Below are 448,508 nucleotides of genomic sequence, written 5' to 3' on the forward strand. Positions count from 1 at the left end.
ACAATAAATCTCATTTCTTTAGAGTTTCATCTGGGTTTTTACTAAAAATGATCCAAACCTGCTGGACCCTACCTGAATTTCTAGACCTGACTCTGGCTTTTGATGGGTCCTCTTTGTAAACAGAAGGTTCTGCAAAGGATAAAGATTTACTAGCTTCACAGACTTGCAAACAAAAGTGCTGTGGGTTCTTGTGGTGATTATAAAAGAATCTTTCAAGTGATGATAACAATCAGGTAGTGTAGAGTCTCAATAGCTTTGAAGAGGCCAACATTTATGAGATTCTTTGTTCAGTTGAGTACGTTTGGGTTTTTATGAAATTTTAGTAACACCCCAAAACTTCCATTAAGCTGTACAGAGGCTTCTCAACTTACAATGGGGTTATAGCTCCATAAACCCATAGTGAGCTGAAAGCATCATGTTTCAAAATCCCTCACCTACAAAGCTCAGCCACAGGGCACACTGCAGCATATCAACTGTCTCCCCTCATGATTGGGGGCTGCAACTTCTTGTTCATGAGAGGCTCCTACCACATAGGCTAGCCCAGGGAAAGATCAAAATTTAAAACTTGAAGAATGGTTTCCAATGAATGCATGTGGTTTTTGCACTGTCATAAAATGAAAAAAAAAATGATTAGGCCATTGAAAGTAGAGCACCATCTGTAGTGGCATGTATCAGGCTGGGCTAGGTGCAAAAACAAACAACCCCTGAAACCTGGCCAGGATGGCTACAGTGTGGGAAGGGTTGTGGTCATTCCAGCTCCAGCTGGTAAAGCCCCTGCCCAGACACCCTGCCCCTTTGCTTGCATCCCATTGGCCAAAGTGGGCCATGCTTAACTTAAGAGGGCGGAGAAGCACGATGCTATTGTGGAAACATTCTGTGAACAGCACTGATGACTACACCTCACTTTCACATACTCAGTCTTTTAATGGGACTAATATGTGCAGAACACACAGAGGAGGCAAAATTTTACACCTTCTTAATCCTCACCTGGGCCTGAGATAAAACTTACTTAGGAGAGATGAACAGGAGAAAACTATAAAAACTTATAAAAGCTTTGCATGCCATGGAAGCCCTCATGAGGAAATGAAGACCCAAAGAAATGGCAAAACCTTCCAGGATGAACAAAAAGAGGCGATGATGGGAAAGTAACTAGACTGTGCAGGAGTCTAAGGGAAGACAAGCACTGCCTTACCTAGGCCGGTCTGCACACAACTCCCTCAATTATGACTTCCTACTGAAGGAGGGTCCCTTCTTTCTGGTATAGGGAGGACATCTGTCATATGGGAAAGATCTCCTCTTCTCAGGAAGAAAAGAGTTTTGAATTCCCTTCTTGCTTCTGCTGGAAGAAATGATCTGTAAGCCAAAGCAGCCTATTTTGGAGTGGCATATACTGCCACCCTTCTATACCTACCATGTACCAGGTACTTAAGATGCACAGAGAGTGAGAAACAAGAGTGGCACAACCCCAACACTCTCATTGTAGCACACTGATGACTGGGTTTCCCCGTGAATAGCTTCAGAACGATACTGCTCATGAAGCATGAGCATTTTTGCTGTGCCCGAACACCTGTATTTGATTTTGGAATAATAATGCCAACACTTGCTGAGCGTTACCAGGACCTAGGCACTGTGTGTGCTATGTGCTTCACAGGGGCTATTTCCTGTATCCTCATGAAGTTCGCTGAGGACAGTACCAACCATCTCCATCTCACACATGAGGAAGTGGTAACTCAGGGAGGCTGTGATTCAAGAAAGTCTGCATAGCCAACACGTGGAGAGCTGCATAGCCAACACGTGGAGAGCTGAGGTCTGCAGCAGGAGACTGACTCCTAAGTCCCTCTGGTGTCTGTCCCTGCTCCCGTTAGCCCCTGCACATGCTGCCCAGAATCACGGAAGTGTAAGTGAAGGAGGAAACATGAAGTGATCACATAAGCTGGACTGTGTTCTTTAAAGGCCACTCACCACTTGTATGACCTTGGGAAGTCACTTCTCTTTCCTAGGTTCTGCGGACATACAGACAGATCAGACATTATCTTTGACCTCAAGAAGTCAACATTCTATTTTATTAAAATGAACAGTCCTTGTGCAGAGGAGTAGTTATACTATGCTTTAAAACAACTTACCTTTTTGGAATGCAAAAGCAACAAGTGCCCAATGCACCATGAAATGCAGCCCAGTAGTAAAGAGCCGGGTTGGAGATCAGAGGAGCACACCGTAGCTCTGTGATTTATGTTGAGCTATGGATCTGAAAAGATCCTGGCAGGAAGCAGCACACTCAGAGGGGGTTGCTACAGTTTGGAAATTACGTGCTAAAAACTTGGACCCAAGTACAGCCGTGTTGGGACTACAGAATTTTAAAGTGATGGAGCCTGGTAAATAGAAATTAGGTCATGGGGCTCCAGCCTCATGAATGAATTTATGCTGGTCTGGAGGAGTTGGTCAGGTCTCGTGGAAGTGGATTAATTCCCTGATAGCATATCACCATAAAAAATTATGAGCCTGCCCCTTCATCGCTCTGGCTTCCTGTCTCTTTTTGAGAGCTCTCTAACACAGGCTTCCTCCATTGTGATGCTACCTGCCATGAGCCCTCACCAGAGCTGAGCCTATTCCAGGGCCAGTGCTCTGCTCTTGAATCCCCAGAACCATGAATAAACCTCTTCTCTTTATAAAGTTCCCATCCTTTAGCATTTTGTTATTGCCACACAAAACAAAGATAGCATTATTAAAGAGAATTTAATGAAGAAACCATTTGAAGATATGAGCTGGATTAAAGAAACATCCAGGGACTAAAAACAACCAAAGGTTATCTCTACCTCTGAGCCTAGGTGGACAGGGGGAGGAAGTCTTTGCAGAACCTTCAGTAGAGGAACACTGCACTAATAACCCACAGCCCAGCAGGGAGAAAGCCAGAGGAGGAAGAACCGCAACCCTTACTCCAGCCACTTGTCAGAGCCTCCCACTGGACAATGCAACAGAAGCCAGGTGACAAAGGAATCCAATCAGTGTTGTCCATAGAGGTCCGCATCCAGGGCACAAAGAAGGGTAGAGAAAGGTCCCTCATCCTCACCCACTGAGACTCCACTTCATCTATATATACCAGACATAATTACCCACTGGGTCATGAGAAGAGGCTTCGCACAGTGCTTGGCCCAGAGTAAGTGCTCAGTAAATGTTACTGGAGAGGCTGCTGTGGTTAGTTACAGAGGAGGAAATTAAGGAGTTGCTCCAGATGGCACAGCTGGTAAATAGAACAGCCAAGACTTAAAGACAAAGAGGCTCTAGAGTTCACGGAGGTTCCTATCAGGACCTCACATGTTCAACCAACCCATCTGCCAGCACCTGCAGCTGCCTTCCTTAGGGCTCACTCCGGCTGCCAGGACCCACCTGACCATAACATGGGGGACAAGATGCTGGGGATGGATGTCCCCTGGAAGCACCTCTCGAATGATGATTGGCAAGCGTTGGTGGATAAACATCCAGCTACCTCACCCCTGGGGGACAACTCTGGAGTGCATGTTACACACTGGATCCTGAGCTGCAGGTGGCCACGTGGGTGACTGTCTTGCTAATGTGACCTTCATCGACGTCCCTACTGTCCCTGGCTCATTTCCACTTTCCTCTATAATGTTTTCTGGCATCATCTTCCAAATAAACCACAGCACAAATCATTGTCTCAGGGTCTCCTTCTGGAAGAAGCCCAACCAACATATCCATTCTCGTCTCCTGGACTCCACCGTCTCCCATGTTGATTAAGCAGATGAATGGATCGTCCAAATGTGGCCCATCTGCATGATGGGATTCATATTCAGCTATTAAAAAGGAAGCACTGATGTATGCTGCAATAAAAATGAACCTTGAACATGCCTGAGGAAAGAAGCCAGACACAAAAGGCCACATATTGCATGATCTCATCTGTAGGAGCCATCTCCAACAGGCAACTTTATAAAGGCAGAAAGCACGGAAGACCAGGGCCCAGGGGAGGAAAATGCAGGTAGTTTACTGGAGTAGAAATTGCAAGGATGGGCTGTGGCTGTGGCTCAGTAGCAAAGCACTTGCCTGGCATGTGTGAGGCACTGAGTTCAATCCTCAGCACCATATATAAATAAATAAGTAATAAAGGTACATCAACAACTAAAAAATACATAAAAAAAAAAGAAAGAAATTTCAAGGAATCATAGTAAGGATGTGGAGAAATGGGCAACTGGGGTTCAGTCTCGTTAAATACTCTCTGAAAAGTCACACAGATAGGTCTCAGAATTGATCCACCAAGGGACAAGGCATCTGGGGTAGTGATTTTCCAGCTCCCATCTCCTGCAGATTGAGGGTTGTCTTCAGAACATTATGACATCTCCTCTCCTCTTGTATCGCCCTGTGGACAGGCTGAGCAAGCTCCTCAGCCCTGGAGAGATCCCTCAAGCAAAGAGGCTTAGAGATGCATATGCTCAAAGGTCAGGAGGTAGCATGGATGGCACCGTCCACCACAACCTCCAGAGGACCAAGGGATGGGCGAGAGGGATATGGCATGCAGCACTGTTACTGGACAAAACTTTATCAGCAATGTTTTATTTTCCTTCTTTAAATATCTGAAGTAAATATGATAAAATAATAGTTGTTAATTCTATCCAATAACGCCTGGGTGGTTGTTATGTCATTCTTTATTCCTCTCTGTGATTTCTTCTTTAAACTTGCTTCATTCACAGTGTTGTGTATCCACCACTGTTTCCAACACTTTCAACCACCCTAAAGAGAAGCTAAGCAAGAGCCCCTTATTCCCCTCTCCTCAGCCCATGGTAATCTCTAATCTTCCTTCTGAATCCATGAATGTGCTTATTCTAGATATTTTATATATAAGAATACAAAATCTGTCCCTCCATTGGCTTTGTACAAAGTTCTCAAGTCCATGTATGTTGTAAACTATATCAGAAACTCATCCTCATTCACGGCTGAGTACTGGATGATTTCACCACTCTGAGGAACACCTGGATTCTTCCCATCTTTAGCTATTGTGGATAATGCTGCAATAAACATTGGTATACAGTAACTATTGGAGTCCCTGTTTCCAATTCTTTGATATATACCTGAGAATGGAATTACCTGGCTGTGTGGTGATCTATGTTCAGTTTCTGAGAAACTTCTATGCAGTTCTCCATAGCATCTGCACAATTTTTCATTCACACCAACAATGTGTGAGGGTCCCAATTTCTCCCCCTCCCTCCCAACACGTACTTCCCTCCTTCCTTCTCCCTTGTTGTAACTGTCCCAGTAGCCTAGCGGATCTCCTATCTCATTGTGGTTCCTTTTGCACTTCCCTAAGGATGCTACTGAGCATCTTTGGATGTGATTATTTGCCAGTTGTATATCTTCTTTGAAAAAAAATATCGATTCAAGTTTTCTCACTTTTCAAAATAAAAACATAAGGTCTTACAGCTTAAAGTGGAGCCTACTACTTGAACAAAATGTCTACTTTTTTCCAGGGAAGTTGTTTTCTTTTTTTCTTTTTGACAATCTTTCTACCACATCTCTCAGCACATTTCAGCCCCGACTGTATCATTCATTCTCTCTGTCAGCTTTTAGCTGAGTGAGCTTTTCACAAAGTTTCTTGGCACCATCTGAAGTGACAGGCAAATCCATCTTTGGGCAAAGGTCCAAAGAGTCACACTCCAGGAGGCAGAAACAAGGGTAAAATCAAGTTGTCATCCATTGTCAGCTTGTCCTTCATTCTGGACTAAGGGGATTTGGACTTTTTCTTTGGATTTTAAGTAGGAAAACAGTCTTTTCTCATGACCAAAACATGGAATGAGGAATGAAGAGAAGAAGGTATTCCCTCAAAAAAAAAAAAAAAAATACAAAACCACCAACTTCAGTTCGTGTCAAAATTCAGGTCCTGTGAAGTTGATCAGACAAAGTATAGTTTCTCTCCACTGAGAGTTGAGTCAAGCAATTCCACGCCCCCCCGTGGGCATGTTGATATCCTGAGTTCTATGAAAATACCAAGCCTCATTCAATATTCTCCAATATCCTGTTTCCCTAATGGTAAGTCATTACCATTCCCTTCCTCCCCTGCCAAACTCCCAGGCGTTTCTACATAATATTCAGTGGGAGACAACACTCCTGAGCTGGACACAGGGCCTGTGTGTGGACTGCAGAGTCAGCAGGCAATGCTAAGACTCAGCTTTCTCATTCAGCATCACTGTTGTTGCTGCTGCTGCTGTTGTTATTAACTTCTCTCAACTTCAGTTTTTTTAACTGAAAACTTCAGTTTTTTCTGTTATATAAAAGAAATAAAATTATGGCAGGTAATGCCAACTTTATCTCCCTTGAATAATACAGACATATTTTAATGTATCTTATTTAACATAAAGACCAGGGCTCAAGTGGGATTCGGGACTGGTTGATTCAACCACTCATTAATATCATCAAGGATCTGGGTTCTTCCCATTTTGCTGATTTGCCGGACAAGGCATGAAAGCTATCCTAAGGCCATTTCCTTTCTAATAGTCAGAAAGCTATCAACTACAGACATCTCTAGAATATCCCCCAGAAGGCAGCAAGATTCTCCTCCAATTTGATAATCAGTAGAGATGTTTCTCCATTAGACCGATTGAGAAGAATTGACAAAAATCTTCTGAAACCTATAAGTGTTTATAGTAATGTTTCAGGATATAAGGTTAATACAATAAAAGTTAGTCACTTTCCTATAAATAAGCAAAGAAAAAATTAAATTTAAAATTTAAAATGAACTGCCATTTTCATTAGTATGCCTAAAATAAACACTTAGACATAAATCATACATATACAAGTGTAGGTGTAGAAAATTACAAAACTCTGATGAAAGATATCCAAGAAGAGTCAGGTAAATGGAGAGATATCCCATGTTCATAAATAGGAAGACTTAATTTGGTCATAATGTCAATCTTCACAATTTCACTTATGAAAATCTATGCAATCTCAATCAAAATTCCAGCAAGTAACTTTGTACACATTAACAACCAGATTTTACAGTTTATATGGAGAAACAAAAGACTCAGGATATTCAACACAATGTTGACAAAGAAGAAAAAAAAATTGGAGAACTGACACTACTTGATTGTAAGTTTTACTCTTTGGAGAATAGAATACTGGTCACTAGAAGCTGAGGAGTGTAGAGTGTAGGGAACACGGGAAAAGGCTGGTCAGTGGGGACTAAGTTAGATGGAGACAGAAGTTCTAGGGTCCTTCTACCCAGTGGGGTGACTGCAGATAATGATAATGTAGGCATATCCCAAACAAGCTGGAAGAAAGGGTCGTGTTTTGTTTTGTTGCAGTGCAGTGCAGTGCTGGGGTCAAACCCAGGACCACATATGCTAAGCAAGTGCTCCACCATTGAGCGACCCTCCAACCCCAGAAGCAAGGATGTTGAATGTCTTCTCCACAAAGAAATGATAAATGTAAGGAGATAGATATAATTATCCTTATTTGAAAAAATAAATGCACAATGTATCAAAATGCATGATATCCCATAAATAGGTACAATTTTTACATGTCAATTAAAAACAAATTTAAACATTTTTAAACTTACTAAAAGACACAATAATCAAAAGAGCATTGTATTGGCAAAAGAATAGACAAAAAGATCACTGGAACAGGATAGAAAACACAGAACTAGACCCACATAAAGTCTACTGATCTTTAACAAAAGAGCAAGAGCTCTTTTGGACAAGTCACCATACGTGAACCAACGCCTGTGCTAAGGAGGTGTTGTGCTGGGTAGCCTGGTCTTGGTTATGGGATCATTCTGGTGCCAATGGATAGAGACGACCTTTTCAGTATAACACCAAAAGGTGTAATCATGACCCTCTTCTCTTCCTCTTCTCTATGGATTAGGTCATCTCTATCCATTGGCAACAGAATGATCCCATAACCAAGACCAGGCTACGCAGCACAACTCCTCGTTAGTACAGGTATTGGTTCATGTGTAGTCAATTGTCCAAAGCTATTTGAATGATGAAGCCTGTAACCCCAAGCTCCTGTGGAACACTCATTTCTCTGGCATTACTTAGCAAGTAGAATGGAAGACTGGAGGATGTATGGGTCATCGCATGGAGATACCCTGTCTAGGAAAAAAAGCCTTTGTGGAGACAAGAGAGAGAGAGAAAGGAGAGAGAGAGAGATAGGAATGAAACTCTAATAACACCATTTGAGTTCCTGGATCCAACAGTTCTTGAAGGCAAACTATGGATCCCTTGAATTTATCTATTATATACAAAAATGAATCACATATATGCACTATTTTTAATTAATCCAAGTTGAATTGAGTTTCTGTCAGTTGCAACCAAAAGAACCCTAACTAATAAGGGGGTGAAGGAACACAGAAGAGCTCAAATCACAGAGGGCAAGAGTAGCAGGTTGCAAGCCAAGAACCTATAAAAAATCTTGATATCCTTGGAGTTTAGGATAGGAGTAAATAAACCCAGTGAAGTAGCAAGAAAAACAGGTCATAGAGGGCCTTGAGACTGTTGCCACAGTCGAAATGACTCTTAAAATTCTTATTCAAAAGTCTCTACAATCGAGCAAAATCAGTGACATTCTGCTAGAGATGAGATGCTCATGACAGGAAACAGTGACTCACCCAGAATTTCCAATCCAGTAAGTGAAATAAATACAATGCCTCGCCCTGGTTGATGTTGCTGTTTGGCTGTTTTGGTTGTGTGCTTTTGGTTTATTCTGGCTGCAGTGGTTTTTAAGAAAATCCTCATCCAAAAGCCTCCAGGCTCCTTAGAAAGCACTGAACCCTCAGGGCATCGGACACCTAAGGGGCTCCTCTTTCTGCATCTGTAACACACAAAGAAGAGTTGCTCAAGGGGAAAGCCAGTCCTGATGGCATCTCCTTCTCTACAATTCAGAGGACTCAGGAATCCCAGGCTGCACTAATGGGGATGCTGACTTGAGCAGAGATAAGGACGTGGTTCTCATTTGTTGAAATTAAGAAGACTGGAGGTCTGACCTTCCAGAGTGACTGGATGTAGGAATCAGATAATAATCAAGCTGAAGGGAAAATGCAGTCAAGGCCCAGGAAGATGAGAGGAAGCGAACCACAGCCTTGAGCAGATCTCCTCTTCTCCTGGCATCCTTCACCTGGCCTTAGTACAAATGACAGAATAGCCTGGCATCTATGTGACCCTTGGTCCCGTAGAAACCTGTACTGCAGCATGTTAATACCAAAATGCAGACACGGAGTGAATGAGCAGCTGAAGCAAGCCCAGGTAGGCAAGCTTTCCTGTTCCTCCTCAGGCCTGCTTCCTTCCCACCTTCATCTTGGTTCTAAAAGTCAGTCCTCTGTCCTGGAGTGAGGTAAAACCCTTGGAAAACTCAGTAATATTTATGCATGTGGAATAAAATGACTGTGTCTTGTTAATATAGATTGTAAAGCAAATATGGATGAGAGCAGTGGCTTTCTATTTGTGTGGTGGTCCAAGAAGCCCGGGTTCCTGCTGACCTGGTTTCCAGTGCAGGCATTGGAGTGCCATCTTGTGGTGAGATGGAAGAAGGACACAGCTTTCCCAGATGGAAGCCCCTGTCACTCCACCTGTGCACAACTTTGTGCAGTCCAGAAGGAAAAGAACAGCAAACACTTCAGTCTAAGTTTCCTCACTAAATTTAGGCCATGCCTTAAAAACTCCCACCACAGCTACCTAACAGAGTTTTCGCAGCTAATCTTTCTTGTTCTCCACTGCAGGAAAGGTTGTAGCTTAGAAAATCCTCCTTCGGCACGTTCACCAAAACTGTTTGGGGACAGCAATCAGTGATTTGACCCAGAAGTTAAAGGACTTATATTTCCAAATTGAACTTTATTGGTCAAGCTTTTTCAGTGCTTGGACTCTGCCCTCTGAAATTGCAGCCTTCCTGGAGTAACAGAGGGCATATAACAAACACCAAGACACATATGGTGCGCAGTCTTGGGAAATGTTCCTGGCTCTCCTGGGCCTGTCTCATTATGTCACTGTGCACATCCACAAAACAAGAGCAAGGCTTTGCAAAGCCCCACACGGCCCAAAGTCTTGATCTTTTTTCAATATGGCACCAAACTTGTAGCGGGTTCAAGACTCTGCTTCATTGTATCAGCCAGCCTAAGCAGCAAGGGGTTGTCACTAGGAGAACTGTTGTATGATCAAGGAAATTGGTACAAAATAAGTGGCAGGGAAACAGCTGGCACATGGTAAGACTGTTACAACACATGGTAAGTGTTGGCCACTCTCACTTTAGTAATATTACCATTATGTATGCTTTAGGGTTGTCTTCAGAAATCCCAGTCCTTGTAGGACATGGATATACAACAATCTGCATCAGCAGCATGGTAGTTGAAACCCTCAACAACTGTTAATAAGAACTGGAGTTTGATGGAATTTTCCTCCACTGGGGGAAGTTGTGCCCTCCAAGGAACATTTATTCATGTCTAGAGACATTTTGAGGGTTGTTAAAAGTAGGGAAGGGATCCTACTGGCATTTAGCAGGTAGAGGCTGGGGAAGTGACAAGCAACCCAGCACACACAGCACAGCACCACCAAGACCAAGAATTACCAGCCCAATGTCCAGAGCACCCAAGTTGAGCAGCCTTGCCCTTCTTGCTTTACAACATGGTCTCCTTCAACATTCTTAACAGTCTGTATACAATAAGTATTATTACTAACTCCGTTCTACAGAGAGGAGACTGAGGCATAGAGAAGTTCCCCAACACGCTCAAGATCACACAGCTGTGAAACAGACATGGGGGTGGAAGACAGGCTTTTCTGGCTCCAGACAGAGCCTAGGGTTTTTAACATCTGCACTGAGGCACTTCCAGCATCCTGGTGTTGGAGACATGCCCTAAAAACCCCCTAAAGAATATTTAGCAAATACTCAATGACATGTATCCAATGCAGAAAATGCAGGAAGGGTGAATTCCACCTCTCATTCCACCCCAGATGCTGCAGGAGAACTGAAAGTGTTCTGAGCCAATTAGAAAGGCATCTGCCCTTATCCAGCCCTAACCATGTCACCGGTTCTGAGGATTTGAGAACACAGATTGGCAAGATACCATCCCTAAGCTAAATCCAGCCCCCTGATTGGTTCTGTAAATAAAGTTTTATTGGAACACAGTAATGTCCATTCCGTTACATAGTGTCTGGCTGCTTTCCTGATCCAAGAGCAGCACTGAGCACTTGCAACAGAGCCCATCTGCTTGATAAAAGCTAAAATGTTTTCATTATTGGGCATTTCACAAAAAGTATTTATGAGTCTCTGCTAGAAAGGAACACAGGCAACTGGCTCATCTGGTTTGAGACACTTATTGCCAAATTTGTCTTTTTGTGTTTCATGCCTAATTGAGCATCCCTTTCTCCCATGGAAACTCCTCAACACAAATCCAGGATAGAGATCAGGAAACCTTGTTCCATCTAAATTATCTGTGCTCTGACCTTTCTGACTACTGATTACATTATCTGTCTATAAATAAACCAGGGACTCAGGCATGCCCTGAACCACGCTAACACACAGCTTCCAGACATCCTCCTGTGTACATAGTGTGTCCCAAACAGGGGACATTGTAGTCACCAATGCCATTGATAAAAGTATTAATTTAAAAAAAAAAAAAACTTGAGTCATTTATCAAGCATTTCGCAGATGAGGTATTCTCTCATTATAAGTATTGACCTCAAGACAACCCACATAGCATGTGGTAATATTGTGCCCATTTTACAGATGAAGATTACCTCAAAGATGTCTCAACCAAATTTAGGAATGCAATCTGCCTTTGTCAAAAAAAGAAAGGAAGGAAGGAAGGAAGAAAGGAAGGAAGAAAGAAAACTTTGTATTCACCATATTCACCAGTCTAGTGGGCCTATAAACCGATTCTCTTGCTCAGCAAGCATTGAGCCGGCAAGGCCCAAGTATTTGCTAGTTCATGAGACACTCTGTCCTCACAGAGCTCAACTACCTAGGGGAGGCTGACTGTGGACAGGTAATAATAAAATGATACCATTAAGCGCTCTCGTACAGACAAGCCTGGTACAGTGGGAATGGAAACAAAGGGTGTTGATCCCTGTATGGGGCTTCCTAAGGAAAGGACACGGCAAATTCGTCTGTTTTTTTGTTTTGTGGTGCTAGTAATGGAACCCAGGACCTCACACAGGTTAGGCAAGTGGTCTACCACCGAGCTACATCTGCAGCCCTCAAGTGATTCTTGAAACGTAAGTAGCAGAGGAGGGCACAGCCTGAGAAAAGGCAGAGTGACAAGAGAACTAAAATCAACTTGCTTAACAACAACCCCTAATACAATACAGCTGCATTCACTTTGAGATGACAGATTTGCTCATCTGCTTCATTATGGCGATCACTTTGTTATCTCTGCGTGTTTTATTCAGCTACTCAACTGTGACCAAAATACATAACAAGAACAACTTAGAGAGGGAAAAGTTTATTTGGGCTCATGGTATGACAGGTCCAGTCCATGGTGGGCCAACTCCATTGCTCTGGGCCCAAGATGAGGCAGGACATCACAGCAGAAGGGCCCCGTGGAAGAAGACTGTTCAACTCATGGCAGGGTCAAGAAAAAGCGGGGAGGGCCACAGGGAAGTTCACCCTTCCAGTCACACCTCAGAGACTACCTCCTCCAGCCACATCCCCTCTGCCCGCAGTTAGCACCCAGTCAGTAAATCAAACTAGGATGGGCTGATTAGGTTACAGCTCTCACAATCTAATCATTTCACCTCTGAATAGTCCTTCATTGACACAGAGCTTGGGATGACACCTTATATCCAAACCATAGTAATATATATCTCATAACATCATGTTGTAATTCTCGAATATATTCAATAAAGTTTACTTAAAAAGAAAAGACAAGACAGGGTGACAGTGAATAGTGAGTACAGGGCTCAGGACCCTAAGATCTAAACAGCAAATACATGATTTGTCCCTCCACCCACCTCAGGGACACAATCACTCTGTTGGCGCTCAACCAGTGGCACCATCATCCCCCTCAGAAGGTCTCAAACTTGTGGCCCTAGGTTGATTCCAGCCCATAGACATATTTTATTGGGTCTACACAATATTGAAACCCATGATATTCTTTTATTTTGAATAGCAGCAAGTGTTCTGCATTAGCAGTTTCCTCATAAAAATCTAGATTTTTCAGCTTCTGACAAAAAATTGAAAGGCTGAGCATCCTGGAGCTGGGTTTCCTGGGCCCATATTGGCTGAGTGGGGACAAGAGGGACTTGTCATTTTCCACCACGTTTCTGCCAAGAGTTCTCTGATGCCCCAGGCAGCTTCGTGAGTACTACACAGGCGCTTGAGTACTCAGCCCAGGTCTTGCCTTAAAATCTAGATCTGTGAGCCTGGCTCTTCATCTCGGGCCTCTGTTTACCTTTCCAGGCTCTTCCCTCACAGTGGCACGTACACACACACACACACACACACACACGTTTTTCTTGAACACAAACTTCCGGAACTCTCTTGACCTCCAACAACGTCTTCCTAAACTTTCCTATATCCCCTTGACTTCTGTCTTTATTGGTCCAAACAACACAGCCTGGCATGCAGAGCACCCTCCTATGCAGAACGCTAACTCTCCCCCTCTATTATATGCTCCTTATGAATGTTGTCATTGTCTCCAGGAACCCCACTGCCCTTAGCACTCGGCCTACTGAATTTTTAGTTCTTAACACTAAAAATTAAAATTGTTTAGTGCTTAACACAGTTTCTGGAAGGGGAAGGGACTGTCAATTACTAAAGGACTGAGCACCCAGCACCTACTAGATGGCAGGCCCCTCCCAGGCAGATTCCAATCCCCCTGGCTATAACCTTATTTATTCCAGAAGGAAGGAAATGAAGAAACCTCAAATGGGGACATTTTCTCCAACACATCTACAACCTGGCTAGAGATGTCTGGAATCTGCCCACCACCACTTTCTCCCATCACAATTAGGACCTAGATACCACCCATCCTTCTGGATTCAAAAAAAGAATTTTGTAAGGTTGTAATAAGCTCCCATATCAAAAGAAAACCAGAGAGTGTGCTTCAAACACTATTCAATGTCCATAATACTACTTCCTCCAGTAGTATTCTTCTTGTTATTCTACTTTAATGAAATAATCAGAGGTGTAGTCAAAGGTTCATGTTCAAAGATGTTCACTGCAGCATCATTTATTAATGTGGAAAAATATAGAAACAAAATTAATCAAAAGAATGGATTATGATACATCTATGCAGTAGAATATTATGTGGTTAGTTTCTAAATGGTTTTGAAAAATAGTTGAGAATATAGGAAACTTTTCACATTGTGCTAAGTGAAGAAGCATGATAAATGTTATATGTATAGGTGTTTGGCGGAAATGCTGGTGTTTACTGCTGTCTGCATCTTATTTTGAAAAGTATTACAAAAATGGATGGATGGATAGATGGACGACGAGATGGACAGATGAACAGAGGGATGGATGGGAAGAAAGAGGAGAAAGAGGAATAGATGAGACATGGGAAGGGAGTTGGAAGGAGGACTGGATACTGATAAAGCAAGTCAAGTAACATTTAATCGTAGAAGCTACATGGTCAATTCCTGAGTGTCCATTATGTAATTCTTCCAATTATCCATATGTATAAATTTTAACAGCAAAATGTTGAAAAACTATGTGCAAAATATAAATGTTTTATAGCATACATTTGTAAACATAATCAAATGACTATATTCATATGAACATTCATACATGGATGCTCACTGAGATGATATGGAAAGAAAATAAACCCAAATGCTATTAGTGACATCTTGTAGTAGCATTATTGGTGATTCGGGTTTTTCTCTTTAACACTTTCATTCATATTTCCCAATCTTCCAACAGTGAGTCCATATTACTCTAATAATTAGTTGTGGGGAAGGTATTTGAGAAGAAAGATCACCAAAAAAGAATGCTCAGTGCCCCTATCCTCTTGTCTGGGATTTAAAAGCTGAGAACATCTCTGAAAATAATAAACTGTAAAGAACAGAAAATCCCACTGAGGATCACTCCCGTGCTATGACCCTCTCGGGCAGTTGGAGGGAATCAAAACTGGACTGTTTTCTTGGAGCAGAGCCACAGGCCAGGTCTGCAGCTAGGACTTGGGCACCGTGCTGCTGAGCACAAGCAGGTTGGGTGATTCGTCCCTAGGAGAGATTTGGGGCGAGGTGAGGGAGCCAATTGGGTGTCAGTTATGAGGGTCCCAGGAGCCCGCTTGGCCACAGACCCTGAGCAGAAGGCTGTGAGTCAAAACATCAATCCTGTTCTCTCTGCTCCTTTCAGACACAGAACAGCATTTCTGGGAGCATCTTTCATCCAGGACCAGGTAGAGGGAGAAGTGACTATGTGTGGGAGAGGTTTGGTCCCCAGGATCCCAGAGCCCCAGCCCATCTTTGTCCTCAGAACAGAATTCTCCACCCAAACTTGCCAGCTTTGAGCCACAATTCACTTTTGGACCATATAACCCTTTATAATGCCAAAGTGTATGCAAGTCACAATGTTTTAAACTTTGAGAGTATGCTGAGAGTTCACATTTTCATTGATAACAAGAACCTAAAGGAAATCAGGAAATTGTAAGCCCTAAGCAACACAGACCCTCTGGGAAGAAATGATGATGGTGATGATGTTTGCCAATTAATTGTGTTGGTTTTCCCAGTCAAAGGGCTCTAGTTATAAACACACTCTTTGAGTTATTTTGGACTTGTGTTGCTCATTTACATAGGGCAGATTTCAAAGTAAGCCTTCATGTTTCAAATTACTTTATTGGTAAGTGAGGTATTAACTGAGGTGTCTGTAAAGACGGAAAAGAGGAACACAGAGAAGGGATTGGTCATATCAGGCAGAGCTTCGTAATTCCTGTGAGACTTTTGGTTTCTATACTCAGTAAAATGACCCAGTGAGTGTTCTGAGCAGAGAGAAGACGTGTTCTGAATCTCACTTAAAAGGCTAATTATAGGGAACACAAGACAGAAGCCAGGCTCCCAGTAGAGACTGTCATGGTGGCCAGGTGAGAGGTCTGGGTCTCGGGCCAGGATAGAGAGGAACAGGAGGCGCTCAGGTCCTGAAGATGTTTTGAAGATAAAACAAACAAGATTTCTGACTTTTCTTTCTTTGATGTTTTAAAGAACAAAGAGAAGAATAAACCTTCAAATAGTCAGCAAACTTCAACCTGTTGAATTCTTTCTGCCCACAGGTTTTGGAACAGGTATGAAAACTCCCCGCTTCCATCATCTCCTACTGCCCACACACACACAGTCCTCCAGGGCTTAATTTCATTTCATGACCATTGCATCTGTCCCCATGATTCTCCCAATAAGCTGAGAATGTGTGTGTGTGTGTGTGTGTGTGTGTGTGCGCATGTGTGTGTGTAGAAGAATGATTACACAACTAATGTGAAAAGATATCCAAGATACGTTAATTGACAAAAATAATATGCTATCACTTTATGGGGGAGAAGACGATACTTTATATTTGTATTTTTCTACACAAAGATCATCCCTAGAAGAATAAACAGGAAATTCCTGGAAGGGGAAGTTGGTAAATGAGAGAGAAGGAAGGAATAGAGACCCTCTCCAGAGAAGGCCCATCATGCATGTACTTATTACCTACACAGAATAATGGACTGTTATAAAAGAATAGCCCCAAAGATATTTCAGCTGTGATTTAATGTGCATGAGATATTATTAATACATGAATAGCCCTCTGTGGTAGTAGTTATAGGAACCACATAGATCTTTTTACATTAATTATGTTTTAAACATTGTCTTATGAATGAATAATTTTGAACAGAAATAGGTAGAATAATGTACATCACCCTCCTACAAATTCTTCCTATAATGGGCCAGAGAGTAAATATTTTAGGCTCTGCACACACCATGGTTTCTGTTGCAGCAGCTCAACTCTACTGTTGCAAAACTCAACCAGAGAAAGTACGTGCACAAAAGGACGTGGAGGCGTTCTGACCAACTCGGAAAACAGGCACTGGGCAGCATTTGATCACCCAGTTTTCTAATCCCTGTTATAAATAAGCCCCTCTGTACCTATCTCCCACCCCAAATACCATTAACTCAAGGCCAATCTGCCCCATCACCCACCCACGCCCAAATTACCTGGATGAGAATCTTAGACATAGTATCATTTCCTCTTCAAAGTTTTCAGATAAGGACTTACTACATTATTAATAATATTTATAATTACTTTATTAACATTATCAAAATCATTATCAATATTATCAAAGGTTAGTCACTACTTAAATTTCTAGGTATCTTATAAATGAAATATGTTTTTACTGTTTTTTTTTTAAGAATTTAACCTTTATTTTATTTATTTGTTTTTATTTGTTTGTATGTGGTACTTGTTTGTATGATTGAACCCAGAGCCTCACCTGTTCTAAGCAAGTGCTCTACCGCTGAACCACAACCCTAGCCCCTTTACCGTTTATTTTTAATTCAGATACAATTAAGGCCTGCACAATGCTTTTGGGTATCCTCTCTATTTTTCACATTGATTCTACTTCTTTGTCTTTAGCTTGTTCGATTGGGTTTTCCTGGAAAAATGAAGTCTGACATGTAATGTAAGATGCCCTGTGCTTCCTCCAAAGTATTTTGATTGCAATTTAAGAAGTGGACATAAAATAGTAATGCCAAAATCATAGACTTGAGACCTGAATAGCAAGTCATCTGTTAATTACTGGTTAAGCAAGTTAAGACCCACCACACAAAGGTTTCGCCCACTTCCTCCCATCTCTTCAAGGCTCCAGGCATTTCAAAAAGGAAAATTCCTCTGCGTGGTGCCAGTCATCTCACTCCTAGGAATTCATCCTAATAAAATATTCAGAGATCCAGGCAAAGATGCTGATGGAGAATTTCGTGACCACATTATTTATAGCACCACCCTATTAAACACAACCAAAGCACCAACAGTGAAGAGACGATAGCACTGATTACAATACTGGTTCATTTACCTGTGGAATATCACACAAGGAATGAAAATCACACTTTTACATATTCCCGTTGTTGGAAGTCAATATTCTTGACATAATTTTAAGTGAAAAAGGCAGAACATAAAACTGCATACAGACATTTATGACCACACAAATCGTGACTCTCTGGGATAGGAAGCAATAAAAGAGTATATTGCTATCTCTAGAGAGGCGGCTATTCACTCCATACTTACTTACTTTTACGTTTTCTTTAATGTGTATGCTTTGCTGTTTTGACTCAGAACAACAACAACATTATTAATTCTTTCACGATCACTGCTCTTCCCTTGCAGACCTCCTCTGGGAGGTCTCTGTTGGCTCTTGACCTCCCTGGCTCACCCTGCTGGCTCCCCTTCTCCACCTTTGTCAGGCACTAAAACACTCTATTGTTGATTTTACTCAGGAACCCAGTATCCACCCTACCCAAACCCAAAATAAATGGAAGCTAAATAAATAAAATCGAGTGCCTATTTCCCACCATCTGCTTTCCTTCCTGGAACAGGGCACCCAGGAAGTGACAACCACACAGCATACCCTCAGCTGCCACCAGAAAATGACACACTCATGCGTCCGCACTCTTCCCATCCCTGGCCCGGGTTGTGTCTTCTCTGTAATGCTTGTTCTTTGGCACGTAACTCACTTTGATTATTTAATTTGTTTATTACCCATCTGCCTCAGCCCACTTGGAAAGCAAGCTCCATGCAGGCAGGGGTTTTGTCATTGCCACATCCCGGTGCCAAGAAAAGCTCCTGACGTGTAGTTTTCCTCAGCAGATATCATTACATGAATTGATAAATAATGGATTCTTTATTTTTTTAGTTGTTTTTGTCTTCTTTCTAAGTTTTAAATGTTTTATCAGTGCATCACAGTTGTTCATTTTGACAGAATCATTCATGCATGGAATATTATTTGCTCCATGTCAGTCCCCAGTGCTTCCTCTTTCCCTCCCCTCTTCCTTCACCCTGTTCCCCTTTCTCTAATCTCCTGGTCTTCCTCCTGTTTATTTTTTTTTAATTAGTACTTATAGACATACATAAAGGTGAAATTCACTGTGATATATTCATATATATGTGTGTGTGTGTGTGTGTGTGTGTGTGTGTGTGTGTACACACAGCACAACGTATTCTTGAGTTAAAAAAAGAATAGGTTCAAATCTCTGTGTGTGTGCTTGTGTGTGTATAAGTAAGACTGAAATAATACATGACAAAGGGTGACACTGGGGACCTGTACATGCTAGGAGAGTAGATGAATCTGGGATTTCTTTTCTCTCGTTCGGGATTCCTTAACTCTGCTGTAATGAGCAGGCTCTACTTTCACAGCAGAGTGTCTGGTGCACTCTGTTTCAGTAAGAGGATTTGGATTGTTCCTCCTGCCAGGTAGACACAGGAGCCTCATAGAGTCCTCTTGACCTCTTCTGCAACCCCCAAGTGGTGATTTTCAGGGTTACAGCCAACTGCCAGCCTGGGATCCTTGTGGCCTGGCAAGTACCACCCCTTCCTATACCTTTGATCCAGCATCTGGGGAGGACATGGGCAAATGTGTTGAAAGGACTGGTGGCATTTTGGAAAGAGGAATAAAGACCTACTACTCTTGCACCGATGGTGCTCACTGATGGTGACTCCCACTAGAATCCCCAGGAAACACTGAGACTGTGAGTTTTCAAACACCCAGGCAGCAGAGGGGCTGCCCACCACTCAGCAGCGACGGGGTCCCAACACCAGGCCCGGGGGAAGGAGATGAAAGTCTGGTTAGTCTGGCTTACAAGTGATCACTGATTGGGGGCAGAGCTGAGGAGACTCCTGGGGGCCCTCACTGCAGGCCAGACAGGATTCTCAGCTGTAACAAAACATGTGCCACTCCAGGTAAACTAGTTTCCTTGTCACTAATTGTCTCTTTGCCTGTATTTGGAAGCCAACATTTCACCCTTAAACTGAGATTAAAGCCACACCCTGGGGCTCATATATAATTCGCAGAGGGGTCAAGGTCTAGAGAGGAAAGACATTGGACTTGTTGACATTAGTATGAGGGACGACTCATGAGAACAATTAAAAGACCAGGGCGATTTTTTATCCCAACCTGGGGAGTAACTCCTCCCATTCATACATTTTAAACAAATAATAAAATATAAATATTAAACATATGTATGTCAGAGACAAATGAACAAATATTTTCGGAGATGAATAAATAAATTAAATAACGAAGCAAGTCAATATACTGTTTAAAAGAGAAGAAGGAAGCCTGCCCTTCACGGCTCTGAGGCATGGGCTTGCGCATGGGCTTTGATTCATGGGAGTTCTGCTCTCTGGAATGCTAAGCCTGAGTTCACATCATGAATAAAGAGTTGGCATCCACCCTGTAGTGAGGAGACAGAGCTTCATCCTGCTGCTGCTGCATCCATCAGCACCCTTAATCACCCTCCCTGAATGAAGGTTTATCATCTTCCAGTTATTCTATTACTCACTCTGCTATTAGGAGGGCAAGAACCATTTCATTTTTTTGTTGTTGTTGCCTGATCATATCTTTCAGCTAGAAACCATCATTAAGGAGCCACAGCATAAAAGCCAGGGATCCACAACTCAACCACTCCCTCCCCCACGTTGGTGGGAGGCTGCCATTCTCATTGGGTCCATGTCTAATGCTATAACTCCAGATACCTTGTTTCTGTGGAGATTTTAATTACAATCCCAAAGATGTCACACGAAAGCACTGCACGCATGTTTATAGCCTATCTGGCCAAGCCAGCACAGGACTGTGTATACATGTGGAAATGCAGCTGAACTGGGGCACTTTGGGAGAAGACAGTAGAAGGGAATGGTGGACAAGGGATAGGTGCAGAGTTCTGCATGGAAAAGGATGAATCCAGGTATCATGGTGCACACCTGCATTCCCAGTTACTCCAGAGGCTGAAGCAGGAGGATCACAAATTCAAGTCAGCCTGGCAATTCAGTGAAACCCTGTCTTGAAACTTAAAACCAAAACAATGAGAACAGGGAGGATATAGCTCAATGGTAGAGCACTTATCAATGTCTAATATTAATATCACAAAAAAAAAGGAAAGAAAGAAAAGGGATGATACCCATTATCTAGACTCCTGCAGAACAAAGTGTTCATTTAGAATTCAACTGGGAAATTGCTCTTTCTGTCAACAGAAGAAATGTTAATTCACTTAAAATGCAAGGCACATAAAATGATGGCCACCATCATTAGTCATCAAGGGGATGCAAATTAAACCACAATGAGATATTGACACCCACCTTCCAGAATGGCTCAGATAAAAAGGACAGATCGTTCTAAGTGCTGGTGAGGCAGAGCAACTGAAAATCACAGAATGCAAAATAAGTCCACCCTGGAATCAGTTTAGCAGTTCACTGACCTTATGATCCAGCAATTCCACTCCTAAAGAGTGTTACAAAAACAAATGAAAACATATGTCAACGTTTATGCTAAGTGAAATACTCCAGGCACAGAAAGACAAACACTGCATGGTCTCTCTCATGTGCAAGCTAAAATCCCTGCCTCATGGAAGTAGAGAGTAGAATCCTGGTTAGGGTCTGGAGGGTGGTAGGGTGTGGAATAGAGGAGGGTTGGTTAATTGGTAGAAAGACACAGTTGCATAGGAGATTGAGTTTCCAGTGTTGTATAGCACCACACATTTAAATTTGTGCATTTTGCTCTCTGTAATTACACATCACTAAAAATTTCCTGAAGTGCAAACCCAATATCGGTAAGGGACTAAGAGATGTAGAAAAGAGCAAAAGGAAAAACAGCTTTCAGTTTTAAAAGCCTTCCTGGGCAAACATAGTAGGCATTTTGCAAAATGAATTAGAGGGAAGCTACATCCCTGGGAATATAGCTAATAAAGTGATCCTTGTTAGAAATCTGAACTTTAACAAACTGCCAAAGCAGAGATGTGAGAACAAGGTCCAGAAACAAGCAAATGCTAAGCACCTCCCACAACAGACAGGAAGTCCAAGGACAGTGGGAGGAAAGTAAATGAAATCAGCAGACAGCGTTGGGTGCAGGGAAAGTAAACTCCAGGCCAACGAGGGTAAACTCTGCTCTCTTAGCCATGTCTGACTAATTGTCTTGGTAATCCCTCTGCACTTCCTCTCATGATTATTGTAAATATTTGACTTGAACTTCTACAGCAAACTCTATTGAGTCCTCATTCCTTTGGACGGTTTCAGTCATTCTTGGCTACTCTTAATGTTGTCTTCATTAAGTGCTGAGTTAAACAGAACCAACAGCTTTCATTATCAAGGGCTCACTAGGTGCCGGACACTGCAAAATACTCAGCACGCAGCAATACACTTAATCTTACTGCACCAGTAAAGTAGATGTGGAAAACAGAACTCCCACTTTACAGGTGACATGACTGAGACTCACCAGGGTTTAAAACCCATTTAAAGTTACTGGACTGGAAGTGTGAGAAGCAAGATTTAAAGCCAAGCCCTAGGATCTCAGAGGTGACTGACTAACCACAGAAACCTGAGGCCTTCCTCCAGGCATGTTTTCAAACTGAATGGAGTTAAGCAACTACTAGAAAATCAAGGAGATTCCTGAAGCCCTACATCACACCTAAATGTCCAGGCAACAGAAAAAGAAGTAGTGACCAGTCAGGGCCAAGAGAGCGGTGCATACTACCCAAGGACCTGGTCATCTATTCAGGCAGCAACACTTAAGAGTCTCCTCTGTGTTTCATTTATCAATACAATGGATAGGCTCATCTGCATCCTCTCATGTTAATTTGACCTCATTTTCTATTTGTATATCTTTTTAAAAGATAATTCACTCTGTTGTCTGCTTTCTTTGCTTTTGGGTTACATTTTTTTCTGGTTATCTTTGTAACTACAAATTTAGATACTAAATGTATTTTTTTTTTAATTTTGGGGCAAAAAAAAAAAATAGTCTACCCTGTGTTTGGTATTGCTTGCCAACTGCAAAAGTAGAACTGAGAGCCAAAAGCTATTGCACCCCATTTTCCAACACGCTACCCAAATGCACTCATACGCAACAAACCAGAAACTGCCACCTCAAGGCAACATTTCTTTGAGAAGTCTGGAAATAGTAGTGGCAGTGCAGAACAAGCCAAAAACGTGCAGAGGGGCAGCCACAGATAGTCTGGTGTAGGGCTGAATTCCCATACCTGCTCAAGAGGCCACCTCTGCTTCCTGAACAGTTCCATCAGGCTGTATGATTGCCTTGTAATGTAGAAATTGATCATTAATCAGTGTTGCCTAAGCAACATGTTTAGAATAATAAATCAAGACAGGCTCCTCAACAACAAAGCTCTGGGAAATGGCTGGCCTATTAACATTGACCGATGGCTGAGACACTGCTCTCCTGGGCTGAAGGGGACTGCAGGATGGATGACATGAGATACAAAAGCCAATACCACAGGATGAGCAGAATTGATGAGCCTGCACAAAGGGAATGGAGAATAAACGCCCCAGAGCAGCAGGGTCTCACGCTGAAGTGGAGAGGGCCGGCTTAAGCTCTGGCAATGCCACCACCGCTGTGTGAGTCTGACTTTGGCATCAGTTTGCCCTCTTCATGCCGGGCCCTCATCTGTAAAATGGGGTTGAAGGCAGTCTGTCCTCCATATCCATGGTTTTCACATTCACAAATTCAACCTTGAAAATACCTGAGAAGAGGTTGCATATGGGCTGAACACGTGTATACGTTTTTTCCTTGTCATTATTTCCTAAACAATTCATGATAATAGCTATTTACCTGGCATTTCTATTGATGTGTGTAGGTTTCATGCAAATACTATGTCATTTTAAATAAGGAATTTGAACATTCATGAACTTTGGTATCTTCAGGAGGTCCTGGAACCAGTCCTCCAAGGATACTGAGGGATGACTCTAATTCCCAGAATGCCAAATGCATAAACTTATTAGTATATGTATGTGAAATTGTCATTTGAACTGAAAAATGCACAAAAATTAAGTCATTTGGATTTGGAATGTTCTTCTCTATCCAAACTCCTGACCCAATTAACAACTATGAGATAGAATCTATCAGAACACCAGCTGGACCTGGTCTCTGTTTGCATCTGAGCTTTCTGCCTTGGATTGCCTTTGCCTAACCAAAGCAGCAGGAAAACAGCAGGAGGGACAAGAGGGGAAGGATAAAGGAAGCCAACCACACTCAGGGAAAGCACCTTTCCTTCACTCTCAGCAAACAGGTAAGCCACTTCTCCTCTCCCTCCCTAAGGGAGGGGCTCTGGAGCAAGGACCAAAATAAGGCAATCTTCCTCCTCAGAATGTTCCCCAGGGGCCTGAGGAATTGGCAGAATTCCTCCTTTTACATCAAAAGCCAAAGGATTGACCAACCCAATAGGTTTTTCCAATTTATTTCTAGCTCCTGTCATCTCCCCTCTGGAGCCTGGAAAAGCCAACTGTTTCACTTCCCAGACTCCCTTACAGCTAAGAGAGGTCATGTGACACAGTGCAGGCCTAGGATCTTCTGGGAAATCTTTCATTTTTATGATTTAAAAGTATACAAGTCCAGGTGCCGTGGCACACACCTATAATCCCAGCAGCTCGGGAGGCTGAGGCAGGATGATCGTGAGTTCAAAGTCAGCCTCAGCAAGAGTGAAGCACTAAGCAACTCAGTGAGACCCTGTCTCTAAATAAAATACAAAATAGGGCTGGGGTTGTGGCTCTGAGTGGTTGAGTGACCCTGAGTTCAATCCCTGGTACCCCCCTAAAAAAAACTATACAAGAAGCTGACCTTGAGACAGACAAGGTGGCTAGTTTAGAATCACCTCATGATCACAAAGGAAAAGAATCATAAAGATGTCAGTTCTGACATGATCAAGCCATGGAACCAGTAACTACTTGACAGAGGGAATATAATCTTGCTAGTTGGCAAACTGAAGATACATGACTGATTTAATTCTTTCTTTCTCCTTCCTGTTCAAGTTCGTAGTAATTTTCAAAAAGAAATATACATTCTAAGAGATGGATTGTCCCCATAATTTTTAAGAAATAATTTGTCATATTTGAAACATTAAGTTAGATTTTTTTTTTATCTGCCCAGTTCTCACCAAAATCTTCATGGAATAAAGTGATGTTTATGTAGGATTGTTGAAAGATAAGGTAGATCATCATTTCTCCTAAATAAAAGGATTCAAACCAAACTTGCAAACTAGTCAATGAAGAAAAAACAATTCCATTCTCAAAGATAGTTGGGAAATGTGTGTTTCAGTCATCTCTTGCTATGAAACAAACACCACCACAATCTCTTGCTGTTCATAAAGCCTGAACTTGAACTTCCCCTGGTATTTTCACATAAGTGAGGATTTTCACATAATGCTCGGCTTTTATTTTAAGTTGGTCAGACTGGATTTCTATCCTTTGCCATGGGTCAGCTCAGGCACTGCTATATTCAGCTTACTCTTATCTTCTCTGGGTCTTATTTTCTTCTATTTTGGCTTCACTCTCAAATGATAATAATTTTTAAAAGTGTAGTAGATAAGCCATTCTTTAGAACTCTTTATGCTGTTTCTATATTGGCACTGTATGTTCAACACCCTCTGTCATGATCATACCTCCCACAAGAGTAGGTAGAACATTTTCCCATACTACTGACTTGGTTTGGCCATGTGACCTGCTTTGGCCAATAGAATGGAGCCTAAGTGACAATGAGCCAATTCCTAGAAGAGATGTCAAGAGGAATCAGTTGTTTTTGCTCACTGTCTTGCACATTCGCCACTCATCATGAGAAGACCATGACCTAGGCAGCATCTGGTCCAAGGATGTGAGATGCAGGAAATAAACCCAAGCCCAGCCTTGTTTCTTGACAATCAAAGTTACAACTACCCCTGTGTTCCAGACTTCCTCTTGGGGGCTGCTAAGCTACAGAAACCATTTACAAACATTTCCATGTACATATGCCCAAGCTATAAGACTTCAGCTCCCAAGAAATCTGCAAACTTCAGTTTGCCAATTAGCAAGATTATAAACCCTCTGTGAAGTAGTTACTGGTGTGTTTGATGAACCAAGGAAATATCAGTGTCTGGGTGTGTGATTCTGTTAATTCAAGCCATGATCACTGTATTGCTCATCTTCGAAAATGGTATGCTAGCATACAGGTACTATGCACCAGGCACTATGCTAGGCACAGAGGACAGAGGGCAAGGCAGGTGCAGTTCCCACCCTGATAGAGTTAATATTTCTAGTGTGTGTGATTGGAAGTGGGGGAGAGACAATAAATACATGAACAAATAAAATAAGTATTAAGTACCATGCAAAAAAAAATTAAACCTTAGAAGAGGACATGTGGGGTAAGAAAGGCAATAGTTACACAAATGGTCATGGAAGTCAACATTTCTGATGAGCAGACATTTGAGCAAAGAATTCGTGAAGCCAGGGAAAGAGCCATGGGACTATTGGAGAGAAGAGCATCCCAGACAGGAAGAAGAACAGAGGCAAAAGCTTCAGGCAAGTCCAGATCTTTGGAAGTAAGGGAAAGGCAGAAGAGGAGGGCAGAGCTAAGAGGCAGATCCCATAGGATCAGCAAGGCATGGCAAAAATTTGAGAATTCACAATATTTGACTATAGACCTTAGCCATATACATTTAAAGGGAGGAGAGGGAAATATATGTGTAGTGTGTGTCTCTCTGTGTAATGTCTTTACATTTAAACACACCCTATGCTTATTGCTGTTCATAAAGCCTGAACTTGAATTTCCCCAAGAGTAATCAGCTTTTCTAGAAACCGAGACCCGTTTTATATTCAAATCAATAGTAAGTTCAGAGAGGAAGAGGTGTATATTCAAACCTCTTGATCTTTCCTTAGTTCAAGAGGAGATCAATGCCTAACTTCACAGGAGAAATATGTAGATCATATAAACAGTGCTTAGAACTCAATCACACACATAATAGTCTGTTTTCTATTCTACCTGGTAGGTTAAAAATTCAACATTATTTTCTAAACATGTCTTATGCAATCATCACAATTATCATTCTATTCAATTGCAGAGGTTATTTAAACTGCAGGTCACTTCTCTGTCAAACAGTCTGTTTGTGATGTGCAATGCTGGCTTGCTTCCAAGAATAAATGTTATCCTATAACAAATTTAAGTTGAAGGCAATTTACAAGTAATGATATGCAAAGAAAATAAACTGCAGACAATACAGTTGAAAACCAAGAGAATTCACTGAAGAAATGCTGGAATTAATAAGAATTCAAAAAGATGGCTGGATATAAGATAAATACACAAAAATCCATAGCTCTCCCTTAAACCAACAATGTGTAAAGATCCCTCTCACTCACAGTAGTGCATATCTGTATGAGGATGTATGCATAACATGTTTGTGTCTAAGAATAACTTGTACAAAAGAGGTTTGGTTTTTGCATGAAGGAACTACAAACCTGCTTGAGCATGCCAGACTCAGTGGAGCCCACCTGTAATCCCAGAGACTCAGGAAGCTGAGACAGGAGGATGGCAAGTTCAAGGCCTGCCTGGGAAACTTAGCAAGACCTTGTCTCAAAATAAAATAAAAAGGGCTTTGGTGTAACTTAGTAGTAGAGCATCCCTGGAGATGCACCCCCAAAAAAACTACCTACTTACAAATGTTTATGGTGTACTAGACACTAGGATAAGTATTTTACAGGTATTAATTACCTCACGTGGTATTACTTCTCAAACCCTATTATAATTATGGGGTTTTTTTTTTTGGGGGGGGGGGTTCTTCATCCTTTTTTTTTTTTTTTTTTTGTAATTTATAGATGTGGAAACCTAAGCATAGAGGATCAAGATAATTTCCCCATGAAGAGAAAGTCAGTGTAGGATCATTGAGACATAAAATCTGGTGGTACCACTGCTGAAAGCCTTTTACCAGCCTTTGTTTTTAAAATGAAATAATTTTTTTGCAAAGTTTTGTCTGAGGGTCCCATTCTCCCCTCTAGGGTTCACTTCAAGTCACTGGTTCTCCCGAACTGGATTTAAACCCAGACTGTGTCCTGCGTGGTCCAAGATAGGAAAACCCAACAGTAATGAAGTCAATGTTTTCCAAACTAGTTTACAGAGGAAATACATTTCCAAGTTCAGAAGCAAAGGGGAAAAGATGAAAATAGTCTTCAAGAGGGCTTATGTGTATTTTCATGAAACTTAAAAGATAGCACAACAGGGGCTGGCGATGTGGCTCAAGCAGTAACACGCTCGTCTGGCAAGCACAGGGCGCTGGGTTCAATCCTCAGCACCACATAAAATTAAAGATGTTGTGTCCATCAAAAACTAAAAAAATAAATATTAAAAAAAATTCTCTCTCTCTCTCTCTCTCTCTTTAAAAAAAAGATAGCACAACATAGAATAAAATGTAGATCATCTCTTTCATGTGTAAAAGAATCTTTACATGAATATTCATGTAAAGATTCTAATAAAAACCAGCAAACAGAATCCAACAACACTTCATACCATAACCAAGAGGAGTTTCTCCCAGTAATTCAAGAATAACTCACCTATTAAGAGTTTTTTAAAATAAAATAAGCAAAATATCATTTGCATTGATAATAAAAGGCATTGATATGATTCAACATCCCTTGTTTTTAAAAGAAAAAATTTTAAATGTAAATATTTTCTTAACATGATAAAATATCTCCATTTTGTTCACCAAATTAGCATGCTGTTTAACTAGGAAACACAAGAAACCTCCCCTGAAAGTCCAAACACACAACAGTGTCTATGGTTCTCACCACACCCTCCTCCAGGTGCCCATTCTCCACCGCTCCTCCCTGCTTCACATCCCAGCAGGCCACTCCATCATAGGCATCCCGCCCCTAGTGACTTCTGATTGTGTTCTTTCAAAACACAGCATCAATGTGGCAGGAGGTCAGAGAGCAGCAAATGGAGGGGTCAAGGTCAACAGTCACCCAGCTGCCTCCCCATCTAGATGAGGTTAGCAGGGCGGGTTCCTCTTCCTAAGACACATCTCCAACCCTGCTCGGATGCAGCTGTGATCACCCACCCTTTCTCTACTGGCTCCTTTGTGTTAGGATCTCATTAGAGATGCCCAGTGTAGCCCTGCTGGTGTCATCATCTATTGTTCGGTCCTTTAGCCCTGCCACTTCTTGGAAACAGCCACCCCCTCCCTGTTAAACTCTCCCCTCTGCCTCTTATCCTGAGCATAACCAAATCACCTATTGTCACCACCACTGTTCAACCTAGGTCAGCAGGCAGTGGTTGATGAACTTAGACAAGAGAAAGAAATGGAGTATAAAAATCAGTAAGGTGTGTCAAAGAAAAATGACCCTGGACAAGTTAAGTAGGCAAGGAAGGCGCCCAGAGGAGGGACTGAACGATTACCATAGAATCAAGACGATTACAATAGAGGAAAAAGAGGAGCCCAGCTCTGCATGCAAGTGGGGGCAGGGGCAACTGGGATGACCAATAATGGGCAGGGTGAGGGACCTATTGAATGGGAAATTATTCAGAGGAACTGGCCTGGGTATTAGGTAGGGGCATTCTTGCTAAACTGGCTTGGCAGAATTTTCATTGAACTAAGCTCAGCAAGCCAAGGATGGCTGGCCAAGAATGAGACCAAGGTGAGGTTAAGGGACAAAGAGGGAGACAATGAGGGAACACTTGTCAATCAATATGATTTGTATACATTAAAAATCCAAGTTTTCAGGATAACTGGAAAAAAAATTATAAGCAAAAGAATGAAAGATAACTCATTAAAAATATAACTTCAATGTCCCAAAGCCCATAATTTTCTCATATACTAGGGATCTGCGAACTATAGCACGTTGACCAGCCAAATCTAGCCTGCCACCTGGCTTAACAAAGTTTTATTGGAATACAGCCATGTCCATTTGTTTACTGGTGGTCTATAGCTGGTTTCACACAACAACAGCAGAGTAGAGTAGTTAAAACAGAGACTGTGTTCAACTCCTCCCTGATGCAAATACTCACTATCTGATCCTTTACAGAAAAAGTTTACAAACCAAAGCTGTTTTCAAAAAAAAGTTTAGCAGATTTTTTTTTAAATGGGGGGGAGGGAGGGAGGGAGAGAGAGAGAATTTTTTAATATTTATTTTCAGTTTTCAGTGGACACAACATTTTTATTTTATTTTTATGTGGTGATGAGGATCGAACCCAGCGCCCCACGCATGCCAGGAGAGCGCGTTACCACTTGAGCCACATCCCCAGCCCCAAGTAGATTTAAAAAAAAAAAAAAAAAAAACTGCATCTAAATTAGCATGCTACACAATGAAGACAGAGTTCAATTTCAAATAAGGTTAACGTGGCAAAAATCTGAAAAAAATATGTGCAAAATCTGTATTTGAAAACAAAGAGATGGAGAATGTAAGTTATCTGAAAATGTGCGGGTATCTTGAGAAGGGCTTTGGACTCTGAGGGGTTGTAAATCAAGCTGATGTGCTCTGGATCTTAAGGAGGTCAGGAGATCCCAGCTGATACTTGGGTAACATAAATAATAAAATCTCTGAAACAAGCACCATAGCAGAGAGAGTGCCAAGAGCCCCAGGAACACAGTTAACCAGATGCAGTATTGTTGGAGCTGATTTACAGGCAGACAGAGCTAGGAAAGGCATCCGAGCTGAGCCAAAGACCTGGAAAATGGATGAGAAGGAAAGTGGTGAGACAAAAAAGTCAGAGGCTAGAAAACTGCTGGTACCTGCAGCCTGACTGAAGAAGTGGCCCTGAAGGACAGCAATAAAGGAGAATCCTCCAGCACTCAGAACTCTGAATAGGACATTCGGTTATCCACTTTGCATGGACCCAGAGATTCTGTACTACACCACTTCTTGGGCAGTTGCTAACGCTTTGGATGGTTAGGTTCTTATAAAGAACAGACATGGCTGGTGACAAGGCCAATACAAGGGGTATGTGGATAGACATCTTGGAATAGGCCCAGAATGATACAGGTGGGACATGAATCCATAGCAGAGAAGGTTGTCAATAAGCTGGATGTCAGCCAGCCTCTTTCCCACCTATCCCAGTGCTTGTTCAATGGTTCCAAGTGCAAACTGATCAAGGTACAGGTGTGAAAACCACATATGGGTTCAACAATGGGGCTAACTGGATGCCTAATCAGCCAAGAGCTGACACCAAGACTGAAGCTCAGTATTGCCCCATTCCCCAGAGAAACCAGTCAGCCACCTAGTGGCAGGATGATTACCTTGGGCTCTTCTGTCACAGAGGGGCAGATTCAACCTCACTGTAGCAGATACAGGTTCTGGGTGGGAATCTGTTTTCTCCACAATGCTCCTGCCAGCACCACCATCCAAAGGCTCATAGAATGCTTTACTCAATGCCATAGCATTTCCCTGGTCCAGAAATGCATCTCATCACCAAAATCCATCCTGGCTCATGTCCATGGAATTTATTGGCCTTGCCATGAACCCTATCCACCAGAAGTAGATGGCCTAAGAGAATGGAGGAATGGTCTGCTTAAGACTTAGTTACAAATCCTTTGAGGTGACAGCACCCAAAAGGATGGGCTTCTGTCTACAGGATGTAATATGCTTTCACTCAGCAACCAACTTACGAAGCTGTTTACCCCACAGCCAGAATACCTGGGGTCAGGAATAGAAGGGTGCAGTGGGTGAAGTTCCTCTCAATGTTCCTCCAGTGACCCATTTGTGATACTCTGGCTTCCCATTCCAGCAACCTTGAGCTCTCCTGCATCAAAAGTCTTGGTCCCAAGTAGGGAACATTTCCACCAGGGGATGCAAGGGTTCCGTTGAGCTGAAAGATGAGACTATCCCCTGGAGATATATATATATATTTTTTTTATATATTTTATATATATATATATATATATATATATATATATATATATATATATATATATATATATATATATTTTGGCTCCTTATGCCACTGAACTAACAAGAAAGAAGGAAGTTTCTCTACTTCCTCCAGCTGAGATCCAAGAAAACACAGAATGGTGGTAGAAGAAGCAACATGAGACATACACACATTCTTGATCAGTTAGAAGCAAGGATTGTAGCAGCTATGAATATCACCTTCTTTGATGTGTGTGTGTGTGTGTGTGTGTGTGTGTGTGTGTGTGTTCTGTTCTGTTCTGTTCTAATATCTGCCTCTCTTTTCTTCTTCCTCTAATATCTTAAACAAATCTTGTTAGTACCCCTTAAATTTACAGTTTAATCTTCAAGAAACAGAATATTCTAATGGGACGGAAATGGATTTTGGAGAGTAATTAGCATAACCCAAACATGGATACCAGGACTGGATCTTCTCATTTGGAGCATGATGAGAATGTCTTTGCTTGAATGAAGGACAGCTATATATTGCTACGTGGAAGCATAGAGTTGTATTCTTGGTGGATGTTCAAAAAATGCACAGAAGAGCATGGATGAGTGCTGACTAGCCAAAGTGCATTCTGCCAGTTTCAAAGCTATTGTATTTCAACCTCGAGCCCCTACTTCAATGCTCAGCTTTGATATGCTGATGCCACCCTCTTCCTTCATGGCTGCTCCCTGTTACATTCTGCTACCAAGGAAACCAGAGGGCCGGAGGGAGAAGAAGGCTCTGCTCCTGCTTCTCGTTGTGTCCTGCTCCTGTCAGGGTCACCCAGCAAAGCCTTTATGGCTCAGCACGGGTGGCTCCTTCAATGAATGCCAGTTGGTCATGGTTTGCAGGTTTTTTCAATACTCACAGAACCAGCTCATGGTTCTCTTTCAATGACAAAACCAGGACCACATCATTCCTCCCTGGAAGTCTGAAGTTTCAACTCCAGAGGCCTCTTCTCCAAATTTCTAAGTTTTAATAATTCCAATCATTCCCTTTGTTCCTTCCACCCTTGAGGTAGCCGCTTCCTGCAGTCTTGCCCCAGGATATCTTACTACATTTTCTTCCCTACTCAGGGATCAACATGTTGCCATCACTATTATATTTCAGAGGAGTCAGTAAGCTTTTTCTGGAAAGGGATAGATGGTAAAGATTTTAGCCTGCTGCCCAGTCTCTGTTGTGACTACTCCACTCTGCCATTGACAGTATTTGAAGGTATGGACGCAGCTGTGTTCCAATAAAACTTTATTATTAAAAAAAAGACAATAGACTGGATTTCACCCACTTGTATTCAATTATTTCTGTAAAAATAACTGGTGTGGTATTCTGGATCCTGACTGACCAGCAATAATAAGTTCTAAGTCCTGGTCGACTACTGTCACATTCTAATGAAGTGTTCTCACACCAAGTCAAACCAATCAGAGCCAATAAGACTCAAATGAGGAATGGTGTTGCTGGTACCTGAAAAGCTGTTCTTACCCACTGGACTCAAAGATAAAAAGACGATTTTTAATGAAGGTACTATCAGAGAGTCTATCTGAGAGGAAAGTTCAATGGAGAGAACACAAGACCATGTTCTGATGAGATCATCAAACCCCTACATCCAGCTATACCTGAAGCTCATGGTTTAAATAAAAGCCAATGTGTGAAGCCCTGGCTTTGATTCCAGGAATAGCAAAAATATATATATATATATGAACCAATAAATTATTTTTTCCCTTCAGTACGTTGACTTCAATTTCTATTACTTTGAACTGAAGGAATCCTAACAAATACAGAGGCAGACAAATAGACATGAAAACACAGAGACAAAAATCTCTCAGATTGTTATCCTTTATTTAAGAAACATACATGGAGTACAAGTTTGTCAGACACTCTCAGAAAACAATAGATCATTTTAGAAAAATGCCATTTAAGTCTTCCATCATGTTAAATTTTTACTACAATTAATCAAGATATGCTGTTTAATTTTTAAGCATTTTAATCAAAGCTTGAGTTCTTAGATAGCCTAATGATTACAAATCTAAATCCATAAATTCTGGTGTTTATGAAACTAAAATTTTTGCATTTTATTTCATTCTGCTGCGTTTCTTTTCCAAGCCCCATTGCTGTGGCCCAGAGGATGCAGGTGCTACCTGACCCTCCCAGGACTGGGGAGGTTCTACTGGTTTTGCACTGGGGTGGTACATTGAGAAGCACGGGGCACCTGGCCTCTGCCCACAGCCATTGATCCACACTGAAGCTGGTTTGGCATCCATCCCCTATTCTCTCCAGACTGGGTCAGGCACTGCCGTTTGCTTTCCAAATGCCCATTTCCATTTCCCCTCTTCCTTAGTAACAGAACTCCACTACAAAGTGCTAAATTTCTCAGTCTCTCTCTCTCAGCTAGATATGGCATGTGACTAGTTCTGTCTAGTGAGTTATAAATACACAAATTATGTGTGATTTCTGGGCTAGATCTTTCAAAAGATGCTACTTGGGCTGGGAGAAACACCCTTTCAACTGTCCTGATGTCCAGAATACAGATGAAGTGGCTGGTCTGAGACTAAGAGGCCACCTGGAGAATGGAAGCCATAAAGTGAGACAGAGACCTGAAGAAATGGAAGTCCCTGGTAACTTTAAGTTGGTGGACATGGGTTCTAGATTGCTTCCTCTTGGGCTTCATGGTTCCTTCGGTTACTTGAGCCACTGTTACTGGCAGTCAAATGCAATTCCTGTTTCAAAATCTGCCAGCCCCTCTGTGCTTCGTTGCTATCCCAGAAGTTCAGATATCTTTTTAAAGCCCCTATTCTAAGTCTGGAGAAAAGGTCTCTTTGTCCAAACCCTAGTCTCATCAGCAAGCATAAGCTTTTGAAGCAGGAAGAAGGGAAAAGAGATAGGTCTACCACAAACCCTGCCTGAGGCATGGAGCACAGAGCCAAGTTTCTGATTGATGGAGGTGAGGAGTGAGAAAACCTGGGAGACAACAAAAGGAAAAGAAAATTTTTAAAAAGTGCATGTCTCAAAAAACGCAAGTCAGCACACGGTTATTTAGTAGGTTTAGCAAACTATTCTCCTGAAAATACTGGCATTTTCTTCTCTTTCAAAAATAAAAAATAAAAACCCTAGCAATAATTTCTGCAAGATAATACTTCTTCAAGGAGTTGGAAGTTTCCATATAATAAACACTGCCAATTGAGAAATTCATAATACATGAAAGCAACCCTGAAGGCCATGAAATCAGACGGATTTGGAATAATACCATAAGCCTTGTTGTGAAGAAAAATAGTTGTCAAGTTGATCTTTGAAGTAAAGAAAATAATGAAAGCAAGGGAACACAGTCTAAGAAAATTAAAATGGATTATCTTCCCCAAAATGGGATGATTAAGTATGCTAACACACACAGAATTCTGTTCTCTGCCCCAAGGCCTGTGCACATAATAATTTGTTCTTTGTTTTAGAAAACTTGTGATTGTTTAGAAGTGTTTTCAGTGATTAAGAAGCAGAGATGTGTTGGATAACAAATGAGGCAACTGAAGCTTCATATTTTAGTGTGAATTGGGCCTGACTTAAAAGTCAGACTGAGCTTCTCATCAACATATGAAATGGGGAGAAAGCTTGGAAATAATATTAATCATTAATACGGGAGGACTTAAGGTTATAAATTCTTCAACGGTTTCAGAAAATCTGCAGGAATTTTCCAGAGCACACTGAGAAGCTGCATTCTTTTTTTTAATTTTTCTTCCCCTTCGGTCATTTTAAGGAAACATTTAAAATAATCTCAGGGTTAAAATCATGTAAAGGAAGGAACATGGAGTAGAGTTACTACTTTATAAACCATTTCAGAAAACAAATATTAATTGATTTGGTTTTAAGTCACTAAGGATAGCATGGTAAGTTTTGACCTGCGGTTTTATTCAATGCCGGGTCACTGGAAGCTGTCATAGTGGCTCAGAAGTTCATTTTACCAGTTGCTATTTAAGTCTTAAAAATGAATGGCCTCTGCAGTGAGGCCCTACGGTCCATTCCCCCTTTGTATGTTAATTCTCAAATCAATAGTCAACCAAGTCCAGATTTTTGCTTTAGCACATTTCAGATTTTTTTTTAAGAAGCAAAAAAGGAAGAATCAAGTTTGAATCAACACCATGGAAACCTTCTCAAGAAGAAAAGAGGAAATTCAGATTTCCAAGGGAATATATGAATCCACATTGTTTCATCTGTCAATCTCCTCCTTTTAAGTAACTACACCAGCTGTATGTCTAAGGTAGGAATTAGTTATTAAGATTTCTCAGATGAAGATACTAAGACCAAAATACTCACATGAAGGCACAAGGCCACCTCAGCTATAATGGAACAGAGTACAGATCAATCTGCCAGGCTGCAAACACCATGTCCTTTCCAAAGCCCAGGGCTTTCCTAAGTCCTACTGTCACACTCCTTTGTGCCTAGTTCAGGGATGTTCAAAGCAGTGGAGAGAGGGAGGGAGGGAGAGAGGGAGGGAGGGAGAGAGGGAGGGAGGGAGGGAAAGTAGGTTTAGAAGTTCATTTTTGTACTTCAGAAAGTGAAATGAAGATTTGACAACTATCAAATTAATTTAATCTGGGTGAACAACTCAAATGGATCTTTTTCATCTAAAAATAACTCTACTCTGGGAAACTTGGTGTTTCTCAAAATGTGGTCCACAGACCAGCAGCACCTAGGAAAATGTGTTAGAAATGCAGACTCTGGGCATCACTCTGATACCAGTCTTGAAAATCAGGATTGGGTCCTTATTCCCCAGTGTTGAAGATTAAACACCCAAGTAACACTGAGGCGGGAGTAAAAAGTAAATTTTATTTAAGAAACAGAACAGAGAGAGAGAGAAGAGAGAGAGAGAGAGAGATTCATTCCTCCAGAGAGGAGGGGGCCCAGAGCTGGTGCCCATGGGAATGGGGGCATCTTGCTTTTTATAGACTTTGGATTTCCTTTCTTCTCATGCTCCCTCCTCCTCTTATCTTGACCACATGACCCAAAGCAAGAAAAAGTGCCATCCAGTGGGTAGTTGCTTGTGTTGAAAAGTGCAACCCCTCCGCTTGCCCAGAGGTGTTAGTAACTGGTTGATGGGGAAGTGCTATCTACCCATGTCCTTTTCTTTGATAATTAGCTACCTGTCCTTTGCCCAGTCCCATTCCCATCTCTGATTAAGGGAGCCCTTACTGCTGTAAGGGGAAATGGGCTATGACCACTCTGGCTGCTTCAGGCTGAGAGGGGGTGATGTGGGGAAAGCAGTTTGGGTTTCACTTTTTAGGAATGTTTTGGGTCAGTTGAGGGGTCCATGGTAAAAGTCTGGTTCAGAAAGAACAGGCTGTAAAGTCATTTGGGAGGTGGGCATTTCTATGAGAGAAACAAGAAGACATGAGTACTGGGTTTTAAATTTAATGTTTATAACTTTGTAGTTATTTGCCCCTTCTATTTAATTGGGTTCAGTATTAGTATTGGAAATCAGGCTTACATCTTGTCTGTCCTATAGGTGATGGCCTATAATCTCAAATTAACTCAGTTTGTTATATTAGAAGTTGTACTTCTGTAAGGCACTAACAGACAATAGTTATAAAGTTTACAAGAAAAATATAAAATCAAATTAACATGAGTAAAAACATATTTAGATGAAAAACATAATAGCTATGAACCAAGAAACATAATTTTTATAATCCCAAATTCTTACTTCAACTTTAGTTTGAAGAATATCAGCTTGGTAAAATGCTTTTATTTTAAAGAATTGTATACTTGGAAGATATGAATACATCTAGTATGCAAAGAATTCAGTAACAGCACCAAAATTACACTGATGTTCTTATAGTAACCAAGTTTGACTTTTAAAGAAAAATTTAGAATCTGTAGTGTAGTGAAATATTCTAAAATAACAGTTGTTTAACCAGAGTTATACAAATCCTAATTCCTTTAAGACTAGTTTCTCTAAATAATAAAATTTAATAGGTGCAAGAAATTATCTTAGTAAATAAGATTAATGTTTTCAGAAACCCTTATTACTTTAACACAGAAATTAACTTTAGTTTATATCAGTACATTAATATTTCACCTTAGGAAAAAGCCTTAAATAACTTTAGCTGATTGTGCTAATTATATCCAACTTAGTTACACACAAACTTTTTGAGATATACCACAAACCTTATGTAACTTATTTAGACATTCTACAGCTTTTTACTTTACCATATAAAAAAATTCTCTCATCCAGAAACATTTCTTTTTCCTTCTAGCTTTTATACTAAAATATACGTCCATACCTATAACCTTCTTATATTTCTTTCCTAGCTGTTGATCCCTTTTTAATTTTTACATTTTGGAACAATTCTTTAAAATTTCTAAATTTAGATAAATTACTCCATTTTAATAAGATGAAATTCTTTGTTTTTTAGTACTTAAATTAAAACCCAGCTGAAACATTTTGTACTTTTTTGTACATAAAATCTTAACTTTTAGTAACCTTGTTTTTAGTGAAGACACAGAAACAAAGTATTCTTAAAACTTCTTTTCATTTACCAATTTATAAAAACACATTTAATGTTTAAGTATATTTCCTATGGAATTTAAAACTTAAGAGTACTTGATTTTATATTTAGCAGTTGATGTTTTAGCACTTTGACTTTGAAAATTAATCAGATGTCTCCTCTAACAAACACATTTGTAAAGATTAATCTCATTGATGTTAAATCTACTCATCGTAACTGTAAAAACCAAGATATCAGACAAATGTAGTTAACAGTATTAGCCATCTCTTCCCTGTTGAAGAAAAATCCTAGAAACAATGAATATCATATTCTAGACATTTTAAAGAAGCAAACCCTCTGTTATTTGTCTGACCGCCTAGAAAAACGTGTGAGTTAGTAGTTTAGAAAACATCTTTACTCTCATCTGTTTACCCAGTTTACTCTGAGCCTTTTTTTAAGTCACATGAACTAAAAGCTATTTAGATCCATTCCTCATTTGAATTTTGACTTATGAGCACTTGTTTATCTTTATGCCAATTTTGATACCATGTACATGATATATGGACACAAGCACATAAGTAGACACAACAGTACAATCCACAGGTATGTATACCTACATAAGACAGAAAGGAAACAAGGACTTTGTAGCTTTTTATAGGTAGGTCTGCACAGGGAGGAGGAAACACCACAGATATTTATGAAAGCTTCTATTAGATTTAACCTGTTAAAATTCAAATAGAGACTATGAGGGCTGGGGTTATGGTGGCTCAGTGGTAGAGTGCTCACCTTGCACATGCGAGACCCTGGGTTCAATCCTCAGCACTACATAAAAAATAAACCAAACAAAGGTATTGTGTCTAACTATGACTAAAAAATAAATATTTAAAAAATAAAGCCTATCAGACTTTTACGTCATGACTTAAATATAGGGCAGTCCTGTACAGTAGGAAATGCTAGGTGTAAAGTCTGACAGCCATGAAGGACACTGAAATCAAAGGTTCAGGTGGCCACTTGTCCTCAATGCTATCACCGCCATGTCCTAACATCACCATGTCTATGTCCTTCTTAGGATTTTGTAAAAAAAGATTCTCCGATGTATTTGAGAGCTAACCCTTGACAAATTGGCCTCTTCGCAAAGACACAGTGTAAAAACCTCTGTGGCCATGAAAAAGTCAAACCTCCAGATTACCCACCCTTACCATGTGACTTGTAACCCTGGGAGATCACACTTAGGTTCTTTCTTGTAATGAATCCTGATTCATCTGTGCTGAACCTACCAGTAGTTAGTGAATTGGGAAGTGGGGGTCTCAGAACAGAGGATCATAATTGAATCTAATTTACATGTTTAGCGCAATTCGGGTTTTTTAAACAAGATCTGAGAAGTCCTTAGACCTGCATATAAGAAACTTCATACGATTTCTTTCCTTTTGCAAAACAGGCTAAGCTGTAGAATGATATTAAATTTTGTATTTCCCTCTGATGGCCATGATTCTCTACCAGAGATTTTGTATTGAGGCCATGCTTGGCTGCAGAAGAACACAAAGGGTAAAGGCTAGAATAGAGTTTATGCTCACTGTGGACCAAAGGCCTCTCCAGAGGGCGAGGAGGACATCTAGTGGTTGTTGAATGCTTAACGCCCTTTTCCCCCAGGAATCTAAGCCAAAGGTGAATTGAAAGGCTGTGGGTAAGAGTTTCCCTTTTTTGCAGCCAAAGAAGTTCAGAGAGCACACAGGAGCACAGAAACAACAATGAGGAGAGTCCCTACAGGTTTTTTAGGGCTTACTATGTGAACAAAGGGAACCAGGCACTTCCTTATGAACCACTCCATGTAAAATGTCCCTCTCTTAACAGCTAGAATCTGGTCAGCTGGAGTCTGATTGGCAAAGGGCAGGGAGTACTTGGGAGGAGAAAGCACCAGACACTACAGTGGGCTCATATGGATGGCCGTGTCACTGGGGCATTAGCTCAGCACCCCATGATCAACCACTCACCATAAGATACCCTATTAGGGTCAGAAAAAAGAAAAAAAAAAAAAAAAAAAAAAACCTTTAAGATTCACCAGGGAGAAAGGCAGCAGAATACAACAGACACTAGTATGGCAGTATGTAAAAACGTGGATGTGTAACCAATGTGATTCTGCAATCTGTATACGAGGTAAAAATGGGAGTTCATAACCCACTTGATTCAAATGTATGAAATATGATATGTCAAGAGCTTTGTAATGTTTTGAACAACTAATAAAAAAAAAGATTCACCAGGGAGTAGCTCTGGCCAGAATCTCACAGTTGTTGTATCCTTGGTTCATCTCTCTGTGCATCTAAAGGCAAACTGGGATTATTGATGCTGTCAACTGAGGCCACACGTGCTATGACCCTGAATAGGACAGTAAGAAATGGCTTAGGCAGAACCCAACATCCCTGGCCCACAGGACAGGTGATTAGGAGCCACTGAGATGGTGAATCCTCTCACCTAAGTGAGAACAGCAGCTTGCACTAACCATGTTTAATTAGCCAACGGATCCCCATTATGTTCTACAGAAAAAAAGAAAAGAGACAGAAAGGTGCACCTCAGAAGATGTGGGGTGAGGAGGACCTTCCTAGGTGAAGATCCTGAACAAGCTCCCAGCTGATACTGGTCTTAAAAATAGGATCAGGTCCTCATTCCCCTGGTGTTGAAGATTAAACACCAGAGAAACTCCAAGATAGGAGTAGAAAGTAAATATTTTTAAGAAGCAAGAGAGAGAGAGAGAGAGAGAGAGAGAGAGAGGAGGGAACCCAAAACTGGTGCCAAAGGGATTGGGGTGTCTTGCTTTTTTTTTAGACTTTAGGTTTCCTTTCTTCTCATGCCATCTCCTCCTCTTATCTTGCCTAAAAGGCAGAAAAAAAAAGAGCTGTTCAGGGGGTGATTGCTTGTGTTGGAAAGTGTGTTCCTTCCCTTGCCTGAAGGTGTTAGCAACTGGTTGATGGGGAAGTGCTATGTACCCATTTGGCTTTCTTTGAAAATCAGTTACCTGTCCTTTTCCCCATCTCAACTCCAGCAGGACAGAATGGGATGCAGGAGGTGCAGGGGGCAGAGGGGAGGAGCAAGGAGGGTTCTAGCACTCTGAGTCCTCCCAAGACCTCCTGGTGATTTCAATGCGGCTGCAGACTGAGCTCACTTGCAACTGGCTGAGCCGAAATCCAGAGCACCTCTGTGACCTGGCTGAACTATGCACAAATTTCACCTCCCGAGGCTGAATTTCTAGATCAGAGAGAATAAAGAAAACAAGTCCTCTGCCAGACTGTCAAGGATACAGAAAAACAAAGAAGACTGAGACAGAGATCAGAGGAGACTGGAGAATGTGAGGATGCATGCAGAGCGCCGTGGGTGCCATCTTGAATCCCAAAGAGAATATTAATGGAAAAAACTGGTGAAATCTGAATAAAGTCTCAGATTTGGTTAACAGCAACTCATAATGCCAGTTGCTTAGTTTAGACTGACGCCCCATGGTGATGGAAGATGATGACCATGGGGAAACCAGACTCAGGCATGCTAGAGTCTGCTAGAGTCTCTCCACACCCCCATGCACATCTTTGTTCATCTAAATCTATTCTAAAATAAAAAGCTATGTAGGAAATAGGAACTATTTTAGCTAACATTCATAGATACTGTTGTGATTAAAGATACTACCATCATAAAGAGCTCCGCACATAACACCCATCCAGGGAAGAAGATCTGGAACTGCGTTGGCCTCATCTTAGGCTGCAGACATCGTGTCTCCCATTGGTGCCTTTCAACAAAACTACCGTAGGGAGTACAGTCCACACAGCAGCTTTGTACCTATTCCTTCTTCCTTTCCACGGTTCTGCTGCCTCCTCCAGAACAGAGAACTGCAGATGCCTTCCCATATCACCATGGTGACTTTCTAGTGGCTTGGACCCAGATTTATTGTCAACAGCCCAGTCAGTAACAGCTGTTTGCATTTCTTATCCCACCTCTGCCTCTTGAATGTCAAGTCTCTTCACTGAAAGAGCATCCTTCATTGGCAATGCTTGCTTTAAGAATTAATATTGCACAGTATTCTCTCTTCGGCCACCCCTCTTCCACTTCCAGCCTTCCTTTGCAGGGAACAGATGGAAAGGAATGCCAGGTGAAAGCCAAAAACTACCTAGTTGGAGCCAGTTCCTTTTGTTCCCATCTGATTGTCCATAATTGCGATGCAGGAAGAGTCTTCCCCTGCTTCTTTGCTGATGGCCTTTGGCCTTGTTTTGTAAATATGTGGTAATGGGAATTGAATGTGTCTCCTTTTGCTCCCTTTTGGAGCCTGGCTGGGGAGACACTACACCAACATCATTCTCAAGGCACTTTTTTCCGGGTGTACAAGTGTGTTTCATAGATCTAACCCTTGTTCCTCATTTGTAATCCTTCCTAGGCGGACCAGCTGAATAAATTCAATGCCCAGGAGGTGCACATTTGTCACTGAAAGGTGACAGCAAAAGCACCGTCTGAGTGAAAAAGCAGGAGGAGGAAGAGAGGGAAAGGCGACCTGAGGGCACTTCATTCCCCACTGCAGAGTAAGAAGGACACCGCACCTTGGAGAACGCCATGTTAGGACGAGGTGCAGAGGCAAGGTTCACAAGGTCGCCAGGTTGTTGTTTCTGCTGCTGTTTGTTTGGTTTTTAGCACATCTGTTCGGATGAGGGCACCATGAAGTGAAAATTTACACCCACAGCAGACACTGATTTATAGATAAGCCAGACTACATATGACCTCTGGTACCTATCTTTCCAGACATCACCCCTCCCCGCCCCTGCCCACTGGGCTCTCTTTTAAAGGAATGAAAAAGTGTCCAATGCGACCAAGGACGTCAGTGTGGCTGTCCCAGAGCCTATGTGCCCATGCGTCTGCCCACTCAGCATGAAGTTCCCAGCAAAGCTCAGCCAGGACTGATGTTTCTGAACTGAGGGTGAGACTCAGGGCTGGTGATAGGGCATTTCCTTCTAAAGCAAATATAAAAGAGCAAGGGATTTCCAAAACAAAAACGTTCTCCTTTCCAGCCTTCCTTACACCTTTCACCAAAAGCCCAGCTCCTCACAGCCTAGGAAGGACTGCATGGCCCTGTTGCCCCTCAACCGCACAAGCCAGGCACGAGGAGCATCCCTAATAACAACCCACATGCCCCAAGAGCTGGGTCCCAGCCCTCCCACCAAGTGAGTTTCATGTGATAACTCATGCCCACTAACTCTAGAACTCGGGGGCTACTATTGTTTCCAATAGCAGCCCAAGAAGTGAAGGTAGTGCCCCAGAAACACAGCTGGGATGCTAGAGGTAGGGGTCTGCGCTGTGCCATGCTCCAGCACAGGAGGAGTGCCGGGCTACAGGCAAACCAAGGGAAGGGCGAGAAAGGTGAATCCCCCGACAAGCTGGGAAAAAAAACAAATCAATGTCTATACAAAGCAAGCATCAGACAGCAGCTAAATGCTGACTCAAAAAAGAGCCTTTTTAAAAGTCTTTTTGTTTGATCCATATAACACAAGGGAAATTAAAACGACCAAAAACTCAGGCTGTGTACCATCACCATTCACTACTGGAAACCCATTGTTTTTCCTTTGATATCAGGCAAACTAATAGATTCAGACTATGACAAGCTCCACAAGCATCACACAGGGAAGGGAGTGGTATCCTGAGTCCCAAACCCGTCACCCTGTGCACGTGCTACCCATCTATCAGAATGGTACCCATCTCTCTTCTCCCCTGCCTGTTCAGAAAGGTCTCCTCTCACCCTGAAGACCCAGTTGATGAAGTTTCCCCAACTCCCTCCTACTGCTTCCAAAAGGCTCTGATTGTAGCTCCTGTGTTGTGTTCTTATGGCTCATGGTACAGGGGCCACGGATCAATCATGAGTAAACAAAGTGGGCAAGCCACATGGTAGGGATTGGTGGGGAGTAGGGATGGGAAAGGGCCGGCCTTACCAAAGGGAGGAGCCACGGCTTCTCCACCCAAACAGTGCCATACTGAGTGCTGGCCCAATATTGCTGAATCTGATATTTTTCAAGGAAAACTGGCAATCTATTGTTATGTTGGGAAGTACCTTAATTTTTAAATTTGGCATCTGAGTTTTTTAAATGTTTAAAAACTGCACAAGCCACATATTAAACTCTGTCACTGGTTACACACTCATGTGCCTGCTTCTGAAACTGTCAAGCCTCTTAGAGGTTTGATAGTAGTTAAGAACATAGATAGTTTGATAGTAGTTAAGAACATGCAAATCATGGCTTTGCCATTTGCCAGGCTGAGAGATATTCAGTGCATTACTTAACCTTTCTGTGCTTCAAGGTTCACATCCTTCATAAATTTGGGGAAAAATGATGATTACTCCCTAGAGCTGTTATGAGAAGTCTATTAGTTAATATGTGTGACATACTTACAATGGTGCTCAATATATGGCAAATGCTCAATAAGTACTAACCATCAACATTGTCATCATGGTCACCATCATCACCATTATCATTACCATCATCACCATCATCATCGCCATCATCATCTCCATCATCACAATCATCACCATCATCATCATAACAACCATCATCACCATCATCACCCTCACCATTATCATCACCATTATCACCATCCTCATCACTATCACCATCATTACAATCATCACCATCATCATCACCATTATCATCTCCATCATCATCACCATCATTACCATCATCACCATCATCATCACCATCAACACCATCACCATCCTCATAACTATCATCATCATTACCATCATCACCATCATCATCACCTTCATCACCATCACCATTATCATCACCACCATCACCATCCTCATCGCCATCATCACCATCACCACCATCATCATCACCACCATCATCATAACCATCATTATCACCATCACCATCACTATCATTATCACCATCATCACCATCACCATCATCATCACCATCACCATCATCACCATCACCATTTTCATCACCATCACCATCACCATTATCACCATCATTACAATCATTATCACCACCATCACCATCACCATTACCACCATCAACATCACCATTATCATCACCATCACCATTATTATCACCATCACCATCATCACCATCACCATTATCACCATCAACACCATTATCACTGTTGACATCACTGTTACCATCCTCATCATTGTTACCATTCCCATCCCTGTTATCGCCACCATCCATGTCAACAACAGCAGTTGTCATCAGTAGCATCAATACCATCAACATCATCGCCATCATCATCTTTATGTCTCCAGTACCCAGGACAATGCCTGGCTCACAACTGTTGGATAAGCAAAGTTTATTAAACTGAAGAGTGATATTCATATTCCCATGAAGGACAAAATTACAATATTGAAACACTTAGGCAGTTAGCAAATTTCAAATCTGATAGCTGTCTTTCAGTCTCTTTAAAGCTTCCAAGGCAGGTTAGCTCTATAGTCAGGTGTATTTCCTGATAATTGAGAGGGAACACATTTGTTAAACAAAACTATCGCTAGAACATGGACCTGTTATAGATGTGTCTGGCAGAAAGAAGAAATCCAGGTTTCTCACATCCGGCCATCGCCTCTTCCCTGCCAGCAGCTCCCTCCGCCTCGCTCCCAGCCCCTCTGCCTTCCCCACCTGCCAGCTAATCCAGACAGGAATGAGGAGCATCCAACATGGCCCCTGACTGCGCAAATGAAGGGGGTTATTCTTCAAGAGGCAGAGTCCCCGCTGCTCAGGAAAGCCTCGATGGCTTCAGAGACACCAGGGAGACAGAAGGAAGGAAGGCACCTGCGAGCCCAGCAGAGCAGATGGCCAGAGTCCTGGAGAAACAAAGCCTGACTAGTCTCCAAGAGGAACGAGGGGAACAAGGGAGGTCAAGGCAGCCTCCCTCCTGATGTGGCTCCCAGAGCAGCATGCAGAGAGGAGGTGGGGAGGGACAAGCTCATTCCGGAGAATGGAGAGGGGATGGACAGGTTTGCCTCGTCCTCAGCCCTGCATGTGGCCTCTGGTCTGATACACATGGTCTCCCTGGGGGCAGAGTGGCAGGAGCCTGAACTTCACAGAGACCATGCCCCAGAGCTGTGCAGGGCTTGGAGCCAACTCAGCTGCTGGGTGCCCTGCCCTGGAGCCCACTCTTAGAATTCTTCTTGGGAGCTGGAGAACAGGGAGGGAGCGGGGCAGGAGACACCCACACCACCTAACATCTGTGAGTGACTGCAGAATGACCAGCCAAGTGGTCAATAAAAACTGTAAAGTAGTCCTTGGGGAAGGAGCCCAACCCAAAGGTTTTAAGTGATCCAAATTCTTGACTGCAGTAATGGAAAATCAGTGACTAAAGTTTCAAATGTATTTCGAAAAGTCAAAAAGCAAAATCATCATCAAACACACATTATTTAGATGCGTGGAAGAAAGAAGGACATTCATACAAGCAGTCTTTTAGCCTATCTGCTGACCTCAAGGTCAAGGACAGCCCCCTCTTGAGGACCCTTCTCCAGTGGTACACCTGCAGACCCCCCCATGAACCGCACCCCCTGCAGCAACTGCATTTGGTGTCTACCATTTTCCTCATATTTGGATGCTCCTTCCCTCCCTGCTTCCCCCTACAGCAAACCCTAGGCTCCCCAGGCACAGTTAATCACTTCACCTCTGGTTTCCACACAGGGGTGCTCAATCCCCAACCTAGCACTTGGTGACACCTCTGGAATATCAGCTCTTTCCACTAGAGCTGCTGACAGAAGACAGCGCAGACCTGATCTGCTCACAGCGTTCTGTCCCAGTGACAGAAACCCAGCTGGGAGGCCACTAGAGAAGACAGCCTACTGGGGGACAGAGACATTCAAGTGTCAAGTATCATGGCCTTTAATGCCATCACCATGTCATGCCACCACCGCCACCACCGCCTGGTTCCAGCCCACTTTCACCACCCCAGAGAAAGCCTACCAAGCATCACAGAGTAACTCCCCATTCTGCCCCTCCCACCGGCCCTGGGGAGCCTCTCACTGACCATCTCCATGAGTTGGCCTCTTCTCAATATCTCACAAACCAGGAATCACACGACCTTTGCCTTTTGTTGGCTTTTTCACTCATCATCCTGTTTTTAAGGACTGTTATGATCTGGATCTGAAGTGTCCCCCAAAGGCTGGTTACTGAAGGTGTCATCCCAGTGCAGCAGTGTCCAGAGACAGGGTTTGGGGGAAACAGTTGGGTCGTGAGGGCTCTGATCTCACCAAAGGATCCACCCACTGATGGATTCACAATCTGATGGCATTATCAGGAGGTGGGGACACTGCGGGAGGTAGAACCCATTGAAGGGAGCAGGTTCTTGGGACAGGGGTGATCTCTTGGGACTACACCTTGTCCCTGGCCTTTCCCCTGTGTGTGTTGTGTATGTTCTCTCTCCCCCACCCTCTCCCTCTCCTTCTTCCTCCCCTCTCCCTGCCTCCCTCTCCTTCTCTCTCCCCCGCCCTCTCTCTCTCCTTCTTCCTCCTCTCTCCCTCTCCTTCTCTCTCCCCCACCCTCTCTCTCTCCTTCTCCTCCCCTCTCCCTCTCTCCCTCTCCTTCTCTCTCCCCCACCCTCTCTCTCTCCTTCTTCCTCCTCTCTCCCTCTCTCCCTCTCCTTTCTGGCGGCCATGAGGTGAGCAGCTTTCCTCTACCATGCTCTTCTACCATGATGCTCTGCTCCACCCCAAGCCAAATGAATTCAGTCAACCACAGATTGAAACTTCTGAAACCATAGCAAAACTAAATCTTTCCTCCTTCCAGTTGGTTTTTCTCGGGTGTTTTGTCTGAGTGATGAAAAGCTGACCAACACAAGGACCATCCATGTTGTAGCCAGTATCAGAACTTCATTCCTTTTTATGGCTAAATAATATTCCATTGTATGTCCATAAGAAGTCATGTTTATCCCTTCACCTGGATAGACACTTGGGTCACTTCTACCTTTTGGCTATGAATAGTGGTATATGAGTATCTGTAGGACTCCCTGTTTTCAATTCCTCAGGGTATATATCTACAGTAAAATTTGTGGTTCATATGGAAATTCTGTTTAGCTTTTGAGAAGCCACCCATCTGTCCTCCACAACCACTAGTGTATTTCACATTCCCATCAACACTGCACAGTAATTCCCAGTTCTTCGCAATCTCACCATGTTTTCTATCTGCTGTTGTTGTGGTAGTCCTAGTAGGTGTGCAGTTGTTTCACTGTGGTCTTGATTTGCATTTCCTATTGACTGATGACACTGACCATCTTTTCATGTGCTTAATGGCTATTTGGATATCTTATCTGAAGAAACATCTCTTCAGGGGTTTTGCCCATTTTTCTAACTAGGTGTTTGGAGACCCACATTCTGAGCTCCCAGATCCAGCTGTACCCCAAGGTCTTCCCTTTTAGGTTAGAGGAGTTAATAAATTTCGTTTTCTGAATCAACCATGTTCAATGGGTCTCTATCACTCACAAGCAACTCAGCCAAATCTGGGGCAACAAACCTGGTTTCAAACCCAAGACTGGCCCTGCTAGTGGCCCCTAGGATGAATGGCACCTAAAATGCGTTTGCTTCAGTCGGGACATTGTCATTGCTGATGTTTAATCAATGGCCGGCTTCTATAAAACTGGGCATTTCAACTAAAATCTGATGAATGACAATGAACAGGGCAGAGTGGGAGTGGCCTCACATGAGGTCCAGACTCCTCCATTCATTAGAATCTTGCCTGTCCTGTCTCATCTGGAGACATTCCCTGCTGGTCCCTGCAGGCTCTGAAGTCTGCCATCCCTGACTCTAAAGATGTGTGGATTTCTCCAAACCCCTGGCCTCCCATAGTCTTCTCCAGGGTTAAAGTGAGAATGATAATACTAATCCACACTTTGAAGGCTGCCCTGTGGTTTAGGTACCAAATACTAATCATTATGATTGTGCTATTTTTATTACTATTGTTATTGAGGACTGTCGTTGTGGAAGACAAATTCTTAGGGTGGACCCATTTTCCCACTTCCCAAATGTCACACCTCTGTGTGTTCCCTCCCCTTAAGTATGGGTGTGACCTGCAACTTGCCTCTAACCAACAGAATGCCCCTAAAGCTGATAGGGTACACCTGATTCACTGACGGCATCACTCAAGAGGCTGCACGCCCCCTGCTGGAGTTTCTTTGTTGGTTTGGGAAAAACAAATGGTCATGCTGAGAGCTCTACCCCAAATGGAGCTGCAGGTGGCCTCTGGAAACAGGCTAGACTCAGAAGCCTTAGTTCCCACAGCAGGAACATGATTCTGCCAATGGCCCCTGCTCTTAGAAACAGACCCTTCCCCAGTAGAGCCTCGGATGAAACAGCCCCAGCTGGCACCTGACTGCAGCCTAGCAGAGGAGCCAGACACACACGTCCAGACTCCTGACCCAGAAAAACTGTGAGATAACAAGGGCACGCTGCTTTGAGCCGCTGAGTTCATGGTGAAGTCTCTATGTAGCAAGAAGTTAGTACAGTCATGAACGTGTTAAGTAGCAGGAAGAATATAGATAAGAGACGGCCTAGACGAGAAGGCAGAAAAAAGTAGGGTGACTAGAAGTTGATTCCTACGAATACTGAATGGCAATCAGTCACACAGCCAAAGCCACAAAAGCCTTCATTTTCCCATTTTTCAAGGACAATTCACCTCCTCTCTGCTTCCACCCAAACAAAGGCTGCTTTTGACTCAAAGTTTTATGCAACTGGGTCATCCCACTACCAAGGATAGATGATCCCAGGACAGGAGGCCAAGAAGACCCGTTGGAGCCTAATCGAGGTGCTTATGCAACCAGTACTCCAGGGACTGACTTCAATAAAACGCCCCCGAGAGTGAAGTGCTGGAGAAAGGAACCAGGGAGGAGGAGGCCCCGACTTGCAGCTGCTGTAGAAACACGTGTGGGGCTCTATGTGCAGAGATTAATGGCTCCTTGCAGCCATAAATACATTTTTTTCTCTTCAATGAGTCCTGGGGGATGAGACTCTGGTTATAATTGGATGTGCTGCAATATTGCTTTTCATTTACAATTACAGCACCAAGAAAATTAAAAGGAATAGCACAAGGCTCGCATGCAGGGGTGACTGGAAAGGGTGCTCATCAGTACGCCTGTGACAGCAGCTCCTCCCAGCCTCCTGCCCCTCCTCCAAGTGGCCCTTACAATGCGGGGAATGGACACCCTGAAACCAGGAGGACACTGGGGATCAGAGCTACCATCCTCCTTCGGCCGACTTTCAAAACAGGACAAATTCATTCCGATTCTGCCCTGTGCCTTGCCTGTCTCCAACAGTTTTCGACATTATTCTCCAAGTTTGGAAATGAAGAGAAAAATGAAACTCAAACTTCTCCTCCCCAATCTCTTCCGCCTCACCTCTCAGTTCCCTCTCAGTTCTGGGGGAGAAACCGCCCTTGTTTGTTATCACGGCATAATCTCTGTCAATGCATTTACGAAAGAGAAAGGTGTTAAACGATGCATGGCTACAGGGCTATGCACTACATGATGGCAATGAGCCACAGGTACCACGGTGGTCCGGCAAGATTATAATGAAGTGGGAAACTCCCGCCTTCCAGGGATGTGGCTGTCATAATGTCACAGCAAGACTCCTTACTTACAAGCTCGCAGTGATGCTGCTACAAACAAACCCACCCAGCTGCCAGTTACCCACGAGGGCAACACATTGCAACTGCAGGCCACACTGTACATAATGATAACAATAAGTGACCGTGCTTACTCGCGTACCTGTGCTATGCATGTGCCACGTGATTCTGCAGCAGGCTCTCATGTCTCAGGTCTACAATGTCTCTTGATTGTATTATTTTCTTTGTGCTTAATTTCATAATGTTTTATCATGGCCCTAGGAGTAAGCTGCTACATGAAGTGTGTGTGCACATGCACACCCATGTGTAGTAGGCTGCACCAGCCAGGTTTGTGTAAGTACACTCCGGGATGACTGCACAATGACAAAACCACCTACCAATGTGTTTCTCAGAACACAACCCTATCATTGAGTGACGTGTGACTGTACATAAAATGCATTGCAATTAACATCCGGTGCACAGTAGGTGCATAGTAAGTGGGACACTTTCTTCACTCCTTCATCAGCCTTCATTTTGTTCCCTTCCTTCCATTCCTGGCCTCATTTACTCCCAAAAGTGCTTCAGGATGGGTCCCAGGCTGGTCCAGCAGCTCCCCAAGTGGAGTGTGGTCCCCAGTCCCGCAGCAGCAGCAGCAGCAGCACCACGGAGATGGCCCCGCCCCAGAGCTGCTGAATCTGAACTCCCAGGGTGGGGACCAGCACTCGGAGCTCAGGCCCAGGGGATGCTGACGCAGGCTTGAGCATGATAACCTCCATTCTAATCCCTTCTGCGCATCCTCTAGTGCCTGAAAGATGGCACACATCAATTTCCCTTACCACAAATCTGGACTCATTGAAATTATTTTTGAAAAAACAGATAACCCGTTGCCGGAGCTCAGAAATCGATTGCGGAGATTTCTCTTGCTTTGTGGGCACTGTAAGAGGATTAGCAAATTTCAGATATAACTGATTGATGAATTACTCTTCAGCTCTGCTCTGGATCCTTCCTGTCTATACATACCTGATCTTCAGAGATGTCCTGGCAGATGTTCAACAGCTGGCTTGAGCCACTCTAGCTGGCTCCAGCTCTCCCCTGCTGCTTCCTAACAGGGACCCACATTCCTCAGGGTGGTGGAACCCTCTCTTCTTCTTTTGCACACCTCTTCTAGCCACTCCCTACTTCCTGGAGAAGGGGGAAGGTTCCCCCCGCCCCAAGCCTTAGGGGAGTGGATCAGCTGACTCTCCCAACAGTTCTGCGCCTCTGTTTAGGCCACGCCCTTGACAGAGGACCTACTGGTGGGGCTGGGAAGAGCCTGGCTGGCGGCTGCTATGATAAAGACAGGTCCAGCTAGACTCTGCCTGTTCTCCCACGCCCACGCACAGGGCCCTTCTCACTTCCACTTCTTCTGCATCATGAATAAGGAGACAGCAGCATGGAGTTCCTCTTCCAGGGCTATGAGATGGTGGAGCCGGTGGGGCTCTTACACCCGGCCATCCTGAATTGTAGGGAGGACGGTGCAGGAGGCCCTCCAGGACTTGCAGACCCAGAAACACACACAAAAGGAACCCAGCTCTGTGGGGACAGAGGGAAGCAGGCACCAGGCACTCTGTCCACCACTTCTCTTCCTAACAATCGCCATCTGTGTGCAAGGTGACCTCCCATAACCTGTAGCCCCTTCTCCTAAGACACTGCTCCGAAAAGCTGAGGCATGCAGCACTCTATGCCCTGAGGGCCTGGCTGGGATTCAGAAAGTCCTAGGTTCAAATGCCACAACCACTTAGGGCCAAGTGCTCAAAAACAACTGCTTTGCCTCTCTGAACTTCAGCTGATTCATCTATAAAATGAGAGCTACTCTCAAAAAGATTCAGAATGAATAAGATGATGTACCTAAGACTTCCTCTCTGATGCTTACGAGATAGTAGGTGATCAATAAACGAGGTGCCATGCATCTTATTCCAGATGTCTTAAGCCCAAAGGCCCAAGTTCAGCCCTGGTTCTCAAGCCAGCCCTTGAAGAGCTCCTGAGCCCCTAGAAGCCCTGTACATCTCCCCTTCCAATCACCCCCTGCTCCCCACCCTAGTCCAGAGCAGCAATGCTGCAGGGTTGGGTGTGCCCCATGACAGCCAGCCCAGCCCTGCATGGTGACTCTGATATGGCTTCTGCTGGCACACCCTGGAGCATTCAGGCCGACTTTTCTCCCATGCAAGGTACTTGGCAGTCAGGGGGCCATTCTCCCTCCCTGCAGCCCTCCTTGGCAGAACAAGGGCTGATCCAAGCTCGACCTTCACTTCTGGAATCAGAAGTGTCCCATAACAACAGCCAGTATCGCTTCCCCATGGAGAAAAGTACAAAATCAATAATCCCTGCCCTTGTGTTGCTCTGGTTAGGGCTTAAACACATTTGTTCATCTGACTATTCACTGATCACATTCTTTGACTATAGCATACTTTAATGACATTTATCTTTTCTGAACGAATAATATTTTAAGGCCATAAAATTTTGTGATAAATAGTGACTCCTCCAGTAAACCAATGCATCAGGGAGTCCTTTGAAGAATGTCTAGAAACCGACTTCTCAACAATGCTATGATGTGGCTTTGTCTAGTGACATCAATTACATCTGAGGTAGGACAGTTTTGTCTACGCTGAGTATTCACATACCTTTGAAGACAGGCATTAAGAAAAAAGAATTCTGGTGACTGAATTTTCACTTGACATTGAGCTCATGGCAAGTAAAGCCTGCCAAATTATCCTTCATTGATGAATGTGAAAACTTATATTTAATTTATAAACATTACTGAGCACCCTATTAACCCAAAGCCCATGCAATCCCACACCAAAGATAAGAAGAAACCAGTGAAGCCAGGAAGCATCCAAAATCCCAAGGAAGGGACGGGGCTCTTTAGTCTAATTAGTGGCAGCCACAAAAGGAATCCAGAGCAGAGCTGGAAAGAGGAGGCCAAAATGCTCGGAGGCAGTTCACATGTCTGAGAGAATAATTCCCTGGGGTTTAAGCGAAACTGAGCCAAGTCTGTTGTAATGTGCACCAAATTTAAAAAGCAGAGCTGATTATTTGAGAGATCAGGACCCCACTGTAAGGGAACCCCAGATATATCAGTCTGCTCTTGCCACAATAATGCTGCATAACAAATTTCCCTTGACGTTTCAGTGGCTTAACCACAACTAGCATGCTCAAAAGACTGCAGATGGGCCATGGTATGATTGACCCAGGGGAAAAATGTGAAAGATGCTCTGCTCCAATTAGGAATCCTGTGGGCACCTCCACTCCAGGCCATGGGTTCAGGTCAAGTTCTTGCCACAGCCCAAGTTCAGGATCCAGTGACCTCATGGTCACTAGAACATGGGAGAACAAGCCCAGCTCCACAGGCACAATGAAAGCCTCTGCTCACAGCACAAACTCTGATGTTCCACTGGCCAGAGCCAAGAACATGGGCAAACTCAAAATGCAGTCGGGGGAAGAACTGGAGCCAACTGAGTCATCTGCACCTCAGATGTCCCAGGAGATCCCAGCTGTGATTCATTACCACCCATCCAAGCAGCCTTTTAAGACTTATTTCCTAATCTCCTCTCCATCACAAAAATGTTATTGCCACAAATGTACTTTAAATAATTGTTTTACTGTATTTTTATCTGTGCTTTATAAATATTAAAGGGTAAGGCTGCTTGGTTTTGTTTTTCACACGCGCCCCCAGACCTGAATGTTGCCCTCTGAGACAGCACCAACCATATAACGCACACAGGAGGTGCAGCAGGTCTACTGGTCTTTTGGGCCCAATATTTCTGCTTTGTGGGAAGAATCGGCTGGATCCCAGAGGTCGGACATGATTCCCCCATCACCTGTTTATTCCCAGTGACTTTGGTCAGGGGTTCCTGTGGCTGGGTCCTCACACTGATGTGCACCTCTTCAGTTTAAAGAAATGATCTTATTTTGTGCACAGAATGCAGCCTCAGTGGTGACAACTTCACCCAAGTTTTGCTCAAACAACCAGCAAATCGAGCAGCATGGATCCTACAGCAGCCAACCAGGTCCTCTGCAGCAGGAGTGTCATATCCTATTAGAGAGATGACAGTCCGCAGCTATCTTTACAGCATCCTACAAATGCCTGTTGTTAATATGACTAGCTTAATGCTGCAGCTTAATTCCTCCTTAATGAAAACACGGCAGTTTTTCCCATCAATTACCATAGTGATTAATGATTACCTTTTGTCTACATGCACATCACAGTTCTAAATAGTGAAAGATGTCTCTGCTTCAATTAGGAATTGTGTTCGTCAGCGGGTGACAAATCCCTAAAAGATAATAGAGGCTTAAACAAATTAAAGACATGTTTTTCTCACATATGAAAAAAAAAGTCCAGTAATATAGACAGACGGAGGCTAGAAGTAGATGCTCATCATCAAATTAAGTGCTGTTGTCTCTCTACACTGCTTTTCTCCACAGAAGGCCTCCATTCAATCTTGCCTCATGGCCACAAAGCCGCTGTTAGAGTTGCAAATATCACACCCAAGTATCAGACAGGAAAAAGAAGAAAGGGTAGGATAGCAAAACAGTATGCTTCTCAGCAGATTCAGTTTAGTTATTTACACCTCTTTATGCAATTAATGTTATTTCTATATTGCATCTAAAATTATCTCATGTACCATAAGCGGTACATATTGCACATTTTCACAAGTACATGGGTACATCATGGTTGCCCAGGAATCCGTGTGTACTGAAACACTTCTCTTCCCTTCTCGCACATCCTCCATTCTCCCTAAGGCCACCAACACAAAGTTTGCAGGTACTATTGTGACAGAAGAATGGATCACTCAGTGTTAGAGAGAAAAGTTTAAAGTCCTTACAGCCAGGACTTTTCTTCAAGTTGGAAAAGGAAAAGCATCTGAAGACATCAGCCCCGTACAAGAAGCAAAATCTTTCCTGTGTCCTCCTCCCTGCTCATAATTTGGCTTGCACAACCAGATTATGGTTTGGGGGCTGCATTCCTCCCCAAAAAACCCTTCCCTGAATCTCTGTTTAAATCTTCCCACCCCCCGGGAGAAAAGGAAGATGAGTCCCCATCTTCCTAAAAGGAAAGATCTCCCCTCCCTGGACACGTCGCCTCTCCCCGGCTTGCAAAGCTTTAAGTCTCTTGAGTCTGTTTGCAACTATAGAAAAGACGTATAAACCACCTACTAACTTCCTCTTCCTCTGTTCTCTACCATAAGAACTCCAATTTTAAACCACGGGACAACGTGATGTAAATAAAGGAGTGTATCCTGGCCTCACTTATGTACAACCAGAGATAGTCAATGTTATGTGAGCAAAAGTTGTTTGGTGGATTTTCCAGGGAATTTCCTTAAGAAAGTCTGACTCAGCTACAAGAAGTGCCTTTTTTTTCCTATTCCCTTGCCTCCTAATTCCTGTCTGGAAAAACTAAGGTGATTGCAGGAACTCCAACAGCCATGACACACCACGAAGCACTTTGACCATGAAAGCTGACATTTTACTGGGGTAAAACTGTATGAAGCCTGAATTTCTAATGATCACCAAGCCACCCTAACCAGTTTTAAACTCTTACTTCTATATGTATGCTGTACATAAGAAGAATAAACATTGCCTTATTTAATCTACTGTTATTTGTTTTCTTTTGTATACAACTGAAAATTATCCCAACCAATACAGCAATCCCTACTTTAAAGTTGTGTTCTGATTGTGAATGAATTCACTAACACCTTGCTTTTCAAACTTTAGGATGCATTAGAGTCACCTGCAACACTCAGTCCACTGCAGACTGCTGGGCCCAATCCTCAGAGTTCCTGATGTGGTAATCCTGAGGTGAAGCCTGCACCCCACATTTCCAAGTCCCAGGGACCCTGAAGCTGGTGCTCTGGGAAACACCCTTTGAGAATCACTACACTGGCTTCTTCCTAATCTATTTGGATAATTCACTTCTTAGACACTAAAGAAAACAAACCTCTGGAAGCTGAGTCATTCTTGTTTTTCCTTTTCTGAGCCAAAAATTCCTAATTCCTTTCCCAGACATATCGAACTTTGTTTTCTTTTTCCTTTCTTCCCTTTTTTAACAGCACACCCCTCCATGTCGGCCATTCTAAGAAACTTTGCTAAGTTGCTAACATAGACTATGGTCTGTGGGTCCTGGCAAAGATCCACATAATTCATGTGAACCTACGATTACTTGCAAGCACTTCATCTTGTGCATTTTCTATTTTCCCTTGATCTTTAACAGCTAGAATTTTCACAGACAGGAGCTCAAAGTTGCATTGCGCAGAAGGTTTGTGGCTCACTGAGGCTTTGGGCCTTGCTATTTTGTTTTGCATCTGAAGGTAGCACACTTGTTTTTTCCCTCTAATGTGCTGTTTGATTCCTTCTCTCTCCAGCAGGTCAGTTCACCCCCACCACCCAACACAAGTTTTTCCTTCACAAGTCTCTCCTGTCGGCCCACACATTCTCTTGTTCTGTAAGACACAATGCAGTGGTCATGTCACTGGACATCTTTTTCCCACCCAGCATCCATTCTACCACATCTTGGTGGAAACATCCTGGTTTCTACTTGAAAACAACCTCCCCTCGCTCAACCCTGAAAGTCATGGGTTGAAGCCCTGTGAATTCCAGAGAACTTCAGGATGTGACTATGGGGTCATTAAGCAAGTAACCAAGTCCAGTGTGGTCTGATGTTGGGCTGAACCCAACAACTAGTGTCTTTATAGAAAGAAATGAAGACACAAACATACACAGAAGGAAGACCACCCAGAAACACAGGGAGGAGACACCTCCTGGAGCCAGAGGTCTCAGAGGAAACCAACCTTGCTGGCACCCTGGTCTTAGATTTCTAGCCCCCAGAATTGGAAGAAAATTAATTTCTCTTGTTTAATCCACTTGTTCTGTGGTTCCTTATGACAGCCCCAGCAAACTCATATACCGCTGGCTCTGGGAGTGACAAACTTTTTCCCAAAAAGGGCCATAGAGTAAATAGTTCACATTTTGTGGGTCATGTGGTCTCTGTTTCAACCACTCAGCTCGTACTGTGGCACCAAAGCAGCCATAGACAATGTTCTAAGTGAATGGGTGTGGTGTGTCTCAATAATGCTTTTATTAATAAAAATGGGCAGGTTGCCCATGGACCATGCTTTGCTGACTTCTGCCCCAGAGGATAGGTTCAAGAGTAAGCGTGTGTCTCAGGCCTGGCCAACAACAATGATTCTCTTCTTCGAGCCAGAAGTTTCAGTGTAGGTATCCAGCACCCAGGTAGGTTCAGGTGACTCAGAACTCCTTCAAACAAACAACAAAAGGCACTGTACCTTCTTTCCAGTGGCCTGCACTTAGGAGAATGTGAGGATGCAGCTACTGTCTTCAAAAAGAAACCTGAAATGCTCTGCGGGGCTTCAAGGCCTCCTGAAATCCAGGCACATCTGCCCTCATTCATATCTCTTTTTACCAGGGACCAGTATTCAGTAGCTGCACCATAAAGACTTTAAGAACAAATGAGTAATAATCAACTATTTATTTTTTAAAATATGCAAATGAATGAACTTGGCTGTTTGCTCAGATCAAGTTAACTAGAGAGCTGTCAATGGCACTGTGTGAACACAACCAAAAATAACGAATCATGCTGTATTTACCGGCACCTCATGGAACAGGAGCTTTAAAGAACGAGACCCTGGGGGGAAATGTAAGAGTGAATCATTTATCTAGATTCTCCAAGAATGCCCAGAAACAAAGAAGCCTGAAAAACACATCAGATCAAATAATAAAGGGAATTCCAGGCCATCTGAATTTTTATCCTCCAACTAATTCGTGAGATTTTAATTCAGATCTTTAACAAGTGAAAGGAAGTTCAAGAGAATCAGAGTTGAAATGCAAAATTTTAAATTGAGAATTGCTTTCTTTTCAGTTTGATATTTATTTCTATGTAGTAATTATTAAAATCGGATGCCAGTCTTCTCCAATTGGGTGCTGCCATTGGTCAGAGCAGACCAAGTTAAGCTGCAGGGACAGGCAAGGCCAAAATCTTGGAGCTTTACCTAAATTCACCTCTTGCTCCTGCAAAGACCTCTGGGAGACTGGGTGGGCAGCATTCCAGAGAAGCTGCGCTCCGTGTGGTGACTGCCTTCATCTGTGGCACCTCCATGTCAGCAGATGCTCCTTTACAAGGGAGCGGGAAGGAATGTGGGGAGAATCACACACCACGGATGAACTATAACATTTCTGCTCCCAGCCCATTGGCTGGAACCAGTCACATGGTTACATCAACAGCAGAAGCTGGGAAATGTAGTCTTGTAGGAACCCAGGAAGAAGAGGAAGATGGAAAACAGTGACTGCCACAGCAGGAATCCCTCCAGAGGGAAGAAAGGGCAACAGGTCTCTTACAGACCAACAAGGAGAAAGCAGAGAAATAGTGGGTTCAATTGCTACTTGGTTCAACTTGGTGCTCAAAATGCCCCTGAGAACAATGTCTGCTAGTGAGACTGGCAGCTGTCCTGCTGTATAAGACAGAAAGTAAGAAATACTAGTGGTTATTGGAAAGCTAAATGGGCAGGATGCTTCTTCATTATTGATAGACTGACAATCATGAAGAGTCTTCCAACATTTTCAGTGTAAAAATGTCATCTCTTTTATGAAGTGCTGGTAATCATAGTTAGTAGTCGTCTATCTAATGTCCAAATTTGACAAAACAAGAATTTGGCAAGCCACCCATGATTTTATACTTTTTTTTTTTTTTTAAGTTACTGTGTCAATCTGTAGAACCAAATTCCAGGAGCCGCTGTAGTCTTTTGCCTAGAACATGACTCAAGTGCATGAAGAAAGTGACTTTTGCAGGGATCTTACCCTCTTCCCCAACCCCATGTCCTCCTGACCCTCCATCTGCTTTGCCCATCTGGTGCACTGCCGTTCCTCTTGCCTCAGGTGCCACCAGAGTTTGAGAACACTGGATTTGGGACAATGCAGGACAATGGTCTTCAGATGGTAAATAAGCAAGGTGAGCCCCCTGGTGGCTCCACTTACTAACTGGAGTTTCCAGGGCCTGCCATGGGGATGGGGAGCCCTGGGTCCAGGAAATGAAGGGAAAGATTACAAGAGGCGGAAGAAAACATTTGGAGCTTAATGCATAGGCTCATTAGCTAGGATGATGGTTTCAAGGTATAAACATACATAAAAACAGATCAGATGGCACACCTTAAATTAGAACAGTTTATTATATGTTGACTAAGCAGTTAAAAATAGTCACTCAGTAAAGAAACATGGCAACCGTCCACTGCGGAGCCCAACTTAGGAACATTAATGCCACCCCAGCACATCAGAGTTTCCACAAATTATGTTTTAAACTAACCACACTTGCAAACATTTGGTGGACTGGACTTGAGCAAGCATAGATTTTAGAGGCTGGAAAGAAAAAAAAAAATAAAAAACAACGAATTGTCCATCACAGACAGAGGCTGAGTAGAGGTGGGAAGCAAACTGATCCCAAATTAGAAGAGCGAGCAGAAGCACACAGCAGGAAAGCCTGCCATGGAGGAGACTGGACTTGTGGAGTCTGCCACCAGAGGGTTTTTTCATCCACAAGGGCCGCCAACGCCCATTCCCCTGGGGAGACAGAAGCACAGACTGACTGAGCAAATCCATGCACACAGCCAGCTAAGATGACAGGCCAGTGCTTGCTCTCTGGATCTGAGCCGGCTCCTCGGCTGAGAAAATGCCATCATGCAGAATTAAGCCACCTGGCAGAGCCACACCACCAGGTCAAAAGTCCAAAGTTTTGCCATTCAGGTGTTCTTGCCGACTGCAGACCCTGCGTTGTTGGTGCTCAGATAACACAGGCAAAACAGATCGCAGCTCACCACCCAGAGAAACTGAAAGGTCTTGGTCAAGCCACAGAAGACCTTCAAAGCCCAACAGATTACACAGTTTCTTCAAGTGCACATGAAATATTTATCCCAAAATGACCTGGTATTTGAACCACAAAGGATGTCTCAACACCCTTTGTAATAACTGATCTCACACTGATGGTAGTACAATAAGTATAACTAATCAAAAATCAACTATAAAAGATAATTCCCAGAGTCCATATATTTAGAAACCTAGATACTTTAGTTAAAGGGTTAAATAAGAAATTTAAGTAGCAACTGTAAAATATTTAGAACCAAATGAACTGGAATGCATGTGATATGGTCCAAATGGTATTTGGAGAGACACAACCATGTAAATTCATTTACCAGAATTGCAAACTTAAAAACTAGGAAAGTATAAACTAAAAATTCAACTGATGATCTGAGAAAAGCACAAGAAAATAGAATCAAAGGTTATTGAGAAAAAATAAATAAAAACAGAAATAAACAGAAAAAAATACTAGAATTGACTTACAATGTCACAAGCTGGACCTTTGAAAAGACCCATAACATAGGAAAATCTCCAGCAAGTCTGGTTCAGAAAAACAAAGACAGACATCACAATAACATTAGTAGTGGAAAGGAGGCTATAACAACAGGTATCACAATGATTTAAAATCAAAATGGACAACTTCATGTGCTATGAAATTTTCAATTCTAGATGACATGTAGTTTTTCAGATACATTATCAAATGTGGCTGAGATGAAATTTTAAAATTAGAAACCAATTACCTTAAAAGAAATTCCAACACTAATGATCTGCCACAAGACAGAGCTGGGGTTGTGAATCAGTGGCAGAGCACTTGCCTCACACATGTGAGGCACTGGGTTCGATCCTTTATAAAAATAAACTAACAAAATAAAGATATTGTGTCCATCTATAACTAAAAAAAAAAAAATATCTGCCACAAGAGGAAGGAAGAAGGGGAGGTCAGGAAGGAAGGAAGGAAGGAAGGAAGGAAAAGAGAGAAAGGGGAAAGGAGAGAGAGAGAGAGAGAAGGAGGGATAGAAGGAGAACAAAGGCCCCAGGTCCATAAAGCTGGACAAATTCTTCCTAATCTTTAGACAATAAATCTTCTCTTCAGTAGTAAAAATAAAATGCTACCTGACTTATGCTACAAAATTATCATAAGCTTGACATCAAATCCAAATAAACATAACACATGTGAGAAAACTGAAATCCTACCTCACTTAGGAAACAAATGTCAAAAATCCTTTATAAAATCCTAGCAAGTCAAATCCAGCAGTGTATCCAGGGTAGTAAATGAATAACTGAAGACTATCTGCAGAGGAAGAACAATTTGAACAGAGTCCTGGACTGGAAGCCTGAGTCCTGACTCACTGGGTAAATGCTATCAGATTAATCCATGCCTCTGAGCCTCAGTTTCCCCATATCACAGTAAGAGCGGCCACTCATTGAGCACTTCCTGTTCATCAAGAACCGAGCTGAGTGCTTTATGTGGATTATGTCAGTCAAATTCCATGATGACCAAAAGAGATAAGGGTTACCAATCTCAACTTTTAGATGGTAACAGGTACAGGGAGGGGACCTGGTTGCTGCCTGCCGGAGGGTGGAGACACATCAAGTCTGCCTGAGCTCGGACCTGTGCTCCCCACACTGGCCACTGTTCCTCTCCTTCATAAAATGGAAACAAAGATATTCGTCTACCTACATTTTGGGTGTTCTGAGCTTCAAATGAGGAAATATGTAAAAATATGATATAAACTGACAAAAGCTATACAAATGAAAGTGTGGTCATTAAATTTTAAATCCTAAGAAGAAAACAGAGGAAATGCTTCATGACATTGATCTTGGCAAGAATTTTTTGGATAAGACCTCAAAAGTGAAAACAGATAAAAGGCAAAAATGACATCAAACTAAAAAGCTTCCACTCAGCAAAGGAAGCAATTAACAGACCTATGGAATGGGAGAAAACATTTGAAAACTATACATCTGGCAAGAGGTTAATACCCAAAATATACAAAGAAGTCAAGTATGTTTGCACAGACACACACACACACACACACACTCACACTCACACACATATATATACTATTTGCATATGCTACATTATATGATATTTTATAGGAAATATATATGTATATATGAAATTGGGATTATACATGTTACATTTTCATGTGTATATTCCAACCATCTCCTATGATTATGTATGCTCATAACCCTATAATAACTTGTTATTCTGTATTGCACCTTGTGGATCTTCTTTTCTGATTGAACTCTGGCTGATACGCACAGAGCCCTCATCTCAGGGTCTGATGGAAGGCAAATTGCTTAATACATGATGGGCTCTGTGACTTACCAAGCCCACACAGCTAACTAAAGTGGCACTGGGCCTTAGCCTAGGTCTGTGTGACTAAAGGTCTGTCCTCCAGAGCATTAGCCTCTGTAGTGCCGAGCAGAGAATGAAGATGGACATCCGGGTCACCTTCACTTGGTGCATACTGGCAGAATTCCTCCAGATGTGTCCAAACAGTCCACCCCTCCCGCCCTCCAGCAATGAGAGAACCGCGCAGCAGGGAGTCTGAGGGCAGCAACTGACTAATTCGCAGCACAGGTGTTCTTGTCGGATATTGATAGCGGGTCTGAAGTCAAAATAGAGTATCTCTGGCTCTTTCTACACCAGCAGGTGTTTCACGCTCCCAGCACCCGAAATGTGTGTGCCTTCTAAGTCTGTAAAAATAGGCATCTCCCATATTTCTCTATAGGAACACTTGGAAGTAAACAACATTTGGAAAGCTGCATATATCTTATATGAAATTGTTCCACTTTCACAAGAGGCTTGCTAAGTCGGATGCGTGAGCATAGATATTTGTATATTCATAAATTTCTGGTGTCGATACACTTAGAATTCACTGTTCCTGAGAAAGGCAGGAAGAGGCAGGTCAACTGTGAACACGCATTGCTTTTTTTAAGAGTTCTTTGCTAAATGAACTTGTAAATTTCTAAATTGCTTTAGGTTGTTAAAATCTTAAATGTTATGCATTCATATTATCAAACTCTAAATAGGATATTGGGAAAACCTCAAATAAAATTTAATCATTCTAATTTGATTACTACCCCACTTAGGCAATTTTTATACCAAATATTTCTCATCTACCTGAATTTCCAATAATTGCCCTTACACTTGAACTTTCTTCTCAGTAGAGGAAAATAAATTCTATAGATAACAAGTTATTTTAAAACTGCTTTTATTCTAGACTTCAAAGCTCAGAGAGAATGCACTTTTTGTATTCTATAACTTGGGATCAACAATCCATTGTCATGAAAATCACATATCTTATTATTCACAAGTAATATCTTGGTGGAATAGTTAACTAAATGATGCAAGGATTTGCTTCATTTAAAATTATGTCCATTCAATGCCTTTAAAAAGGTACTAAAACGCAAGGAAAAAGAACATTACCCTAAATCCCAGAGAAAAAGCTTAAATTAAAAGTGATTGTCCAAATTAAATGAACTAATTTTTTTTAATTCTTGTCCATAAATCATGAAGATATATCTATACATTTATGTCTCTGTTTATATTTTATTATGTGTAGATCTACATTTATCTATACATAGAGACAGATATAAATACTTGGTAAATCACAACATATATCTATATGTTCATTCACATCTAGGCAGACACAGATGTAGATGAATTCAGGAAGTCTCTAAGAAACGAAAGTGGAGAGCCATTGGAGAAGAAGGCATAAAAGCAAAAGAGCCTAATTAAAGAAGAAAATAGGTCAAGGAAATCTAAATTATACTAAAAGTATTAAAATTCACACTGGAGATAGTTTAAAACTAAGCAAGAAGGTCTCTGTAGAAAACTGTAAGTGACACAGGAGATAAACTCGAAAAATCCTCCTCAAAAATTCAGAGGAGGGGAAAAAAGCAATGAAAATCAATTTTGATGACAAAATATTAGATGTAAAATCAAGCATGTTTGCTGTGAGAAGAAACATAAAAAAGCCATTGCCCTGTCAATTACTGTAACCATGAAACAAGAGATCGAACGTGTTTATTGTGACAATAAACATAAACAGATAAAGTTCTCTGTCAAATGACGATAAATTTCAAAGGTTTTAAAAAAAACAAAACTATATATTGCTTAACTTACATATATGGAAGAAGAAGATTAAAATAGATAATAAACTGGGCATGGTGGCCCACACCTGTAATCCCAGAGAGTCAGGAGGCTGAGGTAGGAGGATTGCAAGTTCAAGGCCCACCTTAGCACCTTAGCAAGACCTTGTCTCAAAATTAAAAAATAAAATAAAAGGACAGGGGATGTGGCTCAGGTGGTTAAGCAGCCCTGAGTTCAATCCTTGGTATCAAGAGATAAAATTAAATAATTGAGAAAGATATGTAGGGCAAATGAAAAAAAAAAAAAAAAAAAGAAACACAATGAGAGGTAAATGTGAGGATTCATTCAGCCTAGAGTTCGCACAGGTGAACGGCGTGCACTGGAGCAGCCTCTTCCCAACCTTCCTTGGGCAACCCCATGTTGGGCTTGAAGTCAGCCATTACAGAACACTTACACCATTAAAATCAGCAAGTGCTACAAATTGGAGAAGGGTTTTTGTCTGATTTTGCTGGGGGGACACTATAGTTTAGATATTAAGCATCCCCCAAAGGTCCAAGTGTCATAGGTGCGGTCCCCAGTGTGGTGCCACTGAGAGCCGTGGGGCCTAGTGGGAGACCTTCCAGTTATGGAGGGCAAGCTCTTCAAGGGGACAGTGGGACTCCTGCCCCTTCCTTTTCCTCTCTTTCACTTCCTGGACATCAGGTGCGTGGTTTTGCTCTGTCATGTGCACCCACTATAATATGCTGTCCACACCGCCACAGGCTCAAAGAAATGGAGCCAGTCAATCATGGACTAAAACCTCTGAAACCACAAGCCAAAACAAACCTTCTCTGTATGTAAGTCCCCATCGTGTCAGGTGTTTGTTATAGTAATGGAAAGCTGACCGGCACAGGGAGTGGTATGTTTTGGTTTTGGAGAGTTGGCTTACTAGCACACCACTATATGTACTTCTTTCCTTCTCTCTTCTCAACTTTCTCCAGTTTTGTGGATGTTATCTGACCTTTGAGATCACAGTACATACGATTAAAATACTTTTATTTGTTGTGATGGTTAATTTTAGGTGTCAACTTGACTGGTCCATGGGATATCCAGATCAAACATCATTTTAGGTGTTTCTGCAAGGGTGTTTTTAGATAATGTTAACATTTCAATCATTAGAATAGAGCAGATTGTCCTACACAATGTGGGTGGGCCTCATCCAGTCAGTTGAAGACCTGAATATAAGGGAAAGTTGGATTCACCCCAAGTAAGAGGGAATTCTCTAGTGGACTGCCTTTGGACTTCACCTGCACCATCAGCTCTCCAGGGTCTTGAACCTGCTCTCCCACACATGAATTTAGATTTGCCACTCTCCATTATCCCATGAGCCAATTCCTTAAAGTCAATCTCTTTCTATGATACATTGTATACACATCATTTTGGCTCTGTTTTTAGAGAACCTCAACATTTGCATATTATATGCTTTTGAAGATTTTGTGAATGTTTTTATTTTTCCCTAGGCATTCTAGTAGTAACTATTTAGATTTAATGTATTACTCACTTAGTGACTTACAACTAGTTATTTTACAACATGAATTTAACATTGTTAATTTTTTAATTTGATTCACTTCTCAGCTGTCTGGAATGTGATGATCAGTAATTATTTTCAGGAAGAGAATGTTAAAGATATGTGTCCCAAGAAGGCCTTTCTGTTGAATTCCCACATGAGCAGCAGAGGAGCTGGGTATCAAAATCTCCATGCACTATGTTCCTCTCCACTTTCTGTATAGTTATTTCATTAGCTTTGATCATTTGATGTTTCAAATTAATCTTTTTTTTAATCTTTTGTTTTTTCCCTTGTGAAATAGTCTTTTATCCCAAGTGCTCATAATAGGTTCTCATTTTTCTTAAGAGTCAAGCATTTCATCTGCATAGCCTATATCATTGATTTGAAGATGAAATTCTTTCACATTTTTTTCACTGAAATCATGATACACCACACAGTCATATCTGCCACATGGTAACAGCATGGAGGTTCTGCAAATCCTTTAAAGTGACATTTCTGAGACACCAAGCATAAAACCTTCAACTTGTTGCTATGTGTGTTAACTATTTGTTTCTCTCTTTCCATTAATCTAATCTCTTTTTATTCTTAGTTAACTACAAATCTGACATCTACATCCTCCTTTGGCCAAAACTATCTTCAGTCACCCCTCTGAATTATTCCTTCTTACTATGCCACTTCTTTCGACTTCTTTCTTGAGAAATTCTTATTCACCCTTTGTTCTTCTCTTCTGTCTTTTCTGAAGTCGGCATTCATGTCTTTGTCCTCTTCCACTGAATGTTGCAAGAAATGTATCACGTCTCCCACTTCATTTGATCCTGTTTTATGTATTAAACAACCCACAAAATAGATAGCTTTTGTGTCCATTACAGATTTTAATTTATCAATCACATATTTTCTCTCCATACAATTCTTTCCAATCTCTACCTCTTTACCTTTTAAAAGTACAAGTGTAATGTTTACAAGGGAAATGTTCCCCCAAAATCGTGTTAAAGCATGACATAGAAATACAGTGAACATGTGCCCTTCTCCTGTGGCTCCTCTAGCTCACAGGTGGTATCTGCTCTGGGTTCTGGGTTTCATCCTGCTCTGAAGCCTGGTACCCTTACCTATGTAGTTAGTTTTTCTCATGCACTTGCTCCTCTATGGTCATGAGCAGTGATGCTAAAGCCACTGCATCTGGACCTAGCAGTGTCCCTCAAACTCAGAGTGTAAGTACAGTAGGATTCACTCCCTCCTCATTCAACCTGAGGAAGCTCTTCCCCACTTCTCTCCTAGTCCTCACCCTACAAGGGAAACTCACCCAGAGAATTAAGCCATCCAGTCTTGCTCCACCAGAGCACAAACTAGCACATCTCCTGATCTCTCCCACTCTGTCCCTAATATCTGGCCCTTTCCTCCTGGTGACCATCTTATCTCCAAAAAAGCCACCTCTCCAGAGTCCAGCCCATGATTCTGATGTGAGTCACATGTTTCTTTTTGAAGAATTTGCTACTTACATAAATAGCCATTCCCTAAATCCCCATCTGTCATCATTCCTACGGAGGCAAAGTACAACCCAGAGGGACATTTTTGTTTTTATTAAAATGATGCAAGATAAGTAAGATGTTATTAACCAGTTTTGAATCATTCAGGAGTCTTTTTAATTCTTTATTTAATGAGATTAGAAACTCACACTAATTAGTATGGGAAAGAAATTTATTTCCTTCATCCAAATAAATAAGCAATTTCTCACACCCCCTACATTTGTGGAGTTGTATTTGGGTGCAAGATGTAAAAAGATGAAAGAGACTTCAGGATTTATTGCTGATTCCATCAAGGCAGAACTTTATATTTATGCAAGTCAATTAGAACAAAATAACAAAGCACACTAATTATTATGTGCATACAAATAAGGTTAAGCTTCATAGCTATATTCACACAGTCTATGTGCTATACATTGCAAACCACAAAAATATACTGTGCATGTGTATGTATATACACTAAAAATCCACCTATATTTAAGCCTAATTGAAACCCTATTTATCTATTTTTTATTCCTTCCCTTGGATTTGCTGTCAACTCAAAATAAATTCCCCAAACAGTTAATATTCAATTTCCATTTATTTCATTTCAATCTCCTTTCTTTGGAACCATAGTCATTTTGCTGGAAAAAAAAATGAGGTAAAGTTTCATCCAAATATATTTTTACTCTACTCTAATAATATATTTTAATATACAACCTAGTATGAGGAACAAGGTGTGTAGTGAAGGAAAAAAAACAGAGGAGGAATATGTACTTTCTCAGGGACTGAAAATTTACTATGAAATACAGTCCTTTGAAGCTACAACTCAAACTAACAAAATTATCTGTGTGATGTGTTTTCAAATCTGTGTTACCAAATTGTTCTGCTCCTGCAAGAGTCTACTTAATTCAAAATATCCTTTTCTTGATATTTACTGATTTCCGACTCTGCATCAGGGAAATTCAGTTGATTGTTGAGACATTCCTGTGAGGTACCATCCATTACTGTTCTCCCATTTTATAGGCAAAAAGTCTGAGACTTGGGGCTGGGGTTATGGCTCAGGGGTAGAGCACTTGCCTAGCACATGTGAGGCACTGGGTTCGATCCTCCAGTGCCACATAAGAGTAAATAAATAAAGGTACTGTGTCCAATAAATTTTTTTTTTAAAGTCCAAGACTCAAGAGACTTGTTTGCGGTCACACCTCTAATAAGATACACAGGAAGAACTTACTGACATGCCTCTCTGGTTCCAGAACCTATGTTTTTCCAAAAGACTGGACTCCTTGAAAGGAAGCTCCTGTTTGCCTACTGTGGTTACACCTCACACATACACTTCGATGGGCCTTCAAAAAATGGCATTACCTGATTGAATAAAATGCCCATGGAAATCAAGAATGGACTAATATTAAGAAATTTAAAATCCAGCCCATAGCTACAAAAGAGAAAGATTTGTGAGATTATAAGATTTGACATACATTCCCAATTTTAAATAAATTCCTTGAAAAAGAGAAATACAGTGTGTGAAGAAACATTTCAAGTGGAAACAAGCAGATTTCCCCAAAGACAGAGGAAGCAGGGCCTTGCTAAACTTTGTTCTTCAGGAACATGTTGGCCAAGTTCCGGAGCTCTGGAAGCCAAACTCAAACATCCCCCAGTAGAACACTGGTGTATTTTTCTTCCAACATTGGTTTGTTTCTTTGGAGAAACAAATAGGAAAGACATAGCAATGGTAAATTCTAGAAATCCCTCAGTGAAGCCAGGACATTTACAGGCTTCACCCCCACACACTGAGCTACCCACCAACCTTTTTTGCCCAATTCTTTTTTTTATTTTTTTAATCGTACATTATTGAGGTTGGGTTTTTATTAACTGTTTACCTTTATATAATTGCAGATTCATCTGTACTTATTAGAAATTATAGAAAAGAACACGATGTGCCCTTTGTCCTTTCTTTAATATTAATAGAAAGCCAAGAATGATCAGCAGGCATATAGGGCAGAACTCATGGACAAGAAACCAAAGGAAAGAGACTTCCCTGAAGCAGAAAAGTGCTGTTACACTCCTTTCCAGGCCCTCCTGCTCAGGGGCAGCTGGGGTATTCAGACACTTTCTGTTGTGTAGGGGGTTCAGACCCAGGAAGCAAGGTTCAGGGCTCCTCGGCAGGCGGAAGAAGATGGAAGACACAGTTAGGATAGTCGACATGACATACGTTATCCAAAGGTTCTCAGCTTCAGCCCCAGCCAGTTCCATTTAGCCTCCTTTTTATATACAAACAAAGAAGGCACACTGCCGACAGGTTACATCAGTGGGCACATGCTCACAAGCAAATCAGTGTGTTTCTGACCTTGACTACACACTAACCATAACATAGCCAATACACAGCCTTGGCTACATACTAAAAATTTAACATAAATCATAACAGAGCCCACTAGAAGATTCAGCAAGGGAGCCTAACTATAGTCATCTGGGGCCTGCCCTAACACCTCGATTCTGGGGATTGAATCTGAAACAAGAGATGCCAAGAGATGGAGGAGAACACATCCACCATCCAGTGGGCCATTCTTCCTGGAGGTAGAGAGGACGGTAGATCTGCCTATAATCTTGGTCCCTAACTTTCTTAGTTCCTGCCTTTTCTAATAACTGATTCTCCAGTCTTCCTGGAAATCACGTGAATTGTGCAGTAGCTTTCCACAAATTCCTTTGATTTTTAATAAGCCAGAATCAATTTCGATTGCTAGCCACATAGTACCTGTCTCCACTGATCCCCACATTGCAATAGAATAAGTGTGGTATCCTTTAAATAAATAGCTACCCACAAAATAATGATTGTGGCTAATGTTTATTTTCTTTCTTTTTATTGTTCTGTTTTTTCCAACTTTTGTATGCTATCCATGTGTATAATGATGTTAAAATATGCCTAATAATTGATAAATGCACTGCACGGCTGTCACAAGCCAAATTCTCCCAGAAACAGACTCTGAGGAAAGAGATTGGCACACAGAGAACTCATTAGGGAATTCTCAACACCTTGGAGGAAGTAGAGGACACAGGATTGGCCCGAAGAAGGTGAACTGTGATGCAGCCACAACCAAGGGCTCTGCGGATCCCAGGAGGAGCTCGCTGAGCTATTCTAGAAACCATTCTAGATTCCCCATGCCCACAGTGAGCACCTCTGCTTGATAAAATGGAACCACTCAGACCCTTATTCCCAAAGGATCTAAGCACTTGGTCACTTGTGCTTCTCAGGCATGGGGACCTACACTTTTTGGCTACTACCTTTTGCCATCCAGAGCGAGCCAACTAATATCAAAACATGCCCAGGGAACTCACTCCTGTGTCAATGGCATTCTCACCTGCCATTTCTGCAAAACAGAGTCCAACACGCTCCTAAAGATGGGGGACAACTGCACTTGTCAGAATGGCGACTCCTCATCACTTACTCTCTGCTCTTGGCACCAGGAGGCTGGGGTGACAGAGAACAGCCATAGATTCAAGTATAAATAACTTTCGTTGAACCTTCTGGTGTGAGCATTCCCTCTCTAGGAATCAGGAGTTTTAAACCTATAGATCCAAATTTGTGGGGACAAGAAGCACAAATTCTCCCTATAGGTCATTGGAACCACCCCTTAGTTCCCAGACCTGTCCTACCTCATGGGGAGACGCCACCATACACTGGTGATTCGTGTAGGGGTAGACTGTGTCCTAAAAGATGGTATCCCTTCCAAGCTCTGCCCATCTGCACCTTCCACAGGTCACATTATTGTTCTATCAAGCCACCAATTTCCTGTCCTTAGGACATAGTGAGCCTGGCAGAAGCCAGCTTATGACAGACAGTTCTGGCCACATGGTCACTTGCTATCCTGAGTGGGATACTCTTTTTCTGCCACACCTGAGTCGTACACTAGGAGCTACTTTTCAAAATGGGTGTAATTCTCCAATGCAGGTAGCATGGCCTTGCTCTAAAATCACAGAGGTCTGCATTGTGGGTCTCCTATAGGGACTTGCCATAAATCCATATGGTGTCCATCAGCATCACAGACATCTTTAATACGCAGCATCTGCATAGGTCATACAGCCCAAGATGGAGGGTTATCTGAGCCATGAAATGGATCTCCTATAGAGGCTCATTTCTTGCCTCGTTCCCTCACAAAGCTCATACCCTTTCAAGACATTTATATATGGGTCAGAGCAGAATTCCAAAGTGTGGAATATGCTGCTCATCTGGAATGTCAATGATGTCACCAGTATAGTAGACCAATGGGATGTCCACAGGATCCAGGACCTTTGGATCTGTATTTTGGCAGAGAGCAGAAAAGTTAAGCTATGCCTGGGACTAGACAGTAAATGTGTACTCTTGCCCATGCTTGTAAATGGAAACTGTTTCTGGTCCTCCTCTCCAAAGGGGGTGAAATTCAACATATTTGCTAGATCAGTGGCCACACCCCATGTTTCTAAGGAGATACTGATCTGCTCTAGCAAAAGATACAAAACTTGGCAAACAGCTGTATTCCAGTGCTGGTTGGTAACAAACAAAAACAGTGACTTAAGGGCCAGCGCTGTGGCTCAGTGGGAGAGCACTTGCCTAGCACGTGTGAGGCACTGGGTTTGATTCTCAGCACCACATATAAATAAATAAAATAAAGGTCCATCAACAACTAAAAATATATATGTATAAAAAAAACAGTGACTTAAAACAACAATAATAGCAATCACTTTGCTCCAATTCTGGAGGTCAGCTGGGGTCAGCTAGACAAATCTCACTGAGGTGTCTTGTGACATTACAATGAGACACTAGGTGGGATGGGGACCATCACAAAGGTTTTTTCATTCACATGTCTGGTTGCAGGGCTGAGAACACACAATCAACTAGAGAGCTAATACTTCTAAGGTCCCTTGGGCATGTCTCAGTCTCTCCACTTTTTCTCCCCCCACCCCCATTCAGCCAGCCATCCCTCTCTTCCTTTCTCTCTCTTTTAATAGTGGTTTCGGGGTAGCCAGATACATTACATGGCAGCTAAAGTATCTCAGAGTGCATATCCCAAGGGAAACTGGCATGGTCCTTTGTGAATCAACCTTGGAAGTCACACGGCATCACATCTGCCACACTCTGTTCATGGAGGTAGTCACAAAGGTCACCCAGATCCAAGGATACAGAGAGCACCTTTTGATAAGACTAGTGTCCAGGAATTTATAAATAGGTCTGCTGTTTGACTGCTATGATAGTTTATACCCCATAGGAAACCACTGTGGGGTGCTGCTGGTTATCAGTGTGTCTATTCAAATTGTATCTGGCAGCCCAGGAAGAAGTATTCTTGGGTAAGGTGGCTTTGTTCATTGGAGCAAGTCTTAGAGACTCAGAGGAGAAGACCTGCCCTCCAACGTTTCAAGCAGATGGAGGCTGAATGCCTGTTTTGACTTGAGGGGCAGGAGGGTTCTGAGTGGCAGACCACAGCATCCACTCAATGACTGATCGTTACGGTCTCTGGTAAGAATTTATGGTTAAACTGCAAGAATCTGTCTGGAAGTAGAATAGATTTTTTTCAAGATTGGATAAAGAACCATGAGCCAGCCTTTTGATTTATTAGTCTTAAAGGGCAATTCTCATGAATAAGCTATTCTACAAGCTTATCTCTCCTACTGAAATGATCCACAAACTATCAGCCCATTTCCTCCTTTTAACTACTTGCTTGGCTTCCAAACATCATTCTCACTGTAAATGTCAATGCTGTTTATCATATATTTCTGTGTAAGTAGAAATGGGCAATGATTAGATCTATTGCCCACCTTTGAGATGAGCCAACTTTAATTTCCGAAACCTATTTTTTTGTAATTGAGAAATAACCTTCACTCAGTGGTATTTCTTAGAAAAATATAAGAAAACACTCCAAATCAAGAATTTCAGGGGTCAAGAAAGGACCAGGCCATGAAGAAATGACAAAACAGAATTTCTTTCAAATGAGCTATAACTTAGATCCATTTATTTATTTACCAAACTTTTATTTCTTTTTTTTCCTGCATTGTCACTGGTGCATCAGAGTTGTACATAATGATGGCATGTGTTGCTACATATCCAAACATGCACACAATATAATAATATAATTTAGCCAGTATCACTCCCCAGTGCCTCCCCTCTTCCTCTGCCTCCCACCCCTTCGTCCCTTTCCTACTGGGCTCCCTTTGAATTTTTATGATGGTCTCCAGTTCCATCCATTTTCCTGCCAGTGCCATGTCATTTCATTTTCTTTTTATGGCTGAATAAAATTCCATGGTGTGTGTGTGTGTGTGTGTGTGTGTGTGTCACTTTTCTTTATCAAAACTCATGCTTTTAACCCCAAATTTAGTGCGACATACAAAAATTAATGAATTAAAAGATAAACAATGAAAAAATTCTCCCTCTCATCTTCATTCCCATGTCTCCAATTTCCTCCAACAGAAAACCAGCACTGTTAGTTGTTACATGCCCTGCCAGATTCTATGTATAAGCAACATAAATCAATCAAATATTTCTTATTCAAGCATGGTCTATAAAATGTATATGTGGTGTGTGTGTGTGTGTGTGTGTGTGTGTGTGTTTGTGTGTATGTGTGTGTGTGTGTGTGTGTGTGTGTGTGTGTATATATATATATATATATATATATATATATATATATACCTTATCCACAAAAGGCAGTAAATTATAACACCATTATGCACCTTTCCTTTTTCATTTATGAAAATCAATTGTAAGAAACTGTAGTCTTGGGGGTTTTGCTGTAAAACATTGTCACTTGGAATTTTTTGATTATCAAAGTATTATTATTATTACATGTGTCCTTGGAATAATAACTATGTTTTGCTTATAATTTACAGACTTGATTCTATTTCACATGTTCCACCTCAATAGCAAAGTCTAAAATAAAAATGCATGATTTATTTACTTTTTAACATTAACTTGCAGGTCACTGTAAGTAACATGGCTCAATAATCAGATGCAATTTAATGTCTTCTACCAACCCTGCACTTCTATAAGACTGTAAGGAAGGGAATCATCTTTGGAAAAGCATCTGAAGTCTAAATCAAAGTCCCCTTATGAAAGAGTTGCCTGGGGAATGGCATTAGTCATTACCCCAATGCAAGAGGCTCAAACTCCAAATCAGGCAAATGTGTTTCAACAACATCATCAGTATCTGCAGAAAAAAGACAACTCTTAGCACAACCCTTCTCAAGGTCAAAGCTCTTTCTCAGGTCTGGCTTCCAGGCCTGAGAGTCAGATTGGGCCCCATGCTCAGAAAGCCCTTGTCTGGCTGATTGCTCTGCTGTTGCCATCATGAAAATCTCAATGATTTCCTAACAAGGCACCCCACATTTTCATTTTGCACTGTGCCCCACAAATTGTGTAGCTGGTCCTGCCCCTTAAAATATATGCTAAAAGGGACAATGCAGTAAGTAATGTTTCCAAAAATAAGAAAAAAAAAATACTTTGCAAAGCTTGCCGTGTGTAGGTATTATTTTCTCCACAGAAAAGCTTCTCAGGGCTCCACATCAATCCCTACAGAAGGTTAATTGCCTGATCCATATGAACCACTATCATTTTTAGAAAAAACTACTTGCTCCAAAGAGGAACAGGTAATTAGTTTTCACATTCAACTTCATTCTTACCTTTTTTCCTCCCTTTTTCCATTAATGATGAATGGCTTGTCAAACAGTAAAAATGTTTTTAATTTAATTGCAGAGTCATCAAAAGTCCTTATTTCCAAGAGAAAAGATTCACTTAATGATTAAATTCCTTCTGCCTCTATGAGTAATAATTAGTTAACCAAATAGAAAATCTTTCTTCAGTGAACCTCATACAGCATTAGAATTCAGGTGACATCATCTTCAGAGAATTAACATAACTGATATGCACTACTGGGTCCTCTATTTTCAGAGAATCAATGTGAGTGAAACCCACCAGTGGGGGCCCCTATGGATCTCAGGTCCTGGGCAGACCTCCAGAGGTCTTGCAATTTATATTCATTTTATGGGTCAACTTGACTAGGACATGGTGCACCCATATGTTTGCTCAAGCATTATTCTGGGTGTTTCTGTGGAGATGTTTTTGGATGAGTTTAACATTGAAATCAATGGGCTGACTAAATATATTACCCTCCCCAACTCGTGTTTTTCCCTGCCTTTCAACTTGAACTGAAACATCAGTTCTTCCTGGGTTTTGAGTCTGCTGGCCTTTGAAGCAGAATGATACCATCAGGTCTCCTGAGATTCCAGTCTGCCAATTCACCCCTTAGACCTTGGGTCTTGTCAGCCTCCATTACTTTGTGAGACAATTCCTTATAATAAATATCTCTATGGATAGCTATATCTTATGGATTCTATTTCTCTGGAGAACCCCAAATAATATACATTGCTTCTACAGATCCACGTGTACCAAGCATTGTCTGAAAATGGAATCAGTAGCAGGCTTTTTAAAGACAGACACTGGAAAAAAATTCCTTGTTTTTGATACAAGGAATTGAACCCAAGGGCACTTTACCCCTTTTTATTTTGAGACATGTTCTCACTGAGTTGCATGGGCTGGCCTCAAACTTGTTATCCTCCTACCTGGGCCTCCTGAGTCACTGTGAGTGCAGGCATAAATTTTTTTTTTATTTTTTATTTTATTTTATTTATTTTTTTTTTTTAGTGTTTGTAGAAATTTTTGCATTGATAAGACAATGTATGTGCAAGTGTTGCCGAATTGATAGGAACTTTTTAAAAAGTATTATCTCAATCCTAGATATAAAAATTCTACTCTCATCATGAGGCAGTGATCCAAAAACATTTTGCGTTTATGCTAAAAGCACGCTTAAACACAGAAGGATGGGAATCATCTGAGCCACAAGTTCAAATTTAAATGACTGGGGTGGCATGTAAGGCCTTTAGACATCTGAAGGAGCCAGAAGCCAGAAAGTGATTAACATATTTAGAAGTCTGTTAGCCTGGGCTCCGCCCCAGGCATAGTTAGGTGGCCTTGGACAAGTTACTCAACACCTCTGAGTCTTAGACTCCTCATTTGAAAAACAAAGAGAATACTAGCACTTGCCTCAGAGAGTTGCAGAATAAAGTGAGAAAACTGCTTAATCTCCCCGAAAGAATAGTGAGCACTTCACCGAACCTAGGAACTACTTTTGCAATGGTGGTTACCTGTTTGCGCCTGGCCCAGATTTATTTCCCAGCCTCAGCCCCCAGCACTTGTCAATTCCACCCCAAGCTCCATCCGAGCCCTTAAACTATCACAGCAAATTCTAAGAAGCTCCCTGGTGACCAGCCCTAGGAGAGGCGCTCAGCCCAGGGATCACTTCCGCATTATGGGCTCCTTCACTTACAGCTTCTTCTGCCTAAAACAAGCTTCTCTTCTTTTCCCCCTAGTTAGCCAGGCTTCAGAGCTGTGCTCCTCAAGAAAGCCTTTCTGGACAGCCAAACTAGAAGTTCCCTTATCATAATCTCAGGACCCCTGGATTTTTCCTTCATAGCACCTGATCACTAAACACAGGCTCTTTGATCAGTGGCTTCCTTTTGAGAGAGAACTCCAAGAAAAGGGAGGCCTTGGGGTACTTCCCATCCCTGAATCCTCAGCAACCAGCCAAGTGTATGGAGCTCTCTGTAACTGTGGGCTCCACAACCACGGATTCAACCAACTTCAGACTGGCAATACTCACAAGTACCACATCAGTATTGAACATGAACAAACTTTTCCCTGTCATCATTCCCCAAACAATGCAGTAAGGAAATCTAGTATCATGGCATTTAGAAATTATTCAAAGAGTACAGGGTAAGGGAGGTGACATGCAAATAGCATACCATTTTGTACAAGGAATTTGAGCAGCTGCATGAAATGGCATCTGCAGGGATCCTGCAACCAAACCCCTACAGATACCAAGGGATGATCCGGGATATGTAGAAAGACTCACCTCAGGGAATGAAATTGCTTGGAGTGATGATGATGACAGTGGTCTAAGTGTGGCATTTGAGCCAAAGTTAACTGAGGGGTGCTGAGTTCTCACTCAAGGCAGGAAGGAAGTGATGCTTAATCTCATTCCCAGTCTCATGCCAAAGGGTAAGTGAATGCCCAGTACACACTTGGGCAAAACTGAAAACTGCAGAGTGGCCTAGAGAGGAAAAAAATGGTTTCAGTGACCATAACAGTCTGGGGGGGGGGGGGACAGTCTAAGATACAAAAAATAAAAGATTTGGAAATTTTTTGTGACAGTAATTTTTTGGCAGGGGGCTCATGGAATCTCTTCACTTTCAGGTGAAAACTTTTACCCAGAAACAAAATTAAATCTATAGACATAATCTGTTACGTTTTAGGAAAGTCTGCCTCTGTAGATAACAACACTTAACTGTTGCCCACCACACATACTAAATCTAGAACTCACAAGGTATATCTTAGTGCTGATGAAATATTTAAACAATCACTGTGAAATTTTTCTTTCTGCTTTTATTATAAAAGCAATATAAGTTCATGATAAGAAAAACCAAACAGAACAGGAGGGAAGAAACTGAAATCTAAATTTTTAATGCTGGTGCCAACCATTCAGTTCAACTCCCCAATGGCCACTGCTAGTGTTGAGATTTTGTATCATTCCAGAGTTTTCCATGCCGTCCATATGAAGATCCAATTTGCTTTTCTGATGTTTTTAGACAAATGGGATTTTACTACATGTTATTGGTTTACAACTGCTCTTTTCTATACATAACAGGCACTGGGTTTCTTTTCCACATTTGACTTTTAATAGCTGCAGGACAGTTCACTTAATAGAGGTGCATGAAAAGTTGACTAGTCTCCTATGATTGGAGATTTAGTAGAAATGTCCAAGAAGGAACAATGGTTCACACAATGATGACGAATGAACACCCTCCTGCACAAGCTCCCCACTAGAACACAAGCCCCATGGTTTGCCTAGTTTGTTTACTCTCAGCAATTAGTATATACACATGGGGCGCCCACCGAACACACCAAGCGCCCAGTGAACATTCGCTGGGTATATGTATCTTCACATGTGCATCCATCTACACAGGAATTTAAAACTTATGTAAATATTTTTTGACCAATCACACTCCAAAATGACTGCTTCACTGTATATTCCTATCAGTGGTTTTGTTGTTGCTTTGTTCTGTTTTGATAGCTAGGGACTTTGCATTTAAAGTTCAGTGCAGTAGAAATAATGAAAGCTGTTTATTCACTTCCAACTGCTTCACTATAACAAGATAACCGGTTACCTGAAACTGAGTGGCTTAACCAACACAAATTCATTAGCTTCCAGTTCTAGAGGTAAAAAATCCAAAATGGGTCATCGGGGTTGATCCTTCTGGAATCTCTCAGGTGAATCCTTTATTTATTTATTTATTTATTATTATTATTTATTTTTTTTGTCATTTTCAACTCCTAACAGCTGTATTTCTTGGCTTAGGGACCCTTCCACATCACCCCAACCTCGGTTTCCCCTGTCACATCTCCTCTGGTGCTGACCCTTTTACCCCTCTTTTTTGTTTAGATGAACCCTTGTGATGACATTGGCCTCACCTGGATAACCCGGGATAATCTCCCATCTCAAGGTCCTCAGCTTAACCATGTTAGCAAAACCCCTTTTGTCATGGACAATAATATGCAGATTAGGATGGCATCTTTCAGGAGCCATCTGCCTACCACAGCTGGGCAATCGGGCTAACACATCAGCATTATCAGTTCCAAAACACATTCCCTAAACATGGGCTGAATTCCCATTACCCAATCCTGAACTGAATCTGAGAAACACACTAACGAGCTCCTCCACGTTGCCCAAATTCCATAACCTCCCTGGGCCTCCATTATTCTCACTTGTGGAACTGCAGAGATTAACATCTGTTGCCCAGGAAATGATGCAGTTGTGTCTACAGCCATGTCTTTCCACTTAAGCAGAATTCAGGAATTACTATCTGCTGTTTCCATCATGACAAAATGTAAACCAAAAAAAAAAATAGAATATTAAGAAGGTAAAGAGACAGATCCTCTTGGAATCTGTCAGTGTGAATGTCAATGGGAGCAGATATTCTAGGGTGCAGTGTGTCAATGCAAATGTCATGAAAACCCTTTCAGATATTGGTTCTCTTTGTTCCAGTGATTATCCATTTCCAGAAGTGTATTTTAAGGACACAGTTAAATTTCTACACAAAGATATGTAATGAAAGATTACTTATAATATGGGGGGAGGGCAGAAACAGACTTTTATTAAGTGTTCTCTAATAAAGGATTAGATTAAAAAAAAGAAAAAAGTATGGTACACCCATATAACAGACACCTTAACAGTCATATCAAAGGACTTTGTGAAAGCACATTAATATCATATTTAAAAGTTTGCTAACATTAGTGACAAACTAGGGGTTTAAATTAGGATCATTTATTGTGTCACAGAGGTAAAAGAACTCTGTGTGAGTGAGTGTGTGTGTGTGTGTGTGTGTGTGTGCACATGCACAGAGTTTGGGGGGAGAAAGGACTAAAAACAGATTTATGAAGCAACAGTGGTTATTTCTGGGTAGCTGGAATATCAAGTCATTTTTATTTTTGCTTAATTGTATTTTCTATTTTCTGGCGATGAAAGTGGAGTTGTGGAGAGGGACAGGGGATTCCTGCACAGGACCAGCCCCCAGTTGGGTTCACAGGCCTCTCTGGGTGTGGAACAAATGCGACGCACGGGGTCCCTCTAGTGGAAGGCGGGACGCAGCTGCTGCGGAGACGCTCGGGTGCGACTTTTAAAACAGCTTATTGTATTCAAGGCTTTTAGAAGCAAAGTGGCTGATATTCTGTTTGATTTTTTAAAAAAGAAAAATTAAGAGGGAGGAGGTAAGTTTCAAAACTAAAGACTAACCCTCATCCTGAGGAAAAAAATCTAGGCGCACCTGAAATACTAACAATTCACTTTTTCTAACTGTCGATGTTTGGAGATTAAATACCTGAGACTTCCCTCTCTCCTGGGACTTTTGTAGCCTGCGTTCTAAGTCTAGGGTACCCAGAAGCGTCAGGATGGAGCCTGAGGCCTGGAAATGACGCCACTCCCGAGCACTAACACCTCAGAATCTTCGGTTCCACTCGGCTCCTCTCCGGCACGGTTTGACCAGGACTTGCCCTGGGGTTCGGCTTCCTTCGGCTACCTTCGGGCGACTCTAGTCTCTGCCTCGGTTCCTCTTCAGCTACCTTCGGCTTGCACTCGACTTGCATTCGGCTCTCTTCGGCTACCTTCGTCCCGCACTCGTCCCAGCCTCGGCTTTCCTCGCCTTCTCCTCGGCTGCGTTCGGCCAGCGCTCGTCCTCGCGGGCTCGTCTCTCTTCGGCAGCGTTCGGCGAACGCTCGTCTCCGTTCGGCTCTTTCCGCCTTCATTCGGCCGCGGCCCGGGAAGGGCGCCCATGGAGCCGGGATTGCCGGCTCGACGGATAGCCATGGCGCCGCTGTTGGAGTATGAGAGGCAGCTGGTATTGGAACTGCTCGACACTGACGGGCTGGTCGTGTGCGCCCGCGGGCTCGGCGCAGATCGGCTCCTCTACCATTTCCTCCGGCTGCACTGCCACCCGGCCTGCTTGGTGCTGGTGCTCAACACGCAGCCGGCCGAGGAGGTGCGGCGGCCAGTGAGGGGACCCCGGGGCGCCGAGGGCCCCTGAGCGCTTGCAGGCCCTGGCGCGGATGTAGGCTTGCGACAGGGATGGCGGGGCTCGGAGCAGAGGCAGGTCCGAGCACCGAGGGAGGGCGTTGAGTGGGATCCTTGTCACTGCGCGAGGACCCTACTAGAGGAGGTGCTCTGAGCCGAGCGGGGAAATGACAGGAGGAGGAGGATGGGGTGGGGGTGGGATGGAGGACCCTGCAAAGAGGCGCCGAAGTCTGCAGCGGAATCTAGACCTGACAATGGGGGGTGTCCCAAAGCTGGATATTACGGGTGTTTCTGGGGGTGTCAGAGGGTGATGGAGAAGATGCTGAGGCTGGAAACCCCTGTAGTGAAGAAGGAGGCCTGGAGAAATAGCACAGCCCCCAGGAGGGCTAGGGGAAGAGGGCCATGATGTCAGAGGGGAGGGAGCTGGAAGCTGGGGATCCTGGGAAGGTTAACTGAGGTTAGAAGGGCTGACAGTGAGGAAGATGGAAGGGGGACACAACTGGGCTGGGGACTGTTGATCCTGAACACAGCCTGGAAAGACAAGTCTGATCACCCCCTAGATAGAGCAGGTGGCCAGGGGAGAAATGTCAGCAGATATAAGTAACCACAAACTCCTTCTGGGTAAGGGATCCCATTTACTTCATCTACATATCCCCAGTGCTTGTAGAGTAAACTGGAGGGGTAATGAGCTGAGGGACCTGTTGACATTCTAAAGTCCCTCTAGGATGGTTCATGGTAGAACCAATATCCTAAAACACCATATGGAGAAAGGATTCCCTTGTTATCTTCTGGCTTGAGTGGAAAGCATTTCTAGGTAGCAGAAATCTTTTTTAATCCAGAGTTTAAAAGTTATTTTGTTGTGACTGTTAAAGTGCTAATAATGACGAAGTACATTTATTCCATAGTGTGACCCCAAAAACAAAACAACAACAACAAAAAATAACCTGGTTAAGTGTAGATGGGTTGATTGGTCAGCATAAAGTAATAGCCTAGCTTGTGTATTCACTGTTAAATTTATTATCTCTGAAAAAGGCAGAAATTTATTTTAAATACCTGCAGTCTATTAAAAACTGCCCAATAGCTGTGGTGCACATCCTTTAGGATGTGCTGATGCACTCCTGTAATCCGAAGGACTTGGGAAGTCAGTGCAGGAGGATGGCAAATTGGAGACCAGCCTCAGCAATTTAGGAAGGCCCTAAGCAATTTAGCAAGATCCTGTTTCAAACAGTTAAAAAAAACTAGGGATGTAACTCAGTGGTAAAGCACCCAAGGGTTCAGTCCCCAGTTTAAAAAAAAAAAAAAAAAAACCAGAACCTTTGTTATACAACCTACTAATGAGTTTGATTTGATTTAGGAGTATTTTATCAGTCAGCTGAAGATAGAAGGAGTTGAACACCTCCCTTGCCGAGTGACAAATGAAATCGCAAGTAACAATCGCTATGAGGTTTATACAAGAGGCGGTGTCATATTTGCAACAAGTCGAATACTGGTGGTTGATTTCTTAACTGACAGAATACCTTCGGATTTAATAACTGGTAAGAATTTGAAATCTCATTATGTCTACATCCATGTGTACTTTTTTATCTTTGTCTGCCTGCTCTGCCCAACTATACTCTAGATCCTTCTTGTGAGTAGCACAGTAGCACTAGGTCCTTCTTGACTAACCTCACCACAAACAAATGAGCAATGGTTGTGTTATGACCTGACAGGAGCTCATGCGGCATAGGACTTTTTCAGCTCCATCACAATCTTATGGAACTATCATTGTATACATGGTCCATCACTGATGGAAACATTATTAAGTGGTGCATGACTATATGTATAAAGCTTGACTTTGCCTTTTATGTTCAATAAATACTTGTAGTCAACTGGCTTTTGCTTTTACAACTTAACCAGATTTTGAAATGTTTGTAAATTTTTTTTTTTTTTGGGTACCAAGGATTGAACCCAGGGGCACTCAACCACTGAGCCACATCCCCAGCCCTATTTTGTATTTTATTTAGAGACAGGGTATCACTGAATTGCTTAGCACCCTGCTTTTGCTGAGGTTGGCTTTGAACTGGAGATCCTCCTGCCTCAGCCTCCCAAGCCTCTGGGATTATAGGCATGTGCCACCACCCGCAGCTTGTAAATAATCTTTGAATAGTTCCATTAATGCTGTTTTTTCTTAAGAGTAATTATTTCTATGATATTAAATTAGGCCAATTATTTGCTTAATTAATTTTAGAACAATGTTTTTATTTTGGCCAGAATGTATAGAAAAGAATTCGTACATGTAGGAATTCATATCATATAGCTAATTTAGGGACCTTGCTTCTGTGCCCCCTCAGTTTACTATGTGCTTCTCTCCCATCATAGCACCAAAACACTACTTTATATCTTCCTGTTTATTAGTCTGCCGTGCTTGGGAGATAAGTTTCTTAAGCACTAGGAAGACCTTGTTCATCCCAGGCATGTGACTGGTGCATGGCAGATACTAAACACAGTTGTTGGATGCATGATGGACAGAGGCAGTGATATTTACAGTGGCATGGGCCTTGCAGCCAGACTCACCTGACTTTGAATGCTAACATGTTGCTTACAAACAAGTTCCTTAATTGTTAGAACCTTAGTTTTCTCATTTTTTTTTTTTTTTAACCAGAGATGAACCCAGGATCACTTAAATCACTGAGCCACACATCCCCAGCCCCTTTTATGTCTTATTTTGAGACAGGATCTTGCTAAGTTGCTAAGGGCCTTGCTAAGTCGCTGAGGCTGGCTTTTGAACTTTCAATCCTCCTGCCCAAATCAAGAAAATAGTGCCTCTTAGAATTAAAAGGATTAAATGAGATAAAATAAAATGCTCAGCATAGTGCCCGGTACATAGTAAACTCTTAATAAATGGTAGCCTAAAAATGGCTTTTTTGAACCAGAAATCTTTCTGAGTCATGAAGTTTCTTACTGTTGGCTACTTTATCCTAAGCTTGGTTTTATTTATTTATTTATTTATTTATTTATTTATTGACAGAATGAAAGACACATAGAAACTGCCACTAGATGTCACTATTACTCTGTCCGTTCCTCCTCAGCTAGTTAAGGCAGAAAGCTGTTGGAATCCAGGCCACCCTCAGGTCCAGCTTGTAGGTGGTTCCTAATTAAAAGTGCCAGATTCCCTCCCCTTTCTCATCAAGTCTCAACCAGTATTGAAGGTGGGACTGCCCTTGCTTGGCTGAGTGGAATGCAAATTAATGCCAGGAATGAATTCTTTCCAGTTCCTCTTCCCTTGGGATTCTCCCCCAGGATCCCTGTAAGAATCTCATCAGAACTTCTACAGACTCAAGGGCCTTCCCTGGAGCGTGTGACCCCCTGAAAAGTACTGACTCCCCCCCAGCTCCAACCCTTTTCTCTGCTCCCACCTATTGTCACAGCCATTCTTTCCCAGGTCTCCCTGACAACTAGAACTCCTAAATAGAGAGAGAACTTTACAATTATCTACCCAGATTGTACTTTCCAAAGAATGTAAGACAGGACAATGCATCGTTTATTGCTAAAACTGATCCTGCTATCTCCATAGAGAATTCAGAACATCTTTTAAAAAAAAAAAAAATTTTTTTTTTTTTAAAAGAAAGTTCCATGTTAGAGTTTTTTTGTAAACCCAGTGCTGGAATTCAGTTTTATATTCATTCAAGAAACATTTCACTTATTAAGGAGTCCTGTGTTTTGCAGAAAGGTGCTAAAGCTATGAAGGTAAGCAAGCAGTATGGTGAACTTAAGTTCAAATATGGCGGTCTGTGAGCTCACCTTCACTGTGCACCAGCTCTGTGTCTCTAGGCAGGTTCCTTAACTTCTCTGTGCCTTGGTCTTTTTTACCTGTAAATCAGGAATGCAGTAGTGCCTCCCATTGAGGCATAGAGTACCTGAGCTGCAAAATGGGTTCTCCTTCCTTCTGGGTTCTGGAAGAATGACAACCCTTCTGCACACCATATTTTCTAAAATTGAGGTTCACTTTTTCTTCAGTAGTATATTTTTGTTATCTTTAACTTTATATAATATTTCAACCCAAGCTAACTAGACTATGGCCCATTCATAGAATCCTTGGGGAAGACCCATCTACTACATATTCTAAAACTGAGGTTTACCTTTCCTTTAGAAGTCCATTTTTATTATTATTAACTTTATGTAATATTTTAACCAGGCTAATAAAAAGTTGCTTATACATAGAGAGAGTTCTTGGAAAAACAGCCTACTCAGTACAGAATATTTTCTGGGTAGTAAAGTAGCATGTATACATATTGGAAGTTATTAGAAAATATTTTATCTATAGATTTCTAAGTTAATTTTTATCACATTGGAAACATAATTTGATTAGAGTAAATTTTAGTTCCATCCACATAGATCTAACAGGGGTTGAATCCAGGGGTGCTTAACCACTGAGCAACATCCCCAGCCCTTTTAATTTTTTTGCTTTGAGACAGGGTCTTGTTAAATTGCTGAGGCTGATTTTGAATTTGCAATCCTCCTGCCTTAGCCTTCCGAGCCACTGGGATTACAGGTGTGCACCACTGCGCCCTGTTAGATCCAATATTTAAACGACAAAATAGCGGACTAAGATTTGAGTTTATTGAACTATGACAAGGGCTCCAAACTCATCATTAGTATCATTTTTCAAACCCTGTGAGTGATAAAAACTGGTACTGAAAATACACACGTATATGTATGGCAAATGTATGTACATGTGTGTGCGTTTGTAGCACATGTATATAGACACAAATGCGCTTACATAGGGCTTTATTTATCTCTCCAGCTGTCTGTGTATATGTGGTTACCAGCTTGATTTAGGCCTGATATTCTGAGAATCATCGTAGAGTAACTGAGTTTTTGATCCAGAAAATGACATCTGTTTACCCTCATATCATCTTGTGTCTCTCCCTGTCATCACTAATCACATTGCATGAAAAATGGCATGTGTATAAGAAAGAACTTCTGGCCCAAAAGTCTCATTTTATAAATGAGAAAACATGTATTAAGTATATTCATTAAAGGTTCTTACTCTATAATAGACTAGTTTAAATAGACTCAAACTGAAGATACTCTGATTCTGAAAATTCATTCAATCTCATAGGCGATGCAGGCGTTGCCTGAACTTCCAAACTTAAACTATTTTGTTCCCATTGGATTCATATACAAAAAGAATTCACTGCCCACTTGCTTCCTTCAGCAGGCCAGCAACCCTATTCCAGGGCCTGGAGGCTTATTGTTCCCTTAGCTGGGACCATTCTTGGCCCAGATGACTCTGGAGGTACTCTTCCTGTTCTCCATCCCACATCTTTTAAAGCATCACTTTGGTGAAGCCATCCTGTCTAAAAATCCCAAACCACCACCACCGGGCCTCATTCTTCCTCTCTTCTCATTCATTCTTTCTCCTTACCACTTGAAACGTGCTAACTATTTTTATTTACTTATATTGTGTACCCCACGTTCCACAGGGGTGGGGGCTCACATCTCTTTTGCTCGTGGCTGTATCCCCAGCCCAGAACAGGGCCTGCCCCTTCTCAAGTAGGCATTCCAGAAAAGGTAGAAGGAATATGTGGATGAGCAGGTGTGTGTGTGTGTGTGAAAACTGCACGTCTGTTCTGTAGCTTAAACTGTCCCTCCCCCCTTAGGCATCTTGGTGTACAGAGCCCACAGGATAATTGAGTCTTGTCAGGAAGCATTCATCCTGCGTCTCTTTCGTCAAAAAAACAAACGTGGTTTCATCAAAGCTTTCACAGACAACGCCGTGGCCTTTGATACTGGTTTCTGTCACGTGGAAAGAGTGATGAGAAATCTTTTTGTGAAGAAGCTCCACCTATGGCCAAGGTAAATCATGTGTAATACATTTTTGTAACAAGGTCTGCTGTGATTTAATTGCACCTTAAAAATAGAACATAAATATAATACGATGTCAAAGTGACGAATTGTACTAGAGAGATGCCCTATCATGTTCCTAACAAATGCATCCAGATATAAGTATATGTGGTCACCCCATTTGTGAATCTTTGGAAAGTAGAAAGAGATTTGAGAGTTCTTTTTCTGATAGTTACTCAGATCCACTCAAAGACAGCTACTTTACTCCTTCTCAAACATTTAGTGAAGCCCCCAGCAGTTAGAGGCCCACAGACACAACACCTTTCACTGAAATGCAGATTTTATTGGCCAGTTCAGCCACTTCGGGTTTGAGGATTACTCACTGGGGAACTGATGCAGAAAGATTTTTGAAGAATTTATGTAAATTTCCAGGGAAAACAAAGTTTCAATTTTCAAACATTTTTGCAACCTTTGCTAGCAAGTATTTTGTTCATACAGTATGTTAAGAGTAGTAGTTGGGGTTGGGGACATAGCTCAGTTGGTTGAGTGCTTGCTTTGCATGCACTAAGACCCTGGGTTTGATCCCCAGCACCACACACACACACACAAAAAAAAGAGTAGGAGTTGTAATACTTTTCCTTTTTTGATTGTACCTTATTTCAGAGATCAGCAAACTTTTCCTATAAACGACCAGAGAGTAGATATTTTGGGGTTTTCAGGCTATATGGTCTGTCACAATAACTCAGCTCTGTTGTTGAAAAATCAAAAGTAGCCGAAGACAATGGGAAACAGCGGGTGGACTGTGTTTCATAAGCCTAATGAAAACAGGCCTTGAACTTGGCCCAGACCAGAGTCTGCTGACCCTGCCTTATTTGATTTACTTCTACTGATGGAGGTCCAAAGTCATCTTAAAAACATTACCATTTTGCTTTCCATTTTGTTCATTCCATAATTGCATTTGCAAAAACTATCACAGTATTAAAAACTGGAACCAGGAAAACATAGCTCTGTTGAAACTCCAGAAACTATTTGTCTCTTCAGGTTCCATGTGTCCGTCCACTCATTCTTAGAGCAGCACAAGCCTGAGGTGGTGGAGATCCATGTGTCCATGACACCTGCCATGCTCGCCATCCAGACGGCCATCCTGGACATCTTAAATGCATGTCTCAAGGAGCTGAAGAGCCACAACCCAACTCTTGAAGTGGAAGATTTATCTTTAGAAAACGCTATTGGGAAACCTTTCGACAAGGTGCTCTTTTTTTCTTTTCTACTTTAAGTATGATTTGTTGTCATTTTAAAGAATGCAAGTTCTTTTAATATTTGCAGTGTTCTTAATAGAAATTTGCTGTTATCTTAGAATTCAGTTGGAAATGATTTAAGGTATACCTGCTTTGGTTTATCCCTAAGTCTTTGTAGTAAAATAGGGCGGCTCAGCGTGTGAGCATAACTCAATTTTGCAGCTCTTTTGTAAGTAGTCATCTCTTATTTTAACTATAGTCAAGAGGAGTATAAATAACTTTGCTCTGAAATGGCAACATTTGGATATCTACAGGTAGAAGAGTTTTACATAAGAATGCTTCATAATTATGCATGAATTTATCATCTCTTTTTTGGAATAAAAAATAACTTGGATGATAAATGTGAAACTCTCTGTGTCTTAAAATTACATTCCAAATTGAGAAAATGGTATGACATTAGTTCAGGGAGGTTTTTTTTCACCATATGTTAATATTAATAGTGGTATATAAATGTCTAATGCTATAATGAATTATAGATCCAGAAAATGCTGGCTTTTAAAATTTCCAAGCAACTTTTTGTTATACTTTGGTAGAAGATGTTAATGTCTTTTTAAAGCTCTGAATCAATTTCTGTGTTACTGATGATTATCAAAAAGAACAAGTTTAACTTCTCATTTCTCTGATTCTTTCAGAGAATCACTTTTATAACTTTTATATTAACACATAAAACTAATTTCATGTATTCTGTTTCTCCATCCTAAAGTGTGTTATAATTTAATGAGTGCTGATAATTTGTATATATGTTATAAATGGCATATATCATATATATTATACATACACATATATACTATATATGACACTAAACACTAGAAAAATAAAAATAGCCCATATATTTTACACAGGATATCTGTTTATCATCCACTGGCTAATAAAAGTCAAAGCATTGTTTTAGATGTTCTTTTAGTAGTCACATTTAAACATAGACATAGCTTGTATCTTGTTAAAAAAAAAAATTAACCTTTTGTAGATCTTTTTACAAAAGAGGCATGTCGTTAGTTTTATGTCCCGACTTGTCTAGGACAGTCTTGGCATCTTCCTGTGGTCCTGGCGTAATTATTAATAGTAACTCATTTCATTTTTATTAGAGTCCTGGTTCGGCCAATAGATTACATGGTCATCCAAATAACTATCTGCTCGGTATTCAGTTTGTTAGATGAGATGCTGTGCAATGACACTGCTTCTGTTCATTAAAACAAATACTGATTTTCTGATGTTTATTAGGCTTTTTCCTTCCTTGACAATAATATAGATATACATAATAATAGGTTGACTATTATCTGATCATAAATATTGTACCAATAAGATACTCGACTTTGTATTTGAAAAATTAGATTTATTATTAGAATTTTATGAACTGCAATTTTCTAGTCACTTCCTTGGGGAATAATGTTTTGGGGTCCTAATTGTAGTAAAGTATATATCATGTGAAAATTTACTGTTCTAACCATTTTTAGGGAACAAGGAGCAATCCTCATTGAAGGTACAGTTTGTGTTTAGAAAGCTGTATTGAATATATTTAGCAATACTCAGTATTATTCTTGTTTTAGACAATCCGCCATTATCTGGACCCCTTGTGGCACCAGCTTGGAGCCAAAACCAAATCCTTGGTTCAGGATTTAAAGATACTGAGAACTTTGCTACAGTATCTCTCCCAGTACGACTGTGTCACATTTCTTAACCTTCTGGAATCTCTGAGAGCAACGGAGAAGGCTTTTGGTCAGAATTCAGGTGTGATATAACACTATTAATATTATTCTAGGAGTTGATTTGAATGAAGTGTTAGATTTGGGGGGGCCAGATATGGGACGTGCTATATTCAACTACATGTTATATACTAAGATCTCAAATTACATTTTATGTTCACTGCACAAGGATGTAGGTTTTATTGATAGCTAATGTTTCCGCCTACATAACTTCTGTTCTGTGTAATAATAAATATTCATATCCATTCCAGGCAATTTTATTTCTAGAAAAGACCACGTATAGTACAGGCAGTCTCCAACTTAGAAATAGGTTGTGTTCTGGAAGTTTAGTTGTTAGGCATTTAAAATTCATTTTCCCCAAAGAGACAGCAAGGGGTGGATTTCATCAGCTAGTATTGAGGACTGAAAAGAAGAGATTTGCAGGAAATAACACATATACACAACTGGCTGCCATCTTATTTTCCTGCCAGCTACACCCTTCCCCCATTCCAGGACCCTCGGCACAAAGGGTCAAGATTTAATACAATTAATAATTTATACTCCTTCAGAATCATTCTTAAGTCATAACCTATAAACGTAAGGCCGTAAAGAATGAATTTACTGCTAGTACACTTTCCTACCGCTGCCTTGGTTTACACAAATGCATCAACAAAAGTGACCCACCACAGGACTTTTATACCTTTATTGGAAATATCAACACAGTGATAAAAGAAAAGCCAAATAATGTCTTTTATTTTGAGAAGAGTTTGGGCATTACAGACTACCTAAAAACATCTTGGGAACACCCAGGAGTCCATGGACCATACTTCAAAAATCACTAGTCTAGCCAAACAGTGGTAGAGGCCATAAATATGAGGGAAGTCCTGGTAGGTAAGAAAAGAAGATGGCGGCCAACTGGGTATGGTCATTTGACCGTCAAGAGACTATTTTAAATTAACCATGAATTGAAGCCTTTTTTTTTTTTTTTAACTTTTCGCACTAGGTTGGCTGTTTCTTGACTCCAGCACCTCAATGTTCGTAAATGCTCGAGCAAGGGTTTATCATGTTCCAGATGCCAAAATGAGTAAAAAAGGCAAAATGCCTGAAAAAACGGAGATGAAAGAAGGGCAAGGTAATTAAGTCATTAAGAGTGTCTTTTATTTAAGTATTTGGCGTGGAAACACCAAGTTAAAAATGTAAATTACATTCTTCAGCAACATGTTAAATATATATGTGCATGTTATTTGTTCATAAATTGAAGGTATTGAGCATGACAAATCTCAGATTGCCAAAGGATTCCAAATAACAATGATCCAATACCAATCAAGAGTATTCTTACTGCTATGTAAAAACTATAAATTGATTTTTTTAATAAAACTCCAAAGTAACTACTATCTTGGCACTTAAAGTCTTGTGTAACTTTTTTTTTTCTTTTTGGTAGTGGGGATTGAACCCAGGCGTGCCTTACCTCTGAACTACATCCCATCCCTTTTTACTTTTTATTTTGAGACAGGGTCTTGCTGAATGGCTGAGGCTACCCTGAAACTTTCAATCCTCTTGCCTCAGCCTCCCCAGTTACTGGGATTACAGGTGTGCCCCACCATGCCTGCCCCCTTTTAACCTTTAAAGAATGTAAGTAGACTAGAATGAGGAACCTGCGGATTTGATTTCAACATCTAAATATAGTATCAAATATCACTAGTTTTCTTAAAGGGATGGGATAGAATTAATACTTACTTTCTGTCTAGTTTAAAGGTCTGTCTCGAGATTAATTAGTACATATTAATGCTGTCTTTGAGTATTTGTAGAAATAAATGTTTGATTGTTTTCTTCTTTTCTCCATGTTCAGGATTATAAAAATTGGGGGGATTTTGGAAATAATACTATCACTCTATACCAGTTCCCCGTACAAAGCATCACAGTAGACAGCTAACATAGAACCATCTCCTTTTAGCACCATGCATGTAACTTTCTGTTAAGGCTTCATACCACCTGTGTTAGTGCTGGTTTGAAGTATCTGTCATTTAGACCTTAAGTAGGCCCTTTTTAGGAAAGCAGGTTCTATCTAGCATCATTCCATCAATTGATAACTGGAAGGGTGCTGGTGTAAACTTATGAGATGGTGCTGGTGAACTAAAAGCCTTCGGAATACCTGAGGAGTAGATAATTTCACATAGAATGAGGTTATCTTTTATGTCTACGCAGAATCAAAAAAGGAACTGGTCCTAGAAAGCAACCCCAAGTGGGAGGCACTGACTGAAGTACTGAAAGAAATTGAGGCCGAAAATAAGGAGAGCGAAGCCCTTGGTGGCCCAGGTAGGAATAAAGGACATGATGACATTGCTTTCAGAGGCTTTCAAATGAGCCTTAATTTGACAAGCTCTTTAACTATTTTGTTTATAAACTGTAGCTGAATAAATGCCAGTAGAATGCAGATCCTACAGCAGTTTCCATTCTATTCCTTTGATGTGATTTTTCTCCAGGTTAAATCATTGTACATTCATGAAGCAGGTTTTTCACTGATTGGGTTATCAGGACTTCTATTTAAAGATTCAGCTAATCTCTGCATATGTATTCACCAGGCCTTCAATCTGGAATCCCTAAGGAATAAGCCAATGGGTTTGTGTTATAACTCAGCAAAAGAGGCTTAACTCCTGTGGAGTGACATTGGGCTAACCCTAGAAAAAAATACAAATTTTAGGCCTGCTGTCTTCAAACATGGGTGTTCTAGTAGATTGGCACAATAGACCAAACATGAACTATAAATTTAAAAATAAGACCAGATCAAAAAGAAAAGTATCTATTGAGTCTGTGAACTCCTACAAAGCAACCAAGGAGCACCCAGTCCTTGTGTTAGTAAATACACTGATAATAATATCCCAGAACTTACCTGCTATGATTTATGACTCAGGGTCATAGGTGCTCACTGCAGAAAAGTGAAAAAGATAAAGAAATGGAGAAGGAGAAATTGCCTCTAGCAACTGATGTTAACATTGGTGTGTTTCCAGGTTTTCTTTTAAGAGTTTTCTATTTCACACTGTTAAAGTCATAGCATAGTTAACAATTTTTGGATATAGAATTAATGGGTCAAATGGAATTAACATTTTTAAAGTTCTTTAGACTTATTATCACACCAATTTCTATCAAGTTCTCATTTCTTTTAGCAACATAAGAGCTTATCTCTTTTTTAACCTAGCTGTTTGTTATGAGTACTCACGTATTGTACATATAGTTTATATACATCTAACAGTTTTATTAAAATTAATAAAATTTAAGAAAATGTTGAAGAAGATGTTTTAAATTTTGATATCTGATAAGCTCCATAGTTTCTGAAATGCATTTTTTTCTTCTGTGAATCGTATTTATTTCCTTGGCCAATTTAGACTATGTCCACAGTTTGTATTAGCTCTTCATACAGTAACAATTACTAATGTTTGTCATAGTTATTAAAAGTTTTGTGACTTCACCTTTCTTAAATACAACTTTCTATATTATAAAGTAAAGACAGAGGTCTCTGGGGGGAGGTTGTTGTTTTGCAGTGCCTGCCAGGCTAGGCAACTCCTCTGCCACACCTTTACCACAGAGCTACACCCAACCTCTTACACTGCTTTTAAATCTAGATCATCATCTCCATCAAGAGATGGATAGTCACTTATTTTTTTATTTTATTTATTTAATTTTTTAGTCATAGTTGGACACAATATCTTTATTTTATGTATTTACTTTTATGTGGGGCTGAGGATCGAACCCATCACCTCCCGCGTGCTAGGCCAGAGCTCTGCTAAGCCACATCCCCAGCCCACTTCTTTTTCTTCTTGAGTTAATTTTTAACATTTGACTTTATAATCCATTTGGAATTTATTTGGGCATAAAAGATCCTCTGCAAAGTTATTAATTAAAAAGAGCTTCCTTAAAGCCACTGTTCTGCTGCGGCTGTACTTTCCATGAGACTCTAAATAGCTCTGGCTTCAACTTGACACAAAAGATTTAAGAAACCCTGCCAAAGAGGGAAGGGAAGGCACGCAATGAGCACCCAAGACCCTTTTTAGACGATTTGTAACTTGTGGCTCCTTTAGAGGAGGCTGAGATGCCTTTGCTTTGGAGGAAGCAGTGGGGGACGTGGGAAGGGACCGGCGCAATCCCCAGGTAACGCTCTTCCCTGCTTCTAGGCCAGGTGCTCATCTGTGCCAGCGATGAGCGCACGTGCGCCCAGCTGCGGGACTACCTCACTGCGGGCGCCGAGGCCTTCTTGCTGAGGCTCTACCGGAAGACCTTTGAGAAGGACAGCAAAGCTGAAGAGGTGTGGATGAGATTCAGAAAGGAGGACGGGTCCAAGAGAGCCATGAAATCCAACAAAAGACCCAAAGAGCCCCAGAACAAAGACCGGGCCTCGGCCAAAGACCGGAGTCTCAAGAAGAAGAAGCGAAAGTTGACGCTGACTCAGATGATAGGAAAGTCAGAGGAACTGGAAGAGGCCGCGGACGTGGAGGAAGGTTACCGCCGAGAAGCGGGCAGCAGCCCGGAGAGTGGCGAGGAGGAGGTGAAGCACGAAGCCTTCGATGTCAATCTGTCCTCGGATGCCGCCTACGGGATCCTCAAGGAGCCGCTCACCATCATCCACCCACTGCTGGGCTGCAGTGACCCGTATGCGCTGACCAGGGTGCTGCACGAAGTGGAGCCGCGGTACGTGGTGCTCTACGACGCAGAGCTCACCTTTGTCCGGCAGCTGGAAATCTACAGGGCAAGCAGGCCCGGGAAACCTCTGAGGCAAGTCACAAAGAACATGGGCAGTTTATTACCTCCCACATTCCAGTGTGACCACGCAGGTTGGGCTTATGGAACCTTATTTTGCTTTTTGATGAATCTGAGCAGCCTGGGACGAATGTCAGATGCAGTAGCTGAGCATCAGACCTAAGGGACTACCCCTGTTCTTGTTGCGCTGCACAGTGTTCTTTCTGTGATAGTTTCCAACTTATGGGGTGCAGTATCTGAAAAAGATTAGGGAATGTTTTAGCATTCTAAGTTCTACCAGAAGTTATAACTATGACTTGGCTGAATCATTTTAATCTTATAAAATGTCTTTCTTATAAATTTTAATAAGTGACTCTCTAAATTACATCCACATAAAATGAAAGCATTTGGGGGAGGATTGCTATACCCAGTTTTCTTGAGTTTCAAGAAGGATCAAATGAAAAAATCTACAGAAATACCACATGAGAAAATGATGCCTCCCAAGGAATATAGTATTCTAGCTCTCCACTTATCTGAGGGGAAATAAACAGCAAAATTAATATCCTGAACTCAGCCTGAACCAAAAGCAGAGCCAAAAGAAACCTTTCTCGCAGTCTAACTAATGCAGCCTTTCAGAGTGGAGATGAATGGAGGAGCTGGATCAGAAATAATGCAAAGATAAAGAGATTAGATGAAGCTGGTAAAATCACTACAGGCTGGTAAATTTTTCATACTTTACTATCGATCAACTTTGTAGCTAGTGTGTGTGTAGAAGTTTCTTTCTTGTCTGAGCACAGAATAGCATATTATTTGGAGCAGAAGAGACCCCAGGGTACAGCTACCAGCTCTGTCAGTGGGAAACTAAGGCCCAGAAGTGGCGAGGGACTTGGCCTCAGCCACAGGATGCATCCACAGGAGAGCCAAGGCCCCTTAACTCTTTGCCCACTGATTTCCCTGTCTGTTCGTCAGAGAAACATAATCCAGGAAGATGAAGGCTAAAAGAAAAACCAAGGCTGAAAAGGGAGAGTACCTCTGATAAAGAAAACCACTGAGGAGCAGAGGTGCTTAATTCAGCTTTTAGCTGCAAACAAGATATATTAAAAGCAGGCCTTTTTAAGAGAAAATATATCAAATTATTTTTTGAGATGCCTAATAGAATCCATATGTCCTTTCCATCCATGTACTTATATAAAATGTGTGAAGGCTCTGTTCTGTTAATATGTGAATAAAAGAAAACCAAGAAAGTATTGTGAAGGTAAAGGTCATATAGATTCATCTGTTTATTTTTCACCATCATGACCTTTTATAAGCCGGTTTTTATAACTCTTCTCCAGCTTAAGTTTGGCAGAGATGCAGAGAAAAAATTAAAAAAAGAGAAGCCTCTAAAATTCTGTTTTATGTTTATGAGGAAAGAATTATTCTATCCCTCCAGATAGATTTCAGTATTATCCTTCACTCTGTTCCCCCATTTGATGAAAGAATTAAAAAAACAAAACAAAACAAAACAAAAAAAACCTCTTTGGGTATTGAGACCTTTGACAGGTGGGGTTTAGGCAGCTGAATTTGACTAAGTACGTAAAGAATGGTAACTTTGATTCTTAGTCAAACATTTATTATTTGAGCAGCCTGGGTTGCTGGTTTCAGATGCTCTGCTGCTCCTTTCATGGATTAAAAAGTACGTTCCTGCAGCCTAAAGGAGTTCTGTCTTGACTTGCAGGGTTTACTTTCTCATATATGGAGGTTCCACAGAAGAGCAACGCTATCTCACCGCTCTGAGGAAAGAAAAGGAAGCTTTTGAAAAACTCATCAGGTACTCCCTCAATGATCAGCATGGATGTCTCGAGAACACCAAAGGCCTTTTACAGGCCAGGGGCCTCTCGGGTGGGGGAAGATGCTCCAGCCCTGGACAAAAGGGGAGGGGGAGGATGGGGAGTGGGGTCCAGCCAGGGTGTCCCCAGACTGTGCCTCCTGCATACTTGCCTTTTCTTCCTCCCCTTCTCTCCCACCATCTCCACTGATTTTCAGCAGTTTAGTTAATAGAGCACAGTTGTGTCCCCTACGTGGAATGCTTCAGACTAGAAGTTTTGTTTCTTTTTTCTTTTTTTATTTTGGAATATTGGCACATACATAATGAGATTCGTTAAGATAGGATCCAAGTCTAAAAACAAAGTTCATTATGTTTCAAATGTACCTTGTACACATGGCCTGAAGGTCATTTGAGACAGCTTTTGTAGCACACCTGCATTTCGACTGCACCCCACGACAGAAGTCAGCCGGGGGATGTTTCATTTGTACTATCATGTCAGCACTTAGACAGTTTTGGAACATTGTGGATTTCAGATTTTTCAGATTAGGGATGCTGGACCTATATTGGGAAAAATGTTAAAGAAAACTTCTGCTTCTAAAAAACTATAATAGGAAACATCCAAAATCTTACTAAAACATTGCTTCTTTAAGAAATGTCTTCTTAAGTCTCCCTCCTCCCCACCTTCTGCACAAGATTCCTCCTTTTCCACTGAATTGTGATTTTTTTTCCCCTCCTTGTAAAATCTCCATTGTCCGTAGGTGGGTGGCTACTTTACCATTTACTGGGAAATACTTTTATAACCCATCCAGTTCTGATCCCCATCAGTAGAAACATTCCAGGGAGAAAAAAATTAAGATGTTGTTTATCTGAACATATTTGTATGCTTTTAATAATGGAGATCTGTAACAATCCAAATTCCAGTAAAAAATTTTTTTCAGCTTAACATAAGGAAAATGTTTATGAGATACTTACAAACTGGTTGGCTACCTCTTGCCCTTGAAAGCTTTCTAGAAATCTGATGATCCTCCACCAGGGATCTTGTCAATGATCTTGTCATTGGAAATTGCAGTTAGGTATGGGAAGATGATCTCTAAGGGGCCTCAGAAGCCAGGGCCAAGGCTGGATCAGGCATCATTGAGCTAAGCCACAGAGAGGCTAGACCTTCAGAGACCACGGCCTGCATGAGTGTGGCAGGTCCACACCAGGCTTCCACCCCTCAGACACTGGCGAGGTACCAGTGGCAACAAGAGGGCAAAAATTATTTTTTAGTGGCAGTCAGCCTGCCAGGGCACTAGACAGGATTTCAAAAATGGACAGCCATCCTGCCACACTGCCTCTATGTTCTGGGTGGGAATAGTCTATGCCTTCTTGGAGTTTGTCCTCCCGTGCAAAAGACCTAGACTCTAAATGACCATAAAGAGCATAATAAATAGGGTTGAGAGCACTGCCAACAGCAAAGGTAAAAGAAAAGATTTAGCAGGAGAGCGGGTGGAGGGATCAACCTAGGCCAGAAGCCGGTCGGGAGCAGCTGCAGGAGGCAGGGGTGTTCAAGCTGGTTCTGGAAAAAGCTGTGGGATTTTCCAGACAGATGGGGTGGAAAGCGGTCACGCTGAACAAAGGGCTCGGGAGTGCTAGAGGCCCACTGAGGGTTTGGGACTTTAGGGCCCAGGACAGCACTGCAGTGCTCTGAGTGGGAATGTGACTTAGGTGAATTAGTAAAGGTTTTCTCTGACATGAAACTGAGAAATGAATCAGCGTGGAAACTAGTCAGAAGGCTGATGGGATTGTCGGGTGAGAGAAGGTGGCCTGCATCACTGGGTTAATGGAGAGGACGGGACAGATTTAAGAGATATTTAAGGAGCTAGAATCAAAGAATGGTGATGTGGGCCAGTACCTCCTACCCATTTTTTTACTCTTTCTTAAAAAACATCCTTTCCCTATATTGTCTCTAATTAAAGTAATTGTCACCAAATCACAAATGAACACCGAGAGCTAAAATATTCAGATTAGGGTATTAGTGTTCCCCTCAAGGGTCCCCAAGGCCACTCTGAGACTCACTGGTTCTCTAGAAGGGTTCACGTGACTCAGAAAGACTGTTATGTTCACAGTTGGGTTTATTACAGCAAAAGGATACAGATTAAATCAAGGGAAAAGACAGGCAGGTGACATCCAGGGAAACCAGGATTATGCTTCCAGGTGTCCTGCCCTAGAGTCACAGAGATGTGCTTAACTCTCCCGGCAGCCATGTGCGAACGCACAGGCAAGGATTGGCCGCAGAGAAACTCATAGAGCCTTGGCCTCCAGGGTTTTCACGGGGGCCCAGCCACGCAGACCCCAAACCTCAGAGCAAAACCTGGCATTCACCACGAGCCACATTTTTAGCATAACTGTCTAATCAAACGGGGACAAGGGGACATGGGCCCAAGGCCTCAGGCAAACAAAGCCCTCTTACCAAGAAGAATATTCCAGGGCTCATCACTCATGAGCCAAAGGCCATTCCCAAGGAGACAGGCCTGTCTGGGAAGTGGGCAGTTTGAACATCTCCTGTCAAGTGAATTAACCCTTTCCCTGCAGGGCACGGTGGCCAGAGGAGCTTAGACCGCCAGGCAGGAATCGTCTGAGGGGGTGGGTTTTCTGTACCAGCCTTTAGCTGTGTGGCTGCCTCTTCTTTGGTACATCAGGAACCTAATTGAGCAAGTGGTACTTTTAGTAGGTAGTGGTCAGGTACAGGGGACCCCATGTCACTCTGGTTTATGCTCAGTGACATGTAAGTGAACCCCCACACCTAGACCTCACCCAGCAGAACCTGGAACATGGAGTCCCCCACTTCAATGGTACAATGTTTCCACATCAGGTTTTACTCTAATTTTATTTAAGATCCACCATAACTTTTTCTAAACTCTCAATGGCAATTGCCTACTTGCCATAAATGAGATCTCTCGTATTACACAACAGTCAGATGGTTCTGCTATCTAGAATCCTAAGATATTTGCCTTCCCAGAAAACCTGGGGAATTTGAGAGGTGTTTGTTTAGAAAACAGCATTTGAGGTGTCTCTCTGCTGAAAGAGCATTTCCCCCGCTCTGTACTTAGAAGAAAATTGAACATGAGAATAAGATAATGTGCTTTTGCCAAGGCCTCCATGGGTGGTGTAAGAACAAAAGCAACACTCCTATTTAACCAGAAGGGAATGAATCAGGCAAACTGGCAGGGGAAGAATTGTTGGGCTGTGTTAAAGATGAGTAGATTACAAATGATAAGAGAAAAGAGACCACACTGCTAGGTATTGATAATAAAATGTTCCCCGGGTAGAAAACTGTAAGATCCTCAGCATGCAAAGTCTTGAGGAGGTCACGGCTTTTCAAAGGAAGTGGTGAGACTATTGGAAATTTTACTGTTAGAAGATACAGTCACAAGATAGGTTCGCTGGAGGGCTTGAGTAAGTGCCCATTTGAAGAGAGACTTCTAATACAGCACCTCCTTCCTATATTAAAATATTGTGCAAGCTGTTCATATGTCACTGAAAATATCAAAGCAAAAGCAGGAGCCCTCAGTACCTTAGATTAAGCAGAAGCAGGATGCTGAATTTCCAAAATTATTTTGTGTCTATCTCGCAGACTAACTCTGATAGTTATGCTAAATGGGAGGACAAGGAATAAAAGGTTTACGATGATGGCAAGTTCCTATTAAGTGAATTTGAGAGACTGGTTAGAAAGGCTTATCTTCCTCAGAGTCCAGGTTTCATTTCTGGGGTCTATTTTTTTCTCACAAATGGAAACAGTCATGGAATCATTTGAAATCATTTTTGGTCTTTTAGTGTAACCCTGGATGTTTCGGGGATGCGGTTACCACATTCTAAGGACAGTACAGCAGTCCTAACAGCCACACGGATGCTGCAGTTATTCTGGGCCAAGCGCTGTTCAGAGCAGCTTACGTGTCTAACGCAGTCCTCAGAGCAGTCTTTTGAAGTGAGTTTTATTATTAGCCCCATTTTACAGATGAAGAAATTGAGGCAAAAATCCATTAAATGACTTGCCTAAAGTCACACAGCCAGTAAGTGGTTCAGATTCTCAGGACATGGAACAGGATCTGCACTCTCACTGCCCCCCGACAGGTGACAGACCAATCAGGAAAGGGGATGCCGGCCCACGTGTGATATGTAGCTTAGCTACTCAAATAAGCAGAAATAAAGAGGGGGAAAAAAGAACAAAAACAATGAATTTGTTAATTCCAAATGTTCAAGGAAAAAAAAATTATAGGAGCAAAAATTTTCTTGCCTGATTAGCCTTTTGTCCTAACCAGCGAGTGGCTGTGGTGGAGCAGCAAGGCATGGCCTCCCCAGCCATTGCCAAGGTGAGGACGGTCCAGCGGGGAGAATGAGGAAGAAAGCACAGCTAGAACCTTGTCTGCCCCCTCACCATCTATTTATGCTGAACTGAGAATAACTTTGCATCTGTAGATGCTTTCAAATAGTCTAGAATTTAAAATTATCATTTCTGTTCTTTAGTGGTATTTTTAAGTGGTATTCTGCTCTAAAACATCATTTATCCAGAGTGGCTGAAGAATTGGTCCATTTGATTTCATTTCCTTTAATCAGAAAATCTCAGTTGCTCCGACCCTTGCTGAGGTTGGTTAGCACTGACCAAGCCCCTTCTGCCTCGCTTACTCTGGCCCGTTCTGCTGCAGTTCCTCAGTTCTGCAAGTGTTTTCCAGGGCTTTCTTTGTTTCCTCAACTCGGCTATAAGCCCCTGGAGGGAAGAGGCCCAGCGACTCTGTCTCTCCTGTCATACCTGGCACAGATGAGACACTCAGTACTTGCTGTTTCATGAGTTAATTATAGCATCCTTTACTGGTTTTGAAAAATGAGTACAGCAAACCTAGGATACTCTGGCGGTGACTGCTGAGGAACGTGTCATGCCATAGCTTTGAATTGCAAGCCTTAGTTAGAATTGTGATCTGCAATCACAGACACAGACCGAGCCACCTTGAAGTTAGGGGTCCCTGCACGGTGGTGTCTGCATCCCCAGGGCCTAGCCCAGCACAAGGGGCACTGCACAGTGTCCTTCAGTGGATACCCGAGTGATGGTTGAACACTACTGCTGAGATGTTGATTTTCTCTTTCCATCTCTGGTAGAAATTTGGTTCATGCATGAACCTGCATTTCCCTTTAAAATTGAGGGTGCTTAAGGGAGCCACCCACCTGGAGATTTTTAAATCAAAGTGCTATCGTATGTGTGTTTTCATTTTCTTAATCATTGATTTTCTAACCTCTAGTTAATGAGTACCCTGAAAATATATATGTAAATGATTCATTTTAAGTACCAATAACACGTTAGCTTTACACACAGCTTCACATCAACTCTAACATTTTTTACATGCATGTTTATTGTCTCAAAATACTTGAATATAGAAAAAATATATAAATAGCTGGGTTTTTTTTTTTAACTCTAGAGGATCAAGAAGTAGCACCCAACCAAGAAATTCTTCCCGCTCCCTTCACCCATCACGTGCACCTGTGTGTTCCCTTCTGATGTATTTCTCATACTCTCTTTTACAGTGACAGTCACGTAGATCACATCAGATATGAAAATTCTCAAAAGATTAAAATCTAGAATTTCGAAATCAATTCAAAAAAATGTGTCGATGTTTCCTCCCCCAGGGAAAAGGCAAGCATGGTCATCCCTGAAGAAAGAGAAGGCCGAGACGACACCAACCTGGACCTTGCAAGAGGCGCAGCATCAACTAATGCGTCCACAGACACCCGCAAAGCCGGTGAGTCCTGCCCTCTGCCAAGAACCTCTGTTGCCGGGAAGGAACTTGGCTTTTCTCCAAAAACTCCTAAAAACAGAGATGGGGCCACGGAGAAGACATCAGCGCCCACACTCCAGCCTGGGTTCTGCCATTTAATAGCCACACATCTTCCCCAGAACAAAGCCACTGGGTCACCTGTAAAACACATCAGGTTGAATCCCGGGCTCGTAAGCTTAGAAGTGGTTGTATCCAGTATTAGATCTAGAACAGTTGATTGAGACTCAGAATGCTCTTTTCCAAAGAAACTTTGGTGGATGCTGATTAGGTTTTGGTCTTAAATCAAAAAAGCCAATGTGACCTCCAGCTGAGAGGATTTCTCCCTCCTTCCTCTGCCTCTCCCTTCAGGTGTACACCTAGGGGAATTATTCTGGGCACATACATCCCAGGTGTCTGGCAATCTCGTTTCTGTGCAGTGTTTGCACTGGCATGCCAACAAGTTCTGCCGAAGGCCAAGTACACCATGAACCAGAAGTAGCCATTTCCCACTCCCAAGTCCCCATTTTCCTGTGACAGCAGCTGGTGGGGCTGAAAGTCCAGCTCAGTGGTAGTGATTACCTAGCGTGCACCAAGGCCCTGGGTTCCATCCCCAGCACAACAAAAATAAAAAATAAAAATGTAACCCATGAAAACAGCTGGGATTGGCCAAGCAACATGAAAAAAACAATAAAATTGAGTTGATTTAATACTGGTGAGGTCAGGGCCACTGAGACCACTGGGTCTCAGAATTTAGTAGACTCCAGAGTAACCTCAAGTGCTTCTAGAACTATAGATTCACTGGCTTCCATCTATAGAAACTCTGATTCAGTGGGTGTGGAATGGACTCTGCATCTCCTCTGATGGAAGTGGTCCTTGGACCATGCTTTGGGAAACACTGCCTTAGAACATCTGTGTCTTTTTTGATAAGATTCTTAACAACTCATCAAGGTTGGTGACATTTCATGAAGGACTGCAGAGTGGAAGACACTATGAGAAGGATATATAAGAGCATGTAGGTACCACACAGAAGTCTCTTAATGGAAGTCTGCCCTTTTGAGTTCCATCCTTGAAGCCTCCATATGAGTTTCCTATTGATGCTGTAACAAATTCCCATAGACTTGGTGGCTTGAAATAGCCCACATTTATTGTCTTGCAGTTCTGCAGGAAGGTCAGAATTCCAAATTGGTTTCAGTAGGCTAGGATAAAGATCCAGCAGGGCTGTGTCCCTGCCAGAGGCTCCAGAAGAGAATCCCTTTCCCTGTTTTTGTTTTTGTTTTTTTTTCCAGTGCTAGAAGCTATCTGCATTCCTTAGCTCATAGCCTCTTCCTCCACCTTCAAAGCCAGTACTACAATGTCTTCTCTCCTCTCTGACCCTCCTCCTTCCCTCTTTCACTTCTAAGGACACCTGGGCCTACCCAGACAGTCCAGAATAATCTCCCAATCTCCAGATGCTTAACTTAATCACATGTGCAAAGTCCCTCTGACCATGTCAAGTGTTTACACCTTGCAGAGATTGGGGTTTGGGCATCTTTGGGGGGCCATAGCTCTGCAATACCCTCCATAGCTGTAAGTGTAGTCCCTAATAGCAGCATTAGCATCTCCTAGAGTTTTGTTAGAAATGGGGAGTCTTAGGACCCTAAGTCCCAGCCCTACTCTTTACACCATCCCTGGTGATATGTGTGTACATGAGAGCATCAGAAGCTGTGTTCCTGTTTTTCTTGCAGTGTCCTCTTTTCCCATGGACCCTCTTTTCTCTGGACTCACTGAAATCATTGCAGCAGCTCTAAGGCAACTGACTCAGTGAGCATGCTAAAGTGTCTAGTGTGTAGCTGGCTCTGTCCTAGGACTTGGGAGTGCATGCCCAGCGCCATGTAGTGGGCACAGTGAGGGCCCTTGGAGGGAACAAACCAGCGCAAACCAGAACAGACATGCCTGTACCCGTGAGTCATTGCAAGTTAGGAACGACCCATAGAGGCCTCTCGGTTCTGTTTAGTTTTAAGGGAATTCACCTCTGCCTTCTCTATAAATAAACGTTGTAGAAAAGAGAGAAAAATGTGGAATAATGCCACGTGGCATTATGTAACCATCCATCAGAGGATAACAACAGAAACACGATATCAAACTCTATCAGAGCTCCTCCAAGGGTGTCTCCCCAGTGACATTACTGAAAAGGCTCCCTTTTTTTTGTAGGTGGCCAAGAACAGAACGGAGTGCAGCAGAGCATAGTAGTGGACATGCGCGAGTTTCGCAGTGAGCTGCCATCCTTGATCCACCGCCGGGGCATCGACATTGAGCCGGTGACTCTGGAGGTGGGCGACTACATCCTGACCCCGGAGATGTGCGTGGAGCGCAAGAGCATCAGCGACCTGATCGGCTCCTTGAACAACGGCCGCCTCTACAGCCAGTGCGTCTCCATGTCCCGCTACTACAAGCGCCCGGTGCTGCTCATCGAGTTCGACCCGAGCAAGCCCTTCTCCCTCGCGTCCCGCGGTGCCTTGTTCCAGGAGATCTCCAGCAACGACGTCAGCTCCAAACTCACCCTGCTCACGCTTCACTTCCCCAGGCTGCGGCTTCTCTGGTGCCCGTCCCCCCATGCCACCGCCGAGTTGTTCGAGGAACTGAAACAAAATAAGCCGCAGCCCGATGCGGCCACGGCCCTGGCGGTCACGGCCGACTCCGAAACCCTCCCCGAGTCGGAGAAGTATAACCCTGGCCCCCAAGACTTCTTGTTAAAAATGCCCGGAGTGAACGCCAAAAACTGCCACTCCTTGATGAACCACGTCAAGAACATCGCAGAACTGGCCAGCCTGTCCCTGGACAAGCTCACGGGCCTCCTGGGCCACGCTGCCAACGCCAAGCAGCTGTACGAGTTCCTTCACACCCCCTACGCGGAAGTCGTGTCTCAAGGGAAGGTGAAAAAGTGAGCAGTCTTGTCCTCCCTCGACCGGCGCAGCCCTCCCTGCCAGCCGCACGGGGTCATTACTAACCCTCCGCTCAGTGATTCCTTCTTTTCCAGTGCTTTCAAGGATTGTGCGTTCTGTCTCCAAGGTCGGTGGACCAGAAGCCAAGCTTCCTGTGCACGTTGGGCTTAGGTGTCTCTCTAACTGTCCCTGGCCTCTCTCTCTTCCCCTACCCGCTGCACTGTCCAGGTCAGGCCTAGTATATTCCATCTCTAAATGAGGAGTGTCAGGACCAGACAGAGGTTCTGCGAGTGTTCATAGAAGGCTGCTGGGAAGCAAGCAGGAATTTGTGTCTCCTACACGAACTGATGAGACACACAATCATGTTCTTACCCGCTCTCTACCCAGGGCCCTCTGGAACCCTGAGGAGGAGCCTCTCTGCCATTCCTCACCAGTTCTTTCCACCACATTTCCTTCAATTTCATACTCCTTGGGGACTTCCTACTGCTGATTTAAGAGAGCCGCTTCTAAAGCTGGCTGACGAAGTCTCCTAACCACCCAAATATATGCAGCACCTACTATAACTTGGTTATCGGAAACCAGTACTTTTAAGACATAAAATGAATTACCTGTTCACAGAATCGAGTGGTACAGGTGCAGGAGCCCTTAGAATTCTCACTTCTTGCACATGGTCAGTCTCCTAAATCCCAAAGATCTCTAAGCCCAAATGAATATTCACAGTCTTGTAAAGACTCCCACTTTTCCCACCTGTCTTCACTAGACTAAGAAACTCATACCACATCCTCCGGAAACACCTGGTCCTCTGAGTCCCCATGCCTCCTGTTCCTGTACCAGGCACCTCCTCCTTTTCCTGGGTGAGCTCTCCAACATGAGCAACCCTCAAAGCTTTTAAGATTGAGTTTTCTTTCTTTCCTGTTGAGATAAAAGGATTATAGATAAATGGAAGATCAAAGCATAGAATATATAAAAGCTCAAATGAAATGTATAAAGAGACTAATTCCTTCTAAATCTCCTCCTGATTGACTTAGGTCTGCTTTTTACTGGGGTGTGCATGCAAGGTCTCCATAGCATCTCTGCAGTTTTTAAACTTTGATATTTAAACATTATTAACTTAGCTATCATTATTCACTGTTTAGTAACGAGCAGTCAATTTTCTACCTCAAGAGCTGCTATAGGCATCAGTTCTGCTGTCCCTATCATCCGGTATAACCTTTGCTCAGTGTCAGCTCTTTCTTGGTTGGTCATGACGAACTAGGACAGTGACCCTTGTAACAGAAATGTGTCTTCTCTTTTAACAAAAGCACTTACTGAACCTCTCATTGGCATCTTGATTTGTTGGTACTTAAAAGTATGTTGGTCCCTCATTGTCCGTGGAGGCTGGTTCCAGAACCCTCCTGTGGCACCAAATCTATGGATGCTCAGGTCCCTCCTATAAAACAGTGTAGTCTTTGCACACGACCTGTGCACATCCTGCTGTGTATTTTAAACCATCTCAGATTATCTAAGTATTTAATACAGTGTAAACGCTGAGTAAGTAGCTGTTAGACTGTTCTGTTTAGAGAATAATGACAAAGGGGAGGTTCTATATATATTCAGCACAAATGCAGTTTTATTTTGTTTCCAAAATCTTTTAGATTCTCAGTTAAATCCACGATACAGAACCCTTGGATGCAGACTGTGGGTTTGGAACTCCCTACAGGGCACTTCAGGAAAGAATTGAGGGGTATCAAGAGCCAGTTTGATGACCATGAACTCCGTAAGGTGATGTAGAGAACAGAGAAGGAAACAGGTGGAATAAAGATTTGAGCTACCAGTTTTGTCCCAGGGATAAAACTATACCCTCCAGGGTAAGAAACAAACCCACTGAATGATGACAACATTAATTGTTGGCATTCACTTCTGTATTTATTATTTTATGGAAGAGTTCAATCATAGTGTATTAACCACTAAAATAGACATACCACTTCAAATGACAATGGTCATTATCACATTTCTTTACCCTAGCCTAGCACTTCAGCTTCGGGTATATAATTTCTATTTTTTTCTTGTATAATTCCACCTTCCTTTTATTGTTGTGTCATTACATAAAACAAAAATCTTCACATAGTGTGTTCCATGATGGGGGTTTCATTCCAAGCGTTCAAAACTTAAGTCCTTCTGAGAGCTACCATATTAAGCAACCCGTGTCATCTGATACAATGTGGATAACAGTCTCAACTGTATTTATTTCCAGTGTCCCTCAACTCTCAAAATCTGCTGCCTGCTCTTGTACCTACGGGGACATGAAGACAGGTACTCCGTCTCTTGTATGTTTGAATTTCGACCAGTAATTTCTAATGAACTTTAATTGGTCATTATAGGTGAAAGACTCTCCCTGTTACTTCCTCTCCCAACTAAATGAGTGTATTTTAATGTATTTCCAGTTATGGAAAACTTTCAATATATTCATCAAATATTTACTTTTCTCAAATTTTTTTATGAATTTTTACAATCAAAGAGTCTTTGATAAAGGAACTACAGATGCATGCCGTTGCAAAATTAAAGTATTACTTTATTTTCTAGCAACATTTTACTAACTTTGCCTTTTTCCTTCCAACTAGCAAATATCCAATTTACTGGTGAACTCATGTGTAGCTTTTTCAAAGCCTTTTTTAAAAGCCAGATAGATCATCATTGCTGTTCTGATTTTACAAGTTTTTTTGCCTAAAAACTTGAAAACACATGAAATATTGTAAGAAATCATTTTGAGTTTTGTTTATTTAAATCATAGTACCTCCCTTGATATTCCTTAAAATTACACAGGAAGAAATCATTTTTCATAGTGGCCGTAAATACTGTAAGTCACTGTTTCTTTAGTCTGAGGTTTAGTAGACTGGGTGTTTACTAAGAATGCAGTTCCCCAGCTCAGCAGGACCTGAAGATAATTGTCTCTCGTTCATCAACCCATCAGGACACAAAGGAGTAAATATAGGTTTGGTGGTGGTGAGGTGACAGTACAAGACTAAGCCTGGGCCTTCAGCAGGAAAACCTTCCCTGAAGCAAATCTGGGGAAAGTAGCCAGGGGAGGGAGACAGGCATTATTGACCTTCGTTCTTGGTTTTGAAGCATAATTTGATCTTTTTTTTTTTTGACTCAGAGAACTTTAGGGAAAGTCTCCTTTGTCTTCAGTTTAACCTAGAAATGGCCCCTGAAAAACCAACACATTAGGAAGATTCTTTTCTCAGCCTAGAGTATATTCACATGTCACCAGGCTCCGAAATGAGTTGTCACTGTGCTTTATTATTTTGCCTCATAGCTATTTCCTTTCCGATCCTGAACTTGAACACTTCATGACCCATCTTTTTAGCAGCCTTCACCACTGTGCTAGTGTTTTTTTTAAATTTATGGTTGTGTAAGTCAAGAGTTGGATGGGAGGAAGAAGAAACTGAAATATATCTATCTGTCACCAATGTGTGTGTGTGCGCGTGCGTGTGTGTGGTAAAATGTATATTTATTCAACATCCTCCTCAGTATGTTACAGACAAAGCAAAAATAAAATGTATAGTGAAAGGGCATATATTGCCAACAACGTGTTAGTAAGTATTTAAAATTCAGAGTATCTTTTCTTTTTCATTACGCAGAATAAATTATTAAAGCTTAACATTGGTGAACCACTCACTGCCTGTGCTGTCTGACTTGCTAGTGATCCACTTTCTACAACATTAACATACTATCCACTTTTTTTGCCATAAATACACTTTTCTGTGGGTTATTTTCACTCTGCAACAATCTATTTAACCAAGGGAAGGAGGAAGTATCCTCCTTTTGAAAATACTCAATTCTCTGGTACACAATGATTGCACAGTAAACACAGTTCCTGGGACATCTTAAGGAAGGTTAATTTTCCAGGTATGCCCACCACATGGATACTTGTTCCTTTGACATCAAAATTGGAAGAGAATTGTCCCCTTTGACACACCTGGAGTTTACTGTAATTTTTTAAGCAAGTTTAATTATTAGTTTACAAATTGACTTATCTCAATGATTTAATTATTCTTGCTTTGGCTTTAAAATGTAGCTCCATATCCCTTTTTAATGAGACATGGGATAGTTTATTACTCAAAATGCTGTAATATCTGAATAAAAATTTCGGCAGCCTAATGAACCTTTTCTTAGTAGTAATATGACTTGCATTTGTTGAGGCTTTATGCATTCTCATTTAATCCTCAACAAAACCATAAAGATACTCAATCCTGTTTTACAAGATTAAAGCTGAAATAGAGAGGTTAAGTAATTTGACCACAGTCACCCATAGTAAATGGTCGAACTGTGATCAGAAATCAAGTAGTCTGATTCTAGAGCCCCAGAATGAAACACTGTGGACAGGTTTGGGGAAGGAGTAGTTTGTGAGACTGGTTTGTGTCCACTTTCCTATATCTAATTATAAATATGCTCTAGAAAAAGCAAATTGTTTTGCATTTCTTGGCAAATTTATTTCTGCATGTCTTTGACCAACTCTAAACCTCCAGGTCCTTGACTTTCTCCTAAACCAGTCTTAACATCTTCCTGATTTCCTCATTAATTCAGTCAAATAGAATCTTTGACTTCTGTTTTTTTTCTTTTTAATGAGACTTTTAACTTTTTGAAAATTGTACTTTGCAAGAGTATTGCCAACATGAGCTCATATAACTCCCATATAATGATAAGACCTACTTCCAACCTCATGCATCCTTAAGTTAAACTGGTCAAGTAGAAGAGAATAACACACACCCATACATATATGCTGTGTAAGATATATATAATTTCCTAAATATAAAGAGAAGTATAATTGGGTACTATGATATTAATATATTAAAAACTGCAAGTTGATATTAATTTTAAGAACTACAGACAATTTAAAGAGACTGGCCTGTTGCTCAAAGAACTCTCATTCTATTTGCAAAAGCCCAGTGTTTGATCTGAGTTCCTGCCTTGTGAAGTCATGGATAACCTATGGGTGTTAAAGATTCGTGGATGATAAAAGAAGAATTTTAAATATTCTCAGGGATCTCTCTGAGTGACCAAGATATCTCTACACTGAGAAGAATGTGACTCTCTGAGGACTGAAAGGTAAACAAAACTTGTGATTTCAAAGGGGTTTCCTGGGATTAGTGAAAATAGTCAATAAAGCAGGCCTAATGAAACAGTGGCATAGCACATTTGAAAGGAACCCTCTCCTATGATTTTCAGCTCTGGAATGTGGTGTCAATTAGAGACTGCCTTTGCCTGAGTGAGAGAGTTGCATCCCCGTGCAACTTTATTTCTGGCAAGGGCGACACCCGACAGCTTAGGAGAGAAGACAATTTAGTAAAGAAGCGTGACTGGGCAGGTCTGTCCAGCGTCAGCCATTCATTGCATAAGGTGCAGAACTGTCTGGGTTTGATGCTGTAACAGTCTCTGCCATCAGGGATGCACAGCCTTGTCATAAAGAGGCATCAAAGCTAGAACATGAGCAAGCAGAATGAAATTGACCCAGGAGAGATGTAAGTGCTCTGGAGGTCAGAGGAGGAGGGCAAATCCACAGAAGGACTAGGAGGGGCCTTGGAGCAGTGGTGGAAGTCCAGAGGGGTCTGAAAGAACAGCTAGGATTTCCACAGACAGATGTGAGTGAGGCCCTTCGGTAGAGTCCACCAGCTCAGCAAAGATGCGTGGAAATGGAACAATGGTGTTTAAAGACTTGTGAACAGTGAGGCAGGAGCAACATAGTGGGCCCACCATGTACCAGGCTCCCAAGGGATAGGATAAGAGGATTGTTCTCCATTCAGTAGAAAAGCAGAAGGAAAAGATGTGACCAAGAAGTCCATTTGAGTTTGAAATGGAAAGGAACTACTATTAATTGAGCACCTACAGTGTGCCGGGGACTTGATAGTTATTATCATAACCTTACAGCCAGGAAACTGAGACTCTGGAGAGATTAGGAAATTAAAACCACAGTGGAAATAACTGCAAATTCAAATCACAAAGCTCACTTTCTTTCTCCCACTCCTTGCTGGCTGGCAGGGAGGAATGGTGGGGAGATCACTGCAGAAGCTGCTGTACCCAAGCCAAGCAATAGGTAATGAGGGCCAGAAAGAGGAAGATGGCTTTGGAAATGGAAAGAAGGACATAAAGTAATATCCAAGTAGGCCGATCAATGGGGCAAAGGAAATATATGCCTAAGAGGAGTCCAAAGCCAGTTTTGAAGCCTGGACTCGGGAAATAATGGGAGTGTTTAACAGGAAAAAAAAGCAAGTCTGGAGAGGGCCTGGTTTAGAGGAAGAAGGATAAGCTCAGTTTGATAGTTGTTACTGTGAGACAGGTCAGGCTCCATTTCAGATGTAGGAGACATCTGCACAGAAGTGAGAGGTGAAGGCTTCGCATAAATGGCTAAAGGTGAAGAAACACGGAAGGACCAGCAGACAGCTTTAGACAGTGCCCACCTTTAGGTGGAGGATAGAGACACAGAACTAGGGGAGGAAAGGAAGACGGAACTGAATCATAGTAACCAGCCTGAAAGGCAGGAGAGAATTTCAAGGCACTGACCCCAAAGGTTAGGAGTGCCGCAGCCCTAGTGCTGGTGGCCTCAAGATGTACCACAGAGCACACTGGTCATCCTGGGTCATGGGGCAGGGCCTGGGACACACTCCAGCCTGAGAGGCTGAGGAGCCACGGGGAAGGTGAAGATGGGGAAAGAGAATGACGGGGGCGAGGCCCAGGTCAAAGGTGACTCTGTTCATGGGAGATGGGGATGCCGGAGCCGAGCAGACTGGGAGAAGGAAAAACGCCCCAGAGAAGAACAGACAATTAAACAGCTCTGGCTAAAGCTCAGAGCTGGAGGTAGAGGGGAAAAAAAATAAAGGTGGCCTTGCTTTTCTTCCTTTCACACCTACAGAAACCTGTTTTTGTATTGATTTGCCTCTTCTTAAAGACCAGCATTTATGTTACCAGGCGTACCTCCAACTTGGCACAGAACGGCAAGTCACAGTGAATAACGGCCAGGGCTTTTCTGAAGCTTCTATTTTAACAAAGCAGTGGAGCAGTTTGGCCGCCAGGGCTGCCCATATGTACACTGGCTGGGGAAAGGCCTAGAATCCCAACTGTTTGTAAGCCAAGTTTTCAGCTTTGTTATTATTGAAAGCATCCCTTTCAGCAAGTTACAAAGTCAAACCGCCAGCCGGCTAATGGCACCTGAAGCGGCAAGCAGAGGTTCAGTGGCTCTCCCCAGCCAATCCCAAGACTTGGTAAGGATTTTTATTTTGGTTGTGCTGAGCTTACTGTAACTGGGGCGGCCGCGTTGCTATGGTGATTTGTTCTCAAAACAAAGCGCTTTGCTTCCATGCATTGAAACAGCGGATAAATCTACTTCATGTTGACTTGATCATGACATTAATTCTAGTTAAGACAGCACCCCACCCCCGACCCCACCCCCGCTCCCATTAGGACTTGGGTATAGGAATCCGAAGTAGGCCAAGAAGGCATTGGCTAAAAAAAATAATAATAATGCAACTTGGCTTTTTAAACCTGGGGCTTTACAATTGACAGAGTTGAAGGCTGTTGGCTTGCAGCCTGGAGAGCTGTACCCTGGGGGCGGCCTGCAGCTGGGGGAAGGTTCGTCCTGAAGCAATTATGTAGTTGATTGCTCCAGTGTGGGCCTAGGTTGAAGGTTGTGACTCACACTTGGAGCTCACCCCTCCATGCAGGTGGGGCGGACAGGATGCAGGATGCAAGGACCTCAGCTGCTGCTTCCCGTTCCTCTGGTACATCTGCAAGCCGTCGCCCCCGTCTGCCCTTGAGGTGTGGGAAAGGCAGATCTTAGCTCCTCCGCACGGCCCCTCTTGGTCCCACCAGTAGGGGTCCCCGTTGAGTCACGCGTCCTAAACTGCTGAGGCTGGAGTCACTGGACACTTTAAGGATGACTACGCTTTGACTGGGGTGTCTCTGCCTCTGATTTCTTGCCTAACCCGTAACATGGGAGAGAAAAAAAGGAGATGCCTGACTTCCAGCGTGACTCATTCATTATAAACAAAACGGAGGACAGATTCACTGCCTCTTATCGGAACCGAGTATGTGCCCCAGGACATGCATGAGTCAGAAGAGAAGTCCTGAGCCTTGTTGATCAGAGCATTCCCCCTGCAGCCCCACCTCCCCAGGAAGAAGTGCACTGGGGGTGCAGCGCTGTGGGTTTCTTAAATCCTATCAGAGACCCCACATTAAACCCTGGGCTTCTAAGTGAGTCAAATCCCCTCAAAACCAAGAAGCCTTCCAAGTTAAAGATAAAAATTGGCTATATCTACAAAGAAACTCATTTGGAGTGGACAGAAATGTTTGTAATCTTAGCAGTGATGATTTCTCAGCATAGGTCAAAAATCAACAAAGGACACTTTAAATATGTACAGTTTACTGTATGTAAATTATACTTAAATGTGTGGTTGTTTTTTTTTTTTTTTTTAAGAAGAAATAGCGGGGGCTGGGGTTGTAGCTCAGTGGTGGAGCGCTTGCTGAGCAGGCATGAGACACTGGGTTCCATCCTCAGAACCACATATAAAAATAAATAAATAAAACCAAGATATCATGTCCACCTACAACTTAAAAACTACTCGCAGACTGGCGGAGGTAAAAACACCTAGCCACAACCCATCTTCAGCGTGCTGTATCTTGAAGCTCCAGGTGGCTCTTCTCTTTCCATCCATACCCATGTCTGCTTGTGTGTGGGTGCAAACCCATAAAAGACACGGGCCTGCAGGGATCCCGATGTTGTATTGTGGAACACTGATCCCAGTCTCCCAGAGCATGTGTTACTTATTTTTTCACTTAAGACCCCACTCTCCAAAGGGAATTGTAGCAGCAAGAAGGGGTGAAGCCCAGGTTGGCAACCAATTTGGAGTGGTGGTGGTGGGGAGATGTTAGGTAGCCAAGAAAAAGAAGCACCTTCTGTGGATTCTGCCCCACCCGACCTCAGGCAGCCACGGGGTGGAGAGCGCTGTTTGTGCCTTCGTGTTCCAGTGGAGGCAAGTCGGGTCAAGTCGGTCGACAGCATGACTGCACTCAAGAGCTGACTGTCAGCGGTGCCTGCAAAACACGCACATGAGAAATGACTTCACGCTTGGAGACCAGCTTACCAGCAAGCATATTAATTTAGGGGAAAACGAACACAGGACTTAGATGGAAAGCAAAACAGTAACAAAAAAATGAAGTAGTTTGGCAAGTGGAGTCACTCAAAGAATGAGCAGTCACTAGCAGAGGGACGGGGGTTCAGATTTTTTTTTTTTTAATAAAAATAACCTCAATTGGGAAAATATGAACATGTGTCTATGCATGAACCTCCTATGACTTCCTGAAAAGTATATGGGATTTTTCTCCATTTGGATAAAATGTCCTTAGGGGACAGGAAAAGGGACTTTTCCTTTCTCCTTCTAGAGGTATGCTCTTGCGAATATCTGCTTTTGGTGGCTAATCTTATGGGAAAGGTCTGTATTTCTTTCATTTTGATGGCTAACTTCATCCCAAAGGACTTAATTATGTCTTTCATTTTCTCCTTTGGTTTCTAATATGACCAGCATTAGACACTGCTGCTGTCTTTTGGCAAAGAAATTCAAGGTTCGTGTCCAAGCCATCTGGAGAATTTGTCGTTTTAACAAGGGGGCCATCTATGTGGGAGGGCTTTGTTAGTCTCCTAATTGCTCAATCAGTGTGTGTGTGGGGGGGTGCACACGCACATATGCTGCCTCTCCAGATTCTGTACACTCTTTGAAGGTATGTCCTTGCCATGTGGATGTCCTCAAGCGCAATGCCTATCAGCGTCCGTAATTCCCAAAGATAGTCTCAGATTACAACTTCTTTTGACATATGCCATAAATACATTCATACTTTTTAGATCCATCTTTTTGCTATAGAAAACACTGTCCAGAGAAAGTATGTTCTCTACTAGTCTTTCTCTTGAAATCCAAAAATTAGTATTTGGAAAATCATGCCTGTTTATTCAACAAGCATTCTGAAGTGCCTACTCTGTGCCAGAACAGCAGAGCCCGTCCCATAGATCAGAGTTAACAGGTTGTTGTTTTCTCCAGATCCTGAAGAATCCAAAAAACAGAGCAAGCTTCTGTATTTGTAATAGTGGAATTGCAGTAACAGGTTATTTATTTAAAACAATGACAACTAACTCATTGCCTGGAAGTAGCCTGTGTTCGCAGCACTCCGATATGCATTACAGAGCTCCGCGGTGCTATAAGCATGGGTTACAGAAGTTGCAAAAGGATACTTGGTGGCAAACTGCCAAGCAAGGCCTTATTTCACATTTAATGCCTCGTAGGAAGAAGAGAACACGAGAGGAGTCTTTGGAGCAGACAGGAGAGTTCAGTTGTTGTGAAAAGCAAGGAATCCATGTCCTCTGTTGCTGGCAATCTCCAAGTCACTTGCTGGTTTTGCTGAGCCGGGTCCGGGTGCCGTCCGGAAATGGAAGAGAATATTTACAAAAGAAAATACATTCTTCAGGTGGGTGTTTTGTAAAGTACTCCTGAGAGCTGTTGTGGAGATAAGTTTCATAATGGGGCCTTTTAGAACAAGCTCTGAACCTTCCATCTGACACTTTGAATTGAATTAGTCAATCTGTGGTCCAGACTCAAACCTCCAGTGTTTCTTATAATTAATAACCTTATTTCCCTCATCTCAGTCTAACTTCTGTTAGATGCTTTTATAATTGGCCCCCTGGTACTTAATAGTCCACAAAACATGCATTGATCCATGCATGAACTTCTTTGTTATTTTCAATGAAGATAAAACTCCCGAAACTTCCCCTACCCCTGTTGCCAAAAAACAAAAAACACAAGGACCTTGACAAGAAATTAAAACATATATCAACCCTATATATCCATATTCATTTGATTTCCCTCCTTCTCCCAAGCCAAAGTGAACCCTCATCCTGAGTTATGTGATTAATATTCCCTGACATTCTTTTCTATAGGATCTTATCAAGTCTTCTTTGTGGGGGCTGGGGATGTAGCTCAGTTGGTAGAGTGCTTGCCTCACATGCACAAGGCCCTGGGTTCAATTCCCAGCACCACAAAAAAATAAAAATAAAAGTCTTCTTTGTGTTATATGTATTAAGTATGTGTATGTATGCATACATGTTGTTTTAACTTTATAAAAAAAAAAAAGTGTAATTGTAGGGCTTACTGATATTGGTAAGATCCACCCTGGTGATGCATGTGGCAGGCATTCGGTTTGGCCTTTCTATACTATTTCATTATATGAATATATCAGAATTTATTCACCAACACTCCCTTTCCTAGTTGTCTGGGTTACTCATAGGTTCCTGATATTATGAACTGTACTTTTATGAACATTCTTAACATCTATCCAGTCTTATCCATGTGCAATCTAGGAGTGAAATAATAGTTAGATTAAGGGTTACATTCAACTTTAGGGGACAGTGTCAAACTGGGTTTTTCTGTGTGCTTTTATTGGTGCATTATAGTTTTATATAACAGATATATAATCATATGTACATGGCTTATAGTTTCCCCATTTCATTCCCCAGTACTTCCTCTTTCCTCCCCCTCCTCCCTCACCTGTTCTCCTCCCTCTACTCTCCCGGTCTGCCTTCTCTTTACTTATTGCTTCTTTTTAAATTGGTGCTATATAGCTATACACAAAGGTGGAATTCACTGTGGCATTCATATGTGTTCATAGCATAATTTGGTCAATTTCATTCACAGCTCTTCCCTTTTCCTGTGCCTCCTCCCTCCCCCGCTATCCACTGATCTATTTTCCTGGGATCCACCCTCCTTTTAATTTTTTTTTTCTTATTTTGCTCTAGCTTTCACATATGAGAAAAAAAACATTTGGCCCTTGACTTTCTGAGCCTGGCTTATTTCACTTAGCGGGATGTTCTCCAGTTCCACCCACTCATTCACTTACCAGTAAATGCCATCGTTTCGTTCTTCTTTATAGCGGAGTGAAACTCCCTTGCGTAGATATACCATATTTTCTTCATTCATTCATGTGTTGATGGGCACCTGGGCTGGTTCCATAACTAAATTATTGTGAATTGTGTGCTATAAATGTTGATGCGGCTGCATCCCTATAGTGTGCTAATTTTAGATCTTTTGGATAAATATCAAGGAGTGGGATAACTGGGTCATCTGGTGGCTCATTTACGGAATATCCATACTGCTTTCCAAAGTGCTTGTACTAATTTGCAGTCCCACTGACAATGTCTGAGTGTGCCTTTTTCCCCCTCATCCTCATTTTCTCCTTATTATGTCTGGGAGGTTGAAAAGATGCTTTGGGTCAAGTTCCCAGAACAGACCCTGGGTCACATACCATTAAAGCTAGAAGAAGCTTTAGAGATAGGAATGAGGAACCTAACTAAGGCTTATTCACTCAACAACTATTAATCAGAACTAACTTGGTGCTAATTATTGCCCTAAGCCCTGGAAATTTACTAAAGAATGAGTCAAACAAGACCTCCACTTTCCTGGAGTCACCTTCTTATCTTAGGAGGGAATCAGGATGACAGTGTGATTAAGGTACTATGAAAAATATACAATGGTTAGATAGGGAGAGCGAGAAACAGAAAGCTACTGTTCTCGGGCCTCCCTTATTCTCCTTTGCCTTCCTGGGAGCAATGCTGTATAGTAGGGCATCTACAATCACTCAAACTCCCATCTGAAAATACCTCCGACCGCTGCCTGGATTGCTATCTGATATGCCACTCAACCCACTAGTGCAGCCCCAGCACCCAAGCTAAGCTAACATGATTCAGAGAGCCCCGGAACTATCAGTACACAAGACTGGATACGTTCTGAAATCCACTCGTGTCAAGTATACCCTCACTGAGCACCCACTGTGTGCCAGGGTCCTGTGGCAGGTACCAGGTCTACCAAGACGAAAAAGTCAGTGCTTATGTTCTCCAGGAATTCACAATATCCTGGGCAAGGCAGAAACACATGGTGACACTTTCAAAGTACTGCATGTGCTGTGATGGAGACGTGAATTGAGTTCCCTGGAAACCCAGAAGACAAATGCCTAGTCTGGTCTTGGAAGTCAGGAAGACTTCCTGCAAGAAGGGAAGCCTACTGGAACAGTTTGTGCTCTGTAAGGCCACCAGGAGCAGAGAGCTAGGTGGGTGCTAGAGAGCTAGTTCTGAGGTTAAGCAGACAATTTAAGCTGTGGCTTAAACAGCCTCACTTAGTATCTTACATTACCCAACCAGCAAAACCATTCATTTTCTCATCTGTAAAATAGGGATGATAGAGAACCTATTAGGAGAATTAAATTAAAATGTGTCGAGTACTTAGCTCTTAGTCAATTCCTTTCATGACCAACTCACAGCAAATCAATTCAATTGACCAAATGACCAATACACTAAATTTGCCTTACCGAGTAGCTTTAATTAGAATATTCAATTTTGAGTTTCCTATTGTAAGATATGCTTTTCTGTCTATTAACCAAATTTAGCTTGATAATGCCGCCCGGCAAATGAATCTTGTGTAATGCTACCTTTTAAAAAGTGACATATGCAAAGCCCTGTGTTCAACCTTTAGCACTGCGGGGGGCGGGGGGCAGTGGCAAAGCAGGAATAAGTCTAAGCTGATTTTTTTTTCCACGTGAATTGATATTTTCCAAATATTAAGCATTTCACGTCAAACAAATTTGCTTCAGTTTCTTCTCATTTCCTTTTGATACTCATGAATGTCTTTTTCTATTCTTTCAATTGTAAGTATTTTTTATGATCTTTCATCAGTTCTCTCTCTCTCTCTCTCTCTCTCTCTCTCTCTCTCTCTCTCTTTGTCTCTCTAGTTGAACAAAATCTCAGTTGACTGAAACAGCAGACATCAAAATGCTGGATAAGAGGGTTTTGTGATTGTTAGAAAATATGAACAGGAGATAAATAAATAAATGTGTGTAGGTGAATTTTTACTAGACAGATATCATTTCCAGCACTTCAATGTGTATCCTAGACTTTTTTTCTGTCAGGCTTAAATTTAAATTTATTAAGTTTAAAATAGAATTTAGTTGTAATTCAGTTTTAAACAAATCAAATTTTAATGCAAAACATCCCAAAGAAGTCTGAAATCTCAATTAAGTTTAAAAGCATATTAGAGAAATCAGGATTAGCTGAAACAATTCTTTCCTGAGAAATGCTGAAAATTTTGGCTCTAACAAGGATCATTTGAAATACGTTAATAAGTAGAAGTTTGCATAAACATTTAACATAAAAATGTGTTCAACCGTTCAAAAAACGAGAAAGTTAATTTCCTCAGAATAACTAGTATAGTGAATCACGTTATCAGTACTTCATTTCTAATATGCATTAACCATAAATAGAAACTTTAAAGGAAACAATCAACAAAACCAGCTTTATAAAAGCCCAAGATTGTTAAGTGATCATCAAAAAATTGAACAAAGATTGTAACCAAAGCATTGACCATATTCTTTAAAAATCAAAAAAAAAAAAAAAAAACCCTCAATGTAACCATTTTACAATCCAGATAACGGGTACATGGGAATTTGCTGTATAATTTATCCCCCATGGCTGGGTACTGATCCCAGGACCTCACACATGCTAGGTAAGCACTAAATATGTTCTACCACTGAGCCTCACTCCACAGCCCTGTATAATGTTTATGTAAGTTTGAAAATTCTAAATATGCAGGTTGAGGGGGGAAAGTTGATATAAAATCAAAATTTCCTATAAGAAATGCTGAAAGCATATTCCTATCAATAACAACCAAAACTAAACATTGCCTAAAGCTATGAAATTTTCTGGTAAAGGCTACTGAAATGTTTTTTTGTTTTAATGAATATCCAAACTGACTGATGTTGGCCAGTGGTTCATGCTGGAAAACTAACTTAATAAATAGGTTTTCATAAATTAATTCCTGGGATATTAAGCCTTGAAGAAGAGAACGCACTCCTGGCAGAAAAAAAAAAAAAAAAAGAAAGAAACAGAAAGTAGATGTGGGAAAGAGGAAGCAACAGAATTTAGCTGGAACTCTGCAACCTGGAGAGGGAGAGGGAATATGGAGGAGATTGGCAGGGCCCACTCCTAGGGCAGTTAAAGCCATGGGAGGGTTTTATAATACTTGGAAGTTGCATTGTGAGGGTTTTTGTTTCCTGATTGTAAGCATAACATGATCTCATCGACTCTGGACTAAGGAGAAGAATCTAAAAAAAGAAAATGAAAAACATAATCCTGTCACATTTTTACGGGACATGCTATTAAGCATTTTTCTTGATACTTTACTTTTTCTCCTGAAAGGCTGTAAATTTTGATATGATGACCTGATACCCGTCAAAGACCTTTCCAGATAGTACCTTTCTCCACCCTGGAGTACCTACCAGTATTGACTGTTATTATTCTTTTTTATTTATTTATTTTTCTAATTTATTATACATGACAGCAGAATGCATTTCAATTTATAGTACATATATAGAGCACAATTTTCCATGTCTCTGGTCGTACACAAAGTAGAGTCACACCATTTGTGTCTTCATACATGTACTTAGGGTAATGATGTCCATCTGGTTCCTCCATCTTTCCTACCCCCATGTCCCCTCCCTTCCCTTTGCCCTGTCTAAAGTTCCTCCATTTCTACCATGCGCCTCCCTGTACCCCCATTATGGATCATCATCCACATATCAGAGAAAACATTTGGCCTTTGGTTTTTGGGGATTGGCTTACTTCACTTAACATGATATTCTTTAAAAAAAAAAAAAAGGAACTTCTGCTAAAGAAACTACAGCAGTCCTTTTATCCACATGGGGTAGGTCCCAAGACACCAACAGATGCCTGAAAACACTGAACCCTCTATCTATCTACTGTTTTTTCTATGCATATATGTATACCTATGAGAAAGTTTGTAAATTAGGCACAGTAAGAGACTAACAGCAGTAATTAATAATAAAATATGACAGATATAGCAGTATGCTATATATGCAAATGTCCTCTCTCTCTCCCTCTGAGATTAATAAATAAATGTGTGTATGTAAATTTTTACTAGACATATATCACTTCCAGCACTTCAATGTGTATCGTAGACTTTTCTTCTGTCATTACTCACATGGATATTATGGAATCTTCTCATATACAGTATATTCTAATTTGTAAGTTTTCCTGCCTAACACTACATATAGTTCAAGCTATAAATGTTCATCTACATCAGTGTTTGAGTGGTACAGAATATTGCATCGTGTGGGCAGTGTCTAAACTGCATTTCAAATGTGCGTCACAGTCACCAACCAATCACAGTGGACTCTGGCTAGTGCTGTCGTACACTGTCATTGACCGCAGCTTCACTGAGCCAATCCCACTGTGCTGACTCTTACCTTGTTTCATTTGTTCCCAACCAGCTGCAAGGATGAAATGAGTATCTTGTACACTAAATCTTGGTGCGTAGCATGATCATTTTCTAAGGAGACAGTTTTTAAAAGTTCAATAATAAGTTTTATTAAGTTTAATAATTCTTAATCAAAGGAATTTCCATGTTTTAACTTTTATAATAGATTTAACCAAATTGTTCTCCAAGGTTTTATCAATTTACATTCACTTTGGTAGGAAACAAAGAGTCCATTTCCCACACCCTCTGAGAATACTACCATCAACATTCTGAGTTCAAATAACATTTCACTAATTTAGTTTGCATTTCTTCTATTACTATTGAGAAGAAATTTTCCATGTTTCTTGGTCATTTTTGTTTGTCTGTGTGGACTTGCTGTTGGTATTCTTTCTCCTTTAGTCCAACAAGTGTCCTTTCTCTTATTTATTTGCAAGAAGTATGTCTATTGAGAGCATTGTTTTCATAAAAGCTGCAAACCTTTTGTATAAATTTGTCTTTTGTCTTTTTTCTATAACTTTGTCTTTTAGATTCTTAAAAATGTTATGTTGTTAATCTTTCAGTATTTTTTTAATTCTCTTTTTGTTTGAGTATGCATATATATATATATATGTATATATGCATATATATAATTCACCCAATTTTTTTGGCATTCTTTTTTCATTCTCTTTATTTAAATTTTGGTTCCACTGAAAATTGATATCAGTATGAGATATGATGCACGGGTCTATAAAAGAAACTTCGAAATGGTGAGCTTAGTGGTTAAACAACATTTTTTGAAAATATTCTCTTTGCCTCCTGATTTTAATTGGCACCTTTGTCTTATATTGTACATCTGTTTGCACCTGTATGTATTTTTGTCTTTCAATTCTATTCCTATGTTATGTTGATTATTCTTGCAATCATATATGTTTATCATTCTGTAATGACTTTTAATAACTTGTTGAATAGTTGCCTTTCTATTATTCTGTTTGGCATTTTTATTGGATAACTGGCCATCATTAAGCATTTATTCTTCTACATGAACATTCAATATTCCTTTTGTCAGATTTTTTTTAATTGTGTTTTGATTTTTCTTGGAATTATGTCACATTTATGTTATTCTAGTAATGATGGGCATCCTTTACAACATTAGGAAATTAGTGTTTTGCCATTTTTTGAAGCCATTTTTCATGTTCTTCAGTCATATTTTATAGTTCACTCCATAAAGATGGAGCGATTAACTTGCCCAGTTAATTTGAAGCTATTTACCATCACTGCACATTGTGACAGAGCTCTCCTTCCTCTGCCCTGCCCTCGCCATCCTGCTCTGTGAACTTTTATGGGTTTTGTAACTGACCATCTTGTGGGGCTCACTGACTATTAATACTTTTTCAGCTTATACTTTTGAACATTTCAGGTCGGACAATGATAACTTTGTGCCCTTCTCAGTATTCCTATTTTTTTCTCTTGTCCTGAGCATGGTTCAGGAATTCACAATTGTGGGGACACCATTTACCCCACCTCACTATCTCTGAATCTGCTGGACCAGAGCACCCTCATTTTCCCTTCTCTCTCTCCTCAGTGCCTGATTATCGGGACTGGGACCCTTAGTAAAATTGTCTGGGACACTTTTAAACATTTTTATAGCCTGAAGTCAATTCAATTATATAGAAAGTGTCTCTTACCTTAACATGTGACTGAGTTTGTCCACCCACCCCCAAAACATCTGAACCTCTATTTCATGGAAGTGGTGGGGAGTTCTTTATCAGCTTCTTCCATGGCTTTTAGTCTCATCCGATTTTTCTATCTCTTCTTGAGCAGGTTGCTTTGCTTTATTTTATTTTCATAAATTTAAACAAGTATGCTTTCTTTATTTTATTTTATTTTATTTTGGTACTGGGGATTGAACCCAGGGGCACTTAACCAGCAAGCCACATCCCCACTCCTTTTTCATATTTTATTTGGAGACAGTGTCTTGCTAAATTACTTGGGGGCCTTACTAAGTTGCTGAAGCTGGTTTTGAACTTGCAATCCTCCAATCTCAGTCTCTCAAGCCACTGGGTGCTTTCAACTATAATCTTCTTCCATCTCTATGTTTCTAATCCCTTCTTAATTCTAGCATTATTTATTCATATTTTATTTTTTCACATGTAAACTTGCTAGAGGCTTGTCTCTTTTATATTTTTTGTTTTGTTTTGGTACCAGGGATTAAACTCAGGGGTACTCAACCACTGCACCACATCCCCAGCCCTTTTTATTTTTTATTTTGACACAGGGCCTTGCTAAGTTGCTTAGGTCCTCGCTAAATTGTTGAGGCTGGCTTTGATCCTGCCTCAGCCTCCTGAGTCACTGGGATTACAGGTGTGCACCACCGCCCTCTGCCTTTAGTGGTCCTTTAAAAGAACTAGCTCTTTGATTTCTTATCAATTCTATTATTTTCTGCTTTCTAATTTACTTATGTCTCTTTTATCTTTCACTTTATGTCCATTATATTTTATCTCCATTTTTTTAGTCAATAGCTCAGTGCTTCTTTTTTAATCCTTCATTTTTATTCAGTTACCATTTAAACTTTGTCTCCTCTCCAATAAGTGACCAGAAAGAAGGATGCACAGAGAGGACACTGTAGCTAGGAGAGCCGGCTCAGAAACAGAGATCAGCACCGCACTTCTCTGCTGGGCTCTGCCTCTGGGGTGCTAGCTCTTCAGATGGTGCCATTATGCGCATCATCTCTTTCCTACTTGGCTTCCTGCTAAATGTTAACCAGAGAGCCAAAGTGGCCCAGGGCTGCGCTCCATCTTTGGCAGTCATGGAAACGAAGGCCCTTCCAACTTTATCGCTTTTTCTGAAGCAGTTTGGTCTCATTTGCAGGACCCTGGGGCCTAAGTGGCACTTCCTTGGAATTGCATCTATCAGCCTGAGAATGTGACCATTCGCGTGACCATAAACAACAGACAACCTTATGCACTGAGTGTTTCTGACACGCTGGCACAGGAGCCACCCTGCCCTGCCCTGCCCAACCCCAACCTACCCCAATCCCCTCAGCCATCTCCCATCTCCTCCTGGCTCTGCAGGGTTTATAGAAGGAGGACTCTGGTACAGAGCATTAAGAAGATGTAAGGGGGCACGTGATTGGATCTGATTGGAAATATCAGACTGTTGAGGGGGCGGGAAGGATGTACAGGCTAAGTCTACCTGTGACATCTCAAAAGGCTCAGTCTCAAGGCTTCCCAGGGCCTCAGCAGAGAACCTTAAGGGACCCCTGATTTTAATCCCTGGCTTCTAGTGGAACTCCATGCAGGACAGTGTCAGTGTCCACTGGCCTTTTGCATATGATGACCAGCAGAGAGGAAATACAAAATTCGGGAATGGAAGGAGGTGGGTGTCTGGCCATGCCCGATTGTGCAACCTCCCTTCTTTATGGAAGGCAGATCTTCACTTCTAATCAGTTCCTTGCAGGATCTCAGTTCCTGTGTTGCATTCCTGAAATGATTAGCACTGATAAAAGTTCACTGAGCTTTTGCTATGTGCCAGATATTATGCTTAAGTATTCTTTTTTATTAGCTTTACTGGGACAGAATTTACATACCATAAAACAGATTCATTAAATGTATACAATTCAAAGATTTTCAGAAAATTTATAGGATTGGGCAGCCACTATCAAGATCCAGTTTTAGAGTGTTCCATCGTCTTCCAAAGCTCCCTCAAATCTGTTTGTAGTCAGTCTTCTAACCCACGTTCAGCTCCAGGAAATCATTGATCTGCCTTCTGTCTCTACAAATTAGTCTTTTCTAGGAATTTCATATAAATTTAATCATATAATATATATTCTTTTGTATCTGGTTTCTTTCACTTGATACGGTGTTTTTGAGATTCATCTATGTGATAGCATGTATCACTATTCCATTCCTTTTTATTGCTGAATAGTATTCCACTGCATGGATATACCACATTTTGTGTATCTATTGACAAGATGGTGAACATTTGGATCACTATATCTTTTTAGTCATTAGTACTATTGATATGAATGTTCACCTACAGGTATTTATGTGAACATGTGTTTTTGTTTCCTTTAGATAGATACTTAGGAGTAAAATTGCTAGGCTGCTTAATAAACTTATTTTTAACTTTTAAAGAAACTAATGAACAATTTTCCTGAGGGACTACACCATTCCTACAAATGATATATGAAGATTCTAGTCTCTCCACATTCTTGCTAATACTTGGTGTTGTCTATCTTTTTTTATTGTAGCCAGTCACATGGGCATAGAGAGGCTTCTTGTTGGGGTGCGGTTTTCTGTGTCTTCTGCCCCACCCCCTCATCAACACTATTAGTCAGGATAGGCTAGGTTATGCTGTGGTAACAAGCAACCTCCAAGCCTCAGTGACTTCAAACCACAAGGGTTATTTCTCACACATGCTGCATGGCTAGTGATGGCTAGAAATGATGAGGAGAAGGGACCCAGGGACCCAAGCTGATGGGAAGTCCTGGAGGAGGAAAAGGCAGACTGCTGTGGTTTCAACGTCCCCACCAATGCTCATGGTGAAATTTAATTGCATTGTAACAGAGGTGGCATCTTTGAGAGGTGGGATCTTTAAGAGATGATTAGGACAAACAGGCACCCCGCCCCTTGCCAGTGGATTAATCCTTTTATCGCAGGAGTGAGTTTGTTATTAGTGGACTCTTGGTGGAAGGATGAGTTTGGCCTGGTTTCTCTACTTGCCTTTCTTCCATGTTACAATGCAGCACAAAGACTCTGGCCAGACGCTGGCGCCATGCTCTTCCCAGTCTCCAGAACTGTGAGAAATTCTGTTCTTCTTTATAACTTACCTAGTGTGTAATATTCTGTTATAGCAAAAGAACATGGGCTCAGACACAGACCACTCCAATTCTCAAAGCTCCTGCCTGGCAGTGACAAAATCACTTTCATTCCTATTTCACTAGCTGGCAATTCACACCGTCACCATTAACTTCAAAAGTGAGCGAAAAGGGCTGGGCCTGTGGCTCAGTGGTCGTGCACTTGCCTGGCGTGTGTGAGGCACTGGGTTTAATTCTCAGCACCGCATAAAAATAAATAAATAAAGGTCTATCAGCAACGAAAAAAATATTTTTTAAAAAAAAGTGGGTGAAAATAGAATCATCATTTTATCGAGAGGGGAAGGTGAATTGGAGTATTTGTGAAAAGCTAATGCATTTCATAAATGCTGAGGAAGATATTCTAAGCTTTTTACAGACTAGGAAGCCAAGGGTCAGAGCTGAGGGGCCTTGAGGAGGAAACACTGCTAATAATTCAAGCCTGCGTGTGTGTGTGTGTGTGTGTATACCAGGGATTGAACTCAGGGCACTCGGCCACCGAGCCACATCCCCAGCCCTATTTTGTATTTTATTTAGAGACAGGGTCTCCCTGAGTTGCTTAGCATCTGGCTGTTGCTGAGGCTGGCTTTGGACTCATGATCCTCCTGCGTCAGCCTCCCAAGGCTGGGATTACAGGTGTGCGCCATGTTGCTTGCACTCTTATTAACTACACTGACACTTTCACTGAGATACTGTTTCCTACAGAGTTTGAAACATCCCCACTGAGGAGCAGGATACACACACACACACACACACACACACACACACAGGAACAACTTTGGCACATGGCTTTACTCAGTCCCACAGTGAGATGGAGCTCACATCTAGAGAGCCATGTCATGGTCTCTAAATACTGACTCTGCCTGCTTCAAACTAGGGTCTATTTAATCATCTCCTTAGAGACACAGAAGACCCCTGGTCCTGTCTCCACCTTCATAGCTACAGATCATATGCTTTTACTACCCGACCCCACATACATGGTGCTTTTGCTCTCAAAAAAACTCCAGACCAAGTTCCAAACAGAGGAAATCCTCTGTGCTTGGAATGGGTCAAATAAGTTTCTTAGTTACAAGCCAGCAAAGCCCGGGAGAGGGACTCTAGGGAAGAGCAGCAGGTAACTCCAAGCTGACTTGGTGCCCCCAGGAGAGTACAGCCGTGGGTTTCCAGGTCCCCGTGCTGACAACCGCGTCATGGTCAGGTGTGCAATGCATCCGGCAGCCTGGACCTGGCTCTGCCGGCTGGCTTTGAAACCTTGCCCGGCTGGCTCCTCTAAGCCTTAGTTCCCTCCTTGGTAAATGGCAATAATAGGAGGATCTATTGGACTTAGGATTGAATAAATAAGGAAATATGTGAAAGTCCTTAGCAGGGCTCCCGGAGCTTGGTGAGACTTCAGTGGTCATGTTAACCAGGGGGACCATCGACGTCATCATAACCTATTCAGGTAGCTGAAAACGGAAGTCTCCAGATTTGGGGTTCAGGGACTTGTTGGTCTTGGAATCATACTCTCGGCTGACGTTCCCTGGGAGGACTGTCTCCATCTCTGATTATGCCTACCTTTGTCAACACTAGTCCAGGGCCATTTATGATAAATTGAGGGAAAGGAAAGAAATCCAAGAAGGCATTGAAGGGAAGAGGAAGGGGCTCTTTCCCTGAGGGACAGGAGGCTCATGATTCCCTCCGGGGGGAGGCAGCGTCCAGTGGGGGAAGAACATGGCTCTGCCTTCCTTCCTACCTCTGGGGTCCTGAGCAGCTCCCCTCGCCTGTCTGGCCCTCTGGGGAGGAGAACTGAAGCCGTGGGTCTTTAGCTTTGCCTCTGGTGTCTCTTTAAAGTCTCAGTGGGGTGAGTCCCTGTCCCCACGCTGGATAAGAACTTCAGGCTGGCCCCAGAACATTCCTTCTCACTCCTAGTTGTAAACAGTCCTTTTGTTCCCAAGTCCCACAGTTAGTCTCTTTCCTAAAATCGGAATGTCCTCCCTAACACACTGACCTGTACTTCAGACTTTTTTGAACAGAGCCTCCTTCCTCTTCCTCCACGTGGTCCACTGGGAAGAGGAAAACCGATGCCATCTCCCCCAACATGTGCACACGGGGCCTGGAAGCGGGGAGAGGTAGGACCCCTGAGGGTGGGAAGGAAGGTACTTCCTTGGATGTGCTCAGACACCATGTGGGTCAGTAACTGGGCACGGAAGGAGCCACCGGCCCTGAGGCACCTGCCGCTCTGGCCACCTGAGGAATCCCTTCCTGCTTTGCAGACTCTGGTGGTCCACCTTCCCGTGTATCTGATGGGGATGCATGCCCTCCTGATGATCCCAGGAGACCATACCTAAGAAGGTCCACAAGGCAAAACTGTCTTCAGGAAACATACTCTGCCAGGACAAGCTTTGGGCATACAAATTCACATCCGTTTCTGTGTTAGTCAGCTTTCCTTGACTGTAACAAATATCTAAGTTAATCCATTTATAAAGAGAAAAGGAATCTTTTGGCTCCCAGTTTTGGAGTCCCTGACTGTTTGGCCCCTTTGTTTTTGGGTCTGTGGTGAGGCAGCACATCAAGACAGGAGCTTGTGTTAGGAAAGCCCATCACCTCAAGGCCAAGTGTAACAGAGGCAGACAGGAAAAGACTGGAGTTCTACAATCCTTTTGGAGGGACACCATCAGTGACCTACGACCTCTACTTGGCGCTCTCTCTCTCTCTCTCTCTCTCTCTCTCTCTCTCTCTCTGTACTATGGATTAAACCCAAGGGTGTTCTACCACCTAGATATACACCAGTGCTTTTTGATTTTTATTTTGAATCAGGTCTTGCTAAGTAGCCAAGGCTGGCCTTGAACTTGTGATTCTCCTACCTCAGCTTCCAGCGTAGCTGGGATTACAGACTCCCCTAAGCTCAGCTAGGTCCCACCTCTCAAAGGCTCCACCACCACCCAATAGCATCAAGCCAGGGACTAAGCCTTTAACACATGAGCACTGGGAAGATAGATATCCCAGACCCAAGCCATAGCAGCTTCCTCGATGGTCTCTAACCTTCTGTACTCTCAGGTGTAATTGCACACAGTCCCCGTGCCTCCATCTCTCCAGCCTCAGAGGATCAAATTCTCCACAGCCTCTCAAAGATGCTGGACTTGGGGCTCGCCTGGCATGCGTGTGGCCCGGGTTCGATCCTCAGCACCACATACAAAAAAGATGTTGTGTCCGCCGAAAACTAAAAAATAAATATTTTAAAAAATTCTCTCTCTCTCTCTCTCTTAAAAAAAAAAAAAGAAGAAGAAAAAGAAGAAGAAGCTGGACTAGAGGTGCAGGAACAGGCAAAACATCCCCAACTTTACCGTATGTGTGTGTTCATCAGAAGGTGAATAACAGTCTAATGTTTGTAAAACCCTCTAATACCTATTGATTCTTTTATATCCTCTTTGTGGACTAGGGATTTGTGAAGCTGGCAGGATTTGAGCAGTGAGACAAGTTCTAAAGCTTTGTCTGTAGAAATCTCCAGCTTCATGTGGTAACTCACTTGGTGATTTTGCAGCTTTGAAATCTTGGTGCCCCGTCCTCATTTCCTCAGGCACGACCCTTCTTATCTACTGGGGTTTTGGGGAGATGCAGTGACATCACTGGTGCTTGCTAGATGCCAAGCAGGGTGCCCGACACTTAGTAAGGCTCAGATATGTGATTCACATTATTCCCCCCAAATCCCCGACTCCTAAAGAGGATGTAGCACTTCGGAAGCATTCGATAAATGTTAATGAATAATTGATAGAAATACCTCAGTGTATTTCAAGGCAGATTAAAATAAGTGCCAAGTAGTTTTGTGTGGCGACAACAAGGGCAATGATAGGTAATTGTGCCATGAGCAACCTGAGGAAGCTTCGGCCAGGAAATGGCCTTTGGGATTTGAGTCACTGGGAATGGAGCAGGTGGGGTGTGCAGATGGGCTTTCATTGATGGGTGGCACTGGGTTATTAGTTGGACCAAACCATGTTCCTTTGTGGGCCAGCCTCTCTCGGGTAGAGCTCTTTCCATTATAAGTGACAGAAGATCGACTTGAACCAACTTAAACAGTAAAGGGAAAGATTTCCTAAAAGTGCAACGTAGAAGCACAGGTTCTAGCAGCAGGCCCAGTTGGATTCAGGCTTCTGGATGCCACCAGGACCCACTTTGCAGTTCTGGTTATTCTCAGTATTGATTTCATTCTTAGCCCTATAGCCAGCTTGCCTCTGGTGGGGGGAGGGGGCAAGGTGGTGGGCACTTCCAAAACTGCCTAGTTCCAGTTCAAATCCAGGGAAATGAAAGTCCAGCATGTCTGCATCTTTGCCTCCCCCCACAACAGTCCTGACATCTGATATAATCCCCTGGCCTCAGTTCCATGGCTCTGCCTCGAAGATTCCTATGGGTGGGGAAGTGCTGCTAGGGGCTTCACCCCAAGACAAGACACCAGAAACCCTGAATTGATAGTGGGAAGAGCTGGCACCTGGGAAGGAAGGAGGAGCTGCCAGCAGAGGGATACTCCAAGCACTGATTTTTCACCATGAGACACCGGCCACACTCTGGGGCCATAGCTGCACAGCCTCCAACCCTAACTCACCAGCTGCATGACCTTGTGCAAAGTACCTCATCTCTCCATGCCTCAGTTTACTCATCTGCAGAAAAGAAATAGTGGTAAGTCCAACATCATAGGGTTAGAGAAAAACCTAATGAATTTTTACAAATCTCTTAGAACAGTGCGCTGAAATTGCCTGGCTTCCTTTCCCTGTGATTTTATGTTTATTCAGTTATTCTGGACGTTTCCGGCCGCCCGCTTGGCTATCCTGGCGGCGGGAAGTCATCCACCTCTCAGGCACACCTCAGTGTGACTAAAACCAAAGTCATGCTGGGGCTGGGGCTCTGGTCCACGTTGCTCCTGGCCATAAAGATCACCACGCGTGATGAGGGTCCTGTCATCTGCAGCTCAGGGTCCGCCCTGGAAGCCCCAGCCACCCTGCATTTGGTGGCATTCGGGGAAACCAGGAGGAAATCTTAGCACTTGGGCCATTCCCGGAGGGACTTTGCAATCTAATCTAAAAGGCCGGAACATTCTGTCAAATACAGTCTGAACCAGGACCCATTCCCAGGAGGAAACTGCCCAAGTTGGCTGCCCAGGGTGTTGATAGCATGACCTCCTTCCTCTCGGCCCCTTCTCAGGGTGTGAATGAGCATGCAGAAAAGAGAGAGAGAGAGAGAGAGAGAGAGAGAGAGAGAGAGATGAAGACAACAGAATCGGGCCAAATCCCAGTGTCTGACTCACCTGCTTTATTTTCTCCCTCCTGGACAACACTTGAAAAGGTACAGCCCTGCCACACGTAGTACCGGGGTAACCCGAGAACATCCATGTAGTGAGTCTGTCCCCGTGAAAAGGACCTTTCAGTGACACTGAGCCCAGCGTATCCCCGCTCTATTTATAGGAACTGTTTGTTTAATTTGAGTCTGGTCTCTAAGAATAAGAAATGAGCTCATCCTGGGGCCCAAGCCAGAGCCTACAACTCAAGAGATGACCCGTGAATCCCTCTGCCTTTTCTTCTGGCTCCGAAAGGGGAAGGGTTCAAGGGTGAGCGACTTGGGTTCTGGCCCTGACACCAGGCATGTTTGGATGCTGGTGGTCTCTCAGTAAGGTTTAGGGGGCTTGATTTTTGGATTGGTGATGGAATAACAGGTCTGTGATCCCTTTGTCTCTCCCAAGGATCCACAAAAAACCCTTGAGCCCTTGGTTGGTGAAACATCAGATGCAAGGAGACCCCATTAGGATTCAGATGTCCCCCAGGAAGGAGGGTGTGGCTAAGGAGAAGAAAAATCCCTTTCTCTCCAATATCTTCCTGACCTGGAGGCAGAGACTGGGGCCAGGTTGTCTGTCAAAGTACAATACCGTTCCTGGGTATTTGTTTTGTTGTGTTTTTTTCAAGGGTGTGTGATAAGGACCAAGAGCTGTGACCCACTTAAACTTTAGATATCTAACCCAGAACTTGCTGCACCGAAGTCCAAAGGTGCAGCCTCTCCAGAGAACTAGTTAAGATTGTGCCGGAAGCTGCTCCCTGTGCTGGCATGTGGGGTCAGTGAGCCTGAGAACCAGACCTACTCAGCCTGAAGGAAGGGACTTGGGTGAAACCGTTGGGCTTGGTAGATTTACTGGTTAATTATAGCTTCCCCTCAACCATGCTCCCTCTCCAGGAAGGAAAAGAATAGTGTCCATTTATTTACTTTCTCTCCTGTTACCTGTTGACCTTCTCTCCTGTGCCAGACAGTACTCTAGGGCCAGGTGGTGACTAGGTGACGGGTATGATTAACAGTGAAAAAACTCAGCCTCTGATCCCGAGCTGAAAGTATGTACAAGGCCATCTATGTGTGAGGTGCCAGCCTGGAGCACCCAATCCAGCTAAAAAAGAGCTGTCCCTGCCCTTAAGAAGTCTGGAGTCCAGTGAGGAAGATGAATATTAAGCAAATAATTGCCTAAATAAAGATATTATCACTAATGATGGAGAGTTCTGTTCAGAAAAGGTCAAGGTGCCCTTTGAAAGAGCAGAGAGAGGAATGGGCCTGGATGTGGGGACAGAGAAGGACCACGCACATCAGATACCACAGATGGTGTGTTGTCTATGAGCATAGAGATGACTGACGGCTGTAGGTAGGTGGCATGTTTTTGAGTTTCCATGAGCTGCTCTGGGACACCCATACCCTCACCCAACTGTCCTGAGGATGATCACAAGCAAGAATGTCTCAGGGAGAGTTTGTGTGCACAGAGAAGTTGGGGATTCCACCAGGTGATGGGCACATGGAGGCTTTGGCCTTGACCTGTGGGTCTGCAAAAATAGATGTGGTTGAATATCCTTTTTCTTATAGGGCACTCACCTCTGTTGCCTCATTGAGTGAAGGTGTAAACAATGTCATCCTCACACAATGTCATTCTGACTTTTACTGGCACATGGTGGTCCTGCCACCAAACTCAGAAACCTGCATAGAAAGATGGCCTCACGTTCCCTTCTGCAGTTCCGTGCCTTCAGATGCTCACAAGCCATGGCTTTGTTAAGAGAATTCCTCCAAGAAGCACTCAGCACCTGCCAATACGGTACAACCTCCAGCAAATCCCTTCAGCAGAGAGCTTCCATTCCTTCCTTTGAAAAATGAGACTATTTTATTTCTGTTATGCCCAGCATTTTCGTAGGCACCCAATGAAAGCCAACAAAAGCATCAGAAACGGCCCCACCCTAAAAAAGTTCATAAGGCCATTCAAGAGGAATTTTCACTCGATTATTCAACAAATGCTGAGAACCTACAACGTTCCAGACATAGAACCCGGATTTGGAGGCCATGCGCGTGGTTGTGGCTAAACACGATCCCCACTTCACGGTGCTGACAGTCTAGAGGAGGGAAAGAGAGACTCGAACCATTGATGCACACGGCAATTTCAGGTGCCCGACCTGCTTGGCTGATCCAAGACCAGTTGGAGGCTGTGACATTTACACAGAGCCCTGAATGCTTCCAGAGCATTCTGGACAGAGAGAAAGAACACTTGGAGGGTTCTGAGGCTCCACGGCAATTGGCTCATTTAAGGAATAAGAAGCAGCAAGTGTGGCTAAATATGACCAAGGGGGCAAGTGGTCGGTTGGCCAGCGGGTACAGTGTGGATTTTATTTTGAATCTTTCCACAGGCAAAGCGTGTCTCCCTTCAGCCAGAACCTAACCTGTCCACCTGGGGGAGATTCTATAGGCCAGTGAAACTTTGAAAGGGACAGACTTGGGATTCTTAGCACTCAGAACCCCAAATAAACTGACTTCTGGAAAGGGAAGATGTCAATGTCAGCCTATTTCTGGGTAAGAAAGAACAGTGCCGCCTGTCTCGGAGGCTTTCCTGGGCCCGAGAAGATGCAAGTAAAATGTGAATCAACCACAGGACGGGCTCGTGCTTGTAGCTCGGCATCTGCTCCCCACCTTCTGGATGCATCACCCCACATTTCCTCCAGGAAATCACTGCTTCCCTGTTTGGGGGAATATGGTTTGGCTCTTGCTACTCAGAAGTGTTTTTCACCTTCTGCCCCCACACCGAAGTGACTGGCTCGGAGATGGGCCCAGAACTCAATCAGAGGCAGTGAAACCCAAGAAGAGATTGCCAACAGCCTGCTAACAAAACACACTTCCTGTCTTTCCCCGGGAGCCTCCAGAATGAGGATGTGAAGTTTAGAATCACTGCAGCTATTTGTGACCAAGGGGAAGATTCCGGAACTGTCAGGGGGTGTGGGGAAGCACAGTGTGACTCCTGAGGATAAAGCCAATCACACGGAAGGCCAGGGCGAAAGATAGAGAACTGGAAGTCCTCGTCACCGTCCTGAGGTCCAGGATCAAACCTTACCTGCAGCCTGGCCAGTCCTGGATATTTTAGTAGCCTTGGCCAGTTCAATGTTCTTTGTTATAAAAACCACAGTTTCAGGTGGGAATTCATGTCCTGCAACATAAAGAGCCCACGGGACAAACCTTGCAGTAGGTGCCCGACAGGGCAGAGGGCCTCCTGTGCACCCTTGGTCCCTGGGAGGAAGTAAACCCACCCCAAAACCCAAATAAAAGGTCTCTCCTCCCACTTCTCTCTTCCCGTGTTTCCATGCCTCCCGTCACCATAGCACTGTGACTCTCATGGAAAGGCAGAGGAAGCAGAGGAGGAGAGGGGGCCTGTTTCCAGGCTGCGTTGCCACACTGGGGGGGAGCAGGGAGACAGCGTGAGAGAGGCGGCTCCAAGCCTGACATTTCAGTATAGAGATAACAGGGTAAAAATAAACTCCCCAGCGCCTGTAGCAGCACCCGCTTCTCTGCTTCACAGTTCTTATCTCTCTCTGCTTTGGGGACAGAAAGGTTCCTTTCAGGTCACCACTTGACCTGCCTCATCCCAGCCCTGGGCAGGGAGGAGGAGGTGTGGGTCATCACCTTCCATCTGTCCACACCTGCCCATTCACTTCTGGGGAGTCGAGGGACATCTCCGCTCCCTTCCTGCAACCCCTCTTATTTTTTCAAATCACCTTCCATTGGATGCTCCAGCCACATGGTGGGTGAGCAAGCCTGGACTGAGGTCTCCACCTTCCAGAGGGTCTCAGAAAGATGAAATGATTCGTCCAAAGTCACACAGCTGATTTGCACTGAATATGTTCTGGTCTCGTGCCAGGGCCTTTTCCGCCTGCCTTTGAGCAGGGACAAAAAAGAACTTGATTCTTCTGCAGGGCCCCCAGACAGCCAAGCAAGCTGGGTACCATGCCACTCCTGTGGGTAGCCTCCATATAAAGCCTCCTGGGACATAAGCATCCTGAGTGCCACCTGACAGCCACATGTGTTCACCAGGGAGCAGTCTCCTTGTTCACCACAGAAGAACACTGGGGACAAGTGAGTCTCAGGGACCCAGCCCCAACTGCTGCTGAAGTGCACAGAGGGTCCTTTAGCCTCAGGTTTCTCATCTATACCATGCTGGTGAAAATAGATCTGCACAGTAGGATTGTTGCAGGGCCTGCATGAGTAAGTCATCACATGCCTGGCACTTAGCCTGTGCCTGGGATATGATCGTCTAAGATTCGGAGCTTCTCCTTTCGATGGTAGCTCCTCCTATGACCGCGTTCACATATGGTGACAATGCCACTCGCCCGTGTCGGTTGAACCCGCCCTCGGAGTTCTTTGTCTCTTGGTGGCCAAGGATTTGCATTGAGCCATTTCATCAGTTAAGACTTCTGTGTTTGCCAGTGACCGAAACAGCGATCCTTGCTGGATTACATGAAAAGGGAATTTATTGGCTCAGTGGATAACTCTAAAGGCGGCCAAGGGTAGAGCCTAGCTTCAGGCACAGCTGGATCAAGGGATGGAAATGATACCATCAGGATTGGGTTTCTCTATCCTGGTTTCTCAGCCCAGTTCCCTCGCTGTTTGCTCTGTCCCCAAGGTGGCAGAAATGGCTGCAGGGGCATCTCATCCTCTTGGTTTCAAAGTCAGTGGGAAAGATCCAGTCCTGGAATTCTCAGGAAATCTCTGTGCATCTCACTGCCCAGCCCTGAATCCACCCATTGCTATGGATGGAACAGAATGCCCAGAAAGGGTCGGGCCCTAGAGTGGGGGGGGTCACTCCACTCCAACCCCAGATGTGAAAGCAATAAACAGGTTGCCCAGAGGGTCATCAGGCACAGGTACCACTGATGCCCTAGAGTGGACATCAGTCCTCAACCTCTGAAATCCCAGGGAGCAGAAGAGGCTACCATGGAGCTGTGAAGCCAGGCCAACCATCTCTGACAAAAATTAAAAACTGTCATCTAAAGATGCCTCAGTGCCAGCCACTGACCAACTGGACCAGCTGGCTTCAAAGAAGATGCTTCTCTGAACCTGACCCCCGCAGCCTGCTGGGCAGAAGCCAGGTTCCTTGATCAGTGGCTGACATCTCTAAGCCTTTGTTAATTACTTGTTTTCTTAAAAGGGATCATCCATGACCAAAAAAAAAACCTTTCATGGTCTGCAAAATTATACGTGTAGCACAGAGTAACCTAGCTGCTTTGGGCTCCAACCTGGGGTCCATGGTAGGTATCAATAAAAAGAAGGTTAAGACACACCAGGAGGAGTTAGTGACTTATCCAGCACCAACTTGAGACTCAATGAAATTAAAACAGTTGAAAACAAATTAGAAAGGGAGTAACTTTCCCACTGGGTGATTCAGTCGGGTTTAATGCCAGCAGGTAGCTGCCTGTACCATCTGCAATTCTCTCACGCTCCGTGAGAGAGCGTGTGCGTCTCCCACTTCGGCTGGAAGAATTCGATGGATGCTGGTCCACCTGCACCACAGGGACACTCTTGGGTCTCCCTTCCTCAAGCCTGCAGGAGAGACGGGAAAGAAGAGGGCGAGGGAGCAAGAAAGAGTTCTTTAAAAATAATTATGATCATTATGTATGCATCTGCTAGTGGGAGACTCTGGGAATTATTCCTAAAAGACTGGAAAGAATCTCCTCCTTTGATCTCGATTCAGAGCCAGAGAAAATCAAATTAAGAAAGAAAAGCAAGGGAGGATTCTCAGTGGGAAGGAAAGAGCAGGGTTAGGGCTGGGAGTGGGATTCTGGGGGAAAGATGGGGTGAGGGCAAAACCCCTGGACACCTTCCTTTCTCTTCTAGATGTTGGTAGGCTGAGGAGGAAGAGCTGAGAGCTAGAGAAAAGGTGAGACCGGCAAAGGGGAGGGTTTTTGGTCTCCTGCAGGACTTCCCACCCTCCCTACAGGGCCCTCCAGAGTGCTGCCCATCAAGCTGGTGAGGAACTGGTTCCTGCACATCAACCAAGATGGCGGGGCTTCCTCAACAACGTGCTCACTCCCACAGGAGCCCTGCAAATTCTCACCAACACGGAGCCAAACGCCACAACAAGCTTAGCAGGCGTGGGCGTGTGAGAAGTTTTGGGTTCTTTTTTTTTTTTTTAAATGGTCCTGTCACTTCTCTAATTTTCTTGTGTGGTTGCTAAGCAGCACGCCTCTGCCCCATTTCCACTTCCCTCTGCTCCTGCTGTCTTTGTCTCTCTCCGCCCTCCACCCCCACAAACTCCCAGCGCTCCCTCCCTCTTCCCTGCCTCGTGTGGAACTCAGGGAGCAGCCCCAGAGGTGGGTCCCAGCTCCCAGGGGGCCCAGTGACAGGCACAGTGGCGGGTGTTCAGATGGAGGCGCTCACCACCCTGCTCTGCAGAAAGACCTTTGCTGGAGCCACTCTGGATCCCCCAACAGAGCTGAAGGATCCCTTCCTTCCTTCCCTCCCTCCCTGCCTCTGCCCACCTCCTTTCCTTCCTTCCTTCCTTCCTTCCTTCCTTCCTTCCTTCCTTCCTTCCCTCCCTCCCTCCCTGATAATGCCTCAAGTCTTTGCCTAGAAACTAGAGCCTCTGCAGATGCTCTGCGGGTGATGAATTGAGGGAAGCAGGCCCATGTGAGACAGTGGGGAATGGTGGAGGCTGCTCCCGCAGGAGCCTGGGGAGGCGCTGCACTAGCTCTCACCAGCGATTGTTGGGCAGGAACAGAGCGTGGTGTTACAGTGGGCTGCAGTGGGAGGAGCTGGGAGGTAGGATGGAGAAGGCTGGTCTGTATGTTCCCACTGGATTGTTAAGAGAGGTAGCCTTGGCAGCAGGGTGGAGGATGGGTGGGAGGAGAGCAGTTGCCATGGGCAGTCAGCTATGGCTCCCAAGAGGTTATAGAGAAGGCTCGGTGGTAGCCCTGGGCCCTGATTTCTACAGGACCCTCATTTGTGTGGGTAGGGGAGTGGCCCACTGGATATCAGAAAAAAAGAGGTCAGGGTGGAGAGAACTGATTGTCACTTTTCCCTTGGTTCCCAAAACCACCCATTCCCTTCTGTCCTGCCCTGTCCTAGACCATAGGTTAGTAAGGTCACTCACTGGACGGATGTGGCCACAAGGGATCCCAGAGGACCATGCAGAGGCCACAGGGCTCTATCACTTCCAGCTGGGTCACCACAGGAGTACAGCGGGGCCACGGTAGGTTGCCGGAAGGGAGGGAGGCCTGAGGTCTGGCCTGCATCCATGCCACATGAGGCCCTGTGCCTGGGGTCTCCCCATGACCAGGACAGAGCCCACAGGCCCCAAAGGGCTCTTCCTCCCTGCTCCTTTCTCACTAGCCACAAAATGTTGTTGGATGGTGCAGAGACCTGAACCAGGCACAGGGACCTCTGCCCTGACCAACAAACCAGCCAGGTCCCTGAGGGAGCAGAGGAATGGCCTAGCACTGAGAACCCTGTGCCAGGACTGACACTGGACGAGGAGGCTTCAGAGCCCACAGCTCAGAGGATGCACTTCCTGTGTTCTGTTCAATGTAGAGAACGGCATCCAGGGCAGCAGTTCTGCAGCAGCCCCTGTGCACAGCAGGATTTCTATCTCCCCTGCTCAGCTACAATGCAACCCCCATACCATTGGCCTGCCAGGTTCTCAGGCCCAGTTTCTGAGGTCCGGCTCTCCCCTAGATGTGCCTGGATCTTACTGCTGAGGGCCTGGGCCAAGGCATCCAACCTTCCAGTCTCCAAGAAAAGTAGAGGGAGCCTCCCCCATAGGAGGGAAGCTTCCATGCAGATACCCACCCCTACCCCCATCGTCCTATCCCTGGGCCCCTGGGGCTGGCCCTGCCTTAGGAGCCTCCAGCAGCTGATGAACAGCTGGGGATACAAAAAAAGACCCTTGGAGAAGGACAGAGCTAGCTTATTTATATACGGCTTTGCTTTTAGGAGTAGTGAAGGGAGCTGTCTTTTGTTCCCTTTGCTTTTCAAAGCAGTTAGGAAGGGAGGAGGGAAGATGGGGCTCTACACGCCAGTCCCGCTCAGCCAGGATTCACTCATGGCCACTGGTACAGCATGCCCAGGAGTATAGGACCCAGCACAGGCTGCCTCCCTGAGACGAGCAGGGAGAGCCCAGCTTCTGCAGGAACCGCGTCAACAGCAGGCGGGACCCACCAGGCACCAGAGGAGAATTTACCTTTCCCATTCAGTCAACCCCAGTTTTGAGGGGTAGGTGGTATTATTCCCATTTAACTAATAAGAAAGCAAAGCTCAGAGAAGCGAAGCCATTTGCCAGAGGCCATGCTGCTGAGGAGCAGGCTCCCAGTGGAGATTCAAACCAGGGCTCTCTGGCTGTACGGCTAAGCTACTGCTGCAGACCACCAGCCAGGAGGAAGGATGTTCTGGAGATGGTCCCGGAGATGGCTGGATTCAATTCAGGGAACCTGCAGGGGATGGCTGTCCTCCGTCCAGCACTGTGCTCACCCAGTCCAGGGGCCCCTGAGGCCAGTCTCCCACCTTTCTATATCAAAGACACATGTCCAGCTCCTAAAACATTGGGAAACGGCCATGAAAATTTTCCACAAAGAATTAAAAGCTAATAAACAAGGTGTAGACATAATAGCAAGAACATCTATGTTCCAACATCAAGCTTAAGAATTAAATGTTTCTCCACCCACTTGGTGGTCTCCCTCGCACACTAACCATCCCCCCTCCTAGGTTTGCCACAACCTTCCCAGTGTGTGTTCTTATTATTCACATGATGGTCTCTGTGCCTCTACTACATTCGTGCGTGTTCCTGGAACAATAGTGATATTTGCATTTTTTCATTTTTTTTTTGTTTTTGGTGGTGCTGGGAATTGAACCCAGGGCCTTGTGCCTGCGAGGCAAGCACTCTACCAACTGAGTCATATCCCCAGACACATTTTCAGTATTTTTATATCAATGATGTGTTGTATGTGGCCATATGCATCTTTACTGAGATATAATTTATGTACTCTTCAAGTCAACTATTTAAAACATAAAATTCAATGGCTTCCAGAATATTCAAAATTGTGCATTTATCACCATCATCCGTTTAGAACATTTTCATCACCCACCCCAAAGAGCACTTCCATCCTCCAATCAGCCACATTCCCTCAAGACCTTGACTCATCTCCTTTCTCTCTCTAGGTTGAGCATCTTTTCATGTCATTTGTTTAAACGTGGTCATTTGTTTATCTTTGGAGAAACATCTACTCAGATCCTTTGTCTATTTTAAATGAGTTGCGATAGCTCTTTGTATATTCTAGACTCGAGTCTCTCATCAGATATATGAGCTGTGAAAATTTTCTCCCGTTTCGTGGATTGTATTCACTCTCTTGACATCTTTGAAGCAAAATGTTGTTCATTTCCATGTCTAATGTGTCTGCTTTTTTCTTTTGTTGCTTGTACTTTGGGTATTATATCTGAGAGATGATCAACTGATCCAAGGTCATGCAGTTTTACACGCGTGTTTTCTTCTAAGAGTTTTATAGTTTTAGTTCTTCCATTTAGGTCTTGAATCCATTTTGAATTAATCTTTGTTTACTGTCCAGCTTTGTTTTGTTATTGCTATTTGTTCTGTTTCGTTTGGGTGTGGCTATCCAGTTGTCCCACCACCATCTGTTCAATTGAATTGACCCCCTTCTGGAAAATCAATTGATCAGAAATGCAAAGGTTTATTTCTGGACTTTCAATTCGGCCCAAGGGTCTGTGTGTCCACCCTTATGCCAGTTCCATGGTGTCTCAATTTCTGTAACTTTGTAGCAAGTTTTGAAATCAGGAAGTTGGAGTCCTCCAACTTTGTTCTTCTTTTTGAAGGTTGTTTTGACTATGTTGGGTCCATTGAATTTCCATGTTAGGATCACTTTGTTGGTGTCTGCAAAGAATTTAGTTGATATTTTGATAGGGGTTGCATTCAACCTGTAGATTTGTAGAGTATTGTTACCCTCTTTAAAAATACTAAATCTTCCGGACTATGAACACGGGATGTCTTTTCACTGATGTAGGTTTTCGCTCATTTATTTCATTAGTGTTCTGCTGTCTTCCAATGGAAAAATCTTACACTTGTTTGGTTAAATTTATTCCTAAGAGTTTTATTCTTTTGACGCTCTTATAAATAAAATTGTTTTCTTGATTTCATTCTTGATTTTCCCCTTGTCAACATTTAGGAACAGAGACAGCTGGTTTGGGGATATTGTGTCTTGCAACCTTGTTTGAACTTACGCCATAGTTGTAATGACTTTTTGGTGGATTGGTTAGACTCTTCTCTGTACAAGATGACGTCAACTGCAAATAGAGATAGTTTCACTTCTTCCTTTCCAAACTGATTGCCTTTTTTTTTTTTATTCTTGCTTAATTTTCCTGGCAAGAATTTTCTCGTACAATGTAGAAGAGAAGGGGCCAGAGTAGGCATCCTTTTCTTGCTCCTGATCTTAGGGGAAAGCATTCAGTCTTTCATCGTTGAGTGTGATGTTAGCTCTGAGTTTTTATTTTTATAGATGTCCCTTATTCCTAGCATGTTGGGTGTTTTTATTGGGTAGCATGTAATTCACTTTTCTCTCTCAACATCATGAGGTTTACCCATGTGTCACCATAGATTGTACAGTCTCCTTTTAACTGAAGGTTTTGTAGGGGAGATAGAGAAGAAGGTTAAATCCCTCATTACCCCTCTCCTCTAATCACTTCCTCTTCCCCACCTCCCCGCACATCTGTCTCTCACCAGGAAAACTCTCTCCTCTCTTATCCACTTGCCTCGCAGAGGGCCTCAGGAAACAGAAACCCTCTGCCTTCCTCCATCTGGAGATGATTATAGGAATGTGGGAGTTCCACAGAAGAAACCCTTCCCTCTGCTTGGGAGGAGGGGGAAGTAAGCTGCAGGTCTCTCTGAAGGAGGGTGGGCTTGAGCCTAGATTAAAAGAACAGGTAGGACGTCACCAGGGAAGGGCACAAAACAGCCTGAGCAATGGCATCTCACGTTGTGCCCTGCCATTAAATCAATCTGAATTTAGCCCCTAACAAAGTCCAGGAAGGTTGGCTTTGGTTGTAATTTAAAAAGGATCTTCTACCCACACAATGTTTGCACTCATTGGGTCTATAGATTCAATATGATTTCTGGCCTCCGCAGTTGTCCTGTCCAATATGGTCACCATTGGCCACATGTGACTATAGAAATGTAAACTCATTGCAACTGAGTAGCATTAAAAATTCAGTTTCCTCTTTGCACTAGTTACATTTCAAATGATCAATAGCCACATGTAGTTAGTGGTTACCAGATAGAACTATAGAACATTCCCATCATCACAGAAAGATCTCTTGGACAGCATTACTCTAGCATTGAAGGGAGGGAAGACGTAATTAAAGAAGATGACTGAGGACCTTGAGCCAAACAAGTGAGCCCCAGGCGTAAGGCAAAGGCAACCTGGTGGAGTTTTGTAGGCTGGTGTCCATTTTGGCTCTGCCCCTTCTAATTTTGCAACTCTCAGATAAATCATGTCTCTTCTCTGGTTTTCTCATTGCCATGAAAATTCAATTGTTGGGCAATGTAATCCTAGCAGCTCGTGCCGTGATTTATAAGATTCCGTAGTTGTTTAGCCAAAAAGAGATACATGAAGGCATTTCTTCCAGATGCCCAGAAAAGAGCATCTGGACTTGGGGAGCGCCAATGGCTCCAACAGTGCTCAGCTGAACCAGCGGGGCAAGTCCCTTAACCTCACTGAACCCCATTTCCCCACCTGTGAAAGTGAGTAAGCATTTTAGGAGGATGAATTGAGATGATTTAAAGGAAAGCATGTTGAGAAAACACCTGGAGGATGCCAGATTGTCACTAAAAAGAAAGTTAGAGTTAACAAAGCTATTTCCCAAATTGATATGACCACAGAATGTCGTTATCATCTCCTCTTCCTCCTCCTCCTCCTTCTTCTTGTTTTAATTCTCCCAAGAAATGCCCACAAGCACTAGTTACGGTGGCGTGGAGCACACTTGGGAATTGACCTTCAACAGGAATAGAGCACTCTCCTAGGCCACAGCTCCAATCGATGGCTGTCACCCAGTGTTGCCTCTGCAAAATATCTGTCCTAAGATAGAATTTTGAAGGTCGGTGTTGGATGACACCAGAGAGATTGTTTGGGGCCCAGTTGCTGGGAGGAAACCAGAGAAGGAAGAGAGAGCAGCCTTCCACGAAAGGCCCAGGGAAAACCTACCGTTCCTGAGTAGGTACTGACCTCGGTGTCTTCATTGGCCCTGTCTCAGAATGACTGAAAGGCAGGTGGTATTATACCCATTTCATAGGTGAGGAAGCCAACGCTCAGACATTTAGCAATTTACACACTTTTCAACATGCAGTAAATGATAGAACTGAGATTTGAACCCAGGGCTGCTTGAATCCAAAGCTCTGGATCTTTGCTCTCAAAGAGCCTAAAATAATCATGACCCTCGGACTTTAAACCTATAACAGATGGGGAAGCCAACTGCCTGCAGTTTGGAAACCTAGCAGTGTCATGATTAGACTTCTTTCTTAAGGCCAAGTGAGCTCTTTAAATGAAATGAGCTTAATCCATTATCCTCCCCCAGTTTCTCCAGCTTCCCATCAAAGATGATTCAAGGAGCCCAAACGCAGAGCTCAAAAAGCCCCTCATCCTTGCCACCTCCCACCGCTTGCTCCTCTGGGACTCACCCACATGAAGTAGGCCAGTACCAAGTCTGAAGGTTCTGGAAGTGTTGGAGAGGCTTATACCCACGTTCTGGGCCTGAGTGAAACCCAGATAATCAGTTGGGACGCCGAGGCCCTGAGCTCTTGGGCAGGGATGGGTGGGTGCGACATGGGACAGGAACTCTGTGGGTGTTGTGTGTCTTGTTGGATTGTGCAATCTCTGTCCTAGGGACTGGATATTGATCAACTGCAATCGAAAGCAGCAGTGCTGAAGTATTTATTTTTAAAAATCTGACTTCTTAGGGGCGCGGAAACCTTGGACTCTGCCGCAATCTGGCCCAAACAGCAAACAGAAAAATCTCACGTGACATCACCAGCGCTTAGGGATTGAAAACCAGGTTGGCAGGTTGGGGGCCTTACACAGAAGAGGGGAAAACATTGTAAAGACATGTCCTTCTGACTGTCTGGACTGAACCTGAAAACAAGCGTAGTGTCTTTATTTGTAGTTAATTAGATTAACCAGCTGCGATTGCAAAGGGGACCGCTCTTGCTCCAGCAGCAATTAGCAATTGTTGGACATGAGTTGTCATCTTGCCTTTAAACACAACCACATGTATGACATATTTTGTTTTCTTTTGGCCATTAGACTGGAAAACTTTTAAAACATCTGCTCTGTCTTCTGATTGAATCAGGGGCAAAGAGCAGGTCTCTGTAGTGTCCTCCAGATAAAGGGGATATCGACTAGCCACTTTCCCACTCCTTGAGAATCTGAACCTGAAAGGGACTCTTCTATCCGAAACTCTGGTCTCCCTCACTGGAGGACCGGGCTGCCTTCCGATCTTGCCTCCGGCATGTGAAATCCACCCTTGCACCTCCCCATAGACCAAGTGGCTGTTAACTGTCATCCCTGATTGATTTTGTAAAAAATAATGCTCAAACCCCATTTGAAACAATTTTATTTTCCATTGGGTTGTTGGTCTGTCTCCACCATGTGACATCCCAAGGGAACACTGTCACACTCCCCCTGGCCCTCAGGGCCAAGAACACTTAGTAGGCAATTCAACAAATATTTGTTAAATAAATCCTGGTGTTTCCCAACTCGGGTGAGGAATGAAGAAAGAGCAAGCCAGTTGGTGAGAAAATTACTGCTTCTGCTATCATTTCGGTCCTTCGAATATCAAGAGTGTCTGTTGGGTGTTAATGTTTCCAACATCTCTTTTCTTGCTGTATTACTCTACTCTGCTACTCCACTTTTGAATAGTAAGTACATCTCTGGGCCCAGAGTAAAGAATAATTACCGAAATTAGGATTGAGTAATATTATTGTTTGGTTTGCTGAGTGTTTTGTTTTGTTTTGTTTTATTTTTCCCCAAAAATGTTGGCAGTTCTCCATTGAGGGAGTGATGTAAAGTTTTTCTTTAACAGAAATTTAAGTCTAAAGGTATTGCTTTTAAAGAAAAATAGTCACGGTGGGGGTGGAATAAAGTGAAAGGCTGGAGGAGGGTACCCTTGCTCAGCCCGGGGAATAGCCCACTCAGAGCTCTGTTTGGCCAGAGCCTGGCAAAAGACAGTTCACTGGAAAAAAACTTCCTTTTCCCTTTCTTCCCCCCAATAATCTAGTCTCTGCTATCAAGTCCCCGCCTCCTAGTCTCCTCCCCTTCCTCCTTTCCCTGAGGCTGACTTGGTGGGGTTGTTATTACTCAGAAAGAGACCCAGGAAGTTGGGGCACAGTGACAGCAGGAAGCCTGGAGTGGGTGGCCCCTCGAGGCCTTGGGAGGGCATCCCCGGGGCTATATTCTTAGCTGGGTCCTGAAAGTGCAGACGAATCATGCATTTTTCTGGAAGTCAGTTGGATAACATTCAGAATGTTCCTAATGTTGCCCCAAAAGAGTGGGAAACCAACCACTGGCCTCCGGGAATCCCCTAGGAATGAATCTTATCTGTGGAGTTCTGACCCTGGGTTTTCTGCCCCGTGCAGTTGGTCAGTTAATAATGCGGCAGGTTAATAATTAAAATGGGGATTCTGTAACCCTTCAAGAGGCAGCTGGCTTACTCCACCTTCACTTGAAGAATGCAGGGCAGTGCCCCCCCCCCCAAATCAATGGGATCTCCCAGAAGGCTTACCTGTGTGGACACAGGGGAGCACAGGGAGTGGGCTGCATTTTTGTCCTGCTCCCTGATGGACTTTGAACTGTATGGAAACCAGGGCTGTTAGCTTTACTTCTGCCCTCAGATTCCTTTCTGTTTAAATACTGAATTCTTGCCTCTGCCTCCTCCTGACTTCCCCATGCTATCTCTCCTTAGTGTCCCCCCGGATCATGGTGAGTAGACCCATTGCTCTGTTTATAAGCTGGGAAGCAGGAGATCTGGCCTGGCTGTGTGACTTGCAGCAAGCTACTTAACTTCCCTGACTCACAGGAGGGTTGTTAAATTTAGGTCAAATTAAAGAACAGATGTGGGAGCTCCGTTGAAAGTTAGAAGAGTCGTAACATTTAAAAGGTCTATTCAGAGAGCAGCAATTGAGCCACCCTCGTGACCAAGAACTCCTAGAAGCCTCTGAAATAAGGCTCCTCCCAGCCAGAAAGAAAAAAAAAATGAGATGGAATTTGCAGCTTTTGCAGTGGTTTTAAGAATGATATTTTTTTCTAGGCGGGTCCCACTCAGACTCTTCAAGGCATAGTAGATACATCCCTTTTTCTATATGTATAAAGGACCCTCCTGACCTTGTGAAGGAGGTATTGATTGGCTCCATATGTGGACATGGAGTGCAGAATTAGTCGATTAGATCATCAGTTTTCCTGGATCATAAGCGATTAGTTTAAGTGTACATCATTTAATTTGGGTCCATAAGGCTTTTGCAAGAATTTCTGAGATGCAACCATAGGCCTTTCAAATAAATCAGAACCTAGCTTGATACAGGGCTGGAGCTGCTGCAGCCCTCTTGGCAGCAGGAAGAGAGAATTTGTCTGAGAATGACCTGCATCAAAAACAGAACAAGAGATGGACAGAGACAGAGCTGGGATTTTATTACTAGAGTCTTTGAATCCAGTTGTGCCTGGACGATTGAGCTTTTTGATTATACAAGATATGAACGTGCTTCTTTTCTTTTTCTCTGAAGCCACTATGGCATGAGTTCTGTGTCTCTTGCAACCCTAAGTCCTGACTGATGACATTATTCTTAACCTCTTTGCCGACAGCTATTTATTTCTTGTTCTTGACCATTTCCAACCCACAGCTGCAGGCCCTAGCTGAACCTATTGAAAAATGAAATCGTTTATCTTACTGGAAAAATATTAATCTTCTTTTTCTTTTCTTTTCTTTCTTTCTTTCGTTTTTTTTTTACATCTGTTTTAGTATCGTAAAGATGGTACCTATCACATTTATTCAGCACTTTACAGTTCATAATAGGTTTATACAAGTGCCATTTCATACATAGAACCATGTCTTACCCCCATGTTACAGATGAGGAAACTCAGGGTTCAAGAAGTGAAGTGACTTCATGCCCAAGGCTACACCTCTAAACAGGTGGCAGCCTGCAGCCTAGGGCTTTTGTTCATAGGAGTTTATTCTTTCATATATGGCTGTGGAAGACAACGAAGGGAGTCTGGGGAGATTCAGGTAATACCCAAACTCCATGATCAAGATACTGTGTTCCTGCGGCCTCACCTGTAAGTTCCCACAGCCCTCTGCATCTGTATGAAGTAGCACATCAAGCTGCCCATAGTTTCAGAAATACCAAGGCTACCCGGGATCATTTGCTCCCAGGCTAAGGGTGTTTCTTCTCATACTTTGGGGAAGTGTATATTTTGAACAATGAGATTCCCCTGGCCATGCCACTCTCTCTTTGCCTAATGAGCCATCCTGAATTTTCAGAGCTCCTGGTTGCAAACAACAGAATCCACGGTAGCTACTCTGGGAAGAAAGGGAGAACGCCAGATTGTGTTGGGTAACTCAGAATCTCCAGCAGCACCAGGTCATCGGGCTTACAGGCTGCATTGCCAAGAGCAACACCTACATCCCAGGTACAAGGACAGGGGCAGATAGGATGGATGCAGCTGTCATATATGACTCATATATGATTTAGGACTCCATGTGCCTCCTGAATCCCACTCTCCATCCCGGTGAGGGGAAAGTGAGTTTCCAGTTTCTACTTTTAGAAGGAAAAGACTCTTAAGCTGTGAACTCCCCCAGACCTAGGAACAGTGTGCAAGAGGTGTAGTCAAACCCTCAAGAATGTGTGCCTGAGGCTTCTTAATGCTACTAAGAGGTCACCATTGCCACTAACCCACATGTTCCCAGGACTCCTCAGAGTGGGGTGCTGCTCCTGTGTTCTCAAGGGACCTCACAGCACCCTTTCTCCATTTATAAGACCCAGCCCAGGTAACCCCCTTCTACCTTTCCATGTGGGTGATTTAATCTTACCTCAAAAACTATATCCAATGCTTTTCCTACCCAGGGTATATGCTCGTGGTATCTTGTCTTTGAAAATGCATCTAGTTATCATAGTTTATGTATTCTGAAACCTATCTCTCTTCCTGGGCTTTAAGCTCCATGAGGGCAGGGCAAGTCGCCTGTTTGGTTCATCCCTACCTACCTCAGCCCTGGCCCCCTGATTGGCACAGCGTGGTGTGTACTCCCTAAATGGCAGCTGGATAGAAATGAGCTGAGTGGATCCAGCCATCCTGGACTGATGTCAGGGAGAGCTTTAGATTTCCATCCCAACAACCGATGATGGCACAGTTCTTGGCTATTGGAAATGGTCCTGGTATAGGGTTGAGATCAAGTGAAATCAGTAATAAATACCCCAGAAGAAGGCAGCATACTTGGAGAACGAGAAGAGGTGGTTACCATTCCCCCAGTCCTGGATGAAAGTAGAAGCTGGTAAGAAGCACGTACCAGTCACTCCTCCAGGGCACGCTGACCCCAGTTCTGTGGCATGAGGGGGCTGCTGACAGGAGCCCCACAGGAAAGCAGGACAGGAGTGGGTGGGTAGGAAACGCTCTCCAGCTTCACTCCTGGGGGAGCCAGAAGGTAGGAGGGAAATTGCTCTTCCTTCTGTTAATTCTTCTGTTAATTCTGTTAATTCTTGCTTCAGCTTCCTTGGAATCCTCATGCTAGGAGATAAAGCATGGACTTTTCCCAGAGTGTTCTTGTCCTATAGAACCATGAATCCCTCTAAGTCTACGTGTGTGTGTGTGTGTGTGTGTGTCTGTCTGTCTGTCTATCTGTCTTTGTCTCTCTTTCCTCTCCTTCTCCAACAGAAAAACATGCCCAGGTCTTAATTATCTTAAGACATCTTCCCTTACCCTCCATTTTCTCATTCTCCATTGACAATATTCTACAACTTCACCTGTAGTACATTCTCTTTAACCCCTGGCCATCCACTTTCTCTCCATTAGTCTCTGGGGCAGGCTACTCTGCCCCAAATTCACTCTCGGCCCTAAATCAGTCACTCTTCTCCTTTCTGGTGTCTCTAAGCCCTTGGAGTACTTTACGGAAGCTCTGGACATTCTTTTCCTGGGAAAACACACTCTCCCCCTAGGATAATAACCCTTTTCCTGAGGACGGAATCCAGAGGTCTTTTTCTCAAACCACTTTGGGGATGAAGAGTACAAACCCGGGCACCAGAGGATTTATAAATCCTGGCTCCACCATCCCAGTTACATGACCTTGGGCCTCTGTTCCCCCAGTTTAAATAGGTCATTGTAATGTTTAACTCTGTGCTGTGGTGGTGAAGCCTCCGTGGCATTTAGAAGAAGACACAGTGTATGTTAAATGCTCACATGTCCATCATCATCCTCTTTAACATTTCGGTCTTATCATTTATCCTCACCAGCCTCGTGAATTCTCGATCCAACAAGGTTCCATATGTGAGCCCCTTGTTGGCTCCGTAGTATTGTTTGTTAAAATCCATTGACAGTATTTAGAAATTAGAAGTTCACATGAAAATCTGGCCTTTTGGCTCCTCTTGGGGAATCGAATCTGAGAATACTGTGTCCACATTTCCCCCGGGAGCCGAGTAGTTCTTCAGTTCATGACCGTCCTCCCGGTCCCCAGCACTAAAGCCACGAATCCATAATATGGCGTCATTGCACTGACACAGTCTTATGGTCCAGAAAATGTTCTTGTAACCAGAAAAATGAAAGCTAGGCCAAGGGAAGTACTTACTTATTACATTTATTTACTGTGATGCGGGGGATTGAGTCTATGGCCTCACATATGGCAGGCAAGGGCTGGGCTAGGGGTATCGCTCAGTGGTACGACACTTTTTAAAATAGAAAGCATTCATTAATTTGTGCAAGAAAAAATTGTGCATATCACTTTCACATGGCAAATACTTTCTTCTGCTGCTTTACTGTCTGGCCCCTGCAGACATTTGAGTCTGCTCTCCTAGCTCTGTAGGATGTCTGACTACTGGTCAGTTCCTTCCTTCTCACATTCTCTCCTCTGGCTGCCTCCTTATTGCTCTCCCAGAAGGACTTCTTTATTCTTCCCAGTCCTGTCGTGGGTGGAAATGACAGCTTCACACGCTCTTTCCCGTCACTAATGAGCCCTTAGTCCCTGCGTGCCATTCAGGGCCCTCCCACTTCTGCCTTCTGCGTACAGGGTCCCTTTTTCGGAGCGAGACCCTTTCTACCTGGAACTTCTGAACTCTGCATCTAAATGTGCCTGGTCTGCGTCCCGTGGTGGCAAGCTCCCCTGGTGGCATGGTCATTCCTGATTCACTGCTAAAGCATTATCTATTCCATCTCAGTGTCTGAGCTTAGCAGCAGGACTTTTGTAGGAAAAAAATAATGCCTTCATTTCAAGGTGTGCCTCTGACAGCGGAAATATCAGACAGTTTGGCAGGTGAGGGGAAGAGATATTTTTAGACCCAGCCCTGTCAATCACCGGTTGCCTGCAGTGTAGTCGAGGGCAACACCAAATGTATCGGTTTACAATTGCTGCTGTAACATATTACCACAGATCTAGCTGCTAGAAACAACATCCATTTATTATGTCACCTTTGGGATAGCCTGGCCCAGCTGGGTCCTCTGCCTAGCCCTTCATAATGATGACTTCAAGCTGCTGGCATCAAGCTGCATCCCTTTCTGGATGGTTCTGGGCTGGACTCTGCTCCTGAGGTCATTTAAATTGGAGGCTGAATTCAGTTCTTTGGGGTTGTAGGACTGAGGTCCGTATTTTCAGCTGTGGGTGGTGGTCTCTGTTCCTGGAGGCTGGGTGTGCTCTTCCTCAAGCTTTCCCTGTGGCCCCTCCTGCAAGAGCAGGATGAAAGCCCCTCCCTCTGAATCTCTCTGACCTCGGCTGCTTCATCTCTCTGTCTCCAGCCAGAGAAAGTTCTCTGCTTTTAACTGTCCCTATAGGCCCCACTAGCAAAATCTAGGATAATTTCCCCACTTTAAGGTCTTTAACTTTAATCACATCTGCAAAATCCCTTTTGCCTTGAAATGTAACTCAGAGGTTCCGGGGACCTGGGCACGCACATCTTTGGGGAGCCCTCCTGCCTCCCACACTGGGCAAGGAGGCAGAATGATGGGATTCACACCCTTGCTCCAACACTTACTCTAACTGTGGATGAAGCTGTTAACTGCCCGAGTTCCAATTTCTATCTCTGTAGAAGGATGCGAGCCAGAGCTTAACAATCCTGTCATCATTCATTTTATAAGTTCAGCTTCAATAAAATTCACATGCTAAAGCACTTTCATCAGTTCATCAGACACAGGTGTCATTGTCCCATTGGTCTTACGCCACATGGTCCTCTGATGGTTCTCATGTGGTGTGGTGCCCCTCCACCACCCTCAGCAACTCTCTAGCAGGAAGCGGGTGGTTGTAGCAAAATTGGTTAAGAACCTAGACTCTGGAGCTCGGTTGCCTGTGCTTCAATCCTAGCTCTTCCATTTACCTTGTGACCCTGGGCAAATTTTTAAGCTCTGTGCTTCAGTTTCATCATCTGTAAAATACAAAGAATAATATCGTCTCTGTAAAGTCGTTGTAAGAAGTAAGTGAATTTATATCTGCAAAACACAAGGCTTGGTGCCTGACGTAGTGGCAGCTGCCGTCATCACCATCATTCACCTCATCATCATCAACCACATTGCCACCTCCCGCCAGTGTCCTTCACAGCCCTTTGGTCCATTTGCAATGGTCATTTTTGTGTATGTATTTGCTTAGTGTATATCACTCCCATTAGATTTAAGCTTCATAGGGGGTATTCAGTTGAAGGGAGTTGTTTACGATTAATTTTTCATTACCTCAGTCATTGAGAATTCATTTTGTAAACAGATTGAAACATCAAGGGGAAAGGTAATGTCTCCTCTGGATACCATGTATCCTACTTGTCCCTTCTATCCCTCCCCAGAGGGAGGTAGATCAAAGTCTGACAATATCAAGTGTTGCTGTGGGTGTGGAGAAATGGAAATGCCCAGAGCATGTAAACTGATACGGCCACCACACAAGACAGCTTGGGCAGTAGATTTTAAAATTAAAAATGAGCATTTCTCATGACCCAGCGGTTTCACTTCTCAGAAGACACCTTAGAGCCGCATTGGCATCTCTGCCTGAGAAGCCACAAAGCAGGATGGTAAAGGCCGCGTTCTTAAGTGACAGCAGAAATGGGGACAGCCTATAGTTCATCAAAAGAGGAAGGTTTAAATAAAATACAGCAGCCCCTGAGATGCAGACAAGAAGCACATGAAGAACTTCTCTCTCTGTTTTTAATTTTTATTTGTACTTGACATGTATTAATAAGAAAAGCAAAGCTACTATGAATCAAGTCCCATTTTTATGTTTAAATTTCATAACAGTGTTATGAGGTAGCTATTATTACTACCTGTATTTTATAGATGAGGAAACTGAAACCCAGAGAAGTTAAGTAACCTCCCCCAAGGTCATCTAGTGCACCTGGGATTGGACTGTAAATGGCCAGTTTCCAAGTAAGTGAGATTACTCACTATGCTATACAGTTTTTCCTTTTCTGTAATGTTTATAATATAGTAATATGATATAGTTCACATCTTAACACAGACTTGGGAGCCAGATGGCTTGTGTAAATTCTGGCTCTGCCCATCCTAACTATATGAACTTGGGCCTCTCTGTGCCTTAACTTCCCCAGTGTTAAATAGAGAATAATAATATCTAGCTTTGTGGAGCTGCAATAAAGGATACACATGTTAATTCCAGTGTGGCATTTAGAATAGCATGGGACATATTTTAAATATTTACGTGTTCGTCGTCCTCTTTATTATTTTAGTTTCATTGTTTATTCTCACCAACCTCATTCATTCTGAGATCTTACCTGGGAGTTCAAAGTTTAAAACTTTACAAGGTGCTCGATCACAAAAGTTTCAAGACAGCTGTAGACCAATATTACAGCCATAAGGAGGAGGAAGTCATTCTTGGTGGCTGGCTTTCTCCTGTTTTCTTTGTCTTTCCATGTTCAGCAGGCACCTTGCACATAGTACGAGGTCATCCATGTTCTGGGGGGAAAGGAATAACCTCCATGTAATGTTCTGCACTGCCTGACTGCAGGTGGAAAGAAGAGCCCAGACCTCGGTCTGTGTGCTCCCTGCTACCCTCCCCAGGTACGTTGACCTTCGGGTTCTGGCTGGGGAGGTGCAGGAGGTTCAGGTTTCCTGGGACTGGGAGATAGACGCCTGTGAGGCTGGTAGCAAAGTTGGCAATTCCTGGAGGAGCAACAAGGAATCTAAAATCACAACTCCTGGAACTGATAAATCATAGCCAGGTCACAGATGCAAGGTCAGCAGGAAGAGCTCTTCTTTTTCAAATACTAGCAAGGAACAATTGGATTCAAGATGAAAATCATTCTTGTGGTGGTACATGATGTGGGGTTTCACTGGTGGTATATTCATATACGAATGTAGTAAAGTTATGTCTGATTCATTCTATTGACTTTCCTGTTCCCAAAATGGGATCCTAATTAGAATAAGTTATACTCCATCTAAGTATAATATGTCAAAAGACACTCTGCCGTCATGTATATCTAAAGAGAACGAATTTTTAAAAGAAACTCAAAAATTGAAAAAAAAAAAGAATACCACAGTGCTATTTACGATCACAGAAAAATTTATTCAGACATAAACTTAACAAAATATATACAGAAACTCTACAGTGACCATTATAAATCATTGATGAAAGAAATCAAAAAAGACCTAAATAAACAGAGAGAGATGTACTATGTTCATGAAGCATGAGACTCAACATAGTAAAGATGCCAGTTCTTCCCAAATTGATTTTTTATATTTTAACACAACTTTTATAAGAAGCCCCAGCAATGGTTTTGGGGTTTGTATATATAAATAAAATAGTTCTAAGGTTTAAATGGAAAAGTAAAGGAACTAAAACAATACTATTAATATCTAAAACAATATTGTAGAAGAAGGAAGTGGGAGGTTATAACAGGCTTCCTCTTATTTTAAGGCCTATCATACATTTAAAACAACTGAGACTGTGTGTGATATAGGCAGGGGATATGCACATAGATCAATGGATCAGAATTAAGAACTGAAATATAGGGGCTGGGGCTATGGCTCAGTGACAGAGTACTTGCCTATCACATGTGAGGCGCTGGGTTCAATCCTCAGAACCACATAAAAATAAATAAAAGTGTGTCCATCTACAACTAAAAAAAATTTTCAAACTAAAAAATAAACCCATGTAAGTATGCCCAATTAATTTTTTAATTTTTATTTTTTTATACTGGAGCTTGAACCCAGGGGCACTTCATCAATGAGCTACATCCCCAATCCATTTTATTTTTATTTTGAGACAGTCTCACTAAGTTGCTCAGGGCCTTGCTAAGTTGCTGAGGTTGGATCCAACTTGCAATCCTCCTGCCTCAGCCTCCTGATTTGCTGGGATTAGAGGTGTGTACCACCATATTCACTGCCCAAAACTGATTTTTTACAAAAGTGCAAATACAAGTGGCCATCTATATGCAAAAATAAGAACCTCGAACCAATTAAGTCTCCTACTTTATACAAAAAGTAATTCATAGTGGCTCAAAGATATAAATGTAAGCCACAAATCTTTAAAGCTTTTGTGAGAAAATCTTCATGACCTAGAGTTAGGTTAAGAGCTCTTACATATAACCACAAAAGCACATTCCATAAAAGAAAAAAGATGATGTTAGACTTCATCAAAATTGAAAACTTAAGTTTTATGAAAGAGCCAGTTAAGAAGATGAGAAAATGTCCATAGACTGTGAGAAAATATTTGCAAAAAACATATCTAACATAGGACTTGGGGCCAGGTTGCATAAAGAACTTCAAAAACTCAGAAGTTAAAAAAAAAAAATCTGATTAGAAAAAGGGCAACAAATATGATAGACATTTCACTGAAGTAGATATACAGATGACAGGTAAGCACAAGAAAAGATAGTCAACATCTTTGGAAAAGCAAAATAAAGCCACATGATATAACTAACCACCTTGTGGAATGACTCAAGTAAAAAATATTGACATTTTATAAACAGTGGCAAAGATGTGAAGTAATGACAAGGTATCTCTCATACATTGCTGATGGGAATGTAAAATGGAACAGCTACTCTGGAAAATAATTTGGCAGAGTCTTATAAAGTTAAATATGCACTTACCATTAGACTTAGCAATTGTACCCCTGAATATTTATACTAGAGAAATCAAAGTGTATGTTCATACAAAAGCCTGTATGTGAATGTTCATAGTAGTTTTATTGGTAAGAGCCTCAAACCAGAGACAATCCAAATGTCTTTCAGCAGACAAATGCATAAAAACAAATGTTACAAAAAAGAATAACTATGGACACATTCAACTGGAATGGATCTCAGCAGTATTATGCCAAGTGAAAAAAAAATCTCAAAAAGTTATGTACTATGTGATTTTTTTTTTAATAAAATATTTTGAAATAACAAAATTGTAGAGATGAAGAACAGATCAGTGGTTGCCAGGTGTTAGGGTTGGGGACAGTGGGTGAGGGGCTCAATGGGTGGAGTGACTACATGAGAGTACCAAGGGGGAGTTTCTTAGTGGTGATAAAATGATTCTTTATTGTGATTGTGATGGTGATTTTGCCAGAGAACAACACACGTAACCCCCCCCCAAAAAAAAACCCTTAATAACAATAATAATAAAATAATAATAATGCATGTGAAAACTAGCAAAATCTGAATAAGTGTATAGTTTTGTGAATACTCTTGCAGCAGGCTCAGTTTCCTGGTTTTGCAGAGGTGTTATGCAAGATGTAATCACCAGGGCTGCTGGGAGAAGGTACACGGCGACTTGATTCTTTCTGCAATTTCTTGTGAGTCTAATAAAACTATTTCGAAATGAAATATTTTTAAACCATCAAGGAGATTCCATCATAAAAATTTGGGGACAGGTGACATATTCTCATAGACTAGCTCTACCTTATTTACTGGTGTTTCTCCAGCACATAGCACCGTGTGCAGTAAGTGGACCTAACCGGTAGCCATGGGGCGAAGGAATGATTTAGTGCAGTGTTGACTGTAGTCTGCCTCTGAAGGTGAGAAAAAGGAGCCCAGGCCTAGGTCTTCCTGTTCAGTTACCCCCTCCCCCAGTCTTCTGGCTGGCAGGTGCAGGAAGGCTCTGGTTTCCTGCAGCAGGGAGATAGATGAGTGACAGGGCCAGGGATTCCTGGAAGAGCCACAAGTAGGTGGTGGTGGGCACCAGCGTGGCCCAGGCCTGGCAGGGGACAGGGTCTTCCCGGGTTCCATTTTGGCCATTTGGGTGCAGATGGCCTTGGGAAGAGGGAGTCCCTTCTTCTGGCACATGCTGTCTCCTCTCCATGAGCTTAGGCTTGCCTGCCACTCTGAATTTTACTGTCTCCTTGGGAACCTCTCAGGCCTGAGTTCAGTTCCAACTTCAGCTTCCTAGTTTTGTGATCTTGAAACAAGTCACCCCATGAAGCCTCAGTGTTTGCATCTATAAATTGAGAATAGTATCCCCCTAGCTTGCTAGACTGGGTGCAGATACTGAGATCATCCAGGTCCAGGATTCAGTGGAGGGACAGGGGAGCTCAGTGAAGGCCTTCACATTCCTCTCTGTGAAGAGCATCAGGTGCCAACAGCGGGAACCGGCCCCAACATTCTGGATGGTTTGTTCTTCCCTCTCATCCTCTCGGCTGACTCCTCCTTTGAGTCCAGCTGCAAGTAAGTTAAAACCAACATCCAGGGCAATCTCTGAGGGAGGGGGAGACCCATGAAGGGCAGTCGTCAAGGCAGGGATGTGGCCAGGGTCCTGGTAAGGCTGGCCAGAGTGGATTCACTGGTGGCCAGGCAGGCTGCCTGCATTCAAATTCTAGTACTGCTTTTTATCAACTCCTGGACACTTTGTTTAAGGACTTAGAATCTCAGTTTCCCCTTCTAAAATTGGCGGGGGGGAAGTCTCCCACTCACAAAACTGTAAATATTACATATATATAATACACATACACATATATACACACGCACATATACAAATGTAAGATATTTATATATACATTTATTTATTTATTTGTTTATTTATATTTACACACACACATACACACACACACATACATACACACATATATACATCATGCTGGGCACCTTATGGGTGCTCAATAAATGGTAGAGATAATTAGCATGGATCACGGTCATCATCTTCACCGTGGCTGTGTGCAGGAACACACAGAGAATGGTGATATAGGATTGCAGGTATTTTTAGCAACTAGAACTGCCTCCTCCCCCACCCCACTGGCTGTCTCCAGGAATCACTGTCCTGGTTCCCACAGCTGAGCCACGGCGGCTGCCCCTGTGTGTGGTCTCCTGGGTGCAGCAGTCCCCATGGGCAGTACCCTCTGGGGAAGGTGCAGAGCAGCAATCTGGGTCCCCTGCAGCCTCACCAGACACATTCCCTAGAAACTGGGCCCCAGCGTTCTGGGCCCAATGGTTTTGTTGAGCCAAGATAACATCCTCTGTGTCCTCAGATGCCCCGAGAGTCGGGTAGATGCCTGGCAGGGCAGGAGGGAGGATGAATGCGCCTGTGATCAGCCATCAGGTCGCCTCACCAGCACAGTGAGGAGGGAGCCCAGTGTCCCCAGAGGGTGGCTCTGCTGCCTTTGCAGGGCCTGAGCTGACTTCCCCTCCATACAGTTTTGGGGTTTCACAGAAGACACAAGACTGGGGAGCCAGCAGAAGCCTCAGAAGGCATTTGGTTCACAGCCCATATCTGCTGATGAGGAAACTGAGACCCATTGCAGTTAGCCATGTCCCTGCACAATCAGGGTCAAGGAGCCCCTGAAACCCTCCTCCTGACTCCAACTCAGGGCTCCCATCTATCCTCTAACCTGCTGCAGCAGAATCAGAGACAACCAGGCCAAGCCCTGGTGCTGACGTTATCTGCCAGAGGGAGTCAAGGCTGCAGAGGGCACCTCTCCATTCCTCCATTTAATCGTCTGTGAAATGGAATCGAGTATCTGGGCACCATGTCATATGCCTGCAATCCCAGCAGCTGGGAGGCTAAAGAAGGGAGATCACAAGTCTGAGGTCAAGCTGCACAACTTACCAAGACCCTAACTCTAAAATGAAATGGGCTGGGGTGCAGCTCAGTGGAAGAGCACACCTAGGTTATGCAGCATTCAGGAAGGAAGGGAGGAAAGGGAAGGGGAGGGGAGGGGAGGGGAGGGGAGGGGAATCCTACTGTAAGCCTCACAGGATTGTTTGCAGGGTGCAATAAAAAATCATGTGGGTATGATTTTGAGTTGACCCTAACCGCCTTCTGTGTGCCAGGTGCTAGTTAGATGTTCCGCATGGATTAGTTCATTCCATCCTCCCAGTGGTCTCTTGAGGCTGGTGCTAGTTCACCCTCCCTTCACAGAAAGGGAAATGGAGGCAGGAGCTCGTTGAGCAACTCAGCTAGATCAGGCGGCTTGGATCCTGGGCCAGTGCTTTCACTCCTCCTTAGTGCCATCGGGAGACCTCAGGGCCCCAGGGGATTAAAGCTGTTTATCCCAGGGCGTGTTGGGTTGTGCAATGTGCATTGGGTTATCAGTAAAATGATAATATCTACAGAGCAGGCATCCTGGAGGTAGGGCTAGGGACTAGATCCTCTCAACCAGGAGGCTCCCTAGAAGTGGTTTTCAGTGGGGGGCTTTGAACATGGGGTTGAGGGGCTTTGGTTATGAGGCCAGAGGCCCACTGATAGCATATAAGGAATGGGGTCACAGGTGGGAAATGTCCTGCAATGCTTAGGACAGACCCAAAGAATTGTCCTGCCTGAAAGGCCAGTAACCACCCCCCAACACACACACACACACACACACACTGAGAAATCTGTACATTAAGAAATATCCAGGGTGGCTGGGGTTGTAGTTCAGTGATATATATATATATATATATATATATATATATATATATATATATATATATATATAACTTGAAAAATACACCAGATCCATGATTAAGTGAATATAATTACTATATTTAAGATGAATCTAAAGGAAGTACAATTGTCCCTTGGTATCCACAGAGGATTGGTTCCAGGACCCCCCATAGATCCCCAAACACATGCATACTCAAGGCCATTATATAAATTGAAATAGTAAGTGCATATAATCTACATGTATCCTCCTGTCTACTCTGAATTATCTATAAATTAGTTATAAAACCTAATACAGGGCTGGGATTGTGGCTCAGAGGCAGAGCCCTCGCCTAGCATGCATGAGACACTGGGTTCGATCCTCAGCACCCCATAAAAATAAAGGTATTGTGTCCACCTACAACTAAAAAATAAATGTTTTTTTTAAACCTGAATACAATGTAAATAGTATATAAATAGTTGTTAGACTGTATTGTTTAGGGAATAGTGACAAGCAAAATAAAATAAAATAAAAGTTTACCTGTTCCATGTCAATGCATTTCTCCCCCATGATTGAATTCTGGATGCAGAACCAAAGTGTATGAAGCGCTGACTATATTTGCTTTTTCAGTAAGTAGAAAACGTTAACTCACAGGGCCAGGGGTCTGGGTGTGATGTTATGATATACGTAACACATATGATGGTCTTTATCCTGGCTCCTAAAACCCCTGTACTTCCCCAAGTAATAAGAGGGAAAGGGGAATCTTTTCTTATAAAAGTTGGATTTTTGTTCCCAGTTCCTCAAAGAGCTCCAGACAGAGCAATGGAGGTGTTATTCACAGCAAGCCCCTTTCAACCACTGTGTAAATGAGGTGACTCGTGAAGAGCCCCTGGATAGCTGCAGGGAAACCCACCCTGTGGTTAGAGAATTGGAATTATCAGCATCACCCCTCAACTCTGGAGAGGGGACAGGGCCTGGAGGTTGAATTACTCAGTAAGGACCAATGATGTAATCAATCATAGCTATGTAATGAGGCCAACATAAACCCCCCAAAGGACGGGAATTCAGAAAGCTTCTGAAGAGATCCAGGTGCAGAGCAGGTGGGCACCCTGAGAGGGCAGGGGAGCTCCCTCCATACTCCTCTGCATCTCTGCCATGGAGCTGCCTCTAAGTTGTAACCTTTATAATAAACCAGTTCTTTTAGTTAAATGTTTCCCTGAGTTTTGAACACTGTCCTAGCAAATGATCAAACCTGGGGGTATCACGGGAACCCCATTTTCCCAGATAGAAGTTGTGGTTATTCGGGGCACCCAATGCTTATGACTGGACCTGAAGTTGGACTGACTTGTGGGACAGCCCTCAACCTGGGAGACAGTGAGTGCCTGGATTGGATTAAATGATAGGATACTCTGTTGTCATCTACAGAGATTTAGAGGATGGCTTTGTGTGGAAAATCCACATATTTGGTGTCGGAAGTGTTGTGAGAAGGGAACGGAAGACATTTCAATTCCCTCTGTGGTTTTCCTTTCCATTGGTGAGCAAAACTCAGGAAGGTTATTGGAAAATGACAGATAGCTGGGACGTTCTCATATAGGCCTTGCATTCCTAAAATAGACCTCAAAAAAAACATGTTTGGGATGAGAGTGGTTTAAAAAAGAGAAAATCGCCACCTGAGAGGGATCAACAATGGGGCGCAAAGAAGAAGGCGCCCTATTTTCCTCCTCCCTGTTGTGTGGCTCAGAACGGGTGGTCCTCTCACCCCTCTTAGCCTTGACCCACCTGGGCCTGGGGTAGACAGAGAGAGCCCAGGCCAGTGCCTTACTGCTGGTTTTTGGCACTTGGGCCTGAGCTATTTTGCAAATACACTGCTGCTATAACAAAGTACCACCAACTGGGTGACTTAAATAACAGAAATTTATTGTCTCGCCATCTGGGAAGCCAGAACCTGAAAATCAATAAGTTGGCAGGGTTGGTGCGTTCAGAGGTCTGTGAGGGAGCATGTTCTATACCTCTCTCCAGGCTTCTGGTAGCCTCCAATGTCTCTTGGCTTCTCCCTGGGTCTTCACAGGGTCTTCCTTTGTGTATGTCTGACTCTGGGGGTACACTTCCTCTTGTTCTAAGGACACCAGTCCCACTGGATTAGGACTCACTCAAATCAAAACTCACTCCATCTTAACTTGATCATCTGCAAAGTCCCTATTTCACATTCACAGGTACTAGGAGTTGGGACGTCAACATCTTTGGGGGGATGCAGTCCAACCTCTAGCAGACCCAATCCTGCAAGCAGGAAGAGGGCTTCACGGTCACAGGCCTGCAAACCTGACTCAGCCTTGGTGCCCTACGTCACCACCAATCTTCTGTCGCAGTTTTTCTGTTGGGTCAACCCCGCCTTTGGTTCCAGAGAGAGTGTGTCTTCCTCTAAGCTAAGACAGAAATACAGTCCTGAAGTACCTGGCATTTGGTGATTTCGCTTCTGGGGTGGCTTAACTCCAAGATATTCTCCAATCCCTGGAGTAACTGAAGTCCTCCAAGTTGCTCCCTTATCCTGACAACAGCAGCCCTTGCACTGACCCATCCCACAGAGTGTCATCTCCTCCAAGCCCTTGTGATAATCCCCTTCCCATCAACCAGGCACACAAGTGCAAAAGGAGTTGTGAGACTACTGGAGGACAAAACCCGGCAGGCGGCAGATTAGCCAGGAAGGAATCCTCTGACCCCAAATCAACTTTTATCACAACTGGTCTGCTCCCAGCTCCCCTTGTGCTCTTTCTCTTGGAAATTAGTGAACAGGCAATTTGTAAGACCTTAGTGCAAAATGGAGAGCTGTATCTTGCCTTTGTATAAAGAGTAGTAGTAATATTACCACGACTGATAATAAATCCTGCTCACTAAAATGTGTGCCAAATACTTTCCAAATGAGTAGGTAATGTCACTTCCCTGCTTTCCTGATGAGAAAGCTGAGGCTCCATGGTGACTTGCTCAAAGCCATACAATGAATAAGAGGCAGAGCTGGGACAGGCCTCAGAGTCTGAGCTCTCTCTACAACCATGCTACTCTGTCTCCCGTGTAAGAGTGTCTGCTCGGCAGAAAGGCCTAAATGTGTTTGACCATCATCCAATCTTCCGTTCTTACTATGCCACAGTGAATTTCCTTGTCTGTGTGTGAGTCCTGCATACATGCCTATTTATCTCAGAGTGGAATTGCTGGGTCAAAGGGCAAATGTGTGTGCTATGATTTGAACATGTTTCCCCTCCAAAACTCACAATGCAATTTAATTGTCATGATAACAGTATTAAGGGGTAGGATCTTTAAGAGGTGACTGGGCCATGACAGCTTAATGCCATTATAAAAGGGTGACTTTGGCCCCTCTCGTGGAAATAATTTTCAAGGCACCTTAGAATCAGAATCACCAGAGCTACCCGTGTCTTGGTATTGGACTTTCCAGCCTCTAGAGCTCTGAGCCAATACATTTCCATTTATAAATTACTCATTTCATGGTATTCTGTTCTCACAGCAGGAAGATGTGTTATGATTTTATTTTTAACCATGATTTTTTGCTTCTCTTATTAGTGAGTGGAAAAGAAACCAAGCCATAAACTAGACTTGCCCGGCCAATTCCTATTCAATGTGTCTTAACAAATGGCTCCTGGGAAGCCAAAGGAATGAGTGAGCCTTGAATTCTATCCTCACAATCTGTTCCCTAAGGAACTATCTAGGCACCAGGAAGCTGGTACCTGGGCCACCTAAGCCTGCAAGCACCCAAGGTTCATAGGACTTTAGTGTTGGCACTGACCTGGGGAAGCCTCCTGGTTCTACCACACACTCTTTTGACCCGTGATGATCGTACAGTAAATGTTAGCCATTGCTGTTTGAATATGTTCCCAAAATTCATGCGTTGGAAATTTAATCCCCAACACAACAGCGTTGAGACGAAGGACCTGTGGGAGGGGATTAGGTTCTGAGGGCTTTGCCCTCATGGATGGATTAGTACCATTATAAGGGAGTGGGTTAGTGATCAAGGGAGTGGGATCCTAATGAAAGGACGAGTTTGGTCCCTTCTCTCTCTCTGCCACACGTGCTCTTTTGCCCTTCTACCCTTCTGCCATGAGATGAGGCAGCAAGAAGGCCCTTGCAAGAAGTGTCCCCTCAATCTTGGACATCCTAGCCTCCAGAACTGTAAGTCAAATAAATTTCTGTTCTTTATAAGTTACCCAGTCTCAAGTATTCTGTTATAGCAGCATAAAACAGACTAGGACGATTACCATCATCTGATACTCTGGCTCAGCCCCTGCCACATCCCAAAACACTACCTAGAATTTAATATCAGCTGCCCCCTTTTTATTGTCTTGTAAGGTTACACTGCTAGGTCATATCTCTCTCTCTCTCTCTCTCTCTCTCTCTCTCTCTCTCTCTCTCTCTCTCTCTTTTTCCAGGAGACTCCAAAAACCTGGCTCTTTATGGGAAGTATTCTTACTTTTTAATGTTAGCAAATAATTAGAAGTTTTTAAAAGCAACAGAAAAAAAAATCTCACTATTGAGACCAAACAAAACCCATCTGCAGTTCAGATGTAGTCAGTGGATTACCAGTTTGCCTTGGAGTCAGGCATACTTGGGTTTGTGTCCCAGCCCTGCCCCTTACAAGATCTGTGACCGTGACATGGTTGGGAACCTGAGTGTCCTCATGTACAGAGGCACAATAATAATTCCCACTTTGTGTGGTTGAATTTGATTGATTGGTGATTCATGTAGAGCACCTGGCATATTGCTGGCACTCCATAGGTGGTTAAGTGTGATTGTTACTATTATGGCAATGACATTCAAAGACATCAGGACTCTGGTAGGCAGAGATGTTTGAGGGAAACTGCGTATTTTGAGCTTGTTAAGTTTTAAGTGTTGAGAAGACACGCAGATGGAGATGTCCAGAGGCAGTTGGACATGTGGGTGGGGACTGGAGATTTTCATATGGGGGAGGGATGTCTTCCATGAAGAGAGTCTTTTTACACAGAAGTGACACTTTTTTTTTTTTCTTCCACTTTTTATATTCCTTTGCAAGTTCTGAAAGTTCATGGGCTTCTGGCCACCACCTTCCATGGTGCATGCTTGCCATTGCTTCCTGAGAAGTAGTACAATTCCACGAACTGGTTGCTGTTCTGCTGGGAGATCATCCAGAAAGAAAAAGTCCAATAAAGGCTGGTTCTCGAGAAACTAGCATGTGAGACAGAAGAGACAGTAGAGGCTGCAGGCAATGGAACCAGGAGCTCATCTGGTGCTTTCACTGTTTCCTGAGATATCTTCTCCACCTTTGGGGCCTTGGGCTCACCTAGTGGAGGAACCACCCTGGAGCTAGGAAATATGGGGTCTCTGTGCTTCTGCTTTCTGTTTTCTCTGTGTCTTTAGCTAAGTCACTTCCACCTCTGGACCTAAGGTCATCATGTGTAAAGCAAGGATGTTCGATTGTGCATTCATTATCTGGGCTGTCATATAAAGGACTGCAGACCGGGTGACCTACACAAGGAAAATTTATTTTCTCACTGTTCTGGAAGCCAGAAGTCTAAAACCAAAGAGTCAGCAGCGTTGGTTTCCCCCAAGGCCTCTCACCTTGGCTTACAGGTGCTGTAAGCATCGCCCCTGTCTTCACATGGTTTTCCCTTGCAGTGTACCTATGTACTGATCTTTCATTTTCTTTCTTTCTTTTTAACTTTTATTTATTTGTTTGTTTGTTTATTTATTTATTTATTTTTATGTGGTGCTGAGGATCGACCCAGGGCCTTGCACATGCGAGGCAAGTGCTCTACCCCTGAGCCATAACCCCAGCAGGCACCCAGCAGGCACCCAGCAGGCACAGAGCCTTAGAGACCAACCATATATACATATTGGTTACCTATTGCTGTGTCACAAATCACCCTCAAACTCTAAGTCCTAAAAAGTGCACCTTTATTATACCACAGTTTCTAGGGTCAGGAACTCGAGAGCGACTTAGGTGGGTGTTTCTGATTCATGCTCTCTCATGAGGTTGCAGTCATCTGAAGGCTTGACTGGTGCTTGTGCATCCACCTCTAAGGTGGCTCAAGGTGGTGCTGGCAGCTGGCAGGAGCCCTCAGTTCCTTATCTTCCAGGCCTCTGCACAGCCTGCCTGAGTATCTTCACAGCATGGTGGCTGACTTCCTTCAGAATGAGCAATGGGGAAAACCAGAGAGCAAGGAGGAAGTAGCATCTCTCATATTTAGCCTTGGAAGCCACTGTCATAGAACCCTATCAGGACACCGTGGAATGAATAGGATACAGCTGAGCCCTATTCATCGTAGAAGGATCTCCACAAAGGCATGAGTATCAGGGATCACTGGGAGCATCTCAAGACGGGTACACTAGAAATTCACAAGTTTTACCTTCTGATTAACTATTTTGTCTGTTGCCTCATTTATATTTTATACATAGGAAATGCTTATTAGCATTTTGTACTCTTTTGAGTGGAATGCTGTCTGTGTTATTGTATAACCTACTTTTTCTTCACTCAATAGTATGTTTTTGAGATCTACGTTGGTATAGATCTGATTCCTTCATTAATTGTAAGTATATGCCATTTTTCTTTATTCTTTCCCCTATCAATGGTCATTTAGATTGTTTCCAGCTTTTGCTCTTATAACAGTGAAAATCTTTGTACCTGCCCTAGGATAAATAATGAGAAGATAAATTGCTGAGTTGTAGAATCTGTGTATCTAATTGCCAGTTGCCCCTTAGAATAGTCACATTGATTTCACTGCCATCTACAGAGTAGGAATGTTCTCATTTCTCTTCAATATAACCAACTCTCCCTGTTGCCAGGCATTTTAATTTTTGTCAATCTGAAAGATAAAGAAATGTTTTCATTATTTTTAATTGTGGTTAAAAACAGCATAAAAATTCCCAGTGTAGCCATCTTTAAAGTGACCAGTTCTGTAGCGTTAACATGTTCACATTGTTGTGGAACAGATCTCTAAGAACTTCTTCCTCTTGCAAAACTGAAACCCACATTCATTCAACAGCTCTCCATTTGCCTTCTCCTCCAGCCCCTGGCTGCTACAATCCTTTCTGTTGTAGAAATTTGACTACTTAAGATACATAAAGATGTCTATATAGTACATATTGGTATTTTGCATCTGGCTTTTTTCTCTCAGCATAGTGACCTCTGGGTACATCTAAATTGTGGTATGTGACAGGATTTCCTCCTTTCTGAGGTTGCATAATGTTTCATTGTATGTATATACCACATTTTCTTTCCTTATTTGTCTATAGGTGGAAATTCGGGTTCTTTCCATTCCTCGGCCATTGTGGAAAATGATGCTGTAAACACAGGTGTGCAATTCTCTTTCAGTTCTTCCAAACGTATATACAGAGAAGGGATTGCTAGATAACGTGGCAGTTCTGTTATTAATTCTTGGATGAACCTCTATGTGCACTTACCTTCTACATTACCACTGACAGGGGACAAAGGTTCCAATGTCTCCACATCCCCATCAACACTTGTCATTGTTGTGCTGACAGTACCACTCAACATTTTGATTTTATCCCTTACCAAGCACCAGTGGGGTTGGGCATCTATACACATCTATACACAAACTCCCTCTTGAACAATGGGAAATTATACTTCTCCAAAGTTAAATCATTTGTCCCAGAATACAGGGTTCATCAGTGAAAGAGCTAAGGTAGAAGTCAGGATGGTGACCCACAAAGCTCCATGCATCAGTATGTCACCCTGCCCTCAAATTCACAGTGATTCTTTAAGAAAAGAAAGGAGGGAGGAAAGAGCTACTCCAAGCTTCTGAATTCCTGCCTTTTGCACTGCAGACGAGTAGAGAATCTGCCGAGCATTGTTGTTCTTGGACACGCAGGCTAAGTGGCCTTTGCTTCCACCTAGAAGGAAGCAGCGTCCAAGCTAATACCCCGGACGGGAAATGTGTGCCCAGAAGATTAGCTCCATTGTGTGGGGCTGGATGCTTTCCACCAGCTTTGTTTATGGGACAGATTGTTTTTGCAAAGTAATTTGCTCCGGTAAATCTCCAAGCTCTTGAGGCCCCCTTGCCGTGGAGAGGGTCAGATTTACGGGTAGCAGGGAGTGTGGGCAGGAAAGGTCTACAAAAGAACAGATCCCCTGGGAGACTTCTGGCGTTCCCTGGAAAAGCAAGATTGTGGCCCTATTTTATTTTATTTTTGAAACTGGATGTGCCGCACCGGGTGGTGAACTTCTCTTCCCTCTTGGTTGTGGGTGTCGATATTCTTGTGTGACCGCCTCTATTCCACGTCAGCTCACCTCTGCACATTTCCATGTGTGTTGCTGGGATTTAGAGACGTTTTCTTGGTTTTGTTTTCCCTTTTCTCTCTGCCAGAAATGTCATGCACTTAACAGCGCATCCATGTACCCATTTGTTCTGAATCAACTAGCAGATGGTTCCTGTACTGCCCAAGGTGAACACTCCCCATTCAGAGGCCATCCGTGAGGCACGGCTCCTCCGGTGGTCTCGGTGCTGTGGTTCTGTGACGGAGAATGCATTGTGTCTGGCATGCAGCATGGGTGCCAGCTGCTAACATGTGCTGTCTCTTCATTGTTCTCTCTTCCTATCCACCCACCCAGCCAGACAGACAGACTGCCTCATCACAGGGAGTTTCATACTGTTCCCAAAACCTCAAGAATTAGGTCAGGCTGTCTGGTAGAGAAGGATGCATAAAGCAGGAAGAAACATCAGGCTTCTTACCTCCTCTGAGCCTCAGTGTTCTTACCTGCACAATGGCAGGATAATGCCACCCTGGCATATTGGTAGCTAAAGCACTTAGCACAGTGCCTGGTACCTGGAAAACACTCAATAAATGGTTCTTGTTGTTTTCTTGGTCCAGATCCTGTGCTAGGGATGCAGGAAGATTAAATGAGATGTAACCTTGTCTCTAAGATCAAGGTTAAGTGAAAACTCACAATGAACCATCTAGTATATGGGGGGTGGGTAGAGAAGAGCACAGAGTGGGCATTTAAACCTGATGAGGGTGTCAGGGAAGTTCTCCTGTAGAAGGTGGCCTTCAAACTGAGACTGAAAAATGACTGCAATACCACCAAAAGCACGTCAGAGCCTCGCTTGACATCATTGATGTCCATGACTCCCATAGTCCCTGACTTAATCATTCATTCAATCTCTCAGTCAACTAAGTATCCCTCTTCAGGACACATGGAACTTTCTAGAAGCTTCTGGATGCAAACTCCAAACCCTCCTTCTCCCTAACCATATTGTATGCTGGTTTTATTTTGACATTGTCCCCATTCAGAATTTCACATAGGAAATGCTGCCAACTCTTCTCTGTTTCTGACTTTTCCATGCCCTCTATCTGCAATCTTCTGCTAGGAGTTCTGCCTAGATGGACATCTAAAAACTGACCACTTCCCCCACCTGTTTCTCTTTCTTCATCCACACTCTGGGCTCCCCTGGGCTGGAAAGGAACTAGCCTTAGAAGCTGCAGAGAGGTGACCCAAGGGAAGAAGCCAGATGATCAGAGGACATATGGTGGCAGGCATCAGAAAATTTTAACCTGTTACCCTGCCCATCGAGGTTCCTGAGAGGACTAAATGGCATTGTGCATATATGTGCTATCTGTGCAAATAAGAATAGACCCAAAGAACAGATTGCTTGGATTCACCTTCAACCTCCACCAGCGGGAAGCTGTATGACCTTTGACATTTCATTTAAACTCTCTAAACCTCAGTGTGCTCTGCTGTAAAATGAGGATACCATTAACCCCCACCTCACTGACGCCTGAGGTGAAATAACGCCTCTGAGTCCCACTCACACATGTGTTTGGATGCTAGTGACAAAGTTTGAGTGCCAGTTTGGAGGGATGTGTTCTTTGGTGCCCCCCTGAATAAAAGTGAGTGTTTCTTCTAGTAAAGGAAGAAGGAAATAGACGCAGGTTAGGTTCCTAGCAAGTGGCCCCGACCACAGTTGGTAAAGTGGTCTCAGCAGAGTGCCTAGTACAGAGTAAGTACTGGAACTATGAGTCAGTGGCATAATACCGATCATGAGCTAAGTCACCTGGGATCTGAAATTTTGGATGAGTGTCTACTTGGTGGCAAGGCTATTATGAAAGAAAGACTGTGGAGTCCGTGGGAATCCACGTGGGAATCCCCTTACTGTGTCCCTGTCTACATAGCACACAGTAGGTGCTTAATATCCTGTTGCGTGAATGAATACATATACCTCTTGGGTTCAAATGGGTTTCAGCCTCCCCCAGTACATGTTGAATCTCTGTCCCCGGTAACCTTCACTTGACCTCCAAGTGGCCTTTGTTGTGCACTTATTGGCAGAGCTGGGTTCTACCCTTCCCACGGTGTACAACAGCAAAAATCGCATATTGAATTTCCTTTCCAGCACTTCCTGCCCTGGGCTTTATGCACCCTGTCCTTTTGTGTGCAATGTCTGTCCCTTCTCCACCTCCAGCAGGTGCTAATCCAGCAGCTCACAGTAAGCGGTGTGAATTTCTCCTCACTGTGCGGTCATGTTTCTTAATCAATAGCCTGACTTGTCAGCACCAAGTAAACACAGCTTTGATTTGAAGAGAAAGAGGGAGCCAAAGGACATGACTGCAAAAGCAGGCAGAGAAAGAACCCTTTCTTCCCTACGTTAATTAGTCCATTAAGTCAACAAATACTCGCAATTCTTTGAGCAATGATTGTGTGCCAGGTGCTGTTCTAAGTGCTATATGCAGATTAGCTCATTCAGTCCTCACAATATTTCAAGGTGCTGTGATGATTCTCATTTTATACATGAGGTGAATTAGAGAACAGATAGGTCAGTAGCTGTGGAACTCTATCCTGAGTTAGCTCTGTGCCCAGGGGCCAAAGACGCAGCGCTGAATAGGTAAGACAGGCCCCTCGTCCTGCCTAGGGGCGGGATATGGGCAAAAGTCAAACAACTGGGGGCAAGAAAGGAGAGAGGATGGTTAATGGGTACAGGCTTGCAGGGGGATTGGAACAGTCACTTCTAATGTTCTAGAACATGGTGGAGTAACTATGCTTGACCACATTCAATTGTATATTTCAAAATAGCCACTAGAGAGGATTTGTAATGCTCCCAACACAAAGAAATGATAAATGTTTGAGGTGATGAGTATGCCAATTGCCCTGGCCTGATCACCACGCATTGTATACATGTATCAAAATGTCACACTAGACCCCATAAACATGGACAATTATGTGCCAGTTAAAATTCAAATACACATATTTATTAAATGCACACACACACATATTAAAGAAAGCAACAAAATTCACAGTAATTTCAAATAGCATTTTAGTTAGGCATGCTTTTGGAGGCAAGTTCCAGATAACCTGATTACCATGGCTCACACCCCAGGCCTTTGATTTTCTCCCTGGAGCAGAAGATAGAAGGATGCTGGTACTGGCTATGTGGCTCTGACATTTGCATCCTCTCTGGTGTCACGCAATGGCCAAACACCTCCCCTCCTGTCCTCATTCATGTAGTTCAGCAGGAGGTAAAGAGGCAGAGATAGTGTCTGTATCAGGCAGGGCCAGCAGATTTCTGCATCTCTCATGGGCCAAATCTGGGTCAGACGGCCGGCCACCTCTGCCCAGCTGGCCACAAAGGAGAAGGGCAGTGACAGTGGAGGTTGGGTCCACTGACCAACAGTACCTGCTGCAGAAAGTACCATGGAAGAAATTTACATGGAGTAATGGGATTCAGGGCTCCAGTACAGAAGGTGGTCAGGAGAAGTGACATTTGAATTTCTGTGACCGGGGAGCTAGCCCTACAAATACTTGGGACAGTTTTCCACACAGAGAACATCACAATGCAAAGACCCTTGTTTGGAAATGATCATGGGGAGATCTCAGGAGAGAGAGAGGCCCAGGATAGTTGCAGCCCAAGACCAAAAGAGGTCAAATAAAATTAAGGCCAAAAGGGAGACAGGAGCTAGACGGTGCAGGTCCCACAAGGAGTTTGAAAGTTATTTGATTCTAAGTGTAGTGGGAAGGTAGGAGCTTTCCATCAGAGGAACGGCATGATCTGATTCATGTTTTAAAAAGAATTATTGGACCAGAAGAGCTGTTTTGAGAGATATGAGGCTTAATAAGGAGACCCAATTCCAGGTTATGGTATAGTTTTCCACAACTCCTTCTTCTGGATTTATTTTTTCTGCCTCTTACACACTCCCTGCCTCCTGCTTACTTCAGGGCAGCTCCTAAAGAACTGGACTGTGCCCTGCCCATCTGTCTCTCCAGGGCCTCTCCCAGGATCAGACATGTGGCCAGCGCTTGGTCAACATGGCTTGAACTGAACTGGACAGAAGTGAGTACTTTTCTCCAAGATCCGTGAACTGCTGCCACTCACCCTCCGCTCACAGCTTTTGGCCAGATCAGTGGCTCTCAGCTGGGTGATTGCCTCCAGGGGGATGTTTGGCAATATCACAGGCATATTTGGCTGTCATAACTAGAGAGAGAGTGGGAGGTGCTGCTAGCCTCTAGTAGGTAGTGGCCAAGGACGTTGCAGAATATCCTACCATGTAAAGGACGCCCCTGACACAAAATTCTATGGCCTCAAATGCTAATAGTGCTGAGGCTGGGAAAATGTGGTTGATTTACCTGCCTGCTTTGTTATTTCCCTAGTATTTTCCTTTAAATTCATTTACTTTTAAAATGAAATTTTAAAAGATACCATACATTACTCCCCCAAATAAGAAACGCATGTCACTTGGTGTAAATATAGGATAATTGGAAGGTAAATACTCAGAACACTAAAACCTGTGGCATTCTAGCTGTATTTTGTGACCAGCTCAAGACTCCAAACCTGAAGCTTGCTTTCTCTTTGTTAAAAACAGACTGTGATCAAGGTCCTAAGGATTAAGAAAGACTGAGGAACTATTCCAGGTTAAATGAAAGATACATGTAGTCTGATTCCTAGTTGATTGTGGATCAGAAAAAAGAAATAAAATTATTGAAATGACTTCATTGGGACAACCAGCAGACTTTGAATATAGATTGTATATTGGATAATGACATGGTGTTCATATTACATTTCCTGAAGTTGGTGACCGTCTTGTGGTTATACAAAGGAATGTCCCTGGTCTTTGGAAATACATGAAATATTTAGAACTAAAGATCCTAATATTGGAAATTCAAATGCTTTTTTGAAAAAAAAAAAACAGTGTATGTGTTATATGCATGTGCATAAACACATACCTATACACACAGAAAGAGAGGCATGCGCACACAAGAGCTTACAAGGTAAATCAGGCAGAAATACACAAGCCGTCGAATCTAGTGTATAAAAGATTATTGTGCTGTAACTCTTCCGTAGCCTTGAATATTTCCAAAATAAAAATTAAACAAGCAAACAGAAACTCTCTTGAATTCACTTCTCATGGCACGAATCTCAAAAGTTTTTTTAGGGAACTGTAGTCAATGGTAGAGCACTTGCCTAGCACGTGTGAGGCACTGGGTTCAATCCTCAGCACCACATAAAAATAAAGGCATTGTGTTGTGTCCATCTACACCTAAAAAAATATATATATTAAAAAATTAAATTTAAAAAAGGTATTGTGTCCATCCCAACTTAAAAAAAAAAAAAGTTTTTTTAAAAAAAGTTTTTTTAGGAGCTCAGGAGACCTTCAGATGTTAAATGGTTTCTAATGAATTGAATGCTTCATGTTTTATTCCCAAAATTATTAACAAAATTAAAATGTCTCCTAAATGGAAAAAAAATAGTATCTCCCCTGTCACTAGGTTTATGTAGATAAGACAGTTATCTAAGAATCCAACCAGACTTGTTCTTTTTTCCTGGGGGAGGGAAGCAGGATGTGCTTTGATTGTGACATCAAATATCTGCAGGGCCATCATTCTGCACATTCATGGGAGAATTGTATCCTGAGATTGTGATGCTCCTAGCAGGTGTTGACTGATAATAAAGAGACACTAGCAGTGAGAGGGAGGTGTTGCAGGTGGACTATGCCCAAGAGACTTTCTCATCAGAAAGACTGAAAGCAAACAGCTAGGGCGCTGGTTTTCCTCACTGCAGTTCACTGGGTTCAGTTCACCCAGAGGCCTCTGCTGGCTCAGCAGCTGGCTGCTTCGCTTCAGTCTCATCAAAGTGCTGCTGTGAGACTCAGTTTCCCCAGCTGCAAAATGGAGATAGCACAGCATAAGCTGACTTGGGGGGAGGGTCTTCCTGCCCTTTGAAGTCTTTAGCTACTACTGACTTGAAACTCCACCCCCACCAGCATTCCAAGTGCCTGGGGAAATTCCAATGCCTGTGCGAAGATGTCATCGAATTCCTAGGACCTTACATTCTTCTGACACCTTGGGCTCAATTTCCTCCTGTCTTGGCTAACGTCTTGTTGGTCCTCTGAGTCCTGTGGCTTTTTATGTGAATTTACTGTCACAAGAAATCAGTCCTTTGCTGGGATTTCCAACACATGCATGCGCGCATACACACACACACACACACACACACACACACACACACAAGACATACAGGCTCAGACCAACATACACACACAGATGCACTCTTATGGATGGACCCAAACACATAGAAATGAAGACACACAAATGCACACACACGGACATGGACTGCTTCACAGACACACAGAAACAGAAATGTAGACATATACACTTATAGACACTCATATACTCAGACATATGTACACACATAGAAATTGATAGACACACAGTGACCCATGGACACACACACCAGGCCTGTGTGTGAAACAGACTTTTCAAGGGTCTGAGGATCTGGAAGGAGTTTTCAATGCAAACAACTTACACATGAATGTTAGGAATCTCCCTGAACATCTGTCCCTGAACATCTGTCCCTGAACATCTGTCCCTTGCCACCTTTTATATTCCCTGCCCCTCCCCAATATTCTCCTCCACTTTTTCTCTTCTCAGAACAATTCATTTCTTACAACCCCCTAATTTCAAAGTCTGCCCTGGACTTCCCTTGGCACCTCTCTCTTCTGATGTCCTAGCTCTGCTGAGAAACACCCTCTGATTTGGTCTCCTGCCCTCACACCAGGTTTTGCAAGGGAAAAAGAGCAGCAGAGAGATTTATTTGCCCACTGATGATGAAGTATGTCACACGCCCTCCCACAGACCTAACCTAAAATACTGGCACGGAGCTCACCACTTGGTTACTACCATTATTAACCAACGGTTTTGACTTGGCGCTGTTGGAAGTTTCCTTCCCCTCTACAAAACCATAGAATATTCCCATAGTCCCTTCACCCAGTTTCCTCTAATATTGACTCAAAAAAAATTAAATAGACTGGGGCACAATGGTGCATGCCTGTAATCCCAGCAACTCATGAGGCTGAGGCAGGAGGATTGCAAGCTTAAGGCTAGCCTCAGCAAGTAAGCGAGGCCCTAAGCAATTTAGCAAGTCCCTGTCTCAAAATAAGAAAAAAAAAATAATAAAAAGGGCTGGGATATCTCTCAGTGGCCAAGCACCCCTGGCTTCAATCCCCAATACAAATACATAAATAAATAATTATAAAGATCAAAACAAAGACATCAACCAGGGTACAATATCAACTAACCTATAGACTTTATTTGAATTTCACCAATTTTCCTTTAAGGTCCTGTTTCTGTCTGGGATCTCGTGTTGCATTTAGTCATAATGACTCCTTAGTCTCCTCAAGTCTGTGGCAATGCCTCAGTCTCTCCTAGTCTTTTATGAACATGACCCTTTTGAAAGATGCTGGTCAGATGTTTTGCACAAGTTCTCTCCTCTTGGGTTTGGTGTTTACTTATGACTGGGCTGGGTTATGGGTTTTGTAGGGAGAGGCCACAGAGATGAAAGGTCCTTATGGGATTATTTGGCGGGGAGGGGGATACATCGACATGACTGGTTAGGAGCCATGTTAACTTCAATCATTTGATTAATGTGATGCCTCTTGGATTTCTTACTTTAAACTTACTATTTCCCCCTTTGTGATTAATAAATATCTTGGGGGGGATACCTTGAGAATATCTTATTTTTCCCCAAATTTTTACTCACTTAGGGGATGTAGCTCAGTGGTAGAACACTGGCCTGGCATAGGTGAGGAGGCCCTGGGTTAAATTCCCAGTACTAGAGGGGAAAAAAAAAAAACAACTTTGTTTTTTTTCTCACTTAAATTTTGGCATCCATTCATAGATCTTACCCATAACAATTATTATTATGGTCTTCTAAAGGTGCTTTTGTTTTTATTTCTCTCATCCTTTCTTCATTTATAAATTAAATTCTCTTTAAGGAAACAAACTCTCTCTCTATTCCTTCCTTCCTTCCTTTCTTTTTTTCTTTCTATTCATATGGGCTCATGGGTATCTATTTAATTCTATGACTTGTAATCCAATACTGTCATTATTTAGTTGCTCAAACTGTTCCAAATTTGGCTGTTGGGAACCCTTTCAGATTGATTCCTGTATCCTTCCAATAAGCCCCTATCAAATCAACCAAGTTAAGCTACATGCATTACAAATATGTCACAATGAATCCTCCTGATATATGTAATTATAATGTACCAATTAAAAAATATTTAAAGCCCCTATCCCTTATTAATCAGCTCCCTATTTTCTGACACCACAAGGTGTTCTAGGATTATTTTACATTTTCCCTGCTCCAGGTCTGGAAGCAACCATTTCTTTAAGAGACCTGGTCTCTTTTATTGGAGAATGGTATTGGGAAACCAGATCTGGGTGGAGATCTGTCCTGCTCATTGCTGGGAACAGGAGTTCTAAGTCCTCTTAGTGTTCAGAATTTGGAACTATGTTATGTCTATAAATGCATGCATACACATACGTCTCTTTTTCTTCATTTTCCTTTTTCCTTTCATCAGACTCTTTAGTTCATAACGATACTACTGATTTCAATTCATCACCACCGTGTTCAGCCTAACGTCATCTTTTTTTCTTTACCTTTTTTGTTTTGTTTTGTTTTGTTTTGTTTTGTTTTTGGTACTGGGGATTGAACTCAGGGGTGCTCTACCACTGAGCTACATCCCCAGACCTTTTTATCTTATTTTGGGACAGGGTCAAGTTGTTGAGACTGGCCTCAAACTTTCGATCCTGCTGCCTCAGCCTCCTGAGTAGTTGGAATCACAGGCGGGCACCACCACACCCAACTAATGTCTTCTTTCCTTACTTGTAACTGGGGAATTCATCCTTCCTTCTCTTTCTTCTTCTTCTTCTTTTTTTTTTTAATTGAAAGGCTGTTGCTTAAATATTGCTAAATTGTGAAAAATGTTCCTCCATCGTGCCTCCCCAACTTTTTTCCTCCCCTAGAGATGGCTGACCCGAGAACACAACATAGGTTGCTAGACATTGCTGTCAGAAGCTACACAAAAGAGAAGCCAAGTGATTTCATGGTCCCTCTTCATGCAAAAAGTACTAATCACACTCTTTATGCTTTATCGGCAGTGGGGTGCAGGAGGGTCAGCCCAGGCTGTGGAATGTAAGCTTATTGTTCCAGCCAAATGAATCAGATGAGATGGGAATGAAAATTTATTTAAGCAGTTGTGTGTCAACATGGTTCTGGAGAAAAAAAAAAAAAAAAAACGGTTATTTCTCATTCCATCCCCCTGGGGAAAATTCCCACTCTGAGGACCTCTCACTTTGGCCACTGGCCTCCCTGGAGGCCACTGGCCTCTTGGGCCACCTCTTTATCTCTTCATTGATTTCTGGTCTCCTTTCATTCCAACAATCCCACCATACCTGCTGCTTCTCTCCTTCCTACAAAGGGGGGGGGTCTGTTTCCTTTTCCACAGACCCCCCTGAGTGTTCATCTCAGTGTGGGGTCTCAGCAAACACCACTCAACGCTTGGGTCTTCAGAATCTTTTCCATCAGAAAAGCCAAGCTTAACATTTTTCTTTATTTTGTGGCTTGAGCTTTGGTTTCCCTCGTAGGTTGCCTGTTCGGATGCCGTTTAGGGTGTGGGGAAATGATCTGTTTTTCCTGTCCTTTTATAACAGCCCCGACTCGTTCAACAGGCAACCTCAACTGGAATGCCTCACCCAAACCCCAGTTTTGCCTACTGTGCTCCAGATATGGATGAGGAGGGAAGGGGGGCAAGATTAGATCACTCTGAGGGCCTGTGGAGCATTATTATTCCCAACTGAAATCCCCATTCTTTGATTTCCTTCTAGTAAGAAAGAAAATAAGCTTGTTGCCGGTATCATTCCTTTTAGAGTTGTCAATGATTCCGGAAGCCCACAGGCCTGTTTAACTGCCATCCTGACCCTCCCATAGGTAGAGGTGGGGGCCACCCCCACAGTGGCCGGGGCTGACCATAAGTGAATTGGAAACACCCGTAGTGGGGAGAATGTCAGTGAAAGTGGGAGCCTAAGGAGAACCTGTGTTTTCTTAGCCATATCCAGAAATCTAAGAAAATGGAACTGTCTGGCAGCCACAGACTTCCTGGGGATGCACTGGGCAGCTTCCTGGGGTACCAGGGTGATAATTCATGATTGGGACACCGAACCATCACAAGACTGTGAAGAACTCATTTTGAGAATTCTGAGAATGCTATGCAATCTAGGAAGGAATGTTTAGCAAAGTCACCTAGACTTGGTGGGATGTGTGAGTGATAATATTAATGATGACATCTACGGGGGCATGCTGAGTAGGGATAATAGCAGTGTTGTAATAAGAAGATACTCATAACAACCAAGGTGGTTGGGATTTTAGTTCATTTCTCCCTTATGAACCAGGCAAGGCACTTAAGTTTACATCTTAATGAATTCTCACAACCGTGAGGCAGGTACTCCCATTAGTCCATTTTACATCTGAGAAACTGAGATTCACAGAGGTGGAGAATTGTACAGCGGTCGCAAAACTACAAGACAACAAAGGCCTTTCATAAATATTTCACTGTGTGGGCTTGTTGGAAGGATCTGTCTTGTGGGTTGTAGGGATTTGACTTAGCTGAGTTAAGTATTCATGGGGCCATGGCTGGTGCTTTAGCACAGTGTCCCCCAGTGCTAGTCACATGATTCAGAGAAAGGAAACTGAGACCCAACTGGACATGGCTGCAATCTAATGATGGAGGTACTCAGTCAGCCAGGAAAGGAATGTGCTGTGGGGGGGGGGCAGTCATAGAACCAGGGATGGGGCCACCCAACCAAGTATTCAATGACCTGGCTGGGGTCCAGAAACAAGGTGGTGAGGATGGCGGGAAGGCACGCCAGACAGACACGGGAGCAGGAGCCAAAGCACTGCAGTGTGCAGTAAGTAGCATGGTGTGGGCCTGCAGTGACAGGCAGTTTGATGCGGCCAGAAGATAGGGTTCAAGGTAAAGGGGGAGACAAGAGAGAAAGCTGGAAAAGAAGCAGGGCCCTTTGGTGAACCAGCCAAGGCCTTGGGCTCTAGATAGATAAAAGCCTCGATCTGGAGTCCAATTCAGCCAGGTGCTAGCTATTTTGACCCTGGGCCACATCTTTAGAGCTTTGCTAAGCTTTGGTTTTCATAACTGGAAAGCATAGTGACAGATAAGAGTCTACATGTTAAGCTGACAGCTTGGGTACCTGGTCGGGGCTCACAGAGTTGATGAATGGATTTGCCAAGAAGCATATCTACTTTCTGTTACATGTAAAGCTTCATCGTTCATAAAGTGCTTATATATTCTTACTTACTTTTGCATATTTCAGATCATTTACCCTGTTAGTAGTGAAATTTTTCTGGCTCTGGTTTTGTTCTCCCAGTCTAGGTAGCCCTCAAGGGTAGACACCGTATTTTAATCTACCATCACAAGATGTAGCCATGCAGGAATCTCAGGCTTGCTTAGAGCATCAGAATCGCTTGGGAGTACCAGATAGCTGCAGAGATCTGTTGCCCCTCCCAGATATAATAAACTAGGACCTTCAGGACTGTGGCTTGAGCTTTTGCTCTTGTCCAGCTGGGCAGAAAAATGTTTGAATCAATGAGTAAACAATCATACTGTATGTACAGTTGTCCCTTGGTATCCTTGAGGGACTGGTTCCAGAATCTATCCTGGATTCCAAAATCCATGGATGTTTAACTCTTTATACAAAGTGGCATAATATTTGTATAATCTATATTTTTTTGGTATATTTTTAATAATCTCCCTCTAAATTACTTATAAATATAGTACAATGTAAATTCTATGAAAATAGTTGTTATGGGGATTGGGGTTGTGGCTCAGTGGTAGAGCGGTTGCCTAGCATATGTGAAGCACTCGATTCGATTCTCAGCACCTCATATAAATAAATAATAAAATAAAGGTCCATGACAACCAAAAAGAAAAAGAAAATAGTTATTATACTATATTATTTAGGGAATAATGACAAGAAGAAATGTCTATACATGTTCAGTATACATGCAGTTTTTAAAATATTTTTAGATATAGATGGACACAACACCCTTATTTTGTTTGCTTTATTTTATTTTATTTTTTTTAATGTGGTGCTGAGGATCAAATCCTCACATATGCTAGGCAAGTGCTCCACCACTGAGCCACCACCTCATCCCATAAATGCAGTTTAAAAAAAAAAAAAAAAAAACCTTTTTATTTTTATTTTTGTAGTTGTAGATGGACAGCGTGCCTTTATTTTGTTTATTTTTATGCAGTGTAAGGATGAAACCCAGTGCCTCACACATGCTAGGCAAGCACTCTGCCACGGAGCTATAGCCCCAGCCCTTGATGCAGTTTTTTTTTTTTTAAAGAAGTTTTTGATCCTTAGCTGGTTGAACCTTTGGATATGGAAGACCAGCTGAATCAGTCAGGATAAGCTACAGCATGCTATGACAGTCATTAACCCCTAAATCTCAATGGTTTAAAACCAAAAAGGTCTGTGTTTTGCTCACATTATGTGACCATGATAGATTAGTTGAAGGCTCTGCTCAATGGAGAAAACCCCCATCACGGGCATTATTGTTTGTCCTATCAGAGAGACAGATCTCAGGCTCGTCTCTCACTAGCATTAAATGCTCCGCCCAGAAATGGCACAAACTCCTTCCATGCACCCTCTTTGGTCAGAACTAGTCACGTGACAAGGAAGTGCAATCCTGCAGGTGACCAGAAGGTGGAGAGCCAGAAGTCATTGGTGAGCAATGCAAATGACTAACAGACTCTACAAAGTTGGCATCATGAACTTCATTTCACAGCAACACTTACAAGGTGTGTTCAAGGCCAGATAGCAAATATGGAGTGGGATTTCAGATTTTTTGTTTGTTTGTTTGGCTCAGGACCCTATTTTTTTGTTTTTCTTTCTTTCTTTCTTTCTTTCTTTTAACTTAATGAGGCTAGATGATACATGGCATTAAACTTGGTGGTTAAAAGCCTGGAATCTGGATGGTGTCCAGACCTTCGCTCTGCCACTTACCAGATGTGTGAGCTGGGCAAGTAAAAGACCACTTTATACCCATCAAAGAGATAATTAGAGAATGCAAGAGACCAAGGAAGGAGATGCTTTCTCAAATGGAGTCCTTAGAACCAGACAGGGCTTACCTGAGTAGGACTGATGGGGAGAGGGCTACCTTAGGAGGTTGTACAGGAATTGGGGTGGCTCCAGGTGGCAGGGAGGATGCATGTTTATCCCCCATAATTGCTGCCTTCCTGCCTGTCCCAGTGTGAATGTTTGGGCTGTAAGGAACAGAGAAGCCAAGTGGAGTTGGTTTAACCACATGCATTAGCTCAGGAAAGGGGATGTCCAGGGCCTTGTGGGTCTGAAGCTAGTCCAGCAACATGGTGATATCATCCAGGGCCCAGAATCTTTTAGCTTCTCTGCTCTGTTCTCCACCATGCAAGCCTGTCTTAAGGCCAGCTCCCATGGATAAAGCCACTGATAACAACTGAGGTTCCGTGTAAATTAGGAGAGTATGCTGGCTTCCTGCAGTGTTTCTCTCTCTCTCTCTCTCTCTCTCTCTCTCTCTCCCTCCCTCCCTCCCTCCCTCCCCCCCCCCCTCTCCAGTTTGCAGTATGGGGACTGAACCAGGACCTTGCATGTGCACTCTACCGCTTAGCTATATCTCCAGCCCTTTTAAAATACATTTATATTGAGATATGGTCTCACTAAGTTGCATTGGCTAGTTTTAAACTTGCCATCCTCCTAGCCCAGCCTTCCAAGTAGCTGGGAATACAGGCATGTGCCACCGCATCTGCCTGGGGCTCTCTCTTAAAGCAGATAAAGTTTCTCTTACTACTGTCTCTAGCAAGCTTCCCCCAAATATCCTGGGCTCTAATGGGCTTTGGTTTATGAGAGGTCAGTGTTCTTGGGTAGAAATACTAGCTGCTTTAAGTAGAAAGGGTAGTGCACTAGAGGATGTCAGGCATCCCACAGAATCATTGGTAGGGCTGGAGGAAAAGAACTTGAGGCTAAGCTTCTAGGAAAAATGCCCCAAACCACACTGGAGTCTTGGCCAGATGAACTAACCACCGCTCCTCCCTTGCTTCCCTGGAGCGCCAGGTGCCAGGAGCCTGCCCTTGCTTCAACTGCTGCTGCTGCCAGCCCAGTGCTGCTTCTCCTTCAGGACCTCCACCCTGCATACCCGAAGCTGGCTGCGTCTGCTACCAACGCTTATTATTTCTTGCTGATCCATGCCATTCTTGTCACTAGAATGCGGTCCTCTCTCCCCCATGCTTCGTTGGCTCCTATGCATCCTCCAGAACTCATTTCAGTCAGAGTTCTTTCCTACTCTTTCAGGCAGCCATTGATGGGGGGATCATTAACTCTTTTTTTTTTTTCATCCTATTTATCACATTGTATTTCAACAGCTTTTGGTTCAATTATTTCACTACCACCTCTCTCCCTCTAGGTCGTATATTGTGATGAGACCATGAACTCTGATTGCCTCGTTTGTAGCCACTAACACAGCAACTAGCACTTAAGTGCTTAATATGTTTTTATTGAATGAATGAGCATTAAGCAAACCCCATTAGAGGCATTTATAAAATCTCTCTTGGATCAAACGATGTGCTAATACCTTATACCTTTAAACTACACCACATCACATACTATGTAGTATACCTTGAACCCTTAGGGGTTTGCAGATGACAATCACCCCAGTTTTTTTTGTCAGACCATAATATCCCTGTGCTCACTTCTTCCCTATGAAGATATGTCCCACAGAAAAATTCTGCCATTGACAAGAACATGTGGCAGGCTTTAGGTCAGGATAGAAACCTGAATCTGGAGTACCAATGCCAGAGGGTGGTGGCAGGATTGTTCCTATACAAACCTTCCCTCTAATCATGATGTCACTGTGGTATTCCTCCCCAACCTTGCCAAAATTCTCTTAAGAACTTTCATTTTAGGGTTTCTTTCTTTCTTTCTTTCATTTTCCTTTGGAGTGACTTCCAGAGTAAGGTCTTTAAAAATATTTGGGTGGGTTTTCCTATATAAGGGGAGCTCTTTATAAAGCCCTCTCCCAGGAAACTGGGAAGAGAGAACCGTGGAGAAGTTTTTTCCTTCCATGATTTAGGAGGAAGTGCTAGAGTCACTTGGTTCATTTATCCTTATTTTCAGTGCACTAGACACTACTTTTATCCCCACATCTGAGCACATCCTCCAACATGATTTGGAGTTTATATTGGAAGATAAGGAGTAAGTAAAATATCACAGAAACTCACCCATGGTCATAATAGCTATAATTTACTGAGTGCCTAACAGCTGTAATTTACTGAGCGTATACTTTGCATATATTAACTCAGTTAATCTTCCCAACTATCTATTCATATTCTTATTTTAGATGAGAATCTAAAGCACAATCTGAAGCAAAAGCTACCTTATGGAGAACATACAGCAAGTAGCTCAAACTGGAGTTTTGACTTGAGATGATTTTTGAGCATTCCGTTTCATAAAACTCTACGCTTTCCTGGTAGAGAAGAACCTGTTGGTCACTGAGGCCAAGGTTCGTAGGTTTGGAGCTGGACTGACTCAGATTTATTCCAATTCTGCCTCTCCATCACCGTGTGCCCTTAGGCAAGTCCTCTCACCTTGTAGGTCCTTGGTTTCCTCATGTGTAAAATGGGGGAAATGATACCTTCCATACATGATGGTTGATTTTAGGTATCAACTTGACTAGACTACTCAGCTGGCAACACATTATTTCTGGGCATGTCTGTGAGGGTGTTTCTAAAAAGACTGCAGTTTGCATCAGTGGCCTTCACCTCAATTGGTTAAAGGCCTAGATACAAGAGAAAGGCAGAGGAAAGGTGAGTTTGTTCTCACTTCTAGAGCCAGGACACTGATCTTCTTCTGCCCTTCAACATCAGAACTTCAGATTTCTGATCTTCAGACCTTGGGACTTTCACCTGCAGCCTCCCCAGTTTCTCATGCCTTCATTCTTGAAATGAGAGTTACATTATTAGCTCCCCTGTTTCTCAGATCTTTGTCCTGGGACTGAGCTATGTCACAGACATTCCTGGTTCTCTGGCTTGCAGACAGCATATTGTGGGATTTCCCAGCTTCCATAGTAAAATCTTTCTTACATATCTATATCTATATCCTATTGGTTCTGTTTCTCTGGGGAACACAGGATTGTCAGACTAAATGAGTTAGTGAGTGGAAAGCACTTGGAGCTGTGCTAGGCACCTTGTAGATGCCCCTTTGATGTGATTTCACCTCCTTACCCAATCTTTCAGCTGGTGGATTGGGTTGTGTTGATATGTAGAAGAGGACCCATGTGCTCTGGCTCATATAGTAGAATTATTTCCTGGAGAGTGGACAATCTTGGAGGGTGAGTGGACCTCCATTTGCTAACAGATATAACTATCAGATAAGCTGCCGTGGCCCAGGAAGACCTCAACAAAGGGGTAAACTGAACCTTCAAGGCTCATGATTTTACAGAAGCTGATCCAGAAGAAGGAGCCTTCACTGTCCTGTGGAACAGAATCCAACACAGACTCAGGTTCAAATTCTGACTATCCATGAACACTTAGGCTAGTTTCTTCATCTCCAGGACTGGAAGAATATATGCCTTTAATAAATGTTAGCTCCTCTTCTTTAGAAACAATTATTAAGATTTCCTCTGGGAAGAAGTTCCACGTTGTCTTCTCCCTAAAGTCATGTATCTTCTATGTCCTGTAGGCCATTCCATCGTACTTTGTATCAGCAAAATGTCACCCAAGGAGACTACAGAATTCAATACAGTCTCATCGTTTTCTGGGTCCTGCCCAAGAAATGACACAGGGAGGCCTTAGGAAATTCGTGCAATGAAGCTGAAACATATTTATTGATAACAATTTTATTGAGACCAGGGGTATTGTAGCAAATGACCTCCTAGGCGTGTGTCTTTTCACCTTGGTGATCATTGGGGGCCAGGGATGGGTGGGGAGTGAAGCCTGGGGCTAAGAGGCAGCACCCTTGGCCCAAACAGGGACAGGGCCTGGGGGTTGTCATGAGGGCGCTGGTTTGGGCACCACCAGATTCCAACGTGGTCTCTTGCCACTTCCTAGCTGTGTGACTTGGAGCTCATTGCTTAACCTTGCCACGCCTCCAATTTTTCCTCTGTGAAATGGGGAGGATGGTAATACCCACTTCTTAGGGCAGTTGAAAGGACCCAAGGGGAGTCCTTAAAGTTCTCGGCTGCTACCATTGCAACTTTCACTGTGATCCAAGCCCGGGCTGAGGCTCCCGGGTCCAGGGCCTAGACAGGCGCATGCGCACAAGCACCCGGCCGGCCAGGTGAGACCGAGGCGCCCGCCTTGCACCTGGGTTTTAATCCTTAAGGGTCACGGGGGTGGGTGGAGTGGATTCAGGGGCGGGGATACAAATAGAAGGTCGCGAGAACGGCTAGTCTGGACCCCCGAGCGCGGTGGGCGGTGTAAAAGGGAGCTGCGCCGAGCTAGTTCCAGATCGGGGTCCGCGCGCGCCGCGGTGGGGGCGGGGGGGGCTGCGGAGAGGAGCGAACTCTCGCGAGATCTCACGGCGGCGGCGGTAGCGGCGGCGGCGGCGGCCCGAGAGGTGAGCGGCGGGCGGCGGCGGCGGCCGTTGGGGGCTGAGGAGGGTGAGAGCGGCAGAGACCAAGGCCCGGGCGAGGGGAGCGGGGCGGGCGGGTGGCCCGCGTCTTCGGAGGCAGCCCAGCACGCCCCGCGGCTGCAGTGGCGCCGCCCGCTCCGCGCTGTCCCGGGACCCGCGCGGGGCGGGGCGGCTGGGGCCGCGGGCCGCCGGGCCAGTCCCCCTGGCCAGCCAGTCCTCGCGCTCGGGTGCGACCCTGGGACCCGCCTCAGTTTCCCAGGGCGGCGGGGTTGGCGCTGCTGGCCATCGCAGCTCTACTTTGCTGTGTGCCAGGCACTTAACTTGTGCGCTTCCACGCTCGGGCTGCACAGAGAGGTGCAGCGCCCTGCCCAAAGTCACACTGCTGGGACGTGGTGGCAGGGGCTTCCAACACCCGCGCGGGCCCGCGCCCCTTCCTTGTCTCGGGTCCTTCTCCCAGCGGTGCTCGCAGCTGGTTCCCTGGGGTCCTGGTAGGGCTGCCGAGGGTGTGTCTGGGACCCACTCTGAAGTTGGATGCAGCATGGTATGTGGGTTGGTTGGGACAGGTTTTTTCCACGCCTTTTGTCCGATTCCCGGAAGGTCTTCCACCCCTAAACTATCGTTTGGCCCTGGGTGTGAGAGGGCAGAGGTGGGCTTAGAGTGACCCGTATATGCCAGGGGTGGGGTCACTAGCCCAAGGAAAGTGGAATACTGGAGTCCAAGGCTTGCCTCAGGCAAAGGAAAGTTTGATTCCCACCGAAGCACGTGATTCCAGTCTGGAACAGTTGGTTGTCAACCCCAGAACCAAGGCCCCTCTCCTTGGTGTTGAACGTTTGTGGAGCCCACTTCGCTACTGAGCAGTGAGGTTCCTAAATAACAGAACCTACCTACACACACATAAGTGAAAGTGGGTGTGATACTTTCACTTACATGTACAAGAGAAATAAAGGGAGGACAATATATGACATGCGTTGCTTATAATCACTTATAATCAGAACTTTGAGCTGTGGTGGAAGACAGCATGCGTTCGAGTGCTTGCACCTGCTGCTAATGAAGAAGTTTGAGTTGGTTAAAAAAAAATGTATTAGGATCTAGTTCAAACAAGAAGATCAAAGAGGGAGATGAAGATGGAAACTAGGGGAAAAAAACTTAGTGTTGGGACAACCTTATTTATGCTAATAAAAAGGAGAGGCTAGATTGAACTAGGGGTGACATGCCAAGGTCAATTACAGGCTGCCTCAGTCTACCCACAGATCTTACTGTGACCCTTCCATGGATCCCTTCTTTTCCCACCATGTACATGCTTTGTGTCTTGTGCTTTGAGTTCCTGCTACTTGAATTCCTTCAGTTGCTAGTAATAACAAGTAAAATATTAAGAAGATTGAAATTTTTGGATTCATTAGGGTGAGATGCATGTGCCATTTCATACTGTTAGCATATTTACTAGTCTATGCTCATTATTATAATTTAAATTTATGTTAATGTGTGAAGAAATGAGCATTAATTTTCAGGCGGTTTCCTTATTCTCCTGAAGCATCTCTTACTACTTTGTTTTACATAATTAGAGGCAAGGGATGGGGGTGTGGTTTCCTATAAAAACTTTTAAATATTGTGTGTTAAAGTAATGCTCATTTAAAGTGGGCTTGATTAAGCCATTTTAAGATCAAAATTCTTGTGACCAGGATAAATCTTGATGATACAGATCCATCCTACCCAAGCATTGTGTGAGGCCTAGATCCTGGCCCCCAAACACTAACTGCCTAGGGTGTCCCCCAATCTCTATGATAACTAAAAATTTTCCTTGAGGACAGTTCTGCCTCTTTGAGAATACTATTAAGAACAGTATCCATTGTCTACTCAATTTTAACAGGAAAGGGGTGACAAACAACTTTTTTTATGGGAAAATTATTCTTAAGTGTCTGACATAAAAAAAAAAAAAACATGGTCTTGGTACTTGTCAATTATTCTAGAATCTTGGGAGGTAAGGTTAATTCCTGTCAGAAAATTTTGTCTGTGTTTAATGGGAATTCACATTAGAAATGTTGACAACTAAACACTAGAATCATTTTAGCAGTTTGATGTGAGAACAGAGTTGGGAAGTGACAGCAGTGTGTGCGATAGCAGGTCTGAGTTGAGTAGAATAGACATTTGTGTCATCACTTTGGGGGGTGGGTTACTTATTAGGGACTCAACCCAGAGGTGCTCTACCACTGAGCTCCAGCCCTTTTCCCCCTTCTTGAAATGGGATCTTCTGAAGCTGTTGAAACAGTCTCAAACTTGAGATCCTCCTGCATCACCCTCCAAATTGTTGGCATTACAAGCAAGCAGCACCATGCCCAGCTGTAATCACTTTTAAAATAACCTTTTCTAATTACTTATTAGCAAATTTGGAAAATATAGACAGATTTACATATACCAGTCCTCATGGTATGACTCATTACAAATTATCTTTTCATTTGAAACACTGCTAGTTATGATAGAGAAAAATTAAAATAAAGTTTAGCTCCAACTAGCTACAGTGTAACAAAAATTTCTCCAACTTGTTTAACTCTAAAAAGGATGTTTATTTTGTTTTTTAAAAAATCTTGTAAGGTGTTTGTTGCTTATTACTGTTGAAAGGTGCTGTGAAAACAAACATGCAAGTAAAGACTTCTCAGAGGATATATTTTCAATTGTCTAGCGATATATTGAATCTTTTTGACCTGAGAAGTCAATCAAATTGAAAATAATTAATTTTTATTATTTTGAGCAAGTAAAATGTTCCAGAGTAAAAGAGGTCAATACTGTTAAAAATACTGTTAAGAATCATTACTTTTTTTTTCATATTCACGTGTTCCTAAGTAAACTAAATAAATAATGAATTACCAAGATGTTGAAAATGTTCCAGTTTCTAAGCATAGAGGATATGTTGTCAAACAGACAAAACATGCATGCCTTTATGGAGTTTTACATTTGAGAGACATAAGAGTTAACTAGAATGAAAACAAATAATTTACCATCCAATTCTGTGGTCTATAATTAAGGCATTTCATTGATTTTTTTTTTTTTTTTTTTTTTTTTTTACGATGCACATCTGAGATGGATGGAATCTTAAAATTGGCATGTTGTAACCACATGGCAATTTTTCTTCTGAGCGGTACATAGAATAAGAATGTTCTAAGTGTCTTAAAGGTGATGGCATCTCAGAGGCAATGAAACAGGAAATATATAAAAATATCAGCACATTGTTAATTTTAGCACCAAAAACTATTCAAAGGTGATTTATAGAAATGTTTATCTTCTTTTTGCAAGTCACCTTTGAATAGTTTTTGGTGCTAAAAACTATCTTTTTTGTGGGGGTCAGGGGTGGGGTGGGGTGGTGAGTACCAGGGATTGAACTCAGGGCACTCGGCCACTGAGCCACATCCCCAGCCCTAGTTTGTATTTTATTTAGAGACAGGGTCTCACTGAGTTGCTTAGCGCCTCATTGTTGCTGGCTTTGAATTTGAGATCCTCTTGTCTCAGCCTCCAGAGCTGCTGGGATTACACGTGTGTGCCACCATGTTCGACTTCTGAATCCCTCTGTCTAAACTAGAATTCTTTATTTGAAGATTTCTATAGAGATCTTTCTCCTCATGTAAAACAAATGGAAGATCAGTGTTCATAAACATGAGCACCATTTTTTTGAAAAGGGTTTGAGGGAAACAAACTTCTTGGTATTTTTTCATGGAGAGCACAAGGTGGGCAGTTAATGCATTTGAGGTTAAGTTCAGACAACACGAGCAGAATTTATGAAATATGTATTATTTTTGTTTCTTTTTCCTATTTCTGAAAGTTTGTAGGTCCACTTATACTTTTTTCTAAGTGAGACATCCTTAAGTTGAATTTCAATGATTCATAGTTGTTATTGTTTTTTTAAGAATGTATTTGAAAACATTAATTCTCTGTGTACATAGTTTATGTGGGAAACTAGCTCCATGATATCTCTTGGCTAGGAAGCCTGTGTAAGGACATTTTCTGTCTGATACTGAGGGCAGGTTTCTTAGCAAACTCAACCATATGAAGGTTACGTACCTTTTTCCCCCAGGAGGACTTCAGCTTTGCTTATTCAAGTGTGGTCCTAGGCCAGCAGCGTATTTGAAGCATCCTGGAGCTTGTTTGAAATGCAGACTGGTAGTGTATATGAACTGTGGGAAGCACCAGACAAGATATGTGACTCTCAGACTTGAGGTTATTACCAGGATTGCTGGACTAGTACAAAGTTTCTGATTCAGTAGTCTGGGTGGGAGCCTGAGAATTTTAATTTTAACAAGTTATCACATGATGCTGATGCTGCTGGTACAGGGACCATACTTGGAGAACCATTATCGTAGAGTGTCCTCATTGTACATTTCTCTCTTCTTTCCTAATTTCTTACTCATTCAAATAGCTTCTTAAAAATTGATTATCATATCCTTTAACTTGATTGAAGGGGGAAAAAGCATATTTTTTGCGATGACCACACCAAAATTGCTTTTCAGCATCTAATTTCAGAGCAAAAAATCTCTTTAAAGCTTGGTTTTAAGTTTTATTTATAGGTGTCTCTTTCTCTTCTTCCTGTAAGTATTCTTTTAATGTTTAAAAATTCTTTTAATGTAGATAACATGTTCTTATGGTTCGAAAGTTAAAATGACACAGGCATGCTTGGGAAAATCTGATTTCCAACTGCTTTGGCTCCCCCTTCACCCCCCTTTCTTAGATAACTCCCTTTAATTTATTTCCTATAGATGTCCATTGTTTCCTTTTATAGTAGGAGAAATGCCAGTGTACTATATTCTTTTTATATAAAATGGAGCATATTATGTAACCAATTTTGTCCCATGGCTTTTTCTTTATATGCTCTTGAGATCTTATTAGTATTTATTTAGAAAGAATATAATATTTGTTTATAGAAAACACTTTTTAAAAAACAGCTATATTTAAACAGTGTCTATTAAGTGCCTTGTTTACTTAACCAGCCCCCTTGGTGGGTATTTGGGTTGTCTCTAGGTTTATCACTGATCATTTTATACATGTGCAGGTACATCTGTGGGATACATTCCTAGAAGTGGGATCACTGCGCCAGTGGGCAGTGCATTTATAATTTTTAAAATACTTCCCTTAAGTGTTGCACTGTTTTGAACTCCCACAAGTACAGTTGCTTCTCGTTATCCATGGAGGATTGGTTTGAGGACCCCTTTGTGGATACTGAAATTCAAGGATGCTTGAGTCTCTTATATAAAAGGCATAGTATTTGCATATAACCTATGCATATCCTCCACATACTTTAAATCATCTTTAGATTGCTTATAAGACCTAACACAATGTAAATGCCATGTAAATAGTTGTTACACTGTATTGTTTAGGGACTAATGACAAGGAAAAAAGTTGGTATGTGTTCAGTACGACAATTTTTAAAAAAGTATTTTCAGCCTGATTGTTGAATCCAGTCTGAATACCACAGATACAAGAGGGCAGATTGCAATTTAAGAGAGTTCCTGCTTTTCTGGGGCCTTTCCAATGTACTGTGTTTACAACAGTACATTGAATTTGTAACAGTTTGATAGATGAGAATTATCAATATAGAGGAGTTTTAATGTACATTGATATCATTATTAATGAGGCTGAGCATCTTATGCTTAAAAACTAGTTGTATTTCTTTTTCTGTGTACTCTCTGTTCATGTCTTTTGCACATTTTTGTTTTGGATTGCTTTTTTTCCCCTTATCAATTTCTAGAAGTTTATAAATTGGAGAAATTAGCCCTGTGTGATATAAATTATAGTTTTCCCCAGATTGTCACTTATTTTTCATTTACCTTCACATATTTTGATATTCAGAAGTCTTACATTTTTTTCTTTGAATTTTATAGTTTATATTGCTCATTATGGTATCTGGATTTTAAGTCACAGAAAGGCCTCCTAGATTTTTAGAATATGCCCATGGTTTCTTTTAGTACTTTTATGTTCAAACTAGGAATTATTCTGGCGTTCTGTGGGCTTGTTATTTTCACCTGTTGGTTTTAGAGCCCTTCTTTGAATACTCTTATTGTATTGTTAACTTTTGGATGTATTAGGGTGTCTCGGGAGTTTGAATTCTATAAGTCTTTTTCCTCGTATATCAGTATCACGTTATTGGTTTTATAAAAAGTTTTAATATCTTTTAAAACTAGTTTCCCCTTGTTGCGTTTCATATTCCTGGCAATTCTTGCTTGTTTATTTTTCCATGAGTGCTTTAGAACTGTTTTGTCTAGTTTCAGAAAAACAAAAACCTAAAAGAAATAAAAATAAAAATCAGATTAAATGTATACCTTTAAAATCTATTTAACTTCTCCAAACTTCAGTTTCCTAATCTTGAGAAGAACAATACTGTCTTTGTAAGAATGTTGGGAAAATTAAAGGAGAAAACGTGTGGAACTCATCACTGTCTCTTCCACCACCACCATGTGCCGAGGGGGTGGTTCTTTTTCCTGCTTGTACTTCTCTCACTTTTAAAGAGAGAAAGAAAGACAATAAAAAGATATTGGAGTTGAAGTTAAAGCTAAAACTTTCTGTTTGAAGGTAATGGGCACATTTCAGAACAGGAAACAGTCTTGCCCTCAAGGCCCTCCTGCTTATTCCTCTCTTGGGTGCACCCTAAGAACAGTGCTACTCAGCATTCCCCAAAGGCCCGTGTGCCTGTGATGCCATCCTTTCCATCCAGAGTCTTCCACACCTAATTCTGCCACTTAAGACATGTTCTACCCCCAGCCCAGTGAAAACCAGTATCTATCACTTCAAACAGCTTTCCTGTGTTGTGGTGTGAGCCTTGGTAGATGGGACGCTCCTTGAGAGATACTGTATAGTATCTCTCAGGTATACTTGAGTATATAGTATCTCTCAAGTATACTTGTCCTGTATAGTAAAGAATGCCAGAACCCAGTAGAATACCTGACAAAGTTCACATTGAGATGTTTGTTAAACAAGTGAATGAAGAATTCACTTTGAACTTTTGCCTTACGTGTCTGGGTAGCTCATCTCACCCATTACACATTAGCCTCTAGAATACAAAGAGTATGCTGCTTTTCAATAATAGTAATAATAAATATAATAAATAAAAGGGGTGGAGGTGGTGAGTGGCAGATTTTTTAATTACATGAGAGGCTATAACAGTAAAAAAATTGAATGATTGTTATGTTTTAAGAACTATTTTAGAGCCTCTGATGTGGATTATCCCTCGTATTCCTTAGCAATCTTCCTAGTTGGGCATTGTTATTATACATACGAGGAACAGGCCCAAAGAGGGGGGCTGACGTGACTTGCCCTCGGTCACACACAGGCAGGTAGGAGAGGTGGGGTTCAGGTGCAGGTGCTCAGCCTGCCACGGTGCCCCGGACATGTGCACTGAATGCAGTCATTTCCGTAGGTTAGATTTGTAGTAGTGCTCAACTTTACTTCCCAATTGTCCTTTAACTTCTGTTTTGTTCTGACTGATCTCAGATGTTCACATCTTCCATGAGGCTTTCTAAGTGTTTGATAGAAAATAATCTTTACTTTACTTTGCCTTTTTTTTTCTTTTTTTTCAGGTTCATAATCAAGGTGCTAAGAAAGAATGTAAGACAGGAAAATAACTACATATTTTTACTGTGGTAAGTGTTTTATGATTTTACATTTTAAAAATTCTTTATTATTTTTTTAGTCTGCTTCCTTAAGATGTAAAAGGGATATTGTTTTAGGAGTGTTTGAGTTCATAGAACCTATGAGTGGTAAGGTGGATGCCAGTAATGTGGGCTGTTAGGAAAAGACAAACGTCATTATTCAATCTCTTTGAATCTAATATTTTAATTTCTGTCATCTCATCATTTTAAAGTGTGGTACTGAGGAGATTCTGTATTACATCTACTTACAACATTCAATGAATTCTTTCCTCTTAAAGAGGAAGTTGAAAATATTTGAAGTAATTTTGGTGATATAGAGGCACTTCTTTATCTTAAAAGTTTGTTGTGATTTTTTATTATAATAATTAGAAAAATTTCCACCCCTATAAAACAACATAATGACAAAACTAAGCCCTCAACTCCTGCACAAAGAAATGGTCACCATTAACACACTTTTGGAAACTTATTGATGGATATGAAAGTATAAATAGTACTTTAAATAAACAGCAGTCTCTCTACATATATGAAGCTATGTGGTCATTTTTAATGTATGTTTTATATATCTCTGTGAGTTGAAACTGATGTGCGTAATCATGGGTGATCATTTTACTTGCTGTCTAGTTTTGTTTTCTTTTTTTTTCTTTATTCTTATTTTTAAATACACAATAACAGTGGAATGCATTACAATCCTTATTACACATATAGAGCACAATTTTTTTGTTTTCTTTTATTTATTTATTTATTTTAGTTGTCAATAGATCTTTATTTATATATGTGGTGTTGAGAATCAAACCCTGTTCTTCACACGTACTATACCACTGAGCTATAACACCAGCCCTGGCTGCCTAGTTTTCCATCATTTAGAGGCATCATACTTTATCTAGCCACTCCTTTGATAACCATTTAGGTTGTTACTTGTTTTTCTTTCTTGTGAATAATGGTATGTTGATGATAGTATACTCATCATTTATCTTCTTAGAGGTATAACTGCCAGGTCAAAGATTATATACATTTTAAATATTGATAAATATGACTGAGCTGTTATCTATAAAAACTATCCCCCTCAATGTCCATGAGAGTCCTATTTTCAAAACCCTTGCTCACACCAAGTTTTGTTAATCTTTTTAATCTTTGCTAATCCAATAGGGAAAAAAAAGTGTACCTTTTTGAGATAACATGTTTTTAATTGGTACTGGGGATTGAACCCAGGGGCACTTCACCAGTAAATTAGATCCCAGCACCTTTTATTTACTTATTTTTATTTTGAGACAGGACCTCGATAAGTTGCTGAGGCTGTCCTTAAACTTGTGATCCTCCTGCCTCAGTCTCCTGAGTTGCTGGGATTACAGGTGTGTTCCACTGTACCCCACTATTGAAGGAAACCTTGTGTTATTCAAAGACTTCTTTCATTCAGTATTCTTATTAACACAAAGAATTCTCTTCATTAAGAACATACTTGTGATTCTTATGTGTGAGATATTCTTAGGCATTAAATGTAATGAAAATATTTTAGGTCTTTTGCCTCGATTTTAACTCATTATTAATATTTGAAAACTTGATCAACCAGCTATAATTGTTTTAAATACAGAATGTTTTCCTCTGCAAAGACTAATGCTTTTGTGTTTTATTCATCTGTAGGGAGGCCTAAAGAAACTTTCAAGATAAATTTCTTAACATTTTTCAAACATGGATACCAATTGCTGAATCGCATACAGAATATGATTTCCATAATTGGGTGATAATATAGTGGTTTTTTTTTTTTTGAGAGAGAGAGAATTTTTTAATATTTTATTTTTTAGTTTTCTGCGGACACAACATCTTTGTTTGTATGTGGTGCTGAGGATCGAACCTGGGCCGCATGCATGCCAGGCGAGAGCGCTACCGCTTGAGCCACATCCCCAGCCCCAATATAGTGTTTTTGAGTTATGTAAACTATGTGATTGTGTGTTCATGTGTAAACCTATGTGTATCTTTTCTGTCCAAAAGATTTTATCACTTCCTGATGTAAATATGATTTTTAATTTTATGTTTGCTTTAGATTTTATTTCAATCAAATAAAGAGTTACATATGAGGATGGTCTCACAAGAAGCAGATGCACAACTTTGTCATTGACCTACTGTTTATTTTTTGGCTTAATAAAAAAACATTAAACTGTTTTCTATATATAAGGTACATCTGGATTGCCTTTCCTGAGGGTCCTTTTCTTTTCACTTCAATTGACATTGTTTACTGAATACCCCAAGGCTGGGACCATATGGTCCAACTGGTATTTTTATTCACCAGTTTTCACTCAGCACTGAATACCTACCTACCTACCTACCTGGTAGGCATCCACAGACACCCAAATTATTATTTATTTGTTTAATTTTTTGATACTGGGGATTGAATCTAGGGGCACTTAACCACTGAAACACATCCCCAGCCCCCCCCCCCCCCCTTTTTTTTTTTGTTGAGACAGGGTCTTGCTAATTTGCTTAGGGCCTCACTAAGTTCCTGAAGCTGGCTTTGAACTTAGGATCCTCCTGCCTCAGCCTCAACCTCCCAATGGTTGATGTGTATTGTCATTATTAGGTTAAAGATGCAAAAGAGAATAGCCGTACATTTTAATTTAGAGAAGACTAACATGTGGTTTCATTTAAATTTAGGTATTCATAGCTATATGGCACTTGCTGCCATAATATTCGTTGGTGCTTTGTTTCAAATTTTGATTTGGACTATATTCTGTTTAATTTTTAGAATCACATAAGCCCTGTATTTTAAACCTTTTTTTTTTTTCTTCATTAAGGTCAGAGTAAGTATCTAAACTAGGTATGCTGCTAGATATTGTTTAAGGTCTGTTTATGTTCCCCAGTATAGACATGGCAATATTTTTCACAATAAGGATAAAGTAAATGCCCCCGCCCCCCAATAAAGTAAATATAATTGTATAGTTCACATTTTTAAAAATAAAAGCAGAGAATCAGATTGCCAGACTTTGAGTAGAATGAATAAGTTTTTATCTGGGACCTGCCTGTGAAGCTTTTCTGATTCCTAAACCAGTTTTTCACAGCCAAAGTAAACAGAGAGGTGGAACAATTAATGATCTAATAGATTTAAGCAGTGCTTCAGTTTCTATTTTAAATACTTTATTTCTATTGGACTACAGGATTCTAAAGAATGCATGTAACTAGTTTTAATTAGTATTTTTGCAGAAGTCATTGCATGTGAAACTTTTAGAATCAATTAAATAATCCTCTAGCAATTTTTATTTGCACTTTAATCTGCCTAGCAATTGTTTCTTTTTTTTTTAATATTTATTTTTTAGTTGTAGTTGGACACAATACCTTTATTTTATTGATTTATATGTGGTGCTGAGGATTGAACCCAGGCCCCTTCATGTGCCAGGCAAGTGCTCTACCACTGAGCCACAACACCAGCCCCTAGCAAGTGTTTCTTAAAACATAGTCTGAAATTAAATCAAGGCAGACTTGAAATTACTGAGTCTTCATTATTGGGCCAAATTAATGAGGTTTTCTTGGATTTTTCCTTCTGGTATCTTATTGTGGCTAATGATATAATCTTATTTGTTTTCCTAAAATATTGAAGTTCTGGGTTTTTTAATCTCTTTTCTGTGGCAGTACAGGAATTTGTTTATACAGTGCCTTTCATTTTACTGATGAGTTAATTTATTTAATTGTGTGCCCTAAAACCTACTAAAAATATTCCTGGAAAGTGAGGGATTAAACAGAAGTTGTAATTAAAATGAAGGCTTTATCCTTTATATCTCCTGTGAGCTTCATTTGTTAAAATTTTTATACTACATTTAAACAGATATTAAGACTTTATTACAGGGCTGGGGTTATGGCTCAGTGTTAGAGCGCCAGCCTGGCATGTGTGAGGCACTAGATTTGATCCTCAAAAATAAATAAATAAATAATAAATCTATTATGTCCATCTACAACTACCAAAAAATTGTTTTAAAAAAGACTTTATTACATATTAAATGGGTTGGATTTTGTGCATTTGAAACAGTTTCTTCCTATGTTAGGCATAAAACTTAGTTTAGACTGGCAGAGTACGTGGTCATTTGATTGGAAAGTTGGGTAGACAGAGAAGTTTGGTCTTCCTGTGCAGAATCTGAGGCTGTGGACTCTTCAAGATGAAACAGCTTTGGGCTGGGGATGTGGCTCAAGCGGTAGCGCACTCGCCTGGCATGCATGCGGCCCGGGTTCGATCCTCAGCACCAGATACAAACAAAGATGTTGTGTCTGCCGAAAACTAAAAAAAAAATATTAAAACTCTCTCACTCTCTCTCTCTCTCTCAAAAAAAAGAAAAAAAAAAAAAAAGATGAAACAGCTTTAGGGTGGTAGTACTGAGCTGCAGTGGGAGGAGAGATGCCAAGTGCCCATGTACAGTGTAGATGAGAGCCACTCAGGGCTTTCTTCTATAGATTCTTCAACTGACCAGCTCTCCCCCAGGGGCACTGTTAACTCAAAGTCTTATGGGTGGAGTTTTAGAAAGGGGAGGGAAGAACAGCTTTGGGGCCCAAGGTCCATAATGAGCTCAGAGCTTAGTGAAACTCCTTAGGGATATCCCAAAGTTCTGAACGTCCCATCCCCCTGAGAAATTTCCTCCCTCCTTAACCCTGAAAGTTTTGTCCAGTGTGTGGCATGATGCAAATTTGTGTGGAGCTAGGCAGAGCGAGTCTATTACTACAGAGTCTAGATGCTGTCTATTTTTAAATAGACATCCAGCATGGGAATATGGCTGAAAACCACTATCCCCCTCCCCACACCTTATCTATAGCAGTGCAATTGGAATTTCACACAAGCTTTTCCTTCTTTGGTTTGTTTAGAGAGGACACGTAGGTGCAGGTTGTGTTTGTGTATGTTAAACCCCATGTGTTTTGTTTCAGATATATTTCAGTCTGTTCTAATGTAACAAAGTTTTTCAGTCTGAACATTCGAGCAGCCATCATTCAAACATTAATTGCTGTCAGTGAAAAAGGATATCTTCCCACATCTTTTCTCAGTGCTTGAAACCACCCCACTTCCTTTTTCTTTTACCTTAAGAACCGATTACTGACACTTGGGAATTATAATCAGATTGCATCAATCTTTATGGAAAGGTTACCAATTATTGCACTGCAAAATATACATTTCTTTCTAATAGTGTTTCTCTCCATGTCTCTTTTTCTCTCTCTCAGTTCAGTGCTCTTAAATACCTCTTAGGTGAATGAATGCTTTGTGTCATGCCCTGATTTAATACATTTAAAAGAGACTTTATTGATAGCTTTTTAAAAAACCTATGCGGGAGGGGGATGAAGGAGGAAGATTATTCATTCAATGTGAAACTTTCATAGATCTTTAGGTGTCCACAATGTAGAAGGATGGCCAGTGTTAATTACCCCTACTCTAGTATAAGTTCTGAAATGAGTATTTGCTGTGAAGAGTTGTGAACAGTGAGGATTTTTGTGGTGGGGTGTGGATTAAGCATTGCACTGTGCTCTTTGTGTGCATTACTTCATTTTGTTCTCACAACAACAAGGGCTCAGTAAAATTGAGAAATTTGTCCTTGGGCATGTAGCTAGCAGGTTTAAAAACAAAAACAAACTATCACTTGAATTCAGATCTCTGTATCTCTAAGGTCCAGTGCTTTCTTATGCATACAGAGAAGGGTGTTGGTAGAATCTTAAAAAGTTGTAATCGACTTGAGAGGCTGTGACTAGAAGATGGATAGTATAAGTCCAGCCTCAGCAACTTAGTGAGACCCTGTATTAAAATAAAAAGGTCTGGGGATGTAGCCCAATGGTGGTGCACCCCTGGGTGGTTCAAACCCCAGTTCCACAAAAAAAGAAAAAAAGAAGAAGAAAGTTGTTAGAATGTTTCTATTGTTGTAGATAATGGGAATGTTAAAAAGACTGACAATAACGCTATTCTGTCACCACCACCGCCATCATTCATACTATCCTCTTTATTTCTAATGTTCTTCAGCATCGACTAATGAAGTCTAGGAGCATGCCAGGTTGTCTGGCTCATTGTGTTCAATACAACATAGGCTTGTTTAATTTAGCAGCACTCCGAAATGAAAGGTTCATGCTGCCAAGTACAAACAGACCTTCTGTGGGTTGTTAATTTGGTTATAGAAGAGAATGCTGGTTTTCCCTTGCTATGTGCTAATAAAGAAGCTGGAAGATTTTCTTTTGAGTATAATGGATTTTGACTTGTTTAAATCCGTGTAATCGAAAAAGAAGTGGGCAGTCCTAATAAACATTTGTCTTTTTGTAGTCTTTGGTTAGTTTCATTCTGTAACCTGCCAGCTAATTGTGAATTGCATGCCCTTTTGTTCTTTGCTCTTTTTACTTTGGATCTGGTTTTATGGTTGGTTGCAATAGGGATTTATTGGTAGGAACATAGATTATTTCCCCATTTGAACAGATTGTGTGTTTTTATGACAGATTATCCTGTCACAGGCAGAGTGATTCAACCAGACCCTGTGCAGAGGTGTTACTATATGACTTTGTGTAGCCATTTTCAAAAATAACAGCTTTATTGATATATAATTCATATTACCATCAAGGTTACTCCTTAAAAGTGCAATTCACTGAGTTTTAGTATATTCACACAGTTGTGTGCCTGTCCTGCAGTCTAATTCTGAAACACTTTCATCATCTCAAAAGAAGACCCATACCCTTTAGCAGTCACTCTCCACTCAGTCTTGCTCCGTATAGCTATGAATCTCCTTTCTCTCTTTGTGGATTTACTTGTTCTGGACCTGTTATATAAATGTAATCATTTAATATGTGGTCCTTTGTGTGTGGCTTCTTAGCCTGTTTTTGAGGTAACACATATCAGAACTTCATTCCTTTTTTATTGCTGAATAGTGTTCTGTTATATGGATACATATCAGTTATCAGTTGATGGATATTTGGGTGACTTGCACTTTGTGGTTCTTATGATCATGCTGCTGTGAATATTTGTGTACAAATATTTGTTGACTTATGTTTTCTTTTGGGTAGATACTTAGGAGTGAAATTTATGGGCCATAAGTAACTCTGTTTTAACTTTTTGAGGAACTTCCAGACTGTTTTATAAAGTGACTTTACCATTTTACATTCCTATCAGCAATGTTTGAAGATTCCATTTCTCTATATCCTTGCCAACACTTTGCCATGGTATTTTTCCATAGTAGTCATCCTAATGGGTATGAGGTGGCATCTCATTGTGGTTTTGATTTGCATTTCCCTGATAACTAATGATATTGAATATCTTCATGTACTTGTTAGCCATTGTTTATCTTTGGAGACAAATGCCTATTCAGATTCTTTACCCATTTTAAAATTGAGCTGTCCTTTTCTTGTTGTAATAGTCCTTATGTATTCTGGATACACACAAATGTACTCTTATCAGATATGTGAAGTATAATTTTTTTCTTATTCTATAAATTGTCTTTTCACTTCTTATGAAGCAAATAGATTTTTTGTTGGAGTACAATTTACCAGTTTTTTGACTGCTTATGCAGTTTTCTCAAATTTTCTATAAGTAAAAAAAAAAAAACACCTTATTTCTCAACATCTCCCATTAAAAAAATTTCTACAGAAACAATGATCATTTGGTTAACTACACAATGGGTTAGAGACATTAAAAAATACTTTGTGTTTTCAAATATTTTCATCACATTTAATGAAAGAAGCCCAAGTTTTCTAACCTGATGTCCAGTGCACTTTTTTAAAATCAGAAAATGTTCTGCTTAGCTCAGAATGCATACATTATTCTATAAACATTTATAGATGTCTAATGTATTCTGAGGACTTGACTGGGCTTGGAGAACCATGGATGCTTGGAACATGGTCCTGTCCTTAAGGAACAAGAGGTCATGTGCCGGGCTTCAGATTTCTACAGAGGGCAGTGGAGGGCACCAGTGAAGGAGGACGGGCATTGTCTGGGTGAGAAAGCTCACAGGAAGTCAGTGCTGGTGCTCTGTCTGCAGAGATGCATGGGTGATCAGAACCTTTTGTTATAGTCTGTGATTCTTCCTTTGAGACACTTGCTGCTGTGTGTGTTGTATACATTGGCACCAGTTATCTGTAACAGCAATATTTAGCGATATCAATGTAATGAAATGTAAACTTCAGTGTGATGACTTTGATACCTAGAAGCAAGCCTGAAGAAAGCCACTTTTCTTTGATTTCTTCAGGTTTTCAAAGTTTTCAAGAATGGAAACATCCTACTTACTAATTAATTCAGTGTGGTGGGTGTGTGTATTTGAGCCCCAGCCCAAACCCAAGCAGTTCTGGGTAGTCAGAACTAATATGTGAGTCAAGGAGGAACAGCTGTTTGGCTGGAGAGAAGATTGTATAGAGAGTTGGGCGAGTCCTGTTAAGAAATTTAGATCTATCTTTAATAATGAAGAGTCATTGATGAGTTTGGGTGTGTGTGTGTGGAGAACATGGTCTCTCCTGATACTGTACCACAGATGCTGGTTTGTGAGGACTAGAGATAGGAGACTTGTGGGGCTGTTGGACTAGTCCAGATGAGAGCCAGTGAGGACCTGAGGTAGGGCACTGATGGTAGAGGTGGATACACAGCCTGGAAATGTTTAGAAGGTGCAAGTCGGGAAGCTTAGCTGCAATCAATCATCGTAAGTTAAAAGGAGGATTACTGAAGATTGAAGATTTCAAAGGAATGAAATGCCACAGAAGCCAGCATGATTTTAGGCCCTGGGGGGTTAAAAGTGACAGAGCAGGGGCTATCCTCAGGCTCTCCCACAAAAGGGAGGAAAGAGTGTCTCCTCCCAGCTGTGCTTTTTAAAATCCCAAGAACCCTCTTTTTAAAAAATTTATATTATATTCTTTTAGTTGTTGATGAACTTTATTTTGTTTATTTTTATGTGGTGCTGAGAATCAAACCTGGTGCCTCACACATGCTAGGCAAGTTCTCTACCTCTGAGCCACAACCCAGCCCCCAAAAGCACTCTTAGCCTTGGGTTTTGTGCCCCCTGCTCAAGCAGAAGCTTTGCTGGGAGCTCCCTGCCATCATCACTCGCATTCCCAGAAGTGGGGAAGGATTGTGGAGCAGAGCCATCTGTTCCTCTTTGGTAATTCAAGCTGACTTGGGCAGTTGTTAAGATCTGAAGGGGAAGGTTGAGAGTGCCTCAGAAGTTTGTGGCCTGGGTAGCCCGTGATGACAGCGTTTCTGTGCAAGAACAAGGTTCACAAGTGAGTAGACTAGAATGCAGGAAGTAAACAGAGTTCACTTTTAGACCAGCTTAGTTTGGGATGTGACTGTCCAGATGTTACATTTCTGTGACTATTCAGTTGACTTCCTTCAACGTCATCATTATACAAAATTCATGTATGAAGATGTGAATTTGGTGTCAACATACCTTATATACAAACAGAGATTTGATAAATTATGGTATAAAGGTGTATTAAGAATTGCAATGCAAAAAAATTATGACTGTAATGCACTCCTCTATTGTGATGTATGTAAGAAATAATTAAAAAGAAGAAGAAAAAAAAAAAAAAAGAAGCCCCTCTAGGGACTGGTTATTTTCTTTGCTGTTACTTTCCAGAGCCTAGCATTACTGTACTTGGCACATCTGTGAATGAATGCATACAGGTGACCATGCATAGCAGGCACTGGATGGGTCATTTAATCAGGAAATAGATTTAGGAGCCCCATGTAGAGCTAGGTGGTTGATAAGTCTTGAGATTTATTCTTATTGGCTAAAAGACATTTATGAAAGTTCAGCTGTTGTGTGAACCTGTAATTTTCCTGTCTAAGTAACAAAATTGTGCCTGTTTTCTTTTTTCCTTTTTGCCTTGCCTAAAATTTAATGCCTGTAATTATCTGTTGACAATCCCGCCAGTGATTTTGTGTGTGTGTGTGAGACAGATTAGAATCAGACTTGTGATAGATAGGGAAATGAAAGTGATAAAGGCAGAGAAACTCTATTTCCTTTTAAGAATAACTGACTCATAGGATGAAACCTTGGAAGTGATTTCAGATCACTCCTGTAAACTCTCACAAAAATGTTTATAAAACACTTGGAACAATACAGATTGTACTAAGAAAATGTGCTTTGATCAACTCTAGAGATACAAAGCAGGGAACTTAATAAATCAGGTCAATTTGTGAATGGAAAGGACTGAAAGTTCACCTTAAAAGTAAGAATTCAGTTGACATCAAGATTTTGTATTCTGAGTAGCAGAAGTTAACATAGTTCCATTTTTTTTATTTAAAAATAAAATGATTACAGATTTCAGATCTTGGCATCTTGAAATCTGACTCCTGATTTCTATCTCTTAATAGCTGTTGGAATACCAGTCTAGAATGGAATTCAACTTTGATTTTTTTACTCTTTAATTTTGAGATGACTGTGCTTCCAACTCTGTCTTCACTCCATATTCAGTAAAGCCAAAGTATTGTTAGCTTGGGTATGCCATAATTTTTATTTAAATTTCAGAAAAACATAATTGTGTTTATATAAAGTAGTAATATTACTCTCCTACTTGGGAGAGGCTGTTTGTGTCTTAAAAATTTAAGGCAAAAATACAATTATATTAACTTAGAGGCTAAATATTTTTGTCCTACCACCCAACCATATAACACAATATCGTAGTAAGTTGCTTATTTGTCCCTTGGTGTATGTGGGAAATTGGCTTCAGGACCCCCTGTGGACACCCAAATCTGCAGATGCTAAACTCTTAATGTAATATTTGCATATAACTTATGCCCCTTGTTCCAAATATTGTCCATCATCTCTAGATTACTTATATCTAGTATAGTATAAATATGGTGTAAATAATTGTTATGTTGTATTACTTAGGGAATAATGACCCTCCAAAAAGTTTGTATATGTTCAGAACAAAAGTATGTTTTTTTCAAATATTTTCTATCTGCAGTTGTTCAAAACCATGCATGTAGAACCCTGGAATATTGAAGACCAATGTATTTTTTTAATATTTATTTTTAAGGTGTAGATGGACACAACACAATGCCTTTATTTTTTTTATGTGGTGCTGAGGATCGAACTCGGGTCCCACTTATGCTAGGCGAGCGCTCTACCGCTTAGCCACAATCCCAGCCCAGACCAATGTATTTTTAACATTTATGTTTATTGTCTCGAATCTTCCCATTCCCTGCAGTAGATGTGAGCCTTTTAAAAAAATTTAATTAATTTTTTTTTGCCTAAGAACTTTCAGATGCAGCAGTGTCTTTTAGCAAGTTGTAATAGACATTTCTAAGAATTCAAATTAAGTTATAGCATCTCAGCTTTTTAAATTACTGTAAGATATATTGCTATAATTGATTATTTAAAATAACTCAGATTAACTTTCATTTGAATTGTAGATTAATGCTTGTTCTTTCAGATAGTTTGAATAAATATAAAATAGAGACTTTGGGTAATCTATATTTGAACAAAGCTACTCAGTCTGGGAAACAGTACATTTCAGATTTTAATGATGAGATCGAAATCATGAGTCTGAATTTTGTATGTCTGTACCAAGGTCCTAGACCCCTACACATTTTATCATTTAAAATCTGTTACAGAGCTGAAATTAAAGAGCATGGGTTTCCAGAGGTACTCTTATCAGCTTCTAGAAAAAGTAATTAAAATTCATTTTATACAATGCAGCTTATTCTGTTTTTCTGTTTTCTGACTTTTTTTTTTTTTTTTTTTTTTTAATACCAGGAATTAAGCCCAGGATGCTCAACCACTGAGCTACATCCCCAACCCTTTTTTCTTTTTTTCTTGAGACAGAGTTTCGTTAAGTTGGTTAGAGCCTCACTAAATTGCTAAGGCTGGGTTTGAACTTGCAATCCTCCTGCTTCAGGTTTATGAGCCACTGGGATTACAGGTGTGTGCCAGCGACCTGGCTGACCAATCTTTCTTAATGGACAAAGAACAGTAGATGCTGTTTAACTGGTTCTTGGTCCTATGTTAGTGAAGTCTGAATTTAAACTTCTTTCTGCATCTCAATGAGAACAAAATAGTGTACAGCAATTCTAAAAGGGTGGAAGTTATGTGGTTTTTGTAAACTTCTTTTCTGGATGTTATCCATGAAACGTCATAGTGTGTGCAGTTAAATAGGGATTTTGGTCAGAGGACAGTGGAAGGCTGGACTGGCACTACACTGTTACTCCAACAGGATCATTCAAAAACCAGCATTCTGGGCTAGGGATGTGGCTTGCCTCACATGTGTGAGGCCTGGGATTTGATACCTAGTTCCACAAACAAAGCATTGTTTTATATTTTCATTAATGAAATACAAAGTCGTTTTTGGAGGAATGAAGGATAAATCACTCATTTATATATCATATTTGTTATAACTTGACAACGAATTATTTGCTTATGTGGTAAACACTGCTACATTTAATATCAGAATTGTTTTGACTATTTAAAGTCACTTTAAACATGGTCAGGATTAATAATAGCACTGCTGGTAAGGTCACTCCATAGATGTCATTTTACTAAAGAGATCTTGATTTTGCCTGACTTTGCAAGATATGACAATAAAGGCTAGCTGAAAGCCAAAACTTGGAAGATAAATTGTTGCACACACCCAGCTCTGCCACTATGTTGTTTCTCCTCCATGCTGAGGCAGATGGTCAGATTACGGTGAATTAGAGAAAAATAACTATACTGAGATTAAATGGGAGATGCTCATAGTGGGATGAACCCATATTCTCTGGCAGGTGTGGTCCCATTTGGGTCCCTCTTGATAAAAGGTTCAGGATATACTCTGTGCTGTTAGTAATGGGAAGTAGCTCAGTGACCTTGGACACGTTATTTAAGGTCAGTGACACTCTACCTATCTATAATATTCTCCATCATACATTGTTGGGAGGATGAGCAGAGCTGCTGCATATAAACTGGTAAGCACAGTGCCAAGCACATTACAAATTATAAGTAGATCTTAGTCCACAAAACAGTGTTTTTCTTCAAAGTAAAATGCAACAGGAGGGCAGTAATTGACAGTGGAGGTATCATGAGGAACCAGAAATTGGCTCTGAGCTTCAATGGAACTCAAGCTGTAGCAGGTGTTATTTCACAATTTTAATTAAAATCAGTATCAGAGGTGAGATGTAAAGTTTCATAATTTTAACTATAAGCTGTTAAATGTCTGTGCTTTTTATCACCAATTTACCTAAAGCAAACCATTTTCATTTGTAAAACTCTAAAAATTAATAAATAGAAGATTCAATAACTGAATACTATGGTTGGTTTCATCTTTTGTTTAGTGGATATTGCTTCTCATTGAAGATGAGAATACTTGGATATTGTGCTTGCAGAACTTGTGGTCTGGATTCCATGGTTACTGAACACTCAGGATTAGTGGTGTTTAATATAGATATGAATTTGGGTATGATGTGTTTGGAACACAGGCAGAGGAATCATGTCAGTCAAAATTCACTAAAAGCTTATTGTTTAGCAAAATTGTACCTTTGAAAACACAAAACATGACAGTTCTGAACAACCTGAAACAAATTTAGAAGAAGAGTAACTTTCTAAGGGAATCTGAAGCACATGCCATCCACAGTTATTGCTAAAAAGTGATTTTTATAGATTTTTATGTACCTAACATGAGTTTGTTGGCTTCTTTTTCTTCTTCATCTTCGTCTTCTCATTAGTTCTAATCAGTTATACATGACAGTAGAAAACGCTTGAATTCATTGTACACAAATGGAGCAGATGTTGGGTTCTTTTGGAGAAACAACCTTAAAAGGATAGTATCATTGCAAGGGAAAAAGATAGTGGAAGGTTTTCAAATGCATGCCCTTGCTAAGCTGTAAAATGTCTTGTATACTGTAGCAGAGCTGTGGATGGTTTTATTTGTGATGAATAATTAAGCTTGTATCTTCTATAAGATATAGTAATTTCCATTCTTGGTCCAGTTAGCTGAGTTCAGTAATGAAGAATATGCTGTTACAGAGTGTTATCTTTGATACCAGTTGTTAGAGAATTTACTTAAAACTTCCTATTTGTTATTGGTATTTTTAAAAAAATCATTTGGGGTCTGTCTTTTCACATCCTTTTATATTTCTAAGCCAGAATGACCTCTTAGAGCTGGCAGACTCCATACTTGCTGTGTGTGGAAGTAATTTTTAATTTTTGTTCTGAGTTCATTTAAGATATGAGAGATACTTGTCATTTTGGAATTCTAAGCTGTTAGGATACAGTTCTTCAGTCATGTTATCATTGAAATTTATGATTTTAACCTTTAATTAGAAGAGTCACTGTTCTAGGCTGTGGCCTGTTTCCATTGCTATTCTTTCATCATGTGATTTAAGTGTTGCTAAACCTTACAAGTAATTCCAAAGGAAGTCACGGAATGACTTTATAATTTGGTACTGTCCATTCTGCATGAAATCCAGCACTTTCAACAGTGCCATACAGAGAGCACATGTGCAGTAAATATTTATTTGAATTAATGAATTGCTTTAGGGCAGCTTGCAGAAGTAATGTTTTCAGTATTCAGTGACTGAGCCTTCAGTACTGGTAGTTTAGCTAAACATTCAGACTTCATTTGAAGCCAGTAAACAGACCACTGTGCAATCCAGGGAGACCAGTTTGTTCACTTTTCTATCCAATAGTAATTTACTTTTACGGTCATGTTTATATAGAGTAAAGGTCAAAGGAAAAGGTGTATTTGAAGCAGTTACATGAGTAAGTTTGCTACAGTGAAAGATTTTCGGTATGCTGATGGAAGGGACAGTTTTAAATAGATATTATAAAATTCAGCTAGCTCTTTTTAAAGATAGTTTTATTGAGGTCTAATTGACATCCATGTTTAAAGTGTAGGTTTAATTGGTTCTGACACAGGTGCACACCCATGAAACCATCACCACGATAAGGAGAATGAACAGATCCATCACTACCCCAAATTTCTTTGTACTCCTATCCTCATGGTCCTCTGTCCCTTTCTCCAGGCAACCACCGACCTACCAATCTGCTGTCACTGTGGGTTAGTTTGCTTATTCTAGGGTTTTATGTAAATGGAATTATATCACATGTACTCTTTTTTTTTTTTTGGCATCTTTTACTCAGTGTAATTATTTTGAGATTTATCTCTGTTTCTGATTATATCAGTAGTTTATTTAAGTGCTCAAAGTATTACATTGTATGGATGTGCCTGTTCACCACTGATGGCCATTTGGGTGTTTCCAGTGTTTGGCTCTTAGAAGTAAAACTAATCTGAACACCTGTATTACAGATCTTTGTGTGGACTTAGCCTCTCTTTTCTCTTTGGTAAATACCCAGAAGTGAGATGAGTAGATCATGTGGTAGGTATATTTTTAATTTTTAAAACTGCCAAACTGTTTTCCAAGTTGTTGTTTCTTTTTACATTCCTACCAGCATTCCTACCAGCAGTGAACGAGGATTCAGTTGCTCCAAATCTCTATCTTAAATATTTACTATGGTAGTCTTTTTAAATTTTAGTCCTCTGATAGGTACATAGTATTACCTCATTGTGATTTAAAAAAAATTTTTTTTAGTTGTAGATGGACACAATACCTTTATTTTATTTATTTATTTTTATGCCATACTGAGGATTGAACCCAGTGCCTCAATGTTCGACGCAAGTGCTGTGCCACTGAGTCACAACCCCAGCCCCTCATTGTGATTTTAATTTGCATTTTCCTATTGGCTGATGATGGTGTCGAGCATATTTCCATGTGCTTATTTGCCATTCCTTGGTAAAGTATCAAATCTTGTATGTTATTATTTATTGAGGTATTTGTTTTTCTTATTTATTAGATTTTAAGAGTTCTTTATATATTCTGGATACAAATTCTTTATCAGATTTATGATATTTGTCCGTCTGTGACATGTTTTACATTTCCCTAACAGTGTCTTTCAAAAAACAGATGCTCTTAATTTTGATGAAATTCAATTTATGATTTGTTCTTTAACATATTGCACTTTTGGTATCATATCTAAGAACTCTTTGCCTAATCCCAAGTCACAGAGGTTAGCTCCTGTTTCCTTGAAGAGTTTTATTGTTTTAGGTTTTACACTTAGGTGTATGACCCATTTTGAGTTAATTTCTGTATGTGGTGCAAGGTAGGGGTCAAAGTTCAAATTTTTTGCATATGGATATTTAGTTCCAGCACCATTTGTTAAAAATGAACATTCTCTCTTTGCTGAATTGCCTTTGTACCATTGTCGAAATCAGTTTTCTGTGTACATGGGTCTATTTTGGCCTCTGTTTTGTACCATGATCTATTGTTTATATCATTACCACATTGTCTGAATTACTATACCTTTTTAATAGTGTTTGCCTTCCAGATTTTTTCTCTTCCAAAGTTCTTGGGACTGTTCTGGGTCCTTTGCATAGCCATTGGAAGTTTGCTGGGATTTTGAGAGATTGGCTCTATGGATCAACTTGGAGAGAATTGACTTCTTAACAGCATTAAGTCTTCCAACAGATGAATATGTTATTTCTTCCCATTTGTTTAGATTTTCTTTAATTTCTCTCAGCAATCTTTTAAAGTAGAAGTTTTGCATATCTCTTTCAAGTTTGTCCTAAATATTTGACATTTTTGGTGTTATTATAGTATCTTTTAAAATTTCAATATAAAAATTTTTCATTACTAGCATAGAACGATAATTCAGTTTTGTATCTAGCTCTTGCATCATGAAGCTTTGCCAAACTCACCTTCTAGCAGTAGCTTTTTGGGGGGTAGATTTCATTGTTTTTTTTTCTATACAGATAATCTCATCATTTAAAAATAAAGATAGTTTGAATTCTTCTTTTCTAACTTGAATGTCACTTTTTTCCTCTTGCCTTATTAAACTGTGGAGAATCTCTGGTATATTGTTGGATAGAAATGATGGGAGTGGTCATCCTTGTCTTGTTCCTTACATTAAAAGAAAAACATTCAGTCTTTTCTTATTATGTGTGCTGTTAACTATAGAGATTTTTTTGTGGATTCCTTTTATCAGAATGAGAATGTTCTATTCCTAAGGTTTTTATTGTTGTTTTTGAACTAAGAATGGATATTGGATTGTTAGATCTTTTTATAAATCTACTGAAATTGTTTAATTTTTTGTTTGCTAATATAGTGATGTGTTTTGAGTGGCAGATCAGCTTTGCAATATTAGCATAAATCTCATTTAGTCATGAGGTATTATTCTTTTTATATATTATCGTATTTAATTTGTTAATATTTTGCTTGGGAGCTGGATGTGGTGGCATACGCTTGTAATCCCAGCTATTTTGAGGCAGGAGGATCACAAGTTCAAGGCTAGGCTGGGTAACTCAGTGAGACCTTGTATCAAAATAAAAAGGGCTGAGGATGTGGCATTAGCCTAGCCACATTAGAACATTAGCTTAGCATGCGTGAAGCCCTGGGTTCTATTCCTCTTTACCACCCCAACCCTCAACAATTTTTTTATAGGATTTTTGCACCTGTGTGCAAAAATCACCTATGTTCATTTTCTTCCAGTTTAATAAATGTAATAGAGGAAGTAAAAGTCATGGAGAATATAAAGAGCCAGTGCTTAGCTTGTGAAGAGTGGAATTAAGAGGACCTAGGAGGGCTGAGGCTGTAGCTCAGTGGTAGAGCGCTTGCCTCGCACCTGTAAGGCACTAGATTCTATCCTCAGCACCAATAAAAATAAATAAAAGATTAAAAAAAAAAAAAAGAGGACCTAGAGGAAACTGATATCTGAGGTACCTCACTTTGTTGAAGTCTGTGGAAAAAGTTTGAGAGCAATTCCAAGTGTTATTTTTTTCTCGTTTCCTTTTGCTTTTTTGCAGTGCCAGGGATTGAACTCGGGGATGCTCTGCCACTGAGCTACATCCCCAGCCCTTCTTATTTTTTATTTTGGGGCAGAGTCTCAGTTGCTAAACTTGGCCTTGAACTTATGATTCTACTGCCTGTCTCCCGAGCAACTGGGATTGTAAGCATGCACCTGTGTGCCCTGTTTCCAGGTGTTAGTTATTTTTATTTTATTTTTTTCAGTTGTAGATGGACATAATACCTTTATTTATTTATTTTTATGTGGTGCTAAGGATCAAACCAAATGCCTCCACACATGCTAGGCAAGTACTCTACTACTGAGCTATAACCGCAGCTCCAGGTGTTAGTTCTTAAAGCTCTTAAAAAAAAAAAAAAAATTGGTCACAGATATCTCTCTCTGTTGCTGTCTTTTGAAAAATGAATTAGAATAGCCAGGAGTAATTCTGAACACAGCTAATGTTTCCTTGGACTTTAATGAACAAATCTACTTTTGGGGTCTATTAGCAAATTTTTTATTTCTGTTAATGTCTAGTTTTTATTTCCATTTGTGGTGATTATGGTAACTATAACTAACAGTGTTGGCTGGTGTCTCTACCAATATATGGTATAGGAGGAAAATCATGGGGGTGAAATAGGAGAGACTTACAAAGATTTATATCTTTGTAAGTATCTCACTGAAAACCATCTCACTGATAGGTATGTATCTAACAAGCTATCCCTTGTTTAGCATAGGTTATAAGTTTGAAAAAAATAGCTTATTTTTAATCATTAACAAGGCTTAATTCTGACTCTTTTGTAAATGAATTGAAACCAGAATAATGTAACAACATTTTTTTCTTGTCCATGTTCGACAGTTGAATTTCTCTTAAATCTAAATCAAGGTACTATACTTAGGGATTTAAAAAAATATGTGACAGCTGTTTGCTGAGAGGCACTCCTGTGGCCAGTGGTCAATTGTAGGCAAGAAACTAAAGGAAAAATAGGTGTTATTTTCCCTGGCCATGAGAGCAATGAGTTGTGTTATTATGCTACGTTTTCCTTTAAAAAAAATTGTGGTTGAGACAACAAGCTACTCCTTCAAAGTTTAATTCTCAATATTAAGAAAATGCAATCCCTGAATCTGTAGAGGGGAAAAAAGAACAGTGGGGGGTGGCAAGCAGCTAGTTTGTGGTCAGGGCAGGGCAAGGACCTAGACTCGAGTTAGGAAACTGATTCTGATGACCTGCCTCAGCCATGGGCTTACCCTTGCATCTTTCATTTGTAAAAGGAGATGGTAATGGTACTTTTCTTCTGTTTGTAGGTTAAGTGAGAAACTATGAGTTATTATTCAGTACATATTTGATAATATTTTGCATAGGGAATCATTTTCTCCATTTCAAGAACTCAAGGACATGATTAAGGGTCATATGCAGATAAGAAGCTACTTAAAGTTTTTGCATTTTCTAAAGTGAATCTAACTTGCCCACTCCATCTATTGAGAATTACAAATATGTATTTTTTTTCTCATTAGACAAATTCAAGTGAATTTCCCTGTATTCATAATTCTTTTAAAGCTGTTAGATTTTCAGTGCTAAAGATTGGCTCTTCGGTTTTGTTTGGTCTTAAACTTTCTAATGATGTGTTCAGTAAACAATATATGAGTAAATATTATCTCATGTTAAATGCCTTGAAATTTGCACAGTGTTTGCATGGTGTGTGCACACACTTTTCCCTGTTATGACAGGTACTGTGGAATATGCAGTTTGCTCTTGGTGGAGGCTTCCTGTTGCTTTAGCTTTAAGGTTACAGGAGGGTAGTGAGATGTGGAATGTTGAGTGGTATAAAGTTCTATAGTACAGACTACTGGTATATCAGTTGCTTCTTCCTGGAGTACCCTGTCCTCCCACCAGCCTTTCCATCCATTATCCATCTTATTCATTAGGACTTAGCTCCAGCACTTACATCCTCTGGAATCCAGCATTGTTGTCTTTGCCCAGTTTAACGTCCATCCCTACACCCCCTGCTTTCACAGCATTTTGCTCTGCTAATATGCTTTACACGCTATGTCATGGTTGTCTGTCTTCTGTCTTTCTAACAAATCATAGAATGAGGAAATAGGTCTTACTCATCTCCATACCCAGTCCCCAGCAAAACTCCCAGATGAAGGTGCTCAGGGAAATTGTGTTGGATAGGAAGGCTTTGAGTTTAGTGCATTAAATTCAGATAATAAGAACATATGATTTATCCTAGCAAAGGCATTTTTCTTCCATATTCCAGCCTCTTCCAGGGGTGTGTGTGTGTGTGTGTGTGTGTGTGTGTGTGTGTTTCCACTACAGAAACATTTGAAGCACAAGAATGAGTTCAGGGGTTCCTTAGTGTTCTTGACACCGTTTGCAGCATTGTTTGGTGCTGATCAGATCCAGAAGTTTTGTGGAACCCTGGAATACATCAGAGATTCCCATTTCCACTACCCAAAATCAGGAGAAATAAAAGCTTGCACTTTTGTGTTACACATACTGGCCAAGTGGCTACACACAGAGTTTACTTTGAATGTCTTCACAAGCCAATCCAGCAAAGCTACGATAAATTAGGTGTTGAAGATGAAATAGCAATTTTTCAAAATCAAAAGAGAAGCATTTTTAAAGGAGCAATGGTCTCCTTCCCTTATCTTTACTGTAGAACAGCATGGAAAATTTAGGCTCTGCTGTAGTGTGTTAGGCACCTCTGTGACTTCCTGCTTTCTAGCCACTGGGCTTAGACACCATGAGTTCGTATTGGCTCATATTGAGGAAAAAATAAGGAAATCACATAAGGAGATATATATATATATCAAAGTATAATCTACCTAATCAATAGATGACAATTTCTTTTTAAGGAGTACTCTTGAACCAGAATGTAAAATCTTATAGAAGACAAATCACAAATGTATTTTGATGTACTGTAAATGTAGAGAGCGTATTTAAGTATGAGATCCAGAGCTGAAGCTTAGCTGTAAAGACCAGATGCTGTGTATTTATTCAGATAGAAAAGATCTAGAAAGGCCTGGATTGTTTGAATGTCTGGGCTGGGCATGTTTGCTCATTCTCCCTGTCCACATCTCTTAGTCTATGATAGAGCCATTAGAGAGCAAGGTGATATAGCCCGTCTCCTCATTGATTCCTGAAATTCAAGTGCATCAGATGCTGCTGCAAAGTGGCAGAAGTGCTGATGTGTAAACTTGATAAGGGAAACTCCTGAAGTAGATTGATGTTTTCAGAATTTGTAAATGGGCAGGATAACAGTGAAGATTCGTTCCTCTATTCATCTAGCTGACTCTCAGCTTTAAAATGCATTGTCTGTCTCATTATTTAACCTTAATTATCCAAATTGTTATGCTTTTACCTTGTAAACCAAAAGGGCATCCCATTTGTCATAAATAATCAGAAGCTTTTCCACTGTTGTGACTAAAAGATCTGACCAGAACAATTTTAGAGGAGGAATAGTTTATTTAGGGGCTCGTTGTTTCAGAGGTCTTAGTCCATAGGCAGCTGGCTCCATTCTTTGGGGCTCAAGGTAAGGCTGAACATCATGGCGGAATACTGTGGAAGCAGTGATGACTTGCTAATTTAATAATTAACTAAATAATTTTCATATTATCACATGATAATCAGAAAGTAGAGAGAGACTTCACTCACCAGATGCAAAATATAGCCCCAAAAGGCACGCCCCAAATAACCCAGCTCCTCCATCCACACCTTACCCACTTTCAGTTGCCACTCAGTTAATTCCCATCAGGGGATTAATTCACTGATTGGATTTAGGCTTTCATAACTCAGTCATTTCTCCTGTAAACCTTCTTGCGGCGTCTTACATATGCGCTTTTGGGAAACACCTCACATCCAAACTATAACATCTCCTTTATTCTAAGAACTTGGGGCCTTAAGATGCCATCAGTGCCCTCAGGGGTAGAAGGGATGGATAGAAGGAAAGAGGCAATCTGTTTTTGTTTTTTTTTTTTAAGTGAACTTACACTCAGTGAAATTTAATGATGTAAGCCAGTAAGCACTCATAAAGTAAGTGATCTAATTAAGAATGAAAAATTGAACCCAGTTTTCCTTTCCTTTATGTTAAAATTACTGAACTGTGATATTCACCAAATTACATTGTTATATTATGTGCACAAGCAAATATGTAACAACAAATTCCATCATTGTGTACAACTAATGTACCAATAAAAATATGGAAAGAAAAATAGAAATTTTAAAAAGTTACCGAGTTGGTTGAGGTCTTGGGAAGTTGACCACCACCCCACCTTACCTAAATTTGTTTCAAATTAACCCAGAGAAGTCTCTCCTTAGATCTTTTTCTTATAGAATAGCCGATGACATATTTTACAAAAGGTTACTTGTCAAAAAGAAGTGATGTTTACTTTAAAAATAAAGTATCACAATTTGTATCTTTTGACTTCATGGATCTTGCAGGATCTAAACTATAGCCGTGGTTCACTTTTCTCATGGATATTTTTGATTTGTGAAGTAATGAGATACTGTCCTTTTTCATTTAGTGAAAATTTTAATTATATTTGAAAATATAGGGTTTTTTTTTTTGTTACTAATAAAGTGTCTTAGAGAGGTAGAGAAAGTTAAATGCTGTCATTCTGTCTCTTCACAGTAAGAACAAAAGCAAATGATTGTGAAGGATTTCAGTGGGTTGAACCTTAAGGTAGAGCTTGCCTTCCCCAGTATTATAAAGAACATTTTCCCCAGTTGCTATGGAAACAAATTTAAATCATTGAAAGTTATAGTGTAGATGTAGATGCTAATCTGTGAAAGATAGATATTGCAAACTGAGAACCCTTTTTATTTTTTGAGGCAGGGTCTTACTAAGTGCTGAGAATCTCATAAGTTGCTGAGGCTGGCCTTGAACTTGTGATCCTCCTGCCTCAGCTTCTAGAGTTGCAAGGATCGTAGGCCTGCCCCACCACCCAGGCCAAGCTGATAATTTTAATCTCCTACTGCTTCAAAGACAGATCCTTCCTGTGTGTTCATTATGCAGTAGCTACCGTGTAGAGCCCTGGCACAAGGTGCAAAGGCAAGGTTCTGAGCCTCAAGGAGCATAGGTTCTCCTAGGGGAGTACCTAGCAAACAGAGGGACTCAGCAAGACTGTGGCCAAATGGCTGTGTGTGCCATCTGCAGGGGGATGTTGTAGAAAGTGTCAGGGAATATGTCGGGTGACTTGAAAGGTGGGTAGTAATTGCCAGACAGGCAGGGAGGTGGGATGAAGAAGATGTTTCCACAGAGGAAAGTGCCTGGGTATGAGCTGAGGTGAAGAGTTAATTTTAATCAGTTCTTGTAAATCACTGTACTTTTTCTTAGCCATACTGCTAGGAAGTATTTGGGGGAATCTTAAATTTTTTAATTCCTGAAATGGTTGAACGTAAATTCTAAAGTCAGCCTGCCAGCTGCTGCACCTGACTTGTAACTGTGAGTGGTTTTACCTCTGCTTGCTTTGCAGATTAAGTTAGATACCATTTGTAAAGGGCATGGCTCAAAGTTTTATGTTTATGCTATCATTGTTCATTCTAGCTTTCTGGTAATTTTAATTTTCTGAGAGTGAGGATGTTCTTGTCTGTGTGATTTGAGGGTACTGTGTTTTAAAAACATTTTCCGTGCTTGCTAAATTACAAATCCTGTTGAATACGTATGGTATGCTTAACATTGCACTAGGACTCAGAATGGAGAAGTACACATGGCCCTGGTCCTTGTGCAGCTTCCCTCTGAGCTGAGAATGAAAAAGGACAAACACAAAAGAAAGTAAAATTGTATGTCAAACTATATTAGAGGACTGTGAGTTCAACTGTTCAGCATATTAATTTAAGTAGTATAATTGCTTATGTGGCTCATTGATTATTTTCAGGGAGGTATAGGCCTAGGTTACCAGAGAATCAAGCACAGATGGCAGTTAGACTCTCGGGAAAAAGGCAAAAAGCTTTTCTGCATGGTGGACCTGCCAGTCATAGTGGGAAGCAGTAGTGCCTGTGGTGTGGTTCTGGGGCTGCTGCTAGAACTTCTCATCTAGGTCATTGAAATTCCCTCATTTTACAGAGTCAACCACATATCTTACATTTTCCTTTTAGAATAAAAGGATTTGATGCATCCTTTTCTGACAGTAGTTTTTGATCAGACATAAGGAATGAGAGCACAGTTGGGGTAGGAGGTGGGAACTTACTGGAAGATAGACTTCATGTTTGTCTCCAACAGAGTTCAAGAACCAATACTGAATGACTGCCCCCTGCCAGCTGCTGTGCTGGAACTAGGAAGAGACACAGGTGAAAAGATGAGCTCTTCCACTTCAGTGGGCTTGGAATTCTGTAGGCAGAGGGAAGGTAAATTTTGTACACAGGGGGTGAATTGCTGGAGAGGAGGCTGCAGATAGGGACTGAGTCCAAGGTACACTGCAGACAGTGTTGTCAAGAATGCCAGAAGACATGCTCACCTTTGGTCTAACACAGCTTTGTTGTTTTCTTAACTATCTGGTGCCAGGGAAGGATAGGAGACTCTGAGCTCCTACTAGATTTGGCCAGCACTGCCTCTGTTCCTGCCATTGCCTCTCCTCTAGGGACCTCTTTAGTTCTGTGGACCAACACCATGGTGGAGGACTGTGGTTGTCCCAGAGCTGGAGCTTACAGTAAGTTGAGCTGCTTTCTACCTGTCTTTTAGACTTCTCACAGCTCTGACTTTGAAACCACTGCTGGTCTTGATGCTGGGTACTCTAAAGGAATAAGAATGGGCTGGGCTAAAAACATCCTGGAGACTTTGGATTATTTATAAATTTGCATGTTTAATTTGCTCTTTCCTAAATGATATAAGGCATGATGTTCACCACCACATATGAAACTTGTGTATTTGAATAAAATGGAACTTGTAGCACCAGATACAATACTTCAGAACTCAAGGTTGAATTTTATTATAAGTCTAAGTTCCTTTAACAACCCTTGATAGAAAATTTCTAAGAGCATAGTGGTAACTGAATTATGCAGGGAGAGCCAGTGGACAACATGGTCATCTTTCTGAATGGGTTCTTGCTAGCTGAGAGAGATGTGGAAGCAGACTGTGGGGAACTTGGTCACTGTGTAGGAGTGTGGGAGAGGACATTTAAACCTTGAACCCTGAGGAGGTCACTTCTCTTTCCACTTAGATTCAAGACTCTGTATGCATTTTATTTCATTTTGAAAGAGAATTTTTCAGAAACAAATGAATGTTATAGGAGTTGGAAAAGTTGTTTATAATTATGAATTTGTTATATGTATGTGTGTTTATGTTTTAATCAAAACAGTTTCATGATGACAATAAAAGCAACTATATCAACAAAGAAAATCTTTCCCCATGCAGTAGTTTGGTATTTGGGACTTTTAAAGCCCGTAGTGTTAATGACTCCCATTTTTCTGCAAGAAAATAGGAACCCCTCTACAGTAATCTGAAAACTGTATAATTCATTTTAAGCTTTGTCCCACTTTTCTGTTTTATTAGACTATTTTTCTATTCCTGGTTTGATATAAATATCAAAATTAGAAGAAATTGTTTGCTATTTAAAGAATTTGAAACCTAATTGTTTAAAGGCTTACATATAATTTCTTTGTTGTTTCTTAGCAATCTCTATAAACATACAATATTTTTCATACAGGAAGCTGGAAAAGCAGCTTGTTCTAAAGGAAACTGTTGTGTAGTTCCTTCCTTTCTAAACTTTAAGCCAAATGCTTTCCTCGCCCTCAAGTTCAAGGGCTTAGTTTACATGCATGAAAATAAACTGAACAACACCTGCCACTTAGTCACAAAGAGAAGATCTTGAGGCTGCTGAGCAGACAGATGTCCTCAGTTTAAGTTTTTGAAATGCTCAAAGCATGCAGTAAAAAAAAATTTAATCTTCAAAATGAATAGTATGAGGAAATAGATAAGAAGAAAATATAAACGAAAGGGTCAGATTTCATACCTGAATTAGGGACATTTTAATTGCAGTATTGTCATCACTGCAGGGACTGGTACTTTGAAAATTTGTTTTTGAAAGCATAAAATTGTAATATTTTCCCAAAGAAGCATTTTTGCATATTTTATAGACTGAGCAGGATCCACATTAAAGGGCAAGGCTGGCTTATCTTCTGGAAGGTCTTGGGGTAGAGCCAGGCCAGCAGTTTTGAAGCCCTGATGGCCAAGAGCTGACTCTCCTGGTCCGGATATGTGCAGAGGCCAAACCAGGTGGCTGATCCCACAGGGTCATATTTGTCAGTGGAAGAATGGCACCCAGAGGCCTGGGTGGGCAATAGGGAAGTGGGAATGGGTTGCAGAAAAGAAGCAGAGAGCAGTGGAAGGGGTTCAGAGAGTAGTCAGGAGACAGCTTCTCATCCCAACTGTCAGCAGCTAGTTTTGTGATGTGGAACAAATCACTACTTTGGTCTTTGCCTCTTCATTTGTGAAGCCTGTGGTCTCAGAGTCCCAGTACTTCCCCCACCTCAAAAGCACTGTGATTCCAAGAACTTGGCCTTTGGGGCGTAGTGCTTCACCTTGTAGGAGTTATGGAATTTAAAACTCATCCACAGTATGCTGCCAGTCACCAGATTCTTTTGTTTTCCTCTTAGAAATGTCTTTTGTCTTTTTTTCTTTTGTCCCATGTCTGGTCTGATCAGACTCTCATATTTGTCAGGATGATTACTTTGTCCCTTGCCCCTGCCCCCAGGCCTCATCCACCCATTCCCAGCGTGAAGCCCTCCAGTCCCTTCCCCCCAGTCCTCCTCTTTTATACCTTTTCAGCCCTGCCCCGCTCATGCTGAGTGTCACCTCTCTTGAACACTTTCTGGCGTGGACATGGTCACCTGCTTCCTGGGGTTTTTAAGGACCTCTACAATCTTATGCTACCCTGTTCATTTAACTTCATATTCAGTCACCTTCCACACACACTGCAGTGGAACAAGATCAGTTTCATCACTGTTTACATTTCATGTTTGTTTTTTTTTTCCTTTTTCTGTAACTTGTTTCTTCTTTCACCTAAAACACCCTTTTCCTCCTCAAAGCCCATAAAGTAAAGAAGTCAAGATGCAGGAGGGTAGGATAATGAAATAAAACTCTGCAGATTGATGGTGGGAGTGGTAGAGGGAGAGGGAGAGTTACCTTAGAAGAGAAGAACGTTTGGAAGCCAGGAGGGAAGGACAGGTAAATGTTAACCATATGGGATTTGAGTCATAGAGATAGGAAGTTTTAAGAAGCTCACTCACATCAAGTGGTTTTTGTCATCAATAAAATAAAAACCAAGTTCATGCACTCAGATGGTGATGTGTGGTGCCCGGGATGGGCATTGGGGTAGGATCAACCAGAAGTGAATAAAGGGTTTACTGAGAAGCATCAGGAACTCAGTTGAAGTTAATAGACATGGATTTGTGATTGACTAATTTTAAGTTTTCTGGATTTGTTCAGCAGTGCTTATCTTCAGGGATATGGACAGGGAAAGCCAGAGTCGGGCATTGTATTGCACTGCCACCCCCTGCCAGGGTCTAGACTGAATAATGAGGCAAGTGAGAGTGGAGCAGGCTATTTAACTTAGAGGAGGGAGGTGCTGAGGCCTCAGAGAGGTTCCATCTCCATTCATTCTTCACTTTTTCTTCTTCCTCTCAGTTTTCTAGCATTTTTATCCTCATGCCCACTTGATGACTCTGCTTCTATACACTTTAAACATAGAAGCTTCCAGAAGAGAACATCTGTGAGCTGCTGCTGCCCCACACCCCCCACCTATCCAGATGTGTGCCTGTGTACTCAGCTATCTGGGCTCCCTTCTAAGGCATTTCTCCTGTACAGCTACCGCCTGCTCTCCTCCTCAAGGGCATTGCTCCATTAATTTGTGTCTTCTTCCCCATCAGTGTTTACCTGTTCAGAATAGGAGTGGAGCAGGGGTGGAGTGCAATTCTGTCAGCAGTGAGGTTCTGCCAAGCAGGTGCAAAGAAGCAGTGGAGATTAAATGATCAATCATGGAGTAGAAAGAGAATATCGGGGGAGAAAGCAGCATAGGATCAGTGGCATGGGGACCCCAGTATGGTTAGTTGTTGGATTCAAAATTTGAGAGAAGGGGAGTTGGTCAGAGGGCAGGTATGTGAAATTAGGGTGGTGAAGAGTGCTCTTGTTTAGGGGCTGAATGTGAGGTGGAGTAGCTGGGGGAGGGGGAAGGGTTGCTGGAGACCAGCCATGGGGAGGAGGAGAAGGCTGTTATCTGATGATGGCAGAGTCAGAGCTGAGGGATGCTAGGAAGAGAGAGAATGTTTGGGAAACAAGGATAAACTGGTTGATGCCTGTTCCACCTCGAAGCCCAGCAGGGTGAGGGATGTGAAAGGAAGATCAGCACTGCCAGGCACCTGCCAGGTCTTCTGCTTCTATTCTGCCACCACACTCTGTTCTTAGCTTACAGCCAGAGTGATCACTTGGCAGTAGAAGTCCAGTATCTTCGTACCTGTCTCAGCTCAGAGGCCTCTAGGATCTAGCCTCTCGTCTCCTTCACTGCTTCTGCTCTGTGCACTCGGCCTGTTGGTGTGCACCACGAGTGTTCCTGCATGGGGCCATTGCCGTTGCTGTTGCCTCTGCCTGGAATTCTGTTTTTCCAGGTATCTGTCAAGCTTGCTCCCTCACCTCACTCACGTCTTTACTCAAGTGCCTCTTTAGACAGAAGTGTCAGTGCTTCTTTGAGCACACTGTCTGAAAAGGCACTCATTTGTCAAGCATTCACGGCCACCTTTCCTGCCTTAATTTTCTCTACAGAACTTGTCATTATTTGACAGTATACATTTTATTTATTATTGGTATATTGCATGAGGGAGAAGTTTCTGAGTTATGGTCTTTATTTTTTAATAGTACATTTCCCTGTACCTAGAATTTGGCAAACAGTGGGTGTGTATAATACAAGTTGAATGTAGAATGAATGAATGACCAAGATAGTGAATGGAGGAAGGGGTGAACAGATCAGCAAACAGACACAGGCGGCAAGGATGTATGTATTCACATTAGAAGTTTCAGAATTCACGATCCCTGCGGGGCGTAGGATATGACTATTATTGTGGGAGGTTGAAGTGCAGAGAATGGGAATGTTCCTGTTGTTGAGGAAGTTGAGTTACTGAGGCGTTGGATAATTAGAAGGAATTCCCACTTCAATAGCATAATGGCAGGAGATTACAGAGAAAAACTACCACTCGAGCCAAAGCCACTGAACAATTTAGGAGGGGTCCGAGTGGTACATAGATGACTCTGACAAAAATCAGGGGAGGGGATGGTTTTTAAGAAAAGCATGTTCACCAAGAACCAGAGTAGCAGTTGTGAGGTGTTGCCCTCCCCTCACATCACACTTCCCCCCCACCCCCAATTCTCCCAAGTATGCTGAGTTCAGTGTGAGCTCTTTTGACCTATTAGGCCTCTTGATTTTTCTCAAAATCAGAAATCTTACATATATGAAACTAAAATCTGTTGACACTAGTTTTTACAAGTCTGTTGTTCTTGCATGGGATATCAAAAGTCTGTCAATAAAAATAGTAAGATTTGCTAGTTCCTTTGGATCTTTGGGGTAGAGTACTAGCATTTGCTTTTTAAACTGTCACAGGTTCAAAATACAGAGTATGACTTATACTGATTTTTTTGTGGTTGGAAATTTTCATGTTGCCAAAGTCTTCCCAGTTGACATCTGAATATCTCAAATTATGCTTCTGGTAAACTTATTATTTTAAAGTGCCCTGACAGACCATAGTACTTAACAAAAGTGGCAGAAAACTGCTCAAAGCCTAATTATTATTCACACTCATTGTAAGTGTTCTACATGTTTCAACATACAGCATTCATTTTGACCATTGGAAGTTCATTTTAGGTATGCTTTATTAACCGGAGGGATTATTTTACTCCAGCCCAAGTAAGCAAAGCCTAAACAAAGCATTTAAAATTCATTTCCTATATTTATTCTATTTTTAGGTCTGAAGTGCCTTCCAGAACATCAGAAGGAATAGTCCACTTTTAAATAAGTTTTCTTCTGGACCATAACTGTTTTCCTGCCTGCTCTTTTTTTTTTTTTTAAATTAATTTTTATTGTAGGTTGTTCAAAACATTACATAGTTCTTGATATATCATATTTCACACTTTGATTCAAGTGGGATATGAACTCCCATTTTTACCCCGTATACAGATTGCAGAATCACATCAGTTGCACAACCATTGATTTACATATTGCCATTCTGGTGTCTGTTGTATTCTGCTGCCTTTCCTATCCTCTACTATCCCCCCTCCCCCCTCCCCCCTCCCCTCTTCTCTCTCTACCCCCTCTACTGTAATTCATTTCTCCCCCTTATATTTTTCCTCCTTTCCCCTCACTTCCTCTTGTATGTAATTTTGTATACCCCTGAGCGTCTTCTTCCATTTACATGCAATTTCCCTTCTCTCTCCCTTACCCTCCCACCTCTCATCCCTGTTTAATGTTAATCTTCTTCTCATGCTCTTCGTCCCTACTCTGTTCTTAGTTACTCTCCTTATATCGAAGAAGACATTTTTCCTGCCTGCTCTTGAGGCTGCACTCCACCATATTTGGGCTGGCTCCCCCCGAATATTTTTGTATAACTATATATATATATATATATATATATATATATATATATATATATATATATATATAATCAACAAATCTCATTATTGTGATTATAATAGTGGGATTTGTTGTCATATATTTGTATGTGCACATGATATAACAATATAATTTGGTATGTGCACATGATATAACAATATAATTTGATTATAATAGTGGGATTTGTTATTATATATTTGTATGTGCACATGATATAACAATATAATTTGTGGGTATGTGTGTGAGTGAGAGAGAGAGAGAGAGATGGTGTTTTTTTTAAAGTATTTTTTAGTTGTAGTTGGACACAGTGCCTTTATTTTATTTACTTATTTTTATGTAAATAAAAATCATTCCTCAATATTTCCCCTTTTCTTCCCCTCTTCCCTGCCCCTGGTCTCTTTCCTACTCTACAGGTCTCTTGAGTTTTCATGAAAAAAAACCTCTTTTCCTTTTTCCTTCTTTAATTTCTACATATGAGAAAAAACATATGACCCTTGGCCTTCTGAGTTTGGCTTATTTTGCTCTCAAATTTCATCTATTTTGCTGCAAATGGCACAATTTTATTCTTTGGCTTAATAAAACTTAATTTTGTGGGGCTGGGGTTGTGGCTCAGCGGCAGAACGCTCACCTCGCACGTGGGAGACCCTTGGTTCGATCCTCAGTACCACACAAAAGTAAACAAGTGAAATAAAGGTGTTGTGTCCAACTACAATTAAAAAATAAATTTAAAAAAAATTAAAAAAAAAAACTTAATTGCGTACATATACCTCATTGACCACATTTTCTTTATCCATTCATCTGTTGATGAATACCTAGGTTGGTTTTATATTTTGGGTGTTGTGAATTGTGCTTCTGCATACATGAATATATACTAGTATGTATCGCTATAGTATGCTGACTTTAATTCTTCAAGATAAACACCAAGAAGCAGAATATCTGGGTCATATGGTAGTTTTATTCCTGACTTTTGAGGAACCTTCATACTGATTTCCATAGTGATGGTAGTAATTTACAACAGTGTAAAAGTGTTCCTTTATCCAACGTCCTCTCCAACATTTTTTATTGTTTGCATTCTTGATGACTGTCATCCTAACTAGAGAGATGAAATTTCAGTGTAGTTTTGATTTGCATTTTCCTAATTGCTAAAGCTGTTGAACATTTTTTCATGTTGGCCATTTGCATTTATTCTTTTGAGAAGTGTCTTGTTTGCCAGGTGTGGTATTGTTTCCTGAGCTTTAGGAGTCCTATTGAGCAAGTCATTATCTGTGCATGCCTGTAATTCTAGCAAATCAGGAGGCTGAAGCAGGAGGATTGCAAGTTTGAGGCCAGCCTCAGCAATTTAGCAAAACCCTATCTCAAAATAAAATAAAAAGGGCTAAGAATGTAGCTCAGTGACAGAGCAGGTTGGTACCCCCCCAAAAAAATTATATTTTTATATATAAAAGTTATAGTTGCCCATTTATTAACTGGGGTTATGTGTGTGTATGTGTGTGTGAGTGAGAGAGAGAGATGGTGGTTTTTTTTTTTTGTTTGTTTGTTTGTTTTAAGTATTTCTTAGTTGTAGTTGAACACAATGCCTTTATTTTATTTACTTATTTTTATGTGGTGCTGAGGATCGAACCCAGGGCCTCCCCAGTGCTAGGCGAGCGCTCTACCACTGAGCCACAACCCCAGCCCCTGATGGTGTTGTTTTTTGAGTTTTATATATACTGGATATTAATGCTCTGTCAGGAGAGCTAACAAAGCTGTTCTCTCATTCTGTAAATTCTCTCTTTACATTCTTAGTTGTTTCCTGTGCAGAAGCTTTTTAATTTTATGCCATCCCGTTTATTAATTTTTGGTATTTTTCCCTGAGCTTTAAGAGTCCTGTTGAGGAAATCGTTGCCTGTGTCTATATGCTGTAGTGTTGACCCTATGTTTTCTTCTAGGAGTTTCAGTGTTTTTGGTCTAATTTCTAGGTCTTGGATCTATTTTGAGTTGACTTTTGTGCAGGGTGAGAGCCTCACTGAGTTTTCCTCAGCTTTCAGCCATTATTTTCTGCTATTTTGGTTTTCTCCGTTTCTTCTTTTCTTTCTAGTCCACATGGACTAATAAATTCTAATTATACTTTAGATCTCAGTGTAAATGTCATCTTCTTAGGGAGGTTTTATGTATTTTCCTCTTGATCCCTCTACGTTGGGTCCCTCTACTGTAGACTGTCATCCTTATGGTGGCCATCATAATTCATTATACCTTATTGTGATTATGAGCTTCATATCCTTGTGTCCTTCAAAATCTATAATCCCCAAGGGAATATTTTTTTTTTTATCTTATTTATCTCTGTATTTTCAACACCTAGAATAAATAATGCCTGGCACATGGAAAGCCCTTCACAGAAACTTTTTGAATGAATGAGTGAAAGTCCTAGGTTCTTCCTCCTTACCATACAGTCGTGGCTGGTGACCACTGTTATTTGCAGCACCACTTGATACAAGTGTTTGTAGTACTTGACACAAGTACAGAAAGGATCAGGTCTCCTCTACTGAGAAAGAGTCAAGTCGCTGTGTTCGAGGCTATGCTACTAATAGTGATTGAGAGGGTGACCTCACACTCTCTTCCAGCCTCCCAGCTGGCTTTACTTGGAATTACTCTGAGAGGAAGATCTGGTACTTTTTGCTAATTTATCTAATCTGTCTTCTGTGTGGCAGCCCGAAGAGGAAGAATTATAAAGTAAATTCTGTGAAATAGGTTTTGTTTTGTTTTGTTTTTGTTTGTTTTAGTTCTTTCTCCAATGCTAATACTGTTAAGTCTGCTAAGATCACATTGCCAGATTTCTAAGATTTTAAGGCAAAGTTCCATAAAGAAGTTAATCATGTGATGTGCTTAAATGTGGTATCTGAAAGTTTCATACTATTGTTAAGTAAGGGTAATGATGGATATAAACATTTTGAACAAATAATCAGTAATTCATTTTTCCCAATTTAATTAATCTAACAAAAGTTTATTTTTCATATTGTATAGAACCATTATCCCTTTTCTTAAACCTGAAGCCCAACTGCATGCTTAGAATACAGACCTTTTTGAATTTTAAAGAGATAATATGCTACCCAACATGGTGTGGTCTGGGGCAATTTCCCATAATCAAACTTGAAATAGAATAAATACTCTAAATAACCTCAGGTCAGTTCAGGTTATTATTTTGCTGCCAGGTTGGGCCACAGATGAATTAAGAAAAACTTTTGAGGTTTTGGAGTTTGGGAGCTTTGGAGTTGATATGCAGGTTAAGTACACACTTTGGTGTAATGACTACTGTCTCAGGATCCCCTGAATGCTCCTGTCTCTCCTAAGTGCCACCATTAGCTCATGTCAGCATTCAGTTACCTGAATCATGGGCACCACCACCTCCCTCAATCTCTTTGCCTCCTGTTCTTTAGCAATCCATTCTCCATGATAATTGTTCTAACTCAAATTTTGTTCATATCTTGTCTCTGTACACATCCTTTCAGTAGCCTCTTATTGCCCTGAAGATAAGTACATGCTTCTTATTTCTTAATCTGTCATGCAATTCTCATTATGATCTGGGCCCATCCAGTTTACCTCTCAAGCCCTTCAGTAGCCACTCCCTACTTGGCCTTCATTAAAACACATTTCTTGTGTATCATAGTTCTACTTGCCTGCTCATTTCATCTTCTGTCTGGAATAGTCCTTTACTCCTGCCTCTGCCTTCACATCACTTTGCTAATTCATTCATCTTTCTTGTCTCAAATTAGATGTCACTTCTAAGGAAATGTTTCTACCCTTCCCTACTTCTAGATTAGGTACCTTACCTTTGTATTTGGGCAACATCTTATTACTGTTGTTGCTTTGTGAGGTAATTATATTGCTGATTCTTCAGATCAGACATTTTAATCTCAGCAGTGATTTTATTTTTTAAACAGGCTCATCTCACTATGGAGTATTAAATACTCCTTGGTGTCTGACACTTGGCCTGCTGAGCCACTTACTGTTGCTCTCCACATTTGCCTTGCTTTATGCGGTCGATTTCTAGAGATGGTTCTAAATAACCTACACCAGGTTTCTCCACCTTGACACTGTTGACATTTTGACCCTAATAAATATTTGTTGTAGAGGTCTGTCATAGTAAGCACCATTATAGTATGTTTATCTGCATTTCTGGTCTTTACTCAGTAGATGCTGGCAACCCCTTCCCTATTTATGACAAGCAAAATTGTCTTCAGGCATTGTCAGTAATGTCCTGGAGGCCCAACCATCCCCAGTTGAGACCTATTATTCTAAAAGGAAAACTCTTTGAGGCTGGAATATGCTTGTGTGTGTCTTCATATCTCTACCTTAGCACATGTAGGTCCCCTAAAATTAATTGCACTAGATTAATGAATAAGGTGGGGATGTGGGAATCAGGCAAGGAAGGGGATAGATGGACAGATAAATGGAGATGCTGTCTCTGCTGTCTCACTGTATGGCGAGTGGTTTTCAGGGAATTGAAGTACCACACACCATGGGCTCCTATTTTTACCTATTTGGCCATCACCACAAGGAATTCTTCCCTGCCCTAGAGTCATAGGCCACAGATCCTCCCGAGCTGCTCAGAGTCTGCCTTAGAATCAACCAGGAAACATTTGTTAATGCACTGTATATACAATGTTAAATAGAATTCCTCACAATATCACTTTTATAGTTCTTTTTTATATTTATGTAATGTTTCTTTTCTCTAAGATTAAGCTCTGTGGAAGAAGGGACAATGTCAGTTTTGTTCATATGTTTTTCTAGTAACTGGCCCATGCTGGGCATTTTTGCGTAATTTACATAAAAGTGAGGATGCTTGTGTTAGTTCCTCTAAGAGCCCATATTCCTGCAGAAAAGACTGCACTGATGGCAATGCCATGTTCTGTATCAGAAAGGCAAGCAAGTGCAGTGATGGGTTTGGGTGTGAAGATGTAAGAATAATATGGACTAGAAGCATCTGGAATGACTTTTTGAAAAAAATTAGAAAATACAGAAGACCATAAAAGAGAAAAAAAAGCTATTAATAGGCTTAATATCAGGAGACAATCATTTTGGTAAAAATGTGGCCTCTTCCCTCTCTTTTTCTTTCTTTAAAATACAAATTACATCATACTTTGAAAAATTTCATGAAATCAGAAAAATTTAGAGAATGCCATAATCTCTGCCCAGTTTAGTCAAATCATGACATTTCACTACCTTTGTTTGACATTAAAAGATAAAGATGATAAAAAATAACATATTTAGTGCACATGCATAGGTAGATGGTATCCCCTGTGGACCCTCCAGCTGCCATGTCCCCATCTTCTTTCTGCAGAAGAGCCATTGTCGTGAAGTGGTTGCTCATTGTCCCCAGTGCATGGCCTTGTACCTACATCACATGTATCTGCTGCTGTAAGCAGGGTATTTAGGTTATGTATCTTGAAGTTTGCACAGCATCATACTGTGTATATCTTCCTATGACTTGTTTTTTTTCTCTCTCTCATTATATGTGAAATATATCTCTGTAGATATATACACTTTAATTTTTGCCATATGATGTCCCAGGATTATACCACAGTTTATTCATTCTGTCAATGGAAGTTTTGGTTCCTTGCTTGTGATTGGACAGTATGGCTGGGAATATTGTAGTACACCTTCTTGTGAATATGTTTGATACCTTCTCCAGGGTTTATTTGTTTACTTGTTTTTGTGGTGCTGAGGATGGAACTTGGGGCCTTGTATATCCTACAAATATATCCTATTTGTATCCATCCTATAAATATTCTACCATTGAGGTACCCCTCTAGCTCTTGTAGGGTTTACACCTAGATGTGGAATTGCTGATGTGTAAGGTTTGCAGTCCTCAGCTTAACTAGATATTAGCAGATCACAGTAGCTGTTGAAGTTTCAACCCCTAACAGCACTGTCTGAGAATTCCTATTGCTTCATATTCTAGCTAAGTATTGGTATTGTCAGACTTTGAAATTTTTTCCAGTAATTTGAAATAATGCATTTCCTTGATTTCTAGTGAATTTGAGCATCATTTCTTATGTTTATTTAACTGTTTCAATTTCCTTTTCTGTGATGTGTCTATTTTCTTTTGTTTTAGATTCTTATGTATTCTAGATTCATCTTTTGTTGATATTTTGCATTTCAGATGTGTTTCCCATATTTCAGATATGTTCTCCATGGTGGCTTATCTTTCTACTTCGTTATATATTTTGCTGTATAGGAATTTTACATTTTAATTGAATCAAATTAGTCTCCATTTATGGTGGGGTTTTTTTTGTATGAGATTTAATGCCTCTGAATTCTAAATATTTTAGGTCACAAAGAGATCCTATCATGTTTTCTTCTAAAAGTTCTGGTTTTCTTTTCTTTCTTTTCTTTTTTCTTTTTTTTTTCTTTCTTTTTTTTTTTTTTTTTTTTTTTTAGTGTAAGTCTAATCCACATGGAATTATTTTTGTGTGAGGATATGAGATAGGGAATAACTTTCCATGCAAATAAACTGGTTGCACAAGCCAAGCCAGTGTTGCTGATTTCATGGTCCATCTTTGCCCTCACTGATTTGTAATTCCACCTTGTCATGTTTTTGGATTGCTCAGTATGCTTGGATTCATTGTGCTGTGATATATTCTTGGTCACTTCTATGTTCTCTTAATTTCTGTGGCTTTACATATTTATGTATTATGCAAGGCCCCGCTGTAAGAAGCTTAAGCAGATGGTAATGATTGGAACTTGGGGTCTGGGGATAGAACAGTGAATGGTTACCCTAGGAGAGTATGTGGATCTGATATTGTTTGAGGGCTTTGAAGACTAGGGCAGTAGTATCTGGGGCTGTGATCTTTGGCAATAGTCAGTGGTATTTTCACAAGGGACTAAGAGTCTTAAGATGTTATTATTTGTGTGTTTCCCCATAAACTTGCGTGTATTTTCCCCCCTTGGAGATATTTCAGTTAACTTTTTTTTTTTTTGCATTACAATTCTTATTACACACATAGAACAATTTTTCATACCTCTGTTTGTATATAAAGTATGCTCACACCAATTCATGTCTTCATACATGAACTTTGGATAATGATGTCCATCACATTCCACCATCCTTGCTAATCCCCTGCCCCCTCCCTTTTCTTCCCCACCCCTCTTTCCTATTTAGAATTCATCTGTGCTCTCCTAAAACCTCACCAGATGCCTCACTTCTGTTACATCAGAAGCTTTAGAACTGGTTATTATAAACATTTCTTGCTTTGGTGTTATGCCCTCTTGAAAAGTGGTTCATAGCCTTGCCATTTTCTTTTTCAGTTCATGTGACTTTTTCCCCCATTAAGCTTTAGGTTTAGTTTATCCCCCTCTACTTTGTACTGAATTGAATCAGAAAAAAAATGAATGCTATTTTTAAATGCCATTATTTCTTTGAAGAAAAGCTCTAATTTAAAATGTTTGTCTAAACTGCAAGAGGTTTCTATCACCTGCTCCTGCTCCTGCTAAGAATGAGTAACACGACCTTTTCCAGATTTCAGAGAACAAGAGCAATGTCACAATGCTTCAAATGTATGTTGTTGTATTCTTTATTTTATGGCATTTGAACTCTTCTTGAGTAGAACCAATTTAGTAAGTAAGAATCAAAAAACTCAGAAAAAATTGGCTAGTATACAGTTTATTAAGGCCTATGAAACCTCTGGGGCTTCTGTGGTGTTTGCAGAAGTATTAAAAGAAATACAGAATGAGAAGAAAAACCCCAAACCATTTTTTTTCCAAATTGGAAATAACTTTATTATATTTGCAGACTATGAAAGCACTGTACACTCATGATAAAAATTTTGTGCAATACCAAAGATACAGAATAGCACTCCACAAAAGAATGTTCTGCAGTGAAGGAAATGTTCTAGACTATGCTCTCTGGTAGTCATTAATCACTTGTGGCCCTTGAGCACTTGAAGTGAATTGTGCAACTGTGGAACTGAATTTTTAATTTTATTTAATTAATTTATACTTGAATAGACACATGTGACAAGCAGCTACTATATGGGACACCCTGTGATAGAGAGCCAGGTTGTACATACACTTCCACATCTGTCTCTGTCTCCGCCTTCCCATTTTTCTCCCCTTTCCTGTTTCTTTGACATTTACCCTGCTATACACACACTCTCCCTGCCTACCTGCCCACCTCCACTCTCCCTTCCTGCCCTGTTCTTTCTCTTGTTCTCTCAGTGGCTATATTTATACATTCTACTCAGTGACCAAGTTTTTCTCCTTAATTATGTATCATGGACATTTTCCCTTTTCAGTACCTATAGATCCATCTCATTTTTGTCAGTTGTAGCACAATTTCAGTGGAATAAATGTACCCACATTTATTTAACCTATTAATGAGAAATAGGTTGTTTTCAGTTTTTCTCTGTTAAAATATTTTTTAACCACTGCCCTTCCTGTTACATTTTTTTTTTTCTTGTGTGTTCTTTGAGTACCCATGGCTTGGGTGGGTTGGATTGTTCAGAAATATGAAATCTGCTTTTTCATTTGCACTTGGAATCTATGGGAATTTCCTTAGAGCTTCAAATAAAGACCCCATGAGAATCTGCTTGAAGCCTTTTCTAGTGCAGTAACATGGTTCTGACTGCTTTTTGTTCATTGTACACAAAGCGAGAGAGACTGGAATGCTATATTAACATAAATGTTAGCCTTCTGCAGTCTGTTCCAGAGAGGCAGGCCAGATGCAACTGCCTCTACTTTTCATAAGGCAATCATGGCAAGGTTGTATGTAGTGGCAGCACCAGGAGTATCTGCTGCCCAGACCTTCCAGAAGGCCATCTCTGTTTCAGTCAGGATTCCTGGGAGTAAATATGTGGGTCTCCAGATCTCCTCTAGATTTGAAAGGAAATTGAATTCTAGCCAATGGCTTAACCCATTCTGTTCCATTCCCCCAGATGTGGAACATCTATAAAAGCTTGAATTCAATATGGAATATAACTATGTAATTCAATCATACTATAATAATATAGCAATTATAATTTAATTAAAATTAAGATGTATAAGTTCTAGATTATGATTTTTTCAACATATTTTAATGCACCTGTGCCAATTGCATTAAAATATTTGCAGAATAGAAAACTTGGGACTTACTGGGTTCATGTAAATCCAGCCTAGCAAAGAGAATGGTCATGCCAGAGAAAGAAGTCGTTGAGGGAAGCAGTAGTGATGGGTGAGGATAAGCAGATTTCTCTAGTCAACATCTCACTTTTTTTTTTTTTTTAAACAATATCTTCCAGAAATTTTCTGAAAATATTCTGTTGCCACTTGTGGTAAAAATTCAGACCTTTTATTTTTGGAATAACTCATTAATGAAATTCTAATAGTTGCTTTTCCTATTTGGCAAGTAGGTTTTCATGCATTAAGTCTGCCTTTAGAAAGTTGATAATATGCTAAGGTGGTTTCCCAGTGATAATTAAAGATCTTTAATCTTATCTGAAAATATTTTTTCTTAAGGACAGTGATGTATTTATAGAAAATAATGAAAGTAATGCTTGAAAAGCAAAGGCTTTGCAAAATACAAAAATCTGAACTGCATGCCCTTTCATGAGTTCAGTCATTTTCAGCACAGAAATTATAACCCTTAGTAATTGCTTTTAAGGACTAAATTCAAGATCGTGAGCTTCTCTGGCTACTTTAAGCAAAAGTCAGAGATACCAATGTAATAAGGAATAAAAGGTACATGGAAATATTGTTTTTCTGACTGAACTTAAAAAATAAACTTTGGGAAACTTTTATAACCCACTGAGATTAGTTTGGGTCCCTAGTTTTAAGAGATAACTTTAGGAAAAATACCTTTTCTTGAAAAATCTATAAGTTGTTTTTCTTTTTTTCTTTCTTTGTTAAAAAAAATTTCCTAGATTATACATATAGCCATGTAATGTAGCCAAATATCTCAAAATTCAAATGCCTGTGAAATCCCAAATATTAGAAAACATAGTGCAAAGTATAAATATTAATTTCAATCCCTATTACTCTTAGAACTAATCTATATTCTTATACCAGGAATTTAAAAATTCTATTATCATTATTCATCAGAATATTTTTGTGTATGTGTCAGAATAGTTGGTAGGAATAAAGTTTTCTGTTTGGAAGTTTGAAGTATAATTAGAAAGTCAAGACAAGCTAGAAATAAAGTTTGTGCAGCTGGAAATCATAAAAAATCATTATTATTTTTGTTATTTCATATAATAGATGCAGAAAACCAAGAATGTGGTAGGCAAAATAATAATAACACCAGTTGTTCACGTTATCGACATTCACTGAGTTGTTCAAGTTTCTGGTCTGCACATCACGTGTTTCCTCAGTGCTCCCATCAGTCCCATGAAGTGAGTACCTTTGCTGCCCTCATTTTTAACTAAAAATCCTGTGGCTTTGATGGTGTAAGTGGCTGCCCAGCAGCTGGAAAATTTCAAGGCTGAATTTGAATCCAGACCAACTGTAAGCTCTCACCTATACAGCTCTAACGTGCCAGGATCTCTCGAAAAACAGGGCAACACACTGTCACAGTGAGGTAAGCACATCAGTCAAGGAAGAGCCTGACTAAATGAAGCCAGCGAGTGCTTACTAAATGCTTTCTCAGCACCCGGCATTCTTCAAGCACTCAATGTGTGTTTTCTCCTTTAATTTGCGAGGGAAATATTATTTACACCCATTTTACAAAGAGGCATAGGGAGGTTAACTAACTTGCCCACAGTCATGCTGCTTGTAACTTGTGAAGTTGGAATACTGTGAAGTGATGGATTAGCATCAGTTTAAGAAAGATTTTTGTATTAGTTTATTGCAAGGATGTCCCTAGTTCTATTCAGGTATCAAGGACTAAGACACACACCTCATCCTCAGCCCTGGGATTCAACCTGGCACTTTACCCTGCCCCTTTCTCTTTTGACTTCTTCAAAATATTACAATGTAATGTTTGACTTTATTTTCAATCAAAAAGATTTTATGCATTCTTAGTTACATTAATTTCTAAGTATTTTATCTGTTTGTTCTTTTTGTTTAATGGGATTTCCCCCCTCCATCTCTTACTAAAAGATCAGAAGCAAATGGAGCAAGGACTGTACATAACAAGATCTAATTTAATTGTGACAAATGTGAGGCCCAAACAAACAAATGTTTGTTACATTAAAACAAACAAAAATGAGTGCAATAGGAAGAGGATGAGGAGCATTTGATTAGAGAAACCACTATAATAGCAGCGACTTACTAAGCTTAGAGATAGTTTTTACAATAATCCCTTGAGTTTGGGTATTATGTTCCCAATTTATATATGAGGGATTAAGCCTTATTGAGGTTATACATCTTACTCAAGTTCATTAATGCTGACTTTTGCCTCCTTATCCGGCTAACTCCAGAACCTCAGCTCTGAATTAATACCTTTTATACCAGTTCTGTTTGCAGAAAAGGATTTTGTTCAAATTTAACACAAATTCAAATCAACTGAATAAAAACCTCACTAGTGAGTGAGATAGTTTTTCTGCATTTCTCAGCTGTTCCCTTTTACCCCAGTTAGAGTACTGGATTTAGTTTTAGATCTCATAAGTAAGAAAATTTAGATAAACTGTTTTTTAAATAATTCAGGTTGGCATAACCAGAATGGTAAAAAGTAAAAGCATGTTTTAAAATAAACTCGCAGAAGATTGAGAATTAACTATCTCTGTTTGAGTACTTTCATTATGAAAGAATTTAATTGGAGTTTTTTTTTCATGATCCCAAGGCTTCAAGTTATATAGCAAGAATATTCCATTTGCTATTGTTATATAACAAATCCTCTTGAAATTTAGTGACTGAAACTAACAATTATTATCTTCTGTGATTTTTGTGGGATTTGAGAAGGGCTTATCTAGTTAGTTCTGGCTTGGTTTCTGATGTAGTTACATTTAAACAGTGATTGGAACTAGACAGCAAAGGAAAAGGGAAGCTGAAGAGGGTGGGGGCTGGCCGGGCATCTGTCTCTGTCTCTTCATGTCATCTTAAGACCTCCCCACATGGTCCCTCCATGGGCTAATTTTGGCTTCCTCATGGTGGGGCAGCCTCAAGAAAGTCAGATTACTTGTATGGCACCTCAACATCTCCAAAGATGAGTGTTCTAAAGAGAACCAAGCAGAACTATAATGACCTAGTCCTAAGAGACATGTGTAGTGTCCCTTTCCTGCAGAATAGACTAGTTCAGATTCAAGCAAAGCAATCTTGCACTTCATCTTTTGATGAGAAGAAAGTCCTAGTCACACTGTAGGAACGATATGTGGGATGAGAGATAGTGTCATGTTCTTCATTGAAAAATAATCTGCAACAACAGTGGTTTCCTTTCAGTAATGGAAGTAACCTTCTGGTGGAACTCTCTGAGAGGCAAAGGACTACCTCTAGAGGGATAAGGAATTTTCATGTTAGGTATTCTCAGAAGAAGGTTAGCTATCCAGAGGAGACAATGGTTCTAATATCTAAAGTGATTTTGGTCTCCTTGTACTCCAGCATAGGGGAGATTGTTCAGAAAACATTTTGGCTTAACTAATTTAAACATAATAATAATCAAATTTTTAAAAATTTATGAATACCATATAAGAAACAATATGAATAACATTCAAATATAACATATCACTTTGTGAAAAGTTTAGAACTTTATACGGTTATCTCAAATCTATAACCTCTAACCTCTGACCTTAAAAATAAGAAGAGCAAACTAAACCCAAGGCAAGTGAAGTGGAAGAAGTAATAGAGATTAAAGCAGAAAATAATAGAATAAATTGGTGAAACCAAAAGTTGGTAGTTTGAATAGATCAAAAAAATAAAAGTGGGCAGACACCATTAGCTGGATTGGCTAAGAAAAAGACTGATTACCAAAATCAGGAATGAATGTGGAGATAGAACTACTGACCTGTTCAGCATCATACATTGTGTCTAGCCAGAGTGATTAGGCAGAAAATGAAATAAAAATTTTCCGGATTGGAAAGGAAGAATTAAAACTTATCTATTTACAGATAACATTATCTTATATATAGGAAATCCTTGAAGAATATAGGAAAAAAAAATCTGTTCAAACTAATGAAGTAGTTCAGCAGGGTTGCAGGATACAAGATTAAAATACAAAATGAGTAGTATTTCTGTGTACTAGCAAATAAAAAATAAAAATTTAAGACAGCAATTTCATTTACAACAGAATCCTAAATAAATAAGACTAAATTTACCAAGAAAGTGTAAGACCTATACACTTAACATTATAAAACACTGTTGAAAGAAATTTAAGATGATGTAAATAAATGGAAAGGCATCCCATGTTTATGGGTTGCCAGACTTACTATTATCAAGATACCAATATTGCCAAGTTAATGTACAAATTCAACACAATACCCATCAAAACCCTAATTTCTGTTTTGACAAAATGGGCAAGCTGAAGTTCATATGGAAATTTAAAGGACCCAGTTAATCAAAAAATCTTGGAGGGGTGGGGAACAGAGTTGGAAGACTCACATTTTCTAATTTCAAAGCTTACGAGGAAGCCTCAGTATGTAAGACATTGTGGTGCTGGCATATGGATAGGCATATCAGTTAATGGAATAGAATTGAGGGTGCAGAAATGGACCCAAATAATTATGGTAAATTAAATTAAAACAAAAGTACCAAGACCATTCAAAGGGAAAAGGGTGATCTTTTCAACAAATGTTTGCTGAGACAACTGGGTATCTTGAAGCAAAATAATGAAGTTGTATCCTTACCTCCTACCATATACAAAAAGTAACTACAAATGTATCAAAGACCTAAATGTGAAAACTGAAACTATAACTCTTTAAAGATTTAGGCACAAAAGTTTATGAATGTAGATTTGGTACTTGTTTCTTAAATATCATATCAAGGACACAAGTACAACCAAAAGAAAAAAAAAAAAGATGAATCACTCTTAATCAGCAATAAAAACTTATGTGTCAAAGACATTATGAAGAAAGTGAAAAGTCAACCCGGAGTTGAAGATGTTTGACAATCTGTAAGATTTATTCATTATATATATTTATATTTATTCCATACATTTAAATAGCAAGAACTGTCTAATCAACAATAAAACACAAATATTTAAAAATGAATATTTCTGCAAAGAAGATACTCAAATGTCCAATAAGTACATAAAAAGATGTTTAGCATTTTTAGTCATTAGGAAACTGCCAGTCCAAATCACACATTTCATATCCACTAGGATAGCTCTATTTTTTTTTTTTTTAATGTGGGAAAATCACAACCCTATTAACTTACTCTTGGGAATATAAAATGATGTGACCATTACAGGCATTTGGGTATTTCTTCAAATAGTTAAACATAGAATTACCGTGTGACCCAGGAATACCACTTTTCTGTGTAGTTCCAAGAGAATTGAACACATACGTTCATCCAAAAACTTGCACACTGATGTTCACAGCAACATTATTCATAAAAATTAAAGGATAGAAACAATGTACAGTTCATCCTAAGATGAATAAACAAATGTGGTAAATCCACACGATGAATTATTACTCAACCGTGTAAAGGAGTGAAATACTGCTACTTGGGACAACATGGATAAATCTTGAAAACATGCTGAGTGAAAGGAGCTACACATAAAAAAAACCACTTGTTCTTTAACACTGTTTATATGAAGTGACTGGAGCAGGCAAATCCAGAGAGAAAAAAAAGTGAATTCATGGTCACCAGAGACTGAAGGAAGAGGAGATTAGGAAGTGATTGCTCATGGGTTCAGGATTTATTTTATATGTGATGAAATGTTCTGAAATTAGATAGTGATGGTTGTACACCTTTTGAATGTACTAAAACCCACTGAATTGTACATTTCAAAATGACAAATTTTATAGCAAAGGAATTCTATCTCAACAAACAGAAAAGAATACCTTATTCACAACTACAGCATGGGTCAAAATTTTTACAACTGATTAAAATTGCTGTTTTATATATGTTTAATGCAGGGAAGAACTCAATAGTATTTTGAAGGAATCTGATAAAAATTAGGATAGTTGATCTCATTTAACCAGTGGTGTTAGGCACTTTTTGATAGTTCTTCTGTTAGAGTTCTTTAAAAACTCTAAAGATTGGGTTTTATTTGGTATGAACTCCAAGCTGTTTTGTGAGTACAATATTAAGAAATTCTGCAAGAAGTTCAATAGTAGTAAAATAATATTGCTTAAGTAATAATTTGTTTATTAAAACTTTAAAAGACCCAAGTTTCTAATTTTAGATACTTTTGGCCTCAACATAAATCTTTATAAACTACTTTGTGGTAGAGCTTCACGTATTCATCCTCCACTTGACCCATGCACTGAATTACCAATCTTCTCCATTTCCCTTGTCCCAAGACATAAAGGCTATAGCCAGAGGGTAATGCTGAAGTCTGGTGAAACGTTTTCTTTTCTTACTGGTGGAGTCATATGTTAGCCAAAAGTCAGCTGTGTTTGTTCCTAAATAAGTTTATGCCATTTATAATAGTTGAAATACTATGTAAACTGATGAGATACAAGTGCAAAAAGCTTAAATGTTTGGAAGCAAAAAGGCATGTTGCTTAAATAATACTTTCAAACCAGGTGCAGATGAGAAAAGAATGGGTTAAAAATTGTAAAAACATAAATTCTGTACTTAAAATCCTTCCCGTTTTTGTTCCACTTTGCAAAAAACAAAGACTAGAAATCACAGACGTTACTGATTTATGCCAGAGAGCCAGTACTTCCACAAAGAAACAAGAGCCTTCTTGACCCTGTACTTGAAGACCAGCAAATGAATCAACATTTATGCACTTCAATTTAAAAGAAAGTGTTTTAAGATCTATGTATATCGTTTTTAATGACTCCTTTTTAAACTCAGATTTTCAGTTTACTAACCAATTAACTGGTATGGTTGCATCAGACGAGGGGTGACTTGTGAATGTACTAAAACCCACTGAATTGTACATTTCAAAATGACGAATTAACTTATTTAACGAATATAGTTAAATAAGTGCTAAAGAACTGAATTACAAATTAGGGGTTCGTGGTTCCTGTCCTGCTACCTAACTAGTTATGCTACCTTGGACAAACGGATCAGTCAGGCTACATTATTTTTTATATCTTAAATGTTAAAGTAAAGAAGTAAATTCTTTTGATCGCTAATATCAAGAAGAGTAAAAAGCTAGAAAATAAAAAGGACTTTTTTCTTTTTAATTTCCATTTCACTTTTCTCTCCTTTTCTTCTTCCCTTCTTCCTTTACCCCTGCCTTAGAGAACTTGAAAATAGGAATACAATATATTTTTTTAACCTGTTCAATGAAATATTTGTTTAATCTTTTAAATAAATCAAATTCTAATTATGGTTTAACAAAATTAGAGTTTGTTTTTAACCCAGTAGCTGTGGAGATGATTCTATCTTAAAAATAATCCTCTAATCAGTTCTTATTCTCTGAGAATCATTCGTTATGAATAAACTTAGTTGTTTAAGCTAAAAAGACATGGGGTTTGGCCACTTATCTTAGAGAACAAATAGCATTTTAAATTCTTTGTCTTTTTATATAGTAATGTAAAAGCCATGTGTGTTTTAAACTTTTGCTAATTCAAATCTCTATTGATGGATGATCATAATGAATATTTTAAAAGCCCTATTAGGTATTATAGTACTTATTAAGAATTCATCATTTGGGAGGCTAAGTATGCAGTTTGCTCCATATTTATGTTCATGTGAAACTTATTCTTCAGTAAACAATCTTTTAAAAAAAATTTATTGTTTGACTTTTTTCCCCTACCTTTGTTATTTATTTATTTATTTATTTTTATATAGTGCTGAGGATTGAACCCAGGGCTTTGCATGTGCTAGGCAAGTGCTCTGCAAGCGCTCTACCGCTGAGCCACAACCCCAAACCCTTTGGTAAACAATTTTTTGAAAATTAGTCATCACATTGGGATTGTTCAAACAACAGCCACTTGGAGCATAGGAAGACTGTGACTTTCCTCTATAGTGTATTGTCAGTGTTTGGTACATTTACTGTTCATTTTTGCCTTACATTTAATAGCTACACATAAAATCCAACTTTTACAAATAAATACACACTTAGAATTTGTTTATTTGAAAGAATTGTAACCTAGTGTCAAAAAGATATCCTGTTTATATGTAGTGGTACATCATCACTGCAGATTTCATTTTCTTATCATCTTGAGTGCAGTTGCTGTCACAGTTTCAGTGTTTTGCCAAAATGGAACAATAGAAGAGCATTTCCTTCATCTGCCATGAAGCTCTTGTTGAGCACTGGTGGGTCACGGCTGCCATTTGATGTGGCCTTGATTCCTTGACAACAGGGCCTGTGGTGGATTCATCATTGGAACCCTGGAGCTCAGTGCAGTGTCTGACAGTATGAGCCTTCAGTCTGTGTGTCACAGATTTGTACAAATGGCTCTTTTCATGGCTTAATCCCCCTCATCCTTACCTCCTTCCTCAGCAATCTCTCTTTCCCCATTCTTTGCTCCAGTTTATTTGCCTCTTGGTACATCCATGTTTTGTAATATGGGCCCTGAAGTTGGAAACCTGGCTTTGATATTAACGTCTTAAATTTATCTAATCAAGTTTTGGTTTTCTTATCTATAAAATGGGCATAATGATCCCATACAGAAGTCATCAGGGCACAATTAGGGAAAGCCTAGATTAAATTTAGTGTTGAGCAGAGTAGAAATACAGTAAATATTCTTTCCTTTTCTTTCTTTTTGTTGTCTTTCCCATTTTTTAAAATTAAAAGAGGTAAGTTATTTGCCTGAAGTGGGACACTATCTCTGCAGCCATTTTCTTTTTTTCAGTTTTGGTTTTTGGTCTTTGGTTTCTCAAAGTGAGCTCTCTGCCCATCACTCCTCTTCCTGCCTTGCTGCAGTGATGCCACCAGCCATTCCAGCTGCCCATCTGGAACTCTTACCCGCTGTCTCCGTTCTTTAATCTCCTTTACCTTTCAAGTGGGCTAGTCATCAAACTTTGAAATTTTGCCCCTTAAAGAGTATTTGAGTTTATTTTCTTTTCTGCATTTTTGCTGTCTTAGTTTCTAGCATTTCGACCTGAGACTTAATTAGTAACTTGTCTCTGCCAGAATTATCTTTTAAAACTCCTATTCGGGTCACACCACTCTTCTAGAGTACACACTCTCCCCAGTTTTGTGTCTGTCTTGACCTCACCAGCCTTGTTTCTACCACTCCCTGCCAGCTGCCCCACATGGCCTCAGCAGCCCTTTTATGTTTGTGCCTCTTACTTTTACTGATGAGAAAATTTCCATGCCTGGTAAACTTCTGCTTATCCTTTTGACTTTTCCTAACTACATTAATACAACTGGACATTTAATTGTCTAGGTTCCCAGAGCAGTTTATATTTACTTATATTCTACTGTTTATATGCTTTAATAATTTCTGACCTCTAACTACTCTAGGCAATGATCGTCAACACTAGCAACAAATTAGAATCACTCTATCCCAGACCAATTATAGCAGACTCTCTGGAGATTCTTCCCTCCCTCTTCCTCTCCTCTGTGGGAATTTTTTTTTTTTTTCTTTTAAACCTTCTCAAGTAACACATTGTGAGGAGAGTTCAGAAATACTTATACTGGATATTGGTTCTAAGAAAGCTTTCAGCTAAAATATCCTGTCATTTTATGAATCTGTGGCCTTTTAAATGTAAGAGAATGTAGGTAATCAAGCCAGGAGTTAAATTAGGAAAAAAACAAAGGATGACAACACTTTTCATAAGAGTTAATAAAAATATATGTGGAGTAATGAAACATTTGTGTAGAAATATGTAGTTTTAAACCAATTATTTGATTTTATCTTAATTGTTAAGAGTAAATAGTTTGAACAAAGTGTTCCTTTCTGTGATTTTTTTCCCCCCAATTATAAAATTGGGAGGTGAATTTTATTCATATAAATATATAAATGGATTTGATAATGAACTTAAATTTTTTTAGTTGTACATGGACACAATTCCTTTAATTTTTTTTAAGTTTATTTTTATGTGGTGCTGAGGATCGAACCTCACATATGCTAGGTAAACACTCTACTACTGAAGTATAGCTCCAGTCCCTTGATAATGAATTCTTGTTACACTTAAGAAATTTCATTTAGAAGAGAATAATATAGGAAACTATAGTATATTGCTAAGAAAATATTTTCATACATACAGTTGACATGATTTTATAAATATAATAGTAAATAAATTTTTGAATTAGATATCTAACAAATTGCCACCAGGAGTTTTGGTGGGAAGAACAGATAATGTGAAATAACCCAGGATTGACATCATTAATTTACCTTGGTTTGTTTGTTTGTATCACAGAATTACTGTGGGTATGTGGTTAACTTTATCTTTGTACTTCTTCATCCAAGTCTGCTGCTTGATCTTGTTTGTATTTCCCTAATGTTTGTAATTCAGGGGAGCTTTGAAGGGCAGGGACAATAGCTCTGTTATTGCTAAAACGTCTACCTCTCTTCATTTGACTGATTGTATATTAAACTTCTGAAGTTTGATGTTTATATCCTTCGAACTTCTTTATTATTTCACATTTCTTGTACATAGCAGTGATTCTGTACCATTTTTTTTACAGGTATGTCATATAAATTAGTCATTAGTCACTACGAGCAGTAAGGTACAGTGGAAAAATGTTGGCTTTGGATTCACACTTAATTCAAGGCAAATGTTGGGGCTGATTTAGGGATCACCTTATTCTAATAGCCTATCACTTTTTAAAATATGACCTCATTAGTGTTTTCTGGCTCCATTTAGATAAAAGGAAATGAATAGATGAAAAAAATGAAAGTGTACTGTCTCTTTTTTTTTCTGTATTTTTTCCTATCACTATAGGAGCATCTGACAATGAAGTGTTTTTTTGTAAGGGTGTTTTAGTTTTTTGTTTTTTGTGCTTCTGAGGATTGAACCCAGGGCCTCAGGTGTGCTAGGTAGGTGCTCTCCCACTAAGATACCCTAGCCCAGTGGTTTGTTTCTTGAGAACAGAAGCTGTATTCCAGGTTAATCTTACTTGTATTGTGCTGTGCTTTTACTTCCAGATAAATGTTGGATTTAGCTCATTTGGAATATAATTATGTTATTGAGATTTGAAGATATTAACTCTCCTATTCATTCATCTGTTAGTTCTAGACAAATTACCATTTTACCACTGTTTGTCCAGTTAAATCTAAATTAGTTTTACTTTTTAAAAAATTTTTTGTTTTGAATATTTATTTTTTTAGTTATGGTTGGACACAGTGTCTTTATTTATTTATTTTTATGTGGTGCTGAGAATCGAACCCAGGGCCCCACACTTGCTAGGCGAGCGCTCTACCACTGAGCCACAACCCCAGCCCTATAGTTTACTTTCATGATTAAAATTATGACCCTGAAAGGATCCATTCTGATGCAGTTTCTTTAACATCTCAATTATCTCCTACTAGACAAGAGAGTGCTTTTTATATTTGATGTTAGATTTCAGTTTCAAAGAAAAATTATCAAGTAGTTAAGTAGACTTTAAGATGACAGCTTACAAAATTTTAGAATATACCCTGTACTTCATCAAAAATGTTCATGAATATTAAGTTAAAATTTTTTGAAAATTTATTCTTTTCCCTTTGCTAGATTTTAAGATTTGCTTAGCTTATAATTTTCTTAATTTGGAGGGATGCGTGGGAGTTTAAGGTGAACACAATGTCAAGGCATAATAGGTTGAAAAAAAATTCTTCAATATTAAGAACAGATAATTCTTCCATGAAAATATTTTAAAATCTTCCCCTAAAGGATCTTCCAAATCATTAGCACTAATGTTCAAAGTTAGTACATCTTGCCATTATAAGGGCATTATGGTTCTTGTATCTGAGAAATAATTTGGTGTCAACATATCTTGCATTATAAGAGAATTATGATACTTGTATCTGATAGTCATTACAACCTTCTTGGCTTCTTGCTTACATGATCTGCCTTCTTATATCCATCTTCTTCTACCCATTTGTGTCGAATTTTCTAAAGTATGTGGCTTATAAACATACACTTTTAGACTTTGTATAAAATTTATTCTGTTAGTCTCTGTCTTTCAGTTGGATTGATTTGCCCATTAATATTTAATATAATTATTAAGGCCAATTATTTTGTTTGTCCCATTTTACTTTTGTGTTCTGTTTCCTTTGGTTGTTAAAATTGAATATTTATTAGCTAAAGCTATTTGTATTTTCAAATTTTATTTTTAGGAATTATATACAACCTTAATTTCTCAGTCTTTCTAAAGTTATAATTATGCAACTTCTTTATAATATATAGAAATGCAAAACATTAAATACATTTGCCCCCCTCATCCTTTCTGCTATAGTTATCACATGATATCTTCATGTATTACAAACTCCACAAGAAAGCATTATACTTTTTGCAGAGTGTGATAAGATTAAAGAAAATGAGAAAAAAAAGCGCTAGTCTGTTATTTATTTGTATTTAATGCTTTTCATTCCTGAGATCTAAAATTTTATCTGGTATCACTTTTCTTCATCCTAAATAGTTTCTTTTAGCATTCCTTATAGTATGTATTCACTGGTGACATGTTTGCCTTCTTTGTTAAAGGGTATTTTCATTGGATGTGGAATTCTGGTTGACAGTTGTAGCTAGATTCTGTTGGGCTCCCTCTTAAGAGCATTGTTTTGTTTTAGTAGGGCATTAACTTTGCTGAACTCACTTTTGCAAACCCTGTCTCTCCTACGGTGGGCAGTCCTGAAATCTTAGTTATTTTTGCCTTGGCTAGGCTTCATGGAGTCTACCCTGCACATGAAATAGTTTAGGAATTACCCCAAAAGTTGAGGCCCTCACTCCTTTTTTTTTAAAAAACAGAGTTACAAAATAGATTCACATATACATGGTTAATTGACTTTAACAAAGGGAATTTAGTAGAAAAGGATAATCTTTTAAACAGATGGTGCTGTAACAATCAGACATCAGTATGCCCCCCCGAAAGAACTTTGATTCATATCTGTCTATGTAAAAATTAACTCAAAATGGACCATAGATTTAAATGTAAAACACAAATCTATATTTAGAAGAAAACATTGAAGATAATCTTTGTGACTTAGGGCTAATCAAAGACTTGTATTAACAACTACAAAAATGTGGTTCAAAAAAAATATTGATAAATTTGACTTTATTCAATCAAAATATCTACTCTTTACAAAACACTGTTAAGAGCATGAAAAAGTAAGCCGCTGGGAAAAATAGTTACAAATCACATATCTGATAAAAACTCAGATTACAAGAAAACCACCTAATATTAAAAATGAACAAAAAGATTTCATCAGAAACTTATCTGTCATCCCTTTATTTCTTTAGTTAAGCTCATTAAACATCATCAGTCACTAAGGAAATACAAATTAAAACCACAGTCAAATACCATGTGCCCACTAAATGACCAAAAGGAAAAAGATTGAGCAAATGAAGTGTTAGCAAGGATGTGGAACAACTGGATTCTTGCACTCTGCCAATAAGAATGCAAAATGGTTCAACGACTTCAGAAAATTTTGTCAGTTTCTTTAAAATTTAAATATATAGCTGCCATATGATTCAGCCATCCCACTCCTAGGCATTTTACTCAAGAAAAATGAAAGCATGTAACTATAAAACCTGTGCAGGAGTGTTCATAGCATGTTTATTTGTAATAGTTGTAAAAACTAGAAAGAGCCCAAGTGTTCATCAATGGGTGAATGAATGGACAATCTGTGTATGAAGTGCTACTAAATAAGTAGACAGTAGTCTTCCAAATGTGTTACTGCTGAGTAACATAGACTACCATCCTCATAGCTTCCAATAATAGTTTTTGTTATTGGAACAGCAATCCTTCCAATAATGTTTGTGTCATTGATACTACCATTATTAATTTCTGTATCAGTCAGCATAGTCCAAGTTATGCTGTAGTAACAAATAATCTCAAATCTTCATGATATAAAATAAAGGTTTGCTTCTTTGACATGAACTATATGTACATTGTGGGTGAGCTGAAAGTTCTGTTTCCTTTTGGTTTCACCCTGAGACCCAGGCTGGCAGAGGAGTTTTTTTCTGAAACATTGCTGGTTGCTATGAATTTTGACTGAAGTTGTTTGATATGAAGGAGTTAACATGCATTTTCAAGCCAGCCTGCTGCTTTATTTTCATTGGCGTTAGTTGACTTTCTTCTCATTTTAGCATGCATTGAAATCTTTAAGTGACATCAATAGCAATAGCTTTCTTTAATCCTTGCTGCAAAAGAAGTTTACAACATAGTTTTTAACTTTTCTTTACCGTGTAAGTGCTTTGCTGGATGGAAAGTATTTTATTCCTGTGTGTTGGACAAGGACCATGAGGTCCAGAGAGGGAGCTAGATTCTGTTAGGCTCCCTCTTAAGAGCGTTGTTTTGTTTTAGTAGGGCATTAACTTTGCTGAACTTACTTTTGCAAACCCTTTAGGGCAGTCCTGAAATCTTAGCTCTTTTTGCCTTGGCTAGGCAAATGGTAATGACCACACAACAATAAAACCAGACTAGTACCCAGGGATCCTATATTAATACTTTTGTGCAAGTTGGAGAAAAACAAGTGTACCATTTATTTATTCTATTTACACATTATTTATTTGACAGTCTCTTCAATAGGCCACGTGAAGAGGTGTCTCGTATTCGCTGTTGCCAGTGGCTGGAACACAATGGATCACGTGGGGGCCTTAGACACCGAGGATGAGTTGGGACCTCTAGCCCATCTTGCTCCAAGTCCTCAAAGTGAGGCTGTGGCTCACGAATTCCAGGAACTCTCCTTGCAGTCCAGTCAGCACTTACCCCCTCTGAACGAAAGGAAGAATGGTGAGTTCATTAACATGTGCAGTGGGAACCTTGTTAAAGAGTCACCCTCTCAGCCCAGTACATTCCTTTTCAGTTTGCTTTTGTCAGTTCGGTTCAGCAGTGAGTAGAGGAGGACACTGTCAAAGGATGGTTTTGAATAACAGGTAGTATTTCACTTTCCTTCCAGATCTTTCATTATTTACCCAGTGTCTTTGCTAGCAACATTACCTTTAGAAATCAGTTTTAGCTTCAATCCATTTCACACAGATTCCAGCAGATTTCATGCTGGAATGTCATTGGAAATTGCCTCCCTGTGCTGGTGCCAGGGAAGCAGCATGTGGCTGAGAGTACATTCTCCCACTTTCCCCATCTCCTTGCGACACACCTTCCTTTGGAAATGGAGAGATTTATGTTCTCAGTGATGACTGAAGGCAAGAATTTCATATGTGAATATTTTGATATAAATGGGCATAGATGTGACCAAGATTCTGTCTTTAGCTAGCTCATCATTGCATACAAAATGAGTATTTTCTATTAATTTCTTAACTTTTTAGCAAATTTCTATTGATCACAGAACCATCCCAGAGTCTCCGGAAAATAAAACTGACAAATTTTAAGATAAATGAATGGAGATAAATGATGTACTTTTACTGTTAATACTTCCAGGGTAAAGAAAAAGTAATGTTAAAGTTCATAAACATAGTAAATATGCATATTTTGTAAAGGCAGAATTCAGTATTTCAAGTGGGTTTACTAGACTTTTCACAGTTCTGGTGAGGCTTACCTTTATAAATACATCTTTTTAATTTTAGTTTTATTTTTTTATTTTATATAATTTTTTTTTAATTTTAGTTTTAAAAGCTGGAAAAAATAAAACTGTTTCTTCAGAATGCTTCCTTATGTACCTAGTTACTTACTTTTCTGTGTCCTGAGTGGTTTCCAGATTTATTCATTAATGGTCTTACTTTATTTAGCAAAGTGGATAAAGGGCATCTACTACTATGTTTAGTTCCTTAGTACAGGTCTTTAACGTGAATTTCTTCTCCAAATAAGATGTTTTACTTCGTTTCTGAATCTCATTCAGAAACAAGGCACAGGCGTTGGCTATTTTTGATTGGTTCAAAGCAACATCTCCACCAGGTTGCTGCCAAAGCCATCTGGATGCTGTGATTTATGGTAATGGCTTTGGAATACTCTGTCATTAGGAGCCTTGCTTTTACCTTGAACAATGATACAGACAACCACATTTTTGCTCAGTACACTTGGATCAATATAATGTGCAAATCATTACCCTAAAACAAAATAGGAATTGTGCTTATATAAAATTAGAATGTAGCTGGGCATGGTGGCGCACACCTGTAATCCCAGCAACTTGGTGAGGCCCTAAGCAACTTAGCAAGACCTGTCTCTAAAATATACATATGTACATTTTATATAGAGAGAGGCTGGAGATATATGGGCTGGGGATGTGGCTCAGTGGTTAAATGCCTCTGGGTTCAATTCCCAGTACCCTGCCTCCCAAAATAATCAAAATGTAAAACTGTTCATGAAACTGGTCATCTGTACCAGGCAATGAGGAAGTGTGTGAGGAAAGTTTACACTTTTTGGTCATTCACCATGTTCTCTTTCAGAAATTAATATAGATACCTAAATGTATGCTAAACCCAAATGTAGTTTAGTCTCCCTTATAAGCTCTTAGGATAGTTTATGAAAAGGTAAAAATTTATTAGTTACAATTTATGAAGCAATGCAATAATATAGGATTGCTTTTTCACTCTCAGTTGATAAAACCCTGTACTGAATCTTTGTCTTCAGTGTGTTTTATCAACAGATACCCCATGCATCATCTATCTAGCTTTCTGATTTCCAGTACATATCTGTATTTCTCTTTTTGAGGTCCAGCAGTTTTTTTAAAATACATGCATGATAAGACTTTAAAGTTGACTTATCGTTGCACATTTATTGTCTCTACAGCCTCATCACTGATTTGTCATTGGTTGCAACATTTTATGGGGGTGTCGTTTCTGTTTTAAAATTTAACTTTTTGTGTTGTTGTTTTGCGCTTTCATTTTTATTAGATAATGCATTCCCATGGTTTAAAATATTATGGGAACATAAGCAGGTTGCCCTCCAGTTCTTCCTTTGCCTGCCCACTTACTTCCCAGAATTAACTTACGTGTGGCTTTCTGAGAGAATATTTGACTACTTTTAAAAAAATATTTATTTTTTAGTTGTAGTTGGACACAATACCTTTTTATTTTATTTATTTTTATGTGGTGCTGAGGATCGAACCCAGGGCCTCGAAGTGCTAGGCAAGCGCTCTACTGCTGAGCCGCAACCCCAGCCCTTGACTACTTTTTTTAAAAAGCAGTTTTAAAAGCTTCTTTGTAACAATGTGCAACACATTTAATTTTAAGGTTATATCTTGGGAATACTTAAGGTATTGATTTTTTTCCTCTTTTTCTGATTCTCATTAATATTTCTATAAACCTAAAGCTAGCTTTGAATTCAGTTGCTTTTGAAACTAGTGTTTTTTTCCCAAGAGTATTTCTTTGTTTCATATTAAGCAAATGAAAGAAAATTTCAAGATGAGATACTATGGAAGAACTCAACAAGAAGATAATTCACTTCTCTAATAAACGACTTCAGGAAATTATAAGCCTTACCTTATATTCATGCATATATTGTAATTTTAGGCTCATGGCAAGTTAGCCTTATGTGTATGTACATTCCAAGATGTAAAAGCAGTCTTTGTACAGCTATCAGAAATCTAGTTTTTATAGAAATGTGTTGATCAGTTAGGAGGAATAAGTTTAAAGGATCTAGTGACATATAGCTAATGACATATATTATGGTCAGTGTATTATATTTTTGAAAACTGCTGGAGGAGTAGATTTTAAGTGTCCTCCCCTCAAAAAAAAATGAAAAGTACATGAAGTAATGGATGTGTTTTTAGCTCGATTTAGCCACCCCAGAGACTCTGCATAATTCAGAACATCATGTTGTACATGGTAAATACACTCCATTTTGTCAATTAAAAAAACAAATAAAAATGTTAAAAGAAAAATCTAGTTTTTGACAGTTATGTGAGTATATTCTTATCAATTAACATAAAAAGACCAAAACTTTCTTAACTTAAATGATTTTTTTAACTATATGTTGTTAATTTTATATCATCGTAATGTCATTTAAATCATATCAAAATGTAAATATTGGTCTAAAAATTAATCACTGCAAAGTACCATTTAGATATTATTAAATAATCAAATTCATTTTTTTGTTACTGCATTTTATTGTTATTCTTTAGCCTTTGAATACCATTTAATAGAACAGTGTTCTTTTCTTTAAATATTTATTTTTTTAGTTTTAGGTTGGACACAGTATCTTTATTTTTATGTGGTGCTAAGGATCGAACCCAGTGCCTCATGCATGCTAGGCGAGTACTCTAACACTGAGCCACAACCCAGCCCAATGTTCTTTTCTTTTTTTTTAATTTTTTTTTAAAGAGAGAGGGAATATCTTTTTTGTAAATGGACACAACACAATGCCTTTATTTATTTATTTTTTAAATGTGGTGCTGAGAATCGAACCCGGGTCCCGCCTGTGCTAGGTGAGCGCTCTACTGCTGAACCACAATCCCAGCCCCACAATGTTCTTTTCTATGGGAGGAAAATAGAGGTGTTTTAAGTTGTGATTAGTGAGTGGGAGGATTATGTCATGCAGCTGTTTATAAATTAACTTTACAAGGAAAATTAATTTTAAGTAATTTCAGGGTCTTCCCTCATTTTTTTTGCCGGGGCAACAGGTTACTAGGGATTAAACTCAGGGACACCTGACCTCTGAGCTATATCCCCAGCCCTAAATATTTTATTTAGAGACAGAGTCTCACTGATTTGCTTAGCAGCTGGCTTTTCACTCCGGATCCTCCTGCCTTATCCTCCTGAGCCGCTGAGATTACAGGTGTGCACTACCAAGCCCAGCTTCCCTCATGTTTTATAAGTTTTTATGTTAGAAATGATAGTGGAGTGGCAAGATATTCCCACTACTGAAGTAAATGTGGAAGATGTTTAGTAAAGATAAACTGGAGTTTTTCTTTATGCCTGGATGTAGCATAAAGAATAATTCTGTAGTGAGTAGCTCCATAAAAGTAAGTAAATAATTCTGTAGCGAGTTGCTCCATAAAAGTAAGGCAGCCAGTTAGATAATTGGCTTTTCCCAGGTTAGCCCCTCATAAATGAAAGTGAATATAAACACAAGGACCATTACTAAAACAGTGCATGCACAGGGCCCTGAGCTTCGTGACATTTATACACATAACAGATCCCTCTTCACACATCAGAAATGACATTTGTTCAGATGGACAGCACTGGGAATGAAAGGAAAGCCAAAAACAACAGATCACCTAGTGAAAGCTCAGGTGCTATAAGTTGAATACAGCTTCATAAAGGCAGGGGAAGATAGTGCAGGTGGAAACAACACCCCAGAGAGTTGCAGCTCTTTGCCTGAAGATTGGTAAGCTGTCAGGCAGAGCATCTCAAAAGGGTGCTGGTGGTGAGTTTAAGCTTTAAATCATTGCCAGTATTAGTACAGAACAAGAAGAGAAGTTAACGTGAATTCTATTTTTAAAGGCTGTTTGGTGTTTTAATACTTTTTGGTATACCTCTGAGTCTAGGTGTTAAGGTGAAGATCAGCCACCTCAACACAATGACAGCCCACATGCCAGCTGTCAGTAGTATCGAGTAGGAGTAAAATCAGCTTCCACCTTCTTCCTGTTCTAAAAGGCTTGATGAAACTCTCTTTACTATGAAATAGTGTATGTTCGGCCTCGGTAAAGAGGAAAGATTAATTTGTTATTATTTTTAAAATTGTGGTATTAATAGTTACTGAAGTTGTTATGGGTTTGAGCTATGGTCCCATCCTGAATTATTTTCCTAAGACTTCCATCCATTAAATTTATCACAATGAACAGTCTTAGACCATTTGAATGATCATGTACAAGAAAGAAAATAATTTATTCAAAAGTTGGTTGCACATAAAGAAACACAAGATGGCTCTTTGCTTTGGATTCAGTACACATGTTCTATATTTGAAAAAAGTTTGATGAATTTTGCCTGGCTATGGAATCAAGCCAAAGAAAACTGCTTGCTTTACACCTTAGAAAATAAATGGCATATATTCACAGCTGGTCTTTTCTTTGGATTTTACTCTGAAAACATTTTTTCACTCCTCATTAACATTTAAGATTATCTTACCTTGACTTTGCAGTTAACATTTAGGATCTGGAGTGGTTAACTGTAATTCTCAAAAGCATTAATAAACATTAATGCTTTCTGATAATCTCTCTTCCTGCTTTAAGACCGAGAAATACGTACATATACTCTGAGTATAATTTTCCTGAGTCATGTTTTCAATATATTTTTTTTAAATATTTTCTTTTAGTTATAGATGGACACTGAACTTTTATTTATTTAGTTTTGAAGATCAAACCCAGGGCCTCACACATGCTAGGCAAGTGCACTACTGTTGAGCTTCAGCCGTAGTCCTATATTTTTTTGGGGGGGTGTACTGGGGATCGAACCCAGAGGCACTCAATCACTGAACCAAATCCCCACCCTTTTATGTTTTATTTTTTAGAGACAGGATCTTGCTAAATTGCTTAGAGTCTCGCTAAGTTGCTGAGGCTGGCTTGAACTCAAGATCTTCCTGTCTCAGCCTCCCAAGCCGCTGGGATTACAGGCATGCGCCACCATGCCGGGCGCTTGCTCGAGCTGTCTCTCTCTCTCTCTCTCTCTCTCTCTCTCTCTCTCTCTGTCTCTCTCTCTCTCTGTGTGTGTGTGTGTATATATATATATATATATATATATATATATATATATTGTATTTTATATATTATATTTATAATATATAGTATACATGTACTGTATATAATATTTCATATTATATATGTAATTTTTTAGATTAGGCTTTAGGATGCAATGCTAAACCAATTATGAAGTTCAAAAGCAGGGCTGGGGTTGTGGCTCAGGTAGAGCACTCACCATGTGTGAGGCACTGGGTTGGATTCTCAGCACCACATAAAAATAATATAAAGATATTGTTTCCACCTATAACTAAAAATTAAATATTAAAAAAAAAGTTCAAAAGCAAACTGTAAGCCTCCTGATAACTGCAAGTGAAGTTCTTAATTAATTGCTGCAGCTCTCCTATGCTTTTTTTGATGACAATCTCTAGAACTCTTTAGAGTGAAAAAAAAAGCCTTATAAGCACCTTTAAGGGTGAGGTACATTCTTTCATAATGGCCTTTAGAAAATCTAAATAGCATGTTTTGTTTCACAGTGTAAATAAGCACTTTTCACCCATCCACCACCTTTTTTTCTACTGTTTCTTAGTTTTGTTGTTACTGAGGATTTAGTTTGCTTCACTGTACTGCTGAAACACACAAGCAGTGTGGGTGTGGAGGCAAGGAGGGCTGCACAAGGATAATTTTGTGGTAATTTTCTTTATCACATTTATAATTGGCAGTGAGATTGATCTGTGCAGCCGTGTAGCGGTGTCAGAATGCTAATGTGAGCATGCTTTAGTTACCACTCGGGGTGGAAGCAGATGAAGCTTACAGTTTAAAAGGTGAACCAGCAAGACCATAGCACCTCTAAAGACCCTTTTTCAAGTTATAGCACCTCTGAAGACCCCTTCCCAAGTTATAGCACCTCTGAAGGCTCATTTTGAACAATTTATCCAGTCTTTAAATTGTGTCTCTCATAGAAAGGCCATTGGGGCATCAACAACAAACATATTTACTGAAAGGAAGAGGGTTGGGGTTATAGCTCAGTGGTTGAGCTCTTGCCTCGAATGCGTGAGGTACCGAGTTCAATCCTCAGCACCACATAAAAAAGTAAATAAATAAAATGAAGATATTGTGTACATCTACAATTAAAAAAATTTTTTTTAAAAGGAAGACTTAGAACACAATAATACTTAGTATTTTAAACCATCGAGACCACTTTGTCTTGAACTTATAAAAGTGCTTTCCAAATATATTTACAAGAATTTTCTAGAGTTATCATAGTATATTATTTTAAGAAATAGATTATTTGAAATAATTTTCTTAAAATTAAGGTCAACAATATGATTTATATTGGATACTGGACTGGTGAATAAACAAGTTTATCAAGAAGTTGTCTTTGCTGTCCCTCAGAAAACAATTATAAAAGATAATTTAACCTAACCACAAAGACTTCTTCTAGCCAAACAAAGGAAGAAAAAACAGATATTGGACACCTATTCTCTACCATAACTTTAAAAAAAGAGCCTATTAAGTATAGAGAGTATTCTAGAAAACATGATCCATGGTTATTTTTTCTTCGTTATTTAGTTTATAGTTTAAAATGTCAATAATGTAATACTATTGGGACAGCAAGCAACAAGACAAATATGTTGGAATAATAGATGTATTGGAATTGTCTCTTTGGTTTGTAATTAACAGATACTTCATCTAATGAGCAAATATCGTACTCAGTATTTTTCTAACTCCTTTAAATTGATTCGTAACTGTTGGCCTTCCTACTTCTACTTGCCGCCTCACTGTCATTAACAAAATGTAGTCTTGTGGGAGTCAGGGCACCAGCCTCCTCTGCTTGACGCAGTCTGTGAGCATAGGTAAGTCTGAGACGGCTTTCTGCATTACAGTATGCCCTTTGTAGCATCTGTATGATAGCTTCTAGTCCAGGTGTCTTCCTCAGGGGCCCTCCTTCCTTACAGCACATTTTCCTATATCTCATTATTACTTTTGCCCTGTAATATTCATTGGGCACCCGAAACAAAGAATGGAAAATAACTTCTACCTAAGTTAACTGATGGAATTTTTCATAGATCAACCATGTTGCTGTTTAATATGTTCTTCATAGCGGTATTATTAAACATACGTGCAGCTCTCAGTCAGTCTTTCCTTCATTTTTAAAAGGAATGAGAATTTTACCTAATTGTTATTCTCAAAAAAAAAAGTCTAATTTAAATATGCATTGTTTTCCTATTTCTGTCGTTTCCAAGAGTAGCATAAGAGTATCAGTTAAAAGACAGTATTTCAGCTTTTTTCAAAACCCAAATGATTTATGTATTTTTCCTTAGTCATTTATGTTGTTTTCATTAAGAAAAATGCTAATATCTGCTTTTACCAACTTACAATTTTGATATGTGACTTCTGTGTTTAATAAAGACATAGCAAGAAAAGCAAACAGTCTGATGTTACCCCTTCAAGGTCTTATAAGCTAAGTATAAAAACTGACAAGTGGTAGGATGGACAGCATTCTGCGGATTTGAGATTTATAGCTACAAAATAGAAGACCCTCTTTGACAAAAGGTTTATCCCTGACATAGCAGTTAAGAAGAATATTGATTGGACTGCTTGGTCAGACCACTGTTAAGTGCTGTGTGTGTAAAAAAAAAAGTTTGCCACATCAGAATAATTAGCTCTTAAAGTATTAAGAAGTTGGTGTTTCAGAAATGGAAATGGGATAATTTTCAAAAGTTATAATCAGCAAACATTTATTGAATGATCATTGCATCTCTCACCCTAAAATTTCTGAACTTTAAGCCTCCAGTATAATATTGGAAGCTCAGAATATAACGTATTCTCATAAAATTGTTGAGGGCTGGGTTTGTAGGTCAGTGGTAGAGCACTCCTCACCTAGCATGTGTGAGGCCCTGGGTGCGATCCTCAGCACCACATAAAGATAAATAAAGATATCATGTCTATCTACAACTAAAAAATATTTTTAAAAATGAAATTGTTGAATATAGAGATCTTTAAAGTAGTTAAATACATTATGTAAGTTAAATACTTAAAGTTAATTTAGAGATGATTCTTGCAGATAACTGAGAGAAGAAGAACCTAGTTTTAAAGAAAGAGGGTTGTGAAATCAGGCCTTGGAGGACCTGTTATTCCAGGGTGTGGCGTCAGACTACTCAAAGCTTGTGTTTCCCTTATGAATAGAAATAATGTTAGATATACCAATAGGCTGTTGGGAAAAGCAAATGAAATAAAGCTTTTAGAGTGTTTAGCATAGGTCTGGGGTTATGGCTCAACGGTACAGTGCTCATCTAGCAGGTGCCAGGCCCTGGGTTCGATCCTCAGCACCTCATAAAAATAAATAATACAATAATAAATAATAAAATAAATACAACTATAAAATAAATATTTTTTTAAAAAGTGCTTAGCATACATGGGGCATATATTCAGTGCTCAGCCATGTCATAGTTAGCTAGCATTGCTTGTCAGATGTAAAAATACCCTGAAGGGAGCCCGCAAGCACAGTGGCTAAGAGCACCAACTCTGAAGCCACCCTGTCTTGAGTCTAGGTCCTGGAGACACCATTACTGGCTACGCACTTAACTCTTTTTGCCTCGGTTTCTTCGTCTACAAAGTGAAGATCATACTAGTACTTACTTCATATAATCGCTATAATGATTGGGTCCATTCATCTCAGTCAGGTTTAGAGCAGGGTGGGCACAGAGTTAGCATTTGACTTATTTGTTACTAATATATGTATTTTGAGAATGCAGTATTTCAATTCATACTAAATGGATATAGTTTTTCAGGGCTTCTCCATGGTATTTTATAAATTAGTGTTTCTTTCAGTAGCTACAATAATTTTTGCTTCCACTTTCCACAAGTGTGTATTTCTAAAGAAGGTAAAATGACATGCATATTCTTCATGTCTCGCCGTGTACCTTCGTAATGTTTGAAGAGCAGTTTATCTGATGAGTTCCCTGGAGGGCAAGTGCAGCAGGCATGGGTTTCCCATGAAGTTCTTCTCTCCTTGGTACTGCCAGTTCCCACAATCCTCACATTCCCTGGGCATCAGTCAGTGTCTGCAAGGAAGGATTTTCAAATGGTAAAGCATGTGAAAAGACAAACAGGCCCAAACTCAGAGCTCTCTAGGGACTGTGACCTCTAAAACGGACTGTGTTCTGACATTTTCACAGGCTGCTTGAAGGAATTCCAACAGGGTCATTCCATTTGGTAAACTCCTAAACAAACCCTCTGTCATCGGAGGCTGATTTATAGGTTTTTCTCCCTCTTATGTACTAGTTCTGAAGAGATTAAGAGAGTAGATATGGTTTCTGAGACTCTTAAAGCATTTGATGTATATGATAAGTACTATACAGAAGACTTTTGGTATTTTGAAGTAATAAAACAGTTATTTGCAATGTTTAAAGATTTCTTGTTCTGAGTCGTCTTCTAAGTTCTTTTTCATTTTTATTCCAGGAAATCTGTCATAATTACATCTCTACTAAATTTTTGTCATTAAGACTCATTTAAAAAGAAATGGATTAAATTCAGAAATCATGTTTTAAAAACCAAATTTCTGTGTTAAAAATACATTTATGTTCATGATTACTTGTTTCATAGTGACCTTTGGAATGCATAAAAGCAGTGACAGTTCAGTGACTTAGACTATTCTCCTGAGAGATCTTGAGGTAACAGCATCTGTTTACATGATGCTTTAAGGTCACTGGCAGAGGCGGGTCTACAAATTATTTTTCAGTTAATCTGGATCCCCTCAAAAATATTTTATTGTGTATTATTATACATTTCTTTTTTATAAAGAGAATACAGTGCTAAAAATAAAGAGAAGAGCAGAACCCAAGAGATTTGGGGCCTGGAAAGCTTAAGGAAATGGTTAATTAGAATTTATTTACTTTGTAGTTGTTTGTAACTGCTAACAGTCTCATGATCATCCCATTGGAAGCCTGGGTGGCATGTATGAAATTCCAGAGGTGAACAGTGTGCAACAGTGGAGAGGTCAGATTTGTTGGAAGATTTTGTATGGTTTGTTTCCTCATTTGCATGTTTCTTTTCAATGAGTTAAACCTTTAGAAAAACCCACAAAGTTCTGTTAGAGTCCTATACAATCAAAAATTTCCTACAGTTTGATATTTGATTCTGTTGTAGGAATATATTTTTAATGCATTTAAAAAATGGGACACAATGGAGCTGGGGTTGTGGCTTAGTGGTAGCGTGCTCGCCTAGCATGCATGAGACACGGTTCAATCCTCAGCACCACATAAAAATAAAGACGATAAAGTTCATCAACTAAAAAAAAAAATTTTTAAATGTCCTGTTACTTAAAAAAAAGGGGGGGGGACACAAGCAAGTAAATTGGTTTATAATCTCAATCAAACTTCTTAAGAGTAGTAAAAAGAAAACATTTAATCATATTCTAAAAAACCTGTCAGGAACCTAGGATGTTTTAAATCTCCTTAGTTTTAAAAAACGTGAAATAATAAATTGGTCACAAGTAGTTTATTGAATGTGTATTAGAGAATTATGGGGCTCTTGATTAATGTTTAAAATAGAAATAAATTCATATACTGACAAAGATATATGTGGGTACTTGTCAAGAAGAGTGATGATATTTAACCAGACATACACTCTATTGAGTGTATAAGAAAGTATGACTTTTCTAATATAATTTCTAGCAGTTTTTTCTATATATGATCTTTGTTATTTCTTCCCTTTTTTCCCTTCAAAGAAATGGACTTTGCTTCATCAGCAGTGTGATTTAACCATTGAGGCCTGTGGTTCTTACTTTTGCTGTTGCACATTTGTCTGTCTGCTTGTGTGTGTGAGTAGAGTGACTGCTGGCGTGGCTGCTGGGCGCATTCTGAACCCTCCACAGAAGCGGAAGCTTCACCTTCAGAAAGTTGAAGATTTTATTTGGATATTCAAATGTTATCATTTGGAGGATTTTCAAGATAAAGGAATTTAAACTTAACAGCACTGAAACCAAGTGAGGACTAACAAAATGGAAACTTAAATCCAAGAATTTAATCTTAAAAATGGCTTACAGCCCTAGTAGTTTTAGAAAGTACTTTGATTTTTGTTTTCTTCAGTTGTTACACTGAAACTATTACTTTTTTATTACTTTTTTTTAGTTCAATGGACCTTTATTTATTAATTGATTGATTGATTGATTGATATGTGGTGCTGAGAACCAAACCCAGTGCCTCACACGTGCCAAGCAAGTGCTCTACCACTGAGCCACAACCCTAGCCCTGAAATTATTACTTTTATTTATGGTTTGCTTTTCATGAAAATATGTGCCTTTTATAAATGACCATGCTTTATGTGCCTAAAAGGTTGGAACGTTATGTCAGTTAGATGGAGTTAGTTGTTAAGGTTGTTTGAGTCTTTTGAGTTCTTACTGATTTTCTTTTTACTTATTCCATTTAAGTATTTTGGAATACTAAAAACTCCAATTTATTTCTCCTTCAGTATGTTTTTTGCTCCATGTATTTTAAGGCCAATTGTGTGTTCTTGATGAATTGGTCTCTCCCTCCCTGTTAATGATCTTTCTTCTAAAGTCTACTTCGATGATATTAATGGAACCTTCTGGGTTTCTAATACTTAGCATTATCTGAGGTGTCTTTCCTACAGGCTTTTATCCTTAATCTATGTGTTTATATTTAAAGTGGCTTCTTAAAGAATACAACTGAATCTTTTCTTTTTAAAATAGTCTCTATTTTAATTGCAGAGTAGAACATTTATATTTAGGGTAATTATTGATATGTCTAGTGTATTGGTTATCTATTACTCTGTAAAAGAAAAAATTACTTCAAACCTGAGTAGCTTACTGCAATACCCATTTATTATCTCATAGTTTCTGTGGGTCAGGAATTAAGGTATGGCTTAGCAAGTTGCCTCTGCCTCAGGATCGTGATAAAGCCTATAGTCAGATGGGTACCAATCAGCACTGGGGTTTCATCTGAAGGCTCAGCTGGGGAAGGATTCACCCCTAAGCTTACTTGTACTGTTCTCAACATAATTCTGTTCCTTGAGCTCTGTTGAACTCCTTGCTGGCTGTTGAATGTAGGCCAGCCACCTTCAGTACTCTACCACCTAGGCCTCTCCATCATGGAAGCTTACTTCATTAAAGCCAGTAAGGGAGAGGTCTTCTAGCAAGACTAATTATAGTTTTTGGTAACATTCCCTCAACATTACTATATTCTGTTAATTAGAAACAAGATTATTCAAGGAGAGAGGTTTATGCAAGGCTATAAATGTAAGATGGCAGGGATCATTAAGGGTTCTTTAAGCAGCTGCCTACCACAGTTGCATGTAAATTCACCATCTTGCTTTACGCTTTGTTGTCCAACCTGTTCCTCTTTTCTTGCCTTTTTTTTTTTTAATCAGTTTTTTAGGTATTTCACTTTATTTTTATAGTGTTTTATTAGCTATATCTCTTTTTTTTTTTCCCAAGTGTTCCCTGATCTTTTCCAATGTAGGTCTCATATGCTGTGTATCACACCCAATAGAATGCTTATCTTAGAGCCTATGCTTTTATCTCTGGAGGTTCCATTTTGTTCTTTTTTTTTTGCATTTTTTTTTTTTTTTTTGCATTATAGTCATGTTTTCCTTTAAAAACTTTTACATAGTTATATAGCTGTTAATAGTTCTTTTATGTCATTTTTATGTCTGTTTTATTGATTAATTTGTCTCCTATAAATTCATGTTTTCCTGCTTTATGGCAAGTAGTCTAATAATTTTTATTGAATATAATATTGTAGATATTGCATTGCTGAGTGTCTGGATTTTATTTTTGTTGTCTACTTTTAAAGAATGTTGGACTTTGGTTTGGTAGCCTGATAAGTTACTTTTGGATCACCCTCAGGCCTTTTTTAAATATTGATAGGAAAGATCGAGGGTAGCATTCATACAAGGGAGGGTGCTTTAAGGACCAAGGCTTACTTGATCCCCTTTGGAATTGCTGCTGAATGCTGTGCTAAATGCCCCAGGGAGGACTTTTCACTCAGGTTGGTTGGAGCTTGAATATTTCCCAACCTTGTACGTACTCTGTAACTAGTTTACAGCTCCTGGTCATTTCTTACCCAGACTTATGAAATTCACCCCCATGTATATATAGTATATTATTTGACAAAGACTCATGGGCACCTTCAACTGGATATCTGCAGCTCTTTTTCAGCATAGATCTTCCTTTCCACAAATCTGCCCTGCAACTTCTGGATGCCTTCCCCTCCCCAAGCTCTCATCTCCTCAGTTTAGTAGGTAAAACTAGCTCTGACTTATTCCTCCTCCTACCCACAGTCTGGGCATTGCCTCCACACAGAAAGCTAGGGCAGTTGTGGATTCATCTCATAATTTCCCTTCTCTTAGGAGCTGTGGTCTTGCATTACCTATTTTCCTGTGTGAGAGAGCAATTGTTTCATGCATTTTGTACCATTTGCTAGTTTCTTTTGCAGGAGGTTAAGTCTAGTGCATGTTATTCCATCATAGCCAAAAACAGGGTCTGAAATTGGGATTTTAACACACAGTCTGTTCCTATCGACTGAAATATAACTGAATACATGTAATTCAGCTCTCTGACTAGACTACAGTAGCAATGTCATTTTATTTTTAGATCGAACCAAACAGCCCTTCCTAGGCATGCCAGATTGCTCTGTGCTTATTGATCAGTGAATGAATAAAACCAAATTGTTGTTTAAAGACTGAGGCAACTAGCTTTGTAGTTGATACAGCAGGGTCAGCAATATTGTCATAAAAGATATTCTGCTAGATGGAGCCTCTTGGATAACTTGGAACCAATGACATAGCTATTCAGATAGTTCAAGCCTTTTTTATTTTTTTTTTTAAACATCAAGGAGGGCATATGAAGAACTGATTGTATATATTTTTCTCCTTAAAGGAATATTGAAATTAATTTTTTTCTTTGCCTCAGTATTTTAATTTGATTCAACTTGTCAGAATCAGCCATTAAAAGAGGTAACTAGGGAGTAATTTTTCTTGTCGTGTGGGTATTAAATGGGCATTTTCTTGTCAAGAACATCTAGGTTATATTCAAAAATTAACTCAAATTGGGTCAAAGACCTAGGTATAAAATCAGAAACTTTGCAGTTGCTAGATTAAAACATAGGGAAGCACATATAAGCACAAACAATGACTTCCTGAATAAGACTATCCTCAAGAAATAATACCAAGAGTCAATAAATGAGATAGCATCAAATTTAAAAGCTTCAGCACAGCAAAGGGAACACTTGACATTGTGAAGAGAGCCTACAGAATGAGAGGAAATCTTTGTTAGCCACTCTCTGACAGGGTTAATATCTAGAATATAAAAAGAACTAAAAAACCTCAGCACTCCTCCCCTCAAAAAAAAAAAAAAAAAAAAAAAACCCAACCTGTTCAATAAATAGGCAAATGAACTGAATGAACACTTTTCAGAAAAAGTAAAAATTGGCCAACAATTATATGAAAAAATGTTTGATATCTAGCCATCAGGAAAATGCAAATCAAAACTACATTGAGATTCTCTCTCACTTCAGTGAGAATGGCAATCATCAAGAATACAAATGTCAGCCTGGTGCAGTGGCATGCACCTGTAATCCCAATGACCTGGGAGACTGATGCAGAAGGATCACAAGTATGAGGCCAGTCTCAGCAACTTAGAGCCGGCCTCAAAATAAAAAATAAAAAGAGCTAGAGATGTGGCTCAGTGGTAGAACACCCCTGGGTTCAATTCCCAGTACTACCAATAACAACAACAAAAAGAATACAAATAACAATAAATGCTGGTGAGGATGGAGGGGGGAAAATTAAGTCTCATACACTATTGAATGCAAATTAGTACAGCCACTGTGGAAATCAGTATAGAGGTTCCTCAAAAGACTAAAACTCTTATGCCCCAACTATAACACTTCTCAGTGTTTGTACATAAGAACTAAACTCAACAGACTTCAGAGATATAGGCATTCCCCTGTTTATCACAGCACCACTCATAATTGCCAAATTATGATATCACCCTAGGTATCCATCAACCAATAAATGGATAAAGAAAATGTAGTACAAATATACAATGGGGATGGGGCTGTAGCTCAGTGGTAGAGTGCTCACCTTTCATGTGTGAGGCCCAGGGTTCCATCCTCAGCACCACATAAAAATAAAAGTATTGTGTCCATCTACAACTAAGAAAATATTTAAGAAAAAAAATACACAGGTAGTTTTACTGAGCCATAAAGAAGAACGAAAATTATGGTATTTTTAGGAATAGATCTAAGGAGATATAATGTTAAATGAAATAAGCCAGTGAAAGCTAGAGAAGAAGAATGTCTTGAAGGCAGAAGGGAGACTATTAGGGTTAAGGAAAGAGGCTAAGATGGAGGTATCGGGGAGTGAAACTGATCACATTGTATTGTATGCATGTACAAATATGGTACAGTAAAAGTCACTATTCTGTACAATTATGTACCCATAAAAAAGAGCATCTAAGTTGTATTGTAGATTCATCATGAGTGCAGCTAATCACTTTCATTACACACTCATATCATATTTTTCTACTTTCCCCAATAATGTCCCTTAATTTTTTTTAATTAAAAAAATCTGAGGGGTAATTAAGCATCACTCTGTAATGTCATTTAGCCATCATTTACATTTACTCTCCTATGGTACAGTTCTACCATTTTTTTCCCTAATCTTTCACAACTTGGCAATTTTTGCAGAGTCCAAGCCAGTAATTTTGCAAAAATTACTCCAATTTAGATTTGTCTGATTGAGTCATTATGATCAGTTCAGGTTAAATATTTTTGATGAGGATCATACACAGTAATTCCTTTTATTGAGGATTGGTATTTAGAAATCAAGACCTGAAAGCTAGATATATTCATTGTTAGTTGAGGGTCATTGCTCAGAGCTTGGAAAATTTTTTAAAAGTCATGTGTATTAGCCAACTTTCCGTTACTGTGATGGGATTCCTAGGGAAAAAATTCAACTGAAAGGAGGAGAGGCTTATTTGATTATGGTTCAGAGATTTCAGTCCATGGTCACTTAGCTCTGTCGGGCCTGTGGTGAGGCAGAACATCATGGCGGAAGGTACGTGTTAGAGCAAACTGCTTACCTTATGGTGGCCAAGAAGCAGAGAGAGGATGAGAGAAAGGGACTGTAGACAAAACGTATCCAGCATGCCCCAGTGACTACTTCCTCCAACTGGTCCCACCATCTAAAGTGTCTCCCACCTCTCAACAGCCCATTAAGCTATCATTCCAGCAGTGTGGACCTACTGATGAGGTCAGAGCCTCATGACCCAGTCACCTCCCAAAGGCCCCACCTCTGAATACTGCTATCTTTGGGACCAAGCCTTCAACACATAAGCTTTTGGGGTACATTTCTAATCCAGAACATAACAGTGAGTACAGGCCAATAGCCACACAGACTTGAAGAAAGTAAACAAAACCAAAGGATTTACTTCTCTAGGTGTGAGGACCTATTATAACATTATAGTAGTTAAACAGATAAACACTCTGATCAGTGAAACAGAGAAATCAGAAATAGACAATCACCTGATTCATTATAAAATGACACATGTGCGGGGGGGAAAGGGTGATCTTTTAAATATATGGTTCTAGAGTAGTTAAATATCTAGTAGAAGAAATGTATCTGGAAAATCCAACTGAAAGGTAAAACAGTACTAAATCTTTGGGAGGAAACATCTCTATGACCTTGCAGTAGACAAAAATTTCTTTACTGAGATACAAGTAGCACTATCCCTAATTTACACTAAATAGAAATGCATGTGAAGTATGTATTCATCAAAAGTTGATGTTGTCCCTGTGTTTTTAGACACCCATCTTAATCATGTATTAAATTTCCATGTTCACTTGGGTCTATCTCTAGACATACTAGTCTACTCAGGTGATATATTTGTTTATTCATTTGTGAGTTCCATACTGAGGAATTACAGTGTATTTTATTATATTATGAGGCTAGTCCCTTAGCATTTATTTTCTGTATTATCCTAGTTATTCTTAGGCACTTAATTTTCCATATGAATTTGTGTCTCAGTTCTAATGCCAGCAAAAAAAGTGGCATTTTTATTTAAATAAAAGATTTTAATTTGAATTATATGAAATTGCCATTTTTGTAAGTACCATCAGCAGTACTGTGATGCAATTTACTAGTCTGTTCATAGCAACACCATTTATTAGTGGTAAAGACTAGAATCTACCCAAATACCAATCTACAATAGGATGGGTAAATAAATTATGATATATCGTAAGCGGAATATAGCATTAAGAACCAATAATCTACAACTGTGGGCAAGAATATGCATGAGTCTTCCCAGATTAATGTTGAACAAAGGCAGGTAGTCATCAAAAAGAATACACTACATGAGTCATGTACATGAAGTAAAAAAGAGGCGAAATTACTCTGTGTTGTTTGAAACTAGAATATGGTTGCCCTTTGTGGAAAAGTGACTAGAAGGGAAGCCTTGGTAGGAGGTCTTGGCATACAGGAAGTGTTTGGTTTCCTGATGCTGGTTGTGTTGATGTATTCCATTGGTAGAAACTCAGTGAGTTGGACTTTTGGTATATATATTACTCTAAAACAAAATGTTAAAAAATAAAAATCCTAAATTTAATTTCAGCCCAACATCGTAGACTTTTTTCATCGCATCCTCCAATTCTTCCTTGTATAGCTTTGTCCCACAAAGAAAAAACCTTGATTTCTGAAAACATTGATATATTTATTCTCTTGCTCAATCCTACATAAAAGTAATTTCAGAATTACTATATCAGTACTGCTACTAACAACAAAAATCTTTTGCTTGAAAGTTTTTAGCAATCCTTTTCATCCTTAAACTGTATATCATGGGGGCTATATCGAAGACTGTTCCAAAGTTTCTTCAATTAATTCTTTCTGTGTGCTTGCCTGCTTGCTTTTTTTTTTTTTTCTTGAAATAAGTAATAGATTTCACTGTGTTCTGTTTTTTATATTTATGTATCTTGTGGATAGATTTTCTTGGGGCCCAGTTGGAAACAAATAAGCTATGACCATAAGACTTATTAAAGAAGTGATTTATTTTCTTGCACATTTAATGTGCAGGAAAAACAATAGTCAGTATAGCCTATACTTCTATCATCTATAACACATTTCCTAATATTTTAGCATGCTCTATCAATGTATCCTGTATCTAAGTTCAAGCTACATTTTTATTTAATGAATTTCTATTCAGTGATGATACTTATTAAAATATCAAGTCCATGTGAAAGCCATTTTTTTCCAAATGGTTCACATATATTTACATAAAGAACAAACCTTTATCCCCTTTCCTTATAGTTAATTCTCACTAGAAAACAGCTATCAGGAGAAATGGGAAGGTTACCATCTTTATTGATGGCTTCATACAAGCCAGCCACAGCGCTTGGTGTTTTCTTTACATTGTCCTATTCAATTCTCCCAATACTCTTAAAAAATGGGTCAGTTATTTTCATGTTTTACAAGTCAAGAATAAATAGGAACTGAAGTTTCAAGGGATTTAGAAGCTTACCCAAAATTGCATGGCTAGAAGTGCCAGATTGGGCTTCATCTGAACCCAGATCTATATGACTCCAAGGCAGATGTTGAGTTACAAGCATTTCCCCCTTCTTAGAAGGGGAAAAAATCATTTTTATTGAAGTTTAGGGTTGATTCTGAAAGAAGAAAAGAGAAAAACAGAAGATAAAAATTGACATTCAGATTTGAGATTTAAGTACTTCTTTCCAGGCCCAAAAGGGTCAGTCAGTCAGTTGCTGCTCTCTTAGTTCCTGGAAACATGAGTTACATCATGAATCTTTTGTCCCTATGATGCACTTCCTCTCAGCTGGGGATATGCCTAATATCTGTAGGTTGTTAGGTTAGATCATTTAATGCTTGATATCACCTTTTACTCCAAAGTGTAGTCTGCACTGCCAGTCTAGGACTCACGAGGTGCTGAGTGCCTCCCTCACCAGCCATGGGAAGGTTCTTCTGGCCTGCTCCCCGCCACCTTCGTCTTTGCCATTCTGGAGAGCTGCTCATTGGTCTGATGTACTTCCGCTGCACACAGCTGCCAAGGGATCACCCTAATGAGAGTGCTTAGGCATGCCACCTTGTTCACAGTGCCTCCGTGATTCCATTTTGCCTTTAAGGTAAAGTCCTGTTCATCCTGAACTTGCCCAGCTCTCTAGTCTTCCTTTGTGCCTCCACTCAAGCCTTGCTCAGAGGCTAGCTCTTTCCATACGTTATTCATCTTCTTTTCTTGTACATGTTGTTCTTCTTTGCATGTTTTCTCTGTTCTTTCCTTTCCTGCCTTCTCACCCCACCCCCCCCCACACCCAACCTTGTTTGTGAGGCTCCATCCTCCCAACACTCCTGCTCTTTCCCCTTTCATCCAACTAGATGATTCAGAGTAAAGAGTTGTTAGTTTGTCATTTGAAGCCATAAAATGGTTAACCTTTGCCTTCAGTTTTAAACCTGAATTTGTGATTATCATTATGTGTATCTTTTTAGTTCTGGTACATTTTGTTATAGCAAATGTTTAGCATTCCCTGTTTTTCAGATACTGTTTTGTAATTTAGCCTTCCCTGAATGTTTTACTTGAAAATGACAAGGGATACTTTTTCTGTAGTTAGAACCGTATGTTTTTATTTCTCCTTCCCCATAGTTGAAAAGGTAAAAGTGGGACATATGACTTTAAGGAAAGAAATGAATAATATTTGCTTTCTTTGCAAAATAGAACATTTACTTCCAAGTGTGCATGTCCATATTATCATTTAAAAATTAACAAGAATAGGATGACATGTTACTCTCTGTTTACAGAAACTAAAGGATACCTGAGGAGGAGGCTGCCAGTGTCTTGTCTTGAAAAATTCAGCTTATGTAGAAAAAAATTTAAATATTATTCAATTAATATCTGCATAATAAGCACCTAGAATCTACAACATTTTCTTGATGATTTCTTATACATCCTTCTATACATTTATCCATCAAATTTTTTGAAGTACCTCAAATGTTGCCAACATTAGTGAGTGAGTAATCTCAGTGAGTAATTATCCATGCCTCTCCTTCTCACGTTTTTCACCCCAGTTCATTGCCTACCTTTCCTGTATTTAGTCAGCCCTACTCAGGTCTGATTCTGAATACTTCATACAAGTATGAAAGAAATCTGAGCACTGTTAGTTTAAAAGTTCAATTGGCATGCTAGTAGTTTTAAAGTCTTCCCTTTGTGCATTGGATTTCTCTCACACTTTCATCTAAAACCTAGTGCCCATTTAAGTGTGTATCTGTGTCTGGGCTCTTGATTCAGTCCTGTGGGTCCATTTATCAGTCTTTGTGCCAGCACTGCTCCATTGCTATAGCTGCCTAGTCTAGTCTCAAGAGCAGGTAGAGTAAGTCCTCCGGCTTCGTCCCTCCTCCCCATTTTTTGTACTGGGAATTGAACCCAGAGGTGCTTAACCACTGAGCCACATCACCAGTCCTTTTTTTAAAAAAACAAAAACAAAAACAGTTTGTTTAGAGACAGGGTCTCACTAAATTGCTGAGGCTGACTTTGAACTCTCCATCCCCCTGCCTTAACCTCCTGCCACTGGGATTACAGGCATGCGCCACCACGCCCAGCTTATTCTCCTTTTACAAAAATGCTCTGGACATTCTTGGTTCTTTGCATTTGCAATTCTGTTGTAGAATCATTAAAATCAAAATTCTTGCAGAAACATGATTGAGCTTATATTAAATATGTGGATTAACTTGGCGTGAACTGATATCTTAATTTCAGTGTGTCAGTATATCTGTCCATTCACATATGCCTTCCTTAATTTCTCTCAGTAGTGTTTTTTAAGTGTTTATTTGTAGAAGTTTTACACAGAAAATTAATCTTGACAGTGTTGTCAGTGACATTGTTTTTAAATTTTATTTTGGATACTGTGATTATATGGCCTAAAGATTGCTTTCTACTCTGCTTAGCTGGTGATTTTATAGATTTTTAATAGCCGTTTCTTAACCAATGGGCATCCATACAGGAAGTCATGTATTAATTTATGTTTCTGTGAAGCATAAAGCTTTGAAAGACATGTCACATTCTGCAGTCTGTTCAGGTGAGGATTTATTTCTGACAGAGCTGCCAGAAACTTCCCAGAGTGTTTATTTGTGCCTGTTTGTTATAGTCATGTCTAAGTGTATGTGTAGATATGTGTATTTAAAAGAAAACAATCAATAACTGTTATATTTCTGGTTATATGACTGTTGTTTGTTGATATCACACGTATCATTAGTTTGGACTCTTTTTTTTCTCTTTTTCTTTTTAGTACTGGGGATTGAGCTCAGGAGCACTCAACTACTGAGCTGCATACCCAGCCCTATTCTGTATTTTATTTAAAGAAAGGGTCTCACTGAGTTGCTTAGCTCCTTGCTTTTTGCTGAGGCTGGCTTTGAACTCGTGATCCTCCTACCTCAGCCTCCTGAGTTGCTGGGATTACAGGTGTATAGCCACAACCATTTGTGCGTGTGTGTGTGTGTGTGTGTGTGTGTGTGTACGTACTAGGAATTGACTAATGAGCCATATACTCAGCCCTTTATTATTATTATTATTTTATTTACAGACAATATCTTTATTTTATTTATTTATTTATTTTTGTAGTGCTGAGGATCGATCCCAGGGTCTTACACATGCTAGGTGAGCTTTCTACCACTGAGCCACAACCCCAGCCCATACCATATGTTTTTGAATTAATTTGTATTTATTAAAAATAGGACTTCCGGGGTTGGGGCTGTAGCTTAGTGGTAGAGTGCTTGCCTCGCACATGTGAGACACTGGGTTCAATCCTCAGCACCACAAAAAATAGATATTTTTAAAAATCTTTAAAAAAAAATAGAACTTTTCTATTATTGTTGAACAGCAGCATTGTATTTTCTTGTGCTTAGGCCTTAGAGGGTGCATCCAGCTATTTAGGCTTTATAATTTCTTTGCATTGCAGTGCTCATGAAGTCTCATGCTATGACGAATGCTCTGAAATAGTAACAAACCTTATTTTGAAAAGAATGCACAGTTGGTCTTCTAATATCTGCAGGTTCTGTGCCTGTGTATTCAACTACCCTTGGATTAAAACTTTGGAGGGAAAATTACATTTGTACTGATTATGTACAGACTTTTTTCTTGTCATTACATTTTACATAAGGGGTTTGTGTTACTGTTCATGGATTTGGGTGTCCTAGAACCCATCCCTCACAGATTGTGATGGACACCTCCGCAATTTAATATTTACATGTCTCTATGTTCGAGTATTTGCCCTGATATTTTAAATCTTATCTCCAAATATTGTGGGGGTTTTTTTGGCATTTTTTCCTTAGTTCATTTGAAAATTGTATGTAACCTCCTAAACAAAATAGACATGTACTTTGCTGTGTTAGTTCTCAGGGTTTGGGCCCCTCCTTATAAAATACTGTTCACTTGTATGTGTATATGTAAAATCTTAATGCATCGAAGTCCTCCTTTTTAATTTTTTTTGTTTCTCTTTGGCAATGTCCTAGGTAAATTTGTGCTCTTTCCTGTTTTGTCTGTTTCTCTCTTCCTCATCCTCCATGTAATTTCCTAACTCCCAAGTTAACATATAAGTAATGCTTCCTAAAGTTAATAAAATCAAAACCACAGCACAATACTCTAGAAAAGTAGAGTCATTGTAACCATACATAAATAGCCAACAGTGGTTTTTATGAAAAATGTTTTCACTGTCAGTGATTATTTGTGTGTCTCATTCTTGGTTTTGCTTTTCCTTTGGTCTTTTTGTGGTACTTCGATACTTAACCTTTTAGTCTTCTTAAAATTTTTTGATTTTTCATTATAAAGTAGCAGTCATTTATACTTATGGCAAATTTGTGTGAAAAGAGACAAAAAGGCTGTTGTGGAATACCACCACTCTAATCACTATTAAACTTTGTGGTAGCTCTTCAATTTTTTTCTGTGTAGGCATTTTAGTTTTAAGAGGTTATTTACATAAATTTGTTTCCTGATTATTTTCATTTTATAGATTAAAAACTTTGTACATAATATACTACCACTTTTGAAACTGATAAAATACATTTAATTATCTAGGACTCAAAATGTATTTAAATCAGTTAAACATGCAGTTACTATGAAGAAACAGTTTGGACTACCAATTCAAAAAATCTTAATATAGAGATTTTTATATTAAAAATCTTAAGGTTTGACCTTTTTTTTCTCCATAGATACAATGCTCATTACAGACTATGAAATTTAGAATAATAAAAGATAAAGAATTAAAAAATAAACTTATTGGGGCTGGGGATGTGGCTCAAGCGGTAGCGCGCTCGCCTGGCATGCGTGCGGCCTGGGTTCGATCCTCAGCACCACATACAGTCAAAGATGTTGTGTCTGCCAAATACTAAAAAATAAATATTAAAATTCTCTCTCTCTCTCTCCCTCTTTCTCACTCTCTCTCACTCTTTCTTTAAAAAAATAAAAAATAAAAAAAAAACTTATCAGTCCTACTATTCAGAGATAGCTGTCAGAAATGGTGCAGCCGTCTTTGTCTCAGTCACTCTGTATGATCTTTTCTTTTAATTCATATAATTCTTTTTTACAAATCATTTTTTATTTGACCAGTGGCAGTTCCACCAAGGTGGCTTCTATGACACTGTGATTAGCTCATCATTCTTTTTTTAATTTATTTTTCATTAGTTCTAATCTGCAAAAATGTCTGAGTCTCTTTAGTGGAGTATTTATAAACCAGGATCAGGGTTTGGGCCCCTCCTTATAAAATACTGTTCACTTGTATGTGTATATGTAAAATCTTAATGCATCTTAATGCACTAGATGTGTTTATTGTTAGTGTGTATCCATTGCTTCCAGGTCCTCTCTATTGGCAGAAGTAAAAAATACAGTGCAGCCATCTCTGTCTCAGTCACTCTGTATATTTCAACCTGTATATATCTTATTGATACCTCAGTTCCATTCCAGCATCACAGAGTTCAGTTGGTCTGCCCCTGTTCATATTTTGTAACTCCCTTCTCTGGGAGAACCTGGCTCCCATTATCCACAATATATTTAATTCTAGAATAAACATAAAATTTTTTCAAAATTCCTAGCCCATACCACTGTAAAAATAAATCTATATTTAAAGCAGATAAACTTTATGGTTTAAAAAATTATATTCCAATAAAGCTGTTTTATATGTGTGTGTACACATACACAGAGAGAGAGAGAGAGAGAGAGAGAGAGGGGCTAGAGTTCACTATTTTATCTTTACCCAAAGGTATATAGTTAAAATCTTGTATTCAAAGTTGGTTCTGTCCTCTTCAGTATGTCCATGTTATTTAAAATGCATTTGAGTTCCTTTATTTTGTTTATATTCAGATTGGGGTTGTCCCCCACCATTGTAATTGCTAAATACATTTATGTTTGGTTTGATTTTGGTACCACGTATTGAACCCAAGGACACTTAACCACTGAACCACATCCCCAGTGCTTTATTTTACTTTATTTTATTATTTATTTTGAGACAGGGTCTCGCTAGGTTGCTTACAGCCTCACTAAGTTGCTGGAGCTGGCCTTAAACCTGCAGTCCTCCTGCTTCAGCCTCTGAAGCTGCTGAGATTACAGGCATGCACCACCACACCCAGGCATACATTTATTCTTGCATTCCAACCAGGAATGTATGAGAATGCTTGTTTCTCCTGCAGCCTTACCAATAGAATGTGTTGTCAAACATTTTTGCCATTTTGATTAAATCTCTAATTATGAATAGGTTTGGATGTCTTTTCACATGTTAAAGGGCCATTTTTAATCTTTTTTTTTTTTTTTTTTTGTAGGGGAGTGAATTATTTTTCTATTTCTCTGTCAAGCTTTTGAAGTTTTCAGTTTTAAAAGTTATTTATGTACTGGGGTACTTTCCCTTCCTTTTTGAAAAGTTTAGGATTTTACTTTTTTTAATGTTACCAAAGTATATCATTCTTTCTTTGCATTTGGATTTTGGGTCATAGTTTGAAAACATTTCCTTATGCTCAGGTAATAGAAGATCCTATCAATATTTATCCGGAGTACTCACATTTTAAAATTGTGTGTGCGTGTGTGTGTGTGTGTGTGTGTACACATGCTCACACCCATAATTAGAGCCCTGATCCTCTCAGAGTTTGTCTGTTAAGGCTCTTCCCCCTCCCAATTCAGAGCTGTTCTTTATGTATTTTTCTGGCTCCCCTGGGATATTTTTCCATGTGAGTTTATATATCAACTTATCTGGCTCTATTTTAAAACTTTTTGGTATTTTTATTAGGATTACATTAAATTTGTAAATTAACTTGGAGAAAACGGACATCTCTAGCTCACTCTTGTGTTTTTCAAGTTTTACATATTTCTTATTTAGTTTATTCCTTAGGGTTTTTGTCTTTTTTGTTTTGTTTTTGCTATCATGAATGGAGTACATGTTCTTTATTTGCTTATTTCTTGGGCATCTAAAGGCTATTCATTTCTGTCTTGAATTTATCCTACTTGGAGTTTGCCAAACTTCTTAAATTGTAAATTTATGTTTTCTAACTAATCTGGGGAATTTTCAGGATTATTCTTGCAAATATGTTTTTCCCCCATTATCTCTAAGCCATCTTTCTGGGACTCCCAATTGCACAAAAAATAAACCTTTTGCTTACCATCTGATGAATCACTGAGGTCTATTCCTTGTGTTTTTTTTAATCCTTTTATCTCTGCCTTATGGCTTACTTTTATTCCTTTATTGTTACTTTTTTTAAATTTTTTTGTAGTTGTAGATCGACAGCATGCCTTTATTTTGTTTTTTTTTTTTAATGCGGTGCTTAGGATTAAACCAAGTATCTCACACGCAGTAGGCAAGTGCTCTGCCACTGAGCTAGAGCCCCAGCCCCCTTCACTGTTATTGATATAATGATTAACATATTTGCATTTTTCTCTGATCACCACTTAAATATGTGCCAGTTTTTAAGAAATTCAATTGGTAGTTTTTCTCTTTTTTGTGGCTTAATAGAAGATATAATTGATTTCTGGGTACATAGTTCTTTTTAGGTTTTTTAATTTTATGATAATTTTATAGTTGTATTACATTGAGACTGAGGTGTTTATGATATTTTTTACTTTATGGAACTTGTTGACATTTCTTTGTGACCTAAAAAGTGACCTTTTGTATTTCTCTATATTTGAGAAGATATAGTCTATATTATCAGAATGTAAAGTTAAATATACACCAATAACACATTTTTATTAATTATAAAATTTTGGTCTTAGTTGTGACTTATTTTATGTCTCTTTTATCTTTGTCTTACATTGAGAGTGGCAGATTATCACTATTATATGTGAGTTTCTGTCTGTCACATTGCATCTCCAGTGCTTTTGATTTTCCAACAGTTCTTTTGCTGTGCTATTTTGTGCATGGTCATAGCTGTTTTATCTTTATTATTGACTATGGCTTTAGCATTAAAATATGTGCTCTTAGTCACATATAATTTTTTTTAACTTGAATTCTATGTTTTCTGTTTTTAGGATCGTGGCCCCATCGCCATTTTGATCTATAACACACACCAGTCTACCATAATATATAAGGCTGTCAGTCACAACTCCCTGAGTTATGCCATACCCACACTTTAGAAACCATTCTTCAGGGCTGGGGCAGTAGCTCAGTGGCAGAGCATTTGCCTAGCATGTGTGAGGCACTGGGTTCAATCCTCAGCACCATATAAAAATAAAAAAAATAAAGGCATTCTGTCCATCTACAATTACAAAAAAATAAGTAAATAAAAAAAAACATTCTTCAGTTACAGATGGGATTTAATTTAATAGATGAATAGGTTTGATTTGCTGTGGATTTTGGTGGTGGTTTTAAGATCATTTAGAACAGTTATGCTGCTCATTTAGACAACCAGGTAAATAACCTTCCATTAGACATGAATGATGTGACTTTGTGTACAACCAGAGATATGAAAAATTGTGCTCTATATGTATAATATGAAATGTGATGCATTCTGCTGTCATATATAACAAAAGGAAAAAAAGAATAGTATAAAGCAAAATGGCAATTATCAAGAATACAAGTAACGATAAATGTTGGCAAGGATGTGGGGGGAAGGGTACACTCGCACATTGCTGATGAAACTGCAAATTGGTGCAACCACTCAGAAAAGCAGTATAGAAATTCCTCAGAAAACTTGGAATGAAACCACCATTTGACCCAGTTATCCAACTCCTCTGCATATACCCAAAGACTTAAAATCAACATACTATAGTGATGCCACATCAATGTTCCTATCAGCTCAATTCACAACAGCTAAACTATGGAACCAATGTTGATGTCTTTCAATAGATGAATGGGAATAAAGAATAAGTGTTACATATACACAATGAAATATTACTCAGCCATAAAGAAAAATGGCATTATGGCATTTGATGGTAAATGGATAGAACTGGAGGCTATTGTGCTAAGTGGAATAACCAAAGGCCAGATGTTCTCTGATATACAGATGCTAACTCTCAATGGTGGGGAGGCATTTGGGAATGGGAAAGTGTCAAGATTCACTGGATTCACAGAGAGGAATGAGGGGGAAGGGAGGGAGAAGGGCTGGTAATGGCAGTGTAACTCCACATCATGTATAACCTCAAGAATGGGAAGTTGTACTCCATGTATGTATGATACATCAAAATACATAGTACTATCATGTATAACTAAAAAGAAAAAATAACCTCTATTGCATTAAGTTTTTGTAAATAGTAGAGACTATTTCAGAGTTATTATATTATATAAAGGAATTTCTCCGTCTGTTCCTTCAGGTACCATTGTGGGTTTTTCATAAAAACAAATTTATTGAAGCATAATTGCCATACAGTAAACTGCCCATGTTTAAGTATTCAGGGTAAGGAATTTTGGCATATGTATACAACTCTGAAATCATTACCACAAACAAAATAACAAACATTTTCATGAACTTTGGGAATTTCCTCACACCCTTTTATAATCCATTCCTCTTTACATAATTGTCTCCAGGCAGCCTGTTACTTGCTTATAGTCACCATTTATATTTTCTAGGATTTTATAAAAATAGAATTATATATAATTAGTACGTACTATTTTTGTCTGACTTCTTTTATTCAGCATAATTATTTTGAGATTCATTCATGTGGCTGTAGTTCTTTTTATTGCTGAGTAATATTCCCCCTCTACAGATATGCCAAAAGTTATTCATTTAGGGATGGATGGTTATTAGAGATTTTGGCTGTTACAAATAAAGCTACCAATAAAGTTCTATAAAAAGAACAACAGTTTTTTCAAAAGCTAAGCCTACACCTTCTATATAACCAAGCCTTTATGCAAAAGAAATGAATATAAATATCCATACAAACATTTTACATAAATATACATAACTAGTTTATTCATAATAACTCAAAACTGGAAACTTCCCATGTGTCTATCAACAGATGACTGGATAAACAAATGTGGTATGTCCATACAGTGAATTACTGCTCAGTCATAGAGAGGAACCAACTCTTCATATATGCAGTAACATGGATCAATCTCAGAATTAGTATGCTGAGTGAAAGAATTAAAACACAAAAGATTACATACTATATGTTCTCATTTACTTGAAATTTTAGAAAAGGTATACTACCAGCCCTCATACTCATAGATCTGCCTTCTTTCCTATTATTTGAGAGAAAGCACATCAGTGATTAGGTGAAATTTGGTATGGCAGAAGGAAGTACTTCCAAGGGAAAAGTGAAACCTTTGGGAATGGTGAAAACGCCCTGAGTCTCAAATATGGTTGGGATTTCACAGGTGTATGCCTCCATCAAAACTCGCCAATTTGCACACTTAAATGGGATGCACATCATCTTTGAATTATACCTCAATAAAATTGATTTTGAAATGTGTCTCAGACATAACTCCCCAAAATATAACAGATATTTTTGGTTATTAGTTTATTACCAAAAACTGAATGTAAGAATCTACTTAATTAAAAAGAAAGTTGATCGTGTGAAAATTATTAAAATAGTAGAAAAATTTCACAGGATCAGAAAGATGGATAAGACTGCAGTTCTAACTCTTGAAGATTTTAAAATTTACCAAGGTAGAGAAGAGATACAGGAATATGCAAAATATACAGATAAGTGTTGAGGGAAAGATAAATAACTGAAAGAATCCAGCTTCCTCATTCTAGGCACCAAGAGAGAATTAAACCCTATAGATGTGATTTGAATATCTGTTTTCTCAATTCTTCCAAGGGTGACTTGAATATCTGTTTTCTCAATTCTTCCAAGGATGACTTAGCATGTACTGTTTTAGGTACTTGGGAAAGAAGTTAATTCATGTATAAGGGATACCTTTGGGCTTAATTCTTTCCCAGAACTTATTGAGAAAAGCTAGTAGACTGTGGTCCTACTACCTAGGTTTTAAAAATCTCTGTTCTGGATGGGGTGTAACTCAGTGGTAGAGCACTTGCCTAGAGTGCATGAGGCCCTGAATTCAGTCTGCAAAACAAAACAGACAACAAAGCGGAAACAACACTATTCTACTTAAACTATGTAACTGAACAGATTAACCTCTTGGTGCTTCAATATGAAATGAAGACAGTGGGAGGTAGATTCAGGAGTGAAGTGTGTTCATATGCACAGAGCACTTAACACCATGCATGAATACATGCTGTAGTAAAAAGTAAGAACTACGCGAACTTCAGTAATGTGCGTCTCCATCTCCGTTACCGTCGTGAGGCGGATTGTGAGTCCTCAGATGGCAGGACCATGAGTGTAGGTGTATACAGAGGAAGAAGACCTCAGTCTTTGGGGTGAAGTTAGACATCCTGGAAAGCTGCTGAAAGAAATCGATGCTGGGACTAGTTCTTGAAGTCTGTCTGGGTAGTTTCTATGGGCAGAGATCAGAAGTAGGGGATGGTAGATAGAGGAAAAAGCTTAAGCAAAGATGAGGACAACCCTGTGTGTTAGGAAATGCTCAGCAGTTAGATTTCACTGAGATCCAAGGAACACACAGGGGTTAGTAACACCGCTCAGGAAGACGGGAGACAAAACACTGGCATCCCTGAATGCCAGCCTAGAAAGATGTGGGCAGAATAGAGTGGACGGGGAGGAGTTATCATCAGTAGAGTGACATATGTTTATTCTAGGGGACAGCATTAATTGAGCAGTGATAGTGTCCCAGACATTGGCACTGCAGCAGTGAGTAAGATGACATCCTTGGTGTTTAAATTCACTCACTGTCCAGAATGGAGCTAACCATAGGTCAAGGCTAGCCATTTCTTATCCCTCTTTTCCTCTTCTTTTCTTTGTTTTTGTTTTTCCAGTAAAATCAAGAAAAGGTGATTTAGTCCTGAGTATAGCATATGATTTTAAAATTCAAAGGTATCTTAATTCCAAAAAGAAAATTTATTTGGAAACTACCATTTTGAAAGCAAGAAGTTTATGACCCAAATCTAGGATAGATGTGTTGGGGGTGGTTATGTGTACCTCAGTGAGTTTGGAGAATTCACAGTTGAGCCTAGTGCATAGAATGAGACGAGGAGTCACAATCTTAGAAAATTAGAAGAGAGAGGACAAGCGAAAGATATGGTAGAGAAATGTAATTCATTGATTACAGTTTTTGTAAATGGGCAAGAAGAACTGTAGTCCCAAAAGGGATCCTAATTCCCTGTGGAAAGAAACGGGTTTCTTCTTCCTTAAAAAATGGGTGGAAGGTTGTAGTAGAAAGGAGTAGACTTTATGTCTGAAGACCTCAATATTGTTAGTGAATCTGGGGGCCCCAGGTACTTGCAGAGAAAGAAAGGAAGGTAGTAGTATAATACCTTGAGAAAAACGAAAATGCTTTAGAACAGCTGTGCAGGTAATTCAAAGAAAGTCAATACAAGAGAAAGGAAAAATTTTGGAGCTTATGTGAAGTCAGGGCATGATTTTGTACTGGATTTGGCTTTTTTATCTCTACCTTTGTATGTCATGACTCCCAAGATGATAACATTAGACAGCCACTCAGATAAACAAAGCCAAATGTTTAATTTCCACCTTGAGATAACATTGTGGAAGCCAAGCTTTGGATTAAATAGATCCTTTTTCTCTGAGTTACACAGTTCCCAAACTTAAGTAATATAAAAATGGCTAGTAGACGACTTACTGTTTATTACTGTAATGTTGGTGAATTATGGACAACGATAAATGAAGTATAAGACCCCTTTTGTTTAGCAGCACATACACAACTATAAAATCCTTTGCACATTAGTGCAACCACACTAGTGAAACACAAGTCAGTGTCAACTTATCATGGCATGATGCACCTCTGCATAAGCGTGGCTGCTGCTCGATGGCTGACAGGGACCTCGCTGCTCCAGCACAGGCTCAGAGTCTCTACGGCCACATGCCTTAGGGACTCATCTCTCCCACTCCATTGTCTATTTAAACTACTTTAGGCTAGGTATCATTTTGCCTTCTCTAGGCTTAACTGTCACCATTACAACATCTGGCTCTCTGGTTTTCATCACTGTATGACAACATTTGATTATAAAATAGCTATCCAGGTGATTAAGTTGTGAGGAATTCTGGGTTAACAAAATGAAAACACTATATTTTTTAAAGTTTCCTAAAAGAATTCATGAATCTGTGAGAGTATATCTTTGACCTCCTGAGATTTATGACATAGTGTTTGTTCGACCCAATTCTCAGGCCTCACAAATGACTATGTGGCCGTGATTAGTCACTCAGGAGCAACAGATAGGCAAGGGACAATGGCAGAATATGAAGATATTGAAAGATTTTAGGGCGATTGAAATAGTTTATCTAAATGTAAAGATAACCAAGGAAGAGAAATACAGCTTTAATTTGAACTAGTCATAGAAATACAACTGTAATGTGAACTAGTCATTTGGAAGACATCAGAGAACTGGACTGGAGTTAAGATGAGTAGAAAATACTGCTATTCAAAGTGTGGCCCACATGGTGCCAGTCCAAAGCTTTTTGTAAGTATTCATTGTAAGGTGACCTGAGAATCTAGGGTGGTTAGAAATTTTTGTGGCAGTGTGACACTGATAAGACATTCAAGTGCAAGATTTGTGAACCCCATGTTGAGCAGAGTGCAGATCTGTCTGGTATGTCTATGCCAAACTTACCGTGTCCCTACTAGTCCTGTACAGTAGGGTCCCATATGGGTCCACAGCAGATTGAAAGTTTAAAATTATTTCTCTTAACCATAGTTATAGAAGCACTGATAGAAAAACATTCTAACAAGAGTAAGAAAATGGAATCGAGGAGAAAGGTGTCAGATGTTTTTAGAAGCTCTAGACCATATTCCCTGAGGAATCTTGTCTTCCCCACCCCTAATCCCACACAGAATACTCTTAATAAATGCTCATTGGCCTTCAGTGAGGTGTTCTTCATGATGATGAGGTCACAGATTTATTTGTATTAATAAATTAACAAAAAATAGCACTTAAAACAAAACATCCTTCAAATATGCATTTCTTAGCCCTAGTAATTCTCATACTTCTTAAACTGTTTTTTCTATTTCATTATTCTAGTTTAGGGAAAAAGTACCAGCAGGGCTTTCTATATGTGTAACAAATTCAAATTTAATCAAACACATGAAATCTCAAATATAGTAGGAAGACACCAAAAGATAGAAAATAATAAACAAGTAAAAAAAAAAAAAAAAAAAGGTCATCTGCACCTGAGCCTTAGGGGATGTGGTTGGAAAATGTAGGCCTGCCTGTATGGCATCCTGGCTGGTCTGCTGGTCTGCACGGTCTTACCAGAGAAACCTCAAACCTAGCAAAGACATAATCTAGAAGTGAATTCTCACACATGTGAGGAGCATCATGCATGTGATGGGCATTTTATATTCCTTTTTCATTTTTTTATAATCATATAAAACAGCTATTGTTATTGTTCTTGTTACTATTGTTGTATTTCTATAGGTGAGGCAGCCAAGGCACAAAGATGTTGCCACTCTTCCAAGATTTCACAACCAAATTTTGTTTAGCTCTAAAATCATGCCCCTTCTACAAAACCATCCTGCCTGTTACCCTTTGTCATTTTATCTTTGATGTTATTGTCCCCCTTAAAATTAAATAATACAAGCTTGTGAATTCACATGTAGAATTAGAAGGAAAAAAATAAGCATTTTTTGTTTTTATTGAAAAGAATATTAGAGTCAGAAGAACAGAGTTAAGGATTTGTATTCACCTCGGAATGGCTTAAAAACATCATTTCATATTTGAACTTTTTAAAAAAAAAAAAATACTAATCTCCCTGTACTTAAGCTTTTGAGGATGAAAAGATGCTTAGAATCCTCAAAAGTATGCTAAATTGTGATTTAAAAGTCATTATTACAGATGGTAAACATTTGTTATTTTCTCACTGAGATTCCTACATATAGTTTACTCTCATTAACGTAGTCTTTTTGTCCACAAAATAAGAAACATTGACTTCCCTCTTGTGATTAAGCATCCTCAATAGGAGTGAGTAAAAATTGATTCTTGTGGAATAAGTGAAAAAATCTTAGTCTGTTTGTAAGGCACAGGTATACATACAGTATATAACTTTATGGTATAAAAATTTCATGAAAAGTGATTTGAAAAATATATATTTTAAAAGATCAAGGAACAATAATGTAAAAAGAGTTTGAGAAACACAATTGTAGATGGTTTCTTTCCCAAACATTGCTGGTCGTAACTTAATGTTATGCCTTTAGTCTTTGCTAGGGTTTGAACGTCTCAACTTTTTGTTCATCTGTGTTTGCTAACCCTTCAAAGCCCTAGTCATTTCATTCTCCCTTATATTGTGTGACCCGAAGGTAACATTTAACCTGAAGAAAGTTCTTTGTTGTAAATCTTCCAGCTAGCTTGTTCTATTTATCTAACTATAAAGTTTAGAAATAGAGAAAGGATTTGAATGACTTTTTTAAGCCAGTATATTCTGTCATTTATTGATTATCCACCCCAATGAGTCCAGCAGGAGGAGTCAGTCACCTTCAGGTCAACAGGACATTTCCATTAAGTGATGCTGCTGGCCGCACAGAGGACGAGCCTGTAAAATATGTTCCTCCGCCCCATGCTGCTATTTGCCCCATCCCATACAATTCTCTTCTTTGGGTCTGAGCAGAGGTCAGTCAGCAAACTAGTAATTGTAAAATTCCAATCCAAAAAAACCTTGCCATAGTCATAGTTCACATCTCTAGAGAGTAAAGCAAACCCAAGAGGATGCAGCTGCCATGCCAGCCTCATTGCATGTTCCAGATAAGAGACTATAAGCACCAGTCACAAGGCAAGCTGCTAAGCTGTTTGCCCCGTTTTAGGATTTGGTTATGCTATAATATTTAACTGCAGAAATCACCGATGTTTTTGCTCAGAACCTCATTAGCTTGGAAATGTCAGAAAATTTTATCGCTTCATGAAATAGTGGTTTTCGTGGAGGCTAATTTTTAAATGAAGAAATGTGTATATATGTGTGTATTAATGTGAGCTGTGAAAGAATTTAGCAGTCTGTTTACGTTTGATTTCAAATGCTTTGCATTGGTAAAGCCTTAGTAATATACCCAGGTTCTTCCTTAATGGAGTGCAGCAGCATCACTGCGAGAATCTTCTCGTCAATAGTTTTGTGAGCATACATTAGCTCTGCCAAGTTTTTGTGTAGGTCCCTTGAGCCGGTTTGTTTGTGTTCTAATTCCCTGAAGCCTTTCTTGGATTGTTCCTACTCTAAGCCATACAGTTTTTCTCACGCTTATTAAATATCTGTGTTTGGGATGGTGGGAAAATTGACTTGATTTATGGCAGTCTCTTGCATAGTAAATTAGCCCTTCGGAGTACGCGTACACACAAACACTGTAGAAGCAAGTTTGTCATAGCAGAAGTGACTTTAATCACATATCATTTGAAGTTCAGTGCCTCTTGACAGTAGAGCCAAATGACAGTGAAGGTGATGTAGCATACACAGTAAGGAACAAGAACAAATCTAGAGAGCAATTTATGTGACAACTGTGGGCTTCTGTTACTGAGAAATAATGCATATCCCCTTCCCTCCCTAATTCAATACAAAAGACTGTGTGGAGCTGAGCAAGGTAGCTGCCCTCTGCAGATGGGAGTGATGGGCCAGGGAGCAAGGGCACAGGGTGGCTATAGCAGTGGCAGGGGTGGGGGTTATAGGGCATCCATGAGTTAGGTGGGAGAGACCATGAGAGAAAACTTCTCCCTGTAGGAAAAGGTGGCCATAAATATAGAAAAGAGAAAATGAGTGATTTGGAAGCACCATAGTGAATTGTGGTTTTCAATATATATGTAGAAAGTCGGGACTAACTATGGATGTATTGTACGTCTCCTAACAGAGAGAGATGTAAATGTGAGTGTGTGTGTGTACACACACACCAACTCACAGACATATTTTATTTTCCAGCTGTGTCTACAGAGAATGTCAGGGAACACTGACAACCCTAAGAGCAGTGAGCACACCTAGTCTCCAGACCTGTTTCTAAATGGGGCAGAAGTACAAGATAAGCTTGGAACATCTTGTGCCAGAAAGTAAGAAAGTGCTCAAAGAATGCTAGGGCCATGACAAGAATCTGTGAGAGTCTCTATTGGCAAAACAGGGATAACTTGAACATAATAAGAGTAACAGGTGTAACACAAGGCATGAAGTAGCAAACCATGAATGTGTGCTGATGTAAATAGGCAATATAAATCAGGTTTTCTTCTTACAGTTGAATGTGCCACTAATATAGTGTATCCCCAGCTTACAATGGTGCAGCTTATGATTGTTCAACTTTATAGTTGTACAGAAGTGACATTATGTTCAGCAGAAACCATACTTTGAATTTTAAACTTTTTCTGGGCTCGAATTAAGCACTCTGATTCGGTCTTGTGATGCTGGGTGGCAGCAGTGAGCCACTGCTCCTAGTCAACCCTAGGATCACCAGGGGAAACAGCCAGATCTTCACAGGGTGCTGTGTTGCTGATAATGTTCTATAGTTTATGTATATTGTTAAATACATGTTCAACTTAACAGTATTTTTAGTTTCCAGTGGGTTAACAGAGTGTGAGTTGAAGAGCATCTATAAATGTAGAAGGAATGGTAGCAATTTTGCCAGGGTACATCTCCTGACTAACCGTGAGAACACACTAGGCAAATCCAAATTGTGGGTGATTCTATAAAACAACTGGCCTGTAATCAAAATTCAGAGAAAGAAAGACTGAGAAACTGAGATGGAAGCAACAAGAGGCTTGATAACTTTGTGATCTTGTGTTGGATCTTTCTGCTATAAAGGATATTGTTGAGACAGTTGGTGAAATTTGAATGGAGCTTTGGATCATTGGCAGTGACATATCCGTGTTAATTTCTCAATACTGGTGGTTGTATTGTATCTCTGAAGGAGAATATCCTTGTTTTAGGATTTATGTGCCAGCAGTCCTTGTTGCCAGGCGTGGTGGCGCACGCCTGTAATACCAGCGGCTCCTCTGAGGCAGGAGAATTGAGAGTTCAAAGCCAGCCTCAGCAATGGTGAGACACTAAGCAACTCATTGAAACCCTGTCTCTAATAAAATACAAAAATGGGCTGGAGATGTGGCTCAGTGGTCAAGTGCCCCCAAGTTCAGTCCCTGGTCCCAAAAAAAGGAGAAGAAGAAGAAGAAAAGAAGTATCATGTCAAAACCTACTCACAAATGGTTCATGGGAAAAGGACTCTGAGTTTGAAATTACTTTAAATTGTTTTCTGGAAAATAGTAAAATAAATGTTCTTCCAGGCACCTTTACCATAGAGTTTATTTCCTTTCAAAACTACAAAGACGATGTAAACCTAACCACAGGACAGTGTTTCCTTATTGGGATTATTGGGATTTTGGTGAAAGCAATAAGCTTACAGACAGTCCATAAAAGAAGAAAAAATTTTAATGCACCCATATATACAGAATCAGTTAGTGGCTCATATAGTTGTGTATCTACTCAGGTTCCTGGATTTGTCACCTCAAGTCATTTGAGCATTTTTCAGGATTTAAGAGCAACATCCTAGAAAATGGAATGTTTGAGTTTTTTGTTTTTATTGTTCTTTTTGCAAAGTAAGAATGTAGGCCCTGGAACCAGGCTGCCTGCTTTGGAATCCTGGCTACAACTTAAAGAAGATATCTGACTCTGACAAAGTATTTGATTTTTTTCCCTCGGTCTTGAGGAAAAATTGGAATAATAATGTTGAACTCACAAGTCTGTCAACCAGATGAATGAAAATAATATATTTAAAAGTACTTAGATTGTGACATGTAGTAAACACTCTATAAAGTTGGTAATTATTTCATAAAAAGTTAAAATGCTTTTATTAAATCATTCCAGTATGATTATGTTGGCTTTCTTTTCTCTTATCCTTTCAGAGGTCTTAAAAGTTGTGGCTTCTGCTTGTAAATCTATCCTAAAGATCAAACTGAAGTCTAGAAATGGGGCATAGTCTAAAAGACAATAGGCAAGCTAGGAGTGGTAGTGCATGACTTCATCCCAGAGACTCAGGAGGTTGGGGTAGTAGGATCACAAGTTTGAAGCCAGCCTCGCCACCTTAGCAAGGTCCTTAGCAACTTAGCAAAACCCAGCTTTATATATATATGTGTGTGTGTGACTGCATGACCCATGCAATTCTGCAACCTGTACACTCAGAAAAATGAGAAATTATATCCTGACAAATCCAGGAACCTGAGTAAATACACAACTATACGAGCCACTAACTGGTTCTGTATGTATGGGTGCATTAAAATTATATCATTCAAATGTATGTTATGTCAAGATCTTTGCACTGTCATGTGTAACTAATTAAAACAAAAAATATGAAACTGTAAAAAAAAAAATTATTTTAAAGGTTTGGGAGTGTAGCACCTGTGTGTTAAATCCCCAGTACCCAAAACAAACAAACAAAGAACAATAGATAATGCAGTGCAAAACAATGGACTTGGGCTTTGGAGAAATAACACTGATTAAATTCTAAGCCTGCCACATACAGACTTTATGGCATTGGTTTGATCTGTAAAAATGTCTATTATGTACATATAATCATAGTGATCATAAGGTTTGTTGGTAGCCAGGTATGGTGACTCACACCTGTAATCCCAGCAACTCGGGAGGCTGAGGCAAGAGGATTGGAAGTTCAGAGCCAGCCTCAGCAAAAGCAAGGTGCTAAGCAACTCAGTGAGACCTTGTTTCTAAATAAAATACAAAATAGGGCTGGGGATGTGGCTTACTGATAGAGTGCCCCTGAGTGTTCAATCCCTTTTACCCCCCTGCCAAAAAAAAGGTTTATTGGTGGTTAAGTGAGATAATCTTTGCAGAACATCTACTTGAGTGACCAACCTAAAGAATATCCTCAAGCCAAGCATGTTAGCACACACCTGTAATCCAAGCAATTTGGGAGGCTGAGGCAGGAGAATCCCAAGTTCAAGGCCAACCTCAGGAATTTAGCAAGATTCTGTACCAAAATAAATTTTTTAAAAAAAATTATAAAAGAGACTGGAGATGTAGGTCAGTGGTAAAGTACCCCTGAGTTAACCCCCAGAACCTAAATAAATAAATAAATAAAGTCTAATGCTTCTGACTATCATAGACCATAAGAAATTTAAGAAAAAGCTAAAAAGTGATATTTTAATTACTCCTTTAATAAAGGAGTAATTTCATTAGAAAACAAGCTTTGAGATCAGAGATAGCAGCAGAAGGCTTGAGGGCATGATTGAAATGTGTGATAAGCTCCTTACTGTTCCTGCAGAAGTTTAGGCATCCCTGGATGGGTTTAAGTTGCTTCAGAGGGAATTTCCATTGACAAGAAGCATGTCATGTGTTGGGTAATGCCATTTTCAAGAGATGCAAGAGAAGGAAAGATAGCAATCTTTCTAGAACAGTGTGGATTTAATGCATACCAGCCTTAGAGCGAGAGACACAGGACAGAATGCTTAGTCCAGCCCCATCTGTGTGAAAACCATGTTGATATTCTTGGCTTTAAAGATGTGAAGCTCTACCCCACAGGAGAGTTATGTCAGTTGCATAATTAAAGTGTATTTGTACATTTTCTTTTTTTATTATTTTTTAAACATTTTGTAATTGTAGTTGGACACAATACCTTTATTTTATTTATTTATTTTTATGTGGTGCTTGGGATCAAACCCAGCACCTCGCACATGCTAGGCAAGCGCTCTACCCACTGAGCCACAATCCCAACCCTTGTACATTTTCTTTTAAAGAAAAAATGTGCTTGCTTTAGAAAATGTTTGTTCACCTCAAATTAATGGCTTTTGGCTATTGATCTAGGACATCTTTAGAACTCTGAGTTTTATTAACCATTTTCCTGTTACACTTCCTTCTGCTTTAACTTATTCACTCTTTTATTTATTCATTTTCAACTTATGCCATATGTTGAAAACTCCTAATAGTTCGAGGTATTCTGCTGAATGTTAGTTCTAAAAAACTTTACAGAAAGAACACCTCATGGAACAGGATTCAGATTCTACTGCTGTTATAACCTCTGGTGGGTTTTATGGAAGCTCTCTGCAAAGGAGCATACTGTGAACCATTTTTAAAAACCGTATTATTTTGGCTACAGATACATACTTAGTGTACATGGAAACAGGCTTGTTTGCACATTTCCTGGACTTTTCAGACAGAGATTTCCTTCCAGCAGCATTCTTTATACGCAGTGAACAGCAGTGTGTGACTTGCACGAGAGGTTCCCAATGTCCATAGTTCCCATGAAATTAAACTTGGGCTGATGGCTGATTGAATCTGTTATGAAATAGAAGCTGGTGATGTTGTTGCTTTTAATAAATGGGAGGAGATTTTTCCTTTAAAAATAAAAATCATGGTAGTGTTCACTCTCTGAGCCAACTAGTGGCACAAAGGAAAACTGCTGCTCAGGTCTGAATCGCCAAAGGAAGAAAACTGCAATTACTAAACATTTCCCTGTTACAAAGAGCGTTGACCCTGCCAGGGAGAGCCCTGTGCAACAAACAGCACACCACAAAAAGACTTCGGTAGCGCAGTGACTTGCTTTTCATCCAGCTATGTTAGTAGCAGGTTTATTCAGTGTGGTGCCTCTGCTTCCTTTAGATGTCTTAGCCTGCCGTTTGTTTAGCTAGAGAACTTAATGAGTAATGAATGTGCGATACAAAGCATTTCCACAGCCTGCGGCTGTGTTTATGGAGAGACCGAGAAAGACCACAGGCAGCAGTTTGTCTCCTTAGGTATCAGCATAGTCTTCTCTTCTAACAACTAGAGGATTTATTTTTAACTGCTTGACTCAGTGTTTGTCAGATGATTCGGACCATCAAACTGCAGATTGAAGCACCCAGTGCGGGGGAAGCTGGAATGGCAAGAGGAAGGGGGCTGGCTGGGAAAAGGGGTGGGATTTTAGAATCGTGCCTCACAAGCTCTGCCTCCCGATGTGGGAGAGAGTCGAGGGTTTCCAGCAGCATGAGTGTGTTTGCAGGTCAATCTGGGAACTCCAGGGTAATGGCTGCCTTCAGCTACTTAAAGACATAGTTGCCAGCAATCGGGGTATTGTGAGGAGCAACCCAGGACTAGGGGCCAGAGTATTTCGAGCACCACTCTCTGCCATCCTGCCAACCGAGCCTTTCTCCTGCTGGATGTTGCCTGTCTCCGGAAGCCTCTCACCATGATCGATAGCTCCAAGAAGCAGCAACAGGGTTTCCCAGAAATTTTAACTGCTGGAGATTTTGAACCTTTAAAAGAAAAGGAATGCCTTGAGGGGAGCAACCAGAAAAGTCTCAAGGAAGGTCAGTCTGTCTGTGGATAGGGGCAGGATGGCCAGGTTCCCATTCCCATCTACAGGGCGAGCTTGTCTGTCTGCTTGCTATCCATGTGTCTGCTCTCTGTTAGCCCAGAGCCCTTTCATGGTCCAAGTTCTGTGCAGTGAAAGCGTGAGGCACTTACTTAAGATTCATTAGCTGATAGAACTCCAGGGATTTTGCAATGATTGATAGTACGGGGACTTAAGAAGCCAGTCTTAATTTTAGCAGAATCTTTCCAGGTTCATTTTGTATATTTTCTCATTTTTCCTAATTTTTTCCCCCACCATCATGGTTTTTTGGAGAGGACATTTCCTTTTCAGTATTAGCCAAAACACGGCTTCTTTTAGGTTTTTAAACACACAATTCCAATGAAATTAATATTCCCCAATTAACATGATAATATTTTATTATCTGAAGCCAATAAGGTAGCTAGCTCTTTCTGAATTAAATCCTAAAACGATGGATTATTTGGTTGTGATGTGCATTGCATCATTTTGTTTTAAGAAGCATAAAAACATTTGGAGTTTGTTTATTTTAACAAAGCAATCAAAGAATAAGTTTGTACTGTCGATTATTCTTGTTGGTGACCACTGCTAACACATGTACCTCCTGATTGATTTTTTTAAATGGCCAAAGATATGGCATTGCTGTTCCCTGTCCTGTCTAATCATACTGAAGTGTGGCAAGCCCTATGCAAGGCTGCTTTGCTGCAGCATCCAGAGATCTAGGGCTATGGTTTAAGAAATTCAGGGTCTGTAGAAAGTAAGTTTTTCCTAAATTTGAAACATGAGGGCCACCTCTACCAATTTAATATGAAAATTGTTGGTTTTTTTTTTCATCCTCTTTGGGAGACACAGACCCCCATGGTAACTCTTTTTTTCTTTTTCTATGCTTCTAGCTCCATTACCCACCCCCTTGTCTCCCCTCTGGCTCTTGCTCATCTTATACAGAGACCCAGAGTGTAAATGTGGTTTGTCAGCCTAAGTCGCTCTTTGAGCTTCTTCCAAAAGCTTACATCTCCTTTTTTTCTGTGAGCCATTTACAATGGATGAATGTGATGACAAGAGTATTACAGACTTAAAAGATAAGAAACAATAGCTGGACTTGCTGGGGTTGAACTACTTTTGAGTATGGGTAGAAAAACACCTGGATCAAAACAAATGACACACAATAAAATATAAATAGCTGTTGCTAAGAACTGAACAGTGGGTTGCTTCTGCTTGTGCACAGCATGCATTTATTGTAGATTCTTATAAAAATCAATGCCAGTCAGATTTTTAGGACACATTTCAGGAGACTCATTGAAAGGAACTTAAAAATTTTTAAATGTTAATTTAAAAAGTTTAATAAGGCTTATCTATGTATCACTTATGTCAAGTTTAAGCACTGAGCTTCTATTAATACCATATATTGAAAAAAGGTTTTGTGCTACTTGAAAACCCAGCAAAGTAGAGGAAAATGAAATAAGAGAAATAAAAAGAATCAAAACAGCCAAGTATGATTAAGGAGCTTAGAAAGCAAGGATTAAAAGTAAAAAGACAGGGAACGGGAGTGTAGCTCAGTGGTAGAGTGTGTGCCTAGCGTGTGTAAGGCCCTAGGTTCCGTCCCTAATACGATAGCTGGTAAATAGGTAGATGAAAACAGGGTAGGAGTCAACATTGAAGTAGAGCCGAGATGATTACATAATGTATGGAGTCTTCCTAACAATTCTGGGGCTTATACAAGAGCAGTAGTATAATGTTGACTGAGCAAAAGAACATGGACTGAGCGAGAGGTCCTCAGGTTCAGATATCAAGACACAGCTTACTAGTTTTGTGTCGCTGGACAGGTCCCCTGCTCTGAACCTCAGTTTCCTCAATTTTATAAAGAGGATATACAATATTAACTTCCTACAATTTTTATGAGATACCAGGTTTAATATCAATTTCTCATCCTCCCCTCTTATTTACCTTATTTTAATCCTTTGTTACTTTTTTCTTCTTTTTAAAATTTGGTATATAGTTTCAAAGTAGAAAAGTAGTCTGTATATTATTGTCTGGTAAATTCATAGGTATAAAGAGGTAGAAGAAGAACTTCCATGTTTCAAAACATTCCACAGAAAAGATTGGATAGTAAAATTCATCTGTTTCACCACAGTTTTCACTGACGGGATTTTGATTAATATCTTACCAGATCATATCTCTGTTCATTTTTTGCAAATAATACAGACTTATATAAAAGGTGATCTGCTAATTCAGGGAAATCTTGTGGAAAGCTGCTTTTTTTTTTTTTTTTAATTGGGAGTCATTTGAAAATGACTTTGTTTCCTCTGAAAAACTGAACTACTGAATTTCAGTGTGTCACAGTTACTGCCTGCAGATTGACCATCAATTGTCAGCTTATGAGGTTGGCATACAAAATCAAGACAAGCACCTGGGCAGCTTTGTCTGCTTTTAGGTATTGGGCCACATGCATCAGTTGTGTTAATTCCTGAAGGACTATGATATGACATGACATGATATGACAGCAGTTGTTCAAAGATCTCTGAATGGTTTCAAAATGCCCTAGAGTTTAATTATGCTGTTTTGTCAAATGGGACAAATACACAAGCGACTGTTAATACTGCCTCATAGTTTATGCCTCCTTGGTTAAGGGACACTTATTAAAGGTGTTATATTTCACATCAGTATTGTTCAGTTTTCTACTCATTGTTGGCAAGGTTAGTTTTTGTTTGTTTGAAAAACAACCTCTAGAATTTTTTAAAATGTTTGAATTGTAAGTTTCTCAGTAATAAAAGAAGAATAACTGTTAGTTTGATCCTAGTCATATGGACACCAATTTGGTCTCTGGAGTTGTCAACATATAACGACTCTAAGGGACTGTAAGTGTACTCTGCTTCTTACTGGCTTGCTGATATTGAGATATCTTCAAATTCCTGTAATTATTGACAGTGCTAATTGTCTGAGATTACTGTGGGATAGGGGAAGAAAATATACTTTGTAAGAAATAATCATAGGAGTCAAGAATTTATGTAATATCTTAACAAGAAAATGTAGTAATACATTTTGGGGTTTCGTTTTGCTTTTGTGGTGCTGAAAATCAAACACAGGGCCTCTCGCATGCTAGGCAAGCACTGTACCATTGAGCCACATCTTCACTCTGAAGGAAAGGTCCTACGTTCACCACCTATGAATGAAAAGTGGTCATCATATGCCAGGGAATTGTTTGGACAATAAAGCACATCACCTCACAATTCTGTTAATGCTTACATAAACATTTTGATAAATACCAACCAACATGTGTAGTTGGAGAACTTAATTTCTGCTCCAGGTGAGAGTAGCAATAAAAATCATACATTCCCCTAACAAATTCAAAATAGTGCAGTCCCTTTAAATTAATTTCTTTTTTCAAAGCAGCAATAGGAAATCTCAACTTCTAATTTGTCTCCAAAACACTTTGAACAGTTTCTAATTATGCTGAACACGAGATTTAAATTTAATTTCTACAGCTGCGACCAAGAAGGATGTTACAAATCACTGTGACAACAAAAAATTGATAATTATGAATTTTCGGGAAAAATCAACTAAATTGAGATGATTTAATTTATTTAGATAAACATTTTAATATGTCATTGAGAGAAATAAATCTTAATTCCATTGCTACAAGTAAGTTATCTTCCATATTTATCAAAGGTAAAATGATAGTAAATGAATTTAAAAAAGGAAAGATTGATATTCCATATAAAGAGCTCTCTATTGTTGAAAATTAGGCACCACAGAAGGAAAACTGACTTGTGTATTAATTTCTTGGGCTTACAGTGCTCTAACAACCCCAAAATGCAGTGTTCTAATCACTCAAATTGCAGCTCTTGCTCAGAACACACTCAATTGGGTACTGTGTCTTAGGCAACTGTCCTCTAAGAAGTGACTCGGAGATCTGGGCTCCTTTTATTGTGTGGCTCAACCACAGCATGGGTAGCAAGGAGGAGCTACAGATTTGGGGGGTATCCCCACAAACCACATACTCAATTTTGCCATGGAGTTGCAAAGAATAGCTGAGATAAAGCATTTGAAAGTTTGTGGTAGTTGCCCAGGAAACATGGAGTAATTTAATATGTTGTGCTGGGACATATCTGTGGTAGATTTATTTAGAAGAAAATGAACATTTGACATGTTTTGAGTGATCCTAGAAATATAGGTTATAGTGACAGTACAGTAATATAGATTAAATATCTTTGCCAAAGCACCAAAACTTTGAAGTAATGGAAATAAACATATATAATTCTACCTGAGCTTTCCACTAGCCACAGATAGGCATTTAGATTTAAAATAGGACCTGCATTTGGTTTTTGTCATCTGCCACTTGAAATGAAGCTGGGTATGGTGACATGTACCTGTAGTCCTAATTAATCAGAAGACTGAGGCAAGAGGATCATTTGAGACCACCCTGGGCAACTTAGTGAAACCCTGTCTCAAATATTTATATATATTCATATATTATATATGAATTAAATAATTAAAATTAGAAAAAAAATTAAAATCCTGCTCCTCAGTTAATTTGCCACATTTCAGCTACTGGGTTGAATTGTGAGATTGTCAGCTGCTGCCACTAAAGTCTTCCATCAATGAGTGTCTACTGCATAAGGCTGCTCTAGGCTTTTCTCCTGACACCTGGCTTTGCAGGCCCAGAGTCTCTTAAAACTCAGTTCCTGTGCCATTTCCTAAAGACAGTTACTTGATCTCATCAGCTGAAAATACTTATTTTCCCCTGTATGTTCCCCGGAATTTTATCTGAGTCTTTTTATAGCATTTCCCCATAGTCCATTGTGATATACATCTGTCCTGCCTTTACTATTAAACTGTAGCATTTGTTGGGAATAAAATTGTCTGGTCCACTTTTGTTCCTCATCCCCAAGGTCCTGCCTCTCGAAAACATGTTGTTATTATAATGCACCAAATATTTAAAGAATATTATGCCCCATCATTTTAAACAGGATATAATGATTTGAGCTACTACCTTCAGATATAATTTATAATTCAATTACAAGTTAGTGGCTTACCCAAAATATAATAGGTTGGTGCCTGTAAGGCATTGCCAAGATGTGTAAGATTGCTTGCCTGGGCTAGGTAGAATTGTTAGTGTTTGGTTTTTGTCACCTGCCACTTCGTGCTGCTCTCCCTATCCCAGTGTGCTGCTCTGACCATCTTTAAAGTCAACAGCCAAAATATAATAATGGAATTCTGATGCTGTTGTTGATTCCATTAAAATTTATTGAACCACAGTGGAGAAGCAGATAAATAAATAGGCAACGAAAACAAAATAGTGTTACAAAATCTTCTATAAGTATAGTATGCGAATTTTGCAATATCTGTTTAAATTTACCTGGGAATTTTTACTTCTTTGTTTTCCGTCAATATTCTAGTATCAGTGAGTTACCACTAGATTAGTATTTTTTAAAAAGAAAGTTTGGGAAAATAGGAGATGTGGTGTTCATATTCAAATAACATACAGGTAGAACAAAGAAGCAAAAGATTCTCCCCTCCCAGACATGATTACTTTTGATATAGAATCATATAGTTTAATTTTTATTGGAAATAATTTTATTTAGCAGAAATGTTCCACATAGCCCCATGGTGGATGTTGTAAACTACTACATTCAAGGAGCTCATAGCCCAACAGTGAAAAAATAAGTAGAAGTTATACACACACACACACACACACACACACACACACACAGAAGAAAGCTATATGCTTTGGTACAGTTGAGCAAGGGATGGGCCTCTCTCCATTCCTGCACAGCTCTCTACCAACCTGATGTCACCCATGGGCCTCTTATTTCTTCCCACCAAACATACTTTCCCAGGGTTTCCCATCTCTGTCCAACCAGCAGCTCATGCTGGTAGCCTTGACACTTTTCTTAACCTGCTCCTCACAGCCTGTCACCAGATCTGTCACTTCTTCCTCGGGGCAATGCTTCACCTCTCCACAGCACAGCATCACTCAGGCAACGCCCCTTTCCTCAAACAGACAGTTGGCAGGAATCTGCCCAAGCAGAGAGCTGCAAACTGATTTCTCTCCTCTACCTACAGTCCTGCCACTTTGGTCCATCACACTCCAGGGACACCAAAGCAGGTATCTTGAAATGAAGGCTTACTCAGTTGGGCCACTACTTCACACCCTATAATGGATTCCCATTTATTTGTAGGTAACAAAATCCAAAACCCCTGAGCCAAAGGCCCTGTCAGTCTCCAGGAACGCCCCTCCACTTTCCCTCTAGCACTGTTCTTTCAAAACGCCTGTCCTGCCCACTCAGTGAAGCCCTCAGCTCAGCCTTCACCACCCTGCAGGTACCACCTCCTCACAGAGGCCTCTCTGTACCAGCCCCTCCTCAGACTCACCTGGATTCTCTTAGTCCTCATAAGCAACCATCACGATCATTTTATTAAGTCTTCATCTCCCTTCCAAATGGCAAGGTCTCTGAGAAAAGGGCTGAGTCTGTTTTGTTCTGTGTTCAGAGCTCACCAGGCTCTGAACACAGTGAATTCTGTTTCAGAGAAGGGTGCTATCTCCAGTGGCAGCTCATCAGGAACATGCTGATGGGCCACTGTATTTACCCCAATTCCATCATCCAAAGGAGAAGGGGTGCTTCAGAATTGCCACTTGCCCCCGGTTAAAGTCTGTGTGCAGTACTGGGATATGCATTGAGTGCCTATCGCTGTATCATATTTGTCTCTCCGCAGTAATGTAGTACACTATTATGACACCAGTCTGCTTTCATTATAAAACGTTTCAGAAAAATACTGATTAAGCTTGACACATTCATTCTTCAGTTATTTTCTAATTTCCTTCAATTATTTCCTTCAGTTGTTTTCTAATTATCAGGGCTTTAAAAAAAAAAAATAGCCTTTTTAGTGGTGAAGAGTATACACTTAGAACTCCTTTGTGCCTTCCTAGTTGTCTTAGTCTACTCAGGCTTCCGTAAGAGAATACTCCAAACTGTGTGGCTTAAATGACAAGAATTACTTTTCCCACACTTCTGGAGCCTGGAAAATTGGGTAGGGTTCATTTTCTGGTGAGGGTTCTCTTCTGGCTTATAGATTTGCTATGTGTTCACATGGCGTTTCCTTGCTGAGTGCACAGGGAGAGAAAGAAAGAAAAGAAACAAGCTCTCTGGTATTTCTTTTCATAAAGATGCTAATCCTATGGAATAGGGCTACATCCTTATGCCCTCATTTAACTTTTCCAAATACAGTTACCTTGGGTTCAGGGCTTCAACATATGAATTTGAGAGGGATTCAGTTCAGTTTGTAACACCAGTGAATTTTTACTGGCACATGCAACTTTTTCTATTGGAATTATAGCGTACAGATTTCTTTTTAAATAGAGTCAGTGTGATTTAAAGCACTATTGAGGTTGTTGGATACCATAGCCAAGACTTAATAGAATAGTGGGGCATATTTCTTTTTGCTTACTAAATTTATTTTTTAAGAAAAACTACCTATGGAAGCACTGCTTTTCTTAATTCTGGTTCTGCTTCTCACTATTTGTGTGGTGTTGGATGAGTGCTTACTTTCTCTGTAAAAATAAATATGGGTATAGACTAAGGAGTAGGATAGCTGGATCAAATGGTGATCCCATTCCCAGTTTTCCAAGGATTCTCCATACTGCTTCCCATATTGGCTGCACCAATTTGCAGTCCCACCACCAATGTATGAGTGTGCCTTTTTTCCCACATCCTCGCCAACACTTATTGTTGTTTGTATTCTTAATAGCTGCCATTCTGACTGGAGTGACTGGAGTAGGATGAAATCTGAGGCGTTTTAATTTGTATTTCTCTAATTGCTAGTGATGTTGAATATTTTTTATATATATTTGTTGATTGATTGTATATCTTCTTCTGAGAAATGTTTAGTTCCAAAGCACACTACAGGGACAAAGCCACATCAAAGTTTATAGTAGCACAATTCACAATAGCTAAACTGTGAAACCAACCTAGATGCCCTTTAGTAGATGAATGGATAAAGAAAATGTGGTATATACACACAATGCAATATTACTCAGCAATAAAAGAGAACAAAAGCGTGGCATTTGCAGGTAAATGGATGGAGCTAGAAAATATAATGCTTTAAGTGAAATTAGCCCAAATTTAGCCCAATCCCAAAAACCAAATGCTGAATGATTTCTCTGACTTAACGATGCTGATACATAAAATGTTTCGGGGGTTGGGGGAATGAAAGGATTAGATGAACTCTAGATAGGGAAAAGGGGAGGGAGGGAGGGAGGAAGAGGGAGGGGATTAAGGGTAGTAAAGATGGGAGAATGTGGTGGTCATCATTACCCTAAGTGCATGTATGAAGACACAAAGAATGTGACTCTACTTTGTGTATAACCAGAGATCTGAAAAATTGTGCTCTGTATGTGTAATGTGAATTGTAATGCATCCTGTCATCATACATAACAAAATTAAAAATTAAATGAAAAAATAAATAAGGGTACCCACCTTGAGAGGTTTCTAGGAGATGAGGGAATTATACATAAATTTCCCAGGATGGTGCCTGACACATAGTAGGCCCTCCTAAATTTGAAAGCTCTGTTTGCCTTACCTGGCCATCCTTTCCAGACTGGGGCAAAGTCAGAACAATTTCTAGGCTGCTGAAGCAGGCGAACACAGGGCCATTTCTGAGTGTCCAGTCTCTGTCAATTGGTTAGTAAGAATCATTTCTCACCTACATTTATGGAATCTGTGAGTTCTGACATGCATGTTCACTGCCTAGAATTACACTTTTTCTTATTTATTTGAATTGAAAGAGTGGAGCAATAAATTGTCTACATTGAAGCCTAAACACCAAAACCCATATTAACAGCAGAGTCTCTTGCATGTACTACTTTACAAAACATGCTATCACAATACCTGAACAATGCTTGACTGTTGTGTGTGGCAAGGGTAACTGGGTGACTCTCCAGGCTTTGCATAGCTGCTTGGTCAGTGTCATTTGGATCATTATGCACAGTTGCTATGATGTGAATATAACTATACAACTGTGACATATTTCAGATTTTTTATGTTTTGGTGTGCTCATTGCCCTTATGTATATAGATACACAAATGCATATATGTGAAGTGTGTATATATTTACATATATGGAAGAGTATGCATGTATGAGCCCATTCCTTGAAAGAAAAACCAAAATACTGAGCCTGGATCAAGTGGCCTCAATACAGCAGTAGGTACTTACTATTCTGGGGGTGGGAAAGGAGGGTCAACAATATTCGCCTGTTTTTTCTGTTTCGTTGTTAATTGTTCTTTTGTTCTTAGAACCTATCTTAGGAATTTCCATTAAGAAATTATAGAACCTTTTAGACAATGTACATTTGCCATTACAGAATGATTAGGAAACAGAGCTTTAACCCTAGGCACCTCTGCCTAGAGCTCTGCACTGTAATTCTAATGCAGTGATAGGATGTAGAATTTTTATTGCCTCCCAAATAAGAAAAAAAGGTATTAACTTCTTTTGGAACAATAAGTTAAGAAATCTAGAAGTTCTGATGTAGAACACATGGTTGTTCTTGTTAGATGTTATTTGGAAAAAAGGCAAATATTGTTTTAATCTCTTTGCATTGCTGGTGATCAGGCAGTTGTGTGGATGCTTTTGCTCTTTCTGCAGTGTCTGTTATTTGTAGTGCATTTCCATTGATGCCACTGTATACTTTATTTCTACTACTTCTTAACCAAATGAGATTTTTTATACTGGGCCATTCTATACCAGGCCCCAGTCTAAATATCACACTGTCATACCACGAGAAGCATACTTTTGACAGAAAGGAGAAGAGAATTTGTGTGAAGGTATGATCAGTTTAAAGAAATATGCCCCATTTTTAGCAGTCTGTTTCCATGGCAACAGAAGCAACAGCCAACCAGAGAGTTATCAGAGTTCCTGTAAATTTCCAAGCTGAGTGTTGGAAACATTGTCTTCCTAAGCTCATGCGGTAAAGTAACGCAGGAAACCTACAGTGTGGTCGCCTAGAATAATGGCAGTTCTGCTGACATTTTAGTTTTTCTTTCAGTTTTGCTCTTTAATTTCTAACAGGGTAAATGCTGCATTCTGGATTGTAGGACCTGCTCACAGGCAATGGACTATGGTTTAGAATTCCGCAGTCACCCCACCTTCATATGCTTCTTGAGGATGCAGTAGATCTGGTCTGAGAGAGAGAGAGAAATGAGAATTTTTTAATATTTAGTTTTTGGCGGACACAACATCTTTGTTTGTATGTGGTGCTGAGGATCAAACCCGGGCCGCATGCATGCCAGGCGAGCGCGCTACCGCTTGAGCTACATCCCCAGCCCTCTGGTCTTACATTGAAATGAATGCCAGTATTTCCTATAAGGACCAACTTCTTTCAAATGATAATTGCCACAATGTTTTTAATTAATTTAAATGTTGTCCCTTTTATCTGAAAATAGTCATAATGTACAAATTTCTGATTCAAGGGCTGAGGATGTAGCTCATGATAGAGGTTTTGCCTAGCATGTGTGAGGCCCTGAATACAAACCCCAGTACTGCACCCCCGCCCCCCAAAAAAATCCTGTTATATAGTGTCTGAACTTTAGATTTATGTGCATACTGGGTACCTCTGCTGCTGTTGTGGACAGGAAGTAGTGATGGAAGTCTGCTTAATCAGTGCAGATGGCATAGCTCTTACAGGACACACCACTGTTTTATTTCTGGCCTCTTGGCTTTTTTTTTTAATTGCTTGCATCTTATTTTATAGTGAGCAAATTAGACCCCTGAAAATATCACTAAAAATCTATGATCTTTGGTTGCTCCTTTTTAGCATCCATTAGAGTACTCAACTGCTTTATCTTTAATGAAGCATGGATTTCACATGAATTGTAAGTGGAGATGAAGTTAGTATTAACTTCCTGCAGTGGTGTCCAGTCCTCACTCCCTGCTGTTGTGACAGTGCCTCTTAGCAAAGGCCACCCTGCCTGTTCTGAATCCCCTCCCCACAGCCTGCAAGGAACCTGCTGTCTTCTTATACCCTCACTTTTCCTCTCATTCATTCCTTCCCTCCCTGCCTTTTCCTCTCTCTGGCTCTTTATCAGTTATAAATTTGCTGGAGTCTCTTCCCACTTGAAGTTCCACACCCTCAAGTTTCCCTTCTCTCCTCCTCCTCCACAGCATCTGGGAAGCATGCTTCCATTAACTGTACCCTTGCTCCCACCTCCCTCACTCCCTAACCTCCTCCAGCCTAACTTGCACTCATCACTCAAAAGCAGCTCCTGTGTTAAAACAGCAGCATTTGACTATTATTCATGCCTCCTTCTAGAAATACCTTTACCTGGTTCTTCCACCTTCTTACACAGCTTCCTCTGATTTCCTTTCTTAGATCATTCTTCCATATCTGACCCCTAAATGGACTTTTAATTGTTGACTTTCTTAAGACCTCAGTCCTGGGCTTCTTTTGCCCTCTCCATTTATATCCTTTCTCAGCAAACTCCAGTAGCTTTAAATACTACAAAGGTGACAATTCCCAGATTCTTTCTAGTCTCTGAAATCTAGACCCAAAAAGCAAGTCACTGTTTTGATATCTCCACTTCCTGTTCAAACAGGCCCAGTATTGAGCTTCCAAATGGCAAACCAATGTTCCTTATCTCAGTAAATTGTCTACTAGGTGCTTAAGCCTAAACCCAGGAATCACCTATGTGGTCTTTCCTTTTTCAAACCCCAGACCAATTCCTTACCGTTCCCAGAGTCCTGGGCCAGAGACCCAACCCTGGGGGTCCCAACAAATAAGGTCCAGCCCTTCAACCTGAAAAGCAATGGTGAAAATCAGGAAAGAAACCTTGATCAATATAGCTCTATTGGGAAGCAAGTGGACCTGAGTTTCAAGCCCTGTCTTCAAGGTACCGACATGAGCTCCCAGATTATATAGACAAGGGGCACCAGAGGTGTACCTAAATGGTCTTGGTCATACTGTGATCTGGTTGGTCGTTATCTCAAGATTGGTCAGGCCAGGAGGGGCCTTGTCCTTAGCCGTAAGAAAGTTACTGTCGCCGGTAAAGGTACCCTATCAGCGACAGTAACTTTCTTACGGCTAGGGTACCTTTCCACTCATGACAAGATGTTTATCAATTAGACCTGTTGTTCCTGGAATCCAAGGTGACTCAGAGCAAAGGAGACAGATGCAAAATGGAGGTAGAGATGCCAAGTTGTTTACATTTGCAGGTCAAGTGAAGAATCAGGGTTGTTTTTTTTGTTTTGTTTTGTTTTTTTTTTAGCAAAAAGCAACCTCTAAGACCTTGTCACATTACCATCCAGTATTGATTTGGGTCTAAATATATCTCATATCACCTGAGATATATTTAGAATAAATAATTTAAAATAAAAGAAAAATTTAGTTCTGTGTTCAAGGTTTCTACCCTAGAACATCAGAAATATTCCATTAAGTGTATAAATAAATATCTCATGTAGAAGAGAGTACTCAACCTGAGTTGCTAGGCCACTGAAAATATTTCCCCTCGAGTTAAAAACACAGCCCCATCACCCTAATTCTTTCCCTATCGTATGGTCCCTTATTGCTGATTAGTTATAAAATTCTACTATTATTAGACATGATATCACCAGTACCTTAGATGGGCAATTGTTTGTTTATTATTGTATTTTAGGGTTCTGTTTTGTTTTGTAGACTGTGTCTTACCTGTTGTTATACAGGCTGGACTCAAAACTCCTAGGCTCAAGTGATCCTCTGACCTCATGCCTCCAAGTAGCTGAGACTACAGGCATGGACCACCACACCCAGTTTGTTTCTAAATTCAAAGTTACCTTAAAACATAATGATGTAAAATGCAGGAAAGGATAGGAACAAAAAGGTACTCTCTTGACTTGTGAGACTAGGTTGTGGTATGGTCATTTAGATGGCAAAATGATTCTATCAGGATTCTAAGTGCATGCTCCAGTATTGGAAATTTAACCTACAGATAGATCATCAAAGGATGCCTAAATGAGCCTCTTTATTGTATCATTGTTTACATTAAGAAAACAAACCAACCTGGTAAGGTAAGTGTATACTATATTATTAATACATCCATATGTTAGATATAGGCTTGAAGAGGAAAGGGCTAGACTCCCTGTTCCCTGTTTGAAGCAAATTCCCAAACTGCATGAATAAGATAATGCCACACATGTATTTTCTTTGCATACTTTGTATGTAATATAGATGGCATATTTACAAAACATTTTTAGGACCCATAGAAATTTAACTGGTTATGTTTTGCAAAAAGGACAAGAGGTCTTTGTTGAATGGATTGACTTTAATGTCTCTTTCGTGTGCATGTATACTTTCACTTTAGCAAATAGGAAAACTTTATATAAAACATGGATTCTTAAATCAAGGCATTAGCAACATACACATCAGTCTAGTTCTGAGTCCAGGCTCAGAAGGAAACCCTTCAGGGTATGACTTCTTCTGATTTGACTACAAAATAAACCAGTCACTACAAAATTATAAATCCACAAACTTCTGTGGAATTGTCTTTTTAAACCTTAGGATTTTGTGTTTGGGGGAAAAAAAAAAAATACGGGTATCGCCAGCAAGTGTCTAACATAATAGGAGTAATAAGAATAATAACAGCCGCCACCATTTTAAACATTTATTTTTGGTGGAAAGTAAAAATAGATAGTTCATCAGTCTTTTGTCCTTTCAGTATAGTTTTTTTTTTCCAAGAGATGATTGTCCTTATCTGATAAAATGATTATAATTGTCAGTCTGACCTCTGAACTGCTGCTTGATGAAATTCCAGAGCAAGAACAGAGGTCAGTTCACCCTCCTACACCAAACATGAGAGGTAACAGAGGCTGTTAGCTCTTAGAAATTTTCCATTTTTTTTTCTTTTGGACCCCTCACTATTTAAACAAGGCATAATACATTTTCACCAAAGTCCGATTACCTCGTACTCTTAATTACTCAAGCATCTGTTGGGGAAGGGGGGGAAATAGGATCTGTTTATTGCCCCACACTGCCTTCAGAGTTAATCCACAGTCGATTCTAGCAAAGTCTTAGATTTTCATCTTCTTTCTTGCCTCTGGTTCCCGTAGCCTTTACTTGACTGCTCAGGTTTTTGGTGGTGGTAGTATTTTTTTTTTAACCCCTCTTGATTCTGTGGTTTATTCTATTCATTGTCCCATAATAAAATAATATGTTTTAGATCCTTCCTTTAACTTGCAGAGAGCTGCTCATTCCCCTTCCCCACCCCAGCTTGCCCTCCTGAAATTGGGCTGTTCAAAGAGGATTTCCTAGACTCTGCTGCCTGCCATTCTGGTTCCCAGAGAGTGTCCTTTCTGCCTTTTTGGTTGTATATACAGTTCTCAGGTGTCCCCTTGCAGACTCCCTGGCCAAAGCCATGCTTCTTGTTGGCTTGTTCAACTCATGCTAAACTGCCCTCTGATTATTAATATGTAATTGTATAAAGTATTTTTTAGAGTGAAAATTACTTTAATTATATTAAGGCAATATTTCAAAAACTCTACTTATAGAAAGAAAAGAGAATGAACCTACCATCTTGGTTTAAAACACTGCTGAAGTTTTTTAATTGAGGTTTTAAGCATAACAAGGTTGAAGTTATTCTATTTAGTGGCACACACCTATAATCCCAGTGACTTGGAAAGCTGAGACAGGATCACAAGTCCGAGATCAGTCTCAGCAACTTAGCAAGACCCTCTTAAAATAAGAAAAAAGAGCTGGGAATATAGCTCAGTGGTAGAGTGCACCAGGTTCTAAACTATTTGTGGTGATTAAAATCTAATTTCTGATTGTTAAAAAAAAAAAATATATATATATATATATCTATCATCAAGTTCAAAACACTTCTATTAACCTAACATTGTTTTTAATCTGTTGTGACAAGAAATAAGTATTGAGTAAAATTTTCAAAATTATATGCAATTTTCTCCTTGTTGGCATGTAATAGGAAACCATGAAAATTTTTTCACTAAATGAAATGGATATAAAGTCATCTGTATCATGTTTTCACATATCTACTATAATTTTGAAAGATGGTTTTACAAGAAGAAAATAGTCTCATTGCTTAATGATCATGCCTTATAGGGATCTATAAAAGTATTCCTCCACCTTGGGCTTTAAATTTAAGAAATAACTAAAAATGAGGAATAAACTTTATATATAAAAATCCCACTACAGCGTTATTTAGTGTTACAAAAACTGGAAACAATCTAAGTGGTAAATGGAGAATATTTAGCATACAATGGCATATCCACCCAACAAAATATTTTATAAATCCATTAAAATAATGTTATTGTTGTGTTTAGTATATGATTGGAGTATATTGAAGAAGAGAGTCAAAAATTATGCTTAAATGAAATACAGAAGAAATATACAGTGTGGTAACAGCAGCTGTGTCTCTGGGGGATATAATCAGCAATTTTCTTTTTTTGGTTTCTCCTATTTCCTTAGTTTGTGTAATGAATATTACTTTTATAATGTGTGAAATGTTTTTTAGTTTAAAAAAATTATTTGAAGTAGGGCTAGTTAAGATACAGTATATATAAGAAGCAAATGGATTGTGCCCTCATCTCCCTTCATTGATGGGGTGCCCCCCATGTGCTTCTTCTGAGCTTTATCATCTGGAAATTCTCAGCTGATGTAGGGCTCACACTTTGGGGTAACTGTTTTGCACCAAGAATACAGTGCTGCCTTGTATATACAGTATACAAGGAATACTTTCTTGTATCAGCCCTTTTTTCATTTTTTACTTTCTTTCCCCCTTAAACAATAAGATACGTTTAAAGTCTGTTCCAAACCTTAATTTTAAACCTAAGAACCTCTTAAGACAATGTGTTTCTAGATTTCCTAAAGATAAAGACAAAAAGACATTCTTTGAAAGTGTTCTAATGTGAGCAGTTTAACACAAATTCTATTTCATTCTATTACTTATATTCTTTGTTTTCTCCAAGATGTAAACAGTCGCTGAGTCTCTCAAACCGTTTTTTTCCACTGAGAATTGTAGAGCTTCACATGTATTGTTTTCTTTCATGCAGTTATTTGCAAGATGGCCATGGAAGATACTGAACATGAGTCAATTTTCTAACAGCATGGAGGCTGATGTTATTGGCTCAGTAGCACATTTACCACTCAAGGAGGGACAGGGGGAAAGGCTCTAAGTTACAGTTTACAGATATGAAACTATTACCAAGGAGACTGGCTTCTTAGGCAGCTGTGCTGCCACCACAGGACAGAGTGCAAGATCAGTGTCTAGTCTTTGGTTGGGGCTACAGGAATCAAATCTTGTCAGCACACAGCATTGAGATTTCCATACATCAGCTAACATAGCTCATTTATTGCTCTTCAAGAACTATAGCTGTACGAGGGGCTGAGTAACTTTTAGTAGCTTGGGCCTTCTCCACATGAATGGGAACACCCCTGAGTGAGTGTGCAGGCCTCAAAGGGAGGAAGAGGTTTTACTTGGTAAGATATCTTGAGCCCATAACCACAAATGCCTCTCTGATCTTTGGAAGTGTCAGGTTCTCTATATCCAGGTCTTTTATCCCCTTCACAGACCTAGAGGAGCACCACCAACTTCTGTCTTCAGTGTTGCATGACCATTGAGCTGTGTATAGCATTCAGGCTGTGTCCTTCTGGACTCAGACATTTTGCCTCTAAGGTTCACCTACCTATTGCCACTTACACTTTTTTTTTTTTTTTAACTAATTTGATAAATGGGAGGTACTGAAAGGAAGTTTGATATTTTCTAAAATAATGAACCTGTTTGGTACCTTTTATAACTAGTAGTTTTCAGAATAGACTTTATCAGGGATAAAGATGTAGCGGCTTAGTGGTAGAGCACTTGCCTAGCATGCAGGAAGCCCTGGGCCCAATTCCTAGCATTGCAAAAAAAGGAGAGGGTGCAGTTTAAAGTCAACCAAAAGTGTCAGTGTACCTGAGGTTTTTTGTTTTTGTTTTGGGTGTTGCTGGCACTTCACACAGGCTAGGCAAATGTTCTACCACTAAGCTATACTCCTAGCATACCTGAGTCTCTCCATAGAACATTGGGCCTCATATTTGTCCACCTAATAGTATAGAGGAATATATTGTGTCCACAGCATTATTCATCTACTGTTATAGGTGGAAAATAGAAAAGTTGAATAATCAACACTTAACAAAACATTACCAGTTACTTCAAGTCTGCCTCCCCTCAATTCTTGTTCTTCCTAATGTCTTTTTCTTGAGGGGTGGGGGGGTGCGGAGGTTACCGGGAATTGAACTCAGAGGCACTGAGCCACATCCCAGCCTTATTTTTTGTATTTTATTTAGAGCCGTATCTCACTGAGTTGCCTTGTGCCTTGCTTTTGCTGAGGCTGGCTTTGAACTCGCCATCTTCCTGCCTGAGCCTGCTGAGCTGCTGGGATTACAGGTGTTCACCACCACACCCAACTCCTAGTGTCTTTGATTAAAAATGGGTCTTCCAGTCACAGCTACTGCTGTTCTTTTTCATAGGTTTGCATCTCATAAGCACCCTGTATACAGTTACCTGCAGACACCTGAGAGGTGTGCAGTAAACAAATGAAGGTGCCTGGGGGAGCTGATAGCCTCAACTGCTTTGAATACTATATGTAGTGTTTTGCTCTTGCTTCTTGGGAGAGTGGGAGGTAATTTTTTAGAGCTTTAATTGGGAAGGTCATTCTATTTAAGCAGTACAACCTAGGTGGGGCAGTTTATTGGATTGTATGGACATATGGAAAATGTAAATGGTCTGCTTTATGCTTTATATTAACAACCAATGAATAAGAAGAAATGTACATTTGTTTCTGGTCTTTGTTTGTGGTTCCTGGCACAGATCTCCAAAAACTTGTGATTTCCTGAGTAATGGATGATAAGGACATCTTTTGTTACAATATTTTATCATGGTGCTCGGCTTCTGACACAGGAGCTTCTTTCTAAGATCCTTGCACTCTCCAAAGTGATGAGTGATCTGGTATGCTACCAAGATGACAGGTAACTGGAGGCCCTAGGTGGCTTTAAGCTGCAGGCTCAGTCCCAGGAAGACCAAGGCATGGCCAGAGGAAGGGTGATATGCCTGAGAGGACCTGCCCCTTGCCCTGCGCATCACTTCCATGTGCTGTTTCTGAGTTGTATTCTTTATAACAAGCCAGTAATTAACCAGCAAACTGCCCTCTTTAATTCTGTAAGCCTAGATTCTAGTAAATTCTCAAACCTGAATAGGGTATTATGGAAGCACCCCCAAGTTTGTAGTATGAGTGCCTAGATTAGTGACTCGTGTCTGCCATGGAAGCATTCTTGTTAGTCTGATCCTAACTCCATGTACATAGTATCAGAATTGAAGTGAATTGTTGGACACTCAGTTGGTGAATTTGTTGACATTATGGAGAAAGGCCCACACATTTGGTGTCAAAAGTGTTGGAATTGGAGACAGTTCAAAGTGACATGCACCCATTTTGTGTGCTGCCCCCATGGTAGTTACCTTTTGCATGTCAGCATGAAAGTGATTTCTGGTCTTCAGTGATAGAGCCACAGGACTGCTCTCCTGGTACATGAGGGCTCCTGAAATGACTAGCACATAATCACGACTAACAAGCTGTTGTCAGTAGTATTGGTTTACAGATCAAGTTGCAAACATGTATCATTCAAAAATGCCATTTCCCTCCCAGAAGTATGTTTGATATATTTGACTAGCAAGTACATATGTTCTTTTTAAGTTTTTTTGTTTAGAACAAAAAGAAAGGCTTTTGATGTTTTTCATTACACTTCCTTTTTGACACCTTTGTGGATCCCCTTGGAGAAAAAGGAAAGAGTCTTGCTGGAGCTTCTCCCTCGGTCAGACTCCACTCTCAGTGCCCATTTCTGAGCTGGAAATCACCTCAACCTTTTTCTCCTCTCAGTCTCCTGCATATTACCACCCTAAATGCCATCAAGCATTATCTTTAGCATCCATAGGATGTTGGAGACTGGGCATTGGGTGCTATGGGATTCACAGGTCTGCTCCTTGGTTATTTGTGTTCCTAGTAAAATATAGTGGGAACATACTATCCTCATTAAACTATTAAAAAAGATCTTTGTGTTAGCACACAACTGATTGAAAGCACCACAAAATATTTGTCAGAAATACGTCTATATTTTTAAACTTGTTTAATTCTAAATAGAATGTCAGCAAAGCTTTTGATCCTGTGGTCCCCAAACAAAAACAAAAACCACATTTCTATAGTCAGTAGAAGACAGAATTCATCTCTAACAAGGAAAAGAAACTTTTTAATTTTATAATTTAGGCTCTTTTTGAGGTATAGCTAAGACTTGGTTCTACTCTGTAGTCCGCACAAGGCCAAGAAACGGCCAAGACCATGGTCCCTGCATCTTCAGGGCTTACTGCATTCCAAACCCACCTCCTGCTCCAGTTTCCCTCACTAGAAAATTGTCTTCTGCCCTGTAATAGTTTAGATATGAGATGTCCCCTCATAAAGCTCATGTGCAGAGGTGAAATGATTGGGTTATGAGAACCTTAACCTCTTCGTGGATTAATCTGCTGGTATGGATTAATAGGCAGTAAGTGGGCAGGTGGAGTATGTTGGAGGAGGTGGGTCCCTGGGGGCGTGCCTTTGGCCTTCACGTCTTGTCCTTAGTGAGTGGAGTTCTCTAGACTTTCTGATCGCCATGTTCTAAACAGCTTTCCTCCTCACCTGGGGCCCAAAGATGTGCAGATAGGGAAACAGCTGTCTGAACTGAGACCTCTGAAACCTGGAGCACTAAATAAACTTTTTCTCTTCTAGAATTGTTATTGTCTGGTTTGGTCACGACAGCAAAAAATTTAAAATGTCTCCCCACCATTTAAGAAACACACATAGAAGGCTTTTTTTTTTTTTTTTAATATTAACAATCATTAAGCAGACACTTAATCATCTTTGGTTTTCATCCATAGTTTGACACAAAAACCAAAATGGAAGCTTAAAATTGAATATAAGTCCAACTAAGACAAATATTACTCAAAGTCACTTCATGTATTCCTCTTTTTTGAGATGGGCTCATTTCTAAGATAAAAATATATAGATGCTATAAAAGTCATCTACTTGAGAAACTAGGAAGAAATATATGCCACATTTCATGATACATATTTTGTTCTACCACCTATAGTAGTTTACTCTTTATTAAAATGATTTGGTGTCAATGATTTTGGTACCTTTCTGAGAACTTATAAAATGAGATCTGGTATTATGTTTGTGCAAATATTATTAAACTTAAACTCCTAATTTAAAAATTTCACCTTGGGTCATTAGTAATATTTTATAAATCTAATCTTTATTACTTAGCCTTTATTCACAAAATCTATTCCTGATGGAATAAGGTTCTTCCTGAAGATATATTTTTGCTAGTAACTTATTTTTTAAAAAACAAAGGAAATGCCAAGAAATCTCACATTTCTGTTTCTATCAATGAGATTTCTTTATGATCAAGTTTTAATGTATAAGCCAACTATTTTTATTTGCTTGGTACCATATGAATGTATTTAAATAGGAAATACTTAGCTTTAGTCATCAAATTAAGATTATTAACTAAAAAAATTACGCTCATTTAAACTTCAGAATACATGCACCAAGCAAAATAAAAAAGTAATTATATCAGTTGGATTGTACTAAGTAACATCTTTATTCAGTTATGAACTAGATGTTCAGTAAAGCTCAACAAGTACCCCTCTAAGTTAAGTCCTGTGGTTGCAAATAAACTCCAATGGCAATTATTTCCTTTCCACAGTGCTCCAACTGAGGCTGCAACAAAGGAGGACAAGAGAACAACTAGTGGACCAGGGCATCATGCCACGTAAGACCCATGTTATTTTCACCTTTGGTGCTTTACAACAAGATGTGCATGTCTGAGGAGAACCTGTGTCCCACCCACACTTCAGTCATATAGACTGAATTGGTGTACAAATACCAGCCAATTGATGAGGAAAGCCAGGCACCGCATGACCAACCTAAGGAAACACATTTTAAAAACCAGGTGCAGGTTAAGAGATGGACTTAAAGGTGTTATTTATATAAAATTCAAGGCACTAAAATTCTTCCTTTGAACTTTAAAATTGGTTTTAGTTTTAAAATGACTGAAGTAATCACTCTAATGGGTCTGAGATTACACTTGCAAAAGTAATGTGATAAAAATCACAACTTTATTCTTCTTAAATAATTCAGATTATCTTTGACGCTATACTGTAGTCAGTATAACTAAATGTATCCCAGGTACAAGACTGATAAACATTCTTTAATAAAATCTTTCTGCCCTAAGTATCCCTATAGAGATCTTTGAAAGTTGATTAATTTTAGAATAGTTGTCTTTAATCACAACTTTAGAGGAAATTTTTTATTTTACAGGGGAGGAGTGGTTATTTTATAGACTGCAGGATTATTTGAATTTTGTTTAGAAGATAACTTTTCCTAAAGATAACTTATTCAGCTTTAAAACACTAGAAATTACAAAATCAATTTGTGCTTCTTAGTCTTCTAAATCACTTATTGGTTTATGATAAGGAACATGTTGCTGATTTTTTTCCCCCCAGAGAAATTGTTTTTCTGGACCACTATTGAGTATCTGAATATTTTAAATCTAGTGTTGGAGTTGAAAGCTGCTATGATGATCTGCCAGATTCCTTCACTATCACATTCCTCTCTTTGAGCCAATCAAACAGGATCCGATTATGATGTTTAAGACAACGCCACGAGTAGGCCAGCTCTAGTCTGCTTCTGGGAATTGGTCCCTAGCCAAATCTGCCTGAGCTAGGATCCTGGGAGTCTCTACTTTGTTTTAATAGGACCAGGGCTGAGTACAGTGCTTACAAGCTAATTGGTCATGTCTCAGCAGACCAAGGATTCTAGTCCTGTCCACATAGTGGACACATACAAAAATTGATAGGTGGTGTTTTAGTAAACACTCTCTTCACACACACTAAGATTCTAGAATATTTAATATACTGGCAGTTAGCATATTAACTCTCACTCATACAATTTTTTAGAGAGCTACATTGTAGTATGGTAGAAAAAACATGTCATCATTCAGAATCCTAGATTTAAATCCCGTTTTGACAATCAGCTAGTTATATGACCTCAAGAATTCAATTAACCTCTTTTAGCCTTTCATCTGTGCTGGGTCTAATACTTACTTTGCAGGGTTGCTGTGAAGGCCCAAGAGCAATGTAACTAATTGACCACGAAGCTAATCCCAGTATGTGTTCTAAATAAATGGACCTGAAACCTCTTGAACATGAGGTCCCATGTGTTCTCATGTTCACAATACTTCCAAGGACATGTGGGCTTTTTCCAGTAACAAATATGGACATTAAGAGCAAAAACCTATTAGGGAATCATCAAACAGTCCCCTGGGCAATAGAAATTTGCCCCAGTAGTTGGAAGTAGTCTGACTTAATACCTTCATTGTCATTTTGTATACAACTACATTTTAATTGTTTCCCAATTTTATTTGTGAAGTACATTTTAATTCTTAAGGCTTCAAGTTTAGTGGATCTCCTAAAGGAACTAGTAAATAAATGGAATTGTACTTGTGCATTAATTAGATTATCAGTATGATATACTGTGAGATTGGACTGAAGTGTAAACTTTTCTATTTATACTGTGGAAAACTATTTTCCCCTCACAGCTTTGAAGAGCCCAGCAGCATTCCATGAACAGATAAAAAGCTTGGAACGAGCCAGAGTAAGAAACTTCACTTTAAAAATGTTCTGCTTCTCTGCTTTATTTCAAAGTACCTGTGGACAAATAGCAATCTTACTATATTTTCTCTGACATATTTAGGAATATGTCTTCAAGGTACATGGTGTAGACAGCATGTTTTCTGGGGTAGCTTGATCTTGGAGATTTGTAGAAAAAATTAATTTTTTAAACCAACTTCTTCACTTCCTTGCTTTCAGGGTATAACAACAGTTTTTAGAGTCATAATACAGAATTCTGCCATTTGTTGCCAAGGAGGACAGCCAAGCGATGTGCTGACTCCAGATGCTTAGGTGATTTCCCTACTTGGTCTCTATTGGCCATGATTTCGACCGAGGGTAGGAAAGTTTGGCTAAATCATAGAACATTGCTGAACTCAACTCTGAGATGACTCTGTCATAGTGTCATAGCACACTGGTGTTTATTATTTTTCTCTGAAAGTGCCATTATATACATTCTTCCTTTTTTTTGGTGGGGGGGTGGACAATATCATGCAGCATAAAAATAAGCATATTCCAGAAATTCCTTAAGAATTTTCCCAGAATGCAATGATGATCTCTGAGAGTCTTATAAAGTTCATTTTAAAGCCTTGTTGTTTAAGTATAATTCCAATTGAGAAAATTCATTACTAAGAAATTTGTTTTCTAAATGGATTTCTATTTGACCTAACATGCAGATTTTGATTTTTTTTTTTAATATCGAAATAATTAAGTCCTATGTCTATCCAAATATCACCTTCAAAATCATGAGCTTTTGGCTTTGCCAAGTTTTAAAAGTCTGTAAAGTCCATGCACTTTAAGATTTTGAAATCTGCAATTTAAATCATGTGTTGGGTAATAGTTTCTACAGGTATTAATTTCTAGTCTTTCTCTCAAAGACATGACAAAAAAGGGCATATAATTTACTTAAATGGAGTACCTTGAAAAAAATTAAAATAAATCATAAATAACTTATGATAAGACTTTTACCATTTTTCCCCCGCCCACAAAGACTGAAAACTTTTTGAAACACAAGATACGGAGTCGACCAGATCGTTCTGAACTTGTCAGGATGCACATTTTAGAAGGTAAAGGTTTTTTTCTGCTTATTTTGTTGCGTTTCTCAAGCAGTAGGAAAGCCTCCATAGCTATTTATTCCAATTATAATAACTGTTTGCCCCCACCCCAGGCTGACATTCTCCAAATTGGATAGAAATGCTAAAATTCTGTGTTATATACAGGGCAGGGTTTGAATCTCCAAGTAAACAATTGATGGATGGCTTTCCCACCAGCTGGTGCCTCCTCTGTTCTGTTTTGGGCAGACATTTTTTGATCCAGAGAGTTTCTTTATCATTGAGGAACATGTGCTCTACTCATGAAGTCATAGAGGGCATCAACAGGTCTAACCCCAGAATTTAGCTATGACCTTGTTTATGTCCACCTGGCTCAACTCCTCACTGCAACTTACCTAAAATATCCATCCTGATATGAAAATTACCATAAACACCCCTACCAACGCACAGAAAGTAAGTGATCTAACCTCATCACTTAGGGTCCTTGGAGGAACAGTTGCATTCCATTCTTGCTAAACACATGGTTCAGGCCTAGGTACTTATCCTCTCTAAAGATAGAGATGCTAGCTTTCAAGAATGTTCTACCAAAAAGTCCCAAATTACATTTTCTTTCAGTGTTTTGCTTCTCTATTGAAATTAGGGGCTTAATCCTGTGATAGTTGTGTCTAAGACTTCTTAAATATCTAGAGCCAATTATCCAGTAGAAAGAAGATCTGTTCTATATAGGCCTGATTAGAATTAGAATTAGGTTGATTTTACAGAAAGTATTAGATTATAGCTTAATATGAGGAATAACCATATTAAAGGCCAGACACTTGTCCAAAAATGAAATCTTAGAGGTGTTCATCCACTGGCCAGCATAGTAGAAACCGAGAGAGAGCAAGACAAATAGATGCCTGCCTTCCTGGAGTTTGTGTTCATAGTGGGGGAGAGAGAGAATGAACTAACAAAACTTGTGAAATTACAGACTATGAACAGGTTTTTTGTGAAAGAGAACATCCAGGATGACACTACATAGGATACCATGAAGAAGTTCCAAATATGCTGGGCACAGTGACATATCTGTAATCCCAGCAACTCAAGAGGCTAAGCCAGGAGGATCTCAAGTTCAAAGCCAGCCTCAGCAACTTAGCAAGGCCCTATCTCAAAATAAAATCTATCAAGGATTGGGAATGTGGCTCAGTATCAAGTGCCCCTGAGATCAGAAGGTACCAAAAATCAAAGAAGTTCCAAGTACCAAGCTGGTCTCTACCACTCCAAGTAGGGTCTCCTTCAGCCTAAAGCTCCTACTATTAAGTGAACAATAGCAGTAGTCCATATTTCCCTAATGGCCATGTTAATTCAAGTCTGTGGGCATCCATTTGTATAGATAGGTAAATGTCTGTAGAGCTAACAGACTGTATGCTAGTGCATTCTTAAACAGATTGTTCTCTTTCCATAAAGATGATAACTCCTAAATATGTTGAAATCTGTTTAGTGAGTTGACTTGAAATAACATCATGAAAGAGTAATTCAAGTAATGGTTAAAACTTTCCTCTTTTAGAAACATTTGCTGAGCCATCCCTGCAAGCTACTCAGATGAAGTTGAAAAGAGCTCGACTAGCTGATGATCTGAATGAAAAGATTGCACAAAGGCCGGGACCTATGGAGCTGGTGGAGAAGAACATTCTTGCTGTGGACTCTGGTGTCAAGGAGGCAATGATAGGCAAGAGCAGACTTCACCGTCTTCTGGGAGAGGGTTGGAGCTCTAGAGGAAAGGCCAGCGCTTAACTAGAAATTAACACTTACAGTAATTCTTATTACTATTATCTTACCACTAATTAGGTTAGCATCTGCTACCAGTTAACTCAGAGTCCCCTTTTATGATTGAGGTTTAAGCCTGCTGTTATTTCATTATCACATTTTCTAGGTTAAATCACTATATTATACTATTTAGGATGTATAATATTTTTACAAACTTTTCATTGTTTTATTTTCTATTTTCTTCTAGAAAAGATAGCTTGTTCAGGAAGGAGAATAGCAGATGAATATGGATGTATTCTTTCAATGGTAGTAGTTATCTGTCCACTTTATCCTGGTCTTATCATATTTACTGATTTTTGTTTTGTTTTTCCCTGGTGCTGGGGATTGAACACAGGGTCTGCACTTCTTATGCATGTGCTCTTCTACTGAACTACACCCCCACCTCCAGTATTACTCTTTCTGGTATAAGCGTTAGTGGAGAAAAATCCTTTCAAGAATAATGCTACTTATTCTGTAAGCAATATTGAAAAGATACTGTCCTATCTTAAAAACTATAGCTTCCCTTAGACCTGGGCTTTTCATATTTTACATTAGTGTCTAACACATTGGCAATTTATACTCGGAATTCTCAGACAAGTATGACTCTTTTCAGTTTTGGAAATTGCCCCTCAGAAAATATGAGAATCTAGCTGGGCTTTTCCTTGAAATGGGAGCTTCTCAATTGATACCCTGTAACAACCTCGTTTTCTCCATTGCCTTTTTTTTTTTTTAAAGAGAATTTTTTTTTTAATATTTTTTAGTTATCGGCAGACACATCTTTGCTTGAAATCTTTGCTTGTATGTGGTGCTGAGGATTGAACCCGGGTCGCACGCATGCCAGGCGAGCGCGCTACCGCTTGAGCCACATCCCCAGCAGCCTTATGTTTTTTAGTACTTGAATTACACGATGAGGTCCAGACAAGGTCTACTCATTGCCTTCAGCTGTTGTATCTCAATCTTCTTTTTCCTTCCCTTTTTTAATCTATTGGTGGACAAGACAGGTTTGTATTGTCCTCTAGCATGCCTCATTCTGCATTTTCCTGATTGCATTTGCATTCCCAGATGTCATAAAAAATATTCCTATCCCTGTGTTTCCTGAAACTGATAGTTAGATCCATTTTTCCTCCCTTCCCACAGAATACATCACAGGTAGTGGTGTGTGCTTCCACTGGGAAGTTTTTTATATTCAGTTGTAATTTAAGAGCTTCTCAATTCTTCTGGGAAATAGTGTTCCTCCTCTTTCATAGTAAGCTTGATATTCCAGGGCCTTTGTGAGTTAACATTCATTTCTTCCTCAGGTGTTGGGAAGGACGACTATCCCCACACTCAGGGTGATTTCTCATTTGATGAAGACAGCAGTGACGCTTTATCTCCAGACCAGCCAGCGAGCCAGGAATCACAGGGGTCAGCCGCATCCCCGAGTGAGCCAAAAGTTAGTGAATCCCCATCTCCTGTGACTACAAACACTCCAGCCCAGGTATTATTTTTCTGGTTTTGACCCCTAAAAAAGTTTCCTGTTTTTTATATAGTGTATAAAGCAATGCATTTTTATCAGGAGAAAAATGAAAGGTTAAAAAAAATACTTTTCAGCACTATGAATGCTGTTTTCAGTGATAATCTTACCTATTATTTCTGCTGTACATACACATTTTGCAACTTGCTTTTTAAAAACCTCAACATTTCCTGACATGTGTTTTCACATAAGATTTTTTTCTATTATTGTGCAACAGATCTCAACTTTTTTTTAAATAGCAAAACTAAAATTTTATACCCAAAAACAACTCTTCCATTCCCATGTGTCTTCTGCTCTGTGAGCTACGACTACTCAACATACCTTATAACAGTGGGATCCTACATTGTTTGTCTTATTTCACTTACCATAATGTCCTCAAGGTTCACTCATGTTGCAGCATGTAACAGGATCTCCTTCTTTCTTAAAAACTGAATAATATTCCATCTTTGGAGAAGTGTCTATTAAAGTCTTATCCCCATTTTTAAATCAGGTTTCTTGCTGTGCTGAATTGAAATTCTCTAGGTATTCTAGGTATTAATCCTCTGCCAGATATATGGTTTCATGTGGTTGGAAACGCTTCCTCCCTTGGATTGCTTCTTCACTCTGTTGCTTTTGGTGCAGTCCTTAGATTTGGTTTACTCCCATTGTCTGTTTTTATTTTGTTGCCTGTGCTTTGGTCACATCTAAAACATCATTGCCAACGTCATTAAGCTTTCCTGTTTTCTCCTCATTGGATGGGCTTGGCACCCTGTTGAAGGTCATTTGACCATGTACAGGAGGGTGGACTTCTGGGTTTTGTTCGGTTCTGTTCCACTGATCTCCATCGTCTGTCTTCAGGCCAGTATCACTCTTTTGTAGCAAGTTTGAAATCAGAAAGTGTGAGAACTCTACCCTTTGTTCCTCTTCTGGAGTAGAGTTCTTTGAAATTCCATATGAATCTTAGTATAAACTTTTTTTCAGGGAAAATTCTCCTTTTTGAAGATTCTGTTGAGTTTTAATATATTCAGAGTTGTACAACTAACACCCCAAAAAATCCACACCCATTAGCAGTGTTGCACCTTTACTCCTCCACCCAAGCCTGGGAAACCATGCTTTCTGTCCAATTTGCCTTTTGTAGGCAGTGCATATAAACAGTTATATACTATGTGACCTTTATGACAGATTTCTTTCACTTTTAGTGAAATGTTGTGACGATCCAGCCATGAGATGGCTGAGAATCCACCCAGGGCTTTGCTACTGAGCTACACACCTGGCTTTGAGAATTGAGTGTTTTAATTGGATTGTTGTTGTTTCTGACATTGAATTCATTTGTTTAGAAACTATTTGAGCACCTATGTCAGATATTATTTTAGCACATGCAAAGGAATCTAATGAATATTTTGATAATTTCATTGGAAATTAACATTTTTTAATGAATATTCATATTTGCTGGTTTGACAAGAATTCCTATGGTGCACATCATTTGTTCTTCATCTCTCCTTATAGTGTTGGGCCTTACTATTGAACTGCTTAATAGAAGTAGTCCAGTACAGCAAAACATGCTCTTCATGCTCTTATATTGTAAGCACTATAGAACTAATTTGGAAAGGAATTTAAGAATTATCTACTTAACCCCTTGCATAAAAGGCAGCCTGAGTTCACAGAGGTGTAGAGTTTGGAGAGCAAACTTTTTTCATCATTTCTTCCTGCTTGTGAGCATCTATTAGGAAAAGTGTCTTTCAGTATTAATTTCTTTATTGCTTTCATTTGTTGTCTCTGTGCCTCCAACTAAAATGTGAGCTTATTACAAGAGGGATCTTGATTCTCAGAGGACTAGAAGAAGTCCTTGGAGGGATGTGTATGTGTTCAACAGCTAGCACAGGGCCTGGTGCAGAAAGATACTCAGAAAACTCAAGCAGTAGTTCAGACTGATGCTACTTGTGGAATGCTGTCGAAATTTCTGTTCTCCTTCCATATGAGTGGAGAGAAAATCCTCCTACCAAAGCTCACAGGCAAGAGACTCTGGGCCTGGAAGAAGGATGAGGGTCAGTGACCAGCCCCTGATGGGTTTTCACGTATTTGCTGCACCCTGGTTTGAGCTTTAAAAATAAAGCTAAAAAGAATGTCAAGTATGCAAGAAAATACCATAAAAAGTTCTCATCCATTTGGGTTGTCTGTTCTCGGAGTAGGTCAGGATGTCAGATGGCTATTAGTATGACCTTAGTGACACAAAATTTTTGTCATCTGTCGGCGGCTTCACTATAGTACTGCCTGCATAAGAGGTTATCATTCTCCTTTCCCGTGTATTGCTTATATCATTGCATTTTTTCCTTTGCAACTTGGCTGAAGACAAAGTTATTAGTAACAGGCTTTAACCAGAGGGAGTCACACCCAATGCTGACATTCCAGAATTATTTGAAGAAAAATAGAAATGGCTTTTTTTTCATTGAATAAATATGAAAAGCCGGGCATGGTTGCACACGCCTATAATCCCAGTGACTTGGAAGGCTGAGGCAGGAGGATTGCGAGTTCAAACCTAGCATCAGCAACTTATCAAGGCCCTGGGGATGTGATTAAGTGCCCCTGGATGCTAATGAGGCACACACACTAAGGCTTGGGTCAGTCCTGAACTGAGGCTTTCAAGCCTTCGGAGTACCCCACAAGGATGTAGGTCCAATTCCCAATACAATGAAAAAAAATGTAGGATGAATAACAGTATCCACAGAACAGTATCCAAATATTAAAAACACCCTTTACCCAAAAGTTTTACATACAACACCTAGGTAAAGAACCAGTTTTTCAGGCACTTCTCTTGCACTCCTACAACCAAAATGCTAATGACCTAGCAATACAAAAAACTATTTTGAAGTAGGCATTTCTGTATGGTCTGTAACACCAAAACTGTTCCTGGATTACTCCATTCTGCTCAAACTACAACTAGAAAGGAATTTACCCAAATATTAATGGAATATACATCAGAAATTGGAGCTCAGCTTATTTTATGCTTAAGCAACTTTGAACAATGGAAAGCTGTAGAAAATTAAAAATGGCTGTAGCTACATGTGAAGTGGTTACACTGGTCCTTTCAATACAGAGATTCTTAGCAAGTTCTTAAGCCCTTAAATTAATCATTTGTTATAAATACAGTATTGTTTAACCGTAACCATTACCTAATGGGATTTATGTGAAGTTTAGTAGTGCTGAAAGAAGCTTGTTGATCAACTATTCAGTGTATTTTCGGGGATATACACTTAGGAGCCTTTCATAAATTTTTTCCCATTGTGCCAAGTAACACTCAGGTATATGACCTTTTGTCAAATGTAGAAATCTTAGGTTTAAGCTAAAAAGGAAAGTAAGCAGAGTCTACAGCAAGCCATATGCACATATATTAAATAATCAAAGTTAGGTGAACTTTGATCACAAGTACTTACCAATAAGGACCTTTGATCACAAGTACTTACCAATAAGGACCTGAATAAGACATAGACTCCATTATTACCCCTTTGGTTATGCTGCCTCTTACAGTTTCACAGTAGAGGCTGGAAAATCTGTCTCATTCCAAGTTTTAACTCAATTTTCTGCAACTAAAAGCGAACTACCTAGAATAGTGCATTATGCAGAAAAGACCTCACCTATTTATAATGATGAATCTTCATTGAAATGATAAAACATGCTGAGCACTCACTGTGAGGCAGACACTAAGCTGCTTGCTTTGAATGTATTACCTATCATGCAAAAGGGGCATCTGATTCACTGAGGGTTCAAATTAATGACCATTTTCTCATTAGACCAATAGTTCAAGATTATTTTCCAACACTGCTATAGTTTGGGTCTGGAATGTCCCCCAAAGCAAAGTCTTGGTCATCAGCCCGTGGAACTATTGAAACCTGGGAGTTTGCTTATCTAATATTGGCTAATAATATGTGATTTCAGTAATTCAGAGGGGGTAGAGCTCTAAAGTAGCATTTCAAAAATATATTTTTCGTTGTAAATAGACACAATAACTATTTTTTATGTGGTGCTGAGAATCAAACCCAGTGCCTCACACATGCTGGGCAAGTGTTCTACCATTGAACCACAACCCCAGCCCTAAAGTAGCATTTTTTTTTTTAAATGTGACTATATTTGGTATTAAGATAGAATGTCATGGCAGGCTATGGTGAGACACCTGTAATGCCAGACACTCGGAAGGACTGCAAGTTCAAGGCCCACCTGGACAACTTAGCAAGACCCTGTCTCAAAATAAAGTGAAGGTTGGGAGTGTGGCTTAGTGGTAGAACACCCCAGTACCATATAGCAGGGCAATGGAAGGAAATGTCCAATTCTGTGGTAACTACAAAGAAAATATCTATAGAATTTATGTAAAAGGGCAGGAGAAGGGAATCAAAACAAGTCACTACAAAGTCAACCAAATACATAGATGGAAAGACATCCTGTATTTTTAAGGTATTAATACTACCCAAAGCAATCTACAGATTCAATATAATCCCTATTTTTATAGGAATTATAAGTTTTGGCAGAAAAAGTCAAGGGACCTGAAAAAAAATTTTTTTTTTAAATGTTGACAGTCTTACCTTTTTTAAATTTTAAACTCACTACAGAGCTATAGTAATTAAAATAATATGGTACGAGCAGAATCACTGGTATTCAGAGGTGTGGAATAGAGCAGAGAACTAAGAAACTTTGACATTCATTTTCAGATGATCTTTTACAAAGGTATGAAGACTATCCAATGTGGAAAAGACAGTCTCTACAACAAATGGTACTGGGAAAACTGGATATCCACAGGCAGAGGATGAAATTATACTATATTTATCCCAGCATCAAACACAAAAATTAACTCAAAATGTAAGAGCAAAAACTATAAAAACTCTTAGAGGAAAAATCTTTGATACTAGTTTTGGCAATGATTTCTTGGATTTGACATTAAGGCAACAAAAGTGAAGACAGACAATTGGTTTTTGTACAAAAGTTATTACTTTTGATAAAGAGTAGTATCAGGAATTGGGAAAGAATATTTCAAAACCATATATCAGGGCTGGGGGTTGTGGCTCAGTGGAAGAGTGCTCACTGAGACATGTGCAAGGCCCCGAGTTCGATCCTCAGCACCACACACACACAAAAAAAATACCAGTAAATAAGATAAAGGTATTGTGTCCAACTACAACTAAAAAATAAATATCTAAACATTTTTAAAAAATATATATATAAATTTTTCAAAATTCAAACATTTGGTTCTACTTCATGTGCTGGTTATATAACAGTTAAGGAATGAGTTTTCCCCTTTGTGAAAATGAACCTAGAGATAAGTATACTCATTTCCAAAAATTATGCAAGATAGGAAAACAAGATCCTCTAACAAGTTGTCAAGACATCACCTTTCATCTGGTGTGTAAGTTTGGTTGGTCAGAGGTTCGTTGAGGAACTGGACATCTCAGGCTTGTTTAGGGGCAGAACTCTGCTGGAACATGAGGATAAAGTCTCTTAGATGAGTCCTTTACCTCCTGAAATGAAATAGAGTACAGACATCTTTACAAAGTATACTCATTTATATTGTCAATAATTACTTAAAAGCTGAAGTCAGTAGCAAAACCTCAAGGAGAAAACAGACATGGGCATGCACTATTAATGGCAGCCTCACACACACGGTCTCAGTTGGGCTGGAAAACGTAACCTAGCTGAGTAAAGCCAAAAGGATAACTGAATATTTGTTGAGTAACTATGTGCCAAGTTTCTATTTCTTGCTGCTAATAAAAATAAATGACCTGAAAACTCATTAAGAAGAATATAGTTTGCTATTTTACAACCCAAATACTTAAATAGGAGTATGAGTTTGACTGTTGGTGTAATGAATTTGAGAGTTGTTTGGGGAAGTGAAAGTGAAAAAACGAAGACTTTTTCTTTAAGATAAAACAGGTAATAAGTAAGTCCAAGTAATAGCAACATATGACATTCAGCTGATTTATCGTAATGTAATCTATTTAAAGGAGATTGCTAGTAAGGATTGATAAAGCCCTTTCCTTCTGTGGCTTTCTGTGTTGATCTATGGGCTCCATATTGAGATTCAGTAGCTGTTGTTTGGACCTGGGAAACAAAGCAGCTTTTCATTTCGAGATGGCATTGTCAGAAAAACAAGTCAGTCTTGCCAGAAGATATCCTCAACTCTTCTCTTGGAAGAAACAGGGCAATGTGGTTCATGAGAGTGCTAGTCAGGCTTGCAGATGGGAGTTGGAGAGCACGTTTAAGGACTCACAGGTGGAGTGGGCCTCCATGAAGAGATGCTGCCCAGTGTGGGAACAGGGCATGGATCCTTTGGGCTCTGCAACAAAGACAAAAATACCATATCAGTATTTTTAGAATTGGCCAGGGTTAGTGTGACCGGTCTAGCAAGAAAACCTTCATAAATACCATATATTGTTTTGATCATTTTTACAATCTTGGACTTTTTTTCCTGCCAGAAAAGGGTGTTCTCTGAGAAAAACTAGAGTTTAGTCACTCTAACCTTATTTAGCTTCAGCCACTCAGTGTTACAGGGGCAAAGACTGAATAACTGGCTCCAGTGAGGTAAAGCATCTTGTTCCATCATCCGGATATCAGACAATAGTATATTTTTCCTTTGTTTCTAATGAGGTCATTCCTTTTTAATTCTGACTCTTCTATTTTTTATGGTCACTGATTTCACAAACTTGTTCCTTTTCTGCCTTTTCCACCAGTTTACTTCAGTGTCCCCAGCAGTTCCTGAATTCTTGAAAACTCCTCCAGCTGTGGACCAGCCTCCCACAAGATCCACTGCTCCTGTCCTCCCCACGAACACTGTGTCCTCAGCAAAACCTGGCCCAGCACTGGTGAAGGTGGGTACTCTGGTGCACAGCCTTGCAGAGCTTATTGCACTTCTGTCTGGAGTCCGGACAAAACACGGAAGCATCACCCGAGCTTCCCAACCTGCCTTTGAGCCGGAAGCCTTGAAAACTAACCCATGAAAGCCTAGGTAGACCGGGGCCTTCATTTGAAACTGCCACAGTTAACACAAGACCTGTTGTTCTATAGTCACAGAAAAAGGGCACAGAATTTGGCCTACATAAAACTGCTGGGGCAGAGTGGCAAGGCTTCAGGAATCCCTTCATCAGCAGTTCCAAGTTCTGCCACTGAGGCTACAGAGATGAAATGGGGGGCACAGTAAGATGGAGTTGCTTCAGCACAGCACTTGAGACTCAAAACCTCACAAACAGATGTCTTTAAGGCAGCATGGTTTGGAACTTGGTGTACAAGGTTGATCTCCGTGGTATTTTGGATAGATTACGTGACAGACTAAAGGTTTTAGAGAAGCAAATGTTTTTTCATTTAGCAGATTTGGCCAGATGAAGCTTGGTTTGTTCTCAGATAAGCTTTAGATTTGTGGCTCTGTTCCCTGCATTTATTGGTCAGAGTGAATCGGAATAAATCCCAAGAAAGAAAATTTGACAGTACCTTTTTGAACTTCTTAATGAAATAGATGGGGAGAGTAAACTGAGGAACAGTCTAAACATTTCCTAGGTAGCTTGTGCCAAAACTGCCAGAATACATATCTCAGCCCTTTAGGACTGAAGAGGGACATTAGAGAGTTAGGCAATCTCTCCCTGGGGTCCAGAGGCAGCAAGAAGCCACAAGGCCAGGAAGGGGCCGGGCCACCTCCCACATTTGGGTTCAACCTTCTTCCCGCCTTTGCAGCCTACTGCAACCTCTTCTGAGGCAAGGGAGTAGCTTTCAGACTGGAGTGGCACATACCTCCCATCTCTCTACTGGAGCTTGTCCTTACTGAGAGGCACTCTGTCAGCATGACCAAGTGTCTGTAGCTTTAGGACATACATAAGCATATGTCACCATCTCTGGAAGAGTGATGAGTGACAACTACACCAATAAAATCGGCCCTTGCCACCTCTTCCAGCATCTCTACACACTCTCCACTGACAGCAGAGAGAACGCTCTGAATACCAGCCCATCTTTATCTACTAACAGTGAAAATTAGCTCTCTGCTTCCCCCTCTGAATTTTTGCTTTTCACTGGTGTCTTTCAGGAGGTCTTTGGTTCTAGAGGAGCAGTGCTGTTGGAGAATGTGGATTTCAGCAGTGGAGTAGGGAACCCTAGGACAATGGCAAGAAAGGAAGGACAGATCACGTTAGGAAGTGGACCATGATTCTTTTGGCTCTGCTATGAGGGGAGCTGTCTCCTACCCTCACTTACTAAAAGAACACATGTGCTGCCATTAGGGGTTAGCAGATGGAGCCTTGGATCCACTGGCCATTACGTTTATGAATCCTCCAGGTTGGGTCCCTTTGTAACAATTGTACTCAAAATATACTTAAATTAGTTAAGAGAAATATCTAAACTCCTCTCCACATTGTTAATTTGGCCCTTCTAGAAAGGGCCAAAACCAGAACAAAACAACACCCTCCCTACCCCACGTAGGTGGTAGGCTCCTTCTGGCTAAAGTAACTAAAAGCGTTTAAATACTAATAATTTGGAAATGGGGGAAAAAAAGAGGATTAAAAAGTATCCAGGCTCTGGGCTGGGGCTGTAGGTCAGTGGTAGAGCACCCGCCTCGCACATGTGAGGCACTGGGTTCGATCCTCAGCATCACCTAAAAATGAATAAAGGGGTTGTATTCATCTACAACCTAAAAAAATTTTATAAAGGGTACTAACTTTGTTCCACAGTAAACTGAGTAGTGTCTTAAAGCCTTAACAAGAGTACCAGATAGATATGTGTACATTGCCATTAAGACCCAACTTACCTTGTGGGCTAAAAGAATCAATCACAATTGTTTCCCTAAAGGAAAAACAAAGCTGCAGACATTACCGTCTTGTTGGATCTGATCACCGCTCCTACCCGCAGGTTATAGGTCTCAAGCCACATTTTGAGTATAAATAATCCTTATTAATTTTTTATGATGAGTTTGAAAACACTAAAATCACTGATAATAAAAAATAAGCAGCTCATAGTGAATTAATACTACCGGGTGTACTTAATCAGGCAAAAATGTTTTCTGACAGTGATAAGTACTTCAAGTACCTGGTCATTAAAATGATTTCTGCTTACAGTCATCATTCCTCCATTAGATACTACTTATACCTTCTTTGGTGCCTGCCACTGTTCCGGGTCCTAGGAGATAGATGAAGCAATGAGCAAAAGCCCACCCTTAGAATAAACAGACCACAAAGAATAACACAGGATAGGGAGTGCTGGGGCAAAGGTGTGCTTCTGTTTTAAATAGGGTAGTCTGGTGACTTTGGGATGGAGAGCTGACAGAGGTGAAGGTATAAGCCATGAGTTTATCTGAGAAAGAAGCCAGTACAACTTGGCCAGGGACAACCCAGGATAAAAAGCAAACCCTATAGCTAGGGAGCAGTGAGAACAGAAGGGTTGATCCTATAGCTGTCGGGAGAAGCTGCTGGAGGGCGAGATCTGGAGCGTTACACACCATGGAGGGGCGGCAGCAGAAGCAGAGAACTGATGAAGGTGGCATCTGTCAGGGAAGTCACAAGTGACCGGCTTCTGAGTGGAATTTGAAGGCTAATAAGCTGACAGGGTTTGCCAACAGATTGGCCCTATAGGTAAGAGGGGTCCTGGACCAGTCGCCACTTGTGTCTAAGCAGTGGGGATTACTGTGAAGGGAGGGAGCACACCTGAGTTTGAGGTGCTTAGCAGACACCTTAAGCAGCTAAGGACAAAAAACACAGACGTCATCACTGTATTTGTGTCCCGAAAGCCACAAGAGCCCAGAAAAACTTCCTAGGCTCAATGTAGAGGAAGAGGTGGTACAAGAACTCGGGCATGCCACCAGGGGGACATGGGAAGGGCAGGACAGGCAAAAGAGCCCAACGAGAAGCAGCAAGGAAGTGGGCCAGGGACAAAGCCAAGGGAAACATTAAGGAAGAGGGAGAGAGGAGCTGCGTCAGACACTGCTTTGGGTCTGTCACAATGAGTGCTGCGGTTAGCACCGTCAAAGTTAAGAGAATCTGTTCCTTGGCAACGTCACTTATGTGCTAGAAGCAAAAATTTAGAGAGTGAAAGATTAAAAGGGAGAACTGGAGAGAGTGTCATAGCCTTTTTGAGGACCTCTACTAGAAAGGAAGCCCATAGCTTGACTGGAATGTGGGGCCAAATTGTGTGAGCCCACGGGGAAGAACCAGGAGAGCGGCAGGCATTGCTACGTGATCACTATGTATGGGCAAGGGAACGTTGCCTCAGTCAAAGTGCCGAGGTGCTGGGTGCTGGCTTAAGGCAGCAGCACCCACTGTTGGTTCTCAGCCGCAGGAAAGAAAGCCACCTGCAGTGTCAGGAACAGGTGGGCACTGGGGACGTGAGGAAGCTCTGTGTCAGTCACTTCCTTGGTGTTTAGGAAACAATGCCATCAGGTGACAGTGAGCATGGTAGTAAAGGTTTGAGGAGAGAAGATAGATGGCAGTATTCTAGAAGAGTAGGAAAATAATGGGATTAAAACAAGGTAGTAGAATGGTCAGGTGGCACTGACCAGCCATTGAAGTTGATGGTTGTGAATTTAAAGGGAGATGGGTTGAAGTGTTTTGCCTGCAGCACTTCCACCTCCGTGAGTACAGGCATGGCATGAACCAACAGTTCTCACTAGTCTTCCACCCTGCTACAGGGACAGTTGACAATGTCTAGAGACATTTCTGGTTGTCACAGCATCAGGAAAGGGTGGCTACCAGCATCTGTTGGAGAGAGGCCGGGGACACTGCTGACCATCTTGCACTGCACAGCATAGCCCCCACAGCCAGTATTACCTGGTTTAAAATTTTGATAGAGCTACTATTGAGAATCCCTAAAGTAAGCAAAGAATCAGGTTAGGGTTTGGGAGGTGAGAGTGGCAAAAGTGGGTGAGGCCTGTGAGTGAAGCGTGGGAGATGGTAAGGAGAGGAGAGCACAGCTGTGTAAAGGTGTGAGTGGAGTGGACTGTAGCCCTCGGTGGCATTGGGGAAATGGAAGTGGCACCTTGGATGGAACAAGTCAACATAACAAGTGGTGGTTATTCAGTTAGGATGCTGGGAGGTAGAAGACATGATCTCAGCTCTAACCAGAAAGAGTGGCTGAGAGAGGAGATGAGCTATCCAGAGGAAGTGAAATCAAGTAACTGATACTAGAATATCGGAGGGTTGTCAGTATGGTTGTTAAAAATCACTGGGAGTAATGACAAGTGTTGGAGAAAGTAAGACAGGAATTGCTGGGTTAAGGACCTGATAAAGAACTGAAAGACAGCGGGTCATGGGGTCCAGTCTGAGAGAGGACGAGTCACGAGGATAAATCCTCTCCATATACTTTTTTTATTTGCAGGGAGAGATGGTACTGGGGATTGAACTCGGGGACACTCAACCACTGAGCCACATGCCCAGCTTTTTTTTTTTTTTTTTTTTTTTTTTTTTAATTGAAAGGGTCTAAGTTGCTTAGCACCTCTCCATTACTGATACTGGCTTTGAACTCGCTATGCTCCTATCTCAGCCTCCCAAGCTGCTGGGATTACAGGTGGGCACTACCGCACCCGGCCACAATTACTTTTTATAAATTCTTACAAGTGTTCAAAATTAGGCTACTAGTTAGATCATGTTATTATAGTGATGTGCTGGTCAGTGTGTAACAGCTTGGCTGAGGTCAGAGAGATTAGTCAAAGCATTTGCCAGTTCTCCTGGTGTAAGTTCCCTCCATCACTGAGTGCATAATTGGGAAAGCTGCATACATTTGGCTCTCGGATCTCACTAACTGTGTTCATAAACTGTTTCGTAATATAGCCACAAAAACCATATGTTGCTGAGTTGTTCTGACAAGGGGAAAATTCTTGAGGAGGACAAAAAGGCACATTTCTAGTAAGCATAGATAATATCATAGGAAGAATATACAAAAGAACATTAGTAGTGACTATTTCTGGTCTAATACACTGTGGCAGTTTTTTGTTTTGGTTTCTTGGGGCTTTTTGTGCAGTTTCCTAATTATATATGAACATATATAACGTGACCAGTCAACATTTAAGTACTTCTCAAATTACTTTTTGTTAAGTTGTGTTGTTACCTAAAGCAACTTAGAAATAATTTCCTAATGATTTTCCATTTTGGGGGGAGGTGGGGTGACCGTTTCCACAGATGAAATTAGTTTATGAATACCGAAAACTACAAAATGATTTGAACCTAGTTTGGATGGTGCACGCCTGTAATCACAGCAGCTCAGGAGACTGAGGCAGGAGGATCACAAGTTCAAAGCCAGCCTCAGCAACTTTAGAGACCCTGTCTCCAATTAAAATATTAAAAAGGGATGGGAACGTGACTCAATGGTTAAATGCCCCCGAGGTCAATCCCTAGTACCCACCCCCAAAAAAAATTTGATAATTTATAAATTAAGAACTACTCAAGAAAAAGTTACGACTCTTAATCATAAGATGAGGGATGCATGGTATCCCACCCCATTTTCAAAGTAAAAATGTAATATGTTTGAAAGGTCTTTAAATTCACATTAAATATTTTAGTTTTTTTTATATTCTGCTTTACTCCCATTAGAATCATTTGTTTTTATATGTTCTCCATATTTAAAAAGAAATTAGTGAAATACACTTAATCTTTTCCCTATTCTGTATTTCACATACAACCCGTTTTTTACTAGGAGATAACATGTGTATACACAGCAGAACCAAAGTGCACGTTTGAGGAATTTAAGGAGGTAATGCTGGACTAAGCATCCAGCCTGCACCCTTAGGGAACAGTGGGGCAGGAGAAAATGCCTTGGTCAATGTAAGTATAGAGATGTTTTTATGGCTCTTGAAATCTATTTAGTATATTGCTTCCCATAGTAAAGTTACAGTGGGTTCTAAGGTACACTGCTTTTTAATCGTTCAGACTCATAGCAGAATCAATTTTATGGAATGACATCTCTTAAAAATATTTTTTCCCCCTCAAAAATAGCAAAGCCATCCCAAGAATCCAAATGACAAACACCGTAGCAAAAAGTGCAAAGATCCTAAACCACGGGTAAAGAAGTTAAAGTACCACCAATACATTCCACCCGATCAGAAAGGTGAGAAGAATGAGCCACAGATGGACTCCAACTACGCCCGCCTGCTCCAGCAGCAGCAGCTGTTCCTGCAGCTGCAGATCCTGAGCCAGCAGCAGCAGCACTACAGCTACCAGACCATCCTGCCTGCACCAATCAAGTACGGGCGCGGTTGATGCACTTATAAAGTGGATTGTATTGGGGGTTTTAGGAGGACCTCAAGTTACCAAAGTTCAGATGTGCTGACTTATTTGTGAGCAGTGATTACTTTCAGTTTGTTATCAAAGCTCACCTCACCATAGTGTCTAAAGTCACACAATGAGAATGGGCTACATTTCAGTGCCAGTTTTGTCCTCTAAAGTAGGGGCTGGGCTTTCACAAGTTAGACATACCTTCTCACAATTATTCATTGAGGAAAGATATGCCTGTTGTATACTCAAAAAGGTATCAGATACTATGAAAACACCTAAGCAACATAAACAACTACAAAGGAGAGATGGGTGTAAACACAGGAGTTTGGTGAGATTGGCAAGATTATGTTCACATGGACAGCTCAGGAACAGGAATGGGTAAGCGATACTGTGTACTGGATGGTAAGGGAAAATGCCTGAATGCATAATGTGATTAAGAAAAGGGAGAGATAATTGAATAGAGTCAGTGTCTGCAGGAATTTGAAGTTGGGCAGAAGATGTGGTAGACAAAGTGGCTCAGGACAGTGGTGGTGCACAAGATTAGGGAACAGACCCAAGAGGACAAAGAGCACAGAATGAAAGGAGCAGGAAACAGGTGAATGGACAGTGAAGGCTTAGATACCCCAGCTATGGAGAAGGAATATGGTTCCCAAGTTTGATCCAATAGTGAGGGACTTAGGGAAGCAAGGCATCTGACACCAAATCCACAGTCGCAGCAAGATGCCCATGGCTTGTTTTGATGATGGAATATAGGAAGTTTCCAGGTGCACATTCCCACTATGTATTTTTATTTGAGTACCAGAAAAAACAAAGAACCTGTCCTCTTCCCTCACTTTCCAGGAAGTAATGCCAGCATTCGACTCTAGAAGACGACACAAAAACCTCATTATAAAGTGTCCTGTGATCTAGCCATTCAGTTTAGGATCACATGATCCATAGAAACTACTTCTGTTCCCTCTTGTAACCTAAGCTTCCCTCCAGAGATAGCCCCCATTTCCTAGGAGAAGGATAGAAACCTACTGACAAGCTTCTCTGTGAAGAAATCTCTCCTTCATATGTGAAGGATTATCAATTCACTATTTTTCTTTGAAAATACAAGTATCTTGAGGAAGATCAGACCTATTAGTAATTGAGGCCTTATTGTGAAGTACATGTCTAAAATATCAGGGCATGGGGATGAATAAAAATTTTTTTGCAGTATATTATTTTAAGAGCTCCAGGCCTAAGGGAGGTGTTAATATTGGAAAGGAACCAGGGAAGGCTACAGAGAGTTAGAACAGTATCCAAGACAACTGCCGCTACTTTACAGCTCCGTCCAGGACCAGGCAGGTACCCTGTACTGCTGCCCTCATTTGTATTGGGCACCAGTAATAACTACCAGTCATGATTACCATCCTTGTTATTTACCACTCAGGATGCTCTAACATTGTGCTTCGTGCCCTGAATCACCACCCTCCCTTAATCCAGTAGGAATTGCTACTCCATTCCTGATGAGGAAACTGTTGAACTAAAAATTCCATTAAAGGATTTTCTTCCAAAATGTCAATGCAACCATCTTTTCTATAATGACGAAGCTTGGCTGCATGGACAGCTTTGTGGATGGGAACTTGCACTAGGATGCCGCTGAGCTCCTCCTATCCTTCCCCGAGGCTCCAGCTCCTTACACACTCCTCCACTACATACCCGGGGAATATGATCCAGGAACGAGAGGAGGAAAGCATACTTGTTTCGTGTATTATTTCACCACAGGAAGCCTGAATTAAGTTCTGTCTAGTTTCTGGATCCTAAAAATGGAGACTCAGTAACACATTGCTTATCTTTACCAAAATCCCATTACAGAAAAACTGAAACTTTACAGTGCCCATAGCAGCGAATTTCACTTGCATCATGTAGCCCTTTGTGCCACAGAAGGAGTAAGCAGCTGGGCCTCAGTTAAAACCACCTTGTCAGGAGACAGAGGCTGCAGAGGGTGGAGAAGGCCCACCACAGTCCTCAGAACCTCAGGTCTCAGACTGCACAGTAGTCACATCTGTCAGCTTCCTCCTCCTCTTCCTCTGAATTCGAGTGAAAATGGATTAACTTATTTCTGTTAAACGTTGAACCAAACCCTGAATCATGGTCCCAAGTATTGTAGAATCTCAACCAAAAAGAATTAGTATCACAAGGGAGCAAAGGGTGGTCCATGGATGAGGATGCTCTTAAGCACAGACACACACACAGTTCATGCAGTACCTCTGACAGTGAAATGTCCTGGGGAAGGCACTAGAGGCTCCTTGGGGAAAACAGGGAATAAAAACAAGGCTGAAAAACACCAATTAAATAAGATGTTTTCGTGACTCCAACATGAGATTTCAAAGTTGTGATTTTAGAAATGAAAATAATACATACTTGTCATTTCATCCAAATTTCAAGAAACTTGATCTCCAAGACTTATTAAGTCTATATTCAACAAAATTCAGGCAGGTTTATAAGACCCCGGGATGAATATCGAGTTAACTGTTGACCGAGCTGCATTAGCTTCCACCACAGGCACCCTGCAGCTCCTGGGACAAGCATGCCAACCCTCACTGGGTCTTCAACTGTTGGGGAGAGGTATGTTGTGGTCACCACAAGCCTCGCAGGTGGAGGAGGTTGAAGAGGGATCAGCTTGATACGGGAAGGATTATAAGGACACGAATACAGCACCTAATACCAGAGCTTGACAGCTGATCCACTAGCTCCTTTCGAATAAAGTCTAACTGTGTCATAAGTGAACACCTGTGCCGAAGTACATACCACCCAGCAAAGGAAGGTCACATCACTAGGACCTCAGAGATCGCCTTTGGGGCTTTCCTTGGTCCCGACTTCTATCTCCATAAATTAGTTCATATACATGCAATCTGACAGTAAACTTACGTACTTAGCTTCTTTTGCTCAGCATTGTTGGTGAAATACATCCTCATGATGCAAATAGCAGTAATGTTTATTTCTGCTTAGTATTCTATATACGACTATACCATAGAATATCTACCCACCATACTCTTGGGTTAGGTATGTCTTTCGGTCAGTTATCTACCTAGGAACAGAATTGCAAGGGTCATAGGGTAGCCACGTTTTTCTTTAGCCATTTCCACAGTTGGGTAAACTGGTTGTATCAAGCCTCTGTTATCAGTGCTGAGAGATGCGTTTGTCTCAGGTGCTTGGTATTATTATAGCAATTCTGCTAGGTACACAAGGCTATTTGTGATGTGCATTTTCATTTTCCTTAAACCTAATGAGGTTAAGCACTTATTCACCTATTTAGTGACTGTTTGGATATACTTTATTGTATACCTGTCCAAGATTCCTTCCTGCTTCCCATCCCTTTTATCCATTTTTGTGAGCTTTTTCCCTACACACACACACATTGATTTATAAGGCTTTCTTTAATACCTGACAAGGGACTCAGAACATAAAAGTACCACCTTTTTCCATTCTGTGGCTTGAGTTGTCACTATCTTAAAGATACCCCTTTTATTTACTGCCTTTTCTGTCCTATTTTGAGAAATCCTTGTCCATCTAAAAGACCTGAGGATATTATCTTAAGTTTTCTTATAAGAGCTTTCTTGTTTTCATGATTCACATTTAGATTTGGGAGAATGATGCGAGATGGAACATTCCTCACCCCCACGTAAAGATCCAGTTTGGCCAGCACCATTTATGGGAAGGATAACCCTCTTCTCCCTGCTACATGGCAGTCGAACCTTTTGATAACTCGGGGGCCCTGTATGCAGAGATTTGTTTCAGGAGTCTCTCCTGTTTCCCATTTGTCTGCTGTTCTGTCCTTGCCTCAGCACCACACTGTTGAAATAACTGGATTCCTATCACATGCTGATCACTGGTTGTAGGGCTCTTCCAGTGTTGCTGTCCTTCAAGGAAATGACCATGACGTGGCTGTTCCAAGTTAAACTATTAATAGAAGCAATAGCAAACCTATGAGTTACTATAAGCTCTAATTTTCTTTTTCTTTTGAAGAAATGACAAAAATAACAGTGGGAATTCAGCTTTGACCAATAGCGTGCCCGGCACACCAAGACAGAATCCATGTGCTCCTGTGAGAAAGCCAGGACCTCTGCCCTCCAGCTTGGATGACTTGAAGGTGAGGGTTCCAGGCAGACCCTACTCTTATATAAGTGCCCAGAAAATGGGAACAGATGGCCAGATTTGTCTGTCACATGTGCAGTTTTCAGTGGCCATTCAACCTTAGCAGCAAAATGACAAACCTCGTAGAGGTCTTCTCTCTTTACTTCCCTTATGCATCTTTCAAGATGGACAATAGCAGCTCTTAATTACCTAGCATGTGCTTTGTACAAGCACCATAGAGCGATCACCTTCACATAATTTTTATTGCAGTATATTAACAATTGTTCCATATTTTTAATTATTGCTTGTCTTACTGTGCCCAATTTATAAATTAAACATCAATATTTGTGTATAGGAAAAAACTTCACATGTATAGGGTTCAGTACTCACCACAGTCTCAGGTACTTATTCCCTATGGATAAGGGGGCCACTGTGTACTCTTGATCTGCCAGAAAGTTATAAAAACCAAGAGACCTGATTTGTCTGTACCTCCAGGTATCGGAACTGAAGACAGAACTAAAGTTGAGGGGTCTGCCAGTGTCGGGCACCAAGCCGGACCTCATTGAGCGCCTGAAACCCTACCAGGAGGTCAACAGCAGTGGCCTTGCCTCTGGCAGTATTGTGGCAGTGTCATCATCGGCCATCGTCACCAATAACCCAGAAGTCACTGTGGCATTGCCAGTCACAACCCCACAAAACGCTGTGACTAATTCAGTCTCTACTTTGAAGGCAGAAGTGCCGACTACTGCACCCACCAACACAGCCCATGCTGAAAACATTCATTCCCCTCTGCCAATCTCCCCCTCGCCCTCCGATCAGTCCAATTTGAGTACTGACGACACAAACATGGCAGACACTTTCACCGAGATCATGACCATGATGTCTCCCTCACAGTTCTTATGCTCCTCTCCCTTGAGAGTGGCAAACCACGAAGACAGCCTGAGCCCCACCAGCAGCACCCTGTCAAACCTGGAACTGGATGCTGCCGAGAAGGATCGCAAGCTTCAGGAGAAGGAGAAGCAAATCGAAGAGCTGAAAAGGAAACTGGAACAAGAGCAGAAGCTTGTGGAGGTTCTGAAAATGCAACTTGAGGTGGAAAAACGAGGGCAGCAGCGGCCAACAGAACCCCAGCCTGGCACCCCTGCTCCCTCTGTCACAGCGGATCAGAAACATGGCGGCCCTGGTTCTTCCATCAAGGATGAGGCCTCACTCCCTGACTGCTCCAGCCCCCAGCAGCATATGCCTGTGGCCAGCCACTCTGTAGGCCAGCCCATCTCTACAGGTGGCCAAACCCTTGTTGCTAAAAAGGCTGTAGTCATCAAGCAAGAGGTCCCCGTGGCGCAGGCAGAACAGCAGAGTGTGGTCTCGCAGTTTTATGTGAGTTCCCAGGGACAGCCTTCTGCCATTGTCGCTCAGCCCCAGGCTTTACTGACCACGCAGACTGCTCAGCTGCTGCTCCCGGTGTCTATCCAGGGTTCGAATGTCACCTCAGTGCAGCTGCCAGTAGGCAGCCTCAAACTCCAGGTGGGAAGCATGTCATGAATTTGCCTTACAGCACACCCAGAATGGAGACCAGTGACAGAACCCCACAAGTCCTTTCAGAACACATCCATAGGAGTCACAGTTGTAGAACACATGTGGGTGAGGAGAACCATTCAAAAAAAAAAGGAATAGCTAGGACCATTTTAAATGGTAAAAAACAGACACGGGTGCCTTTCTCTGACCTCTTCCCTTCAATGAATGCAGTATCATGTACAGATGCTTTTCACCCATTTTGTCCCATCACCTTGTATATTTGTTCAATGTCCTATATGTAGAGCAGTTTATATATGTGAAAGTCAGGATAGTATCTCAGTGTCCTACTTATAGGACCACTTATCTTTATTTTTGATGAAAATAAGGATTTAGAGCTTATAAATCCTTTAATTTAGACCTATTTTAATGTACCCATATCACAATTTCATCAAAATATTGGCAGATTTGAAAGTTTGGGACTTCATGGGTTCAAGGTCAGTGGCATTGTCATGAATGATAAGTGGTCCACGGCAGCAGCTTCCATACCCATCAGGTACTAAAGTGGCTTACTTCACTTAACCTTTCCTCCCCCAGAAGAGCCACATGATGTAGCCCAATTCTAGATGGGGAAACTGAGGCCTGGAACAGTTGAGCTCAAAGACAAGGCTGATGTTTAAACCCAGATCTTCCAGACTCTAAACCTCTGCTTTTACTCCATTCTATTCTGCCTCCCAGACTTAATTCTTGTAAGGCACACATTAATGTGAAGGTGCCTCAACTAAGGAGGCCATGACCACAGATGGAGGAGTGTGGATATCATGAAAAGGGGATAAAACACCCAAGGGTAGGTTTTGTGTTTATATAACCTGCCTATTTACCTGAGGTGGTTTTTGTATATGTGAGTTTAATAGGTTTTTCACAAAATGTGGGTCAGGAGTAAACAAACCATTTGGACCAGTACTTCCCAACCTTGATGACCCAAGTACTTCTAATAGAGAGGAATACCCTTGTCCCCCTGTAGTTAGGGGGCGTGACCCAAAGGCCCTTGGCATGTGCACAAAGTCTGTCTCCCCATTCTGGCTCTTGAGCATCTATGCCATTGAAGATCTACTCCATAGTATATCTTTTAAAATTTTTTTGATCCAAATCTTCTATTAGAGTTGTTGTAGGAACAAAGACTTTTATTCTGTGCCTTTGTATACCCTAGACATTGCAGGCCATCCCCAGGGAGTATCTGCTGCAGCTTTATAGAAGCAGGAATCTGGGCAGATGGGCCTCAGATTTCCTAGTTGCTATTAAATGTTTTTCAGTACCTGACCTATGTAGTATTACTATTTTCGTTTTCTAATTTTCCCAGTTTTCAGATACCATTTCTTATGTGACTAAGAAATTTAAGGGCATGAAAATAACTGGTTTAGTGTTTGATACTGATTTAGAATTGTTAAGTTTCCAAGATGAAAGGTCGGTCAGTGGGTATTTGACTAAGTTATAGTCAAATAGCAGCAAGAAGTTCTAGCATGCTATTGTAGACGAGGGTGAGTGTATATAACAGTTGTGTACCATATATTTCAAAAAGCCAGAAGAAAGGAGTTTGAATGTTTTCACTAAAAAGAAATGATAGGTGATTGGGATGTAGCTTAGAAGTAAACCACTTTTCTGGCAAACACAAGGCCCTGGGTTCCATCCTCAGCACCACAAGAACATTTTCTTTTTTTTACTGTTTGACCCGATTTAAACATTACACAGTAGTATGTGCATTGGAACTTTACATGGGTAGCCTATTAATATGTCTAGGTTCTGTTTTATATGTAAGTTAAAAAAATTTCAAATGGATTATTAATAATTTATGCAAATGAACTGGAGTGTGTACCTGTAAACATTGTCTTATTCCATTTTAGATTTGATTTCCAGTTAATTCTACATCTAACATCTTGAATCCAGCTCTGCTTCTGACAATTCACCGATTTTTCTTGACCTCCTAGACTCCACCACAAACAGGAATCCAGACTCAGCCTCAGACAGCAACTGCTGCACAAATACCAGCTGCGGCCCTGCCCTCAGGCCTGGCCCCAACTGTACCTCAGAAACAGGAGGCCTTCCCGCAGCACGTGCTCAGCCAGCCCCAGCAAGTCAGAAAGGTTGGTGGCTGATCCCAAAGGTCATCTCCTCATCTTCCCCACCTGCTCCTTGGGAAGCCCCACTGCTCTTTCTGCCACAGAACATGCCCTGGGTCAGATGTTGTTTGGCAGCAGATTTTCCAGTTGTTCGGAATTGAGAGAGTTCTTTAGTACTAATAGCTTAACAATTAAATCCTTTTCCCAAGTAAAAGGTTCAAAAGTATATTTTTTAATCCTTATACACTAAATTTAAAGAAATTTATTTTAAAACTCAGTTAAGTTAAATGTGCTATTCCCTGGGGAAAGATATGTGAAGATTGAAAGGATACTTCTGACTTCTCTCTCAAGTAAGATCTTTATGCTGTAGGTATTCAGAAACCAGAGGCTTTTACCATCACAGCCCCCACTGCTGGGTGCTTGGCTTCCTGCACGGTTTACTCACTTCTTCATCTTCATATGAGGGTATTGGCCTAGGACTCATCCTGAATATAAGTTCCTTCCCCAGACTCCGAATCTTCATCATCCCTCAGTGGGCTGGGAAGGTAGCTTAGAGGTGGAGCACTTGGCTAGCCTGTGCCAGGCTGGTGGGGTGGGCAGGGTGTGCACTAAGTAAACAACATTCCCTCTTGTCCAGTAGGTGGAGCTGTGTGCACATCTTCTTGCCAGAAAAATCCCAAGGCCCCCAAAACAGGTACCACTATCTTAAACCTTGAGAACTGAGTCCCAGGGTTTAGGCAGTTAGGTATGCTATCAGTACGCCTTGAGGTAGTCCAAACTGCTGGACCCAAGACAATATGAAGGACAAAGATCAACGACCATTTTTAGCAGTAACAGTCATACTGACATGCTCTGGCCCAGGTCCCCTCGGAGACACAGCATTAACTGTCCACAGTTGTATGTTACTGAGCTTCAGAAAAGCTCACAATACCATTGTCGTATTGTTGTTATGAGCTCAGTAAGTGTTCACATGTTCAGACAGTTTTCTTTGGGTTAGGGAAGAAAGAGGAAAATATAGACATAGGATGACAAGTTTATTCACTAAGTCTTAAAATACTAGAATTAGGAATCATCATTTCCAGCTTACAGGAAATGATGTTTTACCAAATGTAAGGAAATTCAGCTTTTTCCAGTAGGAACATATTTATAGAGCTCTTCACTCAGAAGTTATATATGTGTATCTATTCAAAAAGTATAACTTTTGTGCTTAAGAAAATACTCATATGCTGGGCATGGTGGTGCACACCTGTAATCTCAGCATCTTGGGAGTCTTCAAGTTCAAAGCCAGCCTCAGCAATTTAGTGAGGGTCTATCTAAGCAACTTAGCAAGACCCTGTCTCTAAATTTTATTTTTTATAATTTTTATATATATATGTATATGTATATGTATGTGTATATATACACACACACACACACATATACATGTGTTTTTTATATATATATAAAATGGCTGAGGCTGTGGCTCGATACCTCTGGGTTCAATTCCAAGTTAAAAAAAAAAAAAAAAAACTCATACACCAGGTGCAGTGGTATATGCCTGTGATCCCAGCAGCCTAGGGGGCTGAAGCAGGAAGATTGTGAGTTCAAAGTCAGCGTCGGCAACTTAGTGAGACCCTGTCTCTAAATGTAATAAAAAAGAGGGAAGAGGGGTGCTGGGGATGTGACTTAGTGGTAAAGCACCCCTGGGTTCAATCCTTGGTATCCAAAAAAATAAATAAAATACTCATTATTTGATAGTATTCTGAAAGAGGAAAAACCTCCATTTCTAAGAAAGTGTATTAAATATTTTTATGCATAAACCAAGTTGTATGAAATACAGTACTCTATCAGCAACATCCCCATGTATTTGTAAAAATATATAAATTTGTAAAAATCCTCAAAATGCCTGACTCTTTATATAACTAAACAAAATGTTCCTGTAATCCTAGCAATTTCCTTCCATAGGAGGAAATTCTCACCTCTGACTAACAGAGCAGAAACAGCTTCTCAGAAGGGGGCAGATTTTAAAGGCAAGAGAGCCAGTGAGTGTGGTAGGGGCTGCATTAGTGTGTGCTTGGAGCAACAAGGCCGCTCCGCAGCTTTCCAGCTAGAGTAAGGACCTGGGCCAGGACGACAAGACAGAGGCCCAAGCCCAGAGACATCACTAGATAGCAAGTGCTGAGCGGGGACTAGAGTGACCTGATACTACTCTTACCTAAGTGTAAGAAGGAAAATAGAACTGAAGCAGAGTCAAGAATTATTGCCGCTCAGAGGCTGGGCCAGTGAGAATACAGAGAAGAATTCATATTACTTTTGAGGTGTCCAGGAAGGTGATGTGGAGGAGGCCTTGGTGCTGATGGGTAAGGTTAAGAGACTAGAGAGGCTTGAGGATAATTAGCTCATCCTGACCCTGAAACCTGAGAGGAGATCACCTAGTAAGGTGGTCAGAAATTCAGCTGTCACTTTAGAGGGAAGCCTGGAGAAAACCTCCCACAGGGCTGTCTGCACCAGCAAGTTGCTCAGGAGAAGTGAGTGTGCTCCAAAGGAAGGTCAGGCAGCCCCAGGCCAGGCAGATGCAGCCCACCTCCTGTTTCTATGGATAGCATTTTGTTGGCTCACAGCCACTCCCATTCGTTTCATGGTGTCCTTGCTGCTTTTCTGCTAGGATGCAGAGGTGAGCACTTCCGAGAAGATACGTGGCCCACACGCCTTAACCTTAGGACTCTTTAGCCCTTTACAGAAGTTTGCTGACCCTGCTCTGAAACATGGCTTTTTTTTTTTTTAAATACTTCATTAGGAAAAGCAAAAGAACAAATTGAATGAGAAATAATTTATTCATTACAGGTTTTCACAAACTCGGCACCAAATACAGTTCTTCCATATCAGAGGCAACCGGCTCCAGCAGTCCAGCAGCCCTTTATCAGTAAGGCCTCCAACTCTGTTCTTCAGGCCAGAAACCCTCCACTTTCATCCCTGCAAAACGGACCCAACGCTTCCAGCAAGGTAACCCTGTAATGACCTCAGCCAATAGGACTTGCTGACATTGACAGCACTCTAGTTCCTCACCCTTTTGGCTGGGAATGACCACCTATCAGTGTTGGTGGGGTGATGGCACCTCGTTAAGGAGGAGCCCTGCTGTGGTCACACAAGGTGGCCCACCAGAGACCTCAGCTGCCCAGGTCCTTAAAGAGCTGCTGCTAAAGATCTTTGATTGGCAAGAACCGCAGAGCTGAGTCTAGCCAGGGCAGGAGCAAGCTTGCTGCCAAGAGCTAATTCATGCTTCTCCTCTATTTGATACAGCCTAGCTCGCCCCCTCCACCCCAACAGTTTGTCATCCAGCACTCTCTGTTTGGGACCCCAGTCACCAAGGCAAAAGACCCACCCCGCTATGAAGAAGCCATCAAGCAGACACGCAGTGCACAGTCCCTTCCAGAGGTGAGTGTGGACAGTCACAGTTCATGAAACTGGTGTTTCATGAGCTCCCCCAACCCATCCTCAGCAGCCCTATACCAGATCCCTTGTCTGAGACTGATTTGCCTTAGTGAAACAAAAATTATAATCAGGAGCTTCCTATTTTAACTGGTATTTAAAAATCTCGATCTCATTATGAAGAATCCCAAACATTTCTGTAGGAGAAATTACCTGTAGGTACTACTTATTCAGAATCCAGGGTTTGTCTAACTTTTCCTTTGATACAGAGGGATCAATTATGTTAGGGGCTCATGTGCTCAATAGCAGGGCACATATTTTATTCAGCTTTCTCATTTCTAAAGCCACCTTTGTCAGGCCAGCTAAATCCACTTTACCCTGCATCATCTCTCCTAGTCTCTAGTACCCTCTGCCCCTCAGGGTACACTGTGGATTTGACAGACCTGCAGTTCTCCAGGCTTTGCAATACCTATGCCCACCGACATTGACCTCTGAGCCTTGTTTCATTGAAAAAAACAGGAACAGTTGCAGCTGCCCCTGTGTATAAATCATCTGACCTGTGGCGAAAGCCCAGCCCTAGCAGCACTTGTCATCCCTTACCCTAAACACACCTCCGACTCTCCCCACCTCTCCAAAGCTCTTTTAAAGCTTAAAACTTAACTTACTTTCTAGAAAGGACCCCAGCCCCATAGAGCATACAAACCGGTCCCCCTCCACCAGGGGGATGTGTCATCACACCGTAGTTGGCTGGACCTACCTTGTAGCCAAAGTGAGCATCTATAGAAACTGGCAGATGACAGTGTGCAGTTGGGGCACCCTCACGGAGGGCACATGGATGCTCAGGCCTGTGGTGGACTGCCTGTCTGAGGAAACAGACGGTTGCCATATGCTTCTAGTATCCACTTAGTGCCAAGAGAAGACGGCCTCTCTAGTTGTAAAAACATTCCCTCAGTTCCAGACTCAACAAGGGACCCATGAGGGAAAACCCAAATTTCAGGAACAGGTTTAAACATTTAGAATAAAAATCGAAACAATTAAGAGTCACCTAGAAGTCAACTAGACTGTCCTCCCCCATGGTCCACTAAAAGTAGCATGTATTCTTCATAGGGAGCAAAAATGAGTTGGCAAGTGCTCAACTAGTGTTTTTATGAAAATAGAAAGGTAGAACTGATCCTTCCAAACCTGGCTTTCATGTGTAGGCTTATTAGCACTGCCTCCTTGATTTATGTAACAAGAAAGGAGCAGCTTTGTCTTTAACTTAAGACAACTTGTTGGAACCCATGGGGTTTACGTGTCTCTGGGTTCATATTTACAGACCAAGGGAGAAGAGTTCTCCGTTTGTGAGTAGGAGTAACACTGTGTCTAGAGTCCTTCTTTATGTGCCATTGAGCACCCAAACTCCAGAAATTCAGTGGGGTTTTTTTGTTTCTGAAGTACATTTACTCAGACATCCAGTGCCATGGGTGGCTCAACAAGGCTATCCTGGTTTAGTCTTCCCACAGGTAACAGCTGTAAATCCTGATCACAATACAAAAAGCAGCTACATGAAGGCATTGAAGACGAGTAGAAGCAGTCACGTTCCAGTGAGGGTCCACACTGGGAGAGAGAAGTCACATGGCAGGAGTTCCCTCCTCTTGCTCTGGGGTCATGCTAAGTGTCAGGGTCACTCTTAGAAAGTGACCTAGACACTCTATGGTCTAGATACCAGAGGACAGGGTTGAGAGCAGCCAAAGGGAAAGAAACAGAAAGAGTCCCGCCTTCTGTCTGCCTCTCTGGCTGACCCCTAAGCCACATAGGCATGGTAGACTCAGCAGCTCAGGTGAAGACAAATCTAAACCAAGATGGAACAGCTAGCTACCCTAGAGATGTTTCTCAGTTGAAGTCCAACCACATTAATAGCTTACTAAACCAAAAGAACCGCACATCTTAGAGCAATGAGAACATCCACACCATCCACTTCTAACATGCAACATCAAGGTTGTGAGAACAGCCCGTCTTCAGAAGAGGTAATCAGCTGAGGCGAGACCAACTCAGAGCTGATCTACATGTTGGAGTTTGCAAACAAGGGTTTAAAGGAGCCACCTCCTCAATGATGTGAAACAAAATGTTTATAATGAAGAGACAGGGGATCTAAACAGATACAGAAATGATTTTTTAAAGGCTAAATGGAAATTCTGGAACTAAAATATCTGAAATGGAAAAAAAAAATCATAGATGAACTTCACAAAATGGAAATTCTGGCAGTTGGCGGGGGGAAGTCAGTGAACTGGAAGACAGCTCAGTAGAACTTATCCAGTCTACTTACCAAGCCTCAGAGCCCTGTTATGTAACAATATGATGCAGATATAAGACAAGGAGAGAAGAGGAAGAATGAAACAGATGGATATTTGAAGTAATGTCAAAATTTCCAGAAATATATGAAAGATAAATTTATAGCTTTGAGACACCCATTAAACACCAAGTTGGGTAAATAGAAGACCTAGTCAAATTATCAAGAGCAAAAGTTAAAGAAAAAAATAATTGAAAGCATAAAGAAAAAAGCAACACATTACATATAGGGCTAAAACTTGATTAATGTCAACTTTTCATGAAAAAAGTATGGAAAGAAGAGTAAAATAACATTTTTGAAGTTCTAATTCATCAAAGATAGCATTGTCTTGATTTTATAACGTAAATATTTACAACTGATAAATGAGAGGAAATAAGTGGATCTATACAGTTACAGTATTCCCTATTTTTTATGTATTGTTACAACATTAAGTAGATGTAAAAGCTAAGGATATGTATTGTATACCTATAGGAGCAATTTTTTTTCATATAATGAAATGAAACTTAAAAAAAAAAAATCTAACTTTTTCTAAAGTATTTTTTGAGGACAGGAAGGAAAGAACAGGGAAACAAAAAACCAGACAGGACGACTAGTAAATAATAAAATGGTAAACCCAAATTTAACCACATCAGTAATGACCAGAAACACAGCAGTTAACAATTCAACTAAGATGATCGTCTTTAGACACTTAAAACTTAACCTAAATGAATTATAGATACTGTATTAGAGACTTTTTGAAATTCAATTCAGTGATGGAAAATAAGGAAAGAGTGGAAGTCAGCTGGGCTAACATCTTATTCCTTTCTTACTTAGCTCTTAGCCAACCTAGCCAGCTGTGACTCTTGGGGTAAATGGCTGAACTTCTTGGGTGACCTCATTTTCCAAATCATCAAATTACAGATTAGAAGTGGATGTTCTGTGAAGTCCCTCAGTACCCCCACCTTCGTACGCAAGACTGCTAACACATTTTCTCCTTTGCCGTAGATTTCCAACGCACACAGTCAGCAGATGGACGACCTATTTGATATCCTCATAAAGAGTGGAGGTAGGTCAGAGGTCATGCTGCCCACCGCCCCCCAAGGAAGTAGCTTCTCCACACATCTATGACAGGTCTCCTCCAGAGCTTTAGGTCATTACCTAAACAAGGAAAAGTCATTGATTCAGCTCCAAACAGTAATATTACATTAGATTTATCCATAGATATCTGCCTGCTGAAAAAGATTCATTGCCAAACAAAGTAAAACTGGATTTAAATTCTGTGTTGAAAATTTCAAATTGTATCCACGAGTATCACTCATTTTCAAGGGATGAGAACATTCCCGTTCTACTTTAATTCTGTGACAACCCTGTTACCCTGTTTGGGCAAAAGCAATGATACTAAAGAACTTTGTATATATGTAGTCTTAAAAAGGGATTTTAACCACAAAAAGTGTCAAGGTTATCTGTGCCTCAGCTTACACGTCTTTAAAAGGAAAAACAAATCAGCATTTAAAGTTCAAGGGCTGGGGATGTAGCTTAGTGGTGGAGTGCTTGCCCAGCATTCACAAAGCCCCAGGTTTGTATCCCCAGCACCACAGAAAAAGAAAGTTAAATACAAATGCTATTTAGTTTTTTAAAGTACCTTTAAGTTATCCGATGAAAGTAGTTTTATTTGAATTTTGAAATGCCGATTGAAATTTCTCCACTCATAACAGATATTTTTGATATTGAGGTTGATGTTATGGTTAGAATGTTGGGCATAGCAGAGAATTCTTGATTTGCCTACATATCTGCATGTGCAAATGTTTTGTTTTGTTTTGTTTTTTTCCCCGCTAAGAACTACATTGGCCTTGCAAAATAATTTAAGCTCATGGTGTATATAAACTATTGAAATTTTTGAAACAGACATTCCATTCCCTCATTTTTAGGATGAAAAGTTTTTGTTAAATCTGGTAAAGATAATAAGTCTTAAAAATTGTTAAATTTTTATGACCTAAACTTGGAAATTCAAATGCAAAGTCAATCAACAACTGAGTTGTTTTCAAAACAAAAATGATCCAGAGCACACAGTTGCCAATTCATTAGTGGGAATCAAATTTTAAGTTTTTTTTTTCCTCTCACCCGTTTAAGAATCTGAGCTTTCATTAGTTTGATCTATTTTCCCTCGTGTACCTGCATAAAAATAAAACCAGTTATATCCTCATGAAAGTCATTCAAATATACACAGCGAAGTGAACACCCGTGTGTATAATAAATGGTCCATTAATTCATCCCTTGATCTGGCAAAAAGTAACACAGTCAGAATTTATCAGGGCAGGACCGAATCCTCAAGATTATACAAACTCAGAAAACAAGAGAGGGAAGAAAGCAGGTGATCCACCTTGTCTTAAGAAAAAGGTGGAAGGAGCCATGTGTTGTCAAAAATTTAATAAGATGTCCTTGTAGGGCTGGGGTTGTGGCTCAGCAGTAAAGTGCTCACCTAGCACATGTGAGGCCCTGGGTTCAATCCTCAGTACCACATATAAATAAAGGCATTGAATTCACCTATAACTAAATTTTTTTTTAAGACAATGTCATTTATGTTTTCAGAACTTTATACAAAATGCGTATGGCTGAATTGGGGACACAGTCCAACTATAATGATTTTTTTTTTTTTTTCAAAGAAAATATTAGATCTTTCTTAATATTAAGAATATACTTCAGGTCTCTTTGCAAACTCAGGAGAAATATTTCCATTCAATTTGAGGATCTCATGCAGTTATCAGCAGATTCACAGTGTCAGATAAGAAAGGAGCCATACCTTAAAACCTTAATGACTAAGAATAAGGACCCAATAATTAAATAAGCCCTTGATTCCTGTCAAGTAGGATATTATAGCTTGCAATGCTTAGTCTTACTGAGGAAAAACTGAAAACACATCAGAATGTAATAAGCTTTTGTTTTATCTATTTAGCTAAAATGATTCATCATCCTAAAGATTATCAAGGATTAAACCTGACGAACAGCATTTCTCTCATCTCTAAGAGGGGTGAGAATAAGAGTCACAAAATAGCAAAATAACTGCCCTACTAATAGAAATTTTAAAATGGTAGTAAATCTTTACTTCAATTATTTTCCAGAGATTTCCCTCCCTATAAAAGAAGAGCCTTCCCCAATTTCCAAAATGAGGCCAGTGACAGCCAGCATCACCACCATGCCAGTCAACACAGTGGTGTCCCGGCCACCACCCCAAGTCCAAATGGCACCACCTGTGTCCTTAGAACCTATGAGTAGTTTATCCGCCAGCTTAGAGAACCAACTAGAAGCCTTCTTGGACGGAACTTTACCTTCAGGCAGTGAAATGGCTCCACTACAAAGCAGCAGTGAAGACAGGGAACCCTTCTCCCTGATCGAGGATCTCCAGAACGAGCTGCTGAGTCACTCTGGCATGCTGGGCCATGCACACTCACCCATGGAGACCTCCGAGGCCCAGTGTGCTGTAGGGGCTCCCTGTCTGTCTCTCGACCTCTCAGACTCCCACCTGGACAGCATGGAGTGGCTGGACATCACCATGCCCAACACATCCTCGGGGCTCACTCCCCTCAGCACCACTGCACCAAGCGTGTTCTCTGCGGACTTTCTAGACCCACAGGACCTCCCGCTGCCATGGGACTAACATCATAGGCTGCTTGTCTCAAGAATTCATGAGGTTTCAGAATATGAAGAAGATTCTAAGAGGTCAGTTTTTAGAGATAGATCCATAGTTGCATTGTTGCAATTAAAACATGTAATAGAAAGAGTAGCTAAGAAGGTCAAGGCCTGGAAACCAAGTTTGAAACCTTTCATTGCATTCAGCAGTGAATTCCTACAATGTAACATGGCACAGGGCCTTCTGAAACACTAGTCCAAGAAGACTCGCCTGGTTCTCCAGACTGCAGTACAGAAGGAAAAGTACCTTTAGATAAAGACATAAGAAAGGGTAAGACATGCAGGAAAATGACACTAGGATTCTCTGGTAATCAACTACATGTAAACCTCTGTGGTCACTGGGACCCTAAATAAAAGGCAGACAGCTCCACTCACAAACCAAGGCCGCAGTGAGGGAGAGGAGGTCTCTGCAGGAGCCACTTCCTAGAGATGGCTTGAGCCAGCCGGGCACAGCCGGGAGTCGGAGAGTGGAGAGTGCTGCCCAGCTTGGTGCGACAGCTTCCAAAGGAAGACTTTTGCTCCACTCAGAAACCTGTGATTTTTTTTGTTGTAGTTTATTTTGCAATTTTTGGAATCTTACTTTAGAATTTCCAAATTTAAATGAAAGATATTTCACCACAACCATATGTCTACAAGATATTGTCAGACAACCCACTGTAAAAAGTCCAGGTATATTAATAACACTGAAAATTCTATTAGCAGCCCTCTGGGTTGATTCGATTGGTTTTAGTGTGTATATTAGGCATTTATATGTACACTCTGACTTTGTGATTTGTACAGCTGACGTTAGGGTAAGGAAATGGGTATCCAGTGGTCCTACTTTAAGAACTCAATATTTCTAGAGTACTTGAGCCACATGTATTTTCATATTTAAAGAATTGCTGACTAACTTTCAGGTAACCAGACCCATCTCAATGAACCAAGAAAAGGCTAGCATGAAATGTCTTTCTGAGCTGGTGAATTAGAAGAATGGAAGGTAAGGGGGAAGTCTTCTGTGAACCAGGACCAGGACATTCCCACCTCAAGTCCAAGTTAGACTGTCATGAGCTCGGCCACCAGACCCCAGCTCTGGCTGTCTTTGTCACCAGTCCCTGGTTATCATCTTACAGGCTTGTAACTGGATGTCCTACCCAAGCTCTCACTATATTATCAAGCCTAAATATCAAAAAACTGGAGGTTTTATTAATGTTTTTCTATATTTAAAAAAAAAACTATCATATTTGTCAAGTAGTTTAAGAAATTTTCTGAAATGCCAACTATCACAAGATTTCCCAAATTATTTTGATCTAGTAGTTTTAGGTATATATAAAATGTAAATAATGAAACAAAAAACTGAAATCTTCCAAACAAGGGTGGAGGGCTTTATTAAATAATGACACTGTGCTGTCTCCTCACCCTGTGTAGGCCCAAGGGCCAGGTTGATTCCTGGGTCATTAGATGGTGGATGCTCCACACAGTGACACGCAAGAGGCAGCCTGACCCATTGTTTGGGTAGAATTTGTGAATCATTTCTGGGTTTGTGTTTTGCCTAAAAATATAATTCTTTTTTGGTCTATAAATTTTACTATATGTAAGAAAAGTCCGCCTTTCCAACACTAGCTCCCTGGAGCCCTCTGTTAACTGCACTTTCTGGCTTGAAGGTGCTGATGGTGCTGACATGCAAGGCAGAGGCCACTGTGCTCAACGTAGTCAATGATGAAACTGGCAACCCACCTGACGGTACAGCAAGTCTGTGACCAGCTCCCACCCAGGCAGATGAGGGCTTCCCAGCATAGCTAATGGGACCCAGGTCAGTTCCCAGGTAGGGATGGTCTCCAGAGCCAGGTTATCACTTGGGAGGTGACCTTCCCTATGGAAGGTCTTAGCCCTGGATTTTCTGAGGGCTTCTGTCTGTGGTTCATCGGGTCCACAGTCTCCAAGCACCTTCTTTGTTCAGATTTTAATAGTGTGTTAATTAGCACCGACTAGCAGTGGGACTGTAGAAGGCAACTGAACACTTTGTGCTCCTAACGCCTGTTGAGTGACTTCCTGGTTCCGTAATCCCGAGTTGCCTACACAGATCGTTTTCCAGTCCTCGGGTCCCTTCATCAGTAGGGACCCGAGAACTTGAAACACACCACAGAAAGTTTGCTCTCCAGAAACACATCACGCAGCACAAAGAATGCCGGCTTGTTAGCAATGGGTAGTCAAAGAGCAGCCTACATGCGCTCGAGCCTTGGTGTGCAGCGTCTTGTCCTCCAGAAGGCAGTGGGCCTGCAGCACCTCCCGCCAGCAGCCATCCCACTCGCACCATTCCACTTGGCCCTCCTTTCCCAGCCCAAGTAGCCAGCAGGCACCTGGGACACAGTGCCACTTTCCAGGGCCTCACCCCCATGTCCAGGTAAGGGCAAGCACATGGGCAGTGTGTTGGCACACATGTGACACAACCAAAGACCACTCTGCACACCAGGCCTTTGACCTGGCAGAGGTGATGTGCACGTACTAAAGGTGGTTTTCTGCTGTTGGAAGCTAGTTTTATAGCCATTAAAGCACAGGACAAAACACAGGACAAAGTCGAATTCTCGCTATGCATGTGTGTGGTTCAGATGTGCTGCTGTTATACATCCATCATATTGCAAAGTACTACATTGCCAAGGAAACAGGCCTAGAAACATTGTCACACCCATCTTATTTCCCTGCATAGTCTCAACACAGTAGCATAGACCTTCCCTTCTACTGTAATCAGGTCAACTTCTTGGGGGTGGGTTAGATAAAAAGAATAATGCTGAAGCTCCTAGAAAGGCTCTGGCAGTGTTTGGGGGGGGGGGGGCGGGTGTGGTCATCCTGCACATCTCATTGTAGCGTCTCCTAGGAGGCGTCTTAGGTCGACGTTGGTAGATCATGTTACAGCATCTTCCCTGAAATGTGCAAGCTACCTTATAGGATTTGCCACATATCTACATAGATTCAGAATTTGTGGAATTTTTTTGTGAAGTTACTATGTTTCATGAATATCTTTGTAATATTAATAGGTCTTATTTAAATTTCCTTTTTAAAAACCATGGGGTTCTGTGACCCATGTAACTGACACTTGCCGGCTTGTGAGTGCTATTCAGGAACAGCGGCAGAGGTGCTGCCCCAGCTGCTGCCTACAGAAGGCAAGGTCACAGAAATACGGTGGCGTCCCCAGGCCATGCAGTCCAGACACCCAGTGGCGCACAGGAATACGTTTCCCATTTTGTGGCCAGAGCCAACTTGGGCTTCCCTCACCCCTGCTCCCAGTCATTCCAGGCAGCACAGCCGTCTTCAGAGACTTTTCAGAATTCCCAGGCTGACCAAGCCACAGCAGCTGATGAAGCAGCTGTCCCCACAGATGAGAAGGACTTGAGCTCAGAGGTGGCAGAGCACTATGGCAGGGTTGAAAGTGTCAGAGTAACCCACATGTCAGTATTCACCCTCCCTGCCATTTCTGCAGGCCATGAGGTCCAAGCCCCAGAAGCACCTGGCCAGTCAGGCAGGAGCCTGTGGCACACTGGAGACTTTAAGGACATTTGAAGAGAATAGGTATTCAGTGTCACCAGCAGGAGAACACGAGGTCCTTTAATCAAATTCACCAATAGCTCCCTTTTTTACTATCATTCACTATACACATGAATGTCGAATACTGGCAACAGAACGCCAAGTGCAATTGACCCACTGCCCCAGAGGATGCAGAATTAGCACAAGATGATCCAAGAGCATGAACTGGAAGGTTAGGCTTGTCGAGGAGCACCGCCTACGAAGTTCATAAGTGTGTCTGGAGAGCACCCTCACTGTACTTCTGCCGGTCTTTTAAGTGACTTTAATCAAAACTGGAAAGTAACAATTAAAATAGTCTTTTTTTTTCTGGTTCAATCTTTGATCACTTGCTCATTGAACAATCTTTCTGGGCTGCTGTTATTTGTGACGTGACCATGTGGCAATAAGCAGGCCCATATTTCTTCCCCATTCACCCTTTCTTACAGTGTCTGAGAAAATGCATCCTTGCAAAGGTCTACCTGAGATTTTTTAAGGCCTGTAAATCAAAAAGCTGCACGTGTTTACAAAAGAGCTTCATCCTCCACGCACATACATTGCTCTGTGAACGTGATGGGAAGCACCGGAGTTTGGTGACAGTAGGATGGCAGGCAGATCCACGGGTGCTACCTGGACTCCAGCAAAACAGCCATTGGTGATGTCAGCACAGCCACAGGGTAACAGAACTTCATGCCAACTGCTGAGACTAAGCTTTACCCAGGTGTCTAGAATCCCCAAACAGAACAATTACCTCTCTGCATTATGCTGTAAGAAATCTTGCTAATTTGGTAGGAAGAGGAAGCACTTAGGAAAAGGTTTAGAGTCTACCAAGAGTACTTGACCTCAAGCAACCCGTAGTGATGCAAAATGCTTTAAAACGGAACCAAAGGCATTGCCAAGTATTTGCCAAAAGGAGGCACTTTTTATTTAAAATTTGAGACTACGGAGATCTCAAAATATCAGTCCCAAAAGGTATTATCCATTTAAGGCTGTAATTTTCACAGAGATGTAGATATCCTCTATTTTCATGTAAAATAGTTTAGAGTTGCTTTGTTGGTTTAGGAGTAGTACATATTCAATAGTAACAATTTTTTTTTCCTTCCCCTGTAGGAATCAGTTTTTTTGCTTGCAATAGAAATGCAGCGTGATAGGCATTTCTCTTATTTTCATTGTCACGTTATGTCTTAGCATCTCACTTTATGGGAAAAAAGAAGAAAGATACCAATCTGCAGAGCCCTGCTCATTACAGCACTAGTTTAAAAAATAAAAAATTATGGCAGTCAGGGGTCCATTCATGTATTGCCTTTCTGTTGTTTTTTTTTGTTTTTGTTTTTTTTTAAACCATGATGCCTTCATTTGCTGTTTGCACCCCTGAAACCAGTTCCACATCATGTCTGAATGCCATACATTTTGCACATGTACTGTACATAGATGAAGCATACTGTATTTTTATATGTGTGCACATTTATCATCAGATCTTTTGTACATAGTGGCAGTATAGTAGCTGATCGGGAAATGTTTGATATATTTCAGCGATTTTGCATTTTTGTGTCTCAAATAAAAAATTTTTTTGACGTACTGTGGTTTTTCCTGTGCAGAGCAGAGACCACGCCCTATATGTCAGTGGGGCTGCCGCAGACTGGGGAGGAAATGCCACCTTAGGAACACAGCCCACAACGGCACAGCAAGGGCACCGTCAGGGTGCTTCACAGATCGGGTCCTAGACCCTGACCTGCAAACTCACGTTGGAAACGCCATGATTTACATCAGTCATGTGCTTTCCTCCACAATCATGGGGAAGCACCAATTAAAAGCAATAGGGTGAGATATGTAGTTCTCACTAGGGGTTGACAGATCATACTGCACAACATGCCCACTGAAAACCAACTCTCACTCTGATGGCAATAAACACCAACAAAATTCCTGAAAGAGCCAGGCACGGTGGTACACACCTGTAAGCCCAGGGGCTCAGGAGGCTGAGGCAGGAGGATGGCAAGTTCCAGGCAGCCTCAGCAGCTTAGTGAGACCCTGTCTCAAAATTTAAAAGAGGGCTGGGGATGTGGCTTAGTGATTAAGCACCCCTGGATCCGATCCCAGTACAAAAAAAAATTCTTTTTAAAACCCTAAATGACTCAGTATTGGACCCTTCAATTTAACCAACTTCCAAAAGCAATCAAGACATTTTTATAAACTATAAAACATGGTTGTTACAATTCAGGTTGTTTTGTTGTTTTTTTGAGATGAGCCTTAATTTCAACCTGAGAGCCCAAGGTAAAATAGTTTTGAGGAGAACAGTACCATATTTTCCTCTTTGCTTGGAAGAAACAAAATGATGAGTAAACTTGGTTGACAGCCAAAATTTTGACATTGCCATCTGACTAAGAAATCGGCGGGGGGGAGAGGGGGGCAGACTATCAATCCCATTCACCCCAACAGCAAAACCTTCACTGACACCAGGTGCAGGGGAGCAGCTGGACAGAAGGGCAAGTCGTGATGCCTCCACAGGGCCAACCCATCCACAATGGCCCCCCCCACCCCGTTTCACCACACAGATCCCGCCCCCCAGGGGAGAGACTGAACATCAACTATTTGAGGCAGAGAAAATAGCACCACAGGGAGCTCATCTGCACTTGAGGGGGGTACAGTGGCTTGCTTACAATTCTTTAAGCACTAAAAAAAAAAAAAAAAATGTCTGCAGAACTGTGGTTTAAAACAAGTGTTTTTTATTTTATTTATTTGTACTGGGAAATGAGCCCAGGGATGCTTTACCACAGAGCTAGATCCCCAGCCCTTTTTGAGACAGGCTCTCACTAAATTGCCGAGGCTGGCCTCGAACTTGAACTTGTGATCCTCCCGACTCAGCCTCCCAAGTTGCAGGGATTAGAGATGTGAGCCTCTGTACCCAGCTAGTGGTTTCCCCTTCTTAAAATATCTCAGCCAGGCACAATGGTGCACACCCGTAATCTTCAACTGGAATGGTTATTCAGGACATGAAATTTCCCAAAGTTACAGAAACTACGATGGGGATACTAAAAAAGGTGCTGTAACCAAACACTGCACTCTCCTTCCCACATACTCGTTGTGCAATGCCAGGGAGCCACAAGGTTGGTTGACAGAAAATATTATCAAATGCTGCCATATGCCTGGTCCTGGTCAAACAGGATGTACGCACTTCAGTTAACCAGGCTTTGAGGCAACAACAAGAGAGCCGAGGACAGAGAAGTGGAAAGGACTTGCCTGAAATCAAAGGGAACAACACCTTTGAGACCAAGCTTCTGGGACCCCAGAACTCGGACAATGCAGTCTGTTTAGGTTGCTGTAACAAAATATCAGACTGGAAAATTAACAAACTTATCTGCCACAGTTCTAAGGCTGGAAGGTCCAAGCAGATTCAGTATCTGGTGGGGTCCAACCTTTGCTTCCAAGATGGCACCTTGTATCCTCCCTGGATGAATGCCGTCCTCACAGGGCAGGAGGAACAAAAGGACCAAACAAGCCCCCTTGACCCTTATAAGAGGTCTGACCTAATCACTTCCCAAAAGCCCCACCTTTATTATTGCAGTGGGGATTAAGTCTCCACAAGAATTTTGGAGACACACAAACACTGAAGCCATAGCAACATTCCTGTAGACTCGCTACACAAAACTATCCTAGTTCAGATACTTGGCCAATTCAACTGAGTATAGCTTAATGAACTCAAGTCAGTCAGTCCTGAGGTTCACACACAACTACCCAAATTAGACACTGAAGTTCTCTTAAACCTCTTCAATCTCATTTTATAAAGTGGTTACTCACACATGGTTAATGGCACCCACTGTCTGGCTTTTACTAGGCTCACTCCAGCAACATTCAAAAATGACATGTTACTAAACACTGTCTTATTTTGGGAGTTCTGTAGCTACTTGAGCACACGTAATAACTCAGAAGTGATAGAACAATTTAAAAATATTTTAATAGCCAGGCACAATGGTGCACACCTGTAATCCCAGTAGCTCAGGAGAAGCCGAGGCAGGAAGATTGCCGAGTTCAAAAGTCAGCCTCAGAGACTTAGTGAATCCCTAAGCAACTTAGTGAGGGGCCCTGTCTCAAAAAATGAAAAAGGGTTGGGTATGTGGCTCAGTGGCTATAATACCCCTTATTTCAACCCCTGGTCCCCCAAAAATAAATTAAAATAGCTAACAAACTTGAGTATATATAAATTGACACAGCAATTCAAATTTTGTAAGACAGATTTGAGAATGTTCACAGGAAATCACATGCAAGAATGAACACTAAAGCATTGTTTGCAATGCAAAAATTGCAAATTCCTATGCCATCCAATTGGAGAACCATTAAACATAGTAATTTACAGGATATGAAATCCCACTGCATTCCTGTATGTTAATAATGAATAAACCATGGACAAAAAAATTATTCTAACAAATCAAAAAGAATATTTAGGAATGAAGCTAACAAGAAAATTATAAGATTTACACTTTGAAAACTATAATGTGTTACTGAGATAAATACAGATACATGGAAAGTCATCCCATGTCCATGAAGAAGATTAATATTGTTTAAATCATATCTAACAGGATCTGACCTAAAACATACACAGGACTGCCGCGTTCCTGGCGACAAAAACACTCAGGGGTCACTCCAGGGGAGCTGCGCTGCGTGAAATAACCACACAAGACACAGATACCCTTTTCTTTGGGGGTCCTGTGACAGCTCCTCTGACCTTAAAGGTCTACAGAAAGAGAACCGAGCTCGCGCTGACCCCTTTTATTGAGAAGCCATTCAAATGGGGCAAGGGGTCAGGTTTCAGGGGCCGAGTCTCTCTTCCTGATGTCCACTGTCAGCAGGTTGACTGACCTCTAGGAAGGCCACACCCAAGGGCAGAGTAAGAGAAGGGGACACACAAAGGGCGTTTCCATGGAACATTCTATCCCAAACAGGGTAAGAGGGTAATATCACAAAGGAACAGGTGAGCGTACGGCTCAATCCATGGGGCTGCAGAAGGCATGAAGACACAATTGGTTGCATTATTTCTACCCTCAAGATTGGGGCTACCGTCTTCAGCAACTAGATCATGGGTGGGGGGGGGGGGGTGATTGACAGTGCCTCAACCAATCAGGAGGGGAAAACACTGGTCACATTATGTGACGGCCTCCCTCACAGGACTATTACAACTCAGTAAGACAGACCCAATTTTAAAATGGGTAAGGAATCAACACTGGTTTCTACAAATGGCCAATACATGCACAAAGATGCCTTTATATCAAATAAAAATCAAAGCCACATAATATACCACTTTCCAATCACTAGAATAATCAAGATGATAGTGATAGAGACACTGCTGGTGGGAATGTGAAACCATGTGGCCATTCTGGAAAAGTCCTTCAGAGAAGGAAAATGACATCAGGTATCTAAATCTACAAAGAACTTAAGAACAATAAATGGTAACTACATAGGCATAACAGTTTTTATTAGGGCTTAAATCTCCTCAAAAAGTAACAATGTTGTGCAGTATTTTTAACATGTAAGATGTGAGAACAAGGGCAGACAGGTGGGGAATGGGAACCCACTTTAGTGTGTATACTTTTTCCAAATTGGTATAACATCATTTAAGAGACAACTATGGTAAGTTACAGGTATCTATAATAAATCCTATAGCAAGTACTAAACTAACAAGACAGTCATAGCTAGTAAGCCAAGCCAGGGATAAATGGAACAATAAATCAACAAATGCAAAGGTGGTAGAAAAAAGAAAGACAAGGAAAAAAAATAGAAACCAGGGAGATGATAAATTTAAACCTAACCATATGGATAGTTATCACTAAATGTAAATGGCATACATAACCCAATTAATATGCAGAGATTTTCAAAATGTACAAACACCACCCAATTATGTTGCCTACAAACACACACACACACACACACACACACACCCCTATGTCAACATTTGAAGTGGGGTGGGTGTAAGTCAAAAGTAAAAATACAGAGGGCTTGGGGTAGAGCTCAGCAGTAGACCATTTACTTCGCATGCTCAAAGCCCCAACCTTGACCTCCAGCACCACAAAAAGTAAACATGTAATAAAAGGTATACAGTGTTACAAATATTCCACCAATGGATTAGTGTTATCAGACAAAATTTCAGAGATTTTAGAGCAAAGAATACTACCAGGGTTTACATGGCCATTTCACAGCAATAAATTTATCAAGACAAAAGAATACTAAATGTTTACGTACCTAACCAATTCAACAATGGGGGGTGGGGTAGATCACAGAACGTCAAAGAGAAAAATCCACAATTACAGTCAAAGATTTCAATCCCTTTTCTTAGAGACAGAAGTCAAAAAAAATTTGTATATATAAAATATATGAAGGATAAGAAAATCCACAATACTAGCAACCAATTTGACCTGACATTTATAAAACACTTTCCTCAACACAGTCTGCATTCTTTTCAAAGGCACATGAAGAATTTATCAAGGCGATTATCTCCTGGGCCATAAAACAAGTCTCAACACACTTGGAAGTATTTTAAAAAAAAAAAGAAAAAAAAACACTATACAAAATATGTTCTCAGACCGCAGTGAAATTAAAGTATGAAATTAAATTAGGAAAAGCATAATAATAAAAGAAGGATCCCTGGAAAAATCCCTAAATATTTCAAAACCAAATAGAACCCACAGTTCAAAGTCAAAAAAGTATTTTGAACTGAATGAAAATAAAAACAGTATCAAAAGTGGGATGTGTTACCAAGGCAGCAGGAAAGGGGAACAGAAATAATAACCATCAGCACAGAAATCAATGAAGTAGAAAACAGAAGATTTGGAGGAGAGTCCAGGGGATGAAATGCAGTTTCTCATAGAAGATCAATCAGACCGACCGACTTCTACCACAGAAACCATGAAGAGAGAAGGTCAATGGCCAAGGGCAGCGAGCTGGCATCGCCAGTTTCATCTAAACACAGTGAATAACAGGGCCAAAAAGTTTTCATGGGAAACCATCAATAAATTCAGCAACTTAGATGAAACAGAAAATGTCCTTGAAAAATACAACTAGGGACGCTCATTTTTTTCTCGTTAAAGGAGGGAATAGCATTGATTTAAGGCCCCTCTTATTTTCTAATATCACCACTGAGTGCTAAAAATTGTCCCCTCTCCTGCTGCCTTATCAACACATCACACCTTTTGATACTGTTTTTATTTTTCAGTTCAAAATATTCTCTTTGATTTATTCTTTGATCCATATACTGACTTGCCCAGTAAATATTAACAGTGAGAAGTCTTTTTCACAAGGAAAAACCCAAGATCAGATGACTTTCCTAGCAAATGCCATCAACATTTTTGGACGAAATATTAGTCCTACACAAACTCTTCTAGAAAATTGAAAAGGAAGGAATGATTTCTAATTTAGAATACGTTGCCAACATCAAGATAATGACCAAAATAAAGATATTACTACAAAAAAGTAAATTACTGACCAATATCCCTCATGACCACAAAGTTTCTAAACAAATTTTAAAGACAAATTGTTAGGCATGGTGGTGCATACCTTACTCCCAGAGACTTGGGAGACTGAGGCAGAAGAATCACAAGTTTGAGGCCAGCCTGGGCAACTTAACAGATTCTGCCTCAAATATTAAAAGGGATGAAGGAAGTAGCTTAGTGGTAAAGCATCTCTGGGTTCAATACACAGTACTGAAAAAAAAAATACAAAGTAAAATAAAATTTTTTTTAACAAACTGAATCCAACAATAGAGAGAAAGTTTACTACAGTCCCACCAAATGGTATTTACCTGCAAGAATGCAGGTTGGTTTAACATTTGTGTGTGTTCCCCCCCCACCCCAATATAATTTTTCATATTAACGAGCTAAAATTCTTTTTAAAATCATGATCAATAGACACATAAATAGCATAAAAACAGAGCTGGGGTTGTGGCCCAGTGGCTGAGCGCTTGCCTAGCATGTGTGGGTTCGATCCCACAGGCCAGACACAAGACAAGAGTGTTCCCTCAGTCCTTCTGCTCAACCGGATCCTGCAAGATCTGGTCAACAGTGGGAGGAAAATGAATACAAGATATCCACACTGGTGGGAAAAAAAAAGAATAAAAAACAAAGAGTTGTAGCTTCAGAACTGTCTCGCCTTGGACCAGAACTTGAGAGGAAAATGAAAAACAGACAGGGAATATCCCTCATTCTCTCTGTCCTTCTGGGGTTCCCTTCTTGCTTCTTAGGCAAGAAAGGGAAGTCTTTTTATTTACTTATTTCTTTTTTTTTCTTTTTTTTTTATTGTTGGTTGTTCAAAACATTACATAGTTCTTGATATATCATATTTCACACTTTGATTCAAGTGGGTTATGAACTCCCATTTTTACCCCGTATACAAATTGCAGAATCACATCAGTTACACTTCCATTGATTTATATATTGCCATACTAGTGTCTGTTGTATTCTGCTGCCTTTCCTATCCTTTACTATCCCCCTCCCCTCCCCTCCCCTCTTCTCTCTCTACCCCCTCTACTGCAGTTCATATCTCCCCCTTGTATTATTTTTCCCTTTCCCCTCGCTACCTCTTGTATGTAATTTTGTATAACCCTGAGGGTCTCCTTCCATTTCCATGCAATTTCCCTTCTCCCTCCCTTTCCCTCCCATCTCTCGTCCCACCACTTGACCACAAAGGTACACCTGGTCACAGAAAAGGCACAGAAGAAACAGAAGACATACACCTTGGCTTTTGAGCCAGAGGAGAAGAAGGGGGTACCTGAGAATTAAGTTATATAAATGCATATGTTCACTCTAGCGGTTGAATGTGAGCTGAAGGGTGTAAGTCACTTCCAGGAGGTCCTTCTGTACCCTTTCCACTTCAGTGGTGAGAAAGGAAGTTCCAAAGGGTGGAAGTTAGAGGAACCACTCTGCTCACCCAACATGGCTGTGTAGTGTAAACACAAAATAAACGCTGCTGTTTAAAGTCACTAAAAAAAAAAAAAAAAAAAATATATCCACACTGGTAAGAAGATAGCAGACTGTCATTCATAGATACCAGATTTCCCAGGCAGAAATCCAAAGGAATGTACCAAAAAAAACTAGTAGAGTTCAGCAAGATATCAGAATACTAGATCAATACAATAACAACAAAATGTATCAATCATCTCTCTATTCACTAGCAATGAATAATCAGGATTTTTAAAGTAGCATACTTTACAGTAGCATCAAAAACGTGAAGTAGGGCAGAGGGTGTGTGTAGCTCAACAGTTAAGCATATGCTTATCATGAGAAGGGACCAGGGCTCAATCCCCAGCGCCACACACACTCACAAAATACATAAGGATAATGCAGGCAAAAATAGAGAGGATCAGTACACTGGAAGCTACAGAATACTGCTAAGAGAATTTAAGAGCCCTAACTCGAGAATAACATGATGTTCTTGGTTTGGAAGACAATATTCTTAATATTTCATTTCTCCCCAAATTGATCTACAGATTTAACAAAATCCCAGTCAACATGCCAGTAGGCAATTTGTAGAAATCATTAGGATTTCCATACAATAGGATATGCTGAGGAATTTAGAATAATCAAGGTTGAAAACCAACACTACTTGATTTCAATTCATAGTACAACGCGCCATTAAGTCAGCCAAGATAGATAAATAGGCCCAAGGAAGAAAAGAGTCCAAAAGAGACAGAAATGTGGACAACCGATTTTCAACCAAGGTACAAAGATAATTCAGTGGAGAAAACGTGGTCTTTTCATCAAAAGAGAATGGAATAAATGGATCTCTATACAAAAAAAAAAAAAAGTTGAGTCAATTCACAACTCAAATCCTCATATATAAAATTACTAAATAGATCATAGACCCAAATATAAAATCTAAAACTAAGACTTCTAGAGGAAAACACCCTTGTAGACTTGGAGTTATACAAAGATTTCATAGATATTCCAAAAAAAGAATAATCCATAAAACAAATTGACAAACTGGATTTTAACAAAATTTTAACTGCTTTTCCATTAAGAGACGGAAAGAGCAGGGATGGGGATGCAATATTTATGAATAATAACTGATAAAGGATGCATATTTAAGATCTATCTAGAATTCTTGAAGTTCAATAAACAACCTCATAAAATGCATGAAGCCTTTGAAGAGACTTCAAAGATAAAGGAAAATCTACACATGAAAATGCTGTTACTGGAGATACGAAAATTGACACCATTAGACCCTCATGGGAAAGGCTGAAAGACAACAGTGGCCCAGCGGGACAAGGACGTGAAGGAGCCAGACGGCCCTCCACTGCGGGTGGGAACGTAAAATGGTACAACCACAACCACTTGGGAACAGTCCGTCCATTTCCTAGAAAGCTATACGTGTGACGCAGGCATGCCACCGCCGTATCTACCCCAAGGCAGCAAAACCTCCATGTGTCCAACATTTGCACCTACAAATAAGACTGCTGGGACGTGTGACAGCCAGACACTGGAAGCAACTCACACGGCCAAACCACTGGGCTCCAGCAAGGGATGGATTCTTAGCATCCAATAGTAGATGGGCCCCAAGATATTGATGCTGGTTACAGAGCACCAGGCAGAGGTAACCCGCTGCTGGATGCCAGTCACATAAATCCTCAGCTGTGACAATGAGCCCACAGCAACAGAAGGCAGCAGGTAATGGGGGGTGAGTAAGGAAAGGATTTCTAAAGCAGATGAAGAGTCTGGAGGCTGAGGCAGGAGGATCTTGAGTTCAAAGCCAGCCTCAGTCACTTAAGCACTTAGCAACTCAGCAAGACCCCATCTCTGAATAAAATATAAGAAGGGGCTGTGTAATGCATTCTGCTGTCATATATAAAATAAATAATAGTAATGGACTGTGGATGTGGCTTAGTGGTTAAGCGCCCAGATGGAACTGGTGGGTTTGTTTTGAGACAAGGTGAGGTCTGGCTGTAAGCATATGCAAATTTTTCCTTGTGTTATTTTAATAACACTGATACACCATGGTGACCTGCAACAGCTTAAACACCCAAGAAAAACCATTCCAGAGCAGCGGGCAGGCGTCCAGCAAGCCATGGAGACTGTCCCAGAGGACACAACCACGCAACTCCTCAAGAACCATGAGAAGAAGCAAGAAAAGTTGCTGACGAATTCCTTTTCACAGATCCATAAACGCACTAACGCATCCATAGGGCAGGAGGAAAAAGGGAAAGGTCGCATTTCCCGCGTGGCATTTTTACCAGTTTTACACTCAAGCAGAGCCACAAGAGGGAAATGCAAAATATATACAGTAAGTGTATTTTATGATATAGTATTTATATTTTTACATATAACACATACGTGTGTGTGTATATATGTATGCACGTATTGGGCTCTAAGCAAACTAATCCGCACATTTTGTTTTCATTTCCTTCCACCCGTTTATCTTTTCAGGTTGCCAAGAACCGCCCTGGGAATAATCACCTCCCACACCAAGAGCTGGGGAGGTGATAATTGGTGTCTGATGACAGGAGATGACATTTTTAAACAGTCACTTAAAATTTCAGCACATATATTCCATCTTTAATTGTGAATATAGTGCTTTGACACCTAGGTTGAAAAGGTGTGGGGGAAGCACATACATGAATTAATGCTTGTTACTGGGAAGTTTTTCAACAACATTTTATATTGGTTTTTTAAAAATGCAAACCAGGATCTTGCAACCTGGAAGATCAAGTGTCATTTATGTAACAATGATCTTAAAATACAAGGTCTAGAAAAAGGTCTCTATCCATCTACCTTCCTATCCATCAAAATAACTTCCCTGGACAACATAAGTTTTGAGATTTTGAAATATTACATAATATTAATAAACCTAAAGGAAAATATATGATTTTTTCCTATAAGAAAAACACACCATCATGTGAGATGCTCATAGCAATTTACAGAAAGTGTCAACACAGGTGAAGGAACCAATTTTTAACATTTGTATATTGTTACAAGCTCATAATACTGAAAAGAACCAGAAGAATTTGTATGGTTTAATACCAATACACCAAAATCCATAACACATGTCGACCCATTGGGAAGCCCCAGCCACATTGTCACACAAAGTATGGGGCTGATTATTTCTGCCTCCATCCCCAACCCCACACAAGCTAAAAATGAGGCTCAACCAGAGATCAAATGTCTGTCCCCCAGCCCTGGGACTGACAGCCAGCTCACTCACCCTTAGCAGTAGTTACAGAACTGTGACTCAAAGCTGGGAAACCTCTACAGAGAGGCTACCTTAGGAAGCCAGCCCCCCGATTCCCGACCTCAGGAACTCTCCACACAGGCCATGGAGATACATGTGCAGAAGCGCGTAATAGAATGTGCTGCAGTGAAGACGCCAGAGACAACCTAGGTGGCCAGCCACAGGGGAACCATTGAAAACCTTGGATGAGAACACAGTGAAGGGGGAATGAACTAGAGCCACGGGGAACCCACTGGCCTTCCAATACGTTGTAAAATAAAAACGACATGTTAAAACTATGTGCTGTGTGAGAAATGACCCCAGAGTAAATGATATCATCGAGAAATCCAGTGATAGCTGATAAGGATTGAAGGGGGGGGTCAAAAAAACCCCAAGATTTAGTATAACAGAGCAAACGAACAGGGATTCAGCCAACTGAAACAAGGGAGCACTCGAGCTGGAGAACCTGGTGAGGACCCGACATCCATCCCTTGTCATCGTTCCTGATCCTCTGCGCGATCCTCACCGCTCTCAAACTCTACCTCCTCATCTGGACCTTGGTGAGGTCCGCAACTCCTACCTATGACCTTCTCCTCAACCGGTCATCCATTCCTCTCCAGGAAAGGCCTGCCTTGGTTCCAGACTGGCCACCACATCTGCTGGACATAAAGCCTAAGGCTTAAGACTTTTGAACTTAGCAGGCAGAGGAAATGTCTGTCATTAGCCCATCATGATTAAGTGTTTTGCAGTGCTTAGAATTAATCTAGAATTGTTTGCTGTGAGTTGATTATGTCTACTGCAGTGCCTAGCATTAAGGATTGTCATTTTCTTGATTAAGAACCTATAGAGTGAAACTGTATTGAGTAATTTGGGTGAATAAAGCATTGAAAGGGGAAAAAATATGTGCAGTGTGATACCATCTGTGGGTAAAATAATCCCATTTCTATAGATAATACATGGCCACACAAAAGCAAAGAAAAAAGATATGTAACTATACAAAATAAACTCGTAACAGCTGTCATCTTGGACGGGGGAAAGATTGGGAGGGAGGGAGTTCTCTGCTACATGCAGGATTGATCAAACAAATACCTTTCTATTCCGTGACTGTCTACACTCCTTATATACAGCAACCCGTGGCCCACGCAGCATGCTAATGTTGTACCTCAGATAATCTGGTTGACCTTTCTAGAGCTTATCTGGGAAGAGGGGGGAAAAAAATAAAAAGGAAAGGCGGGAGGGGGAGAGAAAAAAATTTTTATTATTCATAGCTGCCAACTTGATCTTGTTCTGGAATGAACCAATTTAAACAGATTCTTGTCAAGGTGAGAGGTTCAAAGACTGATTGGATGTGGTGGCACCAGGATGCCCTACACAGCTGCCATTTCTCTGCAGAAAAGTGGACTTTTTTTGTCTTAGTAACATTTTACGCGTGGTCACCATTATTTGCCAAGGGTGTTGAGCCAACCATCATCACCTCCTTCTAGGACTGGGAGGCCCCTGGCTACACAGGCAGCACATTCTGCTGCACTCTGCAGAGGCCAGCACAGAGCCACACATGGCAGGGGGTTTGCCTAGACAGCACCAAAAGGAAGCCATTTCCACCCCCACCCCCCCCACACCCCCGAGGGTGTGGGGAGGAATCCCCAGGAAATCCACCTAATGCAATGCCAAAGACAAAACAAAAACAGAACCAAAGACTCAGCACCAGCAGCAAACAACTGGGAAATGAAACAGTCACAAAGAGGAGAACCCTATTGTTGAGTCACCCATTTCCCCCCAATTCACCTGTAGATCCAAGGCCATCCCAGCCCAAGCCCCAGCAGGCATTTCATACCCCCTGATGAGTGGATTCCAAAACATATGGAAATGCAAAATGTGGAGAAGAGACAAAATGATTTTGCCAAGGAAGAATAAAGTTGGAAGATTTATAAGACTTGGGTCCTCGGGTAAAGATGACAATAATGAGACTGTAATGGACATCCAGATGGACCTGCAGAGCACAGAGCAGGACACCACATCCAGAAATAGACCCATAGGCACAGGCAGCGGAATTTAACAAAGGTGCCCAGGCTATTCAGTGGGAAAGGAGTGTCATCTCAACAAATGGTGCCGGAGCTGGTAGACACGCATGTGGAGGAAAAAATAACCGACCGTTAGTCTTACCTCCACACACAAAGATCACCTCAGAATGGATAGTAGATCTAAGGGTAAAACGTTCAACGAGAAAAATTCTAGAGGAAAACTTGGGAGAAAAGCTTTGCAATCTTGATGAACCAGCACCAAGCAAGGGGCAGAAAAGAAAAAAAAAAAAAAAAAAGAGCCAGGGATGTAACTCAGTGGTAGAGGGCTTGCCTAGCATGCAGGAGGTCCCGGGTTCAACCTCTAGCACATTATTAATACGTAAATAGGAATTTGTCAAAACTTAAATTCCCTGTGCTTCAAAAGACACCATTAAGAAAACGAAAATTAAAAAAACAAAAAAGCCAGGTACAGCAGCGCATACCTACAATCCTAGTGGCTCAGGAGGCTGAGGCAGGAGGATCAAGAGTTCAAAGCTAGCCTCAGCAAGGCCCTAAGCAACTCAGTGAGATCCTGTCTCTAAATAAAAGGTTAAAAAAGAGTTGGGGATGTGACTCGGTGGTTAAACACCCCGAGTTCAATCCCTAGTAACAACAACAACAAAAAAGGAAATACCAGATTGGAAAAAAATATTCATAATATATATACCTGAAAAACTTGTACAGTGCAAAAGAACACTCATAATTCAATAGCGAATGACAAACTATAAACATGGGCAAAAGAAGTGAGCAGAAACAGCACAAAAGACAGAACAAATGACTAACAAGCACCTGAAAAGGTGCTTAACATTAGTCACCAGGAAAATGCAGAGGAGCCAAGGACACCTCGTGCCCACCAGCACGGCTAAAATTGGCAAAGGCAGAATGTGCAAGATGGGAGGTCCCTGGACCCCCATGTTTCTGGTAGGACGTTAAACAGTGCAACACCGCCTAGCCCAGGTCACCCACTCTTCCTGCCCTACACCACTCAACTCACGGGTGTGTACCAGCCAGCCCTAAATCTAGGAATTTATCAGAGCAGCAACGAAAAGAGGCCTATGCTCTCTGGCCTCCCCACAGCTATGTCGGAGAGCTAAACTGTCACTCACAAGGCAGTCCCTGCCTCCAGGGGCTGGGATTCTGTGAGTGGCTCACTTTAAATTAAGCCTTAATTTAGTGTATTAGTTAAAAGCCTGCCGTCAGTACCTCAGGTGACCTCAACCCAAGCCTGAGGAGTCCCCCCGACACACACACACACACACACACACACACACACACTTCCATGAGCAAAAACTTCAATACTTGAAACCGAGGCTGGGGATGTGGCTCAAGCGGTAGCGCACTCGCCTGGCATGCGTGCAGCCCGGGTTCGATCCTCAGCACCACATACAAACAAAGATGTTGTGTCCGCCGAAAACTAAAATAAATAAATATTTTAAAAAAAATACTTGAAACCATCTTCAGAGGTTCTGTAAGCGAGGTCACAAACCAGCAGCACTACTATTCCTGGGGAGGTTAGATAGGCAGAACCTGGGGCCCCACCCAATCAATCCATCTGTGTTCACTGAGATCTGTGGGGCACCACTGCACGGGAATCTCTGGCAGACTCAGAGCTGGACCAAGAAGTGATGGAGAAAACACAGGTGCCCCCACGTAGACTGGGGTGGCCCTTGTTGCTCCTCCTTGCTCTGTGGGAGGGCACAGCACAGGCCCAGGGAGCCAGGATAGAGGCTCAGGCTAACCACAGGCTGTCCCTGAGAGGGGTACCCTGGAGACACTTGGTTGAAAACGAGTTTTCAAGCAAACCTGACTTGGCCAAACCGCTTTAGATGGATATTGCATCTCACTGGGATTTGGGTGAATCACAAACCATCAGGAGGGAAGGGAGGGAGGAAGGGAAAAGGGCTTGGAGGGATTGTGGACCTTCAGGAGGTCCTTTCCAAACCCGATGGGGTCAGGAACAGCGCGCTCCTCTAGCCCCTACTCCCTGGTCTGATCCCGAGTAGCACTCAAATTCCTATTTTGGAGACAGGCACAGGAAAATACATGCGAGAAAGAGCAGGGGAAAGGTCGAAAGCTATATGTATGGGTTCTCTAAAATTAAAAAAAAAAAAAAATAGTACCTACCTTTATAACACAAAGGAAAGGTGCTTATAAATTATTCATATTGAGGCAACTCAATTATACAGATGAAACAGATCAAAGGTATTCCATCCTGTCACCTGGCTTTGCCACCAGATCACTTTTGACACTTTCTCTCTTAAAACACCACCTGCTTCAGCTACCCCGATTCCCACCCCCAGCATCCGAGCACCCGAGATGAGGTCACTTTTATTTGCGTGCCCTCACGACTCACCCACAGCACCGGCCAGCATCGAAGTTCACCACTGAAACAGGTAGAGGGTGCCAGCCAACGAGGGTCCCAGGACTGCTAGGAAGAGAGTCCCACAGGTTGAGTCCTTCGGCCGTATTTATTGAGAACCTCCCCCTCGCAGGCACCACTCTGGGATCAGGGCGTGGGACACGAGGACCCACCGTCCAGGTGTCCATGATCTGCAGCCTCTCGGGGCTTCTTTACACCCTCCACCTGGCACCCGTGTTCTGCAGTTTAGGGCTCCTAGAAGGCCAGATACCTTGCTGGACCTATGGGTATCTAAGGCGTCCTGTCTGCCCCTGAGATGCACACGCCCTTTCACGTGCCTGATGTCCCTGATCTCTCACCTCCCTCCATCTCAGAAGACAAAGTTGAAAAAATTACCTCTTAAAATCTGATTTTCCCCTCCGGTTAGTTCTAGGCTCAGCTGCCCTGTGATTTCCCCCTCATTTGCTAATTTCTTTTCACTTTTTATAAGTCCCTGCGGCTTCTGCACAATGATTCCAACACACCAACCACAACCAACAACAACAGAGGAGGAGGACAATGATACCAATGTTTGTCACGGACTCCTCGGCAGTTCACTTGTGTTTTAATCCTAAAAATTTTCTCCAATTTATTTATTTATTTATTTTAGTGTTGCTGGAACTTGAACCTGGGCCTGGGGCATGTTAGACAAGGGCTCTACCTCTGACATACCCTCCCAGGCTCTTTTCAGTTTGCTTTTATGACAAGGTTTCCCTAAACTGCTGAGGCTGGCATCAAACTTAAGATCTTCTTGCCTCAGCCTCCCAAGCAGCTGGGATTACAGGTGTGGATCATCATGTTGGTGTTTTTCTTTCTTTCTTTTTTTTTTTTTAATTAAGGAGCTGCTTGGGGGATTTGCACTTGGATCTTACACACTCCAGGTGCAAGTTCTCAGGGCTGCAGTCCCTGTGTCTGGAGGGAAAATACCTGTGCCTTTTCTCTCCACCTGCCCAAACACTGATCCTTAAAGCCACTTGGGAACACGGATTCTTAGTTATTTTGAAGTTCCCTCTTTGCCTCTGTACCTGCATGTTGAGCTGGGGTCAGTCTTAATATATGTCTCTATGGATCATATGGTGTTGCTGGTACCAGCAAGCAGAGACACGTGTAGTAGAATGTTCTTGCAGGAAAAAACAAACAAACAAACAAACAAACAAACAAAAACCAACCACAGACAACCCAACGTCTAGCTCCCATAAACAGATTAAATCTCTTGTGGGGCAACCACTCAGCCGAAAGCCATGCGGCTATTAAAGAGGATAAGGTGACCCACTCATGCATAATGAGCACAGGAATCTTAGTACATGTTTCAGGGTGTATAATTTACTATATGCGTCGATCTTGTGCAACACGTTGAGTAATAGAACTCGTGTTTATTAAGTTATACGAGCTTGTATTAATCGTGATTATACCGTATTACACACGAGTCATTGGATCAGCACAGCGCACATTAACACACGAAAAAAAATCAAAGTGCAGAGGACGGGGAAGTCGACCGGGATAAGAATTCGAGGAGGGGTTTCATCTGTGAACATGAATCGGGGAGAGCGGTGGGGCTCAGGCCGTGCACAGCAACAGCACCCAGAGGCGGGGCTGCACCCAGAATTTTGCATTCATCCCGTCGGGTTGGCGCCGAGGAGCGGCATGTTAAGGAGACCCCAGGTGCTGCTGCTGGTCCCGGGACCAGGGACACTCCGAAAGCCAACAGGAGAGTCTGCGGGAAGGAGTGTGGGGGGTTATTTTATTAAATGTCCGTACTCACTCCCGACCAGCAGCAGGGCGACAAGGTCAGCCCCGGGGTCGGGCTGATCCTGACCAGGGCCATCACTCCTCCGCTTCCGGGGGCCATCCAGCTGCCACTAGCGGCCATCTAGCTCCCGAGACCAGCCGCGCAAGGTCGCTCGAGCTTCGGCGGAGCCGGGATTCGAACCCTCAACTCCGGGACCCAACAGGCTCCCTACTTGCTCGGTCTTTCAGATACGCGTCTTGGGCAGCTCGCGGGGACTCCGGGGACGCCGCCCCAGCGAAGCCCGGGACACCCACTCGCCGTGGGGGCGGGGAGCCGCCGGCGCGCGCCCGCGAAGCCCCGCCCGGCTGGGCCGAGGGGCGGGGCCGCGCTCGCGCCGCGCTCGTGCCCGCGGGCTGGTCGCGGGAGCGGCGCCAGGATAGAGGTTCGCGGGGCCGCCATTCTAACGCAGGCGCGGTGGCCAAGTGGTAAGGCGTCGGTCTCGTAAACCGAAGATCACGGGTTCGAACCCCGTCCGTGCCTGCCGCGATCCTTTATACAGGGGGGGAGAATTTTTAGGCGGAAATGAGCTCTCGAAAGGGTTCCTGTAGGGCCTCCATGCCCCCGATTCCGCATTTAATCCTTTCCCTGAAATCCTTAGGGGTGCGATCAGTTTTTCCTTAACTGGCCTTAATCGCTTCTCCCTCCCTTGCAGAAGGTGGAGGGCCACGTGGTCCAGCTTGGGCCGCGAACTTGGCAGACGGCCCCTACCGACCTCAACCTCTGGGAGGAGGTGCAGAGCTCCGGTGGCCGGGGCCACCTGTAGATCCTGGCCCCGGCGAAGGCCCAGCAGACCCACCCAGCTGGTGGCACTTAGCGGGCTTACGGGCCACTTCACATTTTTCTGAACATTAAAATCCAATTTTATCCACCTCAATGAGAGGACTGCGGTTGCCTGACATGGAGCCCACACCCAGAGTCAGCTGGTGTCTGTCTGGCTGCTATTTTTAAAAGGAAATCCACTGTAGGCAGTGCCTTCGGGAGGGCGGGAGCCCTGCCCAGACTTGAAGAAATTCTGACTTGAGAAAAGAAACCTCTTGCTCGGAGCCTCCATTGGCCCCTCGGTAAAACGGGTGTAGGGCTGGCGGCCTGAGATTCCTAACTGGGAAGGCGTCGGTCTCAGAAACCCAAGATCGCAGGCTGAGATTTCTAACTGCAGAAAGTATTAATGGGGCTCCTGCTGTGTGCTTGGTGGAACTGGACTCTGCATTGCAATCTTGATGAACCAGCCTGACCAGAGGAGGCTCTCCTATGCTGCAAGGGAGGAGCTAGGGAGCCGCTGAGCCTGTAGCAAGCTTGTTAAAACCCAGACGGCAGGCTAGCACCCCCAGATCTTCTGCCTTCACTGGCTGGGGTCGGGGACTGGTTATTTGCATTTCTAACAAGTTCTGGAATGGTGCTAAAGTTGCTAAATTCCCAGGCCACACTTTGAAAATTATTCCTCTGCCAAGAGCCACATTCTAAAGCCACATCCTCAACCCAGGAAGGAGCATATGTGTATGTTCATATATAAATATGTAAGTTAATGCACACAAAAATAGTGAACAGCTTCTCACATTTCAACCTGGGGGTCACTTTAAAATGCAGGTTCTGGCCAAACACATTTATAGTCCCAGCTACTCTGAAGGCTGAGGCAGGAGGATCGCCAGCCTGGGCAACTTATCAAGACAAATTTTAAAATAAAAAGGGCTGGGGATGTAGCTCAGTGATAAAGGATGCCTGGGTTCAATGCCCAATAGCGTGCACCTGACCACACACACACAAGCAGGTTCTGACTTTGTAGTTCTTGGGGGAGGGGTGCCTGAGATGCTGCAGCCAGGGGATGGAGAGAAGGAGATAAACCAAAATAACTCTTGTTGCCTTATGGTGAAGAAGTAGAAAGTTGAAAGGATTCCTTCCCTTCTTACCCTGGACAATGTTTGGATTTTCTTCAAGGCAACTGTTTTACATGGGTAATTTGTCACCTACAAATCCTCCCTATCAAAGTAACAGAAGAAGGAGGAGGAGGAGGAGGAAGTTGTCATTGTTGGATGTGGTGGCACACACTGCAGGAGGATCTCAAGTTCAAGGCCAGCAGTAACTTGGTGAAGCCCTAAGTAATGTAGCGAGACCCTGTGCCAAAATTAAAAAATAAAATTAACAGGGCTGGGGATGTGACTCAGTGGTTAAGCACCCCTGCACCCCTCTATTCAATACCTAGTGCCAAAAAGAAAGAAAGAAAGAAAACACGTATACACACACACACACACACACACACACATCCTATCAGATGGAACACAGGCAAATTAGAACAATCCAGATTTGAAATAGGCAAATGATTGCTCTCTCCACTGGTTCATCCATTATTATTATTATTATTATTATTATTATTATTATTATTATTATTCTTTCTCCTCCTCCTCCTCCTTCTTTCTTCTTCTTTTTGAAAAGAGCCACAAAAACAAAGAGCATTTATATTCTTTATGTTCTCCACCATTAAGAATGTCCCCCCAAGTGGCTCAGTGATACAGCACCTGCCTCACACATGTGAGGCCCTAAATAAATAAATAAAATAAAGGTATTGTGTCCAACTACAACCAAAAAATCATTAAAAAGAAGTTCCCTAAGATTCCTCCCCATTAAAAAGGTAAAAATACCTCTGCTCTGGGCAGGTGGGCCAGAATCTACAAAGCATGGTGCTGTTGCCCTGATTTCCCACTCCACCCCTCCCTTCTCCCACCCCTGCTTCTCTGTCTTAGGTGAAGAATGGTTTTTAGCAAAAGGCAATTTTTATAATGTACCCTGGACACCACACATGCAAAGAAAAAAAATTACATGAAATAACTAAGGGCATAAATTCACATATGGAGAAGTGCTTGCTGTTTTATTTGTTTCTCATTTTTAAACCTGGAAGTAATGCACAAATCCCAAAGCTGTCACCTCTGGTGGAAATCTGGGGATGCCATGGAGCTGTAAAACCAGTTTGGCAGGCGCGGTGGAATCAGAACCTCTCGAGCAAAATCCTGAATTCAAGTTCCGTTTACACCTCGATGAATAAAGCTGATCATGTGATGGAATAGGCAAGATGTGTTGTGTTTATTTAAACCACTTGTGCTCATGAATATCTAAAGCCATGTTTGGATTTCTATAACTTTTGTATGAATCTCATGTCTGAAGGTCACTTTGGAGTCAGCTGCCTTTGTTCTTTGAAGAATCACTCCCAGGCCTCTTATTTATTTATTTATTATTTGTTTAGCGAATAATAAATGTGATGCTAAGGATTGAACCCAGTGCCTCCCACGTGCCAGTGAGCGGCACCCCCAGCTCCCCCCACCCCAGATCTCTTTTAGATAGGTAAGGGGAAGGTAGGAAGGCCTCTGATGCTGGGGTGGGGCAGGGAAGAGAGGCAGGTGAGACAGAACCTGAAGACAACCAGCCATGGTGAGAAGGTAGATGTCCATTAGGAGCCGGTGGCTAACGGGGAGAGAAGTGCTTTCGACCTCCCTCCCGGTTATCCAAGGTCAATCATGGGCAGGCATCAACTTGAGTTTTGCTGAGACAGATCACCAGGCTGTGGACTGAGAAACAATTCCTTTGGTGTCTGAGGCATAGAGAGCCTAGTTTCCCACTAGCATCCCGGAGCCAGCAAGGAAGCACCCCTTTGCCAGCAGAGGCTATGCTACAGCCACTTCAACAGCGACACCTAGTGGCCGCACGAAGCAAGAGCCGAGCTAGACGGCTTCAGTAGGGCCACACCTCTTGGAGCAATCTCTCCTGGGCCTGGGGTTGTGGCTCAGTGGCAGAGCACTTGCTAGCATGTATGAGGCCCTGGGTTTGATGCTTAGCACCACATAAAAATAAACAAATAAAATAAAGGCATTCTGTCCATCTACAACTACAAAATAAATTTTTTAAAAAAGAGGCCATGTGTCATGTTCCATGGCATGGACATGTCATCTTAAAAAAAAAAAAGAATCTCTGACTGGCCACCCAATCTCTTTGTACCTTAGTTCCTCCCACCGTAAAATCAGAATGACACACACTCACTGGCTTTCTCTGTCGTGGACTTCTAAGGACCATCCTACATTTCTATCCACCAGCCAGGATGGTTTGGTGAAGAGCCATTCATGGCCCTGCAGGTAGACTTGGAAAGAGTGACTGATTCATTGACCTGAAAGGGTGACCATGAATGCAGATGAGTAAGAGAAATTGATATTTTGGATCTTGCCTTTTAAAGATGAATTGAGGAAGTCAGGTACGGGGGTGCTTGCCTGTAATCCCAGTGACTCAGGAGACCAAGGCAGGGGGGTTGCAAGTTTGAGGTCAGCCTTAGCAATTGAGCGTGACCCTAAGCACTCAGCAAGACTCTGCCTCAAAATAAAAAATCCAAAAGAGCTCTATGGATGTAATTCAGTGGTAAAGCACCCTGGGTTCAATCCCCAGTACTAAAACAAATAAATAAAGATGCATTAAGGGACTGAGATGTAGTTCAGTGATAGAGCCGCTTGCCTAGTATCCAAGTGGCTCTGAGTCCCCTCCACAGCACCCCCCCAAAAGGAATAAAATATGATGATATGCATTAAAAGTGCACATATTTAATGCACACAATTGGGTGACCTTGGACATGTGCATACTCCCTTGATACCAACACCACAAACAAGGTAATGAACATATCCATCACCTCCGAGAGTTTCCCTGAGTCCCTTTGAACATATTTATTTATTTATTTTGGTGTGATAAAAGTACTTAACATGAAATAATTTCTCTTAATGAATTTTTAACTGTACACTATCATGTGTTGACTCTTAGGCACTGTGTTGGTAACAGATTTCAGAATATATTGCTCTTAGGGAACTGTGACTTTAGGTCCCATTTTGGCTGGGGATGTAGTTCAGGAGTTGAGTGCTTGACTAGCAAGCGTGAGGCCCTCGATCCACCCTAGTACCGCAAAACAAAAAAACAAAACCACATCTATGAAGAGATATACCTGTATGTGCCTGCATTGGTTTTGAGTTCTTAGGCTCTAAAGAAATTCCAGTTCCATGCCAAGGAAGCCCCATGCAGCAGGCTATTGATATTGAAGACCTACGTGTGGCGAGAGGAAGAAAGAATTGCAGGGGAAAATCACTACTTTTTTCCTAGTATCATGGCCAAGAGAAGCACTGTGATTTTTTATTATTATTATTTACAACTTTTGCAGTACAAACTTGTAAAGTTAACCACAGGAGCAGGGTGAGGGGAGAAGAAGAAATGTAAAGAATCAACAGTTGTGAGACCTCTGGAGAGCAGGGTTGTTCACTCAGAGAAGGCGCTTGCGTGGAGAGAGCAGGGTTGTTCACTCAGAGAAGGCGCTTGCGTGGAGACGATGCCAAGTCCCCAGTGACAAAGCTCGGTCTTGCTCCATAGTGACCCTCTGCAAGAAGAGACCTCCAGTCCACACCACCTTGGCAGGCCCCCCCATCTGGTATGACATCATGTGCTTAAAAAACTACATTAAAAGAATAAAAAAAAATGGGATGCTTATTAAGGGAGCAAGTGGTTTGTATACGTTCATGAGCTGAGAACCACATTTCAAAACCAGAACCATATTTCAGGCACGAGTAGCACTTAAAAGAAAATACTGTGGCAGGCCTCTGGAAGCAGCTTCCGTTTTGCTGAGCAAATTGCCAGACTGGGGCACAAGAGACCCTTCCCATGATTCCATGTTCCCTTTTGCCTCTGGCCTTCTGGGAATCATGCCCCAACCCGCTTTCCTTGGACTGTGATATAAGCAAGAAATAAACTTGCACTGTGTTAAGCCAACGAAAGATGGGGGCTAGCTGTTACAGCAGCTACCCTGCCCTGATTAGTCTACCACTGTTCTGCTCCACGTGACCATTGTCCCCTAGGAAGCTGGCCCTCTGCTGCCAAATCTTTAGATCATCTAATGTTTTTTTTTTTAAGCCAGAAGTTTGGAATTTAAAATATATATATATATATATATATATATATATATATATATATATATATATATATATTTGCTCTGCCCATTGCAACCTCTGGGCAAAACGCTCCAAATCCACCAGCGTTTATTTTGACGCTGGCATTGGTCTGAGCGTCAGTGGTGTGGTCACCGTCCCGTGGGCTCCAGGGAAGCCATCCACGCCCGTAGGGAAGTGGACGTTTTCGCTTCCACTTGGGCCAGACTTCCTGGTATTCTAGTTTCTCCACACACTTCGACCACTCTGCTGAAACTCTTGAGAAGTCCATTCTGAGTCTCTGGGTGACCAGGGACAGGCCAGTCAGGCCACTCGGGTCCCTCATCCACTTTGACTCCCCTGGACTAGGGGGCGGGATGAAGTGGAGGCCAGGGATCAGCCACCACATTTTAAAGGAGAGGAGGGAGAAGTCTTTGCAATTGTAAAACTATCCATAGCATAAAATGATCATCATCGCATATAACTGCTGATGACAATTGCCATGATTTAGTATGTAAATTGTGTACTACAATTTAGTACACTTAGTATGCACCAGACCTATACAAGCACGCAGCGTCATCCTTTTAACTTCCCCCTGGTTGTCACTAAGGGAACTGAAACTCAGGAGGGCTGCTGGATTTGTCCCACTCACGAGGGATTTCCAGCTTCTCTCCTCCTGGCAAAGCCAGGCTCTTCACCGGCGACTTATATGCCTGGGTCCTTACCCCTTAGCAGGAAAGGACTTCTGTCCCAACCCACCAGGAATCATGGGCCCTGAGTCTCACCAAACAGTAGCGCGTCTTTCTGTCACTCAGGGCCTGGAGTTCTCCTGGGAACCTTGGGACCCACAAAGGGGAAGTCACCATGACCCAGAGCCCAGTCTCTCTCCCAGGGCCTCCGGCCACTTTGCTCCTTTTCCGACAGTCTGCCCTGAGCCCTGCCGGGAGCTTCACAGGGTACAGACCGCGAGAGAGAACCCATGGCCACCCCCAGGGGCTCACAGACAAATGGCAAAGGGTTAATAAATACACACAGCACCTGAGAAAGGGACAGAGAGGACTCGCCCAAGCAGAGCCCGTGGCTGAGTTTGGAGGGTGAGGAAGAGCTGGAGGAGGCGTGCAGAGGTTTCCCAGGCGGATCTGAGCATCTGAGCGTGGGGGAGTCTCATCAGAGATGTGGAAGCCCAGAGGGGGCTTTACCCAAGTCACTTCCTCTCTCTGCCAAGGGGGAGCAACCCCACCTGCTTCTCCACCTCTGGAAGCTGCCATGATACACCACCGAGTGTCCCGCAAGGAATGCAAGAGTGGGCAGCCTTGGGCCAGAGGGCTCCCCCCTGGAAGCGCTGCACACTGGGCTGAGACCCGGGAGCCAGGGAGCCAGCAGCATTCACAGGTCCCCCCCCAGCCTTCCTAGCAACTTCTTGTCAGAGGACCTAGGGCAAGTGACTTCACCACCAGGATGTCAGTTTCCTCATCTGTCAACGGGGCACAGAGAACAGTTCCTGCTTCATGGGGTCCATCTGATGATGGAGCGTTCTTAAGGGTGTGGAAGGACGAGCACACCCCAGGCTCCATCAGAGATCATTTGTATCGTAGGGTCCGTCCCGGATGCCAACCAAGTAGGGCAGAGGCATCCAGGGCCCCAACTTGCCCTGAGTGTTTCTGGTTTTTGTTTTTTTTTTTTTTTTTTAACCAGGGATTGAACCCAAGGTTGCTTTCCCAGTGAGCTATTTAGAGACAGGGTCTTGCAAGTTACCTAGGGCCTCCTAAGGGGCTGAGGCTGACTTTGAACTTGTGATCCTCCTGCCTCTGCCTCCCACCTTGCAGGGATTACAGACCTGTGCCTCTGTGCCTGGCCTGCTCTAATTTTTTTTTTTTTTTTTTTTTTTAACCTCACAAAGAAATGCAAGACTGAAAGTCTCTGCCCACCTGTCATCACAGACTCTGAGGACCTGAGACACAGAGTCTTTTTCCTTGCTGCCCTTGACCTGGATTTCTGTCGCCCTTGTATGTAGTGGCGGGGTGTGTGGGGGGGACACAAGCATCATGGAGCAGGTGGGCAAGACACAGTGAAAGGCCCTCCATTGCTCCTGCAGAGGGCCGGAGGCTGGGGCAGGGCGGGGCACCCCTGGCTCTCAGAGCACTTCAGACTCGTCCAGTGAAAGCCACTTGCCTAAGACCTCATGTTCAGAAGGACTTTTTAGATCAGATTCTTCACCTGATCTCCCAAAGAGATCCCAAGATGGTTACAGCCTCCTGAAGGGGTCAAGGGAGGCAGGGGGCCATCAAGCCTGCTCAAACTCTGTCCCAAGATCCCCATGGAGGTGCAAAAGGGTCCCTTTTCTATGCATCTTGTCCATCCTGAATCTCACGTACCTGCATTACAAACCACTCTCTGCCTGTTTTTTACAGGTTTACATTTGCTCAATGTCAATGTGATTTTTGTACGCTTGCTTTGGAAGTTTTTAAATTTGCTTTTATATTATGGGAATCTTGGAATACTGGGCTCCTTCCTGACCCCTCCCCCAAGCCACAGAGAGGTGGCATGAGGCGTCTTTCTATAGGCCAAGAGCCGGAGTCCAGGGCTTTCCCAAGGCTCAGGCCAAGTTCTCCAGGGCTCCTGCTCCCTGGTGTGGCCTCTCCACCATTCTGGCTGGGCCTTTAACATCACCCTCCGGCCAGGAACCTGGGTACAAGTGGGGCTCCTTGGGCTTCTGGGAGAAGGCAGCATGGGCCTCTGGGGCTTCAAGCCAAAGAGCTTTTGTTTGGAGGAGTCTGTGGTACTTCCAGCGCCTAACAATTGCAGGCCAGTCATCAGCCTGAGTCATGGGTCACCAAGGCAGGCCTGGCCAGGCCCAGCCTTCAGCCGGGCCTGACCCACAGGGCCCTGCCTGGACTGCAATCTGATTTTCCCTCGGGCAGCATCCAGCCAACCCCAGGGTCTGGGCTGGACTGGGGATGATGAAATTCCAGAATCCTGTGGCTCAGTGTACAGATGTGGGAGTGCCAGGAGGCCAGCACCAGGCAGGACCCTGACCCAGCACAACCACAGCAAGAAGGAGCGGCTTCAGCTGCCCAAGGGGCCTCTGCGCTTGCCGTGCTTGTTGCCCCGACTCCACCCCCCACTGGCCCAGTATTTTCCTTTGCTCGGTACCTGTTTTCCGGGTACTGAGCCCAATATGAGCAAACATGGTGACCAATGACCCCTCCGGGGCGTCACCTCGTTCTGTCCCCTGAGTCCTCTAAAGCAGGCCTCACACTTCTACTGCCAGTGAGGAAACCAAGTGCCCAGGGTCTCCCAAGGTGAGAGACAGCAGCGGGGACATAGCAACAGAACCCCCAAGGAGGGCTGGTGAGGCTGCTGCAGCGTCCATGAAGACTGCCCACAGTGGGGACGTCCCTGCCCAGCCCCCATTTCTCATGGTGCCCTGACCCAAGACAAGCAGGCTCCAGAGTGAGTGCCCTGGACCACAGTGACAAATACTGTTGACTCAGGTCTCTCCCCTAGATGACAGGTTCCTGTGTCCGGGTCATGTCTTGCTTTCACCATGGTCCCAGAATCAGCTGTGCCTAGCAGAGAGGACAAATTGTCCAATGAACAACTGATTCTCTAAGGCTTGGTCTTCTCAGCACAGTTGATATGTGTGGCACATAGTAGGTCTTCAGGAGGAGATGGAGGTGGTTATCGGTGATCTGCCCTGTGCCTTAGAGGGGTCTGACCTTATTCCTCTTTTGCCAGATTCCTTCTCCAGGTTGCTATTGGATGAACAGCTCCTGGGGGGCAGGGGATAGAAGTCACAGGGCCTGCGGATCAAAGTCCTGTGCAGGGACTGCAATGACAGGAACCCCGAAGTAGCAGAGCAGGCAGTGGTGCAGCCTAGCAGAGGGAGAGGAGGGGCGGTCTGGCTCACTCCCTCTGGAGGGGGTCTCTGGAACCTCCCCCACAGTCCTTAGAACACCAGCTGGGTTGGGTGATGTGTTTTCTGAGTGTGACACCCGTTGGCCAACAGAGGACAGCAAATACATTTTTTTATGATCCTGGGAGGCTCAGTCCAGTCACGTTTTCGCGCAGAGAGGCTGGGCGGTGGAAAGGGACAAGTCATGTCTCAGTTATTTGGATCCTCTTTGGATAAGCAGCGGCTTCTGCAATGGATCTGGGGATCCCTGGGAAGGGGTGTGGGTGGGGCGGATTTCAGGCGGGTGCTGAGCTGGAGTGGCATCCCCTCACTGCTGAAGCCGTGGGGCGTGGGGTTGTAAGCGCCAGAGGTCAGATCTCTGCCAGGTGGAAAGTGGACCTTCAGGCCCCACCCCCGGCCCATTCCCAGCCCACCCCCCAAAGCCAGGGGCCGTGGAAGCACTAACAAAGTGACACTGGATTGGGGAGAAGGAAACACAACTTTATTTTCTGGTCTTAAGGTGGTTTGGAATTTGGGGGAGTTCTGCGATTTCGGACCTGGGGTTTCCAGAGGGCTGCAGAATCCCGGGAGGTTAGGGAAGGCCCAGGAGTGGGTGGAAGAGGTGGGGGCCCGCCTGGCTTGATGCTGCTCCTGCCTCTGTTCGTACATGGGGGTTGGGGGTGCTGAAATTGGGGGAAGGGCTAAAAGCGCCTGCTGGTACCGTCAGTGGGTGTTCCCGAAAGAAGGGGGCAGACCTGGGGGCGGGTCTGAATCTTAAGTGGATGCGTCCCCATTTCGGGCACCCCCGCGACCCCTGCTCAGTCATCCCTCCAGTGCGTTGGGAGGAATCTTGCACCCCCCCCCCACCGCCCAGGAGGGAAGCCTAGCCTCGGCTCCCTCTCCCAGCATTGGGGACATTGGAAGTGGGGAGTCTCCCTTTTCCTCTGTCCCCCCAATTTGGAGAACCCCAGGCTCTGCCCCCACGGGTCGAGGCTGACGTCGCCGCCGCATTTCTAGGAATGCCCCTATCCGCAGACTATATTTGGCGAGGGTTTCTAGGAAGGCCCCCCGTCCCCGCCCCCACCTCCCCCGCCCCCCGGGCGGCGCGGGCTTCCAGGCTCTCGCCCTCTCCGGGCCGGGGAGGAGCCGCCCCGCCGCCTGGGCCGCCGCCGCCGCCTCCCCAGAGCGGCCAACCCGGCCGGCCCAGCCCCCGCCCCGGGCCGACCATAGGGCGCTGGGGGGGCGGGGAGCAGGGGCGGGGGCCGGCGGGGCGGGGGCGCGGCTTTGTGGCGGCCGCGGACCGCGGAGGCCCGGTGCAGCCCCGTCGGCTCCGCGCTCTCTGCAGAAAAGGATTCTCTGCGCCCCCTGCCCATCACTTGGATCTTGTCTGGGGAGGGGCGGCTTTTCCCTGGAAGTGCCCCCTGCCCCGCCGCGGCGAGGGATACGAGACTGGGCTCCGATCGCGGCGGAGGCTGCGGGGCCCGCGGGGCGCACCCCGCCCCGCGCACGCCTGCCCCGAGCCCTGGCAGGCGCAGCCCCGGGGGCTCCCCGCACCCGGGAGGAGGCGGCGGCGGTGAGTCTTCCCGGTTTCTCCCGCGTGGCACCCTTCCCCGAGCCCCGGCACGGGTCGCGGCAGGGTGCGGGGTGGACGCCTGGCGGGTGGGGGGAGGTGGGAACCGGAGCAGGAAGGTGGCGGCGGGGGTAGCGCGCGGCTCTCCCGGGACCCGGCGCGAGACGCTGGTCTGGGCTGCGATCGCGGTCGCTGCCACCACCCCCGGCGGCGGGGCCGGGCTCCCCCACCCCAGCCCTGTCCCCAGAGGGGCATGTTAGGCCAGGAGGTGGGACGCGGGCGAGGCAGCCCCCCACCCCCCCAATAATGCCGGGGCTTGGAAATGAGCGAGGCGGTAGAAAGCCAGCACCCCGCCCCCACCCCGGAAAGCCCGTTCGGGAAACTGACTCGCTGCGTGACCCCGATATCAATGCGGTGCCGAGAGCAGGCCGCCCGCCCGCCGCGCCCCACTCCACGTGCGCCCGGGGCCGGACTGGCACGGGCGGCGGGGGCCGCGCGCGCCTCGGGGGACCGGCCCCGGGGACTCCGGAATGCCGGGAGGACAGTCCCCAGAGAGTTACCATCTTACCCCCCAAGAGAATAAAGTTAGGCGCCCCCTCCCTGTGGGAGCAGGCGGCCATAGCACGTTGGCCTCAGCCTCTCTGGACAGGAGGAAAATAAAGAACTCGGTTCCGGGGTGCCGACCGGGGTGTCTGGGCCCGAGGCGACGCCAAGTTAGAATTTAAAAGAAAAAAGTTAGAGAAAAAAAAGAAAAGGCATTTTGATTTGGGAGGGGGGGAGGCGTTTCTGGTTTCTCCTGCCTCCAGTCCCCACCGAGGGGAGCGTTGGAATGTGCCGCTCGGATCCTCTGAGGACACATCCATATTTATAATTTATTTTTAGGAGAAGTTGTGAAAAAGGGAGGGGGTTAAGTAGGGGGAAAGGTGTGCTCGGAGGGTGGCCTTTCCGGAACCTGAAGGCTAATTGAGCTATTGAGGTGGAAATGATTTCTCCCCGTCTGGACGAGCAGCAAATTTGACTTTAATGAGTGACAATTAAGGGCATAAATATCTAAACTTTATTTAGCTGGGGGTGGGGGGGTGGGGCTCAAGCAGCACCTCAGACACTGGATTTATGCGTTGCTAAGGGGACTTTGGGGGAGCCCCTGGTATTTGGGGGACGCTTTCAGGCCTGAGTGTTTGGCTGTCCCCCGGGGGGTAAAGGACACTCCTTGGAGTGGACAGATACGCCCCTCCCTCCCACAGCGACTCCCTGGTTTTCCTGAGGGGGCAGCCAGCCATGATTCCTTTAATTATCCAGGATTCTCCCAAATCCTGCCTGTCGGGCAGCCTGCCCCGCGCGGTGAGCTGTGAAGGGGACTCACTTCGGGAGGAAGGTTCCGAGGCGGTGGGCCCAGAATCGGGGTTTTGAGGGCGAGATGTGTTTATGTTTTATCCAACTGGCCCACAAAGTCCCGCTTTTGGGGTCATGCTCTGCAGCGAGCGGTTCAGGCCCCGGCTGCCACTGGAGGGTGGGGGCCGAGAGCGACACCCCCGGGGCTGCGCGCCTGGAGCGGCTGGAGAGCAGGAGGCTCGTCACTCTCCCAAAAGTAAAAGGCCGGTGGGCGGGGGCAAATGCTGATCTGCAAGTGTCTTCTCGGTTTGCTGAGCCCGCTGTGATTTCCAGGGCCTCTCCTTCCCCGGGAGGCCAAAGAGATACCAGAAGGTGGAAAGCACAAGGTCTCCCCGTCAACCCATGGCTGGCTGAGATGTTGTAGTGGACAGGACCCGCGGGAGATGAGCGACACGTGGGCTGGCTGTATGCAAGTCTGAAACCCCCCCCCAATAAAATACCCTGAGCTCATAAATGGCAATGACATTAGATTTCAAGGGAGCAGGCTGCTTCTGGCTTCCACCTGGAATCGCAATTTTCCTTGCAATTCTTTGCTGACTCTTTGTTGAAGGCATTTTATAAAGTGTGTATCATGTGTTCAGGGGGGAGTCTCTAAGGCAAGGCTAGTGGGGAGTACGATTGCCCCCCTCCACCCCAGGACTTGAACATTATGAAGTTGTAGCGCTTCTCACGAATCTGATCTCCACTTGCAACCTATATAGGCATCCCTGAAGCCTAAATTATTTTTAATGAAGTGCTCACAGCAGGGAATAGAAAATGGAGCTGTCCCCGAACAACTTTTGAACAGTAGATTCCCCGGGTGGAAGATGTGGTGATTTGATGGACGTGGCACATGGACACACAGGGGAGGTTTGTGCTGTCCTAGCAAAAAGTCCTTCACTTGCAGAGTTCTTTCTCTTTATTATGGGACACGATGAAACAGCACAATTTTCAGGAGTCCACAATTCCGGCGTGGCTCGTCCATGGGAAATGGTCACATTGTGAATTGTGTTTGTGCTTTGCTGAATCGCCACCCCGAGCTGACTGTCAAATCCTATTTGCTTTGCTAAATAAGGATATCTCACCAAATTAGCCTTTAATGATACGTCTACAAATAGGGTGTTTTACGTGAATTAAGGAGGCCGGAACACTGAACGTTGCGCCAAGATACTGAGCTATAATTGAGGCGATGAAGCCGAATGTTAAAATTACTGAATTGTTAAGTGTGGAAAATCAGACGGAATTTAGTGCTAAATGTGAAACGATTTCTGCTTTAATGGTGAGCGTTCCCAAAGCACAGGCATTGCCTAAATCCAGCCCTCTGAAACCGTGCATGTAATTATGAATACATTTAGCAAACTTTCCCCCCTCCCCCTCTGAGTTTTCAAACAGGAAAAGGAGTATAGAGAAGAGATCATAAATTAATATTTTGCAAGGAGGACTCCTCATTAATTCAGCAAAGGACCCTCCCTGATTTTTATATTTTTACTGCCACCCTTCCCCAATAATAATTTTAAAAATATCCAACATGCAACTGTTGAATACCCTAAGTACATTTGAACTTTTCTCCTTTTGCCTCTGTGTGTGTGAAATTTCATTAAGTAGTTGCTATTTCCCCACCCCCAAAGAAGTGCTGAGATAAAGAACAAAAATAGCAACTTTGAATTTAGTTCTTAGCAATACACAAGGCATACAGGAAAAATATTTTGATAGAAGGGGAATAAAAAAGTATGGTTGGGGGTAAAATAGAGACTAGGCTGTAATAAAAAAAAAAATGATACTTCCTTCAAAATAAAGCATGCATTGATGGCACAAACCAACTCTAACATTTAGAAATTCTGAGCTGATCAACTTAGAGCTTCCGAGGTGGGTAGATCACCCGCCCTTAATTTGAACTGTGGCTTAAAATACAGTTATTTTAGGCCTGGGGATAAAAATTAGTTTAGTGAAAAGTTGAGACAAACTCTGTACTTGGAGTCACTTGCCAGAAAATGTGTGTATGCCCAAACAAAACATGGTTGATCAGAGTTCGTTTATGCTGGAATTTTCTGTCTTGCCCACCAAACAAGAGGAAAATGTAAAATTCTTTTTGCTTGTTCGATTTGGAATGAGGTGAAAATAAATTACAAGCAACAACACGGATACCCATGGCGTGATGTAAATAGCTTCAGGCTTTCCAGGGAGAGAGTGGAGCTTCCGGGGAGTTGACTTTGGGGTCCCCCTCTCTCACCCCCCTGCCAGACCCAGCCCCCCCTCCCCCGCTCAGGGTCTCTTTTCAAAGCAGTCCGTCTTCAGATGCTGCCTTCTCAATATCCCCAGTCGTATGGGATGCAGAAAATATTTACAATCAAACAAAGGTTCTGATTTTATATCCTCTTTCTTATATCTTGAGTTTTTGGAACCACAAAGTAAACTGTTGCCCTCGGCGAGTGGCCCCGACTGGGTGCACCACTGCGTGAGGGACTCCCTGGAAGATGCCAAGGTGTCACCGAAGGCCATTTTTAAAATGCTTTGGAAGATGGGAGCCATGGCGTGTTTAGGCTTTTCTGGAGGACTTGGCCTAGGCAGGGAGAAGAGTGAGTGGCCAGTGCGAGCCTGGTCAGCAGCTCAGCGGGCTGTGGAAGTTTCCTCAGATGCATGCAGCGAGCTGGGCTCGATGCTAGACTCCTACAGGAGCTCAGTGCTAGGGCCTGTTGGCATCTGTGCCCAAGACAGCCTGGACCGCTGCCAGCCCAGGCCCAGACATGGCCTAAAAGCCCAAAAAGAGCCCAAAGGCCCACACACATCCCAGACAGGTGCCTAAAGCTCCCTCCTCCTAGGACCAAGATGAACCTCCGGTTCAGCCATGAGGTGGGCTGCTTGGCTCCCCAGGGCAGCCTCCCCAGACTGCAGTAACCTGGTGATCTGGCGGTCAGCAGGCAGAACCCCACTTTGCTCATTGCGGATTTCCAAATGCTCAGAAACAGATGGGGTCACCCCAGAGGCTGGGAGCAGATCCACTCTGAGCACACAGGGCTTCCCCTGCGGACTGGGCCCTTGCAGCCTCTGTCTAGGGCTGCGATCCTTCTCTCTGGGGTGGGCAGCGTGGCGCAGCTCCCTGGAGCACATCTAAGTGGCCGTGCAGTTGTTGGCTATCTTTCTTCAGCCCCAGGAGCCTCCCACCCACCCTGGGAGCTGGGCCGGCTCCTGTCATCAGACTGGCAGGCAGATCCAGGCCAGCAGGGGCAGGACTTGAGCCTGGAAATGCAGAGACGGCCCTGGAGGGCCCTGGGAGGACCCGGAAGGAGGGCCAGATGGACAGAGAAGGGGCTCACATCTGAGCCACCTTGGGGGGCGGCTGAGGGCCAGGCCAGAGTGGGCCTTCTGGGCTAAAATCTACAGGGAAAAGGTTTGCAGCCCGCCGTGCCTTGGCATTGAACGTGCCCGCTCCGGGAAGTTGGGCTCAGCCCTGAGTCAGCCAAAGCCCTGGGACTCCCATTTGGCCCCGGTAACTGGACTCCAGGCCACCAAAAGGCCTCGTGGGTTCCTGATTGTATCTTAAGATGGCATTAAAAGGTCCTCACCAGGCGCTTGTGGGACGTGCCATATTTAGTCTCAGGTTCACCCAGAGAATATTTTAGGTGCTGCCTGAAAGGGGAGATCTGGGCCGGGCTGCGGGCCGTCACATGGCAGGGATAGGATCACTCCCTCTCAGGCCTGGCCCAGATGCCTGGAGTCTCTGCCAGAGCTTCAGGGCCACGCGGCGGGTGCCAGGGAGCCAGCGAGCACCCCGGGAATGTGCTGGCATGGCTTTTCACCCCGTTTTCCTTCTGACGGCGATAAGGCCACATCCATTCACCAGAGCTGACAGAGGCTGTTTGAGCCCCTCTCTTCCCTGAGATGGCCCAGTGCGATATGCCAGCTCCAACAGCCTCCTTTTCTCCTTTTCTCGGGTGTCAGCTGCTGGGAGGGGTTAACCCTTTCAGGGCCCTCGGGCGCTGGCTGACTTCAGGGACACTTCTCTGCAAAGACCTCTGAGATCATTTGTCCCCCAAATCCCTAAATCCTCAGAACTCAGTGGCCAGCACAAGAGGAGCACCGCGACCTTGGCAGTGACTTTGCCCTGTCCGCGATAACCATCAGGCTTCCCTACCCGAGCCGCCTGGCCTTGGAACTAGCTGCTCACCTTCCAGATAGTTTCACCTGGGTCCCCAAGCTGAGCGCCTTCCCACGGTGCAGAGGGGGCATCTTGATGGATGTGGTTGTTGGCGTGGATCATCAGGGAGGGTTTGGCATCTGGGGGCAACCTTGCAGATGGCCCCAGTTTAGGGAATAATCCGTGTGACCGTTTCCAGAACCTGCTGTGGGGGGTCCTCAGGATATGGAAGGGGGTGCCTCTGTACTGAAGCTGCGTCGTGGAGTAGCGTGTTAGCCCACGATTGCCACCCTGACACGCTTCCTTCCCCCGCACTCCCCGGAAGCGCCCACTGTAGAAGCTCACTCTAACCTTGTCCGTTTTCTCCTTTTTAGTCTTGGCTCTTGGTGCTCTAAGAACCAGCGTTTCCTGCCGGCTGGTTGGTTACCGCAGGGAAAATGAGGGACTTTTGGGGGCAGATGTGTTTCCATTCCACTATCATAATGCCCCTAAAAATCCTTATTGCTCTTGCAGTATTCCTCGGGGTCCCTGGGCCTGGAAGATGTGCCGATCTGAGTTCCTCCAGCAGCTCACAGAGACAGAGGTGTTCCCCAGACTCTGCCATGGCTCCTCGGGCTCCCTGGGAGCTCTGCCCTCACTGGGCTCCGACTGGTACCACGAGACACAGAAAGACGCCATGCACACACACACTGGTGGCTAAACACGCTTTTTTACCCTCCAGGGGCACAGCCTGAGATGGGGCCTGGGAAAAAAGGTGCCGAGGCTCAGAGTCCTCCTCTGCTGGGGGCGGGGGGGAGGGGGTAGGGGTGGGGGGGAGCGCAGGGGAGAAATGAAAACAAGCGTTACCTGTTTGACGAGGCTGGTCTTCCAGCTGGGCCTCCGGGATCTTCACCTTGGCAGGGGGCCCCTGGCAGTCCTGCCCTCCTGCCAGCTCCCTAAGACAGGGCGCTTTCCCACTCGCTGCCTCAGTTTCCCCATCCGCCAAGTTGGGGGAGGGCACACCTCTGCTCTATCCTCCAAAAGTTTCTGGACGCAGCCAGTGTTATATCATGAGCTCAGGTGACACACAAGCTCTGAAGGTTTGAGAATTTTGAAAATGGGGAAGTTAATGCATAAAACCTGGTTAGGATGAATATTAACGTTTACTAACACACGGAGTCGACTCAGACGGGAGGGGGAGACAGCCTAGCAGTGAGCACAGGTTTATGGAAGCAGCCACACCTGCATTCCAGCCCAAGCTCTGTGATTGTCTTACTGTGTCACCCCAGGGAAGTGACTCAACCTCTCTGGGCCTCTAGTTCTTCATGCATGAAACCCACAGCTTGGATCACAAGTTTCTCAAGTCTCTTGAGCATACCCAATGATTTTGAGTGGTAACTGGGTCAAGGTGTTATTTTTTTTTTTTAATTTTTTGTAATTATAGATGGTCAGCATGCCTTTATTTTATTTGCTTATTTTTATGCGGTGCTAAGGATGGAACCCCGTGTCTCACACAGGGTGAGCCAGCAGCGTGCCAACGAGCTACAGCCTCAGCCCCTAAAGATGTTATTCTAATAGGTATTTCTTTGTACAGCTAATTTCTATTTATGGCAATCAGCTAGGTTTCCAGTTAGGGTAGGAGCATAGGATTTTTTCACATCAATTTATGTAAATAAAAAAGAGTGGGTTTCTCAAAAGAAAAATAAGAAGCGAATATAATACAGGTAGGGCAGAAGTCCAGATGGGAGTTTGTAGAGTCTCACATCCACTTTTTAAGGAATTGTTCTCTCTCCTGGGGATTCCCTGCACTTTGTAGGTGGTGGGGGAGGGGGAGGGGAGGGGGAGGGGGAGGCCCCGGCTGTGGGGTGGACCCTCCCGTCCCTGCTCACCAGCACTAGAGGCCCCTCTTCGCCCCACACCCACCCATAGCTCTGGATGTGTCCATCCTGGGGTCATGTGACCCAGCACCCTGCTTCCTGCCCTGGGCACCTCTCTGCACCCGGGTGTCCTCAGGGGGAAGTGAGGAGAGGAGGCCTCTGGCCAGCCCAAGGGGGACCAACCAGTTAAGGAGACTCACACAGAAGCAGGGGGCCTTGCGGTGGGTGGGGGTGCCACGGCACCCTTGGCCACAGGGACGCTCGCCAGCAGGCCGGACAGTGCAGGGCCACCAACCCCCCCCAGGACCCTGGTTTTGCGGGGAAGCAGCCGGGGGGCACTGAGTCCAGCCAGCAGGGCCACTGCGGTTTCACTTTCTGCTGCGTCATGGGGTGGGGGGTGGCAGAGGGGCCCAGCTGGCCAGCTGGGGCCGGTACAGAGGCCCATGGACAGCTGCTGGCCCAGCTGCTGGCACACACCCCCTGCCCCTGCCTTGCAGCCTCAGGGTGGGGGCTGGGCCATCGCAGCCCCTTCTCTGCCTTTCTGCCCACATCCTGGAGAGGGCCCAGGTTGAGAAAAGCCAGGACCAGGCAGGTGGTCCCTTGAGCGGGTGGGGACTCCCCCAAACCTGTCTTTAGGCCAGGCAGGCTTGAAACGTGAGGACTGTGGCTGTCGGTTCTGAGTCGGATCCTTGGCTGCTGCCTCCTGCCCGGGGCAGATCTGTTAAAGGGCCTGCTGCTGGGTGCGGGCACTGGGCCAGGTGCTGGAGGTGGGGCAGGGGTGTGACATAGCCCCTGCCCTCGCAGGGCTCTCCCTGAAACCGGGGGAGGTGGCACGAGAGCAGGCCAAGTAATGGACAGTCCCGTGTCACGGGGAAGATGCCACTCCGTGTCAGGCGTGTGTGCACCTCGGTAAGGTGTCAGCTCCAGGGACGCAGGGCCAGTCAAGAACGTAGCCCCCGGGAGCCAGTTGTCCCATGTCTGAATCTGAGCGTTGCTGCTGACCAGCTGTGTGGCCTCTGGTGAGGGACATGTCTCTGTGCCTCGGTTTCTCTGTCTAGAATAATGGAGCACCCAGAGGGCCACAGCGAGGAGGGAATGAACCCACATCTCCATAAAGAACTGAGAAGGCACCTGCAGCGACCCTCGGGCTGGGTCTTAGCTGTCCCCTGATAATCAAGGTGGACTATTATAAAATGAACTGTGGTCACCACAGAAGCCTGTTTCCCAAGCTGTCGGTATGTCACCCAGCGGGGTCCGTCCACAGCGTCTGCAGTACGGTTGGAATCCCCAGGAGAACTGAAGGCCTGTTACAGATTGTGCTGCCCATTTGCTCCTTGCTCCCATGAGAAGGCAGGCCGCGTGGCCGCGGAGGGTGGAGCCCGCGTCTCCCTCCTGGCTCTGTCTCTGGGTCCTAGCATGTAATAGGTGCTCAGTTAAGAGCTGTGAGCCAAAGCCGGTGAAGTGGAGGCTACTCCCAAACCACCCTCCTTCATCGACGCCTTCTTGGAAAGCAGGTTGCTGTGGCCGTCTCAGTTCTGGCCACCCTCGCTGGCTCCTAGAGAGCCCTGGGAGTGCCGAGGCTCCCGTCTGTTAAGGTCTTCCCTGCCCGGGGCCTGTCCAGCACCTTGCAGTGGGTGGCTGTCCCACAGGTGCTGGTGGGAGCTTGAAGGCAACACAAGTACTTACAGGGACACAGGCCAGAGTCCCAGGCTCTCATCACTGGGGAAGAGGCTGGGTGCCCAGCAGACGATCCTCAGGTCTTCATTCTGAGCAGGTTCAAGACCCAGCTGGAGGTCAGGGGTCAGTTTCCTGGACTGTCGGTCAAATGAGAGGGTTTAAGGTAAGGATCCTTTTTCCTCTGAAAATAAAACTCAGCCACACTCTCAAAACTCCAAAGCATAAATATTACCGAGAAGCAAAGAACCATCTCAAAAATCTTTCGGATAGTTATAATAATCACAAACGTTCTCACAGGCGTGATCCGTCACTTCAGATGACAACTTATGAAGTCAGTGTCACCCTTCGTTCTCTAAATAACGCCGTCACCATCAACGTGAGTGGCGTGCTTTGCATGCACCAAGCACTTTACGTGTGTGAAGTCATTTTAGTTGAACGGGGGTGGGAGGTACTAACACTGGCCCCTGCTTGGAGAGATGACCAGACTTGTCCAGGTCCACACCTGGCATGGACAGGCCGGGGCTCCAGTCCAAATCTTCCACCTCAAGGTCCATGACATCTTCTGTAAGTGGCCATCTAGTAACTGTTGGAGGCTTTGCAGACTGCCGCAGCCGCTCAACTCCGCCACAGTAACTCAAGCAGGGCCACAGACAGTTCAGAAATGAATGGCTGTGGCCCAGTGTTCCAATAAAACTTTATTTATATCAACAAGGAGTGGGCCGGAGGTGGCCAACACTGACAGCCTGCCTCTCAGTAAGACCAATGTGACTTGGCCCCCGCAATGTTCTCTCCTCACCTGTGAGGTGACTCAGAGTCACATTTCTGAGCAGATGGCCACTGTCTCTGGAGAGACTGAGTTGACTCTAGCTCCCTTGGGGAAATTCTAAGCTCTCAGAAGTCACACCTATTAGGACTTACTAGTGACCCACTGCTCTCCTAGAACACCCTGGGGGACTTCCTCCAGTTCCCGCAGTCATTTTTAAAGAGAGAAGTGAGGGTCGTAGTTTAGAATGATATCACAGAGGGCACTTTGACTGTGGAAAGCCCTTCTTTGAATTGACAATGAAGATAGAGAAAGAAAAATGTTTTCAAGTACAGAAAGGTCTCCAGGCAGGGAAGTCAAGGGCACGTGCTTGCCGGCAGAAGGAGGGTTCCGGGGCTGGAGGCCACAGCCAAAGGATGACCAGCAGGAGAGTCAGGGAACAGGGCGTCCCTTGTTGATTGTTTTATTGAGATATAATTCCCGCAACATCCATTCACGTTTTAGGTGTGCAGTTCGATGGCTTTGGGCCATGCTTAATCACGCAAGCACTATCACAGTGAATTTTAGAACGTTATCATCTCCTCACAAAGAAATCTGTGCGCTATAGCAGTCCACCCCCATCCCCCACATCCCCCAGCACCCTTGACCCTGGGCAATCACTAATCTACTTTCATTTCTATAGATTTGCCTTTTCTGGACATTTCATATAAGTGGAATCATATAATATGTGCTCCTTTGGGTCAGGCTCTCTTCTCATGGCATGACGGTCTCAAAAGTTCAGCCATGTTGTAGCACATATCAGACCTTCATTCTTTTTTGTGGCTGAATAATATTCTGTTGTATGGACATACCATAGCTTGTCTATCCATTTGTCGATTGGTAGACATCAAGGTTGTTTCCACGTTGGGTGATTATAAATAATATAACTCTGGACATTTGTATGTGTTTTGTGTGAGCACGATCTTCATTTCTCTGGGGCATGGAGCTAGGGAGCGGACTTGCTAGGTCATAGGGCAACCCTGTGTTTGACATGTTGAGGAACTTTGGGACCAGGTCTTTTCAACTGTATTATGGAAATTTCCCACCATATCTAAAAGTAGAGAAAATGTTGTCCAAACCATCAGGTTCCCATTGTCCGGGGTGGGCAGTGGTCATCCTTTTGCCTGGAGCGGGTCACTTGTGGATGGAACAAGAATCACGCTGAATGAGGCAGGACCAGGTATGTATGTAATTTGGGGAAACCCAGGGCGAAATGAACATGCAGAGTTCTGGTTCAAACATTCAGAAGTTCAAGGTGGCCGTAGCGGAGCGTTAAGCCAGGCACGACCCTGTGACTGCATGGGTTCCACGTCCACCAAGCCAGCCCTGCCCCAGGCCAGGCACAGGTGCCCGAGCAGCTTCTGATTCAGCAGATGCAGGAATTCAGGTCCTGGTGCCTGGGAGACACAAACACCTCTCACCTCTAATCCCAGGAAAGCTTCCCAGGACTGCTGGGTCCCCTAGGGCATGTGGCACAAAATTTAAGGCCATTTCATTTGAATCTCCCAAAGATGACCCCGGATGACATGTGGGTTCTAAGCACTTAAAAAAAAAAGAACCATTTGTCTTAAGCCCTCCCTCCTAAGAGCTCACAGTTGTTTCATTTGGCCACACCACTTTGTCCTGGATTCTGAGTGTCCTCTGAGACCCCAGCGGATGACAGGGCTGCAGTATGAAGAATAGAGACCCGCTGAGCAGCAGGCGGTCCACAGGGGACCAGGGATGCCCAACAGAAGCAGGTGGCCATGATAGATGCCGGCAGCCCATCATCTGGCCAGCCCGAGACAGAGCCCGTTATCCTCCTCGGAGGACAGCCTCCACCAAGGCAGTGAGCCTCACCCCCTGTGCCCACCTGGACCTCAGCCCCAGGATTCACAATGTCCTCCACTCCGACACCCAGAGATTCAGAGCCCCCAAGTGTTGGGATGACCCCCCAGGGTGCCTCACACCAGCGGCCTTGGCGGGAAGGGGTGTCCGGCTCACCTGGGAAGGAGGGAGGGAGACGGAACTCGATGAGGCGAGAAGAGGAAGCCTCGCAGCTCCTCCGGTCCCTGCAGGGTCTCACCCACCTGTTGAGCTCCTCATGGCCTCCTGTGCCCGGTGGACCCTTGAGCCCTTTCGTCATCTATGAGCCAGACACGGTCCCTGCCCGTCCCCCCAATCCACTCTCCTGACAGGTGTGTAATAAGAAGAAGTGTCATTGAATTACACTGCTCCGACTCAGAGTGTAGAAGTGATTTTTTTAGGCACCATTTTATGTTTTTTAATTATCCCCAAATTTAAAAGTTACACCGCCCTGTGGTTAAGGAAAATAGTACAAAAGAGAATAACGTAGGAAACAAATAAAAATGTGTGATTTTTCTCTCCAACCTCACTGAGAAGTAGCCACTGTGAACAGTTTGTACAATCTCCATGCATTTTGTAAGCGTGGTCAGATGCGTGCCATTTTTTTTTTTTTTTGCTCATAATGTGAAGAAGATCCAGCAGGGTGCAGTGGGCTCATGCCTCAGCTGGGAAGGCTGAGGCAGGAGGATCAAAAGTTAGAGGCCAGCCTCAGCAGCTTAGCAAGACCTTAAGCAACTCAGGGAGAACTTATCTCAAAATAAAACCATTTTAAAAAGAGCTGGGGGTGTGGCTTAGTGGTTAAGGACCCCTGGGTTTAATTCCTGGTACCAAAAAAAAAGAAAAAGAAAAAAAGATCAAGGGCATTTCAAAAAAAATCTGCAGACCACACAGCACTCGGCCCCACCTCATCCTTCTAACCCCACCACACTTGACCTGTCCCCTACTGGCCAATATTTGTGTTTGCTCCAGGATTTTCCTTTACCCACATAGGATAAATTCCTAGAAGTGCAATTTCTCACTCACAAAATATGTGCGTTTGAAATCTACACTATTGCCCAGTGCCTTTTAAAAACACAGTAGCATTCTTGAGCCCCTGAACAAGTCACGTGGGGGGACCTGTTTCTGACACCCTTTCTTACCCCAGCAAGGATGCCGTGTGGCCGGAAGCCAAAAATTCCCAAAAAGGTAAGTGAACTTTCTACTGTGGGCTGAGGTTGGGGGCGGACGTGGCCTCCGAGGTTGACCGTGTAGCTTTCCTAGGAGAAGAGCCATTCAGAGCGTTCGGTAGTTTGGGGTTTTATAAACAAAGACAGGGTTTGGGGAGGTGAGCCAGAACTGTGCAGCAAGAAGCACTGCGAGAGCCAGTATTTATTTCTCCAGCACGGTTAGAAGTTAAATATGGTCAAAACATATTCTTCTTTTTAATTTACACAAACAAATATGTTCCCAGGCTGACACCTCCGATGCCAAGTTTCTAGGGGAAACGAAATTCTGCTGTGAGATTATAAACCACTAGGGAGAGAGGGATGGGAATGGAAAAGCCACGGCGCGTTGGCTGTCCAGGCCCAGAACCCTGCCGGCCGCTGAGAGGTGTCTCTGTCTCGGTTGCAGATGGACCTGCCAGAAATCCCAGCCGATGAACGGTGCGCGGCGTGTCAAGGCCAGAGGGTGGAAGAGACTCCAGTTCTGATAAAAGAAGACCTGCTTGGCTTGGCATCCGCTCTCCTGCCAATCAGGAGGCTGCAACGCTGTTTCCAGAGCCGGCTGATGAATCAGGGGGGAGAGAGGCACAAGGACACCGTGAGTGGCCTTTCAGGGCTTGGGCTGATGTAAACCCCAAACAACTTGAACCGGTGCCAAGGGAGGGGATTAAAGCAACATGTTATTTGGAGTGATTGCTTAATGTATTGAGCTGCGGCGAGGGCTGCAATGAAACAGAGCCCTTGTAACCGATCACCTCCTGCTGCAATCGGACTTCTGCAACTCAGGGCTGTTTTCCAAGAGTTTTTCTGGAACAGCTTGGGATCTTTAGCCTCTGTGGCGGGGTGCTTCTGAGCTCTCATTTATCCAGGCATGCTTTATTTTTTTTTTTAAGAGTGGCAGGCTGATGTTAATAAAGAAAATAAGCAGTGTTTTATGGACTGCCTCGTGTGCACCAGGCACTTTATATACATTATCTCTAATCCCCACAATTTTCCGGTGAAATAACCCTTCATTATTCCCCGAGTTACCGTAGGAAGCCGGGGGATGGGAGGTAATTTTCGAGAGCGACCTGGTTCAAGACAGTAGCTGCTAGCCACTGGCATAAATTAGATATTTTAAAATATATTTAAAAATTCACTGGTTGGGGGGTACTAGCAACAAGTTCAAATGCCTGGTAGTCCTCTGTGGTCAGTGGCCACCACGCCGAACAGTGCATATTTAGATCATTTGGGTGATTGTAGAAACTTCTATTGCTCAGCTGGTCCAGGGATCTCATAGCCTGAAATAGGCAGCCTCAGAATTCAAACTGAAGCTAATGGGCTTCCACCGCAGAACTGGTCTACTGTCCACTTTGCTGAGAGGCAAGGACTACCACAGTGCCCTTCAGCCCAGCTGCACGTTAGAATTACCTGGACTTCATTTAAAAATATATATCTTGGGGGGCTGGGGTTGTGGCTCAGCGGGTAGAACTCTTGCCTAGCATGTGTGAGGCACTGGGTTCGATCCTCAGCACTACATAAAAATAAATAAATAAAATAAATTATAAAATATTATGTCCATCTACAACTAAAAAATTTTTTTAAATATATATATATATATATATTTTATTTTAGGGTTCCAGCCCCGGAGATTCTGTCCTGTGATTTATGGGGACAGGGACAGGCATCGGAAGGTTTTATAATTCCACATGAGACTCCAGTGTGCAGCCAGGATGGAAACCGGCTGGATGGGAGGATCCGCACTCAGGATGTTGGAAGGGACTGCGTGGTCTCTTGGGGACCAGGAAGTGGGCTTCTCCCAGAGCAGCCTCGTGGGAGAACCAAGGCTCACGCCCATGGGAGACTTAAGGGCTTCCTCACATGCTCCCAGCTTGATGCGAGACACAGTGGGGGGCTTTGCTTTTGCTGGCTCCCTCCACGGAGAAGTGAGACAGAGCGACTCATTTTGTGTGCAGTGAGCACCCTGTCACCTGGGGTTATGGTCTCTAAACACCACTGTCCATTAGAATTCAGGGCTCCATGGAGAAGCGGCCAGTTCCCAGGTCAGCGGCAAGAGATCTTGCAGGGGAACTGGGAACATCTTGTCATTGGGAAGCAAGACAGGTGTCGGCGACTACTGAGGTCAAATCCACGAGGATGCAGGAGACCTCACGAAGAGGCTTGACCGTAAAGGTCAGCTTGAACATCAACAAAAAGTAGTCACCGCACAGTGGTGCTGGGGGCTGACGTCATGGAGAAAGCTAACCAGAGCTCGGGCCCTGAATGAATGGAATCCAAAATAGCGACTAGGAAATAGCCAGAGAGAAATCAAACATGGGTCTAAGTGAGCTTCCAGCTCTACCAACTTATAAGAAGCACAGGACAGAGAAGACCCTTCAGGAGGAGCACCAAGCAAGATCCAGACCCCCAGAAGCTCCACAGAACCCTGTTGCTTCAACAGATAAATTACAAGGGAAGACATGGAAAGGGAAAGAACCTAAAGATTAAGAGAGACGAAGGACACACACCAGCCAATGGGGACAGTTTCCATGAAGACTTTGTTTCTCAATATCCTCCAAATCTATGAGCTCCATTTGGATCCCGATTGGACCCAACTATAAAGAAAACATCAACGAGACAACTAGAGAAATTGGAATCCTGATCAGATATTTGCTGATATTAAAAACTTCACTGTCGCGGGGGCGCCGTGGCGCATGCCTGTCATCCCAGCAGCTCGGGAGGCCGAGGCAGGAGGATCATGAGTTCAAAGCCAGCCTCAGCAACTTAGCTAAGTCCCTGAGCAACTTAGCCAGACCCTGTCTCAAAATAAAATATAAAAAGGGCTGGGGATGTGGCTATGTGGCGGCTCAGGGATTAAGTGCCCCTGGGTTCAATCCCCAGTACCAAAAAAAAAAAAAAAATCACTGTTGGACTGGGGACGTCGGTCAGTAAAAAGTTACTGTTTATAGGAGTGGAGGAGGTAAAAAGAAATTTTTTCTTGGGAGTCATATACAGAAATATTTGCAAAAGAAATAACCCATGTCAGGAATTTGTTTCAAAATAGTCTGGGAGGAGAGAAGGGGAGGAAGGGAAGGAAGTGTCCACGGCTGAGGGCTGGCGATTGTTGTAGCTGGGCTCCTGACCACACACTCTGTCCCTCCCTGTGTGTGCAAGAAGCTTTTCAAAATAAAAAGAAAAAAAAAAAATAAGGAAAACTAGCCTTTTCCTGCCCTTCTCTCAAAGGGATCAGGTTGATCGGCCACCCGGGGCCTGCATCTCTGGGACCAGCCTGGGCAGCAAGCTCAGTAGATACAACTTTAAGCAGCCCACCCCGTCTCCATGGCAACCAGCATCCAGAAGCCTCCCACCCCCAAGAGGGTCAGGCCAGGCTGCCAGGGTCACGCAGGACACACGCAGCTGCTCCCTTTGGGGGGTCCCCTAGATGGGTCTTCACAGAGGACGCCCCGACCAGAGCGGCCTCTCGGCACCCTGTCCCCTTTACTCTTGCTGCCTCTGTGTAGCCCCTGAAGGAGGAGAGGACAGTTAGTGGGAAGAAGAGACCCTGAGTCAGATCCAGGTTCAAATGCTGACCTTTAACCTCCTCGAGTCTCGGGTTCCTCATCTGTAAAATGGGTATAATGGTCCCCCAACTAACTCAGCAGATCTTTGCAGAGGAAGATCCATGGCAAAGGGAGGTGGGGGAAGGATCTAGCTCTACCTGGTGGGATCCAGCAGACCCCCCAGAGTGAAGGGTGAAAATCTCATTACCGCCTAAAAGTTATGATCAAATTGAGAGGCAGAGGTAACCCAATCGAAGGTCAGATCCCAATTTCTGAATCAGACTGGCAGTCACCCCTTAGAGAGCCTGACTCCCAAGCCCACCTTCCAAGTCACCACCCTGCAGCTACTAATAACCTCGCTACGGCAAACACCGGGAGAACTTCGCTTGGTGCTTCCGTTTCCATGGGGCAGCGACCATCGTCCCCATCTCTGGAGGGAGCAGTGGGCTTGGAGAAGAGAGGTCGCCCACCCAGGCCACACTCTTGGTACACAGCCCCTGTCTCTTATGCTCTGGGGTCTGTGTCCTGATTACGCTTTGAAATCCAATAACAGCAGAAAACCAGTGCTACTAGGAAGCCAAAAGTCTCCCCAGACTGGCTTCATTTTGCAAAGGAACAAAGTAGCCCAGAGAGGCCAAGTCATATGTCTGAGGCCACACAGTGAACGAGCAGCTAAGCCCATGTCCAGGCTCCTTGGGGACAAGTGCAGGGAAGCCCTGCACAGTGGGGGAAGCCAACTCTTACTGCCCCGTTTGATCCTGACCCAGAGTAGGGTGACCAGCTGTGCCAGCTTGCCTGGGACTGATGAGCTTGGGACCGGGGACTTTCCGGGCTAAATCGGGAAGGTCCTGGCCATCGCCCCACCTGTGGGATGCGGTGGCCTCACTCACACTCCCTTCTACAGAGGGGAGGCATCTAAAAGCAGGCGCCTCAGGAAACAAGGATCTGGGATGCAGCCCGCTAAGGAGAGCCAGGGAGACCTCACAGAGGGTTAGGGGCTCCGTGCTGCTGGTACCCTGCGAGCTGACCACCCACATCATGAGAGGCTTCAGCACCTTTCTTAGGTCCCCTCCCATCTGTCCTGCCCCCCGTAGCCAGAGTGCCCTTTCTACATTGCAATCAGATGACCCTCTGCCTCAGTTTACAAACCTTGGTGGCTCCCCATTGAGATTATTCTATTGCTTTGGAAGCTTTGCAGGTGCAGGAACCCCTGGGTGGGCTTGTCCCTGACCACCTGCCTGAACCTCCCTCTGGAACCAACCTTACCCCTACAAGATTCCACGCAGGGTCAGGATCACCTAAGACCCATTAACGACACCCTCCCTCCCCCACAGCCCCTCTCCCCAGGACTCCCCCACCTGAAATCACAGAAGCCACTGAGACCCCCTGTTCTCAATTTCAGGAAGGTCTTCATGATGTCCCAGGATAGAAGATCATCTCCCCAAATGACCGGCGGCAGCCTGGGTCAGGGGTATTTTTTGTTATTAATTAGTGTCCCTCTTCTGCCCACTCCTTAGCTCTGTTCACATCCCTAACCTGACACTAGCTTAGGAAAACAAACAAACAAACAAAAAATCCAGGCAAAAAATAGGAGCCCAAGTTCAAGTCAAGATGGCTGGCGCTGGTTCCTGCTCTGCTGGTGATTAACATGGAAAAACGTTCGTTCCTCGTCCTGGCCACAAAGGTAAAAATATCAATGCGCAGCCTGATTACTTGGCTGCTAATTCCCTTCTTGATGTTTTTCTTCCCCTTTCCTTAAATTAATTCCAGAGTTCTTCCAGATTTCTCGTTGCTAAGCTGTGAAGTTCCAGGCTCTGCCGTGTGGCTGCTCATTGGCCGAGAGTTGCCGGGCAGCTCCAATCAGAACCAGGCTGTAGGAAGGCGCGTCCACATCCCTGCCTCCCCGGGGGGTTCAGAACATTCTGGGTGATGTCATGAACCACACAAGTCTTTGACTCTGCAGAACCTGTTTTCTGGAGCCGGCTGAGGAGAGATGCCACAGGTCCTGAAATGCCCCAGGGAATGGGGAGTCTCCAGGACCTAACAGGGGTGGTTGGGACCTGTTTGTGGATGACGGTTGGGACCTCCCATGGGGGCCAGGAGGGATGCCTCAATCTCCTCAGGACTGACCTCTCATGTCCACTTCCCAAGCTGGCCAGTCTGAGATGAAGGAAAACTGCACGCCACTGAACTTGGAATCGCTGGGGTCAAGGCTTCATTTATTAAAAAGGACCCTGAAGGTCCTGGGCTCATGCCATTGTCCTCCTAAGTAGCTGGAACTAGGGGCTCTAAGGGACTTTAAAATGTAGATGGAGGACAGTTCAGGTGTGTCACCTCCAGAATTTCAATGAGAAACCACCACCATAGACTGAATCCCTGCTGTGTGCCAGTAGGAATATTCTCAGCACTTCCCATCCTGAAACCCCATGGGACAGATGGGAACCGTGATGCAGGGCGGCGTCCATCTTTCAGGAAGAAGGAGGTCACGGGAACCAGACCCGGCCACACTGATTGGCTCTTGGATGAGCACGTGACCCAGGTGGGCCAATGGGAATTTTCCTTGAGACTTTTCTGCCCCAACTATAGAAAAAGACCCCAGATGGTTGTCTGTGCTAAGCTGATGGCCCCTGGGACATGGAGAAGGTGCCTGAGGAGGATGCGAAGCCCTCAAAGACATGGAGCCCCTGGGGTAGTGCTTGAGCCCCAGCTGCAGCTGGAGGGGAAGCCAGATATACTCCCTGGATTGTGGGTGCCAGAAACAGTAAACTATTTTTCTGCTTAAGTCGGTTGGTCAAGTGCTAAGAAACAGGGACCATACTTCCCCCACAGGGGTGCCTGGCTCTGGGGTGGGCCGTCTGCATACATCCACACTCAGGGTTCTCAGAATCACCTGGGGGGGTGTTCCCTTTTACAGATGGAGAAGCTGAGGCTCGGGAGGGGATAAGGGCGACTCGTCCTGGTAAAACTGTCACCGCGTATGCTCAGAGGTTCAAACCTGGGCTGCCTTGGTGGCCCCTCAAATTCAGCTCGTCCAAAACTGAATTCAAGATTCTCCCCCACCACCTGGTTTCCCTCTGGAGTCCGCAGCTGACAGTCCAGTGGTGCTAACTAGAAGCCAGGTGCCATCCCTGTCCCTCTCTCCATATCCGGCCTCACCAAGCCCCGCCGGGGCTCCTCAAGAGCCCTGGAAGCAGCTCACTTCTCTCTCCGTCCACACCACCCTATTTCTCCTTGGCCTTCTAGACTCGCCTCCCTGCTGGTTCTCCTGAGCCCACACCTGTCCCCCCCCCCCGCCCACCCCAGCTTCCTCAGCATCCAGAGGGGACGGGTCTCACAAACCAATCTGGTCACACTGCCTTGCTGGGAGCATTTGGGTCTCAGGACGTCGGGACACACTTTCCTACCTGGGGAGGTCACGAGGACGAGACGACCTTTGGTGCTACCTGGCTGGGGGTCTTGAGGATGAAGAGCTGGTAGGGTCACCGCTCCCCGCACCCTCAGCCATTCCATCATTTGTTCACAGGGACCTGCTGGTGTCTCCCAGGCACTCTCCCCTGAGCTGGGGCTACGGGGACCACTGGGAGTAACGACAGGCAGGAAGGCTCAACGGTGTGCAAGGCTTGGGGAGCCATGCCTTGTGCCTGGCACCCCACGCCATCAGCGGCCCTAGAAAGCAGAGGTGGTTATTAACCCATCGCAAACATAAAGAGAAAAAGGCCTCTATTCTCATAAAGCTTATATTTCTAGAGAGAGAGATCAACAACAAACAAAACACACACACACACACACACACACACACACACACACCATAATTCAGAGAGCAGGAGAACCCAGGGAATCCTGGACTTGTGAGTCCCGAGGATTCCAGATGCTTCCAACCTGACTCTGATCTGTTAACATGTGCAAAGCAAGGATGCACATGTGTCTATGTGCTTAAAAGCGACACATGGAGCTGACACACTGTGCTCCCTCTTTGACAAACACCTTCACCACAAGGCCGCGTCTCAGTGGAACTCCCCCAGGCCCCTGGAGTTCCACAGAACAGCCCCTCCCCTCCTTCCCTTCTCCCCCAGCACGTTGGTGTTGGGCACATATGCAGGCCACCCCGCCCAAAAGGTCTTTGCGCATGTAATCAAGGTCAGACGAGGTCACACTGGACTCGGGTGGGCTCTAAATCTGATGACTAGTGCCCTTCGAAGAAGAGGAGAGGTCCCTCAGAGACATACACAAAGAAAGTGACCGTACAGTGACACGGGCAAAGATGGGAATGTCGCAGCCACCAGCCAGAGGACACCAAGACCTGGCTTCTCCACCATGGGAGGCCAGGAGCGGCGTGGGCAGCAAGCCCCGCCCACCCCTGAGCTTCCAGCCCCCAGAAGAGTGACAGGGGACGTGTTCCTGTTGTTGTCCACGCCCGGGTGTGTGGTAGCTTGTTACAGCAAAACTCGGAACCTAGCACACCTCTCCTCCTGGTCCCCTCTCCACGCCCAGAGTTGGGCTGGTGCAGGAAGACATGTCACTAGCCAGTGGCAGCACCCCACCTCCTCACAGCTCACCTGGCCAACCCTGAGCACAGTGCCCTCCAAAGCCATCCTTGCCTGGAGGATGACCTCCACTCCCACCATGGTGGCCTGGGGACAGCTCTCACTCCAGGGGGTATGAAGCAGGACCTGGGAAGAGGTGGGCTCTGCTGTGGAGGGGCCGGCAAGGGAGCCCCTCCCTCAGGCTCCAACCACGAGCCCTTCTGCTGCTCACCTTCCAGGGGAGAGCTGGGCTCTGGTTGTCACATTTGGTTCCTTTAAATCAAGGGTGCAGGGGGGCAGCTGTGCGTGTGTGTGTGTGTGTGTGTGTGTGTGTGTGTGTGAGAGAGAGAGAGAGAGCGCACACTTACTTGTATAACTTCTCACACACAAAGTCTGCAGAATTGCGTGGCCCTCGCCCTCCCACCCTCTTCCCAGACAAATACAGATGATGAAAAAGTAAATTGAGCAACGGGTCAGGTCTCTTTGGAAACCAAGGTGTTTGAACTCCACAGAAAACAAGCTGCTGTTTATTCTAAATCCCAGGAAACGAAATGGCTACGGGATCCATCAGGGGGACAATAGGTTGTTTGAACATCAAAAGCCACCCACTCGCCATCCGCCCGAGGACGACCAAGCTCCCACCATGAGTCCTGTGAGAGTCACCGTGGTTCCTGCTCACAGGGTATTTTCTAAGGGACGGGGACATGCCCAGCACTCTGGATGGACGGTCGGTTTAATTTCCACAGGGTTCTAGGAAATAGATGCCCTGAGACCCAGTTCACGGGGGCAAGCAAGGCACAGAGAGGTGAAGACTTCCCAGGCTACCACGGGAGAGCAAATACGGCCAGGAACTCCCAATGCTCTGCCCACGTGGAGGTGGAGGCTGCTCCCTGACACCCAGCTGTCCTTCTGACTTACTTTGACTACAGTAATGTTCTAGAAGCTTCTATGTTGGTGACTTGGAATACTCCCCCAGTTCTGCTTGGTAAGAAGAAGCTGGCCCTCCGTACCATACTGAAAGATGAGAACTGAAGCCACCCAGCCAATAACTGCAGCCAGTGGTCACACCCAAATGGGGGAAGAAAGCCATCGTGGCCCCTCCAGCTCTGCTGGTCCTCCAGCCGGCCATGAGCTGTGAGCGAGGCCAGATACAGACAGCAATGGTGCCATCCAGCTCACCCCGAGAATCATGAAAGATCATCTTCCGTTATTTTAAGTTACTACATCTTGGTGATTGCTTGTTACGCGGCAAAGGCTAACAGATACATCAAGAGGCCAGGCTTGGGATTCTAACCCGGGTCATCTATTTCTAGAATCTGGGCCTCTCCGAGGCAGAGACTGTAGCCACCGAGCTGAAGAGGACACGGCCCCTCTCCTCTCCAGGGAAAGAGACACCCACGAATACCAAGTACCTGCGGGGTCACCCAAGTGCCCAGAGGTGTGCCTCAAGCTGGGCTCCCGGGACACGGATCTACAGGCTTCCAGTTAGAGGGACCACTCCTGCCCACCTACCATGTGACCGTCACTGTACCAGGTGTTGGCAGTGAGCCACAGGCGTGGTCTCTGATCCCATGAAGTCTGAAATTTAGCAGACGGACCAAAGGAAGCCACAACCAGGCAATGTCCAAAATGGTGAGGAGCCCCTGGGAGAAACCAGGAAGACTGAGGGAAGAGTGGGGGGGTCACTGTCGACCCCGTGACCGGGACAGACTTCTCCAAGAGGGCAAGGTTTAAGCTGGGTCCACAAGAAAGAGACAGATGAAAGGAACCACGTTGGAAAGGCCCTGGGGAAGCTCAAAGATGGATTTCTCGGCACAGCTGGAGCCCAGAGATGGAGGAGGAAGTGGCTTCAGACACAGATGGAGGACAGGCTGGACCAGGCACCCGGTGCTGGACTTGGAGGCCACAGGAGTCATTGGACATTTTCTCCTGGTGTTCTGGAAAAGTCATGGGAAGTGTTGGCCAGAAGAGGAGCATGATTTTATTTAAATTTTAATAGATTCCTCTGTTGGGTGGAGAACAGATTACAAAGGGCGGTAAGAAAGGAAGGAGGGACATTCATCAAGAGGTCACTGCAGTTGGAGCAGAGATGCCAACGGCGTGGACCAGGGCAGGGGACGGTTGAGAACTACACGGATTTGGCATGTTTTGGAGTAAGAGTTGCCGGGCGCCGTGAGGCACACCTGTCATCCCAGTGGCTCGGGAGGCTGAGGCAGGAGGATCTCGAGTTCAAAGCCAGCCTCAGCAGCTGCGAGGCGCTCAGCAACCCCGTGAGACCCTGTCTCTAAATAAAATGCAAAATAGGGCTGGGGGCGTGGCTCAGCGGTTGAGTGTCCCAGAGTTCAAGCCCCGGCACCCCCCACTACCACCAGAAAAAAGAGGGAGTGAGAGTTGACAGAACTTAGAGAATGGATCGAGGCGTGTGAAGGGTCGTGGGTAGTAGGGAGGATTGGGTGGTGAGCCTCACCGGGGGGGTGGGGGCCAAGACAGGAATCCAGGAGGGGACTGGTCCAGGGCAGCTGGTGCTCAGTCCCACTGGGGAACTTCAGGAGACGGTGTGGGACACACACGGCAGAGAGCTCCCAGCTGAGGGGTGCGGGAGCCGGGGTGTCCATACACCAGATCTCCCCGTCAGCCATGAAGGCTGCTCCCAGACAGTTCGCCTCTCAGGACTCTCACTTTCCACCCGGCCGGGCTCTAGGAACCAGGGGACATCTGGAGGCAAAGAAGCCAGGCCCAGGACACTTGAAGCAGGACAGGTCGGGGGAGGCCTCACGGTCACAACCAGAACCTGCCGCCGGGAGCAATGAGCGGCGGATTCCTGCTCTGAGCAGCAGCAGTTCTAGGCTCATGGAGTCCCCAACATGTGACGTGTGGCTTCTTCCCCTTCCCCTCCAGTGACCCTCCTCCATGAGAGCCCTGACGCTACCCAGCTTTATTCCCGACACCCACCCGCCCCCCGAAATCTGCTTTTCTCCGGTCACTGGCTCCACTGTCCACCCAGCTCCTCAGACCAAAGTCCCGGGGGGCTGCCGTGAGAGTCCTTTCTTGGTTCTGAATTCAGCCAGGTCTCTCTCCCCCGGTCACCCCCACCTCTCACCCGGACAACCACCTGAAATCCCCACCCCGACTTCACCCCGACTTGGCTCTGGCTTGGATGTGGCTTGTCCTCGCCAAGCCTGTGTTGAGGTTCAACGGCCCTTGGGCGTTGGGAGGGTGGCCTGCTCGGGTGGCTAAGAGGGGCGAATGCCTTCCTTGCCGGGGTTCCCCAGGAGCCTTGAGAGCAGGTTGATACGCAAGGCCGCTCCTCCTTCTTTCCTCCTTTCACCTGTGCCTGTTTGCGCTCCAACCTTCTGCCATGAGTTAAAGAAGCAGGTGGCCTTGTCCAGGACCATGCACTCGGACCTCTCTGCCTTTAGGACTGTGAGTCAAAAGAAACTCTTTTCTATTATACATCTCCTGGTCTCAGGTATCTTGCTATAGCAACAGAAAACAGACTCAGATAGCCTCCTTGGTCCAGAAGCCAAAGTGATCTTTCATGGAAAATGAGGCCACATCATTCTGCTTTTTCCAACCCCAACCCCTGACAATCAATTCCCTATAGCTCATTTCTTTTTTTAAAATATATATGTATTTTTAGTTGTAATTGAACACAATATCTTTATTTCATTTATTTTTGTTAAACATGGGGCTGAGGACTAAACCCAGTGCCTCACATATACTAGGCGAGCGCTCTATCACTGAGCCCCAGCCAGCCCCAGCCCCTCCCTATAGCTCATTTCTGCTCCCTCATAGTCTGTTCCTCACACTCATTCAGCTCTTTCCTGCCCCAGGGCCTTTGCATGCACTGTTCCTTTCGTCTGGAGCATGGTTTCCCCCAGAGCTTGCGAGGTTAACTCCTCTCATCATTTATGGCTCAACTCAAATGCCAATTTCTTCCTTCCTTGGTTCACATGATGGTTTTTGCTCCCTCTCCCCCAAATGCACACTCCATGAGGCTGGGGCACCCCCCCTCACCAAAGGCAGGGTGTGCAACGTGCCCAAGGTGCCGCAAGCACTCAGAGCGTTTGTTGAGTGGACTATGGCAGTGGTAACAAATGACAGATTCCCCCACGTGACTCGGAGCCACGGGGAGATATTTCCAGCCTCTCTCCACGTTTGCCCTGTACCGTGGCTGCATTTGGGGGTGAGCAGGTCGGTTCGCTGCACACCCCAGCGAGCCCCCCGCCCCCTTAGTGCCGTAAACATCAGGACCATTTGCTGAGAGTCTGGAGAGAAACGGAACCTGGCAACTGTCACCAGAGCCGAGCCACGTCCCTGCCCCTCCCACAGCTGCCTCCAGTTGGCACAGGTCTCCTTGGCCACGTCCTGGGCTCTGGGACCCTGAGGCCGCTCTGGGAGTGGGGAGAGGGGAGCGCTGCCTTCCAGATCTCTGACCCAGACCCACATCTGGAAGCTCCCCTCTGGGGGAGAGGCGGGGATCGGGTGGGGGCTTTGCCAGCTGAGCGCTGAGTCGGGGAACGTAAACCTCGGCCAAACAGGAGCAGCCCTCCCCTTTGCTCTGGGGACTAGGGGCAGCCTGGCTCAGCCAACGCTGCAGAGGTGGGTGCCCCCGGGAGACAGCCAAGGCTCCTCCAGACGGAACCCAACGTGGGGCACCCCCCCACCCCACTGCATGGCCACTGGCTCATGTGACAGAAGATTCCATCTTGCCTCCCTCTCTGTCCCCAGGTGCCCGCTGTGATGCTGGCAAGCTGTGCCCCCTCCCACCCCAGCAGGCCACTCGACCTCTCTGAGCCTTGGTCTCCTCAGGTGATGAACCAGAGGCCCCGCCTGGTACTCACAGCGGCCTGCAGGAGCCCAGCGGCTCCAGGCACAAAGGACACTGGGACACAGGCGGCCTCTCCCGCCGGTAGCCCAGAGCCCAGCTCGGGACGTTTCTAAAAATATGTTTTATTGGATTTTTCCTTTTGAGCCCCAGAAGCAACATCTACGTCCCTCCAAACAAGCCAATCGGCAGGGAGGGGAGCGGAGAAAACGCAGCCCCCTCCCCTCCTGGGACCTCACGGGCTCCCTGGCCCTTCCCTGCCCCCCAGGTCCCCCCCCCCCCGCCAGGTGGCAGTCCCAGGCTTCCCTCCACGCACTCTGCCGCGCGTGGCTTCACAGTGTACAGAAACCCGCTGATTCCACGGGCAGCCTCCCGCTGGCTACGGCACAGAGAGGTCCACGTTGCCCCTTGGCCATGAACCTCAGCGCACCCCCCCCCCCCCCCCCCCCCCCCCCCCCCCGCTGACGGACGGTGGGCTGTTCCCAGCCCTTCTCTAACCAGCAGCGCCGCCCTGACCCATCTCCCCCATCCTCCAGGAGAGTCCCACAGCGTGGTTCTGGGTCAGAGGGACAGTTCCACCTTGTAGTTTTAATCAAAATGTGCCGCCAGGTGAGTGTGTGTTGAGTGACTGGATGATCCCGGGAGGCCCAGAATTCCCTGCCGCCTCTGTCGGTCTCCCGATGGCCTCCACGACCCAACAGCGCTGGGGGGCCCGGAGCTGGCCCTGGATCTGGGTGTCCACGGGGCACTCACTTCCTGACACCCGGCTGGTCCCATGGTGGGCTCCAGAGCTGGGCACACTCTGGTGTGGACACATGTCACCCTTGTCCCTTGCCAATGCCCCAAAGGGACAAGGGTGGTCCAGCAGCACAGGTGATACCAGGAGACTGCATGGGGGGCTACCTCCGGGAGGTCGAGGGAGGGCTGGGGTAGGCGGAGCCCCGCGGGTGCCCTGGCGCGCTGCCATGAGCTGGACCTCAGCCCTCATTTTTGAGGTGAGAAACACAGGGGCCCGGCTCCCTGGGTGAGGTCCGGCCCTCTCTGCGTCTCAGTGTCCACGTCTGCAGAGTGAGGATAGTAGGGATGTCCCCTGCCAAGATCCGCTCTGAGGATGAAGCTGAAGAAGAGGAGGTGGCCACGGAGCTCCGAGCGGCGGTACCAAGAGCCCCTGCCCCCGGCCCTCCTGGCCCCTGCCATCTTCCTGTTGGCCATCAGGGTGGACCCTTGGGCTCCCGGCCGTCCTCCACCCCATCTTAGCAACCCACCCCCCGGGGTCATGCCTCTTCCTACCGCCCCCGACTCCATCCGGCCCCCATTCCAAGCCCGTCCTGGCCAATGGTCACACCCAGCCTTCTAGCCCACCGTACTCGCTGCCAGGTCCTTGGCCACCAAACCCGTGGCCCACACAGAGCAGACCCACAACGAATACGCGCTGGATGGTGAATAGGTGAACGGGTGGACAGAGCTGTGGTCGCTGCTCCTGATAAATCATGACACCCTCGTCCCACAAGGCGCGTGTCCCTGTGGGATCCGGAGGAGGGAGGAGCCCATCAGGAAGGGGCAGGTCCGCGAGGGCTTCCTGGAGCATCCAGGTGACATCTGTAAGGACCTCGCCTAGGGTAGGTGCTCCGCGGCTCCCCTACTCCGTCCCCTGGTTAGTTCATGACCCAGGAGACGCTGGGGGGCGAGTCACCCAGCCGCCTGGGCAGCACAGGGAGAGGCAGGGACCTGGGGTAGAGGGGCCAGCCCTGCGGACCCAGGCCTCAGAGTCAGTCAGCAGGGGACGGCCCCAGGTGATACGGAAGCATGTAACCTCGACAGGCCAGACACCAGTCAAAGCAAGGCTCACTGAGGCCCAGGGACCCCTGGCCGTGCGGAGCCTCAGTCTTTGGGATGTGCCAGAGGGTCTGGAACCGCAGGGCGCCCAGGCAGGGCCCGGGCTGTAGCTGTTGGTGGGCGGGAAGGACACGGCCAGACACAGCCGGAACAGGGGCCAGCTGGGGCAGGGGCTGCAGGGCGGGGGAGCTGGGTCCAGTGGACACCCAGGCCTGCCCGCTCCGGCTCCTAGGCCAGGGTGTCCTCCCTAGTCAGGGCTTAGAACTGTCTCTGAGCTGCCCCCTGGCACCGTGTCGGGTCAGCCGTGCCTGCCCTGGGTGAGGAGTCTCCCGCTGCCTCTCAGGGGCTTGCAGGGGACCCTGGAGGGAGGTCGCCCACGGTGAGGTGAGAGGACCTTGCTGGAGGCCACGGCCACTCACATCCCTGAGGGCTGCGTCTCAAGGCAGACGGTGCGGGCAGGAGGCAGGAAGGACTGGAGGGGCCGGCCCTGGGCCCTGGCTGGGGAGACGCCCTGCCAGGAGCAGCTGACCCTTCCTCCTGGGCTGGAAGGGCCCTCATTTCAAGCACCCGATGGGCTGACGCCCAGAGCATCCTCACACCAGCCTGCTTCTCCCGGCTTCAGGGCCCACACCCCTCCCCGGAGCCGGCTCCCCGTGGCTGCACAGGCTCAGGGTCCCCCTCCCTCTGCCCCAGCCCCATCTCCTGAGCTCCCAGGGGACGCCCCTCTCCCATCAGTGTCACCCAGCAGTTTTTCTCAGCGCTCTGCCCTCTCAGCGGTGGTCCCCCCGCTTCACAGGCTGAGCGCCCCCTCCCCACCCCGCCAGGAGACTCAGCTTCAAGAGCGCCTTGTCCCTGCTCTGTCCCTACCTTGGCATATGTCTGGTATGCAGTTGGTGCTCAGTATTTACCATAACCAGAAGGGAAAAACACCCCGGGGTCGCCTTGAGGACAAGGCCAGCGGCTAGGGTGTGACCTCCAGGTCTCCAGGTCCTGCATCTCCACGCGGTGACACAATTCCCTTTGCGCACATCTCAGACGGGGGCCTTGAACCTCCGGGAGGCTCCTGCTCCTGCCTCCCCCAGGGGCAGGGCCGTGACCCTGGGGAACGGGAGGCAGCAGCTTGGGGGGGGTCACAAGGGCTTCAGTCAGGCAGCCAAGGCCACCCCAGCCCAGCTAAGGGCCAGGAGGGACGAGGTGCCCCAGGGCCGGCCCCAGGGAACAGCCACCTTCTCCTGGATTCTGTCACTTCTGGGAGATGACTTTGGCCCACCACCCACAGGTAGAGCTCCAGCCCCCGAAAGAGACCGTGCAGGCCCCGCTGGAGCCAGTCCCCTGGTCCCCTGTTCCCCTGTTGAGATACGCCAGCCGTACACGACGCCTCAGGAAAGTCCTTCATTCAACCGTTTACTAATTGAGAACCTACTCTATGCCAGCGCTGTGCCAGGTCAGGGGGCTGTGGGGGCAGCCGATGAGGCCCTGCCCTCCCAGTTCTCACGGCACCCCAAGAATGCCCTCATCCTAACCCCAGGAACCTGTGAACTCCGCCCCTGACCACCGCGGCAGAACGTGAGTAAGTCAGGGATTGGGGATAAGATTGCACTGAACATCTAAGAGGGTCCAGTGTCATCACCAGGGTCCTGGGAGGGAGGGAAGGAGGGAGGGAGGGTCAGAGCGAGGAAAGAGGAGGACAGAGGCAGAGTGGACAGCTTGCTGCTGGTTTTGCAAGTGGAACCAGGGGCCAGGAACCAAGGAGGCAGGCGGCCTGAGAGGCCAGGGACGGTGAGGAAGAGGCCCGCCCGGAGCCTGCAGGAGGAAGGCAGCCTGGCCGGCCTGTTTTAGATTTCTGACCCCCAGAACCGTGAGATAATAAATACGTTGAGCATTGCGTTAAACTATGAATTTACTGCAAATGTGTGGCAGCAGCCGTAGGAAATGAGCATCAGTTTCTAGCAGGATGGGGTGACCCTCAAATCCTGCCAGGATCAGCTATGGAACTTACTGGGACAAATTTTTAAAATTAAAATGAATTTTTAAAATATATAATAATTTCTATTTATGTATTTGTTTTAATTAGGTGTATACAACAGCAAAATGCATTTGGATTGACTGTCCATAACTGCGGCACAACTTTGCACTTCTCTGGCTGCACACGGTGTAGTGTCGCACCCTATGTGCAGTCTTACCTATATCTGGGGTAAGGACGTCCATCTCATTCCACCATCTTTCCTGCCTCCATGCCCCCTCCCCACCCTCCCTCCCTTTTTCCCAATCAAAGATCCTTCATTTTTCCCATGCCTCCCCCCTCCCTGTTTTGGATCAGCATCCACTTATCAGAGAGAGAGAGGAAAAAAAAAAAACACTGGGGAGCCCAGTACCAATGAAAATGCAGGCTCTCTTGTTCAAATATTAAGAATTTAGAAACAGCAACAGCCCTTCTGCCAAGTGCAGGCCTCTCTGAACACAGCCACATACAGCTGCTCAGGTTGCACACCCACCAAGCCATTCCCAGATCCCACCAAGGACAAGGTGATTACAAGGTGTAATCGGGGAAGGCAGTGAGAGCAGAGGGGGCCCAGAAAGTGTGTGGCAATCAGTGGAACCCAGTGTGGTTGGGCTGAAGTGACATTTGCTTGTGCCAGGTGAACAGGAAATCGTGAGGAAGGACGTGCCCCTGCGTTACCTCTCCTGGAGACGGCAGAGCCCTCTTTAGAGAGTTTTTAAATAAGCTTTTTATTGGAGAATAGATTTACAGAAGAGTCACAAATGCATTCCAGAGTGTTGTTCCCAGGTCCCTTCATCAGCCTCCCCCATGGCCGGCCCTTCCTAGCTCTGACTGGCCTGGGGAGCGGACACCGGTCCTTCTATGAGCCACCCTCTGCACTTCATCCTGACCCCCCCCCCATTTTCCTGTCCCACGACCAGATCAGCCAAGCCATGTTCCACCGAGCTCTCCTCCCACCTAGAAGTCAGTCCGGGGTGGGTGGGGTGGGGTGTCGCAACGCGTCAGACCTGGGCCAACCCCACCCCTTGCTGACAAGCTCTCTGGATTCTCCCGCCACCCGCTGCCCTGTTCTGTAGAGCAGCTGAGGCCCAGAGATGTCAAGAGACTACAGGGTGATCCAGCACCGCTTCAAAACTACCCAGTTCCTCTCTCTCCAGAGGCCCCGACGGCACACCCTGCTGTCCCCCAGCTTCCCACAGAGCCAGGACCACCCCACACACACACACCGTGCTTTCTTTGCTTCATATTTTTCCATAAACAAACTTCTGTTGTTGTTGTTGTTCATCAAAAAGCATCCAGCTAGCAACCCTGCACCTCGGCCCCAGGCAGAGGGGAACCGCAGACCCAGGAAGGGGGAGCCAGGCCTCGGCTCCAGGAGATGCTCTGGGGGACGCCCGGAGGAGCCAGAGACTCTTGAGGGAGGCCATCTCCCTGCTCCCTGTCCCCAGGGGTTGGCTGGTGGGGAGCCTGGTCTGCAGAGGTAAAGTGCTTGAGCAGGAAAATGGGGGGGTCAGGATGAAGTGCAGGGGGTGGCTCCTAGAAGGACCGGCGTCCGCTCCCCAGGCCAGGCAGAGCTAGGAAGGGCCGGCCATGGGGGAGGCTGATGAAGGGACCTGGGAACACTCTGGACTGTGTTTGTGACTCTTCTGTAAATTTATTCTCCAATAAAAAGCTTATTTAAAAACTTTCTAAGGGACAGAGGTGGAGGGCTACAGTTGACCAGGGAAGGGGGGTTCTGAGGCCAGCTGGGGAAGTCACATAAAGGCCTCCAAGGTAACAGCTCCCCATTCACTAGGCGCCTACTGTCTACCAGGAATTGCACACCTTGTCACCGAAGCCCTCACAAAATCGGTCCAGCGCATTATGCCCGTTTCACAGATGAGGGAACAGAGGCTCAGAGAAGCTTACAGTGCCTGCCCAAGGGCACACCCGACGTCGGTGGCATCTGAACAGCTCCCTGCCAACTCCTGCCCCTGCTACCTCCTAACTCTCTCTCTAATCCAGTCTCTCCTCCAGTTCGCTGGAGCTTGGTGCTGGGTGGTCGGCTCACATTCAGTGAAAACCCACCTCCACCAGGCCCCAGGGAGCACCTGACAGTGTGAGCCTGTGACACACCCTCTGCACACGTGGTGTGAGTTTTCGCTGGTTTATAACTGAGGTTCAGAGAGGTGAGGTAGCTCACCTAAGGTCACACAGGCAGGAAGTGGTGGGAACTTGAGGCCAGCCCAGGCCATCTGGACCCTGTGACACACCTGGAGGCAGACAATTCAGAATGTTCAGGAAGCAGCTCTGGGGAGTCTGATGACCCCAGGAGCCCCTAGCATAGGTGGCTTTGGGCAAATCTTCATAGGAAAATGAATCTTCCCTCAACAGGTAAATCAGGGAATGACATTTGACTTACAAAAGAATTCACCAGTGAGCCCTGTTAGAGATGGAAATCGGATTCTCTTTAGTCCTCTGGCCCTTTTCTCCTTTTTCTTTCTTTCTGAGCTGAGAGTCTCCCCCTGCTCACTGCCTCCAGGGCTGGTTATTCTAAAGCTCTGAGCAAGGAGAGCCCCAGAGCCAAACTCAGGCCACTGCCCTTTTTCCCAATGCTAGTGAGAATCACTAACAGGATACCCTCTCCACAGAATCCCAGGTGTGCCGCCCAGCGCTGTCAACTATCAGCACTCGTCACACAGATTTCTATCTCCCATCTTGCACAACGGAATCTTGACCCCATTGAAGAACGACTCTCCATTTCCCCTCCCCCAAGCCTTGGGAACCACCCTCTACTCTCCGTTTTCACGAGTTTGGCTATTTGAGAAACCTGCCCTTCTGTGCCTGGCTCATCCCGCTTAGCCTTGTTTCCTCCAAGTTCAAGCCTGCTGATGCCCGTGACAGGATTCCTCCTTCAAGGCTGCCTGGTACTCCACCGTGGGAAGACCACCCTTATCCATTCGTCTGCTAATGGACATTCGGGAAAATTCCGTATCTTGGCTCTTGTAAACAATGCTGCAGTGAAAAATGTGGTAGCTCGAATATCTTTTCTGATTTCAGGTTTAGGGGGTTTATTCCCAGATCTGAGGTTGCTGGACCATGTAGGGGAAAAGTCCATATTTTCCATCACGGCTACATCCTCACATTCCCACCCACAGTGCACAAAATCCCCTTTTTCTCTGCAACCACACTAACACCTTCCTTTCAATAGTAGTTGACAGATAAACATGCTCTCTCGTTGTGGTTTTAATCTGCATTTGCTCAGTAGTTAGTTATGTGGAATGTTTTCCTTGGAGAAACATCAATTCAGGTCCTTCACCTTTTTTGGGGGGAGGGGGGGTTTGAGGGTGATTTGTTTTACTATCAAGTTGCAGGCATTCCTTGTAGATTTTGGACACTGACCCTTTATTAGACGTACGACTTGCAAACATCTTCTCCCGTTCTGGAGGTGCTACTTTTCATTCTGGGGATGATTCTCTTCGTGGGGCTGTTTTTGGAAATAAAGTTTTATTGGGACACACCCATCTGTTATGTCTATGGCGGCTTCTGACCTACCTGGAGATGGTGTGGCCAACAAAGCTCAAGATGTTTACTACCTGGCACTGTGCAGAAAGTCTGCCAACCTTGCCCTAGCCCTTAGGGCTTCAGGGAATTGGGGCGAGGCATCCCAATTTGGCCAGGAAAGTGCTGGCAGCAACAGGGAGCAAGGGGTAGAGGGAGGGGGAGGATGTGGGCAGGGATATGGCGGAGAGGATGGGGGGGGTACTGGAGGGAACAGGGATGGTCCTCACCACAAGATCCTATTAGTCAGTCAGTGCGTGGCCATAGCTTCTTCGCAAAATACAAGCTAACGCAAATATTCTCACACCCTCCCGCATATACCCGGCCTGCTGATTGGAATCTTCCTTGTCTCACCTGATAAACCTCAGAGGTGGTTCCCACAGTTCTATAGTACAGATTCCATTATGTGGAGTGTGATATTTACTTAACCAGCGCCCTACTGATGGGGGTTTAGGTTGTTTTTTTTGCTCTTACAAACAATGTTGCAAACAATAACCTTGTACATAAATAAAGTCCCACAAGCTCCAGTGTATCTATGGGATTACTGCCGGGCAGCAGCCCAGCTGGGCCATAGTTTCTGCATTCCTCCTCTGGGCAGATATAGCCAAAAGAGACCTGGTTTAGAGCACAGCACAGTCCAGATCCCAAGGCCCTGGGGCAGCTGGGGTGGGGAGGGGAGGGAGAGCCAAAGCCCCGCCCCTGAGGGGGCGTGTCCATGGAGGGAGGGGCTAGAGGGCGGGACCTGGATGAGCCCCAGTGGAAGCAGAGAGATGCCTTCCCTATCTCTTCCTGTCCTGCCACCATCTCCCCGCCCCTGGCTTCCTCCTGAATCTTCTGAGCCATCACCAGGGCACAAACACACAAAGAGAAAAGGTGCAAAGCCAGGAGGGAGGCAGGAAAAGCACCAGGGTTTGCACCAAGAAGGCAAAATGGGAAGGCTCCCCAGGGCCGGGATGACCACGTGGAACAGGGGTGGCCATCATTCCCTGGACCTCTGAGCACGAGGACCCCGCCGTGCCTGCCCCATGTTCTCATCCGGAGGGTATTCGTGGCCGCCTGCGCCCGGTGCCAAAGCCCTGCGCACGGTTCCGTGTGCATTATCGCAGCCGAGCCTCCGGCCACCTCTGAGCTCAGTGCTATTATTACCTCCTCCTCCGGAAGGGGACCTGGGTGAGCTAACTGCCCGAGCCACACGACTGCAGAAAGGCAGTTCAGATAGGGCACAAATCATTAGCAGGGCATCTGAACAGGATGGGTAATGGTGCTAAAAATATTTAACTTGGAAAGAATTCTAGGGACAGCCAAATTCCCATTCAGATTCCCACCTCCTATTAAAAATAGCTTTGGGGACAGGGAAGGATCTGGGAGCTCGCCTTTCATTGTGTGCCTATATTTATTATTTGACCAAGTTAATGGAGGTTTATTCTAAAAAGCTTGGAACATAGGGGGGAGAAAATGGAATTCATCTATAAACCCGCCCCTCGGGAAGGGCTCAGTCATGGTGTGTTGGTTGCCTGTCCGTCTGCAGAGTGTCTCTGTGTTTTACGATTCGCTAATTGAAACAGAACAGACGTGCAGAAAAGTAAATGGATCATAAACTTATAGCTCGATGGATTTTCAGAGCATTCAGATAGAGAAATACCACTATGCGTACATTTTTTTTTTAAAACAAAATCAGGATCCCAAGGTGCTGTGTCCCCCCAAAAGGTACCTTGACATTCGAATCCCAGGCACCTGCGAATGTACCCAATGGCCCCGCTCACACCTTGATTTTGGACTTCTGGCCCCCAGAGAGCTGAGAGAATCAATTTCTGCTGTTTTACGCCTGCTGGTCACGGCCCTAGGAGACTGATCTGTGGCTGGTCATGGCCTAGGAGACTGCAACATGTGATGCGTGTAATTTAAGGCCTTTTCTGGTTATGAAAGACGTCCAGTCTCACCTCTCACCTGGGTTGATCTAGGAATGCCTCTCCTTGTAACCCCAGGACCACTAGGAACGCCTCAGATGAGGGGTGACAGCTCCACACACCGTGCCCCCAGCCGTGAGGGAGAGGGACCCCCTGGCAGGGGAAACATGGACCTCGATGACAGGAGTGAGCCATGTGGGCCATGGCTCCTCCTGACCCTGGAAGGCTGCCCCAGCCTCTCCCCTCTCCATCACAGCCAACCGGGCCCCCCTTTGCCCACTTTCCTGGTACCTCACTGTTGCAAGGGTGCCTCCCCACCCAGCCCCAGCTGTACCCTGGAACCTCTGGCCTCCACCCCATGAGCCTGAGAATCCATGGGTCAGGGACTTCTAGGCTCAGGGACAACAGAAGAGACTGCCAGGTTGGTTATGACTGTGGTTGCCCCAGAACCACTGGTGGGGACTTGCTTTAAGACACCACTAAAAAGGCCACTCTGAGACTCTGGGCCCCGCTGGGAAGCCGATATCAAGACGCCCAATGGACAGCACAGATACGGGGGCTTTGGAAGCCCAGATACCTGGGGTGGGTGGGGCAGAAGGGCGCAACAGACGATCGGCAGTGACTTAATTTGCCCAGAGTCACATCCATCCCTAGAAAGGCAGCAAGGGGTGGTGTTTCGGCAGCTCCAGGCAGGAGGGCCGGGTCCTGGGGAGAGAGCCACTGTCTGTAGTCTGGGTTGATCTCCTCGTCCTCTGTCTGCGGAGGTCATGCCCTTCAGTGCAGAAAGTGATGAGGGACATTTTCCCAAGCTGGGAAGTGAGGGCCGCCTACCTCCTGACAAGACCAGGCAGCCCGGGAGTGGGAGGAACTCCAGGAGCAAGTCTGTGCCCATCTTGGGCAGGGCCATGGCAAGGGGGCGGGCTAAGCCCAGCCCACAGCTGCTCACCACTTGCCCTGTACTTTCCCAGGGCGGGCGCAGCCCAGGAGGGGTGGCACATCATCCCCACTCGAAAAGTGTTTGTTGGATGGATGGATCAACCGACAGACAGACACACAAATGGCTGTGTGGGTTGACAAACAGGTGGCTGTATTGGCTAGAAGGATGAATAAATGGATGGGTAAATGGATGTTTGTATTTACAGGTAAGTAGAAAGATGATGGATAGACTGATGGATAGATGAATAAACGGACAATAGAAGGACATATAAATAAATAAATAGATGGGTGAGCAGATGATGGATGGACAGAAGAGTGGATTGATGGATGGACCGTGTCGGAAAACTGTAAATATAGGGAAGGACATCTTATGGTCCCCAGGTGCCAGCCGGGAGAGCTAGAAGCAGCCCAGGCTTAAGGCAAAACTCAGCACCTAGCAAGAAGACCCCTGGGGAGGGCAAGTGGACAGCTCACACTCCTGGACCGTGGGGTGGGGAGGGGTGTGTCTTGGCACCTGAAGGCTTTGCCTTCTGCCTAGAACATCCCTCTCCACTCTTCTGCCTGTCCAAGCCCACTCCGTCACCTGCAGCTCATCCTGGGCTTCTGCATCTCAAGGAAGCCCCTCCTCTCCTCTAGTTCCCCTTCCTTCACCTAACTGGGCTGTTGAGGTCCCTCTTGCAACGTTCTTCCATTGCTGTGCATCTGGCCCCACATTGCCACAGACTGCCCAATGGGTCCCTGGAGGGCAGACGCCCTTTCTACCCCCAGCACTGCTGCCAAATCAAACCAGGCACACAGAGGAGCCAGGCCCATCCCGACTCCTGCAGCTGTGCAGACACCGTGACTTGGTCAGAAATACGTGTGTCCCACAGAACTTTAAAAAAAAACCACAAAACCGAATTCACAGAAGAGAAGCAAGCTCAGAAATTAACAAATGCAGAGCCGCAGGCTTATGGTTTGGTAGACTGGAAGAACTCCATATTTGTGTAGTGCCTGGGAGTTCACAAAGAGCGGTTTCATGAGTCAGCTCAGCAAATCCTACCGTCACAGCCATTTTGGCTGAGAGGAAACAGAGGTCCAGAGCGAGAGCAACTGGCTCAGGAGCACACTGAAAGTAGGGACCAGGGCCAGGCCAGGAGTAGGGTGCAGGGAGGGGAAAAGCTGATTCCCCACGGGGAACCGAAAGGAGGCTCAGAGCCCAAGTCACCTGCTCCGGTGACTTCAAGCCACTCACACAATTTAGGGAGGTAATGAGTGAGAGAAGGCAGGCCGGGGGGACATCAGCCCTGGGCGGGGACTTCACTCCTGAGCAATGGATGAAGCAGGACCATGGGGTTTCTGCTGGGCACCTCCTGTGACTCTGAGCAGAAGTCCCCTTGGGGGACACTGGGACTCCTGAGGACCCTTCAGCCGGGTGGCAGGCAACTGCTCTAGAGCCTAGATCTGAGTCCAGGCGGCCCTGTCCTGGCCATGAAAACAAGCCTTCTTCAGTGGGACTGGCAACAGCCCATCCCGACTGGCCTGGCAGGGAAGCAGCCAGGTTTTGGTGTCAGTTCTGCCACTTGTGCCCTGGGCGAGGCGCACCTGCTGGGCCTCTGTGGTGGCCCTGCAAAGGCGGGGAAGTGATGCCCGCTGCAGAGGGGTCATCTGAGCACCTGGGCCCACACGCAGGCGCCAGCACAGAGCCCAGTGCTGGGAGATGTTCCCACCCTGCGGCCACTCGGAGCCTGGCAGAGGTGGGGGCTCAGGGCTTTCTGGAGGGAAGGACAACAGCCAAGGACAGTTGGCTTCCCCCACAGCTTCTCAAGGGGGACAGGACTGGAGGGTGTCCTTCCTGCGGGCTGGAGGTCCAGGGAGGTCAGGGCCACTCCTGCAGGCTAAGAGGACCCAGCTGCCAGTACAGCATCAGCCCTGGGTGTGATGGAGAGCGGAGGGGTGGGGACCAAGGGCAGCCAGGCCAGGAGAAGGGCGGAGCCAGCCTCCACGGGCCCCGCCCTCCTCCTCCTTCACTCTGACACCCCAATCTGCTCCCTCCCCCCGGCCCCCAGCATTGGCACCGATTCCTGCCACCCAACAGGACTTTCCTCTTCTGTGAGGTGGGCACTAAACATCCCCTGAGGACGAGGAGCCTGGCCCGGCGCCTGGTCCCCAGTGCTTCATAGGTGTGAGCCTAGTGCAGCTGTTCAGGATCCCTGGGCCAGCCCCCCCTCCATGCCCGGGGGCCGCTTAGTAACAGATGCCTCTCCTTACAGTGATGTGTCTATACAGTCACTCTGGAAAAAAGAGCTTGTCTGTTTCTTAAAAGCTGAATATAAACTTAGACGTTTATATAATCACACTCCTGGGCACTTATCCCAGAGAAATGAAAACTGACCGTGCAGCAGCAGGCTCACTCCTGGTAGCCCCAGGCTGGCGAGAGTCCTGATGCCCCTCAGCAGGCCAGCGCTCAGCGAACTGCGGTAAGTCCATACCACTGAGCGGTGACAAGTCCACCTCTCTAGCCCTCTCAAACGACAAAAATACAAAACTGGGACCAGACTGGTGGTTGCCAGGGGGCAGGGGGCAGGGGAGTTGGTTTGATTGTAACGGATCTTGGTGGAGACAGAACCGCTCTGGTCTCCCCCGTGATGGTCACGGTGACAACATGCACAGAACTACACACACACATTCTACCACAGTCCATTTCCGAGGGTAGATACCGTGGCTAATGAGATGTGATATTGTAGATGATGTGAGGTGTAACTGGTAGGGGAAAGCGGGTGACCACTTTGACTGTCAGGATCACTTGACCGTTCTTCCTGATCTCTTGTCCATCCATAATGATTCCAAAATTAAGAATTCCAAGAACTAATATGCAAGGGATGGAGCTGGCAATCTGCCTAAAATAGTGTGGCTGCTGCAGAAGGGTGGGGACGATGGAGTCACCTGGCAGGTCCTAGTTCCCGTGCATTTTTCAAATTTTCCCATAATAAAGACATGAAGCTTACAAGCCCGCATGCGCATGCGTGAGTGGGTTCACTACACCAGAGGTCCCACGCAGGCCGGTGCCCAGGGCGCTGACTCACTGCTCCGAGCCTAGGAATGCTTGCAGTCAAGGAATAAATAACGCTTAAGCACCAGCGTGGACTCCAGCTGTGCCCCCTGCAGGCGGGGCAAGAGGGGTCCAGGGTGGTTTTGAACTCCCTGACTCTGGGTGGGTGGGGTGGGACCGAGATGGCTCCTAATGGGAAGGGTCTGGGAAGTCCCTGGCCCTGGAGTTTTGGGGGCTGCAGACGTCACTGTAGGGATGGCAGAACAGCCCCTCTGTGCCTGGTGGGATGGGGGGTGGGCTGTGCCAGTGCACCTTGTCTGATCCCCTAGATGTCATTACTGTCAGAATTTTAAAATGAGGCTTGATCTGGGGAGAAGTCATGTGCCTGATGGGGCTTTAGTTTCCTCAACTTAAAATAAATAAATAAATAAATGGGTCCAGGGGCTGTGGCTGTGGCTCAGGGCAGAGCGCTTGCCTGGCAAGTGTGAGGCACTGGGTTTGAGCCTCAGCACCATGTAAAAATAATAAAATGGAGGTGTTGTGTCCCTCTACAACTAAAAGAGCTTAAAAAAAAAAAATAGGAACTGGAGGGCCCTGCAGGCCCAGACCAAGGACAACCCCTTGCACAAGAAAGGGCCACAAAGCTAGGCTGGGCTGGGGGAGCAGGGAGGGAGCTGCCACAGCGCCCAACTCCTGGCTGCCAACCCCAGAAGCCATGCCCCTCCCTGGCTCATTGCTTCGACCTTGCCCCAGTTCTCCCTGCACCATGGGGCTTCCAGGAGCACTTCTTCCTTACAAGGAAGGACAGAGGCCACACCCTGTGAGAACAAGAGGCCAGAGTATGAGGGTGAGCATGAGAAGCACCTGGAGGGACGTCCCCAAGCTCGTGGGACAGGACGCTGTGCTCAGGGTCAGACTCACACCAGCTGCTGCGCCTCCCCTGTGCCCAGCCGTCCTGCACCAGCTGGCCGTGCAGTCAGGGCGACGCTGGGCTGCACACGGCCCCCGGCCCTGCAGCCTCCCCCAGGAGGACTGGGCAGCTCTGATCTCTGCAGAAGCGCCCACCCAGGTGGTGAGTCCCCCAGGAACCTTCGCAGAGGGGACGTCCAGGATGGAGGGTCTGGAGCAAGCAGGTGCCCCAGGGTGGGATGCGACTCCAGGCTTGAGCTGAAGGTCTCTGCCTGCTCCTCGCCACCCCCCAAGCCCCACCCCATCCAGCTTGGCAAAAACCAAAGCAAGGAAGGAACTGGGGGAGGGGCAGAACCCGCCACCATCTGGAGAAGTGCCCGGCCCCCTCCACACCTCTAGGGTCTGACACCAGAGAGGCTGTGACCACACACAAGGAAGCGCAGTGGCTGGAGCCCAGGAGCTGGACAACAGTGACGCTGGCGACACACACCCGCACAGCGCCAGGCACACACACAAGGCCTCAGGAGACTCTGAGCAGGTGGTGGAGCTGGGACCCCGGCCCTGGTTGCTTGAGGCACCTAGTGACCAGGGGGCCTCTGTGGAATGGGCACGAGCTTGCCCTCCCTCGTTGCCGGAGGATGGTGGGGGAGAAGGGTTCACCCAGGGAACATGGAACCGGCCTGGAGGTCCCCAGACATCAGCAGAGGGAGTCTGCGCGGTGGGGCCCTGGCCCAGAGGCACCTGACTAGTGCAGGTCATGGGGAAGGGCCCCGGGGCCACAGGAGCTGCTGGCTGGGCTGGGTATGCAGTGGCTGAGTGGTGGCATGGTGCCCGGCTCACAGTCACCCTGACCTCCAAGGCAGGCCAGCAGGGAGTCACTCTTTCCAACCCCATGAGCAGAGCTTGGCTGCAGCCATGGCCAGGAAGCCCAGGGTGGTGGGGACTCTGGGCCACGGCTTCCAGATGCTTCCACAGAGAACATTTTCCCAGACTTCATCCCCGGCTCCTGGTCCCTTGAGGTTTGGCCTGTCCCCACGTAGCATCCACCATCACTTACCCTAAGGCCACCTCAACAGAAATGGCCAGTGCTCATCAGAACTGGAAATGAGCCATGGCCACCTGGAGAGGCCACTGTTGGAAGGGCAACTTACGCTTTTGTTCCCCACGGCTTTATGGTGAGTGACCAGCAACACAGTGAAAATACGGCCCACCCCGGCCCACCTGAAGCCACCAACGGTTTTACCAGGAGTATAAGTGTCCATGGCCTCTCCGTCCCCCCTTCCTCAACCCCCAGGCCCGAGAGGTCCCCCTTTCCAGCACATTCCTTTGTCCTGTTGCAGCAAACGCCCCCTGTGAGGGACTGAGGCTCCTGAGACTCACGTGGACTTCAGGACTCACAATAACTGGCACCTTCTTCACCCTGGGCCAGGTGGTCTCCCAGCGTCCGTCCCCTTCAGACATAAGCTACGAGGTGTCCCCCGGATGCTCACGTGTGACATAATGCAAGCATTTCAGAGGAGAACTGATTGGGTTACGAGAGCTTTGACCTAATCAGTAGATTAATCCACAGATATGGATCAACTGGGTGGCAGTCTGAGGCAGGGTGTGGCTGGAGGAGGTGGGTCACAGGGCGTGCCTTGGGGGTTCCATGTTGTGCCTGGTGAGCTTCCTGGTGCTCTGTCCTGAGCTGCTCTCCTCCTCCACACCCTTCCTCCATGATGATCTGCCTCCCCTCGGGCTCAGAGCCACGGGGTCAGCCGTCTGGGGACTGAGACCTCTGAGACCGCAACCTTTTCATCCTCTAAAATTGTTCTTGTCAGGTCTTTTGTCACAGTGGTAAAAAGACTGACTAAACCAGTGCACCCCTTCCAAGCTCACCCCCAACAGGGACAGCAGGGCCGGGTACAGAGGGCTGTCCTGCCCGTTCACTGAGGGCTCCTTGCTCTCCCTCGCCAGCCCCAAGCCCGGCCTGGAGCTGTCCTCAGCCCCTGAGCCAAGGATGAAGCCCAAGCCCACCCATCCTGGGACCCCGAGCCCAGCCTTCTGAAGGCTCGAACCCAGGGACCACCGTGGGAGGAGGGATTGTTGGCTCAGACATTCAGTCCCGGCCACCTGCTGGGACCGGCCTGAGAGGATCTGGGGACACAGAGGGGATGGCACGTCCTGGCCCCAAGAATTCTCAGATCAGGCAGGGGAGACAGAGGCAAGGACGCTCCAGTGTGACCAGCACAGGGACCTGCATCAGGCACAGGGCTGCAGACGTCCAGAGGAGCAGGCCCTTGCCCTACCTGGGGGCAGCGAGGCCAGGTAGTGACAACCCAGAGCCACCTTCTCAGGTGACAGTTAACTAGCCGGACCCCCTAATTCTCTGACCACTGACAAGTCGGTGAGCTGTCTCACATCCCATCTGATGGGAGAGGAAACTAAGGGGAGGTAACCCTGCCTCCTACCAAGCAGCGAGGGTAGAGAGGACTTGAACCCAGGGCCTCCAACTCATTTATACTGGGAAGCACTTTGGGGTGGGACCATCTCTTTTGTTCAGAGGTACCTTTGTGGCCACTCCACAGCAGACATCGGTGCCAATGTCAGCTTGGATACTAGCCAATCCAGCTTCCAGCTTAGATAGTAGAAAACCTTTTTTTTTTTTTCTTGGTACCAGAGATTGACCCAAGGGTGCTTAGCCATTGAGCCACATCCCCAGCCATTTTTTAAAAATTTTGATACAGGGTCTTGCTAAGTTACTTAGGGCCTCACTAAGTTGCTGAGGCTGGCTTTGAACTTGTGATCCTCCTACCTCAGCCTCCCCAGCTGCTGGGATGACAGGTGGGCACCATGTGCCTGGCTAGAAGACCCTCTTTTGCTGTGGAATTTTTGCCACAGAAGGTCACATGTCTCGGCACCTAGGCTCCAGACAAAGAGTGGAACTCAGCCATAGACTCAGACGCTGGCCCTTCCCCCAGAGTCTGTGCTGGTGAACGCAGAGGGACTGGCTGCCTCTGGGCGCACACTGAGCCCTTTATTCCAGCAGCTCCTGGTGCCTGGTATCAGGCAGAGGGGAGGCCATTGAGGGAAGGACACCCTAGAGCTGATGGCTCCTGTCTGGGGCTCTGGAGGGGACATGACCCCAAAGGCCATTTGGACATCATCTGGGGAGAGCCAGGGTCAGGGTGGGGCTTGGAGGCTCTGAGAGAGAAAGGCACAGAGTTAGGATGCACTTGCTAAAATGGAGCACTCAGGGCCAAGGGGAGGACCCCTACCCCCAGCAGGTATCAGAAGCATACACCTAGCCTTGGTGTCTTAGGGTCTCTCTAGCCACCACCACTCTGGCTGCGATCCCAAGGAGGTGCCTGGGAGCCCTGGAGGTGCTCATCCAAGGCCTCCCCAGCCAAGCTGGCCCTGGCCTCTGGCCCTGGCAGGTGCTGGCCCAGGGGCCCAGGTAGAGGCACTCTGTGAGGTCTCATTACCCTTGAGCCTGGGCCTGAGCCACCTCCAGAATACACAGAAGCTCTCACAATAAGATGACAATTAACACCCCAATAGAAAATGACCAAAATGTATAAAGACACATTTGTCCAAAAGAGAAGCACATGGCCAACAAGCACAGAAAAGGATTCTCAACGTTATTAGCCACCAAGCAATACAAAGCAAAGCCACAGTGAGATGCCACTTGCACCCACCCAGAAGGCTGTAAGTCAAAACACAAGACATCAGAAATGGTGGTACAGATGTGGGAGGAACTGGAACCCTCAGGTAAAACAGAGCAGCCACCCAGGAAAACAGTGCGACAGTTCTCCAGTGTGACTATTTGTAATATTTGACTATTACAAATAGTCCCAAAGGGGAATATTGCACGTCTGTAATCCCACTGCCTTGTGAGACTGAGGCAGGAGGATCACAAGTTCAAAGCCAGCCTCAGCAACTTAGTGAGTTTCTGTCTCAAAATAAAAAGGACTGGGTAACTCTTTGATAAAGTGCACTTCTTGGGTTCAATACTCAGTTCAATACCCCAGATGTCCATTGAGAGATGAGTGGGTAAACAAGTCGTGTTCTATCCACACAATGGACTATTATTATGCATAGAAAGGAAAGAAGTACAGTCACGTGTTACCACAGGGATGAATCTTGAAAACATGCTAAGGGAAGCCAGTCACAAAAGACCATGTATTATATGATCCCATTTATATAAAAGGTCCAGAAAAGGAAAGACAATCTATAGGGAGACAGAAAGAACACTCGTGACCTGCCTGGAACTAGGGGTAGGATTCCGACTGCAAGTGGACAACTGTTCTATTTTTAGAGTAATGGAAATGTTATACAGGAATCCCTGAATCACCCCCAGTTTTCCTTTCTGAGGTCTCCAAGACCTGTAGCTAAACCCTGGGTCCCAAAAATAGTAAATGGAAAGTTCCAGAAATAAACCATTTTATACATTTTAAATAGGATGATGGAATCTTGTGCTGTCCCGCTCTCTCATGCCTAGGATAGGAATCATCTCTGTCCACAGTATCCACACTATATATGCTACCTGTCGTTAGTCATCTCGTAACCATCTCAGTTCAGTACTGAAGGGCTTGTTTTTGAGAAACCCTGATTTTACTTAATAATGGTCTCAAAGTGCAAGAGTAGCAACGCTAACAATTTTGGGTACGCCAAAGAGAAGCAGCCAAGTGCTTCCTGTAGGTGAGAAGGTAAAAGTATAATGAGATATTTTGAAAGAGAAGAAATGAAGGGGTGAGGGGTTGAGCCCACATCCCCATAACTTCTATTAAAGTACATTGGTTATAATTGTTCTGTTTTATTATTAATTATGTCTAGCCTCTTATTATGCCTAATTTATAAATTAAACTTTACCATAGGTACGTACATACAGAAAAACACAGCATATCTAGACAGGGTTTGGCACTATTTGAGTTTCAGACATCTACTGAGGGTCTGGGGACATATCCAACATGGATGGAGCGGGAACAACTATAAAATTAGACAGCGGTGATGGTTGACAACTCGGCAGATTCACTAAAATTCATAGGTTTATGCACTTTCAACGAGTGAGTTTTACGGTAGGTAAATGTCTCAGTCAGCTTTTCACTGCTGTGATCAAAAGACCTGACAGGAACGATTTTAGAGGAGGAAAAGTTTTTCTGGGGCTCGTGGTTTAGAGGTCTCAGTCCACAGACGGCGGACTCCATTGCTCTGGGCCCCGAGTGTGCCAGATCATTAGGGAAGAAGGGTGTGACGAGGAAAGCAGTTCAGGACGTGACAATAGGAAGCAGAGGAAGCTCTGCTCACCAGGGACCAAATATAAACCCCAAAGACATGCTCTCAGTGACCCTTCCTGTAGCCACACCGCAGTTGCCCACAGTCACCACAATCAATCCACATCAGTGGATCAATCCACCGACTAGACCAAGGGTCTGAACCCAATTATTTCACTTCTAAACTTTCTTGCTTTGTCTCACCCATGAGCTTTTGGGGGACACCTCACATCTAAACCACAGCAGTAGAATACATCAACAAAGCTCTTTAAAAGAAGTCTGCTTCCCAGGGCCCAGAGAGGTGGCTTCAGACCCCAGGCCGACCCTGTGTGACCCGGTGACCCAGCCAGGTGGCCGTCCTGGGCTTCCTCGTCCTGGGCAAGATGAGGGTACCTCCCTCTTGGGGTAGCCATGAGTGGTCCGAGCCCAGCTGCCCCTCCCTCTGACAGGGCCTTTAGCTGAGGACACAGCCCAGGGGCAGCGGGCAGGGGAGCCGCGAGGGTTTGTGGGTAATCGGCTCATTCAGACGCTGCCAGAGCCTCCTGGGGGGCAGCCGTGGCTCATCAGCCAGCTGGCCTGGACAGCAGGCAGGGACATCGGTGCCAGCTGAGGCGAGGGCACCAGTGAGGAGCACAAGCCTCCCCCAACTCTTTTCCCCCGGGGTCAGCGCAGGAGGCCTCTGGCCATCGGCAGTGACCCTACACCCTCAGGTTGTCCAATCAGGTCAGGATCCCTCCACCCACGACGTGCCAGAGGACAGAGAGGGCCTGCCTCTCTCACCTCAGCTCCTGCCCGCTCGGGGACAAGGTCACTGGCAAGGAGGGCTGGCGGTATGAGCATGGACTTGGGAGTCAGGTTTTTGGGTTTGAATCCCAGCTGGGCCTCTCTGTGGCTGTTCAACAACTGGCAAGACCTGTAACCTCTCTGAGCCAAAGTTCCTATCCAAAAAAAGGCCCCCATGGTAATGGTGCCTACCTGGGAGCCTACAGCAAGGATTAAAATAATAGACGTAGAATGTTCTGGAAATCTCATCAATTCACAGATCTCCTGAAGGCGCTGGCCCACTGCAGAGCCCAGCAGGGAGGGCAGGAAGGGACAGGCAGGCCTGAAGGATCCCTAAGGCTGTCTGGGAAAACAGGGGGTCATTTTTTGCTGCTTTTTATTTTTAAACTCTGGGAACCCTAAGAGGGAAGGGAGTCTAGAGAATGCAAACTGGCCCCTCAAGTCAGGTGGACGGCCTTGGCAAAAGGCAGTGGGCAGCCCCTCTGGTATTCGAGTGTGGAGGGCTGGGGTGGGGCTCAGTGGGAAAGGCTTGCCTAGCATGGGCAAGGCCCTGGGTCCCAGGGCCACAGAATAAATAGGAATGCAAAGTAGAGTTACCCCGAGACCCACCAAGCCCACTCCCCGGCACGTACCCGAGAGGATTTCAAACATACGCCCACCCGAAAATTTGTACACAAATGAGAGCAACATAATTCAAAATGGTCAAAAATGGAAACGCCCCATATGTCCACAGACGGTACAAACAAACTAGGGTCCAGCCAGACCACAGAGGGCTCCTCGGCCACCAAAGGAATCAAGTCCTGATTCTTGCTGCAACGAGGACGGGTGAAGGGGGCCAGACACGAAAGGGCACGCGATGGGTGATTCCACTTACAGGAGGAAAAGAGTCCTAGAAATCGGACCTGCACAGCCCATGGGTCCGGTCCATCCCTGGAGACAGAAGCTAAGCCGGGAGGGAACAGGTGCATCTGGGTTGGCTCCCACCGCCTGGCAGCCCAGCCGACAGGTGTAGGTGGCTGTGAGATGAGTCGACCTCGGGCAGGGCCAAGGACAGCTGAGGAGGCGCCCTGGCCTTCACCCCATCCCTCCAAGAAGCCCAGCGTCCTTCACCTCTGCCATACCAAGGGGCAGAAGGGAAGGGTAGGGACATCCTAGACTGTGTACGGAGGGGACCGCTCTCCAGGCACTCACGGAATCCTCTCGCCTTGCAGAGGAAAGGGGCTCACCCGACAGGCCGGCCGCAGGGCTGGGGGACACGGCCCAGATAACCAGGTCGTGGGCAGCGCTGACTCAGAAAGGGCTTCATGAGCCTCTAGGATGGGCGCGGGGGCTCCTGCACTGCTCCACATGTTGAGGGACAGTTGGGCACAGGACAGTTGGGCACAGGACAGGGAGTCACAGGGCCAGTGTATCCCTCTCCACCGTAACCAGGCCCTCTGTGGTTCCAACAACCCATGGTATGGGGGCCCCTTCTCGGTAGCCAGCCTCTGGGACAACCTCCTTAGAGACACTCAGGTGCCTGGGGGACAGTCTTCCCTCTGCACTCACCCTCCTCCAGTCCTGGGAGGGTCCTGAGGGTGAGTCACGGGGTGGCACCAAGTAACACCTTAGGGTGGGACAGTCCCCTCTTACACTCCCAGGTGCCTGGGGGACTGGAGTTACCCAGCCCTGGCACATCCCAGCGGCAGGGCGCGTGTCAAGGTCACGGCCAAGGATGAGAAGCAGCAGAGCGCTAAGGAAGTAGGCCATCTCTTGCATTGAGCCTGGATCTCTCTAGAGGCAGCAGAGAGAGGCTCTGTGGAATCCAACGGCCCCAAGTGGGCAGGAGGTCAGACCCCGGCTAACTGGGGACCCACGGCAGGCGGTGGGCGGAACGAGGACTCAGGCCTGGCAGCCTCTTTCCCTGCTGCACTGTGCCCTCAGGGGACCAGAGTCCTCCTGGCTCATCTCTGTGGCCCAGAGCCTGGGCCTGGCAGGGACCAGGGGACCAATCAAGGGCACTGAGTCAACAGATGACTGAAGGACTCTGTGACGAGAGGGAAGGTCGAGGGACCCAAGGAAATAGGAAGGACAGAGCCACAAGGGCAGGACGGCAGGAGGTCAGCTCGGAGGACACTGGCCCAGAGAGCAGGCCTGGGGAGGCGGCTGGGAGAGGGGAGGAGCAGGCAGTGCCGGGAGGGAGCCAGGGGCGTGTGTCTGCCCCGCCGTCGCAGGGCCCAGCCATCCGGGAACCCAGCGGTGCTCGGCAGAGGACTTTTCTCAACCAGGACATCACCTAACAACAAAACAGGTTCTGATCACGCAAAGAAGGGAGAGGAGAAGCAAAACAGCACTGTTGAATGTCCCCCGCCCACCAGGCAGGGGGAGGGGCACTTGTGACATCCGTCACCCTCCTTCACAGGGTAACTGAGCAGCCATCCCCTGTCCCAAGGCCAGGAGGAGGCCAAGCCACAGCACTGGCCCTTCTCAGTCCAATCCTGAGGCCCACAACGTACTCTCAGCCACCCTCCTCGCTTCGGGGGTCCCCCCATAGGGCAGAGCCCAGCCCCGCGAGGACAAGACTGTTTCCCGTGATCCACACACTGTTGCTTTTCCAGGTTGATCGTTTCTTACTTTGTCCAGGTTGAGATACGCCTCAGGCGCCTGCAGACAGGGCCACTGGAGGGTTCCACCCTGCTGCCCGCCCGCTCCCCAGGGCCCCGCTGGTGAGGAGCCATCCCTAGCTGCTCGGTGGGGACAGGGAGGCGTGAGAGAGAAGTCTGCCTGCCTGATGGGAAAACACGGTGGCCGTCACCAGGCCGCAGGTTCCGACAGCCACCTGCTCTTACTAGTGGTGGCTTAAGCAAGTCCCTCCACGCCCCAGCCCCTGTTACCTCTGTAGACGTGATGCCGGCTCCACCCCGCGGAAGGGCCACGTGACAGCTCTCCCTGAATGTCAGCGGCTGAGCTGGCTCAGGACTCGCTGCAGCCTCCTTGAAGCCTCCATGGGGGACGCGGGCCTCAGCCGCCATCGCGCAGGAGGGAGCTGCCGCTCAGCTCCCCCGCCCTCGAGAAGTCAGGCCGAGTCCCTTTGTTTTGGGTCAGTTTCAAATACAAAGAAGACAGACAGGGCTGGGCAGGGCTGGGACTTTCATTCTGCAAGCATCTGTCCATCCCCTACCGTGGCCCAAGCACTGAGCTGGACACCACAAGAACGCAGGGATGCCACTGTCTCCAAAAGGTCCCTCTCAACGAAACCCTCCGGGAAGGGGGCCTCGCTGAAGCCCGAGCGGAGAAGCAGTGAATCCTGCTCACCACTTGGTCCATCAAGGACGCACGGTGGAGAGCAAACGAGAGAAGCCAGGACGCGGGTGAAGGCGTCTCTTGGAACAGGGGCTGGTGCCCATCACCCACAGGCCCGGCCCAGCTCTCTGATTTTTAAATAAAGCTTTATCAGAACCCAGCTGCGCTGCTGACTCACTCACTGCTTCCCGGGGAAGCCTTGGGGGCCGCGCAGCTTGGACTATCCACTCTCTGGGCCTCTATGGAGAGAGCACACCGACATCTGTTCTAGAAAACTGGCCGCACAGGCTTGGGCTCTGTCGGTGGGTTCTCTGCGTCCACCGCTCCCGCGGCACCCGGGCCCCAGCAGATGTTTGTCAGGTGACGTGGGGCTCTACTCGTCTCCTTTTCTATTTCTGTGAACATGAGCTCTCCGCCAGAGTCATTCAGAACGCATCTTCCTAACACGTGAGGAAAGCCTGTGGGGGCCCAGCTCCAGCCCTGGACAGAACGTCGGAAAATAGAAAGGCGGCCCGGCTGGCCAGCCCTCCGGGTCTTCCTGTGCCCTGTGTGGCTGATCGCCTGCCCTGCCCTTCGTGGCCTGGGGCTGCCCTGCAAGCCTCGCCAGGCCTGTGAGTCAGCCAGGACTGACTCACCCTCCGTCTAAAAATACAGATCATCTCATGGGGGCGGGCGCTGCTTTGATCCCCAGGGGCACTCCATCTGGTCTCTGTGTGTCTTGGAGCTCCTTGTGGGCAACCTCTGGGTTTTCGCTTCTCTGGGTCCCCTGGGCCAGGTCCTGCCTGTGCCCAGAGCTGGAAAGAACCTGGGAGGAAGAGGTCAATGTCATGACCAGAAGTCTCAGGTGCAGATTCTGCCCTGTCCCTTATTTTCTGTGTGGCTCTGGGAAGATCAACCAACCTCTCTGAGCTCTAGGCTCCTCAGCTGTGAAGTGGAGATGACTACCCAGCAAGGCGGTTGCCAGGGGGAAATCAGAACAGGATGCTGAGCCGTGGGCCCAGCAGGCCTGTTCCCAGTGGAAACCCCGGGCCCGTGGTGCACGTGAGCAGAATGGAGCCCACCTGGGGCCGGGAGGCAGGTCAGCCCGAGCCAGGCCACTGACCAGGTGGGGCCTCTGAGGGAGCCTGCTTCTACAAAGGGCAGGGGCCAGGATGCGGGAGCCACTTGGGACCTCAGGAGGCCTATGTGGAGACTCATAAATGGGTTTCAAGTTGAAGCAACTTCAGTAGGATCCTGGCTTCCCCATAGGGTGCTGTGTGACCCGAGGCCTGTTGCCTCACCTCTCTGTGTCTTAGCTGACCCATCTGTGAAATGCAGGAAGTGGAAATACTTCCCTCAAAATGCGGCTCCCTAGAGGGTTTAGCGCAGTGCCTGGCACCCAAGATGCCCCCTGTCATCAGAATTGTTGAGACGTGACATGGGGGTGGGCAGCAGCCGGGGAGCAGAGGCCAGTAACGTCCCCTCAGCCATGTACACATTCAACAGTATTGGGAGATCATCCGCTGCCCACCAGACAGACGGCAGAGTCGGGGAGCAGACAGACTGGCCCTGCCCCCAAAGAAAATGAACACGTAATGAAAAATCAGGACAGTCCTACAAAGGAGACGAGCAGGTGCCTGGGAGGGAGTAACTGTGGGACGGGGAGGTCGGGGAAGGGGCTCAGACGTCTGTGTGGGCAGAGGTCTGGGCGTGAGCTGGGACAGGGGCCACAGTGCCAAGGCCCAGAGGCAGGAGAGCTGGGGTGGCACCCAGGAGAACTGGTGGGGGGGGGCAGGGACTGCAGGGGACTCGTGGGGGTGATGGGGCACCAGCCACTGGGGGTGTCCAGCAGCCATGATGAAAAGGAGCTGGGTGGAGCGGTCGGCTCTGGATGGGGGCCTGGAGACACCTCGGGCCTTCTGCAGGGGTGTGTCCCTCCCACAGCGGGAAGAGTGGCTCGCCAAGGGGGCTCCACCCATCCGAAAAGGATCGACAGAGCCACACATGCCATGCCCCGTGATGAGCAGGAGGGGCAGAGGTGAGGAGGCAGCCCTGGTCCTAGAGCTGCCTGGGGACAGGGACACTCACCTGCAGTCCCTGAGCCTCCAGCTGCCCACCCCCCGCCTCCCACCTGTCCCTGGCTCACCACCTGCTGGGCCTGCGGCACCACCCAGGCCTGCCAACCCGAGCTGACAATCCCCCCAACCACCCCCGGCCCCCAGGTCTCCTGCTTTATCTTCAGGCACCTCTGGGTCTCAGAATGGCAGCAGACTTCCCCTGGACAAAGGACAGGTCAAAGAAGGACCCTCCAGCATCACCCACCCACCGTGCTCCCCGACGGAGGCCGACACGGAGGTGCAGAATGGAGCCAAGCTGCCCACCTCCCCACAGCCCACTAGCCGGCCAGGCAGAGGGCAGGTGGGTGGTGACAGTTAGGGTACACAGGCAGGGGATGAGCAGACCCTGGGTGGAAACCTCCCCCCAGAGGAGCCAGCAGTGGGCAGACACACCTGAGCCCTCCTCGTCCTCCTGTAGCAAAAAGGGGGTCTCCTGGCTCCCACGGGGTGGGGGGCAATGCTCTTCCCTTAACCTGCAATCTTGGTTCAGGGCCAGCTTGAAGTCACTGAGTGACCTGCCATCAATGCATGACGGGGACCGATGGATTTTCTGGGATGTGGGGATTTCCGTGCTAGAATAAGACTATTCTGGGCAAATTGGGACAGTTCGTCATCCTAGGTGACTGAATGGTGAGGTGTGAGTGTCCAGGAGGTCCCAGCTCCCAGATTATCTCCCCTCTCCGAGTGTCTACTTCTGGAACGCCATTAGTCCCAGAGCAAATTCCCTAAAGATGCTCAATCCTGCTGGGGAAAAGCACAACCCAAGAAAGAAGAGAGAGCCCAAAGTCTTCAGGGACTCCACTTTTCCTGCAGGACGCTGCCCAGGTCCTTAAGGGAGCATCCACCCCACCAACCCCAGCCTCAGCCCGAACTCACTTCCCGCTGTACAGCCCCGGGCATGTTGTTCACCCTCTCTGAGCCCCAGGTCTCTGTGGAATAGAAAAGAGAGAGGCCCTCACCGGGAAAAGAGGGGAGAGGATGAGGCCGAGAGGAGCACTGGGCTTAGCCCCAGCCTCACCCCTGGCACACAGCAGGCCCTGGGCAGATGCCACCTCCCATCTTCAGAGTTTAAGCCACTTCCATACACCCAGCTCCTGGCCAGTCAACACTTCTGGGGGCCTTGGAGAGGCTCCCTAACACCAACTCCCCACGCGATTGTGCTGGGGACTTTCAGAGCCGTTGGTCATTCATTCAGGGGTCCAGCGAGTATTTCCCATGTGCCAGACCCTATGCTGGGCATGGGGGGACCAAGGCACTAAATCTGCCTTTAAGAAGCAGCCCCTGGGGACAGATGGTTCTAGCCAGTGAACAGACACTGAGGGAGCCCAGCCCAGGACCCGCAGCCGCAAAGCCAGCAAAGCCCAGCCCGATGGAAAGCGGGCTCCCTGGCCAGGCCTCCAAGAGCCACTCCCTGCTTGCTCAGCACAGGACTGGTCCTTGAGCACAGAGGCCCCGTGGCTCAGCAGCCCCTTCCCCTCCTCGGCCAGCTGGCCTGTGCCCCTGGGCCTCTGAGCGCAGAGACCCCACGAGGGTCTGCAGCAGTCTCTGGCAAGGGCACAAAGGACAGGAATCATCTGAGCCCCCGTGAGCCCAGCTGACTGAGGCCTGACTCAGAGCAGCTAGAAGGGCCGCCTGGGTCAGAGAGCCCATTCTGTGTGGGCCGTGGGACACCGAGTTCCCTGGGCACAGCCTGGGCCCGCAGTTAGGGTCTGTTTCAGCCTCAAGGCAGCCTTGGGAGGGAGGCACCGTCAGATCCACATTTTGTAGGTGGGGAAGCTCAGATTCAGAGGGGTCCGATAACTTGCCCAAGGTTACACAGAGCTGGCCCTTGGCCACTGCCCCGTGAAGACAATGGGAATGACAAAATTAGGACAGCTGACATTCTGCAAAGCCACTTTACACACAGTCTCCCGTCAGTCTTGCCATGGCGAGGGAAGGAGAAGGTACATCTCCCTCTTACACAGCAGGAGACCGAGGTTCAGAATCAGAACTGTGCACTTAGCAGACATCAACCACCCAGTCCCAGTCCCTACTGCCACTGTGCAAGTTACCCAAAACGCAGTGGCTTAAACAAGATAGTTATATTGTAGTTCTGAGGTCCAAAGTCAAGGTGTTGGTCGGCAGGGCTGCGTTTCTCCTGGGAGCTCCAAGGGAGGATTCCTTTCCTGGCTCTTGCAGATCCCAGATGCCCACCTGGCTGGGCCCGTGGCCCGGCCTCCATCTCACAGGTACCCAACCCGAGACTCAGCTTCCAGCCTCTGGCCTCCTCTTCTCGTGCCGCATGTTCTCCTGTAAGGGCCCTTGTCATTACATTATTGTGTACACCTGGGTTATCCAGGTGACTCTCCTTACCTCAAATACCTAATCATCATTGCAAAGTCCCTTTCCCAACATAAATGGCCATAGTCACAGGTTCCAAGGATTAAGGCTGGGCCCTCTCCCGGGACCTTTACTCCACCTCCCACAATTGCTAGTGGTCACGGAGTGCTGAGTGCCGGCACGAGCTTTGCCCGTCATCTCAGGGCTGCACCCACATCACCTGGGCATCTTGTTAAGCCCCAGACTCGGGCTCACGAAGTCTGGCTTTCTAACACGTGCCCAGGTGACACCCAGACTGCTGATCCAAAGACCACACTTGGAACTGCAAGAATCTAGAACTGAGGTCCACAAACTTCTTCTGCAAAGGGCTTGACAGCAAATATTTTCAGCCTTGTGGTCCTTTCACGTAGTCTCTGTTTCTACCACTCAACTCTACTGAGGTTCAGAAGCACTCAGCTAAGCTGGGCGTGCTGGCGCATGTAATCCCAGTGGCTGGAGAGGCTGAGGCAGGAGCATCATGAGTTCAAAGCCAGCCTCAGCAACTTAGGAGACCCTGTCTCAAAATAAAATATAAAAAGGGCTGGGGATATGTCTCAGTGGTTAAGTAACCTTGGGTTCAATCTCTGGTACACCGCCCCCCCCCTAAAAAAAAGCAGTCAGCTAGCCAGGCGTGGTGGCACACTCCTGTAATTCCAGTTCAGGAGGCTGAGGCGGGAGAATCACGGGTTCAAAATCAGTCTCAGCAACTTAGTGAGATCCTGAGCAACTTGGTGGGACCCTGTCTCAAAATAAAATATAAAAAAGGGCTGAGGATGTGGCTCAGTGGTTAAGTGCTCCTGGGTTCAATCCCTAGTACGAAAAAAAGAAAAGTAAAAAGAAAAGCAGTCAGCTAGTACCTGATAGGCATGGCTATGTTACCATAAAAGCTTATTTATGGGGCTGGGGTTGAGGCTCAGTGGTAGAGCGCTTGCTTAGCATGTGTGAGACACTGGGTTCGATTCTTAGCACCACATATAAATAAAATGAATAAAACAAAGGTCCATCAACATCTAAAAAATTTTTTTAAAAAAGCTTATTTAAAATTTATGACACTGAAATTTGAATTTCCTAGAGTTTGCATATGTCGGAGAAATCCTGTTACCCTTGACTATTTTTAACTATTTAAAAATACAGAAAAGGACTGCAGAACAGCTTAGTATAGAGCACTTGCCTAGCATGCATGAGGCCCTGGGTACAGGCTTCAGCACCATGCAAAAAAATTGGGGCAGGTTTGGGGGGTGTTTGGTGATCTCTCTGAAGCATAAACGGAAACATTTCTTAAACAATATAAAGCTGAGTGCAGTGGCACTCGCCTGTAATCCCAGGTACTTGGGAGGCCAAGGCAAGAGGATTGCAAGTTTGAGGCCAGCGTGGGCAACTTAGTGAGACTTAACTTAAATGAATACATAAAAAAGCTGAGGATGTAGCTCAGTGGTAGAGCACCCCTGGATTCACTCCCCAGTACTGCAATAAATCAATGAATAAATAAACGCATAAAATTGAAAAAAAAAAAAAAAAGAAAGAAACTATTCCTGTTTCACAGTCCATGCAAAATCAGACAGCCAACCAGATCTGGCCCACCAGCCCCAGTGTGCAGACCCCATTCTAGAACACCAGTTCCACAGGAGCACTTAAGGCTGTCTGATTTTGTTTGCTGGAACATTCCTTGCAACTAGAACAGGGCCTAGCGCCTGGTAGCTGCTCCAAAAATACTGGTGAAGGAAAGCAAGTTCCCTCACCTAATTCTCACAACTGCTTACAGAGGGGGTGTAGTTACACACACTGTTCCACGGAGAGGAGCTGATGAGAGTAATTGCTCTGGATTTACTGATGGGATAACAAGCAGGGAGCTGGCACGTCCCGGGCCCTGCAGCTAGCTTTCTGGAGGAAGCAAAATCATTCCTACCCTCCTAAGTGGCCTGAGACCCCGCCCCAGCATAATGCCCATCCTGGGCCGCCCGGAGCCCCACCCCCAAGCGAAGGGAGGCTTCCTTCTTCCAAGTACTCGAAGCCCCGCCCCTAGGCAAAGGAGGCCCCGCCCCTAGGCAAGGAGGCCCCGCCCCTAGGCAAGGAGGCCCCGCCCCCAGGCAAGGGGAGGCCCCGCCCCAAGCTCGGCCCGGGTCCAGGACCAGAAGCCACGGAACTGGCCCCGTCCCAGGCTCCTGCAGGGAGAGTGCTCCTCCAAACAGCAGGTCTGGGACCCTTCGTGCCAGCCACACCTCCAGCCAGGCCTCACGCAGCTCTCTCAGGGCGATGGGCGATGAAAGCAGCAGTAAACTCTGTGCTTTTGTTTGTTGGAAACAGCGAACACCCCGCCGCCCCCCACCCAGCCAGCCTGGGCCACAGGCACTGGCTCTGCCAGACAGGGTGGAGGTCAGAAGATGCTGGCGAAGGCCGCTTCGAGCGCCCGGCAGGTCAGGGCCTGGCAAGCAGATTCCCTTCAGGGGCCAGTCTGGTAACGTCAACATCTGAAACGGGTGGAGTTGAAACCACAGGCGCCAAATTGCCGCTCCTACCATGAGCAGGGACACCTGTCCAGTTTCACGGCTTTTTAAAGCCGCCTGCAGCCAGGCCAACTCCTGCGAGAAACCCACGTGGCCCGAAGACCTGCTGATTTTACAGAGGGAGCTGCCCACCCCAGGACCTTTGCCTGTGCCGCTCCCCCCGCTGCCTGGAACACCCATCCCCCCCACACCATTAATTAACTCCTGTGACTTCAAGTTTCAGGAAATTCATCGCACCCTGCACCTCCCTGCCACCGTGCAATTTCACATGTTTGCTTGACTGATCAGTCTGTTTGCTCCTGTATTGGTTTCCCAGGGGCACCCAACAAATTACCATAAATTCTGTCCCTTAAGACAATAGGAAGGATGTCTCCCAGTTCTGGAGGGTAGAAGTCCAGACTCAAGGTGTTGGCAGGGTTGACCCCTGGAGGCTCCACGTGGGGGAGTCGGTCCATCTCTCCTAGTTTACTGTGGCTGGAGTTTCCCAGCTGGTAGATCACGGCCTTCTCTCCTCTGTCACATGGCCTGTCCTGTGTGTCCCCTCTGTGTCTGAGTGCCTCAGACCTTCCTCTTCTTTCTCTTGTAAGGACACTCTGTTATTGGGTTTAGGGCCTGCTCTACATCCAGGATGATCTCACGCTAAGATCCTGAATGACATCTGCGAAGACTCTTTTTCCAAATAATGTCACTTTCACAGCTGCCCGAGGTTGGGGCTTGGACACACCTCTTTTAGGACCACGATTCAGCCCACTGCCACCCTGCCGGACTGTAAACTCCACGTGGACAAAGACTGTGTCGACCTTCTTCCACCCCAGTCTCCCTGGGCCCCGACACACACACACTCAGACATCCAAGACAGTGGATATTGGTTGGCCACGGAAGGACAAGAAGAACTGATCAGCCACCACTGGCCAGGGCCGGAGCTGATGGCAAGGGGCAGAAGCCTGCCCGACCTCTTCCTCTCTTCCAGGGCGGGTTTTCCCTTGAACACTTGCCCCTCCTCCTCTCTCAGTGCTCACGGTTTGGGTGGAGATGACATCATTCCTAGCTCCAGGGATGGCCATGTCTCTCGAGCCTGGACAATCCAACAACATGACACAGTGGACAGACGACGAGTCAGCACCAACACGATGCCGCCGGGGCTTCTAGAGAACTTATCCTTGGGAAGCTGAGAACTTGAGCATAAGCCTGGTGTCACATGCAGCCATCTTGCCACTGTGGGGCGGGGACCTGTGCCTCAGGGAAACCACCTCAGGGAAGACGTGAGACAAGAGCCAGGGGTATCCTGGAGCCGTGTTTGAGCACCGGGTTCCAGGATTTCTGTGGCATAAGCCAATAGGGACCCTTTTTGCTTAAGCGAGTCTGAGACGGTTTTCTGTCAGGGACAACAGGAAGGGAGCTGACGTGTGGTGTGGAAGGGCACAGGGATCCAGGGAGACCAAGATGGACACCGAGGTCTGCTGTGCCTGGGCCATTTCCCCCAAGGTCACCGTTCTGACTTTGTAGCGGGCACTGGGCTAGAAGAACGCGCTCTCTGGTTAATGGACACAAGGAAGCGTCCGAAGGACCCCCATTTTGAGCATTTCAGTTTCTGGGTGTTCTCTGAGGGCAAGACTGACTGGCTAGACAGCAAAGGGAAGGGGCGTGGGTTGGGATGGAGAGATGGTGCAGATGGCTGAGGAGGCTTGGGACCAGTCCCCGAGACTGGGAAGAGGCCTGGGGCTTGGCAGTGTCCCCTGCCACGGGGCCCAGGGAGAGTAAGAGCACTCAGGACTAAGAACAGAGCTCTCGGCATCGGCCGCTGGTGAAGGTCCCAAGCTTGGTCCTGAGCTCCCACTTTTGAGGCCCTTGGAGCCTGGATTTGGAGCACAGAGCAGGCCAGGGGTGGATTGGAGAGTCGGGGGCCTTCCCACACGTACCCACCCTGTCTGCTCCTGAGATATTGTCCCAATTCTGGGGCAGGAGGGCTGGTCCCCCCAATCCAGAACAGATGGAGGCTCACCACACATTCCACTTGATTTAGAGAAATGGTGGATGATGACGCTGGAAACCGCCACGTCTATGGGGTGGAACTCGTCCACCTGATCCGTGCTTCGGGAGCGGAGCAGCCTCTGGAGGCCCCTGCAGCTCCCTGTCCTCGGCTGTCCTAGGGTGCCTGGTGCAGGGGCTCTCGCTAATGCAGTCTTCACACCCCGTAGCTCTTCATAAGCGTCAGGTGAGGTGTCCACGTGGCTTAGCCACAGGGCTAACCTCTCTCCCTGGGCTATTGACTTGACATCCGGTCTGCTCTTGCCATGAGTCACTTCTTCCAGGCTTGCGAGACATGGCCATCCATTGGCCACATCAGCGGTCACTCATTTGCTCTTATAGACCTGAAGCTGGGACCTTCTCTTAGGAGGTCCAGGGTCTCTCTACAGCTCCGCAGCTTCCTGTGACCCACCCCACAAATGAGGTTCAGTCCATCTTGTCCCAGGTGAGACAGGTGGATTCCCCCCAGTCACCTTCTGGTTGAGACTGACTTCATATTTTGAAATCATCAGAGGAGAACACTCGTGGCTCATCCCAACAGTGATCACCCGCAGGACTGAGAGCCAGACACACGACAGAGTGGGGCCGGGCGGGGCTGAGGGAGGGAAGCCACAGGGACTGACTGCTGGAGCACACGGGGTCCCCATGGGGTCCCCACACCAGCACACCTGGACTGGTCACCTCTGTGCACACAGCTTCAGCTCTGGGGTTACAAGGCCACCGTGTGAGGTCTGAGAAGGAGAGGGCTGGGGGACCTTTGCCACCAGGTGAACGCCATGCCAGGGTCACAAAAACCCAGTGGTGATACTTCCTGTGGCAGACCCTACCTGCAAGAAGCCAGTTGTGAGCAAACAGCCAACCCATGATATGGTTCCAGCATCTCAGATTCCTACCAGGGAACATGATGGCAGAACTCAGTGTTAGGAAAATAATCACGGAGGACCAGTTTCCCAACTCTGTCACTAAGCTGGAGGGTCCTTAAACACTCAATGTGAAAACAAGCTGGACACACCCCCGGCTCCCGGCTACTCTTCATCAGAAGTATCCATTGCCTCCTTTCCCTCTTCGCCCACCCAAAGCCTCACTATGCACACGCACGTACTCGCAGACACTCATGTGCACAACCACACACACAGCGGTTTCTGCTCAGTCTGTTGTCCCAGGAGAGGTGTGCAAACTCCGCGCGTCGTTTTCTTGCAACCATCTTCTAAATCAATGCTCGGTCTCTGCATATCTTCTTCTCTGAATATTTTATTTTTAAGTCCCCCAATATAAATAGGGAGCAGAAACATCAGCACATCGTGTGTGTGTGTATGTGTGTGTGTGTGTGTGTGTGTGTGTGTGTGTGTATATATATATATTTTTTGGTGCTGGGGATTGAACCCTGGCCCTGGCGCATCCTAAGGTCACACATTACCACTGAGCTATACCCCAGCCATTTCTGACATTATTAAGAAGAGATTAGGGGTTGGGGCTGGGGCTCACCGGTAGAGCACTCACCTGGCACGTTTGGGGTGCTGGGTTCGATCCTTAGCACCACATAAAAATAAAATAAAGGTACTGTGTCCAACTACAACTAAAAACAAAATATTTTTTAAAAAAGAGATTAAAGGGGAAAATAATCTTGAGATTTATCAATTCTTTTGAACTCCCCAGAACATTTACTTTCTCTGTAAGTTCTTGGTTTCAAGCTATTCTGAAATACTGGGGTTTCATCGTATGTGAAATGATTTGAAAGTCCACATTCTTCTAGGCTGATGTAAATCCTGAATCCTGGGGGAAAAGGTAATAATAGGGACTCAGTCCTGACCTGAGTTAGGTGCACACATTATTGGGGGACCCAGGGGCACACTCTCTAGACTTTTCTCCCAGTTCCTCCACGAGGGACAGGGTCCCGGAAGATGACTACAGGGACTTTTCACAGTGTTAAGGCAGAGATAAGAGGAGGGGCCTTCAAAAAACCAGAATGTGGCATTTGTTCACTTAAGAAGTACCTTAAGGGGCTGGGGCTGGGGCTCAGTGGCAGAGCGCTTGCCTAGCATGTGTGAGGCACTGGTTAGATTCTCAGCACCGCATATAAGTAAAATAAAGGTCCACTGACAACCAAAATAAATAAAGAAAGAAAGAAGTGCCTTATGTCCCATAAACTTGACCCCATTGTACAAACTGTGGTATTATTATTTCATTGTACAGAAAAAACTGAGGAATACAAAACTGAGGTGCCCAGGTACATAGAACTTACCCAAGGTCAAAAACAAGCAAGAGATGGAGGCTGGGCTTGTTTCCGGTTTGTTTCTTGACAAAGCATCTTTCTTCCAAAAGCTTTTGGAGAGAGGTCTGGGATGGGGGCCTGGAGGGGTCGCCTGGAGCTCCCGCGCTCTGTGACCGACCTCAGACTAGCCAAGTGGAGCGGTCCTGTTAGGAGGGCAGGAAGCAATGATGGCTGGTTTTCCTCATCACTATCCCTTCCTCTCCTGGGGGACGCTCAGCAAGGAACACTGTGGAGTGGGAAAACGCTGGTGTGGGAAACGTTGCCAATTTCAGAACAAACGAGAGGGAAGGCCTCAGTGAAAGAGCAAAAGACTGAGTACCAGATGGTCTGGGGGAGAGCCGGGCTGGGCTGGAAGGCAGGCCGTGCTGTCGTGGGCTAGAGACAGGCTGCCCTCTCAGAGGAGGGACACACAGCCAGAAAGCTCCCTGGCAGGAGGCCCTCTCCTGGAGAAGACCCTGACCAGATCCCCGCTAGAACAGGACAGAGGCTCTGGCTGAGACAGGGCATCCCTTCACCAGGGAACTCCAAGTCAAACCCAGGACCTACCAGATGACCCGGCCCTCTGTCATGGGAGAGTGATGCCCACCAGCTCAACCTCCGTGCACCCTGCTCCTGTGCAAGGACCCACCTCTGCTTCTGTTCACTCATGTTGCCCTTCGCCAAAGGTTAATCTGTTCACACACCCACCCAGCTTGAGAGCAAGAAATATAACTCAAACTAAGACAGGTAAAAGGCAGAAGATGCATTGATTTATGTCACTGGAAAGGCTGAGTGGACCTAGTATTGGGCACACCTGGATCCAGTAGGGCTGCTGTCCCTCCATATGCTTGCTCAAACCCGGTGGTCGGCCTTCCCACCCATTGTACGTGGGTTCTTAGTGTGGACTAGAAACTCCAAACTCCAGAGCCTGTCTCACTTCTGGTACAGTCCTGAATAGGCAGGGGCCCTTCTCTGCAGCCTCCACCTGTCCCAGGGACAGACTGACCTGTTAGGGTCACCCGTCCATCCTGGGCAAGGGGCACTGTGATTGGCTGGACCTGGGACATGTGCCCACCTCCTGTGGCTAGGAAGGTAAGAAGGTGTGAATAGCAGGCCCTAGCAGAATCACAGCCCTGGAAAAGTTCAGCTCAGTGAAAAAAGCAACCATTTTCACATCAGCTTCCAAAAAAAGCATCCATTTCCACTTCAGTCCAACATCGCGCGTATGTGGATAAAGGTTTTTTGGTGCATGTTTGCAAAACCAAGGACCCGAGGAATCCGGGTTCCAGATGGATCCCAAAGCATGGCTACTGCCTAAGTCCTCTGACAGCTGCCCTGCCACATTCTGTAGACAGAAGAGCTATTGCTAAGCCAGGCTGCTAATTCCAGATGACTTTTGGCCTTTCAACCCGGGCAGGCCGAGTGACAGCTGAGTGTGAAATCACAGCTGGACGTGGACAGTTCTTGGCTGCCAAGAGGAAAAGAGAGGGGGGAGTGCAGACCCCATTCATCTTCAGTGGCTGGAAGGGGCAGGTGGACACAGCCTGCTGGGCATCTCCCAGCTCTAGATGAGAGACATAAGTTTCTCGTAACTCTGTGGATGGGCAGGGGGCGGACAGCAGGGCTAGAACCCAGGGCTTATGCATGCCAGGCAAGCACTCTACTACTGAGCCACACTCTAGCCCCTTGAAATTTCTCTCTCTCTCTCTTTTTTGTACTGGGAATTGAACACAGGGGCGCTTTACCACTGAAATACATCCCAGTCCTTTAATTTTTTAAACTTTTACTTTGAGACAGTGTCTCACTAAGTTGCTGAGGCTGGCCTTGAACTTGTGATCCTCCTGCCTCAGCCTCCCAAGCTTCGGGGATTACAGGCCTGTACCTGGCTCAAGCTCCTTACGGTTTTTAAAATATATTCTATTTTTAATGGACAGGTAGTTGCACATATTTATGGGATTCAGGTGACTTTGTAATATAAATGTGCAATGCGTAATCATCAGATCAGATAACTGGAATATCCATCACCTCAAACATGTATCATTTCCTTGTGTTGGGAACTTTCAAAATCCTCCCTATTAGCTGTTTTGAAACACATAATTAGTTGTTAACCATAGTTACTCTACGGTGCTATAAAGCATCAGAAGTTATTCCTCCATCTAACTGCTTCCCTGTTATCCATTTTCTATTTCTTTCTTATGATCCCCTCCCCAACTTTTTGGGAAACACAGTCAAGTGCCTTTCCTCAAAGAACTCAGCCACGCTGGCAATGAGGTGGCATTGTGTCTGCCCACAATGACCTTCAGGAGGCCAGGAGGCCAAGCCAGAAAGTCGTACTGGGGTGACCCAATGACCAGCCAGAGAACTCCCAGGCTTGGTGCCACCAGGATGCTCTGAAGCTGACCAGTGCTTACAGCTTCTGACTGCTGTTCTTGCTGCTGCAGAGGATCAGGTCCTGCTCCCCAAGGAGGACAAGCCTATGCCCAAGAGAAGAGCCATGTCCTCAACATCCAGAGGCAAAAGCATCCGGTTGCAGAATCAGCATGGCCCCAGGAGTCCACCGTCATTTCCTTGCACAGCAGCCTGTCAACAGACACCTTCAGGGGGTCCTGAGATGGCTGAAGCGAGGCCACTTCTCTCCCATCAGCCTCTCCTTTCTGCTGCACATTGTGCCCTGTTTTCTTAGTCCCTCACCCACACAGAGGCAAAGGAGGGACACAGGGAAGGGGAGCTGCTCCTCAATACTGTGCGTCACCTCCTGGCAGGTGCAGGGCTGGACTGTGGGTCAATGGTGTCCAGGCCCCTATGTGAGTCTCTTCCTCTTGCTCCGTGTCCTCGCTGCCTCCCTTGACAGGGAAGTCAGCGTGGTCAGGTGGTCAGTGGTCAGCTGGACAGTTCTTTCTTAAAATGTTTATCTGTTTTTCTCCTTCTTTTTGGTGCTAGGTCCAGAGGGAAGCAGAGGAGAGGGACAGAACCTTCTGGAGTCTCAACCGAAGTTCTCATCCCCCACAGAGGGACATTCGCTTCTAGAATTGAGCTGTTTCTCTGCACATGGGTCTATTTTTGCAGGAGAGCTGGCTGCCCCATGCCAAGGTTTCTTACCGCAAATAGAACTTCTGGAAGGGCCTGCTGGTTTCCTCTGGGCTTTCAGACACCTCTTCACATTTCATTTGGCTCCCCTTCCCAATCCCCAAAAGGAAATATTTGGAGTCTCTTCTGTTTCGTTGCTGTTGCCGGCACCTCTTGACGCTCTCTGGGGGATCCCTTCTGAGCACGGCAGCCTCGCCTCAGCCATGGGCCCTGGCCCCTGGCACACCCCTCCACGGCTCCCAAGAGGCTGAGCCAGACTGCCAGGGTGGACCCCAAACTGAAGTGTCATCTCCAAGTGAAACAGCAAAAGGAACAAGCCCAGAACCCCCCCCCATGAGGGTCCCCAGCCCATCCAAGTGCCTCAAGCCCCCACCCGTCACTCGAGATAGGGTTTGGGGAGTTCATCACATTGTGTCATGGGCAAGTGACACACAGGTGAGACACTTCAGGGGATGCCTGGAGTCGGAACGGTCTAGAAAAAATTCCTGAATTAAAACAGAGGAAGGAAAACAAAAGAGCACTTCAGCAGTCTGCTGGAGACTGTCAGTCGGGCCAGAGCCTCCCGTGGCCAAGACTGGCTCTGGTTTGTCAGGTGCAAGGTCGGGAGATTCAGGGGAAAGTCATTTCTGGAGGCACCGTTTGCAGAGCTTCCACCTGGCGCAGGTGCCTCGAGTCCTCTCAGCAGCGTGGCTGTGAGGTGCCCGGGCTCTGCCCAGGCTGGGTGCACAGTTCAGGGACCTAGGGTGTTTCCAGACTGTTCTAAGCTTTTGTTTCCTCTCTTCAGGGAACAAAAGGGAGAATGATGTGCCCGGCACATAATAAACCTCTCAGTGTGGATAACAAGTATTTGCAAGAGCTGGACCCTTCACACGAAAGAGCGACACTTCCCTTGTTCCAAATCACTTATTGATTTCAGAGGAGGAAACCCGTAATGAGAAGAGAGGTGGCAGTGACATTTCCCTTGGATTTGCCCCCAGCCCTCACAGATCTGACCGTAACAAGCTCAGTACACGTCCCACTCAGTTCGTGTAGCTTTCCCCAGACCAGCAGCTCCCAAACGGGGCGGCACCAGCATCCCTGGAGGCCACTCCCAGACAGCTGGCCCCAGCCCTGGAGTTTCTGGCTCAGCAGCCCCGGAGAGGGGCCCAGGGATGTGCATTGCAGCTAGTGCTCAAGTGGCACGGATTCCGCTGGCCCAGGGCGGCATTTTGCGATGGGGGCGCAGACCCTGTGTCTGCCTCTTCCTAGGGTGGAGGGGCTGGGGTCTGTCATTGCACCGTTCGGGGCCTTCACTGCTTTCATTGTGATTGTTTTCAGAATTTTTAATGGATTTTAATTCCTGTTCATGAGGAACAGTGCGATAATTTGATAAATGAATACGATGATCAGATCAGGGTTATTATCATTTCCATATCCATAAACATTCATCATTCCTTCCTGTTGGGAGCTTTGGACTCTTCTCTCGTAGTTCCTGACGTGACACATAATAAACTGATGTGAACTACAGTTACCCTGCTGTTCTGTGAACCAACACTGGGACTTCTCTGTGGTTGAAATCATTAGTTGGCTTTCGAGGTGGGCATTTGGAGAGAGATCTCGGGGTCTGGAGCCCCTCTGGCAGGTGTCTGGATTAGAGAGCAATCTGGCAATACAGATGAGGGGCCTTCAGAATGTCTCTGTCCCCAGAGGCTCCCAGGAAGCCTCTGAGGACAGGACTGAGCCCACGGAGGGGAGGGGAGGCTGCAGGTATGTGTGTGACTCTCAGTTCCCAGAGCGGAGGGGGAGGGAATGAGAAGAGGGGAGTCTGGTGTCAACCCAGAGCCCTGACTCCTCAGGCACACAGGACAGGCTCAGCACTTCTCCCTCCCCCATGTCACTGTCCCTCTGCCCTGTGACGTCTGCCCTCGGGTGGCAGTGTCCAATCGTCGTTAGGCACCTGGCCTTGTTGTTGCACATCCTGAGGTTTGAATTCCAGCTCTGACCATGACCTCCAGGGCAAGTTACTGAGCCCGTGCAAGCTTCAGTTGTATCTTTGAATCATGGTCCCTGTGCTTGAAAACAGTGTCAAGTGCTTAGAATAGAATAAACCCCGGACATGTTTCCTACTTCAGAAATACCACAGTGGAGTAGAGAGCAACAGTGACTCTCAGAGCAAGGTTTATGTCTTAGAGGGTGAGTTTGTTTTAATAGGGAAAGTTCTGGAGAGAAGGGGCCTGGTTTTCAAGGAGGAGGTATCACTTGGTGCTCCCACTGAAGAGGCCCAGGTGGGATCCAGGCGCTGGCGCCCTGTGGGGGCTTCCTGCCCTCTCCTGGGGCGGAGCTGGCCTGGTCCGTGACAGGTGGGGAGACTGGGGCCAGGCAGAGTCCTGAGGCGCACACAACGGGCAGGCCCCAGTTCAGATCTGCGCAGCCGTGGAGTCCAGAGGCCGGTGCTGCCCCTGCATGGAAACTCCTTCAGGACGCTCCTGGCCACGGAGCCCCAGAGGGAATGAGCAGATGGAAAAGGTGAGAACGAGGCTCTGAGGCTCTGTAAGGCCGGGCTCCTGTGCCACCGGCCAATCAGGACCCGAGGACTTGGGGATCACCCACCCACCCACCCAGGTGAGATAAGATCAGCGGGGAACCTTGAAATGGAGGCTTGTGAAGCGGCAGAAACACCCAGCACACCTTCTACCTTGCCCTTGCCAGATGTCACCATGGATCAAGGAAGCGCGCGGCACACCGGGGAGCTGGGTAGAGACCCGCCTCCCCTCCTCACCCCCTCAAACAGGCAGGGGCCACATTAGTCCGGGTGTCGCAGGCAGGCTGGCCACTGCCCGATGAAGCCCTGCCAGTGACAGAGCCCATTGCTGGCTGAGAACATTTGCAGGGGCAACTGGGTGGGACAGCCGTGTCCCCTGCCCCTCTTCTGCAGGAAGAGGCAAGTGCCCAGAGGCTGGCAGCTGTTCTCTGGCTGGTATTGGAACGATAGCAAGACGTTTCCAGGGAAAAGTGGCACGGGCCTGGCATGGGCCTGGCATGGAAGCAGACTCCCTCCTCATAGCCTCTGCCCAAGTCCACACTTGCAGGGCTCCTGGCCTCACACTCTCCGGTCTGTATTTCCCTATGTTCTCACTTCTAAAAAGATCAGCATGAGGATCTCCTCATCTTGTGAATCAGTGCTCCCCTCCCAATAAAAATAACAAAGAGCTCTTTTTTTGCCGTCCTCTCTTTTTGGAAAGAGTTATCTTACCTAAAACACGTCCATTTAAAATGACCCTTTCAGCTGGTGAACCTGTAGCATTTTTTTGCAGGCCCAGTCGGCATGAAGAGCTTTCTCAAATTCAAGTTCAACGTCATGAACAAGAAGCAGAGATAGAAATAGACAAGTGGCTGAAGACAAACTGAACCCTGTTACAGGGCCCAGATAAGCTGCAGCAGAGGGTGGCTGCCCACCGGCAGAGACACGAACTGGCCTTCAGGGATTCTGTTCCTCGACAACATCAGATGTACTGTTTACTCCATGGACCATGCGGGAAAGGACTTCAGGTGGAGTAATGAAACTTAAGTCATGAGATTAAATACAAAATTCTCCAAAAAAATCAAACTATTTTTAATACTCACTGGTTTCGTGGGCCAGGAGAGGGTGGCCCGGCTTTGGCACCAACCAAGTGTCGGAGCGTTTTCCTCCAGAAGGTCAGGAGAGGTGCTTCAAACTGTCCATGTGGGAACTGCACCCACAGGATTGAGGAGGCCCCTCTTGCTGTTCAGCATAAATAACAGCTTTTTAAAATTTTTTTAGTACAATACTGGGAGCCGAACCCAGAGATTCTCTACTACTGAGCTACATCCCCAGCCTTTTGAATTTATTGAGATAGGATATCACTAAATTGCCCAGGCAGGCCTTGAATTTGAGATCCTCCTGCCTCAGCCTCCAGAGTCACTGGGATTACAGGCATGTGCCATCAAACCCATAAAACTGTGGCATATGGATAAGCAAAAATGAAGAGGAACTAGAATCTTGCACACATGGTGAGTCTCACAGCGTGCTGAGAAAGGCCTGCACCTCGGGTCATTGGTGTGCATGGGCACTAGGGCTCAAACCCAGGGCATGCTAGACAAGCTGGGCTCTTCCACTAAACTACACCCCCAGCCCCTGTTTCTACCATCGTGAGTAGGGACTCTCTGGTTCTGTTTCCATGAAGTTCTAGAAAAGGTTAATCTGTGGGGGAAAAAATGCACATCTGTGGTTGGTTGCTCCTAGGGGTGGGAGGGATTGACTGGGAAGAGACAGAAGGAACGATGCTGGCCTCTCAGTAATACTTTGCACCTGGATGGATAGATGGGGTTACATTTATTGGTCATTTACCAAAAGGTACACTTAAAATTGAGTTGAGTATTCCACTACCAATTTGACCCCCACAAACCCCCAAATATAAATAAATATTAAACTCTAGGAAGTGTTGAGGGGGATGCAGACATTTGTAACTTAGAAATGCATCAAAAAACAAGACAAATTGATGGCTAGTGGGATGGCTGAATACAACAAGAAAATTGAGCAAGCTGGTGACCATACAGTCCAGGTACACAGTGCTCACTGAGCAAGCCTCTGTACGTCTGAACATCTCCATAATGATCCGTGGGGTGGGGACTGAACCAGTGCAAAGCTATAAGGATGGGCGAAGCCAGCGTTCAGCCTCCAACTCCCAAGAACACACAGAGGCGCCCACTCCAGGCCAGTCCCAAAGCACAGCCCCATCAACAATGTGCCCCGGGCCTGAGTCAAGAAGCAGAAGCACCTCCGCATGGTTACACCCACTGAGACATGGAGAACACCCGTGTGTAGGTACAGAGCGGGAAGGACTGACCCAGTCCACTGGGCCATCTGATGCAGCTGGGAAAGTGGGTAAGGCACATGTGAGGGGTGCACCCAGCACT

General features: G+C 43.2%; 2 protein-coding genes, 1 long non-coding RNA gene and 2 other non-coding genes across 13 annotated transcripts; all 5 read left to right on the top strand.

Annotated features, from left to right (window-relative positions):
• Window positions 1-81,229: 81,229 nt before the first annotated feature.
• On the top strand, window positions 81,230-109,184 carry Ercc4 (ERCC excision repair 4, endonuclease catalytic subunit). The gene is made up of 11 exons (XM_076840514.2): window positions 81,230-81,444; window positions 82,831-83,011; window positions 87,119-87,314; window positions 88,344-88,551; window positions 90,148-90,328; window positions 91,286-91,414; window positions 92,488-92,598; window positions 94,452-95,049; window positions 96,731-96,823; window positions 102,479-102,591; window positions 104,797-109,184. Exons 1-11 carry the CDS (start codon window positions 81,238-81,240, stop codon window positions 105,528-105,530), a joined length of 2,751 nt encoding a protein of 916 aa, XP_076696629.1. The 5' UTR covers window positions 81,230-81,237; the 3' UTR covers window positions 105,531-109,184.
• A 3,510-nt stretch (window positions 109,185-112,694) lies between these two features.
• On the top strand, window positions 112,695-349,440 carry Mrtfb (myocardin related transcription factor B). Of its 9 annotated transcripts, none has more exons than XR_013089462.2 (20): window positions 112,695-112,765; window positions 115,834-116,015; window positions 193,476-193,538; window positions 247,479-247,694; window positions 310,008-310,073; window positions 311,901-311,956; window positions 312,962-313,037; window positions 314,566-314,727; window positions 316,103-316,281; window positions 323,010-323,147; window positions 329,238-329,485; window positions 333,510-333,633; window positions 334,113-335,141; window positions 337,115-337,270; window positions 340,070-340,228; window positions 340,526-340,660; window positions 343,968-344,028; window positions 345,916-345,990; window positions 346,082-347,625; window positions 348,290-349,440. XR_013089462.2 is itself a non-coding variant. In XM_076840859.2 (19 exons), exons 4-19 carry the CDS (start codon window positions 247,541-247,543, stop codon window positions 346,615-346,617), a joined length of 3,354 nt encoding a protein of 1,117 aa, XP_076696974.1. In that variant the 5' UTR covers window positions 112,695-112,765; window positions 115,834-116,015; window positions 193,476-193,538; window positions 247,479-247,540; the 3' UTR covers window positions 346,618-349,440. The 9 variants fall into 9 exon arrangements, 7 of the variants coding, with proteins under 7 accessions (XP_076696974.1, XP_076696977.1, XP_076696978.1 ...); XR_013089461.2 differs by having other exon boundaries at window positions 346,082-346,679; window positions 347,546-349,440; XM_076840859.2 differs by having other exon boundaries at window positions 346,082-349,440.
• Trnav-cac (transfer RNA valine (anticodon CAC)) lies at window positions 116,513-116,586 on the top strand. Its single transcript has one exon. It is a non-coding gene; the product is annotated as a tRNA-Val (tRNA).
• A 19,581-nt stretch (window positions 349,441-369,021) lies between the features above and the next one.
• Trnat-cgu (transfer RNA threonine (anticodon CGU)) lies at window positions 369,022-369,093 on the top strand. The gene has a single exon. It is a non-coding gene; the product is annotated as a tRNA-Thr (tRNA).
• Window positions 369,094-379,738: 10,645 nt separating this feature from the next.
• On the top strand, window positions 379,739-394,450 carry LOC143384804 (uncharacterized). Its single transcript, XR_013089425.2, has 2 exons — window positions 379,739-380,014; window positions 393,309-394,450. It is a non-coding gene; the product is annotated as an uncharacterized LOC143384804 (long non-coding RNA).
• The last annotated feature ends 54,058 nt before the right edge of the window (window positions 394,451-448,508 follow it).

Source organism: Callospermophilus lateralis, chromosome 19, assembly GCF_048772815.1.
Source record: "Callospermophilus lateralis isolate mCalLat2 chromosome 19, mCalLat2.hap1, whole genome shotgun sequence".
Classification (NCBI taxonomy): domain Eukaryota; kingdom Metazoa; phylum Chordata; class Mammalia; order Rodentia; family Sciuridae; genus Callospermophilus; species Callospermophilus lateralis.

Bases quoted from the DNA above. Each gene is read 5' to 3' on its own strand.
- Ercc4 (XM_076840514.2), top strand. From the start codon at position 81,238: ATGGAGCCGGGATTGCCGGCTCGACGGATAGCCATGGCGCCGCTGTTG. The intron at 96,824-102,478 runs GTACTCCCTCAA...TTCCTCCCCCAG, and splicing joins GCTTTTGAAAAACTCATCAG to GGAAAAGGCAAGCATGGTCA. The intron at 102,592-104,796 runs GTGAGTCCTGCC...TTTTTTTTGTAG, and splicing joins CACAGACACCCGCAAAGCCG to GTGGCCAAGAACAGAACGGA.
- Mrtfb (XM_076840859.2), top strand. From the start codon at position 247,541: ATGGATCACGTGGGGGCCTTAGACACCGAGGATGAGTTGGGACCTCTA. The intron at 340,661-343,967 runs GTGAGTGTGGAC...CCTTTGCCGTAG, and splicing joins GTGCACAGTCCCTTCCAGAG to ATTTCCAACGCACACAGTCA. The intron at 345,991-346,081 runs GTGAGAATAAGA...ATTATTTTCCAG, and splicing joins TTCTCTCATCTCTAAGAGGG to AGATTTCCCTCCCTATAAAA.